Source organism: Bubalus bubalis, chromosome 23, assembly GCF_019923935.1.
Source record: "Bubalus bubalis isolate 160015118507 breed Murrah chromosome 23, NDDB_SH_1, whole genome shotgun sequence".
Taxonomy (NCBI): domain Eukaryota; kingdom Metazoa; phylum Chordata; class Mammalia; order Artiodactyla; family Bovidae; genus Bubalus; species Bubalus bubalis.
The window spans coordinates 18,855,132-19,423,921 of record NC_059179.1 but is presented as its reverse complement, the minus strand read 5'-3'; the positions used below and the strand labels follow the sequence as shown (position 1 = coordinate 19,423,921).

General features: G+C 48.2%; 16 protein-coding genes, 3 long non-coding RNA genes and 2 other non-coding genes across 50 annotated transcripts; 10 read left to right on the top strand and 11 right to left on the bottom strand.

Moving 5' to 3' along the window:
- The first annotated feature begins 41,840 nt into the window (after positions 1–41,840).
- Positions 41,841–194,564, top strand: CRTAC1 (cartilage acidic protein 1). Of its 3 annotated transcripts, XM_025273890.2 has the most exons (16): positions 41,841–42,008; positions 63,321–63,520; positions 137,238–137,434; positions 151,713–151,849; positions 157,057–157,213; positions 166,559–166,693; positions 169,604–169,749; positions 172,284–172,420; positions 175,884–175,966; positions 176,766–176,866; positions 177,452–177,620; positions 189,356–189,501; positions 190,783–190,825; positions 193,231–193,374; positions 193,975–193,992; positions 194,331–194,564. In XM_025273890.2, exons 1-16 carry the CDS (start codon positions 41,985–41,987, stop codon positions 194,360–194,362), a joined length of 1,869 nt encoding a protein of 622 aa, XP_025129675.1. In that variant the 5' UTR covers positions 41,841–41,984; the 3' UTR covers positions 194,363–194,564. The 3 variants fall into 3 exon arrangements, with proteins under 3 accessions (XP_025129675.1, XP_025129676.1, XP_006061199.1); XM_025273891.2 differs by lacking the exon at positions 193,975–193,992 and having other exon boundaries at positions 194,331–194,563; XM_006061137.3 differs by lacking the exon at positions 194,331–194,564 and having other exon boundaries at positions 193,975–194,123.
- Positions 194,565–207,319: 12,755 nt separating this feature from the next.
- GOLGA7B (golgin A7 family member B) lies at positions 207,320–220,341 on the bottom strand. 2 transcript variants are annotated; one of them, XM_025273892.2, is made up of 6 exons: positions 220,211–220,341; positions 212,547–212,672; positions 210,877–211,029; positions 210,682–210,783; positions 209,254–209,305; positions 207,320–208,884 (listed from the first exon to the last, which is right to left on the bottom strand). In XM_025273892.2, exons 1-6 carry the CDS (start codon positions 220,220–220,222, stop codon positions 208,421–208,423), a joined length of 909 nt encoding a protein of 302 aa, XP_025129677.2. In that variant the 5' UTR covers positions 220,223–220,341; the 3' UTR covers positions 207,320–208,420. The 2 variants fall into 2 exon arrangements, with proteins under 2 accessions (XP_025129677.2, XP_044791492.1); XM_044935557.1 differs by lacking the exons at positions 212,547–212,672; positions 220,211–220,341 and adding an exon at positions 211,299–211,566.
- Positions 219,555–226,802, top strand: LOC102393616. Its single transcript, XR_327776.4, has 4 exons — positions 219,555–219,742; positions 220,153–220,302; positions 223,943–224,020; positions 226,430–226,802. It is a non-coding gene; the product is annotated as an uncharacterized LOC102393616 (long non-coding RNA).
- Positions 226,803–279,682: 52,880 nt separating this feature from the next.
- Positions 279,683–283,442, bottom strand: LOC123331400. The gene is made up of 2 exons (XR_006548018.2): positions 280,592–283,442; positions 279,683–279,841 (listed from the first exon to the last, which is right to left on the bottom strand). It is a non-coding gene; the product is annotated as an uncharacterized LOC123331400 (long non-coding RNA).
- Positions 283,443–295,606: 12,164 nt separating this feature from the next.
- Positions 295,607–300,509, top strand: SFRP5 (secreted frizzled related protein 5). The gene is made up of 3 exons (XM_006061147.4): positions 295,607–296,234; positions 297,900–297,977; positions 299,434–300,509. The coding sequence occupies exons 1-3, from the start codon at positions 295,712–295,714 to the stop codon at positions 299,778–299,780; spliced, it is 948 nt and encodes a 315-aa protein (XP_006061209.1). The 5' UTR covers positions 295,607–295,711; the 3' UTR covers positions 299,781–300,509.
- A 3,088-nt stretch (positions 300,510–303,597) lies between these two features.
- ZFYVE27 (zinc finger FYVE-type containing 27) lies at positions 303,598–329,853 on the bottom strand. Of its 8 annotated transcripts, none has more exons than XM_006061146.4 (13): positions 329,144–329,573; positions 327,970–328,167; positions 323,340–323,410; positions 321,391–321,577; positions 318,452–318,547; positions 317,333–317,445; positions 316,529–316,668; positions 315,875–315,946; positions 314,676–314,696; positions 314,379–314,523; positions 309,906–309,952; positions 309,533–309,614; positions 303,598–304,319 (listed from the first exon to the last, which is right to left on the bottom strand). In XM_006061146.4, exons 1-13 carry the CDS (start codon positions 329,158–329,160, stop codon positions 304,303–304,305), a joined length of 1,206 nt encoding a protein of 401 aa, XP_006061208.2. In that variant the 5' UTR covers positions 329,161–329,573; the 3' UTR covers positions 303,598–304,302. The 8 variants fall into 8 exon arrangements, with proteins under 8 accessions (XP_006061208.2, XP_025130108.2, XP_025130107.2 ...); XM_025274323.3 differs by lacking the exons at positions 303,598–304,319; positions 329,144–329,573 and adding exons at positions 306,907–308,483; positions 329,743–329,853; XM_025274322.3 differs by lacking the exons at positions 303,598–304,319; positions 329,144–329,573 and adding exons at positions 306,907–308,483; positions 329,632–329,798.
- Positions 326,546–326,652, top strand: LOC112581664. The gene has a single exon (XR_003106284.3). It is a non-coding gene; the product is annotated as a U6 spliceosomal RNA (small nuclear RNA).
- Positions 329,854–342,900: 13,047 nt separating the features above from the next.
- On the bottom strand, positions 342,901–347,323 carry MARVELD1 (MARVEL domain containing 1). The gene is made up of 2 exons (XM_025273863.2): positions 345,020–347,323; positions 342,901–343,469 (listed from the first exon to the last, which is right to left on the bottom strand). Exon 1 carries the CDS (start codon positions 347,157–347,159, stop codon positions 346,638–346,640), a length of 522 nt encoding a protein of 173 aa, XP_025129648.1. The 5' UTR covers positions 347,160–347,323; the 3' UTR covers positions 342,901–343,469; positions 345,020–346,637.
- A 1,041-nt stretch (positions 347,324–348,364) lies between these two features.
- On the top strand, positions 348,365–349,577 carry LOC112581531. The gene is made up of 2 exons (XR_006548078.1): positions 348,365–348,510; positions 349,194–349,577. It is a non-coding gene; the product is annotated as an uncharacterized LOC112581531 (long non-coding RNA).
- Positions 349,578–359,939: 10,362 nt separating this feature from the next.
- On the top strand, positions 359,940–368,211 carry AVPI1 (arginine vasopressin induced 1). 4 transcript variants are annotated; one of them, XM_006061149.4, is made up of 3 exons: positions 359,940–360,093; positions 366,294–366,691; positions 367,640–368,211. In XM_006061149.4, exons 2-3 carry the CDS (start codon positions 366,405–366,407, stop codon positions 367,797–367,799), a joined length of 447 nt encoding a protein of 148 aa, XP_006061211.1. In that variant the 5' UTR covers positions 359,940–360,093; positions 366,294–366,404; the 3' UTR covers positions 367,800–368,211. The 4 variants fall into 4 exon arrangements, with proteins under 4 accessions (XP_006061211.1, XP_044791281.1, XP_044791283.1 ...); XM_044935346.2 differs by having other exon boundaries at positions 359,941–360,093; positions 366,246–366,691; XM_044935348.2 differs by lacking the exon at positions 359,940–360,093 and adding an exon at positions 360,146–360,452.
- A 930-nt stretch (positions 368,212–369,141) lies between these two features.
- PI4K2A (phosphatidylinositol 4-kinase type 2 alpha) lies at positions 369,142–395,939 on the bottom strand. Its single transcript, XM_006061152.3, has 9 exons — positions 395,418–395,939; positions 387,767–387,967; positions 383,165–383,296; positions 382,640–382,793; positions 379,129–379,190; positions 377,104–377,203; positions 376,211–376,344; positions 375,666–375,725; positions 369,142–371,565 (listed from the first exon to the last, which is right to left on the bottom strand). Exons 1-9 carry the CDS (start codon positions 395,850–395,852, stop codon positions 371,404–371,406), a joined length of 1,440 nt encoding a protein of 479 aa, XP_006061214.1. The 5' UTR covers positions 395,853–395,939; the 3' UTR covers positions 369,142–371,403.
- A 10,915-nt stretch (positions 395,940–406,854) lies between these two features.
- Positions 406,855–419,944, top strand: MORN4 (MORN repeat containing 4). 4 transcript variants are annotated; one of them, XM_006061154.3, is made up of 6 exons: positions 406,855–407,005; positions 409,343–409,474; positions 414,655–414,747; positions 417,761–417,875; positions 418,296–418,405; positions 418,634–419,944. In XM_006061154.3, the coding sequence occupies exons 3-6, from the start codon at positions 414,681–414,683 to the stop codon at positions 418,780–418,782; spliced, it is 441 nt and encodes a 146-aa protein (XP_006061216.1). In that variant the 5' UTR covers positions 406,855–407,005; positions 409,343–409,474; positions 414,655–414,680; the 3' UTR covers positions 418,783–419,944. The 4 variants fall into 4 exon arrangements, with proteins under 4 accessions (XP_006061216.1, XP_006061218.1, XP_006061215.1 ...); XM_006061153.3 differs by having other exon boundaries at positions 406,883–407,037; XM_006061156.3 differs by lacking the exon at positions 409,343–409,474 and having other exon boundaries at positions 406,864–407,005.
- A 1,892-nt stretch (positions 419,945–421,836) lies between these two features.
- Positions 421,837–443,496, bottom strand: HOGA1 (4-hydroxy-2-oxoglutarate aldolase 1). Of its 5 annotated transcripts, XM_044935113.1 has the most exons (8): positions 442,894–443,489; positions 432,247–432,375; positions 431,926–432,053; positions 431,318–431,452; positions 430,951–431,047; positions 429,162–429,295; positions 423,541–423,603; positions 422,124–422,257 (listed from the first exon to the last, which is right to left on the bottom strand). In XM_044935113.1, the coding sequence occupies exons 1-7, from the start codon at positions 443,102–443,104 to the stop codon at positions 423,541–423,543; spliced, it is 897 nt and encodes a 298-aa protein (XP_044791048.1). In that variant the 5' UTR covers positions 443,105–443,489; the 3' UTR covers positions 422,124–422,257. The 5 variants fall into 5 exon arrangements, with proteins under 5 accessions (XP_025129833.1, XP_025129832.1, XP_006061219.2 ...); XM_006061157.3 differs by lacking the exon at positions 423,541–423,603 and having other exon boundaries at positions 421,968–422,257; positions 442,894–443,488; XM_025274050.2 differs by lacking the exon at positions 423,541–423,603 and having other exon boundaries at positions 422,134–422,271.
- Positions 438,018–439,752, bottom strand: C23H10orf62 (chromosome 23 C10orf62 homolog). The gene is made up of 2 exons (XM_045164223.1): positions 439,698–439,752; positions 438,018–439,337 (listed from the first exon to the last, which is right to left on the bottom strand). Exons 1-2 carry the CDS (start codon positions 439,750–439,752, stop codon positions 438,376–438,378), a joined length of 1,017 nt encoding a protein of 338 aa, XP_045020158.1. The 3' UTR covers positions 438,018–438,375.
- A 384-nt stretch (positions 443,497–443,880) lies between the features above and the next one.
- On the bottom strand, positions 443,881–454,352 carry ANKRD2 (ankyrin repeat domain 2). 2 transcript variants are annotated; one of them, XM_025274051.3, is made up of 9 exons: positions 454,043–454,352; positions 449,037–449,138; positions 447,607–447,765; positions 447,390–447,497; positions 446,797–446,895; positions 446,328–446,426; positions 445,429–445,527; positions 445,220–445,318; positions 443,881–444,179 (listed from the first exon to the last, which is right to left on the bottom strand). In XM_025274051.3, the coding sequence occupies exons 1-9, from the start codon at positions 454,046–454,048 to the stop codon at positions 444,030–444,032; spliced, it is 921 nt and encodes a 306-aa protein (XP_025129836.2). In that variant the 5' UTR covers positions 454,049–454,352; the 3' UTR covers positions 443,881–444,029. The 2 variants fall into 2 exon arrangements, with proteins under 2 accessions (XP_025129836.2, XP_006061222.2); XM_006061160.4 differs by lacking the exon at positions 454,043–454,352 and adding an exon at positions 452,715–452,983.
- A 243-nt stretch (positions 454,353–454,595) lies between these two features.
- UBTD1 (ubiquitin domain containing 1) lies at positions 454,596–505,651 on the bottom strand. The gene is made up of 3 exons (XM_006061161.4): positions 505,223–505,651; positions 457,002–457,229; positions 454,596–455,662 (listed from the first exon to the last, which is right to left on the bottom strand). The coding sequence occupies exons 1-3, from the start codon at positions 505,290–505,292 to the stop codon at positions 455,277–455,279; spliced, it is 684 nt and encodes a 227-aa protein (XP_006061223.1). The 5' UTR covers positions 505,293–505,651; the 3' UTR covers positions 454,596–455,276.
- A 352-nt stretch (positions 505,652–506,003) lies between these two features.
- MMS19 (MMS19 homolog, cytosolic iron-sulfur assembly component) lies at positions 506,004–541,633 on the top strand. 5 transcript variants are annotated; one of them, XM_025274045.3, is made up of 31 exons: positions 506,004–506,265; positions 519,927–519,975; positions 522,302–522,402; positions 523,189–523,274; positions 523,661–523,735; positions 524,151–524,220; positions 524,601–524,729; positions 524,816–524,877; positions 530,993–531,079; positions 531,503–531,577; positions 531,988–532,065; positions 532,726–532,864; positions 533,107–533,261; positions 533,526–533,604; positions 534,013–534,138; positions 534,354–534,435; positions 534,749–534,846; positions 534,962–535,111; positions 536,373–536,528; positions 537,551–537,650; positions 538,153–538,255; positions 538,404–538,472; positions 538,698–538,824; positions 539,294–539,394; positions 539,520–539,576; positions 539,723–539,909; positions 540,241–540,323; positions 540,461–540,625; positions 540,707–540,766; positions 541,057–541,157; positions 541,238–541,633. In XM_025274045.3, exons 1-31 carry the CDS (start codon positions 506,154–506,156, stop codon positions 541,263–541,265), a joined length of 3,090 nt encoding a protein of 1,029 aa, XP_025129830.3. In that variant the 5' UTR covers positions 506,004–506,153; the 3' UTR covers positions 541,266–541,633. The 5 variants fall into 5 exon arrangements, with proteins under 5 accessions (XP_025129830.3, XP_044791043.2, XP_044791042.2 ...); XM_044935108.2 differs by having other exon boundaries at positions 534,746–534,846; XM_044935107.2 differs by having other exon boundaries at positions 522,302–522,408.
- Positions 535,445–535,566, top strand: LOC112581681. The gene has a single exon (XR_003106300.1). It is a non-coding gene; the product is annotated as a small nucleolar RNA SNORA28 (small nucleolar RNA).
- A 207-nt stretch (positions 541,634–541,840) lies between the features above and the next one.
- ZDHHC16 (zinc finger DHHC-type palmitoyltransferase 16) lies at positions 541,841–551,136 on the bottom strand. Of its 3 annotated transcripts, XM_025274046.3 has the most exons (12): positions 550,933–551,136; positions 549,413–549,509; positions 547,050–547,297; positions 546,683–546,877; positions 546,442–546,530; positions 546,022–546,050; positions 545,279–545,412; positions 545,093–545,140; positions 544,173–544,258; positions 543,385–543,508; positions 543,125–543,195; positions 541,841–542,430 (listed from the first exon to the last, which is right to left on the bottom strand). In XM_025274046.3, exons 3-12 carry the CDS (start codon positions 547,290–547,292, stop codon positions 542,316–542,318), a joined length of 1,134 nt encoding a protein of 377 aa, XP_025129831.1. In that variant the 5' UTR covers positions 547,293–547,297; positions 549,413–549,509; positions 550,933–551,136; the 3' UTR covers positions 541,841–542,315. The 3 variants fall into 3 exon arrangements, with proteins under 3 accessions (XP_025129831.1, XP_044791046.1, XP_044791047.1); XM_044935111.2 differs by lacking the exon at positions 549,413–549,509 and having other exon boundaries at positions 550,933–551,135; XM_044935112.2 differs by lacking the exons at positions 545,093–545,140; positions 549,413–549,509.
- Positions 551,137–551,185: 49 nt separating this feature from the next.
- EXOSC1 (exosome component 1) lies at positions 551,186–557,941 on the top strand. Of its 3 annotated transcripts, XM_006061165.4 has the most exons (8): positions 551,186–551,344; positions 551,452–551,567; positions 554,023–554,097; positions 555,545–555,633; positions 556,403–556,436; positions 556,949–556,999; positions 557,130–557,214; positions 557,541–557,941. In XM_006061165.4, exons 1-8 carry the CDS (start codon positions 551,314–551,316, stop codon positions 557,645–557,647), a joined length of 588 nt encoding a protein of 195 aa, XP_006061227.1. In that variant the 5' UTR covers positions 551,186–551,313; the 3' UTR covers positions 557,648–557,941. The 3 variants fall into 3 exon arrangements, with proteins under 3 accessions (XP_006061227.1, XP_025129838.1, XP_044791049.1); XM_025274053.2 differs by lacking the exon at positions 551,186–551,344 and having other exon boundaries at positions 551,500–551,567; positions 556,403–556,443; XM_044935114.2 differs by lacking the exons at positions 551,186–551,344; positions 551,452–551,567 and adding an exon at positions 553,009–553,081 and having other exon boundaries at positions 556,403–556,443.
- Positions 557,942–559,639: 1,698 nt separating this feature from the next.
- Positions 559,640–566,251, bottom strand: PGAM1 (phosphoglycerate mutase 1). Its single transcript, XM_006061166.4, has 4 exons — positions 565,994–566,251; positions 562,279–562,553; positions 561,600–561,780; positions 559,640–560,719 (listed from the first exon to the last, which is right to left on the bottom strand). The coding sequence occupies exons 1-4, from the start codon at positions 566,130–566,132 to the stop codon at positions 560,550–560,552; spliced, it is 765 nt and encodes a 254-aa protein (XP_006061228.1). The 5' UTR covers positions 566,133–566,251; the 3' UTR covers positions 559,640–560,549.
- Positions 566,252–568,790: the final 2,539 nt, after the last annotated feature.

Sequence of the window (568,790 nt, the reverse complement as noted above, 5' to 3'; positions counted from 1 at the left end):
CTGGAGAGCAGCCCAAAGTTCTTCATAATTTCCCTCCTGATTAGCAACTCTCTGACACTCCTCATCATGGGTCTACCTTGCTCCTTCCCCCTCCATCTTCTCCATGAGATTGCCTGTGCTTTGTGTTCAAGGCCACATCCCTGCTCTTTCCCTTTTTCACGTATTCCTTGCTCTCGTATTAGCCTGGCTGCAGAACTGGCCCAGAATTTCAATCATCCACATCACATCGTGTTCTCCAACACCAGGAACCCCTCTGGGGAGCATGTGTTCTGCAGATTGCCTCTGGTAAGCCAGCATCTCTGTCTGAATATTCTGTCCTCCTCCCCGTCACCTTTGGGTGTAGAATGTATTCGCCATTCTCCCCTCCCTGGCATAGAGCAGGAAAACTCCTCCATCCTCCTATAGTTCGTGTCATTCAGTGAGGAATGTTATTCAGACATGAGACACTTATCTGACCCTCAAAACTGGAGATAGGAAGCAGTTGATAGGGTCAGAAAAAACGGGAACCCAGGTAAGATTTTTAAGACCCTTCTAGACTGCCTCTTGTACATAGCAATCATTCATTTTGCTCCCACTCTACCCGCACCAGGCTGGTACACTTAGAGTTTTTTTATGCAGATATATCACCCCCACCCTTCTCTACCCACTTCTGGAAAGAGGCTTCCAGGGGGAGAGCTGTGCATGGAGGAGAGAAAGACAGAGGAGAAAAAAAGTATCTGTGTGTTTGTTAGTTGCTGGTTGTCAGCCCCACCAGACTATAAGCTCCATGAAAACAAAAACCAAGTCAGTTTTGTTCACATTGTTTACCTAGGACTTGACACATAACAAGTATTCAATAAATACTTGTTGGATGAGGAAATAAACAAAAACAAAGAAGAGAAACCGAAGGGGCAAGCAGAAGAAAGGCACTTCCCTGTGCACATGTCTCTGTCTTGCAGCTAATGGAATGGGATGGATGAGAGGGCATCCCGTCCTCAGAGGCTTGTCCGAAGGGCTCTCATCCTCCCTCCCCTCACCCAAAGGCCAGGGTTGCTTCCCGTGATTTCTGATCCAGGGCTGACATTAGTTCTCGGGGGAAGACACAATGGGCGGCTGACTCTCTCTCCTTATCCTTGTCCAATCATCTGTAACTGTGACAGATGGCAGCCAGGGAGGGCTGCATGTGGAAAGGGGCAGAGGCAGTGAAAAGATGAGGACAGAGAGAAAGGAGCTGCCTCCGGGTTTCAGATTCAGGTCACTTCTGAGTTCTGAATAAGCAAAATGAACAAGCCTGTCTTTGGCCTTCTAACACAGGCCATGCTCTCTCTCCAGCCCACAGTGTGGGCTCTGGGAACATGGGTATTCTGGCTAGTCGATGGCAATCTATGTGCAAGACTTGGCAGACAAGGTTCTTAGGGAAGGGACCAGGATGCCAGAAGTTAGCTCAGCTTCTTTAGAAATGCCCAGAAGTGCTGTGGGCCCTGTATGTCTTGGCTGGACAATATAAGCCTCCATTATTTGACCTTCAAACTACTTTACCAACCTCATGGCCCGTTATACTCCCTCTATGCCTCTTGGCATTCCCTTCATGCCCCCTATGATTTCTCAGGAAATTTATTTAGCAAGTTCTAAACAAGAATCCATACAGAGAAGTCATGGTGCAAGAATAGCCATAACTGTTTCAAAGAAGAAAAAAGACAGGGGTTTGTCCTACCAGATGTCAAGACATAAATAGTGTGCTACCGGTTCAGGTATAGAGAAAAAGGACAATGAAATGGAACAGAATCCAGAATGAGGCCCAAGAATTTAAGGGAATTTGTCATAAAAATAAGATGTTATTTTGAATTATTGAGGAAAGAATTGGTGATTAATTAAATTGCCTTGGGGCAATTAACAATTTATGTGGAGAAAAACAAAGTCAGATCCCTACCTCACACCGCATAAAGTATATTCCACGCAGGTTACAACCTTTAAACTACCTTAATTCTACTTCTTACATTTCTTTAAACATGGATTTTTTTTTTTTTTTTTCAAAAACTGCACTCCAACATCTCTCTGCCTTTGTTGGTCCCCTTGTCTAGAATTTTCCAAGTCCAAACTCTGCTCCTTCTTTCCTCTAAACTCTCTCCTGAAGGCCCAGGCTACATATACCTTCACACTGACATTTTCCTTGATTTCCCCATTGGATTAGAAGCTCCTCAAGGATAGGACCTATATTATGCCTCTATATATCTATCCCTAGAATATAGAAATGTTTCTTGTAAGAATAATGAGCTCTGTTAGTATACACAAGTGATAATGTTTATGGTGATATTAATGGCAGTGATGATGATAAAGATGAAACTTAGCTGAATGCCCTGGGAAATAGGACTGATGACTCATGGTTTGTAAACAAAGTAATCTTCATCAAGCTCCCTAATTACATCAAGAGTCAGATATCCCTGTAGCTGATTTATGTTGATGTATGGCAAAAACCATCTCAATATTGTAAAGTAATTATCCTCCAATTAAAATAAATACATTAATATTTTTGAAAAGTACTGAAAAAAAAGTCAGGTATCTAAGCTCAGTTCATTCTCTGACATCTATCTATTAATTCTTGATTTGGAATCCAAAACTTACAATGATACTTGGCTTTTACAATCAAGGCCATCCAAAATCTTCCTTCAACAGAGGTTAAAATGTCACTATTTGGAAAGTAGTAAAATATAGGAAAGAAAAAAAATTTTTTAAACCCTGACCACCAATCAATTAATTATAAAGCATTTATTTAGCTTTCTCTATGTGCCAGGATCTATAGAACATACAAAAAGCTAAACTCAAAGTAGCCAGTTATGAAGAATATAAACAGTATATGCCAAATTCTACTTCTGTGATTAAGCATGTGGATTTGAAATCAGAAACACATGAATCTAAATCCTGACTCCGCCACTTGCTATCCATGTGGGCTTATCTATATGAGTGAATTATTTCACCTAAGTCTATGTTTCGTCATCTATAAAATTGAAGACTATAAGTAACTATTTTATAAGGTTGACATGAGAATGAAATGGAATGTACGTAAAGCACTTAGCACTTAGCATAGTGACAGACATGTATGAGCCACTCGGTATATGCTGTCAATCCTTTCTTATTGTTGTTCTAGAACAGCCATTTCCAACCTGCAGGCAAGAGATCTTAGTAGAGCCCCAGAATTATTCTCAGGGAACCCCAAGTCCTGCATGACAATCGAGAAAAAGCCATAGAATGAATAAATACTATGCCTCTCACGTACGTCTATTCTTCAAATGCTGCTGTAACGGAAATAAAAAAACTGATCGAAGATAAGAAAGGAATATCATTGTTCACTTTATCTCTGGATATTTTCCCAACTTCTAAGCTACCTCACCCCCCAAATTAATCCAGACAGTAAGAAAGTTTTGCTTCCCTTTTTGTATGTGGTGAGGGGTGGGAACTCAGAGGCATGTGGATGAGTGGTAAGCAAAGGGTTCTAAACGCCCACTCCCTGCATAAGAAATGTGAGAGAAGATCCCAGAGTTTGGGATATGAGCTAGAGGTTTTGCATTCCTCTCACTATCTTTCCTCCCATCTGTAATCGCTCACAGATGGGAACCAAATAACCAGTTTCCTTCCTGATGACCATGCTTAGTGTAGGATGGTAGTACCATCACTTAATCCTCCAGTTTTCCCATAATTGTCATTACAGAGAAGAAGACAAGCCCCAAGTAGCAGTGGGTTGGGTTGACTTGGGGAGGGTGCCGGTGAAGAGAGACTCAAGGAGAGGTTAAAGGGCCACTTCTTAATAGAGCATAAGGGATTTGGAATTGTGAGAGGCAACATTAAGATTGATTTCCCAGCAAAGTGCCTTTTTCGTAAATGCTATCTTTGGGTGTTTAAGTGGATAATCTTTATTTTCAGGAACTTTTCTGAGGGAATTGGACTTGAATCTCTTAAATGCTTAAGTTTCATTTATTGAAACCCCTATTGGTCCCTGGTGGCCCAATATTTTGATCTCTTCTAATATTATTGCCAACTTTGGATTTCCCAACTAAAAACTCCAGGCATCTACAGGAAGGTGTGGCCAAGAGGGTGCATATACAGAGCAGGGGTTAGAGCAGGGGTCAGCCCAAAGAGGTGGAAGCAGCCCACAAGGCAAGTTCCAGACACGGAGGCCAAGTGCTCAGCTTTCTCAGCTCAAAGAGAGAGATTCACTTTATCAGTTTCCAGAATCATGTAATCAACAAGCCATTGAAGCTTAGAAAGAAGACTCTTTCCCGAGGCCAAGGATTGAAGGTCTGAAAATGCTGTAATTAGAACCTAAGTCTCCTGGCTCATCAATGACACCCTTTGAATCTGTCACATAGCCTTTCCCCATGGTGGCACCAAGGTGTCAGGAATCCTGAGAGTTGCAAGTAGGAAAGAAAGACTTTGCTGACATACCATGTGCTACACAGCTTCTGATTGGTGCCAGAGTAAGGATTTGGGGGAGTCACAGGACAGAGAAGGAAGGAGACTGAAAAGCCTTTCCTAGGGAATGTAGTTCAGAGAAGGTGATGGCACCCCACTTCAGTACTCTTGCCTGGAAAATCCCATGGACGGAGGGGCCTGGTGGGCTGCAGTCCATGGGGTCGCTAGGAGTCGGACATGACTGAGCGACTTCACTTTCACTTTTCACTTTCATGCATTGGAGAAGGAAATGGCAACCCACTCCAGTGTTCTTGCCTGGAGAATCCCAGGGACGGGGGCGCCTGGTGGGCTGCCGTCTATGGGGTCGCACAGAGTCAGACACGACTGAAGTGACTTAGCAGCAGCAGCAGGGAATGTAGTTAAGGCTTCTAAACGGGACAGTCATGGACTGCTGGTCTCTGTTCCAGCAGCACTAAAGGCTCAGACTTGCTCAGTGTCCAGCTTACCTCAACCACGGGGACACCTTCCCAGCCTCTGTTCTGGAGCACTGCATCCAGAGACGGAGACCTGAGAAGAGGTTCAAGGAGTCTGACAATGAAAGAGTAAGCTGGCTCCTGGCTCAGCAGTGTTTGGGTATCCGGAGTCCTGCACTCCTTTGCAAGGTGACACGGTGTCTTCTGGTTGGTGGATAAGAAAGACGACCAGTTGGACTTGCTTTGGGAGAGGGGGCAGCTGGACAGGGGCTGCTGTCTGGGGCTTTGTGTAATTATAAGATAATCCAAGATATGCCAAAGTGCCTCTAAAGCCCATCCTAGCCTCTCCCACCCTAATTAATTCATCTCTGTAAAAGGCAGAGTTGGAAGAGAGGCACCCACAACTTCTGTCACCAGATTAAAGTATTTCTGAAGAAATGGGGAATGTTGTCTCTGTTACCTATTCTGGATCCAGGCTTCCCAGAAGGCACAAGGTGTTCTTGTAACAGGGGCAAGGCAAGTGCGGGACTGTTAGCACTTGGGATTAGAGGTCCCGCTCTGCCGAGAGTTAGCCTAGCAGCGATCTGGGAGCAGCGACTGTGGTGAGAGGGGATTGCAGCCTTCTCCTCAGGGCTTTCCAGGCCCTCTGACCTCCGCTGGTGGGTGAGCTGGGGGCCGGGGACAGCCTGAGGAGCCCTCGCCATGGCCGCCCACTGGTGGGGCCTAGGCCCTGAAGCAGCAAACCTCTCCTCCATCCCCATCTCAAGACCTAATGGCAGTGGAAGTCTCCATGAATGGTGGTCCAAGGGACCAGGCCCCCGTTTGGGCTGCCTGAGGAGCCTGAGGGCCAGCTGGGTCCTGGGCGCCTGGCTCCCTCAGTGATGATGACTGGGCAGGGTGTGGGGACCTGGCCCTGAGGGCACCTGCCGCCAGCTGAGATCTGCCTCTTCACCTGGGCCTGGGCACTGGTAAGAGGATCCAGACTGGGTGCTGGACAAATGCTCCCAAGCCTTTAGACCCGGTCCGTTCTTGTCAGAACAGAGAATTACATTTCTTTCAGTGGAGGTTTACAGAAACATGGTGACTTGACTGTGACCTGACCTCAAGAAAAAAGGATGTGATGTGACACCAGAGGAAGTTTGCAACCATTAACCATGCCCTTCCCTCACTTTTCCCAGAAAAGGGCTTCATTGAAAGCTTTTGGAGGATTTGGGATTTTTAAGGCATGAGCCTTGCTGGGCTCTGCAGTAAAGCTTTCTCTGCTCCTAACTCCCATGTTCTGGTATTATTTGACCTCATTGTGTGTTAGGCGAATGGACTTGAGCTTGAAAGCAGTTTCATCCCTACCCATTCCCCTTTGCCCGCTTTGAATGAAGCTGACCTCTGTGTGTGCATTTTGGTTGTTCAGTCGTGTCTGACTCTGTGACCCCATGGACTGTAGCCCACCAGGGTCCCTGTCCATGGAATTCTCCAGGCAAGAATACTGGAGTGGGTAGCCAGTCTCTTCTCCAGGGGATCTTCTTGATTCATGGTTCAAACCCACATCTCCTGCATTGCAGGCAGGTTCTTTACCATCTGAGTCATCAGGGAGGCCCAGCTACCTTCTATATCAAAAGAAAAACCATGGATATTGACTCCTGTCTCCAAAATTCATCTAGTCACCACCCCCTTATTTGCCAGCTTTGACTTCTGTGTGTGAATTTTTGCTTTTTCTGGCTTTCCAACCCCCCTTTCAATTCCTCATTTCATCTCTGGATGGTAACGTTAGCACTCACCCACTCCTTGTTGACAATCATTGTGGATCTTTCTTGGATCAACTTCCATTCTCTTCTTCATGTGTCATTTGTATATTTTCCTCCAATCCCCTTGCACAATGACACATGTCTTTGCAGAGAAGAGACACATGTCTTCAGCCTGCCTCGCAGAATAGACCATCTTCTTGTTCAGGACCAGCTTACTCAAAGTGCATTATCTTGGCACCCCCTTCCTTTGTCTGCTACAGTTCAGTACTGAAGTTCTACTCTGCTAGACACTGAAGATACAAAGATGAGTAAGACAACAATCCCTGCTTTGGGGGGAAACTTGCAGTCTGGTGGAAGAGAAAGAACAGCAAACAAGAAAATATATCAGTAAAGATTCAGTTTGGGTGACCAACTTAGGCAAAAAAGTAGGGAAGTTAGAGGCAATGAGTTTTTCAGTTTGTTGCATCATATAACTTAAAAAGTTGAAGAGTAAACTGGCTTCAGACATGATGTCATCCAGGACCTCAAATGAAGTCCTGAGGAACGTATCGTTCTCTTCTCTCCATTCTACTTTGCTCTGTCTTTATTCTCAGACAGCCTCTCTCTATATTATTATGTCCTCCACTCCCATCCAGATGCTGCAATCCTATTACACCATTGAGGGTAGATTATAACCCCCAAGAATATAACTCTGTCCCAATAGCTCTAGTTCAAGTCTAGGATAGGCCTCCTATTGGCTTGATTCAAGTTACATGCCTGTTTTTGAACCAATTACAGTGGTCAAGTGCAGTTCTCTGACTGGTTAAACCTAGGTCACCTGCCCACTGAAATTCCATGGATAAAGATTAAAGGTGGGATGGTTTCCCAAATGTTAATAAAAATCCAGATCTAGGAAAAAGACATTGGGCAGGCACAACCAAATTTACCTTCTTCTCACCTGTATTCTCCCAGCTTTTCCAGATTATCAACCGGCTGGCTTGACATCTAAAATGACTGATGTGTTATTGTGCACCAGTGTGTTAATAAGTCATCGCTGTCTCATCACTTATTTATACACTTTGTCTTTATTGGGAGGCCCAGTGCCACACCCTTTACAAGTGACCAATGATGAAAAATCACAGCCGTCAAAGTAAGACAAGGTAGGGGAACTCTGAGAAAGAACAGCCTTTGAAGTACCTCCCAAACACCGTATCCCATCATAGCAGCTTTTCCCCTAATTCTCAAAGCTGACCCTCACTATGGAACACTTTATGTACATGTAATAGTGTTTTAATTGCCTCATTTACAAGCAAACACAGCTGTTTGTACAATAAAGTTTTTCGTCACAGAGTGTTTGTGTATTTGTGTGCATGCTTGAGTCTTATTTCAAGCACAAACTGCCCAGCTTGAATTGTTAAAAAGCTTTATCATTTGCAAATATGCAAACATACCCCCCTCTGTCTTCCAACTACCTCCTCCCACCCTCAAGACTTGGAAAGCATTCTGCCAGATTAAAGAACAACCCCTCTTTCTAGACTGCCTAGAAGAGGGTTAAACTCTGTGCTGTGTTGAAAGAAAACCTATAGGTTAGTTAACTAAGCCATTTGGCCCACATCAACTGTCCCAACTGCCACAACATTGGCAATGTCCTGCCAAGGAATGACTCAACATTGTCAAGAATTCAAAAGAAGCTAAAAAAATCTGAAGACAGGTCTACCTGCCAGGCAAGGATGATTCATTCAACCTGGAAAATAACATGTTGGCAATGAAACTCCATGGGTTAGAGCACGATGCCCATGAGGCCACGTTGTCCCCCAGTGCTGACACTTCTTATAAACAGGAATGCCCGAGACTCCCTATAAACAGGGGCTGGAGGAGTCCTGAGGCCATCATGAGTCTGTGCCTGCAACCTGGGCTCTTCCCCCGGGGATTATGTAAAAGAACCATCTTCTTCAGGCAGCACCATAGAACTGAAAACTCTCAGGTTTGGAGATCACACATGCCTGGGTTTAAGTCCTGCCTCTACCACTTACTTGCTTTGTGACCATGAGTGAGCCTCAGTCTCCACATGTGTATAGTAGGGATAATAATAGTAACCATCCAGTTGGTGTGACCATTTAACAAATATTCACTGAGTACCTACTCAGTGCCAGACCTGGGGGGCACAGCAGGGAACAGATATGTGGTCCCTGTCATCAAAGAGTTCTAATTAATTAAGTCAGGTCATAGTGTTTGCAAAGCAATTGCCTCATAGGAAATGGTAGCTATTAGTATGATGGAGACCCAAGAATTCCCAAACTTTACCTCCCTTTGGGGAGAGGGAGGTGACTGAGGGTGAGAGCATGGGAAATAGCCTTAAAGGGCTTGGGGAAGTGGGCTGAGCTGAAATCCTTCCTCAACTGAAGAAAGCGTTTGTTGACAAACCACTGGGGAGTGCTGACTTTTAAACAGAAAAATCTTTTTCAAGCCCTGCTTGGATGTAATCAGAACCTTCTCAGCCTTAAAACCATCCTAACAGTGGTAGGTCAGTGTCCTCATTTCACCCAAGAAGGAGCTGCAGCTCAGCGAGGTTAAGTGCCTTGCTCAAGGTCACGCAGCTGGTAGATGATGGCGCTGGGACCAGTACCTGCGTTTGTCCTGTGCTCACCTCCATGCTCACCCCTGACACACAGTGCCTATCTTTCCACCCTGGAAAGTGATGTGCAGACCCCAGGCTCTAAAGAAGACAGCCCTTTCCCTGTGTCCACCCAGCTGCTGGAGACACTGAGCCCAAAGTTTACTCTGAAGAGTAGCCATTCTTGCATTCATTCATTCATTCAAATATTTATTAAGTACCAGACACTGTTGTGATCTTAAGGCCACAACACTGAAAAAGATAGGCAAAAATCCCTGCCTTCATGAAACGTTCTTGTAGGGATGAGAGACAATAAACACAACAAAGGAGAAGAAAGTATGGTAGGCTAGACATCAATAAAAACTTGGGGGAAAGACGAAGCAGGGAACGAGGCAAGGGGGTGTTGGATGGAAAGTTGCAGTTTCAGTTGGAATAGCCAGGGAGGGTCTAGTGGAGAAGCCCTGTAGAGGAAGGAAGCCGTGTGGATACCAGAGGAAGCCTAGAGAAAGAGTCCATTGAAGTGTAGAATCAGGCTGTGACTTGGCTTTAGGCATGCCAAACTGCAGAGTCATGGGGCTATGAGTATGTGCCAAAGCAGACCTCTAGCTGCAGAGGCAGGATTGACCAAGTCTCCCAGGGTTAGGCTCTGAAACCCACTGCCCAGTTCACAGCAAGACCCTGCTTTCCACAGCTGCTCCCAGCCCATGACAGACCACAGCACGGATGCCATGGCAGGCCTCTTCTAGAGACATCAGACTCCTCCAGTGGCCAACCCAGACTCGAGGATGTCCCAACAGCCTTGCTGAACCTTCCCTAGGTGACAGGGCAGTCGAGCTTGCTTCTGCCCAACCTTCCTTTCTGCACTCCAGGTCAGACTTGCATTGCTTCTTCCAACCTTTCTTTCAAATCCCTCCCCATGTTCTTTCCCACAGGTAACGCTCCCAATAGAACTGATGCCCCTTTAATCCCATCTGGACATCTGCTTCTTGGAAGACCTGGACTAACACAGGGTGGAGATAAAAAAAAAAAAAAGAAGGAAAGACTGTAAGAAGGGAAAAAAGAAAGGGAGGGAAGGAGGGAGAAAAGAAAGAGAAGAGAAGACATAGTAAGGGAAGGGAAAAGAGGAGAGGACAAGAGAAAAGAGGAGAAAAGGAAAAGAAAACAGGCCTGCATTTTCAACCCTGTGTTCACTGGGCTGGTCTAGAGTCACCTTGGGTTGAAAAGTCCCAGCTCTGCAAACTCATCCATTTTCACTTTCTTCTCCTTTGTACTTTCTTTCCCTGGTTTGTTTTGGTAATTTACTAGGAGTTCCTTTTAAGTAACCGGCAGGGATAGCAATAAAAGCTCCAGCACTGTCTCACCTGACCTAGGATGGGACGGTGCTCACTCACATTTCGACCTACACACAGCGGAAGCCTTGATGACAGTGGCAAGAGGGGATCAGAGGTCACTTGTGGCGAGGTAGCAGCCAGCCCAGCGGGACGCTGAGGAAGATGTTAACGCTGGTGGCCATTCGAGGATAAGAGTGGGAGGACTGAGCAGGGGCGGTGGGAGAGTTCCAGTCCTGCATCTCTCATGCCAAGGTTTCCCATGATGTTCTGGTGCATTGATTGATGTGTGGGTATTTCCGGGAGGGAGGGGAGAAGGGCAGGGTTCAATCAGGTCTGTCCTAGGCTCACTGACTTCAGTTTCCCTATTGGTTTTGCAGGCAAGTAAGTCATTTCCGGCTGTTCTGCAAACATCAGCTCCGATCGATAGCATCAGAACCGTTTCTTTGCCCCATTTGTTTTCAACAGCCTGCCACTGGCGGTCCCCCACGCTGACTTTCTCCAGCGGCAGCTGTGCTCTCTGCGCTCTCCCGGCTCCCTGTGGGTGAATGGCAGAGGTCCCCAGCCGAGCAGCAATCACAAGTTCAGGCCTTTAATCTCCTGCTCAGAGGGATAAGACCCCAGTTCCCCTCCCTGAGCAGATTATATAGGCACTTACTGTGCAAGCAACAGTCTTCCTTTGCCTTGTTCTGTCTTTGCTCTTGAGCAGTGCATCTCGGGGTAGGCAGGACCTACCCTTACCCACAGACACTCCCCGGGACTTTGTAAAACTCAGCAGCTGCAGGGAAGGCTAACAGCTAGGTTTCCTAGGAGGAGAGACTCCACAAGAGGAAAAGGGCTCATGCCTCATCCACCCGCATGGAGGATTAGGTCTGTTCTAGACCTGCTCGCCAGACATCCTGCACCAAAGCAGAGGCCTAGAGTACCTGGTCCCATCCTCACCCATTTGCCCATCTACCCACATTTCTTCAGCAAATCTTCCTGAGCCTCTACTGTATGTGCCCAGCACTGGGTTACCCTGGAGCGCAAGAAGCCTGCTCCCACCAATTCTCCAGAACAATGGAAGAGAGAGCCGTTTGGACAGCTCATTTAGCTGAACTGAAAAGGTCTTCCAGGCCTGGAAGACAGCATGGTAGGACTTGCGGAGGAGGTTACCTGCTTTGTTGCTTAGTCTGTTTCCCTTTTTGTGTTGTTTTATAACCAAGTCTGGCTATACCAGGTAATGGATGGCAGTCATGGTGGGCACTGTTCTTTATGGAAGACCACAGAGTCACACACACACACACAAAATCAGTCAAGGAAGAAAAGTGGTAAAAATAGAAACAAAATACATCAAGTGATTAGTGGGTGGAGGTGGGCAATCACCCTTGTAGAAATAAGTTCTATGTGAGCAGGGAATTTAAACTATTTTTTTCACTGCTATAACCCCAGCTCCTGGTATAATGAAAGTGGAAAAAAAAAAAAAAGTGAAAGTTGCTCAGCTGTGTCCAACTCTTTGCAACCCCAGTTCATGGAATTCTCCAGGCCAGAATACTGGAGTGGGCAGCCTTTCCCTTCTCCAGGGGATCATCCCAACCCAGGGACTGAATTCAGGTCTCCCACATTGCAGGCGGATCCTTTACCAACTGAGCTATCAGGGAAGCCCAAAAGGAAAGATGTTTCCACCCGGTTTTGAACCAAGGACCTTTTGCATGTGAGGTGAACGTGATAACCACTACACTATATGCTCAATAAATACTTACTGGATGAGCACTGAGTTAAATTGACAAGGAGAGAGCTGTGATTCTAAAATCAAGAATAATTGATTCATTTTAAGAAACAAAATCATTAAAAACAAAATAATGATGAATGTACTTCTTTTGATGGCTAAGTGCATGCTAAGTCATTTCAGTCATGTCCAACTCTTTGAGACTCTATGGGATGTAACCCACCAGGCTCCTCTGTCCAAGGGATTTTTCCAGGCAATAATATTGAAATGAGCTGCATTTCCTACTCCAGGGGATCTTCCCGACCCAGGGATTGAACCCATATCTTCTAAGTCTCCTCCATTGGCAGGCGAATTCTTTACCACTAACGCCACCTGGGCAGCCCGATGGTTAAGAGTCATCAAAGAAGGAGAGGCAAAAAGAATATCCTCAAAGTGGTGACCAGAGAGAAGCAGCAAAAGGCGAGGAGGATAGCAGAACCAGTGAATGGGAAGGTCCACGTTTCCCTGTTACATTTCTGACCCATCTGTATTCCTTGTTATATCTGTTACCCAGATACTCACCAAAATTCAAAATGACCCAGATTATGAATACTTTAAGCCTCTGGACCCCACAGATGTCAAGTTTGTCCAGCTTGGACGTGTGTGCAGCAGAAAAGACAAGGATGATCTCATTTAGGCCTCAAAACAGCCCTGCAAGGTCGACACTATCATCCCACTTTACTGATGGGGAAAATTGAGGCTTGGAAGGTTAAGTAAGGTGTTCAAGGTCACACAATTAATAAGCGTCAGAATTGGGAGTTACTTCCAGGTCAAACTTGAAACCCAGTTGTAGTTTTAGCTCTGCAATTATGCATGAGACCTTGGTCAAATCACTTCACCTATTTGGACCTCAGTCTCCCCGACTGTATAACAAGGAGCTCAGGGACACCTACGTGGTGCAGTCCCACTCCCAGAGCTGTCTTTGCATCAAGGCAGCCCCTCCCACCCCCACCAGTCTTCCTGGCGCTGCCTGGATACCCCACATCTCTGCAGCTGGACCCATCCAGCAAACAGTGAGCCCAGCAATTCCACCCCTCACCTCCCCCATCAGATGCCCTCCCCCAGCCTGACTCCTAGAGCTACTGCCCCAACATCAGTTTCCTTGCTTCTGCACCCACACCTGCCCTGAAACTACTCCCTCTCCCCATCCTTTAAACCTCAACCAAACAGGAACCACTTCCCCCTCAAGAATCCTTCCAGCTCAGACTGAGTGAAAGGGAATATGGGAGGCCCTCTTCCTTGATGTTGCCATTAGAACTGTTGGCCAAACAGGCAGATGCACGATTGAAACTGTTGCTGTGAACAGTGGGAACTGGGCAAGGAAAGACTATAGAAGCATGACATAGACCACCCCCGCCTCATTCTTCTTTCTTTTTCACCCCTTTTCCTTGTACCCCATGTCCCAGGACCTGGAGTTTGGTCTTCTCAGAAGTAGAACACAGCACCTACTTATGACCCACATGGGTATTATGGGGTAGAGTGCAAATGAGAACAAAGAGCTTATAGCTGCAGCAAGTGGCTAGTGGAGGTTGGCAACGGTTCATTGCCAGCACTGGGAGCTGGCCAGGGCACCTGGGAAAAAGCATTGGCAAAACAGATCAGTGCCTTGGCATGTCTTCTCCTCCTGGGATTTGGGTTGAGTTCTGAGCTAGAGGACAAAATGCCTCCTCTGATTGCCTCTGAGGGAAAACGGGGTTGTAGCGAGGGAGGAGACTGGGCCTTAGAGGATCAGGTGGAGAGGTCTCCAGCCACCAGCTCCAGCAAAATCACAGGCTGCACATCACCCCTGGCAGCTGGGACACTCAGAACCTCTCAACCAATAATGCTATTGGTGATGTCTTTTATTGGGTAATGCTCAGTGTTTACAAAGCCTTTCCATGTACAAAGGCCAGGATCATTTGATGCATAAAATAATTCTGAGTAGGGCATAAACAGGCCCTACTTCACAAGTGAGGAAACTGAGGCCAGATACAACATTCAAACCAGGAATTCATAAATTCTGCCTAGGCCCAGGCACTCCTCCCAGCAATGACCCTGACATGGATAGATGCACGAATGAGGCAGGGCCAGAGATGCTTTCCTCTTAGAGAGAGAATATGGTGCAGTGTTTAAGGGAATGGATTATGGAACCAGACTTACTAGATTTGAATCCTGGCACCACCACTTTGGCTTCCTTGATGGCTTACGTGGTCAAGAATCTGCCTGCAAGTCAGGAGACCCAGGTTTGATCCCAGGGACAGGAAGATCCCTTAGAGGAGAAAATGGCAACCCACCTCAGTATTCTTGCCTGGAAGATCCCATGGACAGAGGAGCCTGGCGGACTACAGTCCATGGGGTTGCAAAGAGTCGGACACGACTGAGTGCGTGATGGATGGATGGACCACCCACTTTACTAGCTATGTGACCTCAGGCAGGTCTTTCACTTCCCCTCCTCATGCCTCAATTTCCTTGTCTCTTAGAAAAGGAGGTGGCCAGGACCAGCTACATCATCTGACAAAGGGCTTAACCCCCACTGTGCTCTGTTTCTTCACCACTCTGTGCTCTGTAGTAGCTGAACAGAGACCTTGCATTAACTGTCCCATCAGTCACATAGAGGCAGAACTTGGTGTATAATTCATATCCTCTGACTCTCGTCCTGACGGCTCACAGTGCTAATTTCACTCTAATCTGTTGGCCACTCTCCTGAGCATCCCTGAACCCTTTTCACCACTGACAACATGAGGGTCATGACTCTAAATGACCTTATTGGCTTGTTTGGAATTACTCTGGGATCGGCACAAGAGGCCTTTGTAAATAGGCAGGACTATTTAGACGGAATAAATAGCTAGCTCAGGCTCATGGTGCGGTGCTTCTAGAAACAAGCAGGTCTGACAAGGTAAGACCTTGGTTCCTTGGGTGCTAGAGAGAGATACAAGGAAAGGGACCCATATCTGAAATTGTTCCAGCTGTCCACAGTGCTGACTTGATTCTCTCTCCACACTCTAAGGAACTCCACACATCTAGAGTTCACAGCAATATTGAGAAACTATAGTTCTCCCAAAGTTTCATGATCCCAGGGCAGTATTTCTTAACCATTTGGAGACTATAGACCCCTTTGAAAATACAATTAAAGCCAAGGGCTCTCTCCCCTGCAGGACACGTTGTCTGAGGATGCTCACATTTTGCAAACAGTTTTGAAGGCATCATAGTCCTCTCTGAAGACTGTCCCTGGATCCCTGACTCATGACACATCCTTGGGTTTGGTAGGTATAAGGAATAAGTCTTTTCTAGGGCAATGGCAACCCACTCCAGTACTCTTGCCTGGAAAATCCCAGGGACGGAGGGGCCTGGTGGGCTATAGTCCATGGGGTCGCTAGGAGTCGGACACGACTCAGCAAATTCACTTTCACTTTTCACTTTCATGCATTGGAGAAGGAAATGGCAACCCACTCCAGTGTTCTTGCCTGGAGAATCCCAGGGACGGGGGAGCCTCGTGGGCTGCCGTCTATGGGGTCGCACAGAGTCAGACACGACTGATGCGACTTAGCAGCAGCAAGCTATCTAAGCATCCTGTAAGTAATAAGAATTTTTACATTTATCAAATATATCACACATTTAAAAATAGCTTCCATTCCACATCCTCACAGTTCTTACAACTTTTATGTTCCTGATGAAAATGAGGCTCAGAGGACTTAGGAGCATTTTGCCCATGTCACAGTACTGATAACTTCAGTTTACTACATGTTATCTGCCAGGCATTTTAGATATGCTAAATTTAACTTCCCAACAGTACCATACGGTAGACATTATTATTATACCCAGTTTGCGGGTTTGGAAACTGAGGCTTAGAGAAACCAAGTGGCTGAAGATCACACAGCTACAGGAGGCAGAGCTAGGATGTGAACCCAGGACTTCCTGAGTGTTTAAAAGGGAGCACTTGAGCAATGTATATGTACAAGTGTTTCTCCAGTACAGAGCAGGAAAAAATGTGTATGCTGATACATTCAACCGTCATAGCAGGCTGCCCAGATCTGGATCTTTCAACCAGGCCAGAACATCCCAGACCCCATGCAGCTGGCTCCAATCACAGAGAGCTCTGGGCTTACCAGGCCCATTTGCCAAAAAAGCCCTGGACCCTCTCAGAGCATGCCCACTTTTTCTCTTTGATTTTCCTAGCACTTACTTGGCATCTGCCCTCTTGGCTTGTCTCTCAAGCCCAGCTTCATCCTGCCCCTTAAACCTGATGACCAACTGAGCTTTGCTCCTCCTGCAGCCCTGACCTCTCTCACAGATGCTGTCTGCGATCATCACCAGTCCTGCCCTTGCACTCTCTGGGGTTCTCTGTCCCACTCCCAGCCCCTAACACAAACACTTAATAAGCCTATTTGGTCAACATCCTCCAGCCACGCGTGGACCTCTTCCGTCCAGGTGGGATCAGACAGTAGTTCTCAGAGTAAAATAATATGCTGCACTCTGGTTTAACAATCAGCCTCTTGTCAAGTTGCTTTGGTTGATATGAATCAGACATGCACTGATTAGTCTGTCACTCTGTCAGTCCGAATACCAGGAAGATATGCGATAGCTACTCAGGCAGGTGTGCATCCATCCACACATTTATTGAGTACTCACTGAGTATAAGGCCCTAAGCTATGTGCTGTGGACACACAAAAGGAGCTCATATGTTTTGAGTGCCTACATTGGGTGGAGCTCTGGGCTGGGTGCTTTTCATACATTCTTATTCAATGATGAAAACACGGACCCTGACCTAAGGCATGTACTTTTGAAAACATTTGGTAACAAGAGATATAAAAATGGCTTGAGCAAAAGAAAAAAAATTCACAGGTTCATGGGGGAGATAAAAATACATGCAATTACTACCATATATGATAGACTATTATAACAAAGCAGTGTGAACATTTACAAGAGCAAGATGATACTCGATAGTGGGAGAGGTGAACGTACTCTAACCCTTCAACTCTAAAGGGGCTTCTCCATATTTTCCACAGTGAATCCTCATATTCTCAGTCATTCATACACTTATTTTTCTTTTCCACCCCCCAGATCTTGTCCATCACATGTCAGCAGTAATTCCACTTGTTCACAGAGCAGATCAAGGCGATGATATGAACCCAATGCATCTTGATTTCAGCATGGCATTTGACAAATGCTTTGCCTGGTGCCCTTGAGGATGTGATGGGGAAATGAGAATTGGGTCAGAGGACAGGAAGTGGAGTCATAGCTGGATGAGCAACCACAGTCAAGAATGTTGATTAGTTTTTCTGTGTCAACCCCACGGAGGTCTCTAGTGGCCTGCCATAGAGCTCTGTCCTTGGCGCTGACCTCACTGGCATTGTTACCTGTGACTCAGAAGACAATGTACAAGGTGTTCTAATCAAGTTTGCAGCAGGTACAAAGCTAGAAAGCATAGTTACCACTTAAGATGACAGAAGGGAAATAAGAAATGACCTCAACTAGTTACCGCTACAGATGTCAGAATGGAAATAAGAAATGACCTCAACAGGAAGGAAACCAGGGCTAAAACCAACATGATAGAATGAGAAGAGAGAAATGCAAAGTCCTGCATTTAGCTTAAAAATTAATTGCACGAGTACCGGATGGGGTAGACCTGGTTTGGCAGCGGTCCATGAGAAAATGATCCATTTGTTTGTTATTCTGTAAATTGGCCACTAGCTCAGCCTGGTCCAACTGTGTTATGCAGTTGATACATGAGCCACAAAGTGTACACAATCTTGGCTACATCGAGGGAAGTACAGCGTCTCTGGTGTAAATCATAACATGACCTTGATGTGCTCAGAATTGGTCAGTCCTGTCTGGAGCACAACACTCAGCCCTGGGCATTACAGGGTAAGAAGAACACTGAGAAACTGGAGCACTTCCTGAGAGCGGCAGCCAGATGGTGCAGGAGCTGAAAGTCATGTCCATCAAGAAGGTTTGAGGGAACTGAAAAGCATGGGTCCAGGAGAAGGAGCAAATCAAGGGGCATGAGAGTGCTGTTTCCGACAAGTGACAGGTTGTTACGTGGAAGCTATGGACTTCCTCGGTGGACACCTCTGGACTCACCATTCCCAGCACTATTTGTCTGCTGGGACCCACGGACAGATAAAGTTCACATGCCCAACACATTCCCCTGGCAGATCCTCATTTTCAGCTCCCCCAGTTCTTGCAGGAAAGTAGAGAACTTAACAATACCTTGTCATTGTCACAACAAAGTTCATTAGTTGTGATGACTAGTCAACCTCCAGCAGGAGTCCAGTGGTCAAGAAAATGTCTCAGCTTTTCTTCCTGCTTCCTCATCCCCCAGAAAAGAGCGTGTTTAACAGACCAACAGGTCTGAAGGTGCTGACTGGGGCATCCTGCTGGGGTGGAGCTTGAGTAGGGCAAGGAATAAATAAATCCACCATGTGCCAAGATGCTCTTGGTCTCTTGGACTCTCATCTACTTCTCACTGGCAAGTATGGCCTTTCCTTGAGCTGAAATGTTAAAAGCCAAGAATTGGGTAACATTTTGGCATGCAAGTTGGCAGAGTGGGCCTTGCAGCTGGCTTTGGTTCCAGGCTATCCTCCATGAGGGAAAAGCATTCTCGACAGGGTCCAGCATGGCTCAGTGACACCTCACAATGACAGCTGGGGCCAGAGTCCCAAGTCCCAAGAGGAATAACCTATTCCTTCACTTTGCCTTGTTCCCTGCATTCTATAATTCTAAGGATCACTCATGGAGAAGTGGCAGGATCCACTGACTTCGGTTCCTGGACAAGGATTATAGAGTCTCCCCAGCCCTCATGGGGCAGTAGTCATGGGATAGTTAGAGGCTATGGAAATAGACAGACCTACCTACCTGTTCAAGATCTTGTTCTGGTTTGTTTGTTTGTCGGCTGGGTGACCTCAAGCAAGTGACCTAACCTCTCTTCTGTTTCCTTATTAGTAAAATGAAGCCAGTAATGGTTCTTAACTCTCCAAGGAGTCATGTGAATGTTCATAACACCACATTCCTCTCCTCTAACCAAGAAAGTGTCCAGAAAGCCAGGAGTAAAGGCAACACTATTATAGGAGTAATCTTGAATCTGCACAATTCAATTTAAGAAGTCAATAATTTGCGAAATTTCCCCTACTATATTTTTAGGAAAAATTACTGGCAGCATATGTCACAGGAGGTTACATCCTTGGACACTGTGATACCAAGGTGAGAGCCCCTGCTTGTGAGTCTGGTTCTTACAGCATTGTGTGTGTATGGGTTTGTGTGCATAAGAGAAGGAAAGAGAGACAGAGAAGGAGAAGGGAGAGGAAGCAGAAGGTGGAGTAGAAATAGAGAGAGAGAGAAAAGGTGGAAAGAGAGAAAGAGACAGACAGACAGAGATGCAAATTCCTGAGTCCTACCCCTTGAAGATTTTGATTCAATGGGTCTTAGGGGGCACTGAGCTCCATGCCATATTTTCTGGAATACTGAGAAGTACAATTCCAGAAAACAGAACCAGGAGCTATTTATGGAATTGAAGCATCATGTAAAGGGAGGATCAATAAAAAGAAGAGTTTTCTGAAAAATAAAAGCTTCCACTGGTGGGCAGACAGGGGCCCTGGTTTCCCTGTCCCTGGAGCTATACACATAAGGACTGGCCAGAAAACCCACAGGCATTAGGTCAGAGGTGAGCTGAAGGAGAAGCGCACCAGCCAAGCCTGTCTTCCTCCCACTCCCACCACTGGGGTCTCTAAGCAGCTGGTTGGGATGTTGTGGAACTAGGTGTGAATCTCCACCCCACACCAGGAGAACCGAGAAGCAAAACTGGCCTTGGATAAGCTCTTTTTTTACTGCTCCCTCCAGACTGGGCAGTAAGGAGGTGAGTAAAGACTCAAGATCAAAGACTCAGTCTGCTAGACTGCTCCTGGACTGGAGGGTGTCCGGGGTGAGGGGTGGAGGACCCCTTCTCTCAGAGGTGCCCACACCTTAATAAAGGGACTCCTGATATTGACAAAACCCTATGAACCTGCACTGAGGACCAGGTGGTGTCTATTCGATTAGTCAGAATCTAGCACTTCAGCAGCAGCAGCAGCACTTCAGTATTTCGCATATTCACGGTTGGAGACATACAGTGGGTGACTATGAGTGCGGGTCTTAGGCCACACAGCCCCAGAGAAATACAATGTGAGCCACTATGGCATTTAAAATTGTCTAGTAATCACACTGAAAATAGGAAAAAGCATCCAGTAAAGTTAATTTTAATAATGTATTTTATTTAATTCAATATATATCTAAAATTCTATCATTTTAACATATAATCAATATAAAAATTATTAATGGACTGTCTTACATTGTCTTTCTCTTGTCTTATTGTCTTTGAAATTGGGGTTATAATTTACAGTTAAAGTACATTTCAGTTCAGACTAGCCACATAGCAAGAGCCCAAATAACCATATCTGGCAAATGGCAGCATTATTATTGGACAACACAGCTCTAGTCCCTAAACACCTAAAAACTTCCAAGCTTTTTTACTTACTAGCACATGACCTCAGGTAAGTTACTTAGCTTTTCTTAACCTGACTTACCTCCTTCATAACTAAGAATAATAATAGTGTCCGTGTCATGGAGCTGTTGTCAGGAGTAAATGAATTAATATGTATAAAGCATTTATAGAACAGTGATTGGCACAGAGCAAATGCTCAGAAATTCAGTCCTCCCAGCTCTGTCACATAAGCAGGGCAGGAATGTTCATCTCTTTTTTATACATAAGACATGAACATTTATTAAGCCCCTCAGTATGTCAGACTCGCAGCTAGAGGTCATGATCTCATTAAATTCACCATTAACTCAGTGAGGGAGAGACGATCGCCATGTTTTAACAATGAGGCTCAGAGAGGTCGTGTAACTTGTCCAAGGCCGCACAGCAAGCACAAGCAGAGCAGGGATACAAAGCCAAGTCTGCTGACTCCAAAATGTTATTCTTTTCACTGACTTTTGTGGCCTGAGATGCAAAGAGCTGACTCAAGCCCTCAGAGCAGGTAGCGGCAACTCTGAGTCCCCCAGTGCTCCTCCCTTCACGCAGCTGCCTGCCCAAAAGTACAAGTGTGTACCCAGAACAGGATGCTGGAGACATTGCTGGTGGAGTGATCCTTCCAGGGATTCCTTCAAATTACATCTTTTTAAGTGGTTCCCTCAGTGTGTCAGGAAAACTGGGCCTTAGCACCTGAGTTGAAGTATAGAGAGAGTGGAAAGAGTGAGAGTTTCTTGGCTTCACTAAACACACGTCACAACATCAGAACCCAGTTCCTGCCCAGGTTCTGCCCAGTTTCTATGTCCTTGAATCCTCGGTGCTTTGAGAGAAGGAAGTGGGTGCTCTGACTAAAATGATACAGCAAAAGGATGTGTCCAGCTGCCTTTTCTGGGGTGCCCCTGCCCCCAGACACCCCAACTCTGCAGCCTGCAGGTGAGAGGCTCTTAGAAAAAAGATTTTAAAATGACAGGAGACCCAGGAACCAGGATCCAGTTACAGAGCGAAATGGGAGGAAAGAGAGCTAGAGAGAGTGATGGAGAACAGCAATGCAGCAAAAAGAGCTTTTAGTGATAATTAATAATTAACATTTCTAATGATGTCCCGGCGACAGGAAGAGGCCAGCACAGGGCTCAGGGGCACAACTCGGGGTGACGGCAACCTCCAGGAGGACCAGAAGCCTGAGCCTCATTAACCTGCGTGAGCCCCCCTCCCATTCAGCCCTTCACGCATCCAGTGGGCTGCCTACTGCTCACATGGCCAGTGTCATGACGATCTCAAGAACAGGGAGGCTGGGAGGGTGTGTAAAGGGGGATAGGCTGCTGCTATGAGATGGTTCTAGGAAGTTCCTCTTCTGGGCTCACAGATCCAGCTCCTACGAAAGCCAGATTTCCCTTGGCCAAGGCAAGCAGACAAGGAAAAGCATGTTCAAAGACAGAGCATTTTTCAGGAGTAGCAAAGGAAGGAGGTAAAGGCAGGGGAATGCCTGGAGTGAGGAGCTGCCCCAAGAAGGGGCAGGCATGGCCAAAGCCAAGAGCAGAAGGGACTGGCCTACAGAGTTATGGCTGTGAGGGTAATGGTCAGACTGGATGGTGGATGGTCTCCGCCAAAATGCCTGTGTTGAAGCCCTGAACTCACTGTGACTGCATTTGGAGACAGAGCCTTTACAGAAGAAATTAAGGTTAAATGAGATCATAAGAGTGGGACTCCAGCCTGACGGGTTTGATGTCCTTATAAAAGGACATTCCAGAGAGCTCCCCTTCTTACCATGCACACACAGGAGAAAGGCCAGGTGAGAACATAGCTACAAGGTGGCCCTTTGCAAGCCAGGAAAAGAGCTCTCACCAGAAACCGAGTCAGCCAGAACCTTGATCTTGGACTTCCTAGCCTTCAGAACTAATAGAAATAAATTTCTGTTGTCTAAGCCTCTCCATCTATGGAATTTCCTTAGTGCAGCCTGAGTAGACTAACACGGTGATGGTTAAAGGGACTGTGGCAATCAGGAAACGAGTAACAGACTCTCAGGTGAACAACCACCTTGGTTTGCCCAGAACTGAGGGGCTTCCTGGGATAAAGGGCTTTCAGTGCTTAAACTGGGACAGTCTCAGCAGAGTGGATGGCCATCCTAGCTAGCAGTCATCCTAGTAGCAGCAGTAACAGCGGCAGTAAAAGTAGTATTTGTGTAATAATAGTAGCATCTCAGGTGGTCTAGTAATTAGCCGATGCTTTATATTACATTTCTATCATATTTATGTTTATTCACTTTTCAGCTGCCTCATTTCTAAAGGATGTGGATGCTTTGAGCCCTCATACGTATACAGAGATTTATGGGTAAAAGAATTTTTGCACACTCGTTGGCCCTGCCAATTTGAGCCAGCTCTTTGCTTCCCAGATTCAAACACAGCTCCTTTTACCCGAAAGGCCACTGTGGCCTCAGCCAGCTGGGGGACACTCTCCTGCCAAGGTCCTATGGCCCTGAGGAGCCCTGGCCCCTTCACTAGGTGCCAGGCAGATGCAAAAAGCCACCCCTTGGAATTTTGACCCCCTTCCAGCTGTGTGGGGCCTGGGATTGGGCAGGCTTAGTGAACCTCCTGGGGCTTCTGAGAAAAAGCAGTGCTCCCAGGACACTACAGTAGCTGTGTTTACTGCTATGTATGTTGAGTTATAATATCAAATTTATACAACAATTTCAAGAAGTGTATAAAAAAAACTGCCATATCTCCTTGACTCAGATTCACTAATTATTCATATTTTATCCACTTTTGTAATCATTCCTCCTATTTTTGAAATCTAAAAATAACACAGAAACTAAGCTTTTCTAGTCTGCATGATACAGATTAACAACAGGACACATATAATATATAAGTAAACACATCTATACATTGGGAAACATAAATACATTTTGGCAGCTCGATACCCACTCACTGATAGAAATGTGCAATCATATTCTTTGGTGGTTAAGCTCACAGTGATCTGGGGCTGGGGGAGGGGGCTGACTAGGATGAGGGACAAGGAAGCCTGGGGGTTGATGGAGACACTGAATCCTGATCATGATGGTAGATGCACAAGTATAGAAACCCATCTAAATGTACACCTACAACAGGTGTATTTATTGTAGACAATTTATACTTCAATAAAGTTGACTTTTTAAATGTTTTTTTAAGTTTAGTGCTCTCTGTTCTGAAGGACCCAGCAGAGGAAAACTGATGCCCAAAGAAGTATGGATTTTATGCCCTTAATGATCATACATTTACCTGGCCCTTCTTATAGGTTAGGCTCTGTTCTAAGCACTTTACAAAAATTAACTCATTTGAGCATCACAACAAGCCTGTGGTATTAGGGCAATTGTGGTCTGCATTTTACAGATCAGAAATAGAAGTTAGCTAGTGGACAAGACAGCACAGATAAAGTAGCCAGACATGACTCTGCACCCAGGCAGGCTGGCACCAGAGCCCCTCTCCTCAATATTATGAGAAGCAGCTCTTCTACATGATCGTGAGAAACCAGTTCCCGTCTAAATGTGGATGGTCCACTCCACAGAGGTGCCCCCGAGTGCCTGGGATCAGCTGGTGGGTCAAGGGAAGCTGACTGTCCCTAGGGCTTCCGCTGCTATCTATCCACATCACCAGACTTTCCTCCACACTCCTCCATCCTAGACACTCCCTGGGGCTGTCAGTCCCCTCTCTAAGGATTTCCAATTGCCGAATTTTAGGAAGGACCCACTGATGCATTTTAGTCTAGTGCTAGAGACAGAGTTGGCTATTTAAGCCACTCTGTCTGTCCCCAAGAGATACTAACAGAAAATAAATACGTGCGTGTGTGTGATTTCCTGAAGGTCTGTGTTTTAGAGGCCGGAATTGGTTTCCTCACTCCCTGTGTGCTTCCTGTAAGTTGGGGCTGTATGGCAGAGGAAAGCTGGGCAAGGTTTCAGGACACCTGGTTCAAGTACAGACTTTGCTACTGAATTGCTGGGTGATGTGGGGCAAGTTACTTCCCTTCTCTGGGTCTCAGTTTTCTCACTGAAAATGGCAGGAGATTAGATCAGATCAGAGGTCCTTGGTCTATGGATCCCTAGGAAGTCCATGGATGGGCTTCAAATGTTCTAGGAATTCCCCAAATTTTACATGCAGAGTGTTTTACACATGAGGTTAAAGGGGCCCCTAGATTCTTCTGATTTTCAAAGGAGTCCACTATCGCTTGAAAACTTCAGCATCACTCACCTGCCAAAATCCTTTCTAGTTCTAAAATTCTAAGGTTCTGTGTGTTAATCTAAGACTCCGTATTGCACCCCAGCCCGAAACCGTCTTTTACAAAGAGTGACAGTGAAGACCCAGGACATTCCTGGCAAAGTGCAGACGAGCACATGGGTCTCCTGACTGAATCCAGCCTTATTCGGTCATTCAACATACATCCATTACAATAATTATGTGTTACTCAAATGATCACTTTTGACATAAGCCCAGAGTCTCTACTATATCCCAGGGCCTAACACAGACCTAGCACATAGCAAATATTTGGTGAATGAAACAGTGAACAGGAAGTCTGACTAGGTGCTAGGAATGGAATATGGAAAGAAAAGGAGGAACCCCTAAACAGAAGACCTTTGAGTTTTAGCCTTGAAGGCTCCACACAAAGCCTCTTCGATGCTGGCCTCTCTTTCTTCCATCTGTAAAAGGAGGGAACTAAACAACTAATCTCTGAGGTCCCTTCTGGATTTAAGATTCCAGGATGTCATGAGTACCTCTGGCTACCTAGATGGGGTTCAGGGAAAGATCAATGCCTAAGAGCCCCCATCCCAGGGAAGTCTCTATCTATTGCTGAGTACCAAATTAGCCTAAACTTTTGTAACAAATATTTATTATCTCACACAATTTTGAAGGGTCAGAAATCTGGGCAGTTGGCTCAGGCTCGCTCATAAGGTGCAGTCAAGATGTAGGCCATACTCAGCCATAAAAAAAGAATGCATTTGAGTGCATTCTAACAAGGTGGATGAACCTAGAACTTATTATACAGAATGAAGTAAGTCAGAAAGAAAACAGCAAATATCATATATTAACATATATATGTGGATTCTAGAAAGATGGTACTGATGAATCTTTTGCAGGGCAGCAAGGAGATGAAGACATAGAGAACAGACTTATGAACATGGGCGGGGGAGAAGAAGGAGAGGGTGAGATGAACGGAGAGAGTAGCAAGGAAGCCTGTACACTGCCATATGTAAAATAGATAGCCAATGGGAATCTGCTGTATGAATCAGGGAACTCAAACCAGGGTTCTATAACCATCTAGATGGGTGAGAAAGGGTAGGAGGTGGGAGGGAGGTTCAAGAGGGAAGGGACATATGTATCAGATCAATTCAGTTCAGTTGCTCAGTCATGTCTGACTCTTTGCGACCCCATGAATCGCAGCACACCAGGCCTCCCTGTCCATCACCAACTCCTGGAGTTTACCCAAACTCATGTCCATCAAGTCAGTGATGCCATCCAAACATCTCATCCCCTGTCATTCCCTTCTCCTCCTGCCCCCAATCCCTCCCAGCATCAGGGTCTTTTCCAGTGAGTCAACTCTTTGCATGAGGTGGAGAAAGTATTGGACTTTCAGCTTTAACATCAGTCCTTCCAATGAACACCCAGGACTGATATCCTTTAGAATGGACTGGTTGGATCTCCTTGCAGTCCAAGGGACTCTCAAGAGTCTTCTCCAACACCACAGTTCAAAAGCATCAATTCTTTGGCGCTCAGCTTTCTTCTCAGTCCAACTCTCACATCCATACATGACCACTGGAAAAACCATAGCCTTGACTAGACGGACCTTTGTTGGCAAAGTGATGTGTCTGCTTTTTAATATGCTATCTAGGTTGGTCATAGGAGAAGGAAATGGCAACCCACTCCAGTGTTCTTGGCCTGGAGAATCCCAGGGATGGGGGAGCCTGGTGGGCTGCCGTCTATGGGGTCGTACAGAGTCGGACACGACTGAAGCGACTTAGCAGCAGCAGCAGGTTGGTCATAACTTTCTATGGCTAATTCATGTTGTTGCATGGCAAAAACCAAAGCAACATTGCAAAGCAATTGTCCTTCAATTAAAAATAAATTAATTTTTTTAAAAAAGTTGTTGGCCAGGGCGGCAGTCCTCTGAAGGCTTGACTGCAGTTGGAGTCTCTGCCCCCAGACTCACTCACATGGCTGTTGGCTGGAGGTCTCAGTTCATGGACCTCTCCCTAGTGATGCTCATGCCGTGGCATCTGGCTTCCTCCAGAGCAAGCAAATTGAGAGAAAAAGAGGGTCATCAAGATGAAAACTGAAATGCCTTTTTGTAACCTAACCAGGAAGTGACATGCTATCAATTACGCTGTATTTCAGTGGTTACACAGATCAATCCTGGTGTTATGTAGGAGGGCGCTACACAGGGCATGAATATCAAGAGGTGGGGATCATTGAGAGCCATCTGGGAGGCTGGTGACCAACCCAGGCTGGAGCCAAATCCCACAGGGCCCCCGTTTAGACAAGGCCACTGCTCGTACTTTTCCAGGAGTTACCAGTGGGGAGAGTTTGGGCATGAGCCAGGCAGTATTATCAATGGAATGTCCTGCTGCTCCTTTCCAAAGCAAGCATGGGAAGTCTGCGCAACTCCTCTCGGAAACCCTGCTGCCTGGCACAGCCCTGCAAGGGTGAGGAAAGAGCTGCATAGGGGATCAGCAGGAATCACCTTAAATAACGTAGCAAAACCTCTATTATCCTAAGCAAAGTAAGCCAGGACACTCACCCAATCAGATTTTTTCTGATAAAGAAATCTAAATACTATGTTTAATGATAAAGAGACAAATGACAGGCAAATATATTGCTACTAAATATTTTTTAAAAATCTTCCAAGGATCTATATCTATAATCCTGTATGCTGTCTACAGCTAAAGCATTGTGAGATCCTGCAAGACCCAGGATTATCAGCGGATGATTTTCTGACTTTACTTGCTAAGGCAGAAAAGTGAAACAAAAACTTTAGGAGATTTTCAAAAAGCAACACTTCTAACAATACAGTCTTTCTATTGAACTTCCATCTAATTAGGAAATGAAATTAGCCAGACCATTTCACTTCCTCAGTAAATGAGACTGAATTTCTTGTGACTGAGACCCAGACTCCGTTCTCCATCCCCTGATGTGGCTGGCACTTCCTAACCGGCTTTCATTCCTCTCTCAGCCCGGAATGCTTGGCGAGCTTGGAGTTGGAATGAAATGATATGGGTTCCAGTCTCTGTTCCACCTCTTATATCCGGGACATCTGGACTCTCTGAGCTCCTTTTTCCTCTTATAAAATGAGAGGATCATAGTCCATGATTCTTTGGGTATCTTTCACGCCTAACTTCTAGGACTCCACACATTGACCTTCTCTCCCTCTCACTTTCTGAAATCCCAGTGCTTTTTCAGGATGCAAGCAAAATGCTAACACCACCATGAAGCCTCCTTTATATCTGTGGACAGAGTAATTTCTCCCTTCTCTATGACCCTGCAATTAACAGATGCTAACACATTTTCTGTGTTAGGTATATATGCACATTTTGTCTCTCTGCCCAGACTCTAAGCTCTTTGAGAACAAGGGCCTCGTCCTTCTGTGTTTTAAAAAAATATTTATTTATTTTGGCAGTACTGGGTCTTCGTTGCTGCACGCGGGCTTTCTCTAATTGTGGCTAGCAGGGTCTACTCTCTAGTTGTCATACGCAGGCTTCTCATTGCGGTGGCTCCTCTTGTTGCAAAGCATGGCTCTAGGGTGTGTGGGCTTCAGTGGTTGCAGCATGTGGGCTCAGAAGTTTCAGCTCAAGGGCGCTGGAATACAGCCTCAGTAGTGGCGCATGGGCTTAGCTGCCCCATGGCATGTGGGATCTTCCCTGTCCAGGGATCAAACTCGTGTCCCCTGCATTGCAAGGAGGATTCTTAATCCCTGGACTACCAGGGAAGCCAGGGTGCTTCTCATCTTAATATCCCTTAGCGCTCCATGTAACATGAACACAGTAAGTGTTCATATTTTATTTTGAAGGACGTCCAAAAAATGTTGTGATTTTGCAGCATACTCATGTACTGGCTGCCCTCAACCAGCAGGGGGAGAACGCTTGCTCCTTAAAAGAAGCTGCCAATTCTGAAAACCTTTCCTCTGGAGAGCTGTCGGATGGATTTACCTCTGAGGATGAGAGAAGCCCGTGGGACTGGGATGAAGGCAGAAATGAAGGAGAGCCTGTTATTTCTGACTACGAAACCACCATTTATTTTGCGACTTGGTAAACAAAATAACATCTCAAGAACAGAGAGCAACCTTCGTGATAAATTCAGAGCACTTCATATCTCTAAGGCCTGCAGAGAGTTACAGTGGGGATACATTCTTGATTAAACACTGTGTAACGTGGGGCATTAAGTCTGTGATAAATTGAGAGATAGGGACCTGCAACCTCATTTCTTTTAAGGATATTTAATTATAAAATTCTGTAACGAAATTACAGCGTTATTAAAATGGTTTCTCATTGAAGAAAGGGTCTCAAAAGGTGAGGCATGCCGATAATACAGGTGCTGTGCCTTTAGGGTTTTCCAAGAGCTCTCCCTGCGCCGATGCACGCGGTCTGAAGTCAGAAAGAGGGGATAAAGCCCTTATCTCCTTTCAGGAAATAGTCCCTTAGAGAGGGCGATCTCTCTCCCCACTAGCCTGCCCCTGAAGAACTTATAGTGTCACACAGCTAGAATCCTGTCAGGGAGAGCTGTCTGGTGAATAACCAGGTTCTCTTTAAAAGATATTCACCAGCCAGTAATGGGCAGATTGGTAGTCACTCACAACTTAGTGTAAATTACATCAATCTTCTTATTCCAGTTCCCCTCCTCCAACGACGGGGAAATGTTTAGCCTGAAAACGTTGGCTGTATGTTTAAAGCAGTCATAGTTTTGGAGCATAAGGTACTGTGGGGCAAGGAGGCCAGAGCGATGAGCCTGTGAGGGAGGCATTAGGGCCGGAGAATGGTGCGGGGGACACAGAACAGAGGGGCCGCTGAGAGGTAGGTGATTGTGCTGATACGAACCGCCCCTGGAGTTTTCAAAGAGCCTGCTCCATCACTAATCAGTACATCAGAGCACGTGCCCCCGTGTTTCATTCAGAAAACACATATTCACGGCCTTCCCGGTGACTTAACATCTTTCTCACCATCTAGAAACAGGAAGACAATTCTGATGGCCCAGGGCTGGGGTACTTGTTTCATTTCTCAGACATTGAGAACCAATCTCCTCAACCAGCAAAAAAAGAGGAGATATCTTGGGACTTCCCTGGTGATCTAATGGTTAAGAACCTGGGCTTCCCCTGCAGGGGGCACAGGTTCCATCCTGCTTGTCAAGCAGTGTAGCCGAAATGAAAAAAAGAGGAGGTCACTTACTCCTCTCACAGCAAACGTGCTGCTAAGTACATTACCCTGCCCGTGCATCATGAGCCCTCCGCTGCTGCTGCCGCTATTGTTGCTGCGGCTGTTGTTACTGTTGGTAGTGCTGTTTTTATTGTTGTTGCTGTGACTGTTGTTTTCAGACCCGACACACAAGAGACCCTTGGTAAACACTGGCTGGCATAATTACAGAATCACTCTGTCCTGCATCCGGGGTCGGCCTGTGACACCAGGTCTCCTGCTCATTACTTACATCCACGTTAGCTTTTCACCCCCGAGCTGCCTAATTAAGAGCTGGAGAACAGTACTGAAATAAACCCAGAAGGCCGGCAATGCCAGCTGCGCTCTGCCTTTCCCCGGTCACCATGCAGACCAGAGCAGAGCTCCTCAGGAGACAAGTGCTACTTCTAGGAATTAGATGTCCTGGAGGATTGGGTGGAGACAGTGTAAGTACCAGATGCCTTGTGGCAAAGCCCCATCATCTTCCAGCTACGTGACTTGGGGCACTTCACTCAACCTCTTCTTTTTTTTCCTTTTCATCCACAAAACAGTTACCATCCTCATGGGGTTGCCGGTGTCACCGTGCCCCGTTTGGTGCCCGATGTACAACAGGAGTTCAATCAACATCGGCTTCCTTTCCTCCAGTCTTTTCTTCTGCCCCACCCCACCCCAGTAAGGACCTAGAACATCAGAGCTGCAGGATCTGAAAGCCCGGCCAGCTTTGTTTTATTCTTCCAGATGAAGGAAGGATGTACAGAGAGACACAGGCAGGCCCAGAGGAGGGTCAGTCTGCCCTCTCCTAGTCCATACCCACCCCCAGCATCGCCCTGTCCCCAGTCACCATCGCAGGGCTGTCAACTCAGAGCTCAATCCTCCGGGTTTCACTTAATTGCAATTGTGACTCTCCTCACTCTCTGAAATTATATCAGTGAAGCTCTGATGCCATGTGAAGCTCTGATGTCATGTGAAGCTCTGATGTCATGTGAAGCTCTGATGCCATGTGAAGCTCTGATCCGCCTGGTTTTTCCTTTCTGAGGTCCCTCATGCCTCTGGCCATAAGCTCATCTGTATAAGCCCTTGTACTCCACTCATGTTTTTGATGGACCCTGAGAACTGGGCCTGGATCTGGGCAAATGCAGGACTCTAAATTCAAGTTCACAAACTGGAGTCTGTTTTCTGGAGCACATCCAAGTGTGGGTGAGTGAGAGCCGGAAGTTTATAATCCCGAGATGCTAATCTACCTTTCCAGGTTGTGAATGTGGTGGAGGAAGTAATAAAGTTGGAAAACAGAATAGGTTCCAGGCCTGAATGAACAATTAAGTCTCTTTTTAAATGACCAAGAGCAATATCTATAAGGTGCAAGCTAATTAACAAGAATTTACAACAACTACTACCAAAAATAAATACAGACACTTTAACTATATCAAATGCTGAGGACTAGAAATGCAAGCCATCTTATTTTTACTGCATCTAATATTTTACCACCTATCTGTCAAATTAAGCCAAGTCCTAGCTCCAGCCTCAGTTCGCTTCTGGTCCTGGTTGCATGGGGCAGGGATTCAATAAAAGAAGGGGCAAGGATGACAGAAAGCCATAGGAGGGATAAGAAAACCTCTGTGTGAAATGCATAAAAGACCAGTCAAAAGGCCTTCTCTCCCCTGCTTCCTTCCAATCATTCATCCAGTGAATATTTATGGAGCAATTACTTCCCAAGCACCACACTAGGCACTGGGGATGCAGTGGTTCCTGCCACTGCAGAACTGACGTTCTTGGTGACAGATATAGACACGAACGGGCACTTGAACCGAAAAATAGGATAATCTCAGTGGCGCGAAGCCCTAAGAAGGCAACGCAGTAAGTCAATGAAACATTGAGGAACTGGGCTTGAGTAGGGGCACCTCGGCTGGGTGGCTGGAATAGCATCTTCCAGAAGGTGACTTCTATAAGCCCAGACCTGTATGATGAGTAGCCTGCGATGGGTAAACCTGAGAGAGCATTTCAGGTAAACAGGCACACAACTGAAAACACCCTGTGTAAGGATGAGCTCAAAAAACAGGCAAGGTCAGAGTAGCTGCAGCCCAAGGAGCCAGGGCTGCGGGTTGAGATAAGAGAGGTGGCAGTGGCCTGAAGGCATAGGCGTGGGAGGCAGGGTAAGAAGTGAGTAAGTAGGCGTGGCTCCTGGGGGGCAGACAAATGGGACCTTGAATCTCAGCTTTAAGATTTACCAGCAGTGTGACCTTGAGCAGATGACTTAACTAACCTCTGAGCCTCAGCTTCCTCATCTTTGTAATGGGGATGATAATAGGGCCAACCTCACACGATTAATGTGAGGAATAAACGAGAGGCGCCATTGAAAGGGCCTAGCAGAGCACCTGGCATCCATAGTGGTCAGTAAGTTCCAACTTCTTATCATGGACATCCAAGGTCATGGCTCACCGGCCATGGGTCCAGTTTCAGCCGCCACCACTGAGAAAGCCACCAGGTGGCAGTATTTCAAGCCTTTCTAGCTGCACCAGTGCCTGGCCATGACTTTCTTCCTTATTTTCACCCAATACAAAAGTGCAAGACACAATCCTCCAAAAACTTGTGGGGTACACAGTTACTGGAAATGCACAAGGAATCTTTTCTGATTTCAGCAACAAAATGAGATGAAAACCTGGTTAAGACCTCAATTCTAGTCTCTTCCTACAAAGCAATCAAGATTGGCAATGCATTGATCCTTCTGGGCCTTAAATTTCCCCATCTACCTACCGCACAGTGTCATTGTGAGGCCCAAGGGAGGTATTGTGTGTGGAGTGGCTAGAGGCTATCTAAAGTGTGCTTAAGTGACAGTCCCAGTAAAACTTGCTGTTTACTTATCCTGCTTTTCATCTATAAAATGGGCCTAGTAATAGAATCACAGACTTGTTAGGATGATTAAAACAATCAGAGCACATGAACAGTGCCCAGCACGTGTAAGCACAGCCTCAGTGTGAACTATTATCATTTGTAAAGCACTGTCTAGGCAGACCAGCTTATGAACACACAGGCCGAAGTGGCTTTGGTTGTGGTAACTGCTGGGGACTGCAGAGAAAGAGGAATATCTGTCAGAGAAAGATGAGTTACCAGAGGACCATGAGGAAGCAGAGAGAGGGGCGAACTCTACCTGGAGATGGGGAGAGAAGTGCTCAGTGACCAAGCCAGGGAACTATCTCCTGCCCACAGTTCCCAGGCAGAAGGCGGACCTTGCAGGATGCAGGAGGAGGGGCATGTCTCCAGGCACAGTTCCTGTTCCCTGTCTCTTTCTGCACCAGTTGGGCAGCAGTCCCCTGTGTACTATAAGCTCCTTGAAGGCAGAGAAGCTCTTATTCATCTTTGTTCCTCCCCTGGCCTAACCCAGAGCCCACACCTAACAAGCTCTGGATAAATGCTTGCTGGTGGCCCATCCATCCTGTGCCACATGGGGAACTGATCACATCCCAGACCCCTCTGGGCTACACACTGAGCCTGAACTCCTCCAACCCACCCTGGAAATTGTATGCTCTGCCTGTGACCTGGGGACACTGGTGACTGTGCTAATGTCCTCATCTGTAAATGCGTGAGCAATGCGTCAGACCCTTGCCTGCCTGGAAGGCTCTCAGGAGGGGGCACATGGTGGTGAGTGCTGTGCAGCTGTTGAATGGCAGGGAATGGGTGTGAGGAGGAATGAGAGTCCCAGGGAAGGCTCAGGCACGTGGGACAGGCATGGCCGCCCCAAAGGAGCAGCCACATTCCCAGCCCTGCTTTACTGCAGAATTGTTGGGGGGTGGGGAGGGATCATTCCATCTTTCCTGTTTCCTCAAGTCCACTACAAAGAAAATATGAACACCCACTTCTTTGTCATAAAGGGCATAATGCCTGGCCCCCAGAAAGTGCTTAATTGCTTGTTGAATATCCCGATGAGATAGTGTCTGAGACACTGCAAATACTAGAGCAGCCGTGGTCAAACTGTTCTACTGAGAAACTGCAAAAGCAGAGGCCAGGGGTATCACACACCCTACCCCAGGGCTCGGGGACCTCACCCTACCAAAAGCCTGAAAGAAAAGCCGTCTTTTGTATAAAATGTGCATGTAGTTTTGCACTGGACTCCATGATATACCCACATGTATCAAAAAGGAAAAGTATATTTTTAATTTCTTACCTGTGAAATTACCTACCTTTCTTCCTCTTGTCCCTGCCCCTTAGTACATCTTCTAGCAAAAATGGATAGTCCAGGACGATGAGGTGCTTTTATCTGGGGTAATTTGTGGTTCTGAAATACTCCCCAAACAGCCCTGTTTAAGAAGCACAGTAAAAGAGCACAGTTTTATTTGTATTTAATATTTCGGTGGGCCAGCCTCTGCACCCTGCTTTACTTAGATAGAACCCATGATCTTTGCCCCTGTGGGGTCCAGTGGGTCCCTCAGGGTCCAGGCAGAGCCAGTTCCCTGCAGGCTGCCCTGCTCACCAGCCCCAGCCAGCAGGCAGTAATTGGGCAGATCAGACAACAAACAGCCTGTGGGCTCTCCTTCAGATCTCTACCTCCTGTCACTGCAGTTCCTGCTGCCTGACCTTCTGACCTGGCCTCCACGGAGCCTGCCCTCCCATCCCTGGCCCAGCCACTTGTCATGCCTTTGAGCTCTTGCCTGCCTCCCAAGAGAGATGTCCTAAACCCTCCTCTGGCAGCCTGGGGCCCAGCCCTACCCTCGCAGCTGTCATATCCACCTCTCGCTGGAAAGCGAATTGTGTTCCAGCTCTTAAAGACCTCCAGGGGAGCAGTTTCTACAACCTCTGCAGGAATCTCGTTCTAACATCTCACAACTCTCGCAGAGAAGAAGCCTTCTTTTCATGAAATCTCAATTCCTTCCTTTTGCAATGAGCCTGGAGTTGCTTTTATTCTCTACTGATCTGAGCTACACTTAAACAACCCTAATTCCTCCTGATTTTCTCATTGCTCGCCAGAGCGTGGAATGTGGGCTTTGCTCTGGTCAGCCCTCATCTGCCGTGTGGTCAGCCCTGGGTCAGGCCCGGGGCCCTGGCTCTGAGATGGGAGCAGAGTGGCGCAGAAGCAGCATGCACCCTGCTACCGATGAGGCAGGGCTGAGCCGAGAGTGGCCATGTACTGTCGTGGAGCCTTGGAGGAAAGAAATCAGCTGATTATGGTCGAAAGCCTGTTGTGGGCCAGAACCTAGAGATGTTTACAGGAAATATAAAACCAGGTCTTTATTCTAAGAATAACACCATGAAAGAAGCAATTACTTACTTGACTCTGTGGACAGTAGGCCATGCTCAAGAGATTTAAATTCGCATCCCAGCTCTGCCTTTCATTAGCTGCGCCACGTTGGGCAACCACTTCACCTCTCCGAGCCTTTGCTTACGTGTCTACCTCAGAGGTAGATGCTGTGCATGTACTCAGTCACGCCTGACTCTCTGCAACCCCATGGACTGTAGCCCACCAGGCTCCTCTGTCCATGGGGGTTCTCCAAGCATGAATACTGGAGTGAGTTGCCATGCCCTCCTCCAGGGGATCTTCCTGATCCAGGGATCACATCCTGGATGTGATCTGCATCACATCAATGCGTCTCCTGCATTGACGGGCGGGTTCTTTTCCACTAGCACCACCTTTTTTTGCTTCTGTGAAGTGCTGCTGCTGCCGCTGCTAAGTCGCTTCAGTCGTGTCCAACTCTGTGCAACCCCATAGACGGCAGCCCACCAGGCTCCCCCGTCCCTGGGATTCTCCAGGCAAGAACACTGGAGTGGGTTCTGTGAAGTGCTACACAAATGAAACTCTTACTATAACTTGGGTGAGAAGAAAATAAAGGTTAAGAAGACCTACAGATCTGCCATTATAGGAATACAAATGCAAGATGCTAAAGGTCTGGGAGTAAAGTGAGAGAAATCAAAGTGAGTGGCATTTCAAAGGAAGGACAGGCAGGTGGAAGTGACAGGTTGGGCACAGAGATTGGAGGAAAGAGAAGAGAAGGATGACAGGAGCATCATTTATGGAGCGCTCACTGTGCACAGGCCCTCTGCTGAGTGCTGTGCATACATTATCCCCTGTGTTCCTTATAAAATCCTATAACGAGTTTTATTATCCTTATTTTACCTTTGCATCTGGCAGGTCATAACAATAGCTCTGGACTCTGAAGCTGAACCTGTGAGAAGTCCATTCTATCTTCAATGGAATTTGGTGTCAAGATGAGGGTGGAGTTTTAGGACAAATTGGGGAAGAACCAAGATGTGCAGAGATAGGGGATGATGGAGCGGAGTTCTCAACAAACCCTGGTTAATTAAATCAGGGTGGAGTAATCACCACCAAGTAAAGGCCCCTGCAGTTTCCAAACAGGGATTCTGTCTCCTAATGGGAAGAGTTGCTATCCTTGGTTTCCCTGTGACCCTCTCGGATCCACTTGGCTGTCTTCTCACTCTCCAGATGGTGAGGAAAGGCCAGGGAACCTCACCTGTTAAAGAGGCTCCTGTTCCAACAGATCTTATCTGAAGCCCTTGAAGCCACAGGTGCTTTAGAATTCAGAAAGTTACCAAATATGCTGAACATGCCCCGTGAGGTTGTGGGCAGCATCTTATAATCGGCCACATTGCTATTTCTGCAGTAAAATATATGAATGACCATACTAAGTGGGTGTGAAGATAAAACGGCTTCTCATCAGTTCGTCCGGTTTTGTTGCCAAATGAAATTCGGCATCAAACCCGTGAAAAACCAAAAAACCCCCAAACCCATGTTTTGACTTTCAGAGATTTGGAAATTCGGAATTGCAGGTAGGGGACTGTGGAATGGTATTTTAGGCTAGATTGTCCCCAAAGAAATGAATGTGTTGGGAGGGGCTGGGAAAGCAGCACCAGTAGCAGAAGAGAAACCATGAACCAGGAAAGAAGTGAGAGATTTAAGGGAGTGTGAGGAAATGACCCCTCCTCAAACCAAGCCATATTGGGTTGTGGTCCATTTTCTCTAAGGACTACGTGTTTATTGGTGGCTGGTGAGTTTCAGACAGACTTGTGTTAACAGTGGCATATAAATGGCAGAGGTACAGAAGCAACGTTTGAAGGGAAGCAAATGGGGTGAAGATGACGGAAGCTCTTGAAGAGAAACCACAAACCATGATGGACTTCCAGATGGCCAGAGAACTAGTTCAGAGCAGCTGAAAATGGCAGCACATGCTACAGGCAAACCTCCAGGTAGAGACGGTAGACCTGGGAAAGAGAGACTAAATAACAGAGGGCATTATGAAATCCTAGAAAAGTTTACTGAGGAAAGTCAGAGCCCCTTAGGATCAGGGGGAGCCTGGGAGTGATGATGGATATAGATGACCATTCATAATGTTAATCTGTACCCAGGCAGCCTGGGCACTTTGAGGCTTTGCCACACTGTAGTGGAGTGGCTTTGCAGTCAGAGGGGCTGGCTGAGAGTACGATGCAGAGAGGAGGACAGTAAAGGGGAAGGCTGTGGTGGACCCCTGACTGCACAGCTCTCTAACTTATAACTTGTGTGACCCTCTGATCCTGAACCAGAGGAAGAGTTGGTTCATGACCGCCCCTGCTCCAATGGTCTCTCAGGATGACTGAGAAGACACACCCCAGATGTCTTGAGCTTTCAGAAAACGAAGTGCTGTGAAACTTTTCTAGCATTTTTTTTTTAAACACTCTTGTTGTTCAGTCACTCAGTCTCGTCTGACTCTTTGCCACCCCATAGACTGCAGCACGCCAGGCTTCCCTGTCCTTCACCATCTCCTGGAGCTTGATCAAACTCATATCCATCAAGTCAGTGATGCCATCCAACCATCTCATACTCTGCCGTCCCCTTCTCCTCCTGCCTTCAATCTTTCCCAGCATCAGGATCTTTTCCAATGAGTCAGCCTTTTGCATCAGGTGGCCAAAGTATTCAAGCTTCAGCTTCAGCATCACTCCTTCCAGTGATATCCAGGGTTGATTTCCTTTAAGATTGACTGGTTTGATCTCCTTGCATTCCAAGGGATTCTCAAGAGTCTTCTCCAACACCACAGTTTAAAAGCATCAATTCGTCAGTGCTCAGACTTATTTATGGTCCAGCTCTCACATCCATACAGGACTACTGGAAAAACAATAGCTTTGACTAGACGGACCTTTGTTGGAAAAGTAATATCTCTGCTTTTTAATATGCTGTCTGTCTAGGTTTTTGAAACATAAACATGTTTCATTAGAATAAATTAATCAACAAACTGTGTGTTCACTCTATGCCCAGTTTCACACTGGGTTCTATGTGGTAGCCGAGTACAAGGTACAAACTCTGGACTTAAAGGAGTTTGCTTTCTGAGAGGAAGGCTAAGCTTTCTGGGCAAGAAGCAATTAGAGAGAACACAGGACAATGTGTACAATAGAGTGCTAAGATGTTGCAGACCTGCAGGAGGGCTGAAAAGGCAAAGCTCCAGCACAGGCCAGAGCACTTTTGGAAGGTGGTGTGGGAGGTGAGACTTAATTTGGGTGCCAAAAGATGAGAAAACATTTTAGGCAAGTGTCCCAGGTAAGCAAGGGCAAAATCTAAAGGGACAGTACAGAGAGAGTCAACGTGTTGGGAGGAGACTGAAAAAGCTGGATAGGCGTAAGAAGCATGTTGAAAACGTGTGTGTGTGTGTGTGTGTGTGTGTGTGTATGTGTGTGTCTGCTCGGGCTGCCATAACAACATACCACAGATCAGGTGGCTTAAACAACTGAATTTCATTTTCTTGCAGTAGGAGGCTGGAAGTCCCAGATTGAGGCACCAGCAGGTCTGGTTTCTTCTCAGGCCTCCCTCCTTAGCTTGCAATTGGCCGCCTTGCTCTGTGTCCTAAAATGACCTTTCTTCTGTGCGTGCCCCGAGGGGGAACGGAGCGCGCCAGTGTCTTTCTTTTCTTTTAAGGCCACCAATCCTAAGGATTAGGGTCCCACCCTTTGGACCTCATTTAACCTTAACTATCTCTTTAGAGGCCCTATCTCCGAACACAGTCACAATGGAAGTTAAGTCTTCAACAGATGAATTTGGAGGGGACTCAATTCAGTCCATAAACATGCATGTGCCCTGAGAAAGCAGGATGTGTCTGGGAAATTTGTGAGGGCAAGATGTCTACAGTGAGTCAGGCAGGGCAGGGCTGAAGCTTCGAGTGGACAGAGACATGAAATGACTGAATAGACACGGAGGACATTAGCAGAATTAGAAATGAAAGGAGCAGAACGGCCCACTTGTTGAACCTTCACGGGTTTAAGTGCAGAAACCAAATGAATCGCCTAGAGAACTTCCTGGAGAGACTGTCTCCATCATTTCCTGCATTTCTCTGTCCCTCCCCAGCACTTCTGGTCCACTGAACCCTTATGTGGCTAGCTGCAGGAAAGCGTGAGGTAGAGCTGTTTTGTGCACAAAGCCTATTCACATCTGGAAGGCTAGTATCTGATAATTACTGTGTTGGTTACAAAATCTGGTGGGTTTAGGCGAGGGGAGGCTCCACAACTGGGACTGCTGCTCACAGCTTCACCAGCAAAGAGAGAGGTGAGAACAAAACCCAGCAAAGGTGTGCTCAGAAGCTTGGGATTGAGTGAAATTGGTTAATTACCAGTCACTTGCTGTCTCCCAGAGTTGGAGTTTCTGGCTAAGGAAGGCTCACAGATCAGACAGAACATGACAACCTGCAACTTATTTTTACACTAAAAGGGTGGCGGGGACCAAGATGCAGAGACAAGTGTGGAGCCGGGGCCATCACCACGTGACTCAGATGCCCTCAAACAGGTTGGTGGCATGAGGCAGCAGGGTAGAGTTCCCCAGACTCCTTGTGGAGAGGACTAGGGATCACGGGTACCCACGGGGCAAAAGTCTATTTGCTCTTTGGTGAAGGTTCCAAATCTGCTTTTAAGGATCCATGAACGCCCTAGCATTGCATGTTAACATGTATGTATGTGATCGAGCATTTTTCTGAGACACAGACTCTTTCCATTCATCATACTCTTGAAAGATTCAAAAGAGTTCTGTGATTCCCCAAGAGGAAGGTGATTATAAACCACTATCCTAGACCCCTAGAGAAACAGGAAGTTGACACTGGGCAGAGCCCCAAGAGAGTCCCTAATGATCCTGAAATTATACGTAAGGTGTGTGTGTGTAAATGTGTATGCTTTTCTAGAGAAAGGATTCAATGGTTTTCATCAGATTTTCAAAAGCACCCACCACCTTCAATAAGTTAAGAAACTGAGCTAGATCCAGGACCCCCAGAGCTAGAAAGATTGCCTATCCTTTGCTATTTCTTTCCACAGGAGGGTCACAGCCTCCTGAAAGCAGGGCCCAAAGTAGCCTCTGAACGTTCTGCTCAAAATCTGGGGACACCTGGGTCTGGGGCTGGAGGGACCTTCTAGGAAAGAAGACATTTGGAGTCAAGGGCCCAGAAGGCAGGGTGATGGTCATAAAGGCATCAATAGACGCGGAAACAGTCCTAGCTCCCTCCTCCTCAGATGGCTTATTTCCAGGTCTTTCTCTTCCCAAGTCTGGTCCCCCAGCTCTCAGAAACCCAAAGTCCTTATTCGGTTCAAGGTTCATTCAGTAAATCCTTACTAGGTAAATCCTTCCTGGCACCTATTAGGTGTCAGGCTCTATTCTAGGCGCCTGACTTCAGGTCTCTTTCCAGTCCCGCACGCGAGGACTTTGCGCACTGCCGATCAAGGGCGTTCTTCCCAAGCTTAGCCCCCAGTACACCCGGTCCTGAGAGGCTCAGACTATCCTGCCCACCGAAGTGGGCTGGGGTTTGATGAGTGGGGAAGCAGTACCTGTGAGCAAAGCGGTGAGGGAAGCTAGAAGAACGCACTTGACCAGAGCAGGTGGGCCGGGCGCAGCCCTGGCCCAGGGAGGGCGGGGGCTAGGCGGGATGGGATGGGGACACCGCCAGCGGGGCCAGCGGGAAGGCGGAGGACTGAGGAGGAGGGACGAGATGCTCCCCACTGCCGCCTCCGCCGCGCCTGATCTCGGGGCTGTGCTCGCCCGCTCCCGCCTTCTGAGGCCGTCGCGAAGCTCCGCTCTCCATACTGAGCAGTCCCTGGGAGGCGCTCGGACACGTCCCCAGGCCGGATAAAGATCGGATCGGCGCTCGCTCCGCAGCGCGAAATCTCGCCATCAGCGCTGCTCGCGTTGCCGCTCCGGCCCGGCCCGGCGACGCCAGATCGCTATCTGGGGAATCGGGAAGGCACGCCACTGCCCCTGCCGCCACCCTCGACCCTGCGCACAGGGGTGGCCGCGGAGCCCTGGGACTCACTGCCCTCCCCTCCCCCTCCTCTTCCTTCCCGGAGCTTCCTCCCGGGGGACCCCGGCTTCCCGCCGGCCCCGGGACCCCAGCGCCCCGCCAGACGCCCTCGCCCCCATCGCCAGGCCCGGCTGCCTCCTGAAGGTTACGCGACGCAGCGGCGAGGCGCGGGGGGCACCCGCCCTAGCCGCCGCCTGCGCCGCCGCCCACCCCAGCGCCCGCCGCGCCGCGCCCGGCCGGCCCGGCTGCCGGCGGCTGCCACCGCAATCCCGGCTCCTAAATCAGCGCGGGGAGGCGCCCCCTCCCCCTACCCGGCTCCAGGGGCTCTCCGGACCGCGATTGGCCGCGCCACCCCCGGCCCCCAGCTCCAGCTGCAGCGCCATTGGCTGCGGGTCTCCGCCAGCCTTTACATAAGCCCCGGCGCGCTCGAGTGGAGTTGTATAAAGCGAGCGAGCGGCGTCGGGGCGGGAGGCTCGAGGCCAGCCCGGGACCAGGGCTCCGAGCTGGAAGGCGGCGGCAGAGGCGGCAGCGGCGGCAGCGAGCTCCGGCTCTCCGACGCCCCCAGGCGGCGGGGCTGAGAGAGCCCGAGGATGGCTGCGAGCGCGGACCCCGGGGTGAGTACCGGCTCCAGTGACCCCAACCCCTCGGGCAGAGAAAGTTTCTCCCGCCCTTTGCGCCCTCCCGATCCTCCCACAGGGTTGGCGGGGATGCTGGAGGGGAAGACCGAGATCGCTAAGGCGGCGGCGGCGGCGGCGGCGGCTTGGTTTCCAACTTGCCAAGAGGCTCAGGACTCGACTGGCGCGCAGAGCCTCCCGCGGGCTGTGGGGAGAGGCGGGCGCCGGGCCGGAGGTGGAGGAGAGGTGGGAGCGGAGGTGTGGGGGCTACAGCTCTCACAGCTGGCAGAGAAAGTGTTGGGGGCGCCCTGGAGGTCAGCTGTTTGGGGAGGGGGCTGTGGAGCTAGGAGGGGGCGGAGCAGGTGAGGAGGGATGTACGTGGGGTATTGGGGAGTCACCCAGCGAACCAGGCTCAGCTCCGGGCCGGGGAAGCTGCTGGCCTCGGCCAGCTGTCTATGCTTCCAGGGTGGGGAAAAGCCCTGGGGAAAGCTAGCGCTTTTCACCCCCGGGAAACCGAGCTCCTGGGCACAGCGCTGGGTGGCAGAGAGCTCCGAGAGCCAGCTCGGCGCGGCTTAGCTGTCAGCTGCTTTTGCTGGACCGAGGTGTGGTCTGCTTGCTTTCATCCAATCTTAGACAAACCAGCTTCAGGCATTCCAGGGGGACCGGGGGTCCTCCTCGGCCCAGTGAGGGGGCGGGGGGGAGGCACATGGAGGCTTTGATGGGGCAGGAGGCCGAGCTTGGGGGCATGCCCAGCAATGCAGCGTGCTTTTTCGCAGCATAGTAGTTGAGAGTCCTGGTTAGTCCCGTTTCTGCAGAAACCAACTCAAGAATCCAAAGTCATCCCAGCCCTGGATAGGAGCCTACCAGAGTGGCGGTGAAATGTGCCTGGGGTTGGGGTGGGAGGGTCACTTTTTTCCCTCGGGGAATGACTAATGAATATTGCTGCTGGTGGTGCTATGGGGTACACCTAGTGTGGCTATTCTGTGTCCCAGGAGGTGCTTCAGCTCTCTAGACAAGACATTTTCTTCAGTCACACTTGGAGTGTCTTCTGGGATGGGTGCAGGACTTCCCAAGTGAAGCCAGGTGAAAAAGAAAAGGAAGCAGGTTCCAGCGATAGGGAACAAGTCTGTAGTGTTGTCTTGAATCAGGGGAGAACTCTCGTGGGAAGAGAAACGCTACAGGAGGGAGATTTTTTTGACCCTGATGACTTGGGCTGCAGCTACCCAAGACTGAATTGGAACAAATTCAGAGTCACCCTGTACCTCTCTCTCAGCCACAAGGGAGGGGAGATGGAGAATGGAGAAGTGGGAATATGGCGGTTGTTCCAATATGGCCCTTGAGGAAGCATTTGCTCTTCATCTGACTTAAGAACATGTTATTGGCAGCAGGTCCTAAAGTCCATTTAAGAGGCAACAAAGGGAGTTTAAGGTCTAGATGCTGGCACAGTGGGCCACAAATAGAATATTCTGGTTTATATTTGGTACTAATGGTCTCTGGAGAAGGTCAAAAGTAGGCTGCTCAGTTGGGGCTGTCTCCTGTACCTCATTCCCAAACGTGGATGAGGGTTTTGAACTCCTGGGGCAGCTACATCAGCCTGGAGATCTTTTAGCAGGGCTCTGGATTCATACCCCCAAACCTAGCTCCGTCCTCTGCCCGCAGTCAACATTTTTCTGCTGCATTTCCCAAGACCTTCTCACCACTGGGGATTTGTACAGCGAAATACCTGCTTGTTGCTCGCTCTTCTCTTTTCTCCATCTGGGCTGCACCTGCTATTCCGAACCCTAATGTTTATTACTCTGCACCTTGATGTTTGGTTAAGATGTCCTATGGCAGCACAGTAGTGCCCTGTGAATGTGTGGGCCAATGGTCTATGTAATCTAGAAAGTGAAATATATTCTTAAGAGAGCAGGACTGCAGACCTGGAAGGCAGGCCTATTAAACAGCTTGTGACAGACCTGTTCTCAATCTTGCAGCCTGCTTAGGCAATGGAAGCTGCCCAGCAAGCTCCTTGGTGCCCAGTAGGGGGCGCCAAAGGCACCCAGCCAGGACCACTGACTTACTCACTTCTTGCCCTTCACTGGCCATAGTAACTTAATGCTTTTAGCAAGCTCAGGCCTTTAACCGTCACCTTCTTGATTGGAACCCTTCTACCACGTACTTCCTGGACTTCAGGTGGTCCTGTGATCTCAGGTACAAGGAGATAGATACAAGTGCAGCATTCCAAGGAAATAGAGCCGGTACCCAGCTCCACCTGCTCTCTGAAATTACCCGTTGTGCTTGGTGCTGGTGCGTTCTTTGAACTTGTTCAGTATTCATAGAGCCCCAGAATATTAGAGCTAGAAGAAAGGGACCTTGAAGAGCACCTACTCCAAAGTCATCCCACACAACTTACAGATGGGAAAACTGAAGCCCAGTCAAGGCAAGCATCTTGCCCAGGGTCACATGGCTGGTGGAAGAGATAGGACTGGGTCCTAGGATTTCCACTCTACTACTGAGAACTCTCTCTGCTCCCATGACCTGCTTCCTCTTTACTATGGAGATTGATGTGTGCTCTGCACAGTTGTTGATATTGTGTAGTCGCTAAGTTGTCTCCAGCTTTTTTGCAGCCTCGCAGACTGCATATAGCCTGCCAGCCTCTTCTGTCCATGGGATTTCCCAGGGAAAAATACGTGTTCATAATTGCTGACTGAACAGACATTGGTAAATTAATACATCTAGTAGCTTGGGGGAAATTTCCTCTGAATCTGTTATACAGACTGAGGAGGCAAGGAATAGATAAAGCTCTTGTAATGTACATGTACGGGTAATAGAAATTTCTAGTTATTCTTTCCCCTTCCTCCATTATCTTGTCTTGTTATTCCAAGTGGTCATGTAGGGAAAAACAATGCAACTCCAGGTTTCTCTCCATGCACTTAGGAATCAGAAATGCCCAGCCCCTCGAGATGATCTTGGAACCCAAGCCTAGGGCTCTTCTTTCTGCTCAGGAATGCTGGAGTAGGGTCTCTGTCCCGTAGTCACACCACTGCCTATGGGACCTCCAGTAGTTGGATCCTGGGTGAAGCGAAGCATTTCCAACCAGTATTTGCCCATTTCCCCATCCTTGCGGCTCCCAGCTCAAGGTCAGAGTGCTGGGATGTTCTATTTTTGCAAAATCCTCATGTGAGGGTTTCTTGGGTGACTTGGAAGATACTACCATTTCCATTGCCCTTTTTCTGTTCTGAGTCTGGCTGTCGACATCTGAGCTGGGCCCTGGGAAGGAGGTTTGCTGAGTGGCCTACGGGCTGGCCCCCTCCTCCAGTGTCCTCTCCCCACCCTGTTCCTTTGCACTGTGCAAGGAGTTTCCCCCAGAGTGTCTGCAGACTTGGCGGTGACCCTCAGGAGGAACCAGTGCTGCTGAGCCAGAACTCTGAGAGGCAGATCCGCTTCTGTCCCTAAGGCTCACCCAAGGGATGCTTGTTGCCAGGGAAGGTGCTTGAGTTTTCATCTCCTTCAGGCTCTCAGACAAGTTGTGTCTTTGTCTTCAGGTGGGGGAGGTGGGTAATGTGGACCACAGAGCCATAGTCCCTTCCTTGAAAGCAGGGTTCTGAGAGCCTGGACTAGGGATTTGTGCCTGCTCCCAGCTCTGTCTGAAGAGTTGTGCCTGCATTCCCAAGGGTTGGATTTTTCTTGGATAAAGCCAGAGGAATATAATTGCATAAAACACAGTGATAGCATGGCATCTCTAGATTTTTGTTTGAATGTGGAAGCAGCGTCAGACTTTGAGGAAACAAGAAGTCGCCTCTTATATGAGTCCCACTAGATGACTGACCCTTATAACCTGCTCTCGCTGGGAAGGCAGCTCAGCAGTGGGAAGGATGCAGGCTTAGAATGTGACTCCCCGCTTCCTGCTTAGGAACCTTGGACAAAGTGCTTAACCTCTGCATGCCTCAGTTTCCTCCTCTGCAAAATGGTGAGGCTGGCAGACTGTGATGAGGGTAAGATAGTGAGCATCAAGGAAGATAGTCTTTAACATGGCTCTGCCTTGGTGAGATGTAAAGAAGACTAGATGGGAGGGGATAATATTACGGGGTCACTGGGGACTGCACTGGGTCTTCCTTTTCCCTGTGAAAGAGACCAAACGTCCAGGTCTGCCCATCAGCTTCTGCTCGCAGCAACATCTGGGCTGTGGACAAGACCTCCTTGACAGAGCTGCTATCTTCCTTCCCCCACACTGGGGCTTTCATTTGGGGGTTCTGCCATGCTTGGGGAAAAGAAATTTTACAGGTCCCAGGATAATTCTGAGTGTGATGGAAGGCCCTGAGCTATTGATTCTAGGAAGGATCTTTGTGCTAGGAGAAGGCTTCCTCGGAGCTCAGTGATTTAAGAGTGCTGACAAACCCGTGCTCACCAGGCCTCCTGCAGGCTGCAGATACAGGCTTCTGGGCCAGCCAGGGTTCTACGGGGGATTTCTGGGGAGCCTGACTGGTTGCTTAGGGGACATAAACCTGTGAACTCTCCTTAGGAGAAAGCATGAAGTCAATTGGTTCATTATCACACTAGACACCCCTGGACCATGGAGGGCATTTAAGAAATGAGAAGCTAGCAAAGGACGAGGAGGTTGTGTTTGAAAAGTCTATGGAAAGGTGTGAAGGGGTTGGAGAAAAAGACCTTTCTCCACTGAACCACATGATCTTGACCTTATTGATGTCCTTGGGCAGTGAGCGGAGGGATTACTGTGCCCATGTGGCAATGTCTGTAGACATTTTTGATTGTGACGGCTGGATCAGGGGGTGCTGTTGGCATCTAGGGGGTGGAGGCCAGGGATGATGTCAACCATCTTACAGTGCACAGGACAGGCCCCGACAAAGAGCTGTCTGGCCTAAAAAAGTCACTAGTGCCAAGATGGAGAAACCCTGGACCAGAGCATCACAGCATGGACTCACAGCATGTTAGAGGTGGAGGGATTTTAGCAGTATTCTCACCCAGCCCTCCCACTTCACCGCTGTGGACCCTGCGGTCCAGAGGTGAAGAGACCAACCAGAATCATGCAGCAAGTGAGTGGCAAAGCTCATCTGTACCTCAGATCTGCTGTCTCCTAAGAGTGACTTACCCAGACTCCCCCCAGAGTTGTTGTGAAGGTTCAGTGTGAGCTGTGAAAACACTTAGAAAATTCTAAAGAAGTTATTATTAATATTGCTATTATTAAGAACTGGGGAGTTTGGAAAGCTCCCCAACAAAGCTTCACAACAACTCTGGGGGGAGTCTGGGTAAGTCACTCTTAGGAGACAGCAGATCTGAGGTACAGATGAGCTTTGCCACTCACTTGCTGCATGATTCTGGTTGGTCTCTTCACCTCTGGACCGCAGGGTCCACAGCGGTGAAGTGGGAGGGCTGGGTGAGAATACTGCTAAAATCCCTCCACCTCTAACATGCTGTGAGTCCATGCTGTGATGCTCTGGTCCAGGGTTTCTCCATCTTGGCACTAGTGACTTTTTTAGGCCAGACAGCTATTCTGGCTATTCCACGGACTCATGGTACAAGTTTGGTGCATCATTCCCCTGCCCCCTAGGCCTCTTGTGTGAGGGCCTGTGGGGTTGGGGGGGTGGGCGGTGGTCTCAGTAAATGACAATTTTATCATGATCAATATCTTCAAAGAAAAGTCCAAAGATCTGCCCCTCAAAAAGCCTAGACACTTTAAAAGAAGATAAAAATTTTCCTTGAAAGAAATCATGTTGACTTCGTAAGAAGAAAAACGTTTGCTTCTTGGAAAAACTCCAGTCCCGGGGCCCTGTGAATTGGTTCCAGCCCAGGAAATCTGATCAACATCCGGAGGAGAAGCTGAGAGCTCCCCAACTGACAAGCGGGCTGGATTTGTCCCCACTCCCTCCAAGACTTCGCCACCCTTTCCTGCTCAGCCCTCTTGGCACAGGGAAGCTCTGCAAGGAACTTGAAGGAGGGGTGGGCAGGTGTGTCATTAATTAGTAAAACCTCGTTTACTTAACAGACATATTCTTAAAGATCTCTTCCGAGGGACGTTTTGACGTATTACTTTAATTAGCCATTGAAGAATCGAGAGTGCCGAGAGTATAAAATGACCCTTCCTGTGGTTTCCAGTTACTCTTATCTTTATTTGCACCCAACAAGTACAGTGACAAGGTCACGGGAGTCATTGCAGAGCTAAGAGGTCCTGTTGACTGGAGAAGGGACTGCAGGGACTTCTTCCCTCCTTTACTGCTGCTCCATCTACCTGGAGAGCCTCCCCACTTCGGGAGACTTGCATTGGCATCCCTACCCTCCTTGGGGATAGGCAACATGCCCAGGAACCTGATTCCCTGCCTGGATGGACAGAGGAGCCTTGCAGGGTTCCTGGGAGCAGCCTCAGCTGGTGTTTCTCACAGAAGGCCTGGCCCTGCCCTTGCCTTCCCTGCACTCACGATTGGAGGTAGGAAGTCCCTAGAGGCTCTCCTTAGAGTAGGGTTCTCCAAACACGGAGCCATGGACTGGTACAGTCTGCAGCCTGTTAGGAACCGGGCTGTGCAGCTGGAGATGAGCGACAGGCATTCGAGTGACGCTTCATCTGCAGCTCCCCATTGCTCCCATTACTGCTTGAACTTTCTCTCCCTCCGCCACTTGTCCATGAAAGAACTGTCTTCCACAAAACCTGTCCCTGGTGCCAAGAAGGTTGGGAACCTCTGCCTTTGAGGACCAAGGCTACACCATTCCCTGGCCAAACTGGGAGGGTGGACACACACACAGACCTCACCCGGTTCCTGTAGTGAACGTGGTGAGCATCCTGCAAGTCCAGGGCAGGCCAGCCTCCGGAGGTCAGTCCACATAATGAGACTTGGTGAGCACAAGGGCCCTTTCTCTCGCTTTGCCCCAGGGATGTCATGTTCCCTTGTGCCCTGGTCTCTAAGAACAGACTTTCTTGGAATGGCAATCATGTACCAGTCATCTGAGAAGCTATGTATATCCAAAGAGCCTTTTGTAGGCAGGGAAAGAAGAGTCCCGGAGAAGGAGAAAAGCTGCCTTGCAAGCAGCGGGGGCTGAGACACCATGTCTTTTGTTCTCAACTGCAAATCTAGTGCCTAGCATAGCATTTTGGAGAAGGCAATGGCACCCCACTCCAGTACTCTTGCCTGGAAAATCCCATGGATGGAGGAGCCTGGTAGGCTCTTCCGTCCATGGGGTCGAGAAGAGTTGGACACGACTGAATGACTTCACTTTCACTTTTCACTTTCATGCACTGGAGAAGGAAATGGCAACCCACTCCAGTGTTCTTGCCTGGAGAATCCCAGGGACGGGGGAGCCTGGTGGACTGCCTTCTATGGGGTCGCACAGAGTCAGACACGACTGAAGTGATGCAGCAGCAGCAGCAGCAGCAGCAGCAGCAGCATAGCATTTGGTAGGGGGAGGGGCTCCACAGGTGCTCGGTGGGTGAACTACTGAATGTGTGGATGTAGGCAGCCAGTCTGGAGTAGAGTTGGCCCTTGGTATTAAAGTGAATCTCCAGTCCAGCTTTCTTTCTGGCTCCTTCTTCCCAGAGCTGGCATTTGCCCCAGGGCTCTGTAAACCCACAAAGGTCCTACTAATCAAGCAAGGTCTGAAAGTGAAAGTTGAAGTCATAACCCTATGGACTATAGCTTGCCAGGCTCCTCTATCCATCGAATTCTCCAGGCAAAAATGCTGGAGTGGGTTGCCATTTCCTCCTCCAGGGGATCTTCCCAACCCAGGGACGGAACCTGGATGTTCTGCATTGCAGGCAGATTCTTCAATGTCTGAGCCACCAGGGAAGCCGCCTCAGGAGCCCACATAGGACCCACACGTGACATGGTACCAGCTCTGAGCCTGGACGGGCTGTTTCTCTTCCTCTTCATCTCCTCCAGGTGGTCACCCCCGCCCTCCCCCCGCCCCGCCCCCCCCACCCCCACCCGGCAACCAGGCTGCTCCAGGGAAGCCCAGCGCGGATCTATCTTGGTAGCAGCAAGCTGATAGAATAGATGATCATTTGGATTTCCACCAAAGACAGACTAGGGAATGAATCATTGCTTCACGGCAACATTCCCAGGAGGAAGCTTTTAAATAGCAAGGTCCACTAATGCATTTTAAATGATTTAGGGAAAAAACCTGACCCATAGACACTTAGGCCCAGGAAAGAACTTTGGAGGTCATCCAGGATGTCCAGTCCCCTCTGTGATACTCTCACTCACTGTTTGGAAACATGGCCAGCCTAATGGCCCTGCACACTGCCGCCCCAAATCTAAAATGCCATTTCTAAACCTGTCTGATCATGGCTTCAAACCTCCCGCTCCTCACTCTGAGACAGGCAGGCTCTACGGGCTCCAACTGCTGCCTCCATGTGAGCAAAGAATTATCTGGCCCAGCACATCAGTAATGCTGAGACTGAGAACCCCGGGACCAGTGCACCATTCCTGCCCTCCCTCCTTTCCCCACTGCCCCCTCCAAAGGGCTGGAGCAAGGACTCCTCAGATGGGTCAGTTTGGGAGAACTGGGCATGGAGAGCCCTTTCTGGACTTACCTCCCTGCACATGCTACTCTCTGCCATGTGCTGAGCTTAGCCAGGCAGGCTCAGGCCCACGCCTCCCCACAGGGAGGGCTGCAGGAGGGTACAAGTACATCAGCAAGCACCTTGGACCCCACTCCAAAGCCTGGCCTTCCAAACAGCTGTATGTGTAATGATGGTGGCTTTTTAATCTCAATCTGAGCCCCACCTGTCTCCTCCCCTCCCCACCTTTCTTCCCCTTCACTAATCCTGAATATGAACAGGGAGGGAAGTGGAATGCTGTTCACTGGACCCTTTCAAACCCCAACAATCAATCTGGAAATCTGACGTCATATTTGGTTCATGCTTCCTCCTCATTTTTCACAACTTCTGGATCACTGAGTCAATCTGCTTCACGAATCTCTCTCAAAGCTGCCCAGTCTTTCCATCCACACTGTCAAGGTTCTGCCCCCCTTATCCTTCAGCTGACTAGCGGTAATACTTGTTAACTGCTCCCTGCTTACTCTCATCTTGCCCTGCTTATAAGTCTCGGAGCTGATCATCACTCTTCAGGCTAATTCATGGGACCCTGTACACAAGCAAACAGAGATATTTTTTTAAATAGTAATTCTTAAAACAAGTACTATATGAGGAATGAGTAGTATTAATAGTAACACCTACCTACCATTGCCTATGTACCAGGCACTGCTCCAGCCCCTTATGTGGATAATCTCCTTTAATCCTCATAGTAACCTTAGAAGGTAGGCACCACTCTTGTCACTCTTTTACAGATGAGGAAACAAAGGCACAGAGAAGTTAAGTAACTTGCCCAAAGTCACACAGCCAGAATGTGGCAGAGCCAGGATCTATGTCCAAGCCAACTGGCTCCAGAATTGATGTCCTTGGACACTGCACTAAATAATCTCTTTCACTAAACGGTCTTTTTCTCACTTGATCTTAAACCAAGTGAGATGGGAACACACAGTGGAAGGAGCAAGCATCTGCCTGGGGCTGCCAAGAAAGGCCTAAGAGAGAGGCACTGATGGACTGGCCAGAGGGACAAGGTGAAGAAAGCATTCCAGGCTGAGGAGCCAGCGTGTGCATGGCGGCCGAGCAGTGTCATGCAGCCCTAGGAGGCTCGGTGTGGCTGGGGTGGGACAGGTGCTGAGAAAGGGTGCAGCTAGGAGGTCACTGCAGATGGTGACTGCAGCCATGAAATTAAAAGACGCTTACTCCTTGGAAGGAAAGTTATGACCAACCTAGATAGCATATTCAAAAGCAGAGACATTACTTTGCCAACAAAGGTCCGTCTAGTCAAGGCTATGGTTTTTCCTGTGGTCATGTATGGATGTGAGAGTTGGACTGTGAAGAAGGCTGAGCGCCGAAGAATTGATGCTTTTGAAGTGTGGTGTTGGAGAAGACTCTTGAGAGTCCCTTGGACTGCAAGGAGATCCAACCAGTCCATTCTGAAGGAGATCAGCCCTGGGATTTCTTTGGAGGGAATGATGCTGAAGCTGAAACTCCAGTACTTTGGCCACCTCATGCGAAGAGTTGACTCATTGGAAAAGACTCTGCTGTTGGGAGGGATTGGGGGCAGAAGGAGAAGGGGACGACAGAAGATGAGATGGCTGGATGGCATCACTGACTCGATGGACGTGAGTCTGGGTGAACTCCGGGAGTTGGTGATGGACAGGGAGGCCTGGCATGCTGCGATTCATGGGGTCGCAAAGAGTGGGACACGACTGAGCGACTGAACTGAACTGAGGAGGTTGGAAAAGGCTGTGGATGCCTCATGTACAGCAAAAGGGCTAGGGATGACCTTGCTGGAGAGACATGTTGGAAAGATGGCCTCAGTGGAGGGAAAGGCAGGGGCTGCCATTCAGTCACTCACTCAGTTATTCACTTCCTGGTCTCGTGCACCTCTGCCAGGCACTGTCCGAGCATTGAGAAAACAGCTGAGAACAAAGTAAAGTTCTTGCCCCAGCGGAGCATACATTCTAATGCCTCAGTCATTGGCATTTCTCCACGCTGTCCCCTGTCCCCTCTTCTGCCTTGCCAGCCTGGAAGACAAATGCCAGCCCTTCTGCACCTCTATGTCCTATGCATCTTCCCTAGCCCCATGAAAATATAAGGCTTCCTCTTCCTTCCCTCTACCTGGGGAGAGCTCCCGATGCTGCCTGAGGCTGCACTTACAGGAAAGAGACTTGGTCCTACTCCAGAACGAGGCAGATGAAAACTCAGGGGACCCAGGCTGGGAGGCGCCAGAGAGACCAGCAGGCTAATGAAATGGTGTTTCTGCAAGTGTGAAGACAAGTGGAGTCTCCCAGCCTCATGCACAAGGCGCCATAGGTCCTTAATGAGTATTATTAACTGCCTGGACTTCCGGGTCTCTAAAATGGGAAATGAAATGAGATAATGCATGCCCAGTGCCTGGCAAACAAAGTCAGTACTTGGAAGGTAATGGCGACAGCAAGGGTGCTATTGCTACTGATAAGCGTTTTTCGAACGAATGAACGCCTCTCAGGAGATGGAGTCCAGGCCCACCAGGTGCTCCCGTCCTGTGGTGGCTGCCAAACGTTCAGTGGAACTCACAGGGCTGTCAGACTTTGAGGCATAGACTGGCTTCTATTGCTGATTTGTCTAGGGACCCTGATAGAGTTCTTTGACTTTTTAAACACTGCTTTCCAAATGCAAAACCTCTCAGTTTATAGTCATATACACATCCAGTCTTCAAGCATTTTGCAGATGTTAAGGGCCAGGTTAGAAATGATGCCTGAGGCATGGCTTCTGACCTCAAGGAGCTTACGGTCCACTAGGGACGAGACATGATACAGGGGTAGGCATTCAGAGTAGCAACAGGTAGAAAGAGCAGAGAGCCCATAGGAGGGAGGGTATTGAGGTGGTGGGGAGTGGGAAGGGCAGGCAGGAAAGGCCCCCTGGAGAAGAGGAATGATGCACTGGTCCAGGAGCTTTCAATCTCAGCATTACTGACATGCTGGGCCAGATAATTCTTTGCTGTAGAGGGCTGTCCTATCCACTGCCAGCCGCATCCCTGGCCTCTACCCACTAGGTGCCAATAGCACCCCCCTTCCCTGGTTGGGGCAACCAAAAATGTGTCCAGGCATTGCCAGATACTGAGGGCAAGGGAGGCAAACTGCCCTTGGTTGAGAACCGGTGCTCTTGGCCAATGGAAGGTCCTCTGGATGGGAACCCGAAGAGGGAAAAATGAGTGCTCCCTCTAACTCATGACCCAGAGTGTGGGACCTCTAAATTTACAGTGCTAGGAGGGCAGGTTGGGGTGACATCTGGTTCTCCAGACTTTGAGGAATCTGATGTCTTCTTTATCGTCTCCTCCTGCTTCTCCTGATTCAGCTAACTTAGCATCGTTTACCGCTCAGCTACACCACCCTACCTGCGTGGAAATTTTCTTCTCCTCCACGTGGCTAATCTAGATATCTTTGTTCCCCTTCCTCCACAGCACCCCTCCCCCTGTACTGCAAATGTTGACCAGCTTTCTCCCTGGGACCTGGGCACGGAGCACAGTCCCCAGCTCATGGAGCAGGGCAGCGGGGGCGGGGGGGCACACAGGAAGTGTCACTGTGGGTCAGTGAGCTCCCCAAGCTCTCCTCTGAGGATGCCTCAGTCCCAGGCACTCCTTAGCGAGTCTCTGTGGGTCCCTGGTGGCCCAGCCCATGCAGGGTGGAGTGCTCCATGGCTGCTTCTCTTCCTCAAGCCTCTGCTCTCCTGCAGCTTCTGGAAAGGGCCTGTGCTCCCCACTGGTTCCCACATCTGAAGCATTCAGGGCTCTTGCTTTTGTAAGAGCTCAGGGCGGTGTCCTTAGCGCTTGCAATCATTCCAAAAAAACTGCTTGCCCTAAAAATTGCCCTGGAAGCCTCTCCCCACAGCTGCCTGACCCCACATCAGAGATCTAGGTTGCTTGGTTACCAGTTTTCAGACCCAATTCAGGAAGGTCCCAAGGCCGCAGAAAACTGAGTTTGGCTGCATGTGACCTGCAGCCAATGTCTAAAGACTGCCTAACCTTCAAGCTATCTGTGTGAGCGGTGAGAAAAGAAGCAGTGAGCCTGGCCTCCGAGAGGCATTCCCTAGCTCACTTAACCCTTAAACCCATGGCACATCATAGGATTCACATGTTACAGATGAGGACACTTGAGATCAGAAAGATGAACGAACATGCTCGAGGTCGCCTGCTACTTTCTGGTGGGTCCAAGTCCAGGCCCCTGACTCTGCTCTTTATTTATTTATTTTTCTCTATCTCACTGAGGATTGTTCGAGACATTTGCTTATGGAACATTTTTAAGAGATTATTACAAAGCAATTCTTCCCACTTCCTGAAACACAAGTCCTACCGCCTCTCACCCTTGTTAAGACCCCTCTGTGCTCCCTCCTCCCACCTCCCCTGCAGGAATAGCCTGGGTGCTCACGCCCTGCGCCCTCTGCCCAAACTCTACCCTTGGTACTTATCCTCACTTTCCCTGGGCTATGCTGCCCCTGGATCCTCCCATTGCACTTACATCAGTTACTACTTAATGCCACTCCTGCCTGTAGATACATAGTAGATGCTTGATATATAGCATTCAAGAAAGCAAAAAACGTTCAATTCAACCTACTTTTTAAAATTCTATTTTTAGCTTTTATCCACGTTCTTCTAGAAGAATGAGATGTTCACAGTGGTGTGACAGGAGGTTTCTGAGCCAGCCATGTAAAATATAGGGTCACCCCACACCTGCTGGCCTTCTGCTCCAGGCAGTACCATCCTGCTCTGCTTTCTTCCCCAAACTCCATATCCTGCCTCCTCCTATGATACTCTCTGGCTAAATAGATGTTCCTGATAGACCTCAACAAGCTGGTGATGAATTCTGGTAGCAGAAGCATTTTTCACTTCAACTCCAATTGCAGCTTACACTCCCATCTGGGGACCACAAGTCTGGGGTAGTGGTTCTCAGCCCAGGCTGAGAATCTGGGTGCAGAACCATTAACATAATCAGAGAGCTTCTAAAAATACAGTATGTGGCACCCAAGTCCTGCCCCAGACCAGTATATCAGAAACTGGGGTAAAGGATCTGGGCAGCAACCTATCTCTAAAAACTCCCCACGTGAGTTAACTGGGCAGCTGGGGTTTCAGATCATCAGTCTAGAGCCTTACTTCTGAAAGTGGAGTCTTGGGACCAGCAGCCTCGGCATCACCTGAAGGCTTGTTAGAATGCAGAATCTCAGGCCCCACCCCAGACCCACCAAATCAGAATCCGCATTTTACCATGATCCTCAGGTGATTTGTAAGCATGTTACAGTTTAAGAAGCACTGCTTTGGGGAAAGAACAGTTTCAAAATAACTGTGTAACAAGTTGCAAGCAGTTTCTGCTGATTCTCATTATCATTTGGACAGAGTCCTTCCTTCTTCCGTTTAACAAACGTTAAGTGCCTCCGAGTGCTCTATACCAGGATGGTTTGGGTTTGGGGAAACACACCGGCATGCTTATTTATCTTGGCTTACAAATTCCTGCCCATACCCCATTTCCTCTAGGCTCTGGCCATTAATAATAGCTGTCTATTGCCTACTAGGGAGAAGGCAATGGCAACCCACTCCAGTACTCTTGCCTGGAAAATCCCATGGATGGAGGAGCCTGGTAGGCTGCAGTCCATGGGGTTGATAGGAGTTGGATACGACTGAGCGGCTTCACTTTCACTTTTCAGTTTCATGCATTGGAGAAGGCAATGGCAACCCACTCCAGTGTTCTTGCCTGGAGAATCCCAGGGACGGGGGAGCCTGATGGGCTGCCGTCTATGGGGTTGCACAGAGTTGGACATGACTAAAGCGACTTAGCAGCAGCAGCAGCATTGCCTACTAGACCTGACGACATCCCCTGCCCCTGCCACCACTCCAGTTCCAACCTTTTCCTTCTTCTCAATTCTTTGTCAAAATTAAAGTCAGAATCTCTCCTTGTCACTCCCCATCAATTGTGGTCATTTGACTTTGAGCTGAAGACACCTAGTACTTCGAGTATCTAATGATCAACGAGCCTGCAGCCCTAGGATTGGTTTCAGCGTCTTAGATCTAGAAGTAGAGAAGTTTCTTAAACTAATCACTATAGGATATATGTATGGCTTATGGGCCATAAATGTGTAGTTTATGGACCAGGACCATCAGAATCACGTGGGAGCTTATTCAAAATACAGATTCTTGGGCCCTCCTGCAGACCAGTTGAATCAGAAACTGCTTTTCAGCAAGACTAGCAGGTGATTCATATAGTATATATTAAAGTTTGAGACCTCCTTCAAAAGGACTTGTGCCCACTGTATACTGCTGTATTCAGTGCCCCTGACCCTGCAGCAGGCCGCTGTTGACCCACACCTCCACCATAGACTCCTGGACACAGACAGGCACGTCTGGCTCAGTCTCTTGTGGGGACACTGCTCCTTTCTCCTGGGTCCTGGTGCACACAAGGTTTTGTTTGTGCCCTCCAAGAGTCTGTTTCCCCAGTCCTGTGGAAGTCCTATAATCAATACCTCTGGCCTCCAGAGTCAAAGCTGGGGGTTTTCAGTCCCTTTGCCAGATCCCAGGTTGGGAAATCTGTTGTGGGTCCTAGAACTTCCTTAAGAGTGTGAGAATTTCTTTGGTGTAATTGTTCTGCAGTTTGTGGGTCGTCTGCTCAGTAGGTCTATGGTGGGGCTAATGGCGACCTCCTCCAAGAGCTTCCTAAGTGATCAATGCAAAGAAATAGAGGAAAACAATAGAATGGTAAAGACTGGAGATCTCTTCAAGAAAATTAGAGATACCAAGGGAATATTTCATGCAAAGATGGGCACAATAAAGGACAGAAACTGTACAGACCTAACAGAAGCAGAAGATATTAAGAAGAGGTGGCAAGAATAAACAGAACTATACAAAAAAGATCTTAATGACCCAGATAACCATGATGGTGTGATCACTCACCTAGAGCCAGACATCCTGGAGTGTGAAGAAAAGTGAACCTTGGAAAGCATCACTACAAACAAAGCTAGTGGAAGTGATGGAATTCCAGCTGAGCTATTTCAAATCCTGAAAGATGATGCTGTGAAAGTGCTGCACTCAATATGCCAGCAAATTTGGAAAACTCAGCAGTGGCCACAGGACTGGAAAAGGTCAGTTTTCATTTCAACCCCAAAGAAAGACAATGCCAAAAAATGTTCAAACTGCCTCACAATTCCACTCATCTCACACACTAGCAAAGTAATGCTCAAAATTCTCCAAACCAGGCTTCAACAGTTCATGAACTGAGAACTTCCAGATGTTCAAGCTGGATTTAGAAAAAGCAGAGGAACCAGAGATCAAATTGCCGACATCTGTTGGACCATCAAAAAAGCAAGAGAGTTCCAGAAAAAACATCTACTTCTGCTTTATTGACTACACCAAAGCCTTTGACTGTGTGGATCACAACAATCTTGAAAATTCTTAAAGAGATGGTAATACCAGACCACCTGACCTGCCTTCTGAGAAATCTGTATGCAGGTCAAGAAGCAACAGTTAGAACTGGACATGGAACAACAGACTGGTTCCAAATAGGAAAAGGAGTACGTCAAGGCTGTATATTGTCACCCTGCTTGTTTAACTTATATCTGGAGTACATGATGCAAAATGCCAGGCTGGATGAAGCACAAGCTGGAATCAAGAATGCCGGGAGAAATATCAATAACCTCAAATATGCAGATGACACCACCCTTATGGCAGAAAGCAAAGAGGAACTGAAGAGCCTCTTGAGGAAGGTGAAAGAGGAGAGTGAAAAAGCTGGCTTAAAACTCAACATTCAGAAAACTAAGATCATGGCATCTGGTCCCACCACTTCATGGCAAAGATATGGGGAAACAATGGAAACACTGAGAGACTTTATTTTCTGGGGCTCCAAAATTACTGCAGATGGCGACTGTGGCCATGAAATTAAAAGGCACTTGCTCCTTGGAAGAAAAGCTATGACAAACCCAGACAGCATATTAAAAAGCAGAGACATTACTTTGCCGACAAAGGTCCATCTAGTCAAAGCTATGGTTTTTCCAGTAATCATGTATGGATGTGAGAATTGGAGCATAAAGAAAGCTGAGTGCCAAAGAATAGATGCTTTTTTGAACTGCAGTGTTGGAAAAGACTCTTGAGAGTCCCTTGGACTGCAAGGAGATCAAACCAGTGAATCCTAAAGGAAGTCAGTCCTGAATATTTTGGCCACCTGATGCAAAGATCTGACTCCTTAGAAAAGACCCCAATGCTGGGAAAGATTGAAGGAAGGAGGAGAAGGGAACCAGATGGTTGAGTATCATCACTGACTCGATGGACATGAGTTTGAGCAAGCTCTGGGAGTTGGTGAAGGACAAGGAAGCCCGGCATGCTGCAGTCCATGGGGTTGCAAAGAGCCAGATACAACTGAGCAACTGAACTGAAAGTTTGAGAAGCACTAAAGCCCTGGTATAGAACTGTGTTTCTCAAATTTTTCAAATTAGAATCATATAGGGAGCTTCTAAAGTTCTGATGCCCCCACTGCATCTTATGCCAAGTAAGTGAGAATACCTTGGGTTGAAGCCCAGGCATAAGTATTTTTTTATTATGGTAAAATATATATAACGTAAAATTTACTGTTTTGGCCATTTGTAAGTATTTGATTCAGTGATATTAAATACACTCTTGTTGTCATGCAAACATCACTACCATCCATCTCCAGAACTTTTCATCTTGCCAAACTGAAACTCCATAACCATTAAACACGAACTTCCCATTCCCCTCTCCTCCCAGCCCCTGGTAACCACCATCTACTTTCTGCCTCAATGAATTTGACTATTCCATGTACTTCATATAAGTGGAATCATACAGTATTTGTCTTTTGTGACTGGCTTCTTTCTCTCAACATGATGTCTTATAGGCATTCATGTTGTAGCATGTGTCAGAATTTCCTACCTTTTTAAGGCATATCATATTCCATTGTAGGTATTTGCCACACTTTGGACATGTAGATTGATGGACACTTGGGCTGCTGTAACTTGCTTGTGGCTATGGTGAATAATACAGTTACAAACTGGGGTGTACAATTATCTGTTCGAGTCCCTTCTTTCAATTCTTTTGGGTATATACCCAGAAATGGAATTGCTAGATCACATGGTAATTGTTTTTTGGACTTTTTTGAAGAACTGCTGCTGCACAGCAGTTTTCCACAGCAGCTGCACCATTTTACAGTCCCATCAGCAATGCATATGGGTCCCAAATTCTCCACATCCTCACCAACAATTGTTATTTTCTGGTTTTTTGATTATAGCCATTCTAATGGATGCAAAGTGTTATCTTATTGTGGGTTTGAGTTGCATTTCCCTAATGATTAGTGACATTGAGCATCTTCTTTTATACTTATTGACCAGTTGTGTATTTTCTTTGAAGAAATCTTTATTCAGGTCTTTTGAATTGGGATCTTCTGTTGTTGAGTTACAGGAGTTCTTTATATATTCTGGATATTAATCCTTTATCAGATATATGATTTGCAAATATTTTCTCCCATTCCATGGGTTGCCTTTTCACTCTATTGATAGCATCCTGTGATGCACAAAAGTTTTAAATTTGATGTAGTCCATTTAATCTATGTTTTCTTCTGTTGCCTGTGCTTTTGGTGTCATAGCCAAGAAATTATTTTCAGACATGGGTATTTTTTAAAGCTCCTCAAGTGATTTCATTATACAGCTAAGGTTGAGCAGTGTGTCTCAAACTTTAATATGCATTTAGACCACCTGAAATCTTGTTAAAATGCACATTTTGATTTATTAAGTCTGGGGTAGGGCCCATGACTCTGTATATCTAAGAAACTCCTAGCTGATGCTTATGCTACCAGTCTGGGGACCACTGAGCAGCCAGGGTATAGAGGAGCATTTCAGTGATTTCCTTCATCTGAGGCCTGAGATAGAGGGTGAATATTTACCAGGCCTTTTCCTAAGTTTCCCACTATACCTGTTCCCCAACAGGCCCTCAGCTGACCCTCTAACTTTCAACTGGTGCTGAGCAGCCCTGGTGGGTACACTAAGCGCCTTTGGCATAGCAGAAAAATTCAAAATAAAGGACCTGTTGCCCCCACTCCACCCTCAGCCCACCCCCCAGGGAGACCATCCACTGGTCTGCCTCTGCTCAATGCATTCACTTCCACACTAATGATGGCCAGTTCCTGTCTGGCCTTGGCCCCTGTAAGGAAACCGCTATACAGCTCTGCTGAAAAGCTGTTTGGCTCAAAATATATTTATTAATAATATGCTCAGAAAGGAAAACCACACAGGTTGGTCTGAAGTTTATGGCAAAAGCTGGGGAGAAAAACTGCCAAAGGCCTGCTTCTAAAAAAAATTAATTAATCCATCATAGAATTTTAGAGCCAGAAAGGACCTTTAGAGATCTACTCCCAAACCCTCATTTTGGAGAAGGAAGCTGGCACCCAGTGAGGCTATGACTTGCTCAAGGCCATCAAGCAAAATAGAGGTCAGCCCATAGGTGTGTTATTTCTTTTCAATCTAGCTTTAGGTTGCGTGTGTGCTAAGGCACTTCAGTTGTGTCCGACTCTTTGCAATCCCATGGCCTGTAGCCCACCAGGCTCCTCTGTCCATGGGGATTCTCCCGGCAAGAATACTGGAGTGGGTTGCCATTCCCTTCTGCAGGGGATCTTCCTGACCCAGGGATCGAACCTGGTTCTCTTATGTCTCCTGCATTGGCAGTTGAGTTCTTTACCCACTGAACCACCCGGAAAGCCCAGGTTTAGGTTATTTATATGGAAACGGATAACACTTTAATTAAAGCTTTTACTTTTCAAAAAAAGATAAATCAAGAGGCTGGATTTTTGCCCTTCATGGCCTTCATTAGAAAAATCTCTACCTGATGTTTATATGACCCTAATAGGACCCTTATACGACCTACCACTCCCTGGTGGCAGTGACCCAAATTTCAGGCACAGTGCTAGAAGGAACTTAAGATCTTCTAGAAGGCATGCTCAGTACTGCTTTTCCTTCCATGTCCATTGCAAATGTTGTAAGCTGTGCACAGTACTCTTTCAAGCCACTGCCAATCAGTTTGGCTGTCAAGCTGAAATTCATTTGCCACCCCTACACTAGAGTTCATACCTTGAAAAGCCCTGTGACCTTCAGATCCACCCTACATTTCAACATGTTTATACTGGTTATTAAATAGTCTTTAGCTTCTCATTACCCTGCCCCACCCCAACTGCTCATTAATCCAATTATGAGTTCCCTTTATCCAACCAAACCTCTTGCCAAGATGCAGAACTCTGGGAGTGATGAGTTTGTCTTTGGTGATTAGACAGCCCAGTAGATGATGCTGTCATGTTCAGACATCTCTGTAATTGGGCCTGACCTCACTCTGACAGTGCCACACCCAGCATGTGCCCTCCGAACACAGTGCAAGAACTTCCTTCCCAGGAAGGCTCCCCGAGGTTAGCTGCTACGCTGCAGTTGGAGCCCTGCCCCTGTGTCTCTCTCCAGCCTCTCCAGTGAGGCATTAGAGGGGCTTCTGAATCACGTTTAGCTCTGAAGACAGTGCCTGGGCCTTTCATTTTGATCTCTTGGTTCCGAACTGGAGAAAGCTCCTATGCTGGCAGGAGTGTCTGTCTCCATCTGGGGAGTCAGTCTTCAGATCCTCTCTTCATTAAGACATCAGCCTCACTCAGCCTTGCTCTTGGCTGCCAGACACACTAACAAGCCAGCAGGAAAAGCTCCATCAGGAAGAGGTGTGCCGCCCTCTGAAGTCACTGCTTTGCCTGTGGCACTGGACCTGTGCAGACTTCATAGGACTTGTCCCAGGGGAGCCTTTGGAACACTCTGTGAGCCCTGATTCTAAGCCTGCAGGCAGCATCTCAGGGTGGTGCCGTTTCTAGTGTTCTAAGTGTCTTCATTGCTCATGCAAGGAGAGGGTGGAGTCCTTCCACTTCCTTGGCCATTCTCATTTGTCTCCTGGGTGGCTGCCGCCAGCTCCCGTAGCCCCAGGCTGTTTGGCAACACCCTGAGTTATGTTAGAGATATAATAATGAATTATACAATGGATTATACATAATTAATTTATAATAAAACACACACAATGGTTTAATTTCTCTGAGTGAATGATGTGCCGCCCGCCAGTTCCTGCTGGGATGCATTCCATAACTGACTGCTTCCTGGTCTGGAGGCGACGGCCAGTGGCCCTAGGGAGGGACCTTGGCAGGGGAACCTTCCAAGTCACAGATTCTGTCTGGGCTACCTCCGGGGTCAGTCCCACACAAGGATAATCCTTTACTTTCTCTGCTATTGTGGACATGGACCCTCACGGGGGTGTCACCTGTCCCTGGATCATCTGAGATCTGTTATTTTCTTCTTTCTCCCACAGCACGAAAGATGCATGTGTATTTCTCCCTCCCTTCCTTCCTTCCCTCGCAAATATGTGTTGAGTGTCTCTTATGTGCCAGACACTGTCCTTGGCTTGATGTGCATCCATGAGCAAAACAGACAACAACCCTTGCCCTGGTGGAGCTTATGTTCTAGCTGAGGGAGACAGACACTAAATAATAAAACATGATGAATGAGGAACTCATCTGGCATGTTATACAGTGATAGATGCTGTAGAAAACAAAAAGGCAGAGGAGCATAAGGGTGACCTCAGTGATGGGGGCAGCTCACAGTTTGAAAGAGCATAGCCAGGATGGATCTTGTGGAGAAGTGGCAGCCTAGGGGTTGCCAAGCCCTCCAGGAAGCGGGAAGAAAGGCACTTCCGTGCCACCCTGGGATTCGGTTTTCCTGGGCTGCTTTCCGTCAGTAACATTTGTAACTTCTGGTTTCAGATGTTCCAGGTGTTTCTATGCCTGCTGCTGCTATGGTTCCTGCCCCTGACTGAGGGGTCCCAGCGGGCTGAACCCATGTTCACGGCAGTCACCAACTCAGTCCTGCCTCCTGACTATGACAGCAACCCCACCCAGCTCAACTACGGAGTGGCCGTGACTGATGTGGACCGTGATGGGGACTTTGAGATCGTTGTGGCTGGGTAAGTGCCTCTCACCTTGAGTTTGACAGATATATCAGTCAGCTTTTGCTACGATAGGGCCGGATAACAAATAACTCCAAGAACTCAATGGCTGGCAAGAACACACATTCTCACTCACATGGGTCTTGGCTAGGCTCAGCTGGGGTCTGGTAGGCTGCATCCTTGCCCTTTTGCTGTAGCAGTGAATTGGGATGGAGGGTAGACTGGAAGAAAGCGGTTTGATCCACAGGCTTTCCAGAGAGAAGATTTGAATGCTGTGCTTCAAGGCATTCTGTTCATATTTCAACCGCCTTAGTTATACCAGTGTTACTTCCTTACCAATGAGACTGTAGAATCTCTATATAGGAGGGGCTGGAGGGTAGCAGTTATGATAGAGGGGGACGCTCAAAGCTGCCTTTGCACAGCATTTTACACAAGATTAAGAAATCATTCGGAGAAGGCAATGGCACCCCACTCCAGTACTCTTGCCTGGAAAATCCCATGGATGGAGGAGCCTGGTAGGCTGCAGTCCATGGGGTCGCTGAGGTCGGACACGACTGAGCAACTTCACTTTCACTTTTCACTTTCATGCACTGGGGAAGGAAATGGCAACCCACTCCAGTGTTCTTGCCTGGAGAATCCCAGGGACGGGGGAGCCTGGTGGGCTGCCATCTATGGGGTCGCACAGAGTCAGACACGACTGAAGCGACTTAGCAGCAGCAGCAAGAAATCATTAATTGCCTGTTTCAGAGAAGGGGGAAATATGGGGGTGAAGAGGGATGGCTAAAATCCCTCTAAACCATGCCTTGGTACCCCTGCTCCCTTCTCTCCTGAGAAGCAACATTGTGTAGCAAGAAAAGATTTGTGTTCATGCCCTAGATCTACAGCTTTCTAGTTGCATGACCTTGAGTGAGCCCCTTGTGCCCTGAGATTCAGATGTATCATCTGCAAAAACGGGGATAGCAATGCACTTCCTTGTCCTGTTAAAAGCTGTAACAGGCTATTGCACCTGACAGCTCATTGTAAATTCTGCCAGTTGCCATTAATAATCATTATTTATGGAGCACAGATATGTGCCAGACACTGTGCTAAGCCTTTCACATACACTGTCTTATCCTTCTGACAACACTATGAAGTAAATAGACAAGAAGAGGAAATTACGGTTCAAAGAGACGCAGTGAGTTGACTTGCCCTCCATCAAGTAAATAGTAAGAGGATGAGTCAGGATTTGAACCCCAAGGCTCCGTAAGTATAGAGCTGCTAAAGTACATTGTACAAAGTTTAGTTATCACTTCAAAAATCAGCCAATCAATAAAAACACAACAGGGGCCTGTCAACCTCATTCTGGAAGGCCAGAGTTTTTATGGCCGCACTGAACAAAGTAAATGGCAAGTAACATTATTTGTAGCCGTTGCATGTAACAGTAGAAAGTATTGACTTTGGAACCAGAAAACCTGGTTTTAATCCTGTCCCATCCAATAGTTGTGTTCCATGTGCAAATTACTGAAAGTGGGGAAAGCTCCACCTTCCTCATCTGTAAAATGGGTATGTTGAAATCTACCCCCGCCTACCACACATGGTGAGGATCAATGGTAATGATGTATAGACAAAATACTTTGTAAGTGCATTTCTTCCTTTTTTTATTCTACCCCAAAAAGAGTAGAAATTCCTAGATTCTAGGTTCTCCTGGAAGTCTAGATTAGTGGCTGAAAAACAGAACTTTCTATGATGATGTAGAAGTTCTGTGTTGGTTCTGTCCAATATAGTGTCCACGGGCATGAGACTGTTGAGCACTTGAAATGTGGCTACTGTGACCAAGGAACTGGACTTTATTTCATTGTAACAGCACAGCTCTGGGACATCAGAAGGAAAAACTAAAGAGCAGAATGTGATAGAAAAAGGAAAACCAGAAACAGTTGTAATGATCCCCTTATTACCCATGCAGGGTTGGGGCCAGGCAGCTTGTCTGTGTTCAGGTCTGTGGCTGTCCAGTGACTGTCTAAATCCAAAAAAAGTCTTCTTGGCCAAATCCTGCCAACTGGAGCCTGTGCCACTGCACCAGGATCTCTGGGTGAGGGGCTGTGAGGCACTCCTGAGATGTTCTGGTTGGTCCTGCCTCCTGCCAGGTGACACCAGCCTCCCTCTGGTAGGCACTGGGAGCAGACAGAGGACAAAGAACAGTGAGGCAACTTCCCTGCTTCCCATCCTTCCCTCCTCTGGGGCCCCTACAAGTTACTGTGATGAGCAGGCTCTCCTTTCATCTTGGACGGCGGGCCACCACCTCGGATTTCCATCCCATCCAACCCTTTGAGGTGCAGGGGATGGTTACTGCATCTCCTGAGCATCCTGCTTTTTGCTTTCCCAGTGCTGGGCATTCACTTCATCTTCTCTTTCTTTTATTTTTTTAAAATAATTTTGAAAATTTATTTATGTGTTTGTATTTTATTTTGCTGGGACTTCACTGCTGTGAGGGCTTCTCTGTACTTGTGATAAGTGGGGCCTACTCTCTAGTTGCAGGGCATGAACTCCTCATTGCTGTGGCTTCTCTCGTTGCAGACCGTGGACTTCAGGATGTGCAAGCTTCAGTGGCGGCAGCATGTGGGCTCAGTGGTTGCAGCTCCCGGACCCTAGAACAGGGGCTCAATAGTTGTGGCACACAGGCTTAGCTGCTTCTCAGTATGTGGTATCTTCCTGGACCAGGGATTGAACCCTTCACGTCTCCTGCACTGACAGGCAGATTCTTTACCACTGAGCCACCAGGGAAGCCCTCCCCTTTCCTTTATACTTATTTGTCTGGTCTTCGTTGTGGCATGTGGGATCTTAATTGCGGCACTCGGGCTTCTCTCCAACTGTGACACGTGGGCTTTGTTGCCCTGTGGAATGTGGGATCTTAGTTCCCTGACCAGGGATCAAACCCACATCCCCTGCACTGGACGAAGGATTCTTAACCACTGGACCACCAGGGAAGTCCCTCATCCTCCTTTCCAATGAAGCTTTTTTCACTTTCTGTTCCAAGGAACTCAATAAATTTACTTTTGTGTCTTCTACGGTAGAGAAGCTAGATCATCTTTCATAGGCAGTTTAGAGTAGATGTCCAAACATCTACACAGGAAGCTTGCTGCTTCCTGTGGGGCCTGCAGCACTTTGGAGTCATGCTCCAGAAAAGCAACCCAGACCATCCTGAATCAACCATAGTTCAGGGAAAGACTGAGCCAGGCGGCTCCTAACTGAGAAAGTTTGGATTGCTGGGTGTTCTAAAAGATGACATTGCTCACCCCTAGCAAAGGGCTTCCCAGGTGGCATTAGTGGTAAAGAACCCGCCTGCCAATGAGAATCCACATAAGAAATGCAGATTCAATCCCTAGGTCGGGAAGATCCCTTAGAGTAGGGCCTGGCAACCCACTCCAGTATTCTTGCCTGGAGAATCCCATGGACAGAGGTGGTTGAAGGGCTATAAACCATAGGGTTGCAAAGAGTCAGACAAGACTGAAGCAACTTAGCACGCATGCATGCACCCCCAGCAAAAAAGAAGAGTTGCACGGAGGGCAAGATGGCGAAATTGGGCAGCCTCCCGGCTCTAGGTCAGGCCTTCTTTGTGGCTGTTATGAAGCACTGTGAATTCTCAGAGCGTCAGAAAGACACGTTCTAATTTAAGTACCAAAATACATTCCAAAGGCAAATATAACTTTTTATTATCTTCAGCTCAGGATGATTTGTCACTGTCTTTCTTCTTGGGGCTGGATAACCAGGAGTTGACTGTACAGACATATTTAAATCAGAACCTTGGGAGGTCATTTGGTCCACCCCTTGCCTTCCAGTAAGGTCACACCTATGGGTTTTGGAGGCTCCATTTATTTAAAGCCTTTCAAAGGAGTGTGTGCAACCTTTTCATAATCCAGCTGAATAACTTATGTTAAAAAATCTTTCTGATTAATCTCAACCCATCATATTTGAGCTTAGTAAGCCATTTCTTTTAACTTTTGCCTTGCTATTATTACCTTTGAAGATATAAACCAAGTAAGTGGTCACTACCCTTTCAGATAATGACAGCTAGGATCATTGCTCTGCCTTTCATGCCCTGTGGACTCCTTGGCAGTGTTTCTGATTTTGACTTTTATTCAGTTCCATCCACCCTACACCCATATTTGGAGTTTCCCTGGTGGCTCAGGCAGTAAAGAATCTGCCTGTAATGTGGGAGACCTGGGTTCATCCCTGGGTCGTTTGGGAAGATACCCTGGGGAAGGGAATGGCTACCAACTCCAGTATTCTTGCCTGGAGAATTCCATGGACAGAGAAGCCTGGTGTGCTACAGTCCATAGGGTCACAAAGAGTCAGACTCGACTGAGCGACTAACACATACCAGTATTTAACTCTGTTTCCTTCTCTGTTTGATGGTAGAGGCTGTTTAGGAATCACATAGAGGGAATTGGAACTTTAAAAAATGGAATGTGAATGCCTTTACGTGGGCACCTGGGGTCCAGCTCCTGAGAGGCCCACTCTCTATTACCGTATAGACCTTTCCATTAGCCGGCCCCTGAAGGCATCTGCGTTTCAACCCCTGGGATAATGGCCAGCTCTTCAGTTTATAAGACGCGCTGTACTTGAACTTGTCTTGGATTTGTTGACCTTGTAGCATGTCTGATTCCAGCCCTGTTGCTTTGAGTATTTACTCTTTGAATAGGTTTGTTTTGCTTTGCTTTCTTGGTATCCTCATTCTGAGTATTGATGGCATTGATTTTGAACATGTTGCGGGTGAGTTTGTGTTGTATTTCAGAGTCTTACGTTAATTGTGATGGAAGGCGTGTGCTTTCATCCGACCCTGGGAGGAGCAGACAGTGACCGCCCTTTGTTCTGAGGGAATGCGGGAGGGAGAGGGACGGCTCTGCTCCTCCGCCACAGCTGGGCGAGTGCCTCCGCATGTGGAGGGCTTATCTGTTAACCGGCAGGTGCATGATTGCGGGTCTGCCTACAGTCTCTTCCCTGCGGGGTGAGGGAAGGATTTGATCACCCCCGGAGACGTTGGTGCACGAACAGACCATTGAAGATCTTCGAGATGAGTTCCCTGGGCAAATAAAAAACCCGGTGGCTCCTCCTTTTCTCAGTGGAACTAAACACCCAATCTACAGTCTCATGCAGTCTGGAACAGAGTCCCTGTTGGTGTCAATCTTGCACAATTCCTTCAGAGGAGCTTTTGCTTCCTGGGATATCCCCAGAGGTCTGAGATAAACCCTCTACACTGTCAGTTTCCAAGAAGTTTTCCCCAAATTGAAAGATTGCAGTGGTTGTAAAATTTAAATTACGATTTAGATCAGTTTTTATACACAAAGAGCATCCACTTGATAAAATCTTAGTGCATTCCTCACACTTGGAAAGGTTTCATTTAAAGGGATGCTACATATTGTAAACCAGCGTTTCATTTTTTCTTAATTTTGTAACTATGTCAGAAGACTTTTAAAATTTACTAAAATTAATTGAATTACTTAAAAGGCAAACTGATTCAATTACCAAATTAGTCATAATAATATGAGAGATATTTTTGCCATTATAAATAATAAGAACAATGATAAAGAATGGTATATTTATCTATGATTTAACCAAAGCAGCATTTATGGATTTTATTACAAGCATCTATAGATATATGTGGTATCTATAGGTGGCATCATCGACTCAATGGACATGCTACTGCTGCTACTGCTAAGTCACTTCAGTCATGTCTGACTTTGTGCGACCCCATAGACGGCAGCCCACCAGGCTCCCCTGTCCCTGGGATTCTCCAGGCAAGAACACTGGAGTGGGTTGCCATGTCCTTCTCCAATGCATGAAAGTGGAAAGTGAAAGTGAATTTGCTGAGTCGTATCTGACTCTTCGCTACCCCGTGGACTGCAGCCTACCAGGCTCCTCCATCCATAGGATTTTCCAGGCAAGAGTACTGGAGTGGGGTGCCATTGCCTTCTCCACAACGGACATGAGTTTGGGCAAATTTGAGGAGTGACAGACAGGGAAGCCTGCTGTTCTTCAGTCCATGGGGTCACAAAGAATTGGATACAACTTAGTGACTGAACAACAACAGCAACAACAGATGTATATAGTATGTGCAGATAGATATAGTAGATAGATGTCGTATTCATATACATATATTAGATGTATGTAATAAGTATAAATATATATTGTACATATACATATATATATACACACACATACTTTTAACAAAATAGGAAAAATACTTTTGAAATTTTAGCCTTAACTTTGATGAAATATAATGTTGTAATAGATTTGATCATCAGTTTTGACAACCTGAAGTGTTAGATTATTTCAGTTTCTTTTTAAGATATATTTTACATTTTGATAGCATGAATATGTTTTCTTGCAAAAGAATCCATGCAATATAGATAAAGAAAAATTCCATCTTTATCAACCTCCCATCCCTATTCCAAGCTCATCCCAGTTCTCTTCCAGAATAGCAATTGTTTCCAGGTTGGTGCTTATACTTATGGGAATTTCTATGTTACATATATATATTTTAAAAATATATAATTTTGAAGGGTATCAAACTTTTGTTTCAAAACTTGCTTTTCTTCAGTGTGTAACATATTCTTTGTTCTAACATGTGGATCTAACTTAATTTTTTTAACTTACTTTGTGGGGATGTACCACATTTGTTTTGCCACTCCTCAAGTGATATTTAAGCTGTCTGTAATCTGTGACCATTGCAGACAATGCTGTACTGCACATCCTTACACACATATGCAGATATTTCTCTGGGATAGATAGCAAGAAGTGGAAATGCTGGGAATAATACGTACATTTTAAATCTTAATGAATATTGTTTCCAATCTCAATCTTTTCCTGTGTATTCATAGCCTAGAAATAAAAGGTGATTGGGGGATTGTGATTTCAATAGCTGTTCAAACACCTACTGTGTGGACTGCCACATAGGTTCCAGGGTCTGAACTTTATCAATTTAGATGTAATAAAGAAGGGGGGGGAGTCCTATTCTACATCTTTAAAAGAAGCTGCTGCTGTTAAAAATTGGATTGAGGAACTTCAATACCCTGATTCAAACTGCTAAAAAGACTCCTCTAAAACTTTCTCTGCAAAAATATATTTCTTAAATGGGTCACCCTTAACCCTAAGATTCATTGTCATCAGTATCATGGAAGAATGATTGCAGGGTGCCAGCTCTTCTGCTGTGGTTAAGCATGGACTGCCCTTGATTTTGAATACTAACAAGGCATGAGCTGGAGCAGGAGCCAGGACTTTAAAACCCACTCTTAAAACTTCTATAAAAAGGTTACTCAGCAGTGCATGGCAGGTTTTCCAGAGATGTCTCAGTGCTATAAATGAACTTCCTTCTCCTCAGCCCTGGGTGGCCAGAAGCAATGGGCAAAAATTCCACTCTCCACTCCAAGTCACAGACTCTCCTGACAGCTTAGAGGACTGAGGCCCTTACTGTGTTACAGTGGCCACACACACACAGAGTAAGGTGTCAGAAGGTGTGGTAGACAGAATAATGGCCTTCCAAAGATACCCATGGCTTAAACCCCAGAACCAATAAATATGTGACGTTGCACGGCAAAAGGGACTCTGCAGAGGTGATCAAGTCAGGGACCTTGAGATAGGGACATTATTCTGGATCATCTGAGTGGGCCCAATGTAATCACAGTCCTTAACGTGAAAAAAGGAAGCAGAAGAGGAGGTCCTAGTGATCCGATGTGAGAGAGACTCAACCCACCATTTCTGGCTTTGAGAGAGGGGCCTGGAGTCAAGGAATGTGAGTGGCCTCTAGAAGCTGGGAAAAGTAAGGAAAGAGATTTACCCCTAGAGCTTCTTGAGGGGAATGCAGTTCTGCCAACACTCTCATTGCAGCACAGACCAGTGTTGGGACATACGCAAGTGTCAGATAATCAGTTTGTATTGTTATACTCCACTACGTTTGTGGGGATTTGTTACAGCAACAAAGGGAAACTAACATTAGTACATTAGGTAAAGGTCAGGTGCGTGTGTGTGCTCAGTCGTGTCTGACTCTTTGCAACCCCATGGACTGTAGCCTGCCAGGCTCCTCTGTCCATAGGATTCTCCAGGCAAGAATACTGGAGTGGATTGCAATTTCTGGCTCTGGGGGATCTTCCCAACTCAGGGACTGAACTCAAATTTCTTGTGTCTCCTGCATTGGAAAGTGGATTCTTTACCACTGCTCCACCTGCGAAGTCAAAGGTCAGGCGCTTGGTGATGTTTCTCAGGGAGGTAACGGCCATCACCTATGAACATTTTAATAGTATTGTTTTACTAATTTCACAGCAATAAGAGAAGTATTCCACCCACAAACATATTATTTAGAAGAATAAGAGAACATACTTAAAAAGATATATCACCAACAAAAGTATTATTTCTATTCAGTGACAGTTCCCTAAGAACAGGTCCCTAAAATCACACTTGGTTCCTGGGTGACCCTCCACCTACCACATTAACTCAACCTGCAGCTCACCATTTGACTCCCAGTCCCATGGGTGGTTGGAAGTTGAGAGAGGGATTCAGAGCTTTTAAAGATCTCACTGTCCTTGGAGACAGACACACTTACTTCAGTGAGTCATAGGTGACTTGTGTCCCCAGGGAGATGCAAACGTTCCAGGAGGTTGGAGCAGGTGGAGAGTCCTTCCCAATGAGAATCACAGAGGTGGCATTTGGATGGTCTCAAGAAGGATAGGTTAGGTCTGTTTAACAAGGGTGCAAAGGCCTCTCTGGGTCAAACAGAACCTCAGGCTTATTTGGGTTTTGTTGTTTATTTGTTTTCAACTTTTTTTTTTGAAGCATTCTGACAAAAAAACTGATTTTCACAGAGTATTGAAGAGTATTTATAAAAAGCTGCTCCAAAATAGTAATATAATTAAGACACTAAAATTGCCTCTGCTGAAAACGGCAAAGCTACTTTTAGTCTGAATTTTTCATCCATTCAGAAAGTGGATATATGCCCTGTCTCCAGTCACTTTCCTTTAATTTCTCTTCTATTCTTTTTTTTAAAGTGGTGGGGTTGGTTGGAAGGTCTTCCTTGCCCCCTGGGTCCCACACCAGACTCCCCAAGGTGCAGGCCCATAGCAGGCTAGAGCCCAGACCAACCCTCCTCCCCACCCTTTCAGCCCTTAGGCCTTTTCCCCTGGCTCCCTAGCCTCCCCCATCCCCCTCCTCCCCAAAACTCAACTCACACCTCTCTCTGGAACAAGTGCCCTTTGCACTCCCAGAATCACTTCCGCTCAGGGGGTCCTATCTGACCCCTGCCTCCCTCTCTTGTGTTTTTCATCACGCACCCCTTCTCACCAGTCCTACTGACCTGGTGAGTCATTTTCTTTCAAGAATGATGTAGTTATGACTTCATTTTCCTTGTGAGGAATCAGTTGCTTTTCAAAACATGCAAGGATGTGAAGAAGCTAAAAGCAGACATTCCCTGCTTCCGATTTTGACATGTGCTCCCCTTGTTTGCAGACTAAAGTTGTCAAGGGGTGGAGGGAGGAAGCAACTTATGTCTTGTATTTTACTTACATCATCTCGTTTTAAACCATCACAGCAGCCCCTATGATATGTAGCATTTAATTGAGTCTAACTCACATATTTTTCCACATTTTTTATTGAGGTAGAGTTGATATACAATGTTATGTTAGTTTTGGGTCTACAACACAGTGATTCAAAATTTTTATAGATTATACTGTTGATAGTTATTATAAAGTACTGGCTGCATTCCCTGTGCTCTACAACATAACCTTGTAGCTTATTTATTTTATATATAGTAGTCTTTGCCTCTTAATCCCCTACCCCTAGTGACTTTTACATCTCTAAAATTGGGATGCAACCTACAATTGGCAGCTTGCATTTAATGGGCAGGGTTGTTTTTTTTTTTTCCTAGAGATACATAAAAAAATAATGTCTTATCATTGATGATATTTTGGATTTCATGAAAGCACTGTAGATATAGTGTCATCCTCACTTTGCAGATGAGGAAACTGAGACCCAGAGATCTGCTGAGAGCCACAGAGACAGTGAAAGGCGTAACTGTTATTCTATCAGATTGGCCACAAATTTCATTCAGGTTTTTCCATACAAATGAACTTTTTGGCCAACCCAATATATGTGCCCATTAAATTGTTTGTTAATTGTGTTATTCAGATCATAATGGTAGTTTATTTCTTTCTGTAGTTCTTTGTTGGTATGTATATGTTGGGGCTACTTTAGTAGATGCAGTTTTTTATTTTTTTTAATTGAGATATAATTGACATATATCATTATATTAGTTTCAGGTTTACAAATCAAATGTAATGATTTGATATTCATATATACTGCAACGTCTTAAGAATTCTTATATTTTCCTGATGATAGAAGCCATTATCATTATGAAGACCTCACCCATCACTTCCCTGGTGGCTCAGTCGGTAAAGAATCTGCCTGCAATGTGAGAGACCTGGGTTTGATCCCTGGGTTGGGAAGATCCCCTGGAGGAGGGCATGAAAACCTACTCCAGTATTCTTGCCTGGAGAATCCCCAAGGACAGAGGAGCTTGGCCGGCTGCAGTCCATGGGGTCGCAAAGAGTCGGCCACAACCAAGCGACTAAGCACAGCACACAGCAGCACCCATCACGAATTGTGCTTTTTGGCCTGATAGTATATCTTTATTTTGCTAGTATTTGCCAGGGATATCTTTTTTCATAGTTATACTTTGAAATGTCCAAAGTCCTTATGTTTTATATGTTTCTTATATGCAACATAGGTGTAAGTTATGTTTTTTCCAACCGTTGAACCATGTGTGACCTGTCGCTGATGAGATTAGTCCATTCCATTTAATGACAACATTAATGTGTTTAAACTTGTTTTCATTATTTTTTTAACTTTCAAGTTTTGAAGGCTTCTTTCTTTTCTTTTCCTTTGTTGCTTTTAAAAATTGATTGATTTAGGAGGTTTTTTTTTGTTTTTGTTTTTTTTTTATTGGTTGTGAGGTAGAGATTCTTGTTGAAATCTGATTTTCTGCCTCTACTGATTTGAGATTTATACCCTCTACTTCTGTCCTTCTAGTGGTTCCCTTTGAGATTTTATGGTACATTTTTTAACTTAATGAACTCTAAAATTATCAATGCCTTTCTATAACAATACATGGATTTTATTTTAGTACACTTTAACTCTGAACACCCTTTCCTGGTATACATATAGTACTATAGTCTTCTCCTTTACAAACCCTATAAGTTATAATTATTGTTATTTTTTTATCTAAAGGCAATGTTTTTTTTATTCTTATCCAGTTTTACTACTTTGCTTGCTTATTTTTTTTCTTGTATCTCAGACCTTCCAATCATTTTTCTTTTTCGCAATATATCTCTTTTAGCTGTTCCTTACTGAATGCCAGTTGCTGGTAGAATCTCTCAGTTTTTGTTTAATCTAAAAATATGTTTTTTGTATCTCCATTCTTGAAAGATAATTTTTCTGCATTCAACAGTTTTAGGCTGACAGTTATTATTCCTCTGTCACTTGTTGCTGAGATCCCATTACTGATCTTTCCTTTGTAGGTGGTCTGTCTCTTGTTCCTCTTTTTTGTCTTTAAGATTTTGCCATTTTACTATGTGTATTGATACGGGTTTTGTTTTGTTTTGTTTTTAAATCCAGCATGTGCTTCCTGAATCTGAGAATTCATATCTCTCATTAGCTCTTAATGGTTCTCAGCCATCATCTTTTAAAAAGTTGATCCCTTCTCTCTACTCCCTCCTTCTAGGACTCCAGTCAGACATGTCATGTTTTCTCATTTTAGCCTCTAAATCTTTTAACCTTTTTTTGTATTATTCATCTCCTGTCTCTCTGTGATGCTGGTGGGTAACTTTTTGGATATAACATCCAGTTCACTAATTCTCCCTTCAGTTGCATCTAAATTGTTGCATTTTCATTTTTAAAACTGTTTTTCATATCTAGGGGCTTCACATCCTTTTTCAAATCTCTCTAGCCATTTCTCATAGTGCTTTGTTGCTTACTCATTTATTTCATCGCTTGTCCCATTAAACATTTCTTACATAGATATATTCTGTTTTGACAATTTTGATATCTACAGTCCTTGGCAGTTTAATATGTTCTTATTTCGTTTTTTTCATCTGATTATTTGGAGTGGCTTTCCTTCTTAGTATATTTACTTGATCTTAAAATGTGGGAGCTCTGTAGGCCTAAAGTGGAATTTTTTTTTTACCAGTGAGGGTTTATAGTTACCCGTGCTGGGGGTTTGAGAGTCCAATTGAACTAGGAACACTCTGGGTCTCTCCAGTGGTTAATTCAGGATTCAGTGTAGGATTCTAGGGCTCAGCATCTTCACCATGCTGTCAGCTCAAACCCATTTGTTTGCCACTCATTGCTGACAGATCTAGTTTGGCTCACTTTTCTGTGGGATGGGGTAATTTTTGGAGATTTCTCATTAGTTTGTGCCCAACAATACATTAAAAATAAGTTTTATCTAGAACCTACATGTTTTGTAGTAATAAGGTCCTTCAGCAATCTATCATATGGATGGAAACAGAAGTCTGGAGTTGTTGATAGGTTTAGAATCTCCAGAGCTTATTTTTCTATTACCAGGAAGTTTGGGGAGGGTTTGTACTGCTGAAAGAAGTAGTATTTAAGAGATTCTCTTCCTTAGCTCTTCAGGAATGCTTTAATTTACTTCTTGCAAAGTAGAAACTTCTCTGTAACATGGGATACTTTCGTGTGAAATGGAGAAGTATAGGGATGTGTGCTTGTGGGCAGAGAAGCAAGTACAATAAGCCACGTGCTCTCAAGTAGCCAGGCCAAACCCTTGGACTGTGCCTCAAAGGAGGAGCATGGGAGAGTTAAGACCAAAGTTCATTGCCAGTGTAAGTGATACCATGTAAGGTCACTGGTGTTTGGTTATGTCAACCAAGGAAATGTGTGACTATACACATCCAAAAGGACCCATTCTCCCTCGGCAGCCATCTTTCCATATTGTTTATAGAATTACAGCCATAAGAAGTCATGGGCAGGACATTCCTGGTGGTTCAGTGGTTAAGAATCTGCCTGCCAATGCAGGGGACACAGGTTCAATCCCTGGTCCGGGAAGATTCCACATGCCATAGGGCAATCAAGCCCATGTACCACAACTACTGAAGCCTGCGTGCCTTTGAGCCTGTGCTCCACAACAAGAGAAGCAACCACAAGGATGGGCCCACACCCCACAACTAGAGAGCAGCCCCGGCCTGCCACAGCTAGAGAAAGCCCACACGTAGCTATGAAGACCCAGCACAGCCAAAAATAAAATTTTTTTTAAAGGAAGTCATGGGCAACTACCCAGTGTCCTTTGACATGCCCCAGTGTTGTGGTCACTTTATATACTGGCCACGAGTGGGCAGTGGAAAGATGAGCAGGCTAATGAGGGGTCCACCTGGGGCTCTACCCTGAAGAGCAGCACTAGATTGGCAAGGTCATCAGAATAGAGTAGCAGCATCTTTTCTTTGAACCTCCACACTGTCTTTACTGTTTCTCTTGGGAAGAACATTCCTTCTCCTTTTGGAGAACTGTTCTAATTACAGGATCCTTTGGGGCTGCCAAGTACCTTTTCTATCACTAGGGATTAGTCTGGGGTTCTCTGTAACCTAAGATGGTCCAATCAGCTTCTTTCTTAAAATAATTTTGCTTATGACTGTGCCGGGTTTCTGTGTAGGCTTTTTTCAGGTTGCAGCACACAGGCTTCTCATTGTGGTGACTTCTCTTGTTTGGGGAGCATGGGTTTTAGGGTACCTGAGCTCAGTAGTTGCAGCTCCTGGCTCTAGAACACTCAGGCTGAGTTGCTCCACAGCCTGTGGGATCTTCCCAGATCAGGAATCTAACCTGTGTCTCCTACATTGGTAGGCAGATTCTTTACCACTGAGCCACCAGGGAAGCACCAATCAGCTTCTTGATCTGAGATTTTCCATCCAGAGTCTAAGAAGGAAAGCTCTACCTTTGCTCTTGGATCATGACTTGTGAGACTGTATCCCAGAATTACCACGGATATATCCCCATCCCCCATACCCATGGAATAAACTAAGAAATAAAAGTTACACCAAGAAAGAAGAAGAGAGAATTCCAGGGACATCAAGGCCATGATCCTGTCCCTGAGGTCCCCTATGGACCTCTTGCACCTCTCCAGTTCTGGGAACACCTTGCATACCTTCAACAAAGACTCACTTTTCTCATCAAATACCAAAACAGTGATTTGTACATTTAGACCAAGGCAGCCTCGTTGCCTGCTAGGGCAAGCACCCTCTCTGGTTCTGTGTTGCAGACCAGAGCATAACCATCCTAGCCCCAAAGGAGATCCTATGGTTGCCTAGTCAGAGGGAAGAGTCTCAAGAATATATAAGAGCGGTTGATGATCTGTGATTAGTGTTAAGCTGTGTTTCTGAAGGATTTTTGTTAGCTCGATCATATTGAAGAGGAAACTCAAGCCAAAGAAATATCATAATGGTATTTAATTAAACAGTAGACATTTTATATATACACTTTGATCAAGAATTCTCTTTAATATTTGCCCTCTCACATTAGATTGCAGACTCCTAAAGGCAAGAACTTTCTCTTTTTTATCTGTGCATCTATAGGACCTAAATCATACTCAGTGTTCAGTTAATGAATGAAGTGGAATAGGCAGGGGTCTCAGGGATGGATAGAGGGTCTTAGGTAAGAAGGTTCAGTTCAGTTTAGTTGCTCAGTCATGTCCAACTCTTTGTGACCCCATGGACAGCAGCCCACCAGGCCTCCCTGTCCATCACCAGCTCCCAGAGTTTACTCAAATGCATGTCCATTGAGTTGGTGATGCCATCCAACCATCTCACCCTCTGTTGTCCCCTTCTCCTCCTGCCTTTAATCTTTCCCAGCATCAGCGTCTTTTCCAATGAGTCAGTTCTTTGCATCAGATGGCCAAAGTATTGGAGTTTCAGCTTCAATATCAGTTCTTCTAATGAATATTCAGGACTGATTTCCTTTAGGATGGACTGGTTGGATCTCCTTGAAGTCCAAGGGACTCTCAAGAGTTTTCTCCAACACCACAGTTCAAAAGTGTCAATTCTTCAGTGCTCAGCTTTCTTTATAGTCCAACTCTCACATCCATACATGACTACTGGAAAAACCATAGCTTTGACTAAGCTTTGTCGGCAAAGTAATGTCTCTGCTTTTTAATATGCTGTCTAGGTTGGTCATAGCTTTTCTTCCAAGGAGCAAGCATCTTTTAATTTCATGGCTGCAGTCACCATCTGCAGTGATTTTGGAGCCCCAGAAAATAGTCTCTCACTGTTTCCATTGTTTCTCCATCTATCTGCCATGAAGTGATAGGACTAGATGCCATGATCTTAGTTTTTTGAATGCTGAGTTTTAAGCCAGCTTTTTCACTCTCCTCTTTCACTTTCATCAAGAGGCTCTTTAGTTCCTCTTCACTTTCTGCCATAAGGGTGGTGTCATCTGCATATGACAGGTTATTGATGTTTCTCCTGGTGATCTTGATTCCAGCTTGCACTTCATTTAGCCCCACATTTCACATGATGTACTCTGAATATAAGTTAAATAAGCAGGGTGGCAATATACAGCCTTGACGTACTCCTTTTTCAATTTGGAACCAGTCTGTTGTTCCATGTCCAGTTCTAACTGTTGCTTCTTGACCTGCATACAGATTTTTCAGGAGGCAGGTAAGTAGTCTGGTATTCCCATCCCTTTCATTAAACCACAACAATTGTTTGTTGACTGAGAAGTCCCATGGAACTGACAAAATCGTTGAGCCTCCAGTCCTGGTTCTTCCTGGTTCCTATCTAACACCTCAAAGAAATGCAGCACTAACTACAAGTGCTGGCAGCCTTATTTTGTTTTTGTTTTTTTTTAACATACACTTTTCCATCAATAATCTGTTTTCCATATTCTTCCCTCCAAACCAAAGCAAAGTATGGAAGGAGGCAGAAGGAAGCCAGCCACTGTCCCCAATTCCCTCCAAAAGAGATAGACCTTAATTCTAGTACTCCCAGTGTCTTTTCAAGTTGTCTCCCTTTTCTGGGAAGCTGTGGGTACACCAGGCTATATGGTCAAGGCTGCATTCCTCTATCCCCCATCATTCATTGTTCCACCTAGCTGGGCTAGGAAGGCCTTGGTTAAGCCATTTCAGCACCTGACTCCTGGACAGCACCAGAGTCTTGGAACAGATCTGAGGCTGAACCCTGTCCTTCCCTCACTGCAACTCCCACCCACACACAAAGCATTTGTTTGCCTGCACAAATTAGGAAAACTTTGAAACATGCAGCAAATCTTATTGTAAAAGTTTCCTTTCCATACAATTCATTAATGTCAAAAGGGCAAAACTAGTGAAATAACGTATCTCAAAGTATCTAGAAATATATGATGGAGAAATAAGTTTTTAATTTAAAACTAGGAAATAAAAAAAGGACAACTTCATTCTTGGCTCAGAGAGCTAGAGAGCTAAGGAAATTTTCAAGGGACACTGTTAACTTTCTGATGGTTTTCAGACAATAATACTTCCTAGGTTGTGAAGACAAATGAGATAAGACATAAAAATTGCTTATAACAGCACCTGGCACATTCTAAATGCTCAGTTTTTAGTGTGTTGAGGGTGATTATGTTTATTTAATGCCTAATATAACAGAACCAACCCTCATCTTAGAAACCTCAGTGTTTCTCTCGATCCTTTCTTCCATCAATGAAAAAAGATAGTACTGTGGAACATTTTCTGTTTTTAAATTAGAACTATATATCTTCTGTTGTTAATTTTTAAAACAGTCATTTAGACATTTTTATACTGTGCTGTCTGCAGACATGCTGTCTTAAAATAAGTTACCTTGTATTTTACTTAGTTTCCTATAAATCATTACCCCACCTAGAAAAAAGTTTATTTACCCCTACTATATTACTCAGATTTTATTCATTTCACATTTTTTCACATTCATTTCACAATTTTTTTTTATTAAGCTACCATGTGCCAGACACCTTGCTGAGCCCTGGAAACTAGTAGTGAGCCAGAGCCACCCCTGCCTTCACAGAGCTCAGAGAGAGTCAATATGCCTGATGAATTAAAGAAATCTGTACTTTGGGAAAGAATTTCAAATTCTTTCAGTGAACTCTTGCATCAGAATTCATAGTTTGAAACCAGAGACATTTCTCACTCCCACTGTCCATTCTTGCTAAAAGATGCTAATAAGAAATAGAATGATAAAACAAATGGTTATAGAAAAAAAAGGCATGACTTGGGCAATCCATGAATTAATCAGTTCCTGAATAATCAAGAGGTGATATATAAAATGTAAGTATCATAGTTCATGCCTCCTTAAATAATTAAACCTATTAAAGAAGGGACTAAAAGACCACATTTCAGAAGAAATTAGTAGCCTGAAGGCAGAGAGTGAGCAAAAAGGATCTCTATAGTAGCATGTATAAGCCTCTACTATATTATAATAAACCAAGCCATAAGAGGGATGGTTGTATGGATTCTTCCATATATTTTAAAGTAGTAGGTGCCAACCTAGAGGTCGCAGAGTTATTACAAGGTGTCTGAGAATCCATCTATGCATGGGCACTTTATCAATAGATGCTAAAGCACAGCAACTATTATACAGAGATTTTTTTTTAACATTAAAAAGGTATCTTCATACTTGAAAAAGAGTTGAAAGCCACGGTCTTAAAATATGTGCTCACATACTGTCAAAAGAATGGGATTAAAAGGAGCCAGAGAAGCATCACTGAAGGCGGAAAAAAGAATGAAAGACATCAGACAAGAGACGGACAGAGGATGAGAGAAAGGAGCAGTGGGAGAAGGAGAAGAGAAGGTGAGAGAGGAAACGTGCACAAGATATGGAAGGGAGACACAGGGTCCTTCAAACCTGCATTAATAGCCCACCTCTCAACAAACATGTGGCTGCCGAGGGGGAGGAGAGGTGGGAAGGGATGGACAGAGAGTCTGGGGCTGGCAGAGGCGAACTTTTATATATAGAATGGATAAACAAGACGACACTGCTGTATAGCACAGGGAACTATATTCAATATCCAGTGATAAACCATAATGGAAATGAGTATTTAAAAAAGAATATATATATATATGTATGTATAACTTAATCACTGCTGTACAGAAGAAATTAACACAACATTGTAAGTCAGCTATATTTCTTTTTTTTAAGGCTTTTTTTTTTTTTTTTTTTTTTTTTGGCTATGTAAGATCTTTGTTGCTGCGCCTGGGCTTTCTCTAGTTGCGGCGGGCAGGGGCTCTTCTCTAGTTGTGGTGCGCGGGCTTCTCGTGGCAATGGCTTCTCTTGGGCAGGTAGGCTCAGTAGCTGTGCTGCACAGGCCCGGTGGCCCCGTGGCATGTGGAATCTCCCTGGACCGGGGATTGAGCCCATGTACCCTGCATTGGCAGGCGGATACTCAACCCCTGGACCACCAGGGAAATTCTTAACTATATTTCAGTTTTTCAAAGTCTGGCTGTTTCTCTTTTCAGCTGTGGGACTTTAGAACAAGTTGCCTGACCTCTCAGAAAATTGAGTTCCCTCCTCTATAAAGCAGAGATGGGAATACCTAATAACCTACTTCATAGCACTTACAGTTACAGTGGACACAAAACTGTGGACACAAAATGCTAGGTCTTGTGTCTGACACAGGGAAAGCACCACCACCACCGTCATCATCCTTTCTTACTGCCCCACCTCTCATCTGCCCAGGAGACCTTCCAGAGACTGACCTGTCAGCAAACACCGGGGTGTGCCTCCTGGTCAGTACCTTTAACAAACTGGGCTAGTCAGAACTCTTTTGATTGCAATAACAAGTAACCCTGGCTAACTTATTCTTCCTCACCCCAAACAAAAGAGGATATATAGTGGAGGCAAATGGAAAGGAAATCTGGCCATCTGAGCCTCAAGAAAGTGGACACAGGGGCAGGGGTGGGGACGTCAGGACTGACAGGAGCCAAAGTCCAAAGATGGCTAGGATCACTCTCCCTGGTTTTCTGCCTCTCATCCCAGCCTCTGCATCTTTGCCTGTCAGCCTAATTACTTCAGAGCATCTTTCTCCCTGAGTCTGGAACCAAAACCACCAGCAGCTCCTGGCTAGATGTCTTTGTCTTCCCAGCTTGACCACCAGAGAGAAAGTTCCAGTTATAAAAAGGAGGTCCTGAGTAGCTGTGTGCTGGTCCCTGTGGCTCAGGAAAACCATCTGGTTAGAAAACCCCTTCGAGTAGAAAGGGTTCTGTTCCAGATTCAAGAGGGCAGAGTGCTGAGCACACAGACAACCATAATAGTCATTTACTGAGCAAACCTTCTTTAAACACCTACTATGTTGCCAGTGCCTGTGTTCAATACTATAGACACAGAAGGGGCCAAGACATTCGTGGCCCTGCACTCATACAGCTGACATGCTCAACACAGAGGCAGCAATAAACAACGAAACAGGAAATCTGAATTTCTATAGAGAAAGAAGGTGCACACACACGTGCATGTGCACACAAGCACACACACACACCTCTTGGGAGGATCCTACACAGCCATGTGCTGACACCCCTTCATCACTGCCCCTGGAGGCCTTGGGCACAGACCCCTTCCCCTTTCCAGGCTGCCCTAGAATCCCTCAGTTAAATCATCCACTTCAGCACCCATTTATTTTCCCTTCTAGCCCTCAATTTTAATCCTTTTGAAACCTATTGAGATCCAGTGATGCAAAAAAGACACCAGCTAGATTTCCAAGAAAATTTGCATGCTCAGAATTATGAACTAAAGGTAGGAGAAATGTTCCACGTGAACTCCAGTCAGGGAGAAAGAACGAAAGAGCAGAGAGTAAAATGGGTGTGTGCTCGGAGTGTGTCATCCATGAGAACCATGGCTTAGGAAGGAGTTAAGCAGGGCCTGTCACAGGGGCCCAGGGGCTGCAGCAACCCCACCGCATTCCCACACATGTTAGATGCGTGGATTTGTGTTGGGTGCACTGGATATGTATTTGTGTGTGGATGTGTTCCAAACATTTTTTCTAATATGAGTATTTTTTAAGCTATGTGAATGATTTTGGCAACCCTGTCTTAGGGGGCCTTCATTTTTAAAATATATTAAGACTTTCAAAAACTGGAAGTGACCCAGTCTTCTTAAATTTGAAGAGGGTCTGGTATTAGCGTGGTTTTAAAATATTTCTTTCTTTGTTTATTTGGCTGCATTAGTGTCATAGTTGTGGCACTCAGGATCTTCACAGCATCACCTGAGGTCTTTTGTTGTGGCCCACAGACTCTCTAGTTGTGGAGCATGAGCTTAGTTTCTCCGTGGCATGTGGGATCTTAGTTCCCTGATAAGGGATTCAATCCATGTCCCCTCGTTGCAAGGTGGATTCTTACCATTGGACTACCAGGGAAGTCCCTGGTTATAAGCATTTAATGAGCATCTATTATGTACCATGTACCAAGGGGCTTCCCAGATGATGCTAGTGGTAAAGAACCCACCTGCCAATGCAAGAGACATAAGAGATGCAGGTTTGATCCCTGGGTCCAGAAGATCCCCCAGAGGAGGACATGGCAACCCATTCCAGTATTCTTGCCTGGAGAATCCCATGGACTGAGGAGCCTGGTGGGCTGCAATCCATGGGGTCACAAGGAGTCGGATGTGACTGAGCATGCACACACGCCCTATACCAAACTCTCTGTTTTGCCCTTCACACACATTCTCATTTAAGGAGGTGGTACTGTTTCCTGTTTGTAAAGGAGGAGACTGAGACTCAGAGGGCGAGTCTCTTGCTTAAGGTCATGTAGTCGTGAAGCTGAGACCCATTTGGCTCCAGCATTCAGGCTTTTTCCTCCCTACCACTGGTTCCAGAGCCAGGCAGGTCAGGAAGGAAGTTGTTTTCACTTGGTACCAAAAGAAACTAAATAAGGATGATGCAATTTTTTCATAAAGCCAAAAATATTTCATCTAAAGGACTGATGTTTTCAATTCTAAGATTCCATGCTTTCTGCTTTTTTTGGTATTAAAAATATTTTTATGGTTATGACATCATAGATGGTAGTTGTTTTTTCATTGTCCTTAGCTGGCAAAATAAAACATTGGCAATCCCACGTGAGTGCTGCAAAGTCTGTGTTTTGAAGTTTTACTGTGCCATGAAATCTCCAAGTCTGGAAAGGAGTGCTCTATATAACACTGGCATCTCAGAAATACAGAGCCTCTCTTCATTGAGTGCCTGCCATGTGCGGGCATCCGGCTGGATGGTTTTCATACATTATCTCAGGTCAAAATATGAAAGGGGGAGGCATTGCGTAGGGTTTATAGGTTAGGAAACTGAGGCTTAGAGAGGTGAGGGTCCTTGCTGAGGTTCTTGGGCTCCAGTCACACATGCTCACTCTCCCAGGTAAGGATGCAGACTGCTCATGAGCCCAGCATCTCCCTGTGCATCTCACCCTACTCAACGCCCCCCCTCCAACCTCAACTCCTGGGGAGACACTAGTGCTCCCAGCTGACATTACTGCATCATCTTCCCTTCATACCTCCTCTCACAGAGCCTGCCCCTTCCCCCACACATTGAAGCTTTGACAGTTTTCAGAACCTCCATAAACAGCATTCTGGAGGACCGAGGCCAGCGTCTGCGATTCTGTTCCGGTGCTCTGTTCGGAAGAACCTCTCAAGAGACTCAGCAGTGAGGTGGTGCTTTGTGTGATTCTGTCCCTCGCTGGTCGGGGCCATGAAGGTCCAGTGAGTTTCCCAGAGCTCTTGGCAGTTCTCAAGGAGATCTCTTATTTCAGTCAATGCAGGCCAGGCGGGGGTGGGCAGGCCAGCGGCCGCCCTGAGGGCTTTGGGACCTGCCTTGCTTGCTCACAATGGCCTGGGTGCATGCACCCAGCCTTACTTCTGTGAGCAGTGTGTGCACAGGCTGGGGCTGGTCATCTTGGCATCGTGCACATTCGGTCTGCATGGGGGGACCTTGGCACCTTGCAGCGGCAAGTGCACCTTTGAGCTGGGTCTCACTCATGCCCCAGCTGATCCACAGCCCCAGCCTCCTGGTGTGTCCTCACGTGACTGCCAGCTGCGGTGGTGACAGCCATTCATGCAGGCAGGAAGAGTGCCCGCAGTCTTCATCAGGAGAGGAGAAAACTGAGCTTGTGCCCTGGACTTGTGAGCCTCTGGGGCAGAGAGGGTCTGGCTCTGCCTAGAGAAGATGGACCAGACTAGAGACCTAGGTATTTTTCAGGTGATGATAGATAAAGGGGAAACATTCTGTCAACTTATGGAGCTGGAGATGACCAATGAGGCAGATGTATTTAATTTACAAAGTGAGAAAACGTTGATGAGTATTATACATAACATTATGCAGGAGGAGGAGTAATAATAGCAAAACTGAGCTGTGGTTCATTTTTTGTCATTTTTTTGGTATCTCATCTTTAGTCCTTCTTCTGAAACACACCCTCCCTTTCTTCCTCGTGGAAAATTGCTTCTCCCCTTTGGTGGGCAGTTTTGGAGAATGGTAATCAAGAAATACTGCCTGCACTCTGCAGAAGCCACAAACTCCCTGAAGATTCTTCCATCAGATGCCAAGAGGAAGAGCCAAGAGGTGGGCACAAGCTCCAAGCACATCCAATTGGATTCTCCCCTGACACTGTCATTTGGGGTCAGAGCAATGTAAGGAGGGAAGAAACATTTGGAATTTAGTTGTTTTTGCTACAGCATCTGAGCTAGCCTATCAGAGGGTTCCAGCTCTTCTGGAGTTGTCTGTTCTAACCTGGTCCATCCGCCTTCCCCTTGAACCAACCAGCTCCCCCATAGCCTGCCAACCAGTTTCCTTTCCACATAAGTTAGACAGAGTCAGTTTCAGTCATTTTTAACCAAAGAACCCCCACCAAGTCTCACCCACCTTAAATTAGTGGAGTCCTCTTCTCGGTGGCCCACTGGAAGGTCCTACACCTGGTTCAGAGGGACACCCCCTCCTCTGAACTGGCCTTAGGGGGCTGTTTCCTTGCAGCACAAGAACACGTGACCTTATAACTATGCCTCAATTTGGACCCCAAACAACATTACCAGCTCAATCAGCTGGTTATTCACCAGACTTGGCTACAAATGCCAAAAACCCTTTTGACTGTTTCCAAAAATAAAATTCAGCCTCACGGGATGAGGCTCTGCCACCATTGTGTCTGTTCCAAATAATGTGGCATTGATCTTGAAGAAAATCCTCCAGGGAGTGCCCAGAGTATCTGGAACAATGGCAGCAGCCTTGGGATAAATATCTGGCGTCTCTGGATGATGGCTCAACAGGGGGAGAGAATACCAGTTTGGATGGATATATTCTGATATTTGTATTAAATAGCTCATGTCATTATCTCATGAGCTCAAAGTCATACTGCATGGTGGAGACATGTTTCTAAACCTAAAAATTAGATTTTGTTTTCAAGATCCTTTGAAAAATCCCCTGCATACAAGCTGAGAACACCAACAAGTCCCCCCACCACTGCCATGCCCCCAGCCTAACTCATTCTCCAGGCCTGGCCAGGTAAGGATTTTTCCCTTCACAGTGGAAGCATGCATGCATGCTGTTTCTTCAGTCGTATCCAACTCTTTGCGACCCTATAAACTGTAGCTCCCCAGGCCCTCTGTCCATGGGATTCGCCAGGCAAGAATACTGGAATGGGTTGCCATGCCCTCTTCCAGAGGGTCTTCCCAACCGAGAGATCAAACCTGCATCTCTTATCTCCTGCACGGCAAGCAGGTTCCTTACCACTAGCGCCACCTGGAGGCCCAAGTGGAAGCAGTAGTTATTATCCGTTGTTCTTAAGCAGGACGAGTGTCCTCTGCTTAGGGATGGGCTGCGAATCTAAAACAAGAGAACATGTGACATCCATGAGCTCCCTTAGATCCTCTTATGTAGGCATCATGCTTTCTAGCTTTTGAAGTTTTTCTTAGCTTGGGGAAAGGCTTGCCTCTAAGTTTCCCAAAGTAAGAGTGTGTGTGTTTGAGTTGTATGTGCATAATGTTTGCTGCTGCTGCTAAGTCGCTTCAGTCATGTCCGACTCTGTGTGACCCCATAGATGGCAGCCCACCAGGCTCCATCGTCCCTGGGATTCTCCAGGCAAGAACACTGGAGTGGGTTGCCATTGCCTTCTCCAATGCATGAAAGTGAAAAGTGAAAGTGATGCTAAAGCTGAAACTCCAGTACTTTGGCCAGCTCATGCAAAGAGTTGACTCATTGGAAAAGACCCTGATGCTGGGAGGGATTGGAAGCAGGAGGAGAAGGGGACGACAGAGAATGAGATGGCTGGATGGCATCACTGACTCAATGGACATGAGTTTGAGTGAACTCCGGGAGATGGTGATGGACAGGGAGGCCTGGCGTGCTGCGATTCATGGGGTCGCAAAGAGTCAGACACGACTGAGTGACCAAACTGAACTGAACTGATTGTTTAGATGACACTCTGGGCACCAAGTTGAAATAGTAGAGTGGACAGTACCCACCCTCCCCACTGTCACTCCCATGCTGATGTGATCACCTGGCTGTGTCCAGTCAAACAAGGAGAACAGCACCTCCACCCTTATCCACTCCCATGTCGCTGCCAGGTTCAGAGTCCTGGACCACCCTGACAACTGAAGAATCCCACTTTCAGGCCACAGGCAGGAGAAATGCAGTCATTCTTGATGTTTCTCTTGATAGGGAAAAGAAAAAGGAAGAGTGAAGCTTTCAGAATTGACTTCTGTCTTTTGGTGTCTTGCAGTTTCCATCTCTTTGTGAACCAAAGATCACAGCCCAGTAAGGGGAGGGAAAGAAGAATCTCTACTCTTGGCGGGCTCTAAGACAGTCTTGGATTATTTATTTGTTCTGTAACTCATTTCTGTCAAACAGTCTTTTTCTATCACTTGTCATAAAAAATTGAAATGCTAGTTTCTCAGTGAATGTCTTGGCTTTAACTATCTGTCTGACCTTGGACAAATTATTTAACCTCTCCAAACCTGTTTTCTTGAGCATAAGCACAGTGCCCAGACACAATGTAGATGCTCAGTAAGTATGTGTGTGAATAAATGAGATGATTTCTTAGGTCCTTTCAGTTCTAACACTCTGTGGCTTTCCTGGTCATTGAGGGGAATCTTAACAGTGGGTTTCTTCCCAGTGGTAGGCACCTCCATTGCCAGTGGGCATGTTTCATATTCATTTGAGGGTGTTTATTCTCAAAAGCACTGCTCTGCTATTCTCCTGAGCATGCTCAGTACCACACTAGGCATATAAGGTTTGTCTTGGGAATCTAGAATGCAAGGTCCACATGGTTTTTAACCAGAATTGACATTGACCACCATTGCTCAATGGGCCTGGCTTTTGCTTGTCAAACGTTGTTTGCTCATTTACTCTGTGTTTTGAAAAAACTTTTTGTAGACAACACCTTCCCCACATCGTTCAACTCTTATTAGTTGCCTTTGTTATGTCACCCATAACAGGCGAAGCCATAAACTTTGTTCAAATGTTGAGTCACTCTTGGCATTCTTCAGTTGACCAGTGCCTGGAGTTGCACAGTTGAGGTGCTTATAGGGTTAATGTTGCTCTCTTGTGAAGTTGGCTTACAAAAGGTGTCCCCTCGAGGCTCACCCCTAATCTGGATTGTCAACTGGGGACCTGCCAGAGATTGATGACGGGGATTATAATTGTCTTCGTGTTGTGCTTTCATCCAATTTTCTGATGTGTTTTGGTAATGATGTTGACAGTTGTGTGAAGATCTGTTACTGAAATTAAAGCAGCAGCAGCAGCATTTTTAAGCTTGATGATTAGATTTGATTAGACCAGAGTGGGTTTTACTTCTCCCTCAGAGTCAGCGGAGATTTACTGTCCACTGACTGATTTAACTTTGTGCCAGAAGATGGTTAGTGACATAACTTACCATCAGAAAAAGAAATGTCAAGGAACATTGAAACAAACACCAAACCTTGTTTGACTTTTGTGATGACCTTGAAGGGGTTGGAAATGTACACATTATCAAAGGTTTCTGCCCATAGAGCATCACAGAGAAAACAAATGTTGACACAATTTGGTGGACATTTGTATTGATGAGCGCCTTTGAATAGTAGCTATCATTTGAGTGAGTCAGAGGCTTTCATGAAATCAGATAAGGTTAAAAAAAAAAAAAGAATAGGATTATAGTTTCTGATTTTTCTTGCCACTGGCAGGTGGTAAAAGTAGCCATTTATGAGTCCGAGTCTGCATGACTTAAAGCCATAGTGAGAAGCTAGGACAAAGCTCATGAGTGGTCAAATGTGAGAATTTCCTGTAAGGTAATATGTGGAATTTCACTCTGTATGTGAATTCTTAAAATAATCATAACCAATAATTCACAAAAGAAGAGATGCAAATGGATAATAGACAGGAAAATAATATATAACTTCACTAACAATTTTCAAGATGCAGTGTAAAATCTGACAATAGTTTTCAGTAATAAAACTGGCAAAAATGTAGGCAGATTATACTACTCTGTGTTGGCAAAGATGTAGTGAGGTGGGTATTTTCATGAACTCCTAGTGGCAGTTCAGTACTCTGGAGAGAAATTTGTCAAAAGCTACTGAGAGCCTTAAAAATATGCAGACCCGTTGACTCTGTAATTCTACCTTTATAACTCTGTCCTAGGGAAATAATCAGAAATATATGGTCAAAAATTTATGTGCAAAGCTATTTATTGCACCTTTTTTATAACAGCAAAAAAAAAACAGAAGCAACTTTATTATCCATTAGTACCAAAATGGTTAAGAAAATTATGGAACACCAACGTGATGAAATATTATGTGATCATTAAAAATTCTTTTTAAAGAATATTTAAAGGTATGAGGGAAATATTCATGATATTATAACTAAGGGAAAGAAGCAGAATGTTAAACTTGATACAGTATGGTCTTCACTTTGTAAAACATTTAAATATGAACAGAAAAAGACTTGAAGGAAATATACCATTATATTAATAGTTATTCTAGGTGGTTGATTTAAAGATTATTTAAATTTACTTCTTTGTGACTTCATATCTTTTTCCAATTTTTGTAAAATTGGCACATAATATATTTTTATAATCAGGAAAAACTTTTTAATCTGAACTTCTATTTATTGTTATTATTTTTATTTATCGGAGTATAGTTGCTTTGCAATGTTGTATTAATTTCTGCTGTACAACAAAGTGAGTCAGCTATATATATACATATATCCCCTCTTTCTTGGATCTCCCTGCCCCCCGTCCCACCCATCTAGGTCAGTTCAGTTCAGTTCAGTTCAGTCGCTCAGTCGTGTCCCACTCTTTGCGACCCCATGAATCGCAGCACGCCAGGCCTCCCTGTCCATCACCAACTCCCAGAGTTCACTCAGACTCACATCCATCAAGTCCGTGATGCCATCCAGCCATCTCATCGTCTGTCGTCCCCTTCTCCTCCTGCCCCCAATCCCTCCCAGCATCAGTCTTTTCCAATGAGTCAACTCTTCGCATCTAGGTCACCACAGAGCAAAAAAAAACTTTTAGTGATCATAATCACAGCGTCCATAGGGTCACCCAAGAATTTCTTTCAGCATTTCAGATCCTCACGAGATCAGGGAGAGCAATTATATGTTTCTTTCGCCTAATTTTGAAAGTTTTAGCAGAAATTCCTTGGGCTCCAGATGCCTTGTTCTTACAGCCACTTGATGATTTTCTGCACCTTGTCAAGAATCAGAGGGATTCTGCGAATTCTTTTGTCTGATATCACAGGATAGAGCTAAAAATGTGTTCCTCAATAATTGTCTTAACTGGGAAGGTCTCTGAAATGCTCTTTCCAGAGCTCAGGGACAGCTTCATTCTTATTTAACAACTCTCCATCCAGGAATAACAAGTAGGCTGGAGGCTACTATTTTGTGTGTGTATGTGTGCACACACATGTGCACATGCACGCATAACACTTAAATACACACATGTTATAAAATGTTGGAGGAATGCCAGATGCTTTCATGAGGGTTACTTTTCCATGTCTTCTTTGTGTCAAATTTCTTTGAGCCTCTGCCTAGTTTATAGTTGCCTTGGTTTCTCTCCCTCTGAGTGGGCATGAGTAGCTGGAAATTAAAAACCTCTACTTCCCAGCCATGGTGTGAGGAGGCTGGACTTCATGATCTCAGGTGTGGTTTAGAGTTGGTCACTCCCTCTATCCCCTCACTCTTCTGAAGAACCCAATTGTGATGTTTTGTGGGAATGGATCCCAGAACTTCCACAGACATTACTAATGGTAAATTAAAACCCACTCTTCAGTGGGTTTAGAATATAGAGTATATGGAGTATAGAATATAGTATTGGAGGTTCAAGAGGCTTAGAAGCAAATGATAGACATGATCTCTGATTTAAAAGGGAGGCAGGACCCAGACATTTGCCCATAACGGAAATGGATTGCATTGCTAGCTAGAGCTTCCCCAAACCCACCTTACTAGGGGCGGGGGTGGGGTAGGGGGGTAGGGGGACAAGTAGCATTCACGGGCACCTGCAGTGTGCCTGGCATTGTGCTGAGTACTTTGCATCAATCTTCTCCTGTACTCCTCAGCCATCCTCTGAGATAGATACGATTGTCCCCACCCCACCCCCATGATAAACATGAGGAAACAACGGAGGTTTAAGAAACCTTCCTGAGGTTAAGTTGCAACGCTAGACATCAGCCCTAGAGCTCACACAGGCCAAGTGACCAGTGTCTCCCAAGCTTGCTCAGAAGGATCACCCAGGCAGTATGTTAAAAAGACAGCACCCAGGCCCTCAGAGCTTCTCTGACAGGGTGGTCTGGGGAGGGACTTGGAAATTGGTAGTTTTAACAAGTGCCTCTGGTTCGATCCCTGGGTGGGGAAGCTCTCCTGAAGAAGGGAATGGCTACCCACTCCAGTATTCTTGCCGGGAGAATCCCATGGACAGAGGAGCCTGGCAAGCTACAGTCTGTAGGGTCACAAAGAGTTGGACACGACTGAGCGATAACACTTTCACTTTTTTCTGGTGATTTTTAGCATCAGGAAATCTTGGGAGCGCCCATGTTAACTCTGTGATGGTTTTCAAGCCTAGCTGCAAGTTAGAGTCATCTGGGGAGCTTTTTTAAAAAATGCTGGTGCCCAGCTCCACCCCAAGTCATTGTGATTTAATAGAACTCAGATGGGACCCAGGCATTGGTATCTTAAGACACTCCAGGTGATTCTAAAGTGCAGTCAGGGCTGAGACTACGCTGCTGCCTCGGCTGATTAAAATTAAATCAGCCTGACTCACTCTAAAAAAACACTGATAAAAGAAGAATCACTCCATGTCGACCAACTGTCTCCTGCTTTCAGCCCCGCAATCAAAGGAAGACATGTAAAGGCTGAAGGAAGAAAAGCGAAATACCCAGCAGGGTGTGACATGACATTGCCCATTGGCTCCCCGGCTCCTGACTGAACACCAGGTCGGTCTGAAACCCCAGAGGCGCTTCCTAGCCAGAGCTTGCACACAGAGGGGGCCTCTCTTACTTCTTTACTTCAGTGGTCCACAAAGTACAGCATGCAGCGGAATTCAGGGGAGAGGCGGAGCTTATTAAAACAGATGGCAGAACCCTGTATCCATAGTTTCTGATGTAGTTGGTCAGGGGTGGGGCTGAGGCTGCTGGTCAGGAGACCACCCTTTTTCGGACCACTGCTCTGGCTTCTTGGCTGTCACAGAACTCACATGCCATATGAACACAAGGATGGCCCGGCCCTGCTTCCTGACCATTGAAAAACTGTGCCTTGGAAGAAGAATTTCTCTGAAGGAACTTTCAGTTGGGTCTTAGACCCTTTGCCTGTGACTTCTGCAGGAGTCACCACTGAGACATCTGAATGGATGTCATAGACCAGTCCCATTCCCCCAGCACCCAATCCCTGCCCTCAGTCACAGGTTATCACACACATACCTCCAGAAACAAGTGTTCATTTGCCCAGTCATTCAATAAAGGTATGCAATGCCTCCTCGGTGCCAGCCAGTGTTCTAAGAAAAAGGTAGAGAGTCGGACCTGAGTCTTTCCTTCATGGAGCTCTTATAGGAAACTAGCAAACATTAAAAAAAAAAAAAATGAGTGAATGGTAAGTGATATGAAACAAGCAAATCTGAAGGGACGACGTTTGAGCTGCAACTTGAATGACAAAAGGAGCTAATCTTCCAAGGACCGGATTAAAGAACCCCTATATCAAGAATGTCACAAGTGGGTTCTTAAGAATGATGAGGGCACAGAGGAAGTGACCAGCTCCAAGTGTCACAGGCAGAGGGGACCGTTTGTACAAAGATTCCTGAGGCAGGAAGAACTTGGTGCCTGTGAAGAGCAGAGAGCAGGACAGCGAGCCAAGGTTGATGGGTGTGTGACCACCATGTGAGTTTCCTAGCGCTATAAGGTTCTTCACATCTGTTCTTAATGGGGGCCTCATGACAGCCCTGTGATGTAGAGGAAAGAGAGTGTTATGTACCCATTTTTTTTTTGTATGAAAACACTGAGGTGGATGCAGGTAAAGGGTCCCTGCCAAGGTGTCAGGGTAGTAAGAAATGGAGCTGAAGGCAGAGCTTCTCAAACTTTCATGGGCGGGGCTTCCGTGGTCCAGTGCTTCAGAACCGGCCTGCCAATGCAGGGGACGTGAGTTTGATCCCTGGTCTGGGAACTTAGGTCCCACATGCCACGGGGCAGCTAAGCCCGTGAGCCACAACTACTGAGCATGCGCTGCAACTCCTGAAGCCCGCTCACTCTAGAGCCTGTGCCCCGCAACCAAAGAAGCAGCACAGTGAGAAGCCGGCGCACGGAAACTAGTGCGTAGCCCCCACTCCCTGCAACTAGAGAAAACCCACGCACTGCAATGAAGAGCCAGCGCAACCATAAATAAATAAATAAAACTTTCATAGACAACAAGTCACTGGGAACCTTGTTAAAATGCAGATCCTTACTTTGTAGGTCTGGGGTGGGGCCTCAGAGTGTACATTTCTGACAAGCTCCCAGATGAGGTCAACCTGAGGTCATTATTTCATCGTCTGGTTCTTTGATCAGGTGGACTACATCCTTGGAATTGACCTCCTCCCCACCTACCCAGGGGCCCAGTGTCAGAGGTCGCAGTCCTCCCAGACACTGATGTAACACACAGGAAGAAGCTGTGGGGACTACCCCATCTCCTCAGGGGCACCAGAAAGGCCAGCGGAGTCCCAGCTGGTGTGAGATCCTTCCTTTCTCTGGGGCGCAGCCTCCGGGTCAGGCCGTCCATACTGATGGCCCAGCGTATCGGCTCCCTGCCACTCTGATTTACGCTCCTGAAGTGCTCATCAATTCCAATAGGCAACCTCTTGAGTTATTTTAGGTTTTCAGTTTTGATAGCGAAAACCAGCTCCACGAAGCCAACATATTTCTTCTTGGTTTCGTTTCCAGATATGGCATAGCTGCCTCCCAGCTCTCTGGTTGCCTTGCTAACCACATCTTGCTTTTCTCGGGGCCTCAGAGCTAACGTCGCCCCCCCACTAAGCCTCTCCAGTCTCAAATTTGGATGGGGACCCTGGAGAGTCGCCATTAAGACTGTCCCAGGCAAAAATTAGCATAGACTGCAAGTAGCTGGCTTTCTTTTTAACAGCAGGACCATCATTGCACTCGCCACCGTTAGAGAGAGGAAAAAACTGACAGCATATGATTTGGGGGACCATTCACCATGCCCTGCTCCCAGAAACCATGGCAGGGAAATCACAGCTCCCGCCGTGCTCAGGTGCCAGACAGCGTTCCTGGAACTCAGCTCTCCTCCCCAACCCTGGTATTTCAGACTTCACAGTTCAGCCGCTGGCACGGTTAGCAGCCTGCCAAAGGACTTCTAGAACCTGCCACAGAAGATGCTGGTGCAGAGGCCCCTTTATTCATGACCTGGGCCCTCTTAGCTGTCAGGGGCCCCCCTAGTCCAGCTGTTCAGAATGTAACCATAAATTCTAGGCAGACCCAATACTAATTTGGCGGTCAACTGCCAGCGAATACCAACCACATAGAAATGCTCAGTGAATACTTTTCCTGTGACATCCTGAAAGTCCAGCAAAGATTCTTGACTTGCTCAGGGAATTATCTACTTCACACCTTTCGCCAAAATGATCCATGGACCTCAAATAACAAAAATGACTGAGCTGACCTGTGTTTGTCTACATTTTATTCAGTTCAACAAATGCTTCTTTAGGTGTGTGAAGGAAGCTTGCTAATGACTTGAAAAGAAACAGAGATGTAAAAGGAGCAGTCTTTTTTGTCAAGAAGATTATCATCTGTTAGCACTGGGCCCATAGATACATCCACAAATATCTGTACACAAAGTAGAATGTGACAAAGTCAGGATTCAAAGCAGGAACAGAGTGTGGCTAGCAGCTGGTGGCAGAGGGATTTATTCTAACTGGAGAAGTCTGGAAGGATTTTGTGGAAGGGGTGGCAGTGAATCTGGTTTGCCCATGGGATAGAATTTCAACTTGGGGATGAGCACTTTTAGTGAAATGAACAATATTTACCATGTATTAAGCTCTCACCATGTACCAGAGGCTGTTCAAAGTGCTTTACATGTTAGCCCATTTGACCATCTCATTAGCTCCATAAGATGGGTGCCTATGTTATCATGCCCATATTACAGGTGAGACAGGAAGCCAAGCCAGGTCAGGTAACTGCCCCGGGCTAAGTACTGGTCCAGGCAGAGCTGAGATTTGAATCCAGGTAGCCTGGAGTCGGAGAAGGCAATGGCAACCCACTCCAGTACTCTTGCCTGGAAAACCCCATGGACAGAAGAGCCTGGAAGGCTGTAGTCAATGGGGTCGCTAAGAGTCGGACACGACTGAGCAACTTCACTTTCACTTTTCACTTTCATGCATTGGAGAAGGAAATGGCAACCCACTCCAGTGTTCTTGCCTGGAAAATCTCAGGGACAGGGGAGCCTGGTGGGCTGCCGTCTCTGGGGTCGCACAGACTCGGACACGACTGAAGTGACTTAGCAGCAGCAGCCTGGAGTCAGTGGCCAGGTTGATGACTACAAAACCCTATTGCCCCTATGTATAAGACATTGGGTTTTCTTTTTTCTTACCTTCATTTTCAAAATCACTAATCAACTCTGTTGAGGAGGCACGATAGGCACTGAGGACCTCCTGAAGATGTTTGTTTATTCCCTCACTACAGGCTGGTGAGCCTCCTAATCAGCCAGGCCCCCGAGGAGAACAGCCTGCTGCAGCCTGGCTGGCTGAGCTCTAGAAGCCAAGAGTGGGCTCTCCAGGCCAGCTACTCCCCTACCCTGGAGAGTCTTTCCAGTCCTCAGAGGCCAGCTCAGCCTGTCTCTCTGCCTTTGGGGCTTTGAGCTTAGCTTCCATGGTCCCTTTAGGGCCCTGAGATGTAAGATGTGGTTGTGGGATGGGGAACACACCCCTAGGGAGGAGAAGATGCTTCTGTCTTCCATGGCTTCACGGCTTGGGGCTGTTCATGGCCCCCAGGAGGCAGAGCCCAGGAACAAGCTCTGCCTGGTGGTCCTTCCCAGAGGCTCTTGGCACAGAGAAGGTGGCATTTAGGCAGGGCCTCTATAGGTGAGCTGAGGGCTTGGAAATCCTCCCAGCCCTCCCCTCAATGGGAGGCTGTGCTGGCCTACAGGAAAGGGCACCTTTGTGTCATCTGTACAAAGGGCCCACTAGCACCCTGTGAAGGAAATGTGGCTGACAGGCTGAATAGAAATGGTGCCGCCTGACAACAACCCTGTGTCCTTAAAGAAGAAGGCTGGGTCCTGACCTGGGCCAAAGTATCGACAGGGTTAATCCTCTTTCTTCTCTCTGATGCCAAGTGATGTTGAATCTTTCAGCTACTTCTTCCCTGAAGAAAAGGAAAAAAAGAGAGGTCTGCAGGACCCCACCCCCATTCCTCCATCCTCCCCCCTCCCCCAGCGACATCTCTTTCTGTACTCAGGAGCTGGGAGGTCTGAAGTCTTCTTTTGAACCTTCCTGCCAGGAGGCAGGTGAGGAACAGGAGCTGCCTGCCTCCGCACCCAGGGATCTCTGAGAGGTGAGGGAGGGCCAGCCAAATCAGCGGCGAGCCAGGCCCCAGATCCCTCTCCGCCCTGGGATTGGTCCGGGAGCGTTTTGTGTTAAATGCCGACATATAAATTTGTAGACGTTGCTTGTGAGCAAATTGGATTCCTTCACGGGGCTCTTAAGTGCTGCCATTTAGCCAGATTTAACGGAGGCTCAGGCCACCGCCACTCCCCACCGCCCCCACTCCCCACGCTGACCCCTCCAGAGTCACGCAGGAATCGATCCCCAGCCAGTCCAGAAACAGCCAGGGGCCTGAGCACACTCCAGCCTGTCTCTGCACTGCTCTGCATCCTCTTGGCTTCCTCCCACCGCTCTCCGTTCTCCCTCCGTCCCTCCCCAGCCTCCCGCTCCCTTCCTCTGAACAGCTCCCCCCGCCTGCCTTCCCCTCTTCCCTCCAGTCTCTCCCTCCTCCTGTCTGCGCCGTGGCAGCTGCTTCCAATGCAGTGAGATGCACCAATTCATTCAGCCTCGCAGACTCTTTAAGGTCGTTACTAAATATATCAAGCAGAAGAAAGGGTCTTTTTTCCTATCTCTGAGCAGGGAGCATAAATGCTGGCCTTAGGATCCAAGCTGGTCTTCCCTGATCCTGAACAGCAGGCAGTCCAGAGCCAGCCAGCCGGGTCACTGGAGTCCTGGGTGACCCCCGAGGGGAGGGGCCAAGGTGAAGCCTCTAGAGAGGGGTGCAGGGGATTCCGGGGAGACAGTGGGCATAAGAGATGCAATTCATTTTATATTTTCAAGAGTTAAACAGCCCTGGAGACCATTTCTGCCAAAGCTACTTCTCCCCACTGTAGATTAAATTTTTTTTTATTTTTAAAGAAATTGTGAAGCATTGAAGGAGGCTGACTCACCAGTCCTGGAGAAAGACTTCTATCTGAATGCCCTAAGCAGTGTTGTCTCTGGTATTTTTCTAAGTTAGAAGCTGATGACCTTGCTGCTCAAGCAGTAATGGGTAGTGAAGCTCCAGACTTCAGTGTTGTGATTAGATGAAATGTACAACAAAGTTAGTCCGCATGTTACACACCAGGGCGGATGCCTGGCCGGCTCCCGCTTCTGGGGTCATAGTTGCCCAGCAGCTCCTCACTCCATCCAATCCTCCCTGCTACACACAGACACAAGCCCTCCCTAGGAGTCTCTGAGTCTCCATCCCCTCCTCCATGTGTGTGTGTGTGTGTGTGTGTAGGCAGAGCAGGCTGAGTTGTGATTTTAGAGAAACGCCTCCTCCCCATGCAAAAATATCTCCTGCACACAGCACGCAGCACCCATCGTTCAGAAGTTCTTGGAGGGGAGATAAAAATATAAGTGGTATTTTATCTTCAAATCAAAAGTAGATGAGGTCACTGGAGAACCTGTCGGGCAATCCTTTGTAACCTTCTTTTCTTTTATGAGACAAAGAATACTGTGGCTGTGTCCCCAGGTGCTGTCACATCACAGAACTCTGCATAACAGTGTAGGAGATGCCTGAAGCTCTAGGGCCTGTCTGCAGACTTGCTGGACCTCCAAGGAGGAGCCAAGGGTGTGGAGAAGGGAGGCTGGGGACACTGGCAGTTCTATGACAATCCAGTGGTCAGGGAGGAGAAGTTCAGTGGAAGAGAACATTCTAGAAACCTGAGATGTCACTGACGCCCCTGGTGGTAATGGGCTCAGATTGGAGGAAGTGGTGTCCACCAGGTGCCTCAGGGGCTCAGAGACCCGGGAGAGGAGTTCCAGTGGGGAAAGGGGGCTGAGTCAGCATTTCCAAGTGTGGCCCCCGGGCAGGAGGGGAGTGGGGACATTTAATGTAGAGCCTTCTTCAGAATCTTGGCCCAGAGCAGGAAGAGGCAGCAAGTGCTTAGGAAACGTAGAGGAGGAAACTGATTTTCTTTCTGGGTGGGAAGTTAACGGGAGGACTTCAGAGGAAAGGAGTTTTGAGATGGGTCATTGAAAAATAAATAGGAATTCACCAAGCAGAAGAGGGGGGCCACGGAGGGCCTTTCAGGCGGGAAGAAGAGCATTTTCGTGGAGGCAGAGGCATGAAAGACCACGCCGTGTGTAGAGATCCAGGAATAATGTGTCGGCGTGTGGAGTCTGTGAGGAGAAGAATGGGAGGGAGGTATCACTGAAAGGCAGACAGAAGCCAGAGGGCACAGGGGCTGAGGCGCTTGTGCTGTATCCTGTCAGGCAACCAGCAGTCATGGAAGAGATATTTTTAACGTACTTTTTTCCCCCTATGATTCTAAAAGCAATATGAGCTCATTATAAGATTTTTTAATGTGGAAAAGTTACAAAGAAACATACACATAATTACTGTTAACATTTTGGCATGTTACTTTTAGTCTCCTCATCACTGGGAAGTACATCATTACTTTCTGTGCAGTTACACTTTCACAATGCTTCTTTGCAGAAGGAGTGAGATGCATCCTTTTTCAGAGGAGTTAAAATATTGGGTGGGGGGAAATCTGTGCCTTGACGTTGATGAAATAGGGTTTTGTTTTTTTTTTCCAGCTTAAGTTCTCGTATTTCAAATTTGGTATCTTGTTTCTTGACTCAGAATTGCAGCACAAGAATTCTCTCAGGTTATAAAAGTATTTATAAAAATCATTTTTAACAACTGCATAATATTCCACAACACAAATATTTCACAGTTTATATAGCTGTTTTCCTATCAGTAGGTATTTTGTTGATTTCTACAACTGTACATAGTTTTTAAATTTTGTTTTGTGTTTTTACTGTTTTTCTCATAGATAAATGTATATACTCTAAGCTAAACATTGATACTGTATAATAAGACTTATCTTTGAAAAACATGTTACACTTTCTATCTCTCTGAGGGATATAAATAAACTATTAGTGAACTTAGCTATTTTTAGAAACTTAACTCAGTCCTCTTTTTTTAATCCAGTAATTAGAAAAATTTGGATTTTTTTTCTAATCACAGTAAAATGCATATAACACAAAGCTTACATCTTAATCATTTTAAGTGTAAAATTCAGTGACATTAGGACATTCACAATGGCACCCCACTCCAGTACTCTTGCCTGGAAAATCCCATGGGCGGAGGAGCCTGGTGGGCTACAGTCCATGGGGTCGCTAAGAGTCAGACAAGACTGAGCAACTTCACTTTCACTTTTCACTTTCACACATTGGAGAAGGAAATGGCAACCCACTCCAGTGTTCTTGCCTGGAGAATCCACAGGGACAGGGGAGCCTGGTGGGCTGCCGTCTATGGGGTCGCACAGAGTCGGACACGACTGACACGACGCAGCAGCAGCAGCAGCCGCAGGACATTCACACTGTTGCGCTACCATCACCCCCAACCAACCATAGAGCTTTTTTCTTCTTATGAAACTAAAACTCTACATCTGTTGGACAATAACTTCCCATTCCCCTCTCCCTACCTCCTAGAAACCACCCATTCTGCTTTCTATATTTTTTAATGTAACTGCTCTGGGTACTTCTTATAAGGGGAGCCATGCAACATTTATCCTTTCATGACCGACTTCTTTCACTCAGCATGTCTTCACGGTTCCTCCGTGTTATAGCACATGTCAGAATTTCCTTCCTTTTTAAGACAGAATAATATTCCTGAAAATACATGTTTTTAAGGTGTGTGTCTGCACCACATTTTGTTTACCCATTCATCCATCTGTGTGCATAAGCCTTTATCTGAATTTTGGACTCTCTCTACAATAGACTCTGTCATCAATCAAGAGATATTTTTTAAATTAACCTGATATATATGCAAAATTGCTTTCCAAAACCTTTATATAAGTCTACATTCTATCAGTGTATAAGTATGAATATCAGCATTGGATATTATTTTTGGTTTATTTTTATTACTTTGATACTAGAATAATAACATGTCATTTTTTAAATATGCATTTTTTTGAGCATTCCTAATGAAGGCGAACTTTTTCTTATATCTTCATTAGCCAGATGTATTCCTTCTTCGTAAATTATTTTTTGTCCTCTGATCATTTTTCTGTTAAAGATGTAGTATTTTGCTTATTGCTTTACATGCTATGCCTACAGATTAAAGGTTCCTTCATACAATCACCTGTGTCCTCGGAGTGCCTCCTATCATGGGTCAGGCACTATCTGGACACTGGAGATACTTCTGCAAACCATCAGACAAAATCCCTGCCCTCATGGAATTTACACCTAGTGAGGGAGATATTAAACAAGACAATAAGCAAACCATGTAATATGTTAGATGGTGTAAGTGCTAAGGGGAAAGGATTAATTGGGAAAGAGAGGTAAAGTTTGGGGGCTGGGTGTCAAGGGAGCCTCACCCAGACTGAGACCAACCCTGTAGGAGGTACGTGAGGAAACTCCATGGTCATCAGGCAAAGGGTCCAGCCTGTGCAATGGCCTTGAGGCAGGAACACAGGGGTCATGGGATCTGGTACAGAGTTAGGAAGGGGAGAGGGGTGAAAAATTAGGTCTAGATGTGGCCAGAGCAGCAGACCATATCGGCCCTGAGGACTGCTTGCTCAGCCTTTGGCTTCTTTCTCTGAGTAAGAAGACCGTTAGGAGACGGATTTTGAACAGAGGGGTGACGTGCTGTGACCTGCTCTTTAAAGGACAGCTCTATTTCCACGTTGAGAATAGACTGACAGAAGAAAAGGAGGAAAGCAGAGACAAGTGTTAGGGAGTTCTTAGAGTAATTCGCCTGAAAGGTGGTGGGGCTTGGGGTGGAGGTCAGCAGCAGAAGTGTGAGAAATAAGCCAGACACCGTGTATATTGAAGGTGGAGGCAGCAGGATTTGCTAATGTCTTGGGTGCAGGGTGAGAGAGGAGTCAAGTAAGACTTTGAGCTGTGAGCCAAGCACCTGGAAGTCAGCAGTAGAGAAAGGAAAGACAGCAGGAATCTAAGGGGGCTGATCAGGAACTCCATTTTTGACAAGTTACATTTGAAATGTCTATTAAACATTCAAGAGCAATGTCAAGTAGGCAGTGGGATATATGAGTCTGGAGTTCAGGGAAGAGGTCCAGGGTGGAGAGATAAATTTGGGAGTTGTCAGCGTAGAGATGGTATTTAAAGCCCTGATACTGTGTGAGGTCACCAAGGAGGAGGAAATGGATCGCGGAGAGGGGGAAAACCCCAGGACTGAGCTTGCTGCCTCCCACATCAGGAGAGATTTGCACCCTGCAGCTTGGTTTTGGCACCCTGAGGGTTAGCAGGCTCAGCGTGGGCAGGGGTGGGGGCGGAGACGTGATCAGATCTGTGTGTCAGATCGGTGGCTCTGCAGGGTCACCCGTGGTTTATCCCATCTTTCCTGAGCGTGGAGGGAATTTGAGAGCTTCCCATTAGAGGTCCCCAGTAGGCAATGGTGAATGTCTCAGATTTCCATGGTTACTTTTGACCAAAGATAAGCTAACTCTTTAATCTCAAGAGCCATCATCAACAGGACGAAGTACACTGACAGCCCTTTGATATTGACACTGGAAATGCAGGCTTAGGAGAAACAAGGAGGAGGAAGAGAGGGGGCGCACGGGGTCCAAAGGGAGACTCAGGGCGAGAAAAGCAGCACTGTCTTCGTATCCTCCGGCTCCTTCCTGAAAGTGGTGATTCTTAAGGGGCCGGGGAAGGGGAGGAGCATCAAAACACTAGGGAGCTTTCTTAATCTATTTTCCCCTGGCCCCCATACTCCTGACCCCAGGAGATTCTAGAACCCTCCCCAGCCACAACATGAACCTCTCCTCATCCCCAGTAGAGAGCCCTCACTCTCAAGGGCAAATACACTCTCACATCAGAGCTGGGGTGAAATAGCTTGGCCAAAAGGATGCCTTGCAAATTTACAAGTCTTTCCTGTGTGGCTCAGAAACGTATCAGTATTAAGAAGCATGAGCATATAATTTGTCACCCAAACCAGGGCACTTTTGATATAATGCTCAGATACCTAATATTAATAATTTTCCGGAACAAGAAACGAACTGGGACTATCCTGTGTTAAGACCACTAGCATAGCTCCAAATATGGTTCAGAAATTCCAAGATCAGCATCACCTAAAAGAGATTACTTTAAAAATAAATCTCTGAATCCGTCTCCAGATCTACTGGCTCAAAATATTTGGGGATGGGACTCACCCTTGGTAGAGGAAGTCTCTCTTTATCCCGTCATCTCTTTTCTTTCCTCCAGAGGTGTTTTACAGTCTTTGGGGACAGGGCATTAGCAGGAAGGAAGAACTTTTTCCTGCAGTGGAGTGTCAGTTCTGTACCTAACTTATGCTAAAACTGTGGCAATTTTCTTTCCTGGGAAACCCATGTGTTCAGGATGGTCAATTCCTCATCTCCTCTTGAACTCTGCACTGCTGCGTGTTCCCTGACCAGCCCCTGGTCTGCGGTACTAGAACAAAGAATTGTCCCTCTGACTATGCACGCTCAGGACTCTTAAAAGGGCAACAGGATTGACTCCTTGGATGTCAATCCCCTGGCATGTGTCCCACCCACAGGCCAGCATCACTTCCATTTCATAATCATTCTGGCTCTGTCATCTGTGAATTTAAAACCTTTTGCATTTCATTTATATTTTAAGCCTGTTTTCTCTTCTTTGACTTACAAAAGCCATAAATTTCCTACCTGTTGAAGAGTGTTCCTTTATGTGTTCTAAATAGTGGCTCTTTCTCCTGGCCCAGCTCCTGATAGGTAGAAGACGATGAATCTTTAGGGGAAGCCATATAGACCCTTTCTTTATAAGGCACAACTGTTTCAACAATCATAGGGCTGGAAGGGACCTCAAACATAGTCAGGTTGAACTGACTTTTCCAATTCCACCCACCAGATCTCCCCTTTCTTTGTAGTTGCCCTGTTTGCTGGAACATATTCAATGACAGAGTACTCACTACCTCCATTAGCAATCAGCTCCAACTTTGCGGAATGTCTTTTTAATGGTATTTCCTCCCTCGTTTATTGAGATATAATTGACATATAACATTGAATAACTTTGGTATACAATCAGATGATTTTTTACATACATATATTGAAACAATTGCCATAATAGGGTTAGTTAACACATCCACCACCTCACAAAATGTTTTTTGTTGTTGTTGCTGCTTAAAAATCAGCCTCCTCAGGGTTTTCTGGTGTCTCGGGTAAAGAATCACCTGCCAATGCAGGAGACACGGGTTCAATCCCTAAGCTGGGAAGATTCCACATGCTGCAGAGCAGCTAAGCCCGTGCACCACAACTATTGAGATGGTGCTCCAGAGTCCAGGAGCCGCAATTACTGAGCCCCCATGCAGCAGCTAGTGAAACCCACACACCTAGAGTCTGTGTTCTGCGACAAGAGAAGCCACTGTAATGAGAAGCCCGAGCACTGCAATGGATGGTGGCCCCTACTCGCTGCAACTAGAAAAAAGCCCGTGTAGCAACAAAGACCCAGCACAGCCAAAAGAAAAATTAATGTTTTAAAAAATCAGCCTCCCCTAGGATAGGCTGATTCACATGGCAATGGATTAGAGTTGGAGAAATCACTGTGACCTCATGTTTGGCTTAATATAGATACAGATGGTCATATATAGAAATATTTGTAGATATGTACACATACATGGATTAGTATCCTTCCTTGCTATGTCATCTGACAGCCTAGATGCAACGGACTATGCAATAGCAATGAGTGCACCAAGTCCCCAGATCTTTGTTTCTAAAAACATTGTTTAATAAAAGGAACCAGGGCTTCCTGGAGAGATGGCTGATCCTAGGACTAGGGCAGGAAATACACAAGATGAACCTGCAGCATCTGGTGAAAGTGAAGTCGCTCAGTCGTGTCCGACTCTTTGCAACCCGTGGACTGTAGCCCACCAAGCTCCTCCGTCCGTGGGATTCTCCAGGCAAGAATACTGGAGGGGGGTGGCATTTCCTTCTCCTTCTGGTAGTGCTAGAATCTAAGGAAATGGTCAAAAATTAACACTGATGGGTGTTAAAGAGGCCAGGAACCAGTAGAAGGAGCTCCCTGTGACAAAATATATGTGAGGGAGAATAAATAGACAAATCTCCCATGTAGAAGAATTCAAAATAATTTACATAGATACTCCGTCATCAGGGAGGTGAAGCACAGTTCCCTACTCCTTAAGTGTGGGTCCTTCTTCCAAAGGGTGCAATATGTAAAGGAAGAGGAAGAGGGACAAACACAAGTGACCAAGGTCAGCATCAACAGGAATAAGTCCTGTTAATAGGGTGTACCCTTGATGCGAGGTGATGAAAATGGCTCTTTACCTGTGTGGTCTTTCTTCGAAAAATGCATAACCCTGGTCTAATAATGAGAGAAACATCAAGAAAATCCCAATTGATGTCCATTCAACACAATACCTAACCAGTACCCCTGAAGCTGTCCACGTCATCAAAACTAAGGAAAAGAAAAGGTCCCTTTTCTATCCCAGATCCCATCCACACCACATTTAGTTGTCATCTCTCCTTAGGCTCCTCTTGGATGAGACACCTTCTCACTTTCCTTAGTTTTGATGACCTGGACAGCTTCAGAGCCAAGGTGAGCAAGGAGGAAGTATGGACTTTAATGCATCAATACTGATGCATTATCAACCTAGACAGCGTATTAAAAAGCAGAGACATTACTTTGCCAACAAAAGTCCATCTAGTCAAGACTGTGGTTTTTCCAGTAGATGTATGGATGTGAGAGTTGGACTATAAAGAAAGCTGAGCATCAAAGAATTGATGCTTTTGAACTGTGGTGTTGGAGAAGTCTCTTGTGAGTCCCTTAAACTGCAAGGAGACCTAACCAGTCCATCCTAAAGGAGATCAGTCCTGAGTGTTCATTGGAAGGTCTGATGTTGAAGCTGAAAATCTAATACTTTGACCACCTGATGAAAAGAACTGACTCATTGGAAAAGACCCTGATGCTGGGAAAGATTGGGGGCGGGAGGAGAAGGGGACAACAGAGGATGAGATGGTTGGATGGCATCACCAATTCAAAGGACATGAGTTTGAGTAAACTCCAGGAGTTGGTGATGGACAGGGAGGCCTGGTGTGCTGTAGTCCATGGGATTGCAAAAGTCAGACATGACTGAGTGACTGAACTGATCAACTAAAGTCCATACAGTGATAGAGGAAACTGGGTATGGTATATATGGGCACTCTGTACTATACATTCAGTTTTTCTATGAATCTAAAACTATCCCAAACTTAAACATCTCTTTTTTAAACAATCAGTCTTCCTGCCTCCTTACTCACTTTGTCTCTGTCCTTGGCCTGAATTCACTCTAGCACCACCATCAGATTCACCGCTCCCCTTCCCCCACCTGCCTTCTCATCTCCAAACCAGTGGTCTCTATCTCCATCATCACATCCTCTGAGTCCTGCTTTCAGTTTCTCTCACTGGCCAGATCACCATTCTCCAGACTGCTCGGGTTAGCAACTGCCTCCCAAGTTCATTGACTTGCCCATAACTGAATATAGCCCCCTCTGAGTGTGGCTGCCCAGCCCAGGGAAGAGAGAACTCTGTTACCCCCTTCAATTTGTACACTCTATCTCTATTAGCATAATACACAGTGACTTCAGCAACTTGTATTTGGCGGGCTGCCACCTCATATTCATATCTCAACTACCCACTTTTTTTTTCTTCAAATAGATTCACTACAATCAACATAAGGAATAACTTCCTGCAAAGTTGAAATTTACCCAAAAAATGCCTCTGGAGGTAGTGAATGCTCCATCAATGGGAGTGTGCAAATACACTTGGCAACCTCAAAAAAAGGGGAGATTTGGTGGGTGAAACTGAAGAAGGAAGTCCAATAATGTTTGAAGTCCCCTGGACAAATTACTTAACTGCTCCTGCCTCAGTTTCCACATCTTTAAAATGGGAATAACAGTAGAACATACCTTGTATGGTGTTGAGGATTAAGTGCACGAATATGTAAAAAGGCACTTAGAACAGTTTCCAGCGCACAGTACTACATAAGCATTTGCTATCATTTTGTTTCTCTTTAATATTTGTCTCAAAGATGGAGACAGTGCAAGACCTCCCTATAAATCACTCCCGGCTCCCAGGTCCCTGTCGAATCCTGGCTCCACCCCCCTCCCCAGCTTTATGTCACCTGTCCATTTGATCAGCAGGCTATCAGTGTCCCCTTCCCATCCATCCATGTGCATGTCAAATAGAAGGAGACAGAGGGCAGAGCCCAGTGGTGAGTGTCATGGGGTGATAAGGCTGGGTCCCCTACCAACCGGGCTGGGGTGACACCAGGAAGAATGAAATATCCTTCATCTCTTGGCGCCAGATTGGTCTTCCCACAAATCATTGCAAACGCCTCACACATGCTAATGACCAGCTTCCTTTGGTTTTAAAGACCAGTCATTTCAGGAGCATCAGGGTAAATGATGGGCTCAGTAGCCACCGAGAAAGAAGTTAGAGGTGCTGGCATCTGAACTTAATTAGACTCCTGTGCTCTATATAAGGCCTGATAAGGTCAGGCAAATACATTCAGCGTTAATAACATTATCAGCACCACGTGGTCGGCAAGCCTTGCCAGAGTCGATATGTCAAGTTTTTGTGGCTTGAAACATGTGTCTTCTATTCACACTCGGGCTTGTTTCTTCTGTGCCAGCAGCTGGTGCCACATCTGGATAGCTTGTCTCTGCCGAGGCTTCTTTTCTCCTGTGAGTGTTTTATGGGACACCCCACCCCATCTCAGTCCTTTTAACAGAAAAGAGCTCATTTGTTCATTCATTCTCTGACGGCCTGTCAAGGGGTAGCCCTGGGCATTTGTTACAGACTTGCCTGGACAAGATGAACTCACGTCCCAGAGCAGTGGGCCTGGAGCATCTGTGTGCAGAATAACCCCAGGGGAGGAGGTGCTTAGGAAAGAGGCATTTTTCAGACCCCTCTCCAAGCCCATTGGATTAGAACTGTGGGGCGGGGAGAGGGGTGGGTCACAGCCTGGGGCTCTGCATTTCACATCTACTCCCCAGGTGACTCTGATGTAGGTGATCTGATGACCACACTTTAGGAAATGCTCACGGAAGGGTTGTCAGTCACCAATAAACCACCCACCATAATGCCTCGGATCATAAGGGTCATTAGCAAGTGGTTCATCCTCTGTTGAAAGAGGATCAAGTGAGACTTCACAGAGGCTTATAGCACAAGCCAAAGCCTGAGAGCTCATGTCCTTGGAAAGAGAGTAAAACGGTCATTGAGGTCTGATTTTGAAAGGAAATACATTTAAGGCGTGAACCCTGGAGACAAACCTGGAATGAACTCCAGCTCTTCTCTTGGTGTCTGTATGTTCTTAGGCAAGTTATATCACCTCTTGGAGCCTCAACTTCTTCAGCTGTAAAGGACACCTCTGCTCCTAAAAGTTGACCGATTAAAAAAGGAAAAAAGAATAAACAGCATCATACAGGATATTTACCAAATTGTCAGTAGACTGCTCCACAAATAACTACTAATTAAAATAGTACTAATAAGAAATAACAGTCAGATATGATTCTACCTTGCTGAGAATTTCTAGGTTTTGTACAGGCCATGAGTAGCCGTATAGGGTTTAAAAGCAGAGGCTGTAGTTCAGTGTCAGCAAATAAAGATTTATTGTGCACCTACTATGTGCCAGGCTGTAACGAGCACTGGAGCTGATTAGTCTGTGTTTAAGAAGGCAGTTGTGGTGGCCAGACTGAAGGATTGCTTGGAGGCAGGCGATCATTATAGACCATTGTGACAGTCCAAGCCAGTGATTCTCAAGCTTGAATGGGCATCAGAATCATCTGGAGGCCTATTTAAAAACACATTTTCCTGAGTTTCATCCTCAGAGTTTCTGATGTGGAAAGTCTGGGTTTGGGGGTCTGAGAAATTTGCATTTTTAACTACCTCCCAGGTGATGCTGAAGCTGCCGGTCAGGAGACCACTCTTGGAGAACCGCTGGTCCAGGCAAAAGACAAGCACAGAAAAACATGATGAAGACGCAGGCACTAACCAGGGTTGGTGGTGGGGGTTGGTTCCAAACAAGGTTTTAAGGGTGAATGGACAGGAAATGGCGACGACAGGGCTCAAGGGACACTGGAGCTGGGCGGCCTCTGAGTCTGGCTTCTGGGTTTGCTTGTCCCTGGATTCTGCAGACCCTTGGGGTCCTGCCGGCCCACCAGCTTCAGGGGTGAGGAGGAGGTGCCAGCCAGCGTGGACTAGCCACACCTGTTGGAACCTTCAGTCCAGTTGTCCTGGCAGGGTTTCCCAATGTGGTCTCTCTCTTTATCTCTGTGTGTGTTCAAAAGAGAGCCAATTTTTTTTTTTTAATGCCTTTCTATTCCTCCTGGGATGCTGGCCGCTGAGATGCGCGGGTACCGTTCCGCAAGAGTGCCCGAGGTGTGTATTGAATTTCGGTCCCGGATCATTTAATGTGCGGTGATGGAGGCAGCGGCTGTTGTTTGGATTCATGGGGAACTCTCCGCCTTTTCTGTTTTCTGTACGGAAAGACCTCAGGGGCTTGCTCAGCAGCTGGCCCCTGAGTTCCCCGCCTGTTAAGATCCTCATGGCATCAGGAGCCCCCCAGCCCCACGGCATTGCCAAAGCTCTTGTGGAAGCCAGTGGAAAATTGGAACATTTGTGCAGGTCTTCAGAACATTCATTTCATTTAAAGCTCTCCACAACTGGAGCTGTTACTGAATTAAACATTGAAACAAACATCAATAGCCTGATAATATTATGTTCTGAAATGTGTTCTTTAATAATGACCGTGAAGCTCTTTGAGGCTGGAATGAGTCTGTGTGCGCACGAAATGGTGATCTGCATTAATTCCTTTCCAGCTGCTAGTTTTGAAAAATGGTCCTGAGTGTTTCTTACTGATGCAGGGTGTCCTGTTTTCTGTGGATCAGAAACTTCTCCTGGCTGTGACCTGGCCCTCCGGGTCTTGTTTGGGAAGGCTGCTTCTGATCCTCTCAGCCTCTCCTTTCTTTCACCTGGATGGCGGCTAAGAAACTAGACAGAGAGACCCAGCCCTGTGACCTGAGGCCCAATTACAGATGGGCACTGCATGAAAGGGAGGAACAGGCACAGAGGCTGCACATCCGAGAATAGGGATCTGCTTGTTTTCTGAGCACAGTGAGGCTCTAGGGCTTTCTAAAGAGAGTTAAAGACGTGGAAACTGTCTTCTGGGATCTCGTGTTCTAAAATAGATATCACCGAAAAGGGTAGACACCAGCAATAAGTACATATGGAAATTAATCAGTTACCATTCAAATTAGATGCAAGCCTGGGGTAGGTGCTTATTGTAGGAAAAGGCATGAGACGAATGCATGTGAGCGTCGGGGCGTTCCTGCTTAAGTGGATTCAGAATTCTCTTCCTTAGCCACCACCACCCTAAAGGGTGGAAGTACAAGAAGAAAGTGTATTTGGGCTTTTGGTTTAGGATTGGAAGGCTCTAGAGAAGTGAATAATTTCCCCCAAGATCCTATACCGACATATTCTACTCCATGAACACATTCCCTCCTCTCCTTCTCCTCTGACTCAAGATCCAGACTGATTAATTTGTTTTCTAATGTCATTGAAATGATTTTTAGTGGTTTTTTAAAAAATTATACTGAAGAATTTAAAACACATACAAATGTAGACAGAATAGTGTAATGAATCTCCTATAATTGGGGTGGGTTTTTTTTTTTCATTAAAAAAATTTTTTTTTAATCTTTTGGCCACACCCCATATTAGTTCCCCTACCTGGGATCAAACTCGAGTCCCCTGAGTTGGAAGCACAGAGTCTTAACCACTTGACTGCCAAGGAAATCCCAGGATGGGTTTTTAATGACTGTTTTTCCCAATCATTGATGTCCTGGAGTGAAGTGTTGGTATTTCTTGTTTGAAGTAACAAAAGATGAGAAAAAGAACAGGTTGTTGAGGTCTGATGTGAGGAATACAGTGTTGCATGTGATAGAAAGAAAGTAGAAGTTGCAACTTCTGGTGACTTCCATCTTCATGAGTTGTCTTCAAACTTGGACTGATGGAACCAATAATCTACTAAAGGATTACTTACAGCCTAAGGCAGGTGAGTTGCACAACTGAAATTAAATCACAACACAATGCACATCCCAGGGGCTGAGGAACCCGCTCTGCTCTTAAGGGTGCATGCTAAGTTGCTTCAGTTGCATCTCACTCTGTGCAACCCCATGGACTGTAGTCCACCAGGCTCTCTGTCCATTGGATTTTTCAGACAAGAATACTGGAGTGGGTTGCCATTTCCTTCTCCAGAGGATCTTCCTGACCCAGAGATCACACCCATGTCTCTTATGTCTCCTGCTTTGGCAGGTGGGTTCTTTACCACTAGCATGGTGATGCATGGTGATGCTGGGAAAATGGTGCAGTCTGAGAAGAGGCAAATTGTTTCAAACTGGGGGGAAAAAAAACAAAATACCTGTAAACTAACTGGGCTTCCATAGTGGCTCAGACAGTAAAGAATCCACCTACCAATGCAGGAGACCCAGGTTCAATCCATGGGTCAGGAAGTATCCCCTGGAGAAGTGAATGCCTACCCACTGCAGTGTTCTTGCCTGGAAAATTCCATTGACAGAGGAGCCTGGCGGGCTATAGTGCACGGGGTCGCAAAGAGTCGGACATGACTGAGCACGCACACATAAGCTAACTAACAGGAAGTTGGAAGAAATAGCATATACATTTTCAGGACACAGGGTGTGATCACCAGGAGCTGGCACTGGCTGCCTAAGAATAGTCCAAACACAGCTAACCTCGTTTCCTTACACGGAGGCATTTGGCTGGTGGTTTAGCAGGATGCTATAGACCTAGCTTAGTTTTATTTTGGTGAAATGATTAACAGCCTCTCCACATATTATTATAACTAACATGTTGACCCATGAGCCAGATGATCATTCTCTTAGTAGAATCATGTCCTGAAAGTTTATTCCAAAACCTGAAGGAAGGCTTTAAGTAGACTGCCTGGGGCTGTGTCCCGGGTCCTGCCTTGATGAACTCATTTTTTTTTTTAATCAATGACTCAGCTGAAGAAATGAAAAGCATACTAATCAGAACTGTAAATGGCAACTAAGACCAGAGATGAAAGAATCATGATTCGACATTTGAAGAGGAAAAGGTTTTATATAAGCAGTTATTTTATCTTAGGTACACACTTGCATGTGTAGATATGTGTGCACTTGTGTGCTCGTGTGTTCTTTGTTTTCCAAGCGAGTACCTGATTTGACTCGAGGACACTTGTGGTAGTATGACGAGCTCTCCTTCCTGTAGAGAAAGGTGCAAAAACATGACATTGCTGGTATTGATAGCTGCAGTGTATTGAACGTCCACTGTGTGCCAAACTTCAAAGCAGGCTGTGCGGAAAAGAGTTAACATAAGCCTGTTATCCTTAGAAAAAGCTGCTTGTGAGGTTGGCCTTTGGCTGGCATATGGGAACTTGAATTTGGGAAGGGTTCTCACTTCCCCCCAGAATAACAGTGTCTAGGCTGTGGTTTGTATCGTATACCTGCTTTCCTTCTGGGAGTTCGGATTTTGGGTATGTGCCGAGCAGAGGGTGCCTCTGTGACTAGCTCCCAATACAAACCCCGAGTCTCTAACGAGCTTCCCTAGCAGACAACACTTCACACATATTGTCACAACCTGTTGCTGGGGGAATTCGACACGTTCTGTGTGAATCTGCTGGGAGAGGACTCTTAAATGCTTGTTCCTCCAGATGTCACCCGGGCATCTCTTCCCTCTGCTTGTTTCACTTTTTACCCCTTCACTCTTATTAATCTTAGCCATGAGTACTATATGCTCAATTCTAAGAATCTTCCTGCAGAATCTTTGAACCTGGTGTGGACTCGGGGACCCCTGAGCCCCAGGCTTAATTCTCATTACATCATAGAATTTTTATAGCAGTTCTACACTTAGAGCTGATAACTCACAGATCCAGGACTTGAATTAACTCCAAAGGTTCGCTTGTTCTTTGGAATCACAGAGTAGCGTGATGCTCTGATAACAGGCCCGGAGACATTCACAGAGCGTCCTGCTGTTCTTGAATTTCCAGACAGTCTCCCAGGCTCATCGCACTGTCTTTTGGGGTGAGAATGAATCACTGAATGGCCCACCTTGAAGCATCAGGAATGAGGGGTGGTTCCTGTTTTGTTTTTTTTTTCCAAGCCCATGGAATTTATTCCTGTTAGTTTCATCTCTGTGGACTCTCTCCACCTCTCTTTCTTATCATCTGCCCCCCAGGAAATGAGCTGATTATATTTTCAGGTGAAGAAGGTATGGTATGAGGGTAACCAAGGGTTAGGGGCTGGCATCAGATGAATTGCCCCACCATGTGACCATGAACCTGTCATACCTTCCTGTTCCTATCAGATTAAAAGAAAAAAAAGGGACATGCTCCAAACCCATAGAATGTACAACCAAGATGTAAGTTGTGGACTCTGGGTGCGACATGTCCACGTTGGTTCATTGCTTGTAACAAGTGCACCGCTGCAGGGAAGGATGTTGATTATGGGGAATGTTATAGGCAGGTGGGGCCAGGTGCACATGGGAGCTCTCTATGCCTTTCACTTAATTTTGCTGTGAATCTAAAACTGCTTTAAAAGGTAAAACTTATTAACTAAAAAACGAAAAAGAACATGCTCTCACTTTAGGGTATAGATTAGGGCAGCAAGTGAACGCTGCTTTCTTAAAAGTGTGACTAACTTCTAACAATGAGCACTGGTGGCTCAGATGGTGAGATTTGCCTGCAAAGTAGGAAACTCAGGTTCAGTCCTTGGGTTGGGAAGATCCCCCGGAAAAGGGAATGGCAACCCATTCCAGTATTCCTGCCTGGAGAATCCCATGGACAGAGGCACCTGTACAGTCCACGGGGTCACAAAGAGTTGGACATGATTGAACGACTGATACACAATGTCTAACACCCCTCGCTACTATCTCCATTAAATGCACTGAAATGTCTTTGAAAGAGAAGCAACTGTCCCTTTTCTTTTGTCAACTGGGATGTGATGTGCCCATCCTCTCCTGCAGCTGAGAAGGCACAGAATGCCCAGTTCTCTGACTTTAAACTACATCGTTTCCCTGAGGTGCCGGGACTGAGTGAGCCAGAGGTTGAGCATGGAATGACCCTTTTTCATGAATGTCCCGTTTCCAGAGGGCGACCCCTCCTTGTCTGCTGCAGCTGCCCTGGGACCCTCACAGGAGTTAAAGAAGGCAAAGAAGGAAGGGACTTCCTCTATGTGGCCTAGAAAGTGATACAGGGATAGGAGGGAAGAGGGCTCACAGAACCTGCCCCAGTCCCCCCAAATCCAAACCCTACTTCTCCTGATTGACACAGGAAGTGATGAGAGGTTACAGTCAGATCAGATCAGTCACTCAGTCGTGTCCGACTCTTTGCGACCCCATGAATCGCAGCACGCCAGGCCTCCCTGTCCATCACCAACTCCCGGAGTTCACTGAGACTCACGTCCATTGAGTCGGTGATGCCATCCAGCCATCTCATCCTCTGTCGTCCCCTTCTCCTCCTGCCCCCAATCCCTCCCAGCAGCAGAGTCTTTTCCAATGAGTCAACTCTTCGCATGAGGTGGCCAAAATACTGGAGTTTCAGCTTTATGCGTTAACAAATGTCATGGCCACTTCTGGTTCCTAAGCCCCTCCCCAGCCCTCCCCATCACCACACTAATGTGTCTTTGAATCCTTTAAACCTAACTTTAAGGGTGTGAACAGTCCATCACACTCTAATACAACAGATACCACCGATGCAGGGAGACAGCCCCCACTGCATAAAAAATGCACCACCTTCTGAGAGCGAGGAACCAGCGACATGAAAGACAAGAAGGTTATATAAGAACACAAGCTCTGGGATCCCACGAGCCTGGGTTTGAATTGGCTTCTGCCACTTTCCAGCTGTGCAATTTCAGGCAAGTTGCTTAGCCTTGCGGAGCCTTAGTTGCCTCACCTGTAAAATAGGGGTAATAATCATTCCTTCGTTGTAGAGTTGTTGTGAAGGTTATTCGATAAAAGTGCACATCACTCACTGTAAGCGTTCAACGAGTGTCAGCAGCTGCTTCTGCTGTTGGCGGATACTGCAGATGCTGTTAGGCACAAGCCCACCTTCCGAGGACCACAGTGAAGACGTACTTTTTCTTATCACTCACTCCCCCTTTCCCCACCCCTCCATTCTGTTACCTCTCTCCTCAGTCTCAAAATCCTGCCATTGCCCCCTGTAGGGAGCCTGTCAATGCCAGGCAAACCCTTGTGCCAATGCCTTTTTGGAGCATCTCCTACTCCACCCCAGAGCAGTGCCTCCTCTCTTAAAATAAGTGTTAAAATAAGTGTTCTGCTGCTCAGAGTGCACTTTCCAGAAAGTTCTCCCTGCCCTGGCACCTCCATCTGAGAGCATGTCTGTCACCCTGGCACACCAGCATGCTTTAAGAGAAACAGTCTAGATCTGTGTTCATGTTCATTCCTTTTGTGAACCAATAGCTGTAGGTTTCTGGGATTCAGAGGAGAATCTGACCTAAAAGCAAAATTTTTGTTTGTTAGTGTGGGTTTTGTCGCTGGTAGCAGTTTGTTTTGTTTTGCTTAATTATCACTCTTACTGAATGTGACATTTGACAATTAGGGGAAGATCCTGTCCAAAGTGAAGATGGGAAAGAGCGGGCAGTGTGAATTCTTTCTCTGGAGCACTCCAGTTCTAGGTCACAGTCCTGGGTGGAGTTGAAAGCACAGCCTCCAGAGGCTCCCATGGACCCAATCTGCACTGTGGACCCCCACTTCACAACTAAGTGACCTTTGGGGGGCTGCTTGACTTCCTGGGCCTCATCCGTAAAAAGGGATAATTGGCTCATTGGGGGAACATGAGAACATGCAGATGCACACATCTTTAGCCCAGAGCCTGGCAGGCAGTATGCAGTCAATAAACGCTAAGTTCTCATTATGATACACTCTAAAATTCAATCAGAACCTGTGCTTAAAGCAGCTGTTTTTTAATACATTGAAGAGGTTGGTGTCAGTCAGCCTGCTACCTGGAACTCACATGTTTCATTCAAGTGGAAGCAAATGCAATCGTAAGCCCTTCACAGAGGCAGGTAAGCTGCCCATTGCCGCTTACGTCTCACCTTACAGGGAGTTCTGCTTGGCCGTTGAGGCAGCAGCTGCTTTGCTGCAAGATTACCTGGAACCCCACAGACGTCAGCAAATAAACCTTTTCAATTATCAAAGCTGTTGAGAAAGTCCCACACCTCCCTCCAAGGCCCAGCAAGCTTCGCCATCACAGCCTCTTCTGGGACTCCTGTCCTGTCAAGGCAATGGCTGTGCCTTAAATTCATCACCAAGACCGGAACTCGGACCCTTTGGACATATGTGTGGATGACAGGTGGAGAAGGCAATGGCAAGCCACTCCAGTACTCTTGCCTGGAAAATCCCATGGGCAGAGGAGCCTGGTAGGCTGCAGTCCATGGAGTCGCTAAGAGTCGGACACGACTGAGCGACTTCACTTTCACTTTCCACTTTCCTGCATTGGAGAAGGGAATGGCAATCCACTCCAGTGTTCTTGCCTGGAGAATCCCAGGGACAGGGGAGCCTGGTGGGCTGCCGTCTATGGGGTCTCACAGAGTCGGACACGACTGAAGTGACTTAGCAGCAGCAGCAGCAGTGGATGACGGGGTCCTCGTGCATGAGCCAGGAGGAATGACACTGCATGCCGTTGTCCTGGCCTGAGGCACCTCTGTCCTCTAGAAGCTCTAGTGAGGGAAAACAGCTGGACCCGCCAGTTCTGGAGAGTCATTTTCACTTTCAAGAGGCCCTAGATTGAATATCTAGGAAACTGATCAGTAGAGAAATGCACAAGTCAATGACAATAACAATGAAAATGACAGCTTTTCTTTACCGAGCACTTCTGAAGCATTATAGGTGCACTGTAAGCTCATCCAGTTCTCAGGCCAACTCTTTGAGGTGGACACTGTTACTATTTCCACTGCACAGATGAGAAACGTGGTGTTCAGACAGGTTAGGTAACTTGTCCAAAGACACAGAACTCAGATGTGTCTGCCTCCAAAGGCGGGATTCCTGAACCTGGACCAATGCACAAACAATACCAAATCAGTGGAATTCAGAACTGTGTTCGCAAACTTTATTTTCTCAGCCTAGACAGCATATTAAAAAGCAGAGACATTACTTTGCTGACAAAGGTCCGTCTAGTCAAGGCTATGGTTTTTCCAGTAGTCATATATGAATGTGAGAGTTGGATTGTAAACAAAGCTGAGTGCCGAAGACTTGATGCTTTTGAACTGTGGTGTTGGAGAAGACTCTTGAGAGTCCTTTGGACTGCAAGGAGATCAAACCAGTCAATTCTAAAGGAAATCAGTCCTGAATATTTATTGGAAGGACTGATGCTGAAGCTGAAGGACTGAAGCTGAAACTCCAATACTTTGTCCACCTGATGCAAATAACTGACTCATTGGAAAAGACCCTGATGCGTTGAAAGATTGAAGGCAGGAGGAGAAGGGGATGACAGAGAATAAGATGGTTGGATGGCATCACCGACTTGATGGACATGAGTTTGAGCAAGCTCCGGGAGTTACTGATGGACAGGGAAGCCTGGCGTGCTGCAGTCCATGGGGTCGCAAAGAGCAGGACATGACTGAGCGACTGAACTGAACTGAGCCCTTTGGAACAAAAGGAAATCTTCTGCAGCCTCCTAACATCTACATCAGACCCAGGTGGGGCTGCTGTGGTGGAAGAGGTTTCAGAGCCAGAGACCTTCTTGCCCTCTTTTCTTTTCCCCAGAATCCTTGAGGACCTTCTGGCCCCACTGGCCACAAACCACCACTACCTGGTGAAGCTGAAGGAGTATGGATGTTAGAGCAGCTGTTCTTCCCTTGCATTGGGTAATACAAGTATCCACCTTCGAGTTACTGAGAAGAATAACTGAGCTAATGCATACGAGGGACCTAGTAAGCCCCCCTGGCTACTATTAGTGTTATCCTAACTGGTATGTCTTATAGGAAGATAGTTTCAGTCATTCAGCCGTGTCCGACTTTGTGACCCCGTGGACTGCAGCCCACCAAGCTCCTCCATCACTGGGATTCTCCAGGCAAGAATACTGGAGTGAGTAACCATTCCCTTCTCCAGGGGCTCTTCCCAACCCAGGGATAAAACATGGGTCTCCCTCATTTCAGGCAAATTCTTTACAGTCTGCCACCAGGGAAGCCTTTATAAGAAGTTAAGAGTTAATTCAGAAGATGCTATAATGGGTCAAATGGCGATCCCCACAAAAGATACACCTATAGCCTAATGCCTGGATCTTGTGAGGATTGCCTTATAGGGCAAAATGTGTGATTAAGTTAAAGATTTTGAGAAGAGCATGTCCTGATTATCCAAGTGGGACCTCAATGCAATCACACATTTCCTTCTAAGAAAGAAGCAGAGGGGGCTGTGAAAGAGGAGGCGGTAACATATCGCAAAGGCCTAGGTAGAAGGCGGCCACAAGCCAAACTTCACCTGCAGCCACAGGAAGCTGGAAGATGCAAGGGACAGATTCTCTCCTGGAACTGGAAGGAGTGTGGCCCTGCTATACCCTGATTTTGGAATATCTGGTCTCCAGAACTGTGAGAGAATCCACTTCTGGTTTTGGGGTTTTTTGTGGGGGATTTTTTTGCCTGTTTTTTTTGGGGGGTTGTGGTGCTGTGCTGGGTGTTCATTGTACTGAGCAAGCTCTCTCTAGATGCTACATGCAGAGAGACTTAATTGCTGTGCAGCATGTGGGGTCTTAGCTCCCCAACCAGGGATCGAACCCATGCTCCCTGCATTGGAAGGCAGGCTCTTCATCACTGGACCACCAGGGACGTCCATCCATTTCTGTCTTAAGCCACCCATGTGTTTATTACAGCAACCACAGGAAGTTAACATAGGGCTCATTGCCTCCACTGGGCCCCAGCGCATGCTCTATGGACGGGTGCAAAGGGCACGTGCTGGAATCCTTGGACTAAGGCGTCACATTTAGGCCTGCATTTATCTGTTGAGGCCAGTGATTGTGGAGGCAGGAGCCTTACTTGTGCTGTCACCTACGAGCCTCATCTCCATCCACATCTGGGCCCAGAGAGGGCTCTCGGGACAAGTAACCCTTCTGGATGCCGCTCTCACTACAGCGCCTTCTCTCCTGTTTCACTCGATCGTCAGCCTTGAACATTGAACATGGAGCCGAGCCAGGTCACCTCAGTGCTGCCATGAGGGGCCACATTCCTCAGCTGCAAAGACGTTCCTCCCCCAGTGGATCCTCGGCAGCCAGGCCATGGAAACTTCTCCGCAAGAGCCATCTGGCATTGATTTTTCACCTCCACCTTTGAGAATTCACCAGAGTCACAAAAAGAAAGAAGCAATAACTCTTCTTTGCCCTCCACACCCGCTGAGGGGCTGTCACGTGCTACATCTGCACTTACTGGTGTAATTTGGAGAGAGCTTGCCAAAAGGAATCCCTGGTCTAGTTAAAATAATATGTTGGTTCAGGAGCAGAAGAAAAATAAGGCCTTACAGTTGGGTACAAAGAAAGTCGAATTTGGAATCTGAGGAAGTAAATTCAAGACCCAGCCCGCCCACCTTCCAGCTGTGTGATGGGTCCATGATTAATCCCTGACCTTAGTTTCATATTTAAAGGGGAGAGGAAATAACTAATGACCCCCACTGGATGGCTGAGAGGATTGAGTCATATGGGTGAGTAAACCAGAAAGCACTAGACAGCCAGACACACATCCCGCAAGGCCATGAAAAGTGAAAGTGAAAGTCGCTCAGTCGTGTTGGACTCTTTGTGACACCATGGACTACAGCCTGCCAGGCTCCTCTGTTCATGGAATTCTCCAGGCAAGAATCCTGGAGTGGTTAGCCATTCCCTTCCCAACCCAGTGATTGAACCCAGGTTTCCCGCATTGCAGGTGGATTCTTTACCATCTGAGTCAAAGTTTGATTCCCAGGATCTGGGCCAGACACTGTTCCACTAAAGGATCGCTGTTGAGGGCCAGCCTCTTTGCCCACATTTATTGATGCTCTGAGTCAATAAATACCCCCACCTGGGCTCCCATCACACATTGCCCCTTTTCCACTTGTACATTGAATTTCAAAAGAGGCTGGCTGGTTTTCTCTTATCTGTAAAAGAGAGTGTTATAGTTTGTGTCTCTCTCTTTCTGAAGGAACTGAAATGCAGACATCAAAAGGGAAAGAAGAAAGCTCATGCCATCCCCAAGGGCTGAGTGCTGGCAGATGCCTAGCCTTGATCTGACCCTCTCCTGACCTGTGTCGGGGAAGCCACGTAGGCAGAGCTGCAGAGTGCTGGACCCTACTGACCCTGAGAAGGGGTGGTGGACACAAGAAGGAGAGGGGAGGATTTATAGGAAAAGGCTAATGAAATGAATCACCAGTTTCCTATCTCGGCTCAAGCAGCTGAGCCCTGGGCTGGTCTCTGCTTGGTAGCCCCAAAGAATGAATGGTCCCTGAAAAGAGGAGTCTATTCTGCTCCAGGAGAAAAGCTAGGAAGGATGAGGACACAGGTCTGTTATCCTTCACCCTCAGGGAAGACATGTATCCACCAGTGTGGATGAGAGACTCAAATGCATTGTAAACTAGTCAGTAATAGAATCCTTCTAGTTATTTATGCCATAGCTTGCTCTCCACCTGCTCGGCAGTTAGAAGCCCCTACATGGCAGAGATCTCATCCATCCAAATCCTTTCATACTGGACTCAGAGCACCTCCTGTCAACTGGTCCTTCCTGGATCATGAAAAGATCAGAAGGACTAGGGGTGGTCTCACAGTTTGCTGAACGGGAAAGCCATCAGGGAGTTTGTTTCAAATGCTGATCCCTAGGCTTAGGAATTTGCATTTTTAACGAGCTCTCCAGGTGTCTCTGATGTATTTACATTTGGTCTACAGGCTACTCTTTGAGAAATACGAATTCAGACCAGCTAGCTCTTCTCAGACTTTAATGTGCAAGTGAATCACCTTGGCATCTTATTAAAAGGCAGATTCTGAGGCCTGAGATTTCACATTTTTAACACTCTCACATGTTGCCAGTGCCACCTATCCCCACCCCCACTTAGAGTAGCAGGGCTCTAAGTACCTGCAAAATCCCCCCAACCCCCTGCAATGGGAAGGTACCAGCTCCAGCATGGTCTTTAATCTAGATGGATGGTTCAAACATAAAAAGCCTATGTTACCTAATATCTTAGGTAAAAGTCATGTACGTTTCATTAGTAATTAATATAACTGTTTATTTTGAGTTGCCAGTCAGGTAGGTAGTTTTTATACTGCAAGCACATTAAATAAATATCTAGGTACATTTGAATGCTTTCTCACCAATACTTAACACACAACATTTTCTGTCCCTATAACTTTAAAGCACATTTGCTCCAGCAGCCAGATTCTGATTAGTGTTAATGCATGGCTCAGGGAATTCAAGTCAGCTTGGCAACAAAGACCCCTCTGAATGAATGCCTTTCATAGTTGGCAGCTTTATATATTTTTTTTAAAGCAAGCATCTCTTCTAGGACTATTTCCTTCAAATCAAAACGAAGAGTTTAATTCATCAGTTAACACTCCATAGCAACTGGCAGGCTTTTGCTGCTTCCTCCAACCATTATTTCTCAAGATACAACCAGGCATGCCCCCATTAGCTGCAGAGAGAGGGGAAACTGGCAGGAACTTGATTTTCCTGCTGGGTGGGGATAGCCAGGTGTGTAGGGAGTGGAGGCCAGCAAGCGGAAGGACACATCCACAGGATCCAGTGAGAGCAAGGGGAGGTCCCGGAGGGCAGAGGGGTCCCAGAGGGCAAAGGGGGAATAATATATACGTCCCCTGTATCCTGGCCAGCACAGGTGGGGGCTCCACAGTGACTTGTACTCACAATTCCAAGCAGACAGTCATCATGGGGGGAAGCTCACCACCATGAAGAGGGGCCTGCACCCAGCTAGAGTCTGGACTGAGATTCTGGTTGGACAGAGCCCTGGGCTAGAAGGACAGGCCTTTTCTAAGCTGAAGGCGGCCATTTCTGTTCCCCCTTGAGCTCCAACCACCAGGAGCCCACTGGTCCTTGTCTTCACATGAAAGCCCTGCCTTTCACCAGCCAATACCCATCTGTCCTCTGCCCTCACCAGGGTCTGTGACCTGTGTCTCATTGCTTGTCCAACCTGGGCATCAGGCCAGGCTGACTGAGAGCAGCCTCCTGCCTAGCTCATGTCCAGTCCAGTGCCAGCTCTGGACTTCCTCCCTGCTGGAGAAAACCATAGCTGTCTCTGACCAGGCTCTCAGAAAATTCCTCCTGTCTCCATTTCACGAGGCGTTCCTGCAGCTCAATGGGCGTATCATTCAGCTCTTGTCGAAGAGAGTAGAAGAGTGAGGGCTCCCGGGGGCTCAGGAAGCTGCCTCTGCTGCAGACAACAGTCATATATCGTATGCACGTGTGGGTGTGTGCATGTGTGTGTGTGTGTGTGTACGTGCACATGCAAAACCCACAGCTGTATTGTGGCTTACACATGTCCTCTCCTCTGACCTCGAGGTAGAGCAAATATTAATAGCCCCACTTTATAGATGAGGAAACCGAATCCTAGAGAATGCATGTAGGCAGGTTCCTTTATCAAACACGGTGATGGCGGCTAGAAGAATAAAATACAGTCTGGGACTCCTTGGAGCTCACAGTCGTCTGTGCTCAAGGCTACACAGGTTATAATCATAATAACTCATTCTTTCAGAAATATTTATCGAGTTCCCATTATGTGTTGGGCACTGAGTGTAGATGGAGAAGACAGACTTTCTAACTAGTGTTTATTGAGCATTTGCTCTGCGCGCAGCACTGCGCTGACAACTTTACAGGCTTTATCTTCATCCTCGGCACCACCCATGGCAGAGGAGCCCGTATCAGGAAGCCGAGGCCTGGACCGACTGAGTGACTGGCTCAAAGTCGCCCACACAACTGGAGAGTTGCGAGCAGGGACCTGCCCTTGGGCAGTCTGGCTTGTGGTCCACACTCCTCACCAAGGAGCTGTGCTGCCTCTCAGCCTTTCTGTTCTCACTTCAGGTCCCTTGTGGTTTCTGCTGCCCCGTGTTGCCCCCACAGAACCCTCCTCACTCCCAAGAGAAGATGTTCCCACTGCTTTTTCCCAGCCACTCCAGACAGAGGCAGGCAGTTCCGATTCTGGATCCCAAACCTGAAACGCCTGTTCCACTTGTCCGCAGCCTGAGCCAGCCCCGCCCACCCTCTACCTCTGCCTGTGCCTCTCCCTGGACTGGCTGTCAGCCCCCTGCCCGGTGCCCCTGCTCTGCTTGCTTCACTGCCAGTGTTGTGTCTGTGTCTTCTCTGCAACCTCAGAAACAGATCCTGTCCTGCCCCTGCCCTCTGCCTCTCACCACCCCTCAAGTTTCCAACTTCACCCTCTGAGGCGTTGCACCCTGCCTGCCCCATTTACTGTGGAAAATGGCAGTGTAGTGGCTCCTCAGCTAAGGACCTCACCTTTTATTTATCCATGAGCAGATCGAGGTCTCTGGGCATCAGCTCTGTAGTCTTCCACCCATCCTATCTGCTTACCCTTCTACATTTCCTCTGTCTTCTCTGAATTCCAAACCTAACCTACCTGCTGGTGCTTAGACTCTTCCTCTCAACCTTCCATGCTTCTTGCTCATGTCCCTCTAAATCCACTGCCCCCTTGCATCTTTTCTTCTTGCCCACAAACATACATAGGTCTCAGAGCTTGGTGATCCCATCCTATCCCTCATCTCTCTGTGTTCTGGCTGGTATCCCAGGCCTCCCTGAGCCTTTCCACCCTCAGTGAGTTATGTGCATGGCTACTCCTCTCTCCTATGCCCTGGATCTAGCTCCTCTCTCTTCTGTAATGAACGGCTTCCTTGACAGTTACCAGGAGCTTCCAAACTGCCCAATCCACTCTCCACTTCCAGCCCTTGGCCTTTTGGACCTCTTGGGAGCACTTAGTTCTGTTGGCCATGCCTCGCTTTTTAACCCTTGCTTTCCCCATTTCTGTGCCTTCTTGACCATGCTCTGTCTTAGGAGTCATTTGCGGGCAAGGAACAGGAGGAAGTTTTTGGAATAATCCAGGCGAATTTCCATTTTCTGCACTGTTATTACAGTTCTGTCCCCTGACCCATCCTTCACTCACATGGCCACCAGACAACACTGCACATCGGCACTCTGATGTAATGGTACCCCTTGTTCAGAATTCTTCAGCGGCTCCTCATTTCCTGCCAGATAAAACCTAAACTCTTGGTTTACATGTCACATCTTCCACTGTCTTCACTGCCAGATACTCTCCAGCTTGCTTCTGCTCTTTTCCATGATTGTCTAATACACACCTCTGTGTTATTCAGTTAGTTTACTTTCTATTCCCTAACCATGTTTTTCTCTTCTCTGATCTGCTTCATAATTCACACTATTTCTTTTGTAAATGCCTAAATCGTATGGGGCTCCCCTGGTAGCTCACGGGCAAAGAATCTGCCTGTCAATGCAAGAGACACAGGAAATGCAGGTTCAGTCCCGGGGTCAGGAAGATCCCCTGGAGGAGAGCATGGCAACTCACTCCAGCATTCTTGCCTGAGGAGTCCCATGGTTAGGGGAGCCTGGTGGGCTATAGTCCATAGGGTCGCAAAGAGTTGGGCATGACTGAAGCGACTGAGCACACAAATCCTATATCTTCTATTAAAATTCTATATATCCTTCCAGTTCTAGATCAAATGAACCTTCTTTATGAAGACTATCCCAGTGGAAGTGACCTGTCTTCCTCTGAAAGCTTGGGCTTGAGATGACTCCTTATTTGGCATATTAAGTTGGAGGCTGTCTGAGCAGAGAATTCCTCATGTGCCATGCAATATGCCCAGTCTGAAAACAGGATCCCAGAAGGGGAAATGAACTCATTGAGAATGATTGGTTTATCTTTTTGTTTTAACTCTTCGAGAAGAGTGAAGCATCTGTAAGCAACTTGCCCCACCATTCTGCCCCTGAACTGACCCATCTTAATCAAACAAGAGAGAAAGACCAATAGCTTTTGAGCTAAATCTTCTAGTTATAGCAGGAAGGAGAGAAAGTTTGAGCAGACATTTAAAGTATCTGTAACCCAGCAGTTAAACATGATCTGTCTTAGTCCACAAGTTAATCACACAGTGGGGCCAGGGCTCCCCTTGTGTCCCTCCATGCCCCATGCTGGGCTGGCACTGCCAACTCTCAATGCCCTCCCACCTCCCACCGCCAGCATGCTGCCTGGAACAGAGGCCTGAGGAGGAAGCCAAGAACTGGACCCGTTTCTAGAACCTAGTGAGTCAGTTGTTCCACTTTCTCTGTTTACCTCTTTCTGGGGCTCCTGAAGGGGAGTGGGGGTACCTTGAGATGTATCTGAAGGACACAGGGACTCAGTGGTGCCAGGGAACTGCTGCCTTCCATCAGTAGGCCTGGCAAGTCTGTCTCCAGAAGTACAGGCCCAGATGAGCCACCGTCTCTATAGAGACACGTAGCTCATCCTTCCTGGCCCTTCCCTTCCTGTAGAGACGTGGCTCCTGAGCTGCTGCTTTCATGAACACTGATCCCAGCTGAAGGCTGTCAACTGCAGGCTCCAGATCCTGGCTCAGAATGCACGTGTGACATAGCCTGGGCTAATCAGGTTGCTTCCCTGGGGTCTTTCACATCAGAGCTGAGGAAAATAAGCCTCTACTCTATGCTGAAGGTGTCAGTCTGAGTGTGTACACAGGTCAGGCCTTGCAAGGAAGGGTGGTGTGAGGGGATGAAGCTGACAGCAAACGGGGAGAGGCCAGGGTAGAAGAAGTCCTGACACCCTCCTGGTCAGAACCCTGGTTCTAAGCACCCCAAGGCCTCGCTGTGCCATTGCTCTTGGCAGGTTGGACACCTGAGCCAATCCTTTTTCAGTTAGTTCAGGTGGAGTGTTTGCTACTTGCAAAAGAATCCTGATTAACCTGGCCCCCATCTGGCACTCGAATCCCTCCTTTGATAGTGTATAGAATTCCTGCCTCCCCATCTTCCTCTTTCCTTGAGAAATAAACCTGCCTCGAGGGATGGAGTCATAATCTTCACCATCACCACCGTCCTCATCATCGCAGCAGCAGCAGCAGCAGCAGCACCATGGCCTGTCTCTTCCCGGCATCAACCTAGGTATGGAGGGCATGGAGCTGCAAACAGTAGTCTTTGCCTTCTGGGTGCCTCCATGCTCATCAAAATACAAGAAATTCCAAGGGCACAGAGCACATGCTGAGCACAGATCTTTTTTAGAACAAGGCATAAATCAATCAGTCTGCGTGGAGCTTTCACAGAACATAGACACTCATCACTGCAGATTATTCTGACCTTTCGGTGCCAAACATCCCTTTCTGGAAAAACCATCCACCCCTTAGGACAAAAGGTTTTTATCCTCATCTTAAAGTTTCCCTCTTATTCTTTGCCCTGTATTTGTGGGGTCTTCTCTACCCTGGTTAGCTCCTAGTTCAGGATCAAATTTGTTTGTTTGTTTCTGGAATGCCCTTTCCAGACTCATTCAATTTACCCCCATGTAAAATCCCCAGCTCTAGATTTCTCATCATGGCTCAAAACCTCCCGTTAACAAAGTCTTCATTCCTTTAAACTGATACCTGGCCTCTGGATATGTCCTCTTCTGGGATACAATCTGTGAATCTCCTGTTGGAATGCCTTCCCAGATGTTTTCTGGTCCTATTTAACTTCAATGGGTTTCAAAGAATTAAGCTTGTAAAAAGGAAAAAAGTGCACTATACCCAATTCCAAAGAAATGATCCATGTTCAGGGTTGTGCTTTCCAAATGGGAAACAGATGTAGCTAGAAACGAAAGAAGAATTCAGAGGAGGAGGAAAAAAATAGGGGTTTCTGGACTCCTTGTATTTCTCTTTATGCCTCCACCCTCAGGCTCTGCAGAGACCCTCAGATATTCTAAGTATCAACTCAACAGATCCAGGCCTCCCTTAGAAAGACCTGCCTACTGTGAATTCAAATGGCTATCTTAGAGAAGTCTACTGATTAATGAGTAATGTTTATTCCTACTTTGCAGGGGAAATTCCTCTTCCCCTCAGGTCTGAAATGATCGGGCATTGTTATCTACTTTCTTGTCCGAAAATGTAGTTAGTTAAAAACAAGTTATCCTTTCTTACAATGCTGTGGGTGGGGAATTAGGGCAAATTCAGCTGGGGGGGATGGGCAGGGGGGTGAGGGGCGGCTCTTCTGCTCCATGTGACATCAGCTGGTATCACCTGCTCAGCTGCAGTCAACTGTCGGTGGCGCCAGGCTGGGCTGGAAGGCCCACAGAGTCTTCACTCGTTTAGCTGGTGCCTCGTGCTCTTCCACGTGGCCTCTTGCTGGGGCTAGAGTGCCCTTCCCCAGAGCATGGAGGTCTCGAGGAAGTCAGACGTCTCAACTGGTGACTGGCTTCTCCCAGAGACAAAGTGGAAGCTGGTGGGCCTCTTTAAGCCTAGACCCAGAACTGGCCCACATTCTGCCAATCGAGGCAAGTCACAAAGCCTGAGTCAGGGGAGGCAAAACAGATTCCACCTCCTGATGGGTGGATTAACATGTGCATACAAAGAAGAAAGAAAATGATGACAGCCATCTCTGGAGATCAGCTGCCACATCTCTTTAACCACTTCACTCACTCAGAGGTCACATGCTTATTTCTCAACCTTAGATAAACCCCATGTATAGAATAATCTTCTGTCTCTTTTCCCCTACAGATTGTTTTGCCTCACAATCTCCATTCTAAAACCTAGTATCTTCCTTCCATTCAACTTACTCTCTCCCTGAATACTTGTTTCAGAAAACCATATTCCCAAGCACACAGCTCAAATTAATTTTTATTAAAGCTTATTTTAATTTTATGTTCTGTTATGATAATGATCACTAGAACTTGTAATATACTCATAAGTTGACAACCCTCTAAAATCTCTTCTGCAAAGTGCCAGATGGCAAATATTCTTTACTTTGGGGCCATATAGTCTGTTACAACTACTCAGCTCTGTCATATAGGAAAATCAGCCATGGAAAACTTGTACATGAATGAGCAGGCTTCTGATCCAGTAAAACTTTATTTACAAATATAGGCAGCCAGCCAGACTCGGTACAAAGGCTTGGTTTTGTTGACACCTGCTTTGGAATAAGGAATCCATTTGTCTTTCAGTATATTTCATCTAATGATTAACTGTTTGACTTTCAGAAAGTCTGAAATTCACTTTCTTCCTCTATGAAATAAGGATATTGAAGTAACCTTCAAGAAGCAACAGTTAAAACCAGATATGGAACAACTGACTGTATCAAAATTGGGAAAGGAGTATGACAAGGCTATATATTGTCACTCTGCTTATTTAACTTCTATGCAGAGTACATCATGCAAAATGCTGGGCTGGATGAATCCCAAGCTGGAATCAAGATTGCCAGGAGAAATATCAACAACCTCAGATATGCAGATGATACCTCTCTAATGGCAGAAAGTTAAGAGGAACTAAAGAGCCTCTTGATGAGGGTGAAAGAGGAGAATGAAAAAGCTGGCTTAAAGCTCAATATTCAAAACTAAGATCATGGCATCCAGACCCATCAGTTTATAGCAAATTGAAGGGGAAGCCATGGACACAGTGACAGATTTTCTTTTCTTGGGCTTCAAAATCACTGCAGATGGTGACTGCAGCCATGAAATTAAAGGACACTTGCTCCTCAGAAGGAGAGCTATGACAAACCTAGACAGAGTATTAAAAAGCAGAGACATCATTTTGCTGACATAGGTCCATATAGTCAAAACTATGGTTTTTCCAGTGGTCATGTACAGATGTGAGAGTTGGACCACAAAGAAGGCTGAGCACCAAAGAATTGATGCTTTCAAATTGTGGTGTTGGAGAAGACTCTTGGGAGTCCTTTGGACTGCAAGGAGACCAAACCAGTCAATCCTAAAGGAAATCAATCCTGAAAATTCACTGGAAGGGCTGAAGCTGAAGCTCCAATAATTTGGCCACCTGATGCGAAGAGCTGACTCACTGGAAAAGACCCTGATGCTGGAAAAGATAGAAGGCACGAGGAGAAGGGGATGGCAGAGACTGAGGTGATTAGATAGCATCACTGACTCAAGGGACATGAATCTGAGCAAACTCCAGGAGATAGTAGAGGACAGAGGAGCCTGGTGTCCTGCAGTCCACAGGGTACCAAAAAGTCAGACACGATTTAGTGACTGAACAACACTGAAGTAACCAACATTACTCTGAAATGTTGTTCTGAAAACACCACACATCTTTAAATAACCTTTGAAGGAAATTCCCAGAAAGGCCACAAGATGAGTTGTTTCCCTGTGACAATGTCCCAGAGCCCTGCTGATATTTCCACAACTTTGCATCTTTCCAGGGATCTCTGTCTCCGTATGTCTGCGTACCCTCCCTTCTGTGGGTCTCTCTTTAAGAGCGAGTCTCTTTAGCTGTGCTTACAGTGTTTTTCTCTCTGTTCTCAGGGTTTTACTGCCCTTCAATTTCAATTTTGTATATTCTTGTGTATCTCTCTTGCATTCAGATTTTTCTCTACATCTATCTCATTTCTCTGCATCTCTTCTTGATTATGATGTTGGATAGCTTTATATTTTTTCATTTCCTTTTCAATGAAAAAAGTTCCCTATTCTTAATTTTCAAAATAGTACATTTTTCAAATTTTAGAAAATTTTCTATTTATATACGATGAGATACGTGTAAACTATTTAGCATATCCAGTGTATAGCAGGTATCCAGTGTATAGCAAGTACCCAATAAACATTACATCCTTTTATCTGGCTTCCCCTTTATGTAGCTGCCTAAGTTTATTTTTTTTTTTTTTCATATGGGTCAACAATTTTCAACAGGAAAAAAGGTTGGTCCTCTGTCTTTATCTAGAAGACCTTGCTACTCTCTCACCCTTACCCAGGACACCCACTCTCGACCTACTCCATGTCATTACCATGCTTGTACATATTTTGGGAACTAATGAAGGTAGAAGGTCGAAGTCCAGGCAACAGTCTGGAGGCTCAGTTGGCTTTGCTCAGCCACCCAGTGTTGATCTGGTACTTCCCGCAGGCTCCTCTTTCATTCGCTCTAGTAGTATTTTCTGAGCACTCGTTATGCCCTAGGTGACGGGGAGACCGAAGTGAACACAACTCACAGTTTCTTCCCTCCTAAAGCTCATGGTTCACAGGGAGAACTGGATGATAAGTAAGTAACCAAATCAGAGTAGGGCAGAGGATGCAGCGACTGGAATATAGACGAGGGGAGGGTCTCTCGGAGACGCCTTTCAAGGTGTGACCTAAAAAATGAGAAGCCAGCCCAGGAGGGAGACGGAGGGAGAATGTTCTGGTCAGAGGGCTGAGACCGTGTCTGCTGGACCGTTAGGAACTGAAAGGAAGCTGGTGTGTCTGGAGGAGGTCAGCAAGGCACGTGGCAGACCGAGTCGGCTCCCAGGCCAGGCGTGATAAAGGGTCTGGGTTTCATTCCAACATAGTGGGAAACCAGCATAGAGTTTTAGGCTGGAGAATGGCTCATCTGATTTATGTGTTAAAACGATGACTCTGGCTAGGGTGTGGGGGAATTCGATTGGTGGGGGAAGTGGGGAAGCAGAGAAAGGAGGCTCTCCAGAGATGGTGGCCATGGAGGCGGAAAAAAGAGAAAGGATTTGAAATATTTTAAGAGGCAGAAATGACGGGATTGACTGATGAATCCGATGTGGAGACAAAAGGGTGGGAGAACCAAGACTGACACCAGCCTTCTGGCTTTGGTACTTGGAGGCCCATTGCAGGGAGGAGGGGGAAGGAGCGATCAATAGTTCCATTTTGGACGCGTTCCGTCGGAGATGACTGTGCTGCGTGCAGGGGAGATGTCAGGTAGGCAGCCGGATAGATGAGTCTGAGCTTGGACTAAGGGTTTGGGTTGGAGATATAAATTTGGGAGTTGTCAGTCATGGGAATGGATATTAAGCCCTGGGAAAAGGGGACAGAGAGAGGAGAAAGAAGCCCTGGACCAGACCTGGGGACTCCTGCATTAAGAGGCAGAAAAAGGAGGAAGCACCTATAAAGGGGAGAAACCAGAGAGAAAGAAGGAAAGCCGGAGGAGGATGGCATCCTCGGAGCCAAGAGAGCAGAGTGTTTTTAAAAGACAAGTGGCCGAGAGCGCAGGCCACTGTGCCAGGTACTGTTGAGAGTCTCCAGGAGAAGGGAGTGAAAATGTATCCTGTTTGTGGCCTCGTGAAAGCCGCCAACGGCCATAACAAGTTGAGATATAAATTTGACTGGAGTTAGATAAGTCATATAAACATGACTGGAGTTGAGGTGGAATGTGGATGGCGAGTGTGCTAAGTTGCTTCAATTGTGTCCAGCTCTGTGTGACCCTATGGACTGTAGCCCACCAAGGGTCCTCTGTCGATGGGATTTTCTAGGCAAGAATACTGGAGTTGGTTGCCATGCCCTCCTCCAGGGGATCTTCCCTACACAGGGATCGAACCCCTGTCTCAGGCATCTCCTGCACTGGCAGGTGGATTCTTTACCACCAGCACCACCTGGGAAGCCCAGAATGTGGATTGGGGTGAGGTAAATGAGCGGCAAGAAAGTGGAGACCACTTGTGAAGACAACTATTTGAGTTGAGTGACAAAGGGGAATAAAGAAATGTGAGAGATCACGGGTGGGATGTTTGGGGAGGAGAAACATTATTGTGTGTTTGGAAACTCAAAGTGATCACTCTGGAGGGTGAGAGATGGTGCCTTGGCTTTGTTTTTAATAACGATGAAAACTTACAATTGTGTAACTCTTCACAGTTTACCAAAGTGTTATCACACACACTGGCTTATCTTCACAGACTGGTAGATGAGGAAGCTGAAGCTTAGGGGAACGGAGTGACAAGCGCAAGGTCAGAGCCAGGAAGTGGCAGGCCCAGGACCCCGCGCCCAGGCTGCTCTTCTTGGCCTGACCCCCAGGCCCCTCCCTGTCCACGTCAGTGGACTGGCACGAAACTTGGCCAGCACACACACAAGAATGGGTCGTGCCCCACTGGTATCTCCCAAGCAGATTTTTAAATTTCCACCAAGCCAATCACTTGTACCTGCTGGCCTAGCCTTTGATATTATAAAGCCACAGCTGCTTTTCAAGAACAGGGAACCCTGTCCCACTTCCTAAGCCTGTTCAATTGAACTTCAAAGCCTCCTGAATTTCTAGAAGTGCCCATCAAGCTCAGGCAGGTGTTAGAGGAAACGTGAAACCCCATGTACCTCACATCCATCTCCCCACCCCTGTTGTGGGAACTGACACCCCAGAGGGACCGTGACTAACCTCTCACACCCCAGTCTCCAGATCTGTAAAATCCTAGGACTGTCATGAGGGTGATATGAGGTAGGGGTTATAGAGTTTTTGGAAGGATGCTTGGCACACGTTGACTACTCTAAGAGTGCCAGTCATGATGCTTTTCCTGTATTCGCTCACTCATTCACTCAGACACTTGCTGGGCACCTTCTCTCTGCCAAGCATGGCTCTAGGCGCAGCAAATGCAGAGATGCACACACATTCTTCCTGGGCTCAAGAAGCATATGTTTTAATGAGGGGAAGCAATGTTGGAACACAAACAATTCTGCCTCGAGGGAATAAGCAAGGTGCAAAATGCTGTGGGTGTCCAAACAAGAGAAGATCACATCTAGGCCAGGCAGCTGGGGCAGGCTTCCTGGGAGGAGGGGAGGGAGGGGAGAACAACCCCTACCTGCAAGGCCAGATGGTGAGGAACCAACTAGAGCGTCAGCTCCATGGAGCAGAGTGGGAGGGGATGCAGCTGGCTGTCCTGGGGGGAGACTCTGAGAGGCTCTGGTGTCAGGGCAGCAGAGCCAGCCAAGGGAAGCCCTGGTGGAAGGAAGGACTGGCAACTCCATGCCCCACCCCCAGCCTTCTCCCCGGGTTGCTCCCCTGTGTAGGAGCCATTGGTTTGGCTTTGTGTCTGTAGCCCCTAGGGGTGGTGGTGGACACCGTGGCCAAAGTGTCAGGTTTCATCCCAGGCTGCCTTATAGGTTTGGGCAAGACTCTGTGGCACCCTGAGCCAGCCTGGCACCTCCACCCCTCTACCCCATAGAGAGTACTGGGACTAGCACCCCCAAGTGGTTCAAAGGAGAGATGATCCAGGGTCATCTGCTACCCCAGGGTCACCACCATGGGAGCTTGTGTGACCACCCACCACCCCACATTCAGGGTGAAAGGACTGGCCTCCAATAGGTGTGGAGGCCATGACCTCTCCCCCACTGGGAAGTGGCTCCTGGGGGTGGTAGAGACCTTCCAGGAAACCCAAGGGACAGGGGGTGCGAAGGAGGGGCGTCAGGGCTGGACTTTCTATGGTAGCTCCTCAACCATAGCCTGGAGGGTGGGGCCCAGCCCACTCTGTCCCCTGAGGTGAGTTAGACTCAAGGCACTATTTTAAGAGCAACAGACCAAGAGGGGCTCTCACACAGCTTTTAGTCCAGTGCCTTTTAAATGCTGGCTCTGGAATCCCTTGTTTAAACTGCATTTTATGGCATATGATGCATAAAATAAAATGCATGCATGTGTGTTTAGTGACTCAGTCGTGTTCAACTCTTTGTGACCCCATGGACTGGCATGTTTTCCGAGCAAGAATACTGAAGTGGGTTGCCATTTCCTCCCCAGGGGATCTTCCCGACCCAGGGATTGAACTCATGTCTCCTGCATCTCCTGCTGCATGGCAGGCAGATTCTTTACCGCTGAGCTATCGGGGAAGCCCCCAAAGTAAAATGCATCCGCATAGAAATGGCTCTGGATGAAACTGAGCAAAGAGGGCCCGAGGCCCACCCCCACGTGTGTCCACACATTTTGTGACCTGTGATTTAGTCCAACTCTCGTTTTGCAGAAGAGAAACTCTCTACCTAGAGAGGCGAACTGACCAGCCTAAGGTCCCTAAACTAACCTCTGAAAGAGTCAAGACCTGCAGAGAAGCAAATGAAATCAAGGATGAGAAAGTGTTTTATAAACTGTAAAGTGTAGGGTTATTACCTCCACTTTATGGCAAGTTCTTGGGCATTTTCCCATGTTGCTACTTTGGGAGAGGTCACCAGAAAAAAAAAAAGGACCAAGAGTGTTGGCATCCAGGCAGTGTGGAGAGAGCACAGGATTGGACCTGAAGACAGTTATTTTAGAAGCCTTATGCTGCCACGTACAAGCTGTGCAGCCTTGGACAGCTTACTTTGCCTCTCTGACCCTCTGTTTCCTTTTCTAGAAAAACGCCTTCTTTACTATCTTTCTGGATTACCGGGGTTCAGGTGAAGCAATGCCTGGGAAAGTGCTTGCAGCCAGGCCTAGACAGAACTATACTGTCTCATGAGGAGCCATAATGGTGGTAAATGGAAGACCTGAAGGCTTTGAGGACCAGCATTTAGCGCCCAGAAGACACTTGCTGCCCCTGAGGGCTTGAGCCAGCTACTGGCAGGGCAGGAACTCAAGTGTTCCGTCTCTGCTGCCTAGACACGTTCCATAGGTCATACAACACCCCGATATGCAGCCCTCAGACACTCTTTGTCAAGGCGTCGAAGGCATGACCTTCCATCAACGGGTGCTGACTCAGCCCCCAGTGAGCTCAGCTCCCCTTTCGCACACTGTGGATGCCAGAAGGCGCCTGGCCAGTCACTCAGCACCCCCTAAACTTCACTGGCTATGTGTCTCAGTGACGAAGGAGAGGGCCAAATTGGATGTGTTTCAGGAAAGCAAGAAGTGATTTCTCTCAAAGACCTTGGAGAGTTCTTTCCTCCCTCCCCGCGGTGAGCTCCGCAGGGGACGTCCAGCAGCTGGCAGCCGAACTCTGCTCAGGATGCACACGCTTGGGCTAAAACAAAGGCAGGAGCCTGGGGACTAATGGATGGGGGTTGGCGAGCCTGGCAGGTGTTCCAGGAGGAGGGAGGAGTCCTCAGACATTCCTGGCGGTGCTGCCTGGGGGTGACCTTGGGCACACCACTTTCTCCAGATGGAAAGGCGACGGGAAGAAATCAACCATGGGACACCTAAGCCCTTCTGACTCAGCTATTGGGCTCTGAGGATCCATTCAGTCAACAAAGATTTATTGAGCACCTACTGTGTACCAGGCACAGTCCTAGGCCTTGGGAACAAAGGAGACAAAAACTTCTGCCTTCATGGAGCTGATATTCTAGCAGGAACAGAGAAAAGATAAAGAGGAAAATAGAAAATGATCAGCTAGTGGTAAAAGCCATGGGGAGGAGAAGGGAGGTGAGAGGTAAGGGATCCTGGGTGATGGTGATTGCAAGCTTCAGAAATGTGGGAAGGAAGGCCTCATCAAGAAGGGACAACTGAGTGAAAGTCTGAAGGATGTGAAGGAGGGAGACAGCCATGTGGATCTCAAGGAAAAGCGTCCTGGGCAGAGGAAACAGCAAGTCCTTGAGGCAGGAGCGTACAGCAGCGAGGCCAGTGTGGCTACAGGAGAGGCAGACGAGAGAGAGATGAGGACTGAGGAGCAATTTAATCTTTTGCTTTGTTCCTCAGGAAAAAAAAAAGATTCACCTGATGACTTTAGATGCATTCATAATGCTACTATTTAAGAGATTCATTCCAAACCTCAAGGACAAAGCCTTCTGCATTTCTAGGGCTCATTTACCACAGGGCCCTTGGAACAGCAGAGAGAGCCTGGGTTCAAGTCCCAGTACCTGACACTAGCTATGTTACCTTGGGAAGGGCCTTCAACCTCTCTGAGCCTCAGTTACACTGCTAAAGTTCATCAGTTGCTTCATCTGCAAAACAGGTTAATAATGCACCCACCCATGCAGCCATCCATGCCTACCTCTGGAGAAGGCAATGGCACCCCATTCCAGTACTCTTGCCTGGAAAATCCCATGGACAGAGGAGCCTGGTAGGCTGCAGTCCATGGCATCACTGAGAGTCGGACATGACTGAGCGACTTCACTTTGACTTTTCACTTTCATGCATTGGAGAAGGAAATGGCAACCCACTCCAGTGTTCTTGCCTGGAGAATCCCAGGGACGGGGGAGCCTGGTGGGCTGCCATCTATGGGGTCGCACAGAGTCGGACACGACTGAAGCGACTTAGCAGCAGCAGCAGCATGCCTACCTCACTTGATTACTGTTAAAGTTAAAGTAAAGGTCTCTCAGTCGTGTCTGACTCTTTGTGACCCCATGGACTATCCATGGAATTCTCCAGGCCAGAATGCTGGAGTGGGTAGCCTTTCCTTCTCCCAGAGATCTTCCCAACCCAGGGATCAAACCCAGGTCTCCAGCCCTGCAGGCAATTCTTTACCAGCTGAGCCACAAGGGAAGCCCAAGAATACTGGAGTGGGCAGCCTATCCCTTCTCCAGGGGATCTTCCAGACCCAGGAATTGAACCGGGATCTCCTGCACTGCAGGCGGATTCTTTACCAACTGAGCTATGAGGGAAGCCCATTTGTTGTTAAATTTAATGAGATCATTAATATGAAAGTGACTTTTACGTTGAAATGGGTAAGATAAATGTCACGTTGCTTTTTGTCTTCTTCAGCAAAGCCTATGATAAGGGTTCATCAATGGCTTCCCACTCCCTTCCACCACGCTGCTCCCTATATTGCATCCCATGTGGGCCCTGTTGACTCTCACTTTGCTTAAGCCACCTCTGATTCAGGGACGCTTGTCAGATGCCTGGAGACCCCAAGACAAGGCTGCCAAAAGTTCCCAGGAATGTTCTGGGTCTGATGTGTCCCCACCCTGGCCTGGCCAGGAGGGCTCTGAGCCCACTGCTCTGGTCGGGTGGAACCAGGTGGGCCCAGCCACTCCTCCCCAACATTCCCCTCCACCTTCCTGCAGGTACAACGGCCCCAACCTGGTTCTGAAGTACGACCGGGCCCAGAAGCGGCTGGTGAACATCGCGGTGGACGAGCGCAGCTCCCCGTACTACGCGCTGCGTGACCGGCAGGGCAACGCCATCGGGGTCACAGCCTGTGACATCGACGGGGACGGCCGCGAGGAGATCTACTTCCTCAACACCAACAACGCCTTCTCAGGTAAGGGCTGCGGGCCTTGGGCCTTCCCTGCTCCCACCTTCCTCCTCCCATCACCAGGTTACAGTCACCGGCTTCCCCAGGCCCAGGCCCTGCCACCTCCAGGACCTCGGTTTGTCCCAGCAATAACCCAACAGTGACACCCCCAGGAGGCCCTTTCTTCTCTTATGCATGAAGCTTTTTCTCACCTCCCAGCCCCTGGGCCTGCCGATAGACGCCTTGAGCAGAAGACCAGTCCCTCTCCCTCAGAATTTATGTCCTGTTTGCCCTCCAGTCGCAGCAGACCGCCCCCTGCATCCTGCTAAGTAACTCATCCTCCCTTCTCCTCCCTTCTCCCCCAGCTCCTGTGCGACTCAGTCATTCAGGACTTCTCACACCCATCACCCGCAGATGACCCCCACCTCCTGGCATAGATCTCCATGGTACTTTCAGGGAGCCTTTCTGAAACACTCTGAAATCCTTCAGGGGTCCCCACAGTGTTCAGATGAGCTCATTCTTTCACCCCACATCCCTGCCAAGCACCTGCTCCCTGCCAGACAGGAGGCCCTCGGGGCTGGGGACACAACTTGGAGGACAGGCTCTGGGGCCTGTCCTAGCCCAGAGCACCATCCCGTGTCACTTGGGCTCTTGTGTAAATGCAGATTCTGCCTCAGCAGGCCTGGCTGGGGCCCGAGAGCCTGCCTTGCTAACAAACTCGCAGGCGATACTGCTGCTGCTGGTCCAGGGACCGCACTTTAAGTAGTGACGTCCTACATCCCAAGGAATGGCTGAGGGAAACTGATGCCCAGAAGGCTACATAATAGTAACAATGATGATAACTAATATTTTAGAAGCACTTACTCGGTGCCAGGGTGGGGGTCTAAGCGCTTCATCTTGTTCAGTTGCTCAGTCATGTCTAACTCTTTGAAACCCCATGGACTGCAGCACACCAGGCTTCCATGTCCTTCACTATCTCCCAGAATCATCTCATTTAAGTCTCACAACAGCTCAAGTATGTAGGTCCTGGTATAGCCCACTTTATAGTTGAGGAAACTGAGGCACAAAGAGGTCACGTGACTTGCCCAAGGCACACAACTTGTACACCCCAGGATTCAAACCCAAGTGTTTGACTCCAGATCCATCCTTTTAATCAGCACACTCTATGGCCTTACTCAATCTGAGGCCCTGGGGACCTAGTAGAGAGCCAGGCTTACAGTTGGCGTTCAGTATTCCATGAGTTGGGAGGCTGTATTCTTGGGGCTGCAGATAGAAGTCTGCTCCCATGGGGCCATACATCTGCAGGGAAGTCCCAGGCCACAGCTTCCTCCTGAAGGATGCAGGGTCTCATGTCCCTGTGGGGCCAGGTTGGACATGCCCTGGACTCTTCCAGATGGTGGCAGCCCCTTGGGTTGGTCTGGACCACACTGTGCAGTTCAGATTTGTGCATTCACTGTCCTGCACCCTCCCAACCTCCTGGAGTCAGGTGGTCACCTGACTTTGGGGACCACCCTCCCTGCTTACACACACACACACACACACACACACACACAGTGGCTTTACCCTGGCCTATACTGTTGCCCCTCCTGGTCTCTGAGCCCAAGCCAGGATCCAGCCCCAGACTGCCCTTGCTGTTGAGCCCTGCCAGTTGCCTGAATGGGAGGGGATGGCGTTGGGGCCAGTGCCAGAAGGAGGGGCAGGGGCAGGCAGAGCTGACTGGCTGACAGCCAGCCTTGTGCAGCCAAGAAACAATGAGCCACAGCCCCGAGTGGTGTTTTATGGGTTTTCATCTCATCTTGCCACCAAGTGAGGCCTGAGAGATAGTAATTATCCCTACACAAATATCAAGGCATGATTACCCAGCTGGATTTACTGCCCTCTCTCCAACCAAGCCAAGATTGGATTAGGACACAATTAATTGATGGGCTGATCAACTCTTTAATGTGGGGCAAGGTCAGGAGGGGAGCAGCGGCAAGGGATGCTGTGGAAGGGGTGAGTCCCTGGCTGGAGGGAAGCCGAAGTGGGGAGGACTGCGGAAGGGGTGTTTAACACTGGCTCAGCGGGCGCGATGCCAGAGGAAGGGGACAGACTCTTCCCAGTCACTGAACACAGAGCACCTGGGCTGGGACCTGTCAGGTGTCTCTGAAGCGGCAGCCCTCCCACGCTCTTCGAGCATTTCGTAGTGAAACCAAGAGCCACGGTGCTCAGCCCAGGCTGCACATGAGACATCCCTGAGGAGCTTTAACACTCCCAGTTCCCAGGGAGCATCCTGGTCAGTCCAATCGGAAGATGGGAAAGCTCTCCAGGTGATTCCCCCGTGCAGTCAAGGTTGACAGCAATACCCTAGAGTCATGTTGGTTCCATGCTCAGCCTAATCGTCACCCCATTCACTCACTCACATATTCATTCACTGGATATGTACTTACTGAGCACCCACCATATGCCAAGCACTGTTCTAGGCACTGACGATGCCCCAGTGAATGAACTGACAAAAATCCTTCCCTCTCTCCTCAGTGCAATCTTTTATTTCTCTAGAAACCTGACCCCCCTCTCCTGGCCCTGTGGACTCTTAAGTTCCTCGAGGGCAAAGTCCCTGTGTTGGTCATTTTGTGCCCCATTCTGGCCCAGCCAGAACTTGAACATCCTAAGAGTACAATTAAAACTTAATAAATAAATCCAGGAAGCAGAAACAAGGCACACGCCATTAGGCCTATGAGAAGGTTCTCCAACAGAGGAAATATGAGGAGAGGCAGACATATGGAGCCCCCAGAAGGTTCGCCTGGGAGAGGTTGGAGCTTGTCCCCCAGAACTGGGGTGAGGATGACAGGGCCCCGCAGCCTTAGTCCCAGGCATGTACCTCCCAGTGGCCTTCTGTGGGTTTGAGTTAATTTTTCAGTTGAGTGATTCAGTTGATTCATCGACAGTGGGCGGGTTGTGGAGCCAAACCTTTGTGCCAGGTCAGCACTTCCCTGGGTCCAGCTGGCATGGGGCTCAGCCAAGCTACTGCCACCCTGCCTACCTTGAGGAACCTGAGATCCTCTCCAGGAGCCCCAGCCAGCCCACACCTGCCCCTTATGACTGGGGCTCCCCCGGCCTGTGCCCAAACATTGGAGGGACCTGGGGAACGGGGACCCCTCCCTCTCCCTCAGCCAGCCTTAGGGAGTCAGCACTGGAGTCCCTGGAAGAAGGCTGGGACCCTGCATCCTGGCAGTGTCCTGTAGGAGTCAGCCTGTACAAACCTGGGATCTACCGCTCACTTCCTGGGTCACCTTGAGCACCCAGGGTGCTCGACACTTCTCTGTCTCAACCCCTCACCTATAGAACAGGCAAAATTGTATCAATTTCATGAGTTTAACTCCTTCCATAGACTGTATCCAAAGTCTTACCATCACCCACCACACCCCCTCCAGATGTGAGCCCCTTGCCTTTCTGACTCCTTCTCCTCCCCTCTTCCTCTTGCTCGCCTCATTCCCCCCTGAGGCCTTTGCGCTTGCCGTTCCCTCCACCTGAAATGCTTTTCCCACCATTGTTCTCAGGACTCAGTCCTTCCCTTCATTCAGGCCTCTTCTCAGATGTGTCTTCCCTGTCACTCCCTATGCTCTCAACTTGCTTTATTTCTCTTTGGAGCACTTCCTACTGTCTGAGAGGAGGCTATATATTTGTTGTTCATCTTTCTACTCTTCTGCTAAACGCCATGGGGACAGAGACTTTGTCTTGTTTTCTGCTGTATCTCCATGACCAAAGAAATACTTATGCCACTTAGTAAACATTAATACATATATCTGACTGAACAGCTGAACTAGTGAATGAAAATCACTTATTATGGTGTCTAGGATTTAATCCATGCTCTCTAAGCAACTGCTGTTATAATTCTGTGGGCTGAAGAAAGGCAGAGACTTTAAAAATGTCCTGGACAAAGGCGCCATGGGCCTCCCTCCCAGCTGCTTGAAGGAAGAGACTCTAGGAGCAGAAAGAAGAAAGGATCATACTGTAAATAAGACACCACACAAACGAGGGTGTCAAGTGCACGCAGCTCAAGGGTTAATAATTGGAAAGTAGGTAAGAGGGAGGGCGCAGAGGAGGACTGACCACAATCCCAAGAGGCCTGAGCAAGGAAAGCAGCCGATGGCTTAACTGACCTGGAAAAGTACTACCGTGTCAGGCAACACTGAAGCCAGTGTTTCAGGCAACACCACTCTGGAAAAATCAGGTAGGAGCCTATGCAGGACAAAGGGGGATAAGAGCCTGCTCCAGCACCCCATCCACAACCCAGGAACCCAGGACCCCCTGCAGCTCCTGTTCAGAGCCCATCCCTCCAGGGTCCTGCACTGACTACCCACGCTGTTGTTCAGCTTGGCCCTGAGCTCTCCTGCCCAGGTGACCTGCCCGGGGTTACAGCAGTGTGGTAGTAGATGGGCCAGTGTGGACTGTGAGCCCCGCAATTTCATTCATTCATTCATTTCAGCAGAATGGTCACTGGCCATCTGCCATCTTCAGTCTTCATACACCTCCCTCCTCTTCTACGCAGATAGTACTACTCACAGTACTGCCCCTTACTTTTTATTTAAGAACTGATTTTGGACATTATGCCACAGCCACACACAGCTTTCTCATTCTTTTTATGGCTGTATAGTACTCTATTATATAGATTTGCCATTCCCTGAATTGGCTCTCTACTGAGGAATATTTAAATTGCTTGCAAACCACCGAATGAATAAGCTTGTACTGCATGCCATTCTCCACAGCTGCAGGTGTGTCTGTAAGGTAAGTTCATAGAAATGCAATTGCTGCATCGAAGGAGTATACAGGGGCAGTTTTGATAGGCACAGCCAAATTGTCCTTCAAAGGGTCAGTCCTAATTGCACTCCCGTCAGCCCACATGCCAGTGAGCATCTCCCATACCAATACTCTCACCAACTCATGTCATCATTTTAAAAAATATTGGCTAATCTGATGGGGGGGAAACTGGCATCTAAATTCAGTTTTGATTTTCATTTTTCTTAAAATGAGTGAGGCTGAACATATTTTTATATATTTGGGTCTCTTGTCTGCTCAGAGGCTTTGCCCATTTTTTTCTATTGATTATCGGCCTTCTTCATATTGATTTGTAACACCTCCTTATAAATTAGGAAAACCAAGCCTCTGTCTGTAATACAAGTTGCACATAGTTTCTCCTTGTTTGTCATTTTTCTTTTGTCTTTGTTCATGGTGGGTTTTGCAATGCGGAACGTTTTTGTTTTTATGCGCTTGGATTTATCACTCTTTTCTCTGATGGCTTCTGAGCTCCGTATTATATTTAGGCCTGCAGTGGGGCTTTTGTAACCTCTCAGAGAAGAGGCATCAGTCACTGTGCCAGAGAGAAGAAAGGGAATCAGGGGCGCCTTGCACTTTCAGCCTCTTTTGCCTCCACAGCAGATGAGCCGTCTGCATGGAGCACACCCATTATCCACAGCTCTTCACCCAGGCCCTGTTCCCACGATATCTGAGGATGCTCTGCACCTTGCTTCTCAAAGCATGTTTTGCCACTGAGCAGCACTGGCAACAGCTGGAAGCTCATCACTTTGCAGGATCTCAGGCCCCATCCCAGACCTACTAGACCAGAATCTGCATTTTACCAGGATGGCCAGGACTTCTTGTGCCTGGTAAAGCCTGAGACACACTGCTCTGAGGCTCCAGTCTCTTTCCTAGGATCCTCTGAAAAAGTGAAAGCATTAATCACTCAGTCATGTCTGACTTTTTGCAACCCTATGGACTGTAACCTGCCAGGCTCCTCTGTCCATGGAATTCTGTAGATAAGAATACTGAGTGGGTTGCCATTCCCTTCTCCAGGGGATCTTTCTGACCTAGGGATCGAACCCAGGTCTCCTATATTACAGGTAGATTCTTTGCTGCTGAACCATCAGCTACTCCCAGGGAACTCTACTCAATGCTCTGCTGCTGCTAAGTCACTTTAGTCGTGTCCAACTCTGTGCAACCCCATAGACGGCAGCCCACCAGGCTCCCCCATCCCTGGGATTCTCCAGGCAAGAACACTGGAGTGGGCTGCCATTTCCTTCTCCAATGCATGAAAGTGAAAAGTCAAAGTGAAGTCGCTCAGTCGTGTCCGACTCTTAGCGACCCCATGGACTGCAGCCTACCAGGCTCCTCTGTCCATGGGATTTTCCAGGCAAGAATACTGGAGTGGGGTGCCATTGCCTTCTCCACTCAATGCTCTATGGTGACCTAAATGAGAAGGAAATTCAAAAAGAGTGAATATGTATAACTGATGTACTTTACTGTACAGCAGAAACTAAAAATAATAGTTTATAGGACCTAAAACGGATTCTAGGGTCTCCTTATCCCCAGCCATATTTCCCTTAGACATAAGCTCCAGATTTTCAGCTCACCCAGCATGACCCCATTTGGGGAAATGAGCTCATGAACTGCTCAGGCCCCCTGCCCTCCACCACCATATGCCTCATTCCCATGTGGCCTCAGAAGAAGCAAGAATAGAATAAGGCTGTCAAAGTAGCACCATAATGAGTGTGAGCCCTGGGACTTTCCTGGTGGTCCGGTGGCCAAGACTCCACACCCCCAATGCAGGGGGCCCAGGTTTGATCCCTGGTCAGGGAACTAGATCCCACATGATACAACGAAAAAAGATCCATCGGGCTGAACCTAAGACCTCATGCAGCCAGATGAATAAATATATAAATAATTTTTTTTTTAAATAGTGTATAGAGCCCTGAAGCCTATTTCCTCAGTCCTAACACAAAAAGGGGTTCCTCAGGGGCTGGGACAGCCCCCCACTGGCTCCTACCCAGCTATCTATTTACTTTTAGTTTCTGCTGTACAGCAAAGTGCATCAGTTACATATATATCCACTCTTTTTAAATTTCTTTCCCATTTAGGTCACTACAGAGCATTGAGTAGACTCCCCTGGGCAGCAGGTTCTCATTAGTCATCTATTTTATATATAGTAGTGTATATATGACAGTCTCAATCTCCCAATCCATCCCACCAATCTTCCATTCCACCCCTTCTTCCCTTCGTGGCAACAGTTTTTTTTCTACATCTGTGACTCTGTTCTGCTTTGCAAAAAAGTTCATCTGTACCATTTTTACAGATTCCATGTATAATCGATACTACATGACATTTGTCTTTCTCTTTCTGACTTACTTCACTTTATATGACAATCTCTAGTTTCATTCAAAGCCACGCCAAATGGCTTTATTTCATTTCTTTTTATGACTAAGTAATATTCCACCGTATATATGTACTATATCTTCTTTATCCATTCCTCTGTCGATGGACATTCAGATTGCTTCCGAGTTCTGTCGACTGTAAATAGTGCTGCAATGAACATCGGAGTGCAGGCATCCTTTCAAATTATGATTTTCTCCTCTGCACAGGAGTAGGATTGATGTAGGTTGCTCTGTTTTTAGTTTGTTTTTTTTTTTTAAACTTTACAAAATTGTATTAGTTTTGCCAAATATCAAAATGAATCCGCCACAGGTATACATGTGTTCCCCATCCTGAACCCTCCTCCCTCCTCCCTCCCCATTCCATCCCTCTGGGTCGTCCCAGTGCACCAGCCCCAAGCATCCAGTATCGTGCATCGAACCTGGACTGGCAACTCGTTTCATACATGATATTTTACATGTTTCAATACCATTCTCCCAAATCTTCCCACCCTCTCCCTCTCCCACAGAGTCCATAAGACTGTTCTATACATCAGTGTCTCTTTTGCTGTCTCATACACAGGATTATTGTTACCATCTTTCTAAATTCCATATAAATGCGTTAGTATACTGTATTGGTGTTTTTCTTTCTGGCTTACTACAGCTCAACTCCAGAAAAATAAATGTTTTTAGTTTTTTAAGGAACCTCCATACTTTTTTACATAGTCCACCCAACTCTTTAATATGTGGGGTGGGGGGTGGTGCTTTGCAGTCAGACCACAATTTGAGGCTCAGCATTGCCACTTAACAATCTTAGGTAAATGGCTTAAGCCCCTAAGCCCCAGTTTCTCTCTCAAAGAGTCTATCTTCCTTACATGACTATGGAAAGGACCAACTGAGCTAACGTGAATGAAGCACTCGGCAGTTCTTTGGATTTCCCTCTTCTCCCTGGAATGGAGGAAGGAAGACTAAGGTCCAAATTATATTGGGGGTGGGGGTGGCATGCAAGTGGGACACAGGGAAGCCTGGGTTCTTTCTTTTTTAAAATATCCTTTGCCAGAGCCAATTCTTTTCTCCCCTAGGACCGTCACTTCTTTGCTGGTTTTCCACTGTCTTATAAAGCATTTTATACTTAATGTCACAATTGTCTTCTGGGGTGTGGCTTATTGAGGATTTGCAGTGGTCATGCCCTGTAATTACCTGGATGATGATGGTGGCGATCATGGTGGTGGCGAGGACGAGGAGGAGGAGGAAGATAGTGGTGGTGATGGTGGTGATGGTGATGGCAGTGTTTTTATTGTTCATTGAATTTAACATGAGCCAGGTATTGTTCTAAGTACTTTATTTACATTACCTAGTTTAATCCTCACAACAACCTGATAAATAGGCGGTCATTCTCATTATCCCATTTTATACACAAGAAAAAGACAAATTCATGACTTGCCCAAGTTCATCCCAGGCCCAGGATGTTGCTGGCTAGCTCCTGACCCTGCTGCTTAGCAGTAATCTCTTTGCCTTAAGAAAGTAGCTGGAGGCTGAGCCCCCAGCCCTACCATATGCACTGGCACACCCTTCTCTTTGCCACCATTATCAGACTCAAGTCAGGTCATCTCCCGGGGTGGGGGCAGCTCCTGAGGGAGGAGGCACTCAAGCTAACAGTCCTTAGCAAGAGCCCTTTGTAGCCCAAACTCACCCTCCCAGTGGCTCTAGGATGACTTCTGGGGGTAGAGTTGGGTGTGCAGATGACAAGATGATAAATTGAAGACCGTTTGCTCGATGGAGACCAGTGCCCTCAATGCAGAACCTCTGTTTTCTATTTGTCTGGTAACTCCTCCACTTCTGCCACTTCTTCTCCCTCTCAAGCCCAAATGTGCCCCCTTCCTGGGACTGAGTCTGTGGCCCTGGGCTTTCCCTTTTACTCCAGCTCCAGCCTCCTTTCCCTGCAAACTGCCATCCGTCATGTCCAGCGAGCTCTTGGGCATGCCTTCTTGGCCACCTTATGATCCCCGAAAATGCCAAGCTCCTGCTCCCACCCCAGCTGCTCCAAAGCCCCACTCCCCTCACTCCCCCACACGGTGGACTTGCTCTGACCCCCCGCACCTGGCCACGCCCTCCCGCCCTAGCCTCTGGAACCCAGCACTTGTCCCCACTTTCCCTGTTACCTCTCGTGCCTAAGCTACTACAGAAGTGGCCTCCCCACTTCACTATCTCCCTTGTGAGCCCACACCTCACCCCACTGCCAGGTGAATCTTCCAGAAACATTGTCTTCCCCAGATCAGAAACCACCCGTGCCCCCTTCGGCCTCAGTGCTGGATTAGCGGCTCTCTCCTGGCCTGCCTTGCTTCTCCTCCTGCCCCTGCACAAACCCTCCCCTCTAGGCATATTCAGTGTCCCCTCTATGTCTTTGTCTAAGTTTCCCTTCCTGCCCTTAGCACTCTCCCTCCCCCTCTCTATCTGATGAGCCGTGGGTGCGGTGCTCAGAAGTGCAGGCTTCGGAGTCAGAAAGACCTGGGTTTGAATCTGTCTGCACCACACACTGGCTCTTGGGGAATTAACCTCTCTGCCCCTCGATTTTTCCATCTGTAAAATGGGGCTACACCACTTCTCAAGGCAGTGTGAGATTCAGGCAAGATGATGATTGTAAAAAAAAAAAGTGCTTCGTGCAGAGCCTGGCTGTACTAAGTGCTCTGCACGCTGAAGTTGTGCTTTCGTTCCTCTGATGCTTCCCGTCCCGGTTCAGGTGCCTCCTCTGTTGTGAAGCCCTCCCCGATCACTGTGACTGACTTCACAGCATCTCCGGATGTACTATCCTATCATCTCTGTGGGGCTCTGCTAGTTGTGGGATCATGGCAAGTCCCCTTGCCTCTGGTGCCTCAGGTCCTTCATCTGTAAATTGATCTTGAAAATAGTACTTGCCTTGTAGCCTTGTGGCAAGTGTTAATGAGTGAATGTATGTGAAGCTCATGGCATATAGAAATCACCGTAGGAATGTTAAGTAGTTTTATTTTTACTACAGTCCCATGGCATCTCCTTTTTGTAACCTTCCTGTCTGCTAATGAACTGTAAGTGCCCCAAGTCAGGGACCGAGACTCCTACTCCCCTGGGGCCTCTCCAGCATGAGCAGGGAGTGGTGGGCCCCTGAGCCTCCTCCACTGGGCCGTCCCACTATCTTGCCACCTGGCAGCAACTGCCCTTTCCATTGGGCTGGCTTCCCAGGTGATGCTAGTGGTAAGGAACCCGCCTTCCAATGTAAAAGACATGAGAGACCAGGTTCAATACCTGGGTTGGGAAGACCCCCTGGAGGAGGGCATGGCAATCCACTCCAGTATTCTTGCCTGGAGAATCCCCATGGACGGAGGAGCCTGGCAGGCTACAGGCCATGGGGTCCCAAAGAATCAGACACAACTGAAGTGACTTAGCTCACACACACTGAGGCCTTCAAAGCTCCCTTAGTGCTAACATGCCAGATTCTGGGTAGGATTGTGCCTCACAGGGGATGTGACCTCAAGAGCCCCCTACCCTGCCCTTGAATGCCCTCTGTTTCTCCCAGGCCTCTGCTTTCTAGGAATATCCCCCCAGGACCCAGGAGAGGCCCTCTGCCCTCTCCTTCCCAAGCTGCTACCCCTGACTCGGTGAGGGACGCTAGGGCAGAGTGCAGCTACAAGGAGCCGGAAGGTAGGATTACTCGCTGACATGGGCCAGGGGCCAGTGCTGGGTGTTTATTGCCAGTGCCATCGACCCGCACAGCTCGCTGTTTATCTGTCTTCCTGACACACCTAATTACCCAGGTTGCAGCTGCCAGAGCGTTTGCTCTTCCTAAATCACAGGCTCCCATCCCTCCTGTCGCCCAGGCCTCCAGGCCTCTGCCTGCAGAAGGCCTGCCATTGATTTTGCCGTTCCCATTTATGATCTACAAGGCTCTGCATCACTGTTGCACATTTTACCTTAATTAGTTTATTCTTTGGGGCATCCCTGGTCAGCTCAGAAGCCAGGAGACTGGAACGAGGGAAGAGGCTAACGTGTCACCCTAACGCCTCTGGCCACAAAGCCCAGCATCTGGCCCCATGTCAACACCCCAGGGCAGCAATTTGCACAGAACAGGGCTAGCTCTGCAGGATGCTAAGAGGTGAGCTGCAAAAAGGGGTGCCATGGCTGAGTATGTTTGAGAAAGGCTGGCTTACATGAAATTAAGCCTGTAATATACTGCAAGACTTTTCAAAGTTTTGATAGACTGATGTCCACTGAGAATCTCCAAGTGGGGGATGAAAGGCGCAGTCTTTCCTGAGCTCAGATAATCATGAAATCTTTTCTCCAGGCAGCTCACAGAGACCAGGTTCCACTAAGCACACTTTGGGAAATGTGAGCAGGAAGAATCGGGGGTAATTAGGCAACTAGAGGGGGGATCAAGTCACCCTGGGCTCCTTTTTTTTCCCTCTTGCCTAGCTAAGGCAGGGACTCAGGTTTGAGAAAATTTTCCCACTGTATGCAGAGGTGCCCATCAGAGGTCTGCAGAGCCCCCACTGCCGGAGCTGCTTTCTCACCCAGCCCAAGCTTTGGTTGAGTTTAATCCTTGGTCACATTTCAGGGGGAACTAGACAAGCTGCTGCTGCTGATGCTAAGTCGCTTCAGTCGTGTCTGACTCTTGTGGTTGGGTGCCCCAGGGGGCACCACCCCCAACCACAGACAGCAGCCCGCCAGGCTCCCCCATCCCTGGGATTCTCCAGGCAAGAACACTGGAGTGGGCTGCCATTTCCTTCTTCAATGCATGAAAGTGAAAAGTGAAAGTGAAGTCGCTCAGTCGTGTCCGACTCCTAGCGACCCCATGGACTGCAGCCTACCAGGCTCCTCTGTCCATGGGATTTTCCAGGCAAGAGTACTGGAGTGGGGTGCCATTGCCTTCTCCGAGACAAGCTGAGGTGTAGTCTAAAGAGGCCCTGGTTTGACAGAGAAGAGCAAGAGTCACTCGCTATTGTGAAGGCTGGGCATCCGGAAGCTGCAGAACCATCCTCGGAGGCCCCCCAGGCATTAGAAGGCAATGACAAGGCTGCCACTTGCCTGGGGAACAGCCGTGAGTACGGCAGTCCACAGTTCCTCTCCCGCAGTCCTGAAACCCAGAACACTCTGAAAGCCTCAAGTGCTTTTTTTAAGTTTGTGGGAAAGTGAATTGATAGCAAAACCTGTCCTGAGCTGATGTGAGCTATTTATGGGCTTTATTTATCCCACTTGGTGTGATATTCATATATTTCACTGCAGAAATATTAATGTGTTTAATTACAGGGTGTTGCCCTGGTTCCTGCTGGGGGTGTTATATAATAAACAGGGTGTGCATTGTGTTACCTTTCTGAAATGTGAAAGGGAAAATAATCTAAGTTTCTAAACATATCTGTTCCCCAGGGATTGTGACAAGGGCCTAGAGACCCAGGTGGTGCAGAGCAGCCAAGGGCCGCAGAGTTTTCCCCTGCAGTTCCCACAGCCATGCTGGGAGTGGGAGGCCAGCTGTTACCCCCAACTCTCAGATGAAAAAACCAAGGCCCTAAGAGGATAAAGAACTGGCTTAGGCAAATGGGAGTCAGAGCTAGACTTGGGCTCAGGCAGAGTCCACACCTGCGCTTCTGTCCTGATCGGGCTCCTCGGGAGTCCCAGTGGGCACCACCCCCAACCACAGTAGCTCTGGCAGACCCCCAGGAGCCCCAGTGGGCCCCCGGCAGCCACAACTGCTCTGTGCAGACCCTTGGGAGTCCCAGTGGGCACTCCCCCACCAGCCACAGACACCTGCAGGACTCCTGGATCTGCCTCCCGTTCCACTCAGGAAGGGCCTTCCCCTTCATGGAAACCGGTCTCTGCACGCCCAGGAGGGTCAGGCCAGGTGGCGTGGCTCAGTCCCCGGGCCAGCTCCCCAGAGTCCGGCAAGTGTCCCTGAGGTCAAGTCCAGGCCCTACAGAGAATGCACCTTCCCCTGTGGGTCCCCGTGGTCTTAGGAGGGCCCCATGTGAGGCCACTCAGAGGGCAGCCTTTGTCCCCCAGAGTCAGAGCCCCCTGGGGACCCTTCCAAAAACAGCCCTCACCAGAACATGCTCACATTCATGCACTCACCCCCTCCCTGTCACACGCATTCTCACACTCATTCAATCTCACACTTACACTCACTCATTTTTACTCACTCTTATTCTCATACACCCACTCACTCCTGCTTATTCCTACACACTTTCACACACTCTCTCACATACTCAGACACTCTCAACACGCCCCTGCAGTGCAGGGCTGAAGTCCCTGAAGCACCTCAGAGGGTCTCCCATCTATGAAACCAGAACAGTCATTTCTGTCGAGGACCACCCCCAACTCTGGGGGCGCTGTGCGCAGCCTCTGACCTGAGTTATCTCATTTATCCCTCGAGTTAAAGTGGAATGTAGTTATTATCGTTATCCCCATTTCCAAATAAGGAAGCTGAGGCTCAAATTGCCCACAGTCAACAACTAAATCCTGAAAGAGTCTCTGTAGAACCAAGCCTGAGACTCAGGCCAGTTTACTCAAAACCCCAAGTTTTAGCTGCCGCATCACCTGCTCCCCTCAGTCTGAGCCCGTTGCCTCTCCACTAACCCTTGCCCCATGAGTGCTGACCCCACTGCCATCCAGGTTTCTCGGGCTGTTGGTGATACCCCTGTCAGAGCTCAACTCCCAGCCCCGCCTTCCGTCTGGACTTTGAGACCCACCCACTGACCAGGACCATTTCTTCTGAGACCCACATCAGGCTCTGTGATTCTGCAGAGCATGCAGGGAGCAGCTCCTGGAGAAAGAGACATTCTTGGTTGAGTCTGGATGTGAAATACTGGCGATCCCAGGATGTCCCTCCTGGTGCCACAGAAGCGTGGTGCAGACCGTGAGATCCTGCTATTGAGGATCAGCTCTGACACACACTAGCGGTCACACTTCTTCTTAAGTTCCTGAGGCCTGGGCTGGCCATCTTCATAAGCTTCAGTGTCTTCTCTCAATTGAGAATAACTGGGTGTCCCCAGGAGAGGGGTCCCCACTGCCTGAGGGCTGTGAGGAGCGTTCACCGCGCAGCAGGTGACCCGTCCACCTGCGGCCCCAACACCTGGGACAGGCACCCCACCGACCACCAGCCCTCTCTTCCGTCCTGTCTCCAGGGGTGGCCACGTACACGGACAAGTTGTTCAAGTTCCGCAATAACCGCTGGGAAGACATCCTGAGTGACGAGGTCAATGTGGCCCGCGGCGTAGCCAGCCTCTTTGCCGGGCGCTCTGTGGCCTGCGTGGACAGGAAGGTGAGTCCAGGGGAACATGGGGACCTGGGGAGAAGGGAGGCAGCGTGATGGCCAGGAGGAAGCGCCAGCAGACATCCCCAGACAGAGCACGGCTCCCAAGGGCAGAGCTCAAGGCCACTCCCAGGGCCTTGCACAAAGTAGATGCTAACATACTTTCACATCCTTTCTCCCCTGAGGCCCTCCCAGCAACCAGGGGGTGTCATCATTGTGTGCTGGACAGAGGACACTGAGCCCGAGCATGGGGCAGGGGCCTGCCTGAGGACCCAGAATGGATTGGTGGTGTGGCTCAGACGTGACTCAGAGTCAGTCAGCTCATAACCTTGTGTTCGTTCATTCAACTCAACTCATTTATGAAGTGCCAACTATATGCCAGGCACTGAGCCATCAGGCCCCCTCCCCCATAAATATTTATGGAACAAATGAAGGCATAGCAAAGGGGCTTATGAGCGGGTGAGTGGAGGGTTGCCTGAATGTACAGTACCATTCAAAGCACCATCGATACCTTCCTGCCCTGCTGGTCCACCCAGCACACAACTGCTCAACTCAAAGTGTCGGGGAGAAAGGCCAAGTGAGGAGGGAAGAAGCAGCTGCAACCATCCGTCCTGTGAGGGGGCCCCGCCCCGGCATCCCAGCCAACCCAGCCAGAGCCAGAGCGTGGCGTGGCGGTGATTCATCCCTCCTGTCACCTGCTCCCCTGCCGCCCCTCCTTGGCTTTTACAAAACATCATCACTAAATCAGGGACCCAGCTGCTGCCCAGCTTCCAGGGGACCGTCTCTGGCCCCCATTGTGGGAGTCGGGGCGAGGGGGCCAACTCATTCGGGATTTGAGATGGCACCAAGGTGATTGGGGATTCAGAGTGAATCTTCACAGCAGGGGCCTCCAGGCCTTGGGGAAAGGCAGGTGCCAGGTATAAATATTTATTTCTTAACAAGCTGGTGCTGGGAAGAGCAGCCAAGCTGGGCTGTGAAGCCACATTTAACCCTGACCTGAATCTGTGCCACCTGGACTCCCGCCTGGTGGGAGGAAAGGGGAGGAGGCTCCATGAGAGCCCCAGGGAGTGGGGAGGATCTGGGGGGCGGGGAGGGGCACCAGGCCTGGCCTCTGAGAGGCCTCTTCCGTCTCCTCCTGGCTTCCAGTCTCCTTAGCCCCTTCAGGACCAGGGCGCCCCACACCCAGCTAAGGCGGGAACCTTCTCAGCACCGGTAGGAGGGTCTGAAGGTTAATCACAGAGAGATGCACTCTGTCCTAACAAGGTCACCTACACACCCACGCACTTAACCACAGGACAGAGGCACCATGTGAAGTGCAAAAAGAAAAAAGGGGAAAAAAAGACACTTTGGCATGAAGCACAGTAGGCAGGCACTTAGCGGCTCGCTCACTCCCTACTCAGACCCAGCCTCAGGGAACTAGAAAGCGCCGGTCTGTCATCAGAAGAGGGGCTACTGTTTGTGTTCAGCCACCACCTAGGCAACCCCCGAGGCCCGAGAACTGTGGAGAGGTCAAGGCTGAGTGGAAGCTGAGAGACAAGGAAGCAGTGTGGTGCAGGAAAACACGAGAGCAATCGTAACACTAGGAATATAATATTAACAGAACACTAATAATAATAGCTATTATGCTTATTAAACTAACCCCGTGCCAAGCTCCGTGCTAAGTGATTTCCATTCATCATCTTACTGAATTTTCAAATAAGCCAATGAGGTAAATGCTGTCATTATCCCCATTTTACAGATAGGGAAACTGAGGCTTCTAGCACTTAAGCAGCTGACCTTGTTATCATATAGCAAGTGACAGGTAGAGCCAGAAATTGAGTCCTGCCTAGCTGAAAACAATCAGACACCTTTTTACCTCCCTGCTACCCTGCCTTTGGGTAAACCTGTACCAAATACACATTTCTAACCACAGGCTCTGTTACAGCCTTTGACCTCCTCCTCCCTCAGCCCCACAGCCCCTAGCTGGGGTCTGTTAGTGTACCTGATTGGTGGTCTCTGGACCAGCAGCATCAGTGTTTTTAGAAATACAGATTCTCAGGCCCCGCCCTCCAGACCTACCCATCAGAACCACTGGGGGTGGGGCCCAGCAGCCTGGGTTTCAACTAGGCCCAAACGTGACTCTGATGTATGCTAAGCTCGGGAGCTTTGCGCCAGGTAAAAGTCTCAAACCCTACAGTATGCTGTTCTCTCCGTCTCCCCTCGCAGCCCTCATCCATTCTCTGCCCCTCACCTGGAACACCACTGCCCTTCGTCTTCAGCTGCCTCATCACTCATCCACCTTTCTGGATCCAGCCCAAAGCCGATCTCTTACAAGAAGCGTTCCCTGATCGATAATGATTATGCCTCATGTTTATATAGCATTTTTATCTTTTCAAAGTCCTTTCACATGCGTTGTCTCATTTCATCTTCTCAACGACCCTGCCAGGAAGCAGGAGGGTTATGATTCGCATGTAACACATGAGGAGGTGCAGCCAAAGTGGGTGAGGAACCTGCCCAAGGACGTAGAGCCAGTTAGGGGCAGAGCTTGGACTAGGATCCAGACTGACAGCCCTAGACCAGTGGTTTTCAGGGTGTGGTTCCTGAAACAGCTGCACCAGCTTTACCTGGAAACTTGTTAGAAATGCAGATTTGAGGGCGCCCTCCAGATCCCCTGAATCAGAAACTCTGGGGATAGGACCCAGCATCCAGGTTGCTTTCACAACCACCAACCCCCTGCCTGCTGCCAGTTGATTCTGAGGTAGACTAAAGGATGGGTAACACTGCCCTGGACCCAAAGCTGCAGAAACATCTTCCTTCCCCTGGAATCAGCTCCCCCACCCACAATTACCGTGGTCAAGTTCACATGTGACTTTCTGCAGTCTTCTAGAACTGTAACACATCTACAATTTTTCTGTTTTGTCAACCCAATACACTGATGTAAGGAACTAGGTATAACCACATTTTATAAATATCCTGATTTCTAGCAGAGTGCATTTCAGTTCATTTGGGCTTAATTGCTCATTTGTCGATGCGATTGCTAACAGCTGGTAGGGTCAGGCAGCGTCACAGTAAAGGCGCACTTTCCCCTTTGGCCCCATCCATTCGCTCTTCATCCAGTCATTCCACACACGTACACCAAGCTCCTGGGATGGGCAAGCATCTTTCAAAGTTCTCCCTAACCACAAATGATGTTGTAAAGCAGTGCGACTCAGACTTCAGTTTTGCGTAGGGATCATATGGTGATCTTGTGAAAATGCAGGTTCTGATTCGGCAGGTCTGGGCTGGAGCCTGAGAGTCCGTATTTCTAGCATGCTTGCAGGTTACACTGATGCTGTTGGCCCAGGGACCGTTTTGAGTAACAAGACTCAGGTAGCCGAATCAGAATCTGCATTTTCACAAGATCCCCACATGATCCCTTCGCAAAACTGAAGTCTGAGTCACACTGCTTTACAACATCATTCAGGTAGCAGGCTAGAGACCCAGAGAACCAGAAATGAAGAGGCAGAAAAGTCTTTATGGAGCTGGAAACTGGAACAGCTCCAGTTTCCTCCCCCGACATGCCACACCTTGCGTTTTATATTCTGGGAACATTGAACAAACTGTTTGCAGCTTCCCAACACACGGTATACATCACTCTTTGTCTCATCTCTGTCTGGAAGGTTCTTTCCCCTCCACTTCACCCGGCCAAGACTCCTCTTAGAAAACCTCTTCTGAACTTTCTGTGGCGAGGCGCCCTTCCTCTGGGTTAGCAGCCCTTCTTCTGTGTACCCGGCGAACCCTGTCCCCACTCTTAACCAGACCTGTAATTGCTGACACGTCTGATTCCCCCAGGAGAACCTGAGCACCTTCCTTGCTTCACCTACCCGTTAGCCCCAGGTGGCTCTTAATCAACTTCCCCGAAGAAAATGGTTCCAAAGGGATACAGTGACCAGTTAGGTGAGAGAGGGCTCTCATGGGACCACTGGGGAAGAAATAAAAGAAAGTAAAGAAGGCTGAAAAGAGGGCAGCGACAGAGCGCACCATGCTGTCTTAAATTCAGCTGTTTCTCCCAGGTTGTTTTGTGCTCATGGCTTCCTTTGTTGTTGTTGTTTTTAATTTTATTTTTTATTGATGTATAGTTGATTTACAATGTTGTGTTGGTTTCAGGATACAGCAAAGTGATTCATCTATACATACATACATATATATATATATATATATATATATATTTTAGATCCTTTTCTCTTACAGGCTATTACAAAATATTAAGTATAGTTCCCGGTGCTATACAGTAGCTTGTCAGCTTCCTTAAAGCCAGACTATAAGCAACCTAAGGACAAAGACTTTGTCTGAAGTACATTTATAACCCAGGACCTTGCACATTGTTGGAGCTCAAGAAATATGTACTGTCTGATTAATTGGAGGGAAATGCTGCAAGGGATAAGAGGAAAGCTAGAAAACTGATTGAGAAATTGTGTGGATCTCTTGGGGGAAAGAAAGCATCCATTGAAGAAATAACACCATTATAATAACAGGCAGGAAAGAATCTTTCATCAGCCATGTTTTGGACTAGAAAGGAGAATGAATACAGTAACAAGGAACTGGTGCCCAGGGCTTCTCCTGGATGCAAAGGGGAAAATATATATATATATTTGAGACACTGTTATAAAGGCAGAAGCAATATACAATTTCTTTCTGGTACAGGAAAAGCAAGGGGGTAGAAGTGGGAAGGAGGAGCCTGGCGTGGCCGAACCTCTTGTGCCATCCAAATTAAGGAGTGAAGAAGTATGGGGTGGGGATGGGGGAGGGAGATGGCTCAGGAATTTGCTTGTCATCTTGGCTGGAGCAAGCTTGAATGGGAGAGAGAGAGACTGAGAATAATGGGAATTGGTAGATCAATCAATCAGCAAATATTTATTGAGCAGCTACCCTGGCTGGCAGCTGGAGAGAGCTCAGCTGGAGGGAGGCACATTAGAAAATTGTCTATAAAAAGGTGGTTGTGGGGGAGAGGGAGGGATGTTCTTCTGGAACAGGAGAGAAGGGGAAGCACTGTGCTGTAGGACTCTGGGGGATCCCACACTTCGTAGCCTCTGTGAAAAAGCACCTCTGGAGTTGTGTCGTGCAAGGTCACGCACGCCAGACCCCAGGAGCAGAGCCCGAACCCCGAGAAAGAGCTATGGTCCTGTGAGTGGAGGGGGGATCTGCTTCCGGGCCCCCAGATGGTCCTGCTCACTGACCCTCCTTCCTTTCCCGCTCAGGGCTCCGGACGCTACTCCATCTACATTGCCAACTATGCCTACGGTAACGTGGGCCCTGATGCCCTCATCGAAATGGACCCTGAGGCCAGTGACCTCTCCCGGGGCATTCTGGCGCTCAGAGACGTGGCAGCTGAGGCTGGGGTCAGCAAATACACAGGTAGGCAGAGTGGAACAGGGGGGCCTATGAGCTGGAGGGGCTGGGGGCTGGGGGCTGGGGCTAGGCTTCAGGCCCTGCAAGGCTGAGTCTAATTCATCAGAGCCCACAGGAGAGGGTGGGTCTGTGCCCTGGGGAGGGAGGGTGAAGGTTTTATTCTATCCCACCACCCACAGACGGCTTCCTCCAAGGCCGCCTCTCCAGATGATGGGACATCTGGTGGGGTGGGCTTTGGCGGGCGCAGTGGGTGACGTCGGACATAGCCCAGAAGATCACCGCATCTTTCTCTCCTTGGAACCCCTTGCCCCATTCTCTGCTGTAACCCAAGCAATGGGTGAACAGGTTCTGTAGGAGAAAACTGACAAATCACAGAGGCCAAGATTTAAAGCATTTTTTATTGCCAAACAGCAGATGAAATTATTTACTTACACATAAGCAGCCAGGAATTGAGTGCTAAATCCCTAAGCTTCAGCTGGGTCCCGTCTCAGTAAACTGAGCTCAAAGAATTGTGTTCTTATTCCCAAACCTCTCCAGCACTTTTTTTTAAGGCACACTCCCCCCACATCTTTCAGGATGGGGGACCTATTGTCAGAGTCTCTGACAAGGAGATCTTTCTAGGGAAGGCTGTTTTTCTAATTCCAGCACGGCTGCTGACTAAACTCTGATAATCTGCCAATAGACTGCTGATGGCAGAGCAATCTAGTTCCTGTTTAGGATGCCAAAAATCAGGAAGCCAGAGCTGTACACAACTTCTCACGTGTACTCTGGCCTCATTGATACCCTACCTGCACCTTGAATGTAGAAATTCTCTGAGCAGTTGACCTTCCTGATATGTCCGTCCCAACTGGCAGTACAGAATTCCAAGTGGCAGCCTACCTGGTTCCAAATCTGGGGGCTGGAAGGATCCTTGATGGGTCATTTAGGCCACTCCCCTGCCTTCAGCCACCTGGGTAATGGCATAATCTCAAAGTCCTCCCCAGAAACGGTTGTCACGGCCTCCCCTGAGTTTACGATGCCTTTCTTTAGCCAGCCTTCCACCTCAGTGAAAGAGGGAGATTGATGTTAACCTGTCTGACAAAGTTTGTGGGAACAAATGACTAGACAATAAAATAGTTTACACAGCTCAAGCCCCATCAAAGAGTGCGAGAGCTCTGCATGGGAGCGAGCAGCAAAGAGGCTGAGTGTCAGCAATAAACCATGTTTTCCTAGGAAAAGGAATAAACATGCAGGAGCTTCAGCCTCGACTTGTACAGTCAATTTTTCTGAATAGTTCCCAGTTTTGTGCACTGGGCTGGCTTGGCAATTAAGTGCCTTGATCTGCAGAAGGAGGGTGGGCTGGGGAGATGAAGCGCTTGAACATGATGAGCTGGGAGGGAGGCAAGGTCTGGGAGCGAGGGCTGTACACAGAATCAAAGAATTCATAAGGTTGCAGCAGGGTATGAGCAAGAGGGGACATTGTTCACGCCAGCGGGCTGGCAGGGGCGCTGGCAGAACCAGGGGTGGGGAAGGAAGGCTGGCGGAACCAGGGATGTCTCCCAGACAAGACAGCTGAGGAGCACGGGTGGGGATGGGGGCACCGGGCAGCTGCCAGACTGCGCTGGAGGGACCGGACAGCTCAAGGAAGGGACAGCAGTTTCTGTGGAGCGTGCAGGCAGGCCGGGGCAGCTGGCATGCCCAGAGGACACGTTAGAGCAGCTCTGCAGATTTCCAAGAGCCATTTGGCTGACAAGAACCTATTTGGCCCACCAAGTTACTATTCTGTCTACCCGCCTATTCCCAGCCCACCCTTTCCCTGCCCGCCAAGCCCCCCAACGCTACCCTGCAGCTCCCATAGTCACTCTGTTCACAACACATGGACATCTGGCTGGAAAATTTGCCCAGATGCCCCCTCAGGAATGGACCCCAAAGGTAACAGCCACCACCAGAGCCCAGCCTGATTGCCAAGGCTCTGACACATGGCCAAGGCTCAGCTCCAGGAGGGTGCCCTGGGCCCTGGGAGAGATGTAGACAGTGAGGAGCAGGGCCTGAACAGGCTGGGAGGGAAGCAAGCCTCGGCCAGCTGTGCAGTCAGAGAGCTGCATGTCCCTGGAGCCAAGGCACACAACACCCATCTGCCGGATGGACCACAGAGAACCTCCCGTTTGGAAAAGAACAAATCGAGGTCCAGAGAGGAGAAAGGACTTGCCCAAGGTCACACAGGAGGTTTACAGAGACACCAGCACTTAGAGCCCCAGCCGCTGATACCTAAACTACCAGAATCAGCTGACCTTTCAAACGACCTCCAGCTTGAGAATCCTGCTCCAGCATGCAAGACAGGAGGGGCTGGTGAAGAAGGAAGAGGCGCACCCACCAGAAACGCAGCCCCAGGGATTGGCCCTCTGGACTTTAATTGCGACTCCCGGTTTTTCTGATTGAAACAGCTGCCTGGCCTGGTCTGCTCAGGGAAGCAGGGGAGTTGGCCCGGGCATCCCGGGCTGCACGGCGGGCAATGGCGAAGCCCACACCCGGCTGTCGGGCTCCGCGGGAGGGGGAGGGGAGGCATCCTCTCCAGACACCCGACTCCGCCGCCGGCCGCCGCTCTGCTGGGTCACAGTGCCATCTAGCGGCCAGCGCGCCCGCTCTCGGGGGACTCGAGGGTCCCTGGAGGGCGGCGCAGCCCGAGCCTCCCATGCAGAGTTGAGCAGCGGGAAGACCACTCCCTGGTGGTTCCTGGTTCTCCTAGCCCCGGCTTCCCCAGCTGCCCGCAGCCTCTTATAGCCTGAACTGCCCTGCATGGGAATCCTAAGAACTAGTTCTCCGCATGGCCGAGAGCCTGTCAGGAACTCGAGGGGACCAAGAGTTTTGCAGCCACCTCTATGGCCCCCCAGTGATCTCAGACATGTCCCCAGGCCTCTCTGAGCACCTTAAATTAGCCCTCTAGCAGAGCTGCTAAGTAGCCAGGATCTGGAGCCAGAGTGCTGGGTGCAGATTTTGCTTCCACCACGTCCTCCTGCCCAGGCAATAGAGAGCAACTTATTAACCCCTCTGGGCCTCAGTTTTCTTGCCTGCAAAATGGGAATATTAAAATAGGTAAACATAGGGCATGCCTGGCACAGGGCCTGGCACACAGACAGTACACACAAGTGTAGCGGACATCAGCACCCTGCTCTGAGGTTCTGACAGAGGGATGCTGGTCATTTCCTGAGTGTAGGGAGCACAGCCATGTGCTTTGTTGCTTAGTTGTGTCCGACGCTTTGGGACCCCATGGGCTGTAGCCCCCCAGGCTCCTCTGTCCATGGGGATTCTCCAGGCAAGAATACTGGAGTGGGTTGCCATGCCTTCCTCCAGTGGATCTTCCCAACCCATGGATCGAACCCAGGTCTCCCACACTGCAGGTGAATTCTTTACTGTCTGAACACAGAGGGAAGCACAAAGCAAGCAGGACCGGCCCTTGCCCTGGAGGTATTCTCCATGTGCCTACCCTGGCGTGTCCTCCAGGGCACAGGTGTGGGCATTTTAGCCCTATTCCTGCTGGAATCCATCTATTTTTCCCTTCTTCCCTCTGGACCCCGCCTGTCCCCAGCCTCTACTTCTTCTGAGGACCTATGTGATTTGGCCTCACCCTTTTAGGGAGCATCTGTCCAGGCTGCAAGGTGGTGATTAAGGAAGCCTCAAAAGAAATTTGGAAAGAAAATGAAGGTGGATTTACAATGTTGGGTGGAGAGTTTTACTGTTGGCTGGGAGCAGTGTAGAACAAAGCAGCGGGCAGATCTGATTTATAGAAAGTCATTATTGGAGGAGACAGAGATGCCTAAAGCCCAGCTGAGGCCTTCTGGCGGATCCCCACTAGCCAGCTCCAGAGAAGGGGCGGTAGCCTGGGGACCTCGGAGCCTCCCGGGTTCCCAAGCGGGTGCTTGCTTTTCAGTGAGTGTGCAGCCAAATGTGTCAGCTGGGGACAGGCAAGGCTAGAGCGACAGACTCCTCAGCCAGGGCCTGGGACCCCCGGGGAGTGCAACCACAGGCCTGCCGGGGGTACCCAAAGCCCCAGCAAACACAGAGTGTCAGATGCATTAGATGATTGACAAGAAGGGACATCGTTTTTTATTTAAAGCAAGCACAGATGTATTACAGAATGCAAATGCAATCTTGGTATGCATTTTCTTCAGTGAAAACAACTGAGTTTTATTTTAATGTCGAGCGTATTATGGCTGGCCATTCTGGGGCCTTATCAAGAGTACAGACCCCTCTTCTAGGGAGAGGGAACTCGAGTAGAAATGTTTGAGAGCACTCTGTGGGGAGAGAGTGGCTCTGGAGTCACTCAAGCATGGGTTTCAGCTATGATCCATTGCCCCCTAGCTGAGATTACGCCTCTGTGAGCTTTGGTTTCCTCACCTAGAAAATGGTGAGGTGAGGTGAATCACACAAAACCTAGGACACGGGACTGAACCACAGAGCATCTCTTCCTGCCCCTCCTTTTCCAGCCCTCTCTTATGAAATAGCTTCTTCCAGCCCTGCCTGGGGGCAGGGCAGGGGAGCACATAGAGAAGGACTTCGCTCCTGCACCCACCAGGCACCCAAGGTTTGGAAATCCCCACCCAGCAGACAAGTGATGGGGGTTGTCCTCCCGCCCCTCCCCACCCCCTCAGTCTTCTGCAGGGACAGGCTGGAGGGATTAGGGACGAGTGGGAATATCCTTGTCTAACACCCTCCATCCTGGCACACTTGGAACCATTCCCAGCACCTGGACGGCTCTCACAAGGTCGGGGGTAGCAACACCAGCACCAACACCGTATTATTGTGTTAGAAGCTTCAGGAAATTTGGGCTGTTACCATCCTGCCCTTCTCACACCCCCTTCTCCAACACACACACACACACACACACACACTGTTCATTCCTCCACCCCTTCATGCCACTGCTTTGCTACTTTTTTAATATCTTGGACGTTCTTGGCAGCCTGCAGGCCTTAGCATCCACTGGAATCATTAATCAGCAGAATAATCCCACAGGTCCAAGTTCCTTGTCTAACAGCCTCACGGCAGAGCCTCCATGGTGTGGACTGTGAACGGGCCCAGGAATCCACTCCTGGCCACACTTATCCTGAGGTCCGGCTTGGAGGATGCCCTGAAAAGTAGGGCTGGAAGAAGCCTTGGAGACCTTCTCACCCCACCCCCACACCATTTCACAGGGAGGGAGACCAACGCCTGGAGGGCACAGTCCCCAAGTTCCTGCCACTCCAGGCAGTCCCTGGAGGCTCTTCCTTAGCACAGCGAATCCCCGGCCTCTTCATCCCGGCCCCTCTGCTGTACTGTTTGGGGTGGTGCAGCGGCGTGCCCCCAACTTCCTACAACCCTCTTTCCCTTCCCCAGCCTCAACCATGAGGGCTGCCCTCATGTGGTTTGAGAGATGGATTGTTGTTGTCAGTCACCCAGTCTTGTCCAACTCTTTGCAACCCCATGGACTGGAGTACGCCAGACCTCCCTGTTCCTCGCCATCTTCTAGAGTTTGCCCAAGTTCACATCCATTGAGGCGGTGATGCCATCCAGCCATTTCATCCTCCGATGCCCTCTGCACCTAAATTGGACTTGAGTCTGCATCTCCCTCCCAAGAGGTTTAGGGGTGCAGTTCTTAAGGGTGAGCAAGGCTTGCCCCGTGGGCTCAGAGCCACGGAGCTGGTCATCAAGGGGTGCCAGAAACCGACCAGAGAAAGAGGGGTCCACAGGAAAGCATTTTCCCCATGACCCTCTCTCCCACCCAGTCTGGTGGGCAGAGTGAGAAGCCTTCAGGGAGGGGTGGGGAGGGAGCCGCATTCATACTCAGCAGCAGAACAAGGAGGTCTTTGAAGCTTGAGAGTGTTAGCAAAATAAAGGGATATTTTTCTCCCAGCAGGTGGGAAATAGTGGTACTAATGAGTCTGTGGCACTTGACGTTTTTCCAAGGTACCTTCCAAATACCAGCACACTTAATACTTATGACAGCCGGGAAGGGGTTATTATTATCAGTCTCGAGTTATAGGTGAGAAACCAGATGCCTGGAAAGGCTCAGTGACATGCCCAAGGCCACACAACTCGAACTTCCTGACCAGCCCCCCATCTTTCCCACCACCAATGCGCCTCTCTAGCCCCAACTGCGGAGCTGCATGCCCCCCAGAGAATATTCTGGCCTCAAGTATAAAGGAATTAACTGATGTAAAGTGGAGTTTAACTCCCTATTGGGACATCATTTTCCAAGGCTGAATAAAGATGTTCCTAACTGCCCTGGGGTAGTCCCATAGGGTGTGTGCTAAACCTCAGAGGCCACGAAACAGGGTGGGTATGACAGAGAAGATGGGGCGAAGTCAGGAAAAGAGCTACGTGAGAAGGCAAGGTCTAGGCAAAAGATCCTTGCTAAATAACGGACCTCTGTCATTGACCGGGCATGGAGTGGGAGGGTCAGGCTACACTTAAGATGAATGGATTTTATTGGTCTGAAGAGCCCTTACACGATGGACCCGGGAGTAGTGTTCCCCTTTTGGCCTCAGAGAGGGGTGCAGGTACCTGGCTGCCCCTGCTTCAGATCCCCTTAGACCCTCCATCCTGAGTCTGCTACAGCTGGTGCCCAGGAGGCTAGTTCCCTGACTGTCGACTCACCTGCTCCCCAACTGTGTGGTGAACTTGCCAAGAAGGAGTTGTGGGTAACATCTCTGTTATGGTCCAGTTGCCATGGCAATAAATTGTCACTAATTAGTAGTGTGGTTACCATGGCAATTTTCTAGTAATTACAGGTTACAAATGGTGCAAGGCTTCAACCCAACCCAATTAGTTAATTAGAAAGATTTAGAAATTTGTCCAAGAGGGAAATAACCTGCTTTGGAGAAAATGAAGGGAATGTGTCACAGCTTGGGAGTCAGAGGCAGAGAGGAAATTGGAGGATGCTGGAGCAGGGGAAGAAGGATGGAGTTGCAGGGCAGCAAGTCCTGGAGCCCCACCTGGAATTGTTGGGGGTCCAGACAAAATGGAGGATTTCTCACTGAAGCCTGCTCCTGGGCTGGAGTCTGGCAAGACAAGGGCAGGACCAGCAACCACTTAGCGGCAACTCCTTGAATGAGCAGAAGAGGTGCCCAGGTAGTATAGTAGCCCAGCACCCTCCCTGCTGACTTAGGAAAAGAAAAGCATCTGAAAGCCCCATGCATGGCTCTCCTAATGAAAATGCCTGGCCTGTGCAACTTGGATGACACTCCCTGGAAGCATTGTGGATTCAGGGGCTCTGTTTTCATGAGGCTTGGGCTCGCTTTGAGAGTTAATTAGATTCCCTGGGGGGAATCGGGAGACACAGGGCCCAGAATGTGTTAACAAGGAGCCCCACAATGACCCCCATAGCAATGCCATTTGCCCCAGTCTGTTCCCCTGCCCCCAAAGCTGGCCCCTGGTGGGTAGGCTCCACAGGTGAGAAAGGTCCCATGATTTCCTCCGAGGACAAATCTCAGAGAAGGAAAGGGCCTGGGGACCAAGAAAACCTCCATCCCAAATTCAGTTCAGTTTAATCACTCAGTCATGTCCAACTCTTTGCGGCCTCATGGACTGCAGCATGCCAGGCTTCCCTGGCCATCACCAACTCCTGGAGCTTACTCAAACTCATGCCCATCAAGTTGGTGATGCCATCCAACCATCTCATCCTCTGTCGTCCCCTTCTCCTCCCACCTTCAATCTTTCCCAGCATCAGGGTCTTTTCAAATGGGTCAGTTCTTCACATTATCCATAGTAGAAACCTCTGCCTTGTCTGGAGGTGGGCTAATGAGGGAGCTTGGCTCAGCATCACTCAGGTCCACTGAGCTCTCATTTATTTATTTTTAAAAATCACATTCTTCTAAGTGCCCTAGTAAACAGCTGTTATTGTACTGAACAGCCCTTCAAAGCGGTACTTTCCAGACTTTTCCGTGCAGGTAAAGCCCCCAGGATCCTGTTCGAATGCAGGTCCTGGTTGGGTGAGTAGGCGCCTGAGATTTTGCATCTCTGACGAGCTCACAGGTAGCACACCGGCAGCTGGTCCACGGACCTGACCGAGTAGCAAGGCTGTAGGGCTCACAGAGACCTTTCACATCATTTGATCCTCTAAGTTTTCTCACCTCATTTGATTCTCTCAAAAGGCCTGAAAGAGAAAAGGCAGGGCACATTATCTGCATTTTATAGATGAGAATACTGAGGCTAACCAGGTAACATGAATTGCCCGAGGTCAAAAAAGCCAAGTTGGGACTAGAACCCACATCCTGGTCGTGGTCAAGCTATTTCCCACCCTGAACTTGGGGTGCGGATGGGGCAGAGGGAAGGCTTTCAGGGCTTTATTTGAAACTCATTGGTTGGGGGTGGTTTGTTCAAAACATCTTAAGATTGAACTTGGTGACATGTCCACATCGATCTTGGGCACTTCAAACCCTAACATAGAGCTGGTTTTATTTCTTTTTTTCCTTAAAAAATATACACCTTATTGGATTTTTTCCTTTCAAACTGCAGAAGCAATTCTTGTTGCAATAAGCCAAACAATACAGACATTCCCCAAAAAAGGCAGCCAGTGTGAATAGCTCAGGGTGTGGCCTTCCCGGCTTTTCCCAAAACTCAAGAACAAGTTTGCACAAATATATATTCAGGAATATCATTTGTTTTCCTTTTAAACAATAAAAACAGGATCATAGACCATTACTTGGCAAATTGCTTTTTCATTTAAGAATATGTCATGGGCATTCCTCCAAGTCAATATTATGGATCTACACAGTCTTTTTAGCAGCTGCAGACTAGGCCGTCATATGGATGCACTGTAATCCATTCAGCATCCCTGTTGATGGACAGACAGGCAGGTGCTCACATTTGTTTCCTACATCAGTTAAACCAAAGGAGGCCTCCTTGTACCTGTGCCTGGAACCCATTTCTCTAGGTCCTTAGAATGGGAACACACCCAGTATTGTGACCAGCATACGTGCAATCAGGGTAAGGCGGGGGGCTGTCAGGGAATCTGTGACTTAATCAAAATGTTGTTGGCAGAGGTGCGTTTAGGAGTAGAATTCAGTCACCGAAGGGAAGGGAAAGCTCCGCGTGGTGGCCTGTGTTCCTCAACTCAGGGACCCATTCCGTGGGCACTAAGTGACTCTGTCTTGCTCCTCACTTGCCTCACCAGCAGTGCGGCCACCCACCACGTCGGTTTACGGAACCATGAGCCCACATCTGGGCTCCAGGAAGCATCAGAAATATCAGAATCGCCCTTCCCCAGGCTCCTTGTGGCATCACCATCGCAGCTTCTCTAGGGCCCCCCCCCCCGCCTGCTTCCAAGGCCTCCCCCATCCTCTGCGTGGGCCTGGGGCTTTGATTCTTCCACTTAGTGAAGGTCAATGTCCTCCCCAGGGGGCCGGGGCGTCAGCGTGGGCCCCATCCTCAGCAGCAGTGCCTCGGATATCTTCTGCGACAATGAGAACGGGCCCAACTTCCTCTTCCACAACCGGGGTGACGGCACTTTCGTGGATGCTGCGGCCAGCGCTGGTGAGTGCAGTCTCTGCCCTGTGCCCCCCACCCCCACCCCACAGGCGACTCTGGGCTGCCCTGCTCCCTCCGGGCCCCACAGGCCCCAGGGAGAGAGGGACAAGTCAACGTCTGCACAGCTAATGGTGCGTGTCACCTCTAATCCCCCATCCATCTTAAACATTCAGTTCAATCCAGTGACCATTAATTGAGCCCCTGCTAAGTGCCAGGCTGGTGCTAAGAGCTGGGGACCCTGACTTGAATAAGATCACCCTACCCTACTCTCACCCCCCATAAACAAGGCACTGATGATCTAGAGGGGGAAACAGACAAATAAATGAATAGCTATAATAAGAAGCAGAGTAAAATCCACCCAAAATAGTATTCCAGGCTCCCAGCTCTGCTCCCCTTCCTCCTGGTGTGCTCATCTGTCCTCTGCCTCAGGGCCTTTGCACCTGCCAGTTCTCTCTACGTGAAATGCCCTCTCCCCCTTCTCTACCTGCAGAACTTCTATTGGTCCCTCAATATTCATTTGGATATTGTCTGTGAAGCCTTTCCAGCCTCCCTATGTGCTGCCTGGCTGAGACTGTAACCCCCCTCCTCTGTGTTCCCACTGCCCTTGCGGGTACCACTCACTCAGGCTCCTACACCACTAAGACCATCTGTCTGTGTCTGCAAGGACTGGGACACATAATAAAAGTTTGTGGACATAATCAGTCTGCCCTTCAACTACTTCTCCCCACCTGGTACCTCCCCCCACTCACCTTGCTCAGGAACGGGAGGTTTAATTTCTCCTCCTCTCAGCAGTGGAGCGACAAGCTCCAGTCTCCAGAAGAGGTGAGCGGGGATGCAGACACATAGATCAAAGGTCCTACAAGCTCCAGCTCGTGCTGACAGCTAACATCCAATCCCTGAGCAGGTACCAATCCATTCTCTGTGACTTAACTGCCCTTCCAGCACTCTGCTCCAGAGTTCCTATCTTGAACACCCTGCCAGCGCATCCTTGCAGCCGATCAGCTCCCCTTATCTCCTTCTCCGGGCAAAGCTAAAGGTGGAGGCAGCTCCCCAGCCTGTCTTCCCACCCAGCTCACCTGCTGTACACTCCGGCAGCAAATTTTCTCATTGCTGAGAAATCATAAAATGAAGGGGAGGTGGTGGTGGAGAAAACCGAGAGGACTTGATAAGGTGTTAAAGAGATGGAAGCAGAGGTGAACGAACAAGTTGGAGTGGGGGAAGGTATCAGGCGGGAAGAGAGAAGAAAGGTGCTAGGCCCGTAATTGAAAGTCAGAGTGATTGCAGGGGTTTAACAAGACATGTCAAGAGGGCATTCATCACCCAAACAGATGCTGCTGTGAAGTGCAGCCTGGCACCGATTATTCCCATGAAAAGGAACCAACTCCTTGTCAAGGTGCCTTGTAGATAGGAGAGAAATGGGCCAACACAGAAAGCCACCAACATTAGGGCTGGGGCGTTTTGTGGAGAATTAATGGGGTATTAATCCTAGAGGTTGGGGGTTGCCCCCATTCTTTTGAAAGCCCTCTTTCTCAAACCTGGGTCTCCCTGCCTCTTCTGCCCGACCCGCATCCATTCTCCAAATCCTTCCCTCCCCCAAGAGGATGATCAGCCTCTGAGGCTCCCAAGGCGGATCCCACCTTGCCTTCTCCTGGCCCCCATCTCAGGATCGCCATGTTCACAGCTGGCAAGAGCTACCTGTGTCCTGGGTCCATGATCCCCACCCCCCATCACACTGTCATTTCACCTGCCAATGGCATTTTTCCTCCAAAAGACTCAGCGTGGGTGTTTAGATCTGGCCTCCACTGCCTCTCAGCTGTGCCCTCGGCCTGAGGGATCGTGTCTGCCAGGGGCAGCCAGGAGGTCAGGCCACCCCTCTGGGCAAAGCCAGCCTCTGTCCTCCCCGAGGATCAGCTCAGTCTCACTGGCCCCTGGCAGATGCAGGCACAATGCAAACAGGTGACCCTGGACACACAAGCTCCCCCCACAGATCTCACAAGGCAAACTGTGGTTTTCTCAGTCACGGAGCAGTTATTTCCTCTGCTGTCACCAAAGCCCCCGGGTGCCTTCTGTCAAAGTATTTATGTCTCTTCATTCAGTAAGTATTTACAGAAAACTGCCAGGTCACCACAGACACTGAGATAGATGCTGTGGGAACACAGATGAGCAAGAAGACAGACCCTGACCTCATGGAGCAGACGGTCTAGTAGAAAAACTGGACCCTGCCATGGAACATGATTGCACCCGTGATCCGCACAACGGAGGAGAATGAGAGGCTTTTGGGATGAATAGCAGGGTCGCTGGGAGGGGCTGTTTTTACGGGAGTGATCAGGGAAGGCTTCCCTGAGGAGGTGACATTATAGCTGAGAGCAGAAGAGAAACAAGGAGCCAGGTAACCATGAGCTGGGGAAAGAGCATTCTAGGAGAAGAGACCAGCTTAGGCAAAGGCCCAGAAGCTGAAAAGAGCTTGGTTCGTTTGTGGAATGGTGCATGTGAGGAAGGCGAGATAAAGACAGATAAGGTGGGCAGGAATTTGAACTTGACTTAAGAGCACTGGGGAATCACTGAGATTTAAGCAAAAGAGTGCTGATCAACTCAATGTATCCCCATGTCAGGGGTGGCTGGGGAAGGCTTTAAGTCCTCCAGGATCTCCACAAGTCTCCTTCCCCCAAAGTCATGCTACCCCAAAACCAAGTTAAAAATAGTACTTTCTGGGCAAAGGCATCCTGAAAACAAGTCTCTGGTTCTCTCTGCAACCAGACGGCTTCCCCCCTTCTACCCCTGTGGAGGAATCAGGACACAGTGAGGTTCATCCTTCCTGGTTGCTCTCCAGGCTCCCCCGCCACCCTCAACCCCTGACAAGGCAAGTGTCTGTGGAGCCTGCAGGGCTGCCCTGAGGCCTCCTGCCCTTCCTCCTAGGTGTGGACGACCCCCACCAGCACGGGCGCGGAGTCGCCCTGGCGGACTTCAACCGTGATGGCAAAGTGGACATCGTCTATGGCAACTGGAACGGCCCCCACCGCCTCTACCTGCAGATGAGCGCCCACGGGAAGGTCCGCTTTCGGGTAAGAAGGGGCCTCTCTCCCACTTCCCCACCCTCTATCCGCCTGTGACTCCCACCAGGGTGAGCAGACTCTGCAGAGCCTGGGGGCAGGGTGGCCACAGCGAAGGTGACATCCAGCCAGCCCGGGCTGCTGTGCTGTCCGTAGTGTCCAGAGCATGGTCATTAGCAGAGGAGAGAGAGCAGCCCCCAAGGTGGGAGTCAGGGCAAAGGCCCCATGAGAGGAGTTTCATTGTCTGAACTGGGAGCGCTTCTCCCATAGCCCGGGCCTGAGCATTTCAAATTGAGGCTCAGGCCAAGGGTACAGTGGGAGTGGGGGTCGGGGTAGGTTGAGGTCACAGAGCTCCCAACAGCTGCCCCCTCTGGCCAAACAGCACGTGGTGGGCAAGGTGACATCAGACCCCTCTCTGTGCCCCCTCCCTGAGCTATCAATGGTCTGTGATGCCAAGAATTCTTCAGAAAGACTGTTCGGTGGCAGAAAGGGAGGTGCCACCAGGCTAATGAGCTTGAGACTGGGCCTTTCTCTGAGAAGGTGATGCAGGGCATGGGACAGTTAGAGATGCTTTCCAGGAGTCAGGATGGCTCTGGAGGTATGTAGTCTTGCCAAAAGCCCCCAAGGGAGCAAGAAACTTGATGATCCCAGAGAAGTCTCCAGGGACCTTCTCTCTGAGGGACCACCACAAGCCCCCTCTCTGAAGGTAGCCACCTCAGCGTGCTCGGGCCCAGCCACTCTCTCCCTGCAGAGGCGTGAGACCCAGGCTGTCCAGGTGGGGAGGAGGCACACCCTGAACTCGGGACAGCTGATCCTAGGATCCTGGGTGATCTTCATCTCTGTTCAGCTTTTTATTCCAATCCAGGTTCGCAATCAGGGGTGATTTTGTCCCCACCCCAGGACATCTGACGATGTCCAGGGACATGATCAGTTGTCACAGGTGGGATCGAGTGCTGCGGGCATCTCATGTGCAGAGGACTGGGTGCTGCTAAACGTCCTACGAGGCACCGGCGAGTCTGCAACAAAGGGTGATCCAGCCCCAAATGTCAACCAACCCTTTCAGCAGCCCAGCCTAGGGCTCACAGGAGCGATAATAATAACAGAGGCCCCATTTATCAAGTGCCTTCCATGTGCCAGGAGCTGTGCCAAGCATCTTACATACATTATCTTAGAAGCCCGGGCATCCAGCTGGGGCAACCCCAAAGGGCCTATGTAGGTTTCCATTTTTACAGAATCAATAGAATAACGACTTCAAGGTCCTGAGGTCTCTTTGTTACCAGTTCTCGTGGCCCTGTTCAGCCCACCTTTGACAGCTGGCCAGGCTCTCAATCAGCCTTGTGATTGCATTGATGGGGACAGCCTCCCTCCCTGGGCAACCCAGAGCAGGCAGCTCATTCCTGCCACCAGGGAAGAGGGCCTGAAGCAGGAAGCCTGGGGCCAAGGGGCAGGGAGCCACCCCCAGAAGCCCCCATGTGTCCTTCCCAGTTCTCCCCACATGGGCCCTGGAATTTAGACAGGTTTCTAAGTCTTTAAGGGACAAACCCACCTGGAATGGATAGTCTGCTCAGAAAAAAAAAAAAAGGTCTCCCTATACAGCTCTTCTTCTATTTAAAAGTCAAGCCCCTTACATTGGACCCTTTGCCAGGCCCACCAAGGCCGTGTCTGCACTTGGAGGTCCCTGCTGGGCTGTCCTGGGTCTGGGGTCTCCTCATGAGTCCTGGGCAGAGGTATCTGATACTGCAAGTCCCAAAGTGGATGTCTCAAGAAAAAAAAAAAAAAATCAAGAGTCCAAGAAAAAAGATAATAGAGGCAGCAATACCCAGCTGAAGGCCACCTCTGCCACTTTCCATGAGGCTGACAGCTGGAGCAAGGCCAAGACAGACCCCTCAGAATTCATCTTGAGCCCACTCTGCCAAGCTCTTTACATGCAGTCCTCACAGCCTGAGCAGCTGTTACTTATCCCCGTGTTACTAAGGAGGAAGGTGAGATCTGAGGGGTTGAGTAGCTTGCCTGAGATCACAGCGAGTCAGCAGCGAGGCCTGGATTCAATACACAGGATTTCCCAGGTTCCACCCAGCCTGTGCCTCTGGCTGTGGAGGAGGAAGGGCACACACTAGAAAGGGCCTCTAGCATCTGGTGTCGGAGCCAGGCGGTGGCCCAGCTCATCAGCTACAACAATGGGCAATTTCCTTCCTCTCCCGGACTCAGTTACCTTGCCTGTGAAATGGGAACGCTCATGTCAGCCCTGCCTCGAGTGACTGATGGAAAGGCCACGTGTGGTCCCGACCAGGGAACAGCAAGGCGCTTCCCTGGTGTGAATTTGGACTGTTCTTCCTACCTCCTTGTTCTCCTGCAAGCAGCCTGGGGTTCATGTGGTCCTAAACACAGCACCCTGGGGCCCTCATGGGAAAGATGAGAGAGGATGTGCTAGCGTGGGTTTTTATCTTTGCACACAAACAGGCACGCACACACACGCACACACAGGGGTGGTGGGAGTCGGCCTCTGGCCCACTCTGTCCACTGACCTGCAGCCCTCTCTCCCCCAGGACATCGCCTCACCCAAGTTCTCCATGCCCTCCCCTGTCCGCACAGTCATCGCCGCCGACTTTGACAATGACCAGGAGCTGGAGGTCTTCTTCAACAACTTCGCCCACCGCAGCTCCTCAGCCAACCGCCTCTTCCGGTAGATGCTTCATCCCGGCTCGTGGCTACTCAGCCTTCGCAGTGGGGTCAGGGAGGAAGGTTTAGGACTCAGAAGAGGAGCTCCAAGGGGAGGGAGGAGGCAGGGCCCCTGATGAAGGAGCAGAGAAGGGGGGAGGACAGGAATTGATTGAAAAGTTGAGAGAATGGCAGGAAGCTGGCCTCCTGCTGTTAGCAGAGGGTGGAAATGGGTGGGGGAGAGGGGGAACCTGGGCAAAGTGTACACAGAAGCCAGGTTCCACTCTACCATCCAAAGGAGTCCCAGAGCCAAATCTATTTGGGTGCACCTGGATGAAGCCAAGACAGGTGTATTGACTACAGAACTTCTCATAACCTTAACATGACCGTGAGTATCTTATGCTCTGAGAGGTGGATGGAGTATTTTGAATAGATTTGACCACAGGGCACTGCTTTCAGAGATTCTGCTTTTGGGATTGGTGCTCTGCAAAATATCCTTTGGGAAATGTTGGATGAGACAATTAGTGGTGGGCAAGAGTGAAAGCATCTGAGCATTGCATGTAAGAAGAAGGGGTTAGATTTTCCAAGGCAGCACTTCTCTAATCGGGGTCCAGAGACCACTGGTGTCAGAATCACCTGGAGTGCTTCTTTAAAATACAGCATCCCTAGGCCCAGCCCAGATCTCCCGGATCTGAATCTCCAGGGTTGAGGCCCAGACATCTGTCTTTTTTAACACATATGCTAGGCATGAGGTGATTCTTAGCACATTGAGGTTGGAGAGCTGCTGTTGGGGGACAAACCTCAGGACCCATGTGGCCAGAGATGGTCCTGTTCCTGGCCTGAAACATGCTAATGGGCCTCAGGACCAGGTGGGGAGAGGAGGGTGGCCCAGGGCCTTGGATGCAGGAAATGGGCCACATCATCTGCTCAGTTCCCCAAGACCCCACCCCCTCCCCCAGGAGGGCCCCCAACTATTAATAAAAGGCAAGGGCTGTGACTAAGTGTGTTTTAAAATATAATTATTAACAAAGCATCAATCCCGACCAGCTGTAATCACCCCCCGAAGGCCCCAGATTTACTAATTAGGTGCCTCGCAAAAAGCTTATTCACAACTTCCAGATTAATTGTGGAAGATCAATTGCTCATTAAAAGAGACACTGCTTTCCTTCTCTGGCTAATAAAGTGTCCCTCACCAGGTCCCCTGAGCACCAGAGAGTCTCTGTATCCCGAGAACCCAGGCATCTCCCCTGCCTGCATGGCCTCCATCAAATCCCCATCCTCCCTCTGGCCATCCCAAGGGCAGGCTGGCCCGGGCTGTCCACAGACGTGGTCACCACATGGTCACCCCATGGGTCAGTGTGTCTACCCCCACGCAGCAGCAGGAAAGCCATTTCCCAGATACGTGGTTGTGCCCTGAGTCCCTGTGGCAGTTGGCTGGGGCCACTACTCAGCTGGCAGCTCTGGAAGTTGAGCCCCCACCTACCCCACACCAAGCGGGCTTGTCACCTGTTGCTGAAATGAAGGTGGTGGGGTCCTTGTAGGAGTCACTGGAGATGCAAAACCTCGCTGTGCTTGAGTCCACAAATCCTTCAGTGATGCCTGGGAAACCGGGGAACTGATCACCCACACCAGGTGCTAAACAAGCATGCAGGGACCCTGTTACTAATGGCAGGACCACGGGCAGGAGCGAGGACTCTGCCCGGCCGGGCGGGATGTGTGTAGCGGCGCCACTGACAGCCTAACGCGCTGCTCTGTTCCCATGGCTCCACCCCTGCACGTTCCCGCTCCTTAGCTGCCTTTCTGCGCCCAGTTCCACAGAGCAGGCTGTTGAAAATGCGATTCTGGCCACACCCCTCTTCTACGTAAACCCCTTAGAAGCCCCCACCGCCACCACCTTCTCGTTGGCACATCCTGCAGGCTGGCTTTGTCCCCAGCCTTGTCACTCTCCATTTCCCGATTTACACCTTAGGGCCAGACACCCTGAGCTTCCTTCAGTTCTGGGCCGGGCCGGGCCTGGACTCTCAGGCTGCCCACACCCTCTGCCCCTCTTTCTCTTCTGAGTGACATGGACATCGTTCTGGTTTCAGCTTTGTTGACCCTTCCTCTGAGAAGCCTGCCCTGGTTGCCCAAATCTGGGTGAGTTTGCCCAGCTCTGCACTGGAACTTCTGGGCTTTCTCCCCCAGGAACCCTTAACTGCCTTGTCACCTGAACCCCAGGGTGTCTCTGCCCAGTGGTGACAGAGGTTACAGGACATGAATGGCCAAAGGGACCGTGGGTGCTAGCCAGCTGAGGCATATACACCTGCAGCAGGCCGGCACACCCCCCAAGTGCCCTGCCAGGCATGCCGCTCCCTGGCCAGGCTGCACAGGAGGGTGTGCTCGTGCAGTTGCCGCGTGTGGACAGAGGACACGTCCCAGGGTATGTGCTCTAGCCTACACCCACCCTGCAGTTCTGCCAGCCCCCTCTGCCGTCCAGCCCCCAGAAGCTCCAGCTCAGGGAACCCTGGCCTGCTCCTAAAAGAAAGCACTGGCCACAGTACAGCCCTCTGGTGACCCTGTGATTTGAGCAACAAGCCCCACCTGCAATGTGTGGGGAGAGTGATAAAGATCCCTCCTGGTTCTTCCGAGCCTGACCCAAAAACTGCTCCACACAGCCAGGGTAGAGCCCCCAAGGCTGCAAGACCCTAACTAGGGAGAAAAATTGGAGAGGAAGCTTAAGGCCATCATCAACATTCAGCTCAAAGTGCAAGAAGAGCAGCACTTCACAGTGGACTAGTCTACAGCAAATGTTACCACGATTCAGAGTGCAAAATAGAACCCCAGCAACCCAAAGGGACCCCTCCCTCCCTTTTGCCTCCGAAATTCCTCCCTGCAGGCCAGACATGCACTTGGAGCTTCCTGAGAAGCAGGCATCGTTAGATGCTGCAGGAGATTCAAAGGAGAAGAATACGTGGTCCCAGCCTGCAAAGAACTCAGTCTAACTGAGGAGATGCATTCATGCAGAGCTTCAACCCGAGGCAGAAAGTGATAAAGGCCAGGAAAGTGACAGAGGCAGAGCAGGAAGGCACCGCTTCTAGCTGGACGATCAGGGAGGGTGTGGAGGAGGTGGCATTGAATTGGGGTGGGACCCTACGTAGCATCCAGAACTCGAAAACCCAGGGCCACATGAAGGAAAGTGAAGGTCAGCTGAAGGTAGCTGCGTCCCTGCCCCTTCTCCATCCATCACCTGCCCTTCCCCAGGCTGTCTATAATTCATCCATTAGAGAAGGAAAAATCAATATTTACCAACATAAATTAAAACCCGAGAAAGGCACAGCCAGGGTGTAGACAGGGTCTGTGAGCAGAGTGGCTCTGTCGGTGTGCAGGTGGCAGGGTCTCAGGGTGCTCAGAGCATGGAGAATGGAGTTAGTGGACTCCCAGGTCCAGAGGCCCCACTGAGGCTTTGCCACGTGTGGCCATCTGTGAACTGCTTGTCTCCCCTCCTGCAGCATCATCCGCAGGGAGCACGGCGACCCCCTCATCGAGGAGCTCAACCCTGGCGATGCCTTGGAGCCTGAGGGCCGGGGCACAGGTGAGGACACCTGAGGGCTCCAGCCTGCTCTCCCCCAGCTCAGTGCTGCCCTTAGCAGGGATGCTGCAGCAAGCCCCATAGCCCGGCTTGTCCTGTTCCCACACACCCTGAAGGCTGAGTTCCCCGGGCTGGGAGCCGGGAGGGGCCTGGGAGTGCCAGGCGGGAAGCAGAGGAGAGAAAGGTCCATTCTCCCAGCCCCAGGGTTGTGGGGTCACAGGCGTGGGGAGCCATGGGCAGTAGTGTTTCTGCTGATGCTGTGCCGGGAGGGGAGGGAAAGGAGGGGCTGGGGGTCCTGCAGTCTGACCCCTCCTGGCATTCAGGCTGGTGGCAGAGAAAGAGCACTGGATCAGGAGGCCTAAGACCCAGCCCTGCCATTGCCATTGTCTTGGAGAAGGTGTTCCATCTTCTGGGTCTTGTTCTCCACACCCATGAAATGGGGATAACTGCATGTGCCTTCTTCGTGTCTCTGGGTTGTAGTGAGGACAAAAAGGAGACTAGTGTGTGCAAACATGTGATAGATTGATAAAAACTGTGCACATGTCTATATTATGTATAACAGACCAGACAGAAGCCCTCATCGTCCAAGTTGTTTGCACCCACACTCTCCTTGCCAAAGTCCAGGGAAAGGAAAGGGACCCCTGCACGAGCAGCTGTTAGGAGAGCAGCTTCATGGTCCAGCCTTCATGCCCCAGTGCTCTGCTCTTTCCTTCACGCTCAGGGCGTGGGCTGGCCCAGGTTAGGAGCCCTTCTCCTGCTGGGCTCCTGGCCGATGGCCAGACTGAAATCTATGCTGTTGCAGGAGGCGTGGTGACCGACTTTGATGGAGACGGGATGCTGGACCTCATCTTGTCCCACGGAGAGTCCATGGCTCAGCCGCTGTCCGTCTTCCGGGGGAATCAGGTGTGCCTGGACCTTGGGACCCACAGAGCCCTGCCTGGCATGCTCCCCTGGGCCTGGGATGAACGAGAACAGAGGAGCCCGGGGTGCTTGTTTGACCAGAGTGGCAGGAAATGGACATCTCAGGGATGAAGCAGATGAGTTCCCAGACACTCAGTAAGCCCCTGAGAAGGGCTGCTTCTCAGAGAAGTCTTCTACCCCTCTCCTTCCTCTGGCACGTCTCCAAAAACTGTTTTCCCTGAGCCTATTTTCAGGAAGATCCCCTGGAGAAGGAAACCTCACCCCACTCCAGTATCCTCACCTGGGAAATCCCATGGACAGAGGAGCCTGGCGGGCTACAGTCCACAGAGTCGTAAAGAGACACACACGATTTAGTGACTAAACAATAAGACACAAAATTGGCTTTCCCTGCTCTTGCCAGAGCTGCTCCCGGCAAACTTTAATCAGTCGGTCTGCCTCATTCACCCTCCCTGCCTGGCTCCCTCCTCCTCTCTTTCCTCTACCCCTTCTCTTCTCCCCCTCTTCCTCCTCTCTGATCCTTCCATCCACCCGGCTGATGCCCAGACCTGTGTTCATCCCCTGCTACAGGGCTTCAGCAACAACTGGCTGAGGGTGGTGCCACGAACCCGGTTTGGGGCCTTCGCCAGGGGTGCCAAGGTCGTGCTCTACACCAAGAAGAGCGGGGCACACCTGAGGATCATCGACGGGGGCTCAGGCTACCTGTGCGAGATGGAGCCCGTGGCTCACTTTGGCTTGGGTGAGTCAGGGCTCAGAGGTAGGGGGGTTTGGGGAGTGCCATGGGCTCTTGTCAGGGCAGTGGGATGCAGGGCTCTGCAGAGCCCGCTGAAATGCAGGGCTCACAGCCTGAGCATCTTTCAGGTACCACCAGCTACTGGAGGCAACCCTGCTTTGAGATGAACCCTGAACTCAGAAGGGAGGTTCTTTATGCCCCACTTCTTGCTGGGGTCCCCATCACAGTGCCTCTGACGAAGAAGTTCACCTTGGGGTCAGAGTATTTAATTCTCCATTTGTTCAAGGCTATGGCCTTGTTCTTCAAACAATGGTTACACCAAACCTGTCCACACCAGCTGCTTCTCCAGATGCCTGGGTGTTGGTTCAGTAATTAAAGTGTCTCAGCAAACCCTGGGTGCCTTCTCTTAGCTAGAAGGCTCAGGAGAAGCATGGCGGTGATGCCATCCCCAAGAAGGTAAAAATAGGTTCTTGACTGGGAGAGGGGGATTGAAAAAACTTCTACTCTTTTATGTATGTATAAATATGTATGTATGGGATCCCCAGTTGGCTCAGTGGTAAGGAATCTGCCTGCCAGTGCAAGAGACGCAGAAGACATGGGTTCAGTCCCTGAGTCAGGAAGATCCCCTGAAGAAGGAAATGGCAACCCACTCCAGTATTCTTGCCTGGAGAATCCCATGGACAGAAGAGCCTGGCGGGCTACAGTCCATGAGGTCCCAAAGAGTCAGACACAACTGAGCGACTGAGTACTTACACATTATGTATGTATAAATATGTATAGTGTATCTGTGTGTATACACATATTAACATCAACAGATACGCAGTATACCTGTGGTATTAATAAAATATCACTATACATCTATTAGTATAGCTAAAGTAACAAAAGTTACAAAGCCAAATGCTGTCAAGGATGTGGAGAAGCTGAATCTCTTGTTCATTGCTGGTACATCTACTCTGGAAAATAGTTTGGCAGTTTCTTTTAAGACAAAAAAAACCTCTGTACTGTACAACTACTATGAAAGTCACTCAGTCTGTAAGACCCAGCAATTGCACTGCTGGGCATTTATCCCAGGTAAATGAAAACTTATGTCCACATAAAAATCTACGCATGATTGTTCATAGTAACTTTGTCTCTAATAGCCCAAACTGGAAACAGCCTCAATGTTCATCAGTGGGTTAACGGGTCAACAAGCTGCCATCCATTCACACCATGGAATATTGAAACGTGAAAGTCACTCAATAATGTCCCCATGGACTTTACAGTCCATGGAATTCTCCAGGCCAGAATACTGGAGTAGGTAGCCACTCCCTTTTCCAGGGGATCTTCCCAACCCAGGGATCGAACCCAGGTCTCCCATATTGCAGGTGGATTCTTTACCAGCTAAGCCACTAGGGAAGCTTACTCATCAATAAAAAGGAATGAACCATTGATACATGCAGCAATTTGGATAGCTCTTATGTGTATTATGATGAGTGGCGGGGGTGGGGGGGTGAAGTCAGTCTCAGAAAGTCACATACTATTGATTCCATGTATATAATATTCTCAAAGTGACAAAATTATAGAGATGGAAAATAGATCAGTAGTTGCTGGGGGTTAGAAATGGTGAAAAGGGGAGGGGTGGGTATGACTTTAAAGGGAGAACCCCAGGGAGGTCTTCATGGTGATGGAGCAGTTCTGTGTTTTGATCATGGAGGGAGCTGCACAATTCAACAATTCAACAATAAAAAACAAAGAACTTATACACACACATCATGCCAATGTCAACTTCCTGGTTTTGATGTTGTATTATAGTTACATAAAGTATATGTAACATAAGGTATATGGGGGCAACTGGATGAAAGGCATACGGAACCACTTTGTACTATCTTTTACAACTTCGTGTGAATCAATAATTCTTTCAAAATAAAGCATGTTTAAAGAAATGCACTAAGGAAGGGAATTAGGGGGGAAAAGTCATAAAAGGTCTTCTTGGGGAGGAAGCACAATAATGGAAAAAGTGTCGAGAAACACTACGGGGTGGGGGGTGGGGGCAACAGTGTCTTTACTAAAACACAACTATTAAGAAAACATTTAAGGAACTTCCCTTGGCAGTCCAGAGTTAAGAGTCCGTGCTTCCCCTGCAGGAGATGCAGGTTCAATCCCCGGCTGAGGAACTAAGATCCCACATGCCATGCGGCATGGACAAAAATGGAAAATAAAATAAGTATTAAAAAAAAAAGAAAGGAAACCGTTTGAGTCAAATATACCTAGGTTCAAAATCAGATACCCTCCCCCTTATGTTAGCACCTCATGATATTAACATAAAAAGAATAGGCAATACGGTCTCAAATTAACAAACATATATGTGTATGTTAATATTATATATACATCATATGGGCATAGAAAAAAACTAAAAGAAAATGCAAAAAGTGTGAACAGTGGTTCTCCTTGAGTGGCTGGATCCGTATGGTAATTCTTTCTTGTTCTAGGTGTGGTGACATTTTACTCTTATTATTTCACATCATCCTTGTGATTACCCTTTGATGTGGGCATGATTTATCCCCATTTTACAAATGGGAAACCTGAGGATCGGCACCATTAAACATTCCCCAGTCACATAAATGGCAGAGCTGAGATTCAAATCCAGACCTAACTGGATTTATTTTCCTCCATACTTTGTCTTCAGTATTTTGGGCTTCCCTGGTGGCTCAGACGGTAAGGAATCTGCCTGCAATACAGGAGACAGATTCAGTTCCTGGGTCAGGAAGATCCCCTGGAGAAGGGAATGGCTACCCACTCCATATTGTTGCATGGAGAATTCCATGGACAGAGGAGCCTGGCAGGCTACAACCCATGGGGTTGTAAAGAGTTGGACACGACTGAGTGACTAACACTTCACTTTCATATTTTGTGTATGTGTGTATGTGTTTTCCAATTTTTATAGGCAACACATAATATTTATGTCATCTGAAAAAGAAGCATAAATATTTAGGGGACCCAGGGCCTGGTTATATGAGCATTTTCTCAGGCTATTTCACCCTGGGTGGGTCAATTCGGAGTTGGAAGTCTATCACTTTTAAGGCAGCCGTTTACTTTGCTGGCCCTGATGGTACAAGATGACTTTTATTTTATTGTTAAATATGTATCTATTTATTTATTTGGCTGCATCAGGTCTTAGTTGCTACATGCAGGCTCGTTCCCCAACCAGGGATCGAACCTGGTCTCCCTACACAGAACACAGAGTTTCAGCCACTGGACCACCAGGGAAGTCCTAGGTGACTTTTAAATACATAGTCCTCTCTTACAATATAGTAGTAGTCAACATTAATCAAGTGCTTAGTGTGTGCCTGACGCTGGTCTACATGCTTTACGAAGATACCTTATTCCAGTCTCAGCACAACAGGACAAACTAAGAATCATAACCCCATTTTACAGGTCCAGAAACTGAGACTGAGGTTAAGTCACACATCCAGAAGATAGGGAGGATTGGATTTCGACCCCATCTCCTTGAACACCCCAGTCTGGGGTCTTAACCACTATGACTTGACTGCCGGACTCCCATAGCTGTTCTGTGTGCAGCCAGCCAGGGTCCTGCTCTGCCCCTTTCTCACTGGACATCCACGACCCCTCAATTACCAAATGACCCAAGTGAGCCCATCCACACCACGGTGACGGCCATGGTCTCACAGGTGGGATGTTTATCCAGATATCTGCCTTGGCTATCAACCCACACCCCATTGTACAGATAAAGAAACTAAGGCTCACAAAGCAAATCAATGTTGAGGCCAGGACTGGGGCTGGGTTCTCCTTCTCCTCTCCCCTTGAGCTGCCTCTGCTATTTTGAGGTATGTCTTATGGGTCTTATTGGGCCTCTTCTCTGGCCAGTGTCAGTCCCTGCCAGAATGGACCTGCTTCTTCAGCTCGGAAGCCTTGGCAGGATCATCTGATGGTATCACAGGGTCCCAAGAGCCTCCATGACTCTTCCCAACTGTCTGCCTCCACAGCTCAAGGTTATGGAGGCTGCTCCTGCTTGGGACTCCCTGACAGCCTGGACTGCCAATCCTTGCTCTTCTGCATCACCATGGGGTTTGTTCTGGGTCTGAACTCTGGTTCAGACTGCTCCACAGGTTCCCTGCAGCCTCCCCTGCCAATGGATCCACTCCCAGAGAGGTGTAGAAGGAAGACTACACTTAGAGACCGGCCCCAGTGGGTCAGTCATGGCCTGGCAGTGAGACTCTCTAAGGCCGCTCAGCAGGCAGCAGGGCCAACAGCCGGGGACACAGCGAGGGGCAGAAGGCTCCACCCCTGCAGCTTCGAGAGCCCCACATCCAGAAGGATCTTCATGGATCCAGCACAGCACAGGCCTTCCTGACTGATGGAGGGACCAGCAGTGGGGCAGGAGGAGAGGGAACCAGTGGGAAAGCCAGATGGGAAGGAAGGATTGCGGAAAGAGAGAAGAGTAAGGAGACAGAAATGGGGCGCAGGGGAGACCAAGAGATGTGGCCAACAGACAGATGAAACAAGGAAATGCTCCCTGCCCTCCAGGCTCGCTGTCCCATGAGAGAGGCCGATGGACACAGGCGCTCTGGTCGCAAGCAGATTTGGGTGCTCCATCACACTGGCCCAGAGGCTGTGAGAGGACTGAGACAGGAGAAACCCACTCTGCTCTGAGCAAGGAAGTGGGCCTTGAACTAGGTCTAGAAGGATGGTAGGAATTTGTAAGGCATGGATGAGGGCTGACGGGGGGCATCCAGGGGCTGGCCTGGCTTGAACAAAGGCCAGAGGTGAGAGTGTTCATGATGTCCACAGGACAGGAAGGGTCTGGTGGGAGCAGAGTCTGAAAAGGGAGGCCAGGGCCAACGTGTCTGGAGCTCCCAGAGCCCCGAAGAGAGGGTGGGCAGAATGGAGGGGGTCGCGGAGCCAGGAAAGCCACAGCCAGGCTCAGCTTTCAGTGGGAGGGGCGTTGCTGGGGAGGGAGGACCAGGAGGAGCCCAGGAGCCTCTCCAGGGGCACAAGACTGGCACCTAGAGCCCTGCAGGGAGAGCCGCGTTTGCAATTTTTTTAGAAAGCTTTAGTTTTGTTGTTTTTTTTTCTGACTGTAAGAATAATGCATATTGATTATAGGAAAATTAGAAAATATAACACCATAAAAAAAGAAAGTAAAAATAACCTACAATCTCACCACTACGTGTGGAATATTAAGCAAATAGGAAATGTTCTCTCTTCACCCTCCCCCAGGGTCCTGTGACCCATTTAGTTGCTGCTTACCGAGCACCTACTGTGTGCCAAACGCTAACTGAAGGACGATCCTTGCTATGGGTGACCTTACATTTTAGTGGAAGGAGGAGTCACATATGATACCTCATAAACATAACAACTAGGTAAATATGTAAAAGGTTAGAAGACGGTAAGTGCTATGAAAAAAGAAAATGCAGAACAGGGTAAAGGAATTAGGAACGCAGAAGGAAACAAGCCGGGAGCGGTTTCAGTAGGTAGTCTGGGGCAGCTTCTTCCCAATTCCACACTTTTCGATAAGATTTTATTGCATGTAAAATACACAGGAGCCCGTTTATAAATAAATATGCCTCGGAAGCTTTTTTAACGGAAATTATTAGACTCTCCCTATTATTCCCAAACTTGCTTTTTTCCCCCTCTCTCTTAACAGTAAGTATATCCTGGACATTATTCCAAGCCTGTGCATATCTCCTTTGTTTTCCTTTAGTGCTGCACAGTATTTCGTTGTGTGGCTGCATTCATAATTTATTTAGCAAGTCCCCTGCTGACGGACAGTAGGGCGGTCTCCAGTCCGAAGTAGTTTGTTTTGTGGTGTTTGCAGTGAGCAGGGGCAGGTCCAGAACAGGAATGCAGAAAGGGCTGTCCTGGTGTCAGTAGGACTAGGAAGAAGATGTGGGCCCCCACCCCCACCCCGCGAGGCTGTGCAGGAGGGCAGAGGGCTGCAGGAAGCCTCCTCCACCACCCATAATGCTCCTGCTCATCTCCTCTGACCCTGTTCCTTCCTGCCTCGAAAACCACCCCTGCCTCCTCCGGATTTTGCAGCAAAGTGTGGTGATCAGCTTGTCCATGGACACGTGTGGGTGCACACGTGTGCCCCTCAGCAGCCAGCCCCCTCCCTGGGGCACTTCTCTCCCCCACACACCTGGCTAGCTCCTCTCAGCTCCTGGGCCACTGGCTGGGGAACCAGTGCTTTCCCATGCTGTGGGCCTTTGCTTGGTCAGCACTGAGCTGTGCTTAGAGGACTCAGCTTCTCAGACCCTCACGTGCATGCCTAAGGGTCCAGACTGCATCACATCACACAGTAAAACTCAGGGACCTTGCTACGTTTCATGCTTCAAGGGGCAGGGGGTTCTCAGCGGGCCACTCTGTTGTGCAGAGCGCTCTCAGCTTCATCCTGTAAAACCATCCCACGCACCCCTGCTCAGGGAGCCCCCTGGCCTCGTTCCACCATCCCCTACCCTGTCCTGCCCTTCCCCTGCTCCTCCCAGTGCAGATAGCCAGCCAACCTCATAAACAAGCATTTCTGCTCACAGTCCCTGTTGAGTACCCTGCTGGACTCGGGTTGCTCTGAACCCCAACATCTCAACCCCTGCATACCCACCCCATGTAGCCCACACCCACCCCGCGCAGCCCACACCCAGGCTCTCTGGTTCTGAGCTAGCAGAGAGCTAAGGCAGCTCTACCAAAGCCAATACATGAAAACAAATGCCAATAATCTCCTTTCTCCACCAGCCTCCCACTTGGGCTCACCCCCTGGGCCAACCCACCCCAGGCTTTGATGGCACCCCCATCCCCTACACATACACCCCTCCTTCCTTCAGCTGATTGTTCGCACGTGACTCAGAGCTGCCTCCCAGCCGGCTGGTGCTCTTTTAGGAAAGGAAAATTCAGTGGCCCACATAAAAATGGCTTTAATAAAGTGCAAAAATATTCCACCAACTGTATTCCCACCATCTGTTTTGCTTGTGATTCTTCTGAAAAGCGCAATTCTCTGTGCCTCTTTGGCCTTTGTCCTTTAAAAGCTGCCGGAGGCGACTCCCTGCTGCTCTTAATGGGGCCTCCTTTGCTCCCAGACGCACAGGCCCAGCAGTCTGGCCAACTTAAAGTCTGTCCTTGTGCAGTGTCTCGTGGCCGGGCCCCCTGGCTTCTGCAGCTGCGGGAAGACTTGAAATTTGTGGGGCAAAGGGAATGGCCCAGCCTGGGGGCAGGAGCCTGGGTTCCAGTCCGAACTCAAACACCTGCAGTTCCCTGCACCTTGCCAAGCCTCAGTGTCTACATCGGGGGAGCGGGTATAAATTCTCCCTCGTGGAGTAGTTGAGAGGCTTCAATCAGTCACACCTTCGAGAGTTCCAAGTCCCTCACCATCTCCTCTCCCACCCACCCTACTTAACGCACAAGCTTACACCCTGCTTTGCCCACTTTGAACTGCTCCCTGATCTTCAACACGCACGTCCTTTTCATATCTCTACACCTTTGCCTGTGCTGTACCCTCTGCCCGGAACGTACTTCCCTTCCCTTCTGTGCCTCCCAAGCTCTTATTCCTCCTGCATCCTCCAACGAAATGACTTTTAACACCCGCCTCTCTCACCAAGTGGTACCCATACTATATGTGCACTTTCCCAGTTTATTTTAACATAATCACTGTGTTCATTGCCCCCACAGGGCTCAGCTCCTCCAGGATGGGTCCTAGGTCTGTCTCCTTCCTGCTGAATCCCAGCTCCCTGCATGATGCTTGGTCCATGGTGGTTTGGTCATGGAGGTGGGGTGGGCAATAGAACAAGGGTTTCGCAGGTGTGGGCTTCAGGATCAGACATTCCCTCTCTGGGTAGCTGTGAGCAATTCCCTTCACCTCTCTGAGTCTCATCCCCTTCAACTCTAAGATGGAAATTATAAAACTAGTATTTTCTCAGGGGACTGCCATGAGGATCCAGTGCCTTGACACTGAGAATCACTGCGTGCAGTTTGGAGTACATACTCTGTAGTATTATTGGCAACAAGGGGAAGCCCTTTGGGAACTGCAGGGTGCCCCCCATGTCTAAGAGATGATGGGGGTGCTGAGGGTCAAAATTGACTGGGGCAGTGCTCACATCCAAGGAAAGACTGTCCTTCCTGGATAGGCTAGAGCTCCCATCTTACAGATGAGGAAACTGAGGCCCCTAAATAATCAATAACAAAAGAGTGAGTCCTACTGAGATGTGCCCTCCCCATGGCTGATTTCTATCCTAGTCCTGCTGATCCCTGGGTCTGGAGGAAGAGAGGAAGCAGGATTCAGAGGCAGGATGTAAATTTGTGATTGTCTATGAATATTCGGCAGCTCTTGAGTTATTTGCGGCACTTCTGTCAGGCTGGAAAATGTATTCGTGTAGCTGCTCTGTTGGCTTAGGCGAGAAACATTTGTTCTTCTTTGTCTCCTTTTTTTTTTTAAATAGAAAAATGTTTACTTTTTACATCTGCCACTTAGTTTGGGCGCTGAACACCCTAAACATGCCAAATCTCTTGAACCTCAAGAGACTACTTCCAAACAGAAAAAGAGTGGGCGGTTGACACCCCCAATCCTATTTTCACCCCCTTCCCCAAAATAAATGATTGTGGTAGAAGGGAACAGGGAAGGAAGGGGTTATGAGAAATGTTTTCTGGCTTAATAGAGCCAATCCCAGAACCAGCAAACCCCCAGCCTGGAAGGGGAGAACCTCCATGGGGAGAGAAGCTGCATCCTGTCTGGGGGGGTTTCTGGGTCATGTGGGGGTCTCTGCTCAGGGGACCTCTCTCTGGTGCTGCTGCCCCATCGCAGGCACAGGGGCAGGGGCTGCTCACCTTTGACACTTCCGGAGGGTGGTGGCTGGTCCCTGCCTTTAATAATTCATGATGGCCAGAGGAGAGACTTCTCTGGAGGCCTTGGGTTGGAGGGAGCAGAAGAGAAGCAAGCCCAGGGAGGCTCAGAAATAGACAGTGTGGCTCTCAAGATGCACCTTTCTCTGGAAGCTCCAGACTGACACACTGGGACTTGGGGAGAAAGCTGAAGCGGGGTCCTTCCACACCGTGCTGTCTTAGCTCCAACCCCAGGGGGACCTCAGAGGTAGAGATAGATTCCAATACCGGAATCTCTATATTGATTCCCCCAAAGTCTAGGCATGCAGCTTCTCTCCCCGTGAAGACTCACCCCTTCCAGGCCCATGGCTTACTGGTTCTGAGGTTGGCTCTATTAAACCAGAAAACATTTCTCATGACCCCCTTCTCCCCCTGCTCCCTTTTCTAAAATACAGGAACCCCGTTCATACACAAAAATGTTTCACAGACCACCCTCCACCCCCATCGCAGCAATCATTGTAAAAAATCCATTGGTGGACAGTAATGACCAAAAGCTGCTATACATTCAATGGCACTTTCCAATTTCCCTTGTTTTGTGACAGTCTCTATACGCATTGAGGAGAAAGTAGCACGCACATGTGGGTGACTTTATTCTCAGCCCTCGATTGATGCTTGGGGGAGTGTGCAAGTCTGTGGAGCCCCGAGCACCAAGCCCATGTCTAGGCAGCCCAGGTGGGTGTCAACGAGGGGGCTGCAGCATCCCTCCCACCTGTACTGAGCGCTGCCCTCTTTCCCAGGTGACTGACTGGAGAAAGGCTTCTCTCAGCAGGTGAGGCCCAGCTCCCGCTCTTCTCCACCCCAATCCATCACCATTAGCCTGACCTTGTCTCAGTGACAGGCCTGTTGCTTTAAGCAGGAAGCCGGGGCCGGCTGTGACGCCTAAACACCTGATAAATCTTTCCAACCTGCTTTCTGCCAGTGATGTAACACGTTGCTTTAAGGATGTGTGCAGATGGATTCACAATGAACATTCCCTGAGTTTCACCACCATTATTTTCTGTAAACGTCTCAGCTTTGTTGTTGTTGTTCAGCTGCTAAGCTGTGTTCGATTCTTCGTGACCCCATGCTGCAGCACAAGAAGACTCCCCTGTCCTTCACTATCTCCTGGAGTTGGCTCAAATTCATGTCCATTGAATCGATGATGCTATCTATCCATCTCATCCTCTGCCACCCTCTTCTCCTCCTGCCTTCAATCTTTCCCAGCATCAGGGTCTTTCCCAGTGAGCTGGTTCTTCATATCAGGTGGCCAAAGAATTGGAACTTCAGCTTCAGCATCAGTCCTTCCAATGAATAGTCAGGGTTGATTTCCTTAAGGATTGACTGGTTTGATCTCCTTGCAGTCCAAGGGACTGTCGAGAGTCTTCTCCAACACCACAATTCGAAAGCATGAATTCTTCAGTGCTCGGCATTCTCTATGGTCCAACTGTCACATCCAGAAATGACCACTGCAAAAACCATAGTTTTTACTATGCAGACCTTTGTCTGCAGGGTGCTGTCTCTGCTTTTTAATACACTTTCTAGGTTTGTCATAGCTTTTCTTCCAAGGAGCAAGTGTCTTTTAATGTCATGGCTGCAGTCACTGTCCGCAGTGATTTTGGAGCCCAAAAAGAAAAAATCTCTCACTGCTTCCATTTTTTCCCCTGCTATTTGCCATGAAGTGATGGGTCTGGATGCCGTGATCTTAGTTTTCTGAATGTTGGGTTTTAAGCCACTTTTTTCACTTTCCTCTTTTGCCCTCATCAAAAGACTCTTTAGTTCCTCTTCACTTTCTGCCATTAGAGTGACATCATCTGCATATTTGAGGTTATTGATATTTCTCCCGGCAATCTTGATTCCAGCTTGTGATTCATCCAGCCCAGCATTTTATATGAGGTACTCTGCATATAAGTTAGAGAAGCAGGGTGACAATATACAGCATTGCCATATTCCTTTCCCAATTTTTAACCAGTCAGCTGTTCCATGTCCAGTTCTCACTGTTGCTTCTCAGATTGGTCTTTCTCCTGTGCCCTTTGTCGCCTCAGCTTTTATATGGAGCTCAACTCAAATACCTTATCCCCAAGAACCTGTCCCTCATCACCTTGACTAGAAAAGGCCCCCAGTAACTCTTACTTCCTCTTTATCTCATCACCCGATTTTTGTTTTCTTCACAGAGCTTGTCAATATCTGGCATTGTTTATCGGTTCATCTGTGTGCCTGTCTATCCACACTAGAGTGGAAGCTCCCTGAGAACAGGGACTTTCCCACTGACGGCCCCTTGCAGACTTTAACTATCAGTATAGATACAAATCAATGGAATACACCCAATATTAAAAAGCAAATCAGCTGTAAAGCTGATCATTGTCCCCGGGTCTCCCAGATGCCCCATCCCCACTCTTTCTTTCCCAACATGCTAGGTAAATGGTACAGCCAAGATTTGAACCCAGGACTCCAAAGTCAACCTGTTTACCACCAGGTTTAACCCTCTTCCCCAAAACAGCCTCCTGCCCATTGGCCTAGCCACTAGAATGTAAGTTCTAGAACTGCGCTGTCTGGTATGGTAGCCACTAGGTGAGTGGTTAAATAATTCTATTTTAAATAGAATTTAAAATCCAGTCCCTTATCACGCCAGTGCCACACCGGAGCTCAGCATACACCTATGGCTAGCCGCTACCGCAGCTGACAGATAGATAGAGAATATCACCACACAAGTTCTCTTGGATGGCGTTGTCCTAAAGGAGCAGGATCTTGTCAGCCTTGTTCACTATTTCCCCAGCACTTAGAACAGTATTCAGATCATGTTTTTTATCAGGTGAACGAATGAATGATGACACCCTTGAAGAGAATCCCTCCCCAGCCCCCACTCTCCTCTGCAGCTGATCATTTCACCTTTCTTCCCACAGGGAAGGACGAAGCCAGCAGCGTGGAGGTGACATGGCCAGATGGCAAGATGGCCAGCAGGAACGTGGCCAGCTCGGAGATGAACTCAGTGCTGGAGATTCCCTATCCCCGGGATGATGACAGACCTCAGGACCCAGCCAGCCTGGAGGTGAGCAGAGGCATCTGGACCTTAGAGCCAAACAAGCAGGCCCCTCCCACAATCCTGGGGGCTGAAGCTGGATTCCCAGGAATTGTAGACTTTGTTTCTAGAATGATGGAAATCTTCTTAGCAAAGGGCAGGCTTCGTAGTGACCCCTCCAATTGTAGTTTCCACACCACTATCACACCCACAGCTCTTCTGCTCCTCAAAGAAATCCTAGCATGTTGGAAGGGTAAGCATTTTTTTCACCCACTTTACAGAGAAGGTAAACTGAGACCAAGAAAGAGAACCCACCAAAACTGCACAGCCATTTGTGAGCAGAGTTAAGGACTGGCCCCAGGTCTCCTGCTTCATCTCTGATTCTTTCCAAGGCTCTGACAGCCTCCCGTTACCTCTGCAGACTCCTAGGAAGAGCTCTGGGCCCCTGTCCAGAGAGGATCATGCCATTGCAAATAATAGGAGCCACTTAAACTCATGCAGACAAGGGGACTTACAGGGAGGTTCCCGGGAAGCTCACAAAACTCAAGGGACACTCGTGGCCCCAGGAGCTCATGGACCTCAGTTTTTAGTGCATTGGCTCTGTGGGGAGAGCATTATCCTTCCCCAGTAATCTTCACCAGCACCCCATCATTCGTCAGTTCCAACAGTCGACATTTTCTGTCTTGTGTAAAGTGTTCTGAGTCCCAACCACCGTCCCCAGCCACCAGGCTGCTGAGACCTCCACAGAGACCTAGCAAAGCCCCCACAGCCTGGAGTGACCAGGCTCCCCAATCTCTGTCTCCGCCTCACTTAGATCAAATTCCAGCTGCAAAGCCTTTGAGTCACTCCTCTGGATGGGATATCCACCTCTTGTCCAGCCCTGCCCAAGGTGGGGTGATGGCCTGGCTCACAGGCACCCCGGCCCCAGGAGTGGGGAAGGTTCTCAGAGAAAGGGGTGTGGGGAGTGAGCTTATCCAGCCCTCTTTACACTTTGCCTTCCTGAGACCCAGGTTGTCTCAGGTGATGCCATAGGAGGGACAGACTCTGTTGGGGATCACGGGGCAGGCCTGTGGATCCCACATGAGGGAAATGAGCAGGAGTTTGTACAGGCTCTGTTCTTGGCCTTCCCCCTGAGTCTCCTCTGATCAGTGCAAAGGAATCCTGGCAGGAGGGGCTCTCCCTGATCCAGAGCTGCGAGCAGGCCTTTACTGTGGGGTCAGGGTGACAGCTGCCCTGTGGCTGTGACTGGGAGGGGACCTAAGATGGGACCTTCTCAACTCACTAGTGTCTATGCTTCTGCCCATCTTGCAGTGCGGCCAAGGATTCTCCCAGCAGGAAAATGGCCATTGTGCGGGTAAGTTGCCTGCAGGTACCAGAGGACAAGGCAGAGGCCGGAATCTCGCTGGGGAGGGTCAGCCTGGGCCCTGGAAGACTCAGGTTGCAGACAAGGGGCAGTGGGAACGGTGAGAAGGGGAATGTGTTGTTTGTCCCTGGGGCTCCTGATGCCAAGACAACCGCCAGGTAACTCGGCAAGGTGGGAATGATGGTAGCAACCTGCAGGCTGAATCACTACAGCTCTGGGAATTGGCAGCACTTCCCTGCCGTGAATACAGACAGAACAATCACCGGGAGGAGACACAACTGCCTAGACAGAGCGCACAGGGAGGCCTCGCTCCTGGAAGCCATGGTGGGTGGGCATGCACCCTCCATCCAGCACAGCAGCCAGCAAAGGGGCTGGCAGGCAAGAGTGGGCATGGCTAGCCAGGGGGCATTGGAGCAAACCAGGATGTGGCATGAGGTCACAGCTCAGAAGGGAGATTGCAGCCTTTTGCAGTACTGGCCGGCAGGTAACCGCAGCACGGCCAGGCTCTGAGGATCCGGGAACCTCCTAAGACCTCTCAAAGGCCTGGAACGGGCAAGGTAGCCCAGAGGCTCAGCACCGAGACTTTCAACCCCATGTCTTCCATCCTAAGGACCAGCAGGGGGTTTGGCCAAGGACTCCACCTGCCCTTAGATGCTCAGGCGGCATTCTTCCCAAGTCCCCTCTGCAGCCACTCATCAGCCCCAGGTGAATGGTTTGCTATTGAGATGCCGGAGTGAACGAGACAATCCCTGCCCTCTTGGAGCTTAGACCCAGTGGGAGGGGTGCACAGAGAAACAGATTGACCACACAACCTGGGCAGGGCTTGTGGGGAGGGGGTGCTATGGGAGCACAAAGGCGGGGGGTGGGGTGCTAAGCCAGTCTAGTGAGGGTCCAAGAAAGTGCCCCAGAGATAGTTTAGGTCTGAGCTGAGACCTGAGGGGTGATGAGGAGTCCACCAGACGGTAGGGAGAAAGTGTTCCAATGGAGGGCGCTGCCTGGGCAAAGGACCACAGGTCAGAAGTGGAGAGGATGGCTGGAAGGGTGGCTTGAGGAAGAAATTAGTTCCCTCCGCTCCTCATGTCCCCACCATGGCCACTCTAACAGATGATGCCCATACCCAGAAATTCCAGCATCTCCCCATGTGCTGGGAAGATCCCAAGACCTCCACAGTGCAGCCGCCTCTTCATTTCATCACCCGGTAGACATTTGTGTGCCTCCTGCACAGCACCCTACGTGGGGAGCTGGGGGTGCAGGTCAGGCACCTGCCCTGGAAGGGTGTTCATTCTAGTTGGGCAGACTGACCACAAACCACGTGGCCCAAGAGCTGGATGAGATGAGTTAAGAACCCTTTAAGCAATGTGCTCTCTGAAGACTCTTCTAGAAGATGTGGGCAGGAAGAGGACCTTTGTGCTGAGACCTGAAGGACAGGAAGGGTCCAGCCATAGAAAGAGCAGAGAGAGGAGCTTGCCCAGCAGAGGGGAGAGTGGGAGCAAAGACCATGCAGCAGGAGAAAGGCTTATTGTGTCAAATGGACAAGAACGAGGCCAGAGTGCTGGGAGAGGATGAACAAGCTGGATGCCACATCAGAGAGGATCTTGAGTCCCCAGAAGGGAGTCTGGACTTTGTTCTCAGGGCCCTTTGCAGTTAAGCAAGAGCATGGCATGGTATGGTTCATATTTTCAGCAATCACCTGGCTGCTGAATTGCAGATAGGATTGGAGGAAGCAGGGAAGCCAGGAGGCCTGGGGAGTGGATGGAGGTGTGGTGGCAGGACAGGGGAAGGCAAGAATGCAGCAGCAGAAATCCAAGTAAGAGCTTCTGGTGGCTGGGGACAGGCTGGTGGCAGAGGAGTGAGAGGAAGGTGGTCAGACCGGAGAGGTACGATGGGGCAAAATTGACAGGATCTGTTGTTAAATCACCTGCAAATTAAGGAAACTGGAAGAATCAGGAACCTCTCCAATGTCTGCTTAAGCAGCCAAGAGGCTGATGGTGGCCTTGATTGAGCTGGGGAGGATGGGAACAGGGGACAAAAGAGGCTTGAAGGCTGGGGGATCTAGAGTTCCATTTCAACCTAGTAAGTCTGAGATGCATGGTAGAATTCATGAGTCTGGAGCCCCAGGGAGAGGTCATGGCTTGAGATAGGAGGCCTGGAATCATCCATATGTGAAGGGACCACCTAGAGAAACTGTGGGAGATAGAAAAGAAGACCCAGGAAAACATGAGTGCCCTCAAGGTGTAAAGGTCAAGTATAGGAGGAGCCAGCCAAGAAGACTGAGCAAGCTGAGGCCCAGGAAGAAGAAGGGCCATGCCCAAGGTCATGGCAGGAGTGGGGAAGCAGAGCCTGAGCAAGGACCCATTGCCCCCAGCCCCCAGTGAGCGGCTCCCCTTGCCTTTCAGATACCAATGAATGCATCCAGTTCCCGTTCGTGTGCCCTCGAGACAAGCCCGTGTGTGTCAACACGTACGGAAGCTACAGGTGCCGGACCAACAAGAGATGCAGTCGGGGCTATGAACCCAATGAGGACGGCACAGCCTGTGTGGGTGAGTGGGGCCCTGGCCACCGTCCAGTAGCAAAGGGAACTTGCCATCCACTGGGGAGCTCTATGCTATGCTATGCTAAGTCACTTCAGTCGTGTCTGACTCTGTGCGACCCCATAGACGGCAGTCCACCAGGCTCCCCCGTCCCTGGGATTCTCCAGGCAAGAACACTGGAGTGGGCTGCCATTTCCTTCTCCAATGCATGAAAGTTTGGGAGGCCCCAAGTTGAGGTTCTCAGCCCCTGCCTTCTCCTGGCTGGAGGACATCTCCCTAGACCTTCGTGGGGTCTCCAAGGAAGACCATGACAGGCTTGGAGAAGCCCCACCGCTACTGCCATCAAGTGAAGGGCCCCTGGGGTGCTGTGTCCTGGCCAGAAGCCATTGCTCTTCCTGTTGCTCCCTTTCCTGAAACTAATGTTCCTACCTTAGGCTCAGCCCACGTTTTCTTACCTGGGGATATAGACTAGCTCCTGCTCACCTTTGTCTGAATTTCTGAACTGGTATTTGTCTTCTTCCTCCCAAATGCTTTCCCCCACCCCAACCCCACCCCCATTCCCCTTCTCTTTTCCCCATTTTCTGTCTCCCCACTCCATCCTTTTTGCAGCTCAAGTGGCCTTTTTAGGTGGGTATCCTTCTGCCGCCTTTAGAATCTCTGAGCCTCTCTCTTGGGCCTCATCTCTTTCTCTAGGCCTTGGACTTTTCCTTCAGTTATATGCACTTTAAATTCCATCAATAAAGGAAAAAAAAAACTAACGATCTTTGTGGAAAACTAAATCTCTCCCGCTGCCTGTCTTTCTCTATGCCCAGTAGATTCTGCTGCGTGCTCCTTCTGAATGGACAGCGGGGGTGGCCATCTTTGAAAAGGGAAGTTTGGGAGATACTGATATTTGTGTCACCTTTAGTTGCTTGTGAAGTCTTTCTTTGCATGTCTTCTGAGAACATGTTTTTTACCCCATCCAGCCTCCCTCACTCCTTCAGAAGAATCAAGATAGTCCTGTCTTTTCTGTATCCTCCAGTGTCATGAGCGGCTTATTTTGCCCTTAACAAAGATGGCTTCCAGGCGGTTGCTTGCTCAGTTGATTTTACAGTGTGTCCGTGCCTGCTGGTCTGGCCTGTGCTGTTTCTGCTCTGCGGGCCCTGAGTGCCTGTGGTAGAGAAAGCCATATTGGGGTCGGTGGTGATGATGGGGGGGTGGGGGAAAGGGTGGCCATTTGGGACTCTTGATAAAAAATGTTAAAGTTTGAACTTGCGAAGTCTTCCAGTCTCTTTCTGAACAAATTATACCAATAAACTCTCTGCTGGATATTAGTGTCTAGCTGGTGGAAAAAAAAAAAAAGTGTCTGAGGCAAGCAGAGCTGGTTGGAATGCTGAATTAGCAGCAGCCCTTCCATCACGTGGCCCTTGGAAAGCAACTCATGATACGGAGAAAGTGTCTGCCCCAGGCATGAGCAATGGTTGGGTTTCGCACCAGTGTTCACTTGGGGGACACTAGGGTTTGGCCAGGTGAGGCATGTGGAATGAGCAAGGGACAGACACAGAGGGAATGTTCTGGGGCAGTCACTTCTCCAGAAGTCTGGGCCTCAGTATCCCGCATCTAAACAGCAGCAGAGTTGGGCTGGTGTATACCTAAGAGCCTTTTCCTTTCTAAGACCCCTGAAAATGTGGCTGGACATAGGCATGCCTAGTGTCAGATTACCCTAATTTCTAGAAAGAACTTTATGGTTTGGTCTCTCCTGCAATATGCTTGGAAACCTGGAAGTTCCTGAAAGCCTCACTTTTAGTAATGATGTAACACCTTAGAATACTTTCATGACTAGCTTCTGTAGTGCAGGAGCCTTATAAATCACAGATCTATTCTTTATGTGATTGGGAAAAAAGGCACACCTCAAGATATAATAAAATCACTCTTACGAAAGCCACCAACCCTTTAAAAAAATATATCTAACAAAAAACTACCATATTCTGATATAATAATTATATGCCCCATAAAGCACAAAATATTAATTCCTCATTGCTAGTGTTGTTTTTACACTTGGAACAGGAGCTAAAATGAAAAGTTTTAAAATAAAAACAGCTACAATCTCACAGAAAAGCATACACCCACTTAAAAATCGTTCCACTTCTGGGAAGCGCTCTCCTGTGTGTCGACACAGAATTAAAGATCTGAACAGGCCCTAGACATGAGACTCGGGGAGATGAAAAGATCAGCCCAAGGTCGTGAGCCAGCTGGTCCCCAAGCCAGGGCTGGAGCCCTCTGCCACACCCTGTCTTGTTGAGGGGGTAACAGAAAGCTCTGTCACCATTCAGACGATTCCCTCGTCATTCTGGAAGATGCTGCCTTTTTAGAGACGAACAAGTGGATCTATGATAGGGAGATAAGTAAAACCCAAAACCCATAGAGACTATGGTTCCAAATGCAATGGCAAATAACAAGATAATGGTGTTCATTGACTTCCTGCACACACAGCACGAGAAATAAGGGCTAAGACAGCTAGTGTGACAGGCTGACAAGGACATCAGGAGAGCTGAGGTGACAGCAGACTTCAGAGGATGACTTATAAGTAATAACCGTGAACTCCTGCACATTGAGTTTCATATAACCGGGTGTATTTGTGTGGTTTTTACCCTACTAGGTGGATGGGGCCAGATGAGTTACAAAGAGGACTTCAAAATCCCTCCAGCTATTAAGAGCACAACTATAATATCCTGACTCCAGGGTATTAGATCCACACCCTGAATTAGATTCGTTCTTCTGTTCATTCAGTCTTTCAACACATATTGGTTGAGCACCTATTATGTGCTGGGTACTGCGCTAGGCTCTGGGAGTGCGCTGTAACCAAAGGTGTCACGGCTGCTGTCCCCATATTGCCTTCCACCAGCCAGATGGAGGAGCCCAGTACACAGGATGGCAATGGGACTCAGACGCAGAGGGGCTTTCTAAAAAGTCTTACTAAGTTCTTGGATCACTGTACCAGAAAGCTAACTCTCTGCATTCACTCCTGTATTTATTGAACAATCATTTATTGTAGGAGAAGGAAATGGCAAACCACTCCAGCATCCTTGCCTGGAAAATCCCATGGACCGAGGAGCCTGGTGGGCTGCAGTCCATGGGGTCACAAAGAGTTGGGCACAACTGAGTGACTAACAGAATCATTTATTGAAAACCTCCTGTGTGATGAGCACTAGGTCCCTCCCATGAGTACTGTGACAAGGTCCCTCCTCTGAAGGTGTCAAGTTCCCTGCCCCCAAGATGCTTGGGTTAGAAGAAACAGGAGGCGAAAAGATACAGAGGACAGGCAGGTACTGAACCGACTCAGCCTCACCCGCCTCCAAATAACAACACCCCCGCAGTGGGCCAGAAGGGCACCTTCCAAGCCCAGGGCCTCAGTGTATAAATTTTCTGATCTGTGCTGAACCAGCCAGGCTCAGAGTCCCTCTTCCTTTTAATTCCTCTTGCTCTGAGGCCCTTGGGCACCCAATTCCTTCTGAAAGTGTTAGTCACGTATGGACTGTGGCCCACCAGGCTCCTTTGTCCATGGGATTCTCCAGGCAAGAATACTGGAGTGGGTAGCCATTCCTTCCGCAGGGGATCTTCCTGACCCAGGGATCAAACCCACATCTCCTGCATTGCAGGCAGATTCTTTACCATCTGAGCCACCAGGGAAGCCCTTTGCCTTCTGAGCATGAACAGTTCAGTCTCTCTTTTTTTTTTTTTTTTGGAAGATAGCCCCACTCAGGCTCCTGACATTTTTGTTGGCTTCTCCTGGGCCTGAGTTTATAACAAAAATAGCAGATGCCTTCAGGAGCTTACAAATAATGGCAGGGGCTAAAAAGGATTATGCAAATAGAGAGCTGAAGCACTGAAGGGGCTCATCCAGCAGAGCAGGAAGAGGGGCCAGCTCAGCCAGAACTTCCCATTTTTCAAGAAAAACCAAATAATGATAATAATACTATTTTTACTCTGCCCAAGGATGTTCCTCTTCCCAGGAAGAATCTCTCTTAGTCGCTCAGTCATGTCCAACTCTTTGCAACCCGCTGGACTGTAGCCCCTCAGGCTCCTCTGTCCATGGGATTTCCCAGGCAAGAATACTGGAGTGGGTTGCCATTTCCTTCTCCAGGAGATCTTCCCCATCTAGGGATTGAACCCCTGTCTCCTGTGTCTCCTGCATTGCAGGCAGATTCTTTACCTGCTGAGCCATCAGGGAAGCTGATCTTTCCAGGAATGTACCACCTAAAATGACGATACTAGCCTCATTTAGTGAGTGCTTGGTATTTCTGGGTCAGATCTGAACTCTACAAGAATCAGCTTGTTGAATCTGCATACAGCCCCCAGAGGAAGGTGCTGTAGTCGTCCCAGTCTTACAGAGATGCTGAGTGCTGTGTCCAGGGCCACTCGATTGGGGTGGGCAGAGGCAGGACTACATCGGGGTGGTATGGCCTCAGCTGGCACTCTTCCTTCTCCATTCGAGCTGGCCGACTGGTTACTAAAAAGCACGATCTCTCCTGCTGCCCAGGGTCAAGGGAGGGTTTGGAAAAAAGGTATGGAAAGGATTCCGTAGGGGTGGCCCAGGATCTGAGACAACGTCCTTACAGTCTCGTTCAACCTGCAAGAAGAAATGCCATTCCCTGTGTGGAGCCCCCTCACCAGGCACACAATCAGCCATGTGACCTCTTCAAGCATCTGCTCAGCCACCAGCCCTGCTCTGGGGAGGTGCCATTCTGAGGGCCAGGAGTTTGATTATGAGTCACTCTGGCTGCTATGGCCCCCTCCCAGGGTCTGGGCATCGCACCTTGACCAGCACTGGACCGCAGCTTAAGCAGGGCTTCCACTCCCGCCGGCAAACAGGGCCCTTGGTCATCATTCCAGAGTCACATGAGACAGGAGGACAAGCGCGTATCTTTCTCAGGGAGCCAGCTGGTTTTTTTCCAGCAGATTCCCAAATGACACCCCCACCCAGACTCTCAGCCCTTGAGGCAAGCCGCGTTCCTCCCTTTCCCTCCCTCCCCGGGGTCAGCCATAGTCTCACTCCTTCGGTGTGGACCAGACCCCAGCCACATCCTGTCAGGAGCTGATGTTGCGTCTCCTTAGCAACGAGCACATCGTAGAAGGAGGAGGGATGAGGGTGAGAGAACAGGGGCTGGTTAACTCCATAGGTAATGTCAACCCCTCCTTCAGCACTTGTCCTCTGAAGAAACCACTGTTGAACAGCAGAGTGGTCAAAGGGTAGGCCATCAGAGAACAATGAGAAGCAAGAAGAAATAACCCTCCTCGGGGAAGAGAGCTAACATTTACAGAATGCCTGCTCTGTGCTGAGAACTGTGCATCTGCGTCTCCGTTCATCCCCACACCCATCCTATGGGATAGATGTTTTTATTCTATTTTGCGACCAAAGGAACTGAGGATCGGAAACAAGATATCCAAGGTCATATGGCTAGTTAAGTAACTGACACCTGGGAAAATTATTAAACCAGTTGTCACTCAGCATATACTCATCAGACACCTACTATTTGCCAGGTGGTGGTTCTAGTGGCTTGGGATGTACATCAGTGAACATCACCAGGCAAGATTCCTGAATGCCCTGGTGACATACGGCAGGCACTAAATAATGTAATAAGGTATATAATATGTTAGAAGTTAGGGGAACAAGGAAGCAGCATTAAGGCAAGTTGGGAGTGCTGAGATAGGCAGACTGCCATTCTAAATAGGGTGGGTTAGTTGGGCCTCACTGAGAAAAAGGCATTTGAAGTCAGTGAACTGTTTTTGAGCCTAAGTTTTCTCATCTGTAAAATGGGGATAATGCATACCACACAAAGTTATTACATTAAACAAGAGGATATAAAATAGTTGACATAGGGCTTGGCACCTATTAATAGTAAGCCCCCAGTAAATTAGAAGTGTTATCAATATTACTAAGTAGCAAAGCTCAGGATACATCCTGGATCTATTCAATACCAAATCTCACATGGCTCCTGGCATAGCCTGCCTTGGCCCAGGTCACTGGGAGCCTGCAGTATGGGAGATTTGAAGGACATCTTCCCCAGGGAGCTGACAGCTTAGCAGGGGAGAGATCTCAAGGACCGGAAATGGCTGTGAGGGAGCAAGCAGAGCAAACCTTCCTGGGGCCTGGGCTGTGCTGAGAAGTTCAACTTAGTTCTCACACGGTGCCATTCCCCAAGAGAATGGTCATAAACTATGGTGAACTAAGCAGTGTCCAACTCTGCGACCCTGTGGACTGTAGACCACCAGGCTCCCCTGTTCATGGGATTCTCCAGGGAAAAATACTGAAGCAGGTTGCCATTTCTTCCCCCAGGGGATCTTCCTGACCCAGGAATCTTTTCCTGCGTCTCCTGCATTGCAGGCGGACTCTACCACTGAGCCACCTGGGAAGGTTGTGATGTTCAGATGTGTAAATGGAGTCCCAAAAAGGAGCAGTGACTTTCCCGAGGACCACAGCCTAGCCAGGAATCTGACTCCTGCCTGGGGCTCCTCTGCCTCTCTCTGCCTCCTTCTCCAGAAAACGTGAACTATTTCAGAAGCAAAATTGTATCAAGCATTTTCAGAAATATGGGTGCCAGTGCTTGTCCTTCCTATGATGCTGACACAGAATCAGAGTTGGGGGAAGCGCCCACCAAGTTAACCCAGGCACTGTGATTGGGCGGTGGAGCACAGCTGGGATGCAGGAACTGCGGGATTAGCTGCAGAGTCCCACTCAGCTGAGACAAGAGAAGCTGGAGACAGCATCAGGAGCATAAGAGATGAGGGTGGGGACAGAAGTCCTGCCAGCATGTCTGCCCAGAATCTTATGACCCCTGCCTGCCTTCCAGAAGGGGCCCAGAATAATTCCTATAAAGGTAGCTCATTATCCTTCTTCCTGGCCAGACCCAGAGCAGCCATGCAGGATCTCTCCCCTAGAATCATTCAGCGCATCCCCTCAAAAGATCCAAGGGCTCACTCTCCTTCCCCAGCCCAGACCTGAGTGCCGAGCTCCCAGGGAGGGAGAAAAGCACAGCCAACGTTTCCCAACTGCTCCTGGGAACAAGCAGAGGAACACACTTAGGCTGAAGGCAGGAAGGCAAATCCTGCATATACCTCCCCTGCCTATCCGTCCCCCGGGCTCAAGATGCACAAGCCTTGAAGGCAGACACAGGGAGGATAGGGGGAGAAGGAAGCTGGGAGGACTCAAAGCCTCACCCAAAGCTGAAGGTGTCCTGTTTGCAAAGGCCACATTCTTTCCTACAGAGCTCATTCCAAAGTCCTGTAGCCCTCCGTCCCTCCCTCCTTCTTTCCATCTATCCTTTTTTTAACACATAATTTTTTTAAATTTATTATGGAAGTATAGCTGATTTGGGTTTCCCTGGTGGCTCGGACAGTAAAGAATTTGCCTGGGTTCGATTCCTGGGTTGGGAAGATCTCCTGGAGGAGAGCATGGCAATCCACTCCAGTATTCTTGCCTGGAGAATCCCCGTGGACAGAGGAGCCTGGTGGGCTACAGATCGTGGGGTCGCAAAGAATTGGACACGACTGAGCAACTAAGCACAACACGCAGCCCATAGCTGATTTAGTGTTTCAGGTGTACAGCAAATTGATTCCATTATACACGTTTCAGATTCTTTTCAATTATTGGTTATTACAAGATATCAAATATAGTTCCTTGTCTCAGCCCACTTATTTAAAATTTATTTTTAAATTTACTTATTTTTAATTGAAGGATAATTGTTTTACAATATTGCATTGGTTGCTGCCATTACATCAAAATGAATCAGTCATAGGTACACACGTGTCCCCTCCCTCTTGAACCTCCTTCCCACCTCTCACCCCTTCCCACCCCTCTAGGTTGTCACAGAGCCCCGATTTGAGTTCCCTGAGTCATACAGCAAATTCCCACTATCTGTTTTACATATGGTAGTGTATATGTTTCAACGCTTCTATCTCCATTTGTCCCACTCTCTCCTTCCTCTCCGCTTCCTGGGTCCATAAGTCTGTTCTCTATGTCTGCATCTCCATTGCTGCCCTGCAGGTTCATTAGTACCATCTTTCTAGATTCCATATATATCCATTAATATACAGTATTTGTTTTTCTCTTACTGACTTACTTCACTCATCTATCCTTAAAATTCTCTATTTACCCTGAGACTCTGGGATCAGATGGACTCTGGCTTGAATCTGAAACTCAGTTTCTTCATCTGCTGAAAACGGAGATATAACAACCTCATAAAGCTTTTGTGAAGCTTCATCAAGATGGAGCATGTAAGGCACACACCGCCCAGACTGATAAAATGCAGGTATTATTATGAAATCTGTTCCAGGTCCTTTAACCTCCTGCCTTCACTCCTAGCAGTGCCTGATTTTACAACAATCCATAAGTCATTAACTGGGACGATGTTAGACCTATAAGACTCCTTCCCAACGAGACACAACCATCACTCATAGTTACAAATGCAGAGTTCATTTGGGGACCGGGTTACACAGCACCTTTCCTTCGAAGAGCTCTTGTCCTGTATTTAGATCTGCACTGGGGAGCACAGGGCCGATCGGTACCCATCCATTCCACCTGCCTCCCCACAGTCTGCGAGCATCCATCTCGAGCCAGACAGCCCTCTCCCTCACCTTTGATCCATCAGTCATCTCTCTGTACATAACTTCTCTGTATCCTTCCACTTATCCATCCATCTATCCATCCACCCATGGTATTTCACCCTCTAGGGCCCCAGGGCCAGACTTTCCAGGCAGAGCAGTCAGCCCCACAAGGATTTGCCCACCTCAAAATAACAGCAGGAACGCTGGGTAGGGGCTGAATGGGGTCGGGATGTATACTTCCTCCCCTCCCCCCTCCTCTCTCCTCACCCCCCCTCTCTCCTCCCCTCCCCCCTCCCCTCTTCTCCCCTCCCCCCAGGTGGAGATCATCACGAGCAGAGCCACAAGATCACAGCCAGGGCAACGTTACTGAAAGCTGCCCAGTGCAGGGGATGGCCTAGGGTCACCCTTTAACCGAGTGATCCCATACCTGCCTTTGCCTACAGTGGCCTAAGCTGATTCTCAGTGGCATGTTGCCCCAGGAGCCCGAGGATTTCACGTCTTCATATTCTTGTCTCTTCCTGCAGCCCATGATGGGCAGCATTTCTCATTCACCTGCCAAGGGTGAGGCACTGCACCCCAGGCTCTTGGGGTCGGGGGAGAAAGTGGTGGAAATGAGTAAGACAAGATTCCCACCTACCAAGAGTTGGCTGAGGAGCTGGGGCAGGAGGAAGGCCATCACCACACACACAAGGTCTTGTAAACTGTGTATAACATATCCCCTTCCGGGGCCTCGCTCGGCGCTGCTCTCAGGTGGTAGCCGGTCTCCAATCACTTTTCCATTACAAAAATCAATAACTTGAATTACTCCAAAATAACTAGCCCCTTCACGCCCCTGCAAATCTAATTTTTCTGTGTCTGCATTTGCCCACATGCTGCTCTCTGAGTCTGGAATCTGTCTTCATGAGTCAATCCAGGCAGAACGAAGCCTTTCGCCTGACTGTGATGCACTGTGTCAGGAGAGGCGGACTTGGGGTCGGAGACTCAGGTTCAAGTCTTCACTCTGACACTAACTGTGGGTGCTGGTGAAGCTACTTAACCATCTAATTTCCTCATCTATAAAATTAGAATTCAAATATAACCACCCACCAAGAGCGTTAGAGAGCAAAATGGAATAATAATGTACAGGAGTTCCTGGCATACACAAGGAAATCAATGAACCCTTGCCTTTTGTTTGTTCTATGCAAGAATCTGAAACCTGGCTATAAATCTATATTATGAGGCCACGGTGTACTGAGATCCTAGTGAAACTTCAACAATAACAATATCTTACATTGGAGAAACAGATTATCATTTACCAAAATTCCTTCTCACAATGCTCACAGTTTACAAAGGACAAGAGAGACTGGGTGTGGCGAAGTAATTGACTGGAGTGTGCCGACCGCTGCAGCCCTCTGACTCCCTCTGAATACTTCCACCTCCTCAGTCATCCCCATGGTAACCATGAGTCCCCAGCAGCTCGGGGACACTAAGTCCTGCTGTCCGGCAGCTGCTGAAATGACAGGTCTCTTAGGGAAGAGCTGTGAACACAGCACAGTCCGCCCTCAGCGCTACCAGGAGAATAAATCCTCCCAAAGTCGCCTGAGCAGGGTCCTGTGGAAACATTGGAAGGCTGAGCTCTGAAAGGAGGGAAGGAAAGTGAAGTGAAGTGAAAAGTCGTTCAGTCGTGTCTGACTCTTTGCGACCGACCCCATGGACTATACAGTCCATGGAATTCTCCAGGCCAGAATACTGGAGTGGGTAGCCTGTCCCTTCTCCAGGGGAACTTCCCAACCCAGGGATCAAACCCAGGTCTCCCTCATTGCAGGCAGACTCCTTACCAGCTGAGCCACAAGGGAAGCCAAAGAATACTGGAGTGGGTAGCCTATCCCTTCTCCAGCGGATCTTTCCAACCCAGGAATCGAACTGCATTGCAGGCGGATTCTTTACCAACTGAGCTATAAAGGAAAGGACACCTATTTCATGGCAGGCACATCCATGGCCAGTTTCTCTCTGGCTCCTCAAAACCAGGTGTTCTTAGCATTTGGGGGATGGTTACATACCCACTTTGAGAATTTGCTAAAATCTGTGGGCTCTCTTCCCCAGTTAAAGGTACATCATTCTGCACACAGGGGCAGGGGGTCAAGCTTAAGAGCTCCTGGCATAAACCTAGGCTGTTTGAAGATTTTCTTAGGTACCAAGGACTTTCTCTTTTAAAGGCCCCACACCTCATCGTATCAAACATTTTCATGTACATCCACAACCCACACTAAATCATACATAAACACATACATGCACACACATACAATCACACATACACACACATACACACACACACGAGTTGAGTTAAACTGCAGTTGACTGTCTGACATAGTGTTACATTTTGTAGCTATGTAATAAAACATTAATTTCAATTTTGTGCTTTCTTTTCCTATTTTGGAGCCAATGAACTTCCTTTATAAATTTCATTCAACTATTTCATTTGTTTTTTAGTAGCTAAGTCATATCCAACCCTTTGCATCCCCACGGACAGCAGCATGCCAGGCTTCCCTGTCCATCACCATAGAAAATATGCAGATCTTAAGTATACAGTTCATTGAACTCTCAAAGTGAGCACAACTGTGTAACTGCTGGAGAAAGCTCATCAGGATTCCCCAGAAGCCCCCCCTTCCACTCACTGCCCCCCACCCCAGAGCAGCCCCTCTGCTGACTGCTAACACCATAGACCAGTTTTGCCTGTATTAGAATGTGTTATAAGTACAATCATAGAGTTCATACTCATTTTGTGTCTGGCTGCATTCATGGAACCAACAAACTTTTTCATTCAGGTCTCAGACATTTTCAGAGGCTTGTGAAAAGTTCATAGGCTCTAAGTACCATCCAGGGATTCTCAACCTTCACACTAGAAACTCCAGGGGAACTTTTAAAACCCCTGATGCCCAGGCTGCACCCCAGAACAATGAAATCAGAATCCCGGAGCATAGGACCAAGCATCAGCAGGTCTTCTTGCTTCCCAAGTGATTTCAATTACAATCAAGGATGAGCTGCACTGGTCTAGGCAATCCCATAAAATATTAGTATTCTGATTTTACAACTGGGGAAACCAAGGCTTCAGGGGTCTCCCCCAAAGGGAATTGTCAGGAAGCCAGAGCTCTGATTCAGGTCTAACTTGGGGTAGTCTGTGCATTGCATTCCTCCATGGTGAGCAATAAAGCCACAACCAGGTGTGGGCGCCTCCTGCCAGACACCTCCTCACTATAAGTCCTTCCAGATCTGGGAGGTGTGGTTTCCCAGGCTGCCGGACCCCCAGGAGAAAGGCAGCACCCCAGGGGTTGGCCACAGGGAGAAAGAGTCACCACCAACTGGACTCCATCTTTGCCCTGCACCTCTCTGGAAGTCACAGAAAAGTTCTTGCAGGTAGGAGCAGCTGCTGGTTTGGGGGTCAAGAGAAGTCTCCCAGCTGCTGAGATGCTCTGACCCAGGCGGCTCTGATCTGGGGGTGCAATGCAAGATGCCACCGCTCGGTGGCACCAGGAGCTTCTGTAAACCCTGCGGTTTTACATACCCCCTGCCTTTGGCTAAAAGAAGCCAGAAAGCGGGCTTAGGAGGCAGTGGAGGGGAGCAGCAGCCCAGAGCTGCCTGAGGGTTCCTGTGTTTTCTGGCACCAGATGGGGCCTGTCTCTGGCTGGCAAGTGTTGCAGAGGAGATGTGGCTACCACCAAACCCAAGAGAGAGGCCACTTTCTCCATAACTGAGGCAGCAGAGACACACCAGTCTGAGAAGCCACACCTCAATCAACCTCTCCCCACAACTGCCCTCCACCAAGCTGCCCCGAGGCAGCTTCACGTGTGAGCCCGAAGGTCCGTGAGAAGCCCAACCACCCACACTCCCGTGATACCCTTGGCTTGGAGGTACCAGCCCTCCCTCTGAGCCTAGGATGGCCAAGGGGGTCTCCGAAGCTGGTATCGTCTTCCCCACAGTTTATGGAGTCAGACTGTCTGGATTCAAAGCCAGGCTCAGCTACATTCTAGTTGTGTGATCTGGGGCAAGTTACTTAACTTCTGTGAGCCTCAGTCTCTTTATCTGTAAAGTGGGAATAAGGTTATTGTGAGGACTGAATGATGAATTATGTAGAGTCTTAACCTAGGGCCTGGCACATGATGCTGCTGCTGCTGCTAAGTCGCTTCAGTCGTGTCCGACTCTGTGCGACCCCATAGACGGCAGCCCACCAGGCCCCGCCGTCCCTGGGATTCTCCAGGCAAGAACACTGGAGTGGGTTGCGATTTCCTCCTCCAATGCATGAAAGTGAAAAGTGAAAGTGAAGTCGCTCAGTCGTGTCCGACTCTTAGTGACCCCATGGACTGCAGCCCACCAGGCTCCTCTGTCCATGGGATTTCCAGGCAAGAGTACTGGAGTGGGGTGCCATTGTCAGTGCTAAATAAATGTTAGCTACTATTGTTTATATTACTACCACTAATAAAGTTGCAAACAGGGCAAAATGAACCTACCCACATGTTAAAGAACAGACTCCATGGTGACAACCTGCACACATCCCAGATCTGAGCAGAGGCAGCGAGTCCAGCTGCCTCTTAGGAGCAGAAAATATAAGTGGGGAAGCCACACAGGGCGCTCCCCAAACCCCCACCCAGAGGTAGAACCATTGTCCCCACAATCTGGTGGGATCCTCTCTTGGCCCACAGACCTGAATGTGTGACCCCAGCCACCCTGCAGCTTCAGACAACTTCCATTTGGGTGTCATTGGGCTTGGAGTGAGCACTGGGTCAGACCTTGGATTGAAACCTGGTCCTATTCACTATCGTCAACCAGCTGTGTGACCAGAGACAAGTCACTCACCCTCTCTGGGCCTCCATTCTGCCTCATTCAGATGATCTTTAAATCCCCTCCCACACCTGTGCCCTACGGGTTTAGCAAAGTATCTGGCACACACTGAGTGCTCATTACATGTTATTTAGTTTTATAAGAGCCAAGACACACCTCTGCTAGATTCCAACACCCACATACTTTTCTTTAGAATGGAGTGACCTGTATGATCCAACCCCTAACAGATATGAGCTCAAGACATAGGTATTTATCTAATTAATTCATGACTTGATTTTGACCTGGTTTCAGTTCAACCTGTTCCCCCCACCTAAGGATCCGAGGGCCAAATAAAAGCTCCAGATTAGAGATGAGGAGTGTCTGCCTCCCCACCAGACTACAAACTCAAAGAAGACATTGTCCATTCTTCCATGTCCGGGTGCTGCCTCTTCAGAAACACACTTGGCCCTGTCTCCTCAGCAGGAGGTGGGTGGGTCATTAAGCATCCCCTCACCATGATCCTGGGGCATAGATCTGGCCCCCCATTGCCGAGGAGGGAGAGAAGCAGCAGAGAACCTCAAGCTGGGCAAGTCCTTTTATTGGAAAAAGAAATAATAAGATGAAAGGCCACCGCACAGCCAGCGCCCAGCCATCCCACAAGAGATGCATCATTCACCCCACAGGTTGGCCCCAGCCATGCGGAGGGCCAGGGTGGACACAGGCCAGATTCAGAAGGAAGGGGACTGTGGTGGAGATAAGTGGGCTGCAGCTCACCCAGGGAACACTTGGACCAGGACCCACTGAGGCTCAGGGGCTGGGCCGCCCTTGCCAGCTCTCTGAACCCTTCCTATATACTCCTCCTGCATCCAAAAGAAAGTCAGGCCCCTCTTTGGTTCCAGAAAGCTACCTGCAGTGACTGGTCTCTCATATCCCCTCTAGCACCTCCTGCCGGCCAAGACAGGCAGCCTGCTTCTGTCCATCTCCAGACACCAGGGAGGGGCTGCTGGGCCTTGGCACTCAGGGCCTCACTGGCTGGACACCCCTCTTTCAAGAAAGAAATTTGCCTTTTCCCCTGCAGATTGGCAGCCCCGTTGGCCTTCCAAGGATGTCTCACACAGCCTCGGAGACCCCCTGAGTACGCAGTGCCCAGGGCCCTGTTGCCTTGTTATGAGGGACCTGAAGTGGGGCACAGAAGGCCCTGGAAGGTTGGCTCAACTCTCCTAGAACCCCAATGCTTTCGTTAGAATGTATACAGTACAGTCAGACGGTGGGGAGAAACGTGCCAGTGGGGGAGAGACCAAGAAGAAGAGCCTAGCTGGCAGCCAAGCAAGAGACAAGGGATGTCAGGACATTTATTTACAAGAGGACAGGCTGGACCCACCCAGGGAAGCAGCCAGACCATGGCACACAAAGATAAGACAAGATGCAGAGAGGGGCAGACATCGGCCCAGTAGCCAAGGGCAACATACAAGTGCATTCACACACCTGTATGCACACATGTGTACACATACACGAGGGCAGTCACACGCAGGCACTCACAGTACACTCATGCACACACATGTCCTCACACATACCTACACTCAGGTGCATTCGTGCACACAGGGCACGCACATATGTGCACATACACATGTGCCTGCACGCACACACACTCATTCTCACACACAGGCACATTCTAATCTCAGGAAGTTGGCTCCCGTTTTGGAGGTTCAAGCCCCCCAAGGCTACATCTCTCCATGAAGCATCTCTCTGGACCCCCATACAACCTTCCAGAGGCCAGGCCATGTGCCCCACCTCCACCAGCACCTGGGCTGCCAAGTTGCAGTAGCTGGACACTTCTGAGTGAGTCCAAGATGACCTCCTGGCTCTGGGTGGAGGACAGGGATGCCAGGAGTCTAGAAGAGGTCAGGAGGGGGCTGACCACTCCCGTCTCCCCAGACCTTGAATCAGTGGGGGCAGGATCACAGACAGGCAGAGGCCCCGTGGTGGCATCAGAAAGCATACACACTGGGAGACAGCCTCGGGGCGTGGGACCCCGAGGAAGGGAGTCCTGGTGGATGTGGGATTTGGAGTCAAGTACCATGCAGGATGGGAATTCTCTATTTGACGGGCTTGGATCCTTTTCAGGGGGTGTCGGGAGGGAAGCTGCGGAAGAAAGGGGTTTGTCCAATCAGTGTTGTCCCCACCCCCACCCCGTGGAAGACCTGCCTCCGCGTGACCCAGACCAGCCCCGTCGGATAAAAGCCAAGTCAGGAAGTGGACCGTCCTGCCAGTGGGCAAGGGGCGCCGGCTGATGGCCCGCGGGCGACACTGGGCGGGTCACCCTCCTTCCCGCCCTGGGCAGGAGATGGGCCCAGAGAATGACTCAGAAGCGGGTGCTCTGGTAGCGCAGCCGCCTCAGGTCTGCGAGGCCCTCAGTCCAGCCGTACACCTCCCTGCAGGGACTCTCGGCCAGTCACCGGCCCCCCGCCCCACCGCCCCCACCACTGCTGCTGCCGCTGCCGCTGCTGCTACCGCTGCTCGAGCTGCCGCTGCTGCACCGGTCCTCGTAGATGGAGATCTCGATCTGGGCGGGCGTTAAGGAAGGGTGCAAGCCGAAGGGAACCGGCTGATGGAGGTCAGCAGGGAAGCTCGAGGCCGAGCTGCTGCTGCTTCCCAGACAGGCAGGACGCGGACGCCTGAGAGCCACACCCAAACCCCTCCTCTCACCTGCGCTGGCTCGGCTCAAAGGCGCCTGCGCACAGCCAGGACCCGCGCTTAAATTCTAGCGAGTCTAATCTTTGTATCCCAGCACGCGATGTACCCAATGTAGTGGGTGTGATTGAACAGGTGTGAGGACTTGGCTGTCCTGAGTTCAAATGTCCCCATACCCAATCTCAGCTATGTGACTTTTGACCAATCACCTCACTTGTTACCATCTGTTATCTGATCTGTAAAATGGGGATAATAATAGAATCTTGGAGTTATTGAAAGAATTAAATGAAATAAAGCATTTAAAGGACTAAACACAATACCTGGCACATAGTAAAGGCTCGATGACAAGAAGCGCCTCTCCTTGGGCTTTGTAAGCATGAGATTCCCTGGGATTTGTGTTTTCTTTACCAGTAAATGTTATTTTTAAGAATTCTACTATCTGCTGCTGACCGGGGATGGGGGGGGGATGTATGTATACCTTGATCAGGAGGAGTGGGTAGACCTATAACACACTCGAGGGCCGGTCTCCCACCAAGACCTCCATCTTCTCATCTGTGAAAGGGGTACAAGGGGACCTACCACATAGGCTTCAATGAGGGTTAAATGCAAGGGCAGTGAAGAGTGGGCCTGGGCTCAGATCTTGGCTCTGGTGGTCGCTGGCTGGACGGCTCTGAGTCAGGGTCCACTACAAAGGCAATAAGAAGAGTTACCCATTTTACAGGGGTTGTATGAGAAGTACAGGAATTCATATTTTCAAAGCACTTACTGTGACATCTAGCATGTATTGATATTAACCACTGGTTAAATGCAGGCTTCCCAGGTGGCACTAGTGGAAAAGAACCCGCCTGCCAATGCAGAAGATGTAAGAGATGCAGTTTCAATCCCTGGGTCGGGAAGACCCCTGTAGAAGGGCATGGCAACCCACTCCAGTATTCTTGCCTGGAGAATCCCATGGACAGAGGAGCCTGGCAGGCTCCAGTACATAGGGTTGCAAAGAGTCAGACATGACTGAAGTGACTTAGCATGCACACACGCACTGATTAAATGCAGCTCAATAAAAGCAAAGCCTAAAATTTACAAATAGCACCAACTTATAGTGGGAGAGGAAGGTCAATGATCAGGGATATGGGGAACCCTAAGAAATCCCTGAGCAGAGTCCCCTAGGGTGGTCCAGTTTCCTGGCAGCCTCCCCGGGGCTCCTGCTGGCTGAAGCTGGGTGCCTTCGAATGGAACAGCCAGAAAGGATACAACTCTCATCCCACGCTCCACGGGGTCTGTAAGCAGGAGGCCTCGGGGGGCAAAGACCTTCTCATTCTGCTCCTGGATGTAGCGGGAGATCTTCTTGAGAACCTGTGAGGAGAGGGGCCCATTGAGGCTGAGGCTGAGGCTGAGGCACCAGAGCCCCAGGGGGGAGGGAATGTGGGGCCGTGGGGGAATAGCCACCTTCTCATAGTGGGTCTCCATGCAGAGGAAGATGAAGTAGGCTGTGGCACAGGCCAGGCAGCCCTCAAGGTAAGAGCTGCCCCCAATCTTCTCGGCCTCTGCATAGAAGCTGTTGAGGGTCTTCACAGTCTCCTCAAAGAGCTGCCGCTCGATCTGGAGGGAGAGAGAGACAGGGAGCAGGACCAGGTCAGCCTCCCTGGAGTGTGGTTGCCGTGCTGGGGCCTCACCAATGTGGGGGTTGTGGGCACACAGGCAAGACCAGAGAGATGCCCATGGAGCACTTGACAGGAAGTCAGGAGCCTGGGGGTCCAGTCCAGACTTGGCTATCAACTAACTGCATGACCTTGAGCTAATGATTTAACTACTCTAGCCTCAGTTTCCACATCTATAAAATGGAAACAAAAATGACGACTTGTCCTCACTTGAAAACAGAAAACTCTCATGAAATCCAAGAGGTGAACATTTTCTGCAGTGGATCAGCTCTCTATGCTCTCCCTGCCAGGACTCTGATCAACCTGAGCACCCAATTCTATCTGTATCCACTATGGATGCAACTGTGTCCATAAGGAAACAAGAGTCCTGTGAAAAAGCAGAGTCGGACGTCAAGGCCTTTCTGGTGCTCAGTCCGTTTGGCACATCACTTCCTCTTCCTGGCCTGAGCTTTCTCTCTTAAAGGAGAGGACAAACTAGAGCAATGCTTCTCCAACTTTAATGCATGTGTGAATAACCTTGGGATCTTAAAATGCAGATTATGAGTCAGTAGATCCAGGATGGAGCCTGAGATGCTGTTTCCAGGAGACAGGATGTTGCCTGTGCACAGGCCACAGTTTTGGTTCAAGGGCTTAGCGGTTCTCAATTCTGGTGCACACTAAAATCTCCTGAAGAGATTTTAAAACGTAGGCACACCCAGGTCTTGCCTCCAAGAGATTCTGATTCAAATGGTCTGGGAAGGGGGAGGGTGGTTCAGAGCAGCAAAGACCACCACTATCTTAGTCTACTGAAGCTGACACCTGCAATTTTTTTCAAAAGCTCCCAGGTGGTTCTAATGGGCAGCCAGTCATGAGAAGCACCGCACTAGGAGACCAGAGATTCTCAAAGTGGGATCCATAATCACCCGGTGCCATATCGCCTGCGGCTTTCTCATTAAAAATTAAGATCCTCAGCCCAGCTGCACATTGGAACCATCTGGGGAAATTTAAAGCAATGCTGATACCTGGGCCCCAGCCCCAGACACTCTGATTTGATTGATGTTGGGTGTGGTCTGAGCATCAGAATTCTTTTAAGCTCCCCAGGAAATTCTAATGCACAGCTGGAGTTGAGAAGTGCTTCTAAAAAGAGATTCCTGAACCTAATCCTGCAGCTGAGTCAGCATCTCTGATGACATCTGATACTATCCAATAAGACTCAGGAATTCGTGTTTGTTTGACAAGCTCCCTAGGTGATTCTCTGAAATTTGAGAACCACTGAACTAGAAAAATCTCTGAATTTTTTTTTTCAGCTCTAACTTTCTAGGAGGCGACAGTGAGGCAAAATGCTTTAGTTCTTCCACATGAAGCAGCTGAGCAAGTTGTTTCCTATACTATTTTTATCCTAGAAAAAGATAAATATTCTAATAAGCCCCTCAGTTCCATCATGGTCTGTGTCCCAAATTCAGGGAAAGACATCCTTACCCGACTGTCCAACTCTGGGGGGAACTTGGTCTGGAACTGGCAGATGGTCCCATCGCTGTAGTCTCTCTGGATAAAGACCTTGGTGGCCAGCGAGGCACTTCGCCGGAGCTCCTGCAGATTGTGGACCTTGGGAATTGATCAGGAGACATGAACTCAAGGTGATCTTCCTTCTAGGTTTGTCCAAGGCTGAGTGGTTTATTAGGGTGTGGGCCTTTCATAGCTAAAACCAGGAAAGTTTTCAGGAAACCAGGACAAGTTGTCCACCCTACAAGTGTTCAAGGAAGGCCATGGGAAGCAAGCCTATCAAGATTACCCAGAGGATGCCTCCAGCTATCCCAGAAACATCCTCAAAAAGCCTGAAGCAGGGCCAAAGTTGAGCCAAAATAAGAGGTTCTAGAACCACCAACAGAGCCAGGAACAAATTGTAATGAAAGGAAAACATTTCCTGATGGCTCGCCCAGATCCTCTTCTCTCTCGGTCTCTCTCTTTCACACACACACACACACACACACACACACACATGCCCATGGAAGGGCCTTTCACTCTCTCATTCATTCAACAAGTTTCAAACATTCACAACTTGTCAGGCCTTGGCTTGGAGACCCCAGCACTGAATAAGACTGACGCCTCAAGTGGGGCTGACAGCACTTTACTGGGGAAGGGGAGCACATGGGGCAGAGGAAGAGAGGATGTACCCATGAACTCAGAGGGAGACTGGGGTTCAGGCCAAGTTATGACCAAGGTCAGAAACACCACAGATCATTTCCATGTCCAGCACTTCTCATCACAGGAATGAAGGGGGCCCCACAGACACTGAAATTCCCCAGAGAAATCTGTGGATGAAGTGGGCCAAGGCCAGAAACTGAAGAAGTCTCCTGCCCAGGCAGGAAGGAGTGGAGGGACTTTGGTCCCTTGTCCACACCTGAGGACTTGGCATTGACACAGACTGTAGAGTCTGGGGGGGCAGTGGGCTCAGTTCCACAGAAGAACAGAGCCTCTTTTTTGCACTTCTAGCCTCCATCACCCACATTTGAGACAAGCAACCCATTGGGTGAAATATGTCAGACATTAGAACTACGTGGAGCCCAAGCCCCAAAGGCAGACTGAACACAGCCAGTTCATCCTGTGTAATTAAGGTGAATCCATTCAGTCACTCGGCTTTCATTTATTGAGTCCCTACTATTGCCAGGCTCTGGGGATGCTGAGCAAAAGACAGTCATGAGCTCCAGGGAGGAAGACAAGTAAATATATAATGAATCAGACTGTGATAAATGCTACAGAGAAGTAGCATCTTACCCAGAAATGCTTGCTCAGAAAAGGCTTCCTGAGGTCTGTGCGGAGTCATAAAGGAGCTACCGGTAGTAGTGGGTTGGCAGGGGGCTGCGGGGGCGGGGGGGGGGGGCAGGCAACCCAGAGGGAGAAGCCTGTGCAAAGTGAGAGAGACAGCAGAGAACAAGTTCTGCTGCAATGACTGGAGGCAGATTTCAGCAAGAATGGACTGGTTTGCAGATCAGATAAAAGCAGTAGATGAAGAGAGTATAGAGGAGGCAAGGGGTAGATCACAAAGGGCTTGACAAGTTTCTACTGGAGGGGATGATTTCTGATAGAAGATACACTTGCTTAAGAACTGGGGAAGAATAAGTAACAAGAAAAAGGTTGTCAGTATGGTAGTAGGAGCAGATCCAGGGCCTGTGATGGTACAAAAGCAGAGACTGCAAATGAGATTTTCCTAAATCCAAGTGAATTTTGCTCTATTTAAGAGTGTGATGCCAAAGTATTGTGATCAGATGAAATAACGTACAAGTGCTCCTATAGTCTTGATAGTCCTTGATGCCCCTAATCAAGGTTTTAATTGAGAGTCTCTTGACTTTTAGCAGGACCCTATGATAACTTTGAAAAATAAAGAATGCTTTGGTAACATAAATAAGTTCATCAGTGCTTCTGCTCTGTTTAGTTAAGGTTTCACATGGTTGTGTTTTCAAAAGAGAAGGGCCTGTGACCTTCCTCCACCCTTCTCAACCAACTGCATGAGCCTGTCAACCTTGAAGATGGAGTGCCCTGGCCCCAGAAGGGTCATTCTGGCAGCTTTGTGAGTGGTGCACTGAAGCAGGCATGACTGGGGTGGGGGCCAGTTGGGGGGATGACTATCTTTGTAGTAGTTCAGGGGAAACTAAAGTGGGTCTAAGTTAAGAAAAATTATGGTGAGAATAGAAAGGGAAAGAACAGTGCTTCAGTCATTCTGAAATGGGCTCGGCTTCCTCCCTTCCAATATCCCCCTTTGTCTGTGCCCAAACACACCGTGTGCTACCATGAAGGTGCGTATGTCTCTAGTGACTGGTGAGCTGTTGACTCTAGACAAGGAGCTGTTGACTCCTTCCTCTTAGGCACACAGCTAGATTAGTTCTCAGCCTTCTTTTCAGTTAAGTGTGGCCATATGACTGAACAGAATGTGAGTGGGAATGATGAACGTCATGTATAGGCTCGGCTCATAAAGACCACCCCTCCTCTGTGATCTGCCCTGTCCACAGAAACCAAGGGAACCATGTGTTGAAGATAGTGGGACCACAGGCTGAAGAGAACCTGGGTCCCTGAATCACTGCTTGGAGGAGAGCCACCAACTGATCAGGAACACAGGCCTGAGCAAGAAACAAACCTCTATTTTATTACAGCATTTAAGATTTTAGGGCACTACCTAGCATAATATATTCCCATTTCTTTTTGGCATTTATCCACAGGTTCTCAAGTAGCCAGAGCAGGAAGGGTCAATACCCTTTCCAAACCCAACAATATCCTGAGCCTGAGAACACTATCCTGGCTTTGGGTGACTAGAGATCTTCTTCCCTACCTGGAGAGTGCTTGTGGGGTCTTGAGGAGTTACTAGAAGATGGTATCAGACACACTTTATATGCCAGAGCCCTAGTTCCCCAGATCTACTTAGAGCACACATATCATAAAATCATCTGCAGTTGGTGAAGAGTAGGATCTAAGGTAAGGCAGTCTCCTGTCTCTCCATCCATGGTGGCTTGGTTGTGAAGTGCCATAAAGCCCTGGTGGGTCAATAACCCACTGACCAAGGAGCAGGAAACTGGCTTGCCAGTCCTGGCCACATGATTCTGGGAAAGTCTCTCCTTCTCTGGGCCTCTGTTTCTTCAGCTTGAAACTGAGAAGTTGGAACTACATCATCACTAAAGCTGTTGCCAGCTCTGACATTCTAAGGCCTTATAAGGGATTAGGAATGCAAAGGCTTTCAGGGACTAAGCGTGTGAGTGAGTCAGCTGGTTGTTGTCCAGTTGCTCCGTCTTGTCCAGCTCTTTGCAGCCCCGTGGACTGCAGCAAGCCAAGCTTTCCTGTCCTTCACCATCTCCCAGAGCTTGCTCAAACTCATGTCCATTGAGTCAGTGATGCCATCCAACCATCTGGTCCTCTGTCACCCCCTTCTCCTCCTGCTTTCAATCTTTCCCAGCATCAGGGTTTTCTAATGAGTCGGCTCTTCACATCAGGTAGCAAAAGTATTGGGGACTGTGACTAATTAGAGAACTCATGTGCTATCTCAAGAAAGCAGCTGATCATTGCCATGTGAGAATATGTGCCCAGGTTGCCACAATTCTGATTTTTTAAGAGAAGCCATAAATTCAGATTTCCTTAATATCAGATATCCAGATTTTTAAATGTTTCCAATGAATTTTTTAAATTTATAAGCATTGAGCAGACCAAATAAGGCACATCTGTAAACTAGATTCATCCCTAAAGCTGCCAGCTTAGGACCTCTGAACTAAAATCCCAGGGTGGGGCCCATTGGGCCAGAGCTAGAACCAGGGCCCAAGCCACTTGCCAGCTACTTAGCTTTCAGAAAGCTGACAGGAGTTTTCAGTCAAGATCCATAGATCCACGATGCTCTCCACCCCTGGGCAGCACTCCTGGGGTTTCCTAAATGATGCAGAAATGCGGGCTTCTCATGTACCTTTCCCCTTCCTGAACTCTCCCCTCTCTCTCATCACCATCCCCCTGCTGCTGGCACCTGAGTAAAGACAGGACCAAGAGGCATTGCACGAAGAAAGAAAATCAGCAGTAAGATCTGCGGACACCAATTTTCAAACTATAGTGTGGCAGGAAGAGGAGGCTGCCAGGAGAGTAGGTACCCCCGGTCTCACATCTAGAGTCTGTACACCTGATGGAGTCAACGTGGAGGACTCCAAGGAGCAAAGGAGCAAGTGCACTGCAGTGCAGGTGAGCACTCCCAGGCAGAGGCCCCATCTGGCCCACATCTCCAGCCTCATTAAAAACCAGCTAATTCCCGAGGACACATCTGAGACTCAACTCAAGAATCAGAAGACTCAGATGATGAGCCAACACCACGCTCCCTGGCTGAAGTGTGGAGGAGGAGTGAGGATGGTGAATCACAGGCAGCAGGTTGGGCCTCAGGATGGAAACCTGGGCACAGGGCCTCCTTCCTTCTCAGACTGCACCAGAGCCCCGGCCCATTGTCTGCTGCTGCTGCTAAGTCATATCAGTTGCGTCCAACTCTGTGCGACCCCATTGTCTGCTGCTTGTTAATTCCATACCTCAGAGATCAAACCTTCAATGCCCCTCTTGGATAATGCTACTTTGTTGTCATTGGTTAGTCTCTAAGTTGTGTCGGATTCTTAGCAACCCCATGGACTGTAGCCCACCAGACTCCTCTGTTCATGGGGATTTCCCAAGAAAGTATTCTGGAGTGGGTTGCCATTTCCTTCTTCAGGGGGTCTTCCCAACCCAGGGATCAAACTCACGTCTCCTCCATTGGCAGGTGGATTCTTTACCCCTGAGCCACCAGGGAAGCCCCTAATGCTACTTGGGTGCATTTTAAAATCTCTTAGGGGCCAAACTTCACCACTTGGAGAAGTTCCTCCCAGCCAGGCATTTCCCAGTTGTCCTTGGCCATTTGGACTGGTTTCCAGGGCAGACCCTGATCCCATGACACACATTCACAGAGGTTTGTCACGAAGGAAATGGGCTTATTACAGTTTTCTAAATGAGGTCAGTGTACAGCTCAGGAGGCTTTATCCCTCCTCTGGGGTTCTCACACACACACCCTTCCCCTAATGTTCACTCCTAAACAGAAATTAGGGAGTAGAAAAGATCCAGTCTCCATGCCTTCCATCCAGGGATCCAAGGATATCCAACTTGTCTCAGTTCTCTCCTTCTGTTTCTTCTTCCCTCTCCATCCCTCTCTCCCTGCCTCCTCCTCCCTCCCTTTCTCCCCCTTCTCTTCTCAAAACATCTTCCACTAGAGCTGAGGACTTCCCATTCAGAAGCCTAAGGGAATGGCCCTGGGAGCTTGGCATGAGGTTTTCTTTCTCCCAACAGGTTTTTCCTGGTAATCTTAACTCAATCCTAACAGTAAAAACAGCCTGGGGAAAATGACTCACTCTGCAGCCCAGATAATGTGGACGTCCTGTGCCTTGGCAGAACTAAGGCTTCCTCCCTCCAAGCCATCATCAGAGTATAGCCAAGGCCCAGCCGGGAAATGGGCAATGTTTGTCCTCAGCCCCTCTCCCTTCTGAGCATGCCTCCATTCCTCTGCCCTCAAGCTGAGCCAGCCAGGCCATTCAGGGTACCTGAGTCCCCACACTCCAGCCCTTCCCGAACTCCTTTGCATCCTTCACCATCAAAAGACCCCTAGTCCTCTTCTGTCTATTGGGCAACACAGCTGACTAATTGAATACACTGGATGCAACAAACAAATCACTGGCCATGGAGGCAGAAGGCTCAAGTTCTTCTCCTGGCTCTGTCACTTTTTAAGCCATATTTTCTTGGATAAGTCTCAGCACTCCAGTTGCATCATCTGTAAAATGGGATAATGATGCTTTCCTTGGCTCCTTCACAGGGATTAGGCAATCTTCTGAGCCTCAGTTGTCTCATCTGTTAATTGGGGATAATGACACCACCTTCGCCCACTTCACAGCGTTGCTTTAAAGCTCAAAGGAGATCATGCATGTGATAGCACTTTGTACACAAGAAAATGCTATGTTCACAGAAGCATTATGAGCAGAGCCTCTCCCAGGCTAACAGCAGCCACCTGGAAACACTGGCTCCACTGAGAGATGTAAGCTTGCTGGTTGAAATCTGTGAACCATAGCAGAATGGAGAGGGAGATTTGCTGGGACAAATGGGCCTCTTGGAATCTGTCAGATCTCATCACAGATGTGGACACCTTCTATGCCCACAATGCTGGCCCAACTGTGCCTGAGTGACTGAACTCTCCCCTTCCTGCCCAGCAGCAGCAGCCTCTCTACTGCAGTCTGGCAACCTTGTCTGGAAGGTGACCAGCTCCTTGGCCATCTCTCCTTTGTTCTCCACCCACCCCCCCTTCTCAGTATCTTTGGCACTCTCTGAGCACTCTGCATACCTCCACCCTAGAAACCAAGCTCCATGAGTCTGCTCAGGACTTGCCCCTCACTGGGTCCTAGGTGACGAGCTCTCCTACTTAACTCTGTGCCTTGTCAGAAAGCTGAGTGATGTCAAGCAACTGCATCTCATTCCGTGTTGGCAACAACAGAAGAATAACAACAGCAACACTTGGCACTGATGTTGCACTGATCAGCAGGATGCCCAGAGGCACTGCCTAGCATCATTCAAAAGCCTTTGCTGTCCCCCGGGCTTCTGTTCCAGCTGGGCTGGAAATGGGGAAACACCACCAAAAAAAGTCAACATCAGAACAGGGGAAATCTGGTGCCCTGGGTTCCACTCCCAAATTTAAAGAAGAAACTTCCAGCTCTGGTGCTGACAAGCTGTGACTATTAAATAGATTCTCTTCTTCATGTATTAGCTCTACCACTTATAAAAGTGGAAATATAAAGAGCCCCATTTCCCTTGTGAAATGAGGGGTAGAGAAGGTAATTCCTAATCTCTTAAGCACTAGACACAAATCCTGCCCTCAGTCAATAGGTCCTTGGTTCAGCTTTCAAGCCCCTTGAAGGTGACACACCTATAGGCACACCCTGAAGAAGGCGGCTCCTCCCACCAGACACAAGAGAAATGTGATCTTCTGGTACAGGGAACTCAAAAGGGGTGACGAAGCGAGAAAGGGTCATATGCAAAATTGAACTGGTGCAGGCAGATCATTGAAACCAACTATTTGGGGTTTTGACCTGAGGGTTCTTTGTCTCCTCCTGTCCCCCACGCCCCGCCTCCGTGGAGGAAATGCGGATGTGAAGGTAGGTCTGTCATCTCTCTGCCAGACTTTTGGGATCAGAAGCTAGATGGCTGCATCGCATAGCAACAGCAGCCAGCCGCCTTCCCTCCCTAAAACAGGCTCAGGCTCGTCTCCAACCCTCTAGGGAAGTGGTTTCAGGACTTGCAGTCCGTGAGAAGGGGAAACCCCGGCTGAAGCCCCGGAACAACCCTGGCACTAGTGCCAACAAGTGGTGCAGACAGCTTCAGGACTCAGATGAGGAAGATTGACACGCCAGGGGTCAAAAGAGCTCCAATGAGGAGCCCCTTTCTTCCACCCTGCCATTCCACCTCCCCCCTACGCCCTCCCTGCGCACCTGATCGGGAAAACCACCCCATCCCATCTTACCCCAGCCCCCTCATCCAACCCCATTCCACCCTTTCCCGCCCCTAGAAGCGATCTCTTCCCACAGCAGTCAGGCATTGACTGCGGGCCGGTGCTCGCCCCCTACCTCAGTGGCCATGTTCCGGGGGCGCTGACTGCTCCGAGCCCGCCGCGGGGCCCGTCGAGGAGGGATGTTGGCTCTGCTGACTCCGGGAGCAGGTGGGTTGACGGCGACGAGACCCGGGCCCGGGCGCTGTCCGCGGTGCTGATGCGAATGTCACGGACCCGAGCGCCTGCGGGCGGGTGGGCCGGCGGGCGCCTAGGTCCTGGAGACGATCACTGTGCTGTCCGCGGTGCTGATAAGGGCGCCGGGCCGGAGAGGCGAGGCCGCACCCGAGGCTCTTCAGGGCCCGATCGCTAGTTGCCGCTGCTCCTGCAGGCAACGGCCTGGTTATCTTTGACAGCGGCGGCGGGCGTGGGGGCGGCGGGGAGGGGGTAGGAGGGGCCAGGCGCCTCCGCAGATCGGGAGCGGGAAGCGGAGGCCCCCAGACTCCGGCGCCCGCCCGCCGGAGAGGAGCCCCGCCCGCGGCCAGAGGCTCCGCTCCCGCCGGGCCCGGAGGCCCCGCCTCTCCTGCCTGTCCTTCCCCCTAATAAGAGCGCCAGGAGCTCTGCGCTCACTACCGAAGCCTCCCAGGGCTTCCAGACTCGGAGGAAAGAGAGGTAGGACCATTCTGGGGCAAGACATTCCAGCTTGCCAAGGCTGACGGTCCTAGACTCGTTCGCGGGCCCCCAGGTGCGGCTGTCTTTACCGTTCCAACACCCCTCTTCCCAACCCCTCCCCCACCATGGCCCAGGCTGCCTCTTATGTTTTTCTCTTTTTTCTCTTACGTTCCTTCTCTGTGGCCCCCTCTCGAGGCCTGCATGTACATTCCTTCCTCTCCCCTCTGTCCTTTTCACTGCCACGAAACCTATGACCTAGGGGAGGATGCTGCAGACCACAGATAATCGTTTCCTTTCTTTAAATATGTGCCCTTGTTTCATCCCCAGAAATACCCTGGGGTCCCTTCTTTCAGGGAGGGCCAGACTGAAGCCAGTCTCTCCTTGCTGCTTTTCCTGGCTCTGACCCCAACCCTAGTCTTCCCTCTCTCTGAAATCCCAGAGTTTACACACACACACCATCACCACACTTAAAAACCACAAGCAGATGGTGCCAAACTGGTATGCCCACCCTTTAAGGATGGCAGGTCTGGCTCTGGCGCCTCTTTCACATTTTTCAACATCGCACCTTCCAACCAGATGACCTATCTATTTGCATAATAAACAAAAGGAAGCACCAACACAGGTGCCCTTTTATACACCCATATACTTCCCTTGGTCTCTGAGAGAAAGCTGGGAATACTCCTCTGCAGCTCACAGTTGCCTGAGGGTTAACACACACAGTTAGCCAGGAGACCTGGGTCCTGGCTCAGGCAGTATGACCTTAAGTAAACACTTCACATCTGGTCTTCTTTCTGTAAACTGAGTATTGAACTTCACTAGATTATTTCTAGGGTTCTTTCTTTTTCCTCAACCTTTTATTTTAAAATTTTCAAACATACAGAAACTTTGAAAGGCTAGTACAATAAACTGTACTATCCACCTAGCTTCACCAATCGTTAGCATTTTGTCACATTTGCTTGATAGATACAGAAACATAGAGATATAATTGGCTAGATTATTAGAAAGTAAGTGAGGGTTTATTCTTAAGTACTTCACCATGTATCTCCTAAAAATAAGGGCATTCTCCTACCTAATCACAATATTATTATCACACTTTAAAAAGTTCCATATCATCTTATATTCTAGGATACCTTATTGCCCCTAAAAGACATTAATAGCAATGACCCCTCAGAGCATCTCATGTTTAATAGCTAACATTTGTTGAGCACTTATGATGTGCCAGACCATATTCTACATGTATTATCTTATATAATCCTCATAATTATTCTTTGAATTAAATGCCTTTTATTATTTCCACTTTACAAATGAGGAAACTGAGTAAGTTACTGGAGGTCACATGGCCTGTGAGGAACAGAGGCAAGATTCAAACAAGGCAGTCAAGCTCCAGGGCTCATGTGGTTGATCCCCCTAGCTGTACTGTCTCCTTCCAGCATCGTGTAGCCTATAAATTAGCAAAACAGTAACCACATCTCCAATTGCCTATTTCACAGATAAAAACACTGAGTCCCCAAGGATAAGGACATGCCAAAGAAATTAAAGGCAGATGTTTCATTTCACCTATAGCTTTGCAAATGATTTGGCATTGAACAACAACCTGAAAATATCTGTGAATCCCATGGTGGCCTCTGGTAATAAACAAACACACATCTGATGATCTCCATGTATACCTCTCCCAGTTCCTTACACTTGGTTTTGATCATATTAATTAGACAGCCATCTGAAAACCACTCTCTTCACTTGAAGATAACACACCTGGATGAGTGCATTCTATGTATATTTGTTGAACACCTACTATGTACCAGGCGTTTTCCTAGGAGATTGGGATACAGGGATGACTAAATGCACGAAGATTTTTGTTCTTACTGAAACTTATATTAATAGGGAAATGATCAATAATGGATTAGCAAAGAGTATCAAATATCTCAAGTTGTAATCAACAATAGGAAGAAAAGTAAAGCATGGTAATGAGATAGAGATGGGGTAGAGGGTATTTTAGAAAAAATAGGGCAAGTTTTTTGTTAAGGTGACATTTGGGCAGAGGCCTGAAGGAAGTGAGAGAATTTAGCATGCAGTTATCTGAGAAAGTTGACAAAGCTTAGAGGACAGAGTATGAGGGCTCTGAGGCAGGAGTGGGCTTGGCATGTTCAAATAGCAGGGAGACCAGTGTAGCTAGACTGGAGGGGGCAAAGGAAAGAGAGACAGAAGCTGAAACCAGAAAGGGAGCAGGGGCCAGGTTTTACATGACTTGTCAGCCCTCATGAGGATTTTGGATTCCATTCAGAAAGTGGGATGGCAATCCTTAAAGATTTAGAGTAGAGGCGTGGTATTATCTAATTGCAGTTTTTAATAGATTGCTCTAGATGCTAGGGTTGGCAGAGATGCAAGAACAGAAGCAATGAGGCCAATTAGGAGGCTGTTAGAGTTATCCAGGCAAGATATGGGTGGTGGCTGAGATTAGGGGAGTAACAGTGGAGGTGGTGAGAAGTGGCCAGACTCTAGATATTTATAACTTGGAGGTAATGCTGAAAGGACCTGTGGATAGATTGAGGTTGCAACATGAAAGAAGTTAAAGATGATTCCAAGTTTTGAAGTCTCAGCCCCTGAAACAAAGGAGTTGTTATTTACTGAGGGAGGAAGACTAAGGGCTGAGCAAGGATGGGGAATACAGAGTTTGGATGTGTTTAGTTGATTCAGGGTACTTTTAATATTTATTATTTGGCTGCATTAGGTCTTAGGTGCAGCTTGAGCTATCTTCATTGCATAACCTGAGACCTTTCATTGTGGTGCATGGGTTCTCTAGTTGTGGCACACTGGCTTAGATGCTCTGTGGCATGTCAGATCCCAGTTCCCTGACCAGGGACTGAACTCGCATCTCCTGCATTGCAAGGTGGACTCTTAACCACTGGACTCACCAGGGAAGTCCCCTTGGTTTAGGTTTGAAGTCTGATATGCATGTTATACATCTTAGTAAAATACGCAGTTGGCATTCAGGGAAGAGGTAGAGGGTTGGAAATAAAAACTTCAGGAGTCATCAATATGTGAATGGTATTTAAAACCATGGGTCTAGATGAAATTATCTAAGAAATGGGTAAAGCTAGAAAAAAATTAAGAATCAGTCCTGGTACTTTATTACTTACAGGTTGGGAAGACAAACGGATTCTAAGACTGGCCAGTGAAGTAGGAGGAGACCTGAAGGAGAGTGGTATCCTGGAGCCAAGTAAGAAACCTGGTAACAGAGTCTTACCTGCTGCATTGAGTGCTGCTCACATACGGAATAACATTAGAATAACATGAAGACTGAGAAATAACCATTGGACCTGGCGGCAAGAAGGTCGCTGGTAATCTTGATAAGGGCTGTTTTAGTGGAGCATGGAGATGAGATTCTGATTAAAATGGGTTTGAGAGTCAGAATGGAGGAGAGGAAGCAGAGATACTGGGAGTGTAGACAACTCCTTTAGTCATTCTGCTGTAAAGGAGAGTGACAAGTAGTATGGTGGCTTGAGGGAGAGGAAGGAGCAAAGGAGGTTCTTTTAAGATGGGAGACATTAGAGTCTGGGGTTTGCTGACAGGAATAATCTACCAGAGAGGAAACACTGATGGCTCTGAAAAAAGAGGGTTAATAGCAGAAGCAAGCCCTTAAGAGGTCAGCAGAGAATGGGCAAACACAGAGGGGGTGGCTTTGGAAAGGAGCACAGACAATTTCCCATCACAAATACAATGGAAGAATCACAGTACGGGCTACCGGTATAAGTAGACTAGGAGGTTTTGTGGTGCAAGTTAAGACCTGAGCTCTACACCTTATTCCTCTTCAACTAGCTGAGACCTGCACGCATCACAGCATTTCTGAACAAGTACATTCAACCATTATGTATGAAGAGTTTGCTGTGTACCAAGCACGGTGCTGGCACTTTCCTGTAGAGCCCAAGGAGAGTTCTCCTTACCAGTGAAATTACAGGACTAGGACTCTGTACAGAACCTTGAATTCATCCATGCAAGGATGAATGATCCCTTCTAATATCCAGCTCCTCTGACTAGAAAAAGACAGTAGCAGCCTCAGCCTTTTATTACTACATTGCCTCCAGGGTTGTTATCACAGTCTTGACAGACCTCAGGCTTAGAGGCATCAAAGTGGAAGCTATGGAGAGAGATCCACTTTCGGAATAAGCAGAGCTTCCTATAGTACTGAGTCGAGGCTGCAATGGAATCCTACAGAATGGGATGTTCCCACACTCCAGTCACTTGGACTTTAACTCTGGAGGAAGGAGAAGATGCTGAGATTTAATCTGACTGATCATTATTACCCAGCTGCCTGGGGACAAACCAGCCCCTATGCAAGAGCCTAGCTCTTTGATGTTTTTTGTCATAAATTAATGAGTTTGCCCACAAAATAACATCAAAGGAGATCCACTAACTAATTCAGTGTTATCATCCTCTAATCTTCGGCTGCATTGGAAAGTCTCCCCGAAAAGGACCACAGCCAGAAAAAGAAACCAGTGGAAAAATTTGGAAATCATGCTACCTGGAAAGAGATGAGAGGGAGACGAAGTCCTGCAGACTGCAGAAGAGACAGAGAAAGAGCTACCTAATCTCAGGGCAAGGAAGAAAAAGCAGGAGGGGGATGGAGATTCTCAGCACTGGGTCTGGAAAGAAGACAACTGCATGCAGGCTTGAGGGGAAATTGTGGTCTGTAAAGTCTTAAGTGGTGTCATCTCAGAGCACACTGTGGAGACTACAAGGAAGTGTGTGGTAGGAAACCATGTCCCTGGAGTCAGATGACATGGGTTTCAACCTCCGGCTTCTGCTGTTCACTGTATGATCACCAGCAAGTCTCAGTCTCTCTGGGCCTCTGTTCTCTGATGTGTAAATTGGTGGCAACAATTTTCTTCCCCAGACAAAATCCCTCCAAGTATAGGAGGCTATCTCTTGATGCCACCTACTCTTTCAAATCTGGTCTTTCAAGAGGACAACAGGAAAAGATTTATGGAGATGCTTGCTAAAGATCCTCCCACAGTAACGTTTCTTCCAGGCCAAGCAAGTTTTCCTAAAGCACAGAAAAAAATAGCCAGCATGCTTTATTTAATTCACTGAACGGATGCAAAAAAAAAAAAAAAAAAACCCACTGTATACCAGACAGAAAGATGACCATGGGATGTTTTCAACCCCACAAGGACCCCAAACTCTAATCAAGTGATGGCAAGTCTCCATGATAAGTATTGAGGCAGAGATGGTTTCTTTAGAAACTGAGGTCCAGAAAAAGTTTTACCAACTACATGACATTTGGGCTTGGACTTCAAAGATTACTATCATATCCCCAGACAGTGGATGAAGGAACACCGTGTGAAAAGGCATGAAGGCATGAAAGGTTCCTAGAAACACAGAACCTTTGGAACTTCAAACTCAGGAAAGCAGCTGCAAGGTAGTATCGGGGATGACTGCAAAGGCCCTGGAAACATGAATGAAAGGGACCTACTCTAAAAATAGTACCAGAGCAGGCAGACCGTGACACTTGTCTGGAAGTGGAGTCACTAGGAGGTGACTAAGCGAATGGGAGGTTGCCACCGTTTCTTCATTCATAGTCTCCGTGTCTCTCTCTTTGTCTTTTTCTCTCTTCCTTTTTCTTTTACAGGAAGTGGAGTGGGAGGCAAGTTTCCATAAGAATTCACAGCTACCCCAAGAGAAACTGCCGATACTGGGATTCTTAGCTGCAGTGCATTCCTGTCATGAGGACAGCCACCATGCTGGAAGCCCGGCAGAATTCACAAAGAACCCCTGTTCTGAGAATGGTTCCAAAGGCCCTCTGCAGGAGCAATTATCGAAGGACTGACTGCAGGGTCTCACCTCCAAACTGGCAACAAATTCACCAATTATTTCCAACCGTAGCCAACTGGGGGGAAGACTGCAAGGCTTCTAAGTGATGGAAGTTCTTTAGAGAAGTAAATAGGCACGAGGATAAAGGGTAATGGGTGCTTATAAAGCATCATTAATCATGAGAGCCAAAAGGAGTTCAATCCAATTTCACTGGCAGAAACCTTTGTTCAAAAGAAACCTTGCATAAAAGTCAGAGACATAAAACAAATCAAAGAAAGTGGATTTGCATGAATGGGGGGAAAACTTGCCTACTTTCCCACCCTCTCACTCCCTACAAAAACCCCCAGCACACCCCTCTGCAGACCTCCCAGGACTCAGTAGAATATGGGGTCTATTTTTAATCGTGAAAGTAACACATGCCTATGATTTTAAAAATCCAAACATACAGCTGCTAAGTCACTTCAGTCGTGTCCAACTCTGTGCAACCCCATAGACGGCAGGCTACCAGGCCCCCCATCCCTGGGATTCTCCAGGCAAGAACACTGGGGTGGGTTGCCATTTCCTCCTCCAATGCATGAAAGTGAAAAGTGAAAGTGAAGTCGCTCAGTCGTGTCTGACTCTTCGCAACCCCATGGACTGCAGCCCACCAGGCTTCTCCGTCCATGGGATTTTTCAAACATACAGAGAGGCGTATGATAAAAAGCAAGAGTCCTCTATCTACTGTATCCTACATGTTCCTACCTTCAAGTCATTTCTCCCCTGGAAGAAATGACTTTCCACTCTTCAGCTGTTTCTGCTTTGAATTCTGATTTTTAGAAGTTTTCTTTACATTGCTAAATGATATGCCTGTAGTTCTATTTCTTGTTTTATTAACTTTAGAAACCTTTTTCCTGTTTTCTGCTGTGGCAACAGAGAACTTAACTCACCCTGCCACCCTCACATACCAATATAATTACAGCACTATTTGAATTTAACTTTTATTTTTATCAAAGTAATACACATGTAGTTAGTTTAAAATTCCAGCCAGGGACAAGGGTTTATCATGAAAAACAGAAGCCCTGTCCTGCAACCACTATGTAAAGCTGTATGGAGATTCCACGAAAGACTAAAAATAGAACTACTGTATAATTCAGCAATCACACTCCTGGGTATACATCTGAAGAAAACAAAACATTAATTTGAAAATATACATGCACTCCAATGTTCATAGCAGCATTATTTAGAAGATCCAAGATACGGAACCAACCTAAGTGCCCATCAACAGATGAATGGATAAAAAAGATGTGGCTTATATACACAATGGAATAGGAATACTGCTCAGCCATAAAAAAGAAAGAAGTTTTGCCATGGCTAGAACTAGAGGGTACTGCTGCTGCTAAGTCACTTCAGTCGTGTCCAACTCTGTGCGACCCCATAGACGGCAGCCTACCAGCCTCCCCCGTCCCTGGGATTCTCCAGGCAAGAACACTGGAGTGGGTTGCCATTTCCTTCTCCAATGCATGAAAGTGAAAAGGGAAAGTGAAGTTGCTCAGTCGTGTCCAACCCTCAGTGACCCCATGGACTGCAGCCTTCCAGGCTCCTCCATCCATGGGATTTTCCAGGCAGGAGTACTGGAGTGGGGTGCCATTGCCTTCTCCGAGAGGGTACTATGCTTAGTGAAATAGGTCAGAGAAAGACAAATACTATGTGTTATCATCTATAGGCAGAACCTAAAAACTAAAATAAATGACTGAATATAACAAAACAGAAATCAACTTACAGATATAGAGAACAAACCAGTGGTTACCAATGGGGAGAGGAAAGGGGTAAGAGCATAATAAACAGAGAGGACTAAGAGGTTTTCTATACAAACTACTACGTATAAAATAAGAAAGCTACAAGGATATATTGTATGGCACAAGGAAGGAATATAGTCAATATTTTATAAGAAATATAAGTGGAGTGTAATCTATACAACTTTTGAATCACCATGTTGTTCACCTGAAACTATATTATTAATCAACTAGACCTCAATAAAAAAAATTGTCTCCTTGTAAAAAAAAATAAAATAAATAAGCTACAAGGATATATTGTACAACACAAGGAATTAGCCAATATTTCATAAAAATTTTAAATGGGGTATAATCTAAAATGTTTTGAATCACTATGTTATACTCCTGAAATCAGTATAAGATTATAAATCAACTATGCCTCAATAGAAAAAAAAATACCTACAAAAAATAAAATTGATCCATATTTTTTAAAAACAGGAAAAAAAAAACAGAAGCCCTGCTCATTCTCTCCCTTGCTTCTCATTCTATCTATCCTCCTGCCCACTAAGTTAAGTTGACTTGTGAGAATAAAAAACCTCTGTTTGGTTCCCCTTCTGGTTCTTTTTCTGGAGCATTCATCACCTTTGCTAGCAAACAATGTAACTTACTCATTATGTCTTCTGTTTGTCTTGTCTGCTAAATTGTAAGCTTGAGCAGAGTCTTTACCCTGGCTCCTATTTCACTGATGTATCCCAAATGTGTGTTATGTCTTACAACAAATTTGAATTAATTATACAAAATCCTCTATAAGGGGAAGAGAAAGAAGCAGAGTTTCTGTGAGATGGTGTTAGAACCAATCATTTTACATCTGCTTTCTTCTTTGGGAAGCAATAAATATAAATGAAAATTTATTTTGTAGATTATAACAAAATTATTTTGGATGGTGGGGGAGGTGCTACAGTAGACAAAGACCTCAATTCAGACCCACTTATTGGCCACGCATGTTTGGACAAGTTGATCCAACTGCCTTGGAGAGAAAGTAGCTATTTGCAGAGGTTGGTAGAGCCCGGGTAGGAAATAAATGTCGAGGAAGTGGTCTTTGCCCTCCCAGTTCTCCCAAGGAGCAGTCCTGCTATAGAAGGGGTACTTCTTCCAGAAATAACAGCCACCATGGGCCCCAGAGCCAGAGGCCATTAGATCACGGGTTGAGCACTGGACACTGGCAAGAAAGAGAGAATACTGTCCTGAGCCCACCCACTCAGCACTAGGAGTCCCGTTCCAAAGCCCATCAGACCCAGGAAGCCTTTCTTGAACTACCTCGCTCCAAAACAGGGCTTTATACACACCTCTCTCATGGCTTTTATCACGCCATGCTTGGCCTGGTAGACTCTACAGAGCTTTTGGAATTCCTGACCACCAGCTAGGTCACAGGGCAGGTTCCAGTGATTGGAACGCTTCCATGGTCTTCCGAGTTCTGCCAGCCAGTTCACCATTCCCTGCCTGCTTGTCATCTAGTCCTCTTTCCGTGCCCCCTGATATGGCCCTGTATGTATAGCTTCCTCCCCTAACAAATCTCACCCTCTCTTCACCAAGGCCACAACATCCCAGCTCCTCTGGGGTCCAACCCACGTGGCCCTGCTTATCCCTCCCAGCCCTTCCCCCGACCTGTCTCCTTTACACTCTCCATGCCAACCAGAGCCATGTGTGACTTTTATCTTCAAATAAAAGTCCCTCAAATGTGCTACATTCTGTGTCACTTCTGAGCCTTCATATGTACTCTGCCTGGTATGTTCTTTCCCTTCTCTTCACCTGGATAAATCTCTTCAGGCCCCAGACTAACATTTACTTCCTTAGGTAATATAGTTTTTATTTTCTTTTCCCCTGCATTTTGTTTGTTCTGATTATATTTATTGAAATGTTATTTTTTGTTGATTCTAGGATTCTTTACCAACTATGCCACCTGGGAAACCCCCAATAACAAAAAATTGAGACTTGTAAAAACTAAAGTAAAGAATAAAATTTACTGTCTCAGAGAAGCCTTCCCTGGCATTTTAGCCACAGTCGTGGTGGCAGTGGCTTAGTTGCTAGGTCCTGTCCGACTCTTTTGTGACTCTGCGGACTGTAGTCTGCCAGGCTCCTCTGTTCATGGGATTTCCCAGACAAGAGCGCTGGAGTGGGTTGCCATTTCCTTCTCCAGGGGATCTTCCTGACCCAGGGATCAAACCAGTGTCACCTGCATTGGCAGGTGGATTCATTACCACTTGAGCCAACTGGGAAACCTTTAGTCATGGTAAGCTGCCCCTATTAAGAGCACCTTATACTTGCCCTACAAAACACTCATACTTTCTAAAATGTATGTATCTGTTTTCTTATTAGACCATAAGTTCCTTGAGGGCAAGAACTTGTCTCCTCAGATGCACTCTTAGTGTTCAGAATAGTACTTAGAACATAGTAGATGCTCAATTAATGTTTGTACAGGAGATGGACTGATTTACAAGAAAGGGCATGGCTCCATTCAATTCCCCAATCTTGAGCCTCAGCAAGGACAAGCATGGTTCCAGTCACAACGGACTTTACCGTCCTGATTTTGGGAAACCCAGCTTAGGCACCATGACACAGTGGGCAACTGTCAGGTGCCCTGGTGACATATTCAGACAATGAGTGTTTTGGGAAATCTCAAAGGAGGAAGGGAGAGATCCCAGGGTCTGGTGACTGAAGTCTTACCCTGGCCCAAGGGACAGAGGTGGTTTCAGAAAGATGTGGCATTTGACACTTAGAAGAGGAAGTCAGGCAGGGTTGGACAAATGGGCTGCTGGAAGTTAAGGAAGGGGGAGGCACATGTAAAAGAGCAAACCACTCTGGCTGATTTGAACTACTCTGCAGAGAAACAAGACTGGAGCCAGACAGTGAAGCGCCATGAAAGCGAGGCAGTGGGGGTTCAACGAGGGATCCAGAACAGTGAGGGACACAAGGAAAGCAATGTACCAGAACGGGTCATCTGGGAGCACCCCAGGGATGGATGAGAAGGGAGGGGCTGAAGCAGGAAGAACAGGGAGGAAACTATTGTGCTAGACCAGGTGGGCGTGGGTCACTGCCCAGGAATGAGGGCAAAGGGACAGATTCAAGAAACATTTTAAATGAAGTCATTATCGGCTGCTGCTTCTGGCTGAATACATGAGATGAGGAAGGGAGGAGGAGACAAAGAGGATGCAAGACATCCGTCCATCTCGGTGGCTGGGATACGCCATGGCCAGAAATTCACAAAGGCGGATTAGGTAACTCTAAACATGCCAGATGTAAAGGATAGGAGAAGCTTCAGTGATTTTTTAGGACAAAGGAGATAGTACAGCCTATAAGACTACAGTCACTCAACCATGTCGACTCTGTGCAACCCCATGGACTGTAGCCCACCAGGCTCTTCTATCCATGGAGCTCTCCAGGCAAGAGTACTGGAGTGGGTTGCCATTCCCTTCTTCAGGGGATCTTCCTGACCCAGGGATCAAACCTGGGTGTCCCACATTGCAGGCAGAATCTTTACCATCTGAGCCACCAAGGAAGAGGTCTCTCTATAAAAGTACAGTTGATGCTATAAGAATGGGTCACTTTACCTTGGGAGAGGAAATACAGAGAGCTATGAGAAAGGGACTGTCTGCCTAGCCTTGGGCAAGATGGTACAATTAAAGTAGAAGATAATGTCATCTACTAACTGGATAGCCTTGTGCTTAGTCGCTCAGTCGTGTCCAACTCTTTGCAACCCCATAGATTTTGGCCCTCCAGGCTCCTCGGTCCATGGGGATCTGCAGGCAAGAATGCTGGAGTGGGTTGCCATGCCCTCCTCCAGGAGATCTTCCCAACCCAAGGATCGAACCTAGGTCTCTTGCATCACAGGTGGATTCTTTACTCTCTGAGCCACCAGGAAAGCCCCAAAATTCTGGGGTGGGTAGCCTATCCTTTCTCCTGGGAATGTTCCCAACCCAGGAATCGAACCAGGGTCTCCTGCATTGCAGGTGGATTCTTTACCGGCTGAGCTACTCGGGATAGCCTTGGGTAAGTTAATTAACCTCTCAAATCCTAGGTTCCATATATGTGAGGTGGGGATAATAATAACTAAGCAGTAAATAAAATGACCACTGGAAAGAGCCAAGTTTGGCTCCTATCATGGCAGCCGGTCCCACCACTTCATGGGAAATAGATGGGGAGACAGTGGAAACAGTGTCAGACTTTATTTTTCTGGGCTCCAAAATCACTACAGATGGTGACTGCAGCCATGAAATTAAAAGATGCTTACTCCTTGGAAGGAAAGTTATGACCAACCTAGATAGCATATTCAAAAGCAGAGACATTACTTTGCCAACAAAGTTTCGTCTAGTCAAGGCTATGGTTTTTCCTGTGGTCATGTATGGATGTGAGAGTTGGACTGTGAAGAAGGCTGAGCACTGACGAATTGATGCTTTTGAACTGTGGTGTTGGAGAAGACTCTTGAGAGTCCCTTGGACTGCAAGGAGATCCAACCAGTCCATTCTGAAGAAGATCAACCCTGGGATTTATTTGGAAGGAATGATGCTAAAGCTGAAACTCCAGTACTTTGGCCACCTCATGCGAAGACTTGATTCATTGGAAAAGACCCTGATGCTGGGAGGGATTGGGGGCAGGAGGAGAAGGGGACGACAGAGGATGAGATGGCTGAATGGCATCACTGACTCAATGGACGTGAGTCTGAGTGAACTCCGGGAGTTGGTGATGGACAGGGAGGCCTGGCGTGCTGCGATTCATGGGGTCGCAAAGAGTTGGACACAACTGAGTGACTGATCTGATCTGATCTGATGTAGCAAGTGTTCAATAAGGGCAGTTCATGGTGAGGAGTCAGTGCAAGAGGAAGAGAAGGAAGGCAAGAATCCCAGTGGGACCTCCAGGAAAAAAAGAAAGAGAGGAAGGTAGATAGAGACCCCAGACTCTGAAGCATCGCAGAAGCCCAAGGAGGCAAAGTTCTCCAGAGGATAGATGAACAGTGTCAAGTATTATAGGAAGTTCAAGAGCAACTGGAGTGTCAGGAATTACATTCCTGAATCTTCAGAATGTAATCTGGAGGAGCACAAAAGAAGTTAGTCAACAAAATAGAAAAAAAAAAAAAAAGCAAGAGAAGACATCCATACAAAGACAACCCTGTCAGTCAGAATGTTTGAGCTGCAAAAAGATGATTTTACTAACATAATTTGATAAAAAAAAAACCCATTAAATTAACATAACAAGAAGTTTGGAGTGTGGGAGCACCAGGATTAGCTCAGAGGTCCAGCAAAGTCCCTAAGAACCCTGGCTTTGTCTATCCTGTCTCAACAACATCCTAAGCACACTGGTTTCTCATCCTCAGACTTATTGCCTTCTAGTTGCAAGATGGCTGCCTCAGCCCCAAACATCATGTTCTTATATATAAACATCCATGGCAAGAAAGAAGGGAGAGAGCCTATTTCCTTTTCCCAGAGAATAAATGTTCAAAAAATATTTCCCATAAGCCTCCTACCAGACGTCCCCTTATGTCTCATTGGCCAGACTGAGTCATATAGCCATTTGTAGCTGCAAGGGAAGCCAGGAAAGTTTCTGGCATTTTCAGACTCTATAGGAGGAGGAAGGCTGGAAGAAGAGGTAGAAAATCATGAGGAACTTGGGTCTGTGACCAACATGTCTGCCACACTACTAATTTTTAAAATCTGGAAATCATAAATAGAGGGATGCTGAAGATAAGAGGAAAGACAGAAGGAGTGGGATCATAAAGGAGACAGAAAAGGACCAGGCTTGAGAGAAGAGAAAGCTCGTGTCCTCTGCTATAGGCAAGAAGAATATAGGTGGGCATAGAAACAGATTCTGAAGAGGAAAGCCAATATAGCTGCATTGGTGAAGACACCAGAAAATGAAGAAGGAACACAGAGAGATTCTACCCTCTAGATGAGCGAAAATTACGATTATGAAGCAGGCAGAATAGCTGTGGAGTAACAAGAACACTTCTGTATTATGTTCTACCTAATTGGAAAATAATTTAGTGTGATCCCATATAATTCCAGCAAACCCACTTCTAGATGTATACCTTGTGGGTGTGTATTCAGTTATGAACAGGAGCATTTATAACAGCCCTGGTTATGAAATTAAGAAAAAGAAAAAACCTGAAAACAACCCAACTATCTTTAGGCCAGAAAATGAATAATCAAGTCATGCTCTATTCCTACAATGCAATCCTATCTAGTAGTAAGAGCATGCACGAATTTTAGGAAAATAGTGTGGAATTAAAAAGGCACACGGCAGAAGAATACACAGTGTTGTTCCATTTATATAAAGTTTCAAAACATGCAAAAACTAAAACATTACTCAGGTCTATAAACATAAGCTGAAAACTATTAAGAAGAAAAAGAAAAAATATGTATACACAAAATTCCAGAAGGTGGGTTAGCTCCAGGGAAAAGAAGGGAACTGCACACGGATTCCATATGGGAAGGCAGCACTCTCATTCTTAAATTGAGTGGCATTCACTGTGATTTTATTCTTTATGCGTGCATGCTGACTCACTTCAGTCGCGCCTGACTCTTGGCGACCCTATGGACCGTAGACCACCAGGCTCCTCTGTCCATGGGATTCTCCAGGCAAGAATACTGGAGGGGGTTGTCATTTCCTTCTCCAGGGGAATCTTCTCCAACCAGGGATCGAACCCGCATCTCTATGTCTCCTGCACTGGCAGGCGAGTTCTTTACCCCTCGCACCTCCTGGGAAGCCCCTTATTCTTTATACTTTATACATACTCCAGAAATATTCTTTTTGTACCTGCTGACTATTTAAAACAATCTAAAGATGAGAAAGAAGAGAGAATGAGGGGGAAATGAAGGCATGCATGCCAGCCCACAGTGAGGGCAGAAGTCCCTCCCACCACGTTACCATTTAGAACACGCAGAGCTCAGACAACTGGGTTTGTTACCACGCAAGTCTGATGAGTTCTGTCTGAGTGTCACCTGGAATGGGGAAAGCCCCACATTTAAGACGAGATGGGCTCGGAGAAGGCAATGGCACCCCACTCCAGTACTCTTGCCTGGACAATCCATGGGCGGAAGAGCCAGGTAGGCTGCAGTCCATGGGGTCGCTAAGAGTCAGACACAACTGAGCGACTTCACTCTCACTTTTCACTTTCATGTATTGGAGAAGGAAATGGCAACCCACTCCAGTGTTCTTGCCTGGAGAATCCCAGGGACGGGGGAGCCTGGTGGGCTGCCGTCTATGGGATCGCACGGAGTCAGACACAACTAAAGCGACTTAGCAGCAGCAAGAGCTGCTAAAAAAATTTCTCTAGTACCAGTTGTATAAAATTAAGAATGGAGTATTTCTTATAAAAGACAATATGATCATTAAAGTGAGGCTTTTCAGAGAAGAGATGCTTATCAGACCCAATCTCCCTGTAACATATTTAACAATATTTAATATATTATAAAAAATAACATATTTTCCTTTTTAGTAATCTCTTATTCCATTATTTCTAGGATACCTTCAGTCTTTCTGTTCTCCACTTCTCTCATTTCTACTTCTTGGTGCCCACATGGACTTTTCTTCGCCCTGCCTTCCTATAAATGTTGGAGAGTTTCAATGTTTCAACTCAAGAATTGTTACCATCTCATTCCATGTATTTACATGATATAAGATACAGTGGAAGTGAGAAATAGATTTAAGGGACTAGATCTGATAGATAGAGTGCAAAAAAAAAAAAAAAAAGAGACGGGATTGAGGACAGGGGTTGGATGGGAAAAGAGCCAAGGGGTTCAAATGTTTTTCCTTGAGGAGGTAGGGGTGGAAATAGGAATAAGAATTGCTCCCCATGTGGAGGGCTGGCCTGTGCTAGACCCTGGGGTTTTCCATGGTTTCATTGAGGCCTCCAAGAGGCTTGTACAGGGGAGTTACTAGTTCCATCCCATCCAAGAGGAGCAGAGGTTTAACTAAGCTAAGTTACATGCTCAGGACACACAGGGAGTCGGTGAGAAAGCCAGACACCTGTGACAATGAACAGACCCCTCCAGATCTGGGCCGCCTCCAACCTTAGCTCACACTACACGGACCATCCATCCATCCCTCCTCTCAGCTGAGTCTCTTACACATCCTGTCCCCTCTCCCAGAAACACCTTCCCACATCTTTCCCTAGGAGAGTCCTTCCCACCTTTGGGTCTCAGCTTTAATGACACTGCTCAGAAGCCTCCTAGGTCACCCACTCCAGATGGCCCCTCGTACTGTCCTCCCCTGGACTCTGTGCTTGGCCTCCTTGCACTTCACCTGTTCACAGGTGTATTGCTTTGCTTGTTTACCATCACTCCCAAGCCCTAGAAGATGGGCTTCTCGAGGGTAGGGACAATGTGCCTCTCTTTTACCATAGTATTCCCAGTGCCTAGCCCTAGGCCTGGTATGCGGCAGGGACTTAATAAATGCCTATTGAATGAATAAAAAGCTGGACCAGGGTGATGAAAGGAGGCCATGAGAGAAGACATGGAGACAGAGTCACATGAATGGCTCCGTCCATCCTCTGTGCCCAGGAGGGCATTTGGGGAATCCCCTCTGCCTTCAGACTGGTACCTGGGCAGCCCTGAGTTTCCAGGAAGGAAGGAGAGAGGACCTTCCAGATGGCCGGGTTACTGGCAGCCTGAGCACAATTCTGCCCAGTGGGGACCCTCCCTTCCTCTATCTGTTTCTAATGAGATCTTTCCCGATTGTGGCCTTGGGTTCTTGGCATCCACCATTCCGGAAAGATATGCTGAAATTGGAAGATGTTCAGAGATGAAGTATCTGAAACAATGCAGAAACAGGAAATGGACTGATTATAACATGAAAAGACCCACATTCTGGGTTTTGCCAAACTAAGCGGAACAGGATCACTGCCTGTGAGACTCTAAGGGTGTGAAGCCCTAGAAGGGAGAAGAAGGGATGCTGGTGACATGAGAGAGTGTGGTTATGTGAAATGGAATCAAAGGAATCCCTGGGGATTTTAGGCTCAGTGGCAGGAACCCTTTCCTCCCAGTGAAATCTCTGCAGTTGGGCAGTATTTTCTCAATGAAAGGCATGGGGTGCCACCCGAACAGCCTAAGCCCATCTTAAGCCAAGCCCAGGAGCCTCTGCAAGTGTGACAGCCTCATTATAGAAGGTTGGGGCCAGGTGTCAGAGAGGGAAGAGGCCATCTGATGGCAGTGTGGAGTCCTGGTTACTTGCACAGGCTCTGTGGTCAGAGACTGGATTCCAGCCCCTGTGTCCTGGCTGGTGGGGTGCAGTGGAGAGAGCATTGGATGAGGAGTCAGGAAGCCCAGCTTTGAGTCCCAGCTCCATGTCTTACCAGCTGCTTGACTTCTGACAGCTCAGAGTCCTTCTCTGGACCTCAGGCTCTTCATCATTTAAAAGAGGAGGGTGGGCCTCGTGATCCTAAGGGCTCGCCTAGGCCTGACACCTGAGATATGTAAATTCTCCTGTCTTACAGCTGCTTGAATATGTCTAGATTTTTCTCCCTCATTAGAGCCATTTTACATACAACACAGCAGGAAATTGGAATCCTACAGACATTTCTGTGAAATTGAAGTCACTGTCAGAAGAATCTCCCCAATACCTGAGCAGGGATTCCCTCAGGGGTACCTCCTCAGGGGCCCTGTGGTCTGGCAGAAAGAGAAAGCTGGAAGGACCAGGCAGAAGTGTTCCACTCCGCCCTCGTGACCCCAGTTTTGCATCCAGATCCAAAGCTGGATAGAATCCAGGTCTCAGGGGGGTAGGGGGTGGGTGGGGAGCCCTCACCTCGGGGAAGCCCTCGCCTCGTGCCCAGGACAGGTTCCAGGAGACCAACTGGCTCCCACAGTGCTTCGGACAGGCCTAGGATGTCTGGGCACTGCCGGAGGCTCAGCATTCTGCAGGAGAAACACAGAGCCAGCATCCTGGAGCAGCAGCAGCCTCCCATTGTTGAGGCCTCATTCAGCCTGAGCCAAGGGCCTTCTGCACATCATCCGGCTCAGTCCTCACAGCTGCCCAATGAGGAAGTGGTACCTTTACTGCAGCCATTTTCCTGATTGGCCAGCAACTTGCCCAAGGTGACACAGCTAATGAACAGTCCAGATTCCAACCCGTCTGTCCACTTTCCAGAGTCTCCACTCCCCTAGTGGGAATTCAGAGACTAAAAGCCAGCCTATTCCAGAATCCCGCCCCTGCCAGCCTGCGATTCCATTAGCCACACTGGGAATTAAAGCATCGTATCTCCCCAAAGTCTCAGTGGAGACATGATAATACGATAAAACGGAAATGTCAGCTGTTCCAACAGGCCATGAGCAAATGGGACATAGGCTGTAGGAAGGGGAGGGGTCTTAGAGACCCACGGGGTGGCTCCAGCCAGTGCTCCTAAAGGAAAGGAGCTGAGCCCAGTGGAGTGACAGAGTGACCATGGTACCTTCCTCCCAGGCTTGGACTCAGGCCAGTAGTCTAGAAAAAGGGGGAATGCACCAGGGCGGAAGGTTTGCAGACGCCTCCAAATGCGGTTCCAGCTGAATGGGAGGGCTGCAGCTGGAGCCCTGCTCCCAGGATCTAAATCAGGCCACACAGGCTCCTGGGCTCCCAGGCACTAGGCTGCTTGGGGAACCAGGGAAATTCCTCTGAAATGAGCCATCTACCCACCCCCATGCTCATTGAGTTTCCTGGCAGAGAGGGAGCCCCAGAGCAAGTGGAGGGGGCTGTGTTTTAAAATAAGCAGGGAAGCCTGCAGAGAGGATGAGCCTGTCAGTTAGAAGCCTGCAGTTCCGTGGCTCCTGTTGAAGAGATAGGAAGGCCTGGAGGAAACATCTTTCCAAAGAAGCAAGGTGAGCTTGGAGGTTCCAGTCAGGGGCTGGCCACATCCAGCAGGGGGAGGTTGCTCCAACCCACTCTCCATGCTCCAGAGATGATAATATAAAAATAACACATATGAACAAGTACCATTTCCAGGCTAGACACTGGGCACAAAACAGACAAAAAGCCCTGCCCTCATGGGCCATATTTTCTAAGTGAAGTCAAAGTGAAGCTATTAGTCACTCAGTTGTGTCCAACTCTTTGCAACCCCATGGGCTGTAGCCTGCCAGGCCCCTCTGTCCATGGGGTTTTCCAGGCAAGAATACTGAAGAGGGTAGCCATTCCCTTCTCCAGGGGATCTTCCCAACCCAGGGATTGAACCCAGGTCTCCTGCATTGCAGGCGGATTCTTTATCGTCTAAGCCACCAGGGAAGCCCATGTATTCTAATGAGAGTGACAAACAAGAAATACAAATGCACAGTATGTTAGAAGGCGATAAACACAGAGATGGGGTATGAGGGGGGAAGGGAGAGGAGGCATGCCAGCGTGGGTGAGGGGAGGCAGTTTGTGACTTCAGACAGCTTAGCCAAAGACCTCGCTAAGGAGGTGGCACTTGAGCAAAGACCTGGAGGAGGCGAGGGAGTGAGCCCCGTGGGGACCTGAGGGGGAATATTCTAGTGAAAAGGAAGCAGCAAGTGCAAAGGCCCTGGGACAGGAGTAACCTGGCATGTTCAAGGCATATCAAAGAGGCCAGTGTGGTTCAAACAAGTGATGGACATGTGGAGAGGTTAGGGGGAGGTTAGATCACGTAGGGGCTGGAAGACCAGTACAAGGACTGTGGCTTTGAGGGAGCCCCTGAGTCTTGTGAGCAGAGGAGGGACAAGATCTGCCACATTTTAACAGAATTACTCTTGCCGCTGTGTTAAGAATAGACCAAAGGGAAACTAGTAAAGCCAGCTGTTATTCTTACCACCAGCAGCAGCAACAACCACAATAGTAACACCACTTATTGAACCTGTGTCTGGCCCAGTACCACCATTTTATTTTCATTGTGTCTGACTCTTTGCAAACCCATGGACTATACGGTCCATGGAATTCTCCAGGCCAGAATACTGGAGTGGGTAGCCCTTCCCTTCTCCAGGGGATCTTCCCAACCCAGGGATCGAACGCAGGTCTCCCATATTGCAGGCAGATTCTTTACCAGCTGAGCCACAAGGGAAGCCCTTATTTTCATTATCCAGCTTAAATCTCATGACAGCCCTGTACAAAGAGAAGGCCTTAATTTTCCCATTTTATATCTGAGGAGACTGGTTTAGCCAAAGTCAGAAAGTCAGACATATGCCCTCCCCAGACTGGCCCTGCTCACCTGTCCAACCCTGTCTCTCATACCCTTCGCTGCTTACCTACCCCCATCTCCAACCCCACAGAGTTGTTCCTAGTTTCCCCAACTCCAGACACCCTTCCAGGCCTCTGAGCGTCTTTCATATGCTCTTCCAGCTGCCTAGAACTCTCTTCTCCCACTTCTAACTGCATAAATTCCAGCTCCTCCTCTGAGCGAGGACTCCAGCACCGCCTCCCTGATTACCTGCAGCACAGCCGTTATACCCTCCTCCCCAGAAACGCAGGTGTTGTAACAACCTTGCAGCTGGCCTCCCGGGCAACATGTGAGCTCGTTGCCAGGGGCCAGCGCTCCTTTGCCTCCACAACCCCGACAATGTGTCCTGCAACCAGGTAGGCCTCAACTTCAAAAGTTGCACTCTATTGGGTGATCCTAGGATATTTCGGATTTCTCCTGGGCAATTTTATTCTAACTCACATTTCCTTCATAGAAGCTCATTTGCATGTACTCCCGACCTTGGGGAGATATAGGCATGATCTTGGGCTTTAGGAGAACAACACTCCTTACAGAGGAGGAGGTACACAAGGTAGAGGGAGCCCTGTGTGCTTTAAAATCAGCCAGACCTGAGTTCAAAGCCTGTTCTGCCTCTCACCAGCTGTGCATCTGAGAGCACATCTAAGCTGGGCCTTGCTACTGTACCTGTAAGCCATGGCAAATGATACTTTCTCAGATGGGTTGTGTGAGAGCTGGATACAGAGTGATGCAATGCCAGGTGTGCCCTCTGGTGATGAATGAATGCCCCCTTGCCACCCCATCCCTAACTCAGGTCTGTCTTCAGAAGCCTCCTGTACATTAATACTTGGTCACTGTACTCTTGGGAGGTCTCAAACTCTTGGGAGGTCTCAAACTCTTTGGGACTTTCATAGTAATGAATTAGGCATCCCCCTTCTGGCTGCAACTTGAGCTCTGAGGTGGAGTATTTGGCTTCCTGGTGGCTTCCCTAGCCCTGATCCCTCATCTCAGAGCCCCTACCAGGCTTGGTCCCCAAGTTGGTCCTCACTGCCTGAGCACACCGACCTGTTCACCCCTTCCCTCCACATCAACTTTCCTGCTCTGTTCCTGCAAGGCCTTCCTACCTGGTCAGCCAAGCCAGCCACACTTTCAGCAGACCCTGGAGAGGGCAGGAATCATTTGGGAAGTCAGAAGGAGGGATTCCACAGCAACAAAACTGGTCATAATAATGGTTGACACCAGAACTTCACAAATAGCCAGCTCCTAGTCTTTGGAGGTGTTATAACACATCAAGTTGGGGAGGACTTGAAAGTCCAAGCCCCTCACTTTACAAATGAGAGGCCTAGAGAGGACAACGGACAAGCTCAAAGTCACACAGCAAGTGAGGAGGAGTAAGGAGTCTGATCAGGGCTGTGGACTTGCCTGTCGCCACGTTCTCCCTGATGCACCAGGCTCCGTCTGGTCAGGGACTGGGCTTAACCTGAAGCTGCTCACAGTGCAGAGTGTCCTGTTGAAGGCCCCCTGTTCTGTTTCCCTCAAAAGGCCCCAGAACCCCTTTTGGCACTTTAATCCCCCAAAGCATGATTTTTGACATTTGTTTCTTCAAGGCCATTTGTGCAGGTTCTGCAGTGGCGGCCAAGTCCATTGATTAAGATCACATTCATGGTCTCCTGAGATTGCTGTTGACCTTCACCTATTGTCACTATGTCAGTGGTTGTACAGTGCTCCAAACCTATGTGGCATGATACATTTAGGGTAGGGGGCTGGGATATATTTAGCTTCAACATAGCATCACAGAATGGTAGGGCAGACGTGGGGACCACATGGCTGAGACCCCTGGGAGTCCCACTGAGTGTGGGTGGTGCGGTGGGGTGGAGACCAGGGAAATGTATTACTAACAGGCTCTTCATGGATCCAGCTTCCTGGCCACGTGGGGAACTACTGAACTACAGCCCTTCACTCCATATGGAATCCCTTCCTCCACAGCCTTACAGAAGAGCCTTCATTCAGGGACAGGGAGCTCACCACCTCACAAGTCAGAAAGGTTCTAGCAGGAAGAGCACAGGATACATCGAGCTGAAATCAGCCTCCCAGGTCCTAGTCAGCCTTCTGTGGTGACACAAGTCAAATGTGTCTTCTCCCTCAGGGACAATAATCAGGCTCTGTCTGAACACACCTTTCAGAACTTTCCCCCTGGCCCCAGAGGCTCCCAGTGTCCACCCACTCAGACTAGTGAGAGTCTCCTTGTCCAGCACATGGGGCTCCAGGTGGGGTCACTGCCACTCCTCCTGTCTCCAAGGTCCCCACACACGCAATTTGTGATACAGGAATGTCTAATCACCCATTCACACCTACAACATGTCAGACATGGAATCAAAAGTGTAACTGCTGCCATAGAGAAGAGACTTGTGGACACAGCTTGGGAAGGAGAGACTGTGACAGCTGAGGGAGTAGCGCTGAGACATGCACATTACCGTAATGTATAAAAGAGATCGCCAGTGGGAATTTGCTGTATGACTCACGGAGCTCAACTTGGTGCTCCGTGACAGCCTAGAGAAGTGGGATGGGGTGGGAGGTGGGAAGGAGGTTCAAGAGGGAGGGGACATATGTATACTTACGGCTGATTCACATTGTCGTATGGCAGAAACCACCACAACATTATAAAGCAGTTATCTTCCAATTTACAAAAAAAAATTTTTTTTAATGCAACTGCTGGACAGGACCTTAGCACTCATCTAGCTCAACCCTCTCATTTTACCAGAGGGTTCTGAGACTCAGGGAGGGGAGTGACCCGTCCTGGATCTCCCAGAGAGTTTAGCCCATATTAGCTCTCTTTGCCCAGCCAGAACCTCCCCCAACGCACCTCACAGAAGGCGGGGGTGCTAACATCATGGCTGAGCAGAAAGCCCTCTGGGGCCCCAGAATCACTGCAGGGCCCATCTCCAGAGGTTGACAACCCCGTCTCCCAGCACCCCTGACCCTGGCTCCTGACTATAGTGGGGGCCCCTCTACCCGGACATGTAGGAAGGCTGGCCCCTCAGTGCCTACCACCTGCTCACAGAGTGTGGGGGGCATGGGGGTGGACGCCCACCTCCCTCCTCCCCTCCAGGTTATTTATAAAGTGTTTTGGGATGAGTCAGGCACAGAGCTGCCCAGCACCAGCAGAGAACCTCTCCCCCGGAACTGCTATAAACATCCCGGGCTCTGGAATCCCACCCAGAACCTTAACAACTCCTCACAGGAAGGCTGGGGCTGGAAGCTGGGACCAGCAGGGATCTGTCATGACGCCCCTGCTAGTGGTCTGAGCCCCCAGCAGGAACATGAACCCTGATAGGCTAGTCTTATGGGGACAGATGGGGAACCCTAGGTGGGGGGAGGAGGGCCTCAGCCAGGGACCCTCCTGGCACCGACCACATGCCCATGTCCAGCCAGTGAGACACCCTCTGCCCCTTCCCAAACCAGACTAACAGACAGACAAGCCCAAGAAGACAGCTCCCACCCCCGCGGCCCCAGGCGCTAGCTGTCCCACCTCCATTCCTGTGTGTAAGTCTCTCCACCTCCGCCAACAGACCGGCTATTTATAACTCTGGAAAGGGAGCCCGAGCCGCCAACCCTCTCCCTGCTTCCTGAGCCTGGCAGCACTCTAATTACTTCCTCAGTTGGGTGCTGCCTGCCATGGGTACCCTGGCTGGGGCTGCCATAAATAACTGCCCCTGCCTTACACCCAGCTTCCCGCGAGGCTGGCCCAGGTACCCCCGCAGAGAGCGTGATCAGCCAGAGCCTGACCTCCGAGAATGCATGACCTTTATGACCCTGAGCTGAGGACACAGGGGGTCTTTGGAACCCACCCTTTTCTCTTCGGCCTCAGCCACAACCCTGGAGGGGCCACTTGTGTGCCTGGCACACTCTGAGGGAAAGGGGATGGCAACAGATGAATAAGCGCTGTCCGCCCTCAAGGGAGGCGAACACATAAACAACTCATTATGCAAGAGAGAGGAATGAAATAAGTGCTAAATTAAGATACAAGCTGTGCCCAGGGCCTTCAGGCCCTCAATCTTTCTTCCCTACTTTATTTTTCTTATTATAAAAGCAATTCATATTCCTTTAAAAAAAGTTGTAAATGGAGTTAGCAAAAGGAAATGTATAATATATTCATCATCCAGCCACCCAAGGAGAGCTTTGCACACCTGAGGCCCAGACTTTTTTAAAACAGGACAAGGTGTGTCTCAGGGACCCTCAGCCTGGCACCAAGACAGTCGCTGGAGCAATCAAAATTTACAAGAAACTAATAGAAAGATTTCAAAGCAAGAGCATACAGACAGTATGACATGTTTATATAAAAAAGAAAATTCAAAGTCTATATAAATGCCTTGAAAACATTTGGAAGGATACAAACCAAAGGGTTAACCGTGGTCAGCCAGAGGGAAAGGAATAAGATGGGGGTGAACAGAAAAAACTTTTTTTTTCTTCTGGAAATTATCTGAATTATAATAAGGATATATTTTTCTTAAAAGTTTTTTTATAATTTGAATTACTTAAAAATGTCTTTAAATTGCTCAATAAATAACTTCCAAATTCTCTATAGTGTTGTATCATTTCTGCATTTAGAATAATATAATCTTAAAGCCAAAGAGACGTGCAGCTGCTATGAAAAGTTCGGCAGTTTCTCAAAAGTTAAACATAGAGTTACCATAAAACCCAGTGATTCCATTCCTAGGTATGTGCTCAAAATAATGTAAAACAGGTATTCAAGAACATACTTGCTCACAAGTGTTCGTGACAGTACTATCCACAACAGCCAAAAGGTGGGAAGAATGCAAACATGTCATCAATGGACAAACTTCCATCCGTACAATGGAACACCATTGCTGTTCAGTTGCTAGGCTGTATCCAGCCCTTTGTGACCCCATGGACTGTAGCACATCAGGCTTCCCTGTCCTTCACTGTCTCAAAAAGTTTTCTCAACTCCATGTCCATTGAGTCAGTGATGCTATCTAGCCATCTCATCCTCTGTCGTCCCCTTCTCCTCCTGCCTTTTATCTTCACCAGCATCAGGGTCTTTTCCCAATGAGTCGGCTCTTCGTATCAGGTGGCCAGAGTACTGGAGCTTCCGCTTCAGCATCAGTCCTTCCAATGATTATTCAGAGTTGATATCCATTAGGATTGACTCGTATGATCTCCCTGCAGTCCGAAGGACTGTCAAGAGTCTTCTCCAGCACCACAATTCAAAAGCAACAATGGGATATTATTCAGCCATAAAAAGGAGTTAAGTACTGATTCACTCCACAACTTTATGTTGTAATGTTAAAACGTTATGTTGGACCTGCCTGGTGGAGCAGTAGATGGTAATCTGCCTGCCAGTGCAGGAGACACAGGTTTGATCCCTGGTCTGGGAGGATTCCACATGCCTCGGAGCAACTAAGCCCGTGCACCAAAACTACTGAGCCCAAGCTCTAGGGCCCGAGCACTGCAACTTCTGAGCCCAAATGCTACACCTACTGAAGCCTGAACACCTAGAGCCAGTGCTCTGCAACAAAAGAAACCATTGCAATGAGAAGTCCACGCACCGCAATGAAGAGTAGCCTACACTCACCACAACTAGAGAAAGCCCATGCAGAGCAATGAAGACCCAGCAGAGCCAAAAAAAAAAAGACTGTTAAGTGAACGGAGCCAGACACTAAGGAATGAAATAACTAGAGCGGGCAAATCCAGAGAAACAGAGCGCAGATTTGTGGTTGACACAGGATGCGGGGAGGGAGGAGATGGGAGGTGATTACGTAAGGTACAAGAGCGCTTCCAGGGTGAGGAACAAGTTGTGAAACTAGAGAAAGATGGCGGCTGCACAACTCTGTGATGCACTAAACGCCCCTGAACTGTATGCTTTAAATTGGTTGTGTTATGAATTTCCCCTCGCTTAAACAAAGACCAATGAGACACTAAAAATACTTGGTCTCACTCAGCCCTGATATCTTCCCCACCCCAGTCCCTGCCCCTCACCACCAGCACCACCTTTGAAGATCTGAAGGGGAATGCTTCTTTCTGCCCCACGGCAGGGCAGAGCCACAGGCTCTAAGGCCAGGAAGAGATTGAGGGGGTCTAAGGGGAGAACAGGTATCGCTGAATGAAAGAGGGGAGGGCAGGGTCTGGGTGGCATGGCAGGGGGAGAGAAGAGACAAGCAGCAACTCTGTGTCTCAGGGCAGCACCTTCCTCAGAGCCACCTCACTCTCACAGAGCCTCCTGACAATCACAATGTCAATACTTTTATCCCATTCTTTAGATAAGGAGACCAAGATTCTGTGTGACTTGGGAGCAGGACTGAAACCCCTTGAGTTCAAAGACTGGGCACTGAGGAGGCAGTTAGTGAAGCCTGGAGTAGCTCCCCAGGGAGCCCCTCACCACTGCTGCCGAGAGCTGCTCCCTCCTGCTGGCTAGTTCCCACTCCTCACTGCTGACCCAGGGGAGGAGAATGGGAAGGGGGAAGAGAGAGGACGAGGGAGGTGCAGGATGCCCTGCCTGGAGTGGAAGGTGGAGGGGCTTGTCCTACCTCTACGCCCTCCTTCTATTCCTCAAAGTCTAGAAGAACCCTCTGGCCGACCTTGGCCTTCCCCAAGCCTCACCTTATGGCTTCAGTTCAGTTCAGTTCAGTTCAGTTGCTCAGTCATGTCCAACTCTTTGTGACCCCATGAATCACAGCACATCAGGCCTCCCTGTCTATCACCAACTCCCGGAGTCCACCCAAACCCATGTACATCGAGTCGGTGATGCCATCCAACCATCTCATCCTCTGTCGTCCCCTTCTCCTCCTGCCCTCAATCTTTCCCAGCATCAGGGTCTTTTCCAATGAGTCAGTTCTTTGCATCAAAGAATTGAAGTTTCAGCTTCAACATCAGTCCTTCCAATGAACACCCAGGACTGATCTCCTTTAGGATGGACTGGTTGGATCTCCTTGCAGCCCAAGAGACTCTCAAGAGTCTACTCCAACACCACAGTTCAAAAGCATCAATTCTTCGGCGCTCAGCTTTCTTTAGAGTCCAAGTCTCACATCCATACATGACTACTGGAAAAACCATAGCCTTGATGAGATGGACCTTTGTTGGCAAAGTAATGTCTCTGCTTTTTAATATGCTGTCTAGGTTGGTCATAACTTTCCTTCCAAGGAGTAAGCATCTTTTAATTTCATGGCTGCAATCACCACATGGCTAGGGTCATGTTTGAGACTTGGGCTCTGGTCTAGCCTGCACGGGTCCAAACTTTGATCCGTGGTTTAACAGCCCTGCGATGTTGTGCTTCCACTTCCTTAAATGTTAAATGGAGATGATGATATCAGGGTCAACCAAATAAGACTCACAAATGAGAAAAGGCTTAAAAAGGATTTAGCACAGTAACTGCTCGACATCTTACTTTTCTTTTTAGCCAAGCATCTGTTGGCGTTACCGAAGCTGCTGGGGTTGGTGGGACTGAGGCTTAGTCTGGGTCTGTCTCTCCTGCAGCTGAAGAAAGCCCCTTGTTACCATGGGCTCCAGTAGCTGCCACAGACTCAGGTCTAAGAAGTGCTGGTCCAGGTACCACCGCACTGATGTTTCTGCCCCCAGCTGCTCCTGCTCCCCCTGCACTGCCCCCCTCGGAGCTGCTGTGTGGTATTTCCTTTTTTCCCTTGAGAATCAAATAGTTTCAGCACATCCGCTGTGCTCTTTATGAGGATTCAGATAGTCCAGTTTCTAATAATTAAGGTCCAGTGATACCTGCATGTTTTACCGTGCACAATGCATTTTCCCAGATATCACCCCACTTGGTTCTTACCAGAAACAGTGAGGCAAGGATCACAGTTTCCTGTTTTATCAATGTAGATTTTTGTTTGTTTAGTCATTACAAGATACCGATCACCCAGGTAATACTCTTCATTCTGAAATCTACTTTGATATTAACACAGCCATTCCTGCTTTCTTTCCACTAATGTCAGCATGGTACATCTTTCTCCATCCTTTTCCATTGAACATATTTATGTCTTTATATTTAAAGTGTGTTTATTGGAAATAATCAGCAAAATGAAAATGCGGCCCATGGGTTAGGAGAAGATATTTGTAAATCATGTATCTGGTAAGAGATTAATATCCAAAATAAACAACAATCTCTAAACAATGTTTAGATCGTTTGCATTTAATGTGATTATTGATACGGTTAGGCTTGAGTCTACCATCTTGCTATTTGTTCTTTATTGGTTTCATCTATTTTTCACTCCCTTTGTCCATCTTCTTTCAGATTGGATATTTTTGATGATTCTATTTTAACTCCTCTGCTAGCTTACTAACTCTAAGCCCTTGCTATTTGAGTGGCTGCTTTTTCGTTTATAGGATACATCTTGACCTAACCACAGCCTACCTTCAAGTGATCTCATACCACTGCACAAGGAGTTAGAATAGTATATTTCCATCTCTCGCCTCCTGACATCCTTCCCCTACCCTGGGCTGTGACACAGACACTCTCACAAGCTGGTAAGCTGAGAATCATTGAGCTCACTGGGGTCACTGAACGTTGTGGCCTAATGTCCAGTATCTTGAAAACCATCATTTCATGTATTGGGTCTGTTTGTTCTTTGTTTCAGACAAAAGGGCAAATTCAATCCCTGTTACTCCATCTCAGATGGAAGAAAGTCCTCAATGTGTCTATGAAGACACCGGGACTCAGGTACTAAGCCTCTGTCCAAGGTGAAGCAGCCACTAAGGGGCCCGGTGGCGGTCCAGTCAGATCTCTGGCCACCCGGCCTGGCATTCTCCACCCCGCTTCCCTGCTCCTGAGAAAGCAGGAAGAGCTGGCGGGAGAGGAGAGCAGAGGACAGCAGAGTTTGCTACCGCTGCAGAAAAGCTGCTCACAGCACTGCCCCCAGCTTTAGAAGCCAACGTGATGATTATTATGCATAGAGTTACCCGCTAAATAGCAACTTTCAGCATCTTCCAAGCTTCACCTTAAATGCTCCCTCTGCATCTTCAGAGGCCTCCGGGCCCTGTTCCTGTGTGTTTACCATCTGTCTGCCAAGGATGCTGAGACTGGCTCCCCACAGTCACTCAGTGATCCACAATACAATGTGACTGGCTGAACAGTCTCCCCCATTATCCTTCCATATTTTCTGTTGACTCCAAAGACCTAATTGGTGGAATTACAGCAACTCTGATATGTGTGTATGTGTTAATGCATGTGTGTGTGTGTGTGTGTGTGTGTATGTTGACCTGGAGACAAGAAGGAGGGGGGGGTCCCCTCTTTTTATCACCCTACTTGACTTTAGCTCCAGGGATCTATTTGGCTTAAAGAAGAGGGACTGGGAGAGAGGAATCTTCCTTTTAAATCACATGGGATGCCTGGCTCTGACCAGACTCTGCACAGACTCTGATGGGAGAGAAGAAACCAGAAGAGCCAGCACTCCTCTGCTGTGACAGAGAAGAGCTGGGGAATCAGTCCTTTCCCAAGCCCTGTCCTCACCCCACCTCAAGCCAACCCCAGAAATGCTTTGAGAAACGAGTCTGAAAGCAGCAGCACTGCCTCCCCTCCTGCCAGCTGCCTGTCACATATCCATTCCATTCACCGTACTGCCAGCCCACAGCAGTGGGACCCGGGCGAGTGGTTAACACGGCCAAGACTCGGGTTCCTCATCTGTAAACTGAGCCTGAGAATATCGACCTCCCAGGGTTGATTGTTAACCACAAACATGATGTATCTGGCATGGACTGGGAACTGGGTTTTCTTTCTAGTCTCCTCATATTCCATCCACTTTGTTCTAAATGTTCTTGTATTACCCTTAGAGGTCTGTGTCAAGACTGGTGGTCTGTTACTCACAAAGAAAACCCATGAAAGGAAAACCAGTAAACAGCACCCACCCTGTACCATCTAGATTAGAGCTTCTTGCACTTCACTGCACATGAGATTCCCCTGGGGAGACTTTAAAAACCTTAAGAGCAGGCTGCACCCAGAATCAATTATATCAGAATCCCTGAGGACCAGACAACAGGATTCTGTAAAGATAACAGGGGTTTGCAGTGTACAGTCAACATTGAGAATGGGTACCCTTGTCCGAGAGACAAGAACGCTCTTGATACTGTACTCTCCCTCCCTCACCCGTGATTCAGGCACGTCTCAGGGGCTTCCTGGGGTGCAGTGGGCAGGACTGGAGAACAGGGGCCGGGGGAAGGTGCGTGAGACAACATTCAAGGAGCTCCCATTCTCAGGCTCCTGCAAGAGCAGCGTTGCCTCTTCTTACATGTTGTTCCCTAGACACCTCACTCTTAGCGAGGCACTCACTCTTGGGAGCACCACCCTCCACTTGTGAGACCCAAGAATGAGGTCTCCTTACTCAGTCCCCGCAGCCTAGCCCCACCCTGGCCACCCCAGCCTACACCTCCCACCCCCACAGCTGAAGGCTCCAAAGGGAAAGGTAATCCAGGGGCCCCTCCTACCCTCCCCCAACTCAAGGAAGCATCTCTCTTCGAACACATTGCCAAATCCTCCTCCTTTCCTGCACAGGCTATGGTTCCAGCCCCCTGGCCAGAGCCCAGCACCTGTCAGGCCACCTGGCTAAGAAGATGAAGGGGAAACAAGGTGTCCCTTGCCTGCCAACCAGCCTCTGTCCCTCTCCCTAGAGCCGGCCCCCTGCCCAGGTGACAGTTCAAAGAGTCAGGGAAATGACAAGGCTCAGCAAAAGCCAGCATGACCTTTCTTCCAGGTGTAGGGGCAGAGGCAGGAAAGCTGGAGATGTTCCTCATGCCTTTAGCCTGGTGGGGGCCTCAGCTGTGCCAAGAAGGGGTGAGGGTGTTCAGAATAAACTCCATCGTAGCTGGACAGTGAAGTGGGGTCCCCAGCTGTGCCCTAGAAAACATAATTTGTCTGACCCTACTACTCTCTAAGCCACAGCCTCCTCTTCCTTGCAGTTTTCAAATTTGAGCAACCTCAACAATTACCTGGGGTGGGTGGGGCATGGTTCCCAGGTGGCACTAGTGGTAAAGAACTCTCCTTCCAACGCAGGGTACGTAAGATACGTGGGTTCAACCCCTGGGTCGAGAAGATCCCCTGGAGAAGGGCACAGCAATCCACTCCAGTATTCTCGCCTGGAGAATGCCATGGACAGAGGAACCTGGGGGCTACAGTCCATACAGTCGCAAAGAGTCGGACATGACTGAAGAGACAGCATGCACAACAATTACCTGGAGAATTTTCCTCCAGCTTCTGCTCAGTAGGTCCATGTTTTGAAGCAGCACCCCTTGGTAATTCTGATCCAGATGGTCCATCCCTTAGAGCCGCTTACATGGGTCTTAGGGCCAACACCTCAGCATCTCATCTCCCTCTCATGTCCCCACCCCCTAGCACACGCTACACATCCTTTCCCAAAAAGTATCTGATGAACTCACTCACCCTGAGGAGTAGGAGACAAAGAAGACTTAGAGGGGGACACACTCTAACAGGAGATCAAGACCCACTGCCTCCTCTAGGAGGCCTGCACTAATTCTCCCCATCGAAATGAGCCTAATGTCTATGGGGCCAGGCAGGGAAGTCCTGAGCAGAGGACCAGGCACAGTGCTGTAGGGACAGGTGGTGGAGGGAACAGGCACGAGTGTGCCACCTGGAAGGGCGCATGGGGAGCAGCATGCACACTAGCTGCATGAAGGCGAGCCATGGTTATCAGACCTTCTGGCTTGTCAAAAGAAGCCAGAAATCCTATTGTTATGGACAGTTTCCAATTTTCAAACCATGGGGGCCAAAGCAAGCACATCTGAGGCCCAAATCTGGATGCAAAGGGGCCATCCATTTGCAGCTGGTCTGGACACTGAGCTCCCTGGGTTGAGAGACTTTCTGTTCATCCTTATGCCCTTGGTGCCAGCTCACTGCCTGGCACACCCAGGGTGTTCCCAGCAGATGCTGTTACATGGGAAAATAGGTGAAGGCATGATGGGGCCAGCAGGTGCAAGGGGACTGCTTGCCCTACCACACCTAAGGCCAGGCTTGCCAACCAACAGTAGTGGGGCCTTCTGAGAGCCCCACCCCCACTCCCTCGCAGAGGAGGCCAAGGCTGATGTCTAACTCACTCACACCTGGTAGTGGCCACTTCCAGCATCCCCGATGTCCCATGAGCATCCCCTGTAGTGTAGACCTGTCTTGGGTCTCCCCCTAAAGCCCCCAGCCTCTCCTGCCTCCTGCCAATACGTGGACCCAGCCCTCCAGGCCCTACTTCATAGAGCCCTCAGCTTGTCCCCACTTTGGGCCATTGCTCAGAAATCTTTGCCCAGGGCCCACACCCAGCTCCTCTGAGAGCAATGGCAAGAGTGGGCACAGCCTCACGGCTGCCCCTGGGGAAAAGGAAGAGGGAGGAAAGGTCCATCAGGAGGCCCCTGGAGGTATCCACGTGTCCTGGACAGCCCCTGACCAAGGAGGCACGTCTGAGGGCTCTCAAGAGATGAAACCACACTGTCACGGGTGAAGTGCCAAAAGGGAAGCGCCCCGCCCATCAGGAAGAGTGGCTGACAGCTGCCTAAAACTGATTAGAAAAAGGAAAACGGAAGTGAAGTTATCATAGGAACTATGTGGGGTCCAGGGTACACAATGCCACTTCATAGGAAGTTCAAGAACAGTTACTCAGTGATGTGAGGATCAGCTGAGTTGCTGGAGCAGCAGATGGGGAGCAGGTAGGGTGGATACTGACGGGGAAGGGGTTGGGAAGCCTTCCAGAGCGATGGGAAGTGTTCGGTATCTTGATCTGGATGGTACTAACACCGGGGTGCGCATACAGAAAAGCACATACACTACATAGTACATTTAAAGATTTGTGGACTTTGTATAAATTTCACTCCAACAACAAAGTTTAAAAATAGCAATGGAAGCAAAGAAGGGAAAGACCTCTCACAGACACCCATAAATCAAGAAGCTAGAGACCTGGCACTAGTTCTTCAGGATAGCTTAAAAAGAGACAAGAAGGCAAATGAGGTGTGAGAACCTTGCTCCCAAATGAGCCATGGAACTGAATTCTAACAAAGTTAGTCGGCCAGCAGGTGGTCAAGTTCAAGTGCAAATACATAATTGAAAATGTGCTCATGGAAGAAGCCTTGAAGGCAAGAACTGCAGCTTTAGAGCATCATAGCCTTCTCCCGTTCACGTCCTTTGGCTTCAGTTGGCCCAGTGCATCCTTACCACAGCCCTGGGAGTGGCTGTTAGGTCTCTTACTTCAGTGGAATAAACACAGGCCCAGGGAAGTTCAAGGACTTGCCCAAGGTCCTTGGCAAGGCCAAGTCAAGGCCAGGCCAAGACTCAAATCTCAGCAGGAGTCATCAGGGCTGTGACCTTGCTTCCGCACAAGCCTCTCCTAGACCATCCAGCATTTGGAAGCAATGCAGACGTGTGGATTTCTTGCCTATGTGCATGCCTATTCAGTCCAGTTGTGTCTACTCTTTGCAACCCTGTGCACCGTAGCCCGACAGGCTCCTCTGTTCCTGGGACTCTCCAGACAAGAATACTGGAGTGGGTTGCCATTCCCTCCTCCAGGGGATCTTCCCGACCCACGGATCGAACCCAGGTCTCCTACGTTGCAGGCAGAATCTTTACTGCTGAACCACTAGGGAAGCCCATCATTTGTCTGTCCAGTCCAGTTCAGTCACTCAGTTGTGCCTGACTCTTTGTGACCCCATGAATCACAGCACACCAGGCCTTCCTGTCCACCAACTCCCAGAGTCTACCCAAACCCATGTTCATTGAGCCAGTGATGCCATCCAACCATTTCATCCTCTGTTGTCCCCTTCTCCTCCTGCCCTCAATCTTTCCCAGCATCAGGGTCTTTTCAAGTGAGTCAGCTCTTCGCATCAGGTGGCCAAAGGATTGGAGTTTCAGCTTCAACATCAGTCCTTCCAATGAACACCCAGGACTGGTCTCCTTTAGGATGGACTGGTTGGATCTTCTTGCAGTCCAAGGGACTCTCAAGAGTCTTCTCCAACACCACAGTTCAAAAGCATCAATTCTTCAGTGCTCAGCTTTCTTTATAGTCCAACTCTCACATCCACACATGACTACTGGAAAAACCATAGCCTTGACTAGACGGAGTTTTGTTGACAAAGTAATGTCTCTGCTTTTTAATATGCCGTCTAGGTTGGTCATAACTTTCCTTCCAAGGAGTAAGTGTCTTTTAATTTCATGGCTGCAGTCACCATCTGCAGTGATTTTGGAGCCCCCAAAATAAAGTCAGCCACTGTTTCCACTCTTTCCCCATCTATTTCCCATGAAGTGACGGGACCAGATGCCATGATCTTAGTTTTCTAAATGTTGAGCTTTAAGCCAACTTTTTCACTCTCCTCTTTCACTTTCATCAAGAGGCTCTTTAGTTCTTCTTCACTTTCTGCCATAAGGGTGGTGTCATCTGCATATCTGAGGTTATTGATATTTCTCCCGGCAATCTTGATTCCAGCTTGTGCTTCCTCCAGACCAGCGTTTCTCATGATGTACTCTGCATATAAGTTAAATAAGCAGGGTGACAATATACAGCCTTGACGTACTCCCTTTCCTATTTGGAACCAGTCTGTTGTTCCATGTCCAGTTCTAACTGTTGCTTCCTGACCTGCATACACGTTTCTCAAGAGGCAGGTCAGGTGGTCTGGTATTCCCATCTCTTTCAGAATTTTCCACAGTTTATTGTGATCCACACAGTCAAAGGCTTTGGCATAGTCAATAAAGCAGAAATAGATGTTTTTCTGGAACTCTCTTGCTTTTTCAATGATCCAGTGGATGTTGGCAATTTGATCTCTGGTTCTTCTGCCTTTTCTAAAACCAGCTTGAACATCTGGAAGTTCATGGTTCACGTAGTGCTGAAGCCTGGCTTGGAGAATTTTGAGCATTACTTTACTAGCGTGTGAGATGAATGCAATTGTGCAGTAGTTTGAGCATTCTTTGAGATTGCCTTTCTTTGGGATTGGAATGAAAACTGACCTTTTCCAGTCCTGTGGCCACTGCTGAGCTTTCCAAATTTGCTGACATATTGAGTGCAGCACTTTCACAGCATCATCTTTCAGGATTTGAAATAGCTCAACTGGAATTCCATCACCTCCACTAGCTTTGTTCGTGTGATACTTCCTAAGGCCCACTTGACTTCACATTCCAGGATGTCTGGCTCAAGGTAAGTGCTCACACCATCGTGATTATCTGGGTCGTGAAAATCTTTTTTGTACAGTTCTGTGTATTCTTGCCACCTCTTCTTAATATCTTCTGCTTCTGTTAAGTCCCTACCATTTCTGTCCTTTATCAAGCCCATCTTTGCATGAAATGTTCCCTTGGTATCTCTAATTTTCTTGAAGAGATCTCTAGTCTTTCCCATTCTATTGTTTCCCTCTATTTCTTTGCATTGATCATTGAGGAAGGCTTTCTTATCTATCCTTGCTATACTTTGGAACTCTGCATTCAAATGGGTATATCTTTCCTTTTCTCTTTTGCTTTTCGCTTCTGTTCTTTTCACAGCTATTTGTAAGGCCTCCTCAGACAGCCATTTTGCTTTTTTGCATTTCTTTTTCTTGGGGATGGTCTTGATCCCTGTCTCCTGTACAATGTCATGAACCTCTGTCCATAGTTCATCAGGCACTCTGTCTATCAGATCTAGTCCCTTAAATCTATTTCTCACTTCCACTGTATAATCATAAGGGATTTGATTTAGGTCATACCTGAATGGTCTAGTGGTTTTCCCCACTTTCTTCAATTTAAGTTTGAATTTGGCAATAAGGAGTTCATGATTTGAGCCACAGTCAGCTCCCAGTCTTGTTTTTGCTGATTTTATACAATAGCCAATGAGAGACAGTAATTTTACCCAAATTTGGTTTGGGGAATAATTGCATGGGGGCATTAATTAACCATCAGCCTTTTCTCTAGAAAAATCTCTGTTCTCAGGAGCCAACAGTCTCGAGATACATCAAGGTGAGAGTTGGCCCTGTCTTGCTCAGGCCTGGCAAAGAGTACAACTCGATGAGATTTGTTGAAAGGGGACATCTTTTCCCTTTGACAGATTTGATAGTAAACCCCAAAGAGGGTATCAACAGCTACACAGGAAGGTGTGACAATACAGGGGGCATTCCATCTTTATCCAGAAACTGAGGACTCCTCAGACAGGCAAGGTGGGTGGACCAGACAGCTTACGCCAGTAGGTTGACGGTGACACAGGAAATTAGAAAGATTGCGGGGGGGATACTGTTGGTGCTACCCTCCAGCCATCTCCCCCCCTCCTCACCACAGACTTTGGTTTTGTTCTAGCTCCAGAAGATGAATCATGATCAGGCTAAAGCCAACACAGTAACTTCATTTGCTTTTCCTAAATTTTAAAATTAGTTTCCTTTGTAGTCAGGATACAGTTCTAATCAACAAGACATAAAGACAAGTTTGCTGAAAGGGCTTTTGCTTCTTGACAAAAGAGATAGAAATTCCCCTTAATAGAAGAAACTACCCCTTCCTCCTCCTTCCTGCCTTGAATGTGCTTTTGTGAGGATATGATGGCTGGAGTTGTGGCAGCCACCTTGCCATCAAAAGGTAATAAGCTTAAGAAAAGCTGGCACAGCAAATACGGCTGAGCAGAGAGAGATCAATAGAGCCTGGGTCCTTGTTGACATTTTTGAGCTGCTCATCAATTCAGGATCAAACTTCATATGGAGATAATTCAGTGTCATAATGGTTTAAGCCACAGTCTATTTGGGTCTTTTGTTACATATATCCTATCTGACACAAAGGGCAGAGGCAGATAGACACCACCTGCAGAATTCAAATTATATGGATGAAACCAGATAAGAAGCAGGAGCAGACCAGTTAAAGACCTGGAGGGCAGCAAGAAGCAGAGCTCAATGGCATCACCCGGCCAAGGAATGATTTCCCGGTATTTCCTGGGCAATCAGGCCTATCATCAAAAGAAGTCTGAGCCTGCTACATGGGCCCACGGCTTTGATGGTATTCCAGGTGTCTCTCATCAGTGATTACCCAAAGCTAGCGCACAAAGAACTGTTGCCTTTCACAGCCACAGAGTTACAGGAATCCGGGGTTTTGACATATTGTAACCTTGGACAGAGGAAAGGCGCTGACCTTCTCTCTTTTTAATTCAGTCCAATAACTAAAAAATAGCTAGACTCATTGCAACTGTAGTCTATGCATTAACTAATAGGGCTATGGGCATTCTTTGTATTCTTTCCTAGTGGTAAGTTATTGTAAACTTTTTCTCCTATAATGACCTGTTAAAGTGAGCAAGTAAGTTGCAAAATCCACATGAATTAAAAATCAGACATGAGGCTTCAGATCTATTTCTCACTGTGGCAGCCTCAAACAGAGTTCACACGCCTCTGTTGTCAGGGGTGCTCTGGGGGAGAAGTTGGAGGCTCATGGCAACTGTGAGTCAGTTTATCAGCAGGGGGGGCTTTATCCTCAGAGCAGTCGAGTGGAATGGGTCAGAAGGGGTACCTCATGATCTGCCAGAAAAAGGAGTCCAAATTCATGGCCAGAAAAAAGCCACGGACCTGGAGACCAGTTCAGGATCTGTGTGAAGGGGGAAAGTCCAGGCGCAGGAGTAGAGCTGAACCAGAATCTTGGAGAACAAAGCCATCATACGAGCAAAAAGAAACAGAAGCAGCCCTGAAGAAAGAGCCACTTTGCCAGCAAGTTTCCTCTTTGTGCCCACCTGCAGCAGGGGACTTGGACCTGTGGTTAAGGACAGGTGGCAGGAGTATGGCTGCGACCAGGGTTCTGACCAGTGACTCATCACCGTGGCTTTCATTTGGGAGTGTGCCACACACCCTGCTAAGTGTCTTTTCAAATCCTCACAAAGCCCCATGATTTAGGCCTAGAATCATCCCCCCGAACAGGTGAGGAACTAAGGCCGAGGGAGGCCAAGTCTTTCTTGGTCTCCAAAGTCCCCCTGCTGGTGAGTGGTAAAGGCAAGTTTCAAAGCCCAAGTTCAGAATCACTTCTGGAACCTCAAATCTACCCACTCACCACCTCCCGCCTCCTTCTGCCTGAACTCCTCCCGTGCCTGATGACTCCCACTGATCCCACCCTGCCCTCCTACCTTGTAGGGCCTCTAACAGCCTGCTTGCTGCTGAGTGGTGCATGCCATGTGGTGACCGAATGACCCCTGACCGTGCTCCCTAATACCCCAGGAGCCCGGTAAGCTCTTTAGGGACCATAACAACTGGGAATGCTGCTAGCTACAAGTCACAGAATGTTCAACTAAATTAGCTCCCATAATAAGGTCACTTATGATCTCATTGGAGAAGGCAATGGCATCCCACTCCAGTACTCTTGCCTGGAAAATCCCATGGATGGAGGAGCCTGGTAGGCTGCAGTCCATGAGGTCGCTAAGAGTTGGACACGACTGAGCGACTTCCCTTTCACTTTCACTTTCGTGCATTGGAGAAGGAAATGGCAACCCACTCCAGTGTTCTTGCCTGGCGAGTCCCAGGGACGGGGGAGCCTGGTGGGCTGCTGTCTCTGGGGTCGCACAGAGTCGGACACGACTGAAGTGACTTAGCAGCAGCAGTATGATCTCATACAAAGTTAGCCTGGGAACTTCCCTGGTAGTCCAGTGGTTAGCCAATGCAAGAGACACAGCTTTCAACCCCTTGTCCAGAAAGATTCCACCTGTTTGCCACAACTACCGCAGTCTGTACTCTAGAGTCCACACACCACAACTACTGAAGCCTACATGTTCTAAGCACCCTTGCTCTGCAACAAGAGAAGCCAGCATTGTGAGAAACCTGCACAGGCAGCTAAAGAACAGCCCCTGCTCGCCATAACTAAGGAAAACCCTTGCACAGCTATGAAGATCCAGCACAGCCAAAAGTAAATAATAATATTAATTATTTTTAATAATTATTAATAATTAATATATAAATAATGATATTGATTATTTTTTAAGTGTTAACCTGGGGACTTCTCTGGTGGTCCAGTGGTTAAGACTTGGAACTTCCAATACAGGGCTCACAGGTTCAACCCCGGTCTGGGAACTAAGATCCTACATGCTACATGGCCAAAAAAAAATTATTGAACTGAATAAAAATGAAAATACACTGTTAGGTAGTTAGAATAGGAAACAGGAGTCCACAATGGTGGTGGCTAAAAGACAAGGAAGGGAAAAGCCCGCAAAAATAGAACAAAGGAAGGTCAAAGGAAGGTCCGAGGACTGGAATGAGGACCTCAGGTAGAACAAACAGCACTCCTGGCTAGCCCAATTTACATAGGGCAGGCCCAGGGGGAGGAAAAACATAAAAGAGGAGCCAAAGCTCTTGCGCTCTCTCTCTCTCTCTCTCTCTCTCTCTCTTTCTCTCTCCCCCCTCCCCCCCACATGCTGGCACGCTCCCCCACTCTCTTCTCTTCGTGTTTTTGGGTTGGCATGCCCTCACACCTCGAGGATGGATTCTCCTGCTATTTTCTAAATAAAATAGAGCTGTAACATGGAGCTGTAACACTGATTTGTCTAAGAGCTATAACACGGTCTGTCCAAGACCCGAGAGCTGTGACATGTCGAGGGCTTTAATGTCCATCACTCCAAATCTTTGTTGTGATGAGACAGAACCGAGGAGAATACACTCGCCAGAGAACACCATATCAACTTTAAAAAATATTTTGAAACATGTACATTATCATATGTGAAACGAATCACCAGTCCAGGTTCAATGCATGATACAGGATGCTCGGGGTTGGTGCACTGGGATGACCCAGAGGGATGGGATGGGGAGGGAGATGGGAGGGGGGTTCAGGATGGGGAACACATGTACACCTGTGGTGGATTCATGTCAATGTATGGCAAAACCAATACACTGTAAAGTAATTAGCCTCCAATTAAAATAAATAAATTTATATAAAAAAAAGAGTTAGCCTAGAGGCAAGTATCTTCCAGATCATGTTGATTTAGTATCTCCACAAAATCAGGGCTTTGGGTCAGATTCCCTGGAATTCTCTTGACTTTACCCACATGATCATAAGAGGCCTGCAACAGTGACAAACAGCCTATGCTCACACGATACCAACCAAAGACAGCAAGGGATCCTTGTACCCTTGTCTGGAGAACCATCAGCATGTTCCCTGGTGCTCCCCTGTGATACTGTGGCTTACAGCAAGAAAGAGGTATTTGTTCTTCACCCCGACCTAGCACAGAGCTCATGATACCCTTGGAATTTCCTAAGTGATAAGAGCCATAAAGATGAAAGGAGATTCTTTTGTTATTCATAACAAGGCCCTTTCAACCACACCTGAATTTATGTTAAAATGTGGAAAATCCCTGGATAACCAGCCACAGGATGGGGCTGGTTGCCAAGGGGAAGCAATCATGTGATTAGAGCAGTGGAACTTTCAGCCTCTCAACTTAGCTTCCTAGGAGGGGATGGGCTGGGGATTGAGTTCAAGCAGTGCTGATGATGTAATCAATCATGTCTATGTGATGAAGCCTCCATAAAAAAAAAAAAAAAAAAAGGAGGCCCTAATTCAAGAGGCTCAGAGAACTTCTAGGGGCTCAGTGAACATGTAGCGGTGCTGGGAGGGAGACACACCCAGAGGGGGTCCCTTCCCCAACACCTTGCTCTATCTTTCTCTTCCAGCTGACTGTTCCTGAGTTGTGTCCTTTTTATAATAAACTGGCTATATCATAAGAAAACTTTTCCTGAGTTCTGTAAGCCATTCTAGGTGATTAATTGAAGGCAAGGAGAGATCATGGGGACCTTCAATTATAGCCAGTAGCTTACAAGTGTAACAGGAGGGAAAGGGGCAGGACACAACTTTTGAAAGAATGACGTAGCCCAAGGACACAACGTAAACTGATTAGAATCAAACGGGCCCAAGATGGCAGACAAGACTAGACTTTGATCCTGAATTAGCAAGTGAAATGACACAGCCAGAGGTGCCGTGACAGTTCCAGTTCAGTTCAACCGCTCAGTCATGTCCGACTCTTTGCGACCCCACGAACTGCAGCACACCAGGCCTCCCTGTCCATCACCAACTCCCAGGGTCTACCCAAACCCATGTCCATTGAGTTGGTGATGCCATCCAACCATCTCATCCTCTGTTGTCCCCTTCTCCTGCCCTCAATCTTTCCCAGAATCAGGGTCTTTTCAAATGAGTCAGCTCTTCGCATCAGGTGGCCAAAGTATTGGAGTTTCAGCTTCATCATCAGTCCTTCCAATGAACACCCAGGGCCAATCTCCTTCAGAATGGATTGGTTGGATCTCCTTGCAGTCCAAGAGACTCTCAAGAGTCTTCTCCAACTGCTACTGCTACTGCTGCTAAGTCGCTTCAGTCGTGTCCGACTCTGTGCGACCCCATAGATGGCAGCCCACGAGGCCCCCCCGTCCCTGGGATTCTCCAGGCAAGAACACTGGAGTGGGTTGCCATTTCCTTCTCCAATGCATGAAAGTGAAAAGTGAAAGGGAAGTCGCTGAGTCTCGTCCAACTCTTAGCAACCCCATGGACTGCAGCCCACCCGGCTCCTCTGCCCATGGGATTTTCCAGGCAAGAGTGCTGGAGTAGGGTGCCATTGCACCACAGTTCAAAAGCATCAATTCCTCAGCGCTCAGCTTTATTTACAGTCCAACTCTCACATTCATACATGACCACTGGAAAAACCATAGCCTTGACTAGACGGACCTTTGTTGACAAAGTAATGTCTTTGCTTTTTAATATGCTGTCTGGTTTGGTCATAACTTTCCTTCCAAGGAGTAAGCATCTTTTAATTTCATGGCTGCAATCACCATCTGCAGTGATTTTGGAGCCCCCAAAAATAAAGTCACTGTTTCCACCCTTTCCCCATCTATTTGCCATAAAGTGATGGGACCAGATGCCATGATCTTAGTTTTCTGAATGTTGAGCTTTAAGCCAACTTTTTCACTCTCCTCTTTCACTTTCATCAAGAGACTCTTTAGTTCTTCACTTTCTGCCATAAGGGTGGTGTCATCTGCATATCTGAGGTTATTGATATTTCTCCCGACAATCTTGATTCCAGCTTGGGCTTCCTCCAGAATGTAGAGTTCCAAAGAACAGCAAGGAGAGATGGGCTCAATAAAGGACAGAAATGGTAGGGACTTAACAGAAGCAGAAGATATTAAGAAGAGGTGGCAAGAATACACAGAAGAACTGTACAAAAAAGATCTTCACAACCCAGATAATCATGATGGTGTGATAACTCACACTCACCTAGAGCCAGACATCTTGGAATGTGAAGTCAAGTGGGCCTTAGGAAGCATCACTACAAACAAAGCTGGTGGAGGTGATGGAATCCCAGTTGAGCTATTTCAAATCCTAAAAGATGATGCTGTGAAAGTGCCACACTCAACATGCCAGCAAATTTGGAAAACTCAGCAGTGGCCACAGGACTGGAAAAGGTCAGTTTTCATTCCAATCCCAAAGAAAGGCAATGCCAAAGAATGCTCAAACTACCGCACAATTGCACTCATCTCACACGCTAGTAAAGTAATGCTCAAAATTCTCCAAGCCATGCTTCAGCACTACGTGAACCATGAACTTCCAGATGTTCAAGCTGGTTTTAGAAAAGGCAGGGGAACCACAGATCAAATTGCCAACATCCGCTGGATCATTGAAAAAGCAAGAGAGTTCCAGAAAAACATCTATTTCTGCTTTATTGACTATGCCAAAGCCTTTGACTGTGTGGATCACAATAAACTGTGGAAAATTCTTCAAGAGATGGGATTACCAGACCACCTGACCTGCCTTTTGAGAAACCTATATGCAGGTCAGGAAGTAACAGTTAGAACTGGACATGGAACAACAGACTGGTTCCAAATAGGAAAAGGAGTACATCAAGGCTGTATATTGTCACCCTGCTTATTTAACTTATTTGCAGAGTACATCATGAGAAACGCTGGTCTGGAGGAAGCACAAGCTGGAATCAAGATTGCCGGGAGAAATATCAATAACCTCAGATATGCAGATGACTCCACCCTTATGACAGTTCCAAGGCACTGTTAAAAGACCAAGGAGTGGGTGGTGGCCCAAATCCTGGAAATCTCCACCCCTTCCCCAAACTAGTTGGAGTAGTCCCCCACTCATAAGCATATGAAATTACCCAGCCTATAAAACCTAACCATGCCAAATTTCAGGGTGGCATTTGCCCTCTGCAATGGCCTGCACTCTGTGGAGCGTGCTTCTCTCTGTATCTGAATAAATCCAATTCTTACCTATCACTTTGTCTCTCACTGAATTCTTTCTGCAATGAGACATCAAGAATCTGAGTTTCATTTGGTCCTGAAACCAGGTACTGTGGGTTTTGCCTGGGTTTGAGTCTCAGCCACGTGGGTCAAGTCCCAAGCAGGGTTTTGGCTGGTTTTGAGTCCCAACAGGTGGGTTCAAGTCTCAGCCTGAGGTAAGTGGTTTCAGAAGTACAGGTAATAACTGGAGAAGAAGCTGATGTCTGAAGTTGGGGTATCAGGGGAGAGGGATGGTCTCATGGGACTGAGCCCTTAACCTGTGGAATCTGCCACTCACTCCAAGTAGAGAGTATCAGAACTGGACTGAACGACACCCAGCTGGTGTCACAGCATCTCTTGTTGTAGGAGAAGCCCTCACTTGTTGAGTGACCAGAAGCATCAGAAGTGTTAAGAGAGTTTCTCCCTTTACATTCCCCTACACACACTTTCAGCTTCCCACATGGCGCAGTGGTAAAGAATCCACCTGCCAACACAGGAGATATAAGAGATGTGGGTTCGATCCTTGAGTTGGGAAGATATCCTGGAGGAGGGCATGGCAACCCACTCCAGTATTCTTGCCTGGAGAATCCCATGGACAGAAGAGCCTGGCAGGCTACAGCCCATGGGGTTGCAAAGACACAACTGAAATGACTCAGCAAGGACACACACACACTTCTCCTGATGTCTTAGTGGCCAGAATTGTATCCCACACCACACCTAAGACAATCACTAGCATTAATAATTTATTGGGTTGGCCAAAAAGTGCATTCAGGTTTTTCATAAGATGGTACAGGAAAATCCGAACGAACTTTATGGCTACCTTAATATACTAACCAACATTTCTCTGGGCTGCTTCCTGGGTGCCTGCCATCCCGTGTGTTCAGCACCAAAGGTTCTGATACAGGCATGATGAATACCCAATAAGACAGTCCTCAGCATAATGAAGAATGCAGGCTCTAGGGTCATAGCCAGGCTCTAGGGTCATAGCCTGGCTCTACCACTTGCTGTTGTATAAGTTAGGGAGATCCCTCGGTTTCCCCTTCTGTAAAACGGGGATCGTAATAGAGCTCTGGCTTTGGTGTTCTAGTTGCTCTTGGATTCAAGTCCAGCTTCTGCCACAAATTAGTCATGCAACCTTAGAAAAGTTTCTTGGCCTCTCTGGACCTATACTTCCCCTTCTGTGAAATGGGATAAAAAGGTAGCCTTATCAGGATATCAGGAAGAAAAAAATGCGGATAAAATTCAGAGCACACCATCATTCAAGAGAGCATGTAGGAAAACAGAGCATTTAGAGATCACAGTAAAGACTGGCCCCAAACTCCAAGGATCTAGATATGATGGCAGCCCTCATATGTCTGAAAAGATGTGCCTGGGAGAAGCATCCAGCTTGATTGGTGTGATCCAGAGGGTAGACATCCCAGGGAAGGAGACAAAGCTTCAAGGGAGAAAACTTCACCCTCTCTACCAGGCACAGCAGCCTTGAGGGTATTGACTTGAGCCTGGCAGCACCAGGCAGAGGCCAGCTGAGCCAAGGTCCCAATATCTCTGGGTGCTAAATGCATGAGATCCAGTCAAGGAAATCTAGCCCCAGCTCCCCAAAATGTTATGGAGCTTTCCTCCAACACAGTGGTCCTCAAACTTTTACAAGCCTAAGAACCTGGCAGTCCAGTGGTTAAGATTCTGAGCTGCCACTGCAGGGGATGCACGTTTAATCCCTCGTCCAGGAACTAAGCTCCTACATGGTCTTAGTCAAAAGCATAGCATGGTCCAAAAAAAACCAAAGAATCATTTGGGGAAGCATGTCAATAAAACTGACCCCAGGCTCCATCCGGAGATTCAAATTTAAATTTAGTAGATCTGAGGAGATTCCACATTTTCGGCAAAATGATGAGAGCTCCAAGGACCAGACTTGAGGACACCTGGTCTAAACTCCCACTGCTGCTGTCTCAGAGTCCCAAGGTTGGGGCTGAGCCCACAGGTAAAAATCACTGTACATAAAGAACCACTTTGTGCTGAGAAAGACGGGCACAGGGAATCTGGCACCTTGATGGTGCTCAGAGAGAAAACAAAACAGGTGCTAATGAATTCTGGTCCTAATTCAGGAGGTGTGGCACGCCGGCACCTCAGAGGAGAGAAGTTATTCAATGAGATCACTAGAAAGGTAGGGGATGAGATGGTGTGTCAGGATGCTCTCCAAAAGGCACCCAGCCAGCCAGCCCTTGGCTGGAGACTTGAAGGAGACCATGACCAAGGAACAGCTTCCTAGGTGTCTCAGCGGTAAAGAATCCACCTGCCAATGCAGGAGACACAGGTCTGATCCCTGGGTTGGGGAAGATCCCCTGGAGGAGGAAATGGCAACCTGCTCCAATATTCTTGGCTGGAAAACCCATGGACAGAGGAGGCTGGTGGGCTACAGTCTGTGGGGTCACCAAGAGTCAGACATGACTGAGCACACACATGCACACCATGACCAATGAAGAGTGGCAGGGCCCAGCTTTGGGGGGCACCACTCATCTTCAAGTCTTTGTGAATGGCTCCCCTAGAGTTGCTCTCTGGGGGTGGAGGGGGCCTGAAAACAAGGCTACAAATGCACAGTCCAAACCCTTTGGCACAGGATTCAGAGTCCTTCAGTCGCCCCAACCCAACCTACAGGTGCCTTTTCCTCTGAGTGACTTCTGGAATTGCTTTATTTGTAAAAAACAAAATAAACTGGAAATTCTGTTCCCTAGTCCTGCCCCTGTGTGCTCTGGCAAATCCCACTCGCATTCAAGACCCCAGCCAGTATCTTTTCTCATGTGAAACCTTCCCCAGTGCCCCAGACACAGCAGTCTCTCCTCCCACATTTGGGCCCCCTGCACACTCTGTATTCTACAGCAGAACTGAATACATGCCCATGTAGCCTCACGAGGGCAGGGGCTCTGTCTGTTTTGCTCCCTGGTGCTTCCCAAATGCCTAGGATGGTGGTCGGCATGTACGAGATGCAGTGTAAATATTTGTTGAATGAATAAATGAACTTTGCAAGACAGAAGCTGCCAACCACTTGCACCACGTGAGCCAGCCAATGGCCCCTGCACCAGTGTTCATGGAGGACACAGAGCCCCAGGAGCCCCTCTGGGTTATGCGAAGGTGAGGCACATAGACATGCATTGCCCAGAACTTCCCACAGCCAGACAAACACCACTGTTCCCAGTCTCCCTTGGAATGCAGAGCGAGTATTAAGGAGCAGGGGGCTACATTTGCAAAGGGCCTCAAAAGTCTCCTGCCCAAGCCCTGCACCTTCAAAGGTGGCTGTTTGAGAAATTCTCCAGTGAAGAGGTTTGATGGTAGCCGAGAGCAACTTATTGGAAATCACACCACAGTCTCCAAAGGGTGGGGGCCTGTCCAAGCCCTGTATCTGGTCTTAATCCTGGCTCCTGAAGTCAAAAAAAGGGGACATAGCCTGGGGCTGAAGCTGACCCCCTCTTAGCACCCAGCCCCTCAGGCACTGAGTGAACATGAACTGAAAGAATCAGAACTTCAGGAGCTCAGGACCTCCCTGGTGGTCCAGTGGCTAAGACTCTGAGCTCCCAACGCACAGGGCTCAGGTTCAAGTCCTGGTCAGGGAACTAAACCCCACATTCTGCAACTAAGGCTTCACACGCCACAACTAAAGATCCCGCATGCTGCAATGAAGACAAATAAATAATTTTTTTAAAAAAGAAAAAGAACTTTGGGAGGTCAAGAATGAGCCGCCCCAGTCTGCCTGAGAAGCAGGTCACAGCACCCCTGAGCAGTCAGGTGAGGACTCACAGGACCATCTGGAACTGGAGCCGACAGTTAAAACCCTTCAAGCCGGGGCCTGCGAGTGGATGGCTCACCCTCTCCGTCCATCTTCCGTGAAGCACTTCAAGGCACAATAGAGCCCACTGGACTGAGCAGCACCACGGAATCTTGGATACTTTAGAAGGCCTCACTAGGGACATGCCAGAAAATGGATTTTCTCCCATGATTAATTGAAAAAATAAGAGCTGTGATTGCATTTTGTGAAGCTGATAATTTAGGACCCATTCAAACCATTGTTTTGAATTATTTAGGTACACAACATGTATTTCGTTAAAATGAGAAGAAACTGAATCTCTCTTATAAAACTTGAATACCTTTCTTCAGGTTCAAAACAATGGATTTATTACATGCATTTATTAGAGGCAATTTTCTAAACCAGACAGCTTCCTGGGAAGCATAGACACCATTTAAAATTTAGATGCTAAAATAAATCACTTGTTCCTGATAAACAGCATTGTGCAGACATTAATCAGCTTCAGGGTCGCAACTGATGGGGGCTGGTTACTCCAGTGACGTGCAGAGGGCAGAACTCAGGGTAGGGGGGTGACTTGCTGGGGGTACAACTGGCACAAACTTCTGGGGGAAAAAAAATGCAGAAGTAGGTCGGCAGGGGTAAGGGGGGGATTTGATTTTTTTTTTTTTTTTTCCCCACTGAGCGCATCTCTTCAGTCTGAAACAAACCAGTTAATTTAGGCCAGGGGTCAGCAAATTTTTTCTGGAAAGGGCCAGACAGTAAATATTTTAGGCTGTGTGAGCCAGAAAGCAAAACTGAACAACTGTCAGCTAAAGGGCTACATGGTCTTTTTTCACATTTACATTTAAAACTGTGAAGTCTATTCTTAGCTCTCGGATTGTGTAAGACCAGGTGGTGGGCTAGATTTGGTCTATGGGCCACCGTCTGCCAAGTCCCAATTTAAATCAGGCAGTTACTGAAGTGTGGTAACTGGAATTCCCAGGCCCTAGATGTATGACTTACAAAAGTGATGTTTTGGTGCCTTTAGCCACAATTTCATAGCTAACTCCCTAGAACAATTCTAAATAAGATAATGATACTACCTGATGTTTGCAGAGCACTTTACAATGTCTTCCCCATCTATGTAAATGCCCCCATCACCAGGAATCATTCCTAATTCTAACCCTGCCTTTCCTTCCTACGATCAGCAAGTTCTGATGATTCCAAAACATATCTCAAAACCAACCACTGAACTCCAGCAGATGCTTACACACCATGTTCATAGAAGCATCCTTCACAATGGACAAAATGTGGAAATAACCTAAATACTTATTAACAGATGAATGAATGAACAAAACACATAATATCCATAGAATGGAGCATTATTTAATTGTAAAAAGGAACGAGGTTCTAATACAAGCTACAATGTGGATGAACCTTGAAGGCATTCGAACTGAAATAAGCCAGAAGCAATATGACAAATATTGTATGATTCTACTTCTATGAATTATCCCAGAATAGTCACATGCATAGAGACAGAAAGTGGGACAGAGATTACCAGAGACTGGGTGGAGGAGGAATGAGGAGTTATTATTTAATGGGTACAGAGTTTCTCTTTGGGATGATGAGAAAGATAGAAATGGATGGTGATGATGGTTGCATAACATTGAGGATGAATACAATGCCACTGAATTGTACTTGAAAATGATAAAAAATAAAAATTTGTCAAGAATATTTTACCACAATTTTCTAAATTAAAAAAAACAACACCCACCAGTGTCATAGCCTCTGCCACCACCTTAACCCAAACGACCATGATTTTTGGCTTCTTGACTAGCCTCCCAATGTCCCCTCTTGTCCCCTACACTGCCTTCTCCACAGAAATCAGGTCACCACTCTTACGTAAAACTCTTCAGTAGTTGTGAGTCTACCCATGCTCCTGGACGTGTGGGTAACAGACAAGCCACGTCAGCACCTCTGGAGTACTCGTGTGAGATACAGAATCTCAGGCCTAGCCCAGACCATCCTATGCCGGTGGGTGATGGTGCCTGATGCAGAAGCACTGGAGCAGCCAACCATGCCCCACCCCAAGCCCCAGCTCTCCTTCCTGCCTCCTCTCTCCAGCCAGAGAAACTCCTTCCTCTACCTGACTCCCTTGTTTAGCTTCCCTTGCAGCTAGCACCATTCTGATTTTCTGATTCATCAGAGGGAGCAGAATCTGCCTTGTATAGACGTGTTTGCCTGAAGTGGCTGCAGACACCGACACCCCGTGGGGGCAGTTTGCAGAACATCAGCCCAACACCATCAGGCAATCACTGAACTAGTGTTAACAGCCAGCTGGGTTCCCATTACCTTGAGAGTAAAACTCAAGCTCCCCGCCAGTGCCCACAGCGGCCCTCCCCTAGTGGCTTCTGCCTGACCCTCAGCTCCATCTCATACCTCTCTCCCCTCTGCTTATGGTGGTCCAGCCACCAGCCAGACCTCCCTGGTGACCCCTCATGGGAAATGTTCTTTATATGGTTGGCTCTTTATATCAACAGGTTCCAGCTGCTCAGATGGTCCCTCTCTACCAACCCATCTGAGGTCGAGTGAGTCCCATCAGCTGTCTTATTCATGGCACTGCACACTATGAGAAATCACCATACTTGTTCATTCATTGACAGGTTTATTGGGTATTTCCTTACCCACCCCTCCTACCCTATTTAGATCCCATGAGTGGGACCAAGGAAGGACCTCAACTGTCCTTACTGGTTTCTAGAAGATCTCTGGTCCCTAGAAAAGTGACCAGCTCCAGATAGGGGCTTGGTAAATCATTGCTGATTGAATAATAGATGAACATACAAATACTGGTCACATGCCTTATCCAATTAGTTCTGACCACTCACTACTCTATGACATAATCAGGATAAAAGTATCTAAAAAAATCCGTCTTGCTGGTGAGCAAAAGGAAATCCCAAGTGGCAAAGTGGTTCCCAGCTAATAAGCAGCAGCAGGTCCAGTGTGTAACCCACGGAGGGGACACAGCGGGATCCAGTCCCAGCCTCTGCCTCACCTGCTGTGTGACCTTGAACTGACCACTGAGGCCCTCGCCGTGCCCTTTCCTCTTTGAAAACAAAACCGACAGCACCTCCCTCCTAAGAGCAGAGGATTAAAGGAGACAGTTCAGATAGCGCCTGGCCCGATGCCTGGCACACAGGAAGCACTAACAACACTAAAGCGCTAAAAATAGTCATACTCCTTGCTAGTTCATATTCATTATTCATGGCCATCTATAACGATAGTGCCGGAATTATTATGTTAGCTCACGGATACTGAACGCCACAACCAGGACCATGCTGGCTCGAGTCCTGACCTCATACCCGGCTCGTTGGTCTCAAGCCCCCGTGGCCCCCAGCACAGTCCTCACCCCCTCTCCACACCCCAGGAGCAGGAGCTTTGGAGGGGTGAGAGGTGCCCGAGCCACAGCTCTGTTGGCCTCCCCCATGGGTTCTGAAGGCACATGGCTCTCTGAGCTCCAGACTGGCAATGGGCACAGCTGGGGGGCTCTGCCTGCTGTGTGGCCTCAGCCGGTCCACTCCCCACTCCCTCCAGGGAGCGTCTCTCTTCACCATGGGGTGATGGAGCACATGAGGTTTGGCTGACTCTGGAACTTCAGACAAGCTGCTTAAAATCTGGAAGCCGTATTGTGTGCACCAGAATTTCCTGCAAGGAACAAAGAGAGAGGCGGGGCTCCACCCAGAAGAACAAGGGCCACCACTTACTGAGTGCCCAAAATATGCCAGGCACGCTTCTCCATGTTCTATCCACATTGTCTCATTTAAGCCTGATGGCAACCTTGTGAGGCATGAACTATTATTATTTCCATTGCGCAGATGAGGGCCAAACAAGGCAAAGAGGTCTCAGGCATAGTCACAGTTAAGTAAGTGTGAGACTCTGGTTTGAATCCAGGCAGTGTGACCCTGGAGCCCACAGTTCCTCCCCCTGGCTCCATCAGGACCCACTGGGCTGAGTACCCCATGACCCACCCGACTGCCACCCCTGGAGGGGCCCCAGGCAGGCAGGGACAGAGAGCCCGAGGGAGAAGAGGCAGCACCCCTGGGCTTGATCAGGCCTGCCAGACGCAGCATCTGCTGCCCCAAAGGCCAGACAGGCCCCCTTATGAGGTCCCGCCAATGGATACGGGGGCCACTAATGAGGCCATCATGACAGACGGAGGCCAGCATGCCAGCTTCTCCGGAGATGGCTTTCCTTCCAGAGGTGCGGTGAAGGGCCGTGGGAGGGGCGGTGGGCCCCACTGGGACCAGGTGTTCTGGGCTCCTGCCATGCCTTGGAAGGTTCTGTCCTGGCTCCTTCCTTCCTCTGTCCTTTCTCCTCCTCTGCCCACCTGGAGGCCAGTGACCTTGGCTCTAGCTGCGTAAGGATTCCTTCTCGTCCCAGCACTGGGAGAATGAAGAGAGCAGCTATTTTCATCCCCATCCTCTCCTTTCCACTTGCTCGTGCGACACATGAAGTTACTGAGGCCCAAGCATCATAGAATCACTGACTCACAAGTGTCACTCTCTTAGAATCGTCTTGTCCAAGAGTTTTCAACGGGGAGTAGCATTGATCCTAACAGGCCGTTAGAAAGCGTGGGGTTGTTCTGGTCATCACAATGCCTGGGGCTACTACTGGCACTTAACAGGCATGGCCCGGAGAGCTTCAATGTCCTCCATCGCATTAAAACAGTTCTGCACAGTGAAGAATCGCGCCACCCGAAAAGCCAATGGTGCCCAGACCATCGCCACCAATTTCTATAGAAGAGGACACCGAAGTTCAACAAGGAAAAGTGATTCATTCACGGTCACTGTGGGAGAAACTGCCAGTTGCCTACCAAATCTGCTTTTCCTTATTTCCTTAGAAAAAGAAACTTACAAGTAGCCAAGTGCCACCCAGCTCAGAGAGTCCATGTCCCCACTTCCCCAGCAGCTCTGTGTGAGCCATATGCAAGATTTGGTCCAAAGGATTAAGCAGGTGTGTTGTGCAGGACCCCCAAGAAGTCCCTTTGAATGTGTGCCCTTTCCTGCCCTTCCTTCTCCTGCCGCCTGAGATGCAGATGGAGCCTCAGCAGCATCCTTGCCCCACAAGGGGATGTAGTAAGGATCAAGGAGCAGTAGCATGAACCGTGTCTGTGAAAGTGAAAGTGAAATCGCTCAGTCGTGTCCGACTCTGTGCGACCCCATGGACTGCCGCCTACCAGGCTCCTCCGTCCATGGGATTTTCCAGGCAAGAGTACTGGAGTGGGGTGCCATTGCCTTCTCCAGAACCGAGTCTGAGGCCTGGACAAATGTGGAGTCTCCACCCTGGCCCTGAACCACCTGCCTTCAGATGTCTGATACATGAGAGAAAGAGATAAATTCTTTTTAAAGCTATTGTTATTTGGGTGATTTTTCTAGTAGTTGCCACTAAATCGATACAGTCATGTAACTGGTTCAGATTAACACTCATCAAACATTTTTCGAGCATCTACATGTGTCAAGCAGCAAGTTGGGCATCTTCACAGACATTATCTTCCAAAATAATCTTAGGGGATCTGATTCTTAATCCCAGGTTGCAGATAAGCATTAAAAAAAAAAAAAAAGCAAAGACCTAAAAGAGGAAGTAACTTCCTTATCCGTGGCAAGGAATGAGCAAGTGGCAAAGCCAAGACTGAAACCAAATCTGACTCCTCAACTATTGCGACTTCTGCTTGTGATGAGAGGAAAACTGGGACCAAGAGGGTAACTTCATGGCAATGGCATCACCCATCCTTCATGACTAGGACAGCTGTGTGCCTGGCCAGCGTAGGGCTCTTTGTGATGAAAATAAGCCCAGGAAGGCCGTAAAGTCTCCTGCCATGAATAAGGCCGCTGTTACTCTTTCTGACATAGCAAGGTCACAGTCACTCATTCTTCATGTGAACTCCTGGTCAGGGTGGACAAGGTAATTCAGGCCAGTCTCTCTACTGAGGATAGTGAAAAGAAGGTGAGCCAAAAAAAAACTGGAAAAACATCTTCTTGAAAACAACAAAGATGACAAAGTACTGAGGAATTGCTGGATTAAGATCTGGGAGAAGACAAGAATCCAGGGACAAGCCCAGCCCACAAAGCTGCTCAAATGTCCAGAGAACATTTGCTTACTCGGGAGAAAAGGGTCCTGGAGTGGGAGCTGGGGTCTGAGGGTCCACACAGGGCTAGAGAAAAAGAAGAGAAAACCCCGAGCTTGTCACAGGTGGGAACGCTGAGACCCACACCCTCACAGCAGTGGAACTACACACCCTGGGTGGGGTGCAGAGAAGACATAAACCAGCCCTTGCACAGACTTGTACCCTGGTTTCTTACCAAAAATATCAAGCCTTGAAATTGAATTATGGTGATCCCAGTATAGTAGCACCCCCAAGCATTCATGCAAAGCAAACAAAAATACTTTCTACATTTTGAATCCAAGGTGTCTAGATAGTATTCAAACATCCATGAGAAAAACCGAGGAAACAATAGACAGTAGAAACGAACCCTTCAAGGATGTTTTCATGTATTAGCTGGTCTGTTTCAGAGAAGGCTGGACTCTTCTGTGTTCCAGGTGACACCTGTCAGTCACTTGTGGTAATTCGATTGCCAGGGGCTGCCTTAGAAAGGAGCATGTGACACAAGAGGATAAATAAACTGTGGTACATATTCATACAATGGAATAGTATTAAGTGAGAAAAAGAAATGAGTTATCAAACCACAAAAAGACACAGTGGAAACAAATGCCTTATCACTAAGTGAAAGAAATCAATCTGAAAATGCTGTATAACTCCATGACTTTCTGGAAAACCAAAACTATGAATAAAAAGATCGGTGGTAGCCAGGGATTACAAAGGAGGGAAGGATTAACAGGAAAAGGATTTTAGGTCAAACTCTTCACCTGAATGGTGGATACATGTTTTTATGCATTTGTCCAAACCCAGAGAACCACAGCTCCAAGGGTGAACTCTAAACTATGGACTTTTGAGCAACCATGATGTGTCAATGTAGGTTCATCAACTATTAAAAAAAAAAGTACCACTGTGCTGTGGGTAGTCCATAGTTGAGGAGACTGTGCATGCGTGGGGCAGGAGTACACAGGAACTTTCTACTCTGCTCAAATTTGCTGTAAACCTAAAACTGCTCTAAAAAATAAACCCTATCGAAAATCAAATGTTTTAAAATGATATACCAGAAGAAAGAGTTCCTTTCTCTTCTCAACAAGACCTTGTGAGATGTGAAGCAGCATTCAGTGATACGCTGTGCAGAGATGGAGAGCACTTGGCTTGCTGCAGCGGTGGACCAAGGGTGGGGCAGGCGTGGTCCACCCCAGTGCAGGCAAAACGTGAGTGCAATGGCAGAGACTCTTAAAACCAGTGAAACAAACCAAAAGTCAGTCTCCACTTTGCTATCATTAAGCAGCAGTCTTAAACTGTGTCAGTGATAAAATATCCTTCCCTCAAAAAATCACTTGTTGATCTAATTTCTAAACTAGTGTTATGGTTACTGTTGGTCTTTAATACACGTTAACTTCCAATTAGCACATTTTCATTCCTTATCCTTTAATAAACATCATATTCTATGTGGCAGTTAATTAAAATATCCAATTATCTGGACAGCCTTTGATACACACAGACTTATCTACACATGTGGTATTTTTTTTAATTAATAGACTTTATTTTTCAGAGTGGTTTTAGGCTTACAGAAAAATTGAGTGCACAGAGTTACCCCTAGTATTAACATCTTGTATAAGTGTGGTACATTTGTTATAACTAACAAACCAGTATTGATAGACTATTAGTAACTAAAATCCACCATTTACATTAGGGTTCACTCTTTGCATTGTACTTTCTATGGATTTTGACAAAAATACAATGTATCCACCATTCCACATTATATAAAATGGATTCACTGTCCTAAAAAATCCGCTGTGCTCTGTCTATTCATCTGTCCCTAAAGCCCTGAAAACTCCTGATCTTTTTTCTGTCTCCATAGTTTTCCTTTTCCAGAATGTCATAATGTTGGAATCATACAGTAGGTAGCCTTCTCAAATCGGCTCCTTTCCCTTGTCAATATGCATTTAAAGTTCCTCCATGTCTTTTCATGGCTTGATAGCTCATTTCTTTTTCTTATTGAATAACATTCCATTGAGACATCACTTTGCCAGCAAAGGTCTGTATAATCAAAACTATAGCTTTTCCAGTAGTCATGTATGGAATGTGAGAGTTGGACCATAAAGACGGCTGAGAGTCGAAGAATTGATGCTTTTGAGCCGTGGTGCTAAAGAAGACTCTTGAGAGTCCCTTGGACTGCAAGGAGATCAAACCAGTCGATCCTAAAGGAAATCAACCCTGAATATTCATTGGAAAGACTGATGCTGAAGCTGAAACTCTAATACTCTGGCCACCTGAAGAGCTGTCTCATTGGAAAAGACCCTGATGCTAGGAAAGATTGAAGGCAAAAGGAGAAGGGGGTGGCAGAGTATGAGGTGGTTCGATAATTCAATGCACATGAATTTGAGCAAACTGCAGGGGACAGTGGAGGACAGAGAAGCCTGGCTTGAGTTGGGACACAACTGAGCGAATGAACAACAACAAATATCCCTTTGCATGGATATACCGCCATGTATCCATTCACTTTATTTGCTTCCTGCTTGTTTGTTTCTGGGGTAAGTTCCTAACTGTTCCAATTCATTCAAGCACGCTTCAGGTGCAATTTGTGTCCCCAAGCCCCAAGATACGACACATTCCTACATTTAAACAGTAAATTCAAAATAAAAAATGATAGCCCACTGGGTGTGAAAACAAACCAAAAAAAAATGCAGGACTTGAGTTCCTTCAGTTCTGTCATTCTGTGGGACCACTTGGAGGCTTGTTTTGTGTTTAAAATCAAAAACTGTGTTGTAGTGTGAAGTAACAAGTACAAAGCTTTTGTTTGGTGAGCAATTTTTGTTTATATGTGAAATATTTTACTGAATTTGAATATCCTCAAAACTGAAATTTCTTCTCTGTTTGCTTGTTTCAAAGCTAAAGAACAAATTAAGAAATAATCATTACTGATCATTGCATGATTACTAATCAAAATAATTTCAGCACATTAATAATTCTAAATAAAGATGGCCTTAGAAGTCTAAGATTCCTACCACTTAGTTCACGTGGCCTGAATAGTACCCTCACTTTGAATGTGGGTGGAACCAGTGAATATAATGGAATATTATAGTCAGTTGACTTTGAGTTAATCAAAAGTGATATTATCTTGGGTGGGTGTGACCTAATCAGGTGAGTCCCTTTAAAGAACGTGATACAGCAGAAAGGTCTTTCCTACTGGCCTTGAAGATGTGGCCTCGATGAATTCCACAGCTACAAGAAAACTAGTTCTGCCAAAAGCCACATGTGTTTGGAAGAGGATCCCAAGCCTCAGATGACCCCACTGCCAGCAGACACTGTGACTGCAGCTTTGTGAGACCCTGAGCAGAGGATCCCGCTAATCCACGCCTGGACTCCTGACCCATAGAAGCTGAGATGATGAATGGGTGTAAGTTGTTTTAAGCAGCTAAGCTTGTGGACATTTATCACCACAGCAACAGAAAACTAATACACGTGTCTAAGGCCCCCAGCTGGCCAGAGACAGAGTTGGGTGAACACAGCCCAGTCCACATGCTTTGTAGTAATCCCCGTCAGTCCTCGGAGATGCCAAAACAGAGAAGTTAGGTGTCTCAGTCAAGGTCACACAGTCGGCAAGTGACCAAGTCAGGCTGGAAGCCAGGCCTGACCGACTCCAGGGCCTCTAAGGACCGGCTCCGTGGATAAGTCTGCAGGTAGTCAGCTCCCATGGTGACATGTGGTGCTTTCTGGTGACGATGGGACCCCAAAGCTAGAGAGCGCCTGTAAAAGAAGCAGTTCCCACTCCCAGACTGGCTGTACCTCAACCCCACCTGGTCACCTAGCTAAGTCATAGAGCCAGGCCCCAGGCATGGCCCCTCCCATGCTCAGTCTCTCAGTCGTGTCCAACTCTTTGCAACACCATGGACTATAGCCCGCCAGGCTCCTCTGTCCATGGAATTCTCCAGGCAAGATTACTGGAGTGGGTAGCCATTCCCTTCTCCAGGGGATCTTCCTGATCCAGGGATCGAACCGGGTTCTCCTGCATTGCGGGCAGATTCTTTACCATCTAAGTCACCAGCCCTCTGTTTATGTCCTTTATATCACGCTTGCGATTACCCCACTTGCACATCTGCCTGTCTCAGCATCCCTACTCGAACGTCAGCCCGCTGAGGATCCCCACGTGACAAGGGCTCCCAGGGCACAGAGTAGGCACTGAACGACGTTCACCAAACAATTAGAGTGAGAAATGATGACTTCTGTTCCTCCTCTGGATCCCTTTCTCTTCCTTTCACATGGACCCATCCAGAGCCCTAGGTCTTCACAGACAGCTCCCTTCAGAAGGGATGAAGCCCCCACCCTTGCCAGTTCCACTCACCCACTCCACCCCATGTGGAGCTTCTGGGACGAACACCCCCTACTAGGCAGCCTGGAGCCTCCCAGTTTCCCAGACACAGCACTTGCTCCCTCTGCTGGCTAAAGTGAGCAAGTGCATGGCGGTCCCTCCACACTGGAGATGCTGGAAGGCAGGAGTAAGAGGCTCAGGTGGGCTCCCAGCCAGGATGGGTGGGGGAGTTGAGGGGAATCAGTAGCCTGGCCTGAGTCTTGCCACAGTGAGAGGGCACTGCCCTGAAGCTTGCAGCTCTGGAGCACACTCTGGCCTCTGGCTTACCCACAGGGCTGGCAAAGCCTCAAACGCCTCAGATGCTCTGTCTCTGCCAAGCAAGGCCTGGATAGGGACCTCAGACCAGGAAGCAGGACAGGGCTTCCACCAGGAGAGCACATTATTCAGAGGGAAGGCAGCCCTCTAGCAGACCAGCCCCGAGAGCTACCGAGTCCTACCCCATGACAATAACAGCTAGCAAGGCACACCTACTACGTCACACACCTCATCTATCCTTGCTGGGTGGGTACTCACCATGTAGACTAGAGACGTAGTGAAGGTGGGGCAGTCAAAATCTGAACCCAGGTCAGTGTGACTCTAAAAGGCCCTGCTTGTTACATGCCCTGTCTAGGTGCCTCGTGTCGTTCAGTTGCTCAGTAGCGTCCGACTCTTTGTGACCCCATGGACTGCAGGACGCCAGGCTTCCCTGTCCATCACCAACTCCAGAAACTTGCTCAAACCCTTGTCCATTGAATCAATCCATTGATGGTTAGATGCCACCCAACCGTCTCGTCCTCTGCCATCCCCTTCTCCTCCTGCCTTCAATCTTTCCCAGCATCAGGGTCTTTTCCAATGAGCCAGCTATTCGCATCAGGTGGCCAAAGTATTAGAGCTTCAGCTTCAGTATCAAGTCCTTCCAATGAATATTCAGGGTTTTTTCCTTTAGGATTGACTGGTTTGATCTCCTTGCAGTCCAAGGGACTCACAAGAGTCTTCTCCAACACCACAGTTTGAAAGATCAATTCTACATCCAAGGAGGCCTTCTTACCTAAGATGGGTCACATGTGGCTTCAAAGCCAAGGCAGGCTTGGGTGTGGCTGAAGCTGGGAGGTGCCTGGGATGGGAAATGTCCTCCCAGGACGAGATAGCACCATGGACACCTCCTGGCTGGGTGACCTTAGACAAATCACTTAACCTCTCAAAACCACTGTATTCTCATCCATGAAAGATGCAGAATGCCTATGGTTGTAGGGATTAGAGACCATGTGTGTCAAGTTCCCAGCACAAAGCACCCAAGAATAAAAGAGCTGTTATTGCTTGTCTCTCTCTGATATTCCTCCCTTCCCTTGAGCGTGGGCTGGCCTTCGTGACTTGCCTCTAACAAATGGAATAAAGGGGGAATGATGATGCAGCTGCAAAGAGCAGGTGATGAAAAGCACTCGGTTTCCTCCATTTTTGCTTCTGGATCTCTCAATCCAGAGAAGCCAGATGCCGGGTCATAAGGACACTCAAGCCGCCCACATGGCCTCCAGCCAGCAGCCACACAAGTGAACATGGAAGCAAGTCCTCCAGCCCCAGTCAAGCCTTCAGATAACGGCAGGCAGGCCTGGTCAACGTCTTGACTGCAACCTCATGAGACATCCTGAGTCAGAGCTACCCAACTAAGCGGCTAAATTTCCCACCCACAGAAACTGTGGAGATAATGTTTGCTGCTTTAAGTTTGATGTTTATTAGAATAAAAACACAACTAAGACACTTTGTAATCAGCATCCTTGGACCAGCATTTGCTTTGGGGTTGAGTTGCCCCAGTCTCCTCCCTTATCACTGTAGTCACAGACAATCTGCATTGAGGAAGGTCCAGACCCTGTGGAACCGGCCATGGAAGAAAGAATAATAACTATTATTTACTGAGCATTATGGAGAAGGCAATGGCACCCCACTCTAGTACTCTTGCCTGGAAAATCCCATGGATGGAGGAGCCTGGTGGGCTGCAGTCCATGGGGTCGCTAAGAGTCCCACACGACTGAGCGACTTCACTTTCACTTTTCACTTTCATGCATTGGAGAAGGAAATGGCAACCCACTCCAGTGTTCTTGCCTGGAGAATCCCAGGGACGGGGGAGCCTGGTGGGCTGCCGTCTATGGGATCACACAGAGTCGGACACGACTGAAGCGACTTAGCAGCAGGCATTGGGCTAATAAGCACTTCACATTTATTTTCCTAACAAAAGTCCCAAGAAGGAAACACCATCATCCTTGTCTTACAGATGGGAAAACCGAGGTGCCAAAAGGTTGAGTACCCACCCAAGATTACACAGACGGTAGCAGAGCTGGGGTGCGAATCCAGCGCCACGATTCCAGCCCCCAGAAGCAGTGCTTGACCACCTGAAGGGCGCGGTGGCTCTAAGGCCCATTTCCGTCTCCCGTCTCACCCCAGCCCCCACCACCGCCACCGCCCACGCGCTTTCCTGTGAGCCTGACTAACATGGCTTCTGGACAAATCCCACCCAAATCCCGCCAGGGTTCTGGGACAAACCCCCACCCAGCCTGTTGTCCCTTCGCCAAGGCAGTGGCTCTTCCCACTCCCACCCTTCAGCTGCCCCAGCGCAAGTCACCCAGCACATTCATGGTGAAAGGTCCCTCCCTCCAGGTCATCCAGTCCAGCCCCCTCGCATTCGTTCAGATGCAGAGACAGTCCCAGAGAGATGTGATGCTTATCTAAAGACAGACGCGGCAGAGGGAGCACAGAGGCCGGAGCCCAATCTCCTGGCTCCTCTCAACCCAGGTGCACCCTCAGGCTGGCTTTCAGGGCCACCGCCCCCCACCCCCTACCCAGGTACCCATGTAGGCTCCACCCACCCACCCAGGTACTGGGGATTGAAACTTCCCAGCATCCTCCACTAGCCCCAGCCCCAGAGGAAGACAGGAGGAGGGGGCTTATCTCCACCTGTGAGGTTGTGGTGTTCACCCCACCCCCACCCTCCCTGCCAGGCAGCCTTGATTAATGGGCTGGAGCTATCTTATCTCCCAGCTGCAGCAGTTAGGGATTAATGGGTGGTGGCAGGGCCCTGAGAGGACACGTCCTGCCCCCAGATCAACCCAAGAGTTCTGCAGGAGGGCGGGGAGCGGAAGGAAAGGGGACCGCCATCTTGCTCGCCCACCCAAACTGGCTGGGTCCCTGGGAAATGTGCAGAGCACCCAGGACAGGGCCTGGCAATCAATAGGGACTTAATCAACGGTAGTCCCTGTTACATCGTGCTGTTGTAACCTCTTGGGGGCCATGCCTGCCCTGGGGTTGAGCTGCCAAAGTCTCCACCAACGCACAGCCTATGGATTAATGAGAAACTCACCTCCCCACTCCAGCCTCAGGTGTCTTATCTTTAAAATGGGAACAGGTTTGGGGTTAGAAACCAGGTTATAGGTCCGACATTATTTAGAATGACCAGGAGTGGGTTGAGGGATTTATTTATCCATCTGTGAGGCTTCAGAAAACCCCTTCAAACTCAGCCTCATTTTTCTCATTTGTAAAAGGGGTATGATAATATCTGCACTGCCCACCACGCGGTGTTGTTAACATGTAACAGCTTCTGGAAAACCTGCCAGGACTGTTCCATGTCACAATGAGTGCGGGTTCCCAGAGGCAGTCAGACACCAAACTCTGACCAAGAGGTTCATGCTGATATTAGTTGCTACTGACAGACTCAACCCCAAATCCAGGCTCAGCTTTGGGAGAGAAAGGTTGTTTGAGTCACAGGCCCTCCAGCTAGGACTAAGGGAGGTGGACCAGATGTTCTGCTAGCCCAGGTCAGTTTCAGGTTACTTACTCCATTGCCCAAGTGCGACTGTTAGCAGCACCCCCTTTCACTCTCCAAGTGTCCCCCCTTGCAGAATCAGTCATGTGGTCCCTAGGCTGAAGGAAGGAGATTCTGCCCTCCCTCAAGGAAAGACAGACCTCATCTAACACTCAGCTGTGACCAGCATAACTCCACTGGTTACGCTGAAGTCAGGCAGCTAACTCCACCAGGGCCACGCACGGGCAGACTCAGAAGTCCAGGGGCTCAAAGGGCTGCCCCCAACCTCCTCCCTAGATTTCTCAAGAAACACATGATCACTTCCTAGGAAGAAGGAAGTATATGAAGATGAGTGAGGGATCGGGGGTGGGAAGAAGGGACTTTCAGATGAACAGACAGAATAAGGGAAGAATGGATGAATGAAATGAGAGAAAGGAAAGAAAAACAGATGGATGGATAATGGGGAGAGTGGATGAATGAAGAAAGGAAGGATGGAAAGATATTGAAAGAGAAGGATAAAAAAAATGGATGGACGGACAAGGGGAGAGATGGAAAGAGATGAACATCAGAGCCCTTTGATGGCCCCCAGCCTTTTGACAGAGTACAGCAAACGGGGAGCCCAGCAGAAGGGTTTCTTTCCAGAAGGACATATAGATTGATCCTTTGGGGTCCCAAGAAAACAATCTTCCCTCCCCGACTCCAAAGACATTCCTAGGACAATTCCTTCCAATTCACTCCCTGCCTCTTCCCACTGCCCCTGCCACAAAGGGCAAAGGGCAGCACAGCCAGAAAGCTATCTGCTATCAGCCCCATTCACCCCAACCCTGTTTACTCTAGGTCTGCAATTAACAGAGTCACCTTCCCAGATCAATTAATAGTGGGGGGCTTGAAAAGGCACTGGAGCCCCGACAGGTCTGGTTACCCGTTGATAAGCAATGGGGAGCCGATGGCAGCCACTCCTCCTTAACCCTCTTCTGGGGTGTCCCGTTGGCTGCCCTGCCCTGACTCCCACACCCAGGTCCCAGGCCCTTGGCTCCGGAGGGCTGATGTGGGGTGATGGCGCCGAAAGCCCTGCCTCAAGGTACGCAGGGGCAGCTGGGGTCCTGGATCTGCCTTCACCTGGGCAGCAGCCCCCAGGATCAGGGTCAAAACACTGTGTGGTCTAGGGGTGAAGATCCTGGGCGCTGGGAAGGGACCAGACCCAAGTTTATAGACCCACCTCTTCTCACTTACCAGCTGTGTGACCTTGGACAAGTGATTTAATCCCTCTGAGTCCCAGTCTTGCCCTCTATAAAATAGGGATGATGGCAAGTCAGACCCATGTCAAATGATGCTGTGAGGATGGAACAAGTTAACTTACAAAACACACCAAGCATGTCAGGCATCAGCCACAGCTTTGGGCTCCTTTAGGGAACCTGGGGCACCTTCTCAGCCTCTTCATCCTCCAGGCTCCTTCCCCTCTCTCCTAGGGTCCGCTTAGGTGCCAGCAGACAATAGGAGGTTCTGTTTCTTCACTGGCCCAGAGAGGGTGCAGAGGTTCCTGGATGTCCAGTACAGAAGCCACCAGCCACACAGGGTTATTTACATTTAAATTAACTAAAATTAATATTATTCAGTCAATGGTGGCTCAGTGGTAAAGAATCCATTTGCCAGTGCAGGAGATGTGCGTTTGATCCTTGAGTCGGGAGGATCCCCTGGAGAAGGAAATGGCAACCCACTCCAATATTCTTGCCTGGAGAATCCCATGGACAGAGGAACCTGGCAGGCTACAATCCATGGGGTCTCACAACAGTCAGACACAACTGAGCAACTAAACAATAGTAGAAAGGACTACAGTACTGAGTCATGCTGCTGCTGCTGCTGCTAAGTCGCTTCAGTCACTACAACATGGATAAACCTCAAGAACATTCTGCTCAGTGAAAGAAGCCAGGCAAGAAAGTGCATATACTGCATGACCAGATTCCTATGAGATGTCCAGAACAGGCAAATCCATAGAGATATAAGCAGCTTGATCGCTTCCAGGAGCTGTGGGCAGGTGGGAGAATGGGGAGAAACTGCTTAATGTGGACCTAAGAGTTGCCTTTTGGGGTGACAAACATTTTTAGAACTAGATAGAAATGGCGGTGTCTAACATTATGAATGGACTCAATGCCACTGAAGTATTCACTTTGAAATGGTTAATTTCATGCTATGTGAATTTCATCTCACTAAAAATAATAATGATGATTTAGAATTCAGTCCCTTAGTAGCAGGAGCCGCATTTTAAGTGCCCAGTAACCACATGTGGATTGTTGTCCAGCTGCTAAGTCACGTCCAACTCCTTGGACTGCAGTACACCAGGCCTCCTGTTCTTCACCACCTCCCAGAGTTTGCTCAAACTCACATCCACTGAGTCAGTGATGCCGCAGCTCCCAAATTAGAGGACCCAGATACAGAACGTGTCCATAACCGCAGAGAGTTTTTAAAACAAGCTTGACCTTCAGGTAATCAAATAAAATTAGTGGTAAAACCTCTTACATACATTATCTCATCTGACTCTCACCAGGATGGCATTTTCGTTTTCAACATGGGGAAGCTGAGGCCCAAGAAAGAGGGAACTTGCACAGGGAGAGGCGGGCCAAGGACCTGTGCTGAGGTCTGTTAGCTTCTGAGGTCCTTTCCGCCCTCCAGAGTCAGCCCTGGGAAGTGACAACCAGACTCGCTGGCCGTCTGGCTGTCCTGCTAACCTTCCTGCTTTCTGCTGAAGGGCCTTGGCACCTGTTTAAAGCAGGCAAGGGTGTGAAAGTGTACAGTCTGGAAGCTGAAGGGTGTCTGGTTCCTGCTTGCAAAAACTGTGGGGAAGAGGACTTATTGCCAAGTGATTTGGAATTCTAACAAAAATTCCAGGAAGCTAGAGGCTGGGTGAGTGGAGGGGAAAGAATGCACCTTCTGATGACCCCAGGTTGCCTGGCCACGTAACTAGGTCCAGAGGGCACTGACCACTTTGTCTCTAGTGGACCTTCAGCTGTCTTCAGAGCCCTTCAGGGTGGGCTGAAAAGGCCTGAAAGTTTTCCTGCCTTAATCTGGCATAATCCAGATTGTGTGTGTTAATCGCTCAGTTGTGTCCAACTCTTTGCGACCCCATGGATTGTAGCCCACCAGGCTCCTTTGTCCATGGGATTCTCCAGGCAAGAATACTGGAGTGGGTTGCCATTTCCTTCATCCAGATTGGGGCAGTGGAAAAGCATGGAAGGCTGGAGAGTCAGAACTTTGTTCAATTCTAGCTCTATCGCTTACTGCCTGGATGACCCTGAGTAAAATGCTTAACCTCTCAGAGCCTCAGTTTCTTTATCTGCAAAATGACTGACTGTTCTGAAGATGTGATCTGTTATCTCAAGATGACAGATGTGACTCCCAAACACCCTCTAAAGGTGAATTATCTTCACCAGGACCCAAACGATTCTCAACCACTATCCTTTTAAGGATCTCACCTGAAGTATGAAGCTCAGGGAAGTCTTAAGATTAAAATCCTCATCAGTAATATTACTAATAATAGCAATGGTGCTGGCATGAGCCAGACTCACTGAAGGGTTATTATGAAATCGCAGACAGAGGGATGGGCTGGCTGCCCTGCCTGTACTCAAAATATGTGTTAGAGTCAGATCATCTGGAATCCTCCCAGCTGTGCGACCCTGGGCAAGTTCCTCAGTCATCTCTGACTTCTCATCTGTAAACTTGAATGATAATAACATCTACCTCTCAGCCTTATTGAGAGGTTTAAATGAGATGAGAAAGCACTTAGCAACATTCCTGGACATACAAAAGTCTGCAAACACCATTTATTAATCAGAGCTGGGTGCTGCAGAAGGTAAGAAGGTGTGCATACTTGGCGTTCTCTGTCGTGTCTGACTCTCTGTGACTCTATAGGGACTGTAGCCCACCAGGCTCCTTTGTCCATGGGATTGCCATGCCCTCCTGAAGAGGATCTTCCTGACCCAGGGATCAAACCCATGTCTCCTGCGTCTCCTTCATTGCAGGTGAATTCTTTACCACTGAGCCACCAAGGAAGCCCAAGAAGGACATGAACCCAACTAATTACATCCCCAAGCAGAGAAGGCAGGTTGTGTGGAGCTTCCAGAAGGGAAGAGTTCTCATTTTAGCCTCAAGGAGGTCCATGAGCCTTGGAAAGTGGCTAGTCCATGAACAGGAGGAGTGGAAGTGATGACCCGGCATGACCTCCTCCACGGCCAGTATTTCCCATCTGGGTCCCCACATCACTGCATCAGAACCACGTGGGAGTGACACGTGCTGAACTAGAGTCTGCAGGTGGCCCAGCAATCTGAATAGGGTTTTTTTTTTTTTTTTTCAGATTTATTGGCTGTATTTTTTTTTTAATTGAATAGGTATTTTAACCAGCTTCACACCGCAAATTTGGGAACCTCTCTCCGCTTCTGGCTGTGGGGTGTGCTCTGTGACAGCCCATGTCAGCCAGCCTAGTCAAGGTAGATCCAGGCGGCGGCAATTCACAGGCATGGGAAGTTAACCCCTGACCTCATCTGCCCATCATAATACTTCTAACAACTAAACAGAAACAAAAACCATGGGACAAATGTAGGGGTGAGGAATAACGTGTGGCACAGAGCAGACACTGACCGATGTTAGGAGATGACCAATGGATCAGGGTAGTGAAAGTGTTAGTCACTCAGTTGTATCTGACTCTTTGTGACCCCATGGACAGTAGCCCACCAGGCTCCTCTGCCCATGAAATTCTCCAGGCAAGAATACTGGAATGCATTGCCATTTCCTTCTCCAGGGGATTGTCCTGACCCAGGGATCGAACCTGTCTCCTGCGTTGCAGGCAGATTCTTTACCATCTGAGCCACCAGAGATTCATTTTTGACCAATGATTCAGGGTAACCACCGACCAATCACAACAGAAGTCTGAGCAATCAGAACACTCAGAACAGCCAAATAGGGCCCAAGTGGCTACACATGGCCCTGGAGAGAGTCCACGCTGGTCAGGGGCCACTGTGGGGGACAGGAATGCTTGGGGCAGGGCTCTGGGCCCCACCACAGCCCTCACCACACTTGCCCCTCTTCTCACCTGTCTTATCTGCTGAGTTCCCACAAGCCACATCATTTGAAAATAGGATCGCCTTACTTTAAAAACACCACCGGCGAAAAGCACTGATCTATGAGTGCTTCTTCACAGGGGCCCTGTTGGCTTTTGGGGCAGAACAAGTCCTGGTCCCGCAGGGCTGGACTGGATGAGGCAGTGATTTAGCATGCTTGGTCCCTGCCCAGTAAATGCTAGCAGCAGCCCCCAGTGGTCCTGATGACCAAATGAGGTGCAGGGAGTGGGGGGCAGGGGGTGGCCTATCCATCCAACTGAGAAGCACTTCTCCAACAACTGAGTCAAGACGTGGAGCAACCAGCCTAAAGCCACGGCACAGCGGGTGAGGCTCAGACAAACCTCATCACGGCCTCAATTTCCCAGCAGTGGGCAGGAGGGAAGTAGGGGCCCTTTTCAGAGAGCCTTGTGTGGGGCACCCATGCCTTGAACCCCCGACAGCTGGAAGAATAAGCACCAGGTAGCCCCACTGTGGCCTGAACCCTCAGCATCTGAGCACAGAAGACCCATTCTGGGGCCAGGCAAAGAAGCTGCAACCACCTCGGTGGCCCTCGGGGCAAGTGCCCAGCAGTTCCCAGGCCAGGGCCCCAGCTCCCTCCCAGCCAAGGACAATCACTCCATTGGCTAGGGTGGGGGAGAGGAGATTCACTGGCCCTGCCCAGCTTCTCCCCACCCGAACCCTCTCCTTAATGAGGCCATTGTCTGCCCAGGGTTCCCCCAACAGCTGGCTCCCACCCCTACCACTCCTGCCCTGGGTTTCCCCTCCACGGCCTGCCCTCCAGGACCTTCTAGGGCCTTCCTGACTTCCTTCCCTGCACCAGGAGCACAAAGATCCCTGGGGCCTCTCTGACCTATAGTTCCCCTTACAGGGCCACGCACTTCCCTCTCCCAGCCTCTGTTTTTTAAATAATCAAAGACGCATGGACTGCCAATTCTTCTGTTTGGCGTGAGAGAGGGAGTTCCATCCTGTGAGCATGCGATTCCAGCCAAAAGCAAAGAAATCTGCTCTTATATTCACGGGCAAATGAACCATCCTATGTTGATTTGTGGAAACATGGAGAATAACTTACAGAGCTTTAATAGTGCCTTCCCAGACCCTGGGTGGTCAGGAGCCAGCAGAATAGAGAATAGCTATCAGCTGAAACATTTTGTAAATCTAGGGTTCCCAGGGCCCCCTGCAGCCACAGCGGGGGCTGAGAGAGTAGGGGCCCTGCACTGACTGCCTCCTGTGATTGCACAAAACTCTTTCAGCACTTACACTAGAGCACTTTTAAGAATCTTCAGGTACTTCTCGTTTAATCTTACCAGCCAATCTGCAAAAGGAAAGTCCCCATTTTGCAGATGGGGAAACTGAGGCATGAGGAGTTGTGTCTTACCCAAGTTCCCAAATAAGCAGTAGAGACAAAAGCCTAATTGCAGGTGCCTTTGACTCTGTGTCCACTACTCATTTTCTCCTCCACAGAGCAGCTTTGGGGCACCTCTCCACCCTGCACCAGGAACCCACTCTAGCTGTGATTAGAGGCTATCAGCTGGCTGTCCCTCTAGACCTCACACTCCCTGAGGGCAGTGGCCCAGCCAATGGGGGCCAAACCACTGCAGCCCCATTACTTGAGTCCCACTGAAGAATCTGCTCCAGCTCCAGGGCCCCCCTCCCCTGTAAAGCTGTTTGGGTCAGGGCTGGACAGGGTAGACCTGCTCCCAGCCCTTCTCAGATGCAAGCCACAAGTCACAGAGGAAATTCCTGGGTTCAAGTCCTGGCTTTGCTCTTTGGCTATGTGACTCTGGGCAAGTTGCTGAACTTCTCTAGGTCTCAAATTTCCCGTATTATATGGGGAAGATAATGTCTCCCTCCCAGTGCGGGTGGAATAATTAAATGAGGCAATGGATGGGAAAGCACAGAACATAATGCCAGGGACCTAGGATGCACTAAACAAGTGTTCAAGAGAGTAGGGGGAAGGGGGAGGTCTGCACAAGCTTAAAGGGCTTGTCCATCACCCCCAGTCCCACAGCAAGCATCTGATACCTCTCAGCTTACTCACTCAGTCCTCAATGGCTCTCCCCACAGTCACCCTACAGCCCTCCTGATCATTCCTGGGCCTCCCAAGAATTCCAAAAGAGCCCAAGAAAGGTTAAAGGAAGATGGCTCCCACCTGAACCCACTTGGCTCCAAAGACTCCTTTCTTCTACTTCCTTCCACCAAGTATTCATCCATCCAATCAGTCATTCATTCATGCAACATGTATCGAGCATCTCCTACGTAATTAGCAGCGTGCTAGGAGCCAGAGAAACAGAGATGGACAAGACAAGTCTTGCCCTTGTGGAACCCTCAGCCTGCTGGGAAGCCAGAAACTGAAAAAAAAAAAAAAAACGACCTAGACAGATGATGGCCAGGAGATGAGGATCGCATAAGGAGGTCTGGGGTTCTGTGAGTTCTCCCAACCAAGAGGCCTGGACTACCTGGAGCCTTGGCAGGGATCCTATAAGGCACTAGAGTTGGCATCCTCATTGTATAGATGAGGAAACTGAAGCACAGACAGGTTAAATAACTTGCCCAAGGTCAAGGAGCATTGCTGAAATTAGAATCCAGTCCCGCTCCATAGTTCATGGTCTTTTATTATTATTATTTAATATTTGGCTATGCCTCCCAGTATGCAGGATCTTAGTTCCCTGATCAGGGACCTAACCTGTGCCCCTTGCAGTGGAAGCGTGGAGTCTTAACCATTGGACCACCAGGGACGTCCCCAGAGGTCGTAGTCTTAACCCAAACATGTGGATGCCTCTCTGAGATGCTTCTAGCTGGGTTGCCCACTAGCCACAGCCTCAGGGCTCCCGGGTGTGCTGGGGACCCAGGGTGAAGAGGGGACTGTTACTTGTCCTTCTCTCCATCCCAGCCCTGTCCAAAGAATACCAGACATGCCCACCCTCCACCTTACTTCCTGCTGTACCTCAGACAGGCATTCTTAGAGCTAGACCAAGACCCAGGCCCAGGACAAGTAGGGCCTCTCCTTTTTTAGCAGAACCACATGAGATCCAGGACAAATGGAAAACCTGCCGGTGTCCAAGCTCCTGGAAGGGAAGACTAGGTCACCTTCCTGGCCTTCCTGCTGTACCTCAGACAGACATTCTTAGAGCTAGACCAAGACCCAGGCCCGGGACAAGTCTGGCCTCTCCTTTTTTAGCAGAACCACATGAGATCCAGGACAAATGGAAAACCTGCCGGTGTCCAAGCTCCTGGAAGGGAAGACTAGGTCACCTTCCTGGCCTCTCTACTCAGTGGCAGTAAGCCCAGGCCCTCCAGGACAAGGCCCCCACTGCCCCGAGATCCTGAGCAGGCCTTCCTGAACTGCTGCCCAGAGACAGGTTGTGCAGCAGGAAGGGGGGCACAGCTACGGGCCTGCGGGATACATGTTGACTTTGAAGTTGACGAAACTAAAATGCTGGAAAGAAAAACAGTGCTGTCAGTGTGATAGGAAGAGCACTGGACTGGGAGTCAGGAAGGTCAAGTTCTAGTTTCCTCTTATAGAAAGTGGTGGGGGGTGGGAGAATGCTGGGGGACAATAGTCATGGGTCCCCCCTGGCACTAACAGTTCTCTTCATTTCACAGACCACTCACCCTGGGCTTTTTGCTGAGCACCTGAAGACAGGTGTCCCAGCAGGGGAACGCTGAGACTGCAAAAGGCAGGTAATTCCAGGAGGCTCTGGAATAAAGACGAGATTCAGTCTCACATCCTCAGGCATCACATTCCCCCGGGAGGCAGGCAAGCTTGTGCTGGCAAGACCTCCACACAGCCAGGGACAGGGACTTCCCTGGTGGTGTAGCAGCTAAGACGCTGCACTCCCAATACAGGGGGCCCGGGTTTTGTCCTAGGTCAGGGAACTAGATCCCATATGCCCCAACTAAGACCTAAGCAGCCAAATAAATAAATAAAAATAAATATTAAAAAAAAAAAAAGCTGGGGACAGAAAGAGGTCCCACCTTGGGCCAAGGACAAAGTCAGCCTCATCTCCATCATCATTCCAAAGCCTTTTGTTTTCATTATTCTCAAGATGGCCCCGTGGAGAATGCAGGACAGAGACTGAATTCCTCACTTCACAGATGAGGAAACTGAGATTCAGGGTGTGGGAGGACTTGCTATTAAGCTGAAAACACACAAGTGAGATCTCCCAGCTCCACGCATGGCGCACTCCCCCACTGGGACGCGCTGCCGCCCCCAGAGGCCTTGGAGGGGCACGAAAGTGGCAGATCTCTCACTATGGCTCTGTTCTGGCGCTCATCACAGAACTACTATACACCAGGCACTCTGCCACGTGCTTCTCTCATCCTGTATCCAGTACATCTTCACCACCACCCAGTAAACAAATGTTACTAACCGCATTTTGCAAATAAACAAATTCAGGTCCAAAGTCCAACAGACATATGTCCAAAGACACACAACTAGGATGTGGCTGGAATTCACCACCAGTCAGTCTGACTCAAAGCCCTGACTCCTCCCACTACGCTTCACTGCTTTCACGAGTCCACATTCTCCACATGGGCCAGGATAGACACTCTTTCTCATGTACGCCTGGCCCACAGCATGTGCTAGCTAAATGTTAGTTCATGAAATCATTTTTCCCATGACTAAAGATTAAAAGGAACAAAGGAGGCTATTTCAAACAGATAAAAATTACAATCCAACCAGAACACATAATAATCACAAAACTTTATGCTGCTAACAATGCAGCTTCAAAGTGTAAAAAGCAAAACTGAATCAAATGAGACAAAAAAGAAAAATTAACAAACCCACAAAGTAGATTTTATACACCTCTATCAGAAATGAACAGAGGAAATAAGCCAGTGGTTCTTAAATTTTTTGATCTCAGGACCTCTTTACACCCTTAAAAATTGAAATTTTAAATTAAAGAACTTTTGTTTATATAGATTTATACCTATTAGTATCTACCATGGTTAAAATGAAAACTGAAAAAAAATAATTCATTTCAAACAACCATAATACACCCATTATGTTAACAGAAATAGCAAATTATGTGAAAAATAATTATATTTTACAAAACAAAAAAAATAGTGAAAAGAGTGGCACCGTTTTACACTTTCGCAGTCTCATTCATGTCTAGGTTAATAGAAGACAGTCATATATCACCTGCATTCAATCTGTTGTTACATGTTGTTTTGGTTGACATATATGGAGAAAATCTGGCTTTACATAAAAATGTAAAAAAGAGAGTATTTTAATAGCCTTTTCAGATATTATGGCTATCAAATTGATACTGCCAAAATATTGACATGTAGCAATTCTTTCAATGTTGGTTGTAATGTAGAATCTGAATCCACATCAATAAACTTTTCTTACTCAACAAAATAAAATCCTTAAAATTCATTGGTCTGTCTTGCACTTTGAGTAGATCTTCAAACTACGTACAATTTTGGCCTTGTAGACTCCCTAAAAGGTACTTGGGGACCCTCAAGGAAACCCTGACCACAAGGAGAACCACTGAAGTAGGCACTGAAAAAGCAGGAAAATAGGGACTTCCCTGGTGGTCCAGTGGTTAAGAATCTATGCAGGGATTCTGTGCAGATCTATGCAGGATCCAATTGCAGGGATCCTGGGTCCAGGGAATAAGCTCCCGAACAAGCTCCCACATGCTGCAACTAAGACCCCATGCAGCCAAAAAGAAAAGAAGAAAAAATGTAGGTTTTGGTAACATTAACTAGCCAGGTGTTTGTTGGCCCCACTGCACAGCTTGAGGGATCTTAGCAAGGAGTCCTAACCACTGGACCACCAGAGAATTCCCCGTAATTGGCAAGTCCAATCAAAGAGTTATCTGTGTAGAACTTTGCTCACAACAAACCATGAGTACACATTGTTTTGAACAAGCAGGTTCCTCCATCAGCTGGGGGAAACGTGTGCCTGGACAGACAGCAGACGCTCCCAGATGGACAGATGTCCAGCATGCCAAGTGTTTCGCCCAGCTGCGCTGGCCCTGGAGCAGGCTCATCAAGAAGGGAAACCATGTCAGAGCACAGCCCCCTCCTTTCTTTGGCACCAGGGCCAAAGTAATCCGCCGGCCTGGCCACAGAGGGAGAGCTTCCCTGAATGGCTGCCCCAGGGTCAGCCCCCATCCGGGTTTGGTTCTTATGAAGGGCTTCCCACCTCAGTTTCATCACGGGCCCCATATCCAGGAGCCTCAGGGGCCCTCAAGGCAGAATTGCCAGGTAAAGCCTACCCATCTTCCTCTTCCAGGAGGTTTCCAGCCTCGCCCCTCTGCCCTTCAGAGGCCCTGGAGCTGCCAGGTACAGACGCCCCCGGCTCTCAGACCATGTGCAGTTCTTACATAAGCAGCCCAGAAACAATGCTTCACTCTGTCCAGGCCAGGCACTGGGATGCCAAAAAACAGCACAGGAGACCAGCTGCCCAGGGAGCCAGCACCTTGTTCAACCACCTGGTAGCCCTAACACTCTTGCCAGTGCCCAAAACCACACTTTCCCCGGAGTAGAGAAGTTCTGCCAAGCCCAGAGCAGGGGGTGAGGGGTAAGTTGGAGTGCAGGGAACAGAATTGCTGCTCAGAGTCCCAAGCCGGAGCCAGGGCCAAGGTGTCCAAGGGAGCTTTCAGAGCACACACCACATTTATATCCTAAAGTCACACATCCCTTGGCGAGCTAACATTCCTGGATGCCTGTTATGTGCTGGCATTGTGCAGGAGCCTTTCCTTCCATGCACCACTTTGTTTGCCCCTCACAACATCTGCTGAAGAGGTTCTATTTCACAAACAAGGAAATGAAGGGTCAGAATAGCTAAGTATGTGCCCAAGGTCGTCACTCATAGAGTATGCACTCAGATGTGAACCTGGCTCTTTCTGTCTGCAGAGTCCAAGATCTTGCACCATACTACACTACACTGTCTAATCCTGCAGGGAACGGCCCTTCACCTTCTGAGGGGTCATCCCAGAACCTCTCACGCTGGAGTTGGGAGAGGGAGAAATGGGAGGAAAGTGTGTTCCTGGACATCAAAACAACAGAGGGCTGTTCCACCCGAGGGCTCTGCCTAATTTTCCTTTGCCTCCTCGGCCATGTCTTGTGTCTTTTTCTCAAAACTAGATCAGATGAGGCAGGCCCGATGTCTTTTGTATCTCTGTATCCCCATCTGTGGGATACACATCTCAAGCCTTGCACACAGTAAGTGGTGTGTGAGTGTCATCTGACTATTAAGAGAAGTGGTCCTTCACTGCTCTCCACTAGCACTGCGAGGATAGATCCGTGGGAAGATGGGAGCCTTGGAGACATTCAGGAGAATGGGGTGGGGAGGATTTGAGGGCAAGAGTGTAGGGGGCAAGTGCCCCAGAACTTCTTCCCCTAGCTCAGAGCACCCCAAACCCTGCTACATGACTCCTCCCCAGGGTACCCTCCCCAACAAAGGCTGGGGAGTCAGGTCTTCAGTTAGGTTCTCAGGAAGGAGCCTACCATCCCACCCCACCTCTAAGCCTCTTAACCAAAGCTCCTCCCACAGAAAGCCAATGGAAGGCAGGATCCAGATGGACCCTTAACATTGGGTCCCTGAAACCCTGCCCCTTCTCTGATGCCTCCCTGGATATCCTCCTCAATTCCTTCCTTCTCTAGGCTCCCAGAGGACATACACTCTCCTCCTTCAGCATTTCCTACTCTAGGCTGAAATTTATCTTAGAGCTGAATAGTTCCCTGGTCTTTGGAACCAAACATCTAGATTCAAATCATGGCTCCTTCATCTGTTAGCAACGTGACCAAGGGCCAGTTACTTCACATCTCTGAGTCTCCCTCCCCACCCCACTCCCACCCCTCTACAGACACACAGATTCACTAAGCCTACAGACTCAGAATCCAGAACCCCTGGTCATGACCCAGCTCTGACTCTTGGAATCAGATCTGGATTCAGGTCCTGGCTCCAATCCCTACTTAATCTTTTTAGGTCAGTGCCTTTATCTGTAAAGCACAGATAGTAGTAGTACCTACCCATCTTATACCATTATTGTGAGAATTAAATGAGGTAGTTTATGTAATGTGGTCAGAAAGACTTGACACATGGGAAGCACCCAATAAGTATTAGCCATCATTATAGTTGATAAGGTTATGAAGTGCTGTGCAGTGTCTGAGGCACTAAATAAGTGCTCACTAAACAGCAGGTATGATTATCTTGGCCCCCACTAAGCTGGGATGCCCGGGAGGTGGGCTCTGGATCACATCCATCTCTGATTCCCCAGCAGTCAGCACAGCTGCCCGGAGCCAGGCAGGAACTCCACAAATGCGTGAGCACTGGGGGTGAAGCACTTGCCCGGCTGGACCAGGAGGGTGTGAGCAGCCAGAAGCCTCCTGCCGGGAAAGGGGAGAACCCAGGTGTCAGGAAAGAGAAAACAGAGCAGAGGGGTACAGGCCGAGACGGAGAGATAACCAAGTGAAGTGAGTGAGAAAAGGAACAGGAGAGGCTGTGTCGGAGAGAGATAAGGAGACGGCTAGAGACGAGGAAAAAGCCTAGGGAGGTGAAGGAGTCCTGGCGAGAGGCGCGAGGCGAGGCTGGAGCACTGGCGGGGGAGCAGGCGAGCGGGAGAGGGGCGCACGAGCGGGCGGGACTCTGGGCGGGACGCGCGGGCCCCAGGGCAGGAGGGGCCGAGGGGGCGCCACCCTGACTCCCCGCCTTGGGGCGGGGGCCGGGCGGCCGGAGATTGGCTGCAGCGCGCGGCGAGGCCGGGGCTGGAGCCCCAAGGTGGGAGGCGCCAGGATCACTCAGTGCGCCCGGGAGCGGAGCGAGGCTGCCATCCATTTGGGCGACCTCAGCGGCAACGGAGTGTCGGGGGCCTGCGCAGCCATGCGGGCGGCGGCCGGGGGCGCGCGGGCGGCCGCGCTGGCGCTGCTGCTGGGGGCGCTGCACGGATCGCCGGCGCGGGGCGAGGAGTACGACTACTACGGCTGGCAGACCGAGCCGCTGCACGGGCGCTCGTACTCCAAGCCGCCCCAGTGCCTCGACATCCCCGCCGACCTGCCGCTCTGCCACACGGTGGGCTACAAGCGCATGCGGCTGCCCAACCTGCTGGAGCACGAGAGCCTGGCCGAGGTGAAGCAGCAGGCGAGCAGCTGGCTGCCGCTGCTGGCCAAGCGCTGCCACTCGGACACGCAGGTCTTCCTCTGCTCGCTCTTCGCGCCCGTCTGCCTCGACCGGCCCATCTACCCTTGCCGCTCGCTGTGCGAGGCTGTGCGCGCCGGCTGCGCGCCGCTCATGGAGGCCTATGGCTTCCCCTGGCCCGAGATGCTGCACTGTCACAAGTTCCCCCTGGACAACGACCTCTGCATCGCTGTGCAGTTCGGGCACCTGCCCGCCACCGCGCCTCCAGGTAGCGCTCCCGCCCCCGCCCCCGCCCCCTGCGCTCCGACTGCCCTTGGGTACCCGTGAGCCGGACCCCAATGGATGCCACAGGTCTCTAGAGGTGCCACCTCCTCTAGACACACACACACTCAGAGTCTTTGCTCAGCCCTGCGTGTCCCCCCGAAGCCTTCCAGCCTTCCCCTCCCGCCATGGCCCGCCAGAGTAGTGCCTCCTTGCGGCTCTGGACATTCAAACTGGTTCTCTCCGATTCCAACTGTTCTGAAACCTCTCCTGGCTTTCGCTCGCAGCTTCCACCTTCCTAAGCTTCTGGAATCCCAGGGGCGTGGGGGCAGTGCTGTCAGTTCATCCTGAGGCCTCCAATAAATGCCTTATCACCCCTCTCAGCCCACAGATACCCAGGGTTGCTAAAGATGCCTTTGGCCTCAGCAGCCCTGGACCCCCACCTGTGTTGGGATTTGGGGAGGGGCGGAGGCTAGGGGAAAAGATGTAGCCAAAGACTGGGGGCCAAACGCAACTCTGGGCTATGGTTTCCACCCTGCCCCTATTTTCTGCACCTGGGAACCCTAAATTCTCCCACTCTTTCCCCAGTGCCCCAGGCACTCAGACCCCTGGGTAAGGCTCAGAGCGGAATGGTGAGCAGGGTGGCAGGCTCTGCCCCTAACAAGGAGCCCTTGGCGAGTTGAGCCTCTGTCTCCTCATTGTTAAATAGGAAGCAATCTCAGGTTCCCCAAACTTCTAGACTCTTAAGTGCCACCTTCCACCCCACCCCCATCCCATTACCCCTCATTCCTCTCTGGTCTCAGCCTCCCCTTCACTGTGCACCCGCCTCATTCTTCTCCCCACTGTCTGCTAACCTCCTTTCAGACAGAGTAAGCCCCTGTTGGACACCAGACAGGAGAATAAACAGTGGCACCAGGCAAGGAAGCTTCGCCTGGGTGGCTGATATGAGAATCTAGGAAGCCCCTGGCTCTGGGACTCTCCCAAGGGGCAGCACTGCCCCTGTTTTCATCTGACCCGGCCCCCCAAAAGCAACTGAACCCCACCACACCCCACCCACCGCTCAGAGCTAACCTCACCCATGCTATCCCAGTCCTATGCACCCACATGGGACCTGAGAGTCGAGGTTGGGTGGGGGTCTTGTGACCAGAGAGTGTTGAGAGAAGGCAAATTCCCTATTCTTGGGTTAGAAATGGGACCAGGAAAGGAGAGACACCCGCTCAAGCAGAAACAGCATGGTGCCCAGCAGGGATCCTGGCAGGGCTTTTTTACTCTGGTTTTCTTGGAGCTCAAACTTGGAAGGCAGGGAAATCCCATTCTTGGAGTCTCACCTGGCTCTGCCCTCCCACGCCCACCCTCTTTGAGCCCCTCGCCCTGCCATGATGGGACGGCCCGCCAGGAGGCAGAGACACAGAGACAGGCCGGGTGCACATGATGGCCGCAGCTGCCAGGGTCATGGGGCAGCCGTGCCTACCTGGTCAGTTTCGTCCCTTCACAACCTCGCCTCTGGAATCTCACAACCACTCAGTGAGCATGATCATTACCATCATCCCGATTCCTGATGGGGAAGTGGAGACTTGGGAGGCGGAGGTGGCTGGTCAGTGGGGGAGCCTGAACCCTAAGTCTGGCTCTTTGGCCTCTGATCCCCTCACCCTACCCCTGCTTCTCTCTTCAGTGACCAAGATCTGTGCCCAGTGTGAGATGGAGCACAGTGCTGACGGACTCATGGAGCAGATGTGTTCCAGCGACTTCGGTGAGTGTAGAGCCCATGTGGCCACTGCCCTCTCCCCAGAGAAACACACTTTTTTTCTTTTTGGCATCAGGGACTTCAGAAGCCCCCCAGGGCCATGGTCCATCCCTGGCCAGGGCTCTTGCAGCCTTTCCTTGACACTGCCTACAGAAGGGCCTCCAGGGCTGGATTCTCTTTGTGGGAGGCAGGCTTGGTCCAGAGATGGATGGGGGCAGCAGAGGGGACAGATGGGCTCCAGGACGGAAGCGCAGCCCCCTGGCCCCCGGGCACCTCTGCCTGGTACCTGATGCATCTCTGGCTGGGGGTGTTATGGTCCCCAGCCCCACAGCTTCATCCTGGAGCCTTCTCATTCCTGGGGCAGTCAGGACCTGGCTCCCATGCAGACCACACAGCCCGGCCTGTGGTCTTCGCCCAGTTGGTTCCCGTTTTGTGCCTTAACCTCATTGTCTCTAAAAAAGAGAAAGCAACAAAACCCTTCCTGTAGCAGGTCTTTTATGTTGTTAGTCTGTTTGGGAAGAGATCATTATTACTGCAAGGTGTGTGTATGTCCAAGAGAGAAAAAGAGTGGGTGGGAGAGAAAGAAGATTTTTTATAACAATGTCTCTCCCTGGGTAGCCAAAGCTACTCTCTGGCTTCTCCCAGAGATGGGGACCCAGAGTCCCAAAGAAGGAGGATGCTACCCTACGTGACCACGCCCTGCTCTATTAGGCTCTTTAATCACCTCACCCACTAGCCACACACTCCACAAACATCCTACAAACTCCTACACATACCGCAGACATCCTCTTATACACAAAGACATGCAGCAGCACCACACTACACGGTCACACACACATTATAGAGGTGACTGCTGCGCTTCCCGACCCTGCGTGTCACCCCGGGGAAATCAGCACGTGCTGCAGAGCAGCCCCTCCCCGGAGCTGGCATTTACCAGCCCACCACTGCTCCAAACACCCTCCACACACATGCACACACACAGCCAGAAATCCTATTTGGAAGCATCCATCCCCAGAGATCACGAAGTCCAGCCTTCCTGCGTCACAAGGACCCCCTCCACCAAACGCTCCCTCCAAGTGGTTATCTCCACCCCCAATATTTTCCCTTCCCTGGGGAGCCCACGCCCAGCTTCACTCCCCAAGGAGAGCTCTCCACCCTGCACCTGGTATCATGGAAAGGCACAGCCCAGATCTCAGTTCAAGCCAGGCTCTAGAATTCAGGCCCATCACCACCTCTCCAAACCTCATTTCCCCACCACACCCATTCATGTCAGGATGAAAGCCGATAATGTCTGCACAAGTCCAGCACCTGGTGGGAGCTTCGTAAGTATACATGCGGAAGCTCCATGTCTCCAAGGCCCAGGCCTGGAGCTTCAGGCAGAGCACCAAGCATGGGGTCACCAGCATCCTAAGCAAGCCTGACGGCTCTCATGGCTGACCCCCTGTCCACCCCCCACACACAGTGGTCAAAATGCGCATCAAGGAGATCAAGATAGAGAATGGGGACCGGAAGTTGATTGGAGCCCAGAAAAAGAAGAAGCTGCTCAAGTCGGGCCCCCTGAAGCGCAAGGACACCAAGAGGCTCGTGCTGCACATGAAGAACGGTGCTGGCTGCCCCTGCCCACAGCTGGACAGCCTGGCTGGCAGCTTCCTGGTCATGGGCCGCAAAGTAGACGGGCAGCTGCTGCTCATGGCCGTCTACCGCTGGGACAAGAAGAACAAGGAGATGAAGTTTGCAGTCAAGTTCATGTTCTCCTACCCCTGCTCCCTTTACTACCCCTTCTTCTATGGGGCAGCAGAGCCCCACTGAAGGGCTCTCCTCTGCCCCACCCAGCCATGCCCTGTCCTCGGTCCCCATCCCTGGGGCACTCTCTCCTCTGCCCACCTGGCCTCCCCCTCCCCAGGCTGACCTAGCCCCTGCCGCAGGGTGGTTCACGCAGAGCTGTGCAGGCACAGGCACTAAGGGATGGACACGGAGCCAGGCTGTCCTTGACTGAGGGGTTCTGGGGTTCTTGGAGGTTTGCTCCCAGAGAACCAGGCCTTTCTCAGTTCAGGGGAAGCCCCAGGCTCTCAGAAAGTAAGCAGAGAGAAGAGAGCAAGGAACAGTGCAGGGGCTCGGAGCAGCCTGAGGAGGTGGCTTCCAGGGGACCGGTAGTGTCAGCCCCTCTGTTGCAGTGGGGCCTCGCCCGGGAGAGGGAAGTCTTGACATTGGGCTGAGCTACTTGGGGGACAGTTCCCGGCCCCCATGCCCCTTCATGTGTCCTCATCATAGCCTCTAGAGGAAAGGGTCATGGTGCCCTCCAGCCACACTTTCCCACCTCCCCCATCTCTGCCTGTCTCCTTCCCCACTGGACTGGGGAGAAGCCCAGCCCAGCCCCCTCCCAGAAGCTCGCTCCTCAGCCTCCGCGTGTCCCTATATCCTGATGACCATAAATTATTGCTTCTGCTGCGAGGCCATAGGTACTAGACTGATGCAGGTAGGATTTGGTTTTCTATTTTTTTTTTTTTAAGTTTTTAATTAAATCAAAGAAAACAAACAGTTGATTTTGAGCAGGTGATTTCTTTGTCAGCCAGTTCCAGGAGGGAGGGCGAGGGGCCATTCAGAAGGGACTTTGAGAAAGAGGCCTTTTTGTAACCCACGGTCTGTCCACACAGACATACTTGGAATGCCTAAAAAGAGCAATTCTCATGTTTTTGCAGGATCCACTGAGAACACACAGCAAGGGTCACCCTTCTTATCCCCACAATGAGACTAAGTGAGCGATGGGGATGACTATCCTTTTGTCTCAGAGGAAGGACAGAGATGCCAAGTTCCCCAGCCTTCTCCCACAATTCAGAAGGTTCCCGTGGTCCTGCAGCATCTCCCTGACATGGGCAGTGCCCGCTCCAAGGAGCCCCCAAGAGGCTGGGCCACAGGGAACTACTCTGAAGGTCCAGAGACCTAAACTTGTCACTCCTACCCCTTAAGAGCTCAGACACCCCTGGACACTGGACGTGTAGCAGATGGTGGCGTGAACAGGTGCTACTCCAAGCTGGTCCCTGGAGCATCAGCATTGCCTGAGCTGGTGAGAACTGCAGCAGCTCAGGCCTTTAACACTTTGAAGCATTTGGGGAGCTTTTACAAAATACTAGGCCCTAAGCTAAAGCAATTAAACCTGGACCTCTGGAGGGTGCTCCAAGATCAGAATTTCTAGGTGCCCCCTGGGTGGTGTGCAGCCAGGGCTGAGAACTTCCATCCAGATAAGCCAACGGCTGAGGCTGGAGGCGGGCAAGGGGCTGAGCTTCTTCAGGCTGGAGCAGTCCTGGTCCTGCCTGCAGGGAGGGGACCAGCTCTAACGCTTCCAGGGGCTTCTTCGGTGAGCTCAGAGCAAAGGGAGGCTGCTACCTTGAGCTGGATGAAGCAGCAAGGGGAGAAGCCTTGAAACGGAGGCAACAGGCTACTGTCACTCAAATGTCCAGAACATGGGAGGGATGATGCCAGGAAAGCATCCTGGGGTACCATCAGCAGATGCTGAGGGACAGGGCAGATGTACCGAGCAGGGGGGCCGCAGATACCCCTAGACTGCTTTCCCCACTAACTGGGGTTCAGCTGGGATGCCAAGTCCAATCAAGACCTGCTGCTCCTCCGAAACAATGGAGCCACGTTCTCTCTCGAGATGAGGAAAAACCCTGGCTTGCTCCCGCAGCTCTCAGAGAAGCGAGAAACGAAGAGGCCAGTGCCAGCTAACAGGTGGTCTGACAGCCGGCCATAAATCACCTCCCTGGCAGTCAGGTGGCCCCACCACAGGTCAGGAGCAGCAGAGGCCCGCTTGTTTCTCCTCCCTCTGAGGACACCGCTGCCACCCACCCTCGCCCAAAGCCTGCCCAGCCCACCTGGCTCCCTGAATCCACCCCTTGTCTCCCAGCCTCCTACCCCGACCAAATATTTATGGACACTTCTATGGTCAACCAGGACCAGGAATTATTTTTCCACTGAATACACAGGGCTTGGGCTGCCTCTGGCCGGAGCACAATACTGACCTCTGTCAGGTGCTGGCAGCCCGTGAGACGGAGCGGGCGAGGAGGGGCTCCCTGAGCCCATCCTGGGAGGCCCCGGCAAGGCGCTCCTCACCCGCCCCTACAAAGGCAGCAGGCTCCGCTCTACCTCACCTCTGTCCCCAACACCTGCTGTCAGAGCCCCCAGGACTCTCTTCCCTGGGACCAGACACCCAAGAGGGCCAGCAAGGCCTGAGGCCTTGCTCATTCTGTCCAGCCACAGAACACTCCCTCCTGGCCAGCCTAAGACAGGCGGCGGGGGCCGCCCGGTGAGCGTCTGCACTGCGTGTCAGTGACTGGGGGGAGCAGAAACCCCCAGAGACAGCGGGGCTTCCCCATGCAAGGGGGTCTGGAGCTGGGAGGTCCACGTCCCAGGCTCGTTCTGTCTTCCTGCTCTGCCTGGGGGTGGTGGGAGGGGGTGCCTCCTCCTCCCAACTTCTCAGCCACATTCCAGGGAGCAAGGCAGGGAAGGGCTAAGAGCAAAAGCTGCCCGTGAGCTGCCTCTGGCCCTTTTGATCAGGAAAACAGTAATTTCCCAACAAGTCCCACCTGGTAGATTTCCACTTCTTGCTCACCAGCCAACATTCAAGTCACATGGCCAGCCCCAGTTGCAAGGGAGCAAGGAAGTCAAGTGTTTCAGTTGAGGACAAAAGGAGCGTTCTGATAGTGAACAGAAGGGATTCAGGGAAGGCCTCCAACACTCAGGATCGGGCGAGAGAGGCGGCAGAGCCCAGCCTGGGTTCCAATGCTGTGACCTAACGACCATGTGACACTGGGACCACCGCCCAGCCGGAAAATGGAGTCATCGTGTCTACTTCACAGGGTGGCTGAGCGTTAAGTGGAGAAATGCGTGAAAAAATACCTGGAAACAAGGCCCAGCATTTAGAAAATGTTCATTAAATAGTCATTAGTATTTTTATTAACCAAAGGCCTTGACCTAGCACAGTGCTTGCGCAAAATAAGTGCTTATTAAAGTTCTAATTGATTTGTTAACCAACTAAGAAATGCTTCTGGCAGGAAGGCAGGAAAGGCAGGAACATCTAAAGGCCACAACTGTTACTTCTAGAAGGGGGAGAGTCTACATTTGGGGTTTTGTATCAGAAAACACACCCAGGTATGTAGGGCAGCAGAGGGGAGAAGACATGTAACACTACAGTAGCACTCAATGTATAAGCCCATTAATATATGAATAACCACGTGCCTAGGCGCTCTTACTTAAACGTCCCCGTGTAGGTACTATTAGTATCCCTATTTGTTAGTTTTTAATTAGTTGTTTAATTTGGCTGCACCGAGCAGCATGCAGAATCTTTAGTTCCTTGACGAGGCACTGAACGTGTGCCCCCTGTGGTGGGAAAGTGCAGATCCTAACCACTGGCCTGCCAGGGATTCCCCGTCCCCACATGAATGGTGAGGTGGCTTGGTGGCAAAGGACCCACTTGCAACGCAGGAGACCTGGGTTCGATCCCTGGGTCGGGAAGATCCCCTGGAGGAAGAAACGGCAACCCACTCCAGTATTCTTGTCTGGGAAATCCCATGGACAGAGGAGCCTGGTGGGCCACAGTCCACGGGGTCACAAAAGAGTCAGACGCGACTTAGCAACTAAACAACAACAATTTTAATGATGAGGAGGCTGAGGTTCAGAGAAGTTAATGAACTTACTGAAGGACACACAGCTGTACTTAGCAGTGTGGTGAGGATTTGACCCCCACGCTCTTAACCCTGGGAACTACTGCCTACAGGGGGCAAAGCTGAAGACAAGTGGGCATGATCAGTGTGGAGGCAGCCGTGCTTCTGCCACCCTGCCTCACAGGAAGATTTCGGGGGGCCCCTGCTCAGATCCCACCCCAAGGGCCCTGCGAGCAGCAGAGAAGCCAGTCTTGAACACCCCCCTCACTCCTCCTCCCCTCTCAACCCCATCAGCATCCAGCCTCTTGGGTCCCACAAAGGAAGCTCTCATCCCACAAGTGTTCAGTTGGCTGTAATCCTGGCTAAAGTTCACTCCTTGGGAAATCCAATGTGGGGGGTGGTTGTTGCTGGAATGTGTGTGGCTGGGACCCAGTGTCCCAGCCCAGACAGCAGGCTCTGCTGGGGCCAGGGGGATCCGGAGTCCCCAGCCCCCAGCTGTGCCCGAGAATGGAATGTGCTGCTCTGGGTGTTGAAAACGACTCAGCCAGGGAGGTGGGGCAGTGCTGGGAGCTGGGGGAGCTCCTGCCACAAGACTGCCTCTGTTCCCCTGGAGGCTGAGCCCACTTCGCTAGGGCTGGTGGTGGGCAGGCCCCTTCCATTAGCTCAGCGTCTCAGAAACTCCTGGAGTCTGTGGGGGCAAGGCAGAACAGAGGGTAGGTGACAGCCAGGACTGCTATGGTGACCCAGTTTTTCTCTGGTGCCTAGAAGCACCTGTGACACAGGTCACACCAGGGCTCCATGGTTCAATAGCTATGCGACCTTGGGCAGGTTACTTTCCTCCACTTACTCACTGGTTAAGTTAATAACAGAACCTAGCTTTGGGGACTCTCATGAGGTTTAAATGAGATGACACACTCCACACACTGCCCACTACGAGTGCTCAATAAACACAGGTACTATGATCTTAGAGCCACCAGCTGCAGGAGAGATGCTGGAGCCAGGGCCCCTTGATGCCTCGAAGGTTCCATGGAGACAAAGGGATGATACTGGTGCTTCTCTTGGCTTCAGCTCTGAGGGCCAAGTGACCAATGACCACAAATCCGGAAGCCCCCAGAAACCAGGGCTAGTTCAAGGTCTGCCAAGGATCACTGGAGACTGCTCCCCACCATGAGCAGCCCACAAATAAATGGACAGAACCCTCAACCCAAGTCAGGCTGTGGGAGCTGGCTGTCTGTCCATCCAGGTCTGCCCAGCAGGCCCCAGGGCCGTCCTAGACCTGGCTCCCGTCCCCTCACTGGGTCCCCGAGAACAAACCGGAAGACATCTTTAAAGCCAGGCATCCAGTTCTACAACAGACAATCTGCCTTCTAGGCTATGCCACCTTCGGTGCTGTCTATGCTGCAGACCCCAGAGAGCTGGAAGGCGCCATCCACTCCTTGTACAGCCCTCCACGGCTCCATCCCCCATTTCCCAGTGCACCTGCACTCTAAAGCTGCCCACGGCTGGCCTCTCTGAGGCCCTCACATGCAGCTCAGGGGGCCAGAAGGTGCCCTTCCTTCACTGACCCCAGACGGAAACCGTGTTTCTCACGCCCCTGAATCCTACGTCCTGAGAGCTCCTCAAGCTATAGTCTGTATTCCACCAACATTAGACATTGTTTTCATTTTCCCAACATAAAATATTGACTCTGCTTTTTCAAACTACAGTCTGGCCTCATTCTTTCCTGAATAATAATCTATAATTATTCTCTGGTTTAAAAAAAATCGCTGTTCTAAGCCATGCGGGGCAGAGTTGTTTTGCTATTCCTGAAGACTGCCAGGAAGAGAGAAATAAGTTAGCGTTTACTGAGCATTTACTATGTGCCAGGCACCTAACCTCCCACCTAAAGTGGACTGTCTTATTTAATCCTCACAGCAACCATATGAGATAAGAGACCACTCTCCACCCACTTTACAGATGAGGAAAGCAGCACAGACAGGCTTGGGGGCAAGCCCCTCCCTGTAGCAACTCACTCCAGCGCGGGTGCAGTCAATGTAGAATAGGCCAAGTGTGGAGCTGGCCCATCACAGCACCTGCCTTTACTGCCGCTGGGATGCTCCCTGACTGGTGGACACTGCTCCGGCTCTGAGCAAAGCCCTCTGGCTTCATCCTCCAATGTGGTGGGAACCGCATGCTCATGTGGATGCAGTATGGCTCCCGCAGTGAGGGGCTGGACTGGATTAACTCTGAGTATCCCTCCAAGTGACCAACCGGGCCACATGCCCTCCACGAGAAGAACTTCCTTCCTGGGCCTGTGCTACCACTCCGTGCTCTTTTGCTCAAAGACCCTATTTTCCACTCCTTCAGCATTTCCTCTGGACTACCAAGCTGCTGAAGCCACTTTGGTACTAAGTACTATGAACATGCTCTTCTGTAAAAACTGCCAGAGCAAGGTTCTGGCTGCTTCCCTGCCTCCTGGGGGTCCTTGGGAGGTGCTGGGGCTCTGCCATACCAGGGGGAGGACCCAGAACGAGGCCTCAGTGCAAGGACTCCCCAGGCATCGCCATCCAAGGTGCACGTGCATGGGGTCGTGAGGATGTGGCTGCAACCTGACCTCGACCCCAAGGCAGAGTCCCTCTGCCCCCTCCTTTACTGCCTCAGGCCTACGGTCTGAAGACAACACTCTGCAAGATTCCACGCCAAACCTTTTGCAGCCACCACTCAACTTCCCTGGGCCTCAATTTCTTCCCCTGTAAAATGGGAAGAAAAACAGAACCTACCTCATAGGGCCATCTTGAGGATTAAATGAAATAATGTGTATGAAGTGCCTCTCGTGGTGCCTGGTGCCCAGCAAACAAACACCCCTCTACCAACCCCCTACCCCTAGAGCACTGCTCCCACTTCCCATCTCACAGCCAATCCCCTTTCTGGCTGGTTCTCAGCCTCCCCCAGAGCTGATCCTTTCCTGCTTTCTCAGAGGGATTAGCTAAAATCTTTCCATTCTAAAGCCTGCGTGGCTTAGCATTTACTGAGTCCTGGTCCTAACCCCAAGCCCTGGCCCTCACAATGTGGTCACAAGACGCCACCTCAAGTCAATCTGACAGGCATCTCGCTGAGCGCCTCCTGCGCAAGGCACAGCTTGCCTCCAACCCCAGCTCACACATGACCTCAGCCTCCGTGGCCCCTCCACCCCGTCCTGAAGACACAGCCCAGGCCTGCAAACCTGGCCAGCACTGGGGGGCACCTGGCTCTCTAGCCTCAGGGAGAGGGGGCAGGCAAGGACCAGAACAAAAACATAGGAAGCTTGAGGCCTTTTTATTGACAATTCTCCATATACAAAGACATCCTTGTAGTTCCTCTCCAGTGTAAATAAAGCATGAGCACTTAACTCATATCTCAACAGGACCAAGGAGCTTGAGGAAGGGGGTCTACCAAGGCCTGCCTGGCTCCCCAGGGATTTGCCCCTCTGGGCCTGGGGCAGGCCCCTGGCTCCTAGACTGGCTGGCCGGGAAAGAAAGCTGGCCTAGGATGAGCCCTGACTCCCAGCCTGCCTCCTCACATCCCAGCTGAGAGTATAGAAACGTCTCCACCTCCCAGGCTCTGAATCCCAGGCAGCCCATGAGTCCGGGGGAGAACCCTAGGGCAGGAGAGGGCCCCCATCTTCCTGATCCCATTCCCTGTGCCCCATGTTCCCGGGAATCATGCAATAAATAAATAAATACTTCAAAAAGGCAGGGAAGCTCTTGGGGAAGGAAGGGGTGCCTGAGCCCGCTCATGGCTTAGGGAGAGACACTGAGCCCTTAAGAGTCCAGGGTGAAGACAAAACTGTTGCAGACGGGATGGGCACTCCAGGTGGCCTTATCCCATAACTGAGGCTGCCCTACTACAGATCAGCCCTGGAATCTGAGACCAGCCTAGCGAGACCCCATACTTCCCAGGCCCCCAGAGCTCAAGGGTTTCAGGACCTCTGCTGAGCTTACCTGGCCTCACACTCACTGCATGGGACGAGGGGCCAGTGAGGGAAGCGGTAGCTCTAGGCCAGAGGAGGGTGGCCAAGGCTCTGAACACGGGGAGCAGGAGTGACTGAGTGCCCAGCATCTTCCCGGCAGAGCTGAAAACACTAGGATAACATGTGGGCTGAGACTGTAAGCCAGGGTCTCTGCGAGGTGGGGCTGAGGCCTCTGAGCTGCTGCGGCTCCCCGTGTTTTGCTCTGCTTAACACTGAAGGGTTCTGCCAGGCCCTCCTCTGAGAGAATCTGGGAACTCTGACCTTGTTTCTAGAAGTACTTTTGGTCTTGACAGCCCTGGCCATGCCCTCTGGCGGGGAAACGAAGAGCTCCTGAGGCCTGCAGGAACACTCCAACAGCAGAACTGGGACACGGTGCACGCCCTTCTGCAGGCTCTGGGCGGGCAAGGGCCAGGCCCAGCACCCAGCAGGGCAAGAAGCGCTTTTCCCAACCTCTGACCTCCGGCCTCAGAGAACTCCAGGCATGCAGGGATGCCAGAAGACCAGTCCAGATCAGGCCTGGCTCACTGCTGCCCTCTAACTTCTATTTCCTGCCCAGCCCTGAGTTCCCTAACACCCAGAACAGAGCAGGGCAAACATGCCAGTCCTGGTGAGGGAGCAACCACTACTGGCTATCCGCAGGAGTGGAGGACCGCTCCAGGACCCGGATGCAGACCACGGGGGCAGGGAGGCGAGGCCTACCTAGCATTCAGACCACATATGCCCAAGGCTAAGGGTGGGGAGAGCGGGGTCTACTGCTGGCCCCGGGGACAGGCGGCCTCTTGGACCCTGGCCCCTCTTCTCACTTGCTCAAGGTCTGGTTACACGAGGCACACACAAACACAGTCTCTCTCTGGGCTTCGGGGGCTGAAAAGGAGGAAGAACTTGGTGAGATGCTTCCTCATGCCCTCTGGCTCATTGCCCCTCCAACTGGAACCACCTCCCCATCCCACTCCACCCCACCCCAAGCCCCACACAGACCACTCTCCCCCCGCCTACAAGCTCACTGTCCCAGCTCACGCACTTGCCCTCAGAAACTTCTCTTTCCACGGGACCTGGGGGTTCTGAGAGTGACCATGCCAACAGCAAGCCTCTCCCAGATATTCTATGCGTTAGACATTATTTTGGCACCAAAAAAATAACTTTTAAAATGCTTTTAAAAATAAAATACCAGGAGAAAATTTTCCAAAATGTTTTAACAGTGGTTATTATCTCTGGGTGGTAAGATTACAAGATTATTTTTCTCTTCCTTCTTCTTCTGTATAGTAATTTCCAAATCTTCTAGAATAAGCATATGTTACTAGCATGACCAGAAGAATGAAAAAATAAACACATTCAATTTAACATTGTAACATATTACAAAGCAGTCTGTAATACATGCTCCCTTTTTTTTAAGCACATGCATATGAATTTATCCCATGTGTGATGGCATTAATGACCCAGACGGGTCCACACCTAACAATTCTTTCTGAGAAAGATTAGGAATGTCTTCCTTTCTTTGGTTTTTTCTTTTGTTTACAATGAGTATGTATGGCTTTTATAGAAGGAAAAGAAATTATGCTTTTTATTTTATTAAAAACAATACCAAGGCAATGAGAAAGAGACTGAGACTGAGGACTGTGGTCTCCCTGGGGAAGGCAGGCGTGGAGCTGGGGAGCCGGGTGGGGCTGCTCACGTTCTATCTTTTAATTGCAGTGAAGTGGTCACTGGTATTCACTACTGGACTTCATAATTCAGATACATTATATACATATGCTCTTGTCCATGCAGCAAATATTTCCATCTTTCCTTCCTTAATGGGAGATGGAGGAAACCCCGAGTTCCCTGGACCTCTCACTGACCCTGGCTCCTTCCCACATGCAGCACCCCTCTTAGAAGAGGGAGGCAGACCCCGACCCCCAGCCTGCACCACTCACCTGTGGCCCCCATGGAGGACCTGGGCACCTTGAAGGAGCAGCACCGAGAGCAGAAGCTGTTTCCACAGTTACTGCAGTTCCGCTGCGGATGAGAGCCAAGGTCAGTCTCCGATCCCCACCCCCAGACACTGGGGACAACTGTACGAGTAGGGCAGTGCCTGGGCAGGGCAGGACTGAGACCAGAAGGGACATCCCACAGGAAGGCTGGTGAAAGCGTGGACACAAGGGAGGGGAAACCTGCTCCTTCGAGTAACCGTCCGACCAGACCCCAGGCCTAATGTGGCCCAATGAGTCAGACTTCATCTGTGACATGGCATTCCTCCCCTACATCTCGTCCCGAGTCCCCAGAAAAAGCACCCTCGAGGAGACTTACCCTCTTCTTCAGCACTGAGAAGGTGGCCGAGCAGCCCGTACAGCTCCCTGAGAAACAGAGGCAGCAGCTCAGCTCTGACCCAGTCCAAACATCTCAACTCTCACCTGCTCCTGGGTCTTCTTCATGGGGACACTAAGGGCACCAACCCAGCCCAGCTCCTTGGCTGGCAGCAAAGAGCAAAGTCCACAGCCAGAAGGAGAGGTTCAAACCACGCAGGAAAAACCAATGTCCCAGACTACACAGAGCTGCTGCCCCTGCTCCCACCCAGGGTTTAGAGACCTCCACCCCCACCTGCAGGTCCAGCCCAAATAGAAGAGCATCCAGCAGAACCTCCCCCTGAAATGACACCAAGGTGGGAGGGACCTGACAACAGGCATCACTCCGATGATCTCAGATGAAACCCGTCTGACACGATCCCTTCCAAAGTATCTTCTTACAAACACTCTGCCCACAGCTAGAGGGAGAAACACCTCCTGAACACCAGACTCCTGCTTCCTGTCATCTGAAGATTCCAGGACAGAAGTTCAGAACCAAGTGCCAACCAAGACTTGCAGGGCAAGAGGTAAAGTTCAGAGCCAGGTGCCAACCAAGAAGCCTCGCAGGACAAGAGGTGAAGTTCAGAACCAGGTGCCAACCAAGAAGACTCACAGGGCAAGAGGTGCAGGCACGTGTGTGGTGGGCAGGCCGGGGTGGATACCACCAGGGGAAGAGATCCTGCCTAAGCGACCAGATACAACAGGACCACAAGGTTTCAGATCAGGTTTTAAGCAAAAGAAGCAACAGCAACTTAGAAAACAGCTGGGAGGAGGCAACGGGGGTGCAAGAAGAGATGAAGATGGGGAAGAGAGGACTGCCCTTTCTTTTCCCCTTTCCTGGCCACATCACACAGTATGCAGGATCCTAGCTCCCTGTTCAGGAACTGAACCCGTGCGCCGCAGTGGAGTGTGGAGGCCTAACCACTGGACGGTCAGGGAACTCCCCCGATCATTGCTTCAGATACATCAAGGCAAAGGGACTTAAGAGAAGCTGTGCTCGCTTCCCACCATGCTTGCAGGGAAAGTACAGAAGGGAAGGGGGGCTGCGACACTGACACAGTCTGATGAAGGGCACACACGCAGCCCAAAGAAAAGCCAAAGGATGGAGGAGGGGAGCGGCCACGCCGGGCCCTTATGGCTTCCAACAAGCTCCTGAAGCAGAAACTGATGAGAACAAGGAAGTCCCAAGGCGCCGCCAGAAATACTGACCACAATTCGGCGCAGAAATCTCCATGCAGATGGGGGTCACTGAGCCAGGGGAGAAAAGGCTGGGGTCTAGATGAGGCAGGAGGGTGCTCACAACAGGGGACCAGAGAGCCCAGCCAAAGGCTGTGGGAGGGAAGGGAGCTGGGCTGGGTCCTGGAAAAACCTGGGAGGAGACAAACTACTGAAGGACATTTCTACAACTTGGGGCCTGCAGGCCTCCGATGATCCGATCAAAGCAATTACTAAGTTCAGGGCACGCGGCCGGGCCTCCAGGACCACCTGTCTGGCCAGGCTCAGAGCACCAGCCTCACCCTCACACAAAGGCCCAAAGAGATGCAGGCTGTCCAGCCAGAGTCCCCCATAGCTCTCACTACATGGGGACACAATGCCTGCACTGGAGGACAGGGACCCAGCCAGAGCAGGGAGAAAGCTGACCCAGCGGGAGTAAGGCAGATGCTGTTGCTGTCAGTCAGCTCACGACCCAGGCAGAGCAAAGGACACAGAAGAGCACGGCACACCGCCAGCGGGTGGCGCCACCCCAGCAAACAGGCTGCTCTGGGACTCTGCTCCCAACACTAAAAATCAGGGCAAGGCAGCCCGCCTCTGCCTCCCCTCAGCAAGCAGCATGGGCTGGGAGGAAAGAGCTGGGTCACAGACTGGCACTCTGGCCCCTCTCAACTGTAAGGAGTACCAGGGCCAAGCACCCCAAGGCAGTCACGTGAGCTAACAAAACAGCCACGCACCACGCAGGGCTGGGGCCAGGGCCAGTTCTGCATGCTGACACCGGCTCAGGCAGGCATGTGGAGGAGAGCACCCCTATTCCTTGCCAAGACCTACCAACTCTTCCTGCCTGTTTTTAGCAGAGGTCCTGATTCGTGATGTGAGATGCCCCAGGAGCAGAGAGAGCAGAGGAGCCTGAGACCACTGCCAGGGCGACGGGCACAGAGCCTCCAGGACAGAGTGGGCTCCTCCCAGTAGGACTCCCCCACTTGGAGGCCACGGAGAGGCTCATGAGCAGCCTGCCCTCCTCACTCCTCCCGTGGACCCCCCTCCCTCCACCAGCAGCCAAAACAGAACGGCCCCCAGAGCAGCTCACTCACCCAGCCCTTCAGGACGCAGACCCCAGAACAGAGCTGCTATACCTGCCCTCACAGCCAAGAGCCCGACGATGTCTCAAGGGAGGGACAGCAAGCAGTCCTAAGAGTGGAGGGCTAAGGGGGGCTTAGGAGAATAATTGTCTTCTCGCTTCGCCATCCTTGTGGGAACCTGACAATGCTTCACCCACCTCGGTAGGGATTATCTGAACCAAAAGCCAAATACAGAAATGGGATAGGCATAAAACTGGGGCACTTCAGACACCAGGGCAAAGGGAAGATGGTGAGCTAGAAAGAAGTGAGTGAGATCAGATAAGGTGGATCTGAGTTACAGCTCAACCGTGTGCTGGCTGAAGACTGGCCAAGTCACTCTTTTCAACCTCAGGTTCCTCACCTATAAAATGGGAACATCTAAGGGGCTTTATTTAAAACTCACAGATATAAAAGTATGGTTTGTCAGAACAAGAACATTAAGTCTGGTGTAATGTCATCTGGGACTTCTGAAACCTGGCTGCTTCTAAGGACTGAGACAGCGTATGTGAAAGTGCACTGGACACAGAGCAATCGGCAGCAGTCAGCAACCGTCACAAATAAAAGGAAGGGATCCTGAATGCCTGGAGGCATTCACAGAGCAGAAAGAAACAGGGTGTCCCAGGATGTCTAACACTCAGGAATCAACTGCCCTGGTCGCTGCAGGAGCAGGAAGGCAGGCCCTGGAGCACCCAGGTCAAATACCTCATGATAAACCCCATGGGCTTCCTCGGAACTCTCTCCCATCAGACCTCATGGCACAGCCAGCCCATCCTCCTCCCTGTCTGCTGACAACAGGCAGAAGCAAGGCTCTGCTTCAGGACCAGGGAGACCCGAGTCTCCGGTCCTCTAGGCTCCAGCTATAACTTCATCTGGTTTGGCTCGCGCTCTCCTGATCAGAGCCAGGCTTCCAAGCTTGTTAGTCAGCTCAGTGTGCCTGACTCTTTGCAACTTCATGGACCAGAGCCCTCCGGGCTCCTCTGTCTATTGGATTTCCCAGGCAAGAATCTTGGAGTGGGTTGCCACTTCCTTCTCCAGGGGACTCTCCTGACACAGGGATCAAACCTGGGTCTCCTGCATTGCAGGCAGATTCTTTACCATCTGAGCCATCAGAGAAGTTCCTCCAAGCTGTGAGGACAATCAAGTCCACCTTTCTCCAACGTCACATTCTTGGACCCACCCCTCAGTCAGTATAATGAGGACTGGCCAATCTATGGACTTGGCTGGGGAGAAGGGAAGCCGGGGCTCTATCATCCCCAGAAGACAGTTTCCTTCCATTTGCTTCCAATCGGACTGGAAAGATCCAGACAAGTGCCTACGCACCTGAGGGAAAGACCAGGGCCTCCCGTGATAACAGCAGCCCTTATGAAGCACTCACTATGAACCAGCCAGCAATGTGCCAGCACTTCATAAGCGTTATCTCTCTTGAGACCCACAGCAACCCCGTGAGATAAGAACTTGTACTATTCCCTTTTGTCATTGTTTAGTCGCTGAGTCGCATCTTCAGTCGCGTCCGACTCTGTGACCCCATGGACTACAGCACGCCAGACTTCCCCATCCTTCACCATCTCCTAGAGTTTGCTAACATTCGTGTCCATTGAGTTGGTGATGCCATCCAACCATCTCATTCTCTGCCGCCCCCTTCTTTTGCCTTCAATCTTTTCCAGCATCAGGGTCTTTTCTAGTAAGTCACCTGTTTTCATCAGGCGGTCAAAGTATTGGAGCTTCAGCAACAGTCCCCTTTTACAGAAGGAAAACTGAGGCACGGGGAAGTGAAATAATTTGCTTAAGGTCACCTGGCAGCACTGGGGTTACCTAGACACTCAGACCCCTCACTCAGCAGCACGTTCCACAGCCTGCCATGGCTCTACCTGCCTCAGGACCACATTGCCCTGTGGTCCCAGAGGAACGCTTCCAGAACTGAACTCATCTTCCCACAAGAAGTAATGAGGACAGAGACATCAGAAGGAACCCATGCTCCCTCTCTCGCAGCCCCGCTGTGCCTGTGCTACCTCCCTAGGGTGCCATGGACACAGCTCTACTCCTCAGAACGCCGCACCTCTGCCCCGTAACCAGGACACCTCCAACCCGCCCTCCCCCGGCCATACCATAGTTGTTGGTTGGGTACCGCTTGCGGAGCCGCTCAGTGAGCCGCGACACCTTGCTGCGCAGCACCTCGTTCTTGCTCAGGAAGCCGTTGTCCTGCAGGACCAGCTCGTCCTCTGCCGGGCACGGGGCCCCCTCATCATCCTCCTGCGGGAACAGCTCCTTCCAGTCCTGTCCCCTCCTGACAGGGCTCTGGGACCTGCGTGCGTGGCGAACCCCACGAGGCGTGGCGAGCTCGGCTCAGCCACCCTTCCTCAACCCCCTCAGCCCCTGCCCACCTCACCGAGGCTCCTACTTACCAGCACCACCAAGTGGGTCTCCTGCCTCCCAAGGTGCAGGGGAGAAGAAAAGAAAACAGAGAGAAGATAGCAAGAAGGAAGCTGCCGGGAGGGGTTCCCCAAGCGAAAGGAAGCACAGGAGAGCTACCACACCGACTCTGAGCACGCACTGGAGGGCGATGTTAACAGAGACCCCGTTAAGGATCCCAACATCAATCAGCTCGGGAGAAGCTGTGTACTCAAGAGTCACGACTTAAGAGTCCACAGTCGTACATTCAGGTTTTGGAGAAATCTCAGCAGTGGAAAATGGAAACGCCCACGCGGATGAGGCTACAGTGACAGCCAGCTGGGTGAAAACCGTAGGCCTGGAGGAAACGCCCAAGACCTCCATTTCCTGCATCCCCCACTTCACAAGAGTCATAAAGAAGTGAATTCCTCCCACTTAAAAAAAGCCATAGAGCAAACATGACAATAAATGGCGAATGCCACCAGGACTCCGTGACCAGGGATGACAGGAATCAATGCGGATTATGTGACTTCTCTGAAGCAGACAGTCTCTCCTCAGCTACACTGACCACTGCAGACTCAGGGCTCCCAGAGCTGCTGAGTTTTTAGAAAAACTGAAAAATCCAGAGTTTTTACTATAGTCTCTCCAATTTTTAAATATCGGCTAAAAAATTAAAGCTTTGCGTGCCAAATAAAACACTTCTGCAAACTACCAGTGTGAACCATTGTCCTAAAACCAGGCAGACTGTTGAACTTTCTCCAACCCAGCACTTGGCCATGCAACTGCTTTCTTCAGCCTCCCATTCTCACCCCTCAAAGGGACATCTGACGGACCTCATCCTTCAGAAGAGCAGGCAGAGACTGGGGCAATGCCCTCCTCCAACTCTGCCTGCCCCACATCAAAGGCGCCAGGCCCACAGTCTCCAGCCAAGGCAGTAAACAACCCACCTCCCCTAGCAGGGCGTTTCCCAGACGCCTCCAGAGCCACCCCCGCCCTGGGCACCCAGGACAGACGCCAAGGTCAGCAAGAGGACGGGCAGAGGTTCGGTGGCAGCCTTTCAACCAGTGGGTCTGAGCGCAGGGCACATTTCACCTTCTCACTTGGACATAAGAGAACTCTAAAAGCCCAGACTTGGAATGTGAGAAGCCACACAGCGCCAGGACCACCCAACTTCTGACCTGGTCAGCTGGGGGTGCTGGGGAAGGCCACCCACCTCAATCGCATCTTTAAACTCCTCGTCAGGCTCGGCCTCCTCCGCCTCCTCCACACTGCCCGGCGTGAGGTCCTGGGAAGGGAGATCCTTCAACAGTCAGAGCAACGACAGCCCTGCCCCCAGGGGACAGACCACCTCCCCAGAGCCAGCATCCAGGTTTCTCAAAACAGCGGTTCACGCCTCAGAGGAAAAGGCACAGCTGCCGGCAAGAAGGAAGTCAGGGGAAAGAGAGCAGTCTCCAACCGAGCAGGACAGAGAGAGGGACCAAGGCCACGAAAGGACCGACAGTGGCTGCAGAACATGGTGCTTGAGAGCAGAGCCCTGGAACCACAGGGCGGGGTCTGGCTCCCAACCCCGCTGACTGCGGACAACCACTCTGTGCCTCAGCCTTCTCTTCTACAAGGAGAATAATCTCATTCTCAGAAATATCCTGCACCTCATGGGTCTATAAAGTACTTGAACAGCAGAGTAAACACTCAATAAAGCATAGCATAGCCCTTGTTACCACAGTTATTACTAGTAAGCACTTCGGAGGAGGCAGGCCTAGGAAGGAAGAGGCCAGCCCAGGAGCTATACAGTATGAACAGGCTGGTAATAGGGAGGCCAGGCAGCCCGCCCACACCAGACTCTGCCCGGGCGGTTAGGGGTGCTCACCTCTGTGGGCGTGGGTGCAGGAGTGCAGTCCGCCAGAGCGCCCTTCCCCCCAGCATCTGACGGTGGCGGGCTCTCAGAGGCACTCTCTTCCTGCTTGGGGTTCATTCGCCACTGCAGAGATGCCCTATATTCAGACACCACTGCCCAGGGTGAGGAGAATGGGGCGGGAGGCAGAAACAGGATGGAATGAGTGGTGTTCTGGGGATACCCACCACTGCACCCGGCTGCCTCCTCCAGCACCCACGCTCTGCTGCAGGAAACAGTCACCCTCCTAAGCCTGAACAAGTTACCTAACCTAAGCCTCATAAACAAGACAGATATACCAACACCTACCCCAGGAGATTGTTAAAGAGAGATTAAATGCAGTAAGTGCCCAATAAATCATGGCTTCTGTAATTAATTTCCAACCACAGGGAAGAAAACAAGCATAGCAATCACCCAAACATATGTACAGGCCCAGGCATCTGCGACTCAAGGCCTCTCCAGACCGCCTCACTGCTTCAGAAACCAGACAGCAGACGGGTACTCCAGGATTACACAGAGACAAGGCAGTGATTCCTGGGGGACTGCACCCTGGAGGTGGGTGGCAACACTGGGAAAACATCCCTCCCTCATCTCCCAGAAGCCACCATATCACGTGGGCATCTGCCTGGGGAAGGGAAAGGGATCCCTAGTAGCAGCCTCCCCTGGATCCCACTTCCCTCTCCAAGGCAGGACTCTGGTGTGGTGCTGCCCCCTGGTGGCAGGCACAGCAAACACATGATCAGCCCGGACCCCATCTCTGCCCGGTTCTCCTGGGCTTACCTCGGAAGAACTCCACATTCCCCAGAAAGAGTGTGCTGTTTAAAAGGGCAAGGACCCAGCACAGAGGCAGCAGATACAGCATGCAAACCGTGACCAGAAGAGCCCCATAGAACCTGGACCGACAGAGAGGAACCACAGGATCAGAAATTCATAAGATCAGAAGGAAACTGGTTTAGGGCATACCCACAGGGGAGTCTGGGCAAGAAGTAGCTCTGGGAACAGTTAATATGCTGACAAGATCTGCTAATCAAACAAGGGGAACATAAAGTGGGGAGAAAGGGTTTACAACCACCAACAGGTCACAACTGACACATAGAGGCCACAGTGGTTGCTGAGGATAGGGCCACCTAAGTGGGTTTTAACACACATCACTCTTCAGGATCTAGACTCTGAAGTCTGGAATAAGACAGATTTGGAGCCGGTACCATGGAGAGCACTGAGCACAGTGTCTGGCACCAGGAGAGGCTAAACAAGCACTAGTCGCTGTGAGTATTACACACGAAGAGCCTCAAAAACATTCATTTCACTTGATCCAATAGTTCCATCCTAGAATTTATTTTAAGGAAAAAAGTTTCAAAAGACTAAAGTTAAACCCATAAAATGTGCACTACAGGGTTAGTAATTAAAAGTAGAAACTGACTAAATACACAACAGGATGTATAATATATAATTTCATAAATTACAGTATAATCACTATCTATATTGGTGTGGTATTACAAGTAATTCCTAAAGCTATGTAGCAACATGGAAAACCAATTATATAGTACAATAAGTGGGGAAAAAAAAAAAGGAGTCTCACCTACACTCTGAGCTATAGACACCACGTGCCTATGACAAACTCTAGCAGGCAATCCAAACATGAGATCGGCTGCTATACCAGGGCGGGAGATTACATGGTGAGTTATTTTTCTATTATTAAGATATTTTGAGCATAGTGCGCAAAGAAACGCCCTGTTAAACCAAAGCAGGGTGTTAAAGCCCACAAGCCTACGTGCTGATCTGCACACAAGAGCCTAGAGGGCTCTTTTCCCCTGAGCTAGGGCGACAGGGGGCCTCTTAGGCAGCTGTCTTTGCCTGGGGTCCTCAGGGCAGGGGCGGTGGGAACAGAGGGGCACTCACTGTGAGGACACCGCGGGGTTCTCCCAGTGCAGCACGCGGTAGGCGGCTTCGCAGGTGCAGCACAGGCGGCTCAGGAGGGCCTCCAGCTGGATCAAGCTGCAGACACAACACAGGGGCTTGTGCAAGCTGTGTACCCTGCCTCACACACCTGTGCGGCCTAACAGGCTCCAGGGCAGCAGGGCCCAGGACTTCGCAGGCACAGCTACCTAGGTTCAGCCAGTCCCTTCAAACCCCTTGGAAGGGTCAGGGAATTCGGGGAAACTTCATACATCTCAGGCCCCTTCTTGGAAAACTTGTTGAGGTTCCGGCTTTGGTCTCTTCCCAGCTGTTGGTGTTGGGCCGGTTACTTAACTTTCTCAAGGATGCAGTTTTCCTCTACACCATGAGGAGCAGAGTACCTGAGGAGCAGGGTGCCACCTCCCAGATGCACTGGAGCTGTGAAGATGGATGCCAGGATGCACAGCAATGTGTTTCCACCTAGGGTTTCAGGTAGACTGACCTGGAGAGTGTTTTGAAATGGATCCCCCCACCCCCATCAAAAGCAAAGAGAGCATGTTTGTGCAATGAGCACCCAGATATTGGTTTCTGAAGGGCTCCTTGGAGAAATGGCTGATTCTAGAGCAAGGCAGGGAATGTGGAAGATGAATTTGAACATTCTACTGTATCATAGGGTTTCCCTCATAGCTCAGTTGGTAAAAAATCTGCCTGCAACACAGGAAACCCAGGTTCGATCCCTGGGTCAGGAAGACCCTGTAGAAGGAAATGGCAACCCACTCCAGTATTCTTACCTGGAGAATCCTAGGGACAGAGGAGCCTGGCAGGCTACAGTTTATGGGGTCGCAAGAGTAGGACATTACTTAGCAACTAAACCACCACTGTATCATAAAATAAAAAAAGTGAAAGTTGCTCAGTCATGTCCGATTCTTTTCAACCCCATAGACTATATATATAGTCCATGGAATTCTCCTGGATAGAATACTGGAATGGGTAGCCTTTCCCTTCTCCAGGGGATCTTCCCAACACAGGGATCGAACCCAGGTATCCCTCATTGCAGGCAGATTCTTTACCAGCTGAGCCACAAGGGAAGCCCAAGAATACTGGAGTGGGTAGCCTATCCCTTTTCCAGCAGATCTTCCCGACCCAGGAATCAAACCAGGGTCTCCTGCATTACAGGTGGATTCTTTACCAACTGAGCTATCAGGAAAGCCCAAACTGAGGACAAAATGAGATCAAAGTTAATAATCATAGTAATGGATTATAACCCATTGAATAAAATTTTAAACTCCTGCATTCATGTGGATAATCAGAAGGAAAAGCCCTTTCTTACAGAATGTCAGGTGATAATGACGCTTAGGAGACCACCTGTGCAGCCACCACAGTGATAAACTGATGGAAGCAAGACCCAGCATGGATTCCAGTGCAGTGGGTGAGTGTCTGATGAGGAGCAAGATACCCAAAGAAGTCTCAAGGTGCCCCACTCAGATTACTAACTCTAGAGGGTAAAATAAATAGTCACTTTACTTACTAACTCTAGAGGGTAAAACAAATAGTCACTTTACAGTGGAGAAACTTTCACCAAGCTAATCAAAGTTAGTATCCCCCATAACAGTGACATCATGTACCTCTTGATATGATACAATGACAACGTCACATTTCTGCCAAAGATGCCAAACCTGAATTCAATCGTGAAGAACCAAATTACCCAAAGAGAAGGGAAGTTCTACAAAATAATAAACTTGTTCTATTTTAAAATGTCAAGGTCATGAGAAACAAAGACTAAGGAACTATTCCAGGTCACAGGAGACTAAAAACTAAATGTCACATAAGAGTCTGGACTGGAGCCCAGATCAGGAGAAATTTATATAAAAGACCTTATTAGTACAACTGGCAAAATTTGATCATGAACAGTTATTAGATAATGGCACTAATGCTAATGTTATCAATGTGAAATTCCCAAAATCTGATTACAGGGCTGTGGATATAGAAGAGAACATCCTTGTTCTTAGAAAACATATACTGTAAGCGTTTGGGGTAAACAGACAAGATGTCTGTAATTTACTTTCAAATGGTTCAGCAAGAAAAAAAGTGTCTTAGTGTAGGGAGATAGGTGAAGCCAATGTGGCAAAACATTAATAACTGTTCCATTTGGGTAAAGGGTCGATGAGAGTTCTTTGCACCATTCCTAGAACTCTTCCATAAGTTTAAAATCATTTCAAAGGAAAAAGGTTTTTTGAAAAACTGCAGATATGCAGCACCCCCGCCCCCAGAGGTAACTGACTCAGAATTTCTTCAGAGGAGCCCAGCCCTCCACTTGTTCATATTTTTTTTTTTTTTTTTAGCTCCACAGATGTCTCTGCTGCCCAGGAAGAGATGAGAAGCCCTGCTGTGTGTCACGGGGGCCACTGAAGCTGCTACAGTTGCTGTCTGCCAACAGTCTGAAGGTGCTTCCTCAGGAGCTCCAGCTCTGTCACATTTAGGAAGTTCCTCCTAAATGTGTAAACCACAGTGCAGTGACGATGACTAATATTTAACTGAACACTTGCTGGGTACCAGACGCCCAATTAGTCTTCACAACCACCTAGGACGCAGGCCTATACTTATCTCATTTAACAGATGACAAACCTGAGTAACTTGCCCCGAGTCACACTGGAGGAGCTGGGATTTGAACCCAGGCAGTGGCTCGTGCGTGCATGTGCTCAGTCAAGACCCTAAACTGTGGAATCAGCTAGATCTGGCTTCCCATCCCAGCTTGTCACTTGCCTTTTTCCTCCTTCATCAATGGAGGTCAATCATAGTAGCCATCTCCCAGAACTCTGACAAAGACCAAAGGAAATAACATCCACGTTTTGCCTTAAACAACGTCTGGTGCCAGCAAGCGCTCGGTGTGGCGGCACCGGCACTGCCGCCATCCCGCACCTCCCCGGCCCTTCCATACTCACAAGCTCTTCACCTCAGCTACGGCCTCGGGGCGAGACAGGCGAACTCTCTGCAGGTCCTCCTGCCTCACGCTGTGGTACTTCCTCCTCATCAGCTCAGACTCGGACAGCCGTGCCCGGCAGCCCTCCTGAAGGTAGCCCAGTAGGGCGGGCACTGAAATCATCAGGGCGCCCACTGAGTACCAGGCACCTGTGGGAGCAACAACACTGCAGATAAGCAAACAGCAGTGCCAGGAGCCGCCACCCACCCAGATGTCCAGGTGCTCGCTCCCTCACCTCCTCCAGGCCTCTGCCCAAAAGAGCCCGCCCCAGATCACCTGGTATGAAACAGCATCTCCCCACTCCCCCTCCAGCCTCTTAACCCAGCTTTAGTTTTCCTCACAGAACTAACCACCACAAGGCAGACTACAGGCATGGCTGTTGGCCTCTCCATGAAGGTAGGCCCCAAGGGCTAGGACTTTCCCCATCTGGTCACTGCCATAGCCCCAGACCCTTTCAAAAATATTAAAAACCCCTCTACTAGTACACAGCACACAGCAGGTAGCTCGTGCCCGGGGTCTGGCCATGGGGAGCTCCCGATGTCTGACATTCTGACCTTTGGGTCACAGGGGCTGACTGGAAGCCTTCCACTGGCATTTAGGACACCACTGACCACTGTGGATTGAGAAATGGTGAGGCTAAAATAAAATCCAAGGAAGGAACTTCTTCCATGTTAACATGGAAGCAAGCTAACAGAGCAGTGGGTACAAAGTAATTAAGTATCTGTCACCTGAACTAATTTTTCTGTGGAAATATATTCAGAAAAATCTAACAGCTTAAGAAGGATATCTGAGTTTCAGTGAGGCGGAAAAGCGTCCTACTAAGACGCTTAAGACACAGAAGATGAGGTCTTATGTGAAATGGGTTTATTTTTCAGCTCACTGAAACCACAGGAAGCAAAGCAGACACTTGAGAAATGGGAATTCAATAGAACAAAGGCATGAAGATAGGACCCAGCTCCTCAGAACATTCCATCCCAGGCCCTTTACTCACTTCCCTTGACGGGCTTGGCTTTTTCTGCAGCCATCTGCCAGTTCTAACCAAAAGGGCTGGGTCACAACATGCCTTTTCATAAAAGGTCCCCAGGAGACATCACTACCCAGGACCCCTCCAGCTACCTACCTGTCCACACACCGACCTCAAAGCTGCACGCTACAAACCCCTCACTGCTGTTGGCTGCCTGGCAGACCCCACCAGGCTCACTTGCTGAGCCAGAGAAAATCAACAGGCAAACATGCCTCATCAGTTCACCTTCCTAGAACCTTCACCCTGGGTCATGTCCTCAGCTGACCCCAGAAACCAAACTGGGAAAAGGTCAATGCATTTAGTCCAGAGGAAACAATAATAATAGCTATAATGTACTGGCTGCTTATTTTAACTGTGTTAAGTGTTACACATAGATTATCTCGTACTTCACAACTACCCTCTGACGAAAGCACTTCTATTATCCCCCTTCAGAGAAAATGAAATTTCATCCCTCAGTCATGTCCGACTCTTTGTGACCCCATGGACTATAGCCTGCCAGGCTTCTCCTTTCACGAAATTCACCAGGCAAGAATAATACTGTAATGGGTTGCCATTTCCTTCTCCAGGAGATCTTCCCAACCCAGGGACTGAACCCAGGTCTCCTGCATTACAGCCAGATTCTTTACTATTTGAGCCACAGGGAAGCCCCATTCAGAGATGAGGATGATTAGGCCTTAAGAGACAGATTAAAGAACTTCTGATGTCACACCAGTGGCCCAGTCGGGATTCTAGCCCCAGGTGGGTCTCTCAGGAGCCTGTGTCCTGACACTGAGCAGACACAGAGGGTGGCTGACCCCACAGCGGAACAGGCAGCTCCCTCATACAGGGCCGATTCTCAGAATTCCTCTCCACCTTCATTCACAAAAAGCTCTGGAAGCAGTTCTTACCCTCGTTCAAGGTGAGGAACAAGACGTTGAGGCCCAGGCAGGTCAGCAAGGAACACAATGGCGTCTGCCACCTGCAACACAAGGCTATATATTGTCACCCTGTTTATTTAACTTATGTGCAGAGTACATCATGCAAAATGCCAGGCTGGATGAAGCACAAGCTGGAATCAAGATTGCTGGGAGAAATATCAATAACCTCAGATACGCAGATGACACCACCCTTATGGCAAACAGCGGAGAAGAACTAAAGAGCCTCTTGATGAAAGTGAAAGAAGAGAGTGAAAAAGCTGGCTTAAAACTCAACATTCAAAAAACTAAGATCAGGGCATCCGGTCCCATCACTTCATGGCAAATAGATGGGGAAACAATGAAAACAGTGACAGACTTTATTTTCTTGGGCTCCAAAATCACTGCAGATGGTGACTGTAGCCATGAAATTAAAAGACGCTTGCTCCTCGGAAGAAAAGCTATGACCAACCTAGACAGCATATTAATAAGCAGAGACATTACTTTGCTGACAAAGGACGGTCTACTCAAACCTATGGTTTTTTCCAGTAGTCATGTATGGATGTGAGAGTTGGACCATAAAGAAGGCTGAGCGCTGAAGAATTGATGCTTCTGAACCATGGTGTTGGAGAAGACTCTTGAGAGTTCCTTGGACTGCAAGATCAAACCAGTCCATCCTAAAGGAAATCAGTCCTGGATATTCATTGGAAGGACTGATGCTGAAGCTCCAATCCTTTGGTCACCTAACGCAAAGAACTGACTCCTTAGAAAAGACCCTGATGCTGGGAAAGATTGAAGGCAGGATGAGAAGGGGATGATAGAAAATGAGATGGTTGGATGGCATCACCGACTCTATGGACATGAGCAAGCTCTGAGAGTTGGCGATGGACAGGGAAGCCTGGCGTGCTGCAGTCCATGGGGTTGCAAAGAGTCAGACACGACTGAACTGAACTGAACCTGCAATACAGAGAGTCCTGGTCACTGAAGGCAGCTGCCCCTCCAGCCAGGTCTTCCCAACCAGGAGCAAGAGGAGGCCCTGGAGCTCAGAGGTAACTCAGACAGTCAGGAAGAAATGAAAAGTGAGCCTCTCACTTGGACAGGCGACTGGGAGAGAGACCTGAGGTCACACCCCAGGCCCCAGGGTGAGAAAAGGTAGCCTCTGGAAACCACAGGAGGAGGAAGAATTTATAAAATTATCTCTTAATGTTATAACTCCGTTTAACCTGTGTTGTGTAAGGTTTTATTCTCTTTAAGAGGTGTCAATGACATTCTTCTTTAAAGGTTTCCTTTATTCTTTGTATTTACTGAGATAGAGTTGGTATGCAATATATTCTTTTTTTAATTTTAAAGGAACATACACCTACTGCATAAGATTCATCTAACATGAAAATTGAGTGAACAAATGTAAAGGATTTCTTTGACCATATCTGCCATTTTCTCTTCTTTCTGTGAGTTTTAAACATACATTAATTCCAAAGGAATGAAAATTATAAAGATTTCAATATATAAAAAATGAAGACAAACCAGGATTAGCATTCTCTCAGCAAACATGCCCGAAGTGAACTGGAACTCTCAGAACCAAACACAGACCCAGCTTCCACCACCACCAAACGGCAATGCAGAAGCCCCCAAAGACAGAGGAAAGAAAATCAGAGTCAGGGTACTGAGTTCAAGCAAATGTCGCTGGCTTAGTCCTTGATAAAGCACATTTAATAGGATAAAGGGAGCACAGATGTAATAACAAAGCCACTGACACCTACATTCTAAAGAGCAGTATCTGTATATAAGGTGAGCCCTCAGAGGAGAAAGGCAAATATAAAAATCAAGAGCTAAGTTGCAATGTATTCAGAACTTCAATGCATGTTCTTTTGCTCTAATTGGGGTATTTCACAGTTACAAAATGAGGTTAACTAATTTATGAGCTGCTTTTATTTTTTAATGAGAGTTATGAGTAAGGGAGTGAAATAACCTTTCTCTTCCTTTGTCTTAAAATTGCAAACACTCCAACTTACACCACCCTAATTAGACCTCAGACCCATCTACTGGCTCTACCAGAGCAAAAGCAAATTAAAAGTCAGGTCTAAGGCCAATCCCATCTCAGAAATAAAAACATTACACAGCCACTGAGGTCACTTTCATTTAAAGCCTTTTTTTTTTTTAATTAAAAAACAAAAAAGATGTTTATTTTTCTTTTGGCCACGCCCGAGCAACACGTGGGATCTTAATTCCTCCACCCCCAGGGATTGAACCCATGCCTTCTGCAGAAGTGCAGAGTCTTAACCAATGGACCACGAGGGAATTCCCCGCTTCTTCCATTCTATCTGATGTCTTTATTGACACTCTGTTCATGGAGACCCGCTTACTGGAGTAGCTGATCCCAGAAGAGAGAAGTCTTAAAAATCAACTGCGGCTCCAGGCTTCAGACCTCAAAGAAGCTCAAGATTAGGTCCTTCTTCAAAGTCAAATCCTCTTTACTGAGAAAGAACAACCAAACACACAAACGAACCTAACAGCCACTTTCACAGACCAGTGCTCCATCTCCCAGCGGCTCGGAGGCCACAGCTCCTGGGGGCTTTTTAGGCCCAGTGCTCCTCCCCCAGCCAACTTTTTCAATCCCACCACATCCTCAGATTTCTAACTTTGTAAAATGGAAAAATCCTAACACATTAGTGCCAAGAAGTGCTGATAGACCTGTGCCGGAAAAGGAAAAGGGCAGGAGATATATATATATATATATATAAATATATATATATATATATATATATATATTTTTTTTTTTTTTTTAAGGATATATTTAACTTTTGCACTTTGCCACAAAAAGGCAAAACACACATACACACATATGCAGGTATATACATACACACATATGCAGGTATATACATACCCATGCTTGTGTGCACAGGTGCACGCACATATACACAGTAGAAAACACGAGACAGCACAGCCCTGTGAAGCCCACACACTCCCCTGAGGAAGACCACAGTTCATCACAGCTAGCTGATCATGATGGAATTACAAAGCCAGCCCCTTCTGACACCACCTCCCTACCCCTTATGTTGACAGAACAGTCATCTAAAAGTAGAGAATGTTGCTCTGGAACCCTGACAGCTCATCTCTAGGGATAATGCCATAAATTAAAGCAGTTCTGGGGCAAACAAGAAAAACTGGGGGCCTTGGACAGAGTTAAAAATAAAGCTCCAGTGCTCGCTTCGGCAGCACATATACTAAAATTGGAACGATACAGAGAAGATTAGCATGGGCCCTGCGCAAGGATGACACACAAATTCGTGAAGCGTTCCATATTTTAAAAAAAAAATAAAATAAAATAAAGCTCCAATTATTTCCAGACTGAGGTTAAGAATGAATACTCTGTAGCACCTCAAGAAATTAACCCAACTCTACTCACCCTGTCTCCAACCTGTCTCTCTCAGGCATCTGAGCTGGTTGAAGGTCTTTATTAGAATCTGATAAACTTCTCCCTAGAAATACACACATCTGCCTGCACAACTTTACAGGCAGGTTCAGAAGAGTCAATAACCCCTACAGCGCCACGCAATGGCTCTAGATGAAGAACGACTGCTCTTTAGGACAAGCTGGTTTTATGTGACTCCCATTACCATGCAATATTAAGAACACAAGACCTTTGCAAAAAAAAAAAAAAAAACTTTATTTTTTTAACTTGAATCTAATCCAACTTTTAAATTTAACCTCCAAAAAAAAAAAAAATTAAAAAAAAATAAAATAAATTTAACCTCCAGCCAGCACCAGGAAGAAACATTAACCAGACAAATCTAGGTAGGAAATTCTCCAGCACACTCAGCTGAGCCTCCAGCACATCAGTGTCATGAAGACCATTTCAACAAGAAAGATCTAAGGGACATAATAACCGCACAGAATGCATGGCCCTGGTTTGGAGCCTGATTGGGCCAAAACAATGGTAGATGACATTCTTGGGGCAACTGAGGAAATCTGAATATGAACTGGGTATAGGGTGATATCAAGGAATCACATTGTTAATTTTGTTCGGTATGATGTTATTTTTTTTTTAAGCATTATTATTTAGAGACAAACCAAAGTGTTTTGGGAGCAGAATTGTATGTATTTGTAATTTTAAATACTTTAACAGAAGAAATAAAGTGAGCTGAAAGGAGAAAAAACTTACCGAGGATGAAAATCAAAGCAGAATAGGAACAAAAAATTTTGAGAGCCATAAGCCTAAAGGATTAGTGAAAATAGTACCTGTTTATTCATAGATATTTGTTTGCATCCTAATTTTAATATAAATTATGCTAATATTGGGAGAGAAAGAAAAAGAAAAAAGCATGCTTCAGATAGAAGGCCCAATGGTCAAGGCTAGGTAGCAGTCCTGGGATACGAGTTTATTCAGCCACAAAAAAGAAACTCTGGTGAAAGACCAGATGGTTCCCAGTGCCTGCCTCTCCTGGGTTGAGTCTGAGATAGGGGGTGGACCAAGAATAAGCCCAGAGGCCCAGTGGACCTCCCAGAACTGCTCCTCAGCAGGGCAGAAAGGACAGCCCAGCCACTGCCTAAGTGGCCAGTGCAACTAAAAGCAGGAAGGCAAAAGGCCCAGCAGGTTAGAGTAACTCTAAATAAAAATCTGTACCTGAGCAAATACCGGACCCCATCTCCGGCATCCTTCAGGGGTTCCAGGTAGACCTCAAGCCTCTTGTAGGACAGAACCAAGTTGAACAGATCAAATGCCGGCAACTTGGTAGGAACAGGTAGAGACTCCAGGGTAGCCTCGGGGACCGTGCTGGGGCTCACCTCTGGTCCACAGCCCTCTCGCTCTGAGGTCTGCATCCTGTAATCATAAGAATTCCTGACATTTGCACTGCACTTGCAATGCTCAACACATTTCTACCTGCATTATTTCATGTGGTGCCATAACAAACCTATAAGATAGGCAGGGCTACAGGGGGAGAGCCCATTTCACAGAGAAAGACGTTCAGCAAGGCGAAGTGAGTTACCCAGAGAGAGCTGACCCCTGAAAACATGGGTTTGAACTGCACGGATCCACTTACATACAGATTTTTTTTTAATAGTAAATACTACAGTTCTAAATGATCTGCAGTTGGTTGAATGGTGGATACGAAGGAATGGCAGGAGGGCCTACTTTAAGTCATACTCTGGTTTTTGACTTCGCAGTCAGCACCCAACCCCTGCATTGTTCACGGGTCAACTGTATAAAATCCTGCTCTTCTGACTCTCCATCTACTGTTCTTTTCCTCCACAGATCAGTCAAGAGTATAAGCCATAAAGACCAAACACACATGGCTACCGGTAGGAGGCAGCCTGGGGTCTCAAGAGAAACGATGTCCTCAAATAATGTTCTTCCACTTTTTAGTTAGTTAATTCCTATTCATCCTTCAGGTATCAGCTTAAGCATCACTCTCTGGCTCTGAGAAGACTTTGCCAACATCCCCAGTCTGGACTGGGAGACCCTACCATGCTCACAAAAGATCATGTACTCACCCCTAACAGCACTTACCATACACCAAAGCAAAACTCCGTGCTTTCTTGCAGTCATCCCTCTTAACCTTGACTTCCACTAGGTTAGAGACTGTCTTCCATTGTTTATGCACACAGTGGGCATGCAATAAATGCTCGCGGAATGAAGGAACCAACTGCTCATCCTCCAGGAACCCAGAGCTTTCTTCTGCCCGGCTCCAACCTAACCTTTCCCCCGCTCCCTTCAGTTACCAACAACTTCCTGAACCAACCCTGCCCGTTACCCTCCTCCCCTTTTCCCCTCTTGAACCCCACGCGACCGTCATTACCTTCCACAACACTCCATTCCCTTCCTTCTCGGATGCGGAGAGCCACAGGCGCTCTCATTCTCTTTCCTAATCTCAAGCTCTACCCAAACGCTAAGTTTAAGTAAACAAGGAGGCAGAGCCTTGGCGCACAGCAACAATAGGGAGTCCAAGGGTAGGGGTACGATCTGGGACGGCGGTGGGGGGGAAGCGGGTGTTTGAAGGGGAGGGTGACAAAGGGGCCATCAGGAACCTGAAGTCCCTGAAGGCGGAGCTAGAGCCCAGGGCGGGCGCGAGGTAGGAGCAAAGGAGGAGGTGAAGCAAGTCTGCCCCGGCAGGGGCCGGGCCATCATCTCTGCAGGTCAGGGAGGCTGACGCGGCCCAGAGGACCAAACCAGAGAAGGCCACACCCAAGGTCCCTGGGCCAGCAGGTGGTGGCCCCCGTGGCGTTCTGGCGCCCAACTCCGCACAGTTGGCAGACGCGCCAGGGTGGGGAGGGGGTGGCACCTCACCTACCCGGTCGCTGCGTTGGTGGGGAGGGGGCGGGGACGGCCAGGAGGCACTTGATAGGGCCACTGGACCCCGGAGCGTTTCCTCAGGCCCGCCCCACCCCGACGACGAACCTCTTCCCAAGGCCGCTCTGAAGTCGTAAGAGACCCTCCTCCGCCTCCCCCGCCGCCGCCACTTCCGGGACGCGATTGCTCTCCGGCGCCGAGCCCTGACGTCAGCGCGCCCGCCCCGCCTCCCGCTCCGCTCCCGGTTTAACTCCGCCCACTCTGGGACAGGTGAGCGCCGGCAGCCCCACTGCGCCTGCGTAATTTTTCTTCTCCGCCCGGGGTCCTGGCTTACCTCTAGTCTTACCCGCGGTTCGCTAAACCCTGGGAGCTTCTGCGAGGGGATTCTGCCCCTCGTGGCCCCCGCGTCGCTTCTGGCAGGGAACAGTTGAAGTGAAGATAATCTGAAGAATGTATGTCTGCATCCTCTCCCCACCAACTTTGGTACTTACCTGACTCCCTGTGGACCATGAGCTTACAAACGGCAGAAACCATACCCCTGCATGCCCGATACCTAGCAGAGAATGCAATTCTGTTCAGTGTTTCCTGAGTAGCTACTGTGTACAAGGTCCTGGGCAAGCCCTTCCCAATTCAACCCACTTCTCACTGTGTTGCCTAGTTAATCGCCTTAAAGCTGCCTTTGCATTAATAATAACATTAGCCTTTATTTACGGAGGACTAACCAGGCGCCGGGTACTGGACTAAGCTCTTTATGTGCGTGCTTGCTAAGTCACTTCAGTCGTATCGGACTCTATGCGACCCTATGGTATTTAGCACGCTAGGCTCCTCTGTTTATGGGATTCTCCAGGCAAGAATACTGGAGTGCCTTGCTGTTTCCTTCTGCAGGGGATCTTCCCAACCCAGGGACTGAACCCGCATCTCCTGCATTACTGCTGCTGCTGCTGCTAAATCGCTTCAGTCGTGTCGGACTCTGTGAGACCCCATAGACAGCAGCCCACTGGGCTCCTCTGACCCTGGGATTCTCCAGGCAAGAATATTGGAGTGGGTTGTCATTTCCTTCTCCAATGCATGCACGCATGCTAAGTCACTGGGAGACCCTATGGACAGCAGCTCACCAGGCTCCTTGGCCCACAGAATTCTCTAGGCAAGAATACTGGAGTGGGTTGCCTTTTCCTTCTCCACTCCTGCATTACAGGCAGATTCTTTACCACTGAGGCATCAGGGAAGGCCCAATCTTGTCTAGTTCTCTTCCAACAACCCAATTATTAGGGTTATTGCCATTTCATAGATGAGGAATCTGAGATTTGTCAAGGAACTTCAGTGTCTCTCAGCTAGTATGCAACTGTGAGCTGGAATTTTAACCTCACAGGTCATCTGATCCTGCCCACCCCCCAACTATACCATCACCTCCTTAGTCTGTATTCACTGGCCTCATCCCCTGCTACTCCCCTTCCCAGGCCTCTTCACTTCATCAGACTGAACTCCTCCACTGTTACCTTCAAGCACCCCTTGCACTCTGATCTTACATTGCTTGTGCTGTGAGCTCAGGGAGGAATGCCTTTCTCCCACTTGTGCTTGGGTCCAAATCCAACCCATTCATCTAAGTGAAAAGTGAAAGTGTTCATCACTAAGTCAGTGTCCGACTCTTCCTCATCCTGTGCATGGTAGCCCACCAAGCTCCTCTGGCCATGGAATTCACCAGGCAAGAATACTGGAGTGGGTAGCCATTCACTTCTCCAGGGAGATCTTCCAGACCAAGGGACGGAACCTTCGTCTCCTGGATTGGCAGATGGATTCTTTACCATCTGAGACATCAGAGAAGCCCATTAATCTAAGCAGGAGTCAGATGCTGCACTCCTTCCCTGATTGCCCCAGTCGGAAGTAATCACATCCCCCTCCAAACAGCCAGAAGGTAGACAGATCCAAATCCCCCACTGACCACTAAGCTGTATTTAGAAATCTCTCTGCTCCTGCTTCTTAGAGGAATGGGCCAGGCTTTGTGGCTGGGCCAGGCTTTTCTGCTGGACTCTACTTGTCCTTCTTTAGAATGAGGCTAGGAAAAGCAGAGAAAAGAATATTTTTTATACAGTAACTTTACCTGAAATTCCACCACCAGTAATTTACTCCAAAGGTAGATTTCAGTTTCTTTACAATCCCTCCTCCTTGGGTCTGTCTGGACCACTGGCCTGAAGCTGACTGTAGCTAGCAGTTTTATTGGTTTTCTCTCTTGGCAGCTATGAAATTGAGGGGTATCAACTCCCGGACATTATTTGAGGAAAACATTGGAGGATAAAAAAAGGCTCTAGAGATCAAAAAGGGAAAACAGCCACAGCCAACATCAGTGATCAAAGACTTCCCCTGGTCAATTGGATTCTTTGGGAGCCTGATTCTCATTTTTCATAATCAAGTTCTCCAGGTTCCTTCTTTGCCTTCACCAGCATTCTGAGTCTTCACTTTTTGCCTCAAATCCTGGTGCCATTGGTGTTTTCCCCTGGATAGCTGAGAGGTGGAAGAGACCAAAGGAGAAAATAAAATAGAAAAAGAGGTTAATCAATACCTTGTGTGTGCGTGCTAAGTTGCCTCAGTCATGTCCAACTCTTTGCAACCCCGTGGACCATAGCCTGCCAGGCTCCTCTGTCCATGGGATTTCCCAGGCAAGCATACTGGAGTGGGTTGCCATGTCCTCCTCCAGGAAATCTTCCTGACCCAGGGATTGAACCCAGGGATTGTCTCTTACATCTCCTACATTGGCAGGTGGGTTCTTTACCACTAATGCCACCTGGGAAGCCCAATTAATACTTAACATGACATTTTTTAAAGGTTAATCTTTGCATCTATAAGCAAAGGTGTATGTGACCCACATAATTGGACTTCACTGTGGCTCTTGGGCTTCCCTGATAGCTCAGCTGGTAAAGAATTCACCTGCAATGCAGGAGGTCCCAGTTTGATTCCTAGGTAGAGAAGATCTCCTGGAGAAGGGATAGGCTACCCACTCCAGTATTCTTGAGCTTCCCTGGTGGCTCAGATGATAAAGAATCCACCTGCAATACAGGAGACATGGGTTCAACCACTGGGTTGGGAAGATCCCCTGGAGGAGGGCATGGCAACCCATTCCAGTATTCTTGCCTGGAGAATCCTCATGGACAGAGGAGCCTGGCGGGCTGCAGTCCATGGGATCACAAAGAGTGGGACAGAGCTGAGCGACTAAGCACACACGCCCACGGCCCTTGGAGAAACGTTAGGTAGAACTATTAATTGCTAGAAAAATAGATGCTAAAAGAAAGGAATGGCTAAGCACAGCTTTCTCCACCAGGTGGCACTCTCACCCACTCTTACACAGACGTTTCAGAAGCCTTTCTAAAATTGAGGTTTCTGGCGGTGGTCTCTCATGCCACCATTTCTACATATACCAGATCTTCTCATGCTCTTAGCTGCATTCGTTATCTCTTGTTGTGTCACAGATTATTTCAAAACTTAGTGGCTTAAAACAATAATAGGAAAGGAAAGAAAGGAAAGTGAAGTCGCTCAGTCGTGTCCAACTCTTTGCTACCCCATGGACTGTAGCCTACCAGGCTCCTCTGTCCATGGGATTTTCCAGGCAATAGTACTGGAGTGGATTGCCATTTCCTTCTCCAGGGGATATTCCCGAGCCAGGGATCGAAACCAGGTCTCCCACATTGTAGGCAGACGCTTTACCGTCTGAGCCACCAGGGAAGTCCCAAAACAATAATAAATATATATTATTTGGCTTTGGGGTGGTTTTGGTCTGGAAATTACCAGCATGTTAGTGAGTGGTTTTGGCTGAGGGGCTTTGTGAGGCTGTAGTCAGATGTTGGCCAGGGCTGCTGCTATCTGATGGCACTGCGGGATTTACTTTCACACGTGGTGCTGACAGACTTATGCTGACAGGCTGGCAGGGGGTTTCCGTTCCTCTTCACCTGGGACTCTACAGGAGGCATCTTGAGCATCCCCACGACATGACAGCTGACTTCCCCTAGAGCAGGAGATTGAAGAGAGAGCAAGGTAGGAAGCCACAAGGTCTCCTGTGTCATATCCTCAGAAGTCACACACTGTCACTTTCACAGCATCCCATTGGCTTTGCGGGTCAGAACCAGTCAACGTCCAGTGCCTAAAGGGAGGAGTATATGAAAGCATAACCACCAGGAAGGGCGGCTACTTGGGGCCGTCCTCGCTGCCATCTTGGAGGCTGGCTACTATGTGCTGCTCTGCTGGCTTCAATTACACTCCCTTCCACCTCAACTCCTCAGGCTCACCTTTTAACAATCCAGCTTGAATATCAGGTTCTTTGTAGAGACTTGCCGGTATCATTTCTCACTTCCTCCTCTGTGTTGGCACAGACTCTTTCATCTCTATAGAGCCGTTATCATCTTACATTTCTTTTTTCTTTTCTTCTTGTTCTTCTTCTTTTTTTTTTTTTTGGCCACACGGCTTGTGGGAACTTCTTTCCCCGACCAGGGATCAAACCCAGGCCCCTGCAGTGGAAAGGCAGAGTCTTAACCACTGGACAGCCCGTAGGAAGTCCTTCAGCTTGCATTTCAATATTTCTCTTGAACATGACTATCTCCCTCATTGTGCCCTGAGACCCTGAGAGCAAGGGAGACTATGACTTAACATCTTGCCAGTCCCACTTTCTGCCAAGTACAGAGCACAGCCTTGGCGTAACAGGTCCTCAACAAATACTTGTTTTAAAATAAATGAGTAAAACAGAAAACAACAAGTGTTCATGAGGATGTGGAGAAAGCAGAACCCTTGTGTGCTGTTGGCGGGAATGTAAATGGTGCAGACTGTATGGAAAACAATTTATGGCAGTTCATAAGAAATTAAGCATAGAATCACCATATGATCCAACAATGCCACTTTTGTGTATACACACAGGAAAGGAGGAAGCAGGGTCTCAAAGAGGTATGTGTACACCCATGTTCATAACAGTTTTAATCGCAAAAGCTAAAATGTGGAAGCAACCCAAGTGTCCTTTAAGGGAGAAATAGATACACAAAATGCAGTGTATCTGTATACAATGGACTACTTCTCTTTAAAAAGTTAGGAAATTCTGACACAGGCTACAATGAATGGACCTTGAAGATATTAATGCTGAGTGAAATCAGCCAGTCACTATATGATTACACTTACACGAGGTACCTAGAGCAGTCAAATTTATAGAGACAGAAGGTATTGAATAGTGGTTTTCAGAGGCTGGAGGAAGGAGGAATAAGGATTTATTATTTAATGAGCATGGACTTTCAGTTTTGAAAGATCAGAAGAGTTCTGGAGATGGTCGCCCAATAGTATGAACATACTTAAAACCAGTGAATTGTACATTTAAAAAGTGATTAAGATGGCATGTGTATTTTGCCACAATTTAAAAAAAAATTAAATGAAAGAATGATAAAGTGTGACATACCCATTCAGTGGACTATTATTTATATTTATCATAAAAAGTAACAAAATATTGATACGTGCTACAACATAGATGAACCTTGAAAACATTATGCTATGTACACACAAAAGATCACATATTCTTTAATTCCATTTATATGGAATGTCTAGAATAGGAGAATCCATAGAGACAGGAAGTAGATTGATTAGAGGCTGCCAGTGACTGGGCGGAAGAAGGAATTGGGTGGAAGGAATTGGTGGAGGAAGGAACTGGTACAGTGTTTCTTTTTGGGGGGATTGGGATGGAAATGTTTTGAAACTGGATAGTGGTAACAGTTGCACATCTTAGTGAGTATACTAAAACCACTGAATTGTACCCTCTAATATGGACAACTTCTTTGTGACATTTTATCTTAAAGGAACTGTTTCAACTTTTTAAATAAACAAATAAAGGAAAGAAATATTTGACTGGTATGTATTTTTAGATTCTCTTTACTATTTGGATTTTCTCTAGTATTTAAACTTATTATTTGGGTATATTTTTGGATTAATAGCTCACTACCATTACTCTGAAAAGTGTTCAATAAACATATCTTTATGTTCTTGTACCTGGGAAAGAAGTCCTCATGAGTAATGAGTTTTCCAGCTGTGACACAGTGAGTTGTCGGACAAACACAGCAAGGAAATGAATGTCTGCTGTTACGCTCTTACTCAACAGCTCTTGGCAGCCATGAAAACAACCATTCATCAAACACGGGCACAAAAAAAGTCTCACAGAGCAAGGCAGTGAAACCCTCAGCAATAAAACCTGTGGAGTGTCCACCCGAAAGTTCCTTTCCCTCTTCCAGGGTATAGAGCTGGAGCTGAGCAGCTGATGCCCCACGAGGGACTACATTTCCAACCCCCTTACATATAGATTAGGTCATGTGACTCCCCAAAAGAAGAGTGTAGTGATAAATGCCACTTCTAGTAAATTCAGAAATCTCCCAAATGCCAGCTCAATGCAGAAGTGATGGCTGGGCCACAAGGTGGAAGGAGCCTTAGTCCCTGAATAATCATTGCACGGTGGAAACCTCCCACTGGCCTGGAATATCCACAGTGGACAGCTAGGTGAGGAAGAAATAGAATTATATGTGAACAATAAATAGGCTTTTATTATAGTTTCAGTTCAGTTCAGTTCAGTTCAGTCACTCAGTCGTGTCCGACTCTTTGCGACCCCATGAATCGCAGCATGCCAGGCCTCCCTGTCCATCACCAACTCTCAGAGTTCACTCAGACTCACGTCCATCGAGTCAGTGATGCCGTCCAGCCATCTCATCCTCTGTCGTCCCCTTCTCCTCCTGCCCCCAATCCCTCCCAGCATCAGAGTCTTTTCCAATGAGTCAACTCTTCGCATGAGACACTGAAATGTTGAGGTGTGTTTGTTACAGCAACTTAAAACCAATATTCATTCATCCTACCAAATGACCACTTATTATGTGCCTTTCATGGGAATATAGAGAAGAATAGCCTAGAGTTCTTCCCTCAAGTTCTCATCAGTAAATTGGAGAATTAGATGAGAGAATTAGTGGGAGAGATGACTTAAATTACAGTGCCACCAATGGAAGAGCAATAGATAACCCACAAAAATACCTGCAAAGACCAGCTACCATTAAGACATTGAGAAAATTAACCAAGAACTTCCTTAAAGGGATTTCTCTGGTTTCCTAGTGATTAGAATTCCAGGCTTTCAGTCCCCGGTTGGAGAACTGAGATCCTGCAAGCCATGCAGCTCAGGCAAAATTAAACAACAAAAAAACCCCAAAGCTTTCTAAAAGGCATCAGGTTCAGGTTAATGTGTAGATAATTTTATTAAACCCATCAGTAAAATTATATAAACTATTCTGGAAAACAGAACAAGACAGAAAACTTTCCGATTTATTCTGAGTCTAGAATGACCATCCCTGATACAAATGTCAGGCAAGAGCACATACACACAAATAGACAAATTACACCTGGAACAAGGCCAATAAAAATAACAACAACAACAAAAATACACCTACCGCATAGCTGAGCCATTCCACCACTAGGTATCTACCAAAGACATATGTCCACACAAATATTTGTGCATGAATGTTCACAGTAGCTTTATCTGCAATAACCAAAAACTTGAAACAATGTAAATATCCATCAGCAGGTGAATGGATAAGCAAATTATAGTATATCCATACAATGGAATAATACTCAGTGGTAGCTAAAAATAGATGAACTATTATTATTACAACAGTAACATGAATGACTCTCAAAATGATGGAGTATAAGAGGTCAGACTGCCCCCTCCACCGGAAAAGAAAAGGCACATATTGTACATTCCATTTATATAAACTAATCTACCATCACGGGACAGAGATGAGTAGGTGTGTGGGGTGGGGAGATGGGAAAGGGAAAAAGATATTACAAGGTACAAGTGGACACAAAAAAGCTTTGGGGAACTATGGATATGTTCATAGCCTTAATTGTGAAGGCTTCACAAGAATACACATGTCAAAACTCACCAGAATGTACATTTAAACCATGTACAGTTTAATGTATGAGTATACCCTAATAAATCTGTGTGCATATGTATATATATATACATATATGTGTGTGTGTGCACACGCATGTGCTCATGTGCACGCAAAGTCGCTTCAGTCACGTCCCACTCTTTTGTGACTACATGGATTGCAGCCTGCCAGGCTCCTCTGTCCATGGAATTCTCCAGGTAAGAATACTGGAGTGGGTTGCCATGCCCTTCTCCAGGGGATCTTTCCCATCCAGGGATCAAACTCGCATCTCTTATATCTCCCACACTGGCAGGTGGGTTCTTTACCACTAGCACCACCTGGGAAGCCATATATATATACATATAGGCAACCACTTTACCTCTCCGAGCCTCATCTACAAAATGTGGTTATTATCTATGCTATCTTGTCATATGAATATGAGATATAAATAATGTAAAAACATCTTTGCAAACTATGAAGAGATTGGGACATGTGTCGTCTTTATTACTATTAATGCCATTATCAGTAACAAAATCATCATTTTTATTATCCCTATCACAGTCACTACAAAAAAAGACCCCATCACCTCAGTCTTCTGGCCCACTATCTTAAGATCATTGATGGAGTTCATCAGGTTTAACTTAAAAGGAAAAACAAACTCAGCAAGTTCACTAGTTCCTAGGGATGGCTGGCAGGAGATAGAAACAAGCTGAAAAATGCAAAAGAGTTTACCAGGATGTGAGGAAATGTTGTGAAATGCCCAGATATGCAACGGCTAGGGAAGTCAAGCAAGTAACTGTTGCTGGAAACGTCCTGTGTTCCTGGGCTGATTTTGACTTGAATGCAATCATCGAAGATCCTGCAGACACGTAATGAGGAGAGTTTGTGAATGTCCCACTGCTGACACCTGAAAACTCATGGTCAGTTTGTCTCTCCAGATGGACTGGAACCCCAGAAAACAAGATGAAAATAGAGAGTCCTTTCAGGCTGAGGAGTCAGAACTGATTGCAGCACAGGGGCTCAGCCAGGAGACTGCCAAAAGGAATTAAAAGGAGAGCAAGAAGGATCTCAGATTCCATAGGAAAGAAGGCAGTCCTGAACTTCAGGAAAGTAGCAATAATTTTTTAACACTTCAATGCCATCTTTTCAAGAAAACTTAAATCTGGATACAAGAAAAAACAGGTAGAGGATTCAATCTATGGCTGGTGAGATTGGGAATTCCAACCCAAAATACAGGACAAGATTGTAAAAGACAGAGTTCAGTATACAGAAGTTCAGGGTTGGGTCAGACGATCAGACCTATGGCACGAGGTTTTGAGAGGGAGAAGGGCTGGGTGGAGGAGCAGTTTTATAAATGCTTCTGACATCTGTCCGGCAGACAGAGGGACTGTCTCCAGGGCCTTAGGAGAGTGACCTCAGCCCAGTGAGCTGATCAAACCTGAAGGCCATTATCCAACTTCATTTTAAAGCAGGAAGAGAGGAGCTGAGATAATTCAGGTCTGTAATAATATAGCTTTCCTTCCTGCCTTAGCTTAAGACAGAACTATTACAAAAGCTAGTGCCGCTCTGGGTGAAGTCTTTGGATGGCCAGGAGAAATAGTCTGCTGGGAAATCCTCACAGCAGAGCGTGGTAGCTTAGACCTGACTTTGCATCTTGTTTCTGTTACTTAGTCAAGTGCCCTGGGGAAATCAGTTTACCCTTCTGAGCTTGTCTCCATATCTGTTAAATGGGAGCTTTTAATACCACACGGGCTGGTAAGAATGATAAGGATGTTACATGAGGCATCCAACATGTTCTTGAAAAGTGAAAGTGAAAGGCACTCAGTCCTGTCCAACTCTTTGTGCCCCCATGGACTATTCCATGGAATTCTCCAGGTCAGAATACTGGAGTGGGTAGCCTTTCCCTTCTCCAGGGCATCTTCCCAACCCAGGAATCGAACCCAGGACACCCACATTGCATGCAGATTCTTTACCAGCTGAGCCACAAGGGCTGCCCAAGAATACTGAAGTGGGAAGCCTATGCCTTCTCCAGCATGTTCTCGGCTCATTGCGAACACTTGGTAAAGTTAGTTCACTTTCTTCCCCCTTCTCATCTTTCTCATAAGTGCTTTACCTGGGGCATCAGAGAGCCCCCTTCTGGACTCCTGGAGATGGCAGCAAGAACAACCTGCACACCCATCCCTCCGCTCTGTCCCACCACGCTGGCATCAAGGGGCAGAGGGACTGCCTCTGGGAGCTGGCCCTCACCGCAGTGCTGGGGAAGGAACATCACAGCCTTGGTGCCTACAAGATCCCAAATAGCCCCCCAGTTCAAAAAGAACTGGGGTCATGGAACAGGGAGGGCAAAAGGGCTTACTGGAATTTCCTCAGGCGGATGAAGTTGGTGTGGAGGCCCACACCATCCTGCGGGCTGTTCCCAGAGTGCTCCCCTGAGGTTCTGGCCACGTCCCCAGCATACCTCCCCTTTGCCATGTACGGTCCAGAGAGGGCCAGGCCCTGCTCACCTCTCTTCAGCTGCCCCTACTCACCCCAATCCCTGGTGCTCTTCTCCCCAGGTCTGGCCGTGAAGTGGAATATGCCCAACCCTCTGCTCCCTCCCCTCCTTGCTACTCTTGGCACTCTGGGCACAAGGAACATAGAGCTGGGCAAGTCAGGTCCCTCCCAAGTTTCTAATTTTTCATCGGTTTGAAAAAAACAAAAGGACCAGTTTATACTATGATATCCATGGAAAGCAGCCTAGGGAGCAACAGTTAGCCAATATCAGATACTACACTTGACCTTAGACAAAAGGCTGAGAAGCAATAGCCAATATTAGAATGTTACAAAGGATCCTGAAAGCCCCCCAAATTCTTGCAGTTTCTGACTATTTATGTAGACATTTAAAAAGGGCTAGCAATGGCACCCCACTCCAGTACTCTTGCCTGGAAAATCCCATGGATGGAGGAGCCTGGTAGGCTGCAGTCCATGAGGTTGCTAAGAGTCGGACATGACTGAGTGACTTCACTTTCACTTTTCACTTTCATGCATTGGAGAGGGAAATGGCAACCCACTCCAGTGTTCTTGCCTGGAGAATCCCAGGGAAAGAGGAGCCTGGTAGGAGGCCGTCTATGGGGTCACACAGAGTCGGACACGACTGAAGTGACTTAGCAGCAGCAGGGCTTCTCAGGCAGCACTAGTGGTAAAGAACCCGCTTGCCGATGGAGCTGTAAGAGACGCGGGTTCAATCCCTGGGTTGGGAAGATCCCCTGAAGGAGGGCAGGGCAACCCACTCCTGTATTTGCCTGGAGAATCCCATGGACAGAGGAGCCTGGCGGGATACAGTCCATGGTGTCAGAAAGAGTCAGACATGACTGAAGCGACTTAGCACATGCACAGAGCTATATGATTATATTTATAGAACATGTAGAAAGGGTTAGAACTCTATTATTGTTTAATTTTTAAAGCAAGCTGTGGAAGAGTCTAAATGTGTGTGTGTGTGTGTGTGTGTGTGTGTGTATGTATGTGAGTAAGCATCCATATGTTTAATTAGTTATAAAAATTAAGGAAGAAAGCTTAATAGTCAACAATAGCTTATCTCTCAGATATGAGATTAGGATGATCGAATGACTTCATTTACTTTGTATACTTAAAAAAAATTAATAGGTATATATTGCTATTTTATTCTACAAATAGCAATTGTAACAAACAAAAACAATAAAAATACAAATACTGCTAACAAGACTTTTCTCTCATATCCCTGCTCTTTCCTTTTATGTCTGGAAAGAAATTCTTTTTTTTTTTTTGGAAAGAAATTCTTAATTCTTACTCACCACTGGCCATCCCACTCCCTATCCCTAGAAAATCAGGAAAGATAATAGAAATGAACAAATCTCTCAGACTCCCCAGACCCAAATAGTCTCAATTAAGTCCCCTAGGAGCAGTGTCTTATTTAAAAGTGCCCCTGGCATTAAACAGGAAATATCAGATTAGGCCATTCCTGCACACCTGATCTCCACAATTGAAAACCAGACTCCCCTTCCACCTCAGAGCCTGCCAGAGGCCCATGGGGCTTAGCAACTGGCTGCCTACAGAGGGTAGTAAAACAGCATCTACCTTCTAGGCTCAGTCTTGCCATTTGCCAGCTGTGTGGCCATAGATTGGAGAAGGCAACGGCAACCCACTGCAGTACTCTTGCCTGGAAAATACCATGGTCGGAGGAGCCTGGTGGGCTGCCGTCTATGGGGTTGCACAGAGTCGGACACGACTGAAGCGACTTAGCAGCAGCAGCAGCAGTGGCCATAGATAAGGCCCTTCTCTCTGGGACTCTATTGCTTCTATTGAACAGGCAGTGCCAACCTCTAGACTGGTGACAAGATCAAATAAGGTAATGCAAGTAAAAGCACATTTTCAATAGCAAATGCTCCACCAAGCTAAAGTAGAGCAGGGGCTTACCTGCCTTTGCATAAAGGCTACTTTTTATTTTCATGATATTCATGAATTGACACAGAGGGAAGAGGGGAGAAAAGGAAGATCCTGGGCAACTGGTAGCATTTTCCTCCATCTGGAAATCCAAACCATGGAGAGGAGGAGGAAAGAGAGAGAGAATCAGAGAGAGTCAGACTATGCTGTATATTGAGGTGGGTGCTTCGGAAGAGAGTGGGTGTGGAACACACACAGTATCATCCAGTCTCTGCCTGGAGCTGTTCTAGGTGGTTCTGCCAATAGAACTCTATGTCCAGGCTACAGACTTCAAGCCCAGGTCACAGGAGGAAGGCGCCAACAAGGAAGTCTGTTAACTACCCTCCAGCCCTTTCCAGGGCACCTCAGTCGGCAGGCTGTGGCTGGAAGGCAGAGACTGGGGACCAGATTGGGTGTGTCCAGGAGGCAACAGCAGACCAGGCACAGTGGCCTGCAGGAAACACCCAGAGCCTGGGCTCTAGGAGACCCCACTGTGGCCCCAGTCAGCTCTGTAATGCTAGGCAAGGTTCCACTCCACCTGGAGTTCACTCCCCCTTCTGTAAAGTGATGCGTTTGCACCAGAACAGGGCCCTCTGGCTCTGTCAGCACAGTTATTCCGTGCCAGTCCATCAGGCAGTGGAGCTCCCCAAACAGAGGGCCCATTGAGACCAGGGCAGGAGCTTCTGGAATTCCCTCCAGCCTCAATCAGGGACAGACATAGTCTTATTCCTCTGATTCCTGTGTCCTGCCTTAACTGGAAACCTATGACCTCATTTTTCTTTCCCTCCCAGAAAGAAGGGGAAGCCAGGAAAGCAGAAAGGAGGCAGACAAGTGTGGCAAAATGTGATGATGAAAGGAGGCTGGGGGACCTGGCACAGAGTGGGCAGGAGAGAAGACACATACACTCAGATCAGACAAACCAGTTTATTCAGAAAAGCGTATCCGTCATCATCACTAAACTACTGAATGAGGCACTTCGGTCCCCACTCCCTACCCTTCCTCACCCACCCTCTCTTTTGGCCTTCGCAGAACACCAGAGAAATCCTCTCCTGGGCCTGCAAGTGGTCCCAGACTTTTGGGCTGGGGACAGCCCACAGCAATCTCAGGATGGATAGAGTCCTGGAGTCCAGAGAGGGAGGCCAAGGAGGCTGCCTCCAGAACTCAAAGTTCCAGACCAACTTCAGATGGCCTTGCCCATGGCCCGGGTCCTGGAAGGGAGCAGAAGATGGTGTGGGGCCGTCTTCGGGTCCTTCCCACATCTTGGAGAAACAGTGGGAGGCCAAGCAGGAAGGCACAGCTAGCAGAGCCGGTGAGCTCTGGAATGTTTCAGGCACGTGTGGCTGGATAAGGTACCATGAAGGCCAGGGAGACGTCTGCTCCTGAGTAAGGTCATCTGATCACAGACAGAGCACCATGGGCTTGAGGCTAAGAAGAGGTCCTCAGCGGGCCAGATCTGAGCTGCAGATGAGCTGTGATGATCTAAAATAGAGAAAAGCAGCATGTGCTGGAGCTTAAAAGCCATTGTTTAGGGTTCAGGGGTGCATGGCTCAGTTCCAGGTGTCTGGAAGCTTGTGCCAAGTCACAGACACAAGCAGAAGGGGGATTTCTCTATGTTAAGGCAAAATGAACCTTCACCATCTTTGCTCTTCCACTGAATACGTCATATCCTAGGAAAGGGAGCTGCTGAGCAAAGACTGTTCCCTCTTCCCTCATCCCTCCATGGCCAGTGAAGACACTGAAACCTTCTGCTGGCCCAGGGAAGTAGGCCCTAGGAGACATCGGCATGACCTGCTCTGGGAGTCTCCATGGCCTCAGCAACATGGTAACTCGCAACAGAAGAAACAAAGTCGCTGGGCTTCCAGACACCCCCAGCACTCCAGCAGAGCCCACCCTCAGGCCCTGGCTGGCACCAGCGGTGGGATCTGAGGAAACGGGCGGAGGTGGGGTGGGTGGGGGGGCGGACAGTGCGGCAGGCCTGGCAGCAGGACTCCAGCCTGAGACCCTGAAGGGCTCAGGATTTCCCAGAGGACAGAAAACAAGGGCAACAACAATAACATGAACAACCACAATTGTAATGGGTATAGAGTTTTAGTTTTGCAAGATGAAAAAGCTCAGGAGATGGATGGTGCTGATGGTCGTACAACAATGTGGATGTATTTAACGCCATTGAACTGTTGGCTTCAAAGATGGTTTCAATGATCAATTGCATGTTAGAAATATTTTACCACAATTACAAAAACTTTTTTTCTCAAGATAACCATGGGGAATTCCCTGGCAGTCCATGGCCAGGACTCAGCGCTTTCACTGCCAAGGGCACAGCACAGGTTCAACCCCTGTTCAGGGAACAAAGACCCTGCAAGCCACGTGGCTTGGTCAAAAATTTTAAAACTAAGTAAATCAAAAATCAAGATAACCATGTTAATGGTATCTAACATGTATTGACACCCTATTGTAATACAGTACAGCCTGGTTCTGAAAAGGTCAGGCTGCCAGGTTTCAAATCTGAGCTTCACCACTCACCAGCTGGGAGACTCTAGGTAAGTTACTTAACCTCTCTGAGACTCATATTCCTCATATAGAATATGGAAATAAGAATAGAACGCAGCTCAAGAGGCTTATTGAGAGAATGAAATAAATACACTGAGTCCTTTGAGTAGTGCCAGGCACACAGTAGGGCTGGAAAGATGCAAAGTGGTGACTCTGTAAAACTTACAAAAGCACTCCACATCCTCATTTAGATCTTCATCACTGTGACAGAGAAACCTAAGACATCTCCACTAAGCTTCACAAACATGCTCACAAAAACATATTCTGACCTCCTCTATTCTAGTTTCTAATCCAGAGACGGTCAAAACTTTTCCAAAGAGCAGACTTCTGAGGACTTGGCAAAAAAGTTGAATTGTGGTTATTACTGACATCCCTTCAACTTGCTCTCTGAATGAAAACTTTAGCTTTTAGAAAAGGAAGGGTCTCTGAGCTTTTTTATTCAAAGGTCTATGATCTCTCCAGAAAGCCAAGAAGCATCTTACCTTACAGCTGGCCAGCTGTTCATCCCAGATCCAGAGTGTTCTCTGTTTGGTGTGACCCACTGCTGCCAGTTGCTCATGGTCAATGTCAGCATCTCTTAGGGGTGATATTTCTTTTGACTGGGAAACCGGGAAACCATCTGGATAACCTTGGCTTCATTTCCCCAAAAAAACGTAATGTGAAAGTCACTCAGTAGTGTCCAACTCTTTGTGACCCCACAGACTATGGAATTCTCCAGGCCAGAATACTGGAGTGGGTAGCGTTTCCCTTCGTAAAGGAATGTTCAAATCCACTGTCCCCCAGGCTACCGTTGGCCTGGCAGGGGTGGCTATCTTATCTTTTACACAGGGGGTCGCGGGTTCTCTCTGTTATAGAAATTCCCTGGGAAGAGAGGGAGTGCCCCACCTCTTCAAACAGACCACAGCCAATGGGCTGGGCCCCTTGCTGATAAATGAGAGTCAGGACTACTTGGAATATAAGGTGGGAGAAACTGATCCCAGTCCAGAGGCACTTAACACTGTAAATTCCATTACTCAGGGGCCTCTTTCAGTGCAGGACTTCTCAGAGCCTTTGATATGCTAATGAGCATTGTGAATCTTCAAAAAAAGGGAGAAAGCACCTTTGACAACCCCCCCTGGCCTTGAAACCATCCATTAACTAGCTCCAGAGCCGGGATTCCCGGAAACATCCAAGACTTTAAAGTAAACACTGCTAGACAACTCTTGACTTGGGGTGGGAAGATGGGGTTACAATCTTTTTCTGGCTGTTCCCAAGGGCATTATCTTAGTCTCCATCTGCAAAAAAGGGTGGGGCTCGCCCAACATTCCTTGACAGTGACGTGGGACCCCTAACGAAAAAAGATACAGGGAGGTGGGGATGGAACAGAAGCCGGTGAGAGGAAGGCTGGGAAGGTGAGGCCAGGAAAGCTAGTGGGCGGTAGGGCCTGACCTCCTTGAACCCCGACGACAAAGGCGGAACAGGCAGAGGAGAAAGTCACAACCCACGGGCACTTCCTATCCATCTTCTCCGTTGCAGATGGGCCCCACCGCAAGAAATCAAAGCACCGAGGGACGGCCCCAAAGGGCTGCGCAGAGTACCCGCGCAATCCCAGACTAAAACCACACCCGTCGCTCAAGTTGAGACCAGCGGAGGCCGGTCCCCGGCTCCGCCCGCGGCGGCGTGCCTGCTTTTTTCAGCACTCGGGGCTGTAAGGAGGGCCAGGGCGAGGGGGCGCTCTGCCCAAAGCGGGGAGGAAGGGAGGGGGCAGTGGCGCCGCCAGTATACAGATTCCACTTTGGGAGCCTCGCCCGGATCTACGCGGCGCCTGTCCACGTCTTGCTCGCAGCCGGGAAGGGGAAGAGGAACCGCGAGGCTTCGCCTCAGGGCGGCCCGTCTGCGAGTGTGTGTCCGCCCCCTCGGATGTAGCCCATGGGGTCCCAGGAGACCGCGCAGCTGTCCCGGCTCTGGGCCGCGGCGATGCCTTGGGGGCGGGAACTGCGATCGGGGCTCTGGGGTACGGGAGGCGGCGGGAACGCGGGGCGAAGGGAGGGTGCCGGGGCGCCCGAGAGCGGGGCGGCGGCAGCTGGAAGGACGGGTGCCCAGCCCCGCGGCGCGGCGGCCTCACGCCACCTCCCGTTCGCCTTGGCAGTGGCGGCAGCCTCCGTAGAGCGCCGAGAGCAGGTAGAGGCCGAGGCAGAGACCGCCGCAGACCGCTGCCGCCAGGAAGGCGTGGTAGGCGCAGGACATCTGGTAATCCTTGAGGTTGCAGTAGCTGTGACTCTGCGTCTGCCCGATCATGATGCCCATCGCTGCGCCGTAGAGCGCGGCCGCCAGCAGGTCGTGCGCCACGTTGACCACCAGCCAGCGCGAGCCCAGCACCGGCACCAGCTCCTGCTTGCCCAGCAGCGTGAGGAAGTAGAGGGCCAAGGTTAGCAGCCAGAAGAGCACGGACACGAAGAGCGCGAAGTGGACGGGGCCTTGGTACCGGCTGGTGGCGATGGTGATCCAGAAGGCGGCGCCCGCCAGCAGCTGCAGCAGCCGCAGCACGCCCAGCGGGCCGCGCAGAAAGGCCCGCTGCAGGCTCACCGCGCCGCGGGCCGCGCGCGCCTGGGGCGGTGGCTGGCGCGGGGGCGGCGGGAGCATGGCCCCCGGGCGCGGCGGCGGCGGCGGCGGGGCCCCGAGCAGCGGAATGGCGGCGTCTGGCTCGCGGGGATGGCCCGGCGGACGTGCCCCTGAGCTCGCTGCGGCCTCCTTGCTCCTCTCTGAGTCCTCCTCTCTTCCTCTCCCCTTCTCCCCTCCCTTCCTCCCCGCTCTCCTCCCCGCAGCCCTCTCTTTCTCCCTTTCTCTCTCTCCACCCCTCCTGCCCGCCCTCTCTCTTCCCCCACTTCGTCTCCACCCCCACGCGCTCCTCCCGGCTTCCTGCCTTCTCTCTTTTTGGGCCTCGTCCACCAGTCGCCAAACTCCCAACTCGGATTCCTTTCTCCTCGGGGCAGGGCGGAGCGCACCCGCAGCCCCAGCAGGACGCAAGTCTTCCTTTCCGTCCGACTGGGAAAAGTTTATACCACATCTGCCCGCCCTGGCTCTCTGCCTCCCTGGCTCCGGTCCAGCCTCGGAGCAGAGAGCTGTCTTCTGGAGCTGGAGCGTCCACCCCCAACCCCCCAACCCCGCCCCCACCCCAGTCCACCCCCAACCCCCCACCCCCGCCCCTACTCCCAGCCTTAGGCTGGGCCCTTTTCTTTCTCCTCTCTCCTGTCCTGCAGCCCGCTGGGGCCTCCCGGCCCTTCCTTGGCGAGCGAGCAGAGCAGTGCTGGGCTTAAGCTGCCACCTATTCTCACCTGGACATCGGAGTATCATACCCTGCTAGTGCTCAACTCAAACTTATTCTTTAAAGCTGGGCTCAGACTTGGACTCAGCCATCTGAGTCCTTCTGTCATTGAAAGGGACCATCACCCACTCCAGGCCTCCACTTTGCTTCCCACTGCACAAAGCCAAGTCCGAGTTAGTCCAGTCTCTTTTCCAGCCTTCTTTGCCATCAAGTGTACTAAAAGTAGACTTCCCAGTACGATCAAGACACAAACCCAGCTCTAAGAGATAGCAAAGCCCAACAATGCTTTACATTATTGCTATTACAGTGCTTTGCAGGAATTCTCATTTATGAAGTCTCATTTGACAGCCCCCAAAGATACGTACAGGGGTTTCCCAGGTGGCGCTGGTGGTAAAGAACCCACCTTCCAATTCAGGAGACATAAGAGACATGGGTTCCATCCCTAGGTCAGGAAGATCCTTTGGAAGAGGGCATGGCATCCCACTCCAGTATGCTTGCCTGGAGAATCCCAAGGACAGAGGACCCTGGTGGGTTACAGTCCATAGGGTCACAAAGAGTCAGACACAACTGAAGCAACTTAGCACTCATGCACATAAGATACATACCATTATTTTTCTCATCTTGCTTAGGAGAAAAAGGAAGCCTAGAGGTGTTAAGACTACGAAGCTGGTAATTACTGCTTGTCTTTCTTCCCTCCTCTTATGAACTAACCTTCATGCACTGTGGCATCTTTCTAAAATACAGACCTGGTTGTGTATATACACTGCTTCCTGCTGACCACAGGATATAGGGTTCTATCTCTTCTATGGACATGTTTCACAATCTGGCCCCAAGGGACTCCCAATTTCCTGGTTTCCCTCTTCCTTTTCTTACCCATGCTCACATTCAGTATGCCAACCCCATCAAACCTCTTAAGGTTCCGGAATAGGCTCTTCAATGCCAGGCTTCCTTGGTAGCTCAGCTGGTAAAGAGTCCATGTGCAGTGCAGGAGGCCCCAGTTCAATTCCTGGGTCAGGAAAATCCCCTGGAGAAGGGACAGGCTACCCATCCCAGTATTCTTAGGCTTCCCTGGTGGCTCAGATGGTAAAGAATCCACCCGCAATGCAGGAGACCTGGGTTGGGAAGATCCCCTGGAGGAGGGCATGGCAACCCACTCTAGTATTCTTGCCTGGAGAATCCCCATGGGCAGAGGAGCCTGGTGGGCTGCAGTTCATGGAGTCTCGAAAAGTGGGACATGGATGAGCGACTAAGCAGCAGCGCTTCAATCCCAGACCCCGTTTGGCTGACAAACTCCTATTTAACCTTCAATGCCCAGTTTAAATGTTTTTCCTCTGGTTTGTTGGCTCTTCTAGGCACCTCATTGGAGGGTCCCTCAGCATAGTTCTAAGTCAGCTCCATCTTATCCATCTTTGCCTGTGCCTGGCACATAGGAGATTCAGTAAATATCCATGGAGTGGATGACTGGGTAGCTGCAGACACGGCAGTGGAAGTGAGAAGACACCTGTTGTCCTGGGAAGTGTGCCTGGATAAGACCTCCAGCTTATCTACCCTGCAGAGCTTGTCCCTCATCTCAGTCATGGGATGAGATTGCTGGTCCCTGGCTCCCCTTGAGGGAAAAGCTACATGGTTTTCAGGGAGCTAATGCCTCCCACTGCCAACTCAGCCCCACCTACAGGTACCTGAGAAAACTCCGAATGTAAATTTTAAATTAAAAAATGGTGTGTATACCACTTACATTTTTGTAAGATAGCATGGCATAGACCCTCAGGGTGCAAGCCTGAGAGGCAGACTGCCGGACTACTTCTCACTGCCTCACCACTCCCTAGTGCTGGGAGGTGGTGTGTGTGTGTATGTGTGTGATTTAACTTCTTTGTGCCTCAGTTTCCTCATCTGTGAAATCCTTTTATTCAGCAGATGGGTGTTAGCACTTAGTAATGCTCGGTACTATTTGAGGGGTTAGGGATACATAATATATATGTGATTGTTATGAACTGAATGCTTACTATACACTAAGCATTATTGTGAGCACTTCATATGTATTGCGCTACCTAATCCTTATACCAACTCTTTAAATAACTGGTATTGGGACTTCCCTGGTGGTCCAGGGGCTAAAACTCCTAGCACCCAATGCAGGGGGCCCAAGTTCAATTCCCGGTCAGAGAATTAGATCCTTCACATCACAACTAAGAGTTAGCATGCCTCAACCACAGCTCCTACCTGCTGCAACAAAGACTGAAGACCCCACGTGCCATATCTAAGACCCAATGCAGCCAAATACACATACTTTATAAAATAAGTAAAATAACTGGTGTTAATTCTGATTCACTGATGGGGCAACCAAAGCTTAGAGAGATAAGGAAGAGGACCATGGTCACAGAACTAATGGGTGACAGTTTAAACAGCAGCCCAGGTGTGGCTGACCCCAGGTCCACATTCAGTGTGCTTTTATATAGTTTCTCATATTTAATTCTCAGCTACTCTCACAGGGACCCAGAAAGGTTACGGGACTTGCCCAAAGAAACACAGCTACTCGGTGTGGGGACTCAAACCTAGGTCTTCTAGCCCCGATTTCAGGTTTTTCCCCTCAACATCCCTGAGCAACCCTTGGAGAGACATCCTTCAGTGTCTTCAGGGTGCCAGTCTTGAGTGGGGCTGGGACTAGAATGCACAGCTGAACGCTGAATCTTTGTGCTGGACCAATGACAGGGAATTACGCTACAAAACTCTCTCTGTAAGTGGGGGACCTAAGCCAACAAACATTTAGAGGCAGACAAGAGAATCCCTTCCCTCTAAAAAAGTCATCTGGAGAGTTGGGGATGGGGCGCCACCTGGTGGACATAAACTTTGGGCTTCACAAGGCAAATCCTACTCCTTACAAGGAAACATCCTTGACAGCTTTGAGGAGGTATTTTTAGCCTCTGGAATGTTGAAAATATTCCAAAAGGCAGTCCATCAGACTTTGCAGAAGCATAACCATGCCCAAAGATCTAGATACCTCCAACACAACAAGTACAGTCTAAGCACCCAATGGGTGCAAACGAGCTGGGTGTGGAATACAGGAATGAAGAGGACCAAGGCCTGCCCTCTAAGTGTTTACACTCTGTTGGTAGGAGAAGGACAGTTGTGGACACAACAAAGAGGCGTAGACAAGAATTATAAGGAAAATACAAAACGGAAAGTGTTGGTGGTGGGAGGGCTGGAGAAAGATTCAAAAACAAAGTGTCATTTGAGGATGGATGGGATTTTGACAAGCGGAGGTGGAGGATAGGTGTCTTGGACGAGGCAGTTCCCCATCAGGCAGGTCCTGAGCCTCTTTGAATGTTATCACCAGGCGTGTATGCTGAGAATGCAAGGCCATGACCGCTCTTTCCCCCATCATTTCTCAGTGCTGTGTTTGCAGTCAGGAATTTCGAGGGATGAAGGAACATCTTCTCCCAGACACAGAGCAGACTTGCTTATTGCTTATGATAAAAGTGGTGAGGTAGGAGGGGACAGTGGTGGGTTTTCCAAGCTCAGTGCTCCTCAGCTATGACACAAACCTGTTGCATGTGTAACATCCACCTGGGCCCCTCCGTGGTGCCCCCGTGAAACTTGAAAACCAGAGAAAGATGTGTAACAACAGTGCGAATGTTGCTTGCTATGCCAACGGCGGTCAATCCTTTGTCTCTGACCCAGGAATCCTGTGTCTTCTGCCGGTATACATGAAACAACAGCAGATTAGCTTATTAGCTTATAAATTGGGTATATAGGTCCTGACAGGTGTTCCAGGCAGAAGGAGCACTGTGAGCCAAAGTAAGGCCAGATTGTTTAGGGAACACGTAGTGACACTTAACAGTTGCTCTGAGCCCCGAAGCAATGAGGCGACCTGTGACAAGAAGGACCACAGAGCCCACCCTGACATCCTAGGACTAGCTCTTACTGCTCACAGTCAGATTCTGTTTTGTCTTCAGTCTCTGGGCGACTGTAAACATGCCGTATATATAGACTCAACTCACACCTATTGTGTGCCAAGCCCTAAGCTGGCACTTGACCCAAATCAGCTAACAGCAGAGACAAAAAGCATAGTAAGAAAGTACACGGGTGCAGGGACCTAGAGAATCCTGCCTTAAATCTAATTAAATTACTAGATAAACATTTCCTGAACATGTACTGTGTACTGGCATTATGCTACAAGAGCATGCCTGAGCTGGAAGAGAACTTAAAGAATATTTGCTCCAGGCTTCTCATTTTTTGGAGGGGGTAATTGAGACTCAGAGAGAGTGAGTGACTTGTCTTAGGTCACACAATTGGTTGATGAAATGAGTACCAAATTTAGAACTTAGGTCTCCTGATTCACAATCCAGCCTGTCACACCATTGGGATGGTACCTAACCAGGAAGTCCCCTACAGCTGCAGGACAGGGGGCTCTACTGGAGCTCTGTGAGCCAGGCCAGAACCCACATTCTCACCTGTGGGTCTCTAGGCTTGTTCTCCACATGGCTCCCACCAGCCTGCAGGAACAAGGGGCATGGGGGTGATGGGTGGGGGGGTCTCCTTTGAATGGAGCTAGGTGGGATTCTGGAGGTTCTTGAACCTGTTAATCTAGCTTTCAAGGAGTGCCCAGGCCTTTGCAGGAGACGTGAGATATCTTTGAGCAGAAGCAAGGGGCCATGGACTAGGCCTGGGCCAGCAGTGAAGGCGTTTGACTCTGGCAAAGCTCAGCCCTCCTCCCCAGGGGAGGCTGGCCAGGATCAGACCTGGAACCACATGCCCCCCTGAGGCTGGTCTTTGTGTGAAGCCACCCAGGACACTGGCTCAAAAGGCTGCTTCCCCAGGGCTAAGTGACTGTGGGCTGCCAAGGTGGGTGGCCCTGAGACCACACCCTTGAGGGGCTGCCCCCTCCTGCTGGGATCTGTGATGCAATGTGTAGACCACAGGGAACCCTGTTTCTGGGGGAAAGGAGAGGCCTCACCTGTGAGGATGGACCCCTGAGCCAGGATGGCCCAAGTCAATCCCACCACTGCCCTTTAGTCTTGGATAAAATTGGAAATGGCCCAACAAGAATCAACAGCTGCAGAGCACTATCTGGCAGCCACGCACCACTTGTCTCAATACTTCCCCTAACAACCCTGGGAGGCAGGGGCTGTTAAGCTACTTCTGCTTGAAAATGAGGAAATGGAGGTACAGGGAGGTTATGTGACTTATCGAATATCATGCAGCTTTGAAAGAAGCAGCATCAGGGGAACTCTCCATGATTCATCATAACCTTAAGAGGCCCCAGTGGTAATGGGAGGTTGGAGACCCAAACAGTAGTGGAGGAGAGACCAGATTTGCTTTTTTTTTTTTTTTTTTTGGCTGTGTGGTTTGAGTGGGCCATGTCTTATAAAGAGTCTTCTGTAAGACTGGGGAAAGTTCACAGTTAAGGTAGATTCAGGGACTTTAAGATAGCTGTAGCATTTCTAGTGGCCTGGAAATCTAAATTTGGTTCCTAGCTTAGTCTGTCATTTTCCTCAGTTGTCAAATGGAGATAACCTTGACCTGTCTCTCAAGGTTGTGGGAGATGCAAGAGACGTGGGTTTGGGAAGATCCCCTGGAGGAGGGCATGGCAACCCACTCCAGTATTCTTGCCTGGAGAATCTCCATGGACAGAGGAGGCTGGCAGACTACAGTCCATGGGGTCGCAGGGAGTCAAACATGACTGAGGCAACTTAGCACACACAAGGGAATGGCAGAAATGACATTGTGACTTCTTCAGTTCAGTCGCTCAGTTGTGTCCCACTCTGCGACCCCATGGACTGCAGCATGCCAGGCTTCCCTGTCCATCACCAACTCCTGGAGTTTACTCAAACTCATGTCCATTGAGTTGGTGATGCCATCCAATCATCTCATCCTCTGCCGTCCCCTTCTCCTCCTGCCTTCAATCTTTCCCAACATCAGGGTCTTCTGCTGCTAAGTCTGCTGCTAAGTCGCTTCAGTCATATCCGACTCTGTGCGACCCCATAGACGGCAGCCCACCAGGCTCCCCCGTCCCTGGGATTCTCCAGGCAAAAACACTGGAGTGGGTTGCCATTTCCTTCTCCAATGCATGAAAGTGAAAAGTGAAAGTGAAGTCTCTCTTCAGGGTCTTCTAATTTATGTCAAATCTCTTGTAGCTTAGTCAGTAAAGAATCTGCCTGCAATGCAGGAGACCCAGTTTCGATTCCTGGGTCAGGAAGATCCCCTGGAGAAGGAAATGGCAACCCACTCCACTATTCTTGCCTGGGAAATCCCATGGACAGAGGAGCCTGGTGGGCTACAGTCCATGGGGTCGCAAGAGTCAGACATGACTGAGAGACTAAACCACTAAACCACCAAACCACCACCAATTTTTGTCAACAAAAACAAGGCAGTTTCTTCCTTGCTCACCAAAACTCAGGTAGCCCTGAGCCATCAGGAAAGAAGGAAGACTTCCAACCCTCAGCTATCTGGTCAACCTCTGCATTCAATACTTCCAGATGAAGTCCTAACATTGTGAAGTACAGACAAGCTACTCTCACTGGACTCTGAATTCCTGTGTATCTATCATGTTTTATTATTTGCTGTATTGTTTTGTTTCTATGATGTTTTGACATTTGGGACCTTGCAAACCTAGGGAGGGATTGCCCACTTCACGCACACCACCCAGAGTTAGCTAATTTCTAGAAATAGCAGGCATCTTGTCTGTGAGTACCTCTTTAATAGGCAAACCAATGCATCCTTGCAGAACCTGCTGGAAATCTGCCATCTGTGGTACTGGGGGAAGTTCTTCACAAGGAGCTGCTGCACCTCAAAACTCACTACAGAGCCTCTCAAGTGGGGGCCAAGGGAAGCTGCTGGCCACTGTGCACTGTTGGCTGCCATGTGCTGTGGGATACAAGTGATGAAGAAGCCCCCCACGCTGCAGGAGCCCCTGAGCGGGACCTGGCCCTGAAGAGTCCCCATGTGCTCCACCTGTGCGGCACTGGAGCAGACTCAACCTGAAGGAGCGGGTTGTGAAGAGCGCTCCACAACCAAGGAGAGGCCTTCCTCCTGGAGTGTCTTGCCAGCTCCCTCTACCGGCAAAGCTGAGCACTGCAGCAGCCGGAAAAGGAGAAATATCTAATGGACTCACTTATCGCAGAGGTAACTGGCGCAATACGCAGGCAGTTACGTATGTATTTAGGGACTCAACTTCCATATGCAACCTTCTGTCTACATCTGGAGTTCCATACAATGATAAAACAGTTCCATATGTCCACCTAATGAATTACAGCTATCTTTCTTACAAATGAGCAATTCTCATCTCCCTCCAAAACCAATCTAAATACTTCTCAGATTTTGTAATAATTTGGAAAATATAGTGTTACATAAGGACTAAATTGTAACCTTAACTCCCAACAACTTACTTGTAAAATGAAAACATAAAGAGGAAGAAAAAAATGTCAGTATATACAAAGATACCATGTATATAAGAGGGAAAACACCCAAAACTACTATAGTCCTTGTTTTTGTAATTGGCCACATGGCTGTTTTAGAAAGCATTAGTGATTTCCCAACTGCACTGCTCCCTCTACATTTATTAGCTGGCATCCTACTATAAGCTTTCTCTTCTCCTCTGTTTACTTATTTAATAGTTATATTACTATAAACATATAATCTTATTTTTGCTCATTGGGTTATAATCTGTTACTGTTCTATTTTATCTTGATGTTCTACGTTTGGCTAATGGGAGCCCTTACAATCTGACTCCTAGTCCTTTTGACACATCCCCATCATTCTGTGAGTACTTCCTTATTTTTTTGCACAAGATGGTGTAGGGTCATCTTGAACTTTCTCAATCCCAGAAGTAGAATTAATCATTTATCCAAGGAACCCTTTGTGGAGAATGATATTGAGAAATCAATAACTGGTGCTAAGTGTGCTTATTCCTCTTCGAGTGTCATTGCTTCTAGGCCCTTTCAGCAGACAGATGGGAAATGTGTATGTTTGTGTATGTTCATGGTTATATATGTGTACACATATACACATGCATACGTGTATGCATATAAACACATTTATAGCTATATTTATTCTGTATCTACTTATCTATATTTTTATTTATTTATTATTATTTCTTTATGTGGCTGTCTTAATTGTGGCACATAGGATCTTTGGTCTTTAGTTGTGGCATGCAGGATCTAGTTCCCTGATCAGGGATTGAACCTGGGCCCCCTACATGGGAGTGTGAAGTCTCAGCCACTGAACCACCAGGGAAGTCCTGGATGACATGAGTTTGAGCAAGCTCTGGATGCTGGTGATGGACAGGGAGGCCTGATGTGCTGCAGTCCATGGGGTCACAAAGAGCTGGACACAACTGAGTGACTGAACTGAACTGATGGACTGACTTGTGTCCCAAATTCATATGCTGAAGCTCTAACCTGTGACTGTGTTTAGAGTAATGAATTTATTAAGGTTAGCTGGGAGCATCCATAAGAGCAGAGTCTGATCTGATAAGATTAGTGTCCTTATAAGAAGAAACATCCGGAGAAGGCAATGGCACCCCACTCCAGTATTCTTGCCTGGAAAATCCATGGACGGAGGAGCCTGGTGGGCTGTAGTCCATGGGGTCGCGAAAAGTTGGACACAATTGAGCAACTTCACTTTCACTTTTCTCTTTCATGCATTGGAGAAGGAAATGGCAACCCACTCCAGTGTTCTTGCCTGGAGAATTCCAGGGACAGGGGAGCCTGGTGAGCTGCCATCTCTGGGGTTGCACAGAGTCGGACACGACCGAAGCGACTTAGCAGCAGCAAGAAGAAACATCAGAGAGGCATCTTTCTCTTTCTCACCACCACGTGAGGGCACAGTGAGCAGGCACTGTCTGCATGTCAGGAAGAGAGATCTCACCAGAAACTGAGTCAGTCAGAACCTTGATCCTGGACTTCTCAGCCTCCAGAATTGTGAGAAGATAAACTTTTGCTGTTAAGTCACCCAGACACTGTGGTATTTTGTTTTTGCCTCCCAAGCAGACTAATACAATACTGACCTTGAATGTTAGATTAACATGAGTGGTGTATTTTTAAAAAGATGTTTCTATAATGCACCATTTGCCTATAGGACTTTGTTATTTTCAGTCTCTTCAGACTGTTAGTTCAGAGAAGAAAGTTGTAATAAGTTGCTTCGTGTAATGCCCTAAGCAGAAGGGCATTTTTTAAAAAGTTTAAAATGACCAGATTATTTATCAAGAAAAATGGAGTTGACTCAAGAGTCACTGTTGCTTGTCAGCTGAGTGTGGAAATTCTCTCTGCTCTCCCCAGAACAGAACATCCAGCAACAACAAACCCATGGGAATAAGCCTCAACCCCACTGGGGGACCATTTGTGACTGTACAGCTGCTGGAACAATTCCTGCAGGATAGAGAGGGTAGACACTGAATGCTGCTCTAGTATCTGTAGCAAGGTTTATATTAAGCACTGTGCCTATAGCACTCACCTCATCCTTACAGCAATGCTCGGAGGTGGTAATACAATGATTTCCATTTTATAGATGAGAAAATAGAGAAGCAGAGAGGTTAAGTCATTTGCCTAAGGTTGAGCAGCTAGAATCCCTTTCCTAGGCTCTATTCCCCTAAAAATGAGCACCTTGCTGAGCCATACTGGAGCTCAGGGCTAAAGGAAAAACGTGCATCCCTAGATACAATTGTCAAAACATCTTTCCATATTTTGAACCGAATGAAAAAAGTGGATTAAAGCTCTATGATTAAAAAACACAAGCATATATAAATCTCCGTGTTGCCAATCTATTCCGACACTATTGTCAACACTCATAAATCCAATTGGCAGGGGACACAGTGGTGACCTGCCTGGCAACCGTGGGCTGATTGGAAATGACTGTTCTCGATGAAAAATGAGGCAGGGTCATAAAACAAGCAACAACCTGTCTTTAGGTTGTGCTGTGCTAAGTAGCTTCAGTCGTGTCTGACTCTTTGTGACCACATGGACTGTGGCCCACCAGGCTCCTCTGTCCATGGAATTCTCCAGGCAAAAGTACTGGTGTGGGTTGCCATCAAATGTTGATATTTTATTCATCATAGATATTTTGCATTAATTTTTAAAGATATTGCATTAAAATATTTATCTCGATTATGGCGTTTCTTGGTGCCCCTCAAATATTTCTCCCAAGGAGATTCTACCCAGTTAAGATTGTCTCAGTTTAATCTGATCCCTGGTAAAACCAGATGTTGGTCTGAATTACCCAAGACTCCATTCCCCAGAGTAGTAGTCCTTCTTTCCCTCTTTAAACAGAGCTCTGTTGGGGAGTGGATTCCAGAGGCATTCTGTGGATCCCAGATGCCCCACTCTTGCATGCCCACACGATTATGGAAGCGCCTCATCTTCTCATCAGAAATACTGAATCATAAAGCTGCAATAATGGAAACTGTTCCATTGTACGGTAAGCACACAATGGTCACACGCCTGCAAAGATGTTTGGAGACACCAGATATTCTCCACCCAGCCTTAGTCACATCTGACCCAGAAACCACAAGCTCCTAATTCCTATCCTGGTACGCTCATCAGAGCTCATGGCATCAGAGTTCCTAAGCTCTTCAAGCACAAATATGCCAAGAGTTTGGCCTTCCTATTGCTGAGAATGGGGTAGAAGGAGCTCCTGGTTCAGAAGCCCAGCCTCTTGGTTTAAATGTCTGCATGGTACCCTCCTTAGCCAAGCAGTTGACTGAAAGGTTTTGCAATACTTTGTATTGAAGATGAACATTGCTGATTTCTTTGTTCTTTTCAATATTTCCACAGGGCTTCAGGAACAACAGAGAAACCACTGTTAAAACCCTTTAAACTACAACAAAGCAATTGCCAATGTTTTTGTGCAGGACACAAGAATTGGAGACCACGGGATGAGGAAGAACAGCTCCCAAATATACCCTCCACCTAGCCAAAGGGGCCCCACAGTCCCATGTGCTGGCTCTTATTCTTCCCCCCTTGCAACTCTTACAGAAGAGAACTCAAATGACTACAAAGGTCAGCTCTGAAGTGAAAAAGAAGTCAGGGAGACCCAGCTGCCTACTCCCAGGCTCCCTTTGTGACCATTTTTAAACCAGTGCACAAATAACTTGTCTTCCAATGAAGCAAACAAGTACTGATCAAGGGCCTACTGGACACCCTACATCCACTCCTGCCCTTCCAACCCAGTTTCAAGCTGTAGTCAAAGTGAATTTCTAAAAACACAAATTTGTCATGAGGATGAAATGAGTTAATATTTGTAAAGTCTGACTGGCATTGGTACATTGTAAGTGCTATAAAGTGTCTATTAAATAAACACATACAGTGCTATTCCCCACCTCTCTCTCTCTCTCTCTCTCACTGACCTTACTCCAGGCCTCCATTCAAGACTTTCTCAATCAAGTTACCTCCTGACCTTAGCCTTATTTAGCATGTGCCCTCCTCTTTTCTCAGATCCAGGCCTCTTCATCTGTTCAATCTCAACACCTCCTTCACAGAAAAATATTACTCTGCCTCTAGGACCTCCCCAAGGGAGCTTAGGTTCCTTCCTAATGTTTATCACAACTGTAATAAACAATTAAATGTTTTTAGTTTTTCAATATTTTGCTAAACTGTAAATTACCCGATTTCAAGATTAGAACCCACGACATTCTGGCTTTGAAACCAAAGGTCTGACTACCGCACTAACTGTCCCTTCTCCTCCCTCAAAGCTGGAGCCAGAAGACAAGTGGAGTAGAGTTCAAAGAGCTGCAAGTCTGTTTGCAGAGGGCCACACGCAGCAGCAAGGAACACGGCGCCGCGCGCACAGGCCTCGGGTCCAGAGCAGGGGGGCATCCGTCACGTGTACCCGGCAGGGCCAGCCGTCGCCGCACCCCGGGGCAGGAATGCGGCCCCGCCCCCACTCCGGAGCCAGCAAAACCGCGCTCTCCTGGAGGACTGACGTCAATGAAAGGGGCACCTCCGGGCGCCGCGCGAGGGTGGCAGTGGGCGGAGGGAAAGGGCTGGGAGGGCACGCCCCTCGTTGCCGCTCCACCGCTAATTGGACCTGGGGCCCTTTCGCACTCTGATTTCCAGGCCAGTGGAGAGAAAGGGGCGGAGCCGGGACACGCCCCTCGCCTCATTACGGCCGCCGATTGGCTCACCGTGTCTCCGCGTTCGATTTTGGAAGGCTCGCCGGGAGCTCTCACCTAGGCTCGGCTGAGGATTGGCTGTTCCGGGGCTGGGGAGCGCTTTCTCCGGGGAGCCGCGGCTGCGACCGAGGTGGTCCTCCTCGGGAGGCCAGGTACGTAGGTCGGCAGCCAAGCTTTTGCTGCGGTGGAGGCGGGTGGGAGGGCTGTCAGAGCAGAGATGTCGCTGAGACCCGAACTCCCAGGTCCAGTTAGGGCCCGTCATGCGAAGCGGCCGCGTCTAAGACTTAGGGGCAGACCCGTTCTGGTGGTGTCGTCGTGTGACCTCGGCCAGGATACCCGCTCCCAAGGTCTTGTCCTGTTGATGAACGCCGTCTGGTCCTTGTGAGCACCATCACGGCAGGAAGCTCAGAGCTGCGCTCGCCCTTTCGAAAGCGTTGAAAGGGGTTGGAGTGGACGCATCTTAGCTGACCCTATCCCGATTTGAGGTCTATTGGCTCTGCGCTCCTGCGTGGTGAGTAATCGCTCTAACTCCCCACGGGACCATGGAGTGCTGAGGGCACAGACACACAGTATTGGGAGACCTGCCTTTGATCCCTGCACCATCCAAACTCTGGAGAAGCAGATAGCAGATTTCAAAGCCTCCTGGGTCCTTCCTCCCCATGAAGACTTCCTCAGCCATCTGGCAGGAACAAAAATAGCAGTGGTTGAGAGTGTGGGCGCTGGGATCAGACTAGGGTTCCCATCCCAGTCTCATCACCTACCCATCTGTGTGACTTTGGGAAGTTACCAAACCTTTCTGAGCTCAGATTTCTCATCTGTAAAATGGGTGTAACAAGGATAGTGCCTCCTCATAGGGGTGTTGTGATGATTAAAGATATTACTTCTCAGGAAGTGCTGTTCTGCATTTGACAGGGAGCAAGCTTGACAGGGAGCCTCTACTGCAGGTATGATTTAAAAGTCTACAGATGAACCTATCTCCCTTTACTCTCTTCTCCCAAGAGTGAAGGCCCTTTCTGAGGGAGTTTCATGACAGTAGTGAGAATGAAAATGGCAGAGATTCTATAGTCCCTGGAGGCTAAATAGCCTGTCTTCCTCCCATCAGCTTCCCTGGTAGGTCAGTGGTAAAAGAATCTGCCTGCCAATGCAGGAGATACAGGTTCGGTCCCTGGGTTAGGGAGATCCCCTGGAGAAGGAAATGGCAACCCACTCCACTATTCTTTCCTGGGAAATCCCATGGACAGACAAGCCTGGCAGACTACAGTCCATGGGGTCACAAAAGAGTTGGACACGACTTAGCGACTAAACAACAGCAATAACAACTCCCTTCCATCATTCATTCATGATGTAATGTGCTGGGATAGGTCCTTGGCATACTAAAGTATTAATCTTCCTATCCCCTAAGGGTTATCTATTTTCACCATTTTGATGAAGAGCAAATTGAGACAGGGGAAAACCAAGACCTGCCAATGTATTCAGTTATCAATGGCAGAACCAGAATTCAGGGTTCTTGGACTCTACAAAAGAGTTTTTCCTAGATCTAGCAGGAGTTTATTTTCAGGTCATATCTGAGAATTGACCTGGGAAAAGGGTCCATTTCCTTTCTCTACCTTCTGGGACGCAGAATTGTAGACCAACCTGTGTCTAGTTCTCTACTGCCTGAGCTAGGCCCTGTGGGAGGCAGGACCCACACAGCCATTTGGACTGAGCCTCCTGCTTGAAGGAGCCATGGATTTTGGCTGCTGTCCAGTGGGCAGGGAAACAGGCCAAGGTCACAAATGTTGATATGGGCCTTGGGCCAGAGCCTCCAGGTTGTTTTTTTTTTTTCTTTTTCTAAGAGGCCCTTGGCCTCTGGTTACAGATTATCATCATCACCAGTGCTATCTGAAGGGGGTGAGCTGAATGAGTGAGGGCTCAGTTGCCGGCCAGGTCACATGAGTGTGTTGTGCCTGTCATAGTTCCCTGCACGTCCCCGAGACCACAGTGTGAAAAGCTGTCTGAACTGAGCTTCATACATTACAAAAAACGCTCGGTTGGACACCATATTTGTGTACTGCAAATTCAGTGCATGGTGAGTCACTTTTTAAATGTATTTCTTTGTCAGAGCTTAGCAGTTCCTTTATTGCCTGTTGCAAAACAAGTTGAACTTCAATTTCAACATTTGATATTTACTTTGGGAGTTCATTTTTAAGCTAGTTTAGATCAAATTGAAGGATTTTGCAATTAGTCTTTACTCATTAGCTCACAGATCCATGCCTATCTTTTATGCCAGCTCTGAAATGAAAGATCCATTTATAATCTTTTAATAGCCCCATGGTTTCATTTCCCAGTTTAAACAAGGGCCATTGTTCAAGTACACACTGACTTCCCTGGATTCAGGTCTTGTCCAGGAAATCAGTGGGAAAGTAACACATTGAATGAGACAGGAAATTTTCTCCTGATAGTAAATTTTCTCCTGAATCTTCTGATTCAGCTTTCTCAAAGTTTACCATCTAATCCTACTTGGAATCCACTGATTTTTATTCCCAGCCTCACTCTGCTGTCTGAATTCCAGGGTGGGAGGCCAAGCCAGGAGTGAGGGACCTCAAAATCTGGAGTTGCCAAGACCTCCCCAAGGTTCACGAGGATATGGTTGAGGCTTGGGGGCTCAGACTTGCCCGCATGGCTCCTTGTTGGTTTGTTTGTAACTCTGTAACTGACTGCTGGAGGCAGGGCCTTGCAGCCCTGGTAGAGGTGGGTGGCTGGACCATCTGGAAAGTCAGGCTCTGAGCCATTTCCTCCCTAAGACAGCTGCTGCTATTTGATCCTATGACCCGTCTCTCTGAAGGGCAGGTGAGACTGCCTGAGTCCCAGAGCAGGACTATCAGCTCTTCTCCCACCACCCCAACCAGCCTAGGAGTCTACTCTGGGCTTGGCCACAGCCAGCCTGGGTCACTAGAATGCTTTCGAGCAGTGAGTTCTTTCTTCTACCAGACCCTAACCCCACACCAGCCCAACAGTGTCTGGCCTCTAAGGAAGACTAAGGAGGGCAGAAAAGGGGAGTCCCCTGGCACCTAACTATACAGACATGTCCACACATGTTGCTCCTGGGCCCTGGCAGACAAGCTAACTCATCTCCACTTCTGTGTGGACCCAGCCTTGTCATGGAATCATTGACTCTCAACACCAGCACACGCCCCGGAGACTCTAAGAATAAACCCTTCCTTTCAACTGTAAGAGGAAGGGCCCACAGAGGCCACGTGAAGTGCCTGAGGTGTCTTAGCCAGTGAGTGGCTGCACTAGGGCTTGAAGCTAGTCCTCTGACTCAAGCCAGAGCTCTGTGCACTGGGCTGCATAGCAGCTCCAGGTTCCTTCTGTGGAGGCTGGGGCTCCTCCCCATCAGAGTGCCATGGGTTCACGGCTTCAAGGCTGGGGGCGGCCTGTCACCCTGTAAACAACTTTGGCACTAGTGAAGATTAAAACAAATTCCACGCCCCGACTCTTGCCTGGGGTGTGGGACATTCATCCTTCTTCCCTTTCTACTGGCGAGTTTTCCCCTACATGAATTGGAAAAGAATAGTGAAACAGTCTTCACAGATATAATGGGAAGAAATGTGCTTTGAGCTGCCAGGCTGTGAGGGCAACTTGGTGATTCAAAAGCTCCGGCCGCAGTCACTTAGACTAGGGCTCACCTGAGGATAGGGTGCGCTCGGGCTCAGGGCTATGTATTTCAGCTCCTCTTTAGTCCCCTATGAATGGCAATGAGGTTAACAGTGCCTGATTCCTAACAATGGTTTTGAGGATGAAATGGTATCATGCACGTTGCTGATTCAGAATAAACACCCCCGGCATGCGTGCTTAGTCACTTCAGTCATGTCTGACTCTTTGCCACCCTTTGGACTTGTAGCCCACCAGGCTCCTCTGTCCATGGGATTCTCCAGGCAAGAATACTGGCGTGGGTTTCCATGCCCTCCTCCAGGGGATCTCCCTGACCCAAGGATCGAACCAGCGTCTCTTTTGTCTCCTGCACTGGCAGGCGGTTTCTTTACCACTAGCGCCACCTGGCAAGACAAACACCCCATAGTAGTTAGCTTTTACTTCTCTTTATCAGCCTGAAAGTGTGACTTGGTGACTGTTGTTTTCTGGTCACAGGATATCATCCAGTTCTGGAGGTTTAATTACCACACATATTAGGTCTTAACTGGATTCCCATAATTGTGCCTACAGAGAGGCAGATTTTAAAATCCCCATTTTCCAGATAAAAAGCACAATTTTTTTTAAATTAATTTATCTGAAAGTCTTCTGCAGGTTTATTTTAGCTACTAAATCTTTTCAAAAGAGAGAGCGGGTTATGATAGAAACAGGGTGAGTGTAGAAATTATTAGAAGGAGAGTGGCTACTGAGGTGAGGAGGAGGGAAGGCCAGGGCAAGGGCAGGTGGGGAACAGTCATATCTGAGGAGTCTGAATGGGAGGGAGAGATGGCTCAAATTCTCAAGAGCATCAAAGGCAGGTGAGAGTAAGGGTTACCTCTGCAGGTGGGTAGGTTGAGGATAGGAAGCTGGTAATGCTCTTATTTATATGATTCTGATCTTTTGTACTTTTTACAGTTGAGTTTGTACATTTTTTATTTAAATTTTTATTTCAAATTTGATTTCTTTTTTAAGCTGGCTGCTGGCTGACAGATCTCTCTGTAATTAGATCTCTCTGTAGTGGGGTCTGACTTAGCAACCAGGCCTTCCTCATTAGGCTCAGGACTGTGCAGGGAGAAGGGAGCACAGGCAAGGCCTTCAGCTGGCTCAGGCCAGACTGTTCAGAGGAAAAGGAGGGTCCACATTACACCCCTGCTGTAAGTGAAAAAGTCCAGAAGGCCAAGAAGAGGGGCATTTGTATTTATTTAGCTCCCACTGGGGACCTGATACACACTAGACCCATTTAATCCTTACAATAATCCTGAGAAGTGTTATTAGCCCCATTTTCTAGTTGAGCAAGCAGGCCCAGAGAGATTGAATAATTTGCCTAAGGTCACAGCCAGGAAGAGCTTGGGTGTGTTAGTTGCTCAGTCGTGTCCTACTCTTTGCAACCCATGGACTGTAGCCTGCCAGGCTCCTCTGTCCATGGAATTCTCCAGGCAAGAATACTGGAGTGGGTTGCTATTACCTTCTCCAGGGGATCTTCCTGACCCAGGGATTGAACCCTGGTCTCCCACATTGAGGGCATATTCTTTACCCTCTGAGCTAACTGGGAAGTCGGGGAGTTCTGTATAATACCAAGTCTTTGGTCTTCTGGTCTCCAGTCTATTTTCCAATCCCATAGCCATTTCAGGCTGTAGTGAAGACAAGGATAAGGTGGGTAAGCCACTTATCCCTTTACCATTCACTGAGAACTACGTAGAACTGAGATAATTCTGTTTTCATTTCTTGCATATGGGGGTGGGGTGTGGCACTGGCCCGAGCCTAACTTTTATTGAACTTATCATAGATTTCAGCCTCTTGCACTGAGAGGATACTTCAATCCCGTAGCCCCTTCTTCTGCCCCTACCTTTCTCTCTGTGGTTCTTTGGACTGTGGTTAGATCTGATTGGTCTATTTCATGCTGTTTAACTAAATTATATGGACTTGACTCATCCCCCCTGTCCCCCTGGAGCTTGAAAATAGAAGACAGGATGCTCTTCTCAGTGTTACAGATGGAAAAGCAGACTGGTGGGACATCTTGCATGGTCTTAATGCTTTGTGTCTTCACTCAGTCCTCACAGCGACTCTAAGAAGTAGGTACTTGTATGGCTGATTAAGTTTTTTTACACAGGAAGTAGTGGAGACGAGGAGGATCACCTAGCCAGTAAGTGGTAGAGGCGGCTGGAAGCCGGATTCCTGCTGTGGAGCCCAAGGCCACAGCCCCTCTCTTGCCTCTGTGCAGCTTGGGTCTCAGCGTCAGAGTATTGTTCTTCAGTTTCCTCACCTGTGACATGAGGAGGTTAAAAAGTATCTACCTCCAAGGGCAGTTGTGCTCGTTCATGATTCAACGATGTTATATGAGTACACCTGTTATGGGGGTACCTGCAACCTGAGTGCTTAAAACATTTCAGCTGCTATGGGTGTTATCACTCGGGCCTGGGGTCTGCGTGGACTCTGGAGCCAGAGAGACTTGGCCTCTGCTTCTGGCTATGCACTTACACATGGCTTTGTGTCCATGAGAAAGTCATTTAACATCTGAGGTGTGCATCTTCATCTCTAAAGTGGAGATGCACAATCCTTACCTTCTGTGACCCTTAATACATAGGCCAGGCATGTAAACACTGTAAAGTGTGACTATCGTTATTATCTCCCCAAGGTGCCCCGGGAAATCAGTGATTTCAAGTCAAGACTTACTCTATTTCAGCTACTGGAGAACAGAAACACCAGAAGCCCTTGCGTTGGTCAAGACCCCCAGGCTTGGGAAGGACCCACTGAGCTGCTGACGTCCCTCCCTGCTCCTTCCTCAGCACCCAGGATGGGCACCCCTGCATCTGTGGTCAGCGAGCCACCCCCCTGGCGGGCCCCCCCGGAGGTCCGGGGCCGCAAGCAGGCCGCAGCCAACATCTTCCAGGATGCCGAGCTGCTGCAGATCCAGGGCCTGTTTCAGCGCAGCGGGGACCAGCTGGCCGAGGAACGGGCACAGATCGTCTGGGAGTGTGCAGGGGACCATCGTGTGGCCGAGGCCTTGAAGAGGCTGCGCAGGAAGAGGCCCCCTCGGCAGAAGCCCCTAGGCCCCTCGGTACACCACTGCAGCAGGCTCAGGTAGGCCACGGGGCACGACAGGCCCGCTCCTCCATTTCCCGGCTGGTGTGGCCTGAAGCCACTCACCTGGCCTCCCTGTGAAGTACCTGCCATTGGGGTTGTTGCCAGGTCTACACAGTGCCTACCGTGTGGTTGGCACTTAAGAGACTGTTACTGCTGGGGTCACCTATGACCCTGTGAACTCCCATGGGAAGGGGTGCCTGGGTCCCCTCAGTGCCACCTCATTTCACAGAGGTTCCGAACCAGGAGCCAGGGAGGGACTATGGTTTGGAAGGGAAAAAAAAAATCGTATTTACCTGTTGTTGAACAGGTAACATTCAAAAGTAAGCTGGGTGATAATCTGAGTTGTGGGACTACTAAGAAAATAGCATAGGGGAGTACCATAGAGGCATCAAGGGTTAAAAACTGTTGAGAAACTTCACCTGAAATTTCCCCCAGTCCTTCGCCTCTTCGCTTAGGTCGCTGCCCACTCAGGAACAGCAAGCCCCCAAGAGACCAAGCTGAACCATCTAGGTGGCCTAAGCAGTCACTCTAGGTTATGCTCTGTGCCCACAGTCAGAACACGAGATCTGAACAGGCCTTCAGAGGTCATCAGGGCCAGGGCAGCAGATCAGCTTTGTTGCTCCTATGAATTTCAGTTGATCAGTAATCCCTGCTGGAATCATCTTAAGAAGGCTACTTGCCCTCTGGTCTTGTACAGGACAGGATGAGGAGGGTGGAGAAACACAAGAGTGTCACACCCCCGATCTAGTCCAACTCCCCTTACAGAAAAGCAGTCTGAAAGCTTTGCCTTGTCATGCAGCTCTCTGGGGGCAGAGATGAGACCAGAGCCCTGGTCTCATTTGGCTCTGAACAGTGTGCTTTAATAGTTCATCAGGACCAAAATCTCTTCAGTCCCTGTTCTTTCTTTCCTTACTGATGTTGGCTTAACATGACTGTTCCCTGCAGAACTGCAGAGCCCTGCGCTCCGCCGGCCGAACCACAGAGCAGTGCCACGGAGACGGCTTCCAGTGAGCAGCATGTGAACTCCAGGAGGGCCAGTGCCCGGATCCGCCGGAACTGGAGGAAGCCAGGACCCACAAGCTACCTCCATCAGATCAGACACTGAGCCGGGGAAGGGGCCGGGACCGGCTGTATCCTCCCCAGGATTCACAGAGACTTTTGCCAAAGGGCTGGGGAAGGCAAAGAAGAGACAGCCTCACAACAGCCTCACTGCTGCCACTGGCCTGCGCAGGCCAGAACAGGCCCGGAGGCTTCCACTGAGCTGTCACAGGGGACCCGTTCCTCACCAGACTGAGGAAAAGCAGTGCCCGTTTCTGCCTCAGTGCTTCTCAGTTGAACACTGCCTGGGCTGCAGGGTAGTCTTCCTGGGAGTCAAGCGACAGGCACTGTGACGCAGCACCCCACTACTCCTGCTACAGCTGGGGCCCACAGTCCGGCAGCTCGTCCCACACCCCTGCCCCTCAGGCCGGCACAGGGAAACGTAGTGCAAGTGGCAAAATAAACCATGTGCATCGAGAGCTATGTGAGTCTGTCACGCAAGGGGAAGATCTGGAAATGGACACTCTGGAGCCGGGGGTGAGGCTCAGGCCCACTGCAAGGAGAGGGCAGTTCCCAGGAAGGAGAAAATCGAGCTGGCCTCCTGGTCCAAGGAGAGGAGAAGGGTCTTTGGCCCCCCCACCAGCTCCTAGTACAGTCAGAGCTGCATGGCGGGCAACAGGCCCGGGTGGGACGAGTGCGGTCAGTGCAGTGGGTGCTTGCGCCTCAGCTGCCCTCTTCACCCCTGTGGGCAAACCATTCTGAGGCGGCTCCGCAGCTGCAACAACCATGCCTTTTGCATTACTGAAGTTTCCTGAAAACCCCTGAGGTGAGGATTTCTGCCTGCTATTCTGGCTTTGGCTCAAAAGAAGCCATTAGCATTTAGTTTCCCTCTTGCCATTCCTATCTGCTTGATTATCCTCACTTAGAGGAACCAGGGTTCAAATTGCTCCAGGTGGACAGGGATGCACACACAGAGCAGGGCTGCCCTCTTGTGGCCAAGAAGAAAACCCAGTCCACATTCCTTATCCCAACCCCTTGGGCAAAGATGATTTTGGAATTTAGAATTATTTCAGCTTTTAGAAAGCAGACATTGCAAAAACTGTAAAATCCCTATCAGAGGAACATCTCAAAACAAAACACTAATATTTCTGCAAGAAATATTCACGGTAAGAAAGATACATGATGATTATAAACAGCTTTGCATCAATCAATGTAGGTTCAAGTTAGGTGTTGGTGTCAAATGGGTTAAAACAATATTTTGGGAAATGAGAACCTGTACCTTCCTCTACTAGAGGGAAACAGATTCAAGAGCCATATCTCGGCAACTCCATGGCAACACAGGGTTCTCTGTCCTTAAAAAGGCATCCTACCTTGTCTTCTTTCCACCAAAGAAAGCTAGACAAAAAAGGTCGGAATTGGACTTGTTATTCATACATTTGCATTGATTTAAATACATTACATATACAATTTCTACAGTGCATTAGAAGAACAATACAGAGGCAGCGGCACTCTCACAGCCCAGCCTCCACTCCCTGACACTGGGAGATGGGCCGATGGCTGGCAGAGGGCTGGGCCGGGCAGCTTCGTGAGGGCCACCCAAAAGCCTGCCCTGGCACTCAGGGCCCGGGCTCTCCCAAAGTCCACATTCAAGGCAACCTGAGTACAGGCTTCAAGGAGAATGGATGTGGGCCAAGAAAGGATGCCCCGTACTTTCACCTGCCAGGACTGGGACCAGCTCCCTCTTACATTGGACCCAATTTCCTTTGCATCCCAGAGCTGGTCTGGCTGAGGGCAACGTGAAGATCTGCTCGGTGGGGGAAGCAACCAGCCCTTTAGATGGCTCAGGCTCTCTCCACCCCAGGTGGGGCAATTCAACAACACATTTATAAACAGATGTCTGTGGAGAGCTAAATATACCCTGGTCCCCTCCGGCCTCTGGGAGCCCTGCTGCTCCCAAGTTCTCACAAACATGGTCCCCAAGGCCAAAGTCCAGGTCAGCTCAATGGGATTGTCAGGGCTAGGGCTGGCGGAGAGCAGCGCCTCTGTCCACAGGGTATGCACACCCAGCTCCAGAGACTTCTGTTGGCGGGGCGGAAGCCCAGGGTAAGCTGGCTCCTGGGGGCTGTACTGGAAGAGGACCAGCCCAGCAGACAAGAGGACTGCACACCTCCGCTCTGCTTCCTGCAATAGCGGGAGCTAGGCAAGCAGAGGGCACACAGCAACAGTCCCCACTCCTTTTCTTTGGTTGGTTTTCAAACCTTCAAGATAGTTTCTTTCCAAGGCTGATTGACCAATCGCAGGGTGCCAGAAACTTGAACCGTCCAGGGCTGCCCCATAGCCATGGGTGGCACCCTCTGTACTCCCCACTGAGGCCATTCTTTGCTTTGGTGTAGAAAGGGCTCGGACAGCTGGTAAGGGGGAGAGCTGAGCGGAAAGAGACATGGAAGCAAGAAGGTGCACACTGGGCTGGGCAGGCACTGGGGACAGTGGGAACACCTCTCTCCTTAGGGCCCCACCTTTCTCGAGAAGCCATAGAAAAACTGGCCTGGAACAAGAAGTCAGGGAGCAAAGGGAAGCTGCTAATTAGGAGGCAGAATACAAGTCTCGCTGCCTCCACCCAGCAGCAGTGGTATCACACAAAGAAACCCAAGGACTTAATATCCTGTCCTCTCATGAACTAGACCCACCCTAGAACCCTCATCGAGAGCCACTCCAGAACCCAGAACCGAACCTATCAAGTCAAAAGAGTTGAGAAAAAACATCAAAAACAACAGGAATAAATCAGCAGACTGGAAAAGTCTGTCGTCTCTAGCCAGGGCCAAGGACTAGGGGAGCAAGGCAGGGGTAAGCCCACCCACAGAACATCACAGCTTCCAGCATATACTTAGTGGTATGGATCATGTTCCCATGCTGGGGAGGTAACTTCCTCCCTCCTGTCTTTGCCTGAGTGATAAGCAACCTACAGTCCTGGCCTAGAGGGGCTGGGTCCCCAGCGGGGAAGGGAGCAGAGGTGATGTAGACAATCGCTGTAAAACTGCTGGGAGTTCCAGAGCAGATGTCCCCCCACTGTGAAAATCATGTCTGGAGTCAACCTATTGCACTGGTGGGAGGAAGACAGAAAGAAGACTTGGCAAGACACAAAAGGGAAGTGTGGCTTCTGTCTGTCCTGGCACTGCGAGTCACCCAGCTGCCTTGGTCCGCACAGTAAGGAACTGTGAGACACCTGGATGTTTGGGTCCATGCACATTTAGGTCTGGATCAGAGGTTTTGCCATGAGAGGGTCTGGGATTCTACCTGGGTTTTGCTACTAGTACTGAAATTTGTATTTGTATTTTTTCTGATGCAGAATATAACAAGGAATAGCAACAGAGCAGGGTGTCCAGGAGGGAAGGGACTTTCCCAGCCTGCCCCCAGGAGATGCTCCTTTCCCCCCATCCGGACGGCTTGCATGGAGCGCCAGCCCTCCCCCGCGCTCAGGAGGGCCCACAGCACCTCTCCCTCTGCTCATGCTTCTCCCGGGGCCTGGGAAAGCTCGGAGGGAGTGGTGAGCAGACAGGGAGGGCTCTTAAGAGCACTGATCTCCACCAGCTTCTCTGGCTTTCTTGCAACCAGCTCCCCAGGCTTCCTCCCAGCCCAAGTCTCAGACAATATGCCTTTGTCTGTCTCTGGGGCTACCACCAGGAGAAGAAGGGCTTCCGACTCTGAAAGCTCTGTGTGTAGGACTCGCTAGAAGATCGCTGGTGGGAACGGGCCGTCTCAACAATCACAGGCGGCATCTGGACGAGGTGCAGGGGACACTTGTTGTCTTTCAGGGCCTGGGTCAGATTTAGGATCTGCAGGGGGGGAAAGGAGATGAGTGAGAGCAGTGCCTAGGCATCCTGGTCTGCCTCCGAAGGGAGACCTGCAGGCAGAGTGCTCCTGTAAATCAATACAAAAATAAACCAGACACTAATGGAAAACTGTACCAATAGGCTATTTACTAAAGTAAGAATGTAAGAGGGCAATCACAGAAAATGGAAACCTCTCTACCTTTTTAAAAAATACAAATGAAAAAAAAATACAAATGAAAACAAATACCTCCTCTTTCGCCTGTCTAGTTAGTAAAGATACAGAAGATACCGACTCAGAGTTGGGGAGTGTTCAGATCATGGAACAGTTTTTCAGAAAGGCAAGTGGACCATAAAGGCTTAAAAGTGGACAAGCCCTCTGACTCAGCAACTTCATTTTTAAGGATTAAGGGAACAATCATTGACATGCACAAAACACTTAAGTTTCAATCTATACAGTGCAGTATGGTTTATAACTGAAAATTATATAAATGCCCGAGAGTACGGGATCAGTTAATAATTTAAGGGATTAGAAACAAGCAATTAAAAAACATATTCTGCGGGCATGGAAAACTGATCACAATGTCTTGGACAGAAAAGAAAGGAGATAAGGAACCAGTATTAGTGTGATCCCCACCTTTATTTTCTAAAATCCTATTTTCTTATCTACAGAGGAAAAAAGTCTTAAAGGTTGGCAGTGATTATTTTTGGGTCAAGAAAGGTGACCTAGAGATAGAGTGATTTTAGTTTATCCTTATTTTCTGATTTTCCTACAAAGACTATGTATTTAAAAAATAAAAGCCATTTCAGTTGAACTCGACCTCTCATGCTGTCATCTTTTTTTTAAATAAATTTTTACTTTAGAATAATTTTATACCTACAGAAAAGTTACAAACATATGTACCATTTACCCAAGTTCTCCTAATTTGATCATCTTCTATAACCATGGTGCCTTTACTAACACTAAGAAATCAACATTGGAACATAAGTATTAACCACACTCCAGACCTGACTCGGATTTCACTAGCTTTTCCAGTACTGCTTTTTTCTGTTCCAGGATACCACAGTATGTTTGGCTCGTCACAGTTTTGCCTGTATTTTGCAGACACTGCAGGCCTGTGAGCAGAGGGGCACATTTCCTTCCCCTGTCACAATCGCAGCCACCAGCATGCATCTTCTGATAGGAAAGAACAGGCTGAGGTGCTCCTCCCACAGCCTTTAAACTGCTGGATGCTGAAGATCTCCACAGCCAGGCCGGAGACACACGAGAGGGGTGGCTGGGCGGCTGCCCCCAGTCACACAGACACACAGGCCTTGAGCCATAACGATCCTTGGCCTACAAATGCTACCCTCAAAGAGGCAGAGTTCACCTGGATCAGAGGTCAGAAGTGGATCCTACCAGTAATGAGTTCCTTTTTAAATTCATTGTCTTCGTATTTGTGAGCACCCTACACTGCTTCAAAGAGCCTTGAGTACAAGATCAGGGCAGAGAACTAAGAGGAGGTTCAAATGGAATTAGAGTGGACCATGCAGGAGACCATCCAGCTTATGACACAGGATTTTACTACCTCTCTGGCTGGGTCTTCAGGTTAGAAGCCACCTTTCAAGTACATTTACGTCTTTGGGGTAAAACGTCAAACTGTCTACAACTTACTTCCAAAAGATTTGGCCAGATGCAAACAAACAAAATCTACCTATCTAGGGAGAAAGACAAATTATAAAAGAGATAAAATTATACAGATGTATAGATAATATTCAGATAGGTAACATTTCGAGATATGAGATAAAGCAAACGTGGCTACATCTATCTATCTAGGGAGAGAGACAAATTATAAAAGAGATAAAATTATACAGATGTATAGATAATATTCAGATAGATAACATTTAGAGATATGAGATAAAGCAAACGTGGCTAATTAAATGTAATGACTGGTGAGTCTAGATGACTCCCCTCTTTCAATTTTACTGAGGTTTGAAATGTTCCTAATTTAAAAGTTGAAGAAAAATTTATAGCAGGTACATAATGCCAAAAAAGAAATACTGCCTTTGAAGATGTTACCTAAAGTTTTCCCTCAGACCCTGCATTCTTTATCTCACGTCTGGTTAGAAGCCTTTATGGTGAGTAACAACTCTATCACCCGAATCCATCTCTCCAGGGTTCCCCATTCTTCCCCTTTGGCTCCAGGCCACTGTACAGTCCACTCCATGACTGCGGCTCAGGCAGATAGAAGGTGGTGCGTTCCTTTTACCCATGTGCTAGGAGGAGGAGCTAGACACTCATCCATGACTCATCCTGACAGTTTCAGAGGTAGGCACTCTAGGTTGTAAAATGCCACCCGCTCTCAAAGGACATTAAGAGCACATGATGGAAAGAAAGCTAAAATGTCTCTCTCTCAACCCCCGCCCCTCTGCCTTTTGCCACTCTAGATAATGGCCTTAACTAAATATAATGAGAGGAAAGTTGCTGTGTTTGCAAGAGACTGGGAAGGGGTTAGAGAAGACAGTACAATAGGGACAGAGGTACAATCTACACAAACTAGAGAAGAAGTTTGTTCCTTTATGCTGAGTTTCACAATACCAGAGTACGTCACGTGGCTTTTAAGATTTCTAACAATTCTGCCAGCCTAACTGGGCCTTTACATTATTTGGGAAATGTAGGAAGACCACATTATGGTATTCAGGCAGCTCTAATAACTACAGCTATTACATCCTCTGTCTGTCCCATTTCTAGAGAAAACGGGTTTGGTAAGCTCAAGAGTTGCCCTCAACAGAAGCCTTTTGCTAAATGGAGGAAAGAGGTTAACTGGATAATTATGACTGAGAAAAGCTTCCTGTCCTTCAAAGATGTGAGACTGCTGCTGCTGCTAAGTCGCTTCAGTCGTGTCCGACTGTGTGTGACCCCAGAGACGGCAGCCCACCAGGCTCTCCCGTCCCTGGAATTCTCCAGGCAAGAACACTGGAGTGGGTTACCATTTCCTTCTCCAATGCATGAAAGTGAAAAGTGAAAGTGAAGTCGCTCAGTCATGTCCGACTCCTAGCGACCCCATGGACCGCAGCCCACCAGGCTCCTCCGTCCATGGGATTTTCCAGGCAAGAGTACTGGAGTGGGTGCCATTGCCTTCTCCGAAAGATGTGAGGAGCTGTATACAAAACCCTAGTAAAATAGCTAACCCATATTGAGTACTTCAATATACCAGCACTACTCCAACTGTTTTCAATCATTGATCTCATAATAACCGTATGAGATAGGTGCTGTTATTAATCCCATGTTACAGGTGGAGAAATTAAAAGGAGGAGAGATTAAGTAACTCAATGAGACCTCACAGCTAATAAATGGCAGAGTCAGGCTTCAAATCATGCACCCTGACCAGTTTGTGCCCTAACTGCTAGGCTATTCCAGCTGTCTTTAAGACTTCAAAGTGATATGCAGAATGTCAGTGTCCTCGAGCTTTTAGGCAATTTTCAAGCTGTTCTTTGCTCTGCTATGGAAGATCAACAATGCCTTGGTGGTTTCCTTGGTTCTCTTTGAAGATGAAGGGGAGAAAGAAGAAATAATGTGGCTTGTAACTATAACAACAAAAATTATAACCATGACCAGCATCTGAGTGCTTACCATGTGCCAGGCATGGTTTTTACTAAACACTTGGTACACATAATCTTATGTGATTCTCTGACCAACTCTGCAAAGTCGGGTAACTGTCCTACTTTATAAAAAGGAAGCAGAAGCTCCTGCCTAAGGCCATAGTGCTGGGGAGTGGTGAAGCAGCAGTCTGACTCCAGAGCCTAGCTCTTAACCACCAGGGGTTACAGCTGCCTTGAGCAACCTGAGGACCCAGACCACCAGCTAAATCCACCAATGAACTATCAAGCAAGTGGCACAGAACCAAGCACATAGTAGGTACTTCACCAAATGTCTGATACCATGGAAGAGGTGGGAGATCTGAGATGGCTACCTTTCCTCTTAGGTGTTAAGACAGAGTCACAAGCGTGGATGGCACAGACTAAAATGGGTGTGACATACGGCCTTTACACACTCACTCAACATGAGCATATGACCCTCTCAGAGAAACCCTGGGGATGACACCAGGAGGACGTCCCAGGCTTACCTGCCCCCGCATGACAGCAATCTGCTTATGGAACTGGCCCCTATCAAAACCAGGATCTTTCTGCAAAAGAAGGGCAGAAGGAGATATAACCTGCATGAATGCCTCAGAAGAACCCATTTTCCTCCCCCAACTAGAAAACCCTCAGGAAGTTTAGGCGACTTAGTGATGTTCACCCCAACCCCGATGACTCCCTATTTCACAGACAGCAAAATAGAGAACAAGTAACCATCTTGTCCTCAGTTTCATGGTTGACTCTGAAGAACTCCAGGCTCTGGGGCTCCATCTGAGAATGAGAGCTCTGTAGACACACTGCAGCCGCATGACACACAGGACATGAACCAGTGTGACTCCGCCCAGCTGCCAACTGTTTTCACACCAACCCAAACTAGGTCTTGCTGTCCTCAGGGAGGAAACCGTGCTCTCCACTGGCTAACACAAGCCAGAGGATGTTTCCATTCTATCTTGGCTTGTATCCGGACAAATTAGGAAAACCGCTGGAATTCTTTTTTCCATATGGTTTTAAGGCTAAGGTTCCCAGGGCTAACCTTGAAGAGTTCATACAGATCCTCCTCCAAGTCCTTGACGAAGTTAGGGTCTGATATCTTTGGAAGAATCAGATCTTTAATCTCCTGAGAGAACGGGACTTTTGCCTGGGGCAACCAGGCCCAGTAAAAAGGATCTGAAAAGAGGAAAAGTCAAAATCAAAGCTAGTGTTGAAAAAGTCCCTGTCCATCTATGTCCTCCACCTATCAGAGCACGGGTAAAGTTGGATATCCCTCTTATTTGAAATACAACAGAAAATTAAAGTTACAGGGGTTGCTAACCCTAAAGGTTAAACAGTTAAGTGGAGAAACCGGGATTCAAACCCAGGTCTGTCTAATCCCTGAGCCTGTGCTCTTTCCCTGACATTATATGACTTTTCAAGATGCAAGCCTATCTAGAAGCAATTATCAATACTTGCCACTGAAACACTGAGACGCTCCTTCTCAAAAGACAGACAAGTATTGCAAAGGGACTAGTAACGCCCTACTTGTATCTCTCTCTTTCTAAAGGTTTCTCAGTTATAATGGGGCCAGGGGTTGGTTTCCAGGATGTCGACAAGGAAGACAGAACAGGAACAGCAGCTTATATTTAGAAACACAAATCAAATAAATTATGATAAGACAGTCTTCAGAAAGACTAAGAAAAATGCAACATAGAGATGTGAAAACTCAGCTCTGTGCTTCTGGTGGGAATAATGTATGGGGAAAAGGATACTAACAGTTTACACTGTGGAGTAGTTGCCGTGCGCCAGCCATTGTGCTCAGGGGCTGAGCTGCATTATTGCATTAGTCCTTAGAACAATCCTGTGATAGAGGTATTATTCTCTTCATTGCACAGATAAGAACACTGAGAAAGAGCAAGAAAAGAGCCAGACCACAGTGGTCTTGAGACTTACATGCCCTCCAGGAGTCAGGATGCTTCAAAGGGAAAGCCAGCCCATTATCTATGGCCGCCACCTTGATAACAGGCTCCTTCACCACCACCCAGTCTGTGTCCTAAAGAGCAAGGGAAGACTAAATATTTAGGGAGTCCCACCTTCCTCCAGAACTTTAAAGTAGCAGCAAAGGCTCCCATCTCAACCTGCTCAGGCACCGGTCCTTACTCAATCTCTGAACTGGTTTCCAAATTGTTACCTGGACTTACTATATTTATGACACTTTGATTTGGCTAATTCCAGGTTCTCAGAGTCCCTTTCTCTTAGAAAAGGTACACTTCCTCAAAAGTTGTCACAGTCCTTGGTAACACAGGAAATGACAATAACAAAAGAGAACTATAAGCCATTTCTCACAGGGAAAGGCAGTGAGAACCCTAAGGGTCTAAAAAAGGACAAAAAGTTGTGTCTGACTCTTTGCGACCCTATGGACTATAGTCCACCAGGCTCCTCTGTCCATGGGATCCTGTAGGCAAGAATACTGGAGTGGGTTGCCATAGCCTCCTCCAGGGAATTTCCCAACCCAGGGATTGAACCCAGGTCTTCCACATTGCAGGTGGATTCTTTACTGTCTGAGCCACCAAGGAAAACCAAAAATACTGGAGTGGATAGCCCATCCCTTCTCCAGGGGAACTCTCCAACCCAGGAATTGAAGCGGGGTCTCTTCCTGCATTGCAGGTGGATTCTTTACCAGCTGAGCTACCTAGGAAGCCCATTAAAAAAAAGGAAGAAAAATCAGTTATAAGTCAGTCAAGGTCCTTTCATGTGGACCTTTGACTCAGTGGCCACTTCACTGGTGGTGACATTTTCCAGCAAGATACTAGAACCGTGGATGATAACAGCCGGTTGCATTTGCACAACGGAATCTGTTCCTCTGCTTCACAGAGGCATTAAGAGGAAAAGGACGAGAGCTGAGTGCAGAGAGTGCAAGAGGCTGCCTGGGACAGCACGTGTCAGACCCTCCCATGACTGTGTACTTGGCTCCATGCTCAGGTTAACTAGTGCCAACACAGAACAGGGCAGGTGGGCTCAGGATACCTGTACCAGAATCCTCTGGGATACCTTACTAAAAGTGTGAGATCCTCAGTGTTACCTGAGATCTAATGGAGGAAAGTCTTGTAGAATCTATACTGTTTTTAATAAGCTCTGATGTACAGAATTTGAGAACCACTGACCTTACTGTGGGAAACACTTTGCAGTATATATGTGCATCAAATCATCACAATGCGCATGTTAAACTTGCACAGTGTTATTTATCAATTATATCTCAATAAAACTGGAAGCGGGAAAAAACACTAAAAAGAATAAAAGTCAATCTTACTCTCCTTCTCCAGGCAGCCTTCCTGCTAAGTTTTTAAAATGCACAGGGGAAGTGTGGTGGAATAGAAAAGCAATGAGAGCGTAGAGAAAGTTGTAGGAAGCAGCTTTTTCTAAACTGATATTTTGTGGAACTGTAGTCTTGTGAGAAAAGTATTCCATGGTCAAAGGTTTAGAAATCACCAGGCCAAATGAAATCACACAGGTGCACTGATGCATTATTGCTCAGACCTTTACTATGCTCCCACACAATGTGAATCTTCAAAGAAGGCACAGAGTATGCAACAAGTTCCCAATTTATTTGAACTTTTCTTCCTTCTCTCTCTCTTAAAATCAACCAGCAGGATATTCCTTAAAAAAACAAATTGAGGTGACAGAGGATGAGATGGTTGGATGGCATCATGGACTCAATGGACACGAGTTTGAGCAAACTCCAGGAGACAGTGAAGGGCAGGGAAGCCTGGCTGGCTACAGTCCACAGGGTCGCAAAGAGTCAGACATGACTTAGCAACTGAACAACGACTACCAAATATTAACCTCAATTTTAAAGACGTGTGCTATCCTGATTCCTCTGAACTTATGTGACCTAAATATCACACTATTATGTGCTTCCATATTATGCATATACCCCACCTCATCCTCTCCTTAAAAGGATACCGAGTTACCACTTACCCGAGAGTTAGAACTATCCATTGGACAATCGTATTTGATCAGCCAGTTGTCATTGCCTCGATCTGTGAACAGAAATATGAAGTTAATAGACAAAACTGGGGTGATTTCCACATTCAGTAGTGGTGAATTAGACATTCTGACACATGGAAACCAATCATACTATTATAGACAAAATGTTTTAAAATTTCTTGAAGGCACTGGAGATTTTATAAGACCCTTAAGAATTAGACTGTCATGATCTGGGAGAAAAAGACTCCAGAGAGGGGAGTCCACCCTTTGTGGCTTCTTTTTTCTTACAGCACCTGCTGCTGATTTGGGAAGAGTTGGTTACGAGGCTGAGAGGTAGAACAGTATGCTAACAGCCCCAGGGAGCTAGGGAGACAAAACTACGGCCTGGTGACTGGCAAGGAGGAGGAAACCCTGGTAGATCATCCATGCTCTGCGTTGAAACCTAAAGGGCTAACACCTTGGAAGTAAGCAGAATTTCTTCTCAATACCTAAAATTAATGTGATCCTAGGTTTCTGATGACCCCAGCAGCTTGCCAGAGGCAAACATCTTCTTCCAGACAGGACTGATATCAATATCCTTGACCTCCAAATAATTCTACAGTTTTTGATATACAATATCTGACACTTAAAAATAACAAGGTATACAAAGAGACAAGATGACACGAAAACAACAGAAAATTCAAATAAATCTATAGGGGCCCCAAAGAAAGATATATGCTCTGAAATGTTCAAGATAAAATCCTTAATATGTTTAAGAAATAAGAGTATCAGCAGAAAAGAATAATCTACAAAAAAGAATCAAAATAGAAATTCAGGAAATGAAAAATACAGCTACCATATGGACAACTTCCTTCTCCACAGAAGCCATGGGAGCAAGAAGATTAATGAAATGTTTTTTAAATACCGCTGAAAGAAAATAATTGCCAATCTCAAATTCTATGTACAGTAAAAATATCCTTCAAAAATGAAGCTGAAGTAAAGACAATTTCAGACAAACAAAGCAGAAAATTTGTCACCACCAGACTAGTACCTCAAAATAAAAGTCATATATGAAAAATCCAGACCAAACATCATATTCAATACTGAAAGACTAAAAGTTCTTCCTCTAAGATCTAGTGCAAAGGAAAAATGCCCAATATTACCACTTCTACTCAACATAGTACTGAAAGAATAGAGCAATTATGCAAGAAAAGAAAGAAAAAGCATGCACATTGGAAATGAAAAGGTAAAATTATCTCTATAGATGATATGTTCTTATGCAGAAAACCCTAAAGATTCTACAAAAAACTGTTAGATCTAATAAACTCAACAAAAGTCAGGATCAGGATACCAAGTCAATCTCAGAAATCAGCTGCATTTCTATTCAATAACAATGAACAATTCAAAATGGAAATTAAGAAACAAACCCATTCATAATATCATCAAAAAGAATAAAACACTTAGGAATTGGTTTACTAAGGAGGTAAAAGACTTGTATAATGAACACTATACAATATTGCTAAAAGAAATTAGAGAGACATAAATAAATGGTAAGATACCTCATGTTCACAGATTGGAAGATTTAATACTGTTAAGACAGCAATACTACTGAAGATGAACTAATCTAGAGATTAAATGCAGTTGTATAAAAATCCCAATGATGTTTTTTGCAGAAACAGAAAAACCTATCCTAAAATTCATATGAAATCTCAAGGGACCGCCAAAGAGCCAAAACAATCCAGAAAAAGAGTAAAGCTGGAGGAATCACACTTCCTCCAAAACTTACAAACTTATTACAAAACTTACTACAAAACTATAGTAATCAAACAGTGTAGTACTGACACAGAGACAGACCAATGGACTAGATTACAGAGTTCAGAAATAAACCTTTGCATATATAATCAAACAAAGTTTGACAAGGACGGAACGACCATCAGCAGGCTACAGTCCATACAGTCTCAGAGAGTTGGACACAATTGAAGCGACTTAGCACGTATGGGAAAAGCACACGGAAAGATGTTCAACATCACTAGTCATTCAGTTCAGTTCAGATCAGTCGCTCAGTCATGTCCGACTCTTTGCGACCCCACGAACCACAGCACGCCAGGCCTCCCTGTCTATCACCAACTCCCGGAGTCCACCCAAACCCATGTCTATTGAGTCGGTGATGCCATCCAACCATCTCATCCTCTGTCATCCTCTTCTCCTCCTGCCCTCAATCCTTCCCAGTATCAGGGTCTTTTCAAATGAGTCAGCTCTTCGCATCAGGTGGCCAAAGTATTGGAGTTTCAGCTTCAACATCAGTCCTTCCAAAGAACACCCAGGATTGATCTCCTTTAGGATGGACTGGTTGGATCTCGCACTAGTCGTTAGTGAAATGCAAATCAAAACTACAATGAGATACTACCTCATACCTATTAGCATTAGGATGGCTACTATACATATATATTTATATATAGACCCAGAATATAACAACTGATGGTGAAAATGTGGAAAAACAGGAACTCTCATGCACTGCTCTTGGGAATGTAAGACGATGCAGCTGTAAAATGTTTTCCATACTATGGAAAACAGTATAGCAGTTCCTCAAAGTTCTAAACACAGAATTACCATATGATATAGCAATTCTACTTCTGGGTACACACCCAAAAGAACTGAAAGCAGGGTTTCAAAGATATTTGTACACCCATGTTCACAGCAGAATTATTCACAATAGATAAAACGTGGAAGCAACCCAAATGTCTGTCTACAGATGAATGGATGAGTGAAATGAGGCATATACACACAAAGACTATTATTCAACCTTAAAAAGGAAAGAAATTCTGACACATCCTACAATATGGAAGAACTGAGGATATTATGCTAAGTGACTAAGCCAGTCACAGAATGAAAATACTGTATGAGTCCACTTGAATGCATGCATGCTAAGTTGCTTCTGTCGTGTTCGACTCTTTGAGACCCCGTATGGACTGTAGCCTGACAGGCTTCTCTGTCCATGGGATTCTACAGGCAAGGGTATTGGAGCGGGTTGCCATGCCTTCCTCCAGGGGATCTTCCTGACCCAGGGATCTAACTAGGGCCTCTCACATCTCCTCCACTGGCAGGTAGGCTCTTTACCACTAGCGCCACCTGGGAAGATATGAGTCCACTTAGATGTGGTATTTAAAGACAAAACTGTCCTGTACTAGGCTAGGCTACCACGAATGACTAAGGATCAAGGATGAGAGCACTCTTTGTGCTGCTTTAGAAGAGCCAAAGTGTCTTCTGTACGAGACTGGGAGAGAGGCGAAGATGAAACATAAGTACTCACCGCCTCTGATAATTACACATGATATGCCTAGACAAAGCTGGTCTAGAAAAAAGTATTTTCAGCACCCTCTCCAATGTGTATAACCCTTCTGTCTTATTAAAAACTCATCCTGACAGGGTACTCTGATACCAAGCTCTGCAAGCAAGGCTCCATGTCTGCCCTGTGGCTCCTCACAGCCAGGCACAGGGCACAGGACCACCCACAGCTGCTCACCAGTGTTGCGGATGATGTAGTCCAGGACCACCAACCGCTCAAACTGCAGGAGCAGTTGCCTGTTAGTGTTCTCAGGAAGGGGTTCCGCTTCGAAACGCCGTAGCCAGTAGTCTGCATCTTTGTAGCTTTCAACAAAGAGCTGGAATGAACCAACCTGCAACCAAAAAGGAAGAACAGAAGAAGTATTTCCCTACAGCCCAAGTCCAAAGATCCCAGGAGTAAGCCAGGTACCCACGAAGGCCCTATAGAGTTCATATTAGAGAAGGGTGGTGACAGTAATTGCTCATCCAAATTCAAAAGGCACAGTTAAATGGTCCAGAGGAGTCAAGTAAGGAAGTTATAGTCTCTGTTCTCTGGAGAATTACTCCTCACACCTTAGGCCCTCGACGAAATGAATAAGACTGGTGCCTCAGGCAGGCTATTCAAGTGTCCAAAGGTGAGTCTGCAGACACCTTATTTCACCTCTTGGATGGTTATGCCATTATAATCACCACCTTTGATGAGCCACCTAGGTGCAGTCTATACCTTTGGTGGTAGCCCAATGCGATTAAACCGCTGTCCAACTTTTGGCACTTTCTCCAACGCAAGCCGCTTGCCCCTGGACTTCACACGGTCAATGGCACTATAGTTGAAGGTCTCACTGGCCAGGTATACTACCTACAATGGAAATAGAAGAGATACCAAGGTTAGAATGAAGTTTAAGGAACTATACCAGAATGGCAAAGAATAATAGCTAGATGCTCACCAGTACTGTTCCTCTTCAGCATATGGAAAGGATACATTTCTCAGCACTTCTAACTGGTAGGAGACAGTATGTGACTAGTTCAGGCCAATGCAATGTTGACAAAGTGATGTATGCACATTACTTTCAGGCCTGGCCCCTAAAATTTCCCATGATCCTTAGTTCACATTTCCCAATCTGTGCAGCTGGAAGAAATGAAGGGCTCAGAGATGGTAAAACCACATCACGGAAGGATCCAAGATCTCTTGTGGCTATATAAAGTGACATGGATCTAGGAGAGCTGCCTAACTAACATGGATCTTGATGTGAGCAAGAGATAAACTCCTATGTTAACCACTGCAGTCCAGGGGTTGTTACAGCATCTAGAATGAATTACGCTGACACCACAGCTAGCTCCTGGGTTAGGAGAAGATGGTCCAGGAGCTATTCTCTCTCCAGATAAAAATAAATTGCACTTTATTCCATACCTTTTTACTTCCTGTTGAATTCTATACTGTGTGCCATAATTTACATTTAAAAATTAAACAAACGTTAAAATTGGTTTTAATTTTTAGTGCATTGCTATGTATTTACATAGACTATATCTGGAATACTAAGCAAGAAACTAGTAATAACATCTGCCTCTGAGGAAGGAAATCAAGTGGCTAGAAGACAGGGGTGGGAGAGAAGCTGGATTACTCTTCTTTGTTTAGGTATGTGGGTGTGCTCAGCCGTGTCCAGCTCTTTGTGACCCCATGGACTGTAGCCCACCAGGCTCTTCTGTCTATGGGATTTCCCAGGCAAGATTACTGGAGTGAGTTGCCGTTTCCTTCTCCAGGGGACCTTCCTGACCCAGGGATCAAACCCAAGTCTCCTGTGTCTCCGGCACTGCAGGCCAATGCTTAACTGCTGAGCCATGAGAGTGGGCGGTTTGTTTAATCTATTGTGCCTTCTAATTTTTGCACTAGATGCATGCATTACTTTTTAAAATTTTTTAATGGAACACCAATATTACACTTGATTGTCAAACTGCAGAGATACCACGATAATCCATAATCCATTTGGACATCCGTTATCACACTTAACCACACTGTCTCGTGATTATCCGTTTTTTAAAACTAATGAAATGTGGGGTGGATGAGAACCATCTTATTTACATTAGCATCCTGAGTACAAAACAGTGCCCAGCATATGCCTATTCATTAAGTGAATGAATGAATGAGTTACAAGCTTCTTTCAGATAGCACTGAGTTTTAGTATATAAATACCAAAAATAAAATTTATAAGAAAATTCTTTCTTTTCCTAAGCCTTGTAAAATTCATTACAAGTAACTAATTTTGCCCTTGAACCTTAGAGATAGCATAAAGTAATTCCCTTGCTCCCATCCATCCATCCATCCACCCAGTTTTAATATGGTACCGAAAACAGATGTGCCAAGATGTATTATAGGTTAGCACTTTTTACCTTACAAATCTGGAAACATCGGCACAAGAACAAACGGGAAAAAAGGCTTTCTTAAGACTATCTTGCCAGCTTCTATGATGAAAACCCTGTTCTCAAGACATATACCACACTTTCCCTCATCAGATTTATTTTGATCAATTTTTGTAACTAACCACTCTTTCCCTATGACTAATGAAACTCTCATAACCTGAAACCTTGTAGGAACAGAGAGCAGAGATAGTGATCAAGTGAGAATTAGAGCCTTATTATTTGAAGCTCTAGCACAACTGTAAGCCCCGTTTCCATAGTGACAGATACTGTGATCAACTGGATAGAATCCTGTCACAAGGGTGGGGAGGCAGGAAAGACTGAGATCTCCTCTTACTATTCTCCAGCAGCTGTTATGTTAAGCTTGCAAAGTTCTGTCTCATCTCAGTCTCACGGAAGACAAGATTTTTTGTTGCTGACTTTTTGATGCAAAAGACCCTCAGGCCTCATTAAGGTTCTCTAACAGGGAAAGAGGAAGACTAGAGATGGGGGAGAACAGAAATTGTGGGGCATGGCATTAATGATTAGAATAGTCATAAAAATACCCCAGGCTAAAATGTATGGAGTGTTTACACTGTGCCAGGCGCTGGGCTACATATTCCACATGGATTATCTTGTGTAATATTAATGGCCACCCTATCAAGTAGGATCTCTTTTTTTTTTTAACTTATTATTTTGGTTGCACTGAGTCTTCACCACTGCGCTTGGGCTTTCTCCAGTTGTAGTGAGTAAGGACGACTCTTCCTCACAGTGCTTGGGCTTCTTATCGCAGTGGCTTCTCTTGTTGCAAAGCCCAGGCTCTAGGGTGCATGGGCTTCAGCAGTTGTGGCATACAGGTTCAGGAGTGCTGGCTTACAGGCTCTAGAATGCAGGCTCAGAAGTCGTGGCACACGGCTTAATTGCTCCGCAGTATGTGGAGTCTTCCCAGACCAAGGATTAAACCCATGTGCCCTGCACTGGTGGATTCCCATCCACTGCGCCACCAGGGAAGTCCAAGGAGAAACTCTTTATATCCCTATTTTTATAGTGAGGAAACTGAAAGGGAGAGAATGCGGGAGTGTCTTAACTCACTCACCCAGGGATCACTCAATAAAGAGGTGCAGCACCAGAATTTGAACTCGATCCCTGATTCTTAGGCACTGCACTGAGAAGAACAAGCAAAACAGACAGGCATGGGGCCTGGGTGGTCTGCTACTTACTCAGCAAAGCAGGGAGATTATAGCATGATGAGCAAGGAGTACTTAGGATTTCTAGAGTCTAGGAGGGGCCTGGTGGGAGGATTTCAGGTTAGACAAGAGATCTTAGGAGCATTCATCATCATATAAGATGTTCAGGGTGCTGCTTCACTCTATGTGCACAGAGAGAATGAAAGCTCTAAGGGAAGGAGTGCGCTACACAAGGGCAGGGTGACTTAGATGTCAGATGGGAGCTACGAGCCGGGAACTACAATCAAATATATCTAACATTCACTCCATTGGCCTGAGGTTGGGGGATCTCTGTTACTGTTCTTTTTTCATGGTTTGATATCTATTCACTGATTCAGCTGGTATTTAAGGAACACTTACTAGAAGTATAGTATTTTGCTAGGTGCTGAGAATGAGAGAAGGAAATTTCAAGAAGTTTTCCCTGATTTCTACTTCCTTACAAACTAGTTGGCTTATTTGGAGTTTTTTGGCAAAGGAGCATACATAGTTAAACATCCACAACTATCACATTTTCTTGTAACATACCCTGGGAAAACAGGAAAAAACAGATTTGAAGGGAAGCTCCTGTCTGCTGATTAGGCTCTTTGCCCACAGTCTGCCATCTAAACCTGCAAAGAAAACCTCAGCCAGGGGTTTTTAATCTAGTTCCTGTGGGTCAAAGGGTAGATTTCAACTGGCCCATGAACCATCCTCTTGAAATTATATACAGTAATTGCAAATATGTATATTTTTTGTGGGAACAAAATTTATAGCTTTTATCCAATTTTCAAAGAAGATTAAGATCCAGAGAGAGATACAAAGATGGCCCTGCAGCCATAGGGCATCAGACCAGAGTTCCACCTTAAGTTGTTACTAAATTTCAGGGAGTCGTATATTAAATGAGTGATGATGTATCCTTAGATGTTCATATGCTGACCAGAAGATTTCTTCACCTTGGAACCCTTGGAAGGTTTCATGAGACATCCTGTAGCAGAGTGTTTCTTAATCCAGTATCAGTAAACTTTCTGAAACTGTTACAATCAATTTTATTTAAGCATGTTTTTGAAAGAGGGTGGGAGGTATGGTCCAGATCCTGCATTAGAACTTCAGCTAAGTCTGCAACACATATAAGGTATGTACAAATCCATTCTAAGTGTGGATTTGCCTAGATCCGGGAACCCAATTTTGTAATGTTCAGACAAGCACCAGAATTCCATAGCATAAAGATGGGTGATGAGAATTCCTTGTCAGTTTCCTGTAGGTGTTCAGGCCAGACCTTTACACTAACCCTCAGCCAACCCTAGAGTCCTGCTTGCCAGACCTTGCATTAGTGCTTAGCTGACAATCAGCTAGTCCATTGTAGACTGTGTCTAAATCCTGGAATGGCTCAGAAATCTCAGAGTGAGCTACAAAAGTAGGTAGGTTTCTAACCAGCTTGGGGTTACCTGGGATCCAAAGCCCCAGAGAGCCCATACATGTGTATCAGAAGGGAACCTCCTGAAATTGTATGCAAAAAATTTATGTGTATCCTTCTCAGGACAGCTTTCATCAGATGATCAAACCATAAGCATGCACATACCACTCCCCACCAAAAAAAAAAAAAAAGGCCGAGAACCCTAGACTCAGGGTAAAAATAGCCCTTCACTGGATCTAGCAGTCCCACTAACATGGGCTTAGGCCCAGGAAAACTCTGGCCAGGCAGAAAGGCATCCGGAAGACAGGTCACTGACCTTTGTGCGGGGTACGATGTTGAGTTCCAGTTTTTGGTCCACCAGGCTGGCCCCTGCCTCCGAGAGGTAGCCCTGGTTGAGGACAAGGCAGTCACGGCCAAAGCAGCAGGGGCAGCACAGCTTTTGCAGCCACTTGGTCCACTTAGGATTAAGTTGCCCGTATGGCTCTTCATTCTTGGGTTTGAAAACAGCGATGATCTTCTACACAGACCAAAGGAAAAGGGTGTTAAAGGCAAGTTCATGCCAGTGGCTCACAGACCAGGTCAGCAAGACTCTAGAAGGAAATGAGAGGGCACAGGCAGACAAGCCCTATGTACACTTAGACACTTCCCCTGAAGGGAAGACACCAGCACACATGTGCAGCTGAGCATAACGCTGCCAGAGAGGGCTGTGGCCAAAGAAGATGCCAATCTGGTATCAATGGTACAACAGATTTTAACACCATCAAACCCCAACTTCTAAGGAACATTAATACTCACTGTTGCTCCACATCAGTTAAGGAAAGTATCAACTGAAAGGAAATCAGTAAGGTATTATGGAATGAGGTTAAGAAAATTCTTTTATCAATGGCTGACTTCCTCTATCAGCCTTACTGCCCCCACCCATCTTAAAATAACAAGTTTAGGAATGACAAATTAAGTAAGCAATGGAAGAGAAAAATCACAGCAGGAAAAAGAGTCTGCTAGCAGGTTAGTATGGGTTCTTTTAAGTAATTCTGATAGGCAAGAGACCAGGACATGAGCGGCCACAAAGATTAAGATCCATCTTCTCTAGCAGACAATAACTTAATCCTCAAAGATCCTCAGACATATGGGATGCTGCTGCAATCTAGAAACTAAGGCCTTCCCTCCTGAAGGCTTTCTTCCCCAAGCCAGTCAGCCCCCTTAGGTTGTTTTATATTTATCTCATTCCCTCCAGTCCCCAAACTGGTACTTTGAAAGGAAGAAAAGTAAAGTAAATATTCTATTCAAGTGATTCATCTTAATATCATATGACTCTCCCTCTCCCCTCAGCCCACAGCCAACTCAAGCTAGTCTGGGTCATAAGACATTTTCCTGTGGGTGTCATTTCCTGAATGGCCAATCACAGCAAAAACCATACATTCATCTGCCTGCAATATGTAAGTACTCATATTAGGAACTAGCTAGGCATATGTCTAAAACAATAACTGGTCAATCTTGAGGCCAGTCCCTTCAAGAAGCCTTGCAAGAAGGCAAGAGAAAAGAAGTACAAAAGAAATCAATTGATTCTTAAAGATAAACTTATTCACCGGAAAAAGTCAAATGCATATGTTCATTCAGAATTATATTATTATCCAAAGTGGCTAGGAAGAGGCCTGTTTTGGCAATCTTCCTCTCTGTCTCCACAACCGTGGGCTCTGAATCATATAGCAGCAGTAGTAGTAACCGGCTCAGCTCGCAGAGAATGACTTTTGACTCCACCGGAACTCTCTGGAACCTGGGCAGTGAAACCACAGGACAACTTGAGGCCCATCCCAGAACCCACCAGTCGGTTCGTTGAAGTACAAGGTGGAGTTCAGCAAGCTGGTCCTCAGTGAAAGGGAAACCAAGACTACTAGCGGGGCTGAAAAATACCAGGAATGAGGCTTAAATACTTCCACTTAAAGAAAGCAGAACTTGGGAATTCCCTGATGGTCCAGTGGTTAGGACTCCAAACTTCCACTGCAGGAAGCACAGGTTTGATTCCTGTTCCTAAGATCCCTCAAGCCACATGATCCCTCAGCCAAAAAAAGAGCAGAACGTAAAGGCCAAGATTGCAGCCAAGCATCATTTACAGACCAACCTCTCAAACTTCTCAATTTCCTTCCAGCATAAGGAGAATCAGAAAGCATTTCATCGACTCTAAAAGCATTAATCATCATGATTCTCTCAGTGTAACAAGGGTTTCATTAAATAATAATGTCTGGCATGCACAAATAGAGGGGTAGTGGGGGGCGGGAAGGATGGAGGAACAGAAGGACATTCAGACAGAAGGGGGACAAGTCCCTTTCAGGACTAAGTTGCTTCAGTTCACCTAGTTGGCCGATACAGTGTATCGGCACCCTGTGGGTTTCCTAGAGACACATAAAGCAGCGTCTGGCCTAATTTCCAAAGCTAATGTTAACTTCCCATAATCAACTGTGTTACTGAGGACTCAAGAATATTCTCCTAATTCATAGAAAACAAACTCTAAAACCACCCACCATTATTTGGTTGAGAAAGAAAAAAATACTGCCTAATTCATTTCACCATATTATCTCTCTTTTTTAATAAACTTTCAATTTCTTTTTACACGTAGGAGAAAGCTTCAGTTTGATGTCAGCATTTAAAAAAACACCCTCCCTTAACACTCACTTACTAAAATCCCTTTTAAGGAACGGGTTAACATGCAGGTAGCCGGAGCAGCAGAAATGCATGAAGTTCAGGATAAAAAGAACAGTGCACAAGGCAGCGACGGGACTTGGCTGGGCCAGCCCCCCAACTACTGAAACCTGAAACCCAAGGGTTTTCTGTATCCGTCCAGCAGCTCCAAGGAGCAGTGTACGAGGCTAGGCTACACTACAATCTAAGACAACTCAAGCACATCACACATATTATACAGTGAAATATGCAGAAATAACATAAAATAAAAGTTTGGTGGTTTTTTTTTTTTAAGTTTGGTAAATACAAAGTGGATGGTTCTCAAACTTTCTGGTTTCAGGATTCCTTTAAACTTTTAAAAACTATTAAAGACCCCCAAAGCTTTTGTTTACATGGGCAAAATCTATATTTGCTGTTATTAGAACTTAAAATTAAAATGTCAAAGCTATTTATTTAATTCACCTAATCATAAAAACAGACCAATTACATGTTAATATATGTGACATGTTTTTTTGAAAAATAACTATATTTTAAAAAACAATTTTTAGTGAGAAGACTGGTATTGTTTTACATTTTTGCAAATCTCGAATCTTTAGCTCAGTAGAAGAATACTGTATTCTCACATCTTCTTTAATATTCAATCTGTTTCGATATCACACATCATGCAACCTCTTGAAATCTCTACTATACACTCATAAGGAAATGAGAGTGAAAAAGGTAAGTCTGTATTCTGTAGAGGCTGGATGGAAACAGCACTTTTTAACTTAACTATTGAGGTAGAGAAGCCTGATTTACATGTTAACCCTTACAAAAGAGAGGGATGGACTACTTCAAATATGTGAGACCCTGAAAGAAGATGGGATCCAAATAGAATGTAATAAAAGAGATTCAGCCTGTATTTATTTTCCTGTTCACTGCTATCAACCCAACCTGCCTCATCGATTTTAACCTGTGGCTTGGGACAGCTCCCTATCACAGATGGTGTGTTGATGATGCTTAAAAGTCTCCAAACTACACCTATGTATGGTATATAAACATGACTGCATCTTAACATTTAAGTAATAAAAAAGTTACTCTGGGGGCTTCCCTGGTAGCTCAGTGGTAAAGAATCTGCCTGCCAATGCAGGAAACAATGGATTCGATCCCTGGTCTGGGAAGATACCACACGCTTCAGAGTAACTAAGCCCATGCACTACAACCACTAAGCCTGTGCTCTAGAACCCACGTGCTACAACTACGGAAGCCCTAGCCCTAGAACCCGTGTACTCTGCAACAAGAGAAGCCATCACAGTGAGGAGCCTCAGCCCCCACTCACCACAACTAGAGGAAAGCCTGTGCAGCAGCAAAGACCTAGCACAGCCAAATAAATAAATAAAATTATTTAAAAAAAAGTTACTCTGAGGTCCTTATTCTTTATTTGGCTATTAGTGTCATTCTCAACCAAATGTGAGGACACCAAAATTTCCTGGAAGACACAGGTGGCTGCAAGAAACACATTCAATATTACAATATAAATTTATATTTGAAAAATGGAAAATAATACTGTACTATTTTCAAGACAAACTCTTGGTGAAGAAAGTATTTTTAAAAGGCTGAAAATTACTGATATAAGGCCAAGCTCCTAGGACATGTGAGAAGTATCTATACAACTGTTTTGCAAATACCACTTAGAATTGTCTAATGAATTACTATCCTAAATAGGAATGGATCCTTTTAGAATTACACTACTTTTTGCTTTATTCAATGCCATGTATCCAAGAAAGCCTAATCCAGGGGTCAGTCAGCATGGGACTTAAAAAATAAGCAAAACACTCTGAACTCCTGCTAAGCACCAGGAATCAGGCCAGGGGCTTTCATACGTGGTATCTCATTTATTTGTCCTAATAAACTAGTCAGTCATATGCTGTTCTACGATTTGGCAATATGAATGCTTAGTATTACCAGCCACTCAAAACAGAAAATGCTCAAAAACTACTTTCGTGAGCAGCCTGAGACCTGAAACACAAGGATGTAGGTGAGGAGGGTGACCTGAACATTCTACCATGACTTCTGATCCAGCATTTTCCATCTTACTGTTTCAGGTCCGTACTTGCTCATTCTGAGGAAGAAACTACTCTCAACTGGGAAATGAAATCAGGGCTGTTATCTTCAAGAACCTTTCAGGTCGTCCAGCTCCAAAAGTACCTGTGGCAGAAACTGCTGGTTCGCCCAATCTCTGTTCCCTCTTATTCCTTGGGCACAGGTCTCCGATTTTTAGCTGGACAAAATAAAGACTCCAGTTCCCAGTCACTACTGAAGCTCAGTTCTGGACAATGGGATGTAAGGAGAGCAGTCTACTGCCAGCTTCTAGGAAATGTCTTCCAGGGAGAGGGCATTCTCTTTCTCCTCCTCTCCTTCTTCCAACTGGCTGAAAAGCAGACAAGACATCTGTAGTCTGAGCATCCATCTTGGCTCATGAAGTGGAAGCCACATGCTAGGGATGGCTGACCAGCTGGACGTACAGATGCATACTGTTCATACTGTCTCCCCGATAAAGGAAAATGCCATGCCAGCTCCAGGCAGTCTGGAGACTTCTTTCATGAGAGTCAAATGTACTTTTATTCAAGTTATTATTATTTAAAAATGTCTGTCACACACAGCCAAATTTAGTCCTAACCAATATGGTAGCTGAAAAGAGAAACCAGAGATTCAGATGACTAACTCTGAGGTAGCAGGACCTAGTAGTTAGAAGCATGAACTCTGGCGCCAGTCTGCCTGGGCCTGAAACCTGCCTTGCATTTAATAGCTTTGAGACTCTGGGCGAATGAGCTGTACTGTGTGTCTCAGTGTCGTCATCTGTGGGGACAACGATAGTCCCTACCTCAGAAGCTGTTACGAGTATTAAGTGAATTATTATTTGTAAAGCACTTTTTTTTTTAATGCATTATTTTTATCTGTGTATGTATGCTCAGTCACTCAGTAGTGTCTGACTCTTTGCGACCACATGGACGGTAGCCTGTCAAGCTTCTCTATCCATGGGACATTGCAGGCAAGGATACTGGAGTGGGTTGCCTTTCCTTCTCCAGGGGATCTTCCCGGCCCAGGGATCAAACCCGAGTCTCCTGCCTTGCAGGCGGATTCTTTGCCGCTGAGCCATGGGAGAAGCCCTGTAAAGCACATTAAGAGTACCTGGCATACAGTAAATACTATCTAAGTATTTCTAAACAAAATAAATAAACACATTTGGAGCAGGGCTAAAGATGACAAAACTAACTGCATTTAGTTTGTGGTCTAGTGTAACCACCACAGCGTTTAGGAAGTGATCCTCTGCTCTGAACCACGTTTTCCTCAGTGGGAACAGAATGGTTACACTAATAAGTTTTGTTTGGTCGTATGTATTTTGACTTCCCATCTAAGAAAGGACAGTGGCCAGGAAATTTGGGAGACTGAGATCCTGCAAGTCACCAAGAAACATATCCATAGTCTGCTACTCTCCATGGGCTATGTATTACGGTGACAGTACTTGACCTGCCAGGTGGAGCTGAGAGATCGCGTCACTCCCACCTGTCAGAGCACCAGATCACTTCTCTGCTGACCCACACACTTCCAGTGTTGCAGTGCGGCTGTAACAGTGTCACGAAAGAAAAACAAAAATCTTCCACCTGCTGTTGTACCTTACAAAGATAATCTCAGCCCCTTCAGCCAACAAGCTAGCAACAAAATAAAAACCATTCATATCTTAGATTTCAGTCTGGTTCCTAAATAAAAAATGATGAACATCTCCCTGACATTTAAACCCAAGGACCCCCTATCTTTCTTTTCTTCTAGAAGTGATGGTTCCTGTTTGAGCTTTCGATTTAACTCCCTACTCCCTTACTTGAGAGATTTGGAATAACTTTACTCTCAAACCTTTTTCCCATCTCGTTTAGGGTAACTGAGTTGACTGTGGAAATGCTCTCAGGTTCTTGGTGATAATTCCGGGATAACACCTGGGAGAATAACTGGATCCAACATGATCCTAACCAAGAGCTACAAGTCACAGTGCATCCTGGCAATTCAGCACGCCTGTCAAAAGAGCACACCACCAATCTCAAAGAGTTCACATAAGAGAGATGTAGGGAAAATGTGAGGGAACTCTGATCTCCATCAGTTTAATAACAATAGTATATTTTTCCAGTAAGTCATTCTGGCCCACCTGAGAACATTAACATAGAAGACTTGAAAATTTTTTTGACTCATTGATATTTCAAAGACACCCCTAGTTTGATCTGTTGGTGGGCTGTTTAGTCGCTAAGTTGTGTCTGATTCTTTTGCAACTCTGTGGACTGTAGCCCATCAAGCTCCTCTGTCCACCGGACTCTCCAGGCAAGAATACTGAAGTGGCTTGCCATTTACTTCTCCAGGGGATGTTCCTGGAACTCAGGGATGGAACCTGCGTCCCCTGCATTGGCAGGCAGATTCTCTACCACTGAGCCACCACGGAAACCCTAATCAAAAGAATAAATGTCACTTTTCAGCTGCCTTCCTCACTCCATGTCCCATCCCATCCTCATCCCCCTTTAAACACATACAAGGGACAAAATAAAAGTGAGAAAAACACTAGTCCTGGATGAGAAATGAAAGTAAAAGGTAACTGACAGTCCCATGTTTCTCAAACTTTACACTCTAAACTGAGCAACAATAAAAAAGGATTTGAACAATATCTCAGAAGTGAGCAATAACCAGACAGATGAAACTGATGAGTCCACTCAATCAGCAACGTCTGTCAATAGGAGACCTGGATCGGTGGCAGAAGACATCCCCACAACAGAGAAGGCTGGAAGGGAACCATCAGAGTCCCTGATGGGTCACCGGTCCTCCTGGATGAACAGTGACAACACTGAATCGGTCCAAAAAGAAAGGACGGGCTCAAAGCTCAAATCAGTAAGTAAGTAGCTGAACAAACGTCTGTAGTTTAAAGTTAAGGAACCTACTAGAAAGCAGCATCTCCCTGCACGTCTCTGTCCAGAGGCCAACTGCCCCACTACACCGCAGGGCTCCTCGCCTCTATCTGGTCAATTTCCTCTTTTCATTTTCCGCTTACTACTCCCCTACCAAATAAGTTCTGATTTATTTCTTCATTCCGCAGAGTTTCTCCATCTCCAGTTCCCAGGGGCATTCCAAAATCCTGCCCACGAAGCTCCGCACGGTAGTTTTCTCCTTTCGCAGCCTTTCAAAACCCCTTCTCCCTCTGACTGTGCGAAGCCTCAAACTCCCCGGGACAGGTCCACCCTCCCCGAAGCTGGCGGCCGCAGTCCCCAGCCCGATCTCACCCCCTGAGGGTCCTTGACGAAGTAGCTTCCGCTGGAGCCCTGATAGATGCGCTCGGGGAAGATGCCACGCTCGATGGCCAACTCGGCCTGCCGCACCACCGCCTCGAACTCCGGGTCCTCCGGAAACTCGTTCCGCTCGCGGTGGGCCTGCGCAGCGTGCGCCGCCGCCGCGGCCTGGGCCGCCAGGGCTTGGGCCTGCGCCGCCACGGTTTGGGTTTGACCCTGGGCCGCCGCGCCCCGGGCCCGATCCAGCAGTGGCTGCCGCTCCCTGTCGTGGCCTGGCGAGCCCGGCGGAGAGGGGACCGGGCCGGCCACCGCCGCCACGCGGACCGCGCCCCCCGGCACCTGCGGAAAGTGAGCGTTCGAGCCGGACGGGAAGGTATAGTCCGGAGGTTGCGCCCGCTCGGGGGACACGAGTGGGCTCGTCTCGTCCATCCCTGAGGCCGCGGGCTCCGGGACCCGGTGCGCTCCACACAGCTGAGTTCCTGCCCCGGACCAATCCGCGAAACCCTCAACCTTCTCTCGGCCAACCAGGTCCCAGTGCTTCCTTGGCCCCGCCCCTACCTTCCCTGTTTACTTGGCGACGAGTAGGCAGGACCCCTCGCGCGCAGACTGTATCCAATCAAAAACAACGCCTACGCAATCCCGTCCTCCGCATTTTATGCCCGTCACCTTCTCTGAAGATTGCGCATGCTCCAGGAGCAAGCTCCGGTCAGACACGCCCCCTTTCCCTTCCAGCCCGGCACCGCCCTTAGCTTCGCACTGCTGGCTCTTATTTGTCAGCGAACAAATAAAGGAGCCTACCTCAACAGTCCTTGGGGATTTGATTTAGGTCATACCTGAATGGTCTAGTGGTTTTCCCCCACTTTCTTCAATTTAAGTCTGAATTTGGCAATAAGGAGTTCATGATCTGAGCCACAGTCAGCTCCCGGTCTTGTTTTTGCTGACTGTATAGACCGTCTCCATCTTTGGCTGCAAAGAATATAATCAATCTGATTTCGGTGTTGACCGTCTGGTGATGACCACGTGTAGAGTCTTCTCTTGTGTAGTTGGAAGAGGGTGTTTGCTATGACCAATGTGTTCTCTTGGCAAAACTCCATTAGCCTTTGCCCTGCTTCATTCTGTACTCCAAGGCCAAATTTGCCTGTTACTCCAGGTGTTTCTTGACTTCCTACTTTTGCATTCCAGTACTCTATAATGAAAAGGACATCTTTTTTGGATGTTAGTTCTAGGCCTTGTAGGTCTTCATAGAACCCTTCAACTTCAGTTTCTTCAGCTTGATTGGTCGAGGCATAAACTTGGATTACTGTGATATTGAATGATTTGCCTTGGAAAGGAACAGAGATCATTCTGTCGTTTTTGAGACTGCATCCAAGTACTGCATTTCAGACTCTTTTGTTGACCATTATGGCTACTCCATTTCTTCTAAGGGATTCCTGCCTACAGTAGTAGATATAATGGTCATCTGAGTTAAATTCACCCATTCCAGTCTATTTTAGTTCGCTGATTCCTAAAATGTTGGTGTTCACTCTTGCCATCTCCTGTTTGACCACTTCCAATTTGCCTTGATTCATGGACCTAACATTCCAGGTTCCTATGCAATATTGCTCTTTACAGCATCGGACTTGCTTCCATCAACAGTCACATCCACAACTGGGTGTTGTTTTTGCAACACCCTAAATCAAATCCCTAACGATTATACAGTGGAAGTGGGAAATAGATTTAAGGGACTAGATCTGATAGACAGAGTGCCTGATGAATTATGGAGGGAGGTTCGTGACACTGTACAGGAGACAGGGAGCAAGACCATCCCCAAGAAAAAGAAATGCAAAAAAGCAAAATGGCTGTCTGAGGAGGGCTTACAAATAGCTGTGAAAAGAAGAGAAGCAAAAAGCAAAGGAGAAAAGGAAAGATATACCCATTTGAATGCAGAGTTCCAAAGAATAGCAAGGAGAGATAAGAAAGCCTTCCTCAGCGATCACTGCAAAGAAATAGATGAAAAGAATAGAATGGGAAACACTAGACATCTCTTCAAGAAAATTAGAGATACTAAGGGAACATTTCATGCAAAGATGGGCTCAATAAAGGACAGAAATGGTAGGGACTTAACAGAAGCAGAAGATATTAAGAAGAGATGGCAAGAATACACAGAAGAACTGTACAAAAAAGATCTTCATGACCCAGATCATCACGATGGTGTGATTACTCACCTAGAGCCAGACATCCTGGAATGTGAAGTCAAGAGGGCCCTAGGAAGCATCACTACAAACAAAGCTAGTGGAGGTGATGGAATTCCAGTTGAGCTAATTCAAATCCTGAAAGATGATGCTGTGAAAGTGCTGCACTCAACATGCCAGCAAATTTGGGAAAACTCAGCAGTGGCCACAGGACTGGAAAAGGTCAGTTTTCATTCCAATCCCAAAGAAAGCCAATGCTAAAGAATGCTCAGACTACCACACAATAGCACTCATCTCACATGCTAGTAAAGTAATGCTCAAAATTCTCCAAGCCAGGCTTCAACAGTATATGAACCATGAACTTCCAGATGTTCAAGCTGGTTTTAGAAAAGGCAGAGGAACCAGAGATCAAATTGCCAACATCCACTGGATCATTGAAAAAGCAAGAGAGTTCCAGAAAAACATCTATTTCTGCTTTATTGACTATGCCAAAACCTTTGACTGTATGGATCACAATAAACTGTGGAAAATTCTGAAAGAGATGGGAATATAAGACCACTGACCTGCCTCTTGAGAAACCTGTATGCAGGTCAGGAAGCAACAGTTAGAACTGGAGATGGAACGCAGTCTGGTTCCAAATGGGGAAAGGAATACATCAAGGATGTATATTTTCACCCTGCTTATTTAACTTATATGCAGAGTACATCATGAGAAATGTTGGGCTGGGAGGAAGCACAAGCTGGAATCAAGATTGCCAGGAAAAATGTCAATAACCTCAGATATGCAGATGACACCACCCTTATGGCAGAAAGTGAAGAAGAACTAAAGAGCTTCTTGATGAAAGTGAAATAGGAGAGTGAAAAACTTGGCTTAAAGCTCGACATTCAGAAAACAAAGATCATGGCATCCGGTCCCATCACCTCATGGCAAATAGATGGAGAAACAGTGGAAACAGTGGCAGACTTTATTTTTCTGGGCTCCAAAATCACTGCAGATGGTGACTGCAGTCATGAAATTAAAAGACGCTTGCTCCTTGGAAGAAAAGTTATGGCCAACCTAGATAGCATATTAAAAAGCAGAGACATTACTTTACCAACAAAGGCCCATCTAGTCAAAGCTATGGCTTTTCCAGTAGTCATGTATGGATGTGAGAGTTGGAGTTATAAAGAAAGCTGAGCACCGAAGAATTGATGCTTTTGAACTGTGGTGTTGGAGAAGACTCTTGAGAGTCCCTTGGACTGCAAGAAGATCCAACCAGTCCATCCTAAAGGAAATCAGTCTTGAATATTCATTGGAAGGACTAATGCTGCAGCAGAAACTCCAATCCTTTGGCCACCTGATGCGAAGAGCTGACTCATTTGAAAAGACCCTGATGCTGGGAAAGATTGAAGGGGAAAGGAAAAGGGGACGACAGAGGATGAGATGGTTGGATGGCATCACCGACTCAATGGACATGAGTTTGAGTAATCTCCAGGAGTTGGTAATGGACAGGGAGGCCTGGCATGCCTCAGTCCATGGGATCACAAAAAGTCAGACACGACTGAATGACTGAACTGAACTGAAGTGACTTCATCAGTCAGTCACTCATTTCTTGAATACCTACTATGAGCCAGCTGTGAGATCAGGGAACTGTGGTCTTTCTGTCTGAGTCATTCCATCGTGCGCTTATTCATTAAATATTTATTGAGCACCTACTGTTTTCGAGAGAGCCAGGAGTGAAGCAAAGAAACAAAATCCCTGCTCTAAGTAAAAAAGTTTTTAAAAATTCCAGTCCTCATGCAGTTTACACAATGCATGACTCAGATCTCAGTGCTTGTTAATTGAAGAAAAATATGGTACCATTAGCCTAAAAAATTATGAGATCCGAGAAGTAAGAGTCCATGACTTCTTTTGTTCATCACTGTGAGACCTCAGTGTCTAGACTTTGTAGGTGCTCCGTGTATTTTTATTAGTGGAAAAGAGAAGGACGATATAGCCCCTGCCCACAAGCTGAAGACCACAGCTCTCTGAGGCAGTAGAAGAAAAAGAGCCAATAATGAGAGCTGGAAACTCCATAATAGGAGTTCAGCAATTTCAGGGTTGACTGGAGAGTCAGCAAAAGCTTTAAGTTCAGCATGTGCTATGAGCTAAGTCTTAAAGGAAGACTGGAATTAGATCACTGGGAGGAGTGGGGGCGGGCACTGTGGGATTAATCAGTAGTCAATTTACAAAAGAAATGGAAAATTTTATTTGATCCAGCCTAAAGATTATAATCTTGGAGAGTCTCTCAGACAACTATGAACACAGTTCTGAAGAGGGGAGGGGAGGCATGATTTTGAGGTATAGGTACTGCAGTTAAGCACACATCTTGGTAGAGGTTTACTGCTATTCACAAGGAACAGATATCTTACTTAATGTTTGATGAGGGTGAAAGAGGAGAGTGAAAAAGCTGGCTTAAAAATCAACATTCAAAAAACTAAAATCATGGCATCCAGTCCCATCACGTCATGGCAAATATTGTAGGTCAGTGACTGCCGAGCCTAATGACTTGATTCTTGTAGAACTGAATGGTGGGTAATGTTCTTTATTTTACAGTCCCTTCTCTTTTGGTCTTAATTTCAGCCAGGGCTTGGGAGGCATTTTGTGACCAATTTGTCCCATGGCGTGTGGATTCCAAACTCAGGTGAGAACTTCATTCATAGGCCATTCCATGTGCTATTACTGGACTAGGCTCTGTTAACAGTATCCCAGAGCCTCTTGACCACCTGTCCTACTTGTCTGTTGTGGTCCAGAATATAGTTCCTTTTTGTTGTCTCTTCCCATATCTAGAGTTACACTATTATATCATTGATATATAGGACTATGTATCTGGTCAGTCATTTCAAGTCAACTAATCATCATTAATTTTACTGGAGACTCAGTTTCACATTTGGTAATGCGAGAAACAATAATTCCATAAAATAGGCAGAATACAAGTAACATACCTAGTAACATTAATAAAGTCATAAGTAAGTATTTAAGCTAAGAACTTCTATTACACGGAGTCTAGTATCTCCCCAGGTGGTTGAATCAGTCTGTTCTTCACTAATTGCTATCGTTAAGGGAAATGATATACTGGAATTGTACATATGTTAATAGTTCACCAAATATGTCTGTACACACAAGGATTGAGAAATGAACATTATTTTCTAAGGAGTTATATGGCTGGAGCCAGAAGAAGAAAATTTTATCTTTATAGCTGAGCAGGTCTTTCGCCATTGAGGAGGTCTGATTAATGCATAAGGCAGATGCACAGTCCACACTAGAGAGGAAGAAGGAAGTCCAAACTGGCAGACAAAATGTTTAAGTTCAAGTTCTTCTCTTGTCTTAAAATGTGAATATTTATTTCATCATTGGGAAAAGAATGAATCAGAGACATCTGAGTTTCAACTCCAGCTCCACACATTATTTTGTACGTTACTAAACTCTCTAAGCCTCAGCGTCCTCCTCTATAAAATGAGAGTAATCATCCCTTCCTCAATTGGTTAAGTAGGAATCAAGATAAGTACATAAAACACTAAGCATAGTGCTTAGCACATGAAAAAGCATTCAACGAATGGTAACTTTTAATTTTGTTAATACTGTTGATGTTGTTTTTGTTTTTATGTTTAAAGTAACCAACAGACTAAAAGCATAGGTTTTCACAAAAGATGACCAGCCACATAGTAACCAATATTTAAAAATCATTCTTTCTTGAATCAAATTATTGCCCCAACTAACTAGAAGTAGGGAACTAAAAGAACTATTGCTTAATTATATGTATGAAGACCTACAAGACCTTTTAGAACTAACGCCCCAAAAAGATGTCCTTTTCATTATAGGGGATTGGAATGCAAAAGTAGGAAGTCAAGAAACACCTGGAGTAACGGGCAACTTTGGCCTTGGAATATAGGATGAAGCAGGGCAAAGACTAATAGAGTTTTGCCAAGAGAACGCACTGGTCATAGCAAACACCCTCTTCCAACAACACAAGAGAAGACTCTACACAAGGACATCACAGATTGATTATATTCTTTACAGCCAAAGATGGAGAAGCTCTATACAGTCAGCAAAAACAAGACCTGGAGATGACTGTGGCTCAGATCATGAACTCCTTATTGCCAAATTCAGACTTAAATTGAAGACAGTAGGGGAGATCAGTCCTGGGTATTCATTGGAAGGACTAATGCTGAAGCTGAAAATCCAATACTTTGATACGAAGGGTTGACTCATTGGAAAAGACCTTGATGCTGGGAGGGATTGGGGGCAGAAGGAGAAGAGGATGACAGAGGATGAGATGGCTGGATGGTATCACCGACTTGATGGACATGAGTTTGCATAAACTCTGGGAGTTGGTGATGGACAGGGAGGCCTGGCGTGCTGCAGTTTGTGGGTCGCAAAGAGTCGGACACAACTGAGCAACTGAACTGAACTGAACTGAACTGATGGTGTTACAGAACAAAATTCAACTGAATAAATTTTAAAGAACTTACTGGCTTTCTTAAATGATTCATGAATTGTGCAGCACCCCATCTAGCAGACAGAAAAGAGCTTTGAGGAGCTACACAAAATGAAAGACCTATATAGGCAGAGGGCAAAGAACCAAGGAAGTTACAGCGAAAGCAGATTGGTTGTGGCAAGATTCCCTTTCCTTTAAGAGCCAGGATGACAGGGTCTATTAGAAAGATTACCTCACTAGTGCTGACCAGGTAATTCCAGATTGCCTAGTTTAAGATTCCATATCTGGGAGAGGCTGAAACAGTAATTAAGAAAGGTATTAGGTTTAGGTTTGGTGATATAGAGCTTAGCCTAAGTGATTCTATTTGCGGCCTGTGTCTTATTTTTAACAATAGGAATGTCTTAAACACTTTTTTTTGCCAAGTAAACCTAGGCAAAGGTCCATACAGACGGTTCAGTTTTCCTTTTCAGTTATAAGACATGTATTTCCTTTTCCTAACTAGACATCAAATAATTAAGTAATACTAGCCTCTTATGTTCCAGGGGCCATAGCCACAGAGGTGACCTCTTAGTATTATTCATCTCATTTAGCCTTTAAGCTTCAAATTATGGTCAAGGAGAGCTCCAAGATTCAGAGTTCTCCTTTGAATTCTGAGTTTTATCTATGGAAAACCCCCAGAAATTATTTCTGTATTTACCTCTTAGAGCTTGATTTTCCTTTTACTGAAAAGTGTCAGTACATTCCCTAGACATTTTAAGAGCTCGTGCTGAATCCATGCTTAGTTGCCCAGTCATGTCCAACTCTTCGCGACCCCATGGACTGTAGCCCACCAGGCTGCTCTGTCCATGGGATTCTTTAGGCGAGATCACGGGAGTAAAAGTTGCCACTTACTCCCCCAGAGGATTTTCCCGCTCAAAGATCAAACCCCTGTCTTCTGTGGCTCCAGCATTGTTAGGTGGATTCTTTACCCACTGAGCCATCTACCGCTTACCAAAATGCTAAGCATGTGGTTTTACATGTGTTACTGGGATTAAGCCATGTAACTAGCATTACAGCCTTATGATGTTGGAAACCAAGGAAACTAACCTGCCGACGGTCACGCAGCTGATAAATGGCAGAGCTGGACCCAAATCCAGTCAGACTACCTCCATGCTTTCAACACTACATTGCTTCTTATTAGTTATTTCTATGAAATGTGTTTCATATTTACCCCTTTCTGTCCATCCTCACTGATCCCTCCTTAGTTTTGGTACTCTTAGGATGTCTTAGCTACATTATTGCAATAGTTTATTTATTTATTTATTTATTTTTTAATAAAGTGTCAGTTCAGTTCAGTTCAGTCCTCAGTCCTGTACAACTCTTTGAGACCCCATGGACTGCAGCATGCCAGGCTTCCTTGTCCATCACCAACTCCCAGAGCTTGTTCAAACTCATGTCCATCAAGTCGGTGATGCCATCCAAACATCTCATCCTCTGTTGTCCCTTTCTCCTCCTGCCTTCAATCTTTCCAGCATCAGGGTCTTTTCCAATGAGTTAGTTCTTCACATCAGGTGGCCAAAGTACTGGAGCTTCACTTCAGCATCAGTCCTTCCAATGAATATTCAGGGCGGATTTCCTTTAGGATTGGCTGGTTTGATCTCCTTGCTGTCCAAGGTACTCTCAAGAGTCTCCAACACCACAGTTCAAAAGCATCAGCATCAATTATTAGGCACTCAGCTTTCTTTATAGTCCAACTCTCACATCCGTACATGACTACTGGAAAAACCATAGCTTTGACTAGATGGACCTTTGTTGGTAAAGTAATGTTTCTGCTTTTTAATATGCTGTCTAGGTTGGTCACAGCTTTTCTTCCAAGGAGGAAACATCTTTTAATTTCATGGCTGCAGTTACCATCTGCAGTGATTTTGGAGCCCAGAAAAATAAAGTCTGTCACTGTTTTCATTGTTTCCCCATTTATTTGCCATGAAGTGATAGGACCAGATGCCATGATCTTAATTTTTTAATGTTGAGTTTTAAGGTAACTTTATCACTCTCCTCTATAACTTTCATCAAGAGGCTCTTTCGCTCCTCTTCACTTTCTGCCATAAGGTTGGTGTCATCTACATATCTGAGGTTACTGATATTTCTCCCAGCAATCTTGATTCCAGCTTGTGCTTCATCCAGTCTGGCATTTTACATGATGTACTCTGCATATAAGTTAAATAAGCAAAGTGACAATATAAAGTATAATTTAAAAAAAAAAGGAGGAGGAGAATGGGGAGAGAATATGCACAAAACAACTGTTTTTGGCAATACCATGATGGTAATATTAGCATTGTCAATTGTGTATAATTTACCAATTGTGTGGAATGTACCAAATAAGTAATTGTGAGATATTTTAACATCATTTGTACCCTTGAGAATCAGGGTAGAAGAAAACTAGAGACATAGAGTGGAAGAAATTAAGTAAAAGATTTGCAGTCCCATATTTGAATTGGACTTACCAGTATGAACTTATTAGATATTTTAATCTTTATATATATTTTTTAACTTAGTTTTAATGGAAGGATAACTGCTTTACAGAATTTTGTTGTTTTCTGTCAAACTTCAACATGAATCAGCCATAGGTATACATATATCCCCTCCCTCTTGAACCTCCCTCCCATCTCCCTCCCCATTTCACCCCTCTAGGTTGATACAGAGCCCCTGTTTGAGTTTCCTGAGACATGCAGCAAATTCCCATTGGCTATCTATTTTACATATAGTGGACACAGGAGATGGGGGAGGAAAGGACAGGACAAATCAAGAGAGCAGCACTGACACATACACACCATCATGTGCAAAACAGACCAGTTCAGTCCAGTCTCTCAGTCGTGTCCAACGCTTTGCGACCCCACGGACTGCAGCAGAACAGATAGCCAGCAGTTAACTGCTGTACTGCACTGGACACTCAGCCTGGCACCCCGCAACTGTCAGAGCTTCTGAGTGTGCTTCTCTGCTTTCACTCTCTCTCTGATCATCTTTGGTGTCAGTGCCAGATTAATTTTCTTAAAACACTGGTTTGATTGTGTCACCACTCTGATCAAGAAACCATATTTTTTTTACTGTGGTAAAATATATGTAATATTTATCATTTTAACTGTCCACAAGTGTCTAATTCAGTGACAGAAAATACATTCACAATGTTGTATAACTATCACCACTATCTATACCCAAAGCTTTTTTTCATCCCAACAAAAACTCTGTACCTGTTAAACAATAATTTCCTCTTCCCCTGGCTCTTGGTAACCTCTATTTTACTTTCTGTGTCTACAAATTTGCAGATTTGAGAAACCACATTTTGCAAAACATATCTTCTACTTTTTCAAGTCTTTCCATAATTTGACCAGTCTATTTAACTTTATTTCTTCATATTTTCTAATTACACATTCTCCAATCTAATATCTGTTTTATTAACACTATGTTCTCTCAACTATTGTACTTATATCCATAGCTAACACCACGTAGTTCAGCTTCTTGAACCAGTGAGTTGGAGCTGGACCAAATCTTATAGGTTTGCTAGTGTAAACTCATTTCACAGGCTAGAGAGCTTACCAACTTGCTTGAAGTCACACACAATTGGTAGCAAAGATGGGATCTGAAGACTGAATCCCAATCATTTAAATCTACAGTTTACTGAAGACTTACAGTGTCAGACTCCTACAAGGTCAGACACAGTACTGAGAATTTTATATTGTATTTTCGTACAAGTTCTGGGGAGACTTTATCATTATTGCTGCTGCTGCTGCTAAGTCGCTTCAGTCGTGTCTGACTCTGTGCGACCTCATAGACAGCAGCCCACCAGACTCCCCCATCCCTGGGATTCTCCAGGCAAGAACACTGGATTGGGTTGCCATTTCCTTCTCCAATGCAAGAAAGTGAAAAGTGAAAATGAAGTCGTTCAGTCGTATCTGACCCTTAGCGACCCCATGGACTGCAGCCTACCAGGCTCCTCCGTCCACGGGAGTCTACAGGCAAGAGTACCGGAGTGGGGTGCCATTGCCTTCTCCTTGCTATTACCACCCTAGTCTACAGATTAGGAAATCCAAATTCAGAGGAGAAATCTACTTACTCTGTTCACGTGCTTGCCTTCTCTTAATAATTAAATAGTCTTGGATTTTTGCACTTGCACGAATTTTTCTTCTCCACGTGGAGTCAGTAAATCCTATGAGAGCGGTGATCATGTCTATTCTAACCTGGCAAAACCTAGCATCATGCAGCTTTCACATTTGTTCAGTAAATAAATATGGGTAAGTTGGTTGGTGTGCATATTTGGGAGGATTTGTTCCAATCTTGACACTATATTTTAAATATAAATGGTATGAGTAATGACAACGACAACACAAATCCGTATAGTGAATGTAAAAGTGCCCTGATATCACAATGCTGGCACAGGGCAGATACTTATGAAACTGCAGTTGTTCTGTCTTGCTCTTTACAATTTACAAAGTCGCAATCTCAAAAGTCAGTTTTGGGTTCTGTCCTTTAGCTCCTCATGGGTGCCTTTGACAACTATGGAGATCTAAGCAGGATAGGAGACGCTGGTGTAGGTGGTCATTGCTGTTTCTGTCTTAGGTTTGGTTTGGTTTGGTTTGGCTAGTTAGCTAGGCTACCCCTGGTAGGTGAGTTCTGAGTTCTCCCGGTAGCTGAGACGTGACTGTAGTTCAGCCCCATCCCTCTTTCGGGTATTTAGCGCAGGGAGCCTGAGACACTGCCCCGCACAAAGATGGCGCAGAGACCGGGGCTAGCCCAATGGGGAGTGGCGTTGCTACCGGTTGCCTAGGTAACAGCCAATGGGCTGCGGGAATTGGTCCCAGTGTGGCTACCCGGGATGGCGGCGTCAAGTAGGGCAGGCACTGGAGGTAGCCGCGGAGAGGCAGGTGGCAAGGGCGAGCCGGGCGGAACGGAGGTCCGGGCCGCTGCAGCCCGGCGTCGGGGTGAGACGATCATCCTTGAAGTCCCGGCCCAGGTTGTCTGGCAGCACGGGTGGGAGGGGGCCGGGAGAGTGTGATCGGGCAAAAGGGACTGGGGACCCCAGCCCGAAATGACAGGGGCTGGGGAGCGCGGGTCCATCCGGGGGGGTGGCACCCGCGGGGGTCCCAAAACCCGGGCTTCCGTCTCTGCTGCGGGGTCTGAGGCCGGAGGGAGCCCATGGCGCCCGGGATAGCGAGAGGGGTGGGGGTGGGGGGCTTTGTGAAGAGCGGCTGGCAGACCTGTGTGAGCGGAAGACCCCGCCCCCGTGGAAGGGCTGACCCCGCGTGGAGGGAAGGAGCTGTGCTGAAAGGCCAGGACCGGTGGGAGAAGAAATGGGGAGGTCGACGAGAAGAGTTGCCTTCTTGCGGTCTAGGGCTTTGTTTGCTCAGGGTTAGCCTGTCACCACTTTGGTGGAGAGGCGTCCCGCACACACTCAGTGAGTCTTGGGAGAGGGGATGCTTAAATTAGCTGATGGTGGCATCCCTACGTCTAGCATCTCCAAACTGCTTAGGTACCAGCGGAAGTCACTCGACTATATTAGAACCCAGCCCAGGCATTTTACTTTCTCATGGACTAGAATAGTATCCTGGCAGTCCCTATCGCCCCAAGGCCTCTGGTTTTTTGTTTTGACCTTCTTTCTGGCGTCAGGATTTTCTTACCACTTTCAGCAATCTTAACTGTCTCACAGTCTTCCTAAATAAGACTTTTATCTAATAGTGATACATTTGTTTACTTTTCCTGTGGAAGGAAGAATTGTTATAGTGAAAGAGATTTACAGACTTAAAAGAGACAATTATTTTAAGCTCACTTAAAATACGTTAAAAAGAACATTTGACTTTTTGTTCTAGGTCTCTTACAAGCCTGATCTTTGTTCATCAAAGCCTTCATTTTCTTCTTTTTGGAATTCTAAAAGCCTAAAAACTGCTTTCCTTATAGCTCAAAGAACTTTGACAAGACTGTCATACCCTGGGGAGGGTGGCTTTAGGGGAACCATGTGACGCTTATTAATATGTGTGGATAGTTAAAGTGGATGCCTCAAAAAATATTCTTAAAATGAAAATCTGCTTTCTTTTAGTTTTTTTTTTTTAATCCTCTGGATTTGGATATATGTTAATTACTGTGGATCCATAAATGTTTTTGACCAGTTTGATTTCTGAAATTTTATAAAAAGACAAATGAAATGGAAACAAAAGTTTTCATCCCTATCTTCTAGTTCTATTTGGAAATGTCTGGGGCAGGAGAAAATAAAGATAGTGAGGATATAGTGTATTGTATAAACTAACAGTGTGTTGGTTTATGGGGACAAAATAGTCATTTTCTTTTAGATAAATGTTTGGTTTGATCCTTTGTAACCTATCTATCAAGAGAGAAAGGGTGGGCATCTGTTAAGAAGGATGACTTATCTTGACTTTCTAGCTAGATTCCACATATGTATCTGAACCCTAAACTCCTAGGTCATCTATTCTCTTTAAAAAGATTTTTTGAATAGCTGATACAAATACTGATTTGCATCCTTTATTAAAGTATTGGTGGTTTTTTTAGTCTATATTAGCACTGGCTATACTTCATTAAACTAGATTTGTCTCAATAACTATGATTACTGATAAAGTTCCTTTTTGGGTCAGTGGCTATACAGCTATTAATTAGCATGGCTAATTACAGAAGTCATAAATGAAAACCCTGACACTGTCTCAGGCAGTGACAATATCAATTATTTGGACACTTGTAGAAGTTTCTATTCAAGTGTGTTCAACCATGGCCTGAGAGGAATGGAGTGTACATCTGGTTACTTTAATTAGCACTTCGGATTGTGTTCTTGGGAACTGACATCATTTTGACAAGCAACTGTTGAAGTTTGCTCTATATCCCTAGAACAAAAAGGAATGAGAATTTGTAGTACCTGTAGACATACTACATTAAAAACAAGTGGAAAAGGACAGTGGCAGGGTTAGGTTGAGAGATGATGTTTCAGCTACAATTGCTGTATAACCAGTTACCCCAAAATTAGCTGCTTAAAACCTGCCATATGATGCTCACAGATCCTGTGAGTCAGGAATTCGGAGAGGGCATCATGGCAATGACCTCACTCTGTTCCATGATACTTCAGCTGAGATGCAGGTTCAGTGGCTGGGAGCTGGAATCATTCTGAAAGCTCCTTTACTCACTCCTGGTGCCTAGGCTAGGGTGGTTCAGAGAGGAGGACTGCTAACTGAAAGCACCAACGCATGTGACTTTATATGTGGCCCAGCCTCTGAGCATGGTAGCCTCAGGATAATCAAACTACTTATGTGGTGTCTCAGGTCTCAGAGCTCAAGTTTACCAGTGAGCAAGATGGAAACTGCATCACCTTTTATGATCTAACCTCAGAACACATTATCACTTCCGTCACCTTCTATTGGTTGAAGCAATCACAAGCCTGGCCAGATTCATAGGTGAGTTAGACACAAGTTTTTGATGGGACAGTGGTGAGGTCAAATTGTAGAAGAATGTGTAAGACAGGAAATATGGCCGCAGATATCTTCAGAAAATACAGTCCACTCTATTTGGTAATGAGAAGCTAATCTTTCATTTCTTTGGCTTCTTTGAAATGTTTAGGATATATTGCCCAAAAGCTAACAGCATACCGAAAGGTTTACAATTGGAGGGGCTGGCTAGTACTTGGTCCCTAGATAGTCCTCAAATTTTAGAGAAGCATTATTCCCTTTCAGATTCCTTCTACTGGTGGGATGCCACTGTTTGGAAATTTCATACAAGAAAAAGTAAACATACAAGAGACTGAGCCCCTGTATCATCAGTCTGATGCCTCAACGTGCACTGCAATAACTCCTTCCTAAACTTTGAAGACAAATTAGCTGCTTCTGAACATTTAGAGGGAATGTCCTTAACATCATCTTCCTGTGGAAATAATGATTTTGTGTTTATGTATCAGAACAGTTGTTTAGTTTCAATATTTAGTAGAAGATGCAACCATTCATATTCTGATTTGTTTTGAAGGAATGAAATAGTACCATACCATTTATACCACAGCTGACACTTTTAGTTCTCGGATGTAATTATTTCTGGGAAGAGCCAACGGTAGCCTCTAGCTGTCAACATGTCTGTCTGTACTGGAAAGAGGTTTCCTCTTTAGTTTTGATGGCAAACTGCGTCTCTTCCTCTCATTAATGTTGTATTTTCCATGGAGTCATGTTGACCTCTACCCCAGGCATACTCTGGTGCTGGGTTGATTATAAGAAGCTTGTGAGCCTGAAATTAGATGCTGACCTTGTGGAACATTGATGCGACAGAGATGGCATACCAGAGGCCAGCATCACCTCACTGAGAAATAGACCCTAGAGGTATTGAGGGGCATTAAGACAAGAAAACGATCCTTGTCTTGGGATGTCTTCTACTATTTAAGGGATCCTGGATATGGAGCTCCTGAGTAACTGGAAAATTGAGAAAAATCCCTGGTGAATCTATGGGAATGACTCTGCAGTGAGGTGAAAGTCACTCAGTCGTGTCCAGCTCTTTGCTACCCCATGGGCTGTAGCCCACCAGGCTCCTCTGTCCATGGGATTCTCCAGGCAAGAATACTGGAGTGGGTTGCCATGCCTTCCTGTAGGGGATCTTCCCAACCCAGGGATCGAAGCTGGGTCTCCTGCATCGCAGGCAGATTCTTTATGGTCTGAGCCACCCAACTTCCACAAAGCTGACCTTCATTATAGAGGTAGAAATTAATATCCCTATGTATTTGGGTGAGAGCACAGGGCTTCTGCTCTGTTCAGGCCAGGCTGTCTTCACATCAGATCACTTATGAGCTTTTAACATCTGTATCAAAATCATTATGACATAGGCCAAAATTAGAATACCCCATAAGGCACTGATAAAATATAGATGAGTGGCTTTAATTTACTTTTCCTCTACTCAGCACTTACCTCATTAGTCAAAATTGTTGATTTTTTTCCAAAATGTTATTTGAATTTGTAAGGAAACACAAAAGATTCTGAATAGCCAAAGTAACCTTAAGAAAGACAACAAAGCTGAAAGTATCATGCTTCCTGATTTCAAACTGTACTACAAAGCTGCTGCTGCTGCTGCTGCTAAGTTGCTTCAGTTGTGTCCAACTCTGTGCAACCCCATAGACGGCAGGCCACCAGGCTCCCCGGTCCCTGGGATTCTGCAAGCAAGAACATTGGAATGGGTTGCCATTTCGTTTTCCAATGCGTGAAAGTGAAGTCCCTCAGTTGTGTCCGACTCTTAGCGACTCCGTGGACTGCAGCCTACCAGGCTCGTCTGTCAGCTAGAGTGATCAAAATAATACGTACGGGCACAAAAACAGGCACACAGATATAGAATAGAGAGCAGAGAAATGAACCCACACTTATATGGGCAACTAGTCTACCACAAAAGAGGCAAGAATATACAATGGTGAAAAGATAGCCCCTTCAGTAAATTGTGTTGTGAATACTGGGCAGCTACATGCAAAGGAATCAAATTGGACTACTCTGTGATACCATGTACAAATGAACAAACCCTCAAAATGGAATAAAGACTTAAATATAAGTTGTGACACCACAAAACTCCTAGAAGAAAAGATAGGCAGCATGCTCTTTGACATCAGTCTTAGCAATATTTTTTGGATATGTTTGCTCAGGCAAGAGAAACAAAAGCAAAAATTAACAAATGGGACTTAAACTAAAAAGCTTTTGCACAGTGAAGGAACCTATCAACAAAGTGAAAAGGCCACCTACTAAATAGGAGAAGATATTTGCAAACAATGTATTTGATAAGGGGTTAATATCCAAAATATACAAAGAACTCATAAAACTCAATTTCAAAAAAGCAGACAACCTGATTAAAAAATGAGCAGAGAACCTGAATAGATTTTTTTCCAAAGAAGATGTACAGATGGCCAACATCACTAACCATCAGGCAAATGCAAGTCAAAACCACAGTGAGAAGACTTGCCTGGTGGTCCAGTGGTTAAGAATCTGCTTGCCAGTGCTGGGGACGTGGGTTTGATCCCTGGTCCAGGAAGATTCCACATGTTGAGGGGCATCTAAGCCCATGGGCCACAACTGCTGAAGCCCACACACTCTAGAGCCTGTGCTCTGCAACAAGAGAAGCCACTGCAGTGAGAAGTCTGTGCAGCGCAACCAGGGGATAGCCCCAGCTAGCTGCAACCAGAGAAAGCCCGTGCACAGCAATTAAGACCCAGCACTGCCATAAATAAAATTTTAAAAAATATTTTTAAAAACCCACAGTGAGCTATTTCTTCACATCTGTTAGAATGACTGTTATCAAAAAGCCAACAAATTATAGGTGTTGGCAAGGATGTGAGAAAAGGGAAATTTTGTGTACTATTGATGGGAGTGTGAATTGGTACAGCCACTATGGAAAACAGTATGGTAGTGCCTCAGAAAATTACAAACAGAGCTACCGTATGATCCAGTACTGCCACTCCTGGGTATTTATCTGAAGAAAACGAAAACACTAATTGGAAAAGATATGCACCGCTATGTTCATTGTAGCATTGTTTACAATAGCCAAAATATAGATACAATCTAAGTGCCCATCAATAGATGAATGGGTAAAGAAGATGTGGTACATATTAATGTATATGTATATATATGGTAGAATACTACTCAGCCATAATAAAGAATGAAACCTTGCCATTTGTGACAATATGGATGGACCTAGAGGGTATTATGCTAAAATGAAATAAGTCAGATAAAGACAAATGCCATGTGATTTCACTTATACATGGTATTTATAAAACAAAAATAGATGAATGAACATAACAAAACAGAAACAGCTACAGAGAATAAGCAAGATAGTTGCCAGAGGAGAGGGCATAAGAAGAAGAGAAAGAAAGAAAGAGAAATAGGGATTGTATGTTAAAAAATATATCAAATCATTCTATTTATCTCTGTTTATATTTAATTATGTTTTGAGTATCTTAACCCCTTCTTATAGAATATCCTTGAAGATAAACATTCTTTTACCACTCGTATAAGCTTACCTAGCCAGTCTCCAAATGTTATCGGTTGTTTTCATTTATCCTGTGACATATCTGATAATAATTCCTGCTCCCATTACCTTGGGCTTTACTTGTGGCTCAACTGGTAAAGAATCCTCCTGCAATGCGGGAGACCTGGGTTTGATACCTGGGTTGGAAAGAACCCCTGGAGAAGGGAACAGCTACCCACTCCAGTATTCTGGCCTGGAGAATTCCATGAACTGTATGTAAGTTCGCAAACAGTCAGACATGACTGAGTGACTTTCACTTTGACTTTACCCTATTATCTCCCTAGTTCAGGCTTTAGGAGCTCAAACCTGGGCATATCGGTTAGCTTTTGCTAGGTGTTTATTACATACCATCCTCAAATTATAGTGGCTAAAACAACAACCATTTCTTTAGTCTGTGATTCTGTGGGTGTGTAATTCGGGGCTGAGCTCAGGAGGGCAGCTCTTCCAGTCCTGCCTGAGCTCACCCAGGCATCTGCAGTCTGCAAGTCAGATAACCCACCCAGATCTAATGGGCAGAGAAATAAATAACCTGCCTCTTAGTGGAGGATCTGCCATGTCATGTTGCAAAGACATGGATGGAGGGAGAGTATGTCATGTGCATTTTTACAGTTGACTAAACGATCACATCTTTTGTAGCTTTTCTGGCTGTAGGCTTTTGCTGTTCCAACCCATCCTGCTTCCTTCTGCCACATTGATTTTCCTTAGACTCTGCTTTCATAGTTTGTGTTGTAACCCCCAGAGGTTTCTTCTTTCCCCCTACCTTATCAGCCATCAACCCTTCTGCCTAGCTTCCAAAGGTCTCATTAAGCTGGCCTGACCCTAAAAGCAGAGACATGGTACAGGGGGAAAAGAGCTAGTGGCAGTCGGGGAGGCATGGGCACCATCATCGTCATTGCTCACTAAACTGGTTCTTAACCTCTTTGGGCTTCTGTTTTCTCCAAATGGTTCTCCCTCCAAAATGAGGGGGTTTGGATTCTTGTCAGATTTAAGATTTAGGCTGGGTGTACATAAATGAATTTACTTCCCATTACTCTGTAAATAAACCTTCAAGACCTGGCTTCTTATTTCCCACTGCACATGTCATGTTTATGTTGCTCTTGGTGCTTTCATCCCTGTGTTTTTTCAGTCTGGAATTGCCCTTTGCATTCTTCACTGCTTGTTTTAAATTCTGCCCATCCCTTGTCTTTGTAATCTCTGCCATCCAGTTTGACATTTAATTATATCATCTCTCGTATTACTCAGTGTTTCAGTTGTTACTTTTATCAACTAGACTACAAACTCATCAAGGGACAAGACTATATTTTATGCATTGACTAAGCACATAGTAGGTATCGAGCAAATGCTTAAAGATTAATCCTAAATTTCCATCCCAGGTCTTAGAAAATTAGAACTGGCTGAAACTTGTTGAGACAAGTAAGAGGATAAGACTGGGCGGAGGTGGTGATGATGGTGGTGGTGGTGGTGTTTTGGGGTGGGGGTTTTGTTAAATGTACTCATGCTTTCCAGGCTGGTAGCCTTTAGAAGGTATCTATAAAATTGCTCTCGAGGCCTTTCCTCCAGCCATCCGGTGGCACTGGTTCTCCTCTGTTGTTTCTTGCAGGTTTCATCCTTTTGTGAGCTGTCGCCATGACCCTGACAAAAGGTTCCTTCACTTACTCCAGTGGAGAGGAGTATCGTGGCGAGTGGAAGGAGGGTGAGAGGACCCATGGGGGACATCCAGTGATGTACCCTTCATTTGGCTGAAGGGGAAATACATCAGGACATATAAGCAAGCTTTATGAGGCTTCATTTCTGTATCCAGGATTTAATCCAAATAGTGCCTTTCCTTTTATTCAATTTTAGGATTATAAATAAAGGAATTGGAAAATGCTACTACTACGCCAACCTCCAAAAATAAGTTAAATGTTCCCACTTCTAAATTTAAAGTGTTTTAGCACTCGTTTATTTTTTATTTTTTGCCATGCCTCATGGCTTGCAGAATCTTAGTTCCCTGACCAGGGATGGAACCTGGGCCCTCAGCAGTGAAAGCGCTGGATCCTAAGCACTGGACGACCAGGGAACCCCCACCCCCAGCACTCTTTTTCTCCTTTCATGGTATTATTTGGGAATTGTTTTTATAACTGCTAATGTACTCAGCAGAACAAAATGAATGATTTTTAGTGCCTGTAAATTAGAAAGTATAAATTCATTGCAATGACTTGATTCTAGGGAATCTTAAGAAGTTAAGGAGGAAGTTAGGGCAGACACTCAAGAGAAGATGACATCCAAGTCTTTGAGTTTCCTGTGACAGCTCATTATACTTGGAAGTGTCTATTCATAGGCATGGCAGAATTCCTCAGAGCCTGAGACTGTACAGGAAGCAGGTTAATAATGTTCAGCTTGGAAACAGTCTGGCCACTTCAAAGTCTCATGGGTCCAATCCTAGCAAGCCAGGAACTGCCCTGAGGAGACTAGACTTTATAGTTGTGCCAACGAAGAGCAGTTCACACCGTTTCCAGACGCCTCACTTTTTTCATGGTAGATCCCTGCAGCTGATGAATTCTTGAGATTTGAGAGGAGAAATTGTGCATATGGGATGTGACCTTACCTCCATACATCCCAGCCTTTTCTCCTGCCTCCCAAACTGCTCTCGCCTTCAACGTGACATTTTTGAAGAGAGTCTTCCTGAGGCTCTGCTGGGCAGTCTCTATCCACCAAAAGAACTCCCTGGTACCCTGAAAGGCATTGCTGCTTCTCTAGAATCTTACTCTGTTCTCTGGTCAGTCCAGTGGGTAAGCACAGCCCTACTGATGGAGCAAAGTTCAAACCAGTCTTTCCAGTCAGGCTGTTAGGTTTGCCCCACAGCTTCATAGTCTCAGAGGGTACTTTAATTTTTTCTTAGACTGGCAAGGTAGTTAAGTGCTGAGGGCTCCCGAGTCAAGGTGCTGACTGCATTTGCTGTCTAGCTCTGCCTCTTAGTTGCTCTGTGATCTTGAGTACCTTTTTTTTTAGCTTCCCCTTGCCTTGGTTTCTGCATCTGTTAATGGGAAAAAAAGGGGTTTTCCCTGGCAATCCAGTAGTAGAGACTCTGCACTTCCATTGCAGGGGATGTGGCTTTGAGCTCTGGTGAGGGAGCTAAGATCCCACATGCTGCATGTTGTGGCAAAAAAAAAAAAAAAAAAAAAAAGAAGTGGAAATAATATTGTTATTTATTTTTAATTCAGTTCAGTTCAGTTCAGTCACTCAGTCGTGTCCGACTCTTTGCGCCCCCATGAATCGCAGCACGCCAGGCCTCGCTGTCCATCACCAACTCCCGGAGTTCACTCAGACTTACGTCCATCGAGTCAGTGATGCCATCCAGCCATCTCATCCTCTGTCGTCCCCTTCTCCTCCTGCCCCCAATCCCTCCCAGCATCAGAGTCTTTTCCAATGAGTCAACTCTTATAAATAAAAATAAATAGTATTTAAGTATTAAGTATTAAATACTATTATATTAAATAATATTTAAGAAATAGTATTGTGCCTACCTCCTAAAGTTGTTGTAGTAATCAAATTAGATGATAAATACAAAGTGTTTGAAAGAGTCCCTGGCATATAGTGAAGGCCCTATAAACATTAGCTATTGTGATTTTTGTTTAAAAAAAATTGTTTTTTAGCTATTGTGATTTTTAAGTGCTCTCTTACCTTCATACTTAGATCTGCTCCAAATCTGATGGCTGTTGCTGGCCAAAATCTTGACTTTCTCTGCCCACCCAATCCAAATAAAAAAATGTGGAGACAGAGTTTGGAGAAAATAGAAAGGTGGCTTTAATTCTCAGGAGGCAGAGAGGGAAATACAGTAGGCTCATGCCTCAAGAACTGTGCCCCCTCTGCTTCATAAGGAGTCTATGGGCTTATATAAGATGAGGGCTTGCAGTCAGGGGTCTGTGATGAGGAGCGAAGGTGTAAGAATCTTGTATTCTTCTTCTTGCATTGTTTCAAAACCAGTCATAAGCTGGTGTCAGTATCCTAGTAATTCAGTCTGGCAGTCCTGTGGCCCTGCCCCTTCTTTCTGATATGTAAAAAGAGAAAAACTACAAGAGGTGGTTTGCAGAGAGAGTGCTATAAAGGTAAGCACCAGATACAGGATGTAAGTAGCACAGAGTCAAGGGCTTCCCAGGTGGTGCTTGTGATAAAGAACCTGCCTGCCAATGCAGGAGACATGAGAGACATGGGTTCAGTCCTCTGGAGGAGGGCACAGCAACCCACTCCAGTATTCTTGCCTGGAGAATCCCATGGACAGAGGAGCCTGGCGGGCTATGGTCCATAGGGTCACAAAGAGTTGGACACGACTGAGGTGACTTAGCCCACACGCATGCAAAGGATAATAGGTGCAAAATGTAGCTCATGCAGAGTTAGGGGGCAGAAAAGCAATTTCAGTTACAGACTACAGATTAGGAAAAGTTAAAGTAAAAACTGGGAATGTTCAGGCCTGTTCACTGTTCTCTTTATCTTCTTTGATCTCAGGAAAGGGAAAGAAAAACTCACTGCCTTTTTTTCCTTTTCACTGCAGCAATCCTTGGAGCCAAGTTATTACTCTGGGCAATGGTTCTCTGCCCTGCTAAAGTCACTATTTGTCTTCTTTCCTTTGTGGGGGGGCGGTGATGCAAGGCAAAGGATGTTAGACAGTGAAAGAGGGCCCTGAAGCTGCCCCATCCCAACCTGACACCCGTCTTCTCTTTGCTCAGGCCGCAGACATGGTTTTGGTCAACTGATGTTTGCAGATGGTGGCACCTACCTGGGCCATTTTGAGAATGGGCTCTTTAATGGCTTCGGGGTGCTGACCTTCTCAGATGGCTCAAGGTGGGTACCTGGTCATTCTTTTCCCAACCTTAGACTAGGGAAGGGAAGCTCTGATCTAAAAATGATAGCGAGAAACACCTGGTCAAATCTGAGCTTGTCCCTGACTGTCTGAAAACAGGCAAGGAGTAGCATTCGTTCTTTTATTAGTTACTTTATAAATACATCTAAAATCTGAGATGGCAAGGAGGTCAGTGACCTCTCAGCCCACCACTGTGCTCTTTGGTTGTTTCCTTGAGATTAGAGCCTCATATCATTTGGGCTCTCTGACTCCTCTCTGCTGGGTGAGATGGGTGAGTGGGGTTGGGGGAGCTCTGGAAGAGTGGAATCAGCTTTGCTCCTTAGCGTTAATAAACCACATGTTTGGTGTTGGTAGCTGCCTGACTCAGTTATCCTGAAGGCTCACATCTCGCGTTTCCCCAGGTATGAGGGGGAGTTTGCCCAGGGCAAGTTCAACGGCGTCGGAGTCTTCATTCGACATGACAACATGACCTTTGAGGGAGAATTTAAAAACGGCAGAGTGGATGGTTTGGGTAAGTTGCCAACCAGCAGGACAGGTGACTGAGGTGAGTGTAAATGGGTGGCAGCACACGTTTGCAGCTTTAATCCTTCTGTGGACACCCAGCAATACAGAGTGCTGGGTCCCTGCACTGAGCACCCAAGAGCTGCAAATTTACTCTCCCTCGGCTTCAACGTAGCAAGCTGGCCTCCGAGCCACAAATGCCACCGTCACACCCTTATTTTCTCTGTCCCCGTCAAAGGCCTGCTGACTTTCCCTGATGGTTCTCATGGAATACCCCGCAATGAAGGTCTGTTCGAGAACAACAAGCTTTTGCGGCGTGAGAAGTGCTCGGCGGTGGTCCAGCGGGCCCAGAGCGCCTCCAAGTCAGCCCGGAGCCTCACTGCCTGACGGGGGCTGTGCCTGGCTGACAGCAACCCGCTCAGGGTGGACAAATGAACCCAAAGTGAGAGGAGACGAAAATGACCATGGAGCAGAAGCCCCGGGAGGGGCCCGTCACCTGCAAGGCAGGGCTTTGGTCACAGAAGGGCTGAGGCTAGGGCCACTGCAGCAGGGGTCACCCAGCGTGTCCTTCCCTTCTCTTACTGGTTGGTACTTCTGTCCCTAACACCGTAGATCACCCGGTGCAGACCGGCTGCTGCCTTTCTACTTCATTTTCTGCCAAGTGATGCAGAATATTTTCCTTCTGCCTCTCTTTGGTGCAGATGATCCCAGCCCCAGATGAGGGCCAAGTGCTCAGTGCTCTGTGAGAAATGAAGGAAACAGTAGGGGTGGCCTTGACAGTATAGCGGTCCCGTGAAAGTCAAGACCAGAGCTTTTCTGTACGTTGTCCTGCATTCCTGGCTGGCATCATGGCCCCAGGCCTTCCGCTTTGTCTGACCAGCTTGGTCCTGCGTCTGCTTGTTGCCCCTCTGAAGGGTTCAGTGAAGTGCTGTTTTCCTCTCCCTTAACCTTACAAGCTGTCTTCCTTCCCTGAGTTCCAGCAGGTAATCTGTGCCCCTCTCTCCTTCCTTAGACATGGGAAAGGATCCTTTTAGTCAGAAAGAAACTGATGTAAACAATCATCTTATAGCTTGTAATTATTACTTACTCCAGGTCAAGGGCAGACATCTCTGAGTCACATCAGGCCTTGTCATGGAGTGAACTGAATCCTCAAGGATGGCTTGGGCTGACACAGCTCCTTCTCAGTGGACCAGTAGGTCAGACCCACCTCAACCCTTTGGGGTTCAGGTAGAATTTGACCTATCTTGGGAAGGCAATGAACTCAAAGAGCATTTGGTTCACTGTAACTCTTCCACCAAGAGCTTTGGCCATCAGGCCTAGGGATCAGATCTGGATTGATTGCACTCCTGCACAATTCATCACAGAGGCCTCCAGTTACCCTGGGATCCCAAGATGCCCCACCCCATCCCCAGCCCCTTATCCTCACACTGAATGTCTCCTCAACAGCAGATTGTGGTGGAAGTGATAGTTGTGTGCCTCTATTTATTCTCTGTGTTATACTGTGGAAACAAGTGCTTATGAGGAATAAAGAAATTGCCAGAACTACCTATACTTGGTTTTCCTGACTCTCTTGCTCTACATCTGTATAGATATTGGCTCATTTGCTATTTCTAAAAGTTAGTCATAGATGAGGGTTGGAAACCGAGGGTTGCACACTTTACTATGAAATATCATCTAATTCTGCAAGGTAGGCACATGCAGAATTTAAAAAAAAAAAGAACACAAACAACAACAGCAGACAGGGCTGAGGTTGCCCTAACTAGTGAGTAGCAGAGCTGGGTAGGATTTGTATCTGGGACTTTTTGGCTCCAAAGCACTTTCCCCACTGTACTCATCTTGAACGTCAGGGTGCCCAAGTCCTGAAACAGGTTATCGTCCCACCTGCTGGTTATCTCGGGCAACTCTTTGCACAGTCACCTGCCACTCTAACCCTTTCATATGCACAATCTTATAAGTCCTGAGAGGAAGGTACCATTATTATCCTGCTATCACTGATGAGGTTCAGGGCATTTACATAGTGTTCCAGGATCTTGCTGACACTAAGGCCTCTACAGATCCAAGAATTTAAGCTCAAAGGCTGAGCTCCTCCCCAGTACACCAGCCTGCCTCCCTAGCCCTGACTTTTTGCCCCATTCCTGAACCTGATTCTTCTCAGCCCAGATCCTCTAGAAGTCAACTGTGAGAAGAGCCCAGATGCTAAGCCCCAAGCTTCTAAGTGTCAGTCAGATGCCCAGTTTCTGTTGAAGATTGATACCTTTTATATTCTGTCCTCTAGTCCTTGCCCTAAACAAGGATTTGTTTACCTTTCTTTTTAACCAGAGTAGTTTTTGAAAAAATTCATCTCAGGTTTCCTGCCACTAGTCAGATTATCACTGAATAAGGTTAAACATTTTAGAGAAAAGTGAAAGTGAAGTCGCTCAGTTGTGTCTGACTCTTTGCGACCCCATGAACTGTAGCCCACCAGGCTTCTCCATCCATGGGATTTTCCAGGCAAGAGTACTGGAGTGGGTTGCCATGTCCTTCTCCATAAAAGCAGCCTTTTAAATTAATATGCTAGGTGTTTCTAAATATCTCACTTAAAATGTTTTGCCTCTTACCTCTCCCATGGAAAACTTCAACAAGCTTTTTCCCTAGGACACCAATAATCGAGTGCTTATGTTTGTTCAGTTTCTTAAAGCCTCTCTCAGAGCAGGGAAAAAGCAGACCTTGGGAGCTAAATTGCCTCCAGAAAGGTCTTGATATCTGAGCAGGAAACCTAAGATGTGTGTAACAGTGGAGTGTTAGTCTGTACATAGGCATGCCAATTTAACTTATTAAACTTTATTGCAACAACAAAGTAACTGTTCTTAATAATAAAAGCAGAGTGTGTATAGGCAAGAAGATGGTCTTTACTCAGGTCAAGCCCCCTTTCTTAATGTTTCAGACCTGGGTTGGCTAGCATAGCCTTCTAGAATGTAACATTTATCCACCAGGTGTCATTATTTACCAGTTCTGGTTAAGTCACTGGGCTGTCTCACTGGTAACATTTATCCACCAGGTGTCATTATTTACCAGTTCTGGTTAAGTCACTGGGCTGTCTCACTGGTACACTTGATGGCTGGGATCAAGGCTAGAGACAATATGAGATGAATCAAAATAGATTTAGGAAAGGACTACAGTGTAGCTTGGGGGACTTTCAAAGACCAGTGACAGCTTTCTGATCAGATTTTCGAACCTACCGCGTCTCCTGGAAGGAGTCAGAACTAGGGCTCTCAGAATTACCCCAGCTTCCTACTGCTCTGTGCTGGACACAGGTTTGTACCCTCACGCCTGAGCAGTCTTCCTTCCATTAAAACATGGCCATTCTGTGCCCAACTCCACCCCCTCTCCCCCCGCCCCGCGCCCCACCACACACACACACCCTTCCAGTCTGATTCCTGGTTCAAGGACAGAAAAGCACAGTAGAGAGAGAAATAAGTCATGTTCCTTCCTACATTGAAGGTCTCTAAAGACCCAGATTCCGGGATACAAATAACCAGAGATCAGAGATCATGGGGCTGGGAGAACAGGAAATAAGCATGCCTGGTAGTGCCTGGAGAAAGTCTACCGGGAGGACTGAAGTAAGAAGAGGAGCCTCGAACCCTGAGCCCTCGTCTCCCCCACGCTTTCTTCAGGCTGCCACCACCCGGCAGGAGGCTGAGGTGGGCGTGGTCCGGCAGGCCCCGGCCGGCGCTCAGAGCCACCCGTTGCTGGCGAAGTCCAGGCGCAGCGCCTCCTCCTGGGCGGGGCTCAGCTCCTGCAAGGGGCAGCGGCAGGGGCCTCCGTAGTAGCCGAACCAGTCCATGGTTTTCTTCAGTCCTGGGATCCCGAAGCGCCGGGTCACCTAAGGAGCAGCGCCTGTTAGAAGAGACTGGGGAGTCTCTCTCTCTCTCTCTCTCTCTCTCTCTCTCTCTCTCTCTCTCTCTCTCTCTCACACACACACACACACACACACACTTATAGAACCCAGGCATTTCACTTTCAGAAGGTTAGGGTTCCCACCCTCCTTCCCTAGTAAAGTAACTCTGCCGAATCTATGACACCCAGGGTAGACGGGGAATCCAGAAGGCAGGTGGGTGGGAGAAAACACAGGCCAAAATCTAGAATGAAGGAAGGCGCTTCCTTTGGTTTTAGAGAAATCCACCCCACTGGGGAGGAGACCAGCATTCAGTCCTCAGGCTGAGAAGGGAGAAGGCAACAGTGCTGTGGGTCTGGGGCTAGAGCATCTCCGGTCTACAGCCCAGTTCCCGGGTACCCGACCTGGGCACACGGGTTGCGGGAAATCAGCATGGTCCAGACCTCTACTGTTCCCACAGCAGGGTCCTCCCATCCACCCGTAACTCTTCCCTGATCCCCAATTCCAAATGCTTTCACAGGGAAAACAGTACATCTGTTGTCCAAAGAATAACCTTGTATCATTAACTTATCTCTGAGCAAGTTCACTTGCCTAAAAAAGGAGAGGTCTGCACAACATGATCTCTAAACTTTTCCATTGTAATGGAAGACCTAATTTAAAAGCAGGCATCTTGTTTCTTTGCTTCTAGCATAGCAACTGGCTGTTTCAGGCTGATCAGAAGTGTTAGATTGGTCTTTGATTACTTAAAAAGAAGTAATTATTACTTAATGAGATTTCACTTTGAGGGAAGTAAAACCTTAGAAATACAGGCTTCGTGAAGGGTAAAATTAGAAAAAAGGTTGTTTGGGGTAAAAATAATTGGGAACCACTGATGAATGACTGACATTTAATAACTCTTCACCACTAGAGGCCAGTAGACTTTAGCAAGCTTCCTCCCAGGCCTGGTTCCAGCCATAATATTCTAATAACCTGGGCATGTGTGTGAGTGTGTGTGCTCAGTCGCTCAGTCCTGTCTGACTCTTTTGGATCCTATGGGCTGTAGCCCACCAGGCTCCTCTGTCCATGGGGTTCTCCAGGCAAGAATACTGAGTGGATTGCCATTTCCTCCTCCAGGGGATCTTCCTGACCCAAGGATCAAACCTGCACCTCCTGCATCTCTGGCATTGGCTAGAGGATTTTTTTACCACTGAGCCACTTCGGAAGGCCCAATAACTTGGGCACTTCACCCAAAACCTGAGCAGGGTGGGAAAGACGATGGAAACAAGAAGTACCTAGAAGAAAGCCTTCTTCCACCGTGGGTGTCTGAAGATCTCTGATTTGTCCCTCTTTAGACCCTGAGAAAGGGTGGAATGGTTTGGAGGTAAAAACTATGGAAAGTGCTAAATATAGCCAGGGCAAGAGGTTGGCTGGGTGGGAGGGCAGAGGAAGCACATTGTGTTCAAGCAGGGCAGGGCAATAAGGTGACATCAAGCTGCTCTTGGGGTGGCTGAGCCTACAGCCCAGGCAGCAGAAAGGTGTTCCAGGCATTCCTGAGTGTGTGCCCAGAGCTGGCACAGGATGGGGCACAAAGTGAAGGGTAAGACAAGATGGCACGCCGAGGCAGTAAGCATCCTCTCTTCCCAAGGGGCAGCCCGAGCTGCTTCATCTGTAATATTAGGAGATAAAGAAAGCTACCCCATGTCACAAGAACTGGATGAGAAAAATACCACTATTATAAGCAACAAGGTTCTACTCTGTAGCACAGGGAATTATATTTAATATCTTGTGATTAAACCATAATAGAAAAGAATATGAAAAAGAATATATATGTGTGTATAACTGAGTCACTTTGCTATATAGCAATAATTAACAATGTAATTCAACCATGCTTGGATAAAAAATAAATTTAAAAGATTCTACTATTAGCCCAGACCCCAAGGGGCCTGGAAGCTCCTCCTCTTCCTGTCTGGTGGTATGCAGGCTCTGGGACTTTCTCTCTCACAGGGAGGGGAGTGGGAGAGCAGAGGTCCTGCCCCAGTGGAATGTTGGTATGTATAGTACAGCCTGGGGCCGGATGGGGCTCAGCCTAAAGGACTTTATTCCTACAGTTATTACGACCTATCTATAGGGCGTCCTATGCCAGGAGAGTTTCACAGCCAGGAAAACTCAAGCTTGCCTCCTCAGCTGTCCTTTCTCTACATCTGAATTAATCTGTCCCTTTGAGGTAAAGATGTAAACTGTGAGGGACATCTAGAGCCCGCCCACCACTCTACCTGCCTCACAGGCAAAACTTGACAGAGCACCAAAATACTCAGTCATGAGACAAATATTTAATGCAATATTTTTTAAAACGTAAAAATCAATGCAAAAAAAAGCCCACAATGAGCAAAGAGTCAAAGTTTTAAATAAAGGCAAGATTAACAGAACCGTGCCCAGAATCTTGTAGCCTGAGGCCATTAATTACATGTGCCCCCTATACATGTTTTGCATATTTTTAATGGTAACTTTTTTTTCTAGAAGTAGATTTAGGCTTTCTATGGGGTCGCACAGAGTCGGACACGACTGAAGCGACGTAGCAGCAGCAGCAGTAGCAGCAGATTTAGGGAAAAAAGTTGGTTTGATGTGTTTGCTTCCATTCAAGCCAGGGAAGTAAAATTCTAATAAGTTATGTTTTTGGTATTAAATGGAAAAAGTGTTGCAAATGTTAATGTACCTACTTTAAAATTTTTCAATGTTTTTTCCCAACTACTCTAATATACTGGGAGGGAAAAATCACCATTTAGAAAACTACCTGAAGAACTTCCCTGCTGGTCCAGTGACTAGGACTCTGGTCTCCCAATACAGGGAGCCTGGATTCAAGCCCTGGACAGGGACTGGATCCCACATGTCACAACTAAGAGTTTGCATGCTGCAGCTAAGATTTGGTACAGCCAAATAAATAAAGAAAACTGCTTAGAGCTTTCACTTCCAGGAAGATGGAATAGGTGTACTTTTCTTTATTTCCCTCAAAAAGCAGAACTAAAAAAAAAAAAAAGCAAAGCCCAGGACATTATATAAAAACCAACATAAAAGTCTGAAAGGCAGAGAGAAGGAATACTGACTAGCGACTTTGGGACCCAAGAAAAACAGCACAGTGCCAAGCTCCTCAGTCTAGACTTGGAGCCAAAGGAGCAGTGACCCTGAAATACCAGTAAGCAGAGACAAGAAAAGCCCCACAAAAGGCTGTCCCCTCTGGTCGAAGACAAGGAAGGGGCAGCTGAGCAAGATGGAGAACTTGTGAACAATAATCACTCTACTCCAGCCAGATCCCGCAGGAGAGTCAGAACTTTGACCACTGCCCACCCCTTAAGGAGGCCACCCTGTCAAACACACTCGAGATGTCAGAGGAGGCCACACGGGGAGCACTTCTACCCCTTCCAGCCAGTGAGGTATCAGCAGAGCCTAGTATGGAATTATTATTATTTTTTAAACTCCCAAAATAGAAACCTCCAGGCCCAGATGGTTTCATTGAAGAATTCTAAAAAATGTTCAAAGATATAATATCAATTTTCATAATCTCTTCCAGAAAACAGAAGAGAAGGGAACATTTCCCAATCAATGAATAAAGCTATTTTTATCCCGATAACAAAATCAAAGACAGTACAGAAGAAAAGAAGCAAAGAAAGAAAGATGGTATACCAATATCTCTCATGAATATAGACAGGGAAATCCCTTGATAAAATATTAGCAAATGGAATTCAGCAATATATAAAAACATTTATACATCGTGCGCCAGTGGAGTTTATTCCACTTGGATACAAGTCTGGTTCAGTATTTAAAAATTATTAATGTAACTCACCATATTAACAGGCTAAAGAGGAAATAAAACACATGATCATATGAATCAATAAAGAAAAACATTTGACAAAAGTTCAACATCCATTTATGATTTTTAAAAACTTTCTGAAAGCTAGAATAGAGGGAGAACTTCCTCAACTTGAAAAAGAGCATCTACAGAAACCTACCTCCCATTGTGCTTAACAATGAAAGACTGAACACTTTTCCTTAAGATCAGAAACAAGTCAAGATGTCTACTCTCACTACTCTTATTCATCTTAGTGCAGGAAATTCTAGCCATTGCACTAAGGCAAGAAAGAAAATAAAAGGCATGCAGATCAGAAAGGAAGAGATTAAAACATGCCCTATTTATGGGTGATATGATTGTCTATGTAGAAAATCCCAAGGAATATAGAAAAAAATCTCTTAGAACGCATAAGTGAGTTTAGCAAAGTCATATATAATATGAGATAAACAAGCAAAAATCAGTTGGTTCCTATACATACTAGATATAAACATTTTATAGTGAAATTAAAAATACAATATCATTTATAATCACTCAAATATATGAGCCACTTAGGTGTAAATCTCTCAAAACTTGTAGAGGACTTGTGCGCCAAAAGCTACAAAATGCTGACAAAATAAATCAAAGAAGGTTTACATAAATGGAGACATAGCCTATTCAAGGATTTGAAGACAACAAAGTAAAAATGTCAGTTGTTCCCAAATTGGTGTACAAATTTAAGACAATTCCTACTGAAATCCTAGCAAAAGTATTCATAGATATAGATAATATTTTTCTAAAACGTATATGGCAAGACAAAAGATTTAGATTAGTTAAAACAATTTTGGGGAAGAAAAGAACAAAGTAGGAAGAGTCAGTCTAGCTGATTTCAAGATTTATTATACACCTACAACAATCAAGTCTGTGTGGTACTGCAGAGGGATAGATCAATGAGAGAATAGAGAATCCAGAAATAGACCCACACAAATACACCCAGCTGATTTTTGACAAAGGTGCAAAAGTAATTCAATAAAGGAAAGATCATCTTTTCAACAGATGGTGCTGGAGCAAGTGGATATCTACAGGCCAAAAAAGAGAAAAAAAATGAACCTTGATCTAAGTCTCATACGTTTTACAAAAATTAACTCAAAATGGGTCACAGGCTTGTAAAACATAAAACTTTTAGGAAAAAGAAAAGCTTCACAATCTTGTGCTAAGCAGAGAGTTCTTAGACTTGCACCAAAAGCATAAACATAAAAGTAAATATTGATAATTAGACTTCGTTAAAATTAAAAAACTTTTGCTCGGCAAAACATCTGTTAAGAGGATGAGAAGATAAACTACAGACTGGGAGAAGTATTTGCAGATGACATTTTTGACAAAGGATTAGTATCTAGAAGGTATAAAGAACTTCTAAAACTCAACAGTGGAAAAAAAAAATCCAATTGGAAACTGGGTAGGAGACAAAAATAGACATTTCATATAAATGTCAAATAAATACATGATAAAAGGTTCAATAGCATTAGCCATCAGAAAAATGTAAATTAAAGCCACAATGAGATGTCACAACATGCCTATCAGAATGAAAAAAAAGTCACACCACCAAATGCTGTTGAGGATACAGAGAAACTGGGTCACTCATACATTTACACTGATGTAAATACAAAATTGGAGAAGGAAATGACAACCCACTCCAATATTCTTTCCTGTGAAATCCCACAGACATAGGAGCCTGGCAGGCTGCAGTCCATAGGGTCACAAAAGAGTTGGACACAACTTAGCGACTAACAACAGCAAAAATACAAAATGGTACACTTACTCTGGAAAAAAGTTGGTCAGTTTCTTAAAATGATAAGCATGCAAAAATTATACAACCCACTAGTTGTGTATTTATCCCAGAAAAAATGAAAACTTATACTAAAATCTGTTCATGAATGTTCACAGCAGCTTTTAATAGCCCCAAACTGGGAACAACCAGCTATCCTTCAACAGATAAATGGTTAAACAAAGCTGCTTCTGGCCACATTCAATAATAAAAAAGAACTGCTACTTGTGTTTGAATGAATCTCCAGGAAATTATGCTGAGTGAAAAAAAAGCAAATTTCGAAAGGTTCTAGATGACCTTATTCCATTTACATAAGTGTCTTGAACTGATAAAATTACAGAAATGAACATATTTGTGGCTGCCAGGGGTTAAGGAGCGGGGTAGGGGCAGGAGGTGAGTAGGTATGACTATAAAAGACTAGCATAAGAGATCCTTATGGTAATGGAAATATTCTATATCTCGACTATATGTTAGTCAAAATCCTGGTTGTGATATTGTGCTATAGTTTTGTAAGATGTTACCATTGGGGTAAACAGGGTAATGGGTAGATGGAATCTCCCTGTATTGTTTCTTATCATTTCATGTGAATCCACAGTGATACTAGAGTAAAAAGTTTAATTTAAAGTATAAATGAAGACATGTCTCCAGGGACACATGTTTTTCTTTTTGCCTCAGACTCCAGTGTGGCTCAGCACAACATTGCCTGCACTTGACTGGAATTCCAGCTTGCCTCTTCTCCTTGATTTGCCCAACACAGACTCGGGGTACACGGTCTGACTGCAGAATGGATTATTTGAAGACAGGACTCTCCTGGGAAAGCTGGGCTCTGAATACCTCCAGGCTTCCCACGCCTTTATTCAACTGTCGTTCCATTTTTCAGGATCTGGCCCCTTATAAAGCTGACATAAAGGCCCAAGTTTCCCTCTCTCTAGGCACTGTATCTCTAAGTACGGTTCCAGGATTCCCTATGTCACAACCACCTAGGACGTTTGTCTCAGTGACTATTCCTGGGCCTAAAGGAGCAGAATTTTAACCAGCTCCCTGAATGAATTCCAATGCACACTTAAGTTTGAGAACCAATGGGGCTCGAGTTTGTCTGAAGTCAAGATTTTCTGGGGAGGCACAAAGAGTTTCCCACACTGGGATGTTCTCGAAAAGGCCTTTCTGAAGGAGGAGAGACCGAGGAGGGACACCTGTGCCAGCATTGACTCCTGTTCCAACAAGGACACAGACCACCCCCACGCTGGGCCCGCGGGCCGGGAGCTCACCGCAGTGTTTGGCTCGATGAGGCGGTGCTGCAGTTTCTGGGCATCTTCCCATTGCCCTGTGAGGCAGAGTCTCTCCAGCTGGCACACCTGAGCCCCCAGGACATTGGCCAGGGCACACACGCCCCCCACAGCTCCTGCCACAGGGTAAAAGACAGAATATCAGCCTGAGGCTCCTCTTGAAGAGAATTCCAAATCCTGCAGCACCTCTTTGTTCTGAGAGTTAGGCTGCGGATTTTTAGGCCACCGGTGAGCCACATCTGAGACACAGTCTGTGAGTTTACGGAGTACAGATTTCCAGAGAGACCCTTGCCAGCATATTCAAAATAGAATCCCACAGGCTGAGGGGCAAGGAACAGAACCTGAAGGCTGACTCAAGGATGGTTCCTTTCCCTCATCCCCCTCTCCCCCACGGTAAAGTCCCACCTGCCAGTTGGCACCTCCACACTCCTGCAATTGCCCCCTGACTCATCAGCCCTGGAAGGAGATGGCATGAATGGCAAGCCTCTGGTCTATGGAAACTGTATTCCCCCCAGTGAATTCAGCCTGGGACAGTCGTGGGGGAGGAGAATGAGCACTAGACTTAGTCAGGAGACCCAGCGTTTCCTCCCATTGGCTGTGTGAACTTAGACATGTCATCTAACACTTGCCGGTCCTCTTTGCTCTCATCTGGGCAATGGAAACGGGCTGGCTGTGATCTCGGAAGTTCTGCCACTTCTGCCAGCCTGTTTAGTGTGATTGCAAAGCTAGTTAGGAGTGACTCAAAGCAGAGTGGCCTCAAGACTGGAGACAGAGTGGGCATTTCTCATGAGTGAATGTAACTGCTGTTTATCAAAAGCCTACTGTGTCAAGGGCTATGACAGACACAGGGCCAATGCTCTCTAATCCTCACATCTCCCTGCTTTGCCGAGTAAGAACTCAGGCACAGAGAGGTCGTTTACCTTGCCCGGTGGTACTCAGTGAATAAATGGCAGAGCTCAGATTCCAGCTTAGATCTCCAGCCTGCAGAGCCAGTGCGATTTCCATCTACCACTCATGAAGGAAGCATAAATGTGTCTCCTGTAACTCTCCCCTTTAGACTGTGACAGGGCAGAGGGGAGTTATACAGAACCTATATCACAACCCAAATCTGCAGAGACCAGAGAGAACATGAAGCAGCATTGTCCCCTGCATCGCTGGAAAAGTAACTCAAATCTCAAGACACTGGGGCTTCAGCTGATGGGAGCAGGTGCTCCCTCCCCTCCGGGGCCCAAATCCAGTCTGAACTCAGGGACCTTGACCCCAAGCAGACAAGAGCACTTGGTCTAAATGGTAACATTCCTAGGATCCTAGACTGCAACAGAGTCTGATCAGTCAGCTGAAGATCCCCAGGCCAACCCTGCAGGCCTAACAATTAATTCTGGCCTGGGCCCAGGGAGAGAGGAAAATGCACTCCCAGACTGGTGGGAAGCACCCCAAGGCCTCTGCCCTTAGAGGATAATTTACAAGGTGAGATTAAAGGAGCTAAATTTGTCACCTAAGCAGGGAGCTTGGGACTTAGAACAAACTGCAGGCATCCCCACTACAGGCCAGGGGATTGTTCACGGCCACCCTCCTCCACCTAACAAGGTTACTTAGAAGCATCCACTATTCAGATAAGTAAGTGGTGAAACATATCTCTGAGGTTTCCCAGCAGGCAGGCTGGCAAAAGCCCCCTATCCACACAGTCCTGGCCTTCAGCATCTTTCCCAGCAGAACCCAGCTGCCTGTATCATGACCACTCGTCACAGTCTGAGAGAAGTGGGAGGCCTACCTACGGCATAGCTGGCCAGTAGGAAGCCAGCCGATCCAGCCAACACCTGGAAATCCTGACTCCTGGTCTTGTGAACAATCAGCCCAATCCTGGTGACCTGTAATAACGGCCAAGCTAGTGTGAGAGCTGCGCCCACAGGCTCTGCTGCCAGCCTGGCTGGGGGCTGGGGGCTGGGCAAGTGTGGGAGAATGAGAGTCGAGGTCCCAGAGAGATGCTCCCCTTGATTCAGATGAACCCCAGAGAGCCCAGAGGACAGAGGGAACCCACCCCAGAGCCCAGGACTGAAGCAGATCCTAGAGCTGCCCTGAAGTCGGTATCAAAGGAGAAGAGAAGGAGGAGTCCCTGGCCGAGGGCCACTGCCACTCACATCACCCCCGCTGTCCTTGATGCCCACAATATTGGGGTGCTGGGAAAGCGTGACCACCGCATCCACTGGCAGGTCCAGCCCCGTGTTGGCTGGGACGCTGTACAGCACCACAGGAACTGGAGACAGGTCAGCCACCTGAGGGGTGCAGAGAAGAGAGGGGAGGCCAGCTGCCCCAGGCCTGAGGCGGCCGGAGCCTGGCTCTGTGCAGGACTGCCTGGACCGGCCCACCTCCTGGATGAGAAGTCACAGAGCTGGGCACCCTGATTGCAAGCACTGATCCTGGGTGATACTTAAGAGTGCTTTCTGTGTGCCAGGCACAGCTCCAAGTCCTTTTCGTTTTGATTGATCTAATCCTCCCTGGAGGAAGATTCATTATTCCTCCCATTTGAGAGGGGCGGGAAGAGCGACACCGCAGGGTTAGGTCAGTTGCCCACAGTCACACAGCTGGTACCTGGTGGTGTCCCTCCCCTCTCCCAAGCTGCCATTTATGGGAAGTCAGCTCACCACTCTGCTCCTAGCTTCTCTCCTCCCCTCCCTGGGCAGAATCTCTGCTCCACCCAGCTTCCTCTGGGCCCAGGCCTCAAACCCACACCCCTACCTTAACCCACCTTGGTGTAGTGGTGAATGAGGGCGGCGCTGCTCATGCGGCCACGATAGTAGCAAGGGGTCACCACCATGGCGGCGTCAGCCCCGACCTGGGCCATGCTCACCGTCATCTCCACCGTGGCCTGAGTAGCTACAGGAGAAAGAAAGAAGTCTTCGCTACAGGCCATGGTGGGCGAGGGCAGGAGGGAGTGGACCAGACTAGGACCGAGGCAAGCAAGAGACGCAGAAGAGATAGAGCAAGACCTAGACTGAACCCAGCTCCAGGCCAGGGAGCCAGCCCCCACACCCAGCCACCGCCAGGCCCAGGCACATTCAGGCCTCACACTCGCAGCCGGAGCCGGCCAGCAGGAGCTTGCCCTTGGGCAGGGCCTGGCGTGCGCGGCTCACCACCTCCAGGCGCTCACTGCTGGTCAGGAAGGGGAACTCGCCATTGGAGCCCTGGACCACGAAGCCTGCAAGAGAAGCAACACCTTACCATCTGCTTGTGAAAAACTGGCTGTTGGTCTTAACTCACCCAGGTTCCTATCTCCCCATCACCACTGTTTTTCGTACATTTCCTTCCCATCTTTGTCCTGAGACAGGCAGAGTGTTGTACCCTGTTGCAGTGACAGTGTTCACACCATTTTTTTGTTTTAATGAGATATTTCAGATACCAAAAAGAATAGATAATAATATAATCCACATCAGTGTACCCAGTACCCTCGACAACCTCCCCCCATCTCTTCCTCATCTCTGGCCTGTCTCAAGTGTTCATGGTTCCCATTCGTGTTGCTTTACCCTTAAAACACAAATCTAGAGCCATAAACAATATATAATAGGTTTTTTGCCTATTAAGACTATAGAAATGGAATCACATAATCTTCTGCTCTTTGCCATTTTTGCTCACCATTATGTTTTGAGCTTTGTCCACAGCAGTGCAGAGAGCCCTGATTCATTCATTTTCATTGCTATATAATACTCTCTTGTGAAGTTAGACCACAACTTAACTTTTCATTGTCCTTTTGACATTTAGACTATTTCCTATTTTGCTATTATAAACAATGCTGAAACCAACGGTTTAAGAGTTTCTCTCAGTTTAGAGACTCAGGTGTGTAATGGCTGAGTCACAGGTAAATGCGCTTTCACGTGCCAGACTTCTAGTCAGCCAGTCCATATGCAGCAGCGCTAGAAAAAACTGGGAGTGCTCATTCACATCCATACTGAGTACTGTCAGAACAAATTCTTGCCAATTTTCTGGATGAAAAGTGGCATCTCATTATTTTATTTTGCATTTCCTGTTTTATCCAATTTGTGAGGTTTCTAACATTAGAGGTGTCAAATCATTTCATATCCACAAGAGACCAGTAGAACTGATGCTCTTCAGCTGAATCTAAAGGGAATGCAAAGCCATTTTCCTCTCAGCTTTTTTCATTCAACTTTCTCTTTCCTCTTCTTTCTCCTCTCCATCCCATCCCAAATTTTTTCCCTTAAATGTAGCATACAATACACGAAGATTATTAATAAATAGAAGACTATTGGGGAGAAAGGAAAGAAAGTGGGGGCTATATTAATATACAAAATCGCTGCCATACAGTTCTGACAGATATCTGATTTGGAGGTTCCTGACAGTCAAAGCTAAAAGGGAAATGTAGTCAGCTGACAGATATGTAGAAATCAAGATAAAGCAAAGCAGCTGCCCTGGAGAAACACAGATTTTCCTGGCACTGGGACCGAGAAAAATTGTTCCTGTGAGTCATCCTTAAGGGGACACAGTGTTGGTGGGGAGTCAGCTTTACACCACAAGGCTTTCTCTGTGCTGTTCACTATCCCATCAAGTCCACTGAGCGGGCTGCCAGGAGAACTTCCTGGATACTTAGCATTTCTCCCCCAGTTTCGTGTCTTGGTAACATTGCAGAGAACATCTGGAGGCAAATAGCTTTCTGCTTCTGTCAGTCAGATCATCGCCTCAGCATCAGTTCCTCCATGTCAGGCTAGGAGCCCATGGTAGAAGCCTTCTTCTGTCCCAGTGATTTCTCAGTGGATCATCCCACTCGCAGAGTTGCCAACCCCAGAGAGGGCTCCAGTCCAGCCATGATAGGACCAGTAACCTCGGGCTAAGGATTTAGAGGTCAAGCTTCTGCTCCTGCCTCCCCAAGCCCTCTTGAAGGGGCTTTTTGATTCAGACATGTTTCCAGCCATGGTCACTCACTCGCAAGTCCCCTTTCATTCTGGTGGCCAAATCCAGAAACCCCCATGTCCCACAGGTGGACTTGGCCTAAACCGCAGGACAGCTGGGTCTTGAGCTTGGCCGGGGGTGGGAGCAGGTGGCCGAAGCAGGCCCCGTGCTCCAGGCTCCTAGTGGCCTCTCCTCGTTTTACTTAAGGGAGCATCCAACCCAGACCTGACTCTCAAGAAGGCAGTGAGTCCAGGCTGGGGAAGAGGAAGTGTGATAGACCCAGGCAAGCACTGGACTCAGGCCCCTCTGGCTGTTGGGCAAGTTACATCCCTCTCTGAGACTCCAGACAATAAGGGCACTTTAATCCTATCTTATAGAGCTGTCTTAAAGGCTCAAATGAGAAAATGTATGAGAAAAAAACCACTCTGAAGTCTGTGAAGTGATACTGCAAAGAACCCCCTCCTTTTCCTTGACCAGATGTCCAGGTTCAGGCCCAATGTGCGGCTGGGTGTGGAGTTGGGGCTAAAGAAGAGGAAAGACCAGAACTCTGGATGGGTGGCGAATGAGGAAAGTGAGCGCTGGGGAAGCAGGGAGCAGCAGAGTTGGCAGCCAGAGCCCAAGTTTAACTCCGAGTGTGGCCCCTTGCCAGCTTGGAACTCTTGAGCAAATAGCTTAATCAAACTTCAGCTTCCTCAACTGAAAAATGGGGGTAATTTTAGTGTCCTTTTTAAAGTTATGTGGTTTAAGTGAGATCCTATTTACAAATGCCTACAATAGACAGAACCCAGCACTTAAGTAGCTATAGTCATTATGGAGTCAGAGGAAGTGCTCAAGCCTTAAAACTGGAAGATGGCAACTTTCAGTCTGAGGAGGGGGACAGTGGTTGGTATGGGAGGGGAGGCTGCATTCAGGGACCACTCAGCCCCTCCAGCTCTGAGAGGAAAGAGGCTCATATCAGAAGCTTCTCTCCCTTGCCGCATTGTTACTCTGGGTGCTCTAGGAGCCAATGTGGCCTGATAAGGGGAGGTGGGTGGAGGCTGAAGACACACAAGCAACAGGGTGACTTACTGTGGCCAAGAAGAAGCACAATATTTTTTATGTAAGGAGCTTCCCCAGTCAGTATTATACACCTTGGCCCATCATCATTGCCACCTCCTCCAAGAAGTCTTCCTGGAATCCAGTCTTCCCTGAGCATGTTTCCTCTGAACTTCTCTTGCCTGTTCCTAGTCCTTGCCTGCTGTCTACTCAAAAATGCACGGAGATCCTCAGAATCCTTCAACCTCCCTTACCCCGACCTGTTGGGACTAGGAAAAATTTCTCCAACTGGCCTCTGCTGTGAAATGAGGAAATTGAACAGACATTGTCCTAAGTCCTCCTTGGCTTGGGACTTTGGAGTCACTTTTCAGGCTTTTCCTCCTCCCCTTTGCTGATCTCTCAACACTCCCTTCCAGCCAAACTGACTGTCAGAGCCCCCAGACACACGACCATCTTCGTGCGGTACGCCTTTGCTCCTGCTCTTCCCTCTGCCCAGAACACCTCCTTAGTTGCAGCCCCCCATGTGCTGCAAGGACCTTGAAGCCTTCCTCAAGCCCCCTCCCCACTGGACTCCACGGTGTTTTGTCCTTGCTCAGCACTAGTCTAGAAGAATCTAGGTCAAGGACGGCATCTGCCTCATTTTGGCCTCCTCTGTGACACCTAGCACGCTGCCTGTGGACCTATGCGTTAACAATTGGTAGTATAAAAGAAAAATCATCCCAAACCTGGTCTGGGGCAGAACTTTTTTGCATGATGTAATTCATAACCTCCCACTAGGAAGAAAGGAAAGTTCCTGATGAAATGCTGAAGCAATTTCCTAATGAGTTTTAATGGAATTAAGCCTTGATCTGGGAAACCAGCCACCCCCCACCTCCCAGCAGACTCTCAGGCAAGAGGCTAGTGACTGTTAATTTTTCTTTGTATCTAGTCTAACAATGATTTAACCATTCTCCTTTCTTATAAAAAATATCCTCACCAAGAGTTTATACTTGAATTGGTTCCTTAGAAGCTATTTTCCTTCAAGTACAACTGTAGTAAAACTTGGACATGAGCTCATAACTGAATTGTCCAATAATTTTTTGACTTTTAACTTGAGCTACCTTCAGATTTACAGGAAAGCTGCAAAAATGGTACAGAGGATTTCTATACATCCCTCCGTCATCGTACCCAACTAGAGAACAGTGATCAAAACCAGAGAGTGAACATGAGTACAATACGAACTGCAGACCTTATTTGAAATTTTTGCCAGTTTGAAACATTTTATTTTTTTTATTTTATTTTTTTTTTAGTTTGAAACATTTTAAAAGCTAAGATTCCAAAGTCATAATTAGCTAATCTGAAATTTTAGGTATTAAGTTTTTAATAAGGGATTTAAGGTCTTTCAGATAAATGTACATATTTTAACAATCATTTTCAGAAGCCAAAACTCACTGCTTTTGGTTTCTGTCTGATTAGCATCTTCCAACATTTTCCAGGAGGATTGGCTCCATTTTTTTCCTAATTAAGATTTTTATTATGAAGTACCTTTCCTTCTCCAATGAAGTACCTTACACACACACATATCAACGTTTATATAGTCACTGATTAGTAGTGTCAGAAATATTCAAATACTCCTAACTGTGCTCCATAAAGTCACAATTGACAACATCTAGAGTGTTTATGGATTTATCCATTCTTTGCAATGATTCTAGGCACCTCCTTCCTGGAGTTTGAGGCCCACAGTTTGGAAACCACTGGTTCATCCATAATAGATACAAATGGTAAGAAATGCCTATGTAAAGGAGACACTGGGGGTTAGACAGTGCCCTGTAGCTGACTTCTCTCAAGTTTCCTGGGGAAGACAGCTGTCTCCCTTTAACAGCTTAACAGGGAGGTCCCCATTTGCCCCCAAAATGGCTTCTTGGGACCCAGAAAGAGAAGGTAGGGAGAGTCCCAGGCTTGCGGGTCTCTTGCACAGAGTATGTCAGGACATGTGGGAAGAGGACAGGGACAATTATGAGAGACAACAGTTCAGGGGACAGTGGGCCTCAGACCAGGGAGCAGCACAGGGCAGGGATTAGGGGTACGGGCTTTGGAGTCAGGCCACGCTGGGCTCTGACCCCAGCAATATCCACCTACTGTCTATGCCACCTCTGGGAGGATTACACCTCTGAGCCTCACCTGCAAAGTGGAGATAACATAATACCTTCCTCTTGGGTCTGTGCCGTAATATGACACAGAGCGTGGCATGTACTAAAAACTTAAAAAAAGGTGGTGGTTGGAGAGAGGGATTTCCCTGGTGGCCCAATGGCTAAGACTCCACACTCCTAATACAGGGGGCCCAGGTTCGATTCCTGATCAGAAACTAGAGCCCAGATGCCGCAGCTAAAGATCCCACATACTGCAACTAAGACCTGGCACAGCCTAAATAAATAAATATTAAAAAAATTTTTTAAAGGCAGGGGAGCGATTGTAGTATGAGGAGCAATGTGGCTACTTAGTAGTACTGCAGGAGTGGCAGCCCCAGCCCCAGGCACAGCAGCATAAACCAGGAGAGAGAGTGCATAGCCCAATACCGTGGCTCTAACGGTAGCTGGTGGGGAGGCACCAGCACGATCCCAGTGGGGGAGGGGAGAGAGCAGCACCAAGAGGACTGTAGACCTATATCCCACCCCTACTTACTTCCAACCCGCACTGTTCTTCCCCGCACCTCCCAGCTCCTGGCTGCTTCCTCCTCCTCTGGCGGCAGCAGGTTAGCGGCAGTTGAGCCCTGTGGAGACTTCCCATGCCCAGAACCTAAGACCCCAGAAGCTAATTTAGGGATCCTTGAATCAGCCTACCAGAAGAGGACTTGGGAGGAGGAACACTCTCCCCAGAGGCCCACCCAGACCCGGGGCTGGCCACAGAGCCTCCAGACTCAAGAGTAAGGGTATGCAAGGCTTTATTGGCTCAGCTCAGGCATTTGGCATCAGTGTGCTGCTCTCGGCTGCTCCTGGGATCTGCCTCTCCCATTTTCTCTCAGGCGTTCTTCAGGGGCCTGTGAGTCTGCCTCAGTTACCTCAATTCTCCCCAGCTCTCCCTCATCAGGGGCCATCAGGGGCAGACCCCACTCATGGAGCTGAAGGGGCCCGGGACCCCTTGTAGGGGGCCTGAGGAAGAAGGCACTTGGGCAGCAGCATCTTACTCTGGGCCACATAGGTTGCCCCATCAGAGAAATGGGCCACACAGAATGCCTGTGTTTGTGTGCCAGCCCTGCGGGGGGAAGGGGCATCTCCATCTGTGGTTAGGTGGCTTTAAAGGGGTGGTAGCCCTGGGGGCTGCGGTTGGGCAGGCTGTGGGACTGGTGGTTTGCATAACCCTGGTGGCCATGGCGGCAGTGGCTGTGGTAGGTGTGCGTGTGGTTGGCGCCAGCTACGGTGGATTCCTGCTGGGTGAGGAAATTCCCCTTCAGCTTCATCTCCACCTCCTCGAGGGCCTTCAGCTCCTCCTGGTTGATGTCCTTGGTCTCCAGGTGGCCCGAGTTCTGGCAGGCTGTGGCCCGTTGCAACATGGAGTTAGCCAGCTGCTGCCCCTTGGTGTCAATCTCCTTGGTACAGGCTGCCACGGCGGCCCACGTGGCCTCCTCTGCGGACGAGGACTTCCCAGACTCCTTGTGGGTCTCTTTGGTCACGGAAGTCCCAGACATTCTCTGCTTGCTGGTGAAGGACTCCCGGTGAAGGGCCATGCCCTCATCTCCTTGCCGCGTGGTGAAGGTCTCCACGCGAATCGTGGTGCTGGCCTCCCCACTGCCACTGTCCGGCTGCGGAGCAGCGGCGGAGCTGCTGGGCCCAGCGGTGTTGAGGCAGGCAGTGTTGCTGGCGGCCAGCTTCTCCTCGGAAAGACGGCTAAAGTGCGATTTGATCCAACTCTCATCATTCAATTTTTCACTGTCTGTTGGCTCCTGCACCTCTTGTGTGGTCTCAGAATCTGTCTTCCTTTTCCTCTTCCTCTGCATCCACAACACAAGGCCTCCACATCCCAGTAATAGGGTGGTCCCCAGCACCACCCTGCATGATGGTTGCTGGATGAGCTCCAAGAAGGGCTCCAGGACCCCACGCCAGGCGGGCAGAGCTAAGAGCACACTGGGAGTGGGGGAGCCCAGATGGTCTGGTTCATGCTTGAAAGGACAGGCTCTCTGAGGGTGTCTGGCAGGCAGGCCCCCCACTGCACCCTCCCTAGGATGCCCCTCCCGCCTCAGCAATGAACCTCATTGTGAGGAAGGTGGTTGAGGGGCGGGGTGGGGAGAGACCACACAATCCTTTATGTCCAACCTGACAGGAACGGCCTGAGGCCTGGGACCTTTCTCCCACTCTGCCAGCTGTTCCTCAAGTCAGTAAAAGAGTAACTTCCCCAATTCTGAGTCCCTTCTGCCTCCTGCTTGGGATCTATTCTGCAAACCAGGCCTTCTTATCCTTTAGTCTTTGGTTTCTTTTCGTCCTCATCTGGTGGTCCCCAAGGGACAGAGACTGCTGGGTCAAGCTGGCCATGGTTGAAGGGCCTTCTTGACTGGGCTGGCATCCATTCCTTGTTGCCTAAGCCTCGTGTCTCCCCCCATGCGAGGCCTACCGCACTGTCGGCTCAGAGCATTCATTCCATCTCCACTTGCAGCCACTAGCCCCATTACAGAGAGGGCCCAGAAGAAAAAGAGAGGGGCTCATTCTGAAGTAACATGAGGTCACAATTGGGCTGAGAAGGCAGAAAACACAGAATAGGCGACTTCACCCAGCCCCAGATCCCTGGGGCTCTTTCAGGATGGGGGCTGCTACCTCTTGCCTTAGTGATGCCCCTGCAAACCCAGACTTTGCCCCTACTCCTGACTCCCCTGTAAATGCGCACAGCTCAGGTGATGAATGGGTGGGCTGGCTGGCCAGGCTCTTGTAGTTACAGACAACCGAGAGTCTGGCCCTGAATCCCAAATTATACCCAGGGCCTCTCAGGGTAGACAGGCCTGGGTCACTCCCAGAGACATATAGCACATTTTTTTTAATGCCAAAATACAGTTATAAAAATTGTGATATTTTAAACAAAATATTTTATCTAACAAACGAATGGCTTCAATATACACAAAAATATTAATATGACACATCACAAGAATCCATGGACTTGCCTACATAATAAGGGAATAAGACAGAAGCTTCAAGTTTTATGGGGAACATCATCTCTCTGCTCCTGCTGGAGTAGTTCTGGGGTAATCCACTAACCTCATTTGGAAATAACAATTCAAAGTTCATTTTTGAGGTTGTTTGTGGGTGTGAGTTCAGGGACAAATGGCCCTTCTGCAAAAACCCCTCCCTTTTTTCTTTGGTTATAAGTTTTATTTAAATGAATATTCTTTATTCAAATAATGCAAATTAACAATGCTAAATAAATAATAAAAAGTTTCAGGGAATGTCTTCCAGAAGAATCTCTTAACTGTTCACTGATTCCTCAAAGACAGGTTCCCATCTCTTTATCTGGTTTTCTTCTATCTATATTTGCTCAGTCATGACCAACTCTTTGTGACCCCATGGACTGTATCCTGCCAGATTCCTGTGTCCATGGGATTCTCCAGGCAAGAATACTGGAATGGTTTGCCATTTCCTTCTCCAGGGGATCTTCCCGACCCTGGGATCAAAGCCAGATCTCCAGCATTGCAGGCAGATTCTTTACCATCTAAGCCACCCAGGCAGCCTATTGATCATCTCCTTTTTGGAGAACCTTTAATTCATTGCAGGACGCCGTGGCAATGGGATGTGTGATGGTTCCCTCCCCTGCCCCTGAAACCTGGGCTGCAAAAAGAGGCAAAGATCCAGCAAGAGAGACACAGATTTTCGAGCTAAAGTGGCTCATTGCCCCTTTCCCAGGCATTCTGACTGCATCCTGGGAGCTGTGACAGGGCCATTATAGCCCAATATTCTCTGTGCCAGGGCCTCAAGTTTGGGCTCCTTAGAAGAACTGCATTGAACGCTGTGGCCCAGTTCTCATTCTAAAATGAGGAAACCGGATTAGAGAGTTTCAGTGGTTTTTCCAAGGTCGTAACAGGCAGAAACATACTCCTACAAGTCTTCTAACCCCGGATGTTGGGTTCTTCCGCACAGCGCCCTGCTCCCACGTGTGTGGGGGTAAGAGAGAGCTGAGGTGAGAGCTGATGCCTGTGTAGGTTGTATGGGAAATGGACCGGTGGCTAGTCTGCCAGTCATGGCAGCCATGCTCCCAGGCACCCCAGTACCCCCTGCAGCAGTGAGTGGGGTAGGGGAGGGGAAGGAAGGGTGCAGAGAAGAGTCTGGGGTGCACACAGACCCCAGATCAAAGTCCACCCTCCCCACCCCTGCACTAGAGTGTCCTTGAACCTGGGAGGTGAGGCCCAGTCTTCTCTCAGAGATTCAAGGAGCTTCTTACTTTGCTTCAAGAGAATCAGGCCTCAGCTCAAACCTTCAGGCCCCAGCAGAAATATCCTTTGTGTCACTGCTCAAAGTGGGCATCCACAGGGCACTCACTGTGTCCTAGGGAAGGGTCACATCGCCTGAGCACAGAGATATGAAAGGGGTCTCCGTTAGGCCAGCGGGTGCTGTCACAGTGCATCTCTGCCCGCAGTGGCGATCATACTGTTATTCTAATCAGCGCCATCCTTGGAGTCCATACCTGCTAATGTATATCACCCTCCACAGTTTACAGCATGATCTCACTTGCATCCTCTCAGATTTTTCTCCCAACCCTCCTATGATGTGGCCATTATTACTCCCACATGTCAGATGGGGCAACTGAGGTCTGGAGAGATTTATCTCACAGCTAAGCCAGTGGTTGAGCTGTGGTTTGAATCGAGAGTCCATGTTCTGAACTGCTCCACTGTATCACCCCGGTCAGAACCACTCCATTCCCAAGTTGGTGCTGTGTGTGCTAAGTCACTTTAGTTGTGTCCAGCTCTTTGTGACTCCATGGACTGTAGCCGGCCAGGCTCCTCTGTCCATGGGATTCTCCGGGCAAGAATACTGGAGTGGATTGCCAGGCCCTCCTCCAGGGGATTGAACCTGTGTCTCTTGTGTCTCCGGCATTGGCAGGCAGGTTCTTTACCACTAGCGCCACCTGGGAAGCCCTGGGAAGTTGGGGCTGACCAGGGTCCATTTGTTGGAATCTGGTCTGGGGCGGGGGAATTCATCGGTCGGCAGTGGAGTAAGCTGAATGTGACCATGCAGCCTGACCTGAGTTCAAATCCCACCTAAGCCATTTATTAGCTGGAGTGACCTTGGGCAAGGGATCTCATCAGTGTGAGCTCCAGCTTCCCGGCTGTAAAATGGGGCGACTGTCAGCACTGCCTGGGGCAACTGCCATGGGTGCCAGATCGAGGTGGGTGGGGCAGGATGATGGGCGGGACTTGCCCCTTCTGTCTTCATTTATTGTGCCTGGGCTGCGTTGCATGTTGAGTGTCACAAATGTGATCTGTCCCTGATCTCAGAGAGGGGAGGCCCCTGTGTAAAGGGAGAAATGAGTCAGAGGGTGCAGAACAGGAATTAATCTGGCCAAAGAAGGCTTTGCCCAGAAGAGGGTGCTGACAAGGCTTTGGGGGAGATGATCTTTATTCCAAGATCACAGGCCAGCAGTTAGCTTCCTGTCTGCCTCCTGACCCCAGACCAGTGCCCCCCTGCTCCTCTCCTGTAATGCAATGACCCCCAGGGTACCCGACTGTCCGTGAACAGCTCCACAGAGCCTGTGTACCCTCCTCTGGTCGCTGGCTGAGGGGTCATTCACACCCCTCCAACTCCCCCAGTGGACAGACCCCACTTACCTCGGAAGGGAAGGGTGCCCAGTTTATGCAGATTCTCCTCCAGTTTCCCATAGTCCACCTCGGCCGTGGCAGTGAAAGGGGTGGTCACAGGCGGGTAGATGCCTGAGAGGTCCATCCTCCTGCCCTCCCCTGAGGGCCAGCCCCCCAGGGTCCTGGACAAGACCCTGCTCAGCCCTAGCCTCACAGAGGACCAGACTCGGGGGACCAGCATCTCTGCAGGAGGCTCAAGATCAAGCTGGTCTCTGCCCTCGGGGGATGCTGGGTTTGGACTCTTTCCTACCCCTGTTAATGATCAACGTTCTGAGTTAAAAATTTGCTGCCCCCTGCCCTGACTTGTTGGCCCTCAGGCAGGCCCAGGCTGGGTGTTTCCAGGGTCAGAGGCTAGGCCTATGGTTCCAGGGAGGTCCTCCCCCCTCCTAGAGAGCCTCTGGGGAAATGCCACAAGCCTGTGTCCCTCTGGCCAGACAGAGGACTGGTTCCTAGGGTCTTGACACTAAAGTTGCCTCCAGTGGGGCCTGGGCCCTCCTCCCACAGTTCCCAGCCCCAAAGCCAGGAGCCAGGCTGGCTTCCTGTCTTCTGCTTGGCAGTTGCAAGGTTGGCTGAGTTGACTGGCTGAGCCAGCCCGCCCCTGTGGGAGGTGCCGCCGGCGGGGTGAGAAGCTGCCCGGGATCTGCCACCCCTTGACTGCCCCACACCCCTGCCAAGCTCCTCCTGCCGAGCCTGCCACATGACAGGCCTGCGCTGGGCATACACAGCCCCACTGGAAAGCTGTCACCATGAGGGGGCCCCAGGAAGAGCTCATTGCGCAGCTGATCCATGCTGGGTCTTAGGAAGTGGGGTGAGAGGGAAGAGGCAAGGAGAGGCCTCGGGTAGGAGGGCGGAAAGGCTCCAAGTTCCCCTCTCGCCTGCGCCCATCCTTGCTCCCAGTCTTCCTTCATTCCTAAATATTTCAGGCACAAATAGAACAAATATCACACATAGCAAAAATGACTTTTTTTTTTTTTTATTGCAGTAGCTTGTGGGTGTTCCTGGGGTGTATGCAGAGGAATGGTGTCCTCAGCTCTGAGGGCCATTCTTATGACCCTCGGGCTGTATGCAGGGGACAGGCCAGGTGCCTGGTAGGCTGGGACAGGCATTTACTCGGCTGCCACAGGCTGGGGGGTCTCCCGCCCACTCTCGGTGGACCCCTCCAGTCCATTCTGCTCTGACCCCGGCTCAGGGTTCTCCAGAGCGTGCCGGGTGTCGGCTTGCCACAGCTGCACCAGGTCTGTGGGGGTCTTTCCTGCCTGGGGGAACCAAGAGGAGATCTGGTCATTGTTGAGAAGTCTGTCCCAGAAAGGTGCCTCAACCAGCTGGGAACAACTGGCAATGTCTGGAGGCATCTTTAGTTATGGCAACTTGGGGGTCGGGGGTACTTCTGGCATCTTGAGTAGAGGCCAGGGATGCTGCTCAAACATCCTATAATGCACAGGACTCCCTCCACAACAGAAAATTTTCATTTCAAGATGTGAGCAATGCCCAGGTTAAGTCCTCATTTACACCTTCCCCTCCTCTTCCTGATTTTCCCACTATCCCCTCAACCTCCCTCTTTTTTTTCATACAGCTAGCTTCTTTTTTAAAAAAATTGAAGTATAGTTGATGTAAAATATTATATAAGTTACAGGTGTACAATATCGTGATTCACAATTTTAAAGGTTATACCCCACTTATAGTTATTATAAAATATTGGTTATATTCCCTGTGTTGTAAATATATCCTTGTAGCTTATTTTATACATAATAGTTGGTACCTCTTAATCTCCCACCCCTATGTTGCACTGTGCCCCCTCCTGCCAGCCTTTCTTGAGTCATGATGCCCCCTTACTCAATTCTCCTCCCTTTTGTGATTGCTCTAGGCCCCAGAGAAGAGCTTGGACAAGGGGACATAGGATCCTAAAGAAACTAGGGGACCAAAGGAGCCAATGCAGGGTGCTAGGAATGAGTGTACCAAGTGCTTAGCTTCCTTTCAGCTCTGTTTCTCCACAACTCTGGCTTCCCTGAGCCTGGACTTTAGGACCCCCTGTGTTCTATTCGGGGGCCTTTGGGAAGTCCTCTTACCCTCCTGGCTGTTTTCTGCACTTAGATTTTCTGGATGTAGAACAGCATAGAGAGTTGGGAAGCTGGTGGGCCCCCAATCCCCAGGGGCCCGGAGAAGCCTCCACTGTGACAGTGTCCCGAGAGCAGGCCGGCCAAGTCTTGCTCAGTTCTGTCTTTCCTCCGAGTGCCCGGGACAGGGCCTCGGAAACCAGTGAACCCTGTTTACTGAATCAGGGAAGGAGGGAACTTACCAGGTTCTTGCTCATCATGTCAGCCCCATGCAGGAGCAGCAGTTTGATGATTTTGTAGCGATTGAGCCTCACAGCATCATGCAGGGCGCTGTCCCCTTCCTAGAACCAGTGTGACACTCAGCGTGGTCCATGGGAGCATTTGGGAGCCCTCAGGGGGCACAGGGAGCCCCCTGCGGCAGGGCTGGGCAGGAGGGAACCCAGACACTCACTCTGTCTTTGGCATTGATGTCCAGGCCCAGGGATAGAAAATGTTCCACGATCTCCACCTGCCCCGTCCGGACTGCCACATGCAGGGGGGTGCTCAGCAGCTGGGTGGGAGGAAGCAGAAAATGCTGGCTGAAGGGACCTGGGCTCTGGTGCCTCTGAGGGTGGAGGGGCTGTCAACTCCAGCCTTCTCCCAAGGAGGGGGAGGGAACTCTGTAATTTCCCATCATCCTATCTGATCATCTAACTCTAAGGCATTACCTGCCACCTCCTCTGGGATGCCTTCTATGATTCCCCTCTCACTCAGATGTGAACAACTGCTCACTTCTCTGCCCTTTTAAAATAATTATAATAGATGCCATGTATCAAGAGATGACTATGTGACATACACAGCAAAAGCTTACAAAACATCAGTCTTATGTTAAATAAATAATTACTTGACATACATTTCCCCATCCAATACATATAAGAACTCTACAAAGACGTTTCATAGATGAGCAACAGAGGCTCAGAGGCCATCACCTGTTCAAGGTTACATAGAAAGGATTGAGTGAATTCAAAATGGTGGATGGATAAAAAAGTGAACAGATGAATGAATCACTGGATGGATGGATGGATGGATAGATAAATAGAAGGATGATGAATGATTTCATGGGTGAACAAATCCTGCATCTTTTGGATGGTCCTAAAGTCACCAAGATAGTGGATTTCCTCTGCTCTTCCTGCTTCCATTCCCAGATGGTGGTCTCCAAGCATTTGCTGCTGATGGCAAGACCTAACCCCGGGCTCTGAGGCACCCCAGAAACCAAACTAGCTCACTAGCCACCTGCTTTCTGCTTTTCTGCCCTCTGCTTCCCTCCCCTCCACTCTGCCATCCCAACATCTGTGAGCATTATTGCCTCACCTTATCCCTCACATTGGTGTCTGCTCCTCGGCTCTGCAGGAGTCTCACCACCTCCAAGTGGCCCCCACGACAGGCCCAGTGCATGGCTGTGCAGTCCAGCTAGGAAGGAAAGATGGAGCCTCACTGCAGAGCTTCAGGGAAGAGCGTGCCCTTGGGGAAAGGACCCTAGCCAAGAGGGCAGGGAGATATCCAGGGGAAGGGTCCAGGGAAGGACAGTGACACTCCAGTGGCTGGGTAGTGGGTGGAGTAGAGCCGGAGAACCCTCGGGGGGTCCATTAGTCCAGGCCAGATTTACAGACAAGGCTTGGGGAGGAGGTGGTGCCCACACAAGTTCACACAACACACTAGCGGTGGGGCCTGGCCCCGAGGCAGTTTATTTGTGTCCCAGGTGGGAGGTCTGCAGGGACAGGGAGTCCATTAGTGCAGGACCTACCTCCTGCCCCTCACCCAACACCTGCCTCTTGCTCACCCGGTCCTGGAAATCCACAGTGGCCCCACTCTCCAGAAGCTTCTCAAGGATCTCCATGTGGCCCTCCAGGGAAGCTCGGTGCAGGGCAGTCCGGCGAAACTGTCCCCAGAGAAACAGTCAGGGCCCCAGCCTGTCCTCATCATCCACCCAGGTTGAGACCAGGGCTTATCCCAGCCTGATTCTGACCCCTGTGCTGGGTCCCCATATGGTCCACATTCTGCCAGCTCCTTCATGCTCTGTGGGACCAGCCTTGGAGGCCTCCTATGCACTGGGGACCTTCTCACTGCCCCCCCCCCCAAGCACACAAGCTGAACCAGGGCATGGTGCAGGTGGGATTCCAGCCCAGTTCTCCTGGTCTTCAACTCTGTATTTGATTCCTTCCTCTTTTCCCCCTAAATATCCAGGTATGTATTACTCTGAAGGTGGTTCAAGCTGGAAAGCGTCTCCTTAGAGACCTGTGTGGGGAAAGGAAGGGGGCATCCCAAATCTTCTGAGGGGCCCCCTCTCAAAGGACACTGATGCCTGTTCTCAATTCATAAGGCGCAGCTCTAAGAGGAGGCTGGCACAGGTGCAGGGCCCGGAAAGAACATCACCTGATCGCAGGTGTCAGGGGAACCCCCATCCGCCAGGAACTTCTCGATGACCTTCATCTTCCCCTCCACCGCAGCTTTTAGGAATGTCTCCTCGTCCACAGGGCCCGTCTGGAGGGCGTGAATGCAGTCATGGTGGGGCCGCCCCGAGGTGATCCGCGCCATCCTCCCCTCCCCCGGCTCCCCTTGCCCACACAAGCGTCCTCCCTAGAACACTTACGATCTCCTCTGGCTCTGGAGGCGGCTCCTGGGAGGCGGCCAGGGCTTCCAGTTTCTTCTGCTTGCGTTTTTTCCGCAGCTGGATGAGGTTCTGGATGCCGCCCACGTCGATGATCTCCCTCCGCAGGTCTAGAGATGTCTTCCGCACGCGCTCTTGGCCCTGCGTGGGGATAGCCCATTAACCCCACACTGGGACACGGAGTGTAGGGCTTGGGGACCTCTGAGCTGAGCCGGAGGTGGAGGACAGGGAGCTCCTCTCAAGGAAGAAAGAATCCAGGTCTAACTCTGCCGCCCAGGACTAGGTGAAGCCAGTGAAACTGACACAGATGCCTCAGATCAGGGACCAGGCAGGCCTGAGGGGGCTGGCTGGGAGTTGCCCAGTTTCAAGGCTCCACATAGGTTGGGGGTGTTGATGAGGAAATCTCAAGGGCAGTTCTTAGCCCAGGCCTCCAGAACCAGCTCCTGATTCTCATCTTCCCGTGCAATTCTCCGCCTCTCTCCCTCCCTCCATCCCTCTCTGTGGTCATAAAAATAATACAGAAACATGAAAGCCCTTCTCTCGCAGAGGTAACTTCTATCACAGCTCACTTGATGCCCTTTCCATCCTCCATGTTGTGGTCTGGAAACCGCTTTTCTCTGACCAGCAATGGAGATCTCTCCTGTCAGCACACACAGCCTCCCGGCCTCCCATTACCACACGCCCTGTTGTGTGGCTGCCTCATCACTGCCACTTCCAAAATGGGTCCCCTGGGATCTTAGACACCTGCAGATTCTGACTCAGCAGGTGTGCAGAGGAAAACTTTATCACCACCACCCCTCCCCTTTTTCACTTCCAAATTCTTTGTCTGGTCGAATAATTAAATTGATGTAAGACTGATTAATAGGAGAAACAAATTTAATTTCATGTGTATAGTAGTCCATAAAAATATGAGACTCGAAGAAGTGACTGAAGCAGGCAGCTTTTATACCTTTTAGGCAAGGAAACAATAAATTTGTGAAGTACTGAAAAGACAAAGGAGTTTGGATTTGGAGGAGCTAATTAGTGAAGAAACAACAAGTTTTGTTTATACAGCCTTCTCAGCCCTGAATTCCTGATATTTGGTGATAAGGAAGCTCTCTGCTTTCCTGATAGAGGGAGGGTAACTTCACATGGGAGATTTATCTCCTGCTTTCTGGGGAGCAAAGGAGGGTCAGTGTATTCCTACACTGGCTTTTTCTCAAATGACTTTTTAAAATAATCAGTATACCAAAGTGATATATTTGGGGGTGGCATATTCCCCTTCACAAGTGTGGGGTGGGGCCAGGAGGCTGCATCACTCACACCTCCCAGCGGTGCTGAGCTGCAGGTTCATGGACTATACTAGGAGGAGCAAGACTGTAACTGCCTGGCCTCTCTGCTGAGAGCGGATACTGGCTTCTCCTAGCACTTACCTTAACCTTTTGTAAGGACGGACTCTCAGGCCTATGGTGCTTCTCATCCTCCAACACCAGCATCTCCATGGGCAACTTCTGATGGGTGGTTCCTCGGAGTTTCTGGGGAACCAGGGAGAGGACAGGTTCTGGGATCTGCCTGCTGTGCCTAGGGGACCTGACAGCCTCCCCCTCAACTAATTCAAGGACACCCCCAAAAGTCTTTCTCCTGTGTGACCTCACAGCCCTTTACCTGCTCCACTCCTGTATGGTCCAGGAGAGGCCCAGGTTAGAGCTGCGCTCCCCACCTCAAAGCTGGGTTCCCCAACTCAGCCTCAACCCCAACTCCAGTTCAAACACCTGCCTATTGACAGCCCTGGGTCTCCAGCAAAATAGGATTAAGGGCCAGCAGAATGAGTTTTAATGAAATTAAATATATTCAATATTTATAAGCACTGAGGTCTTTTGGGGGGTTAGGTTTAGGGACATTTAAAATTCACTTTGATAAAACAATTGTGATAAATGATGAGTATTTCTTAATGGGCTTATTTGACAATGTAAAACTTTGGGAACTCTGTCAGTTACCCACTTATTTCCCTCAGGTTTTACTGATCTGTGAAATCCTAGGGCATGGAAACTGTTGCTCTCAGGATATCTGAGGGGTAGGACCTAAAGCTCTCCAGCTCTTAGCTTAAAGTGAACTCTAAGTATTAACCTTAGGTGTGTGTTAGTTGCTCAGTCATGTCTGACTCTTTGGGACCCCATGGACTGTAGCCTGCCAGGCTCCTTTGTCCATGGGATTCTCCAGGCAAGAATACTGAAGTGGATTGCCATTCCCTTCTCCAGGGAATCTTCCTGACCCAGGGATCGAACCCCAGTCTCCTGCATAGCAGGTGGATTCTTTACCATCTGAGCCACCAGGGAAGCCCCCAAAGTATTAACCTTCTCATTGTAATAATACAGGGTGGAAACTCTGTCAAGGTCTCCTCCCCATTTGTAGCTCCTACTTGCCTGGACTACTTCCTTGTCACCTCCTCCTCTCTTCTAAAGGAAAACACTCTTTATGAAGTGCGCCCCCCGCCCCCCTGCTATCTCTGAAGTCCCCACCTTGCCAGGATATTCACTCAGGCTGGAGGGTGCTGAGTCCAGGTGGCAGCTGGGGAGGAATGACTCCCTCTTCCAGAGTTCTCAGCTGCCTTTTGCACTCCAAGGGTTATACTCTTCAAGGGTCATTTGAGGGCTGATTTTCCAGGGCTTTTTTTCAGATGTTCCATGGTCCACTGGCACCTCCCTTCCATATGAAGTATACATGGTTTGAGGTCGCCCAAGGGCTGGCCTTGTTTGAAACACTGCATCTTTACCAGGGGACACCTAGGGCTTCAGCTACTACAGCATGTGGGATCTTGGCCAGCCCCTGAAGCATCTGGAGGATGGGTTGGTCTTAATCACCTTGGCAACCCCAGCACCTGTGACAGAGGCTAGCACATAGTAGGTGCTCAGCAAGTTTTTGGAGAGTAAATGAATGAATGAGTTCATGGATGATGGCAGGCAAGCTTATCAGCTCTGCACACCTCCAAGTCTTCAGTGATGACCTAGCCCAGTAAAGTCCCCATCGAAGAGCCCCAGTCCCTGGGCTGGTCTCCGAGGTCCTCCTTCCCCACCCACCCCAAGAAAGGGGTGCAGGCTGGATATGAGGCTCTCCTCTAAGAATGCTGCTGGGCTGGGGCCTGCTGGGAACAACTGGGTCTCTACTGCTTACCCGTGCCTTACTCAGACTCCATAGCCCCTCACTTCGGATTTGTCTCTGTGGACTGCCATGCAGCAGGTGCTCAAGAAATGTTTCCTGAATTGGGTTTTCGTTGATGAAACGCAACACAACAAAATCCACCTTACTTCATAGATGGTCGCATAGATGAAATGAGAGAATGCCTGTCCACTTGTAGCACAGTGCCTGGCACGAAGGAGGCACTGGCGGCAAGGCTGGCTCTGTGGGCACGCAGAGTCCTGACAGCCTTGCCTCTATATTTACTGGATGAATGAATGGATGAGGACTGCTCCCTGTCCTCTTGCTGAAGATCTCTGTGTCCAGTGGCAGCATTCCAGAAATGGTCCAGCAGCATGACTCACCTGCCTGGCCCTGGTGCTCATGCCCTTGGGGGAGTGAGAAATGGCATTCCTGGAGATCCAGGGATGCCCCGACTGGGACTCAGTGGGCTCAGTCCAAGCTCTTCCGAGACAAACCTGCCCTCCCTTCCCTAGGCCTCATGTCTTCTTCCACCGGAGTCCTGACCCTCCCCTCTTCCTCAATCCCATTCACCTTTTTCTTTTATGAATGAAGTCTATAGGAGACGCTGGAGACCCAGGTTCAATTCCTGGCTTGGGAAGATCCCCTGGAGGAGGAAATGGCAACCCACTCCAGTATTCCTGCCTGGGAAATTCCATGGACAGAGAAGTCTGGTGGGCAACAGTCCATGGGGTCTCAAAGAGTCAGACATGAGTGAGCAGCTGAGTGCACACACACGTGCACACACACACAACCTCTAAACGAATTTATCTCCTCCCTCCCATTCCTGGTAGGGCTAGTCTATCCCCCTCCAAGTTCTTCTCAAGGCTGTCAGAGATGCCTTCCTAAAACAGGTCAGACGGCACCACTGTGCCTCACTCAACAACATGCAGTGGCTTCCCACTGCCACAGAGTATCTTTCATGTGGCCCTTGCCCATTGGTTTGTGCCCTGCCTGCCTTCCCAGCCTCAGCCCCTACTGCCAGACTCACTCCTGACAGTCCCATTTCCACACCTGGAAATTAGCACCTGCCATTTCCTTAGCCTGGAATACCCTCCCCATGCTGATCACCACTCGCCATCCCTGAAGGCCTGACGCAGTGCCCTCCTGTGCACAGAGAAGTCCTCAAGAGGGTCCATGGTCAATGTGATCACCCCCGTTCTGTGCTCCTTCATTCTGAGTTACACCTCTATTTCACCCTCTCTCCACTCTGCCTTGTTTCTGAGTCGACTGTGCGCCTGACAAATGTCAGCTAAAATGAACACAGGGTTGGTAAGGGAGAGGCAGAGGCTGACCTTACTGAGCCCCTCATTCCTCCCAGCATCAGGGACTTGGCAGAGAAACTCCAGGTCAAGTATTCGTTTCCATCAAATGAACAGTGGGACCAGCCCACACCTTCCTCCCTTGCTTCTTTATTCCACAGAAAATGCAACTGTTCAGAGCCCCGTGCTCAGAGGCCTCCCCTGGTGTGGCTGATGGTCCTAGAAAACCCATGTCTCCCTTGCCAGCATCCCTTCCTCACTCTGCTCCCAGTCTTTATCTTTCTTCAGGGACCAGACACTGGAGTTTCTTTTGTCCCAGCCTCCCACCCAGCAGCTGGGGGATCTCGGGGCCCTGCACTCCCAGGCCGCATCCTGGCTGTCCTGTTCTGTGTAGCTTAGCCTGTTTTCTCAAAGCCCAAGTGAGCAGACAGGGTCTCAGGGAACCCAGCTTGGCTCGCCACTTGTCTCTCAAGATCTGGGGGCTAAAGCCTTCATTTCCCACTACCAACAACCCCCTCTCAGGAGCACCCTGGAATAGCACCAACTGGGCCCTTGAGGACACCTTCCTGCCATGTACGGCAGCCGGGTTCTGCCTTCCCTTGACAGCAGAGCTGGGTGTCCCCAGAACCCCCTTGGGCCCCACGCCAGCCCTACCTCATTCTCCTCCTCCTGTGCCAGCCGCTCCTCAATAAGTGCCGTGGCCCGCTGCACCTCCTCAGAGCCTGCCATTGTGCTGTTGCGACCCGCCTCAGCAGGCCCCGGGCGCTTTATATGCCAGGGCCCCCACCCCCGCCCCGCTAGGTGCTTTTGCCATGAGCTCACTGGCCCAATTCTCCACCTGCCTCCCCCACCTGTCACCTTCACCCCGGGCAGCCCCAGGGCGCAGGGAGAAGGATGGGACAGTTGCAACCCCTAACCCCTGGCCTATTAAGTCAGAGGGCCCAGTGCCTTGAGAGTGGGGATTGCAGGAAGGAGCCTGCCAGGCGCCTGTCCTGAGTGCTCAGGCCCAGCTGGGCCTCAGCCAAGGCATCCAGGCTGCTCCAAGGACCCGCTGGCTGCTCTTAGCTCTGATGGCAGTGCCACCTGCTGGATGCCTCGAAATCCTGCCCAGCCAGTGTCAGTGTGGGGTCTCAAAAGCCAAATGTGGAAACCCAAGATAGGCCTACATTCCCAGGCTGTCCTGAGAACAGGCTCGCTGGCTCTGGGGAGGCGCAGACACTGTTTCCCCTGGGCTGCAGTGCTGGATGGGGGGTGGGGAGAAGGGCAGGTGCCTCCCTCTGCCTGTAGCTCTCGCAGATCTTTGCGTCTTGGCGTCCCACAGTGCCCCCTAGTGAAGCATCGCTGCATTTGGCCACAAGTCCATGTTAATGCTTGTGCTCAGTTGTGTCCAACTCTTTCCGACCCCATGGACTGTAGCCCGCCAGGTTCCTTTGTCCATGAAATTTTCGCAGCAAGAATACTGCAGTGGGTTGCCATATCCTCCAAGGTATCTTCCCGACACAGGGATCGAACCCTAAACTTTTGTGTCTCCTGCATTGGTAGGCGGATTCTTCACCACTGTGCCACCTGGGAAACCCATGAGTCCCTGACAAACCTCACCCGTCTGTCTGTCTCAGGGGACCTCTGGGGGACTTATACAGAGTCTTGCTTCAAAAGAAGCCACCAAAAGGGCCAGAATGCAGGGCTAAGCCCGGGTGACAAGGACACCAGCTCCGGCTGATCATCCTTCCCTCCCTGGTTTCCCTGTCAGGCTGCCCTGACCGGTGGTCATGCTCACTGAGGAAAAAACTACTCCCAACTGGAGAAAGGGCAGACCTGCTTCGCTGAGTTCCACACCTGGATCTGTGGGAGCAAGTCCTGGGTCACCACAACCCAGGTTTAACCTGCCAGTGAACCAGACGCCACAGCCCTGTGCTTCCGTGACACTCACGTGGCTTGCCCTAAGCCAAACAACCTTATCTAAGATGCCCCTCTCTGCTTACCTGCATGCTCTCCCTTAAGGAAGCACAAGACCCGGCTTCTTCTGCCCTCTGCTTCTCTTGGTGGCAAGCCAACACAGGCTCATCATCGGAATGCGTCAGAGATTTCACTGTAATGTCACCGAGGGTACTATCTCCAGGACACTGCACATCCCCCAGTCCCAAGGGCCTGGCTCAGGGACTGCAGAGGGAAGCCAGCACCCTTGAGCTGCAGGAGCAGAGCAGCAGGTTAACTAATGCTGCCTGTGGTGCCACCCTGGCTTTCAAAGTGAGTTCATGTCCATTATCCCATTGAATCCTGCCAGCAACGGAGGGAGGGGCACCACCTCCATTTGAAAGATAATCAAAGCGGGCTCAGAGGTTAAGTGGGTTTTCCTGAGGACCCATGAGAATGCAGGCCTGAACACCAGCAGTTTGTGCCTTGCTTCACCATACTCTCTGCCGTGCCCGGAGCTGCTGGGCAGGCTGCACACCCACCTGCTCCACCCCCCTGACCTGGCTCCAGGCTCCACAGAGCCGCAGGAGAACCCAGAGTCAAAGCCAGGCAAGCAAGAAGGAAGGAGCAAAAGGCTTTATTGATAAATATGCAGATATGTCTATATACAGGGACCTGCTGTGGGGCCACGACCAGGCTGCAGACCCCCCACCGCCAGGGTCACAGCCAGGAGATGGCCCTGTGCAGACCCCCAGCCACCACTGCCCAGCCACTGCCCCCTCTCTGCCAATTGTGCTGGGGGCTGGGAGAGGCAGAGGCCAGCCTCAGGCTCCTGGCCCCTGGGGGCTCACGCGTGGTCCCCTCCCCTCCAGGGCACTGGCCCTGTGCCCAGAGCAGAGTCAGGGCAGGGAGACAGCAGCTGCTTCAGACCCTGAGCAGAAAACCGGAGTGGGCACAGCCATCAGCGCCAGAGGGCAGATCCGGGCTCCAGGGGCCTCTGGGCTGGCCCTCGTGGCTTGAACCTGCCTCGGGAGACAGAGACCGGGTGGAGGGCCCTGGTTGCCTTTTCTCTGACCAAGTTGGCAAGGCCGGTGTGTGGCAGCACACTGGTTCCTGGGTGCCGCGCACTGGTGGCCCGCGGTGTTCCCGGGAAGCAGGGTCCTCTCAGGGCTTGCCCAGCAGCCATACACAAGAGGTGCCCCTGAAGGAAAGGACAGCTCTCAAAGGCAGCAGCAGGGTGGGGGGGCCTCTTGGCCCTGCAGAGCGCCCCCTGGCCTCTCTGCCCAGGGGTCCATGGGCTCCTCAGTCCTGGGGCGGCGGGGGCTGGTTGATGATGACCTGGATGACAAAATCTTTCTGGATCTTGGTTTCCTGGAGCCGCGTGCGGTCTGTGAGCAGCTTTCCGGAGAAGAACCATCGTTGCCAGGATGGCTCGATGCCCTCCTGGGTGTGCAGCTGCCTCTTGAGCTGCCCCACCGTGTCGGGCAGGCTGGCACTGAGCCTCACGTCCTTGCCCGTGGAGAGGCGCACCTTCAGCGGGAACTCTCGGCGCACGCTGGGGGTGGGCTCAGGGGGCTCCAGGCTCTCCTCTTCTGTGTGCTCCAGAAGCAGGTTCACGGGTGGCGACAGGCAGTAGATGGGGAGTTGGTAGCGATTGCCCAGCTCATCGTAGCATTCACAGAGGGTGCCTGTGGGAAAGGCAGGGCGGTCAGAGTTGGCTTGGGGACCCACTGATATGGATTAACTTGTGTCCCCTCCATCATATTCATACACTGAAGCCCTAACCCTCAGCATCACTGTACTTGGATGTTGGAGCCTATATGAGAGCAATTATGGTTAAGTGAGGTCATTTAGGTGGAGCCTTGATCCAGGGGGATTAGTGCCCTTATGAGAAGAGATACCAGAAAGCTCTCTCTCTCTTCTCCCACAATGAGGACTTAGTGAGCAGGTGGCATTTACAAGCCAGGAAGACAGTTCTCACCAAAACCCAAATCAGCTGCCACTTTGATCTTGGGCTTCTCAGACTAAAGTTCTGTGGCTTAGTGAGCCACCGAGTCTGCAGTGTTTTGCTGTAGCAGACTGAGCAGACAAATATACCTGCATGGTCACCCCACAGTCCTCAAACCCACCCTACGGTCACGTCTTCCTTGTACAGCTGGCGGGGGCCCGAGGTAGAGTCAGGAAGACCTGGGCTGACATTCTGGCTCCACCACGTCTGGCTCATTCAACCTTAGCAAATTACTTTTCATTTGTTCATTCAGCAACCCCTTCCTGAGCATATGTGCTACGTGCTGGAGTTATAAGGCTGATTGAAGTAGCATGAAGGCCCTGCTCTTCATGACTCATACCTAGCGGGGGCTTCAATCTTCTTACTGGTACAATGTATTGCATGTAGTAATGTATTTCCTGTATCTTAAGCACCTACTACATGCTGAGACTGGACTAAATGATGTTATCTGTACCTTGTTGAATCCTAACACCCATCCTATGAGGGAGGTATCCCCACTTTATAACTGTTAAGTCACTTGGGCTTTAAATTTGAGAAGCTCAAGGTCACATAGTTAGGAAAGAGACACGGTTAAAACCCAGTTTCTGACTCTATAGAGTTCCCACTGTTATTCTCTGCTTTGCACAGCCTCAGGGGCTGTTATGAACTTAAATGAAATGATGCAATAGAAGCTTCTAGCTTGGTGCCCATCATATAATAATACTCAACAGAAGGTTGGTACCTGAGGTGTGCTAGGATCCCAAAGGGCCCCAAGTAATCTTTAACTCGCTCTCATCACACTGCCCTGAGATGTGTTGTGTCTTTCCACACCCTCCTCAGGAAAGCAGGGACTGTGTTCTCATTTTCTTGGTGTCCCGCTCCTGGTCTATGCTCATAACGGTTGCCTGAATGAACAAATGAGTAGCCACACTTGCCACCCACAGCCTGCATGCAAGCGCCTGACATGGGGCTGGCCACTGGCTCTCTTCCCCAACCGCCCCCTTGCTCTGGTGGAGACAGCCCCTGCCCTGCCCACTGACCATGGGGCAAGGTGATGCTGGCTCCATCCAGGATGGCCTGAGCCAGCTCGTGGTCATTGGCCTCGGCCGCGTAGGCGGCAGCCTTGAGGGCATCCCAGATCTCCTTGCGGCCCTCGAAGGCAGGCGCCGTGTCCCAGAACTCATCCCTCTTGCTCCGCAGCTGCCCATCAGTCATTGGGTAGTCGCTCTTCCACTTCAGCCGCTCCTTCTTCAGGGGCTCATTGCGTCCTGGGCAGGACAGAAGGGAGAAGCTGTGCATGTGGAAAGCCAGGACTGTAGTCCACCCTCTCCCAGCCCAGCCTCCCCAGTCCTCACTGCTGTGGTCCCTGAGCATCTAGGTCTCTGGGCCCCTTCCTGGACTCAGGCAAGAGTCTGGAAACCGCACAAACCCCACCTGGGGATAAAACCCCTTTTGTCAGCATAGCATATTCTGCCTTTATTGCTTCTGTTTAAGTCTTAATTTTATTCTCTTTCTTTGATTATAAAATTGCAAGTGTTCAGTATTTTAAAAATCTGGAAAAAATGTAGTTGTGTCAAAAAACAAAAAAACAACTGCGACCATTTTCGGACCCAGCTTGTGCCAGATCACAGGCTAGGCGTTTTAGACGCAAAATGACCCAGTAGATGGTGGAACTAAGACCCAGAGAGCTTGTCATTGGTCTAAAGCCCTACAGGTACCAATTTAACGCCAGGTTTTCTGAATCAGAAGGTCACTCTCTGACCGCTGTCTGTACTGTGCTGCCACTGGAGAAAACTTACTCAAGAATTCCACCATTTAGAAGTGACCGTTGCTGGGGCTTCCCTGGCGGCTCACTGGTAAAGAACCTGCCTGCCAATGCAGGGGACGTGGGTTCAATTCCTGATCCAAGAAGAGCCCACATGCCATGGAGCAACCAAGCCAACAGGCTACAACTAATGAGCCTATGCTCTAGAGGGTAGGAGCTGCAACGACTGAAGCCCAAGCACCTTAGAGCCCGTGCTCTGCAGCGGGGACGCCACCACAGAGAAGCCTGACCCCCACAGCTAGACTACTCCCCCTGCCCGCCACAACTGCAGAAAGCCCACGCAGCAACGAAGACCCAGCACAGCCAAAAATAAATAAATATGATTTGTTAAAAAAAGAAGTAACCACTGCTGACACTTAGACGCATTTCCTTTCAGCTCCCTTTCCTCACTTTTCTCAATAGAGCTGGAGTTCTAAATAGAGTTTTAAAAACAAAAAACAATTTATGTTAAAAATAATCCTGTGATAGAAAAGGATTTAACTGTTTTTGTGCCAATACACAACCTGCTGTTTATTTCACACTTATATTATTGTCCATGTATATTCCCATGACTAAAAATAATAAACATTTATACTGTCTTGTTACTAATATTCCACCATAAAGTTACAAAGAAGTTTTTTGAATGGTAACCAACCAACCAAAAAACCCCTGCAGCACTGGAAGAAGAAAACAATTCTGTGAAATGTCACGATTCTTGTTACCCAGCCCCAGGTGACCCCCAAGACAACTCCAGACCTAGGTCAAGACTTGAGGGCAGAAGCATCTCTCAAAGGCTCTAGGAAGCTCAGTCATCTCACGGGTGAGGTCAAAAGCACTCGGCTCCTGTTACAACTCAGATCCTAGGAAAGATGGGGAAGTAAAGCTGGGGCAGGACCCCTGGGCTGGAGCAGGACCCCTGGGCTGGAGCAGAAGAGGGGTTCCTCAAGGGAAGAGGAAGACATTCACTGTCTAACTGTGTGAAAGAAATCTCGTGGAAGCACTTTACTTACATCATCCGGTTTCACCCTTCCAATGGCTTTAGGTGGTAGGTATTATTATTGCTATTTCACAGATAGTGGGCCAGGCAGAGAGACTGAATGACTTGGCCTGCAGTCACACAGCAATTGACGACAGCGTGTGGGCCCCACCACGGGTTCATACTGAATCCACACACGACCCTCCTGTGGGTGTGCCACTACCCGCGCAGACAGAAAACTCCAAAGCCAGACATTTAATCTGAAGTGTTCCTGGGTTAGCACAAGGAAATGCAAATCCTCTTTGTAGGAAAACAACTTCAAACCAAGCCTCAAAGAATTCCCGAGATGAAGTTCCAAGAAAAATAAATAATAAGGTCATGGTTTTTTTTTTTTAATCACAACACACAAAGAAACAAGGCACTGTGAGCCCGAGCCAGCAAAAACAACAGGCAAGAGAATCAGATGCACAAAGACTTCAGATACGGGACTTATCAGACACAAGGGATGAAACACCAAGTTTAAGAAATGAGAGCCTTAAAAATATGAACAGGGCATGGGAAAAACACCCACATAACTATCATCATAAGTATTCTGTGAGAGCAGTAGAGGAGAAACACTGGACATTTTTCTTTACAATGGGCTATTGATAGACAGTGTTGGAACTACAGGTTCTCCATATAGAAAAACATTAAACAGGATCCCTACCTCACACTAGCCACAAAAATCAAAGCCCAGGTGGATCAAAGGCTTAAGTGCGAATGCCAGAAAGGAGGCAGAAAGAAACAGAGGATGACAGAACTGTTTATGTGTTTTGTTGTGGAGTTTTGGCCAGGAGGTGTTTCTGCCTGGATCAATCAAATCCCCCTGCTTCATGATTTCTGAGTCCTTTTCTCTTTGGTCCTTTAGCACTGGTGTCTCCCTAACAAGAGCTTTGATCCCTCCAGATTCACAGGCTTTATGCAGTGACACCCTTGGGACCTCCAGCATATGTCACTTCTGACCCTCCACCCAAGGACCCAGATGTCAGGACCTTTTAACTTCTTGAGCGCATTTCTATAGCTTTCCTGTCTCCTTCCTCTTTGCCAGATGTTACTTCTTCCTGGTCTCTATCTAACTGCTGCTCCTTCTGGGTAGAGGTCAGGCCCAGCTAATGGGCCACTTCTAATCTGCTGAGGGTTGAGAAAGCTTCGTCAGCACTGTCAAAATTGAGAGCATCTGGTTCTAAGACAGAGGTTTCCTAAAGAAGACACAGACTAGGCTTTGTCTGGGACATCTGTTGTTCCTGCTCAGATCCTCTACCCCACCGCCACCCTTACTTACACGGTCAGGTTTTGATTTTGTTCCTGACAATTGAAGTTGTGACCTCAGGATATCTGAAGTGTAACTGTGTATGCATTCAGCTCACTCTAATATAAACACGGCCCCATGGTGTCACCTTTCAAAGTTGTCACCTGAGGAGGCCCACGTGCCTGGAGGAGGCTTTGCTTGCGTACCTGGCCCTCAGAGTCCCCTCCCCTCCATGCAGAGGACAGCATGCTTTCCTGTCTGTGCTGTCAGAGACACACTTCTCATCCCAGGATGGACACGACGCCCGTGAGCCTCCCCAGATATTAACTGCATCTGCATCACCCAAGACACAAAGCCTTACAAGTTCCTCACCCTGCACGCTGGTCCTTTTAGACTGAAAATACTAGAAAATATTAGAATAGGGCGCAATGGTAGGAAGGGGGAGGGTTGAAAGGGCAGCGGGGGCCCGGCCTTCTCAGTCGGCACTGCACCTCTTCACCAGCAGGGGGCAGTCACAGCGCCTCTGGGCCAGGGGCTGGCTCCCTTTGCAGTGAATCAAACACAGCAACAAAGTACCCAGGAAAAGTTCGCCAGGTCCAAGAGAAGCACGTGTAAGAGACATGACAAAAATGTCTGGATCCCTAAACACCAATGCTTACTATTTTAGACAAGATACAGACAAAACATAAAAGAAAGCTTTTACTCTAAACATACAAGCAAACTGATGATTAATATTTTAAATTTAATTTTCCTAATATCATTAAAAATACTGGGCAGTGGAAAGGGTATGAACACTTTTATATGTGGTACAAATTGATACAAACTTTCTGGAGGGCATTTGCTATGTTACCAAAAGAACTTAAAAGTGTGCATCCCTTTGGCTCAGTGATCTGGTTTCTAAAGTGAAAGTGGGCTCAGCCGTGTCCGACTCTTTGCGACCCTGTGGACTATACAGTCCATGGAACTCTTTAGGCCAGAATACTAAATACCCACTAATACAGTGGGTACCCTTTCCCTTCTCCAGGGGATATTCCCAACCCAGGGATTGAACCCAGGTCTCCTGCACTGCAGGAGGATTCTTTACCAGCTGAGCCACAAGGGAAGGCCAAGAATACTGGAGTGGGGAGTCCATCCCTTCTCCAGTGGATCTTCTGGACCCAGGAATCGAACTGGGGTCTCCTGCATTGTAGGCGTATTCTTTACCAACTGAACTATCAAGGAACTCCTTGGTGTCTAAGAAAATATTCAAAGAAAATAATCACAAGTGTGTGGCAGAAATTTATCTACAAAGCTGTTTAGCTCAGACTGGTTTTCTAGAAATAAACTCAGTGCACAGGAGAGAGGCTACATCACATCTGTGCATCCCTGGCAGTCACTCTGTGATAGGGCAGAAGGAGGCTAAGTAGCATGGGGAAAGGTCCTTGATATGGTGAGACGCAGGTTAGAGAACAGCAAGTGCTCTGTGCTCCAGCTTTTAATTTCTAAAAATATATGTAAAATTACATATATATATTAAAAAGACTGGAAGGATTTATACCAAAATGTTTGGTTATATCTGATTGGCAGTTACCGATGATTTTTTTTTTTTTTTTGCTTCTATTTTCCAAGTTTCCAACAATAAGCATTAATACTTTAGTAATAAGATTAATGAAAATTGTTAACAATGAAAGCTGTTAACAAGGAAAAGGGGTACATAAAGTTCCGAGGAGAAGCCACAGGAAAGTAGGAAGAGTCTGGGACGCCAAGGGGTGGGGTTTGAGAGTGGTGGAGAACTGGAGAACCCAAGGCCCACGGCCTCTAGGATTTCAGTTCCTGGCAGCTCTGGGTGACTCTGTTCAGGGCCAGGCAGGCTCTGCTGGTTTCAGCAGCAGCAGCAGCAGCATCTAGGGGCCTCTACTTGTGTCTCCACCTGTTCTAGTTAAGCTCCAGGTCAAAGACAGAGTAACAGAAATGGTCCTTATCCCCTGTGAAGTTGACAAAAGAGATTAAAAAACATCACAAAATAAAAGATCAAGGTACCTGCTTGTCTGTGGAGGGACAAAATGCCCACAATAACCCTGGGTTTCTGTGATTGTGGTGGGCAGGGAACTGAGAAGAGAATGTAAGTTTCTCAGTAGAGGCAAAAGCTGGGGTCTTGCAGGGTTGCCTGAAACGCCACTGGTGTCAGGACCAGAGCTGGAGGGCGAGGCTGGGGTACACACTCAATTCTGATTGACGAACCCCACACCGAACACAGCAAAACAGAGGTGGAGCTGGCATGCTCATCCACACCCTAACATCAGCAAGTTCAACGGATTGCCTCCAGAGTCGCTGCTGAGAGCAGATTCAGAGGGTAAAGAAAGAAGAAAACAGAGGGCACGATGTCTGGGTCGGGGGAGGATAATGATGGTGGACGCTGTGGTTTGGCCAGATAATGAACGGTGTCTGGTGATATATCACCCCCAGGGGAGGGTACTGAAAGGAGAGTGGGAGAGAGAACATTAAAGGTCCTTTCCAATTTGCATAGAGCTGGAGTGCCTCTTGGAGAAGGCAATGGCAACGCACTCCAGTACCCTTGCCTGGAAAATCCCATGGATGGAGGAGCCTGGTAGGCTGCAGTCCATGGGATCACTAGGAGTCGGACACGACTGTAACGTTCAAGTAGACAACCTGAGCGACTTCACTTTCACTTTTCACTTTCATGCATTGGAGAAGGAAATGGCAACCCACTCCAGTGTTCTTGCCTGGAGAATCCCAGGGACGGGGGAGCCTGGTGGGCTGCTGTCTATGGGGTCGCACAGAGTCGGACACGACTGAAGTGACTTAGCAGCAGTAGCAGCAGGAGTGCCTCTATGAGCGTGTGTGCACGCACGTGTGTATGTGTGTGTGTGTGAGATTCACAGTGCTTAATTCAGAATAACTACACAAGAGGGGGTTCTCAAGAACCCATGGAAGGACAATGGAGCTGCTTCCTGGCTGCTTCCCTCTGAACCATCGTGGCCCAGCTTCTCAGGAAGGGTCTGACAAATGTGCAGTGAGCGGGGTGGGAGGCAGTGGAGGACCACAGCTGAGATCAGCAGAGGGCAGCGGGGGGACTGGGAGAAAGGCCTGCTGCGAGGCAAAATCAGGCAGTCCCTTCACTCGTTCATCTCAGACTCCAAGAGATCCTTATCGTGGCTTCGGGGACTGGCACACCTGAGCCACTTGGGAGTGACACCAAGTCTGAGACCAGCCAAGGGAACCAGAGATTTCCCAGGACAGTCAGTCCACCCAAGCCGGGAAACAGCCCTATTTATACCTATGGCAATTCCCAAGCTCTATTTCCACACTCGTTTACCAAGCTCCAGCTCCAGGTCCCTGCTCCAAGGCTGGGGCCAGCAGTGTTTTCTCCAGAGGCACTGATTATGTGACAAGCCTGGGCGTGCTTGAGCTGGTGGGAGAGATGAGGCTCCAGGCAAAAGGAGAAGGGACAAGGGCCTCCCCATCCCAACCGCCCAGGCTGCAATGGCCCTCTGACCAGGATGCAGACTCAAGTCTCTCCTCCCTTCCTCTTCCACCCTGGCAGGCAGAGCAGGGCTGCAGGGGGCTGGAGAGACGTGGCTGAAGTGCCGCACCTGGCAGAGGGGATAAGAGGCCCAAAAGAACAGTGGGCCCAGAAAAGGATCAGCCTGGCCAGGAAGGGCGCAGGCAGGGGAAGCGCAGCCCAGGTAATCCCTTCAGGAAGCACGGTATTTATAGTCAGCCTTAACCCAGGATGACCCTCAGAGCCTGGGTAACCTTCGAAAGGAAAGTGCTGGCCCAGCTCTGCTCTGCTGGGGCCTCGCCACGTGGCCTCTTTACAGCCTGGGCCCATCTTCCCCATTCATTCCCTCAGGCCCAGATCCAGGCTTCAGGGAGGGAATGGGATGGGGCCAGTTGCTAAGTGACAGCCCAGGTTTCCTAAACTGCAACCCTTCCTAGGACACGTCTGGTCTCAGGGGTCCTGGGCAGGGTTGAAGGACTCAAGGCTCCTCTGGGAGCCCTGAACTCAGCTCTGTGATGGCACCCTGCCTGGGGCAACTGCAGTTCCCTGAGATGGTCCAGTCTTCCCCCATGAGGCTGGGACCACCTCAAGTTCATCACTGGGATCCTGGGGGCAGGCACACTAGCAAGTCTCAGCCACTGTTTGCCCAATGAGTGAGTGAATGAAGTGAAAGAGCTGTTGAGGAAAAACGGGAGGAACTGGGGAGGCAGAGGCCAGATCAGAGATGGGGGAGCAGAAGGAATCTGCTAGAAGAAATCCCAGGAAGGGAGAGAGGTGAAAGACAGGGGGTGGCAGGCCAGGAGGGACAAAAACAGTTCCTGAGGTGTACAGCGAGAAAACCCGCTGGAGGATGGGGGCCTGGATGTCAGAAACCATGCCCAGTGAGGGCCTGGAGCCTGCGTGGCAATGGGAGAGACGGAAGTGCAGCCAAGGAAAATAAACTTACCCAGAGGCCCCCTGCTTGGGTGTGGACAAGGGGGCACACAGAACCGTGGAGACAGGGCGTGCTTTCACTGCGCTTGCCCACAGCGCACACATTTACTGGGCTGTGCTCAGGGGAGCAGGCCCTGCGTCTGCTCTCCGCTCTGTGCCCCCAGCCCCAGGGCCCCTGGCAGCAGGGCCAGGCAAGGCAAAAAGAACTATCCCATGCTGGGCTGGGATCAACTCTCACCCTGACCTGAGCTGACTTCCCCCAGCTGCCCCCCATCCCATTTCCCGAGGGAAAAATTGGCCTTTCTGAGCTCTACAAACAGAACCCCCAAGTCCCTAGGGCCTACTCTGGGATCCAGGCTGCCGTACAACCAACAGCTCCTTTTCTGGGGCTGGCTGGGGAAGAATGATATATTTCATAAGCAGAGTTAGCACATCAGGTGTTTCAGAAATGAGAGTAGTTCTGCTTGTTTTAAGTTCATATGAATTAAAAAAGAAAAAACCAAAACCTCAAAACCCAGCCTGTTCCTTTCTTAGAGTTAATATATTCCCATCCTCATCACGTGCTGATTTTTACTCCCAGGTGTAACAAAGTCCTGGCCTGAATGTGAACAGTCCCAGGATTACTGGCTCTAGGAGGAACCTAATTACAGATGATTGTGAGTTATCAGACACTTTAGCAAAGACTCCCTCCCCAATCTGACTACTCACATATGCATGGGGGCTTCAGAGATGGACAGTGTGGGGGTGGGGCAGCCTTGGTTACTGACCACCTGTGTGAGTGCAGGGACCCACCTCATCACTCTAAGCCTCAGTGTTCCCATCTGTGAAGAGGACGTAACTGCCACCTCATGGGATTGCTCTAAGGATTACAGAGACCACTCTGCCTGGTACTTAGTAAAAGACAGTAACTATTGTAATTAGTAATCAAGCCAAGTCAGTAATGCTCATTTCCTTTATGCAATGAACAGAATGAAACGTTATCATCTTTTTTTTCTTTTTTTCCATAAAGTTGCTGTGATTTTGAAAAATTTGAAAACTCCAGCTATAGGGAACTCCTGGTCTCTATCTCGTCCTGTGCAGGAGGATGCAGGGGGTTAAATGAGGTTAAGCTTGACAGGGACAAAGAGAGGGTTTGATGGATGCTTGCTTCCCTATGTGGGTGCACAGCATAGGGTCAGCACTTTTCCTGGGGCAGGAGAGTGAGGATGGCGGCTAATAAATAAAACAGGAACTCCCCAGAGGTTGCTGGAAAGGTCTCCAGTATCTGGCCAGCTCCCCTTGCTACCTCAGGACTCTAGAGAGGAGAGACAGGTCACCTCTGCCACTGCTTTCCACAGCCCCACAGTCAGGGAGGGAGGGTCCCTGCAGCGAGGATCCACATCAGCCTCAGCTTGGTAGCCGGGTGCCTAGAGGCCTGACTTCTGACACCCAAGACTCGGTCGCCCTGGATGTCAACTGCCACCGGTGCTTCACTCACACCTGTGCCACTCCATCAGGCCGGTCCCCCTGAGCCTGGCAGAATCCTGAAGCCAGGAGTGACCTTAAAGTCATTTACCCAAGACTCTTCATTCTACAGGTGAGGATGAGGCTCTGGGGGATCATGTGACCTATTCCAGACCCCCACAGCCTTTGCCTGTGTGCATGTCAAGGTGGCGGGTTTGAGGCGTAGGTAAACTGTTTCTAGCAAACCACTCCACTGCCAGTGAAAGCTGAATTATAACTACCACATGAAAACATCGAGAGTGTGATCCAAAGATAATGAATACTCTGATAGGAAAAGCAGCAAGCAGAACACACTTCAGGAACAAGAGTGGAGGAGCTAAGAGGCGGTCTGACTTTTCCTGTCCTCACCAGGAAAGAAAGGACTCTAAGAGCTGGGCCCTCCCAGGACACCAGGGCCTGACCGGGCATCCACAGCTCCTGCGGGCTTGATAGAAACACAGACTTAGGCACTAGCCCAAGACTCTAAGTCCGCATGGTTGGTTTGGGGCTCAGTGGTGCAGACTAGGGGCAATTCAGATTCTGCGAGCACTTCCGGACACACTCACTGCCAGGAGGAAACCTATTCCAGTGTCAAATGGATCAAGTGGTTAGAAAGCTAAGTGTTATAGTCACCCTTCACTGAGCACCAACTAAGGAGCAGGCAGGAGGACAGAGAAACACAGAGACTGAAGGTCAAGGTTCTAGAGTCAGAGAGACTGGGGTTTAAACAACAGCCCTGACATAAATCAGTGACCTTGGGTAAACGCCTTAAACTTTCTAGCTTCCCCTTCTGAGAAGCAGGGAGTTAATTACAGCCCACTTCTTAGGGAGGTTGGGAAGACTGAAAATATATACATATATATTCATTAGCTAATAGGCTCAAGAAGATTATACATAATAAATCAACTGACCTAAGCTTCCACACCCGAGGTGCAGTCTTCGTAGGACCATAGCTCTAGCTCCCTCCACCTGAAGACTAAGATGTACACACACCAGCTCCATACTGGCTAGAGGAGGCATTACTCCTGTCACTGCAGTTGGTTTTGCCATTATTGTTATTAAGCCACCAGCTCTACTCTAGAATGACACGGAATAAGTCACCACCCCATCACAGGGTGACACTTTGCTCTTCTCCAGACTCAAGAGTCCTCTTCCCTCTACTGTTACTCCAGCTTCTTTATCTTTCCGTCCACCCTCCACTCAGCTAGCCAGTTCACCTAACAGCCCATGGAGGTGTGCCCAGCGCCAGGTGCCCCCGGAGTTCTGGCTTCCTCTGCTGAGCACCGGTCCCTCCGCCTCCACGGCAAGCACAACGGCAAATCTGCCCAGCACTGCTGCGGCTACAGCTAGAAGAGACCCCACGACCCTTCCGCCGGCTGTGGCTCTATTCTCCCGTTCATTTACAGTCCACACCTGTCTTTCTTTCAGGCCTGTCTTAAGTGGGTGAACTTGGAGTCAGAAGGCCTGGGTCTGTTTCCACACTGGCCTGTGCCAGCCCTTCACTCTCTACACACACCTGCCTGATTCTGTGCACCTCAGAGATGCTGAGAGGCCCTAGGGAGCTTCGGTGAGAAGTGCCTGGGTCAAGTGTGAGGTGGACACAGATGCTGGACACCCCTGAGATCTGGAAATCCACCTTTTCCCGGCTTACCCACTTTCTCACACGGCGAAACTCAGGGCCTACAACATTCTGCTTGTGGAGCAACAGAGGATTCCTCATCTGAGCACGTCCCTTCTCCTCCAGAGCCTGGCTCAGGCCTTGTAGGCAGATAGCCGGGCCTGACTCATTGTTTCCCCTTCCTCCTCTACTGCCTGTGAATCACGGACCGGGTCAGGCCAGCATCCTCCCTGGTCTCCTTCCCATGCTCTGCCTGCTCCTGACCTCCATCCAACAGGACAGAGCTTCCCTCCGGGCCCAGACGCACCTCACCCCTGGCCCTGCGGGGTGTGAGCCTCCCACACCGGCCCTGAGTCACAGGTTGCCTCCCTTGTGTGCATGTCCCCTGCACACTGTTCTGTCCCCTTGCAACTTGGCCGTCAGCTCCTGGAGGGCAGACTCTCGAGAGGCAACAACACAGCACGTCAAGTCCAAAACCTGGCTGCCTGGGCCTCAGGATTCTGGTTGAGTTGCCTGGGGTAGGGCCCAAGCATCAGAGGGGTTTAAAGTCTCTCCGGGAGCTTCTCATATGTGACCAGGGCTGAGAAGCACTGATCTGGAACTAGGCCGACAGCCTGACTGGCTGCTTTGACTGTTTAATGAGGCCTCTGAGAGGGCCTGGCAGGGGGGTGCTCGGGGGAACCCCAGGCCTGCCTGAGCTGACCATCTGGACCGTCCTTTGAAGGCTCACAGCCAGAACTGGCCAAAAGGCAAGGAGCAGAGGGCTCAGGGGACCCTATGCCTTGGGAAACCCAGCTTCACAAGCCCCTCTTTGCAGAAAGGAGTGGGTAAGCCAAAATGAGAGGCCCAGGGTGGGGCTCTGGAGTCACATAGCCCTGGACGAGCTGCCTCACTCTCCTTACCAACAAGGAGGGCCCTTCCTCTCTCCACTCTGCTCAGCCCGAGGCCTGCTCTCTCATGCCTGTGTGACCAGCACCCAGATACCCGCTTCTGTAGGGACTCAGGCTGAGCCACAGATTTTTGGATAGAAAATGTGTAGCTCCAAGGCACTGGGGGACAGTGGGAGAGCAGAGGGAGCGAGGTCCTGTTTCCTAACAAAACCCCCCACCCTCTCCCCAGCTGCTCTGGGCAAGAAGGAGGGAAAAACCTGACTCATCAACGCTGTGTGACTCACAGGCCGACAAAACTCACTCACCAGATGGGCAGGGACAAGAGCTTGCTGCTCCCACCACCACTGGGGGCCGTGGGCAGGTAAAGCCCGTCCCTCTATCCCTGCCCACTGCCAGCTGCCAGGCCTGAGTGGCTGGCCTGGTAAGAGTACCTCGCTTGGCTTGGCCCCCTGACAGCCACACCCTCCCGTGGCTGGTTCGGTTCTAGCAAGGGGCAGGGCCGGGAAGGGGAGAGAGCTCAGAAGGTCTGGAATATAGAGAGGTGGCTTGTGTGAGCCCAGGTAGTTGAGCCTCTGGACCAGTTTCCACAGCAATGAGATGGGACCCATGACATCCACCTTAATGAGCCAGTGTACGGATTAGGCAGGCACTGTGTGTAATCTAGTGTTGTGTGAGAAGCTAAAAAAATGGCAGTGATTATTATTAGTCATGTTAAGTACTCCATTTAGGGTTATAAAGGGATTTTTTTTATAAAGAGTTTTTTTAAAACATCATTTTAATTAATCCTTACAATAACCTTGCCTGGCAAGTATTATTACTCCCATCTTACAAATGAGAACACTGAGGTTCAGGGACTCTGGAAGAGTGGTAGGAATCCAGCGAGTGGCTTCAGATCCCTTCACTTTCAGCCCAGTGCCTGTCACAGACCCTGTCCTGTTCTGCATGCGTGCCACGTCGCCGGGGCTGTGAGAAGAAGGCCCTGGCTGGGGCTGGGAGGGGGAAGGGGAGATGACCCCCTCTTTCCTCTGACACGCACAGCTGACAGGCACAGAAGCCGCTCTGCCTCCAGCCCAGGAGGGAAGGCCCAGCCGGTGGCACCACTGACCAGCCCTGTGTGCTATGCGGCACCGCTGCCAGCCCTGCCCCGCCTCCCACTCCGCCTGGCTTGACTCTAATGCATGTGGTGCCTCCGGAAATTCAGTCATTGATGACCATGTGTGTGTTGGCCTCCATGCCAGGCTGAGAACTCTTCAAGGCAGCACCTGGTCTCGTTAGTGTTGGCATCTGAATGCCCAGCCCGGAGCCGGCTAAGCAGCTCAGTCGGGTTGCCAAAAGCCTCAGACTCCAGGTCTGAGATGGGACCCTGGCTCTGCCACTTACTTGCTTGACTTGGGTATGCTTTTCACCCTTTAAGAACCTCAGTTTCCTCATCTGGAAAATGGGGATAATAACAGCTACCCTTACAGCATTACAATGAGAGCTATGGTAAATACCAGGAGATTAATAACCATGGCTTACATGTACTAACTTCTTATCATATGTCAGACACTGTTCTAAGCCTTTACATGCGCTAAGTCATCTAATCCAAAGGTCACACAACTAGGTGGTGGGCCAACTCTGAAACCCCCGGAAGGTTCGACCTTCTCCTGAGTGTTGAGGGCTCGGGAGGTTGTGAAAGTTCATCATGGGAGCTACTCCAGCAGATGCTCAGAAAGCATTTCTGAGCCAAATCGATGAACGAACCTCCTTGGGTCTAATTTCGCTTCCACAAACATTTATTACTGAGTCCTATTCTGTGTACAGCCAACTGAGTTATTTGAAGTTCCTGTGAAACATAAAGTAAAAAAAAGAAAAACAATTTTTTTTTTTTTTTAAAGCAAGGCCTCCTCACCCTTCTCAGGAGCGGGTAATGGGATCCAGATTGCCAGAGTCAGAGGCAGGGGCCCAACCCGGGAAGTTCCCCAGCCCCTCCCCTTCCTCAGAGAAGGTTCCAGTTGGAAGGCCCCAGAGCTTCAGGAGGAGAGAAGACGGAAATGGCTGAAGGTGCTGACTGTGGCGGCCTCCAGGGTGCCGCCGCGGGTGGCTGTGTGGAAGGGCCTCTGGGCACCCAGGCACCTCCGGCTGTTTGTTTGTTTTGGCAACGCCTGAGGAGGCAGTGGGTCGGGGGCAGGGAGCTCCCAGGGGCTGAGGGCCTCCAGGGGTGGGCCTGGCGCCTGTGCGGAGTGCAGGAGAGGCAGGGCCCGTCCTCCCACACAGCACAGCCCGCCCTTGGCCAGGCCGCAAGGGCAGGCCCCCAAGTTAAACAAGGAGAGGGCGCCTCGACCAGCTCCAGGGAAGCTCTTCTCTAAGCAGCAAAACCCTCATTTCAGAGAAAAGAGTGAATGATTTTCAGAGAAGCTCGCTTACCATGGGAGGCAGGTAAAGTGGAGCTGATGGGGACGCGTCAGGGAGAACACGGATACAACACATCACATGCCCACCCCTCCCGACAGCCCCCAGGAATCCCAGGCTCCAGTTCCTACCCTCACCGCCCATGGGGCCTCTTAGGGGCAGACCCCCTTCACCTGCAGAGCAGCTCCTGACTCAGCTCTGAAGGCTGCACACCTTGGCCCCAAGACCACCTAGTTGGTTCAGCCGCTGTTGCCTGGGGCAGGTCATCTCCCTGCAGGCTCCCATCTGGAAAATGAGGCAGCTGGACCTCTGGCTCTAAGACTCAACCCAATCCACTTGTGGACAGACCTGTGCGGGGCTCACAAGGGGCACAAAGACAGCTTAAAGCAAGAGCCTGGTCCTCCAAAAACTCATGGCTCCCACCCAACACTGCAAAGCAGACCACACGTGCAATCGTGCACGCATGCACACAAGAGCTACAACAGTCGGTGCACAAAATGCTGCAAGACTGGCAGGAGAGACAGACTCTCAAACACCCACGGGACCCCCGCTAAAGTGGAAATGGCTCAGTCTCGCACATGGCTGACCGCCAGTGCCAGGCAGCGTGCAACCCCGGGGAGCGGGACGCGAGCTTCTGTCGTGTCCTGGTCAGGGCTGAATCACACTAATGATGCACACTGAGCCTTCCTCGTTTGGGGACACATTATGTTCACATTCCTTATTTTGAAAACACTTGAATGCATAATTTAGGAAACTCTTGTAGTATGTTACTCTGCAGCACATTTAAAAAATATAAACAAATACATGATAAATAACTGATCCACGCAAATTTTGTTCAAAGAAATCCTGACTCCCACATAAGGCAAACTGCTCAGTACTAGGGCAGAGAGAGGTACATGGACAGTGTATACCAGAGCCCACACCCTGACAACCAGGCCTTGTTTATGCATCTGTCAAAGGGGTGGGCAGGAGCCGGGTTAGAACATTTTCACATGCCAGCTGCTTCCATCTCTGACCCTGTGACAAGGACTCTGGAAATACGCAGGCCCCAGCGGGCTGGGAGGTCAGCACAGGGGCACGTCTCACCCTCATCCTTGCATTTCAGACTTTCCATCTCTTCTTCCTGATTATACAGACCCTCTTTGAGCTCCACTGCTGCCAGGGAAAGAGGCAGCTTCCAAGCTCTGGGCCTCAGTTTCCCTCTGGGGTTATGGCAGTGGGAGTGGTGCAGGTGGTGGTGGTTGCGAACCGTCCCTGAAGGAAGATCCAGATACAAGAGAACCGGCCACACGGACAGCCTCCAGGCTGTCTGGAGCTTGTCAGCCCCTGCTCATGCTTGCTTTCTCCCCGGCCCCTGATGCGACGAGCCTGGCCTGGGAGCAGCCCGGCTGGCCCACACCCAAGTTCACAGGACCCTGCCACCCCACCCCCAAAAGCAACCCAATTCTTCCCGGTCAAGTGACAGCTGGAGGTGGGGCTAGGGAGCCCTAAAGCGGGAGAGGGCAACAGTTACTGGCTCCCAGGCCGCTGAGGCCCAGACAAAAGGGTCGTGGCCTAGATTCATTTCAACACGACTCTGCACACCCACCGTGTTCAAGATCCTACCCGACACTGAGGGGCCTGAGATTGTGAGGATGATATTTTCATGACCTTAAGGTTTAAACAGCACCTCCTAGGAGAGGCTTTCCCTGCTGCCCTAACTAGGGTGGGCTTTCCCCAACCCCCTGCCCCGTCCCAGTCTCTCCTCTCCTAAGTGGTGTGATCCCCGTTCTCTGGTGGTGAGTGTACTTCTCTGTCTGTCTGTCTGCCATCAGAACACCAGCCACTCACAGGCAGGGCCCTGGCCTCTCCTTCACAGTGGCACCTGGCACCTCACACGTATAGGTCCTCGGTACTAGCTGAATGAATGAATGAGTGAACAAATGAAGGAATGACTACACCACCAGACAAGCCAGAAGTAACACAGACTCAGAAGGCGGTGGGGAAGCAAAGGAGAGGATGAGCACATCCGAGAGGCTCCATGGAGGAGATACAATGCTGTGAACTTGGCCTTGAAGTGGGTGACGGAGGGGTCCAGGGGGAACGTACAGAAGCAACAAAGGCCTGGAGTCATGCCGGAATAGTGAGTGCTGGGCAGCAAGACAGGTTGAAATCTGATGAGTCCACCCACGCCCCGATGGGTGCCCTTTGCCGGGCCCACTGTCCTCCCACCCAATACTGCTCTTCACTCTTTGTTGACAAGGTCAGAACTACAGAAATATCCGAACACCAGCTGCAGTGTGGTAAGCAGGGGTCATTTCTAAAACAAACTCTAGTTGTTGTCTCCTGCTTTCTTTTCCAGTGCCCACCCCTGGCTAACTGGTTCCGGTTCTACACAGCCATGCCACCACTGGGGGACTGTGGAGCAACCCCCAACCTTGTCATGACAGAGACCTCTTATTACCCTCCCCCACAAGCCTCCAAAGAATTTCTCTCCAACTACATTTAGATTATATTTTTTCTAATGGAAATGCTAAGACATCTGTCAATTACAGCTTCTGATCTGTATATATAAATGAGTGGCTCATGATGCTGATAGAATTCCAGCCCAGAAAAGATGCTTTGCTCAATTCTAGAAGGTTGTGATGCTTTTGTGACTCAGTTATTTGAGGTCAAGAGATGGGCCAGGAACAGAAGAGGCGAGAGGCATGGTAAGAAAGAGGAAGCATGAGCAGAAAAAACCCACAGGCCCCACCTCTAGATCCAGATGGGACTTCTCCACTGCTCACACAGTTCTAGTCAAGGCAAGAGGAGCCTGGGGCACAAGCTGGGAGGGGAGGCTAGTAGGAAATTCTAGCCAATCAAAGGCTTTCAACACAGAGTTTTAGATCTTGGGCTGTGCTGTGCTTACCCGCTCAGTTGTGTCTTTGCAACCGTAGCCTGCCAGGCTTCTCTGTCCATGGGATTCTTCAGGCAAGAATACTAGAGTGGGTTGCCATGTCCTCCTCCAGAGGATCTTCCCAACCCAGGGATCGAACCCAGGTCTCCCGCATTGCAGGTGGATTCTTTATTGACTGAGCCACCAGGGAAGCCCTGACTTCTATGCAAATTGGTGCAAATCGGTGTGTGTATGGGGGGCGGGAATCAAGGAAGACTGTGAGCTTGACACCATTTTTCCGGGTAAAGGTCTAGAGCTGGAATAACTAACTGCTAGGGGTAGGTGGTGGTCCTCAGAGGCTGTGTGCTTCCCAAGAAAACAGGCACCTTCAAATAAGCCCAAGTTTATCAAGATAGTACCAGCACGGGCAGGCAAAAAATATCTGGGGGATACACACCAATTTTTCCACCAGTGGGATGTGGTGATGGGCCTTTAACTTTCTAGAATATATATTTGTATATGCATTGACTTTAAAAAAAAAAACAAAGTTCTTGTTGTGTGTCTATGTGTTTTAAGCTTTTAAGTGTGGTTTGGTAGAAAACTTTATAAGTCTTATGGGGAAAGGCAGTAAAAGATCCTTGTCATGACAAGGCAGAAACAGCTCAGTCAAGAGTTAGGGCGTCTTCTGCCCCAAGGCACCTCTAAGGAAAGATTCTTCCTCGCTGTCCTGTATCAATAAAGCTCTTGTTTACACCACTTCATAGGAGTTGCACTACAAACAAACTCTAAGGGCAGGGCTGGGCCTTACCCATCTCAAGAGCTCCAGGGCCCAGGCCAGTGCCTGGCATACAACAGGAGCTCAATAAAGGCTGAGAGAAGGATCACATGGTGGGACAGAGTTCAGGTCTTCTGGGAGGAGATGAGGGTGAGAGTGGAGAGGGGACAACAGAGAGGATCTGCCCAAAGGCAGAAAACACCCGACTTCCCAGTGGAGCCACCCTCAGGCCTTGGTCTTAGGTGAAGGCTGCCAGCTGGGTGACCAGGAGGGCTGTAGCCAGCCCTGCCTGCAGGGTTTCCCAGAGGAGAAGGCTGCAGGGCCTGACCTATCTCTGGCAGCTGGGCCATGGCCCACAGCACCTGCCCTGCCTGAAACCAGTCTGATGAGGACTGCAGATCTGTGTCAAGCAAGAGCCGACCCAGACTTGAGGGGACAGGTCAGACCTCATTCCCTCAGGTGTGCTCCACTATCCCGAGGCTGGCCAGGAATAGCCTCCTCATCCCCTTCCCCACCTCCATCCACCCCCACCCACCACCCCCCAGGGCAGAGGAGAAAGGCAGGCTCCCAGGGGAGCTAAAACCCAGAAGAAAGCAGGGCCGTGGGAAGGCTCCCTGGCATACAGGATGCAGCTGGCAGCTGGGTGCTAGGAGACCACCTGTTTTGCCCCAAGCCTCCCCCCTGCCATGGATCATGCCGACAGGCTGTGGCAGTGGGGAGAGGAGGCAGCAAACCCGGGGCAGCGAGAGGTATCTGTTTTCAGCACAGTCACTAAAGGGACAGGGAGAGAGCCCTGCGGGCTGGGCTCTCGGGTGCTGGAACAGGCATCCTCTCAGTTTCAACTCAGCTGGAGTCAAGAACTGCTGAGGCCGGCAGCCTTGTGCGGGGGATGCTATTTGCCTGCGGGTGAGCATCCTGTTGCCGTGGTGACCCAGGGAAGCACCAGGCAGGAGGCCAGCCACAAGGCCAGGAGCAGAGCCCTCCCTGCTGTAGCCTGGCCTTGACCTTTCCAACTAGGAAAGCAGGTTCGAGGCACTTTTCCACCTTCCCTGGACCTGATCATGGCCTGTGTAGACTGTAAAGATGCATGAGACTTCATCCTTCCCTCAGGAGAGCACAAGACATGCCCAGAACGAGAGCACAAAGTCAGAGAGTGATCAAGGCCATAAGAGGCATGGACAGGACCATCAGGGCTTTAAAGGAAAGAAAGAGCTCACCTTGATGGAGGACATACAGGGAAAAAGACTCAAAAAGGCTCTGGGAGGAAGATGGCATTAGATAACAAACAAGCAAAGACCACCCCCCACCCCCACCCCCGTGGACAACCCCAGCAGCTAGGTTAGCTCCAGAGTCAAGAGATTACAAACCAAGAGCTTCTTGGTTCAGGGTACTCCCTCCAGTTGGCTGCTTTCCTCGACCCAGTCGGTCCCCTGCTACCTACCTGCTCCCCAACTGTCTCAGCTTCCTAGCCCTCAGAGTCCCACCTGGCTGCCCTGCCCTGCCTCACACTTAGCAGGTGGCTCTCAACCCAGCCCCCAGTATCACAGTGTCCCTACTGGACTTCGTCCCCAGGTCTATGGTCTCACCTCTGGCCCAGCCCAGCTCAGCTTTTCTGTCCTGAACCTATTTGGAGACTACCTTGTGGTGGCCAATTCTTACCCCAAATCCCACTACGTTCCTCAACCTGGAGACCTGGGATGACAAGGCAGCCTGCTCCAGACCTAGGGAGTGTCTACAGCAGTTTCCAAGGTCCCCGGAGCAGGTGCTCAGAAAGGGTTAAAGCGTCGGGTTCTAGACCCAGAGTCAGAATTGGTCCCAAGAGCCCAGGGAATGCTGCAGCCCAGGACGGACCCCAGGACCTGCCATGGTGAGCACAACCAGGACTCCTTTGTCTAACCACCCTTCTCACTCCTTATGTTGTTTAAAAGATGACATATGCAGAACTTGCCTGCGGGAAGGCGGGGAGGCGGTCCAGTGGTTAAAAATCCCGCTTCCCATGCAGGGGACGCAGGTTCAATCCCTGGTTGGGGAACTGGGATGTCACAGGCCGCAGGGCAACTAAGCCTGTGCACTGTCACTACCGAGCCCACACGCCACAGCTAGAGAGGAGCCCACACGCTGCCGCACAAGACCCCTCACCTGAAGCAACCAAATCAGTGAATGAAATACAAAAAATTTAAAAAGTAAATGACTTTAAATAAAAGTGACATATGCTACATAGAGAAAAAGTACACAATAAAACAAAAGGAAAAAAAATTAGAGTCACCCAGATCCTGACACCCAGCAATAACTGGCAATAACACATTGAGGAATTCTCTCCGCTCCTCTCAGTGCACACACGTATAGCGGGGACACGGAGCATGTACAACCCAAACTCACACCATTGGTACGTCCTTGGTCCTGTTTTTATTTTAAGCTACAAAGCCAGTGATTTGCAGCCCCTGCTGCTCACCAGATTCACCTGTGGAAGCTCTATAAAAAGGCAGATGCCCAGGGGTCCACCCCATGAGATCAACTCAGGAAATAAAGGAAATTCAGAATTAATGAGACACTTCCCCAAAATCCCACTGTTTTCTTTCACATAGAATCATTCAGTAAATATTTATGGGGTATTTGCTACACGTTTAGCACTGTACAGAATGTATTTCTTCATAACAAAAAACTTACATCATTCTCCATTCATTCATTCATTCACTCATTCAAGAAAATGTATAGAGCTTCCCTATGTACCAGACCCCATGCTGGGGAGCAGAGACATAAAGTCGATGAGACAGGCTCTCAAGGTCAGAGCTGGTAAGGGAGACAGAAACGTAAGGAGATAGTAGAAACCAACGTAAACACAAATGCAAGAATTGTGATCACACAGGATCATGGGAACACAGGAGATGGGGTCTCTCTCAGTCAATGAAAGGTCCCGAAGTCCGGTCCAAGTCCAGGGATGAGTCAGCAGGGTTTGTGGAAGTGAGCCAGGCAGAGGAAGCAAGGGAAGCAAGGGGAGCAAGGGCCTGGAGGGGAGCAGGGTTTGGGGAAGCACAAGCGGTGCTGCCAGAGGGCGACATGCCAGGCACAGCGGAGGTGAGGACAGGCCATGGAAGGTCTAAGGCCAGTGCAGGCATTATCATCAAGAGCTACAAGAACCCAGAAGAGAGGCTGGAGAAGAAGGACATGCATCTTGGAATCCATGCATAGGGTGGGTTTGAGGGGAAGAAGGCCGCTGCATTAGCTCATGAGAGAAAACAAAGGCCTGGGCTCCAGCTTATGGAGGGTCTGTTCTGTGACAGGCAGAGTCTTGGCGAGATGGAGATGAGGGGTGGATTTCAGAGGTACTTAAGTCACATATACAGATAATTTCTTATTTTTCACACTGGCACGAGTCTTCATACATCAAGCTTTGCACATACTTTGGCTTCCTTTCCTATGATAAAACGTCCTTGTGGAATTTCTAGGTTAAACGTAGGGATATCTCTAAAGTACATGGCTACCTTTTGCCAAATTGCTTTCCAGAAAGACTGCATCAATTTTCACTTCCACCAGTAAAGTGCACAAGAGTGCTTATTAGACCCTCTTCGGCCTTCAAAAAAGGAAAGCAGAGGTCAGCTCACATCCATTCCGCTGCTAGGAATGAAGACTTGCCAGAGACTGAGTTTCTGCTCGGCTCTGAACAAAAATGACTGCGCCCAGGCAAGGTTTCTGGGCTGCACCAATGGGGCACAGGCTGAAGGGTATACTGCCCTGGAGCTGGGGCAGGACCAGGTAAGGGGCACTCTCTCCTTGCTCCAACCCTTCTTCCTGCTGCCAGAATCTCCAGTGGCTGTGTCATTCCCCTGCTCAGAACCTTTCCTTTGCTTCTCACCACCTCCAAAATAAAAGCCAAACTCTTCAGCATGGAAATCAAGGTTTCTCAGGAATGCGATCTTCAACACACATTTCTGTTCATTCATTTATTCATTCAACAAACATCTGAGTACCTGCTATTTGCCAGGGACTAGACAAAACAAAATCCTTGCTCTCATGGGGCTTATACTTTACTGGGAGAGACAGACAATAATGCACAGGTCAGTATAGATGTGCCAGGCATTTATATGTGTTATGCTCAAAATAAAGCATAAGAATAAAATCAGGGGCACAACTGTAGAAAGGGTGGCCAGGGAAGGCAGGTGCAAGGAGCGGGTGCAGAGGCCAAAATGGAGTGAGGAGTGAGCCATGTGGACATCTGGACTCCCCATCTCCCCACTATGCTCATACCACCCCCAGGCCGGTGACCCTACCTGGGTTTCCAAGTCTGCATGCCTTCTCTCTTGGACTTCATTCTTGAAGATCCCCTCCTCCTCCCCTCCCTTTCCTTCAGCTGAAACTGCAACCTCCTGTGCCTGGCTCCAACATCACCCCTTCCAAGAAGTCCTCCTCATTCCCCAAGCCAGCCCCGATCCCAGCATTTCACTTCCATCTAGTCCACAAGACTGCGAGCATATGGAGGCCACGCATAGTCCTTTAACTTTGTATCTGCAGCGCCTTGCACACAAGAACAAGAGAACCTCTGTGCTGGCACTTACAGACTGGCCTCCACACTTGCCCTCTCCAGGTGACACCAAGTTGCTAAAAGGCAGGAATTGCCTTACTCAGCTTCCGGTTCACCCAGTTTGTGCAGCACTGAGTCTGGTGCATAGATGTTTGCCAAGCAGGGAGGCATGTGTGCAAGTTATCAAAGAGATCTGGCGCATCACAGGCAGGGAAAGTTCTTCTTATTAGCACATGCAAATGAAAACACTCTCCATTGTCTGTGGTGAGGCTGGCAGCTGTCTACCCAAATCCATTCTCCCTTCCTTCTTGGCAAGGGGCAGTCCAGCTGGACTACATTTCCCAGCCTCCCTTGTAGTCAGGGCAGCCACAGAATGTGAGCTGTAGGCATGTGAGCTCTAGAGGACCTGGGTCTAAGGGCAGCAGGTCTGCCTCCTCCACCTCCTCTTTTCCCTTGCCCTGGTTGGCATCCAAGCTTCAACCACGTGGACAATGATGTCCTGTGATAAAGCAACACCTCTAAAGGAACTGGATCCCAGAATGACACAAGCAGCAGAGGCACCCTCTCATGTGGTCTGTTCACATCAGGGAGAATCGGGGCCACTATGCTGCTGCTGCTGCTAAGTCGCTTTAGTCGTGTCCCACTCTGTGCGGCCCCACAGACGGCAGCCCACCAGGCTCCTCTGACCCTGGGATTCTCCAGGCAAGAACACTGAAGTGGGTTGCCATTTCCTTCTCCAATGCATGAAAGTGAAAAGTGAAAGTGAAGTCACTCAGTCATGCCCGACTCTTAGCGACCCCATGGACTGGAGCCTACCAGGCTCCTCCGTCCATGGGATTTTCCAGGCAAGAGTACTGGAGTGGGGTGCCATTGCCTTCTCCGGGAGCCACTATAAGAGACAGAAAAATAAACTTCACTCTTCAAGCCTTTGTATCATTAGGCCACTTTCATACAGCAGGGGAGTGCTACATAAATAAATACACTTCCCTTCACAGGGTGAGCCGAGCACCAGTGGGACCTAAGTCTTCATCATCGTCTACACCTTTCTCAGTTCCTGCTGGGAAAAGGGTGAGTCCTGATGCCCAGCCCAGCCCCTAAGATCAAAGAGCGTCAGGGGAGTAGGTGAGGTGAAAAGGGTGTACAAGTCAAAGCAAATGCTCCATGAGGAATCCATAAGGAGGCACGAACAGGGGTGACGAACACTGTGGTGAAAGCAGAGAAATGCAGCCTCAAAGGCAATGGAGGTGACAAGAAAAACAAATCTGATGGTCTGAAGCCCCAACTCTCCCTGGAGAAAGCGCTAAGAGATGCAAAACCATACACACACCAACATTTATTCCAGCCCCTGGATGGTCTCCTCACACTCGGCCTTCGGGCTGTCATGGGGAAGAAGGTGGCATAACCTCCCCAATACCACCTCCCACAGTGGTACCAGGAAGCTGGTCTCTGTCAGCCTGGGGAGCCTACCAAGATCAAAGGTCCTGCCAGAATACAGGGTCTCTGTTACACCCAGCACCACCGTGCCTCAGTCCACTTCTGGATGCTCTCAACTGCGAACCTGGTGCCCACCAAGTCACACCCACACAGAAGGCCCAAGGACAGAGGACAGCCGCTGCCTTCCTCCAGCCCACAGGAGCCTCAGACGTCTGCCCAACCGTCCCAGGTCTACCCAGCTCAGCAGGTCCCTGTCTGACAGCCCGAGCCCAGCTTCTCCAACCGCCATGGTGACTGCTCATGCCAGGTGCTGGGCTCAGCACTGGTGGGGAACAGTGAAGACGGAGGCCCCGAGGAGAGGGAGCGCAGACGAGGCGAAGGAAGGAGCTTGGGCTCTGGAGTCAGCAGAAGGGGATTCACTCTGACCCCACTCATGAATTGGTTGTGTGACCCTCAGCAAGCTTGAGTTCTCAAATCTGTAAAACAGAGATAAAGGTGCCACTTCCCAGGCCCACTGGAAAGAGAAGCTCGCTCTATTCCTGACATGTGAAGATACTCCACAAATGACTAGTTTCCTTCTATTGCCCTTTGAGTCCTCTTGCTGACCTGCCACAACACATCAGGTTCTGACCACTTGCCCTGTCCTTCATAATTATGGCACTGTTGTGAAATGTCCCTGTGGAATAAGATGTCACCTGCAGGGCAATTAAATGCTCCAGGTAGGCTGGCAGCCAGGCATCCAGACTCTCCGGCAGAGGCTCAACATTAAAGCTCCCAGGTCCAGGAGTTGCTCTGAAGTGGCAGGTATGGCTGCTGAGCCCTCAAGGGGAAGAAGTTATAAAGAAATATGATGTGTCAAGGACACTATATCTTAAGCTCAGGAATCTCCAGGTGGACAGAAAGGAAGACGCTAAAGAGCTAGAAAGCAGAACAGCTCAAGGCTGCCTTACAAGAAGAGAAACAGGAGAAAAGCAGGAAGAAAAAGGAGGCAGGGAGGTGAAAGACCTCTGAAGGAGAAACAGGAGGGAGCTACCAGGGTGGCCCCAGCCTCTCACACAGCAGCTCTTCTCTGAGACACTCAGTCCCCCTCCAGATCCCTCCTCCCACTGCTATGTCCTGTTCCTGGTACCACGTGGCTCTGACGTGTCCATCCCCACACTCACTCCACCAGCCAGGTGCACTCGAAAGAAAGAAGCTAAAAGCTTTGTCCTTGCTGTTTGGAAAGGGCTTTCTGAATCTTGCCCATAAAACACACCAGAGATCAGGGAGGAGGCAAACTGTGGCTGAGCGGCAAAGGACAAGACTGAGCATCTCAGAGATTGTGTCTCTTGCCTGGTCACACGTGTGGAATGATCTGGGCAAGGCCCATGCCTTATCTTTGATCCTCACCATGTGTAAGACAAGTCACCAATGCTTACCTCGGACTCCCATCCCAGGAGCGATAACAGGAAAACTTCACCAAAGGGAAGCAGACTTGCTAGTGCAGAACCAGTGGGTGGGAGACACAAAGGAGGCCCACCCAGGGTCACCCAAGCTCACCGAGCACAGACGTTTCCCACTCCCAACAAGGCCACGGTGAGGGGCAACAAGGCGGCGCCCAGGGACACACTCTGCAGAGGGCCGCACCCGTGTGAACGACTTCCCCGCTTTAGAGTTCCCCAAAGTTAGCCCTGTTGAAGGGAAGCCTGGCCGACTACCTGGCAGGGGTGCTGAGTGAAGCAGCTCCCCACTGCATGGGTAGCTAGATACTATCACCTTTAGTGCTTTCCCTACTGCAATTTCTGGCCATAATCTAAAAGCTGGCTCTGGAGTTGAAAAGGCAATCTCACCCATGCCTTGAAATTCCAATTGGTTGGCCCCTGCTCCTGCAGCCTCCTGGAGTTTAAAAAGGGCTCCCAGAGATATCAACTCACTCGATGACATGTGGCAGGGGCTTGAGAGCCATACCACACCCTTCTCCATCCAAGGATTAGCCACATGGCCACCACAAGTCAACGAGGCAAAGCTAGAGTCAAAGGACAATCAGTGCATCCATGTAAATGTCTGTAGCCCCAAGGAGCCCAGAACACATGTGCCCGACCAATCTGCCCTGCCCTGCAGCCTAAACAAGTGCCAGGGTCTGGAGACCTGCCCAGGTGGTTGTGTGGCCCATTCCAAAGGGGTCAGGTAGACACTACTGCCCAGCTCTTGCTGGAAGAAACCAGAATTCAGCCCTGTAACTGGGGCTTCAGGGAGAAGAGAGACCACAACACAGAGTCCAGGCTGGGACTCAGGAAGTCTGGGTACTGCTGCTCATGTTGGCTGCAGGTGGCCCTCACTGCTCAGCTCAGAAAAAGTCCCTACCAGGCTAGGGCAGGAGAGCTTCAGCTTTTGTGGAACCAGAGCCCAGTGGAGCTGGAGATCCTAGGAGGTCTTTTGCAGTAGAAGCTCGGCTCTCAGAAGGCAGCCCAGTCTAATTTCAGGCTGTTTTCCTTTAGGAAGAGAAATCACCTTATGGGGAACAGAAAACTACCTTCCTGGAACTCCTACCCACAAGTGCCAGCTCCAGTTTCTGAAACCACATGACAGAATCTCTAGGCAGCACTGTGTGGTGGTTAAAATCTCTCAGCAACTATGCAGGGTCAGAGACCCATCCCAAATCCCAGAGAGATGATCTTGGGCGGGTCATTTAATCTAAGCCCCAGGTCCCTCCCTTATCAAATACAGATACTAATACTCTTCTCTTTGGATTACTGTGAAGATTAAATAAGATTATATATATATGTATGAAGCCCCCAGCACAGTAGCCAGCACATTGGAAGGGCTCAGCAAAAGGTAATAATATCACTTGACAACAGTTCTTAGAGGATTTAAAGACCACCTTCCTGATCTCCTTATGCCTTTGTGTTTTCTTGCTAAGCACTCCCAGTTCCCCAAGGCATGATTTCAAGTTCCTCAAATATTCCTTAGTTGTTCTGTCACTAGGCAGCTGGCACAATGGCAGGCCTTGGGCAAAGAGACAGAAAACCTGGGTTTGAATTTGGAGAGTCTCCCTGAAAAGACACTGAATCTCCAAATGAATCTCTAAGCCAGAATGAGAACCTACATGAGCCAGGTGTCAACATTCAGCATTTCATATTCTCTCTCCTTCCAAGAGCTTAGAGTTTAGCCCCTCCATAAATTAATGGTCCATGGCATCAATGCTGAGGGCTTCCCAAGGGGAGCAGTGGAAAAGGATCCACCTGTCAATGCAGGAGACGAAGGAGACCTGGGTTCAATCTCTGGGTGGGGGAAGATATCCTGGAGAAGAAAATGAAGTTCCTCAGAAGAGGAACTGAGGGCTACAGTCCATGGGGTTGCAAAGAGTTGAGCACAACTGAGCATGCACACGCATGCACACACGTGCATTAATGCACCTGGGACTGACTCAAATGCCACTGCCTCCAGCAGTCCCTGCCACCTTCCCCAGGGCAAGCAGAGCCCTCATGCAGCAGAGCCTCCCTGCACCAGCCATCATTCACATTTGAGTCCCTTATCCCTACTTGTGGAATGAAAGGTGGTGTGTCCCAGGTAAAATAAGAAAATGGTCAAAGGTTCATGACATTCCAAACTGGCACGATTAGCAAAGAATCTGGCACAAAGCACGCACTTGGCCTGGGGTGGCTGAATGGAAGCTGGCAGGGACAGGCCCCAGGCTTTGGTCTCTGTCCTGGCTTCCCTATAACACCCTCCTATGGGTCTTTCTCTCTTCCTAGAACCCTGTGGAAGGGACATCTGTTGTGGGAAGAAGGTCAGAGCAGACACTCACTAACTATGGCCCCATGGAAACCAGACTCCAAGGTCTTGTTGGACAGCCTCACAGCTCTGGACAAGGCCCCCGATACAGTCTCTCTCCTTCCTCCTTGAAAGGGAAAATACCTCCTTATGGGGGGAGAAAAGCTGAGGTGGTGACTTGCTTCTTCTGATGCTTCTTCCCCTTCTTGGAAGGCCTCAAGCCCTTTGTTGTCCAAGGGCCTTCACCTGTGCAGTTCCTTCCATCTGGCTTGGGTAACCCTCCCCACCCTCACCCACATTGGGTTGTATCAGCACATAAGGGCCAGGACCTGGGGCCAGCAGAGGCTGAAACCTAGTTCATGTTCAGGCATCAGCAGTGGGCTCTAGCAGGAAGACGAGGGACAGAACAGGCATCTTTTTCTCATTCATCCAAAAGGTGTCTCACAGGCCAGCAAGTAGCCCTGGCCGGGAGTGGGACCACATGAGACAAACACGGCTCCCTCAGTCTCAGCCTTCAGGTGTTAGCTTAGGTATCTCTGTCAAGGAAGTGATTTTGACCTTCCACCCCCAAATAATCCACTCCCCTACCCCATGATTCTCTCCCAGTACCCTCTTCTCTCCTTTGCTGCTAAGTCGCTTCAGTCGTGTCCGACTCTTGTGCGACCCCATAGACGGCAACCCACCAGGCTTTCCCGTCCCTGGGATTCTCCAGGCAAGAACACTGGAGTGGGTTGCCATTGCCTTCTCCAATGCATGAAAGTGAAAAGTGAAACTGAAGTCGCTCAGTCGTGTCCAACCCTCAGTGACCCCATGGACTGCAGCCTTCCAGGCTCCTCCCTCCATGGGATTTTCCAGGCAAGAGTACTGCAGTGGGGTGCCATTGCCTTCTCTCCTTTGTAGTATGCATTTGGACGATTTGGGTATAAACTATCTCTCCGCTTCTCTGTGGGTTCTATGAGGACCATACCTGTTTTGTTCAGTTGCATACCCAGGACCAAGCCGGGGCCAGGCACACACAAACAGTGCACACCTTAGCTTTACAAAGGTATACACTTCAGATTAGCTTTGAACTCCAGGATGGGGCCTCTACCCTAGATGTCACCTTCATTTGGCACACGACAAAGCCGTGAGGTAGGCCACCCAGAGCCCCAAGAGAATTTGGTCCAGCTGGGACAAAGCAGGCAAGATGCCCCCACACAGTGTAAGGCATCCACAGGCCCCTCCAGAAAATACCTGTAGGGCCATAGGATAATACAGTCTCTTACTGGGAAACTGTGTTTCCCAGCCTTTTTAAGCACACACCTCTTTTGATAAATACAGACTTCACACACACACACACACCCACAACTGTATCATGCCCCACTTGGGAATTACTGTGACATCAGGCAAGACTTTTTGGCCAAACTCTACCTTTGATAGTTTACATTTTAGAAACGACATATTTTTCCAAACCTAAGATGTGATTATGATACTGAAGACACTCTTTCAAACTTCCTATATGTCCCAGTCCCCAGAGATTTCTTTCCATCTCTCTCCCATTGACATTCAACACTCACAGATAAGAAACGAAGTCAGAGGGCTGACCGCAAAGAGCAGACGTATTCCAAGTCAATACAGAATGTGTGGAAGAGGCAACCTCTGGGGCATATCTCTAGCACATTCAGAACAGAATGGCATCGTGACTCAGTGGGAAGGGTACCAGATGCCTGTGAAGAGATTAGACTATGATTTCAAGTTCTGGAGCTCCTTTGTCAGGATAACGTCAAACGAAGTTCTTAAGACTAGGAGGCACTTTCCCATCTGTAAAATGGAACGCTGGTACAGGGGGAGTCCACAGCAAAGAGAAAACTATGACCCCTGCCATCTGAAGGTCTCTGATTGTTTCAGGTACAGAGAAAAGAGAAGAAAGAAAGCACAGCTCTGAGAAGGACACCACGAGGGTTCCTTATCTGGGCAGTTATTAGTTCCAATGGGCAACTGGTAGAAAGGTGAACTTGAAGTTTTTGTGGGCTGAGGGGATGCTGGCCCTGTGGCAACTTCTCTTCCTCCGGGGCAGGCAGATACATCACCACAGTTACGAGACTGCTGTGGGAGTCAGACCCACATGAGTTCCAGTCTCATTCTGCCACTGACTCACAGGTAACGTCAGACAATTTACATAACCTCTCAACCTCAGTCACCCTCAACAGTGAGAGGATGACAATAAAACCTATATCTCTGGGTTGTTATAAAGATTAACTGTAAATAATGCATGTAAAATATTTAGCACAGCATCTGGAAAACAATAAGTGAAAATGCAAAGGATTAATATAAGCATTAACCTTATTATTTTTGTTACTATTACTGTTTTCCCGGTAGGATTGCAGGAAGGGAGCTGGAAGGGCAGCCCAGAGGCACCAGGCAACCCTCTCATTCTCATTTTCTATTTATTGTAACAGATGACATGACCTCTGTGGTCAAGGACAAGAACAGCTGGGTAAGCCAGCAAAATGCACAGCTGCTGCGATTGAGGAAAAGTAATACTCCTCGGGGCCCAGGCTTGGAAAGGAGTTGGCAGCAGGGAGCAGAGGCTCCGTGGGAGGGAAACAGACAGAAACGGCCGAAGGGGCTGGAGGGGGAAGAGAAAGCACCAGGGGAAGACCCAAACCAAAGCCAGGTGGGCACAGGAAGCCGGCCTTCCCAGAGACAGGAAGCTGCAGGTGAACCGGCAGGAAGCCAGGACGTGGGCAGCCAGGGAAAGCCAGGCCACATCCTGAGGAAGGGGCGGCGGAGCGGACGGAGTAGGCTCCCAGGCTGCTGGATGCTACGACATGGAGCCAGCCGGGGACAGGATGGGAAGGAGGGCCACACACTCGTCTCTCCCTGACCCTGGGTCCCCTCCTCAAGTCTCTGTTCCCCCAACTCTGCAGGCCCCAGGGTTTCGCCAGAACTTCTGTCCCTGCCACCATCTACTGTCCCCACCTGGGTCCCCTTCCCGAGGCCGGTGGCAAAACAGGATGTGGGTTTCATCATTTCCCCCTTTCCTGGGAACTTTGACACAAGTGCTCCATAGTTTTCTCTGTGGGGAACAGGCCAAGGAGGCCCACACGGGGGAAAAAAGCACCTTCCAGCTCCACTCTGAAATGCAGATGGGTAAGCCAGCGCACATCTGGTCCTTCCCCAACTGCCTCTTCGCCTTTTCCTGGAGGGCCAGCTCAGCCTCAGTCCTGCCCACTGGGCTCCACATACCCAGCACCCATCAGGGGAGCGCCTGTCGTCAATGAAGGGGACTGATCTTACACCTACTTGGCCCTCTGGGTACCCCCAGGGTCCGGTTCCAGAAGGGTGCTGATCTCAACATGACCCCAGGTGATAGGGCATCAGCAGCGAGGTCAGCCGAGAGTCAGGGGTGGCCTCGGGAAGGAAGGCTCCCTGACCCAGCAGAGGGGTCAGCATGCAGGCAGGCACACCAGCAGCCACCGTAACAAGGCTGCCTGCAGCTGCACAAGCTTTTCCGGTGACAAAGCACTGGCCTGTATGTGACCTTTGACCCTCCCCACATGGCTAGCAAGGGACTGGGCAGATACTGTTCCCATTTTGAAGATGAGGAAGCCGAGTGACTCGAGCAGGATCACAGTTTCTGAGAAGCAGAGCTGGTGGGCCCAGGACCCATTCTCCAGAAGTCTCCTTTAGCCTGGGACTCACTTCCCTTTCCACATTGACTCAGTTCTCCCAACTTAAACAACAAGTGCTATAGCAGCCCTCTGCTCTGCAAGGCTGACGGTCTCTCTCCTTTGACGAACTTCCCCAAGTCCCCAGTGTCACCAGGCCCTCCCTGATGCTCCCACCTCTGTCTCCCACACCTCTGGCCCTCATTCTCCTTTGGTTAACCTGTCACACGACCTTGTGGATTCCTTCTTCAAAGGGGCTTCCACTCCCAAGACATCAGTGCAGACCTTTCCCCTCCTAGCCCTATCTAGCCTCACTGGCTTCGGCCTTGCCCCAGCTCTCTTCTCAGCCTTCGAGTCCAGAGTACCCTTTCAAGTCCCTGGCATCCACCTAGCCACACGCTCCCAGTGGCTCCCCATCACCTCCGCACCCCTGGCCCGCAGCTTGGCTCGCAAGGTGCCTTTCAGGCCTTGCCTCTTATTGCCCCCTCCTTGAAGCACACACCTGCCTCCAGCCCCTCCGTGCACCCTTGCTTCAGCTCAGGCTGGTCCCCCTTCCCGAGCCCCCTTCTCTCTTCCATCTTCAGGCTCCCCTCACCTGTGTCCACAAGCACTCCCCTGACTGCAGGAGAGATGAAGAGACCCTTTCTTAGCACCTGCCCTGCCCAGAGTCCTGAAAGACGCAGCCACACAGCCTGCAGAATCAGGTCCCCCAGCTACTGCTGCCTGTACCTGGGTGGTCCCTGCACCCAGAAAATTGGCTGCCAGAATTTGGCACTGGTGTGCTTGGTCGTGGAACAGCCAACAAGAAGAGAAAGCTGAGTCTATAGGGACGGAGCCAGGAGCAGATGCTCAGACACAAGTCAAGAGGTCACTAGCCGCTCAAAGACAGAGCCGCCTCCATCCCTGACTACTCTCCGGTCCTGGCTCCCATGAGGCCAGCTGCTTCGCTGTAATCCTGCCAACAAACCCTTTGCCCCTAAGCTGACACAGAGGGGCCCCAGCTCTGTGGGGACGACTGCTGACACCAGCCTGGGAGCACCATCACCTCCATCAGACAGCCCCAGCTGGAGGAGCCATGTACAACATCCCCTGTCAAGGGTCGCTTCTTTTCTTGTCTCCCTGTGTGGCAAGTAGGTGTTCCATGTACACCTGTTCCCGCCCTGGGCCTGGAGCTCCTGGCTGAGGGCTTGGGAGTTGTCTGTGTGGCTCACCAGCGCCCTTCTGCCGGAGCTGCCTCCAATCGGCACAGGGTCTGAAGTGGCCCCACTAGACGGGTTTTGTTGTATGTGAGCCCACCTCCTGGCTGGAGCTGAGTGGACCAAGTTGGGCCAATTAGACCCGCTTCCCTGCGAGTCTGGAATGAGGCTGGGAGAGCTGAGGCCCTCTGAGTGTGGCTGGAGCTGTAGTAGGAACGTTTGTGGCCGTGTGGGCTGAGGAAGGAGAAAGCCTGGCTGCCGAGGTGAGGAGGAAGCCCAAGGGGCAGCAGAGTTGAGAGGAGGAGGGAGAATCTAACAAGGTTTTCCCAATCTCTGCTGAAGGCCAGGCTGCAACTGTGCTGTGGGCTCCTGCACACCCCTGAGACCCTGTAATTAATCACCTCTTGTGCTGAAGTTAGATTCAGCTGGTTTCTGTTACTCAAAATCGAGGGGTCCTAATAAAGCCGGGATCTCCCCTAATCTTCTCCAGGAATACAAAGCAGGTGCTTGACAAACAATCTTGCTCAATGAAGAAAACTGGCCCCAGATCCTGGCTTTCTGATTTCTGCCAGAGGCGCCACCAATGCTCTACAAATACTCCACATATCAAATATGTAACTTGGCCCCAGGCAACTTGACTTAAATGCATTTTCCTTGCCTGAAGTGCATAATATCCTCACTTTCATCTCATCTTTGGGACAAACCAGCATTCAAAGGAAAGGCAAGCAGGAGCAGGCCGGAGAAAAACAGCCTGTGAGAGTGTGGGCCAGCACGTCCAATTGATCTGCAAACTGTGTTCCCCCGGGGAGGGGTGGCTCCCACTACAGAAACCTCTGCCCCGAGATTTCTGTCCCTGTGCCGTTCCTGCTCCTGTGAAGATGACCATCAAGGACTCCAAGAGGTCACAAAGTTTCCACCCCTACTGATGGGTCATTCATGCCACAGGCCATCGTAAGGACAGATCCTTGAATCCTAAGGCTGGAAGAAACCTCACAGGGTCACTTCACCTAGTGGCTTTCAAACTGCACCTGCAGGACCCTGGGACTCCGATGGAGCCTCTTGGGGCTCCAGTCTCCCCAGCCTCTACCAGTGCACTGCCCGTCTGGTTGTATGCATCAGGCTACCTTGTGAGTGTGCATCTGAAAGGGTTCCAGGGGCTTAACACAACAGCGCAGAACTGTTTCAGATCAACGCGTCTATCATTCGGATGAAGAGCCAGAGACTCAAAGGCATAAGACCACACAGGTGCCAAGTGGCTGAGCTGGCAGAGAACCCCGGGCCCGGACTCTTCCTGCTGCCCCTTCCCCTAGGCAACTCCTTTAAAGGTTCTCTTGGGCCTGGGCGGAGCCAGAACCCCAGTCCTGTGTAAGTGAGGCCCGGCTGGGGAACACAGAGAGAGAACTGAAGACTCAAGGCAGAGTCCAGGCGATGGGCGTCGAGTCCCAGGTGACCCTGTCTGTCGGCGGAAGGGCAATGCTAAATGGCCCAAACAATATGGAGTTGTCCTGATGCTTCTCCTCCGCTATATTTAGTTTCTCCCCTGAAATGACCTCAGGCAGCAGCAAAGCTTTGTGGTGTGGCAAAATCAGCCGTGTGTCCCCAACTCCAGGGGAGGAGAACTCTGCTGGAGACACCGGATAGTAAATAGGAAAGAGAGTCTGTGGGACGCCGGGGTGGGGGTGGGAGCAAGCTGTTGACACAACTAGAGACAAATTCTTTCCTTTGACCCCCTGGGCGGTAGCAGTGAGGAGTAAACCTGCAACTCGTGCACTGGGTGAGGAAATTTGAGACCCAGGTCCGGGGTGGAGGAGCCCCTGCTTCGCCCCAGGCTCTGGTCCCATCCGCTCGCAGGTGTTGGGTGCCTCTTCCTGAACCACTTCATTCATTGCACCCTTGTGGAAGGAACCAGCAAAGGTTCTCTCTGCCTTAACCTCCCCATCTACTATTCGAGACCTTCCCCTGACCTTGGTGTACCCAGCCGATTTGATTCTATTGTCTGAAAAACAAAAAAGAAAGGCTAGAAAAATAAACACCAAACAGGAATGGGGACTCTCTGGGTGGTGGGAATATGAAGGAGATTTTCTTCTTTGGACTTTCTGATCTTGTCCACATTTATTACCTAATCACATCCTGCTTTTACAATAAAGAAAACTGTATTGCTTGCTTCTCTCTAACCTGAACCCCTTACTCAGATCACTAACCCTTCAGTAATCTCTCCTCACTTACCCTTAATATCTGCCCTATCCAACCTCAACTCTTTCTAAAATGTCTACATATTGCCTTTGTCTCTGCTTGTCTACACTGCATGATTTAGCACTTGTCTACGCATTATCTTGCCTGAAATTGTATCACACCTCTATTTGTCTTTGCTCTATTCCCCAGATTGTAAGCCATCATGGGTGACGAGACATACATATATAACACGTGTACACAGGAATGAGGCAGGATGTACAGAATGGGTTTAGAGACAGTCAGACATGACTGAGCACACATGTACAGAAAAGACAGAGGAAATAAGAGTCAGGTTGCCTGGGTCAGGTACTAGCTCCACCACTTCTGACTGGCAGGACAGGCCACAGATCAGTGGCTTGACTTTCCTGAACCAGTTCCTCCAGCTGAATTCCCTATTAATGCCAATTCTCTTCTAAAAGGTAAGGGTGGATTCTGAGCAAGCCTGGCCACCCCACAGCTTTTGGATCATTTCACCTCTAAAACAGAGGCCCCAGACCCAGACTACAAAAGGGGTCCCCATCAATCCACATCCAAACCAGCATTAGGTGGTGAGCCAGACACCAGGGGAGTAGGGTTCGCAGGCTGAAGTCTCTCCTTGAATATTTCCCCTGGGCCTCGGCCCCTGAATGCCCAAGGAGTGGTGCTGTCAAAGCAGCAGACTGAGCATCTCTGTCCGGGGCTTCAGGAAAATGTGCTTGAGGGCCAACAATGGATCAGATATCCAGGCCCTGGATCTTCCGTGGGACATATGTCAAAGCTAGGTTTCAGAGAGGAGGGGTCGGCTGCAGATTAAAGGATCCAATGCAGCTTTCCTTCTGCCTGTGGACTCTGAAGACTAGCCCATTCTGTTCCTCAGGGAGCAGGACCAAATAACAGTGCATTCAGCATGTGGATGTTTCCCAAAAATCATTTGGGGCCTTATAAAAAGCCGTAATAGCAGCAGGTTTCCAGTGAAATAAGGCCTCCCTTCTCCATGTCCGCCAGCCTAGCACTGGGCCACAAAGAGGAATATCACAAGGGGCCAAAGCCAGATGACCTCTGGGCTCTAAGAACTTGCTATGAGAGGCCAGAAGGAAGAAAGGCAAAGAGCAAACAGAGAAGTCAACCTGGGGTGTGAACACGGCCGTGAAGGGCATCATCAGCTCCCGGGGGCTGTCCCCTCAGCTCGCCCTGCCTCCTTGGTGTGCGTGGCACGAATCTGCCCACCCAGGTATGCCCGTGGAAATGGGCTTGGAATAAATAAAAAAAGATCACAGGAGCTAGATATTATTCAGCCCATCACACTGTGAACTCCTAGAAGAAAGGAACTCTTCGCACTACTTTCTGTGCAGACACCATGGACAAGGCAGATGGGGTGACTCTTTAGAGGCAGTTTCCCACAGCAGTGATGATACGGGTACCCAGGGTATAACTGCTAGGATTCAAAGAGAAGCTGCAGCACTTTTGTGGAAAGGGTCTTAACCTCCCTGAGGCTCAGCTTCCTCACCTGTAAAATGGAGGTAATTATGTCCACCTCCAGGGGCTGACGGGGAAACTGAAGACAGTGAGCTCAAACCCACAGTAGGGTGCCTCACACATGGAGATTATCACGCACAGTGGACTGATTCTGGGGAGGATGATGCCTGGAGCTGCCGAGCGCTCATGAAAGGAAGTGCTCCGGCCATGCAACAGTCTATTTGGGGGGCACAGAGCACACTGGCTAAGTGAAAAAACCAATGCCTTGTGCCATATCCCGTGGTACGGAGGCAGACACTGGGAGTATGGGGGGCAGGGAGAGATGGAAGGAGGGAAAAACCCATGAAGGCTGTTGCGAAGTGCTCTTTCTGACATACTCAGGATACGCAGTGCAAGAACTGGCAGAAGCGGACTATGTGAGAGTCATGAGTGGCAGTGACGTCAGTAAACCAGCTATACCTGTTTAGGGCCTCGTGAGCCCTCAGTTGAAACTGACAGTGAGGCAGGTGTCGCATGGAAGGAAGGCAGGGTTGAGCACTGAAAACAGAAGTCTGGCATCTGAATCCTTTCATGGTTCACCATGTGACCCTGGGCATGACAGTTAATATCATGGAGCCACTCCCCTAATACGAGGACAGTGTCACTCCCAGCGAATTACCAGGAGGATTGGAGATGTGTGTGAAGCACCTAGTGTAGTGCCTGCCGTGCGGTTGGTGCTCGATAAATAGCAGGATACAATAACTATAAAACAGCTGCTTTTGAAGCCAGTTGCAGGGGGTTGTGTATCAAATGTGGAAAAGTGGGCCTGCTGTGGATGCTTATCACCACTTTCTTGGAGATTCATGGAGGAGGTGCCAGGGTCCAGGAAGTAAGCCCCAGTGGACCCAGACAGGTTCTGCCAAGCTGAAGCTGGGTCACAGCACCTGAGGGCACTCCTGAGCCTTGACCCACCAGGCAACAAGTTTGTATCTGTTACAGAGAGGCCAGAAAAGTAGCCACTGGTTGTTGCTGGAATTAACAAGAGTATGTTGGACGCTGCAAGAGATCTGTAACTTACAAGAGTTGAAGTCCTCCAGTTTTTGTGAATGCTTCACATTTTAAAAAAATGAAGCTGGTTTCAAGGCTGCCTCTATAATAATCACTCTTGTGCAACTTACTTCCAATTTTGCTTTCCTGAATGCGTGAGTGGAGTTATAAGAATGGTAAATAGGCAGGGTACACAGCAGAAGGTAGGTTTTGTATATGAACTTCACTGGCCATATATCTCAACTGGTGGAGGGAAAAGAAGGCTGGGGACAGCTGGCTTAAATACAGTGCCAAGCATGGTGATAGTAATACAAAAATAACAACTACCATTAACTGAATATTTTAACATGTCCCAGCTACCACTCTGAGGGTTTTATGTGTTTTAATTCAGTTGATCCTCATGACAGTCCTGTGGAATAGGTACTGTTATCTCCATTTGACAGATGAAAAAGGTGAGGCTCCCAAATCCAAAACAACTTGCCCAGGTTACACAGCTAATGAGCTGGAGGAGCTAAGATAATAGAATGCACATGGATACAAAATGAATAAAATATTTGTCACAACTGTCCTAGTTACCTGTTATGGAAAGAAAATCTCCTTCTCATCAACACCTTCTTTGAAAGATCTCATTATTTTGCAAATCAAAAGAAATTTATGGGGACTTCCCTCATGGTCCAGTGGCTAAGACTCCACATTCCCAATGCAGGGGACTGGGGTTCAATTCTTGGTCAGGGAACTGGATCCCACATGCTGCAACTAAGACCCAGTACAGCCAAATAAATAGATATTTTTAAAAAAGAAAAGAAATTCATGGTCAGCACTTGCTATACACTCAGTGCAGAGGAAGGGCCAGAGGGTGCACCAGAATCAGACTTCCCATGTTGGGGTAGGGAAGAATACACTCTGCTCTTCCCAACACTCTAAACTGAACAAGAGTCAGCAGAATACAAGCCCCCAAAGGAACAATGAACTTGGCCTTGGTTACTGTCATTAATGACCCACTGCCATCATTGGCTAAGCATCTGCTATACGTAAGCACAGTGGTGATCACTTTATATACATCATCACCTTTAATCCCTGACTACCTAAGCAGTCTACTCTTGTCCCCATTTCACAGATGCAAAAAACGAGGCTCTGATCTCAGGCTTCCTCACCACAGTGAGAAAGCAGAGGAACCACTACCTCCCATGGCTTCTGCCTCTCTGCCACTTATTTGTCAACAACCTTGGATAGCTCTTAACATCCCTAGTCTCCGTATCCTCATCCATAAAGCTGGAAAAATGATTCCTGCTCTGACTACCTAAGAGAATGGTTGTGAGGATCAAATGAGACATAATATTTGAGAAAGCACTTTGAAAATGGCAAACTGCTGAACATAGCAAGGGATCATTAGTCTTATTAATTACAAAGAGTAACACCTGATCCAGCTAAAGAGACTCTCTGCTGCCTCTTTTCCCTTGGGAATTTAGGGATAAGTCAGAGCCTGCAGAGCCGGGGCACTCTTTTCTTCAACTCCCTGGCATCTGGGTGCTGGGAAGTAGAGGTTCCTTCTGGGAGAAGAGGGAGGAAACAATGTTGTTTGAATTCTGCTAATGTTTTTCTCCAGGAACACTACAATGGTTGAGGTTCTACTGCTTCCACTGTCAAAAAACATTCAACGCATTTACTAGGCACCTACTGTGTGCCAAGTACTAGATCCAATGGATGCATGGGACCCCTAGATGTAGTCTAGGGGCCAGGAAATGAAAGAGACGAGGCAAATGAGGCAAAAGCCATGGGGAGGGAGCACAGTGACCACAGTCCTTGGAGCTCTGCAGACTTCAGAGTCCCCTCCCGGATTCACGTCCTGCGGAGGCGGGGGCAGGGTGGGGTGGGGGGTGGCAGTGCATGGAGTGAGCTCAGGGCACTGAAATTTTCAAGTCAAAGTACTTAAACTGAGTTCCAGTTCTGTGTCTGCTCAGCCTTGTGACCACCAGAAATCAATTTACATTCCTGACTGTGGGGGCCTTCCTTTATGTTGGGTAGGAATGTTCCCATAGGCAAAATGAGAAGAATCAAATGCATGACTGACTGACCCCGGGAAAGCAGGGTGCCTGAAGGGGCTCGATAAGAAGCTCTTATTTACAAAACAAAACAAAACAAAATCTTGCTCCCTTCCTCCCAATCTTGAACTATATAGGGGCTGAAGCTCAGGCTCTGAAATCAGGCCCTGCTGTTTACAAGTTGAATGGCCTTAGGGAGGGGACATTACCTTTCTAAGGCTCAATTTCTTCCTCTGTAAAAAGGTGATAATAGTATCCACCCGTAGGAGGGTTTGTGAGGATTAACCCGCAGGATGCTCCTAGCACAAGGTATACACCCAGCAAAGGTGAGCTGTTGCTAATCGCCCCTCTCCTTAAAAATTTCAAGCCCACAGAATTTCAAGCCCACAGGCTCACCTCTAAGATCCAGGCTGCCTGGTAACGGGCTGGCTGCCTAGGCTTCAGCTCTAGTGCCAGCCTCCCAGAGGAAACAGGTACCAGTGAAGCGCCATCCCCGCCCCCTACTGCCTCCACACCATGCCCCACCCCTTTTCCCGACAGGTTCCCCTTTCCGAGGGCAACCAAGGCCACAAGTTGAGGGGCTGTGGCTGGTCAAAGGTGTGGGGACACATTGAGTTCGGTTCCCCATTCCTGTGGGCTCAGAAAGCAGGGAGATCTTGCCCCCAACAGCTTGGAGAAAAGCATGTGGCCTGGAGCAGCTGACAAACGCACCAGGATGCCACGTCTCTGTAAGACCCTCTGCTTTTCACCCATCCCAAGTGCTCCCATCTGAACCACAGTCCTGCATCTCTGTGCAAAAGGGAACACGCCATGAGGAAGACAGCATCAACGTTCTTTGGGAGCCACGTGAATTGTAACAACCCAGAACTGCTTTGCTTAACTGGAAGCCACTATTCACCTATCCCAGCCACTGACCACATTATTAGAAACCCAGAAGCAAGCGACATTCTGAGTGACCAGAAAAGATGTCACAAAAATCTACCCACCCAAGCTCCTGGACTTCCCTCTCTGGAGGGGCCCTCAGGCTTCTCTTTAAGTCCGTCTACTATGGGGCTTCCCAGATGGCTCAGATGGTAAAGAATCTGCCAGGTTCGATCCCTGCATTGGGAAGATTCCCCCATAGAAAGGAAAGGCAACCCACTCCAGTATTCTTGCCTGGAGAATTCCATAGACAAAGAAGCCTGGTGGGCTACAGTCTGTGGGGTTGCAAAGAGCTGGACACAACTGAGTGACTGACACTAACAAACTAACTCTATGTACAGTTCTAACCATCTCTGCCCTCTGTTTCCCCGGGAAGTCAGAGGGGCTGCTATTTGAGCCTGGGAGATGCTATCTCAAGAAGTGACCACTACGCGGAGATGCCACTGCACACCCACTGGGATGGTTACTATTAAAAAGATGGAAAATAACAAGTATTGGTGAGCATGAGGAGAACTTGCAATCTTTGTGCACTATTGGTGGGAATATAAAATGATGCAGTGGCTCAGCAAAACAGGACAGCAGTTCCTCAAAAAGCTAAACATGGAATTAACATGCAATCCAGCAATTCCACTTCTAGACACATAAACAAGAAAACTGACAGGATCGAGCAGATACTTGTACACCCATGTTCACAGGAGCATTATTCCCAACAGTCAAAAGGCAGAAACAGCCCAAGTGTCCATCAGCAGACAATGGATAAGCAAAATGCGGCACAGACATACAGTGGGGTTCAGCCCTAAAAAGCAGTGGGAGTACAACGTGGGTAAACCCTGAAGGTCTAACGCGGAGTGAAATAAACTTGACACAAAAGGACTGATAGTGAATGATTCCCCTTCTGAGTGGCACCCAGAGCTGTGACATTTCACAGAGACAGAAAGTAGAATGGTGATTGCCAGGGGCTGGGGAAAGGGTGAATGGTGAGTCTGTGTTTAATGGGTAAAGATTTTCAGCTGCGGAAGATGAAAACGTTGTGAAGACGGATTGTGGTAAAGGCTGTACCGTAACGCCAAGTGCTTAATGCTATAGAACTGTACACTTAAAAGTTGTCACAATGGGATATTTCATGTTGCGTATATTTAACCACAATCTATTTTACTGTGGGCGGGGTGGAGGAGGAGAAGTGACACTGATTACCAGGGAGAAGACAGAGCAACAGTTTTGGGTGGAAACATGAACCCCAAAAGCACAGCAGCTGGGAACCATCATATCGTTTGGGGCCTACTGCCCTATCGTCTCAGAAACCTGGGGGCCTTGCACTGTCATGGACACAGTAACTGATCTGGCAGGACTCACTCTTCTCATTCAGAGCCCAGAACAGGATTCGAGAGCCTCCCCACACCAACAGTGCTTGGGCCCTTGAGGCAGACCACTGTGTAAGGGGCTCTCCCTTGTCAATCTACCTTCTACCTGCCACCAGTTCACCCCTATCTTCTTTCAGAGATAAAGGATCTTCAGAGAAAGAGGCTTTTGTGGTCCCTCCCCTCCACCAAGCAGGTGCTTTGTACATACAGGTATGAACTCAACACCCCTGAGTTGCAAAGAGGAGGTTATTCATGCTCAGCATACTTTGCTTGGAAGGGTATCATCCGTTTCAGAAAGATTCCCATCCAAAAATAGTTTTTAAACATTTCTTTTATAGTTTTGCTCTTTAAAAAAGAGTAAGCTTCAATGATCTGGGGAAAATCACTGGCTATGGTTTTTGTGTGTAAAAATCCTATAGCTTTGAATAATATGAACTTCATAAGTTCACAAAGTCTCTTTTCATACAGGATCTCACCTGATTCTTACAATGTCTCTGGGAGCTGAGCAGGGCAGTAGTCATCCCACTGTACAAATGAGGAAACTGAGGCTCAAAGAGATCAAGAGGCCTGTCCAAAGCAGCATACACAGCTAGGAAGGAGCAGAGAACTAAGACCTCATTTCCCTTGGATGCCAGATGACACTCTGGATTAGAACCTCACATTTGAGCAGACCATTTAGCCATGAAAGTAATTTTAAAAACAATGTTTGATTGTTTTATGCCCACAACATCTTTGAAATAAACTGGAAATACCATCTTTTTTTTTTTTTTAAAGAGATGATCAACTGAGCAAAAAACAAATGACTTGCCCAAGAGCACCATTCAAGAAAGTGGCAAAGACACTATAGCCTCACCCTTTGAATGCACTTGACCTTGACCACTTCCCTTACAAACTTAACCTTGCCCACAGTTTCTTTTTATTTTTTTTTTTTGGCCATGCCACGCTTAGCATGTGGCATCTTAGTTTCCTGACCAGGGATCAAACCCACACCACCTGCAGTGGAAGCTCAGAGTCACCAGATGGCCAGGGAAGTCCCCTGTCCACAATTTCTTGACCTTAGCATACTCAAAACTTAAAGGAGCCCATGCAGTTTTTATATAGGTTGCACCATATTTCTGTGAACTTGGCAGGGAGTAGACATACCTTTATTCTCTTTTTAATGGCTGGGGAAAAGAAAAGAGGTTAAAGAAATCTTTAAGTTCCTTTTCAGCTCTAAAATTCTATGATTCTAAAAATTCCCCAGCAAGTCAATTCTATGTGTAGAGAGGCCTGGAATCTACTTCACCCGCCCTCCGGCCTCACACTCTATCAGACCTCCCCATGTCCACCCTTGAGTTAATGGCCACAAAAAACATGTGTGCCTGGGAGAAGAGCCCACTCCTACATAGATGCCCACACAAAATGACAGCAAAGTGCTGCTGCTTGGCTGGGACTCTGGTAAGAGGCTTCATCCTGTCCTCCTCCTTCAGCCCCAGTATCTCCTTGCAAGAGGCCCCCAAACAGTGGGGAATTATATCCTAGGTATCTGAGAGCTTCTCCAGGCCTGGGCCGAGACAGAAGCCAGTCCCAGGAACAGAATACCACTTTGAGGTTGCAGTTAAATCTGTTCATTAGGATACACCCACCCACCTAACACCCACCTAAGATGAGAGAGCAATCAGGACTGCTCCCTCCTGCTCTTCCACAGGCCTTACAACTCTGTTCTACACGCTAACTTCATCCAATAAATATTTATTAGGTACCTACTCCATGACAGGCATGGATCTAGGTGCCATAGAACAAACAAATAAGAATCTCAGATCGCACAGAGTAGGGGAGATAGCCAATGTCAGGTGGTGGGAAGCGACAGGGAGCAAAATAAAAGAGGGAAAAGGTGGAGATAATGCTGAGAGCAGGCAGTGGAGGGAAGGGGATCAATTTTAAAAAGGATGGCCTGGGAGGGCGTGACTGATGACACATGGCGAGTCTTGGAGGGGGCGGCGGGGGGGGACCCGTTTAGCTATCAGAGGGTGGCGCAGGAATGAAGAGCCAGAGCAGGCTGAGGAAAAGCAAGGCGGTGAACATCCTGTCATGCCTTGTAGGCCAACACAAGGACCCAGGATGAGATGGGGAACAAAGGAGTAACAGAATCTGACTTACAGTTTGCAGCATCTCTCTGGCTGCTGTGATGAAAATAGTCTGTCGGGAGACAAGGGAGGAAGCAGGAAGGTCAGTTAAAAGGCCGATGGGTAGCTTAGATCAGGATGAAAGTAGTAATGATTGTGAGAGTCGAGTGCTGGATATATTTAAGGCGAAGTCAACAGGATTTATTGATTAAATGGATGTGGGATTGAGAGAAAGGGAGGAGCCAGGGATGATGATAGAATTTTGGGGGGCCTGAGCAACTGGAAGAAGGAAATCATCATCAGCTGAGATGGTAAAGACTGGGAAAATGGTCGGGGGGCTGTGAGGGTGGGAGGGCTCATTCTGTTTTGGACACATTAAACTGAGAAGACTTTTAGACATAAGATGTGCTGAGTAGGCAGCAGAACATACATGGCTGGAGTTAGACCAAATGGGTTGAAATGATACATGTGGGAGTCACCAGCATATATAATGATACATAATTATATGTATTATCATACAGGATCTCCATGTATGGTCAGATTGTTTACTGTCTGCCCCCGACCCCCACCCCAAACTATAAGCTCCATGAGGCCAAGGACCATGTCAGTTCACACCCAGCAAGGTACCTAGCACTCGGTAAATATTTACTGAACAAATGGAGAAGTTGCCCAATTACTCCCTTAAGAATACTCACAGCAGCCCACACAACGAGAAGTACACTCTCTTGCAACCACAGCGCCAAGCCCAGCCAGCCCAAAACAGGGCCTTGGGTCTGTCCACCTCGAGCTTGAGATTCCAGAATGTAAGTGGATATGCTTGGCACATCACAGATATCTGGGTTTCAGCCTTGCCACATTCTCAAAGGGTGGAGCTGGGCAAGAGACCTGCCTGTTCTACCACATCTACTTCTCCCTGGGATGGGCCGGGGAGGGGCTGCCTCACCCACTCCCAGGCAGAGAGACTGCATCTATCCAGGGCACAAGCACAGGTTGATGAGAGCCCCCCAGAGGAGTCATTCCCCTCCTTCATGTATTCTCAGAAGTTTGAAAAGACCACTCAGCACCTGAAGGCGAGAACACAGACCTACTGGGAACCTATTGCAAGTAATAGGTGGGAAAAAAAAAAAGTGACAACCACAAATCTTGATGAGATGAGAGTACTGACTAATCCTTCTAGCTAAAGCAAGACTCCCTGACCAGTGGGCATCGTGTCTCCGCTTCACCCACCAAGTGACCAGGAAGACAGAACTACGGCCAATGAGTGACATAACCAGGCGTAAGATTTCAGCTGATTAACTTCCCAGTTTAGAATCGCTACCTCTGTGGAGATGATAAAAACAGCTCTATAGTCCCCTCCCTTTCTGATATAATGCAAGCGCAACCCTAAGATGGTTGATGACTTGCTCAGGGTTACCCAGCTACAGGCCCAGGACTAGAAGTAGGGTTTCAGCATTCTGTTGAGGGCTTCTTCAGTGACAAAGGAAGGGTAAGAGTTACAGTGGGAGTTTTAGGCATTAGTCTTGTAACATAAAATTATGTCCTAGTCAACAGGGACAGAGAAGGCAATGGCACCCCACTCCAGTACTCTTGCCTGGAAAATCCCATAGACGGAGGGGCCTGGTAGGCTGCAGTCCATGGGGTCGCTAGGAGTCCGACACGACTGAGTGACTTCACTTTCACTTTCATGCATTGAAGAAGGAAATGGCAACCCACTCCAGTGTTCTTGCCTGGAAACTCCCAGGGACAGGGGAGCCTGGTGGGCTGCCGTCTATGGGGTCGCACAGAGTCGGACATGCCTAAAGCGACTTAGCAGCAGCAGCAGTCAACAGGGAAACTACAGGTGTCATAGGAAACACCAGGTACACGCTGTGAAGTTAAGAATGGTTCCTTCGCTTGTACCAAATTTGTCATCCTCCAGGGTTCTGCTTGGCTTTGGACTTCATGAATAAAGCTGTTTATAGCAGGACCCACAAAAGTGAAATATTTCACAAAAGTGAAATAAAGATACACTAGCAGATTTTCTTTTTTAATGCAGATATATACCTCAGTAAAATGTTAAGGTGAAATTTTTATTTATTTATATTTATTTATATCTAATTTTGGGGGACTGCGCTGTGAGGCTCATGGGATCTTAGTTCCCAGGGATTGAACCTGGGTCACAGCAGTGAACGTGCTGAGTCCTAACCACCGGATCACCAGGGAATTCCTGTGTAAGCTTATTAAAATCAACAAAAATTGAGTGCTTCCTCTGTACAAGTCACTGTGCTAAGTGCCTAGTGTGTGTGTGTATGACAATATGAGTGAGTGAGAGAGGCAAACACACACACACACAAGGTCCTGAAGGCTTATAGTGCTGTTGCTGATAGAAGACTATAACATCAAAGAACTGTCTAATAATATGGAGTGGTTCACTGTTACGTAAGTGGCATAAGGCGTCTCAGAAACAGCAATTCTATCTGCTGGGGGAGCTGGGGGATTTGTCAGGCAAGGTGCTTCTAGAAAGATAAGGGATTGGAGGTGGACCTTGAAGAGAAGAAAGGCTCTTGATAAGAAAGGGGAAAGGGCATGAGCAAACACAGGTGACCTTAATGTCAAGGAAGAGAAAGAAATTGTGTCACAAAAGGAAGGACTGGACCAGACCTGAACATGAACAGCCTTGGAAGTTAAAGTTCTTGCAGGAGTGGGAGGTGCAGAAAGATTTCTGAACAGGGTTTGGAATAGGTGAATTAACAGATGTCTTCTGGGATACCAGCGTGTGTAGGCATTGGATGAATGACTGAAGATGTACTTGTCTCTGTTGGGAAACTAACTTCAGCCTGGGACATGAGCTGGCTTCGAGGTAACAAGGAGCGGGTCTGTAAGACCTGCTGAATGAAGAACTAGCAGGTTCCAGAGAATGACTCCTCCAGGTCATGGAGGCAAAGAAAGTTAGCAGAGAGGGTTCCTCAAAGTATAAAGTTAGACAGCTGGAAGAATGGAAGCGTATAGGGAAGCTAGTTGAAGGCGGGGAGACACAGAGCTGGTTTAGAAGCATTTAGACTCTGAAGTTAGTTACATCAGTGTCCAGTACATGAGTCTGCGGTTGGAGAGGTAACAGCTGAAGATAGAGTGTAGGTGTCTTTCCAATGGACAAAGAGTTGTGGGTCTAAGATTTCTCTGGGAGGGAGATGAGAGAAAAAAAAAAAAGAATGTAAAACTGAACCATGGGGATTTCCCAGGTGGCGCAGTGGATAAGAATCTGCCTACCAATGCAGGGGACATGGGTTCCATCCCTGGTCTGGGAAGATTCCACATACCTCAGAGCAACTAAGCTGGTGCACCACAATTACAGAGCCTGCGCTCTAGAGCCCATGAGCTGCAACGACTGGAGCTCCTGAGCCCTACAGCCTGTGCTCCGCAACAAGAGAATCCCCTGCAACGGGAAGCCCCCACATCACAAAAGAGTAGCCCCCTGCTCCCTGCAACCAGGAAAACCCAGCACAGCCAAAACTAAATAAATACATAAATAAATTTTAAAAAACAAACAGAACCACGGTGTCCCACACTAGGAGGTGTTGGTGGGCCTGAGTGATCAGAGAAAAACCAAAATGCTAAGGAAGGAAAAGTTTTTGCCAGGAGGGTAGTTTCAAAGGGGAGAGAGTTGTCAACAGTAAAACAAACAAACAAAAAAAAAACCTACTAATCAATTACATACACTGAGCGCATAAATAATAAGTATTTGTTGAATAAATGAATGAAAGAAAGCCCTTGGATTTGAGAACCCTCTTTCCACGTCAGAAGAATGGCTTGTGTTGCCCTCAGACAAGTGGATTTCAATGCTAAATTTTATGTCGTCCTCCCTATAAAAAAACATGTTGCTTCTTGCACAAGTCATCCTGTCCAACACACAGACATCCTTCCCTGCTTTCCCCTTGTTTCCCCTCATTTTCATTCCCAGTTTCCGAAACTCAAGCAACACAAACCTGTGGTGTCAAAGGAGACAGGAAACACCAACTAGAGTTTCTACTTCATTAATAACTCTGCCTGTGGCTCCTCTTACATAAAGGGATATGTGGCAACTGAGTAGGAGACTGAAAAGGAGACTGCGTTCTAATCCCAGCTGTACTACTAACTAGCTGTGTGGCTGAGGACAAGTTGCTCAAATTCTCTGGATCTAGACAAGAGGAGGTAGGTCTATCTGGAGTCTAGACAAGTTTCGAAGGTCTCCTTGAGTTCTAAAGTGTGTGATTTTATCACTCTCAGAAGGTCCTTGCAACACTCTCTTAGAAGGAAGTGAAGTGAGTACAAGACCCGGAGAAATGACCGCCAGACCTCATACCCAGGCGGAGCGCCAGGATAGGAGGAGTGTACCCAGAAAGTGAGAAGGCGCTGCCGGCCCTCGCGGATCACCAGCGAGCAGATCCCATCCCCAAGGCTGGGAAGGATCCCAACAACACAAGCGCGATTCCCACCCCGCACCCCACCTTTCCTAGACTCCCAGACGGCCCGGAGGCTCTAAAAAGCCCTGCGGGAAAAAGATTTCTTTCCCAGAGTCCTGCGCTGCTTTTGCAAGTCGGATTCCAGCAGACATGATCTGCAGCCTGATAATGACACAGTCTTTGGAAGGAGCGACTGTGCTCGTCTAGCTCGCGCAGAGTTCTGAGGACAGCCTGGCCGCCCGCGCCGCGCCCCGACGTGCGGGCTTCCTACCCCGGCCCCGCGGCCAGGCCAGCAGCGCCCCAGCCCAGGGCCCTCCTTCCCTCCCTCGGCCCCTCAGCGGTCTGCAAACATTTCCTGCCCCTGCCCCCACCCCCACCCGGAGCTTCCCAGTTGGAGCGAGTTAGGCTCGCAGCCGGGTCAGGGCTCGCGGTTGCCCCAACTCGGCTTCCCCGGCCACGGGGGCTGGGAAGGTGGGGGGGGGGGGGGGGTGGTGTCCCGCCTGGCTCGGGAGCAGCCATCGGGGAAACCCAGGCGCCAGGAGCTGCGGGAGGTCGCTCGGGAAGCCCAGTTCTCCCTCAAGAAGGAGGAAAACTAGCCGGGCGCCGACGACCCTGCTCCCTTCCACGTCTTACCTGCTCGCTTGCGGGGGTGTCCTGGGGCGGTCGGCCTCTCCCGGCGCTGTCTCCCCACGCAGTTGCCCATGCTGGCTCTTCAGCCGGGCCCCATGCACCGGAGGCGGCGGGCTGATCTGCTGCTCCGCGCTCCTGCCCCGGACGGCGGCGTCCCGGGTCAACGGCTCCTGCTGCCCAGCATCGGGCGCTCACCAATCTCCTCCGGGGCGCGCTCTACCCCGGCACCGGCTTCGCCACAAACTTTGCGGACGAGGGGAGAGAGGGAGGTGGCCGACTCCCCAGCACAGTCCCAGGTGGCCGGGCCAGGGGGGCCCGCGACGGTGCCCTGCCGAAGACCAGCTCCGCTGGAGGGGCGGAGAGAGGGGGCGGGCACCGCGGCAGCTACTCCCGGCTAGCTCGGGGCTCCCAAATGGGGCCGGCCCCCCGCAGCCTGTCACTCACCTGCCTAACCCCGCCCCAGCCCAGCCCCGCTGCCTGCCGCCTGCTCGCGGTGCCCGCGCCGCCGCCACCGCCCGCCCCAGGTGCGCATGTGACCGACGGCACCGCCCCCTCGGGTAGGGCCTGGTTTTCTCATTGGTTTCCCCCAGGGTGCGGACCGCCCCCTCGGCCCCACCCAGCCAGGTGCCCGCCCCGCCGCCCGTCTCCCGGGGAGCTGGGCCGGGAATTATTCGCCCTCAATGGCCCCCGGCTGCGTGCCCGACAGCAGCCTTCCTTTCCCTGAGCCACCGCCCCGACTCCAGGCCCCGCCCCTTGGGAGGGACCGTCCCCATCCCTCCCGGGAACTGCTTGACCTGGAGCCGGCAGACACGTGATCCATGGAGCGCCCCGCCCCTCAGCCTTCGCCAGGCGATTGGCTCGGGGAGGCGCGTGCGCTGAGAGACCTGGTCCGTGCCACCGCCCACTTCCCCTCCCACGGTCTCCAGTTCGCGTCATGGCCGCCGCCGCGGCTCTGGAAGCGGTGGCGCCTCTGGGTACCCTGTGGGGCCTCGTGCAAGACTTCGTCATGGGTCAGCAGGAGGGCCCCGCTGACCAAGTGGCTGCAGGTAAGGCAGACGGCGCCGCACGGCTTCCGCTTTGGGACATCCAGGAGGGAGCGGCCTCAGCAGAGGCGCCTGGAGGGAAGGGAGTAAGGGACAGCGGTGACTTTGAAAGATTGGTCCGGGGCCGGTTGTGAGCAACGCATGCTTGAGAGCCAAACAAATTGCGAGTCGCTTGCAGTCTTCCTTAAAACGCCTTTACGCCCCTCGTCTCGGTTTATTGCCACTCTGTGCGCCGGCCGGGGTTAGGAGAATCATTAGGGTTTCAGAGATGAGTAAATTGCTGCCCAACGAGGCCATGAGACTTTCAGATGAGGCCGGTGGAGGAGCTGGTATTCGGACCCAGGTCCTCCAGTTTAGAACCAGGGGCTCGTGCCGCGAAAGCACGTTGTTTCTATGAAGTTGACGTAAGAAGCATCTTCAGCGGCATGAGCTCGAGTCGCTTGGCATGTTGGGAGTGGTCGGGCGGCCCGATCTCTGACTGGCTGTAGTTGCAGAGAGGAGGAGAGAAACCTGTCTGGGGGGAGTTTGAGATGTTCTGCGTATCCTTCTTAAGGCTTACCCTCCGTTTCTTGTTAAAGTTCTTGATTAATTTGCTTTGTGACTTTTTAATGTGGTGCAAGTGGTGCTTGTTTTTATCTTTTCCCCAGAACTCCTGTTTCCTACTTTTGATCAATTTAGGAATCTCTTAGTTCTGGCAGCTTATCTAAGAGTTGAATAAAACAAATTACAGATTTCCTTGGAATTCTGAGACTTTACTCTCTTAGGGAAAAAAAAAAAAAACCTAAGAGTTATTGAATGTTAGAAGGCCTTCAGACCTGACATTTAAGTAATAGAATACAAAGTAATCTTGTCAGTACAGATGACTTTTATTTTTGGAAATTTTGCATGTTTTAGGGAGAAGTAAAGGATACATTTCTCTTGAAAACTGAACATAATCACTTTCAGGATGTGTGAAAAATGAATGAAGTGAATTTGTCAGAAGCATAAACCATTGATCCTTAGTGATATCCCACTTTCATTCAATGCTTCCACAGTTACCTAACACATTTTTCAAACATGATGCAAAGTTATGTATAAATACAAATTACACTAGATCTGTGACTGCCAGGGACTTACAATGAGTGGGAGAGGCGATCATGCGGACAGTACAGTGGACCATGAAAAGGACTGCAAGAGGTATTTGCGGGGTGACATGGAAACGTCAAGGAGCAAATGAATGCCTGCTGCAGTCATTCCACTGAGCTAAACTTCTTACAGCTTTGTGCACTGTAGTGTGTTCTCAGTGCTTGTAATTAACAACTGCACTGTGTTATCAGTGTCATTTTCCCCAATATTTTATTATTAAAATTTTCAAACATCCAGCAGAGTCTTAATAATTTCTTCAAAGACACACACCTACTGCCTAGATTCTACCATTAACATTTTAATATCATTTGCTTTATCATGTATCTGTCCATCATTTAAATTGCAGCTATGAGTACACCTCCCTCCAACTGCTTTGATATGCATGTCATTAACTAGGGTTTGTTTAGTTTATTTTGGTATGAAGTTTGTGTTCAGTGAAGTGTACAACTCTCAAGCATACATTCATTGATTTTGAAAAATCAAAATCATACATTTTGTAGGTGTATACAAAAAATCATGCTTTTGTAGGTGTATACAAAAGCATACACCTACCAGCTACCAAGATAAAGAACATTACTATAAAAAGTGTTATTTGTAACGCTTTCCTTTCCCATTTATACATTATGAACAAAGTAATTTAGGGTTTTCAAATTCAGAACACATTTGAGAAGCCAGCATGAATAAGGACTGCCAAGTTCTTAAAATATTTTTGTAAAATTTGTGTTTTTTATGCCTGAAAAAAAAGTGGCCTAAACTATTGTCTAGTTTAAATGTAACTCAGCTCAGCTAAGTCTGTAATACTAGCCCTGTTGTCAATTTAACCCTCCTGATTAGGAAAGGAGGTTAGTAATAACAGATAACTAACCGAGGGGTTATAATAGATAAGGTTGAAAAGGTTTGGTGGGGTTGAATGATGCCTAACCTTGGATTCTAAGCAGAGGGATTTGAATGACCTATTGTAGGTAATTGGAGTCAGAGTACATCCTTGAGTAAGAGAGTCATATAGTGAAGGTGAATTTGAGAAGGATTAAGTTGGTATTCTTAATCTTATATCACAGCTTTAGTTAGAGTTGTTGAAGGGTGACAGAGTTTTGAAGCATCCCCAGAATAAGATCCCACTCCAGTACTCTTGCCTGGAAAATCCCATGGACGGAGGAGCCTGGTAGGCTGCAGTCCATGGGGTCGCTAAGAGTTGGACACGACTGAGCAACTTCACTTTGAGTTTTCAGTTTCATGCATTAGAGAAAGAAATGGCAACCCACTCCAGTGTTCTTGCCTGGAGAATCCCAGGGACGGGGGAGCCTGGTGGGCTGTCTGTGGGGTTGCACAGAGTCGGAGATGACTGAAGCGACTTAGCAGCAGCAGAATAAGATATGCTTTCTAATCCTCCAGCCTAAGTCAAGCTTTGTGATTGCTGAAAGGGACCAACTTTCTATTCAGCCACTCACAGCAGCAGCGTCTCCTACAAATTGTAACTGCAGAAGGAACACTCTGTGATCACAAAGGTAGTTACCACCAACTTTGCTTTGCATTTGAGTTCCTGATGAAAGTAGGTGTCAGATGCAGAGGGTGCAAATGATGGAAGAGAAGTGACTTGGCAGCCTATGGGTTAAAGACTTCTCAGCCAGGCATTCGGTGGCTGCCACTCCGCTCCTGGATCTTTAGTTCCAGGCAGCCACCTTGATTTGCTGTTCCCCTAAGTTCTTTCCTTCCCAGATCCCTCCACTGCTGCTGCTGCTGCTAAGTCGCTTCAGTCATGTCCGAGTCTTTGCGACCCCGTAGACTGCAGCCCACTAGGCTCCCCTGTCCCTGGGATTCTCCAGGCAAGAACACTGGAGTGGGTTGCCATTTCCTTAGACCTGGGATTAAAGGCCCAGTCTGAGTGCTCAGTGTCTGCCCCCAGGTGTCTCCTGATCCTCTAGGCAGACATCATATCACGCTTCAGAATCTTTGTGGAACTTATTTCTCAACCACTCATACTTTTTACTTGACTTTAGTAGCTACTTCTGTACACGTCTCCATATCATACCCTACTGTAGAGTCCCCTGGAGACTAGCATAAGTAGGTAGTATAAGAGATGAATAAGAGATGTTGAAGGAAGAATTTATGGAATTTGAGGCCTAACTAGTTACAGGGTGAGAGAGGACTCTTAAGATGACCTCAAGAATTTGAGCCTGAGGATGAGCAAAAGAAAAGTACTATGTCCAAAAATTGGGAAAGGAGATTTTTGATCACATTGGCCTTACAGGTGATGGATATAAAATTTTTTCCTCTTATTTGGATTTGCCTTCATTTCAGTCTTCATTGTATTTTCCCACATTTGTGATTCCATGAGGAGACCACTATTCTTGAAATCAGAAGGCTGTTAAAAGTAAATATAGTTCTGAGAAAAGTGTGGTATCCTCAGCAGAAAGGGAATTTTGAGAACTTGATTGGAACTGAGTACCGACTGGGATTTCTCTCTCCTGTTCCTTCCATCCTCCCTCATGCCCCCTCGGCTGCTACTCAAGAGGCTGCGACTCCATCGGACAGAAGTGTGATTGTGCATTCTATGTCAGTGCTCATGTAAATACTCCTTTGACGAGTCCTCAGTGCCCCACATGAACTGGTGCCCCGTTAAGGGAAGAGTAGGTAGTTAGCAGGTGCTAGTAGGTTCATTTTTAGAGAACAAATCTTGAACACATTGGAAAAACTTAGATCTACCTAAATAGGGAGAGAAACTTACATTTATTTTTCCTTATGCCTGTGAGACTGCCGTTAGGAAAATTAACTTATTGGCTTCTTTCATTCCTGGAGTTCAAGGGCATAATTAACTTCCAGGTATTCAGATGTTTTTCATTTGGAAGAACTAATCACTTAAAGTTAGTGATGGGGGGTTCCATCCCTGGTCTTGGAAGACCCCACATGCCATGGAGCAACTAAGCCCATGCACCACAGCTGTTGAGCCTGTCCTCCAGAGCCCAGGGGCCACAACTACTGAATCCTGCGTGCTCTAGACCCTGTGTTCCACAACAAGGGTGTTAGTCGCTGTTGTATCCAGCTCTTTGCAACCCCGTGGACTGTAGCCTGCCAGGCTCTTCTGTCCATGGGATTCTCTAGGTGAGAATACTGCAGTGGGTTGCCATTTGCTTCTTCAGGGGATCTTCCCGACCCAGGTATGAACCTGGGTCTCCTGCTTACCGTCTGAGCCACCAGGGAAACCCACAACAGGACAGGCCACCGAAATGAGAAGCTCGTGCAGTGCAACAGGAGAGTAGCCGCCCGCTCTCTGCAACTGGAGAAAAGCTCATGCAGCAGTGAAGACATAGCACAGCCAAATAAATAGAATTACATTTTTAAAAATGTTTAAAAATAAATAAAGTTAGCAATAGGTGGTCCCACATGGGCTTCCCTGGTGGCTCAGACGACAGAGAATCTGCCAGCAACGCAAAAGACCTGGGTTCGATCTCTGGGTTGGGAAGATCCCCTGGAGAAGGGAATGGCTCCTACTCCAGTATACACTTAAGAAGTTTACTCCTTTCCTATGTTACCCCAGTCTGTGTGTATCACTATAGTAATGCTGAGCTAGTTGTTTTTTAATTGTTTTAAATGTCTTTCTGCCCCCCCAAAACTGGGTTCCTTAAAAGCCCCCTATCTATATTTCTTTCTCCAATCCTAACATGTTAATTAATTTATAATAGAGTTCAATAAATATTGAATGAATAAATGAAAACAAACATAAATGATAATCTATTAAAGAATGGTTAAAGGAACATGTAAAAGGGAGTAATTTTGTTTTGGAAATCAAGGAAGCCTTCATAGGAAGAGTTGCAATTTGAGCTGGATCTTGAAGAGTTGAAGTTCCTCAGACTGACAAGGGCAAGAAAGAGGCATTCCAAACCAAGGGAGCATGTCTCCAGGCTTGAGGATATGGAAGAGCTTCTCGTGTTGAGAACTCTTGTGACTGAATGATAGGAGCTATGATGAAAGGTGAGGCTGGAGGAGAGTGAGGGCTAAATCATGAATGACATCAAGCCAAGGAGTCAGGTCTCAGGCAGTGAGGAGCAAATGGAGATTGGTGAGCAGATAATTAATTGTAAATTTTAGATAGATTAGGAATGGATCAGAAGGCTTTTTAAAAGTGAGATAGTGAGATAAAATTCACTGTAAAAAGTGAGATAAAAATGAGATAAGAGATAAAATTCACAGTAACCGTTTTAAGAAAGAAGTGGCTTAGTATATCCACAATGTTCCACAATTATCACCACTCCCTAAAAATTCCAGAACATTTTCATTCCACTAAAAGTGGAAGGCTATTTTGACAGCTGTCCCTGATAGTCTGGTCATAGGGATGAAAAGGAAAAAAAGATGAAACTTTGAAAGACATTTCTAACATAGGCTCAACAAAACTAGACTAAAATGTTAGTTTTAGTCAGCTTTTTGAAAATATCCTCAAAATACTGATTCTAGTTTTTTGCCACCTTACTTGCATTTTTCTTACTATTATTTACTGTTGCAACAGCTTTACTGTCTCTTCATTTTTTTCCTTATTTTTTTTTTCCTTTGGGCTGTACCACATGGCATGTGGGATCTTAGGTTCTCAGACCGGGGATCAAACCCGTACCCCCTGTCATGGCGACTCGGGGTCTCAACCACTGGACCGCCAGGGAAGTCCCCATTTTTTTCCCTAATTTTGTATGACTTTTGTACTTCTCTTTTATGTTGGTGCTGCATTGATTCAACATGAAATCTTTGTGAAAGGATGAAGACTGAAGGCTGTGCTAGGAGAATTTGCCCATATACTGGGATTCAAGAGATCACATGCAAATGGATGTTTCTTTGTAATTATTGATATAAAGCAGCCAGTTTTGTAATAATGTATACTGAATGCTGAAGAAGTCTTTTTCATTTATAAAATTTGAGGCAGGCTATAGGAGTGAGATTGACTATAGGGAGCATCAGGGGAACTCTGGTGATGGTAATATTCTGTGTCTTAGTTTGGGTGTTGGTTACTCTAGGTATACTTTTGTTAAAACTAATCAAATTATACATTTCACTGTATATAAAGTTTACCTCAATATTTTTTTAATGAAAAAATTGTCTTTGTCCTATGGCATTTGAGGTATTTCCAAAGAGAGACTCTAGCTGAGCATCCACAGGGGCTCTGATGGTATTGCTGAAAAAGAGTGCTTCAGTTCCATGATATTCTTTGCTAGTAACAGCTATCAGTCCCCTGTGGCTTCCTGTATGCTAACACCCTTGTGGCTGCTACTGAAATTTGCTTTTAGATGGGTTTTTCAGCAGAGTTTCCTGGGTTCTGTCCAGGAGATTCCAGAGAAGTACCCTTTTCCACCCTCCCAAGTGGTACAGTAATTTGTAAGCCGGGGATGGTCCTGTCTCTTAAGTATTGCCGTTACAGGGAGGGGTGTAGAACCTAATTCTCAGTGCCTTAGTTTGCCCTGTTAGTCTGGCTGCTGCCCCTTCCCCCACCCCACTGCTTGCAGATTTGTTCCCTTGGCTCTTTCTCAGGAGCAGGGGCAGCAGCTGGGCTTTCCACATCCTGGCACGAGTAAGGCTAAGAGTGCCTGATGTCTAAATTGGTGCCAGTCACGAGCTGTGAATCCCAACTAGAGCACTCCCTTCCTCAGTCAGATTGGGCTTCTTACTCTAGTACCAGATTACGCCTCTGCCCAACTCAGCTCACAGCTATTGTTCAGAGACCACAGACTTAAGGGGAACTGGAGTTTCATTTTCTCAAGCCTCTTCTTCACTTAGCCAAAGTCTGGTCTTGGTGAGAGCTGACTAATTAGGTCTTGTGTTTAAAGGTAGGTGGGTTGAGGACCCAGAACAGACTGTGGAAGTAATTCCCTGATTGCCACACCTTATTGAGCTAAAACTCCTCGATGTTAATCAAACACTTAGAAGATTGCTAACCTTTCACTCTTAGTTGCTCCTTTGAAAATTTCTCCTATGATAATTCTGTTAGATCTAAGTGAATTACCATTGTGCTGTTAAAACTGCATTTTCAAAAATTACTCACATGGTACAACATTCAAAAGGTGCAAAAAGACCCACAGTGAGAAGTCTTCCTTTCATCCCAGGATGCCATGCAGATTGTGGCAGATGAATTAACTATATTACTCAGTTCAATTCAGTTGCTCAGTCATGTCTGACTCTGTGACCCAATGGACTGCAGCACGCCAGGCTTTCCTGCCCATCACCAACTCCCAGAGTTTACTCAAACTCATGTCCATTGAGTCTGTGATGCCATCCAACCGTCTCATCTTCTATCACCCCCTTTTCCTCCCACCTTCAATCTTTCCTAGCATCAGGATCTTTTCAAATAAGTCAGTTCTTTGCATCAGGTGGCCAAAGTACTGGAGTTTCAGCTTCAACATCAGTCCTTCCAATGAACATCCAGGACTGATCTCCTTTAGGATGGACTGGTTGGATCTCCTTGCAGCCCAAGGGACTCTCAAGAGTCTTCTCCAGCACCACAGTTCAAAAGCATCAATTTTTCGGTGTTCAGCTTTCTTTACAGTCCAGCTCTCACATCCATACATGACTACTGGAAAAGCCCCAGCTTTGATTAGACGGACCTTTGTTGGCAAAGTAATGTCTCTGCTTTTTAATATGCTATCTAGGTTGGTCATAATTTTTCTTCCAAGGAGCAAGTGTCTTTTAATTTCATGGCTGCAGTCACCATCTGCAGTGATTTTGGAGCCCAAAAAAATAAAGTCAGCCACTGTTTCCACTGTTTCCCCATCTATTTGCCATGAAGTGATAGGACCAGATGCCATGATCTTAATTTTCTGAATGTTGAGCTTTAAGCCAAGTTTTTCACTCTCCTCTTTCACTTTCATGAAGAGGCTCTTTAGTTCTTCATCTCTTTCTGCCATAAGAGTGGTGTCATCTGCATATCTGAGGTTATTGGTATTTCTCCCCGAAATCTTGATTCCAGCTTGTGCTTCATCCAGTCCAGCATTTCTCATGATGTGCTCCACATGTAAGTTAAATAAGCAGGGTGACTATACAGCCTTGACGTACTCCTTTCCCAATTTGGAACTAGTCTGTATTACAATATTACTCGTGTATGATATATCCTCACTAAAGGGAGCCTTTTAATGAAAGTGAAAGAGGAGAGTGAAAAAGTTGGCTTAAAGCTCAACATTCAGAAAACTAAGATCATGGTATCCAGTCCCATCTCTTCATGGCAAATAGATGGGGAAACAGTGGCTGACTTTATATTTTTGGGCTCCAAAATCACTGCAGATGGTGATTGCAGCCATGAAATTAAAAGACGCTTACTCCTTGGAAGGAAAGTTATGACCAACCTAGACAACATATTAAAAAGCAGAGATATTACTTTGTCAACAAAGGTCCATCTAGTCAAGTCTATGTAGTAGTCATGTGTGGATATGAGAGTTGGACTATAAAGAAATCTGAGCACTGAAGAATTGATTCTTGTGAACTGTGGTGTTGGAGAAGACTCTTGAGAGTCCCTTGGACTGCAAGGAGATCCAACCAGGCCATCCTAAAGGAGATCAGTCCTGGATATTCATTGGAAGGACTGATGTTGAAGCTGAAACTCCAATACTTTGGCCACCTGATGTGAAGAGCTGACTCATCTGAAAAGACCCTGATGCTGGGAAAGATTAAGGGCAGGAGGAGAAGGGGACGACAGAGGATGAGATGGTTGGACGGCATCACCGACTCAATGGACATGGGTTTGGGTAGACTCCAGGAGTTGGTGATGGACAGGGAGGCCTGACGTGCTGCGGTTCATGGAGTCGCAAAGAGTCGGACACAACTGAGCGACTGGACTGAACTGAACTGAAAGGGGGCATGGAGGGCAAGCTGATTAAGTGTTTGAAAAACAATATTTTGTCTGGAAACTGTTTCAGGCTGAAGGCAAAACTGCCCATAAATGCTGTGCTCTACTTATGAGATTTGTTTCATTTGTTTCAAATTCTACTTATGAATTTGTTTCTCACAGAGGTTGACAATTCCAAAAGTAATTTATAGCTACACTAGGGTTGAAAAGAATAAAAAATGGTAGATAATGGGAACCAAGTTCCTCACTGTCCAAGAAACAAATTATAAATAAGCAAGGGGGAAGGCTAGAATGGACCCTGTGGTACTATATTAGAGTGGAGACTCTAGTATAATCTTATATTTAGTTTGATATATATGGATAGGTACAGAAATAATGATAATATGTGTATACACATAAGTTAGAATACGTACATATATTTCCCAGCTCTCTGCCGAGGAGGGCCTAGAAGCAGTGATATCCCAATAGCAATGAGTGGAGCTACTTCCAAATGTTGGTGTTTAATACCATTCTCCAATAAAAGGAACCAGGACTAATTGGGGCAAAGGCTGATTCAAGGGTTGGGGCAGGGAAATTGCAACATGAACCTTTAGTATCTTGTAGTGCCAAAAGGTAAGAAAGCACTTCAAAAAAATAAAAGGATAGGGTATGTCAAAGGGATGCTGGTGCCAACGAGTGTAAAAAAACTCCTGATGGCTAAAGATAGAAAATTGAGCAACAAAATAGCCTGGTATTGGATTATAACCCAAGGCATAAAATATGCATGAGCCTATGCTGATATAAATAACTAAATAAATGAAGGGAAGAGATGAATCTTCCTTAGAATAACTCCAAATAACATAGATAAATAGTCCTCCTTCTAGGAAACGGAGCTGAATCTCCCCTTTGTCCTAAGTCACTAAGTGTGGACTCTGGACTTGGTGACTCCCTTCCAAAGGAAAGAATCCGGGAAAAGGAAAAATAATAACTGTATGCGTGGTGCAGAGACCTGCTGGCACCACGTAACCAAGTGGTCAGAGTTAAAATCGCCAGTGATAAGTCGTGTTGATATATTGTACTTGTGATAGGATGTGATGAGAAAGGTACTTTACCTCTATGCTATTATTCTTACCCCAACTCCATAACCCCAGGATAAACATGAGAAAAACATTTAAAAAAAATCATCAAAAGACATTTTATGAAAATATTGATACTTTTTAAAAATACCAAAGTCATGAAAAACAGGGAAGATTGAGGGATTCGTTATGGCTAGTTGCAGTGTGATATCCTTAACTGGATCCTGAAACAGAAAAATTATATTAGTGGAAAAATTGGTAAAGTCTGATAAAGTCTAGAGTTTAGTTAAAAGTAATATACAAATGCTCATCTCTCTTAGTTTTGACAAATGTACTATGTAAGATGTTAACATTCAGGGAAACTGGGCAAGAAGTATTTAGCAACTCTGTACTACCTTTACAACCTTTTTTCTTTAAACCTAAAATTATTCCAAAGTAAAACCTTTTTTTAAGTCTGCCTCTCAACCCCATTGGATTGCAAGCAGATCAAATCAGTCAATCCTAAAGGAAATCAACCTTGAATATTCATTGTAAGGACTGATGCTGAACCTGAAGCTCCAGTACTTTGGCCACCTGATGCAAAGGGCTTATTCACTGGAAAAGACCCTGATGCTGGGAAAGATTGAAGGCAAAAGGAAAAGGGGGTGGCAGAGGATGAGATGGTTAGATAGCATCACCGACTCAATGGACATGAATTTGAGCAAACTCTGGGAGATTGTGAAGGACAGGGAATCCTGGCGTGCTGTAGACTATGGGCTCATAAAGAGTTGTACAGGACTTAGTGACTGAACACACACACACTCATTCCTCTAGCTATCAGTCTCCTTCCCTGGAGACAATCAGTGTTACTAACTCCTTTTATCTTCTAGAGATAAATAAATACAAATAGAAATAATTCCCCCTCCCTTTAAAAACAATGCTATGCACATACTATATATTAATACTATTTATGTACACTCTATGCATCTGGTCCCATCACTTCATGGGAAATAGATGGGGAAACAGTGGAAACAGTCTCAGACTTTATTTTTGGGGGCTCCAAAATCACTGCAGATGGTGATTGCAGCCATGAAATTAAAAAACGCTTACTCCTTGGAAGGAAAGTTATGACCAACCTAGACAGCATTTTCAAAAGCAGAGACATTACTTTGCCAACAAAGGTCCATCTAGACAAGGCTATGGTTTTTCCAGTAGTCATATATGGATGTGAGAGTTGGACTAAAAGAAAGCTGAGCGCCGAAGAATTGATGCTTTTGAGCTGTGGTGTTGGAGAAGACTCTTGAGAGTCCCTTGGACTGCAAGGAGATCCAACCAGTCCATTCTAAAGGAGATCAGCCCTGGGTGTTCTTTGGAAGGAATGATGCTAAAGCTGAAACTCCAGTACTTTGGCCACCTCATGGAAAGAGTTGACTCATTGGAAAAGACTCTGATGCTGGGAGGGATTGGGGGCAGAAGGAAAAGGAGACAACAGAGGCTGAGATGGCTGGATGGCATCACCGACTTGATGGGCGTGAGTTTGAGTGAACTCCGGGAGATGGTGATGGACAGGGAGGCCTGACGTGCTGCGATTCATGGGGTTGCAAAGAGTCGGACACGACTGAGCGACTGAACTGAACTGACCTGACTGAACTGACACTCTGTGTTCTGCTTTTAAATCTTGTTCCATTATTAGTGTAAATATATATGTTCCTCAGCCTTTTTTCAATTTCTTTTCCTAAGTTAGCTACAGAGAATTCCATTGTATGGGTGTACTATAACTAATTTAACTGGTTTCTTATCATTGATGGCCATTTGTTATTTACAGTCATTTACTATTATAAACTACTCTGAATTGAGAAAATTTGTACATGCATTATTTTGCACTTTTAAAAGTACATAGGGTAAATTTTGAGAAGATTCCCTGGGTTAAAGCATATGTATTGATACACTTGTAACTTAAAAGATACTCTCAAATTGCTCTTCCTGGGGACTTCTCTGGTGGTCCAGTGGTTAAGACTCTGTGCTTCCAAAGCAGGGGGCACGGGTTCAAACCTTGGTCAGGGCATTAAGATCCCTCATGCCAAGTGGATGGGCCAAGAAAAAATGCCCTCTATAAAAAGGCTGAACCAACTTACATGGCACCTGCAGTGTTTGAGTGCTGTATTTCTGCCTGCCATCACTGAGCATAGGAGTTATACAAAATGTGTGATCTTTGCCAGTCTGTTTGCATTCCTGTTGTTAATATAGTTCAGCATCTTCTGGTCTTGCCCATTTTTAAGTTGGTTGTTGGTCTTTTTCTCATTGATTTGTATAAGCTCTTTTTATATTGGTAAAATAGCCTTTTGTTACAAGAATTGCATATATTTTTTCCTAGTTTGTCTTATGATTTTTTTTCTTGCCTTGCAGAAAATCCAGGTTTTTTTTTTAATGTAGCGAATTTTAACTAATCTTTTCTTTTATGGTTAAAGTATAACTTTATATTATACTTAGAAATGGTCTCCTGTTTTTTTTTCTTTAATCTATTTGAAATTTACTTTGGTGAAAAATTCAGAGCCATTGGTTTTTTTGTTTTTGTTTTTCCCCAAATAACCAGTCATTGCAACAGCATTTATTGAATAGTCTGTTTTTCTTTAATTGAAATAATGATTTTTAAAATCATATTCTCATGTATTTGTGTCTTTTTCTGGATTTTCTGTTCCATTTTTGTACTATTTATTTCTTTGACTATGAACTCATAGTACACTGTTATTTTTTGTTTATACTTTTATTATGGAGAATATAAAGTATATTCAGAAGTATATAGTATTTTAATTATTGTAAAATTTATTTATAAAAATCTTTTACTATCTAGAAGAACTGCCTTTCCACCCTCATTACTCTTTTTTAGAATTTGCCTGATTATGTATTATTTTTTGCATGTCAACTTTCTCACTTGTGCTTTAAAGTTTTCACCATTCAGATATTCACATTTTTCTGTTAAGTTTATATTGAGGTATTTTTCTCTCTCTTTTAAAAACTTTATTTGTTGCTATTATTACTTTTTTCCTTTATATAATTTTACAGGCTAGTGTACATATATATGTGAGAGTTCTTAATTTCATATTAATTTTGTACCTAGCCATCCTAATTGGGGAAGGCAATGGCACCCCACTCCAGTACTCTTGCCTGGAAAATCCCATGGATGAAGGAGCCTGGTAGGCTGCAGTCCATGGGGTCGCTAAGAGTCGGACACGACTGAGTGACTTCACTTTCATGCATTGGAGAAGGAAATGGCAACCCACTCCAGTGTTCTTGCCTGGAGAATCCCAGGAACGGGGGAGCCTGGTGGGCTGCTGTCTATGGGGTCGCACAGAGTCGGTCACGACTGAAGCGACTTAGCTGCAGCAGCCATCCTAATGAATTATTTTGTTTCTAATATTTTTTCATGTATTTCTCTTGAATTTTCCTAAGTAAACAATCAGGTTACCTACAAATGATATATTTGCTTTCTTTTCAGTTTTTATACTTGGAGCTGCATATCTGAAGTATTATGAAATGCCTCTAGTGTGGAGGAACTCTTGGCAAGCACAGTGGACCCCCAAGTGTAAACCCAGGATAGGCAGAAACATTGGCAATAAAGACGTTAAACCCTAGGATGGAGTTTTTTGTTGTTATTGTTGTTGTTTCATGTTTCTTTTTTCACTCTCCTCTAGATGTGAAATCTGGAAGCTATACAGTGTTACAAGTGGTGGAAGCCCTTGGGTAAGCGATCTGCTCTAGAACAGCTCTCATCAGCCCTGGCAGTACATGCTGAAAACAGTTATTCTGTCCTCGATTTCTTCCACTGCAGCCTAGTTCCCCCTCCCCCTTCCGTATTAGTACCTCAGGCTAAGCCTGTTTCTCTTGAAAAAAGTTTCATGCCAACTGATTGAGACCCTTGAGGAGGTGTTGAGAACACAGCCTGTGGGCCACAGTAGCTCTTGAGTCCGCCTTTAGAGCCTCTAAAGTCAGTCTTTAGGTGAGGGGGGGCGGTGCTTCTCTAGCCCCACCCTCCCCCATGGCATCCTAGTCAGCCTGCATCTGACTCAGACCCTGTGGGCCCCGCCTGGGAGGCTGACCTGGCACAGGATTCCCCACTGTAGGGAAGGGCTTGGGACAACAGCTGGAAGACCACTGTTCAAACCAGATACTCCAAGCTCCAGAGAAGGCATGTGCTTGTAGTATAAAGCCTGCTCTTCTCATATTTTGTACTTGGAAGACCATTTAAGTTGAAAAGTCTTAGTAGCAAAGGTGGTTAAGTGTCATAGCTAGCGTGTCTTCTGAAACAGAGAGAAACAGAAAACTGGGGAGAAGATGGGAGAGTAGGTCACTATCATGCATTTCTCCCATATGTTGTTGTGGCCTTGGTTCATTTTTTTAAAGTAACAGCTTTGTTGAGATATAATTTACCTATCATAAATTCACCATTTTAAAGTGTGTATTAAAAAAATAAATAATAAAGTGTGTATTCACAGATTTGTGCAACCGTTAGTAACCACAGTCAATTTTAGGACATTTTCATCACCCCAAAAAGAAACCCCACGCCTATTAACAGTCACTCCCCATTCCTTTCTCTTCCTTGCACCTGGTAACCACTAATCTACTTTGTTTCTGTGGATTTACCTATGCTGAAAATTTCAGATAAATGGAATCATACAATAATATATAATCTTTATGATTGGCTTCTTTCATTTGGAATAATGTTTTCAAGATTCATTCCTGTTGTAGCATGTATCAGTACTTCATTGCTTGCTGAATCATATTCTGTTATATGGATATACCACAATTTGTTTACCCATTCATCAGTTGAGGGATATCTGAGTTGTTGTCACATTTTGACTATTCTGAATAATGCTTCTGTGAGCATCTGTGTGCCTTGGTCCATTTTTAAATGCACAGTTTTCTGCTTCTGAGTGGGGCCCTTTCTGTAAGTTCCTATCCCAGGTATCCTGTCAAGACGGATCTTTTTTGCCCCAGTTCCTCTAGCTATAGATACTCTTGAGACTTCCCCAGTGGCTCAGTGGTAGAGAATCCACCTGCAGTGCAGGAGATGAGGGTTCTGATCCGTGGGTTGGGAAGATCCCCTGGAGGGGGAAATGAGGAAATGGCAACAGTATTCTTGCTGTAAAATTCCATGGACAGAGGAGCCTAGAGGGCTACAGTCCGTGGGGTAGCAAAGAGTCAGACACTATTGGACGACTGAGCTCAGCATAGGTACTCTTATCCTTGTTTCCTTAAGGTACCCTGGCCAGCTGTCCTTCAGAAGTCTTCTGCCTCCTTCATTTGCTTAGATTCCTTGTGCTATGTTTAAATGTAACCTCTGTGATTTGTTTTGAAGATAAATCACCTTGTTGTTGCTTCAGCCTGGGTCCTCCCATATCAATAATCCTAAATAGTTAAAGTCTTTATTCTGACCATCTTACTTAGTACACTTCCAGTTGTAAAGACTATAATGGTTGCTTTAATAGTGATATATTTATTCTTCTCCTGTTTTGGTGAAAGTGAAAGTGAAGTTGCTCAGTCGTGTCCGACTCTTTGCGACCCCACGGACTCCTCTCTACCGGGCTCCTCTGTCCATGGGATTTTCCAGGCAATAGTACTGGAGTGGATTGCCATTTCCTTCTCCAGGGGATCTTCCCAAACCAGGGATTGAACCCCGGTCTCCTGCATTGTAGACAGACACTTTACCGTCTGAGCCACCAGGGAAGTTTTGGTAGAAGCTGCCAATCATCTCTTGAGCCCCGTGGTTAACTGCTAAGCTCTCTTTCAGAGAAATGTCACAATTATATCACTGAGGAGAGCGTAAGACCCACACCGTCAGTGCCTGGAGACAGACACTTCTGTTGGCTGTGGTGTCACATGTGCCCCTGATGACACCTCCAGGCCAGTCTGGGGATTGGCCTTACTGTTGTTTGTAATGCTAAGCGCCTCCAGAGTACCTTCCTGGGCCGGCTTCCATGCCCAGGGGGTGAGTGTGACTAATTTCAAAATATTTACTTCCGAAGTTTGAACTGGGTAATATCAGCCTTTCTATCTTACTTTCCCCCAGGTCTTCTCTAGAGAATCCAGAACCCCGAACTCGGGCCCGTGGGATCCAGCTTTTGTCACAGGTGCTCCTCCAGTGTCACTCCTTGCTGCTGGAGAAGGAAGGTACTGGTAGGCGTGCTGAGCCAAAGCCTTCCGTGTCTGTCAGGCCAGCTTACCGGGTGGGAGGAAGGGAGGGACATAAGGTATCTTCAAACTCCTAACGCAGGGTCTTCACACATCACTAGTATATGTGGCAAAGAAGATAAGAATTGAGACACAAGACACATAGATTTCAAATGTAGCCTTAGACAGTTTTTTTTTTTTCCCCAGTATGTCTTCTCCTGTCTGTAAAATGGACAAAGTAGTGTTTCATAGATGGAGCAGAAAAGTAATGAAATATCAAAATGCTTTGAAGTCCTGAGGAAAAAAACCCACAACTTATTTATCTTCCATCTCAGGGGTAGGCAAACTGCAGCCTGTTTTTATAAATAAAACTTTATTAGCATATAGCCATGTCCATTTATGTACCTGCCGTTTATGCGGCTTTTATGTTACAGTGGCCCAGCTGAGTAGCTGTGACATACTGTGTCCTAGACACCTGAAATATTTACCATATGGGCCTGTGAGAAAACGTGCCAACCCAAGTTCTGTAGAAAAGCAGGTCTCGGGTTGAGAATGGGTTTGATTGTGACCTCTGTGCGAAGGGATAACCCAAGATGCTCACCTGTTTTCTTGACAGATAAGGAAGGAGCCCCCCAGATGGGAGGGCTTGGGACATACCTAGGTGAAGGAGACAATTTGTAGTGAAGCCCAAGCAGGAACAGCCCTTAGAAACTTTGGGAGGAAGCAATGCCAGCGGGCCCTTCTCCAGCCTGTGGGAACTAATAACTGAATTTCTGGTCTGTTCAGTGGTCCACCTGATCCTGTTCTATGAGAACCGGCTGAAGGACCATCATCTTGTGATCCCGTCTGTTCTGCAGGGTTTGAGGGCACTTGTGAGTTCTCCTTTTCTGTATTACATACCGTGTTTACAGGAATCTATTTCCAGTGAATTCTCTCCTTCCCCTTAGTGGGTAAGACTTCACATACTTCAAAGCAGATGCCTAGATATGGGGCTAAACTAGTCTCAGCCAGCTCCACTTCTGTTTTTAGTCTGGAGAGTAAAAGTGTCCTTTGGGGACTGGAATTCAGAGTCAACCTGGAAGGAGCTGCAGAGACCTAATCAGCTTGAGAAAAGGGACCATGTTTCTCACCATCAGCATTTATTCCCCAGCCTGGATGTTGTAATTCCCACTATAGTTAGATAGGCCCGTTTTAGGCTTGAAGGCTAAACTAAAATTTCCAGAATTCCCTCTGTGTTCACACTTCTCTTCTCCCCCAGAGCCTGTGTGTGACCCTGCCCCCAGGGCTGGCAGTCTCTGTGCTTAAAGCCATCTTTCAGGAGGTCCACGTACAGGTGAGTGATAACGGTCACTTCGGTATTTTCTATCTTCCAGCCCTTGACATAACTAGAATTACATGGCAAAAAAAAAAAATTGCCTTCTAAGAGTTCTGAACTCTTACAGGCCTTTGACCATATGTGCCTGCTGTCCCTTGCTACTGTATAAGGAGAGGGAGGTATGCAAGTACATCTGACCTGTGTCCTCTCACACCTAAAGAAAGTGAGGCATGTAGCAGACAGGTTTGGGTTATTGGTTCCACTGCTAGACTGCTGGACCATAGCCATACCTTTTCTCTGCATTTCCCTGAGGTTCATCTTACTCTGGTATAAAGAGAATTACCCGGTTAGAGACGATGCAGCAGGAAGTAGTTTTGTCAGCTGAGGTATTCTTTGGGCGCTTCCTTCACTTTCTTCTGTCTCTCCTACTAAGTCCCTGCCCCAGGTGGACCGGCACACAGTCTACAGTATCATCACCAACTTCATGCGAGCCCGGGAAGAAGGTGAGAGGCAGGGCTTTCGGAAATCTGAAAAGTGAACACAACTTTTCTTCCCCCTTTACCAGGTCTGATTTTAGCCCAGGGTCATATAAAAGAGCCAGTACTCTGAGAGGAAGATGAAGGGAAACTGGGAGTCACTCACTCCCCAGTAAAGTAAAGGAACGGTGGAGTTTGAGCTGAGGTGTTAAATTCCTACCTCCATAACCATTATATATTTTTGCACATCTTCTCTTCACTGAGGACTCTCTTGGAATAGGAAAACAGAAATGGTCGGCTCTGGGAGGCGTGAAGAGGGAGGCAGTGAGAGAGGGAAAACACAGGCCAGAAGAAAGCCCCACTTTCTATCTTGTGGGACAGTAGTGACCTTGTTCTCTCCTCCCCAGAGCTGAAGGGCCTAGGAGCTGATTTCACCTTTGGCTTCATCCAGGTGATGGATGGGGAAAAGGATCCCCGTAATCTTCTGGTGGCCTTCCGCATTGTCTATGACCTCATCTCCAGAGACTACAGCCTGGGTACGTCCTTGTAGCTTTGGATTAGCTAGTTGGGGCTTGTTTGATGAAAGGCTTGTAAGTCCTCATTCTTTCTCTGTTGCCTTTAGGACCTTTTGTGGAGGAGTTGTTTGAAGTGACATCTTGTTACTTCCCTATTGATTTTACTCCTGTAAGTAGTACCTTTCATTCATTCATTCAAATAGTGAGTGTCTGTTGTGTGCCAGGCCCAGTTCTAGGCACTGAGGGTATAGCAGTGAACAAAAGAAATGACCCCTGCCCTCAAGAACTTAACCTGTCAGTAAACCGGGAAGTGGAAAGACAAACTTCCTAAAAATGTCCTTAGTGCTTAGAACTACAGGATTGTAGAACATGATTCATGTCCTTGAAAGCTGAAACATTTAAGTAACAGTAAGAGATTATGGACCAAAACAAGTGGTGTTACAGTTGTTCAAAGACAGAGTTGAGTGTGAGCTAGAGTAGGCAGGAACTGACTCACAGATAAAATAGGATTTCAGTTGGTTTCTGAAGGATGTGTAGCATATGATCCTGGATTCTGAGGGCACATCTCAGGCAATAGAAACGAAGACACAGTTGAGCATAGCATGTACAGGAGGTGTTTTCTCTGATGCCCTCAGACCTTCTCCCACTCTTCGTCTTGATTCACCTTCTCTTTTTGAATACTCAGGGTCTCAGCACTATATAGGTATGCATGGTATGTAGATGAAAGCATTGTAATTTGGAAGAAATGAAAGGAATTATACCACACACATCAAATTTACGTCAGAGCTCAGTCGGTAAAGAATCTACCTGCAATGCAGGAGACCCCAGTTCGATTCCTGGGTTGGGAAGATTCCATTGTGGCTCAGCTGGTAAAGAATCCACCTGCAATGCGGGAGGCCTGGGTTCGATCCCTGGGTTGGGAAGATCCCCTGGAGAAGGGAAAGGCTACCCATTCCTGTATTCTGGCCTACAGAATTCCATGGACTATATATGGTACATGGGGTCTCCAAGAGTTGGACATGACCGAGTGACTTTCACTATTGACTTTCCCTGCCTTTAAGATAAAAAGCCATTTTTGCCATAGGGAATTTCTTAGCAGCTTATTTTAGCTGACATCATGTTGCTGGGACCACCTCTCTCCTAATATTCTTTTCATTGCTTTTGTAATCAGTATCACTATTTCTGCTCAGAAGTATTTAAGCCTTTGAACTCTTGAAAGCTCTTGGTTAGGCTGCCAGATTTCTCTGTTTTTACTTTCTTTATTCTGTGTTTGTTTTGAAAAGATAATATATTCACAGGATTCAAAATACAAAAGGTACAAATAGGTGAAAAATCTACATACCATCAAGTTTATTTCTCAGTTGTCAACCAGTTTTATCAATTACATCTGTATCTTACAGAGCTTTTTCATCCATGTATTAAAAAATGCTCTTCCTTTTTCCCATAAAAATGGTAGTGGATTTACACATTTTTCCTATAGTTTGGCGTTTTCACTTAGCAGTATATCTTGGAGAGGGTTCCATAACAGTATATAAATTAGCTCTTTGTTCTTTATGACTGTGATTTTCCTTTGCATGGAAATACCTAATTAATTTTACTTGTCCTCCATGGGACAAAGGTTTTTACTAATCTTTTGCTGTTATAAGCAATGCTGCCACCTAACATACCCTGCCTGTACATGTATCATTTCACACATATGTGGGTTTACGGATGTAACAGTAGGATAAATTCCTAAAATTTAGGAATATGTGCACTTAAAATTTTAGGGTGGGCAAGAATTTTTTTTTTTTTTTTTGAAAGATAGTACAGTGAACACGATGCAACATTTAGAGAATTAAGCCTCTTTACTGCCACCAACCATTTTCCTTTCAGAGATAATCATTGCTCCCAACTGCTTATATATTTTCTCAGAGATGTTCTAGGCAAAACAAGTTTATAGATAATAACTGGAAAATTTCTTTTATTTGAGCAGAGTTATGTGTTTTTTTCCACAGTGTGGTCTATGGGAAGCAGAAAGCTCTTGTCAGTTAAAATAGGGACACCTGGCTTTCAGTGTTAAATTTGTGTTAAAAATATTCTTTACGGTCTTATCAATCTGTATAGGCCACTTGCCGTCATCATCATAGATCACAGCAGTGTAAGTTAGGGCGAGATAGCTGCTGTTTTAGACTTTGTGGGCCTTATGTTCCCTATTGAAACTCTTCACCTCTGCTGTTCTAGCACAGAAATGGCCCTCGCCGCTGGAATGTGGTACAGGGGCTGTATTGCAATAAATACATTTATGAACTTGGGAATTCACATTTCATATAATTTTCATGTGCCACAAGATATTATTTGATTTGTTTTTCAACCATTTAAAAATGTAAAAACCAGTCTTAACTTAGCCATACAGTCTTAGCTGGTTGCTTCCTACTCTTAATGCAGAGTCAGTACTGAATCTTTCTTTCCCATCATCTAGGGATTCCTTTATCTTTTCTCTTGGATCAGATCTCCATTTTTTGTATTTACGTATTCCTCATTTTATGATTTATTCCTTCATTTTGGTGGTGCTCATCCCTTATGAGCTTCCTGTGGGTGTAAAAAGAGTATAAAATGTTTTCATTTTTATAAATCTATAATCTCTTCATTCTTTGCTCACACTTATTGATAATATGGGTATAAAATTGAAGGCATTACTATATTTACTTCTAATTTTCAGTTGCTGTGAAGAAGTCTGAATTCTTTCTGCTTTGCAAGACTTTTATGTTCACTTTTTTCCCCTCTTTTAGGGAAGCTTTTAAGCGTTGATTATTTCCCCCCAATATATTGAAAATTCACAATGATGTGCCTTAGTACAGGTCTGTTTTCATGCATTGTATTGGGTACTCGGTAGGTCCTGTCAGTCTGGAAGTTCATGTCCTTCCGGCCTGGGAAATTTTCTTGGCGTTCTTTCATTGATGATTTCTTCCCCTCTGTTAGTTCTCTGCTCCTTCCTTTGGGAACTCCTGTCAGTCTTTTACCTTTTCTTTCATATTTCCTTCCTTTACCTTTTTGTTACTTTATAAGAAAATTTTATTTTTATCTTTTCTATCAGTCAGAGTCCAGGCATGAAAAACAGAAACCACTTTGGTATTTAAAACAAATAATTTAATGCTGGAAATTGTTTGTACAAGTTATAGGAGAGCTGAGAAGCCAAACAAGGGATAGTGAGGCAACCTGTCAATAGCAGGAAACCATTACCACCCTGAGGCTGGAGGGACTAAGGGAAAAGTTGATGTTACTGGACCTCAGGGGCTGAAAGTATGACAAAACACAGGCCTTCAGTGGGACCTGGAGCCAAGGAGGAGATGCTGCCAGTGGTGAACATGCCCACCAAATAGAGATGGGAAGAAATGCCCTGGGCTTTCCTTTCCTTCTGACCTGCGTTCATCTACAAGTGCTTCCCATTGACTGAACCTCGGCCACTGTGGGAACCTGGAGAATGCGGCCTGCAGCGGTCAGCCTGAGGAAGGGATCCGAGGGCAGAAAGGCCCAGGACCAGCACGTCTCCCAGCGGTTGATTTTGTTTTTCATTTCTGCACTCATGCTTTGAATTTCCCAGGGCCTTTTATTGTCATTTTTGATAATTTCTTGAATTTTTTTTTTTAATAGCATTCTATTCTTATTTAACCCATGAATGAATTACTTTCTTACCATTCTTGAAAACTCTCCCCACATGTGTGGTCTTTGTTTCGTCCAAGTTTTTTTTTCAATTTATGTTGTTCTCTATTTCCAGATTAGAGGCTTTCTTCAGATATCTAGTAATCCTTGGGAGTTTGCACATGTTTCAGAGTGAGGATTATAAAGTTGAGTGGGAGCTCTGAGCACATAGAATGGGCTGATTGAGGATGAACTTCCCTGTAGAGTGGCTTACATGGACAATTTGGGAACCCCCAGGTTGCAGGATCTTTGTTCCCGGTCCAGGACTTTGGCAGTGAAAGTGCTGAGTCCTAACCACTGGACATCCAGGGAATTCCCACTTAGACCTCTTTTGATTCAGCACCCAGGCCCTCAACTGCATTTTTGTCTCAGCTCTGTCTCACCCTCTCCAAGAATTAAACCCCAAGATTCTGCTGCAGCTAGGAAGGACTTGAGAAGCAATCTGGGAGGTCAGACTGCTTCTCTAACCCCACTCCCAGTTCCAAAGGTATCTGGTACTGCTGGTTGCAAAGCTTTTTGAGGAGACTGTGTGGTGTATATGGAGAGTTACTAAGCTTTCCCCAAGCCTACTGAGGATTCTGTTGTTTTGGCTCTAAGTCATTTTCTTCTTCCCTGTCTGCTTTTACAATTTTGTTGCTAATATCTCTTGTCCTATTCACCCTTTAGCTTTATATCTTAAAAAAAAGAAAGAAAATCCCCTTACTGCATTTTTGGTGGGGTTTCAAAGAAGAAAAGGAAAATCTGATCCATGTTTTCAGTCTGCCTTCTTGACATACACATGGCTAATAGGCACATGAAAAGATCCTTAACTTTGCTAATTATTCAAGAAATGCAAATTACAACTACAAAGAGGTATCACCTCACACCATTCAGAATGAAGTGAAGTGAAGTGGAAGTCTCTCAGTCGTGTCCGACTCTTTGCAACCCCATGGACTATACAGTCCATGGAATTCTCCAGGCCAGAATACCGGAGTGGGTAGCCTTTCCCTTCTCCAGGGGATCTTCCCAACCCAGGGATCAAACCCAGGTCTCCCACATTGCAGGCGGATTCTTTACCATCTGAACCACCAGGGAAGCCCCTAGTCAGAATGGCCATCATCAAGAAGTCTACAGATAATAAATGCTGAAGAGGGTGTGGAGAAAATGGAACACTCCTACACTGTTGGTGGGAATGTAAATTGGGCAGCTGCTATGGAAAACTATGGAATTACCTTATGATGCAGCAGTCCCACTCCTCTGGTATATATCCGGAAATGATGAAAACTAATTTGAAAAGATACATGCAACAAAGTAGAGGACCTAGAGATTTTCATACTAAGTAAGACACAGAAAGACAATTATATGTTACCATTTATATGTGGACTCTAAAAAATAATACAAATTAATTCATTTACAAAGCAGAAAGGGACTCACAGATATAGGAAACAAACTTTACGGTTTTTTAAGAGGTTGGGGAGGAATAAACCAGGAATACAGGATTAACAGGATGTATAGGAGTACAGGCCATCCTAAAGGAGATCAGTCCTAAATATTCATTGGAAGGACTGATGCTGAAGCTGGAACTACTTTGGCCACCTGATGCAAAGAACTGAGTCATTGAAAAAGACCCTGATGCTGGGAAAGATTGAAGGCAGGAGGAGAAGGGGATGACAGAAGATGAGATGGTTGGATGGCATCACCGACTCTGTGGACATGAGTTTGAGTAAACTCCAGGAGTTGGTGATAGGGAAGTCTGGTGTGCTGCAGTCCATGGGGTTGCAAAGAGTTGGACACGACTTAGCGACTGAAATGAACTGAACAGGATTAACAAATACATATCACTATATATAAAATAGATAAACAACAAAGGTTTACTGTATAAAACAGGGAACTATATTTAATACCTTATAATAACCTATAATGGAAAAGAATCTAAAAGATATATATAAACGTCTATAACTGAACCACTTTGCTGTACACCTGAAACTAACACAATATTAAAAGTCAACTGTATACTTCAATTAAAAAGTCTGCCTTCTTGATACAGAAATCATCAATGCTTTTATATTGCCAGAATTACAGCTTTTTATAAGGGTGGAAAAATAGAATTGTCTGTCAAAAGGAGATTATCCAAATAAATTGTGGCTCAACCACACAATGAATCAGCCAGTAAAACAAATGCTATGAAAGAACAATAACATGAAATAAATACACCTAATGTATGAAGTGAAAAAATAGACGGCAAACCATGTGTTCAAAAGATTCACGGTTTCTAAAGCTATATATATATTTTAAAGGGAAACAGTGTCTACCAATCACATAGTCATAATACCCTATATACAGAGAAGAAAGTTGCACCAGAAAGTTAAGGGTGCTTATCTCTGAGTGGTGAGATGATAGATCAGATGCAAACTGCGTGATTAGATAGAAAATAAAGGCCCAACAGACAGAAATTTCCCGAGGAACAACACAAAAGAGCAAGCTGTCTTCCTTCTGGGGCCTTGTACCACTTTTCTGGAAATTTGGGAGTAAATCTCACCCTGTTCTGCAGGGTTGGTAGGTTCAGTCCTGTGTCCAGGCATGGTCTAGAGAGAGATACAAGGCCCCGCCTCTTCTCCCTTTTGCAGCCACCTAATGATCCCCATGGCATCCAGAGAGAAGATCTCATCCTGAGTCTTCGAGCTGTGCTGGCTTCCACACCACGCTTTGCTGAGGTGGGTCTGGCCAGAGTTGGGGCATGTAGCCTCAGCCCTCAGAAGGGTCTGAAGAAAGAACAGTTAAAGGCATGGAGGAAAAGAAAGATCCAGTATACATTCTAGGGTATGGCATTCTGCAAGTGTCTTCAGACCTTCGAAGTAGAAAACTTTACCATCTCTTCATTTAAGATAGTCATCCAGTCCCTATGTGGTACTATGTTTTGAGATTCTTTAGCTTTGCCAGCTAGCCCACTTTTCAGGTCACTAGGGGTCCGGCCATGGCTTGGGAGGGAGATTGGTTTACAGTCACAACTCCTGACTCAGTGCAACTCTGTGACGTAGCACCTACCCTGGGGGCTGGTGGCAGTGAGGACATGGTGGGCTGGGTGCGGCTGCAGCACCAGCCATATCTCGTGCTCAGTTCTTCCTTCTCTCCCACAGTTCCTGCTGCCCCTGCTGATTGAGAAAGTGGACTCCGAGATTCTGAGTGCCAAGCTGGATTCTCTGCAGACTCTGGTGAGTGATTCTTCTCTTTTGAGGACCCAGCTGTCTTTAGACAATTTAGCAGTGCTACAGGATTATGGACTGATTCTTAGAGAGCTGGGGAGCTGTTCCCTGGGCCTCAGGAGAGGGATACCCAGGGTCTCGGCCTGTAGGTTGACCTACGGCCTGCAGCTGCGTTTTGTCCTGTTCTGTAGTAACAGAGTGGCAGCTGAGGAAAGGCTAACCGGGGCTCCCTCTTCGTGCTTGTTTCCATCAGTTGGGACGAGGTCCTGTTTTTCGGTGGTCTGGGTAGGATGGCTATGAAACCCTGCTGGTCTTACTGCTGAGAGCCGCCTCTTTCAGGTGCAGTTATGCTGAGGGGGCTGCACGTCCCAGGAAGTCTGAGAGTATAGACAGCCGTTAACCTCTGCTCTTCCTGGCAGAATGCTTGCTGTGCCGTGTACGAACAGAAAGAACTAAAGGACTTCCTCCCCAGCCTCTGGGCTTCCATCCGCAGAGAGGTGAGTGTCACTTAGATAAACTGACTACTCTTAACTCCTAGTTGTCAGGTCAGGCATGAGGGGAGATAACCTGCCCTATCCTTTTCCCTCTGTTGCTGTGCCTGGTTATTCAGCAGGAGAGCCAAGGGGCATACTTTGGTTGAATGATATGGGTAGGGCCAGCTGCTTACTGATGACGTGATCAGTCTCCCATAGTGCCCGCTTCCTGTCCTTCCATAGTAAAGGGCATAGGTCACTCTGAGCAGAGGGGGAGAGGAAGAGACTTGGGGAAAGGGATCCCAACAACCACCGCTCAAGGTTGGTATTCAGTTTCTCAAAAAAGTATGTGGGGACGTCCCTGGCGATCCAGTGATTAGGACTCCATGCTTTCAGTGCAGGGGGTGTGGGTTCAATCCCTCATCGGGGAAGTAAGATCCCACATGCTGTGTAGCACAATCAGAATTGAAAAGGAAAGAAAAGATGTGTATCAATATCCTAGTGGGACTAAGGACTTAGTGAGAATACATCAATTGAGATGAAACTCACGTGAAGGGTTAATTTCCATTGTTGTGCCCTAAAGGTTCTCACCACCCTCTCCCAAAAAAGGAAATAGGCAGCAGGTGGGTAGGGTCTCACCTGGTGCAGGCTCACCTCAGTAGCCATGGGATCCCTCCCTGACAGGTGTTCCAGACGGCAAGTGAGCGGGTAGAGGCCGAGGGCCTGGCGGCCCTCAACTCCCTGACTGCGTGTTTGTCTCGCTCTGTGCTGAGGGCTGATGCTGAGGACCTCCTTGACTCCTTCCTTAGCAACATTCTACAGGGTAATGGGGCATGGCAGCTAGAAAGGGGAGTGCACACAACAGAGGGAAATTCTTTAAGGCCAGTGACCTTTCACGAGTGCCCCCAAGATCAGTGATTTGCGTACTGGAGCCCTGCTTTGAATTGAAAGAAATTTACGTGATAACTGCTAGTCCTGGGGCTCAGCCTCCAGCTTCTGTGACCTGCAGGGGAACCAGGCAACATTCAGCCTACTCCCCAGGTCTGTGATGTGCTGCCTCTCTAGACTGCAGGCACCATCTGTGCGAACCGGACATGAAACTGGTGTGGCCTAGCGCCAAACTGCTGCAGGCGGCTGCAGGCGCGTCTGCCCGGGCCTGCGACCACGTCACCAGCAACGTGCTGCCTCTGCTGCTGGAACAGTTCCACAAGCACAGTCAGGTAAGGAAGCAGAATCTTTCCAGGAAGTGATGGGACCCTGGGCTAGGATGGCTCTCATGGAGTAAGCTGTGTTGCGCTGGGGCCTAGATATAGTAGATCTTGGGTTTTGCTCCCATTAGCTCCCATTAGCTGCTGCTGGTTCCCTTGTTCACTCTTTTCCTCACACTCTTACGCACAACGATAATTCTCCCCACTTCCATTGTAGCAAGACTGAAATCCATTAAAAGGTAGTCTTTGACCCCCATGCCCCTTAAAACATTACAGAGCAACCAGCGGAGGACAATCCTTGAAATGATCCTGGGTTTCTTGAAGCTGCAGCAGAAATGGAGCTATGAAGACAAGGGTGAGGCCGTCTTCTAGATGTGCTGTCCGGGGGGTGCTGAACTCTGTAGCCCTGTAAAGGAGGGCAGGCCAGGAGTGCTACAGAGAAGTAGCCTGGAACAGCCGACCTGTTGTTCTTAAGTTGTAGCACAAGAGAACACTTAAGAAATGAGACCTGTTCATTTTTTTTCCTAGTGTACTTCCTGGATATCCAGTGGATTAAATTCTTTAAATCTGTCCCAGGAGTTCCCTGATCCAGTAGTTAGGACTCCATGCTTCCTCTGCAGGGGGCATTGGTTTGATGCCGGGTTGGGGAACTAAGATCCCACGTTCGATGCTGCACAGCCAAAAAAAAAAAATCTGCCCCAAGTTATCTTTGCATCAGTGCTGAATGAGGTTTCCCTCTAACCTGGACTCTGTCTCTCCCTAGATGAAAGACCTTTGAGTGGCTTCAAGGACCAGCTGTGCTCACTGATGTTCATGGCCCTGACAGACCCCAACACCCAGCTTCAGCTTGTTGGCATTCGTACACTCACAGTGTTGGGTGCTCAACCAGGTACACTTAAGGGAAAGAAAAAAGATTGGAGTTTTTGGTCCCTTTGCTGTGGTTTTCTGTCTTAAATAAAGAGCAGTCTTTATTCCCTGGTTCTCACAATTCTGTATGATTTTGGATTTCTTTGATCCCAAATTGGGATTTGAGATTATGATTTGGGAAGGATGGTGGTGGCTGCTGGGGAAGAAAGATGAGGTTCATGTCTCCTTCTAATACAGATCTCCTATCTTCTGGGGACTTGGAGCTAGCAGTGGGTCACCTGTACAGACTGAGCTTCCTGGAGGAGGATTCCCAGAGTTGGTGAGAACATAAGACAGCAAGATAGAGCCAGCTGTTCCAGGGCGCTGTGCTCCTGACCCTTGGCTTTCCCAGAGGACATGGACTCTGTGCTTGGCTCTGGCTGCTAACTGGTTGGAGCGATTGTTGTAGGAATGTTCTCTTTTGGGGGGCATTAAGAAGCCCTGTCCAACTTAGTGGTATAGGTACTTGAATCCTGCATTTTTAGAAAGGTGGTCTCAGAAGCCCACGCTCCTGAATCTGCCTAATGGCAGGCCTAGGCAAGAGAGCCATGGACCCAGCTCAGCTAATGCTCACCTGCCCTGTGCCCCAGCAGGGTGGCAGCACTGGAAGCATCAGGAACCCTGGCCACTCTCTACCCCATGGCCTTCAGCAGCCACCTAGTGCCCAAGCTTGCTGAGGATCTGTGTACAGGTACATGTCTCTGATCTTCTGTGGCTTGCTCCTTCCCAGGGAAGTTGCTGGGGCGGGGGGCTCCTTCATGCTTGCCATCACACAGTGAAACCTGATCTCCTGGGTTGCTTTTCAGAGGAGTCAGATTTGGCTAGAGGGGATGGGCCCACCAGGTGCTCCCGGCATCCACGCTGTCTGCAAGCCTTATCAGCTATATCCACACATCCCAGCATCGTCAAGGAGACGCTGCCTCTTCTGCTGCAGCATCTGTGCCAGATGAACAGAGGTGAGTACAGGGCACAGTCTCTGAGCAGCTGGGCCGGAGGGGAGCTGCAGCCAGGTTTGGAGTTGATGTGTCTAAAGCCGGTTCCAGTGATGGCTCTAGTAAGAGTCACGAAGGAACCTGGAAAATGCTGACTGCCTGGGCCCCATGCAGTCCAACCGATTCAGTCTCTAAGGAGGGTGGGGTTTGGGCAACGATTACTAAGAATGCCTCGATGATTTCAGTGTGGAATCCATTGAAAAGCACCACTGTAAGGCTGTGCTACTCAAAATAGAGTTCATCAGCCAGGAGCATGGGCATGATCTGGGAGCTTATTAGAAATGCAGAATCTCATGCAAGCAGCACTCTGTAGCAGATAAAACTGTCTGACACAATTTGAGCTTGCTATAGAAAGAAAGTCTAACCTATTCCGGTATTCTCTTCTCTGTGAGACAAGGCGTTATGTAGACTTAAACAGTGTTCCAGCTGAAAAAAAAAGAAACGCACAATCTCAGGCCCCACTGGTCAGAATCTGCATTTTAGCAGGATCTCCCGGTAAACTGGACACACCCTGGAGTCTGAGGAGCGCTGCTCCTCACAAGTGCCAACAGCTGTGGCTGTTAGGAGCCTGCGCGCCGTGGGCCTCGAGTTCCCCAGGCTCCCCACTCGGTACTGCCCCGCCCTTTGTGGTTGATCCACTCAACAGAGGATGATCCAGCACCTGATACAGAATGGAAAGAGCACTGGATTCAGAGCACGGCCTGGCTTTGATCCCTGACTTTTGTACTTACTGTGACCCTGGAAAAACCACTGCTAATTTATTGAGCTTTCACATCCTCCTCTATAAAATGGGGGAAATGATACTGCTGAGGGGATTGTTTTGAAAACTAAAGGAGAATGTATGTTTGACCCTTAAACAAAGAAAGTTTGTACAGCACACACACATTTTTTTTCACTGGGTAAAAACTATAGTACATGATCGCAGTTGGTTGAGTTCACAGATGCAGAACTGCAGATCCGGAAGAACCGCTTCGAAGAGAATGGTTATAACTGACACGTAGATCTCCGACTGCGCAGGAGGGTGGCTCCCCACACCCCCACGCTGTGTATCAGTGCTCCTGTTGCAGAGCTGGCAGGGCAGATCTCCGCTCCTAGATAAAATGACTTGGCTCTTTATATTAACAAAATAAGATACTTACCTTTGATTATTCTTCCTATATCCCGTATCTGACAGACCTGGGAGTGCTTTTAAGAAAACCTTAGGGAAAACTTTCTCACCACACAGGGAGTATGAGTCCAGGAACCACTGAAGTTATTGCTGTCTGTCAGAGCCTCCAGCAAGTGGCAGAAAAATGCCAGCGCGACCCCGAGAGCTGCTGGTACTTCCATCAGACAGCTGTACCCTGCCTGCTTGCCTTGGCTGTGCAGGCTTCCACACCAGGTAACTTTCCCCTTCTCACCCTTGCCTCCTTTCACCCCAGCCTTTCCACTGTGGTGAACAGCACTGCCACCTGCAGGGTTTCGCTGGTATTGCATTTTGCACCAGCAGAGGTGTCTTTTGAATTCTGTGTCCACATAATGAGATTTCACTTTAATCACAAGGTGCCAAGCTGACCTCTGGAGAGAACCAAAATCTACTAGTGTTAGCAACACTTAAAAGGATGCACACTTCCCCCCCCTCCCCTTCAGTTGCTGTGTAATTAGATTAGTTAGAATTAGGCTCTGGAGTTTAGCAGACCTGGTTGGGTCTCATGGTCAACTCTACCACTTGCTCACTTATGTGCTTAGTCACTCAATCATGTCCGACTCTCTGCGACCCCATGGACTGTAGCCTGTCAGGCTCCTCTGTCCATGGGAATTCTCTAGGCAAGAATACTGGAGTGGGTTGCCATGCCCTTCCCCAGGGATCGAACCCAGGTCTCCCACATCGCAGGCGGAGTCTTCACCGTCTGAGCCACTAGGGAAGCCACCCCCTGCTAGCTTAGGTGAAGATATCTAGCCTTTCTAAGCTCCGTTTCCTCACTTGTGCAAAGGAGATGGAGAGTAATACCTATGTATCACAGGGTAGTTGGTAAGGATTAAATAAGTTAATTCGTAATGCTTAGCAACAGTAATGTATGTGTGTATGGTAGCTGCTGTGTAAAAGGAGCCACGAAGATAAATCCACGTTACCTTTAAGTTTTTGAAAAGACTAACAGTTCTGATGTTAAGAATATTCCTATTAGCTAGTCTTATTTCCCACTCTTGTCTAGTCAGAGGCAATTCTCGGGAACTCTCTGTGGCCCACATTAGACATTCCTGCTTCTGGTGCCTTGCTGGTTCCCAGGGCTACAGCATTGCTAGAGGACACGTTACAAACTGCTCCTGCTGTAACGAGAGTCAAGGCCCTGTCACGAGGGGGACAGGACCTAATCGTGTGAGCCACAGTCCTGGCCTGTGCCTGTGTGTGTTTTGATTTGGCAGAGAAGGAGCACTCAGTTCTGAAAAAAGTCCTGTTGGAGGATGAGGTCTTGGCCACTGTGGCGTCGGTCATCGCCACTGCCACCACTCACTTGAGCCCTGAGTGAGTATAATCATGCATGCGACTTGATCCCAGGGAGGCTAGCATTCTTGGGAAGAAGTAGCAGATGGTTTCCTTCTGAGCTGTCCTCTCACCCAGATGTAAATGTGAAGGCGGTTATTTGTTTTGTAAGTCTTATTGGCAACGAAAGAAGGGGTCTTTTAGCACCATGGACTGTGGATGAGGGTTTGGGGAGCCATGGACTGGTGGTTCTTAGCTACAGATAGGTGTGCATGAGAGTCACCTGTGAAGCATTTTTGACACATACACTGAGTCCTCTTGCTAGATGATAAGCTCCAAGGGAACAGGGATTTGATCTGGCTGGGTCACTACCGTAGCACCGAGGCCCAGGACAGGAATGGTTCCTGGCATGTAGTATGTGCTGAGTTAGTATCTGTTGAAGGTGTGAATGAGCATGCTCTGGTCCCTGAACTCAGTGAGTCCCGGGAACCCCAGGGCTGCTGTCGAACCCTGGCTCCTTGGTGACACTAGGTGTACCCCCTAGCTTAGCCTCCCAGAGTGTCGCCCACATCGTGCCCCTCTTCTTGGACGGCAACATCTCCTTCCTGCCTGAAAACAGCTTCTCTGGCAGATTCCAGCCATTCCAGGTGAGGGTCCGATGGATCAGACCCAGATGGGGAACAGTCTTGGGACATCTGCCCTTCAGATCTTTCTGGCAAATCTGGGATGGGTGTCATCAGGGGCACAAGTCTCTTGCTGGTGGGACAGGCTTGATAGGGCCCTTCTTCCTTACAGGATGGCTCCTCAGGGCAGAGGCGACTGGTCGCACTGCTTATGGCTTTTGTCTGCTCCCTGCCTCGAAACGTAAGTGACCACAACCTTTGGGGAATACCCCAGTTTAATCCTGACCAAGGGAGCTGGAGCCCAGGTGACTTCTGGGCTGCAGTTTGTCACAGCTAGGCTGATTTTCTGCTTTGCCCACTGGAGAATTCACTGTCCTTCACCCTGGCCCCTGATGCCACTCTCTTCTGGTTGTCTCTTGGAGTTCAAATGTTCTCTGGGTCCATGACATGACCAGGTTTTCTACAGGTGGAAATCCCACAGCTGAACCGACTCATGGGGGAGCTTTTAGAGCTGAGCTGCTGCCAAAGCTGCCCCTTCTCCTCTACTGCTGCGGCCAAGTGCTTCGCAGGACTCCTGAACAAGCACCCTGCAGGTACTGGAGGGAGAACCAACTGCTGATGCAGTCTTGAAGTATAGTAGTAACTCATTCTCTTTAAAAGGGTTTGCTAATATAATCAGGCTTTCCAGGGGACAGCCCTTGGGACAAGAGTCACGACCAGAGCTGGGCAAAGCTTTATAGGATGTAAGAAGATAAGGGCTTCAACCAGAGTGCTCTGTCTAGTTCTGTCCTCCTGTTCCCTACAGGGAGCTATCAGGGGTAATTATTAGAAGTGGACAGCTCTTTTTGAAAAAAATACTTTTTATTAGAAGTAGACTTTTCTAATGCCAGCACCCCAACATTATGAGAATACCAGGCTCATGCTGGTGTCCTAGAGTTTAAGTGGGCTGAGTCCACAGCCAAAATGACATTGTTCTTTTCTAATGGCTTCTGCATTTAAAGGATTTACAGCCTTTGTTGTCAAAACAGACACATGCGTCAGCATTTCCTACCTCCTTTTTAGGGCAACAGCTGGATGAATTTCTGCAGCTGGCTGTGGACAAAGTGGAGGCTGGGCTGAGCTCTGGGCCCTGTCGTAGTCAGGCCTTCACACTGCTTCTCTGGGTAAGGAGTCGGAAAGGAGTTTGTTAGAGCAGTTAATCTGGTTAAATGAAATCTGTCCATTGAACCCTGCATGCTTCTCAGGGTTTGGGCATCTTGCCCTGACTTTTCTCTCTCTCTGGTGACAGGTCACAAAGGCCTTAGTGCTTAGATACCATCCTCTCAGTTCCTGCCTTACAGAGCGGGTAAGTCTTTGCTGAGCAAGCAGAACCTAGGATCTAAACAGGAACTTCGCTCTTGATCCTCTTCCTCCCCAAAATGACTGCTGTCCTCCTCTTGGTATTTAAGGTCCTTCCCCATTGACGTACCTCAAAAGCTCTCTTTCCTCCAGCTCATGGGCCTCCTGAGTGATCCAGAACTAGGCCCGGCAGCAGCTGATGGCTTCTCTCTGCTCATGTCCGACTGCACTGACGTGCTAACTCGCGCTGGCCATGCTGAAGTGCGGATCATGTTCCGCCAGCGGTTCTTCACAGATAACGTGCCCGCTTTGGTCCGGGGCTTCCATGCTGCTCCGCAAGGTGAGGAGAGGTTAGAGGAAGGCCCTCAAATATATAGACCTCTCCTCTGTTCAGGCCACACTCTCTAAAAGAATTTAGGACCCGAGTGCTTCTTTAGAGCCTAGTATGGCCTCTACCGGAGGGCTGAACATCTAGATTCTTGACCCACTGTTTTCCTTTAATGGGTGTACCTTGCCTGTTCTGAGCCCGAGGGGCTTTTTTTTTTTTTTTTGTAAAAAAGAAAAAATAAAAATCTCTGTAGGCTGATGTCCCAGCTTCACCAGAGATTGGAATTGAATTCCCACGCTCTGTCTGAGCCCAGTTTTCCCCTAAGCTTTTCCATTTTTTGCAGATGTGAAGCCAAACTACCTGAAGGGCCTATCTCATGTACTTAACAGGCTGCCAAAGCCTGTGCTCTTGCCTGAGCTGCCCACGGTAAGCCTTGCTGTCACGGCCTCTAAGCAGGGACGAAGCCATTGTCCCCCCCATGCTGGGGCTGGAAAGGGGAGGAGAAGCAGGCTTATCAAAGATGTGGTCACACACCCCCCCCCCCACTTCCTGTGACCCCTTAGCTGCTCTCCCTGCTCCTGGAGGCCCTGTCCTGCCCCGACTCTGTGGTGCAGCTCTCAACCCTCAGCTGCCTTCAGCCTCTTCTACTGGAAGCGCCCCAGGTCATGAGTCTGCACGTTGACACCCTCGTCACCAAGTTCCTGAACCTCAGTGCCAGCCCGTCCATGGTGCGTTGAGCCCTGACAGCTCTTTGGCCTGTTCGTCTCCCCTTCGCGGGTCCCCCTCACCTCCTTACGGTTGTGTTCCAGGCGGTCCGGATCGCTGCGCTGCAGTGTATGCACGCTCTCACTCGCCTGCCCACCCCCGTGGTGAGTACCGCAGGTGTCCCTCTCTGGCCTGGAAACTTCCTAGAAGAGCCAGGGCCGCCTTTCTGCCTTAAGCAGGCAGGACTGGCCATCCAGCTGTGCTACTGAGGTATGCACTATATAGTACAGATAGGCAAGGGTTTCCTGAGTCCCTGAAAACAGAATGGCCAGCCTGCCACACAGCACTGTCTGGAGTCAGTGAAGAACAGGAAGAGTATTAGATGTAGAGTCAGAGCAGCTTTTTTGGTTACCTTGGTTGAACAAGGCTAAGATGAGATCCTCTAACTCCACAGCTGCTGCCATACAAACCACAGGTGATCCGGGCCTTAGCCAAACCCCTGGATGACAAGAAGAGGCTGGTGCGTAAGGAAGCAGTGTCAGCCAGGGGAGAATGGTGAGTTTCTAGGTCACGGGGAGAGACGGGACTGAAGTGAGCCTCACCACCAATGCCGTCAACATGCTTTTTGCCTACAGGTTTCTGCTGGGGAGCCCTGGCAGCTGAGCCCCCCATCCCTGGCCTACACTGACTGACAGCCTAACCTGAAGTTACTAACCATCGAGCCGCCTTGCCCAGGCAGGGAGACCGCTGGCCCCTCCTGCCTGCCTTTCCCACAGACACAACACAATGCCGGGCCTCTGCCGCATGGCTGTACAAGAAATACGGGAATCCTGATTTCTAATGGATTTGGGAAGTAACTGCGTGTGAGACTACTTGTGTTTGAAGAATGATCCCTGGTCTTCGGGCTCTTCCATTTATATGTCAGAAAAAAGGAGCTATGCTGCTGAGGGTGAATGCAGATGTGTGTGGCCCTGAGGACCAGGGAGGGTGGTGTGTGTGTACCTGCTGGAGAATAAAGAATTTTTTGGTAACGGGGCTGTCAGTTATTTCCCTCTTGCACTTATGCCTCAGAAGCATCACTGCTTGACCTAGAACAGAAATGATAGGAATTGTTCAGGACATCCAGCCCCTCCAAGTGGGGCACCGGTGGCGGGACCAGAACATCTGCTCACTAGGCCCTGACCCTGATTTCCCCTTCCCTGTCCCACTGGAAAGGCAAAGAGTGAAAAGCTACAGTCTTTACAAAATCAAATACCTTTATTTTTCCTCCCTTCAGCAGCACATGAGAAGTGGCAGTGACCTCAGCAGTAGGCCTGGTATCTTTGCCCTGTTGAGAAGCCAGAATCTCATCTCTACCATTCAGCTGTTTCCTCAGACGGCAAGTGGAAGAGGTGGCGGCCAACCCCAGTGCTGTAACCTGGAGGAGGTCGGGGTCAACCTGTCAAGGTTGCTAGCTGCCTGATCTCCAGTCTGGGGCTGGACTTCCATTTGCCTGAGTAAAGGGACATGAGTCCTGGGATTCCTCCACGTCGTGCCTTGCTTATGCAGCAGCCAGGAGGTCAGTCCTGGAGTTGTCCCCGCATGGTACCCTGGGGCAGGCCCACTGGCTCTTTTGGCTCAAGGATCCCAAGAAGCTATCCTTGGAGGACCTTGAGGCAACACAGGAAGCAGGGTGGTGCTCCAGTTGTGGCTGACACACTCCAGTTTACACGCTCACACTGCCATCACAGAGGCTGAGTGAGCAGTCACCCAGGGCGGGGGATCCCAGCTCATTCCGTTCCCATGGGGCAAGTGACTGGAAGGTAACAACACCCGAGTAAGCCAGTGCCTGTAAGAGAAGACAAATACTCCTGAGATCAGGCCTTCCTAGTCTTCCTCCCTGATCCTCATGCCTCAGCAGAGATAGCTCAAGGCAGTCTGAAGCTACCTTGGCATTCATCACAAAAGTAACATAGAAGTTCCAATTTAGTCCAAGAAATATACTTTTCACTCTGGTGCCTTGAAGGCCTTTAGAGGTTCTGAGCTAACTTCTAACGGCACTGCGAGCACAGTGACAGGCAGCAATAATGAGGACAGGAAAAGGGAGGGCAGGTACTCAGTGGTCACCTACTTACTACTGCCTCGGTAGCTGCAATCTAAAAAACGATTTACCTTTGTCTCTTGGGCTGAGGGAGCTAGCTTCATTTATTGTCTCAGGACCTCTGTCACAAATAACTTCAGTCCCACAAGTTATCTGCTTGAAATCCAACACTGCCATACAAATGAGAGGTCCCTTTCTGAGAACGGCTTTCAGGACTCTACTGTAGTCCTCTGCTACTGTACCAACATAGTAGCCAGTAGCCAGATGTGCCTAATTAAATTGGTGAAAATGAAATTAAAATTCAATCCACTAACATATGAGGCATGTTTCGAGCACTCAGAAGCCATATGTGACTAGTGGCTAATGTCAGGCAACACAGGTGTAGGATGTTCTCAACACAGAAAGTGCAACGGACAGCACTGATCTAGATGTTTTACTTTACCTTCCTGTGTCCACACCCAGGAATACCTTCCAGTTGTCCAAGCAGCCATAGTTGTAATGATTCCTAAAAACCTAGAGCAAAGAAAAACGTTTCTAGGAACTCTTTTCCTTAAATCAATTTTGAGCCTAAATTAGCTAGGCAACTTCTGGGCTTCAGGCCTGCCCTAGTTGGCCCTGACCATGGGAGAAAAACCAGCTCTTTACAGAACAGCAGGTTTGGTTACCCACTCGCCCCAGCACCCCAATCCCAGCCCTACTCACTCTGCCCTTGGCCTGCAGCCGCTGACGCTCCTTCTTATTGATGTGCCTTTCAATGCTAGTCTCACCTCGACTGATGAGCACAGCATGCCATATGGTTAGGGCACCCAGGGCAAGTGCCACAGAACTGAGAAAAGAAGGGCAAAGATTGGGGGATAGCAGGGAGAGGCTTAGAGGCCATGAGTAGGTCTGAAATTGCGCTGAGCAACAGTGACTGGTGAGGGACTTCTGCCTTCTCTCCCAGCTGATGGGTCCTAAATGAACTTTTACTTCACTGCATCTACTGATAAAAACAGCATCCATGAAAAACCATCTATATGGGCTAAGAATAAATTATGTGGCAAGGAGAATGGGGAAATAAGTCTATTACTAATGAAAACGTTATACATTTCCTAGAATACCCATGCTTGGGAGACAAGAAAAGGGGAGTAACAGCACCAAGGATCAAGATAAAATGGCACATCAGGTTCCAGCTCTACCATCTCTACTTGCGTATCACGGAACAAATCACCTCACCCCCTCACATCTGCAATTTTCCTCCTCTACAAAATGCATCTGCTCTTAAAAGGAGGAGTTGAACTTCCCTTCGCACATACCAAACCCTCAGTGCCAAGTCCTTCGTGTTCCCTCCCCCAAAATGCTGAAGAAAATTAAGCTCTACTCTTGGCCAACCTAAGTGAGACTAAGAACAGCAACAGTTCATACAGGGAGGGGTTCCTGCGTGTGGGCACTGTAAAAGGCTTTCTGAAGCTGCCCCTCCCTTAAACTGTCAAAAATGAGAGTTAAGATACCTGCACAGGAACCAGAGGTAGACAAGACTCTTGTGAGTCACTCTTTCTCGGAAGGAGAAGGTGGGTGGTGGGGTCTGATGGTAAGTCTAGAAAAAAAACAGCATAGTCTGGCTCCTTGACTCGGCTGGTCTCCACCAGAACCCAGCACCTGCAGGCAGGGAAGTGATCCAGGCCCAGGGGGAGAAGATAGGGGTTAAGCCACAGAGGAGTCAGGGCAGCAGCCAGATGGGTGGACCAAGCCAGTGGCATCGTCACGTGGACATACACTGGGCAGAGCGGGTCTGGACAGGATGGTAAAGCACAGGAGGGACCAACCCTGGGCCTTTAGCTGTGACAACACAAACGGGGCTCCAGGGGAAGCCACTCCACTTCCCAGTCAGAACTGTGCGGCTGTAATCCCCTGGAGAGGGGGCCAGATCACACCCAGAATAGCAGGACTGGAGGGGGAGAACGGGGAGCCCCACTAAGGACCAAAACGGCAGCAGAGGCACAATCTCAAGCCGACAATCTGCTCAGAACAAGGAGTCCTAAAAGGCCCGGGGATCCTGATGGAGATGCAGACAGCCCAGGAGCAAAGGATCGGCAGACTGGCCCAGCCCGACCTCTGTCCCCTGGAACCCCATTACACAGACTAACATGGACTCTGTACTGCTCAGGCCATCACCAAGGCAGAGCCCTTGCTCAGCCCAAAGAAGGTGAAATGGGATAGAGAGCCAAAAACTCACATACCAGGGACTCCCAGCTGGTCCCCAGGCCACTTGGTCTGCTTGTGGCAGGCAGCCCCCAGAACACCCCTGATCCAGTCTCGACTGGCCTCAGCCCAGTCTCTACAACTCGACTAACAGGTGGGCCCCAGTTGCCTCAGCAACTCTATACCCCTGGCCTGAGCAGCAGGAGGCAGTGGGGTGGGGAGAGCCCACCTGGTTGGCAACCGCCTGTAGTTTGTTCTTGTCGAGCTGTTTCATTTTCTAAGGGGATGGAAAACAGTGCTGGTTACACTCTCAAGCCTCTAGGAGAAGGGGGTGCTACCGGCCCCTTCTTAGGGACAAATTCCACACCCCAAAGTGCTCTCTACTGAGCTGCTCTCTTCCTAACTATGGGCTCACCTCGATGGCAGCATAAGCCTCCCGGAAAAGGTCCCAGCTTCCATAGCTGCAGTAGACACAGCCCAGAGTCATGAAAAAGCAGAAAGAGAAGAAGTACCGATGGTTATAGTGGCCCACACAGTTGTTTAGCCAGGCTGGTGGGAAAGGATTAAGGACAAGACCAAACACACAACTTCAGGGGGTGTCCTGGTTTCTCTGGTTTATCTGTGGTTCCTAACAATATCATCCAAGCCCAAGGATTCCATCACCAAAGGCAGGAAAATATGGGACTTCCCTGAAGTTGAGGTGAAAAGTGTTAAAGCTTTTCAAAGCCCTCACGAGTCCCACCAGGAGATCATGAAAGCTGAAATCCTTTAGTAAAATGTGTCTGCCAATATTCAGACAAACAGGTTTACCAGACATCTGTGTGGGACTGCAGAAAGAGACCGATGGTTCTATATGGACTCCCACTGGACAACCCACTGAACAAGACCTCTCTTTCCATCCGATAGATGTTAGCATGAAAGTCTATAAGAGAAAGAGCTGTTAGGGAGAGAGGCCTTGCTCCCAGAAGATCCATCCCAGACAGCACATTATTCCCAGGAGATGATCTGTCCCCACAACTGCTCTTCTACTAACTTCTCCTGAGCCCAGTGTTCTCTGCAGGGTGAAGCTAGAAGCCTTGGGTCTGTGGCCCTTAAACCTGTGCGGTGCTTTGGAGCTAAAGGAGGAGGTTTCAGGCAGAGGAGATAGCAAAAGGATACGGCAGTGATGATCCATCTTCAGCACACACCTGTGAGGGAGGGACACAGGCTCTGTTACGGTGGCCAAGGTTCTCGAGATGTCAGTGCCAATCCTTTCCTACAAGGACCAGCATCCTGCTGAGGCGGAAAGGGCACAGACTTTGAGGACAGCCAGGCCTTGCTTCAAACCCTGCTTCACTGGCTACAAGACACTGGACAAGGTAACTCGGGTCTCTTGCCTACCTTGACCCCTCTCTCTGAACCTCACTTTCCCCAAGCGGTGATAACGCATAAATCGCAGGCCATCCTGGGGCCCATGTCCTCAGGACACGTGGCCCGGCACATGACAGGGTACCCCACGAATGTCCAGGAAAATGCAGGTCTAGGTTTTGCCCTGGGGTTACAGCAAAAGGGCCATGGCTGGGGTTCCCAGAGACCCACCTATTGCAGATGCTGCAGTGGTGTGTTCGGGCTGGCTTGGGGTTAATGCACTTCTTACAGATGGAGACTGTTGTCGTATCATTCCTGCCCTGTGCAGAGGGAGAAAAGCGACGTGACGACTGCGGCAGCACCGGTCTCGTACCTCAGAAACGCCAAGGCACTCTCCCTCCCCGTTCCTGGGACTGGCTCCCATGGCCTGCAGTTCTCTTCCACCCCCATGCCCCTGGAGGGGGGTACCCACCTGGGGTGGGTATCCAGGTGGGGTGGTGATGGCCTGGTAGTAATGGAAGACGATGAGAATCAGATTCCAGTGACTATAGAAGAAATGCCAGCAGAGCCGGGGCACGGAGTAGGTTTGGAGGATGAGGGGCAGGACACACAGGTAGGCGATGGCCACGATGGAGCTGGTCAGCACAATCACCAGCACCACGAACACCTGCCAACACCGGGGAGGTCAGGAAGATGCCATGAGAGAGCGCGGCAATGCCCAGAGCAGACTCAGGAGCTTCCCAAGGGTAGGAGGCCACTGTGGGTCCTGACCCAGGGTAGGTTTGCCAGACACATGCGCTCCCCAAACAACCCTTTTCCTGCCCCTGGGCATCACTCACCACCCCACACCAGCGGATCACGTTGTCCACCAGCCAGTAGATAGGCTCAAAGGCAGCGTCCACAGCGGTGTCACTGCCCCCGAAGGAGTTGTAGAGCAGGGAGCGCAGGCAGACCTTGCCGTAGCGCCAGCGCTGAACCAGGCCGCGGAGCAGAGGTGGGCAGCGGCGCCTGTAGCCCAGGAGCAGAAGCAGGCGCAGGCAGAGGCGGGCAGGGCCCAGCAGTAGGCTCCACTGGCCCCGCATGGCTCCTAGGAGAGCACAGCACCGTGAGGGGCCAGCCTGGGTCCTGTCCCTCCCTGCCCCACCAGTGGGCAGCTCAGAGGCCGAGACCTAAGGCTGAGGCCCGCCGGGCCAGTCACCAGCTGGGAAATAGGGAGGCAGCTCCAAGCTCAAGCAGGGTCTCTGGAATTGTCTATGTGGACAGACCACTGGGTAGAGCCCAACCAATGTGCACAAAGCTATCCGCGTGGCCCTGTGGGCCTGGCCACTGTAGCAGAGGTGTCCGGGGTCTCCTGCCTGCCCTGTGCTGTGCTTAGTTGCTCAGCTGTGTCTGACTCTGTGACCCCATGGACTGTAACCCGCCAAGCTCTTCTGTCCATGGGGATTCTCCAGGCAAGAATACTGGGGTGGGTTGCCATGCTCTCCTCCAAGGGATCTTCCCAATCCAGGGATTGAACCCAGGTCTCCTGCATTGCAAGCGGATTCTTTACTGTCTGAGCCACGAAGGAAGCCCCTACCTCCTAACAACCGTCTTCACCAGAACAGCAGTGAGGGAGTGAGTTCACACTATGCGAATCCTGCACCTAGATCTTCCCTGGTGCTATCCAGGCAAAAGACACTTATCCGTCCTACTGCCATTACCGGCCTGGGGGCATGAGAGTCCCTGTCTCCTGTGGGGACAGCTCACCTCCCCCTTGCATGACATAAGATGCTCTGTCTCCAATTCTAGTCCCAGTCCCACTCCAAGCATGAACAAAACAACGGGTCCTGAGCAGACCACCACCAAGCAGGAGACACGGCGGTATGGAGGACGGCGGAAGAAGACCACAGGGCCCGCCCTCTGCGTAATGAGTTTCCCTTGCTCTGTTCTAGCTGGACACTTGAGAGCTTTCTCTGCAGCTGCTGCCCTGGTCCCAGGTGTCCCAACCAGCCTGTCCAGCTCTTTAGCGCTGTGCACGGCTCCTCTGAAAGTGCCTTAACCTCCTCCATGTGATTTTTACCTCAACTAACAGCCACAGGAGGTCAGCTACCCAGGCAATGCCCAGAACAGAACATACAGATTACTTCGATGATATTCTCATCAATTCTGCAGATAAAAGGTCTTATCAGAGAGAAAATTATCTGATTTTCCCCTCTGGCTACTTTGTCCTCTGCAACTCCACTGACTTATTTAACAGGCAGCTCAAAGCCCAGCAGAAACTGGAGGAGGCTGCTCCACTGCAGGGATGGTGTCATTTCAGTAACTGGAGCAAGGTACTCTCCTTACACCCTGACATCCCCACAAGAGGGCTTTCAAAGAAAACTTAATTACCTCCTTCCATAAGCCCTCTGAAGACTTAAGGCAAAAACAAAGCCAGCAGATAAGACCAGCAAGGAGAAGACAGACAATTCAGTAGGGACCTACTTCTGTAGCAGGATAAAGTAAGTTGGCCATTTCCATCATCTCCGAGCGGCTAAGAGAACAAAGGGACAGTGCAGAAAAGAGAAAAAGGAAAAGCTCAAACTTCCTACCTCCTTTGACTTGGACTCCTATTGTGTGGAATCCTGATTTGGCTTGAAGCATGAATTTTCAAATAGTGTACAGCTACAATCTAATGTAACAGTGGAATGAAACATTTTACCCTAAAACAAATCCAAGTGACTTAGGTTATCCACACCATCATTCATTCCCTTACTAAAGCTAATGGAGAGTTTTCTATTTACTAAAATAGTTTTAACAGCAACAGCAGGCAAATATGATGTGTGCCTCATATGTAATAAACAAAAATTATATGCCATATCTCCTGTTTAGAAGGAAAAAAACCTTCATTTTCTGATTCTCCACTTTTTAGATTGTCCCAGCTACTTCTGGAATTACTGAACTCAACAGGAAATGCCTCAAAGACCAGACTTACCAACTCTCAGCTGCCCCATAACTTGACTACTTAGGATTCAATTCTGCCCTGAAGTAGATCTGTGACCTTGGGCAAACCACCAAATTCTGTTGGGACTCAGTTTTCTTGTGTTCCCATTAATGAGAGAGTAGGATTAAATACTAAGGCACCTTTCTGCTCTACCCACTTTATGACTATATATACAGTTGGTAAGATACAAATGAAATGTTTATAAAGTGCTTAGCACCAAAACCTGGATCATGGACGTACTCAATAAATACTTGCTGAATGAACGAACTGGAGGGATGCCGAAGTGGAAAGGCTGGTCAGATGTCCATCTGTCCTACAAATAACAGCAAGGACACTCCTGCCAACGTGATAACATGAAATAAGTGTAAGCTGCTACATTCTTCATGATCAATACAGAGAGAAATGAAAACCACTGGTGGAATCATTGCACTTCAGAGGTAGAAATCATTCTAGAAAACTATCCAACCAGTAATCAACACAAACATGTAAGCTGAAAACTTGTAGGTACAGAGCTTAAGACCAGATTATGTAAAAGAAGTCTGAGGCCAAGGCCCCCTTCCCTTATTTTACTTCGTGAGGTTTGGGGGGGTATGGGAACTCCAGGAAATAAATATGTAGTCCATGGGACCACAACTGAACTTAAGAAGTTTTCATCTCAGGAAACTGAGATAAAGCAGAGCTCAAAAAACTGTGTTTTGGGGGTGAGGGGTGGTGATGGAAGTGAACAGGGCAGGAAATAGAGTTTCCCTATCACCCCAAACAGAGAAGGCAATGGCAACCCACTCCAGTACTCTTGCCTGGAAACTCCCATGGACGGAGGAGCCTGGTAAGCTGCAGTCCATGGGGTCGCTAAGAGTCAGACATAACTGAGCGACTTCACTTTCACTTTTCACTTTCCTGCATGGGAAAGGGAAGTGGCAACCCACTCCAGTGTTCTTGCCTGGAGAATCCTAGGGACGGGGGAGCCTGCTAGGCTGCTGTCTCTGGGGTGGCACAGAGTCGGACACGAGTGAAGCGACTTAGCAGCAGCAGCAGCATCACCCCCAACACAAGCCTTGAACACTCTGATCCCTCAGTGCTAGCAACATAGTGACACGTGCCACCAGATCAGAGGGGAGTGTAGGTCACAGCACTCTCCTCTCCCCAAGGCTCTCAGTCACCAACTCTTTCCCAAGGGGAAGCTGGACATGGGGGCTATTAGGGGTGGGAGTAAACACATAGATTCCAAAGACACCAAAGGGCAGAGGAAACAGAGTCGACATAACTCATTTGAACAAAGATGCTGTTTTGAGGGTATTTACAGTCTGAAGCAGCAAGTGTCAATCATCAGTAAGAGCAACACTAATTCATGCACAGACTTTCCTTCCAGACTAGCACGCTTCCCCAAGATTGGAGGCTGCAGTTACAGAAACCGACGAAACATTTTATTTCTCAATAAGGCTGGCGTGGTCAAAGAATGATAGACTGAAAGTAAAAATTAACTTGAGTACCCGTTCGGTCTCTATCTTGGAACTATCTTAGAGGTACGGTACAATTCGAATCCTATCCCTGCGGATGAATTTCCAAATCTGTGAAATGGGCGAGTTGGCTGGGCTGACCTTCCAGCTCCACGCCTCAGGGCTGCCCGGAGGGTGCGCTCCGTCCGGTTCGAGGGCACGGCCCTGCAAAGCAGGAACTCGGGCTCACAAGGCCCGGGAACAGGGCCCGACCCTATAAAAAGCGACAGGACTGGGCAGAAAAGGCCGCAGCTTCGCTCTTACCTGCCGCCGGCCGATTCCTCAATCAGCCAAGTCGAACCCCGCAGCCTCCGCCGCCGCTCACTGCCACCCCCTCCAGCTCGGCGTCTACCGGCCCGGCTCAATCCAATCAACCATGGCCCGCCGCCCACAGGTCCAGCCTGCAGACCCGGACCCACCGCCCGCCCATCCTTGACCACAGGCGCAAGCGCAAGAGTTCCGAAGCCCCGCCCCTAACGCGTCCCGATGCAACCTGGGAAATGGAGTTTACGTCTTCTGGAAGCGCTTCCGGAGATTACATATAGAGCACACCAATTAGCGCGTTTCTTACTGCGGAACTGCACCAGGATATTGGCCAATGAGAGGTCGGCCTCATTTTCCTCGGGATTTGGGACAGTGGAAGTCATGGCGCCACCCGTGAGGTACTGCATCCCCGGTAAGTCAGCGGTATCCAGAGCAAATCCTGGGCAGAGACAGGGGCAAGAAGGCCAAACGATCAACAGCTTCAGCGGACCCGTGGCTAATGCAGCGTTTTTTCCGCAGGCGAACGTCTGTGTAACTTGGAGGAGGGCAGCCCGGGCAGCGGCACCTACACACGGCACGGCTACATCTTTTCGTCGCTTGCTGGCTGCTTGACAAAGACCAGCGAGAACGGCGCGGTAAATGGGGCAGTTTCCCTTCTCCTCTGTCTCTCTTTGTCTTACGCTGCCTTTGATTTCGCTGTCTTTAGGCAGGGTCCTCCGAGCGCGTCTTTAGTGCCTGGTTCGGGAGAAGGAGTTAGTCTCTAAGTTTTTGACAGCTGGGATCCCCGCTGCTGGACACTTAGCCATCACAAAGTAGTTGTGTTGTCTGGCTTGGCTGTGTTGCTGACACTCGTGGAAGCAAGGTGGGGAAAGAACGGAGGCGAGCTCAGCCGTGCTGTGGGCTGAATCCTGGCCAAATGTCGCCTACTTCTCCGGCTTTATCTCGCTCCGCTACCCGCACCTCACTCTTTGCAGAAGTCCTACTGTCTTCTTTCAATATCGCCAGTGGACCACATAGTGTTTGTACACACGCCGTCTGTCTGGAACACGCTCCTCTCTTCCTTAGCCCGATTAAATCCTACCTACTCAGCGGAAGAGAATCCACCACCATTGCAGGAGACGCGGACTCGATCCCTGGGTCGGAAAGATTCCCCTGGCGAAGGAAATGGCAACACATTCCAGTACTCTTGCCTGGAAAATCCCATGGACCTGGCGGGTTACAGTTCATGGGGTCGCAAGAGTCGGACACGACTGAGCGACTAAACCACCACCATCCTTTAGATAACCTCACTAGTATCACTTTCTCAGAGAAGCCCTATAGACACCACTAGTCAAAAAAGGGAGTTTTGTTTTTTGTTTTAACACTCACAAAGAGCTGTTGGGGTCAGTTTGCTTGTTTGTTTTGCCACACAGCATGCAGGATCTTGGATGGAACCCATGCCCCCTGAAGTGGAAGTTCAGAGTCTTAACCACTGGACCACCAGGGAGGTCCCAAGAGCTATTACTCCCTTTCTAAGCACGTAGTTCAGCATGCAATTAAACACTCAGTTATAAGTCCCCATTAGACCCTTCCACTACTGTGCACGTAGTGCAAGGTAAATGCTCAGTAGATGTTTATTGAACGTATGAATGATATTATTCTCCCTGGTTCCAGAGGCTGATCCATGATTAGCTTGGGATCAGATAAGCAGTTCTTGAAGGAGCAGCTTAAAGACTGGAGGTGGTGGTGGGGGGTGTTTAATCACTAAGTCGTGTCCGACTCTTGTGACCCCATGGACTGTAGCCCACCAGGGTCCTCTATACATGGGATTTTCCAGGCAAGAATACTGGAGTGGATTGCCATTTCCTTCTCCAGGGGATCTTCCCAACCCAGGAATTGAACCCAGGTTTATTGCAGGCAGATTCTTTACTGACTGAGCTATGAGGGAAGCCCATATCTCTATATAGTCTGTGGAATTCTCCAGGCCAGAATACTGGAGTGGGTAGCCATTCCCTTCTCTACGGGATCTTTCCAACCCAGGGATCGAACCCAGGTCTCTCACATTGCAGGCAGATTCTTCTTTATCAGCTGAGCCACCAGGAAAGCCCTAAAGACCGGGATCATTGTAGAAAGAGGATTCAGTATTGACTAAACCTTAATTCTGCCTTAGGTAAGAAACTTAAACTCCCTTTATAGGTTCTTACCTATAAAATGAGATACTTTGTATTCGATCACTTTTGGGAATTTCCCTAGGATTTGAAAGTTTGTTCATTTTATAGCTGTGGGATGTCATAATGAGCCAAATATACGTGGTCTCTGCTATCAAGGGGTACAGATAAAAACTGTAAGCAAATAAATGCTCAAATGAATGTGTGCTTACACATACGATGGCTGCTCTGAAAGAATATTACAGAGTACCATGAGGACATGTAATAGGCAAATCCAACCTAGTCAGAAGTGGTATTTAGTCTGAATCTAAAGGATAAATAAGAGTTGAGTGAGTGAGCAGAAAGAGCAAGTTGAAAAGAGATCCTGAGATGGGAAAAAATTTAATGAAGTGGTGAAACTGAAAAAAGACCAGGAGAGCTGAAGCATATTGAACAAGGGAAAGGTTAAGAAAAGATCAGGCTCAAAAATATCTTTCCTACACCAATAGCCAGTACCATGCTCAAAGAGGAAACTCTACAAGTGTTAAATAGAAGTAAACAGGTATGGCCGCTGTTATATAACATTTATTTGAAAATTCTAACCTGTCCAATAAAATGACAAACCAAAAGAAAGATATAACTTTGGAGGAAAGAGTCAAATTATCCATGATTACAGGCAATGTAGTTATATGCCGAAAAACTCTTAAGAAAATCACAAAAAAACTCTAGAACTCATCTGAAGTGGTAAGATTGTATCTTCTTGCAGCTTTCTTTCTGTGGCCCCTTGGCCCTCCTGTATCCTAAAATTTCTAAGGCTTTCTGCTCTGGGCTACAAATCAATCTGTAGTCCACCTGCCCATGTGACGTCAACTGTGGCCCAAGGTATCCCATTTTACTGTCAAGCCACAAATACCTTTATCCAAGGCTTAGCCAGGATATTCATGTTTTATTTTTCTCTCTGTAGCTTCCTGTCATATCTGTGATGAGAGAAACAGAGTCCCAGTTACTGCCAGATGTAGGAGCTATTGTAACCTGTAAGGTAAGTTGGTCTTAACCTCCCTGCTTAGGATACCATCCAGTGTTGAAATCATGATCATTATAGAATTGCACTGTCCAGTATGGTAACCAGTAGTCACATGCTGCTGCTAAGTCACTTCAGTCGTGTCCGACTCTGTGAACCCCATAGACAGCAGCCAACCAGGCTTCCCCGTCCCTGGGATTCTCCAGGCAAGAACACTGGAGTGGGTTGCCATTTCCTTCTCCAATGCATGAAAGTGAAAAGTGAAAGGGAAGTCGCTCAGTCGTGTCTGACTCTGTGCGACCCCATGGACTGCCGCCTACCAGGCTCCTCTGTCCATGGGATTGTCCAGGCAAGAGTACTGGAGTGGGGTGCCATTGCCTTCTCCCAGTAGTCACATAAGGTCATTTAAATTTAAATAAATTAAAATTAAACAAAATTTAACATTTATTTCTTCAGTTCCACTAGCTCCATTTCAAGTAGTCAATAGCCACAGGTGAATGGTGGTTGCCATGTTGGTCAACACAATTTTTCTATCATCACAGAAAGTTTTACTGGACTCTGCTGGGTCTAGAGATTTCTAGGGTAATGATCAGTGTGGTCAAGTTCAAGCTTATGTAGTCCTTTCACAGAGCTGGTTTCCTCATTATGTAATTTTTTACTTTTGTCTGGGAAACAGGAGTACCAGAAGGTCATAAGGAGGTATATTTTTGAACATCTAAAGCGAAACTTTTTCTGCAGAGAAATGAAAGATTTTTATAAAGTCTTTGAGGGCAAGTGCAAAGTAGTGCTGTACCAGTTAGTAACTATAAGACATCAGTATTCCATGCCCATCCCCACCCTTGCCAGTTAACTTGTAGCTCTTAGTTTTTCTCTATAAATAATTTCTCCAACAGAAAATCTGTGTGAGGAGTTCCCTGGCAGTCCAGTGGTTAGGACTCTGCACTTCCAGTGCCAAAGGTGCATGTTCAGTCCCTGGTCAGGGAACTAAGATCCTGCAAGCCACACAGTGTGGCCAAATTTAAAAAAGGGAAAAGGAAAAAAAGAAAATCTATGCATTATTTTGAAAATAACTGGACAGGCACAGTGATCCAAATATTACCCAGCAGCTGGAATGGAGACTTAAGTTCCCATTCACACTACAGGCCTCTTGGTGAGATCTGCGAAAGGTCTAGTTAGATTTGCTATGCTTCCCTTGTGTATTTATGTTAGACCTGCACATTTTTTAAAATCTCTGCCATATTATTTCATTTGATTCCCTCGGTAACTCTATTTTAGGTGGCCAGAGTGGCTCTTACTCCACTTTATGAACATCACTTATGCAGGGATAAATACGAGTTAACTTATCTGAAATTCTATGCTTAGTAGGGATGCTTGGACTAAAATCCTAGTCTTTCCTAGTTGATTCCTGCCTCCTTCAGCTGACAATTGCTAGTACTCTAATGCTGCCCTTTCCTCTGTTCCACAGGTCTCCAGCATCAATTCACGCTTTGCCAAAGTACACATCCTGTATGTGGGGTCCACACCACTTAAGAACTCTTTTCGAGGAACCATCCGGTAAGGAGTATTTTTGTCTTCATATTCGCCTCAGCGCCTGGAATGAGATTAGGATAGGATGGGAAACTGGAATTTTTAAGAACAATTACAGTCTATTCCTGCCCTGTCTCACCTCTTTGTGCTTTGATTCTCCCCACGTAGTATCTAAAGAAAATATTACAGTATGTGAGTTAAGACAGAAGGAAGATATTAATGAGATAGGACTTTAAATAAAACAAAAAAGAATTGAATAAGCTGGAGGTGCATTGTGGGTATGATTCATACCAAAGTAGAAGGCATTTTAGGAAGTACCTTTTTTTCTTGTGTTTAATATCGATTAACCCAAGCATTATAAGACAATAAAAAGGGTAGTGGGTGAAGTGGTATTTTTCCCCACTATGGGTTCTTTGAGAAGGGACAGACAGTTCTTGTAAGCTAGATAATTTAACATCTGAGGCTCTTTCCACCCTCAGGATTCTGTGTGGTTCTGCGATGCTGCCATTCAGGCTCTCCTAAGGCAGCAGAGTTCCTTATCCTTCTCTGCCAAATCGGATCCAATTTCCTCTAGTGGGAGGTATTGATACTCCTGTTCTGTTTGATCCAAGAATGGGAACTGATTGTTCCCTCGGGTTAGGACGGGAAATATTTCTCCACCTGCTCCTCTGGGTGGCAGCAGGGTCCTGATCAGGACTTGTCCTCTTTGCTCTTATAGCTCTTTGTCTGCTAGGAGTCTGCAGGATAATTCTTTCTCACAGATAATTAATCTTTCCGTTATTTCTTTTCTTTATAGCAAAGAAGACGTCCGAGCTACTGAAAAAGACAAGGTTGTTGGTTGGTTCTTTTTTTTCTTCGTGGCTTTAGGAATCTCAGTCTTTTTAGATTATTCCAGTGAATTTCAAAAGTCTGTGGGAATGTGGAGTCCAAGGAATTTTAAGGTGTTCTCTACTGGAGGGTGTAGAACTCACCTCACTATTCCTTTCCTCTTCATATGATTTGTCTTCGTTTTGTTGGCTAGAGAGGAGCTAGTTTACGCTTTGTCTTTGAAGCCAGGTATTTATTCATGGCTGTTCTCTCAGACTTATTCTGGACCCTTTCAGAGCAGCCATAGTACCTTTTGTCTAAGTCAGATTCCTGATCACGTTATTGAGTTCAGATCTTTCACTGATGTGATGATGCCAGAGAAGCAATAAAAGTTGTTGATCTACTTGAGTAATGGTAGATCTACCATTGGGGTTCTACCCTCTGGGGTTAGAAGTAAACTAGCTCTACCCAGTGGGGTTAATAGTTTCATTATAGACCTGATTGGAGCTTTTACTTAACACTCCTTTCTTTACAGGTTGAAATTTATAAGAGTTTCCGCCCAGGGGACATCGTCTTGGCCAAAGTGGTATCCTTTATTCCCTGCAGACTTGTGGTCCTTTGTCAAAGGAAGAAATGGAAGTAGGGAAACCACTAAGTGGCTATGAGAGGGAAGACTTATACGTCTTCGTTTTCCTTTACCAATGTGATGTGACTAGATCTCCCTAGGTGATGCACAGTCCAACTACCTGCTAACCACCGCAGAAAATGAGCTGGGAGTGGTGGTGGCCCACAGCGAATCCGGTGAGTTTGTCCATGCTTCCACACGCTTACCTTTTCCTGGGAGCTAGGGTTTGGGATTAGTCCACTGTTTTCCCTCGTTTTTTAATTATCTTAGAAGCAATGTGAGTGTAGCTACTGACTACCGGGATTAGAATGAGTCTCCTTATATAATCTAAGGAAAAGAGCCACTTACTCTATAAGTCAGTGGAATAAGCAAGGCTTTTTTCTGTATCAGGTAAGAGGTTCACTAGGCAGCTTGGTGACATCAGTTCACACCCAGCTGAGAAGAGAAATGTCTCGAGCAAGTATCTGGGGTCCCAGCTCCTACATCACCTTTTCCCTTGCAGGTGTCCAGATGGTCCCCATCAGCTGGTGTGAGATGCAGTGCCCGAAGACCCACACCAAGGAATTCCGGAAGGTGGCCCGAGTACAGCCTGAGTTCCTGCAGACCTAAGAAGCCACTTTCCCATGCAGAGGGGAATCTGTTTTCTAAGAGTACATGTGTGAGTGACATCAGGAGGCTGTTTTTATTCAGATACCAGGGGTTGGTCAGCAGCCGCCTTTAGAAAAATCTTTTCTGTAGGTGGAACATTTTTCTTGTGAACCTTTCAGCGGATTTTATTCTCTGGAGTAATTTCTTTTGGAGGCACCAGCAAACAAACTGTATGATGGTAGATTATAGCCTGTTCTTTGAGTGTTACAAATGTGTATTTTTGCTATGACAAAGAAAACATTTTTATGAAAAGAATTTTAGTTTCTGTTGTCTCAAGTAGGGTGAAGAATCTAAACTGACATGGCATCTAGAGCAGAGTCTTTGTAGACAATGCCTAATCACCTATCTTTTTTTGTATTTTTTATGTTCTCCATACTTGTGAGTACTTGCTATGTGTCAGGCATGGGTTGAGCACAAAATTACCAACTTTTGCTCTAAGATTCAGTACAAGCTAAGGAAACTAACATCCCATCAGGCTACTTTAGACTTAAAGTACTAAAAGTCTTCCTAGGATTACTGTGCACATCAGATAAAAAGCTAACTTGGAAAGCAAGATGCTTAAATTTTAGAATAAGGGCAACATTCATACTGGGTCCCAGTACTCAGTTGTGTACCTTCTGGCAAGTTTCTGTTTTCAGCATGTTTCCTCTTCTGTAAACGAGATACTAGCCCTTTCAGAGGTTATCAGGATTGAAGATTATGTATATAACATGCCTCACCCAATGGCTAGCATAGAGCTTAAGAATTTTCTAGATGGTATTACTTGTTCCTACTAGGATGGCATTATGGGCTCTCATATTCCAGTGATCTTCTCAAAGGCCTCAGAGAAAAGGTAAATGTGAGCAATGCCCCTTCCCAATTATATAGATAATTACAGTCAGTCCTCCCTATTCATGGATGTGAAACCCAAGAAGACAGAGCCATCTGTACTATGCCATCTTATATTAGGCGCTTTAGCATCTGTTAATTTTGAAATGTTTATTTTGGCTGTGCTGGGTCTTAGTTGCTCTTCACTGCAGCATGCAGACTCAGCTGCGTGCATGTGGGATCTAGTTCCCTGACCAGGGATCCAACCCTAGCCTCCTGCATTGGGAGCTGAGTCTTAGTCACTGGACCACCAATGAAGTCCCTGCTGCTGCTGCTGCTGCTAAGTCGCTTCAGTTCGTGTCCGACTCTGTGCGACCCCCAGAGACGGCAGCCCACCAGGCTCCCCTGTCCCTGGGATAATCCAGGCAAGAACACTGGAGTGGATTGCCATTTCCTTCTCCAGTGCATGAAAGTGAAAAGTAAAAGTGAAGTCGCTCAGTCGTGTCCGACTGCTAGCAACCCCATGGACTGCAGCCTAGCTTCTGTTAATTTTAGTATCCAGAAGAGTCCTGGAATCAGTCTCCCCTCTGCAGATAAGGGATGACTGTATATTCATTCTCCTGCAAGTGTAATTTCTGAGGAGGTTAGGTAACTGACAGGGATAAAACTTTAGGAGCCAAAAGGAAAGGTGTGAATCAAGTTTACAGTTTACTAATAGAAAGGGACTGGCTTTTAAGTCTAGTAAACAAACTTATACCTTTCTAAAGAAGGTATAAAAGTTTCAGAATTTGATTTTAGTAACCAGTACCATTGGGCAAGAGCTGTAGAGAGGCAGCAGGAAAAAGAGTTCAGCTCTTCAACCTGCAGTGGAGAACCCAGTGAGATACATGGTATTTGGAACCCCCCAGTGATGACCTCTCAACACTTCTGGATAAGTCTTCCCTCGGCTTGGACGAGGACCATGCCCCAGATGTGCTATTCTGACTAGACTGTATGAAGGGAGTGGGTGCAAGAGATAAAATGGCTGTGTAAAGTTGTGACTAGCTGTCCTCAAGCCCTTAGTCATACACGAACTTGGGCAGTGAGAGACATTTCAAGTTGAATGTTCGAGTTGATTTCCTCAGGTAAGACATATCACACAGAAAATATTGCACATCACTCCTTTATTTTATACTGATCTGGAAAAAAGATATTTTTAGTACAGTTATGCTCAAATGAGTACTGGGCCCAAGTGCTGGGCCAAGCAACTGGAACATGATTCAGAAGTCAGGCACAGTGAGAGACACACTTGGACATGATCGAGAGGCATTCCACTGCCACAAAACAGTAAGAAAACAGTAAGGCAGGGGAGGGATTTTAAAACACACAGCAGGATGAACTCCTACACCTTAGACGCCAGGAGCTTATCCCATGATGGTGTAAGGAATGACTTATTTGCTGATGACCACATGTGGGAATATTTTAACCGCCACTAAAAACCCCAGAAGGGTTTTTTTTTTTTTTAATAATTTTTTTTTTTTAAAGTAAATGCAACACAAAAACATTCAGGATTGATCTAGCCTTTTAGAGTCAGGGAGGAATATTTGATTGAGTCACCATGCAGGTTACATTCATCTTCCACTGGAATGTCTAGAGCCCCGAGTCACCTAACAACTGTGCCTGGCTGGCCTCTGGGGACACGAACAGGCTCTTCTCATTGGTCACACCTCAGCATGGTTTTCTCCCTGTCCCCTACTCAAGCAGCTCCTTAGTAATAAACCACCATCAAACCCCCCAGTGATGACCTCTCAACACTTCTGGATAACTCTTCCCTCCGCTTGGACTGAGGACCATGCCCCAGACGTGCCATTCTGACTAGACTGTATGAAGGGAGTGGGTGCAAGAGATAAAATGGCTAATGTGGAATTGGGAGCCGCTGGTCCCCACCTGCAGCTACAACTTACGATGCCTACAGATGTCATCAGTGGGACATGTGCCAGGGAGAGGTGCAGAGGAATAGGGTGGGCCAGGGCAGGGGAGGAGGGTAATCCTTGGGAAAGTAATCTGCTGCTTGCCCTCACTTCTTGGCCTTGCCCTGGGCAGCCACAGCCTCCATGGCTTTACGCACGGTCTCCTCATCCCCCAGGAACTGCATGGGCTTGATGGGCTTCAAGTTCTTGTCCAACTCATAGACCATGGGAATGCCAGTCGGCAGGTTCAGCTCCATGATAGCCTCTTCAGAGAGACCTGAAAATATACCCCCTCATGATCAGTCAAGCAAGATAAGAATCCACAGACCTCTCCAGCTTTACTATTCATCCTCCAGGTGGGGAAATGGGTCCTCCAAGGACTCTGGCAGGAATTAAAACAAGACACCCTTTCTGATACTTGTCATGAGAGTAAGGATGATCACCCAAGGAATGCCCCCAATATTCTTTCTCAGCCACTGAACAGCAAGAAAAAAGGGATGAAAGGTATCCCTCCCCAAGGGGGATCTGGAAGCCCACAGTGAAGCAGGACTATACATCTTAGTATCTCAAATGTCCTATGTTGTCCATACAGCTGCCAAAACGTGGCACATCTGGGCCTCTACTAGGCCCCTGAGTGAAACAACTTAGGATGCAAATTGACACTCATGTGGGGAGTTGTAATCAGGCTGTGGTTAAGGATTTTTATCAGCAATTTCAACTAGCAATCCTAGTCTAGAGGTAGGCATCTCAAACTTTCATGTGTATCTCCTTTGGGGAGAGATACTTTTCATCCTTTTTTCTTACTGTTCAATGGCTAAGAAAGAATACTGGGGGCATTCCTTGGGTGATCACTCTACTGTAATAGAGCAATAATAGATGCACCTGGATGATAGATGCAGCTTCCAAACCAGGTCTGAAGTGGGACCTGAGGTTCTAACATGTAACAAGCACCCAGTGGGGTGTGGCAGCCTCTGGTTCTGCAGATGATGCTTTGAGAAGAAAGGATCATGTTTCTACTAGGAGATAATCTGGACTGTCTCTAAGGCTCTCAGTACATCCAGCCCTTTCCTGAAGGTCTCCTTCATACTAAATCAGTCCAGAGTAGTGGCAGTTCTGCTTTACCCTTCCCTGAGGGCCCCTCTGAAAAGCATACATACCCTCCAGATGCTTGACGATGCCCCGAAGGCTATTGCCATGGGCTGCAATTAGTACCCGTTTCCCCTCCTTGATCTGGGGGACAATTTCTTCATTCCAAAAGGGCAGAGCTCTGGCAATTGTGTCCTTCAGACTCTCACAGGAGGGCAGCTGGTCTTCAGTGAGGTCTGCGTACCTGCGATCCTAAACAAAAAATCCCAGCTTACCAGTTATTACCAGCTGCATTTGTTCTGCCTATTCCTCATCCCCTAAGGGATCACAGTGATAGGTAAAAGTCTCTCACCAGGGCACTGAGAGCTTGGGAAGGGGGATTATTACTATCCTGCCCTCCCTCCCCCATTACCCACGACTGGGAAGATTGAATAGTCCAAAAGAAACAACTTTGGAAAGGTGTGCCTCAAGGCTCTTCCCAACTCACTTTACCTATGGTGCAGTTTTTTAAAATATGGCAATACATGTAAAAAAGATAGAAATTCTTTGTAGATAAACCACATAAACTCTTAACTAAATCTTTTAATAGGTAATGGTCATTCCTTGGAGAAGGGGGATTATAAAGGGGGATTTATCATAAGTTAGAAACTCAGTGATCTAGGCAGATACTAATAAAAGCTAAAAGAGAGAAGTCCAGATTCTGATCCCCTGGTCCTGCGTGCAGCGAGCCAAGCTTCACTTTGTCCATACCTTACTGATGTTGCTGTAGAAGGGATGGTCGGGCTCCATGGGAGGTGGCGGGACATCATAGGAGCGCCTCCAGATCTTTACCTGGGCCTCACCATGCTTGGCAGCAGTTTCTGCCTTATTGAGGCCAGTCAGACCCCCATAGTGTCGCTCATTAAGGCGCCAAGTCCTCACCACTGGCAGCCACATTTGGTCAATGGCATCCAGCACTGTCCAGAGGGTCCGGATTGCTCTCTTCTGCACTGAGGTGAAGCAGATGTCAAACTCATAGCCAGCATCTGGAAATTTTAAGTTAAAAGTGATAAGCTAATGAGGTCCACTCTAGAACCAGAATTTCTTTTTTCTTTAGCCACGCCACATGGCTTGTGGGATCTTAGTTCCCCAACCAGGGATTAAACCTGGGCCCTCAGCAGTGAGGGCAAGAAGTTCTAACTACTAGACCGCCAGGAAATTCCCTAGAGCCAGAATTTTCTTACATATAAATCTCAGGTATAGACAACTCAAATGAAAATTATTTGGCTAAATATTTTGTATACCCTAAATATTTTATTTTGCATACAGGAAAAAGAATATTCTGCCTTTGGGGAAGGTAACATTTGTTGATTTTTGTTGCAGTTGACAATATACTTCCCAGCAGCTTCCCAATAATTCATCTAACCAAAGGCCCAAATGTACTATCAACGAGCTAACCTGAGATCTGCACTACTAATCCCCAGAATGCTTTGCTTAAGCACATTTTAATTTTTTATTTGCTTTAATTCTTTTAACCTAAGGACACTAAAAACTTGGAGTCACTTAATAAACATTTTAGTTAATATTTATAGAAGGTTTACCATCTGTCAGGCACTGGACTAATAAGTACTTTGTATGTATTTTATTTAGTTTTCATAACAATCCAATGAGGTTACATCATTACAATCCATCTTACCGGGTGGGGGGAATAGAAACTGCAGGAGTTAAGCAAATTATCTGAGATCACAGATATTACATGAAAGGTTAAAAACCCAGGTTGTATGACTCTAATCCAACTCATAACCACCATCTCTGGCTATCTCCATAGTTTCCTGACTTCTAAGGATTCTGATGTTTGTATTTTAGTTAGAACTGTCACTTCTGATTGACAATTACTAATATATTTCAGTCCTCTCTACTTTCTGGTCCAGGAGAAATGGGATTTTGAATTCAACAATTAGGATACAGCAAGAGCTCTTAGAAGATGCTGATAAAACCAGTTTGTTGCATGAAATTGTATCTTCCCTAGCATATGGAAATCACAATCTCTTCATCCACAGTTCCTTTCTGCTAGTCAAATTACTTGACTACCCTATATATCTACCAACCTACATCAATTGTTAAACCAAGTTTAAGAGAAGCCACTCACTGGAGAAAGAGCAGACCTCTCCTCTACGCACAGCAGTTATGAGGGGTGGTATCAAGAGTTATGTTGGCCCAACCAGTAAGTTACAACCATATATATCTTTATGTTTCACAAACCATTATTCTCCCTCCCACTTTAATGGGGAGATGTCCCTTTCCTTATGTGGTGAACCAGGAAAACATTCCTGTTTTCTTCCATGAGGCTACAAGGCCCTCATTGAAATTTAGCACAAACTTCCCTGTGTGTTGCTTCGTACTGAGACCACCAACAGTAATTAATGAAATGTGAAGTGAATTTTCTGCCAGTCATTCAATTTGAGAATAAGGCCAGTAAGAACTACACTGATGGGGGAAGGGAGGATTAGTCACCAGGAGACTCACCAGCACCCACAAGGGAAAAGTCACATCTCATCGCTGAGCCTCAGGACAAGTCCTAGTAGACTCACTCACCATCTCCTCCCTAACTTTATGGGGAAGAATGATTCCCCAGTAAAAGGCTGAGTCACTGGGAAGCAACATCCTCAGTGCAAGGCTCAGCTGCCATGCTGAAAAGCTGTGGTTGTTTCACTGAATTTTCTAATTGCTGTGGAGTGCTGCACATTAGATACACAAATAGATCCCAGAGGAAAAGAGCAGTTCCCCTGATACTCTCAACAAACTCTAAAGCCTCTTCCTTTAACTTGGCCATCAAACAAAGCAGAGTTAGGATGCTCCCAGGGATGGGCTTAGCTGGTGCCATGTGGCCTCCATCCTCCCTTAATAAGACGGTGTGGTGAAACTAAGTTCTTGCTAACTTGCTCCTGAAATCATGCAAGATTTTATAAGCCCTATAGTACTTAAAGCCCTGGTGAAATTAATACTTTATTTTAGGCCTTTTATATTATTAGATTATTCATATGGTCTTCATCATTCAGAGTTTTTGCTTTTAGTCATTGACTTTTTATTTAATCATCTGTGATGCCCCTAAACAGTTATTTTAAAATTTTAATGGGCTTTCTTTTTAAACTAATGCTACTAACATTTACTTAAAAACTCAACTAGGGTCTGTTATTTTAAGAGATTACAAGTTAAGGCATTTGACCAGTCTTAGAGGACAGCTGCAATTTGCTTTGTCCTGGGTCAGTCATCAGCAAACCACCACAGACCCATTCAGTTCTTCCTGCAGGCAGGAGAGAAAATGGCCTCTACCAGCACTTTCCTCATCCTGGCCTCTCCTAACCGGTATGAGGTCACATCGGGCCATCCCAAACTACTCACACACATCCTCAGCAGGATTACATTTCCCAGACTTGTTTCCAAGCCTTTGCTTCATTTCTAAAAGATCTACAGTGGAGGCAAGGACCTAGGAAGAGCAAATTTGGGCCAAATACCTGATTCACATCAACCAGGCATCAATGACCCATTTCAATGGCTGCTACTTTGTCGAGGTTAAAAGGGAGCAGAGCAGGATCAATGGAAGCACCTCCTCAGTCCGGAGATTCTTTGAATTGCTGGCAGCAGGGAATGCTTCCTTATTAGCATTTCAAAATCACAGAGAACCGTCTGCCAGCAGGGGCCAGCCTGAGTAGGCAAGCTTATCTCACTGCCACTTCCACCTTTACCTGAAACAGCCTACCAGTTCCCTCGCACCTACCAGTTACTCATCCCCAGAACAGAGGCCAGCGTGGTGGGCTAGGAATAAGATGTAACTTTGGTCAAGTCCTCTTTCCAACTCTCACTTTCCTAACTATGAAAGAGGGCCAGGGAGAGTTGGGAAGGAAGGGAATGAAATCTGTAAAGTTTATGGGGTTGTGAAGAGGATTAACTCAAAGCCTTCATTCATGCAACCACTCATTTCCATTTGTGGATGCACTCTGGACACGGTTTGTGGAATGCTGCTAAACAGCATCCTACAGGAGCACGTGGAGGTCTTTGGTCTCCGCGGCGCCGCGTCACTCCCCCACGGCAGGGAGAAGCATGTGGCCTGCCACTTCATCAGCCTGCCTAGCCTAGAGTAGGTTTGGTTGTAGCCACTGGAAGACACTGGGCATCCAATTTAGTAACCCGTCCCCGAGTTACTAAATGCTCAGACTAAGACGAGAGCGATTTCGCAAGGCGGTGTGGAGAGCGCAATAAAACTGCGCGGTGACCGCCCGGGTCCTCTTCTTGGCTGGGTGACCTTGAGCAAGTCGATCCCCCACCCCCGGCTCATTTTCTGAACTGCAAAATACACTGTTAGGAAGAAGAAGCCTAAGGTCTAGACGTTCTCCGGGAGGGCGCGGGTGAGGCCAGGCGGCCGTGACCCAGAGGCGCCAGCCCGGGCCTTCGCAGCCCACATCCACCGCCCCGGCCTGCTACGCACCTCTCAGCGCCTGCCCGCCTCGCTTCGCCTCCTCGTGCCCGGCTGGGCTCAGGTCCGCGTCGTACCAGCCGCTGAAACGGTTCTCCAGGTTCCATGTGCTCTCACCGTGCCGGATCAGCACCAGCTTGTAGGCGGCCATGGCTGCGGTTCGGGATGCGGCGCAGACTGGGGATCACCGAGATTCAGGAGTCGCTGCCCGGCCCCCGGCTGCGCCTGCGCGCTTGCGCCCCACCCGTCAGCTCCCTTTCACTAGCACTGCCAAATCTTTCCACTAGCTCGGGGCCACCCTCCTCCCGCCGGGTGTACGCATGCGCTCCGTGCGGGCGCTGCAGCCGCCGGGCGGAGGGGGCGCTCTCCCAGGAAGACAGGGCGCATGCGGTCTCTGCCGCCTACCCCGCGTCAGCCGTGGCGGTCACGGAGCGCACGTAAGCGTCCAAAGGCGGTGGAACATCTGGGCGGTGCCCAGAAGTGCATACCGTCCGGAGTGTCATCAAATTGAATTGCAGTTATTCATAAGCCCTTCGTTGTAATAAAATGTTATTATTCCAATCGCTCTTGGCTTGCCCAGATCACTTTCCCATCCGAACACATTGTGATTCACACGCCTGCGTTCCAGTCTTCACTCTTCCATTTTATTTTCTATGTGGACACCGCTTAACCTCGCTCACCGTCGTCTGTAAACGAACGTAGTAAATATTCAGCTGGTGGCTATCTACCAGGAAGGTTTCCCAGGTGGCTCAATGGGTAAAGAATCCGCCTGCAATACAGGAGACACAGGAAACGCGGGTTCTATCCCTGGGTTGGGAAGATCCCCTGGAGAAGGGCGTGGCAACCCACTCCAGTATTCCTGCCTGGAGAAGCCCATGGACAGAGGAGCCTGGCTGGCTACATACCCCAGTGCATGGGGTCGCAAAGAGTTGGACAGACTGAAGTGGCCGAGCGTGAGTATATCTACCTGGAAAGTGCTCAGTAAATGGTGGTTGTTTCTATCTCATTTCCATGGACAATGATCTCCATAAGGACACCAGCTCTGACTGCTGCTGCCGCTAAATCACTTCAGTCGTGTCCCACTCTGTGCGACCCCATAGACGGCAGCCCACCAGGCTCCCCCGTCCCTGGGATTCTCCAGGCAAGAACACTGGAGTGGGTTGCCATTTCCTTCTCCAATGCAGGAAAGTGAAAAGTGAAAGTGAAGCCGCTCAGTCGTGTCCGACCCTCAGCGACCCCATGGACTGCAGCCTTCCAGGCTCCTCCATCCATGGGATTTTCCAGGCAAGAGTACTGGAGTGGGGTGCCATTGCCTTCTCCGCTTCTGACTGCTAGTTTGAAAGACTTGCTCTTCATTTAACACAGAGCTGTTTGTCCCAACTTTTCTAGTCTCTCACAGCCTCTGGTCAATGCCTCCTGGACCAACAACAGTGAAGCAAACTCTAGGCCGATCAAACACTCCAGAAAGAGAAGGATTACTGCTTGTCCCTCCCCTACACCTAATCAGCAGTTTAAGTAGATAGCTTATCTGCTGTTTTATCTAGACAGCTTTCCAGTGCCCATGCCACTGTGTCCTGGTTTATTTCAACCTTGCCACTTTATTGAGCACCATACATGAGTCAGGCAGTGGGCTAGGGTCAAAGATGGGTGGAATGTTTTCTGTGCTTCATAGCAGGCGGAGTGCAAATAAGGCCCATGTGTAAAACACCTAACAAAGAAGTTGTGCTGTGTGTTATTCTTTGACAAATTATACAAAAATTTTTAACACACACTCATAAAGCACCTACTATGTATCAGGCAGTGTTTTAAGTACTTTACAAACATCAACTCATTCACTCCTCATATCCTCATGATGGCCTTAAGAGCCTAGTACTATTGATTCCCTATTTTTTGAAGAGGAAACTGAGGGATGAAGCAATTTGCCCAAGGTTGCAGGAACCAGGATTCAAGCCTAGGCTTGCTGCCTCCCAAGTCCGTGTATGTCTCACCTAATAGTCTTTGTGGGCTCCACGTAAATGTTGCATTTAGGGCACTTATTGACTTTAAAGAGTGGGAAGGGTTTGATAGGCAGAGAAAAAGCACTTTGTTAAAAACGTGAATCAAAGCACGTAAGACTAGTTTTTAGATATGTCATCTACTGTCCGTGAAAGTGTTGCAGGGAGAAGTCAATTCTGACTCCATGTTGGAACTGTTTCTTTGACTTGCTTTCCATTGCTTTTTTATTATGATCATGCATAATGGCCTGCTTCAGAGAATCCTGCCCCCCTGCCAGACTGTTAAACTCAAGTGCCTTGGTTCAGAACCCTGTCCATCTGCAGATGGCAGGAAAAAAGAAATGAACACATCCCCCTGTCCAAAGCTTGCTATTTTAGGAGATATTTGAAAATTAACGCCCTTTTTATTTTGCTTGCTCCCCTGCCCCTCAATCTCTGATTCATAAAAGAAGCTGGCATCCAGACCCAGGGAAGATGATTATTTTGAGACATTAGTCTACCATCTTCTCAATCAGTCGGTTCTCTGAACAAAGTCGTATTGCTTGCCTCAACACCTCGTCTCTTGGATTCACTGGCCTGTCATGAGACAAGCAGACCTTACTTGGACTCGGTAACAAAAGTTACCATGTCCAGTGTTTTAATGTATTATCTCAACCTTCTCACAATTCATATAATGTAGGTTCTCCATTCTACAAATGAAAAAACTGAGGCCTGGGGATATAATTAGTCCAAAGTTACAACTGCAGGCAGAAGTGAAAAAGAACCCAGGACTCAAACCCAGACAGTCAGTGGCCAAGTGTGCACTCTAACCACAA

Bases quoted from the DNA above. Each gene is read 5' to 3' on its own strand.
- CRTAC1 (XM_006061137.3), top strand. From the start codon at position 41,985: ATGGCTGCGAGCGCGGACCCCGGG. The intron at 137,435-151,712 runs GTAAGGGCTGCG...TCCTGTCTCCAG, and splicing joins CACCAACAACGCCTTCTCAG to GGGTGGCCACGTACACGGAC. The intron at 177,621-189,355 runs GTGAGTCAGGGC...TTCTTCCCACAG, and splicing joins CGTGGCTCACTTTGGCTTGG to GGAAGGACGAAGCCAGCAGC.
- GOLGA7B (XM_025273892.2), bottom strand. The intron at 210,784-210,876 runs GTGGCTATTCCC...CTCTCCTCACAG, and splicing joins TGGAGACCCACTATGAGAAG to GTTCTCAAGAAGATCTCCCG. The intron at 208,885-209,253 runs GTAGCAGCAGCG...TTTCTTCCGCAG, and splicing joins CAGCGGCAGCTCGAGCAGCG to CTTCCCTCCCGACACCCCCT.
- SFRP5 (XM_006061147.4), top strand. From the start codon at position 295,712: ATGCGGGCGGCGGCCGGGGGCGCGCGGGCGGCCGCGCTGGCGCTGCTG. The intron at 296,235-297,899 runs GTAGCGCTCCCG...TTCTCTCTTCAG, and splicing joins GCCCGCCACCGCGCCTCCAG to TGACCAAGATCTGTGCCCAG. The intron at 297,978-299,433 runs GTGAGTGTAGAG...CCCCACACACAG, and splicing joins GATGTGTTCCAGCGACTTCG to TGGTCAAAATGCGCATCAAG.
- ZFYVE27 (XM_025274320.3), bottom strand. The intron at 321,578-323,339 runs GTAAGAACTGCT...TTGCTCCCACAG, and splicing joins GTTCCTCACCTTGAACGAGG to GTGCCTGGTACTCAGTGGGC. The intron at 309,615-309,905 runs GTAAGTCTCCTC...TCTCATCCGCAG, and splicing joins TCTCAGTGCTGAAGAAGAGG to CGGAACTGCAGTAACTGTGG.
- MARVELD1 (XM_025273863.2), bottom strand. From the start codon at position 347,159: ATGCTCCCGCCGCCCCCGCGCCAGCCACCGCCCCAGGCGCGCGCGGCC.
- AVPI1 (XM_006061149.4), top strand. From the start codon at position 366,405: ATGGGCACCCCTGCATCTGTGGTCAGCGAGCCACCCCCCTGGCGGGCC. The intron at 366,692-367,639 runs GTAGGCCACGGG...TGTTCCCTGCAG, and splicing joins CACCACTGCAGCAGGCTCAG to AACTGCAGAGCCCTGCGCTC.
- PI4K2A (XM_006061152.3), bottom strand. From the start codon at position 395,852: ATGGACGAGACGAGCCCACTCGTGTCCCCCGAGCGGGCGCAACCTCCG. The intron at 377,204-379,128 runs GTAAGTGGTAAC...CTTGCTCTTTAG, and splicing joins TGGATAGTTCTAACTCTCGG to GACACAGACTGGGTGGTGGT. The intron at 376,345-377,103 runs GTAAGTCTCAAG...TCCTCTTTTCAG, and splicing joins TCCTGACTCCTGGAGGGCAT to ATCCTTTTTACTGGGCCTGG.
- MORN4 (XM_006061154.3), top strand. From the start codon at position 414,681: ATGACCCTGACAAAAGGTTCCTTCACTTACTCCAGTGGAGAGGAGTAT. The intron at 417,876-418,295 runs GTGGGTACCTGG...GCGTTTCCCCAG, and splicing joins ACCTTCTCAGATGGCTCAAG to GTATGAGGGGGAGTTTGCCC. The intron at 418,406-418,633 runs GTAAGTTGCCAA...TCCCCGTCAAAG, and splicing joins CGGCAGAGTGGATGGTTTGG to GCCTGCTGACTTTCCCTGAT.
- C23H10orf62 (XM_045164223.1), bottom strand. From the start codon at position 439,752: ATGGGGCTAGTGGCTGCAAGTGGAGATGGAATGAATGCTCTGAGCCGA. The intron at 439,338-439,697 runs GTAGGCCTCGCA...CCTCACAATGAG, and splicing joins TGCTCTGAGCCGACAGTGCG to GTTCATTGCTGAGGCGGGAG.
- HOGA1 (XM_025274047.2), bottom strand. From the start codon at position 443,104: ATGCTGGTCCCCCGAGTCTGGTCCTCTGTGAGGCTAGGGCTGAGCAGG. The intron at 432,054-432,246 runs GTGAGGCCTGAA...TTTCTCCTGTAG, and splicing joins GGCCGGCTCCGGCTGCGAGT to CTACTCAGGCCACGGTGGAG. The intron at 429,296-431,317 runs GTGAGTGGCAGT...ACCCTGTGGCAG, and splicing joins TCAAGGACAGCGGGGGTGAT to GAGCTGTGGGGGGCGTGTGT.
- ANKRD2 (XM_006061160.4), bottom strand. From the start codon at position 452,789: ATGGCAGGCTCTGAGGAGGTGCAGCGGGCCACGGCACTTATTGAGGAG. The intron at 449,139-452,714 runs GTAGGGCTGGCG...CTGGTTCCCCAG, and splicing joins CACAGGAGGAGGAGAATGAG to AAACTCCGAGGAACCACCCA. The intron at 447,498-447,606 runs GTAAGTGTTCTA...CACGCCCTCCAG, and splicing joins CTCCAGAGCCAGAGGAGATC to ACGGGCCCTGTGGACGAGGA.
- UBTD1 (XM_006061161.4), bottom strand. From the start codon at position 505,292: ATGGGCAACTGCGTGGGGAGACAGCGCCGGGAGAGGCCGACCGCCCCA. The intron at 457,230-505,222 runs GTAAGACGTGGA...TGTCCTGCCCAG, and splicing joins ACACCCCCGCAAGCGAGCAG to GACGCAATGAGCCCCTGAAG. The intron at 455,663-457,001 runs GTCAGTGGGCAG...CCTTTCCCACAG, and splicing joins CAGCATCACCTTGCCCCATG to GCACCCTCTGTGAATGCTAC.
- MMS19 (XM_044935106.2), top strand. From the start codon at position 506,154: ATGGCCGCCGCCGCGGCTCTGGAAGCGGTGGCGCCTCTGGGTACCCTG. The intron at 519,976-522,301 runs GTAAGCGATCTG...ACTTTCCCCCAG, and splicing joins CAAGTGGTGGAAGCCCTTGG to GTCTTCTCTAGAGAATCCAG. The intron at 523,736-524,150 runs GTGAGTGATAAC...TCTCCTACTAAG, and splicing joins TTCAGGAGGTCCACGTACAG to TCCCTGCCCCAGGTGGACCG.
- ZDHHC16 (XM_025274046.3), bottom strand. From the start codon at position 547,292: ATGCGGGGCCAGTGGAGCCTACTGCTGGGCCCTGCCCGCCTCTGCCTG. The intron at 543,509-544,172 runs GTATCTTAACTC...TTCTTTTCTCAG, and splicing joins TACCTCTGGTTCCTGTGCAG to TTCTGTGGCACTTGCCCTGG. The intron at 543,196-543,384 runs GTGAGTAGGGCT...TCTTTGCTCTAG, and splicing joins GGCTGCAGGCCAAGGGCAGA to GTTTTTAGGAATCATTACAA.
- EXOSC1 (XM_006061165.4), top strand. From the start codon at position 551,314: ATGGCGCCACCCGTGAGGTACTGCATCCCCG. The intron at 555,634-556,402 runs GTAAGGAGTATT...TTTTCTTTATAG, and splicing joins TCTTTTCGAGGAACCATCCG to CAAAGAAGACGTCCGAGCTA. The intron at 557,000-557,129 runs GTATCCTTTATT...TGATGTGACTAG, and splicing joins ACATCGTCTTGGCCAAAGTG to ATCTCCCTAGGTGATGCACA.
- PGAM1 (XM_006061166.4), bottom strand. From the start codon at position 566,132: ATGGCCGCCTACAAGCTGGTGCTGATCCGGCACGGTGAGAGCACATGG. The intron at 562,554-565,993 runs GTGCGTAGCAGG...TAAAATTTCCAG, and splicing joins AGGCGGGCAGGCGCTGAGAG to ATGCTGGCTATGAGTTTGAC. The intron at 561,781-562,278 runs GTATGGACAAAG...TTTTTTGTTTAG, and splicing joins TCTACAGCAACATCAGTAAG to GATCGCAGGTACGCAGACCT.